Source organism: Rhinolophus sinicus, chromosome 2 (genome assembly GCF_057876585.1).
Source record: "Rhinolophus sinicus isolate RSI-liver-muscle chromosome 2, RSI-T2T, whole genome shotgun sequence".
Taxonomy (NCBI): domain Eukaryota; kingdom Metazoa; phylum Chordata; class Mammalia; order Chiroptera; family Rhinolophidae; genus Rhinolophus; species Rhinolophus sinicus.
The window spans coordinates 49,101,322-49,586,765 of NC_142502.1; the positions used below are offsets into that span (position 1 = coordinate 49,101,322).

A 485,444-nucleotide genomic window follows, 5' to 3' on the forward strand; every position below is an offset into this window, starting at 1 on the left:
TTTTCCCAAATCCATATATTAAAAAAAGAAAAATCTGCAAATGGAAGAGAACCAACATACAATGTGTTAGCCTTGATTTGGATGAATATAAGTCTAAGCATTTTAATTCTTTTCTTCTGTAATTATGTATATGCACTGGGTTGTCTGTAATGAACATGTTTTATATCTTTAAAAATTTTTGAAGGTTGGGCACAGGTAACAATGTAATGAATTTTTGTCTAGGACAATTTAACAGATATGTATGGCTCACCCAGTGTAACACAAAAACTCTAGCTTTGTATAAACTGTGTTTTAATAATTGCATCTAATTATAAGGGAGAGTTGAACATTAATAATGTTTAAAGATGTTTAAAAAATAACAATTAGCAATTACAAAGAAGAAATTTGGCAACATTTAGAAAATGTTTGAATGGAATAACTATATTTTTTGAAAGGGAGATTTTATAATTACTAATTACTGTACTTTTGTTCTCATTTCTATCCAACAAAAGGAAGACGGGCAGGCAGTCCTGAGGCCCGAAGTCAACCACAGTCTTCTAGGCAAAGGGTAACCAGCACCTGGATTTGGGTGACTGCAGTGGGGATAGGAAGGAAGGGGCAGAGATCAGACAAGCTAGGAAGGAAGTGAATAAGACACCGTGATTCATTAGCAATAAAGAACAATGGGCAGAGAAAAACCAAAGTGTGATGTAACAGAAAAAACAACCTTGGTTTTTATAGTCTTGGTTTTGCCATGATCCAAATATGGATCCTCAGGACAGTGGGTGACCAGAATGTTAACAGTAACATTAACAGAAAACCCATGGAGAAATCTGATCCCAAAGGCTGGGATTTAGATTCTGATACTACCACTGCTGGGTGTCCTTGAACAAATTACTTAACCCACCTGTGCATCAGTCTCCATTGTAAAATAAGAATAAGAATAATAGTGCCTGTCTCACAGAGTTGTCGCACATAAACCAGTAGGGAAGTTCCTGCCATATAATAAGTCTCACTAGAGAAGAGCAATGAATAACAGTGCCATCCACACTTAGAACTGATCACAACTATGCCTCAGCATCCCAGCATAGGGACTCTCTAGACACCAAGGGTTGCTCATAAAATTCAGTTTGTATCACCTCTTTAATGTAACCATATGTAATCGGGGGAAATGTCTGATGTTTTGTAGGGATATGATGGGTAGGTATCTGGGACTTGGGTAGCTGAGTTATCAGACTTGAAAAGTTATAGCTGTGTAGCCTTTAGAGACTAATCCCTAAAGTGAGTGCTAGTTGTCACGTCCACTCTTTCTAGCACTGCACCATCATATCCTAGTATTTGTCATAGGTATTACCCTAAAGCAAAAGAACATAAAGATCTGAGTCATTCTGGAAAAAAAGAAGTGTTGATCCAGCAGCTGTAACCGTCAGAAACAAACCACTCTGAGAACAACAGGTGCCCGTGCAGCAGATGGAGCGCGAGTGTGGCTGACCTCCTGGCTTGGCTTTGTTGCCGTCACTTGCTCAGAGCGTCTGAAGCAGGAACACAGCGGGATGGCACATCTACACACACTCGTTGATTCCTTCCCTACCCAAGCCTGTTTTTACCTGAATCTCTGTACAGGGATGGCATTAGTACTGTACAGGGATGGCAATTCAAATAACGTCTCAGCTGAAAAATAGTAACTATTTGCCCAATATTGTAGAAGGGAAACCAAGTGTAAGCAAGTCGAGCTTGGGAAGAAAGGGTAGCAGTGATCCAAAAGTACTTGTGCATACGACTTGGTATTATAATCATAGGAGACATCTACATAAAAATGTAGAAAAAAATTTGTTACTATCATTTAAGATTTAAGCTACTGAATTTTGTAACACTTGTTATTTCAGAGCTAACTTTCCATTTTGGCTTACACGAGGCTGCGTGCATCAGGCATTTTCTAAGCCACCATCTAGAGCAGGGCTAAGGGTACTTTCCAGTTTCACGTCAGGCTGATTATCTTGCAGTTCCCTCACCTTCAATTTAAAGGCCACCAAGATCGTTACTTTGGAAATTTCTATAATGTAAGGAAGAAATGGCAGTTAACTGATTCTTTGTTTCTCTCCCTCGTGGCAAAGCATATTTCTGTTTTACCTCTGGTTTTTAAATTGTTTTCATCCGTCTTAAAATTATACACTGAATAGGCAGAGTGGTTATCTCAAACCTTAGTATCTCTTGTTTAAAAGTTTCAAAAATAAAGTGATTCAGCGTTTGTGTCCTCCTAAGCAGCCAGAACACAAAATACTACCATTTATTAGCTCAAGAGTTAAAACCCAATCATCATGAGCATGCCCCCTCGAACTTGGAACGCCTTTCTTAGTAACACGTGGAAGTTTCTTATCAGCTATCTTTTTCTCTACAAATGTTAGTATAAATAATCTATAGGGTTTTTTGTTTTTTTTCCTAACAAGCAAAGCTGTCGAGAAGAAGGTGAATGTTGGAGAAGCCGCTGAAGCAGTGGCAGTTTGTTGTTGAGCGCAGCAATTTCAGTGGTGGCCTCCATCCCTTCTTTTAATGTTAAAAGACCCCATTTCCCTGTATTAAGTCTCTTTCTTCTTAAAATACCTAGCGGTATTTCTATTTTCAGCTCAGAATTTGGATGATAATTAGTACAACTTGTCTAAGACAAATGACCCCCAGGGATGTTCCCACCGTAGCATTACAAAATGAATTCGTTTTTTTTATGTATAAAAATACAAGTTGGATTTGGTTTTCTGGCCATCTTACTTTTTCTAACTCAAGTGATTTTTATTGGTATTTCCATTATTCCTGTTTTGCTAATAATTGAAAAATAGGTAGACTAAACACAAATAACACCACCAGGAATTATTGGCTCAAGGAATGAAATTTATCTGTATTCTCATTTTCTTGTCTACTAAAGCATTGAAAGATTATATTCATGAATCTTGGTAGGATCACGGTGGAAGTATTTGGCTGAGAGCTGTAATGTTGAGGGTCAAATGTTTCCTAGTAATGAATAACTTGCCTTTTTATAGAAGCCAACATATTGTCACTTCTCTATTATGGCAGTTTCACATAGGAGAAAATTGGGACTCAGAAGGTTTTAGACAAGGTAAACGAGTGGTCAAGCAAGGACTCAAATTGGGAATACCCTGGTTCCAGGCACCCCGCCCTATCCTAGAGCCATTCTCTATCCCACACTGTTCCTCTGTACATTAGAGGACAGGCCTAAAAGATTTTGGCAATATGAGATCAATATATAGTCTCACAAGTAGCATTAAACTTTTTCCCCAGTTGTGCAGGATCCTTTGTCTTTCAGCTGTATTTCTTACTATAAATTTCTTTATGACATCAGGATATATTTTAATCTTGATCCTTTATAATGTCATTATAAATTATGTATATGTACGTATACGACTTTGTGTGTGTGTGTGTGTGTGTGTGTGTGTGTGTGTGTATACCTCTGTGGTTTTGTTTAATATTGACCTTTACCTTTGGAAATTGCAAGGAGGGAGGGGCATATTGTGGCTTAATGTTCCAATTCTATTTTGTATGTTTATATTATCTACACGAAAATCAAGCCACTTTAAGCCTGATGCTCATTGTGGTGGTTATCTTCAGAGCACTCTCCCCTCTTTGAGAAACGTGTTTCTTCTCCTTCTCTTCTTGTCTACCCCACACTTGGGAATTGTTCTGTGGTATCATGGGGTGTCAAATGCCTTCCTGAAATAATGCAGGTAAATTTTCTCTTCTTTGGGAAATCTCGACTCTCTCAAAGGGCTCCATTTCCTATCTAGTATGTATGTTTGGAGGATCTTCTGACAGAAGTTTTATGAATTAGTTTTATACATTCCTACCTCATTGTAATTTCAGGCTCAGTACAGGCGTATCTCTAACCAAAGCTGCTTGAAGCAAAACCAAAGGTGGAGGGGTGGTGAGGCAATTCTTAAACTCAGTGTACCTTATTCTCTTGTTCCTTTATTTCTCTCCTGCTACTTGAAAATCTTTACTAAGTAACAGAAGACCAGCTGTGGGGATTGTATTCTTTCATTTCAACTTGCCACATGTATTAAAAAAATGATTAAAGAAGACAAGTCAAATGACAGAAACAAACTTTATTTATACTTCATGATGCAGGTAGCCTCTTTTTGGAGAAAAGCAAAATGGGATGCAAAGCAGGAAGCTTTTATAGGATACAAAATCCAGAACAAGGAAGAGAAAAATAGGAAATATCTGATTGGCTGGTGCCACGTAATGAACCTTGTTTGGGGTGAGAAGCCAGGATTGGCTTGGCCTTTGGGGATTGGCTGACTGGAGAGACTGCATTTCTGCTCAGAGCTTTTACAGGGACAGGAATGTTATGTAAGTTTCAGTTTGCTCATGTGGCACCCCGGGCAGGAGTGGCTCCATCTTTAGCCTAGAAAGTTATTTCAATACATGTGATTTTTAAAAAATTCATTAAATGACATTTTGGAATGCTTTTAACCATGTGACTCACTGTTGTACAGTGTGACAGACGATTATATCTATCACTGTTGCATTTTGATCTGGGTGTGTTCTTATCTTCCCATCACCCACCCAGTTTGAACATGTGAAAGGTGAGAAAAATGCTCTCAAACGTCAGTTAGCAAGCCAGAAGCATGCAAGCCAGAAGCATGCAAACCTTGGGAAGGGTGGGGGGATAGCAAATAGATTGAATAATAGAATCAGACCAGAATGATCATCACAGGCTTGAACTATGGGTCACAAACAATGCAGTAAAAATAATAGTGATTCAGGTAAAGACACAGCAAAGCAACTGCTGAGGCTGGAAGAGGCTAACTAACATTTACTGAGTATCTTCTTGGTACAGGGTCCTGTCCAATGTGCTTCTGCTTATCTTGTAAGTTTTGTAAATTATCGTAACATCACAGCCTTGGAGTATGATTTTTACCTAGTGGGGTACGATAATGCAAGGTTCATGAGGACAGGAGCTGGATGGAGCTAACTACTATATCTGAATTGCATATCTTTGGGGTTTTATTGTAGTAAGTGTGAGGAGATATAGGACTTTTGGTTTTCAGTAATCCCTATCCTGCTGAGGTGCTACTTATCTAGAATTATCTCATCTAGAACTGATAAAATGATAACCATGTTGTTTTCTGATGCTGAGACTACCTAGGGAGTCCTGCTTCCAACTCTAAAGACTATTTCTGAGTGAGAGAAGGGCAAAATAGGACCACCTTCAGAAGAGAATATTGTAGTCTCATCTTAGATGGGGTGTAAGTTCTAAAGTCACCGCACTACAAATCATGTATGGTCAACTTTATCTTTGGAAATTCCTTAAATCAATTTTATGTTGCCAGGACCTAGGTCACGTAAAGGTCAAAAGCCAAAAATTCTTTTGTTTAACTGTGTATGTTTTCTATGGGTTCCCTTTTCCTGGTTTACCATGATTCCTGTGGGAATGTGGGAATGGTGAGTGTAAATGAGGAAGAGAGGAGAAAGAGATTTTTACATACACACTTTTGTTGTCATTGTTTGGGAGAATACAGATACCTTTCAATTCCTGTAAGTTAGATGAATGTTTGATGCAATTCCACTGCTACCAGGAAAGTAAAGGGAGGCTCAAAACCTTGTCATACAACTCAAGAAATAAGAGATATTGAGCCGTACGGAAACAAACTCACAGAAGACCCCAGAGCTACCTTAAAATCTTTGGAGGACTGCCCAGTGAAAGAGGAATTAGAACAGAAATGGTCATTTTCAGACAACTGGTAATGGCTGTCTGGAGCTTTGTATTAAAAAGAATGTGAGGCAACATCCAAGGTCAGTGGGAAAGCATTCTGCTTGATAACGATGTCTGTCCAATGCTTCAAAGAAAGCCAGTGCCCAGGTGTTGCACATGTTGGAACGTATACTGAGCACTTGAAATAGAAGGTCATGTGGGGTTGGGAATGCTGCTTTCTGTCATGTACACCAAGAAGTCAAAAGTTAGTCTAGAGAGAGAGAAAGACAGAGAGGAAAGAGAGAGAAAAAAAATAGAGAAACTTTTCAGAAATAAGAGAATTTACCACCCTAAAGAGCTTTCTCCTTCAATCCTGGTAAATTTCCACGTTTCATGCATTGCCTCATAAAGGAATCCATGTATCCCTCCAATAAATTTCCCTTTTTGGCTTTAGCTAGTCATCTAGATTTCTGGCTTTTGTAGCTAAACAATCCCTTAAGAGATCTATGTCTCAGTGGGGGTGTATCCCATTTAATTCAATTCAACCAATGTTTATTGAATGCTTTTATGTTTCTTATGCCGGACAATTTGGGTCCAGTTTTGAACTTGGCCTATGACTAGAATATATGGAAGACTCAAAGGGAATAGCAGGCATCAATTATAATGAGACATAAATAAATGAAACATGACAGAACATAATGAGAGTCCTTAGTTCTTCCCACCCAAGTCTTATTTCTGAGTTCTCTTTAACTTCCTGTCCAATTGGGTACTAGTGAGCAAGAGGCATGGGTGGCAGTGGCTGAGACACAACCCTCCTAATTGTCACAAGTGCAAACCTGAGGGACGAGAGGAAGTTTGACACAGGAAATAACAGCCAGCAATAGGGCTCTCTGACCATGAAGAACTCAATCTAGTGAAGCCCTTTAATTAAGCAAGATCTTTTTTTTTTTCAATTTGTTCAGAAACTACTGCCTTAATCTCTGAAGATAATAAACCTCACTTAGTCCTGAATTGACTAACTGTACATAATGACTGAGATACAAGTAGAGCTTTTATCCCACAAAAACTATCACCAGGACACAACTGATTAAAAAGCTAACCAAAATCCTTATCCCTAGTTAGAATCCTTACCTGTAGGAAGAGCCTGAGACGAATAATAAACACACATTCAGTTTCCATTTGTGTTCTGACTACAAGGTCCAAAGCAAAGGAAACCCAAACCAAGTCAAAAATTGGGAAGGAAACTCTTAATTGGCCATGAGCAGCCAGACTTCCTCTTTGGAGCTACCTGTGCTTAAATAACTGACACCAGAACCAGTGCCACTGCTTTCCCCAAATCAAATTCCTCTGCTGCCACCACCATGAGAAAATGGATTCTGCAAAGCTCCTCATGCTGTTTGTCTCTGACTTGAAGTCTTGAACTGTGTGTCAGGTCATCAGAGCCTGGGTCCCATGCTCGGCCCTACCTACCAGCGATGCTGGAAAAATAAGTGATCACCGTTAGGCATGAGGAGACAAAATGTGACATTCTTCAAACTCAGGAAAGCTGTTCAAAAGACTCTAGTGAGGCAAAAACATGCAAATGTACATTACATTACCTAGAGGACTTATTCCTCAGGACTAAAATTTAACCAATTAATAATCCACTTGGGTAAAAAAACCATCCCCCAGGAACCATTCTCTTCTTCTTCTTCTTCTTCTTCTTCTTCTTCTTCTTCTTCTTCTTCTTCTTCTTCTTCTTCTTCTTCTTCTTCTTCTTCCTCTTCCTCTTCCTCCTCCTCCTCCTCCTCCTCCTCTTCCTCTTCCTCTTCCTCTTCTTCTTCTTCTTCTTCTATATAATGCACCCACCCCCAAGATAAGGGACGCACATGGCCACCCTGCTAGCAACTATATGTCCCAGTCTCCTTTGCAAGTATAAACCATATGACTACATTCTCACCAACGGGATGTAAGAAAAAGATGGCATTCGTAGCTCCTCAATTTTTCCTTAAAGATGAAAGTGCTTAAGCTATACTTCCTCTTTTCTTCTTCCTTCCGGCTTAGAAATGGCAACAATTGGACCAGCTGCATTCAATCTATAGATGCATAGATTGAATGGATGCATATGAGAATGTTGACATTGTCAGAACCAACCCATAAGCCTGGTTGACCTCATGGATGACCTCACAGAGCAGTGGTTCCTAGGTGAACGTGCAGGACAGTGCTGCCTTTCCAGCCCTATTAGAACACTTTTGGGCTGTTACAGGAAAAGGAAATAACTTCTGTCTTAATTAAGGTGTTGTGTGTTATAGGCTCTTTGTTACTGCAGCTTAGGTTCCGCACCACCTAATATGCTTAGTCATTCCAGAGATGGCACATATATGTTTCTGGAGCCCTTTGAGATGCCTGAAGTACTAGAGGTAAGTTCATAGACTACGAGTATTCTGATGGTCACCTCAAGTAAAGTATAACAAATGGGAACCCTGTGGTAGCCCTAAATGAAATTCTAAATCTCTAGGTCAGTACACGGAATGTAGTTAGTAGGTACTTAAAAAATTCTAGCTGCACACACACACAAAAATTCTAGCTGGTTCTCTGACACTTCTTTCTGAGGAATCATGGTAGCTGAGTGTCCTAAAGGAATATTATTGGTCTTACTCAAGCCTGGGGGAAATCTCTCACAGAGAAGATCATCACATTGTTGTCCAGCTTAAATTTACTCAGATAAGAATTTAGTAAAGAGGAGGGAACTAAGTTTGAGTCTGACCCTATATATGACCAACGTATATAACTTGTCTAGGTGGGATGCTTGTAAAGATGGGGTGCCTGGCTTACATTTGAATCCTTTTAGAAAAGACACATTTCTACAATCTTTAAATGGACCCTAGCTATGAAAACTGCTGAGTTTTCTATCTATGAGAGGAAAAAAAACCCCGGCCCTGCAAAGATAAGCTTAGTAGCAGAAGGAAGTTCCACAGCATTACTTGGAGCACAGGATGCTGGATGAATGGGGAAAGTGGGGGTTTGGAGTTAAGGAGACTGGGAATAAAAGGAACCATCAAAGCACAGAAGAGGAGGCTTCTAGTGGTGACTACACTGTAATTGTCTGTGAAGCTGTCCAATCCCCACTTTGGGTTGAATGTCCATCCAGCCATTCCTTCACTAGTTTAGTGATGTGTATTAAGCACCGACCATGCGCCAGGTACTGAGCGAGGCACAGAGGCTGTAGCTGTGAATAAAACAAAATCTAGTAGGTGTATAAAGAAAATCAAAGCAGGGATAGGAGATGGTGAATGACAAGAATGTTTTCCTAGGTAAGATGGTCAGAGAGGCTCTCTGAGAAGGAGAAACCTGAACAGAGACCGGAATGGAGTGAGGACAGAGTAGGTAGGGGATATGGAAAAAATGTAGGAATGGTGTCTTGCTGCAGGATGAGCAGTGCTTTTCTTGGGGTGGAGGGAGGGCAGGCGTGTGCATGCCCAAGCATACACACATGTACTTGTCCCTTTGACATGGGAGTTACAAACCCAGTGATTCGTAAACAGGGCTCAGTTAATATTATTCTTTACGCCTTTCTGTGTGTGGAAGTATTTCACACTAAACTCAAAAGAGACAGCAAGAGGGTGTGGTGATGAAGGAAGCACCAGGCAGAGAGGTTCTGCACGGATCTGCGCTCTCGGGCACCAATGTCCTTTGGGAGCAGAGTCATCTTCAAAGGGCATCTCAACTGCAAACAGCCAGAGCCACAAAGGAAAGGCCCAAGGGAAGAAGACAAGTTTGCATGAGTCCCGAGGCCCCCTGACACTGCCAGCCAACGAGTTTGGGTTCCTCCTGCCTCGGCTGCCAGCATCAGCCATGCCAGGACTGCACAGTGATCCTCCGATTTGTCAGAGGTTGCATCTGATCACTGCCAGTCAAGTAGAGAGGGAAAGACACCCACAAGATCAGACAAGGCTCCTCTGAAAACCGCTGTGTGCGGGGAAAACCTTGGAGTGCTGTCTTGAGGTGGGAGCATTTTCCTTGATGATTCTGGGAGGGTGGAGAGACTGGGGTGCTGCGGGTTCTGGGGGTCCAGACTGCAGAAGGCTTGGTAGCACCTGGCACCACTAGCCTGGGCCTAAGCAGAGCATTGCTCTTCAGAGCCTGTGGAGCACGCGGGGCAGCCCAGCCTCCAGGGTGGTCTCAAGGGCATCTTGCGGGGGCCATGCTAGCTGTTCAGTCTGCGTGGAACCCCGTCAGGGCAAGCACAACATCAAGGACAAAGACTGACCAGGGTCTTCCTTGGCAAGTTTAAGGAATAGAACAGAGGCTAGTGTTCCTGACGTATAGAAAGGCAAGAGGAAAGTCAACGGAGATGCAGGCAGAGAGGGGTTCTAGGACTGGATGACACAGGCCTTCTTAGAGAATTTCCTGACCACCGAGCACAAGGGGTACGTCTCCTTCATCCCAAGTCCCCTATAGTGCTTTGACATCATAGACGCTTTGTAAAGAAATGGAAGAAACTGAATAAACTACTCTGGAATAAACTCTAAATGGGCACATTAGGTACAGCCAACCATGAAAAATATCTACATAATGTTTATTTAGAGATTTTGGCAATTCTCTGCACCAATAAGCTTGTCACTGCCAATCAACTAGTTACATTTGCTACATTAAAAGACTGATTATGTTTATTTCCACGTAACTGCTGACCTTGGAACTTGGAACACAACTGCTGAAGACAATAAGTGCCTGAAAGGTCGTAAGACTTGGAGCAGAGATGGCACAAGCCTATTTGGTAATCAATTTGGCAGGGTCAATAGAGGCATTTGTTGAAAAATCTACTCCTGTATTTTAGGAAAATTGAGTCTTGAGTCAATTACCCAGGACATGCAAAGGAACCCTGCCTGCATGACAGATTCCACATATTGATAGAAACATTTTTCACTCCCAGATTCCCTAAGGAAATGCTGAAATGGCATAGCTCAGTCTAGAAATTTTTTTTCAGTGTATGTTTATTTCACATTGATTTTAAAACGACAACCTCTCCTTTTTAAAGAAAGACATTAAATGAGGGGATTTTTCTTTTTTCCTGAGGCAAGAATGGCCTTTGACTCAAGGTTAGATTAAGATACTCCATAAAGGACATTGAGGGCTTTGTGATGGCAACAGGAAAAGCCCAAGAAAAGAGAGAACCTTGCTGAAGGATAGGTGCCCGAGAGGGAAGGGTGGGCTCTGGTGGGGGAGGAGAGAGGAAGGCAAAGAGTGAAGAAGATGAAGGAGACCTGGAAGTGACTATTATTTCAAGCGATGGCCCTGATAAGCTTATTGTAGAGTGTGGAGCACGGTCAGTGACCTTTAACTGGACTCGGCTTACATTTGCTGTCAGGATTCAGTTGTCACAGAACTGGTCCCATTCTTTTGAAAGGCATATACAAAGTATAGCTCGATTAAAACGATGTCTGTAATGGCATTAAAGTTTTCACCTATTCTGTGTCACATCCACAAAGCTATTTAAGGCCACTCTGCTTTCTACACACCTACAACTTACTATACCAAGTAGGATGTTGTGGTCCCCAGTTTTAGCAGAACAGTGGTGGCTGCTCAAGTAATAAATAGAGAGAGTGATTGTTGCAGGAAAGGGGAGGTGACCTGAGGGGGAAAGAGACCCTTGTCTTTGTATAGGATGGTATTAATTTCACCAAGACAATTTCTTAGAGATTCTGTTATCCTTATATAATTTTTATAATCGTCCACAAAGATGCAGTTTTGAATAGTTCTATTTTTAAGTTTTTTTCATTTTGTTTTCTCTTCTTCACCAGAAGAGGTACCATCTCTTACATTTTAAATCTCTTTCAAAGAATTTAATTTTATAGTGCCATCAAGACCAAAAATATGTTGACTTAGTGAGGGAAGATATTTAATTGCTTTAGAATATCCACATTTTGAAAAATAAACCTGCTTCTTTTTCTCGTTGGTCAATTTGGCAGCATGAAGTAACTTATTTGTGGCTGCTATTTGTCTCCACAATTTCCCTTAATAGCTGGTTTCACAGTCTTTATGTTCATGAAGCATTTCCTTATGTCTGGACCAAATCCCTTTTGCTCTAATTTGAGGCCAGAGACTCTGTGGAGTTGTTCACAATTGTCTATTGAATAGACAAACATTTGGAGTTTGTTTTGAAAACTCACTTCAGTTTTCTCTTTACCAGGGTAAACAAACCCGGTCTCGCAGCTTTCCTCAATGGCCTTATAACGTACTCATGATAATGTGCTCATGTACCATTGGACACAGTTCAACCATCTCAGGATAAGTTCAAGAAATGCAGTACAAAATTTATTTGACATAATCCTCTCATCCGTCATATTTGAATGCTCCTCTAATTTGCAAAGTACTTTTATAAACAATAGCTCATTTTATTTCAATAACAAATCTATGAGATGAATATTACTCATTTTTCTTTTCTTTTTTTCTTCTTTTTCACAGATGAGGTCACTGAATCTTGGGCCACACTGCCAAGTATGTGGGAAAGCAGAGATTCAAGTCCTGCTCTTCTGAGAAAAGGAGCAGAGGGATTTACATTACCCAGGAACTGTGTACTATGTGCAAAGCCTGGGGCTGGCTGTTGCAAAGGATACAAGAATGATTACTCAATTCCCACAGACTTGCTGGAAGATGTAAGGAAAAGTTTTGGGGAAGGAAATGGAATGGGCTGGGCTCTAAATGTTAAGTAGAGTTTGGGTAGGTGGAGAAGAAAGTTAGGAACATTCCTGGTATGAGGAGACTTGCCTACGTAAAGATATGTTGGGCAAGAATGTCACATGCTGAGCTTATCTCTTCTCATAGTACAGGGCATGCTTTGAGAGGTGATAAAGTTCCATTGTTACCAAACAGGACGCTGAAGTCCCAGAGGCCTAGATTTAAATCCTGGATTCACCAAGTACTAAGTACTCTCCAGGACAAATTTCCTTCATCTCTTTTTGCTTCGTTTTCTCATCTGTAACACAGCAGGATTAAATGTAATCATTCAGGTAAATATGCAATAAACATTAGCTATCATAGTACCAAAATATGCAGCATTTTGTAAGAATAGAGGGTAGATAGGGGTATGTCTAACTCATATCGCAGTTTCTTACTTTCCAAGGATATGGCATGATTCAAAAGCATTCTTAGCCTTACCACCAGTTCCTGGTGCTAAAGCATAAGATCATCCTATTTTCTCTCTCTTTTTACGTGAAAGGAAACTAAAGAATGATTTGGTGGATGAACCTCTTATCCATTCCACAGACATAACTTTTAGTTTTCACTGATTAATATTAGCGATTTCAATAAGCCTAAAGTGAACACACACACACACACACACACACACACATACACACACCAACCCCCTCCCCCACAAAAAAAGAACCCTAGTGAGATATTAAAGTAAATCAACTTCTTATTTCACCTAAACTGCCACTTTCTGTCTTAGAATGCAGTTTTAGTGTCTTTGTTGAGTATGACTTACATTTTGTTTAAATTAAAATGGCATTTCAATAAAACCTCTTACTTGTGTCCCCAGTTCTGAATAGAAGTTAAATAATGCATTTGGAGTCACAATGCATGCCTAAGGATTTGAGCCTAACCCTAGAACTCCCAACAAAATGTGGCACGTATGTGAAACACATGTGCACTCCGGGCGCACGTGTACTCGCCCAGAGTATCATGTGTATTCTGTGTGAAAAGGAAAATGAAATCACCAATTTAGGGGACAGTGAGGAGGACTTTTGTGGACAGGGGAGGAGAGGCAAGTATACAGAGGATGCCAAGAAAATGTATGCACATTTTAAAAGGAAAAAATGCTATTAAAATTGTAGTACTCTATATATACCGCTAACAAAAGATGAATACAAGTCACGTTTGACTTCTGTAATTACAAGAGGTGCTCAAAGTGTCAGCATCCAGACACTTCTGATTATGGCAAATTACTGCTTGAGCAACGTTGACCAAAGTGTCCACTTGTGTACATTTTTTTTTGCATCCCAAGTATATTGCTGTGAGGTTGGTCAGTGTTTCTTTTTTTAGGGTGGAAAAATAGAGTATCATAAATAGTCTTCACTGCGACAGGTAAGTGGTACATGCATAAGACTACTAAATAATCATGGTTCTGGTTTTCTTCCTCCAATGGACTAGTGTCGTAAGAGGAATATTATTTGGAATTGCAAGTGTAGCTGTATTGGTTTTCTATGGTTGCTGTAACAAATGACTACAACCTTAGTTTGAAACTATACAAATTTATTTATTTTCCCCTTCTGTAGAACAGAAGTCCAACGTGAGTCTCATTGGGCTAAAATCAAGATGTTGACAGGGCTGCATTCCTTCAGCAGGCTCTAGGGGAGAATCCACTTCCCTGTCTTTTCCAGCTTCTAAAGGCTGCCCACATTCCTGGTCTCCAGGTCCTCTGCTTCTCTCTCCAAAGCCAGCAAAATAAGTCCAATCATTTTCATACCGCATCACTCTGACCTATTCTACTGCCTCCCTCTTCCATTTACAAGGACTTTGGTGATTACACTGGGCCCACCTGGATAGTGCAGGCAATTCTATTTCAAGGTCAGCAGATTAGCAATTTTAATTTTCCTTTGCCACGTAAGGTAATATATTCATAGGAGTCAGGAATTAGGACATGGACCTCTTTGGGGGACCATAATCCTGACTACCAGAGTAGACAGTGGGACCAAAAGACATTCTCAAAACCCTTTGTTCAATAGATAGCTAGGTTATAAGCCTCTCTTTTGTCCCAAAATAGCTACTAAAATTGTTAAACCTACCAGACACAGACACTTTGGTACTGGCACATATCTAGAACAACAGTTCTGCCTACTAACTAGAAGAGAGGTGAGGAAAGAAGACAAAGAGAGTCAAGATGCTGTGTGCTATGCTCAGCTTCGGTCACCCAACCTTTTGTTCTTTGTATTTATTATATACACTAAGGGCTTCCCCTGCTCCAAAGGATCATCACCTCACACTCCAAGGAATGCAAAGAGCTTCTGTACAAAGTTCTGTTATTGCTATTGCCTCACTCCAGCTAAAGTGGCTCATCATAATCCCTGGTTATCTTGTGTTGGCTTTTCCTCCTTCCTAAGTATTGAACTTTCAGCTCCAAAATGCCTCAGGACAGCAGAACTCCAACTCTGATCTGATTTAAAGAAAAGAGATACATTCAGTTGTACTTTTAAAATTCAAGTCATGACTCAATCTATCCAGTTGAAATTAGGATCGTCAGAAAGGAGTCGCAAAAAATAAAATAAAATAAAATGATATTAGAGATACTTCAGGAAAATTAAATTAAATTTTTAAGTTGTACATCATCCTACTTTTAAAGTTCTGAGAGACCTTGAATGATTTTTTTCTTCATTCATTTCTCGTTTGTACCAGAGGAAGGGTCAAACCACTTACATCCAAGGAAATTATCTTGTTTAGCTTTTAATATCCTCATTGCCCCAGAGGATACAACTTCACAAATTTTCTTGACAATATATTCTGAAGTTTAACAGTTCTCCTGTCTGGAATGTATTCTTGGTTCAACCTAGTATAAATCCACTTATTCTTTTAGATTCTTAATAGAAATGTAAAAAATCTGGTTTTCAATTTTATACAGAAGATGTTTAGATACTTAAAGACCCTTATCAATGTTCGTTCTTGCTAGGCTTACCAGATCTAAATCTGGAGAATGTGCTACATATTGTGACAAGACTGTGCTAATAGTAATGCCCTGTAGTATCTAATTTGGACTCAAACACTGTGAGTGTAAGTGCATGTGAGTGACTGTGTGTGCGTGTGTGTGTTTGTGTATGTGCGTGTGTGTTTGTTTTTCTTTAAATAGAATTACCAGAAAACCCCATCCATATGAGACAGCTGGAAACCCTGCCAAATTCCCCTTTTTTCTAGATCAAATAATACCAGTCCCATTTAATTTTCCTTCAAAAAGTCAGATTTATAAACATCAAAATGAACCATTAATGGAAGCAAGAACCACACTGGCATGCATATGTGGCTAAGCATCTAGGGTGACTTAGAGTCAAGCTTTCTTAGACACAGGAGAATAAATAAATGACTTTTTGTTTATTTTCTTCTAGCATTAGAAGCCTATGCAACAGAACCAAATATTACCAACAGATATCTGAGTGTCCAATGAGCTTAAACTGGCCTAGGATCTGTGGACCAGACAAGTAACTTGAGTTTTGTGACCTGCTTGAAATGTGCACATATAAGACCTATGCCAGTGGAGCCATTGACTTGCAATTGTCTCAGCCTTCCCATTAACCCAAGGCTTCAAATGTATACTTTTGGTTCTTTTCCCCAAAGAACATCTGTGATTGACAGACATTCATCATTCAGATTTAAGCTTCTGTCCCATTACAGGCATTCCACCTATAGTGTACTACTTTAAATTAAATATTTTAAAATAAATCCTATAGTTACCTTATGAAAAACTCAATTATTTTGCATTGCTTTTCTTTAAAAAAAAAAAAAAGCATTAATTTATTAACCATAAACATGTAAAATATACCACAATTATTTATAACCCTGTTATAAAGTTGGGAAGTGGCCCACGGCCTCTCTCAACCTCTGGGAGGATCTGTACCTATAAAATCCTGCCTTGGCGTCTGAGTCTTTCAGTAAGAACGCACAGGCTTCCATGTGTGGCACTATGCCAGTATCTGAAAAAAGCAGGGCCTGCCTTTATTGGCCTGATGCTTTGATGGCCTTTGATCAAGCCATTGTACCAGAGCAGCCGAGATATAAGGCAAGATGTGGCCTTTCAGTAACCTTCCTTCTTTGTGTGAGAGTAAGACAAGTTAATTGGGCTTGACAGTACAGATGACCCTTTCAAGTCAGGTAAAATGAGACTGTTGTGCTTATCACAGGTAGATAACCATTAATATTGCTTGTACTGTCTATGGGAAGAGAAAGGGGCTTGTTTGTTTTAAATGTTTTTCAAGGAAGGCAACAAAGATTCCCCGGGGAGTGGGTACCTGGCCATCTAAGGAGACAATGGTGCCATTTGAAGCGTTCACGACACATTGAAAGGTGGAGAACACACTCCCATTGATAAATTATTATTATTTATAACCCCATCTTTGTCCTTTATTTCACATAATTGTCAAAGTTCAGACTGTCAGACCTAGTGGACTCACTTTAGAGCTCTTTTTAGAAAGCTGCATCTGAGAAGGGAGACTTGTTGTAGTTTAGTAGAGATGAAATGTCCCAGGCAATCTGAACTGATATTGTTTGTACCTTATTAAGCAATTTGTTTGCTCACAATATATACTGGAACTCTTTTTCCCTTTGTGTTAGTTTGCTTCTCTTTATGAGCGACACCAATGGCCATACATGTGTTCCCTGAGGGAGAGAGAGACCATATGAGAGATTGTCCCCATAAAAGGATCAGTCACTCTTTTTATTAAGCAAGGCTTCCAGGGTTAGAAAATGGCACCATCCTCTCCTCTTCCCTGTAGAAAACCAAAAAATTACAGGCTACTTTCAGAGTCAAAGGCTATGTGAGGTAGTATGACTTTGCTGCTCACTATTTTATGTTCATCTGCATCGGTCCTGTTCCAGTTTTAGCAGTTCAGAATCTAATATATTTATTTTTTCCTTTCAGTTTATTGAAATATATCTGGCATACAGCACTATATTAGTTTAAAGTATACGGCATCATAACCTGACTTACATATATTATGAAATGATTTCCACAGTAAGTGTAGTTAACATCTATCATCTCATATAGATACAAAATCAAAAATAAAAAAAACACAAAAGGTTTTATTCCTTGTGATGAGAATTTTTAGGACTTAATCACTGAGCAACTTTCAAATATACCATACAGCAGTGTTAATAGTCATCATATGGTACTTTATGTTCCTGATGCCTATTTGCCTTATAATTGGAAGTTTGAACCTGTTGACCACCTTAATCCAATTCCCCCCACCTCTGATAACCACAAATATGGTCTCTTTTTCTTTGAGTTTGATTTGGTTTTTTTTTTTTTTTTAAGATTCCACATATAAGTGAGATCATAGATCGTAGAGTATTTGTCTTTGTCTGTCTGACTTATTTCACTTCAGCATAATACTCTCAAGGTTCATCCACGTTGTCACATATGACAGGATATCCTTCTTTTTTTGGCTGAATTATATATACATATAAATATGCCACATTATCCATTCATTTGTTGACGGACACAGGTTGCTTCCATGTCTTGGCTGCTGTAAATAACGCTCCAAGCAACATGGGGGTAACTTTGCAACTATCTCTTCAGCATATTGATTCCATTTCCTTTAGATATATACCTAGTGAATCTAATTTAGGAAAAGAAAGAGAGGGAGGAGAGGAAGGAAGGAAGGATGTAAGGAAAGAGGGAGGGAGGGAAGAAGATAACACAGCTAGTCTCAGTGGGGGTTCTTAAGGCATCCTGCTCTGGGTTTCTGCTCTCTCTGAACACAGTCCTGGTATTAGCACCATGATCTACGAATTGATGTTGTATGTCTTATATTAGTAAAGAGAGATTTCCAAATAACTCCAATATTTACCAGTAAAATTAGAAATTAAAAAACTGAGGTGTTTGTTTGTTTGTTTGTTTGCTTGCTTGCTTTTTGTCTAGCACTAATAGAATTTCATTATTATAGTACTGGCAGGGCTTCAGAAAAAAAGTTTGTCCATTTATTGTTCTAGGCTTTGTGAAAAGGTAACATTTTTGCAGAACAAGTTGAAAATACATATCAAATGGCAATCAATGCAATATCCTGTTTTTGGAAACATCTTAAGGAAACAATTCAAGATGAGAAAACCATATTATTGGAAAGTATCTTTAAATAAAGAAATAAGCTTAGAGTACCATTACATACACTATCCAAAACTGAAAAGAATCTAAATTTCCAACAATTAGATAATAAAAGATTAGTGTCGTGAATATTAGGCAACCATGAAAATGATAAGTGTGATGGATGAAAATGGAAAAATATTTATGAAACATGAAGTAAAAAATAATGTAAAATTTATATATACAAAAGACTAAGATCATTAGATAATTTGTATATATACATACATATATACATATGTATGTATATATATGTGTATATATATATTTGAACTTGTTGACCACCTTAATCCAATTCCCCCCACCTCTGATAACCACAAATATGGTCTCTTTTTCTTTGAGACTATATATATATATATTCTTTGAGACTATATATATTTCTTTGAGACTATATATATATATATATATATATATATAGTCTGTAAATAAGTTGAAATGAGTTCTATGGGACTTTTTTTTGTCTTTTAAAATTTCCTGATACAATGCTTGAAAGCTCATTTAATCATTGATAATGTACAATAAAATTAATTTATCTTTAGTGAATGGTGATTGTTGTTAGGGGTACATTTTCCTATGTCATTATACACAAGGAGATGTTAAAAGATTATTTTAAGCACCAAACTTATTCCATAGAAATTCCTTTATCATCAAAGATTTTAAGTGTGGTATACCCAATATGCTTGAAAAGACAGGATGTTAGATTCAGCATCCTCTCTATGTGGCGTGATCAGTGGGAAAATCTTTTCTCATCATCTTAAAAAAAAAAATAAAAAGAATTACCATGTGCAGTTTCAGAAAAGAAGTGTAAGTGTCTCACGTAGTTAAACAGAATCAGTTCTCACCATTTTGAAAATTAGCTCAAGGGCTTTTAATATTGTTCCAAATTCAATAAACTAAATAAACTAATAAATATACTGTGAGTAGGGCATAATCTTATTAACAAGGCAAAAAATTGTTTTTCAAAGGTCTGTGTGTGATAAGTGTGCTTGAAGACATTGGTTTACTCCTTTGTTTATGGAAGTCTGCTCCTCTCTCTTGATTGTAAGCAACTTTAAGGACAGATCATTTGTTTTTAAATCATTTGTACCCCCACATACATGCTAGCACCTAGCACATAATTGGCATTCAATAAATATTTGCAAAATAAGTAACAAATGAACAGCCCAAGCCAAATTTTAAACAGATCTTTCCCTCTTTTAATTTCTGTATACTACGTTAGAGTTTTTTTAATAAAGCAACACCAGCATCTTTGATTAAAAGCCAAAAAGAATTCAACATTAATAATAGAGTAAATTTTACCATATGCAGAGGCAGACAGGCCTTCTACTTTTATATTTTATACACTTCTGGATTGTTTTAATTTTTTATTATAACAACATTTATTACTTCTGTAATTTAAGAAAGAAGATAAAATAATAGGCTGAAAATGTTTTGTTTGGGTATGAACATTCACACTTTGGGAATTTGTTGTTCCTAAGGGGGTGGAGACAAAAGAAAATTTCAAGGATGCTGAAGCACAGAAACAGTTTAACGTAAATGTTAAGATTTCCATAGTTAGAACTTAGAAAAATTCGGCGGTTGTCCCAGATCTCCCCAATCCTTTGCTAAAGCAACTTTTTAAAAAAGCATGTTTTCCTTCACCTCTAAAGTAATAGGTTATTTTCACTAGACCTTTGGGGAGAGGCAGGCGGGAAATCATGTTGTTTTGCACTGTTTCAGAGTTAGTACAACTCCCCTCAACAGAAAGGAGAAAAAAATGTCAAAGAACAAATCATAGCCCTTCTCCTCCCCCGCAACAATTTTGTTCCAGGTTAGTAAGAACTTACAAGACTCTTTGTTGCTAAACCTACCCAATAGTCTCAGAACTGTGGCTGAACATTGAAGAAGGAGATTTTACCCTAAAATTTAGCATATGGTGACTTGAAAGTGAGTTAAATCTTCCTAAATGTAAGCTTGGTAAAGTTATTTTCTTCCAAAGAGTACGAAATGGAAAGGTGGGGAAAGAATAACTTTACAATGGAGATACCCACAAACACTACCTCACCCAAATGATCAAAGTCAACAGCAACTGTGATAAATCTTGCTGATAGCATGTAATCTTGAGACAATGTGATGAGACAGCCCTTTTACCTCTGTGGTCTTTCTCCTCAAAACCCCTAATTCCAGTTTAATCATGAGAAAACCATCAGACAAATCCCAATTGAGGGATATTCTACGAAATACCTCACCAGTACTCCACAAAATTGTCAAGGTCATCGAAAACAAGGAAAGCATAAGAAACTGTCACAACCAAAAGTTGCCTAAGGAGACGTAACTTAATGTAATGTAGTATCCTGGATAGGATCCTTCCTAGTGTAGAAAAAGACATTAGGTAAAAACTAAGAAAATCTGAGTATGGTATGATCTTTAGTTAATGTCATATCAAAATTGGCTCATTAGTTATGACGAATGCACCACAGTAATATAAGATGTCAATAATAAGGGAAACTGGGTGCAAGGTTTATGGAAACTCTCTGTAGTATCTTTGCAAAACAAACAAACAAACAAAAAACCAAGAAGCTGTAAATGTAAAACTCTTCCAAAATAAAAAAATTACTTAAAAAATGTAAATAAAGTAGGGATAAGGGATGGGCAATGTAATATGCCAATGTAAGAAATTAAAGATTTCTTCAAGCATGAAAGTTTTGATGGAGAAATATATTCCAGTCTTTGTGGTTAGTATTAATCTAAAAATATTCTTTTATGACATACTTTTTCAATAAATTTGAATCAAACAAAAAAGAATTACATCTGAAGATTGAAAGAGATCTCTGAAATATACTCACTCAAATTCTTTATTTTATGAATGAGCTAGTAAGGAACTAAGAGGCAGAGCCAGAAGACAACCCAAGCCCCTTGACTTAATGCCCCCAAACTATGAAGACCCCCTACAAGAAAATGCCGATTGAACACACATAATCTTATTCTCAGATACCTACCAGTCTGCTTGCAGTCTGCCTTTGTTTTTGGTCGGTTAATTCCTAAGAAGAGATCAATCTCACAACCAGAAATTTGGTATTTCCCAAATATTTCCCAATAACTTAAAATTTAAAGTGATCTAGCTATCAGCATAGATGAATATTGTGCTTTAAATATCATTGACATTTCTTGATTCTTTGCTTTAAAGAGCTGTTCTCAATGCCTGGAGTGTCAGAGCAGGCAGGTAGGTATATGCAGACTACTGCTGGCTCAAAGTCTGCGCAAGTTTTCAGCTCATATCTCAGAACATCTCAGAAAGAGAAAGCGCTTACCATACCTTTCAGCCACGTATGCTCCACCTCAGTGACCTCAAAGAAATGTTAGTTAGACACTAGCTTCAGGGAAAGAACATTCTTCTTTAATTTCCCATCACTTCTTGGAGTGACTCAGCATCTTTGATGATGTAACTAAAATGCCTTAATTGAGGCCACCTTTTACGGTTGTGTGGATTGCCCATTATACAACTAGCAGAGCCATACATACAATCCGCTTGGGATTGACAGTAAGCCAGGCATGAATCAGAGTTGACATTAAAAGTGAGAAGAGGTCTAAGTGTTTTTATTTCCTTTCACTCCTGTGATACCTAAAGCTCTTTGCTATCTACCTTTTGCAACACGTAGATAACACTCTGTTGGATGGTGATTGTCTCATTAAGTTTACTATTATTAAAAAATACATGCAGGAAGTATACTCTGATATTCCTTGATAATTTTATATGTCCAGCAAGTTTTCAAAACCTCTCCTACTTTCCCAAACAAAGGAGCATGGACATCACAGTGCTTGGGCAAGATTACTAGATTTTATAACACCTCCGTAAGCCCAAGGAATCTGTGCTTGTAAGAATTTAGAATTGCTGGAATCACCTTATATTATTTAATCTAGCATTTCAAGCAAATTAAAATAAAGCTAGCCATTATTTGGTGTCATGAAAAAAATGCACCATAACAAGTACTGGACGCCAAGATTCTGTCTGGGATATGCTCACCATGCACTGCATCTGAAATATTAGAACTGTTTGCCACCCAGGAAAAATGTATTCATTCTTACTGAGAGCTTCTGCCTGAGTTATTTTCACGTATAAAAGGGGACAATAGTGTTCTTAAATATTGTTCTAGGCTATCATGCCAACGCAAATAAAGTAGTAGATATTTTCAGTGGGGAAAACACTTCAGTTTATCATATCTCCACAACTCCAGGCCCTAAAGGAGAGTAAGTAGGTAGGTAGAGTTGGCTGGCTCACCACAACTATTCTAAAGTGGGATAAGTAGTCACATTGACAAGATTCACTCATAGATCAATACCCAGATATTACAGAATCTACTATGATTAAATGTCCTGTGCCTGGACTTCTTAAATACAGGCAGCCAAGACCGTCCAAGGTGAAATGAGTCAAAGGATAACCTGTTATACTACTGCCCAACTTTTCTATTTGGTGGAACAACTGTCCAGTTGCACCTAGATAGATACAGGTGATCAGATCCAAAGAGAATAATGAGCACCTTCGAAATAGAATGAAAAAAATTCTCCTATATTAGATAAAGCAAAGTTACCTTAGAAAAGGATTTCACCAAGAGACATTTTCTTTCAGAGATATCATGATATTTTATTTCTTATCACACACTCCAGCCAAACAATAATTAACATCAACTGTACTACAAAAAGATAAATCATCAGTTAAAGAGATCCATTTCAAAGGGAGTGTGTAATTTCTTTGCAATGTGTATTTTATATTTTGCCAGTTGTAAACGTTGGGTGTTATGTATAGGAAAGATGATCCCTGAACACATAGAGGGCCATAGTGGTCCACGTCCCAGACCAGTGCGCTCTAGTAGGACTTTTTGTAATAATGGAAATGTGCTATATCTGTGTTGTCCAAAATGGTAGCCACTAGCCAGATGGCTACTGAGCACTTGAAATGCAGCTAAGGTGACTGAGGAAATGCATTTTAATAATATTCAATTTATATTTCAGTGGCCACATGTTGCTAGTGGGTACTTCATTGGGCAGTGCAGCTACGGACGCTAGGTTATATCCTTTCTGGAAGAAGAGTATGATGGCACATGGATGGGGTAAGCACTAATCTCAGGACAAAAAACCAAATGTGAAGTTTGCAGAGTATTGGGTTTTGTGCCCATCATTTCACCATGATGTCTCTTCAGCTATAAAAGAGGAATTGGTGACATCAGAGAAGGATGTACTTCAATAAAAGTTTGAGAGTATATTTCAGAATTTTATAAGAATCATGTATTCTTAATCAACCAACAATGATTATACTTTGTATATTTTTTAGTATTCCTCTGTCTAATTAGTGGTTGCTCTATAATCGTAATGATCGACTTGAGGATGGCTGATTTTAAACTAACGCCTTATTTTAATATAAAGAATTTATAGTCACACACTGTTCCCCAATAAAGTCCTGTTCTCCTTCCCCAATAAAATCTTAAAAAGAAAAGTTAAAAAAAAAAAAGATTTATAGAGATTCAAACACTGCTACTGAATTAAATCTCTTGATCGAGGGGCTTGATTATGTAAGTTACTTAAAGTTACATATTCCTATAAAGTCCTATTTTGTCCATACTAAGCCTTTCTTTTTGGTCTATATTAAGCCTAAGTAGAGATGTCAAGGAGGCAACTGAATGCACAAGTCTGTAATTCAGGAAGAGCTCACTACTATAGTTTGCATACCCTCTCTTTAATTTTCAAAGAGTAACATACTGTCTAAATATTCACATTATTAAAATTGTAAATTCTTTTAAGAGACTGCCCACAATTAGGCTCCTATCTTCAAGAATCTTTTCTATAGCATTTTACCCAGTCCTATATATATCATTGTTTTATTAATAACCTTAAATGAAACGAATTAAGTGGTATAAATATATTTGCATTGACATTTAAATAAATTATCCATATGTATTTTTACTTTAGTGTTCTAGTTCATTGCAACAAAACTTAAGGATAGTAAAAATGTCAAAGTTCCATAAACAGCCCATTCACTTCAAACTGTTAAAATCAGCAAAATTTCAATGAATACGGTTTTACATTTTTAATAGTTTTTTTGGAATTTTTTAAAATGAGACTTGAGCTATGATAAAATGTGAAATGTAATGATATTGTATGTTGCTATGTACATTTACTTTTTCCCAACACAATTAATATAAAAATGCCAAACTTATACAACATTCATAAAAGAAACTCCTGAAATCGTTAGTCTGCCCTTCCTTATCTAAGTTAAAGATAAAGATGTAAAAGCCCCGTTCTGAATACCCCCTTATATTGCAGTTTTAGTGTCCTGAGAACTTCAGCAATGGCCACATTCAAAACAACTGGAAGAAAAATATAATACTAAATTCATACTAAATATATTTTCAATTCATTTTACAACACATATTGTACATATTTTCTTTCTGTTACAGTCTTTAAATGTGGTGCTTTCATTTTCTCATATGTTTAAAATGAACAAAATTAACATTCTCTAATGTTCTGCAGATAAATACCCATAGCTTTCTCTTTTCTTAAGCTACTGAAGATTGGGTTTTTGCTGCCACCTGTTGACAATAGTTGCAAATAATAAATCCTGTCTCCACAAATCCAAAGTTGAAAAAGTCCTTAGAAATCCATCCATACTACTTCCTTCGTTTTGTGAATGATTAAAGGGCTCAGAAGGGCTAAGTGACTTTCCCAAAGTCACCCAAAGGGAACAGATCTGAGACTAAAAACGTAAGTTTGGGTCTTGGAGTTCAGTGTTTATTTTCCTCTACCAGTTATTATCACTTGTTTAGGTGGCAGAAATGCATGGTGCTCTTTGCACAAATTATGAAATACTGATGTGCTTAAATCCATTACATTAACTAGTAATATTTTTGCCATATGGAGGAACAAGTTTATGCCTCTCCAAAATACTGTAGCAAGTAGGTCCATTTAATATGACAGTCCAACAGGTATCGGCATGACTGGAAGATGGGTGTCTGTTTGCATGAGTGCCTGAAGGGCCTTCGGAGAAAGAGTTCGTCTTAGGAGAGAAGAGAGCTGAGGCCCACAAGTCTGACCTAAGAGGACAGGGAGATCCTGTGTGTGTCAGAGGGTCACTAAAGACTCATGTTTGAGTCTGAAAGAGAAAGAGTTAAAACAAAAGAGCCATTAAAGCTAAAAGAGTTTTTCACACTGTGGGCATTGGATTCCTCAGTAAAAAGCGACAGCTATCCTAAGACCCCAACCCATTTCACAGGCACCATCATCACTCTGGGAGGTGCATGGGTTCCTTCAACACAGACATCAAGAGCTTAGCAGGAATTGTCACAATGGAGAGTCAGGACAAGGACAGAGGACCGCATGGCACGTGGCTGGCCATGTAGATTAGCACTTAGTAAATATTCCCTGCGACTCCTAGAATAGTTGAGAGGGGAGACTTAAAAGGACCTGGGAGTTCTTTTGATTGCTGATGGTAACACAGCTAGAGAAATGTTTGGTTTTTATTACTCTGCACAGCAGGCTAGTGCCACGGCATTGGCACTTGTTCACGCCAACATTATAGATATGATGTTGAAAAATTGTAGATAATTAATTTTTAAAAACCTTAGCAGTGATGATCACCTAACCTAAAGGGAACATGTTTGAGCTTAAGATAAATTAATCTCTCTAAGCCTCGGTTTTCTTATGTGTAAAATGAGAAAATTATTAAGCTACTTTTCCTATCACTCTGAGATGTCTAAGACAGCGCTTTAAAATTGTAAGACTTATTCAAATAGAAGTCATGTTTGTTAACCTATCTTTTACTTCTTATTGATTTGCAGCTAATTGCGACCATGTGACTTCCTTTGGCCAATGAAACATAAACAAACAGAAGCTGTAAAAGACAGTCTGTATTTCACTACATTCACTGCACCCTAACATGCTGATGATGGAACACATGTGAGGATGGGGCCTCTTGTCAGTGTGGATCAGGTCTCTGAGTACACATGAGCAGAGCTCCCTATTGATTCATACTGTACATGAAGTATGAGGGAAAAACACACTTTTGGTGACTTAAACCATTGAGATTTAGGGATTATTTGTTACCTCAGCATGACTTTGCCTGTCCTGACTGATCCAGGGGCCTAGCTAGGATAACTAGGATACAAATGTAAAATATAAAGAAATAATATGAGTCAAGCAGGGGTGATTAAAGAAAGGTTTCTTAGAAGAGATATATTAGGGAAAAGTTTTACAAAAAGACTAACAGAATAAGAGATATAAGCATTACTAATAAAAGAGTTATGTTCACATGGCTAACTTAACTTGACATATGGCTAAGAATCAGACGGTCAGTTATCACTATATGATGTTTATAGACAATATCAAAATACTAATCGCTTATACACTATAATACCAGCTTGGCCTTAACGAGAAATCAATTCTTTACCTGCATTTCCGTGAGGCTTGTGTATGAAACAGAGAGAATAACAAAAAGCCTAACATGCAGACTTCCTTTTTCTAGGTAGCACCTATTTTATTTATCATAGCAGTGGAGGTCTCTGTGAATCACAAGCACAGATATATGATTTTAAAATATCTGAGTTTGGACAAAAAGGAGATAGACCCAAGGAACAGAAAAAAAGCAAGTTCTTCACCAACATATCCTTTCCTTCCTCATCTCTGCTGAATGTCAATTTTAAACTCTTGATGGGGAAAGATATCTCCAAATCTTTACCACTTTCATCCACACCTTCTCAGTATTATGAAAAATGACCTAGAAGATATTGCTGAGTGAAAGGATACCTTACCTGGATGACACAAGTGAGAGAGAGGAATAACCGAACAATGAGGCCTTTGATGTTGAGCCCTCGGATTTCCTCATCGCAAATAGGACTAATCAGTGGTTATGAAAGTAGTAGCTCTAACTCCCATTAAAACAACATACACACCTCTTTCCATAACTCCCGAGGAGAAACCCCAAGGAGAGCAGTTCATGGCACTCACCAGCCCAGACAGGTCGAACTTCTTTGCACTTCCTGAATGCAATCTGAAGAAAGCATCCACACAAAGGAAATATTTTTGTTGGCAGTCAGTTCAGAGCATGTTGACATCCTTGTTTTTAACAATCCACTGGTCAGTCTGGGTGTAGTCACTCTGTTGGAAAGTTGAGTGTTAAGGAAGTAGGTCAAGTGAGCCAATGTTGTTGTGTTCTGAGCATGACTACATCCTTGCACGCATTCTGTGTGTGTTGCTTTGGAACTGGTGTCTTACTGACACACAGTGCCACCTACTGATTCACCAACCAGCATTTCTGGTTACTCCAACTGACCGGCGGGGTTGGACTCTTTCCTTAAAACAGGCTGAGGTGGGCAAGCAAATAGCCTGTTGTGCTGAGTCAGAGGAGACTGAATGTAGCTGAGGAAAGACTGGTGGCTAGAACTGAGATTAAATAATCCAAGGGGGCCTATATACCTCACATGAGGGAGTTAGAAATTGAAAGAAGACAAGGATTATGAGATAATCAGATACAAGCAGGTAAAGGGCTTTGAGGGGAAAGAGAGTGCAATGGAGGTCTTGCCTCCATTACTGTGGCAGAGACTGCCAGCTATTCCCCCAAAGACTCTTCTTCCTAGAGTATATAGCTGGGCTCCATTTCTAGGTTTCTTACAGTTGGTGTAGCCATGGGACTAGATTCTGACTAATGGAATGTGTGTTACTTTAAGGCCTGGCCCATAAAAGCCACCTACTCACAATCCACTTTTCCCCTTCTACCTACTTGTGGTGGTAACATTGGAAGCCATGTGCTAAAGATAGCATAGGGCCTTTGTATGGGTCTCTGCAAGGAATGGAGCCCACCTTCCCCCTTTCATACCCCCAGCTACTGACTTGAAACCACTAGATCCTATAAAGTGAGAAAGAATTAAACTTCTTATTCTCCAAGTCACTGAATTTTTAGGATCTCTTTGTTACTGCAGCAAGGCCTACCCTCACTCTTATGGTTTTTATCCCATCCATGACATTATTTGACTTACAGTTTTAAAGCTCTGTACTATGAAAACCAATGCACAATTCTCCTAGTTCCCTACTAACAATGAGTATAGGATACCTGCATGATTTGAGCAGTTTTCCTCTCCAGCTTCATGTCTCCTCACTCCCATATTGCTCTGTGTGCTCCAACCAAACTGAACCTTCACAATCCCTCAAATGTGTCTCTCTCCCTCAGCTCTCAGCATTTCCTTAGGATGCTCCCGTAAACATTCTTCCCGGACCCTCCCACCTCCCCTCCTACCTCCTGGTCTGTACCTGGTTAATTTCTACTCATTCTTCCGACAGCAGCTTAGACATTGCTAGAGGAATATTTCTCTATCCCTCCCAGCCTGAATTAGGTGACCTCTGTGCTCCCACAGCGCCGTATCCTATAGGTACTATTGCACTAGTCTCTCCTTTGGAATTTAGGTTCCATGAGAACAAGAACTAGGTTTTTATATTCAAAACTGAATCTCTGGCTCCTAACATGGTACCTGGAATGTGGTATGCACTCAATACATATTTATCAAGTGAAAGACTTACTTTTGAAGTGGCTATCAAAATCCTAATACAATAATCTGAGGTAATGTTTGAGAACAAGAATGCATTTTATATCTCTTCATAATTCCTTTATTTAATTCAATCCCTTGTATCTGGATGTTACATATGTATATGTATCTGTTAAATGACAGTTTTCTTTGAGACTGTTTTCTTATATTTTGTTATGTAAGGAAAAACTGGGTGAAGTTTTGGTGCCCTACCCAATATGTGCATTTTATCCTAAAAATGACTCTCTTATCCATTTTCCTAGTTGTACTTTCATGTGCATAAGTAAAATTTTTCTTGAATCATAGTTGGGAAAATTCCAGTAAGATCAACGTAACAATTGACACAATTAAATATAGATGAGGAATAAATTTCCTGATAACTGACACAAATGCAAAAGAAATATTTTAGGTACATAGAGCAATGACAAGCCAAGTTTAGAATGGAGGCTAAGATGTTACTCTTGAAGGGTAGAAGATTTTAGTGGGTTATCAAAACCTGTAGGCCAGCAAATAAAATTCTGATCAAGAATGCTTAGACTTGTGAAAGCCTTATGGAGAGAAGTTAATTTTAACGATAGGAAGGTATATATGTATACACACACACACACACACACACACACACACGTATTCTAAGGGAATGAATTCTAAAGAACTAAGTCTAGGAAGGCCAAGAAGGACCAGGGAGCAAAGAAAATCCTATTCTAGTTAAGGTTGTGAATTATAATGGCAAGTCTTGAGTTATCAGGTAAATTCTCAGTACACGCCTTGTGTTGGTACTGCATTATGATGAGAAATTGCCTTATATAATAGTATATATATATATATATATATATATATATATATATATATATATATGAAATATTTGTACATGCTTTCTAGAGTAGATTGGAGGTGGACAGCCCTGGGTTGTACATACAGGATGAGTGCTCATGGCAGTTGGAGGTGGTGTGCTCATACGTTTTCATGGGAATGGTCTGAATTAGAATAAACTGGAACAATTGATATCACTGCAAACTTCCAGGATATAGTACCTCAAGGAAGAGATGTTTAATTCCACTTTAAGAATCTCGATGAAGTATTGGACACCGTACTTGAGGATCAAGAGAGGATCAGTCGCTGAGAAAGTAGTGTAAGCCTCAGGTCTTGGTTTTAGAAGAAAATGTCACCGGAGGGATGAAGCCATGAAAATGAGTAACCTTTTGAAGGGAAGTCTCCTTTTCGGAGAGCCTCATGCAACATTTGCAGAAACTGTACAACTGCATAAGAATTTCCAAGTTCTTTATGAATTGGAAGCTTCACAAGACAAGTAAAGAGACCCAAGGGCAATGGGAATTGATGAAGCAGTTGATCTAGGGTATAGCTCTCATCAGGAGTCTAGTCCCTAATAGTAGGAGCCACCCTAGCTTGGAGTGAAAGCAAAGCTATAAAATCTGAGTCAGGCCACCAGAGGGCAGTGCATGGAACTTTGAAACCTGGATGGCTGGGGCTTTGGCGAGTTTGGCAGGAGTTTCTATGAACCAGAACCTGTTAGTGAACAAGGGGAGATGGGATTGCCTGTGAAATTCGGTCTGCTTTGAGAAAGATAAAGAAACCATCAAGAGTGAGCCCACACTTCTGATGAGTAGATATTAGATATGTGACAGTGTGGTTTTAATTTGCATTTCACTGATTACTAGGAGTGAAGTTAAGCCCCTTTCCATGTGTTAATTGGGTATTTGGACCTCTTTTATGAGCAACCTATTTAAATCTTTTGTCCATTTTTCACTGGACTGATAAATGTTTTCTTACTGATTTCTCGGAATATTTAAAATATATTCTGCATAATAGATTTTGATAGTTATATATGCTATAGATATTAACCTTAATGTAGACTTTTCACTATTTATGACATATTTTGATAAATAGAGGTTCTTAATTTTAATGCAATCAAAATTATCATTCTTTTTCTTTATGGTTGGTGCTTCTGTTTGAGAAATCCTTTCCACCATTAAACTAAGAGGATTTTTTTTGTTTTGTCTTCTAAAATGTTTATTGTCCTTTCTTTTTTGTTAGGTCTTTAATCTACCTGGAATTTATTTCTATATGTGATATAGCTATAAGTCTAATTTTAATATTTCATATTAACACAATTGTGTTAGCATCATTTATTGTATATAAGAGTACAACGGGTTTTTATGCACTCATTTGTAACCAGCAGCTACCTAAATTCTATTAATTCTAATCACTTATGCATAGATTTTTTAAAAATTGTATAGATACATAGTCATACTATCTTTATGATAACTGATGAATGAATGTTGAATTTTAATAATTAAAAATTAATCAAAATGTTTTTATAACACTAAAGTAATCACTTGATTTTTCTTATTTATTATCCTAGTGTGGCAAATCAACTAGACCGTGATGAATTGTCCTTTCTATACGTTGCTAATATTTTAGAATTTACATTAATAAGATACATTAGCCATTATAATTTTCTTTTCTCAGACTATTCTAATCAGATATTTATATTGAGGTTATATGAACCTAATAAATGAATTGGGGAATAGTCTCTCTTTTTCAATACTTTGGACTACTTTATGTGAGATTGTGATTACTTTCTCCTTGGATGTTTGGTAGACCAAAAATCATCTAGGTCTGGATTTTTTAATTACTAATTTATTTAATAATTATAGGTGAACTCCATTTTCTTTTTCTTTTTATACCAGTATTCAAAAGATGCAGTTTTCTAAATGCCCATTCAATGCCCATTTCATTGAAACTTTAAAATTTATTGGCATAAAATTGTTCATAATATCTTCTTTGTCTGCACCATCATAGTTCTGTCTACTATTCCATTCTGATTTTGCTTATATTTCCATTTTTTATTATTTCATTAACCTTACCAGAGTTTCATCTATTTTATCCACCTTGTCAATGAACTAAACTTCAGCTCTATACTCTCATTATATTTTTATATCATAGATTTTTCTTTTTTATTAACTGTTTCTAATTTAAGGGAGTTATTTTGCTGTTCTCTTCTAATTTCACAAAATAGATGCATTAGTCATTAATCTGCAGCTTTTCTAATTTTACAATATAAGCATTTAAGGCTATACATTTTTCTTTAAGTTCTACTTTACCTACAAACCACAAGTTTTGATTTCTATTACTGTGCAGTTTAAATATTTTCTGACTTTTTTTTTTATTTGACCCAGGGGTATTTAGAAGTTGATTTTTAATTTCCAAAAACGTTAGGCTTTTCTAGTTCAGAACTACCCCTTAATTTCATTGTAATCAGAAAACTCATTCTATATTACTTCAGTTCATTGAAAATTTTTGAGACTTGCTTTATGGTCCAGGTATTTTTCAAATGTTCTATTTGTGCTAAAAAGGATGTATAATTTGTAGCTGTTAGGTAGAACCAGTACATCAAAAACTTAGGCCGCTTATCTGACTTTAGCATGTGTAACATTTTAGTGAAAACAAAGATTTGTGAACTAATTCTTTTCTCCTCCTGAATATAAGTTTCTATAAAACTTAACCATATCTCAAAGGTGGGGAAATTCAGCATTGCTAAATAACTTTCACTGAGTATGAAACTTAACATTCTGGGGGGAAAACAGTGTATCAAGTGTGTCAATTATTGTGTTTAATTCTTCTGTATTTTTACTGACTGATTGACCTTCAGTTACTGAGAAATTAAAAACTCCTATTGTGATTATGGATTTGTTCCTGTTTGTTGTTCTGTTAAAATTTCTTTATATTTTAGTATAGTATTAGGTGTTTATTATGTGGTTGGACCACCAGCATTATATAAGAATCTATATCCTCTTCTATAGTTAGTACTGTCATATTTCTTATGCTTTGCTAATTGAAAATGTATAAAATAAAGCTTCATTGTGATCATAATTTCTAGTTTCCTAATTATTAATATTATTGTTCAGCTCTGAGTGTTTCTTGACCATGTGTGTTTCCATTTCTGTAAATGCTGATGTTTGTCTTTTGTCCGTTTTCCTGCTGAGTTGTTCACTTTTCAGCCCAAGAGGAAGTCATTTTTATATGCAGCAAATATGTTTTCTTAGTTTGTGTCTTGTCCTTTTACTCTCCTTAATGTGTTCTTTGATGCCTAGAAGTTCTTTATTTTAATGTAGTCAAATTAGTCAATATGTTCTTTATGGAGACCTTTTTGTGTGCCATGTTTAAGAAATTTTTTCCTAGTCCCAGATAAGAAAGGTATTCATCTACGTTTTTAAGTCTTAAAGTTTTGCTTTGGAAATGTAAGTTTTAATCCTTTTGGAGTTTATTTTTGGGTATTTTTATTGTTTGGTTTATTTTTGGATTTTATTTTGGTATGATATGAGGTTGGTGAACAATTTTACTTGTTTCCTCATAGGTAGAGATAAACATTTATTCTGACTACTTTTATTAAATACTTCCTCTATTCCCCACTAATGTGCAACAGCTCCACTGTCACATAACAAAGTTCCCTGTATTTGCGAAATTGCTTTTGGCCAGTCTATTTTATTCCGTTTTCTATCCCTGTTCATATACCATACTATCTCAATTAACTGTAGCTTTATATTAATTCTTGATAGCAAAATCCTTCCTTCCTTCCTTCCTTCCTTCCTTCCTTCCTTCCTTCCTTCCTTCCTTCCTTCCTTCCTTAGAAGTATTTTGACAGTTCTTAGCCTTTTACTCTTCCATATAGACTCAGCTTATCAAGTTCCACCAAAAATAAATAAAGTATTGAGATTCTAATTGTGGTTGCATTGTATCTACAAATCAACGTGTGGACAACTGACGTCTTTTCAATATTAAACATAGCAATCCATGAACGTGGGATATTTCTCCATTCATTTAGGTTTTCTTTCATGTCTTTCAGGAAAGTATTCTCATTTTCTATGCTCCAGTCTTGTACATCTTTTTTTATTTATTCCGAGATACTTTATACTTTTTATTGCTACGGTAAAGGGGTTTTTAAAAATTAATTTTTCTCCTTGTTTGTTTATGTATCTAGAAATACAATTCACTTATGCGTGTTGACCATATATCCAGTCACAGTGATCAACTCTTATTATTTTGAATAATTTTGGCAGATGTTTTGCTCCCTAAGTAAATAATCAAAGCATATAAAAATAATGACAGTTTTATTTTCTCCTTTCTCATTCCCCAGTGCAATATGGAGTAGAAGTGGTGATAGTAGCAGACTTACTCTTTTGAGATTATACAGGGAATGCTTCTAATGTTTCCACGTTTAAAATGACTGTGGCAAGATTGAGATTTTAGTCTTTGTTTTTGTTTTTTGCAGTTACTTTAATCAAGTTAAGGATATTTTCTTCTATTTCTACTTGTCCTTGAGGTATTTTTTTTTTTTTTAAGATTTTATTGGGGAAGGGGAACAGGTCTTTATTGGGGAACAGTGTGTACTTCCAGGACTTTTTTCCAAGTCAAGTTGTTGTCCTTTCAATGTTAGTTGTGGAGGGTGCCGTTCAGCTTCAAGTTGTTGTCCTTTCAGTCTTAGTTGTGGAGGGCACAGTTCAGCTCCAGGTCCAATTGCCATTTTTCTAGTTGCAGGGGGCACAGCCCACCATCCCTTGCGGGAATTGAACTGGCAACCTTGTGATTGAGAGGACGCACTCCAACCAACTGAGCCATCCAGGAGCTCAGCGGCAGTTCAGCTCAAGGTACCGTGTTCAATCTTAGTTGCAAGAGGTGCTGCCCACCATCTCTTGCGGGACTCAAGGAATTGAACTGCAACCTTGTGGTTGAGAGCCCACTGACCCATGTGGGAATTGAACCAGCAGCCTTCAGAGTTAGGAGCATGGAGCTCTAACCGCCTGAGCCACCGCACCGGCCCCAGAGGTATTTTTTTTCCCCACAAATTGGTACAGAATTTTGTTTTCTTAATGTATGGAAATGAACAAATATTTTTCTACTTTTTCACATTTAATATTTATTTTTCATATTTTCATCTCTTTGTCTCTTTGTGTTGCATTTAGTGTAACTACCTTTCAGTTCACTAATTCTCTTTAACTTTCTAATTTGGTATTTAACCTATCTATGACTTTCTTATTTCATCAATCTATTTTTCATTTGTAAAAGTTACATTTTGTTTTTTCCCAAATCCAAAGTAGTCTCTCTCCTTCTCTCCCTTCTAATCTCTGTTTTCTTCCATTATAGGACCTAGCCAAGAAACCAGCTGATGGGGCATTTAGGAAATATAGTTTTCAGGCTCACAGCACTTTGCAACACAGAGGATGGCAAAGAAGTATGAAAGTGTCACTGAACGCTAACAGACTAAAAGCCAGTGTCATTTCCTTGCATGATCTGTGATTGTGAGTTCAATCATGGTTGATTCAATCAGTAGAAAATCTCCAGGCCTACATTAGGTTGCTTTCCTTCAAAGATGGCCCCTTGTGATAGACAACACAGATAGAGTCAGTTGTTTTCAGGACAATCTTTCTGGGGTGTGTACAGGGAAACTAGATTGCACAACTCCAGAGGGTACCACTTACATAGCATGCAATGGAAATGGTGCTCCAAGGTGTCCTTTATCCTTGTGACTGCATGGCTTCCTATTCTTCTGCTCACTCGTATTTTTTGACGGCAGTCTGTGTAGAAGGAATGAGGGAGGTGTTCCTGAAAGCCCAGCAATGCATTAGCAATTCTTGCTTTAGCTCCATCTATCTACTTCTTGCCCAAATATGTAGTACTTTTATAAAAAATAAAATCAAAATAAACTGATTCTTCTTTCCCCCTTCCCCCCATAAAAAAAGGAGAAAAATGGTAAGGCCAGCATAGCATTAGAAATTCTGTCAGCCACTTTATTATTATTATTATTATTATTATTATTATTAAAGTTTATTGGGGTGACAATGGTTAGTAAAGTTACACAGGATTCAAGTGTACAATTCTGTAATACATCATCTATATATCACATTGTGTGTTTACCACCCAGAGTCAATTCTCCTTCTATCACCATATATTTGATCCTATTTACCCTCATCCACCACCACTTCCCCCCCTTACCCTCTGGTAATCACTAAACTATTGCCTGTGTCTATGAGTTTTTGTTTCTTTGTTTATCTTGTTCCTTCGTTGCTTTCAGTTTTACATCCCACATATCAGTAAAATCATATGGTTCTCGACTTTTTCTGTCTGTCAGCTATTTTTTAATGGAATTTGAACTATCAGCAAAAGAGGGTTTTGAGATCTCATATTGTCCTAGGGGTTGGGGCAATCCCTAAACCACCTAGGCACCAAACTTGAGATTTTTATAGGACTCTGAATCTCCAAAAGTACAGAAGGTATTGGACTGAAGATGATTGCTTCCAGCACACATTACTTATTAGAAGCTATAATATTACACTGTGGTCTTTTGTGAAATGGTTAAAATATAAATGTCCAAGAAGACCAGCACAGTGAACTTGAATTCACTAATTCAAGATGGTAACTGTAAGGACTGCGTGAGAGCAGTAGTAAATGAAAAAGCAGTCTGGTTACTACTCAGTAACTCCAGAGAAAACTGGGGGATTCTGAAGAGTGTGGAGAACTATGAGTGTGCAGGTCAAATATGCTGCTTAGTTTAAATTAATGAGAAAAACACCAGAGCATACCTCATTGATTATCCCAGTTATGAAAGTTCCAATAGAACTTAATGTTTTTAACATTAATATTCTAAAGGCCACAAGATGAGGTGTTGTTTCATGAAAGACTATCTCTTTGTGTGTCTGACTCTGATTGTCTGCATGTTTTCATGTTTACCATCTGTCTCCGTATTATCTTCTTGTCCTTATCTTTACCTTTCTTGATATTAGCAAATCTAGGCTGCTGATGCTCCATCTTGCTTTGTCTATCTTATTTTGTTCCCCTCTCTATTCCTTCCTAATCTCCTCTCTACTTTTATAGCCAGTAATTTTGATCTGACACATTTTTCTATTATATATTATATTTACTGTAGTTTTAATTTCTCAGTTCTTAATTTAAAACAGATGAATAGATCATTTTCATCCCTAGTTAAATAAAACCAGTTCATTTTACATGTGGGGGAAAATATTCCTGTCTCCTGATCTAGAAACACCCCTAACATGGGAACTTTCACTAGAAATGGTAAAGAGAAGTTCCACAAACTGAATTAGAAAAATACTCCAGATTTATTCTTGATATACTTTCTCTGCCCAAATGTTTTATCTGGATTAAATTCAGCCCTATCCTCTCATTCTAGTATTTAATTCAGTCAGCCATTAAGTTGAGAAGGGGAAGTGGAAATCTAGATTTCACAGCTGTAATTCCAGACACCTCATATCCTTTTAAACATACGCCTATATCGAGAAAGAGGTATTAAGAAGGAACAGCTACAGTTCTTGAAATGGTCAGATCTATAAGTTTAATATGGACTACAGGCCCAGCAATGGCTTCTAAGCCTAATCTGTCCTCGTGGATGGTTTGAAAACAGAAGAAAACTACAGAGAAAGCCCTTTCAATTGATAATAACTGCCCACTCTCACCTCCATCTGTTCACGAGTATGAACAGCACTCCACCAAGGCAATTTCATTCTTAATTCCAAAGTTAGTTGTGGCTCCTAATCTCTACTTTAGTTCTCACTTAGAATTAGAATCTTAGAATTCTTTGAAACCACCTGATCCAATTCTGTCATGTTGTAGATAAAAATATTGATGATGTAAGGAATCATTCAAAGCCAGGGAAACAGTTATTGGTAGGGCCATGAAGAAAACCTCACACTTATTTCAGGTGCTATTTCACACTTCATGATGCTGTGCAGATATTAAATATACAGGAATATATAGGAATTTTCATTAAAAGTTACACTGGAAAAAGTAATATAAATCTTTGGGGAAGAGTAGTTGAACAAGACTGCACTTCACCAATTAATAAATAGTTTAGCTCGCTACTTGGAAACCAGAGTCAAATTAAAGGATGGATTATCTGGGCAGCACCCAAGGCATCAATCTCTAAGGGGTGCTAACTAGATGGCACTCCCCTAGGTAGATGCAGCCCCTTGCCAGTGGACGCTTGTGAGATTATAGACAGACCTTCCTCCAAGTGAATGGGCCAATGCCCAGCACAGTGGGCACAATGCAGTGTGGCACAGAATGCAGCACAGTGTGGCACAGAATGCAGCACAGTGTGGCAAGTGGAGTGAGATGCATTTCAGTTCCCACTTACTCCTTAACTAAGCATCCTTGTGCATTTACCAGACGTCTTCCCTCAGAGATTGCTATACTTGCACGTGGTCCGTGGTCGGGAGGAATGCTTTCCCAACTTGGGGTAGTGTTGAGACAGCCAAGCAGCAATAAAGGATCACTAGCCTGCCTCCTGTAGGAGTGTGACTCTGGTTAACTCAACTGGGTACAAAATTGGATACAAAGTTGAGGTCAGGCAATAGGAGAGTGGCTGCAGGCTTCCTTGGCGCTCCTTCTATGTCTCTGCTAGCCTCCATCTACCCAAAGGCCTAGAGTAGTGGGAATGGGTTGTTCTAGGTAAGAGCATGAGTTCTCCCAGCGTTGCTTCTATAATTCCCCTGAACTAGTGTGCAGTAAGAGGTCAAGCAGTGCTCTTGTGTTTATTCTGGAGGTAGCACTTCCATTTCAGAGATGGTTCAAATATTTTTACTTTCTATGGAGAAGGTAGAACGTGGACTTTGCAGTCAACTGTGAATTTTAATTTTGGCTCTGTCTGAGCTGTGTGATGACGGGACAAATTCCTCTAAAGCTGCCGAGATTCCTTTCCCTCGTCTGTAAAATGGGCTTTGTTGGAAGAATTAAAGCAGACAACATTATCAAGTGTGCGGCAAACTATTAACAGTTTACCATCAGTCTGGCCAAGGGGAGGGGAATGATGCGATCTTGTCTTCCTTCCACTCCACCTCACTGCAGTTGCCCACGATCTGTTGCTGGTAAACCATTGCACTGTCTGTGCCACATACAAACCTGTGGCTTTTAGGGCCCAGAGGAGCTGGGCACCCGGATAGCTGCCTGGAGAGGAACAATGAATGATACCTGAGGTTTGATTTGTCCTTTGTGTACACATTCCTATAGTTTCTACCTTAGGTCCTGCTAAAATGAAGTCCTAGGGAAGTTCCACCTATTAATGGGCGTCCTTGTAGATCACAGAGTACTCCTACTTATTTATAAAGAGAGAGATTGTCAGAGTGGTTAAGACGGAGTGCCGGCACCAGTGATCTGGGGTTGAATTCTAGTTCTATTTTCCTTTTTTGTTGTGTTTTACTATTTGTTAAGTCCTGGGCAAAAGTCGGCCCCCGTTTTTCTCAACTGTAAAAGCGGGATAATATTAGTTCTTATCTTATAAAGTTGAATAAGATAATTTGCTGGCATATAAGAAGTGCTCAACAAGCATTTAACTATTATTATTGTTGTTGTTAGGGGATCTGCTGGATCACGTGTTCCTGGTTGTTCTTAAAGAAATCCCAAAGTGGCAGAAGCATAGGGCAATGTCTGGCAGCCCCTGGACCAGGCGACCGGGATCAAGAATGCAGGGCTGTAGCGTGCTATGTCCCTGCGTGTGTTTGCACTAAGTTTGGCATCAATAGTGAGAGCTCCCCAGAACTAAGGGTTTCTCAGGTTACCCAAGGAGGGGGATCTGGGAACAGATGCACAAAATGATTATAAAACATCCCACCATGAACAGAAACACTGAACTATGGGTGAGGCACAGAATTGGAACAATAATACAAAAGAAACCGAAGACACAAGTTTACAGTAGTTGCCATGTCCACTTGGAATTCAGGATGTGAAAGACTTTCTGGTCACACCCATAACCTCCACCCAGGACTTTTAAGAAGCTAGGAGTACAAAACACACTGGGCACACACCACAGCTATGATGATTGGGGCTATCAAGTTTCTTCCAGATGGGCCAGAAAGCAAGACCAGAACACATTATCACTAGTCCAAGGATGAAGAAATGTAACTTTTAAAGTGTCATGGGTTTGAGGTCAAGCAGCTTAGTCTAATAATCCACAAGGACGACAGTAGGTGCTCACTAAACCAACAGGTTGGCAGGAGAGGAATAAAGGAACCGCTAAGAATGAACAAAAGCCCCTGGATGATTTTTGTCCTCCTGCCTTGGTCCCCTCTCAATTGGTAAATCTCCAATTGAGATAAGGCTCATCTAGTGTCATAGCAACCCCTCAAAACATCTCCACAGTCCGGATGCCAAACCACCCAGTGTCCACCAGGGGTGATAGAGTGAAGGCAGAGTTGTTTCCTCATGAGTCACCACGATCCTTCATTCCTTCCCTTCCAAGTTCAGAGTCGCAGGCAGTGGAAATTAGGCCTTCTGCTCTCAAGGCTGGGGAGAGGAAAGGTCTCTTTTCGCCACCTCTACCCAGCCCAGGACCGGAAGATGGGGGGAATCGATTAATAAGCAAACCACGCTGTTCATTCCCTGAGGGAGGCCCCCCCGAGCGCGGTAGTAGCGAAGCTGGCAGGAGGGACGTTGAGGAGGGTGGGAGGAGGCGTGATGGCCGCAGCAGGCTTGACCGGACGTGTGCCCGGCGCGGTGGCCCGGGCCGGCGTGTCGGGCGTGTCCCCCGCCGGCGTGGGTCCATGCCGGGTGTGGCCCCGGCGCTGTGGCCCGGGAGGTGTGGCCCGCGTGCCTGGCGCTGTAGCCCTGGGCGGCGGCGCGGCGTGGGTAGGGCGCGTGCCCGGCGTGGCGGTCGGAGCGCCGGGGCCTCGCGGGCGCGGCCGGCGGTCCTGCAGAGGGAGCTGTGCGCCTCTCCCGGCGCACGCACGGCGCCACCAGCTCCTTCTTGCCGCCGCCGCCGCCGCCGCTGGGCCCGCCCGCCGGGGAGGGGCTCCCGGCCTCGCCGACAGCTGCTTCCTGCTTCCCGCACGACTTCGCTGCCGCGCGGCTGGTCCACTCGTGCGAGCCCTGGCCGAGAGCTCCCCGCCCGCCGCTGCCCGCTCGGCTCCTGTCCGCACCCCAGCCTCCCTCGGCGGCCAGGCCAGATCGTTCGCGTCCATTCCTGGAGCCCGCGCCCCACGCTGCCCCCTGCTCGCCCCGGCCATGCTGTCCTTCCAGTACCCCGACGTGTACCGCGACGAGACCTCTGTGAGTACCCCGGCCCGCGCCCACCCGTCTCCCCGCCGCCGGGGTCGCGTCTGCCGCCGCCTGCAGCTCCTCTCCCCGCAGCCCCTCACCCCCTACGTCCCTCCCCTCCCCCTCGGCCTTTGTTTGCGAGAAACCGGCTGGGGGCGCGGGGCTCCTCCGGAGCGGTGGAATCCCGCGTGGCTGTCACTGTCCGCCTGCCGATGGCGGAGCCCGTGGTCAGCCGCCGCTTGGTCGCTTGCTAAAATCAATGGGGTCAAGGGCAGAAGCCCAGGTAGGACGTGTCACCTCTCTCTTTTTGACTGGAGGAGGCTCTTGGGTCAATACGGTGTAGGAGAAAGTGTGTCTGTGTGTAGGTGATGTAGAATTTAAAAACAAAGCGAACTTTTTAAACTTCCAAATTTAAAATCCGTAGAGTTGAAGTTCATTCATTCGATTTAAAAACGAGTATTGAGCGCCTACTCTGCCACAGGCCGGATGCTGAGCTTTGGGCGCTGGGGATGCAATGACAAGACAGAGTAACTCGGATGGCCAGCAGTGACCCACGTAGTGTGGCACTATTGGTCCAGGTGTTCCTAAACAAGAAAAGGAGTTGATAGGGAGTGAGAGGAGGCTTTAGATGGGAGAGGGGATGGCTTTTCTCAGGATGAGTTTAAATTTTGCCTCGTGGAGGGGTTAGCCACCATTTACCTAAGCTGTACATGAACTCGGGGTAACTGTTGAAATCCAGTGGGTGGAATTGGTGGGCAAACACCTTTTTCTGTGTAAAAATTAATTTGACATCTTAAGAACTGGAGTGCATCCAAATGTTGTGAGCACGATTCTCTTAGAAATAGCCAAATTTCTCCGATTACTTAAAATAGAATCAGAATAAAACTATTTTTGTATAATACAGTTCTGTTTTTTTCTGCTTTACTTGGACCCAATTTATGCCAGATTGTACTTTAAAGTACATCTCACTTCGGGGTAAAGGGTACTGAGGCTTTAGAGTAAAGGGCATACTGTTTTAAATTAAGACTTCCAAGTGGCACGGATGCATTCATGGTTTCTTTGACCAGTGGCCATCTGGTAACCATGTTTTCTCAATTTGTTCATCTGCTTGCTTATTAAATTTACTCTTACAGCCCAAGAAGCCCTAGTCCTGTGGTTCAAAGGGTTGTTTCCTTTGTGTTTGGGAGTTAAGTGATCCTGCTGGAGTGGAAAGAGGACAGACCAAGTAAGAAGACCTGAGTGCTAGTTCTGGTTTTGTCACTCACTAGCAGGATCCCTTTTGGCAGATCACTTACCTGTTAAAAGCTTTCTTTCTCATACATGAAATAGTAGGGCTGGCTTGGCTAGCCACAGGGCTTACATGTTTCTGCAGTAAGAATATCATCTTTCATTCATTCATTCAGGGCTAGACAGTCTAGTCCTGCCTGCAGTGTCTTGAAGATCTTTGAGTTTTCAGAATGAATACAAAATATAAAGAACTACCCATTACATGGTTTGATAAGTGGCATTTTAGATTTATTTTGGTTTTGGGTGGGGTTGCTTCTTGCTTAGTTTTCCCTATTTGGGTTACCAAAACCCTGCAGTTCATTTATCTATGTTTAACAGTTCTCAAAAGTGTTAAGTGAGGATTCAACGGAGACATCGAAAAGATTATGAACCGTTAACTCGAAGGGTGTGCAGTACCATGGTTTTTAATACTCTCCAGTTTCTTCTCACGAAAGAACTCATAATGACCCTAAGCCTCATGGCTACGGGAAAGGAGCTCTGGTCCAGCCTCTGGATCCCAAAGTGTATTCATCCCAGCCCTGAAGTCTGCGTGGAGTATCTTTTCCCTGTGTCAGAGTCCTGATTACTAAGCCCTAGTCTGGACTTAAAGATTTGCTCAAATTATAGCCTTGATTTCTAGGATGAACTGATCTCTAGCAGGTGCTAGAGATTGCTGTAGCTCTCTGTCTCTCACTTGAACTTCTTTCAACCACACACTGGACAGCCTCCTGCTGAACTATGGGGTTGGAACATGCAGCCCTTTTTGGTGGATTTCTGCCCTGGTGAGCAGAAATTTGGAAACCATGACACTTGCATTGTAATGCTGTTGCCCATCCCCCGAGAGTCTTGCTGTGGGTAAATTCAGGCCTGCTACAGGGGTTAGAAGAGTGTATTGGGTGAGTGGGGAACACAGAGGAAGATGGATTAATTTCCATCAGGAGGAGAAAATAATATGTGATTTGAGCCTGGAGGTTGGCCGGTTGGATAAGGTAGAAAAGACTTTCCTGGTCCTGTACTGTGTTTCCCCGAAATTAAGATCTAGCCAATCAGCTCTAATGTGCCTTTTGGAGCAAAAATTAATATTATGTTATGTTATGTTATATATTATACCTGGTCTTATATTAAAATAAGACCGGGTCTCATATTAATTTTTGCTCCAAAAGACTCATTAGAGCTGATTGTCTGGCTAGGTCTTATTTTCGGGGAAACACGGTAACTAAAATAAAGCCATAGTTATGTAGGGCTGGATGGTCATGGAATTGCATGTTTGTAGGATGGCAGGAAGGCCACTGTGACCAGAGGATCCATGGATGGATAAGCTTGGATGGGGTTTGAAAAGAAAAAAAAAAAAAAAAAGCGGGGCCAGGTTTTGTGGGCTCTGTTTGCTATGTGTATGAGTCTACACTTTATCCTGAAGGCAGCTGGTGAGTTGTTGAACCATACAAGTAAAATATTGAATAGTAACAGTGGCTTTTCAGGGCTCTATTTTTAAAGCCTCTTGGGGAAATGAGGAATGATTTGCAAACTTAAATCAGATGGGAGAATTAGTTAATGCATAAATTGAATTCAGGGGACGTGGCTGGAAGACCACCTCATTTGTAGGATATGGTTTGGTAAGAGAAAAGGGGTGGGGAGGGGAGGAGGCACTTGGCTAATGGGATTGTCTGTGGGATTGTCTTGGAGAGTTCCTTATCCTGGTTACAAATGTCCGCTTAATAACTGACTTCAATCTGGTTTAGATGGTAACGCTGGTTGTGGAAAGATGGGGCTGTTTCCTCAGTGGTAAACACCATTCAGGAGGCAGCAAGGTTAGGACACACTTGGTTCTGAGTCAGGGTCCCACTGTGCACCTGCCAGTTTACATCTGGCCCAGCTCCTTAGCAAGGGGTTCAGTCCACAGGCTTTGGGGTTCATTTGAAGTGGGTCACAGCCCTACCTTATTCGCCACCTGACTTTTGTCAGTTGCTTTAGCTCTCTCCAGCTTCCGTTTCCTCATCTGGGAAAATGAATTAGTAATAACCTCACAGTGAGAACCAAATGAGATAGTGTGGCTATAATCTATGGCACTGTACTTAACTCACCGTGATCTCTGAGTAAACAGTACGTCTCTGGCCTTTACTCTTACTAACCTGTCTGAATTGCATTCTGTAATCTGTAGAATAGAAATATCATCAACCCTCCTACAAGGTGTTTTTGTGTGTGTGTGTTTTTTCTTTCTTTCTTTTTTTTTTTTTTTTTTTTTTTTAATTAAACACTGAGCACAATAGTGTGGATATCCAGTAAAAGGTTCATTGCTTTGGGTCTAGCACTTGGCAGCACCTTCACTTACTCATAAAACTAACATGGTTTCCTGTTAAACTTTCCCGCTTCCTTATGAAAAGTTAAGTCTTTGAATGTGTCTGAGTTTTAGTAATATCATAATTGAGGAACATTTTTAAGTGTCTGCCCTGTCCCCTCTGAGGAGTATTTGGGGGAAAACTGTTGGCAGAATTTTAGTCCCAGCTCTGGTCCTAAACTTGGAATGGCTCTGGGCCTGCTGCTCAGTCTTGTTCCTGCCATCACTCCTAAAAATGTTGAGTGTAAGATCCTTTACAGGATCCTTTGCCTGGTTTCTTATTGTCAGGGAAAAGAAGGTTGTTATTTTAAGCATATTTTATAACCACCTCAAGGTGTGGAAAATGTGAAAGACTTGCAGATAAGAAAGATAAGCCTTCATTCAGTAGTAACAATCAGCTAAAATTTAGTGAGGCTTTAGGCAAGGATTGAACATTGGTATTTTTCCCCCCTAAAAATCGGTAATTGTGTGAGGACTCATCAAGAGAGGTTTTAGTCTGGGTTTATGTCTCTTGTGCTTATCAGTCACTTGTTTAATGAGGACAGTTCCTGAGTGTTCCACCCTAACTGCCCATTCTTCCAGGTATGCATTTCGCCAGGTGTCCTCGCTTTCCCGACACCACATGAAGACAGATGCAGACACTTGGTGGAAAGCCTGGGGTTTTAGGCTCAGCGAGATCCTTCTCAATTGGCAGCAGCCACACTGGAACTTTGCCCAGCAGTAGAAACTGCAGGGTTTTCTTTTCCAGGGGAGTGTTTGCTTTCCTTAGGGAGTAGCCCTTACCTTCTGGTATTAGAGAACAGAGCAAAGATACAGAAGGCAAAGTCATCTTCCCAAAAACCTTCCATGAGGAGCCTTACGGGAGTGTTGGAGTTGTTAGCAGAGACTTGATTGGAAAGACATTGTCAATGTGGTTTCAGTTAACTAGATTAACCATGATGGTATGAAATGGAAAGGCTTTGCAACGATTTTTACCTTTGGAAAATGTCTTCCGGTATAATCACCTGGGGAGTGGTGAGTCCCGATTGCTCTTCCAGACTCTGGGCAGTCTGCGAGACCAGGCCCAGGAACCGGGGCTTTTCAGAAGCTCCCTGGTTGGTCTGATGATCAGACCCTATGGGAGCCTCCGAAGGCTTCCCCTCAGCCAGGCCCTGCTTACACTAAGCAATTTTATTTCTATCAGGGTAGTCTCAGTGAGGGATGCCTTTGCGCCTCCTTTTATAAACCATGAAAGAAAGCATTTCATAACCATACACAAAAAAGCTCCAGTTTAGAAATGTTCTTTCATTGCATTTAAATCAGCTTTTTCAGCAGATGTCAATTAGAATCATTGTAACTACACATTAGTAACTTGCTTTTTGGCAGATTAGACTTAAAGGCAAAACTGATCATATTCTGTGATGTAGGGAGATTTTCTAATCATTAGTAAGCTTAGGAAGAACCGGAAAAGAAGCACGTGTGTGGTGGTTCCCTCACAGACGTGCCCTTCTTGCATCCCTGCTGCATTGTGTAATTCTGTGCTGTGCCACTGACAACACATTTTCAAGTTTCTTTAGCTCAGCGGCAGGCCTTTGTTTTGTGTTGTACAGAACTGTTTCCTATTCTGACCTTTCATCTTTCTTCCCTCTCCAGCTAAAACATTTCTTTTCAGGAAGGGTAGCTGACACCTTTGAGAACCTGCCAACGCTGGTTCATGTGGTAATTTGGGCAGAGACATGGCCAGTGAGCCAATTGGGGTATTTTTCTCCCTTTCCCATTTGTCCATTACATTCAGAAAATACTAATTGGGATTAGATGCTAATTATCTAATACCACATTTTGTCTTTTGCAGGTACAGGAATATCATGGACATAAAATTTCTGACCCTTACGCTTGGCTTGAAGATCCAGACAGCGAGCAGACAAAGGTAATTGGGGCTTAAAATGAAAGATAAGGCAGCCTTAGTATCTAGCACCAAACCATAGACATTGGTAATCATGGCTTTTCCTACCTGGTATCTTCTTGTGTTTTCTGTTGTGGGATGGCGACTTTACCTGTTAGTACCACCACTTTCAAATGATTCATAGGAAAAAGATGAAAACATTTTTAGTCCCAGAGAAGATCAAGTAAGTGTTTTGAATAATTTTTATGGTTTCTGGTGACACTGACAAACCAGCTATTTGAAATGAAAATATTAGAAAGAAAAAAAAACTGATTTTTACCAAAAAAAAAAAATGAAACCTGAGAGAAAAAGAATTGCCTAATACATTTTTTTCCAAAGGAAAGAAAATCTTATACATTGGACAAAATCAGATCTTGAAAACTAAATGTTGGTCTTAGATTACTTACTGATTTTAATGCAACAACAATAAAACAAGAACAAAATTATAAGTAAACTAGTAAGTATCCTCTTATGTTTTATAGAAGTAAAGGTGCGGAGGGCAGAATTTCTGCTCTGTCTAAAAGCATAAAGCTTTCCTGTTCTCTTGAAGAACACGTGAGTTGAAGTCTCATTTCAGTAATGAAACTAAAGCTACGCCTAAGTGCTGTGTCTCACATTTTTTCCTCCGTGGAGTGTCCAGGACTTGCCATTTGGAACTCTTCAGTTATTATATATACTGTGTGTGGTTAATTAAATTTGCTTAGGTGAGAGAATTGTGTTTCTCCAATCCACTTCAAGTTCCTTGACTCTTATTTACATGTATAACCATATTTACATATTACTTAGTACATAAGAATATGTGTACAGTTTCTAATATGCTCACCATGCCAGAAGATTGAGCTTTTTCAGAATCCCAGATTACGGTTCCCATTTAAAAAAAAAAGTTAAATACACTCTGGGTGGTTTTTCAGGCAAGCCTCTGTCTTAGTCCCTCCTATATCTGTGGTCTCTTGCCACTGTATATACCAGTGTTGTCTGGAGAACTGAGCCCACATTTCCAAGGCAATTCTGATTTGGGAGGAAGGCACTCACTCCTGATGTGGAGCTGGCGGTGGGACTGGGATTTTCCCCTTGCCCATCCCTGCCCTCCCCAGTCTGGGGTTACAAATTCCATCAGCTTCATATCGTTGGGAAAGAGCTTAATGAGGAAAGGCATGGGGTGAGCTGTCCGTGATAATCTATGGAAGAGGAGAAAATAGAGGCAGGAAGAGGTTGCTCCCGCTCAAGTAAATCCCACACCATCTTTCTCTTCTTCCTTCGTTCCCATGCACTATATTGTCTGCTTCTTTTACACCTCCCTCACGAGTTCTTTCTAGCATTTCTTTCTTCCTTGAATATATGGTAGCAAGGGACCACAAGGTACAGGTGGAGCTAAGACATAGCTGCTCACGCATTAACTCTTACAGCTTCTTCCCTATCCTTTGTCCTTGAAGTAAGCATACCACCATTTTGAGATTTTCTAATGGTTTTTACTTCTATCTATAATCCTTCTTCTCTCTTTCCTGGATGGGAATGATCAGTATTTGGGTTTTCATTTTTCTTCCACGAAGCCTTGGGTCATAGAGGTGGATGACTAGAGATTCCCAAATGAGAAATGGGTATTTTTAGGGGCAGGTGAAGGCTCTCGCTCTGCAGGTAAAGCTAAGTGGAGCAGGGAGCAGGTGTGGAGCTGCCGCCTCACCTTGATTCTACCACAGATGACCTTGATCATCCAGCATTGGGCTGAGTTAAGATAAGGATTAAGCCTGGGAGTGGAGAATCATAGGCAGCTACATAACCTGTGATGGATGGAAATCACCAGGGAAGGGAGTGAACTTCTGTGTGTCTCTTGGAAAACTGCCCCCAGGGACTGTGTCTATGATGGTTACTTTGAGGTATGAGTACAACCTGGATATTTTCAGCCTTTGATGGTCATTTGGGTAATTCAGCAATATCAGAATGGCCCAGTTTCGGTTTTTGTGCTGATGAGCGCACGCTTTGCTGTTCCCTAATTGATAATGGCTCATCCTGTGGTTGACAAGCCATTTATTAGTAGATGAGACTTTGCTATTAATTAGTGATTTTACAGTCAACGTTTGATAGAAGCTAATGAGTATCCACTGTTATTTTTGTGGTATGCATTTATTGGATGCTTACTACTTTACTGGTAGCTTCTCACACCCTATCTCATTTAATTCTCAAACCCTAATACAGACTTTTTATTTTCTCCATCTTACAGGTAAAGAAATTACATTACTGAGTGATTAAGTAACACGTCCAGGGTCACTTAGCTAGTTAAGTGTGAGGCCAGGAGTGGAGGAAGCCAGGTAGCCCAGATGGTTTCCAAGTTCGGATTTTAAAAATAACAAGAAAAAAGACTCTGGCTGTAGTAGCTTTGGGAACATAAGCTGTAGGAATACATCTATGTCTGTGCTTGCCGTGGGACTTTGTAAGACCTCCTGTGTGGACCCTGGGCTGACCCTCCCCAGCCCCCACTCCCCCGCTAGCCTGTTCAGAAGCATACCACAGGTGTCAGAGAGCCTATGCAGCTCTGTCTTCCTCTGCATCCTCCATACACACTTTTTCACTCCTATCTAAACAGGCTTGTTATTGACAAAGGCTAGTATATCATTCGGGATCTGATGAGTTAAATTTTTGTCTCAGACTGAAAAGGTACTGTGTGTTTTTCTAATGAACACAAGAGCAACCCAGATACTTTCTACTCAAAGTTAGCTACATATACACAAAGGTGTTTTCACCATACCTTGGTGTAAAGAGGAGACTCTTCACATAGCCTTCAAAACAAAGAAAATAGCTGCTCGTTACATTTTCAATAAAAAGTCAGGAAGTGAGGAGGAACATTAGTAGCTCTTTTACACTAAGATCTGAAATGCTATCGGTAGTTATTTGATTTAATCTAATATTTAATATGGGTTACCCAGTTCTGATAGTGCCTGGCGTTTACGGCTTTATCCTTCATAAGAGAATATCAGGCAGACTTATAACTTAGAAAATTCTCAAAAACGAGGGTGGATACCAAAATCCACGGATGCTTGAGTCCCTTCCATAAAATGGCATAGAACAGTGCATACAGCCAGTCCTCTGCATCCATGGGTTCCCAACTGGGGATTGGTACTGTTTTCGATCTGTGGTTTGTTGAATCCATAGATGTGAAACCAGACGACATGGAAGGCTGACTGTATAGTTACTGGAAAAAAAAAAAAAAATCCACCTATAAGTAGACCCATGCAATTCAAACCCCTGTTGTTCAAGGGTCAACTGGATACTCAAAATATGAGCATCGCAACATGTAATTGATATAAAATATTATTAAGGTAGTTTACATTCTTTTTCTCAAAATAAATTTTTGAAATTCTGTGTATTTTGCACTTCAGCACGTATCAATTCACACCAACCACATTTCAGATACTCAGTAGCCACCTGTGGTTAGTGGCTACTGTGCTGGACAACTAAGATGGGCCAACTTTTCTTTTGATTATAGATGTAAAGAATATAAATAAATGTTAGCAGGTTAAAGAGAGCATAATTTATCACAGGAATTGAAAAATAGTTTAATACTAATATGTTAATAGATTAAACAAGCTACATAATTATCCTGGTTAATATTATAAAGACATTAAAGTAAAACAAAAAGTAGGAATAACAATGCTTTAACAAGATGACATCTCATTCAGAATAACTTAAATACTAGGCTAGAATGTCTCTGTCACTGCTATTTCTACAGAGAGTGCCAGAAAAATGTATATACATTTTAAAAAAGAAAAACTGTATTAAAATTGTAATACTCAATATATACCGATAACAAAAGATGACTACAGGTGTGACTTCTGCAGTTACAGGAGGTGCTCAAAGTGGTTACCATCAGTGTCCAGACACTTCTGATTACGGTGAACTACTGCTTGAGCAATGTGGACCAAAGTGTCCACTGGTATACATTTTTTTGGCACCCCCAGTAGATGTTTGCAAAGTTTTGACTAGTGCAATAAAAAAATGAACCAAAATTTGGAGAGGAGAGATAAAATTATCAATAATTGTAGATTATATGATTGTATATCTAGAAAATGTAAGGGAAACAACTGGAAACTTACTAGAATTAATGAGTTCAATAAAGTGAATATGTACAAAGTAAATATAACATCAGTAGCACTCATGTATACCATTAATAATGAAACATTAAACCTGTCTGAGCAACAGCATAATGCAAATACTTGAGAATGATGAAGAGATTTCAAGCCTACTGGGAGAGTAGTAATATCACCTCAGAAATATGGAGATCTAGAAAAGGGCCAGTTTGGGGCATTATTTATAATAGTGAAAAATAGGAAATAATCGCCATTTCCAATAGTGTCGTGTTTAAGCAGAATACGGTGAATTTGCTTGACGAAGTAGTATATGTATCTATAAAAATGTTGAGCTATACAGATTGCTTACTAACATGAAAAAGTGCTTATGGTACAACATTAAATGGGAGAAGGAGGCAGGATTGCAGTGCTCCAAATAATTACAACTGTAAGAAAATCTATATGGAAATACAAACTAAAGAACAAAAAGTTAAAGGGAAAGCTCTGGGTTCAAAGCACTTTATGAGATATCTACTAACTACAATTTACTCTTGTAGTGTCTGAACTGTAGTGAGATCTCACTGGTGTAAAGTGGGAAGGCTTTAGCATGAGGTGCCAGAGAGGGAGTTTTGCAGTCGTTAAAAAACGATCTGGAGACTAGATGGGCAGGACCCGGCAGTTGGCCCACACTTCCCACTCAGCAGGCATTTCCAGCTTGTCCTTTGGGGATTGCAGGAAGTGTGTGGAGTCTTGGTGCACCTCAGCATTCTCACCCTGAGGTAATTCCAGCCTCCAGTCTAATAACAAGACTCTACCCCCCACGCCCGTTCCCATGATATTAATATGCACATGGTTGACCTCCTAATCTTTAACTTCCTATATTTCCCTCTCGTTTCCTGTGGGAGACAAACAAGTGAACGCCAAACAGCACACTCTCCCTTAGCTCTTTGCAACTTCTTTGTTCCCCTCTGTCATTCTCCAGGTGCCTTCAGGTATGCCCTGTTCAGATCTTATTTATGAGATCTCATCCAGGGCCGTCTCCCTGTCTTCCTCTGCCTGTCCACAAGCCGCTCTGCATACCCCTTGATGTAGCTGGAACCCCCACGCCCTTTCTTTTATCACCTCTCCCAGTAACATCTCCCATCAGTATAAGCAGTTCTCTTCATGATCAGCACTGGCCCAATGGCCAAATCCAGAGACTTTAAAATCGTCCTGTGTTCTTCACTGCACAGATGGACCACAATTCCAGGGGAAGTGTAGAGCCTTGTGTAACTGGCAAGAGGACTGCTCTGCCGGCTCTCAGGCCCTGGGAGTTTACTTACATCGCTTTCATCGCTGAGACAGCAGTGTCACTGGCGGGTGACTGTGGGACTACTACATGAGTCTTTTTCCTGGCCTCTCTGCCTGTTGTGCAGTCAGTCCACACTGCACCATTTGCTGTCTCTCCTTCCTGATGGTACCGTGTTTCCCTGAAAATAAGACCTAGCTGGACCATCAGCTCTGATGCGTCTTTTGCAGCAAAAATTAATATAAGACCTGGTATTATATTTTATATTATATTATATTATGTTATGTTTTATATTATATTATATTACATTACATTACACTACATTATATAAGACCCAGGCTTATTTTACTATAAGACCGGGTCTTATATTAATTTTTGCTCCAAAAGACACGTTAGAGCTGATTGTTCGGCTAGGTCTTATTTTTGGGGAAACACAGGTAATAAATTCTCTTTATATTACAGGGTTTGGTTTTGAAGGCCCATGGTCCAAATACAAACAATGTGTTTATAACCTCTTGAGGAATCTCACCATCGTACCTGTCTTATTAGGACTTCAACCTCGTAGTTGAATATTGCAGCCCTTGTTACTGAATTACTGAAGGGGAGATACAATAGAGAAAGGAAAAAATTACACTTTTCAGGGGCTAGCTGCCCTAATTGTAACTAATTCTTAAGTCTGGCTTTCATAGAAACTCTGTCCTGGGTCTTTGGTACATGAAGTAACTGAATGGAGACTATCAGCTGCATCTATGGAATGACTAATTTTGTTTTTCTTCCTGAGAACTGCCCTGGCAAAATGAGAGTAACAACAGCTCCATTTCCTTTGTGGAATCATGAGAGAAATACTCTAATAGGAATCAGCAAAAACCAAAACATTTGTTTTTGTTTGTGTTCATTCCTTCTAAAAGAATAAAATTACTATTTGTTTCACAGAGGATCAAAGGAATATGCAACATAGGTTTTCTTTTTTAGGACATTATTTGCTCTCCCTTTCCATGTTCCGATTGGCTGAATAGTTAGGGTAGTATATCAGACGTGCCAATAAGGGAATAGAAAAGGAGAGAGAACAGAAGTCCTTCAGTCTTGCAGGGTAGGAAACCTAGAAATGTCACCTTTCTCTTCCCCTGCTTCCTTCCTTGGCGGGAAGGATTTAAACCCTAAAGGCCTTCTGATCATCTCCAGTATTTTAGGTAGTCTAGGATTTCTGTGGAGGTATTTTCATGTCGCAGGTCAGTGGAGAACAGAATTTAGGGAGGTCAACACCTGCTTTTCGGTATCATTCCTGTCTACCCTGAAATCTGCTTTTATGTTTGTTTGCTTGCTTTTGTTTTTGTTCTTTAAGGTTAACCCTAAAAGTGGGTAGCCTGGGGAGTTCCTACTCTGTTCTGGTACCGATGTGGCCGAGTTCTCCCTGCACAGTGGACTTGGCCTAGCATAGAACACAGCCAGCGTGTGGAAGAGCTAGCGGGGGGCTAGGTGAGCAGGCATTCGTTTGTCCAGTTGCATTTCCCATCAGGCCACCACACTGTCAGGCTGCAGGGCTAATAAGAGGAAACTTGCTCCCAGGACTTCCAGTACCATGAAGGTCTGGTTTAATGTCTCTAAGCCAAAAGACAGCAGGTAAAGCTTTACTGTGGTCCTAAGAATACATTAATTAAAAGGATGAAAGACTGGTTTTTGTTTATGGGGTGCTTTGAAGGAGATAGTTCCTTCATCCTGTGACTTGCAGACATTTGTGCTGTTTCTTCTGTTGAAAGGCAGGGAGGAGGAGTAGAGTATTTGCCAGATGGAGCTAGAAGGCAAAACACACGGATCGTAGTGCTTGGTCTTCCATTTTTTTGTTTTGTGAGCATAGCAAGCTAGTCAAGAGCCACGTCTTGACTAGATTCATCCCCAGATTCATTTTCTTCACCTATAAAATGAATATAATCATACTGAATTCATCTAGATCCAGAGTTTTACTGGCACCCAACTGAAAATGCATGTAAAAATTAATTTTCCATACACAACAGATCTGTACAAACAGTGCAGCTTGGGCAGAACCGCTTGAATGGATTGGGATATAGCCGTTCAGACTCTATTCCTCCAATTGCTTTGTCAGAATGTTGAACTTTAAAGACTCTTCTTCTCATTTCATCCATGAAACCAAGCAGGAGTTTCCTTTTGAGTTCTAGGATTTTTAGGAAAAAACTTATGTTCTGAGCATTGATTTTTTTTTTTTAATGGAACTATGATTTCTAAGTGTCGTTTCATTGTTCTCAAGCGTGATGCTTAAACTAGGCAGAAGAGTACCTTGAAGCTATTTGGTAGCATTCCTTTTAATTGGTATCTTCTGATCTGCAAAGGTGGCCTTTGAAACTTCCTGCCACCTATTCATTAATGTTTCATGTAAGGACCTGGATTGAAAATTGCTACTGTCATCCCTTCCCTAGTGGAAACGGGAAGTGCTTTAGGTAAATATATTACCGCATAGTATCTCAATCTCCAAGACTTCTCAGGTCTTAAATGTCTCACCACCTCCTATAGAAATGTTTAGCTTTATTGTAGTTTATAAACAGACTTCTCATAAACCCATAGTTGAAATACGTATTTAAGGAACAGCTTCCTTTTGATCTGTGCGTGGGATAGTCATCAAAAGTATGAGGAAGTTACTGGTACTGGGCCATCTAAGCACTGCATTCTTTTTTCTTTTTCTATCTCCTTTTCTTGCCTTTTGCAACAAGGTTTTCGATGCAAGCAGTAGAAATTGATTCTGGCTAAGTTAGGTCCATAGGGAATTTACGGCAAGGATATGAGGCCAGCTCCTGGGAGGGACAAAGGCCAGGCTCGGAGCAGACAGGAACCAGTGTTCTAGGGCTCGATGGCAGGAACTTCCACCTTTTACTCAGCACTGCTAATGGTATCGGTGATCTCTAGCCATTCAACCCTCTGTTACTTGTTCAAGTGACTGCATCCCAGGAGAGGGAGTTTTGATTGGCCTAGCACCAGACGAGTGCTCATGCCTGGGCTGTACTGCCAACAATAAGAAAAGATTGGGTGGAAGCTCCAAGGACCCTCGCTGGCTTCTGTAGCAGTGGGATGACTACTGCAGTTGCCGTACCGCTAAGAAAGGAGGACACTGGGGAAGGAGAATGGATGGCACAGGTCCACTGGTTTCATTCTCTTTTTCCTTCTCCACATGTGCTCATCCTTACCTTTTCTTCCCTGTCCTAAGTTTACCTGTGTGTCCACTGTGCCAAGAATTAGGTTAAATGGGGGGGGGGGGGTCAGGAGGGCAGCGCAGGAAGGAAGGGAGACACTGGCATAAGCAAGAGATGTGTTCCACGCTGATATAGGATTACATTCTAGCCGAGGAGGACCAGTGATTGGAGACAGACAAGCCCCTTAACCATTGAGTTGTTGAGTTGCTACAGGTCAGTGCTGAAAGATGGTTGAGCCACGTCTTGACTAGAAACTAGGTATCTAGTCATGTTTGTTCACCATCAGAGAAAGCTCTATTTTAGAAAAGTGGACCCTAAACCATTGATGAAATGCTTGAAGTGCTTGTGTACATTTAACACTGATATTTTCCCTGTAGGCAGTGACTCTGCTTTAGTTTCAATCATCTGCATTTTCTCTAAGGGAAATGCTGAAATCCAATAGGGTACCTTTGGGAAAGCAGTGGTTCAAGACTAACAACTAAAGAACTAAGATAAAGCTGACATCTCCCAGGCTCTTTGTTTTTCCTGTTTCTCCCCCATACTCATTCTGCCATGTCCTGGGGAGAAAGCACTCCGTTGTAAAAATCACCTAGGCACTTGTTAAAAATTCGCTAGCTCTACTTCTGGAGCATCTGATTTCAGTAGAAATCTCTGTTTCCCAAGCCACCTCATTAGGTAATTCTTAAGATCCAGAAAGCTTGGGAACATGGCCTAGAAAATGCCTAGTTAGACATGATTAGAGCAGGATAATGACACCTTTGATTATTACGGGGGCCACTTTCAAGGAGCTGAGGTTTAGTAGGTGCCTCACTGTTATTTATAGCATCTTCATAAATTAAAGGGACAGTGTAGTTCTAATTTTTCTCACTGGGGGAAACCAAGACGTGTCATAATAAATAATTCTGGGACTCTTCTATAACATTGTATGGTGCTCTGACCATTTGAATCAGCTCTCTGTTTAATCATACGCATGAGTCTTGGAACTCCAGTTCTGCCTCCAAAAAAAATCTCCTAACTTTCTCCTTGTTTTTATCCCCGCTGACGTTGCCCTCATTTAAACATGCATTGCCACTGAGCTAGATATTTAGTAGCTTCCTAAGTTGTCTCCCTACTTCCAGAATTGTCTTTCCACCCGTTGTCCCCCAGCAACTAATGAGAACCCTTTAGAGAACTTGGAACCTGTTGATTCATGGGAAGGCAATAGTGTATAGTCATTAAATGAGCAGCTTTACAGGTAGAAAGACAGGTTTGAATCTTAGCTTGACAGTTTTATTAGATGTGTGACATTGGTCATGTTTTGTAATCTCTCCAGGCTTCAATTTTATGATTTATAATTTGGAGAAAATTACTGTGCTTGGTTGTGGTGGAAATTAAGTGGTAGTGTTTTTGAACCATGTAGCACAATGGCAGACGCACGTAAGTGCTTACTGCATGCTTGCCACTGCATTTATTATTGAACAGTTCAAATAGCATGGAAATGTTCTGCTTAATAATTAAAAGACCTCGTTTCTAAAGCTAGCTGGGAAAAATCCTTTTATTGCACTTTTGGGCTCTTTTCCTCTACTTTCATGCTTATTGCTCTGTTCAGATCTTCTTTCTTTGTGGATCAATTTGAGTTATTTGTATTTCCTAGAAAATGGTGTCTATCACTGGGATTTTTAAAATTTACTAGCATGGAGTTATGTGTAGTATTTCTGAAGTACAAGAAACTTTACTGTCCCTGTCTGTGGCTATATTTCTTCATCGTTTCTAATGTTGAGTATCTGTCACTCTTCTCCCCTTTTCTGATTAGGTTAGCCAGAGCTTTGGTTGAGTGTTTTTTTCCTTCTTTTTTAAAAAAGCAGCAGTTCTAGGGCTTACACTCTTTTAATTTTCTAGTTCTTTAATTTCTTTGTATTTTCTTGCTGTAAAACTTTTTGATTGGAACATTTAGTTTAATTTCACTGTTTCTCGTCTACTGATAAAACACCTTCCGTGTGAATACCTTTTTCCGGCTACTCCCGCCAGCCTTTGGGCAAACTTCTGGTCGAGTCCTCCTCTTCCAGCTGCTCATGTTCAGCCAGCCTCACCTTGCTTAGCCAACTGCAGGACTCCGAGAAGCGCTGTGTTAGTCAGGACTTTTGATGAGCAGTGCCTGAAACCCAGCTCACAGAGCTCACATAAAAGCTGAGTGGCTCACATAAATGGATCACAGCCTGATCCAGGAGTAGACGTGACACTTCTGGAAACCTGTCTTTCTTTGTCTCTTAGGTCATCTGCTTTTCTCTGATTGTGTTATTTTCCAGCAGCCTCTCCGGTGTGGTAGGGAAAGAGGGGCCTTGTCTCTTTAGGTTTCACACAGTCGTTGTAGCCCCAAATCTCATAAAAGGACGTACGTAACTTCTATCTTCTAATGTGCATCTCTGTCCCTGAAAAAGGATTCTGGTTGCCTGGGTTTATGACTCTTTTATGGACTGTTGTCTGTAGATAAGAATTGATGGAAAGACTCTGCTTCTGAAAATGAACAGAGTGTGTACTTATATAAAAAGTGTGGAAACGATTTAGCATTGTTAGAATATAGACAGAAGTTATGCTATCAGGAACATTATCTAGACAGATTGTGGTACAAGTTACCAGTACACAGAGATGGTAAAATTTGACCCAGAGAGAGGGTAAACCCCAAATTTCCTGAAGGCATAACTGTCACTTTTCCATACCCGGCCCTTTTAGCTGGATACGGAGCACCTTCCGTGGGCCAGTGTACCTTGTCCATCACAGTGAGGTCACAGGCCTTCGGTGTGTCGCACATCCAGGCACCAATACTGGCCCCCAAGCCTGTCCAGCTACACGTCTGAATTCAGTGCTGCGGACGCCCATGGGTATGGGAGTCATGGTAACAAGGCTTTAGACCAGCCACACGCCTCCCCTGCATGGATGTCCTGACTGGCTGTGGGTCAATCCCAGGTCTAGGGTATGGGTGCTCTGATGGCCAGAGGAGGTCACATCCCCCTGTCTGTCAGTGGGACTTCCCACTGACAGATGTCAACTCCAAATGTTTCTACTACATTCCCTGAACTTTATTTGTTAGTGATCCTTCCTTATTTTCTAAATATTTTTGTTGTAATTTGGATTCCCTCATTGATACAAGAATTATTTGAATTATTTAAGAGAGGATGTTTATGTGTCTAACTGCTTCATGACTGGGTTCTTAGTTAGGTGTGGATTTGAGGTGCATAGCACCTCTGTCCTTGCCAAGAGTGTGTGCACGGAAGAACAGAGAAAGATGGGGTTAACTTGCAGCTTTGAATGAGCTCCCTGGTTCTGGTTAGATTTGAGAACAAGGCTTGACTCGCAGGTCAAAATGAGGATTTCAGCTTCCTTCCCCCTGATTGCCAGTGACTAGTCCCAGTGAGGGAACTGATTTGCCCATATGGGGACAGGTGAGGAAGTGAAAAGAGACCTGGCAGGGCTTGTGGAAGGCCTCACCTGGTCTGTCAGTCATGGAAGCTCACCAGGAGCCTTACTTACCTGAGAGCAGACGGTCTCTGAGAAAAAGAAATGGATCCACTCAGGAATTTTAATGTTAAAAGACAAGCCTCGCCAATTGAATTTGGTATTTCTCCTCCCCCAGAATGAGTCGAGGGTTTGTGGGGCCGGGAAGACAAAGGCACCTCACTTAGTTGAGATGAATGGTATTGTGGTCACAGTGCTTCTTGGGCTCGGGTTTCCTTTGTTGTCTGATGTACTGTGAATTTTGTCAATATTCAGTGAGTACTGAAAACTAAGGCACACTCTTTTTCTTTTTTTCTTTTTTAGTATAGATTCCTCATATTAGTCTTGTAAAAGTACATGATTCCATTCCTTTGTAGTCTCAATTTCTAGACATGTTTCCTAAAGCAGCTGCATCTAATTTTCTGTTTGGCATGACTTGCCTCCAGTTTTCCGTGTGACGGTCCCACCCTCCTGGCCCTGGGTCCTGCAGCCTCAGTGATGAACTTTGCCACCTCATGGCTTCTTTTTTAACGGGGTTATCCCTGCCGTTGGGGAGTCTTTACCAGATTCTGCTGAACTTCCAGCCGTGAGGCGATCCAAGTATGCTTCCTCCTTTGGCCACCAGCATGCGCTCAGCCTTCCCATGGGGCGGGAATCCTGGTTTTCTGCCAGGCCATGCTGTGATACCAACCACTTACTTTCTTCAGAAGCCTCTGATTGTTGCTTTAATAAGGTTGTCGTACACACACACACACGTGTGTGTGTGTGTGTGTGTGTGCACGTGCGGACTTTCGTAGTTTGCAGCAGAAACTCCTCAGTTTGTGGGATACAGATTGCACCATCCCTAGTTTTCATTGGTATTTGGGACAAGTGGAGGTTGATAGCCATGCTCGAGTCAGTCCTCTGCTGGGAATTCCCTCTGGTCTTCCTGACTGACTACATGCCCACTCCCCCCAACCCCCTGCCCATCCTGTCCTATCCTGGAAATAGGTTCCCCATTCATTGGTTTTCCTGTAGCAGTTACCTTTATCCCTAATTCATCTTTTTAATCTCATGTTATATAATCCTGCTGTTTTGTGTGTAAATGTGTGTGTATATATGTACACACATATATGTACATTATATATATTTAATGAGTAACTGAATCATTTTTATTCATATATGTAAGAATTATAAAATGACTTGAGGTATTTTGTGGATTAAAATACAGTACATGTGAGGACAACTTGAAAAAAATTCTTCCTGAAGACAGTAGAGGTAAAGGAATCCCCAGCTTCCAAACTGAGTGGCTCTCTGTCAGGCAGCTTTGCTTTTTTTTTTTAATGGTAATAAGTAAATGAAATTAATGTGAGATCTGCTGTCCTCAAGTTTTTGTGTGCAATACAGTATTGCTCACTGTAGGAACAGTGTTGTGCAGCAGAGCTCTAGAATTGAACCAGCTTGCATACCTAACCCTGTGCTTTGCCTCGAAGCTTTCTCATAGTCAAGGCAAAATGAGAATGAGATATGAACAGGATTTCTTTGCCTTGAGCACTTAATTCTTAGGAAAATGTGTTCAGATTCATCCCTGGCTATAAAATCTACACTTTTGAGCCTCTCTAGAGGCTCAGCTGCAGGTGTTGTTAATGCGCTCTCAGGTTGCAGTTGTTTTAATAGTATCCTGGAGTGTGACTTTGGATGCTGAAACTCCTAAGGAACAAAGAGGGTTTTAATTCTCTTCACCCTGCTTCTTTATCATCGTGTAATTCCCCCAGTTCTTGTTTTTCTTTACGCTATACCTTCCCTCCTCTTCCCCCAAATTTGTTCTAATATTTAGACCAAGAAACCAGACTATTAAATCCATAAATGACCAAAAAGGTATTTCCCTGGTTAAAATACCAGAAATATTATTGGCATTCCCGGTACCCTAAATTTCACAAAGCCCCTTTACAGACAATTTCCTACCACCTTCATGAAAAGGATTTGCTCAAGTTATGAAGGTGTATGTTATGAAAGAACTTGAGACTTTAAGGAATTTGAACACTGTTTGGCTTTGTGTCTAGATGTTTGACTTGGACGGGTACAGTCTTTAAATACTGCTCTCTTGAAAGTAGACTAATATTTGTGGGTGGGAGGTGACAAAATTGGATGCAATAATCCTAGAATTATTTAGTAACATTGCTATGCCTGGCATAACAGTTTTATGAACATTTTAAATGAGAAAAACCAATGTGTCTGCTTTAGCCTGAGATGGATTCTGTTGCAACAGTTGTGATTTGTACCATGAGGCATCTAAAAGAAGAAAAGCAGAATAGAGAAACAATCAAAGAACACAGTTCTACTTTCCCAAGGAAAACTAACTGAGCAATCTACGACTCTTGGACCCACCATGGTCCTCCTAGAGCCAGGATATCCTACAGCCAGGATAAGGCCTACATGCAGCCTCGCTCAAACACAAATCAGGAGTGGGGAAATGAAGTCTGCAGGGTGCTCCCCTCAGAGGAACCCCCCGAATGGAAGTGGAGGGGCCAGCCTAGATCCTGAACATACTGGGGTCTCAGAGTGGGAGCCCTAAGTAGCTAGAATGTTCTAGTGAGGCCCTTCTGGGAAATAGCCATCAAACTTACACATTAACATGTGCTGTGCCCATTTTCTCTGTCCCCTCTCCCATTATAATGGCCATTGCCGCTCCTTTTACAGACCAGCCATTTCACGTGGCCTCCTCTCTCACCAGACCACTGCCCCAGCTTCCTGACTGCTTCCCTGTTTTCACTCTTGTTCCCCTATAGTCTGTTCTTCGCCCACAGCAATCCAGATTATGTAACTGTCTCCTTACCTAATCATAGCTCGTTTGCACTTAGAATGACGATTCAAACTTCTATCTGCCCTCCAGGTTTCTCTGACCTGGCTCCTGCCTGGGTCTCTGCTCTCTCTCTCTCCTTCCCAGCCTCATGACTTACTCTGCTTCATGCCGCTGAGCTCCTGCCCCAGGGCCTTGTACTTGGCGTTTCCTAGGCCTGGAACCCTCTTCTCTTCTTTGCATGGCTGTTCCCTCTCACTTATCAGACCTCAATTCAACACCTCCTCAGAAGCACCGACTCGGCCACCCTCCCTGAAGTGGGTGCCCTCCATCTCAGTGCTTCCTGGGATCTGTGAGGAGTAACTGGTTTTTAAACTTCCAAGCCATCACAGATTGATATTTTTGTAAAATATAACAAAGACGTCTCCGCAGCGTCAGATTACTTACTTATAGCACGGCCTCTTAGTCTCTACTCATCTCACCCCGGGCTGGCAGCAAGTAGTTCAGAGCCAATACAGGTAGTGGATGTCACTTTGAGTAGCAGTGTCACACCACAGTTAGCCTAAGTGTTCCCTTAGGATTAACTGGTCTGTAACCCTCTGGCTTATGTTTTGTAGAATGTTAGCCCCGTAGAATGTTAGCTCCATGATGGCAGGGAGCTAGTCTTGGCCTTATTGCCTGTCCATCCACAACACCAGGGGCAGGGCAGACACATACTAGGTTCTTACTAAATCCTTGCTGGTGCTCTAGCACCTCAACATGCCTGTCCTGCCCAGTGCAGCCTCAGTGGGAGGCCCAGGCTAACCCCCCCATTTTTCCTGGGTGGGTCTGCTTTGTCTCCACATTTAGCATCAGGCATGGAGTTGGTCTCAATCACTGTGACAGTGACTAGAATAAAGTAATTCTGCCTTCAGAGCTATTGCTAACTCACTGTGTGATGTTGACCGGTGAGTTCAATACCATTTGCCTCCATTTCCGTGTCTGTCAAGTAGGCATGACATTTCCTTCCCCCATGAATCCAGGTCATGCTCCTGTACACATATAGTGATTTCCAGAGTGCTGCCCCCCAGGGGCTTCACAGCTGTGTATCAGTTTTGTAACTAAGAAACAAAAGCTAATTTCTTTGTTGATACTGTTTTAATGAGGTAAAGTCGGGTCAGCAAATTTCTTTTGTAAGGGGCCACATATTAAATATGGTAGGGATACACACACACACAGTTTTTTTTAAATATAAAAACTGTTATTAGCTCAAGTGCCATAGGAAAGCAGGCCTGGGTGAGATTTGCCGTTCCCTAGCAATAGTCAATTGGAATTGCATTTCTCTGGGAGTCAATGAATTTTATTTTCTGTTTGAATGAAATAAGAAGTGGGACCCATAAAAGTGTCATTTCTCTTGAATTGCTCCTCTTGCGGAAAGTGTTATTCATCATTGTATTCATGCTTACACTCTTTCTCTCTTGTTTTCAAGTGCATTATAGACATTAATGAGTTTTAGGACAGCTTTCTCTTGCCACAGAATCATGGTTCTCCAGAGCATGGTTGGTGGTTTGTGTAGGAGAGCCCATTTTGAGCTGGGGTGGGACCTAGATCTGGATGACCCATCCAAGCGTGGACTCTGATAATGCATTTTGTCTGCCATTCAAAATAGGTATATTATGTTCTTAATTTCCTGAAGTTTTCTCCTGAAGGTTTTCCTGTTTGTAGACCTCTGATTAAACCTTCGATTGGACTTAGAGCTTATACATTTATTCTTGTTTCATTTCTTACTCATGTAGCCAGACATGAGTTACTACGAGGCAAAGTTTTTACAGTATTAGGAACTTTCTAACTGCTAAGGTATAAATAAGATATACTTGGCTACAACTGATCTGTTGTAAAAACTGCTCTTTCCCTTCCTTTGCAGCCGGGTCTCCTGACTTCCTGCAGGCCATCTCTTGCTCTTTGTATAAACCATTGTTGTTGATATTCTTACTCAGTGCCACCCATTTTCCAATTTTTGAAAATAGTCTTTCGTTTCAAATTTTAGTCAAGTTCTGTGAAGTTGACAAGGTAGTTGGTCTTGGAAAGAGCGTAAAAACAGAATTGATACAATAGTGCCTAGGGATTCTAATTTCATGTCCCGCTGTCCTTGGGGATCACCGCTGCTGACTAAGCCGGAACTTTGGCACGGTGTGAATGTAGTTTACTGACCGTATGTGATCTGAGCAGCTGTATAGTGTGTTTGTTAAGAGCCCAGAGTCAGGAGCCAGCTCTGGCACTTCTTAGCTGCATGACATTGGGCAACTTCTTAACCATGCTGAGACTCAAGTTTCTCTATCCATAAAGTTGGGCTAATTAAAGAGCCTTCTCCATTGGATTATAAGTTCCAAATGAGTTAATGCTTGCCTGGTACATAGTAGTTAGTGCCGTGTAGTATTAGTTATTATTTATTGAGGGAAAATATGCTTTCTCTGATACATATTTTTATATCTTTTTTCCTCCAGTTTTGAGACATAATTGACATGCAGCACTGAAGTTTAAGGTGGATAGCATAATGATTTGACTTACATGAAATGATTACCACAATAAGTTTAATTAACATCTGTCATCTCATATAGATACAAAAAAAAAAAAAAGAGAGAGAGAAAAATAGTTTTCCTTGTGATGAGAGCTCAGGATTCACTCTCAACAACTTTCCTGTATATCATACAGCAGTGTTAAGTCTAGTCATCATGTTGGACGTTACGGCGTAGTACTTATTTATCTTATAACTAAAAGTTTGTACCTTTTGACCAAATTTATCCATTCCTTCTGCCTCTGGTAACCACAAATCTTATCACATTTGCAATGAGTTTCTTTGGATTTTTTTAGATTTCACATATAAATGAGATCATACAGAATGCCTTTCTCTACTGACTTATTTCACTTAGTTAGCATAATGCCCTTAAGGTCCACCCATGTTGTCACAAATGGCAGAATTTCCTCCTTTCTTATAGCTGAATAATATTCCCTTGTATATACACATATACCACGTTTTCTTTATCTGCTCATCCATCAGTGGACGCTTAGGTCGTTTCCATGTCTTAGCTATTGTCAATAATGCTTCTATGTATATGGGTGCAGATAATCTCTTCGACCTAGTGTTTTTGTTTCCTTTGGATATAGTCCCAGAAGTGGAGTTGCTGGATCTCACTGATACATATTAATGGATAACTTCCCATGGAAAATTTTATATCCAACCTGCTTTGTCCATTTAAATTTTCTCTACAGGCTTTTGTGGAGGCCCAGAACAAGATTACGGTGCCATTTCTTGAGCAGTGTCCTATCAGAGGTTTATACAAAGAGAGAATGACTGAACTGTATGACTATCCCAAGTATAGTTGCCACTTCAAGAAAGGAAAACGGTATGTGAGATTGCTTTCATTTCATTTTATTTTACTTTTCTAATTGAATGCTTTCTTAAATTTTAAAACAAATTCTAAATAACTTAGTTTTCAGATTAATTCATTATAAAATAAATTCATTTCTATGCTTGAACATGAGACTAATATCTTTTGCTTTAGTGTCCAAATTCTTAAAATAAGGATTAAGAAATTTAGTAGATGTCAACTATAATTAAAAATAAATTAAAAAAAAACAAAATAAAAACATACTTACCAAAAGAAAGAAAAGAAAAAGAAATTTAGCAGAGATATGTCCTAGAAAGAGACCTAGGCCGTGGGAAATTTCCTTATGGCTAGTAATTGGTGAGATGGGATGATTCACAGATAGCAGTGGAGATTTGTTTGCCTCTAAAATTATCTTTGATTTATACTACCATGTTGCCCTGAAAATAAGACCTAACCAGAAAATAAGCCATAGCATAATTTTTCAGGATGACATCCCCTGAACATAAGCCTAATGCGTCTTTTGGAACAAAAATTAATATAAGACCCGGTCTTGTTTTCAGGGAAATACAGTACTTTGAAAGGTTTTTTTGTGTACATTTCTTCTATCCAAAAATGGAAATTGGCCGAGAGGTGGCACCTAATAACCTCTGTTGTCCTCGCCCTTTCACGCCCACATAACCATACTCTCTTGTTGGTTTATTAAACCTCTTTGGAAGGACAATCAAAAACTTATTTTAGAATTTCTTAGACCCTCCATTGCCACTGTGGATCAGCAAAGTATGATCTGCATGCCAAGCCCTGCCCACCATCTGTTCTTGGAAATAAAGTTTAAATGGCATGTAGCCATGTCCATTCTTTTATGTATTATCCATGGCTGCCTTCGTACAACTGTAGAGTTGGATAGTAGCTACTGTATGGCCCACAAAGCCTAAAATATTTGCAGTCTTGCCCTTTACAGAAAAGGTTTGCCTACTTCTGCCTAGGAACCTGGCTAGAGAAGGGAGCCAGCATTTTATTTTAGAAAATCTGCTTTCTTCCCTGTTGAAAAAAAGTTACTGCTTTATTTGAATATTAGTATTAATTTTAGCAAATAACACAGTCTTTATTTCTCTACATTTAGCTAACATGCAGAATTACAATAAATTATACCTAAAAGAATTCAGATCACAAACTCTAGGTACAGGGCAATGGTGGACCTTCCACCCTACTCCCCATGTCCCTGGCGTGGCCTGTATGCAGTTGTATCTTTCTGGTGCAGTTGTCTCTTTTTCTTTCTGCTTGTATGTGTTTGGTTTTATTCCACATACAGAAAATGCCGTAGCTAAATAAAGATTATCTCTGTCCCCCAGGTATTTCTATTTTTACAATACAGGTTTGCAGAACCAGCGAGTATTATATGTACAAGATTCCTTAGAGGGTGAAGCCAGAGTATTCCTAGACCCCAACATGCTCTCCGACGATGGCACGGTGGCACTTCGAGGTGAGTGCGCCACAACCAGGCCCACGGGAGTCCCGGGGCCCTCACTTGCAGATCTGGCATTGGTACAGGTGACTCACCTCTGAAATACCAGACAGAACGTGGACCATCTTGCAGAACAGATGCACACATAATATCAGGAAAGCTGATTTTTGCATAGTATATTTAGAACACATGAGTAGTCACATGTTCTTCTGATGGCATGAAGCAGAGATGGAGAGTACTTCACACTGGACCCAAATTAGCTTCTGTGGCTTCTGGGATCCTGAAGTATCATCATTTCCTGTAACAACCCTGAGAACTATCTGTGATTGGGAAAAAAAAATTCTCATCTATAAGACATTTAAGCTATACAAAGAATTTTCCAGCTATAAATATCAAACGGGAAGGAATCTTTATGAGATGTTTTTCCATGGCAGAGAGTGGTTAAGAGTTTTAAATGTTAGTTGATTGTCAGTATCTTAGAATTAAATGTAAAAAAAAAATCTTACAAAAACTGGACGACTTGATACCACGCCCCCTAAAGATGCAAGTTTCAAAACTGAATAAGTACGCCTTTCCTGCAGTTGCTATATGTCTCCTAAATAGCTCTGCCCCTGAATAAACCTCCAACAGGCCATAAATATTACCCCAGGTTTGTGCCAAAAGCACTGGTTCTAGGGTCAGGAAGTTCGCTGTTCTCTGGTTTTGTGATACAATAATTGTATTCTCCGAGAATCATCTCTTGTTAGCATCCTACGTGTTTTTAGTGAATTTGGTTCATCTTCTATAGCATCTTCTGTTTTATTAAAAAAAAAAAGCACAGGTGTAGGTTTGGCCCTGCAGAATTAAGCAGTTGGAACACTGAAATCCTGTAATCAGTTAGGTGGGGATTAAACAGATCTCAGTCATTTAGTGATTCTCTCTCCTCCTCTCCCCAAATAGGCTGTGCATATAAATGAAGATCCTTTACTAATTAGTATTGAAAGTAATCCTCACTGAAAATAAGATGCCAGAATAGCCAGTTAGTTCGGTTGGTTAAAGCGTGGTGCTCTTAACAACAAGGTTGCGGGTTTGATCCCCACATGGGCCCCTGTGAGCTGCGCCCTCCAGAACTAGATTGAAACAACTACTTGACTTGGAGCTGATGGGTCCTGGAAAAAACACACTTTAAAAAAAAAAAAAAAAAAAGAAAGATGCCGGGGTATTCTTCCATTAATTTGAGCTTGGAGTTGTAAATGAATTTAATACACTAGTACTGTGCAATAATATACCCTGTATAGGAATTCATTTAGTTTTAACAAAGGCGTATATTGCAACTCATTCAGATAGGTTTCATTATAACAGGGTCTCACATCTCACCGTGATAATTCATTCCAGGAACTTTTTTATGCAATGCTTGCTATGTACAGGCCCTGATGGATGAAAAGGAGAATTAGACATGGGATCTGGCTTCAGGCTTTGCATATTCTGAGAATGGTATTGTAGGGAAGTTACAGTATGAATAAACAACCAAATTCTTTTGATAGTATATAGATTTTTAAAACATATTTCAAATCAAAATGTTTTATTTAAGTTTTTCCTGAAAATTTTCTAATTACGTAAGTAATTCAAACACCGCAGTGTTACATGTAACGAAAAGTGAGCATTTTCTCCCCATCACCTTCTTATTGATAAGTAGGCTTTTCGAAATTTTGAACATATTTCCCATTCACAGAAGTTTCATGTAAAATAGTAGAAAACCTCAGAAAATAATTGGGTTTCTTAGGACATTTCTCAACTCCCAGTAAAGTTTAGCTAACAACAGGAAATCTCTGGTGTCAGTGTCTGGTACCAAATGCTATCTGTACTTCAAAATTATTAAAGCCACTATACACATTTAAATATTTGTAAGGAAACACTCCATAGTGATTACAGTGTTCTGTCTGTCATGCCCCCGAAGAACTAGACATGGCAGAATAGTCCATAAATGTGTCCTTTTTCTTTCTTTTTCATGGTCACTTTTGGAATGTGCACTGTGTGAGATCATTGCAAACCCCAGGCTTTACCTACCGGGCTTGTGGTAGTCAGATGGTGTAGATGTTAATCCTTGAGTGTCAGCAGTGCTCAGAAAATGAGGTTGTAAAGAATGATTTCAAACAGTTTGACTCCATTCCAGAAATTATCTAATGGCTCCAATTTAGTTCTGTTACATGATATGTGTCATAATTTAGTCATTACTCTAAAAGCAGTTTCCTTACTCCTTTCCCCCCCTCTCATTCCCTTTAGAGTATAAATAAAATATGCTGAAAGTCCAAGATGAGCTCTGCTTTTAACTGAACTGCCTATTGAATTATAGAAGTTAAAAAATGGAAGCATTTTAGTGGTCATGTAATCCAATACTTCATTTTACGGATGAAGAAACTAAGACTTGTCCAAGATCCTAAGGCAAATTCCTGGAAGACCTGGGCTCAGCCCCCTGTGTTCTTCACGACCACATCCATGTATGACATATGAGGCATATGTCAGACAGCTCAGAGGGCAGGGAGCAAGGCCAGGAGTTGTGTCTCCATGTTCACAGTTTGATTTCTCCTGTGTTCCACAGGCTATGCATTCAGTGAAGATGGTGAATATTTTGCCTATGGTCTGAGTGCTAGTGGTTCAGACTGGGTGACGATCAAGTTCATGAAAGTCGATGGTGCCAAAGAGCTTCCAGATGTGCTTGAAAGAGTCAAGTTCAGCTGTATGGCTTGGACGCATGATGGGAAGGGAATGTTTTATAACTCATACCCCCAACAAGATGGAAAAAGTGATGGTAAGTTAAGACTTCTAATGAAGGTGCCTTTTTCATGAAGTAGAAGTGTGGCTCACATGACTTTAAAAGAGAAGCTAAACCCTAGTAAGAGGTTGTTTAGTCTAGAGCCAAGATTCCTCAACGGACGTTGTATCAGTTTTTTGTGTGTAACAGATCACCCCAAAACGTACTGGTTTTGAATAAGGACTATTTATTTTTGTTTGTGAGTCTGTGGATTGACCGAGCAATTCTGGGCTTTGCTGAGTTCTGTCATGTATCTGATCAGCTGTAGGTCAGTTGGCTGATGTTGGCTGGACTCTTTCACGTATCTGGGGCCTCAGCGCTGCTCCAAGTGGTCTCCCATGCTCTAGCCGGCTAGTCCAGGCTTATTCTCATGGCGGCTCAGTAGGATTCCAAGAGGGAGAGCTGAAAGGCACAGTCTCTTGGATGCCTGGGCTTGCTGTCATATTATCACTTCCTGCATTCTGTTGGCCCTTCCCTAGTCAAGAGGTGGGAACACAGATACAGGGAACTGCTAAAACTTGGGGCCATTATTGCAATCAGCCCTTCACAAATGTATTCTGTCTCCCAAGTGGATTATAGAGAAGATGGATTTTTTTGTTTTTATAAAACCAATTTATTGAATGATGTTGAGTGATTATAAACTTTCCCGCTGTGATCATCATTATCTCTTTCCCCTGATCAGAAGTCACAGGGCCCCTGTTGGTCGCATTTATCTTGATACTTTTCTCCTTGATAACTTCCCAGACCCACCCTTGTTCCTGTCTTCTTTAGTTGCACAGAGGTCCTGTTGTGTTCAAGTGGTCCCTCAGTCTTTCCCTCTCCACTCCCCATCTTCCCAGATGGGAAGGGCCCTGTACCTTGTACGTTGCTTGTACAAGCTGTCGGTGTCATCTCCTTTATGCTGCTCCATATCCACGTGGCATACAGCATTTCATGTTGTCTTGGTCCTTATGGGTGGGTTATATAATCCCTGTGCTAGAGATTTGGAGCTGGGGTGCAGAGTCTCGTTACTTGTTGCAGGGCCTGGGGCTGGCAAGAAGCACAGCAATTCCAGTGCTTTCTGCTGCACATGTCCCCTTACCATGTCTTCATGTATCTTTGTCGTTTTTAGATATGCTTTCTTTTCCGTTTCCCCCCCAGTTGTATTGGGAATAGGCTATAATGCTTTTCATCTCTTTTGGCTATGTTTAGCTTCTGCCTTTTGATTAGACTACTGCAGTGCCTTTCGCTTCATTCACCAGTGAGAACTACAAGAGGAGCTAAGAGGTTTTTTTATTCAGGGATGTTGGCTAAAGAAAGACTTCTGTGCTGTGTACACTGAATTAGCTGCCTGTGTTAAGAGTGCCACTGAGTTAGCAAATGTTGGCTATTTTCAAGTTCTGGGAGATCAAAAAAAGTATATAAATGGCCATTTCTTGTTAGAGAACAATGTTATTAAGTTAACTTGTAAAAAACTTGGAAGTTTTTTTGTAGCCTCACTTTTCAGTGGAAAAAATAGCAATGATTAGTAATTGTGATTGAATTTAAAAAGCCAGAGCCTTCTGCCAGCTGCAACTGTATTGCTCTGTTATTAAGAGAACCTCAACAGCCTCTTAGGTTGTGCGATGGAGGAGGCCCTTACAGTAAAAGCTGAGCAGTTCTGACCATGCATTTCTTACCAGTGTTCCTGGAAAACCCTTGGAAAATCACCAAGTACTCTGAGGCTTTTCTTCTATTAGGATATTATCTTGCGTTTTTTCTTCATTGACCTAAAAGCTTGGTACAGTTTCAGAATGCAAGGAAAAGTTCATTCTCATCACAGCTTCCAAAATCGGGATATATGTGTGAATTACTTCCAGGGTAATACCCAACTGATACTTAACTTTTTTTTTTTAATAGTTAGCTTTTAGAGCAGTTTTAGGTTCACAGCAAAATGAAGGGAAGGTACCGAGATTTCCCATACCTCCCCTGCCCCATATATGCACAGTCTCCCCCATTATCAGCATCCTCCCCCCGCCCCTCCCGCCTGTGGTACTGTTGATGAGCCACGTTGACACCTAATCACCCAAATCCATGGTTTACGTTCGACTTCAGTCTGTGTGGTACATTCCGTGGATTGAGCACATGTATAATGACATGTGTCCACCATTATAGTTTCACTGCCCTAACAATCCTCTGTGTTCCACCTATTTATCCTCCCTCCCTCCTAGCCCCTGGCAACCACTAATCTTTTTTACTGTCTCCATAGAGTTGCCTTTTCCTAGAATGTCATGTAGTTAGAATCATACAGTATGTAGCCTTTTCACACTGGCTTCTTCCACTTAGTAATGTGCATTTAAGGTTGTTCCATGTCTTTTCATGGCTTGATATCTTATTTCTTTTTAGCACCAAATAACATTCTGTCGTCTGGATCTACTACAGTCTGTTCACCTACTAAAGGGACATCTTGGTTGCTTCCAAGTTTTGGCGATTATGAATAAAGCTGTTATAAACATTTGTGTGCAGGTTTTTGCGTGCACATAAATAAATTTTCAGCTCCTCTGGGTAAATACCAAGGAGTGTGATTACCGCATTGTATGGTAAGGATATGTTTATTGTTGTAAGAAACCACCAGCTGTCCTCCAAAGCTGCTGCTCCCATCAGCAGTGACAGGGAGCTCCTGTTGCTCCGCAACCTCACCAGCGTTTGGTGTCATCGGTGTTCTGGACTTCGGCCATTCTGATAGGTGTATAGTGGCATCTAATTGTGTTCATTTGCATTTCCCTGATGACATATGATGTGGAGCATCTTTTCCTATGCTTATGTATCATTTGCACTATATATCTTTCGTGATGAAGTGTCTCTTAAGGTCTTTGGCCCATTTTTTTAATCAAGTGGTTTATTTTTATTGAGTTTTAAGAGTTCTCTGTATATTTTGGATAACAGTCCTTTATCAGATGTCTTTTGCAAATATTTTCTCCCAGTCTGTGGCTTTTCATTCCCTTGACAGTATCGTTCACAGAGCAGGTTTTAATTTTAATGAAGTTCAGCTTATCAATTCTACCTGTCATGAATTGTGCCTTTGGTAGTGTATCTAAAAATCACCACCAAACCAAAGGTCATCTAGGTTTCCTCCTATGCTATCTTCTAGGAATTTTATAGTTTTGCATTTGCAGTTAAGTCCATTTTGAGTTAATTTTTGTGAAGTGTGTAAGGTCTGGATTGCTTTGCATGTGGATGTCCAGTTCCATCGCTGTTGGAAAAAAACGATCTTTGTTGTATAGCTTTGGCTCCTTTATCAAAGATCAGTTGACTGTATTTATGTGGGTCTATTTCTGGGCTCTCTACTCTATTCCATTGATCTAGTTGTCTGGTTTTTTTTGTTGTTTTGGCTGATACCACTGATGTCTTGATTACTTACAGTAAACCTTGAAGTCAAGTGGTATCAGTCCTCCAATTTTGTTCTCTTTCTTAATACTATGTTGTCTATTTTGGAGTTTTTGCCTCACCACATAAACTTTAGAATCAGTTTGTCAGTATCCACAAAATCGCTTACTGGGATTTTGACTGGAATTGCATTGAAACTATAGATCAATTTTGGAAGAACTGCAACTTGACAATATTGAATCTTCCTGTCCACGAACATGGAAAATCTCTCCATTTATGTAGTTCTTTGATCTCTTTCATCAGAGTTTTACAGTTTTCTCAGATAGATCTTGTGCATATTTGGTTAGACTTATATCTAAATATTCTATTTTGGGGGAGGTACTAATGTAAATGGTATTGTGGTTTTAGTTTCAAATTCCACTTATTCATTGCTATATATAGAAAAGCAGTTAACTCTTATATAATAACCTTATATCCTGCAACCAGAGACTTAACTTTTTAAACGTTGCTGGATTGTGCAATATGGGTGGAATAGATTTTCTTAAAATTACCCGCTGCATTTCAGTATACATTTTTACCTCCTTCAGGTACAGAGACATCCAGCAATCTCCACCAAAAGCTCTGCTACCACGTCTTGGGGACCGATCAGTCAGAAGATGTTTTGTGTGCTGAGTTTCCTGATGAGCCTAAATGGATGGGTGGAGCTGAGGTATTGTACTGCTGTGAGATTCTACCCACAAAGACTGTGTCCCATGGACCTGTGTATATAAATATTCTTGTTTTGTGATGACCTTTATGGATGCTAGAAGTTCTTTGGGTGAATAATCTTTTGTCAAAAATATTGGTATTGGCATTCAAACTGACTCAGTAAAGAAGGTGATAAACCTTTTAACTACAATCTCAACATAATAATCTTAATACTAAAAGTTATACATGCTTACAGTTAAAAATATATAAAAGTACAGAATAACATAAAGTAAGACATGAGCATTGCAAAATTCAGAATTTTATTTGGAGGTAAGGAAAATATCCTTCCAAAGTTTTTCTTTCTGTACACAAGTGAGAATGTGGAGAATGTGTGTATGTTTTCCTTTTTTACAGAACTGTGCTCTTTGTGCATATTGTTTTTAATACTAAAATATGTATCCTTGAGGCATTTTCCCAACTTAGCGATAGTTCATACATTCCTTGGGGATCTTGACAATAACCAACTTCTGTTGAAGTGATGCATCTTTGAAGTTACTGGCCTAGATTTTATTCTGCCTTTTGATAATCAACTGTGAAGAAACTTAGAGGTGCTTGGAATAAGAATTTACTCTTGTTAGTTCACTTCTGGGTACTAAGAAATATTTATGTAAAGAAAGAAAAACATTCTGAAAAACAAACTTCTACTTATGGGTCTGGTTCATTGAGGGGTAGAATAAGAATCCACAGTATTTTAATCCATGTGCATTGATATACCTTATTCCAAATTGTCCTTTTGTTTATTTATTTTGTTTCTCTAGACCAGGGGTTGGCGCACTATTGCCCTCAGGCCAAATCTGACCTGCTGTTAGTTTTTGTAATAAAGTTTTATTGGAACACAGCCATACCCATTTGTTTACTTGTTGTCTGTGGCTGTTTTCAGGCTATAACAGTAGAGTTGAGTAGTTGCCACTAAAGACCACATGGCCCACAAAGCTCAAAATAATTACTCTCTGGCCCTTTATAGAAAAAATTTTCCAGACTTTAATGCAGTTTGTTAAAAATGAATTTATAGGACTTTTATTACCTGAAACTGTGCCTTTTTTCATGCTTTTTCTTTCCCACCTAATTCCCCACCCTGGAGTTTTTTCTTGTGTAGTTACTATTGTCATATTTCTCACATATTTGTTTTTAATGGCTTTTCTGATTCACTTTGTATATTGTTTCTAAGTTTTCTTCTTAACCCAGTTTTTCTTCATACCTGAGGCTTCTGCTTATTATGGATAATATATGTTTATTTATAAAATAATATACATTTTTACTTTCATCTGAGTGAAACAATTGGGGAGATAAAATATGCTACCAACAAAACTAAAAACGTTAGCTCATGTGTTTCTCTTTACCTTTTTTGGGGGGCGGGGGTGTGTTGCTGCAGAAAACCTAAAATCACATATTTTAGTAATCAAAGTTTATTCCCTCTGGATTCTTCATAAAAAAGTCCTGGAGAAATTTTTTGCTTCAAAGTTAATAATTTCATTGCAGCAGACCTATTTTAATCAAAGTAAAATTAGTTGGTTGATACAATAACAGGTGCACTAAAAAATAAATGCCAGAATATCAGTATATTTAAGCATATTGCTCTAAAAGAAATCAGCTTAATGGTAGAGTACATGTGCAGTTTGAGTTGCTCAGATCTCTTGATTAGCACTTGGTTGATGCAACTAGTATGTGTATTTATATATATGTATACATATATATAATATATAAAAAATATATATACATAATATACATATATACACATACATAATATATATACACATACATAATATATATAATATATATATATAACATTTTAATTTTGGTAATATGTACATAACATAAAGTTTTCCAGTTTAATCATTTTAAGTGTAGAGTGGCATTAACTACATTTACATTGTGCAACCATCACCACTATCCATCTCCATAATTTTTTTCATCTTGCTAAGCTGAAACTGTTCCCGTTAAGCAGTAACTCCCCACCCCACCCCCTCCTCCTCCTCAGTCCCTGGTAACCACCGTTCTATTTTCTGTCTGTGTATTTGACTATTCTAGGTACCTCATATAAATGTTATCTTGGGGTACTTGTCCTTTCGTGACTGGCTATGTCACTTAGCATAATGTCTTTAAAGTTTGTGCATGTCACATAGGATGTGTCAGAATTCCCTTCCTTTTTAAAGTTGAATAATATTTCATCATATATATATACCACATTTTGTTTATCCCTTCATCTGTCGATGGACACTTGAGGTGCTTCCATAACTGCTAGGAGCAGCCGGTTTTTTAAAATACAGTGGAGGTATATCACATATGCATTTAGTGAATATATATTCAATTTTAGCAACTGAACAGAAAAGCAGATTTAAATAGTTCGGTGATCATTCTACCATTCGTTCAGTAGATGTTCACTCTACCTACCTTGTATAATATCATCTTTACCACAGCCATTCCATTGCATGGACAAAATAGGACACCCGCTTGGATGGTTACCTTGCAAGTCCATGGCTGGACTGCCTGCTGAGTACATTAGGCCCCACAGCCTGAATCTTCTTAACTCCCATGCACTCTGTCTCTGTGGTCAGAAGGAAACAGGTCACACAAAAACAGTAGCAATGACTGTTCAAAGAATGGCAGTTGAACAGATGCATCTGTACTGCACAGAAGTAATCAATGAAGCTTTTTTAAATAAAGGTAAAGGGACAAAATGAGTCCCTAAGGGACTTTATATTGGGTCAGGGCCCTAATTAGTGAATTGTTCAGAGGAAGTCTGTAAGAAAACCAGTGGGTTTATTAAACACAAACTGGATGGAGGCCTCCCATAAGCTGTAGTCCAGCTGTCTCGGTCGTCTTATTAGACAGATGTCACCCCACCAGTTGCCAGGCTTGGTTGGGCAGGTCTGGGTGATTTAGGTGAATGTCTCCTTCCTCACCCTGCTATGGGTGATCTTTCTGAGCTAAAAGGACTTTCTTGCTACAGAGGGGAATACACTGACATTTCAGCATGAGAACTAGGTATGAAGCCTTCAGAAGCCTCAGGCCCACCCTGAATTGATGGTTCTGTTCCAGGTCAGAAAAATCTATATCATGAAAAAATATTGATGCGGGAGTTTCTTATACCTGTCAAGGAAGAGTGGTAAAGCCCGGGCATCAGGACGCTGATGCACTGTTGGCTGGCTGGGCCAGTAGCGCCCACAGCTGGTGTGCAGATGAGCACTCATGGCACTCACTGGAAATGAAGCAGCAGTTTCTTAACAGCCTTTATCTAGTGATGTACATCTTAGAGAGAAGCAGTTGTCCTTTTCATAACCATGCACCAAATGCATGTGTTGCCATTGTTGCTTCAGTTTTTCAAGCAGTTGCTTTTAGGATCATCATTGTGAACCTCGTGCTTCTTGAATGCATGTAGCAACATCTCTGAATGGAGAGCCAGGGTTACAGTGGTGGTGAGGTGCTGGAGCAGAACTCAGTCCTATCTGTGGCCTTGGGCAAATCACTTCATCTCTCCAAGTCTGTTTCCTCCGGAGCTTTTCCCCTCTGAAAGTTGTGATCGGAGGATTTATCACAGCATCTCCTAGACCCTGAAGGAGGCTTCCTTGGTGAGAACGTAGTTGCTGGATGGATATGAGAGCAGTGGAACGTGGCGTACTGGGCGTTGTGGGTGTGGCTCAGGGCACACGGGGGCCAGTAGCTGAGTGAATGTGTATGACTTTCCCTGGCTTGCTGCCGTCCTCCTCCCCTTTGGCTGCTGCAGTCCGAGTTCACATGACTCATCTCCTTTGTTCACAGACACCTACTCTGCCTTCCTGCACTGGGTAGGTCTTTCTTGCTGAGCAAGTGTGTAAATTATGATCCGGAAGCAGCTTTAGTTTTCACATCGTCGCCTATGACAGCATCTCTCCCCAGGACCTGCAGAACCCATAGCTTTTTGGACACTTTTGGGTATTAAAACTGTTACTACAGGTCCATGGCAGTCCAAAACAAAAGTATCAACTCTCCAGTTCACATAGCTTGTTCCCTCTCCCCAGCTCAAGTTTGGCGAGCACACGGGGGACCATTCGGTGGGGTAGGGGCTGTTCTATTTCTCCCCATGTTTTTTGTTTTTGTTTGTTTGTTTTCTATACAAAGACTTGGACATGAATAGTCGTAGCAGCCTGTTCATGATAGCCCCAAACTGGATGTAACCCAGATAACCAGTAACAAGCAGCTGAATGAACAAACTGGTACATGCCTGCCATGGACTACTACTCAGCAATAAAAAGGGATGAACTAGTGGTACACCTAACAACATGGATGGATCTCAGAATAATTATTCTCAGTGAAAGAAACCAGAAAAGAAAAAGTACACAGTGTTTGATTCCATTTATGTAACACTAGAAAGTGCAAACTAGTCTATAATGGCACAGAGCGGATCAGTGGTTGCTGGGGGTTGGGGGCACTGAGGAACGGGAGGGAGGGTATAGGAAGGGGCAGGAAGAAACCTTGGGAAATGACCAGACTGGAACATTGGAATTGACATTTTATGGGTGGACCACTCGAGCAATGAGAGATCTCCAGTTACCGCCCCTGGGGTGTTCATCATGGTTTGTTGTACTCAGTGGCCTTGCAGAGAGGAGGAGGTAGAGAAGTGAAACAGGATTTTTGTTGTTTGTTGATCTCTCCTGGCTGCTCAGTCGTGGTGTGTGTCTAGGCTCCAGCTCCCTTACTTAGGGCATCCTTGCTGCCTCTTTGTCCCGGAGATGCCACCTCCGTGGGTTGCTCCATCCTGGAAGTGCAGGGCAGTGTTCACCACTGCTCTCCTCACCTGCCAGCCAAGGCCACCTGGGCCAGCCTCCTGCCCTCAGTCCCTCTCAGCAGCACCCCCATGCCCTGGGGGGTAACATACAATAGACTAGCATTGGGCTTGGAGGAACAGTGATGTCAATTATTATTTACTATAGACTGTTAGCCTTTTGTTGGAGGGCAGTGATTATGGAAGGATAGAATTGTCGTTTTAGAAGGTTCTATCAGACAGAAAAGAAAAGAAAATCTGTTTGTTTTAAAATGCTTTATAGAGCATGTGGGGAAGAAACAAAATGAAGCATTTTGAGGTACTTTTCCCAGCAGAGGGTGCTCTAGAATGAAGATTCTGAAAATGTGTCAAGTCCCTTTAGAAAGGATTAAGGATTATCTAGCTGAATCCTATGTTGAGAACCTAATTATATTATACCTAATTCTTAGGGGAAAGAAGGTTTTTTTTACAGAGGTACTCCTATTCTTAGTATTTATTACCCATCTCTCCCTAAGCCGTCTTAATATGTTCACTTGTGACCCTTAAAACTAATTCATATGTATATTTGTGTTCACATTTGTATATACTACACAAATACTAGCATGTAAAAGTGTTGCCTGATGCGTGACTTGCCATAGGCATTCAGTAAGTGAGTAATTTCCTTGCTCTCCCCGCTCCACTGCTAAGGTTCATGCGCGTGAAGCGCCTGGTGTCTCCCCAGCCTCGCCTACAGAGCCTGCAGTCAGTAAAGTCCCGATGTTCCTCGGGGAGCCCTGCCTCACCTGTCTGTCCCTTACTCGTTGGGTAGTTTTGACTTGCAGCAGTAATCGTTCGGCAGCCCTCTTCCTGGTCAGCACAGTTCATGCATTAATTCCCCAAATACCTAGTAAGTCCTTCCCTTGCATTCACCACTGTATTAGGGCCAGTGATACTCAGGAGCAGAGAGCAAAGCTCTGGCTCTTATGGAAGATGTTTTTTTCCTGGTAACCTCATCTACGTCAATATTTTTATATAATAAAAAGAGATTGGGGAGGCTCATAAGAGAATCCCCCCCCCCCCCCCCGTGTTTGGTTTGTTTGTCATTTTAAAGATACCATTGTCCTCTTGACCTTAAAACTTCAGTAAATGAGCTGAGGCTGCCGGCGGGTGTTCTTATTGGTGGCCCTTTGCATCCTTGTACTGTCCCGGGAGTCCTGCGCTTTCCGCTGGCTCTTAGAGACGGATTCTGCGTGTTTATCACTGGAGTGGCTGAGTGGTTGTCTTTATGTTAGTCCCGGGGTGAATTCCTGACTGGACTGTGTGTGCCCGAGGCTCACTGTCTGTGTCCTCTCTGTCATCATCACTGTGTGAAGTGATAATATCCACGATGCTGATTAACATGTAGGAAAATCTCAGCAGCATGCTTGGGAAGGCAGAAAAGTCAGGAAGCCAAACTGAAGACCTGGATGTGAGTAAAAGCTAGTAGTGCTCCTCTGTCTACATAAAACAGCTGCTGTTAGGAGTGTTGGTTTTTGTGTAGTAAGGTTGGATTTGCGGATCGATCCCTTTTCTCACCTGACCCCTCTATTGCTCAGTAAGGGAGGAAAAAAACCCGAACAGTAGATTCTTGAATAACCAAGCTTATCTGCCAGAGAAACAACCAGGTAGATTGGAAACACTAGTGACTATATCATGTCAAGACCTACGTCATTTATTTTACTTTGAATAGGTTATCTTTTCCTGGAGTTTTCTGTTCTATTTGTAGCATACCAAGCAACACATCACACAGTATTTGGGTTGCTTTCCTTTCTCCCCCATTTCTGTAGTGCCACTCTGTATTAGGAAAGCTGGGTAATCTGACTTAATAACTACCTGTTAGAAATGTTTATGGGAATGTACATCGCATGTGTTTACACTTCTGTTACTGACGTTACTTTTATTTTTATTACAAACCTGTGATGAATCCCATAAATGAAAAGGCATCATTGTAGGTGATTAGTCTGACATTTAAAAGTTTTTCTAAATTAAGTTTTGTAAATGTCCTTAATATTAAAGGGAGGTTATGACTTACAGCTACTGTGAAAGGAATTCAAAAGTGTCTAAAGTAAAATTGATAAACTTTCCTGCTCTGAGAGGAACATGATTAACTCTCAAAGCTATTAAAATCCATTTTCACTCCTTCTGTTAATTTCCTGGACAATTTTAAGTCTCACTGCTTTTCAGTTTACATTTTTATGCACACAATTAATGCTTTTTAGGATAATACATAAAAGAAAATACTTTCCTCAATTTTAAAACATGCGTATAGATTCAAATTATGAAAAAACTTCCGCCACCCTCTTCTTATTGGATTCTAAGTTAAAAAAAAAAAAAAAAGTGTGTGTGTGTGTGTGTGTGTGTGTGTGTGTGTGTAAAGGAAACTTTATATCCTTAAAGATTCGGTTAACACAAGACCATGTGACTGGAGTTTAGTAGCTTTGGCATAAAATACCTTAAGTTTTTCTTTGAAAATGATCATGTTTCATGAAAGTCCACGTATTCTATGCATATATAAATACTGGTTATGTGTCCCATCACTTTGCAAGACAAATAACTTTGTAGCTAGTTAAATGACTGGGAGTTCAGAACATTAATACCTGACCTTTTCTTACTTTTTCTCTTAAGAGATGCATGAAGAAAAGCTAGCTTATTCAGGTCAGTTAGAAAGCCCAGCTGTTACTATTATATAGTACTGAGACTGAGAATAGCCAAATTCATCGACTTTGAAGTTTTTATATTTCTGGTAATAATGAATAATACAGGTTTCTTACAAAATACAAGATCCTATTCACCAGAGAAACGGCAATTATCAACATATTGGTTCTATTTCACACTTATTTCTGTAGATTCATATTTTTTAAAAAGCCTCAAATAAACCGATTGTAGAGCTGATGACCTCCTGTGAAAATGGAGCCCCTTGACCCAGACTCTGGTCTGAATGGATTATCATCACACCTACATGAGGGATTAACTGAAGACATTTCATAGAAACATATTATTTGGGACTAGTTTCCCCTGAGGTGTGTTCTGGTTGCTGCTTATCTCTCTAAATTCTGTGGTTTCACGGCTCCTGGGTTTTATATTCTTGAATATGCTGTCATATGAACTATGTGTTTGTTGGACTAGCACATGTGAACCTGATAGAGTAAAGTAGAATATACATGCTCTGTTTAATTGAATGATGTTTACCCAGGGTTTCCTTGTAAATATTACTATCTCAGAGTAGCTTAGTATCACAATATACACAGTTAAAATTTCTTAGTTGAATTAACGTGGCTTCTTTAATGGAAGGTGTAAAGTTCGACACCCCATTCCTTATCCTTCACCTGTTGCTAAATGCAAACAAATACGGCAGCTATTTGGGTGCCCTTTTCAAAAACAGTATTTTGTGAACTAGAATTTGTGCTGTTCCATGAAGGCCTGATGGGACCCTTAGCTCTCTCTCCTGCTTATCTCCTCTCCTTTTAGTTGGATTTCAGGAAAGTCTCTTTACTTTAATTCTCTTAATTCTAATTCTTTTAATTTTCACTTTCAATTCTCTGATGAGATTCAGGTTCCTCTTCATCAACATGATTTTTGTCTTCCCCTCCCAATGGTTTCCAAACTTCATTTTGAAAATTGCCTTGAAATATACTCTGAACATGAGGCCATGGTTCATTATTGTCATTGATTACATTTTAGTGGAAAAAAGGTGTATTTCTAATTGTATATTTTGGGACAACAGTGACTTATAAATGATTTTGATATGTGAGACCTGTTTTGAAAATTCAGAGTTGTGTCTACTTTAGGAAATTTGTTTAGTGGCTCTGGAACATCTCTGAGGTGTGATAACAAGAGGTATAGTGAAAAAGGCTGGCTTAATTGGCATTGCAACAACAATGTCCCTTGGGACTCCCTGCCTTAGATTAAATATAAACTGCTATAACTATTTAGTCCAGCCAGAAATCCTGAGAAAAACTCATTAGCTGTGCTTGAAACAGCCGTTATCGAAGGTTTGATGTTTTGGGGGGTTTTTTTTGCAGTAAGTTTTACTGCCTTATCTTTCTGTTGGATGAATCACTACAACTGAATTAACCATCGTTTGTGAATGATGTAGCTTGACTTTAAGTGCTAAGCTGTAAAGCTTCTGTCTTTATTTACAAGACAGAGAACAAAAGTATGAAGTATTATTCATGGGGCTGCTTTCCATTACATTTAATAAAGTCATAATTGTGAGGTTGCTGATATTTTTAATACAGGATGGTTTAAAAATAAGATGGAACTAAAATTTTAGACATTGGCTCATTAACTAGAAAAGCTTAAGGAAAACATTTAAAGGACTAGAAATGGAATACATATCTCCCAAAGCAGCCAAAGAAGGGGAAAAGTTTATAAAGAAATTTATATTAATACAGTACAAAGAAGGAAGGAGAAGGGAAGTCAAAGTGAATAGAATATTGAAAATTAAGAGTGTGGAAGCCAGTACATCAACAGTAATAATTAAGGAAAACAGAATACAGATTCTTAGATTGGGTATTAAAACTCGATCAAGTCATATGTTCATTTGCAAGAGAACCACTTAAAACATAATGACAGGTAATTTGGAAATACATGAGGATGAGAATGGAAAAGAATTAATGTAAAATCAAATTTATATGAGGTTTTCCAAAACTGATTGGCGATCTTTGAAAGACTATAAGGAGCCTAGAAAATGATGAAGAGAATATACCTGAGTCATTCGATATTATACTAGAATAATTTATGACAATAATATTATAATTTGTGACAGAAACATAAACAACAAAATATGATTCATTTTTGGGAAAGGAAACTGCTTCAGAACTCAGAGAAAAAGTCACCTAGAAAAAGAAGCCAAATTAAATAGGCCTTTCTAGAATCTTCTATAAAACTGTAACTTACTTGAAATCCCACTTTTATTTCACACATACAAACTCCCTCTGTGCTTTAAAATAATTTTTTCTGAGAAAGAGATGTGTAACTTATAATATCAGTCTGTTGCCAAGTATTTAAAAACACTGGACATTTTAGATATGCATAGCCATTGTGATGAATTTATAAATGCAAAGAACCTGATGGACAAACAGCTGATCTACTGAAACGAACCTGTAGATTGTAAGTGGATGGACTTTTTTTCAGAGCTGGAATCTTAATTCCTACAAGTCTAAAAACGTGCTGCTGCTAGTAAGTGAAACCCTAAGTATTCCATGCTCAAACACTCTTGTTTAGATGTCATTTAGCTCGGTATTATCACATTGCACTGATGCCAGGAATCAGTGTATGTGGGCTTGATAAGAACAGTGCAACCAGTCAAAGTAAATGTCATGTTTGACAGTTTTAACCTCTACATAAAAGAAAATAAGCATGTCCCAAAGGCTGCAGGTAGTTACAGAAATATTATTGGAATAGGAAACAAGCAGTAAAAATATCCTACAGTGTAGTGAGACAGAAGAAAATACATTATTATGGTTTTTATTAATCATGGGTATTATCTTTTTAATTAGTCCTATATTAATTACAGTCTTAATTCTTACATCTATGTGTTTTAAGCAAATATAGTAATACTCCCTAAAATGAAGGATTAAAAATGAGTTAAAAACATAATGACAGATTTTTGCTTCTGGCCATCGTGGTGTAACTGGTACTAGACTAGCTCTCCTGCCATAAACAGCTAGAAAACTGTACAAAAGAGACAAAGCAACTGTTTGCAGCTATTGGTCAACAGGCATCATAGGACTTTCATCAGTGAGAGAGACGAGTCCTAGGACGTGCCCAGCTTCCTGCCTGGAAGTGTGGTCTGACTCCAGCACAAGGAGGAGGACGCCCACAGAGTACGGCAACATAACTGAGCTTAGGATCCAAAGACTGGAGTTCGGGAAGACTGAAGCCACTGGAATTTGCAGGCAGAGAACCAAAAGGAGGGAACTACCCAAGAGCCCCAGAAATCTGCCTTGGTGTTCCCTTGCTGTTAGCTGACTATTAAGCGGTGCGTGCCTAGAATGAAACTCTGATTCCAGCTAAGAACAACTACCAGGGAGCTGTAAGCCAACAATTACCAGAGGTTTAACAAGTCTGGGAGACTTTTACACTCTGACCAAAGTGGAAAGACCTTATGAACACCCAGGGTATTCAGCAGAGACTCCAGAGAAGCCATGCCCTTAGCAGTAGGGCTATAGACCTCACCCAACAATGCTTGAAAACAAGCCTTGAATATTGAATAGATCAAGCTGATCCACCAACAAATTAACTGCCTCAAAACATTTAAAGGAAAATCAAAACCCCAAAAATCAGAACAAATAAACCAGACAATATTGAAAATATTCAGAATGCAATAAAAATATTACTAGACATGTAAAGAGGCAGAAAAATGTGGCTTATAACCAGGAGAAAATTTAGTCAATAAAACAGATCCATCCAGAAATGATAGGTAGTAGAATAAGCAGATAAGGACTTTTTTTTCTTTTCCTTTTTTTTCCTGAAAATTGATTGGGAAAGTAAATGGTTAGTAAAATTACATAGGTTTCAGGTGTACAATTCTGTAATACATCATCAGTATATCACATTGTATGTTCACCACCCAGAGTCAGTTCTTCCATCATCATATATTTGACCCCCTTTATCCTCTTCTACTACAGACAAGGACTTTTTAAAAGCTATTATAAAAATAATTTTTAAAGGATTTTTTTATGTTAATGTAATGAACAAAGAAATAGAAAGTATAAAAACAAACCAAATATTCTTCTAGAGGTGAAAAATTATCTGAATGGAAAAAATATCTCAATGGAAAAATTAAGCATGGTCTTAATAGTAGTTTAGATACCATTAAAGAAAACATCGGTGATTTTGAAGACAGGGCAATTGAAACTAAACCACCAAGAGAAAAAAACTAAAAATGAATGTAATCCCGTTGACCTATGGGACAATTTGAATACATTATGTATTTGAAGTCCTACATTAGAGATAAGGTAACACAAAAATATATATGAGGAAGAAATGGCCAAAACTGTTACAAATTTGACAAAATAGACAAACCTACAGATCCAAGACACTCAACAAATCTCAAGCAGGCTACTATAGCAGAGGCCTTTATAATCAATTCACAGAAAACCAAAGAAAAGAAAATCCTAAAGGCAGCTAGAGAAGAACACACACATTATATATAGGGGATAAAAGATAAGAAATGACTCCTCATCTGAAACAATGCAGTCAGAAGACAATGGAAAAACTCTTTAATGAGGCCTACCTTGGCTGCCACATTGAAAACTGCAGTCCCTTCTTACACATCCTGCCTCCCTACCCGGACCTGTTCATGTTCTCCATGGCGTTTATCATTTTATAATATACTACATAATTCCATATTTACGTGTTTGTCTCCTCCACTAGAATGTAATGGGTTTTTTTTCCTGATTTGTTCCCTGATACACCTTTAACATCTAGAAAAAATGACTTGAACATAATAGCTATTTAGCAAATATTTTTTAATGAACCAATGAAATAATAGCAGTTATTGCTAAGTATGTTTGTCAGGGTTCTCCAGAGAAATAAAACTAACAGGCTATGTGTATATGTATAGAGAGAAAGATTTATTTTTAAGGAATTGGCTGATGTGATTGTGGAGCCTTGACAAGTCCAAAGTCTGCAGGGTAGGCTGGCAGGCTGGAAACCCAGGGAACAGTTTCAGTTGGAGTCCGTCTGCTGGCAGAATTCCTTTTTGCTTGGGGAGGTTAGTTTTTTGCTGTTAAGGTCTTCAACTGATTGGATAAGATTCACTCACATTATGGAGGATAATCACCTGTACTCAAAGTCCACCAATTTAAATATTAAACCCATCCAAAAAAACACCTTCACAGAACCATCCAGAATAATGTTTGACCAAATATCTGGGTAATGTGGTTTAGCCAAGTTGACACATTAAATTAGTTGTCACAATAGGATGTGTAAAAACAGTAACTGTTGTACACTGCTGAAATGTAAGCCTATGAGTTGGTAAACCACTAAATTTGGCAATAGCTAATAAAGTTGAATATGTACATATCCTACCACTGAGCAATTTTACTTCCCGTTATATGGAAACACTTATATAAGGCCACACTTACATAAGAGAAACACTTACGTAAGGCCACAAATAAACGTGTTCAATAGTTTTTCTAAAGTGTCACTGTAATAGGAAAAAAATGGAAATAATCTCAATGTTTATTGGTGGGAAAATGGATCAATTAGTTGTAATATATTTTTAGATTGAAATCATACAGCAGTTAAATGAAATAAATGGTCATATATCAACGTGGATTGATTTAAAAATTTATGTTGAATGAAAAAAATTAATTGCAAAGGGATATATATATATATATATATATATATATATATATATAGCTTGATGCCACTTATATTAACTTTAACGACGCAAAACTATAATATATTGTTTGTTGCATTAGTTTTTTGTCAAGATTATTTTTCCTACCTAAGATTCTCCTGTTTAGTACTATAAAAGAAATCCACAGAAGCACAGGCCTTTATTCTCTGACTTCTTTTTTTTTTTTTTTTCCAAAGATTTTTGTTGGGGAAGGGAAACAGGACTTGATCGGAGAACAGTGTGTACTTCCAGGACTTTTTTCCAAGTCAAGTTGTTGTCCTTTCAATCTTAGTTGTGGAGGGTGCCGTTCAGCTTCAAGTTGTTGTCCTTTCAGTCTTAGTTGTGGAGGGCGCAGCTCAGCTCCAGGTCCAGTTGCTGTTGCTAGTTGCAGGGGGCGCAGCCCACGATCCCTTACGGGAGTTGAGGAGTCAAACTGGCAACTTTGTAGTTGAGAGCCCACTGACCCATGTGGGAATCGAACTGCCAGCCTTTGGCATTAGGAGCATGGAGCTCCAAATGCCTGAGCCACCGGGCTGGCCCTATTCTCTGACTTCTTGTAGTAAACATGACTAAAGATACGCATAAAGAGTTGTTCAATAGAAATTCATTAATCTGAGCAGTGTGAACCACAAATGAACTTTACATCCAGGCCCATTTTGCTAATTCTTACTCATTTTGCATAACTTTCTAAAATATGTAACCTGTGACAAAACTTCAAAGTCAGGGATATAATATTCCAAATGACAAATTGCATGTACTTTCAGTTAAAGAATAGCCTGAATTTAATTCAAATAAAAATCACATTGAGTCATTATGACATTCAGTTACATCTATTGATATTTTCTACTTAAATATTTCGTTATGTTTTGCTAAACTGTGATTAAGAAGGAAATAAGTTAAAATTGATGTTCATCTTTTTTTCTGATAACTTTCTTATCCATTCATAAGTTTGGAGTAAACTTACTGCATTTGAGCTTAACCTTTATTTTTTTACGTGATATTTGACAGCTCTCTCACAAAAAAATATATTCTCATCAGCCTCCTGCACTCTTTTATTTCCTTCCTAGTTGTCTGACGATGGCCGCTACGTCTTGTTATCAATAAGGGAGGGTTGTGATCCAGTAAACCGACTCTGGTACTGTGATCTACAGCAGGAATCCAGTGGCATCACTGGTAAGTTATTTTTCAAACATAATTATTCCAGAAAACTCCATTAAACAGCAATTACTTCGGGCTTCTAATTGATTTCCCAGGAAACCTTCTTCCATTTTAACCACATCATCTCAGTTCATACGATTTTCTTCCCTTATTATTCCTTAAAATGAAGAAAAATTGACTGAAGCGATTTGTTGGCATTAGCATTTTCTCTGTGGATTGAGGTTAACCATATTTTTTACATATGAGTGTATAAAAATATCCTGTGAGTATTGCAGATGAAGAGTGTTAAGGAGAAGCTGGCCCTTTGGTCTATAAAGCATTATAACTGTCTGGATATAATGGTGCCAACTGTCACAGGCAAAAGAGAGGAGACCAGTGAGAATCGACCAGGTTAACAGGAAGTCAGATGACAGCTCCTCGGCAGTGAGCCCATCCCCGAGAACAGTCGGATCTTCCTTCCCAAAGCTTTCTATGTCATGATAGTAAACATAAAACCAGTCAGTTACAAATTCTAGAGATGGCTCATTTTAAATGTCATTCTCTTTCAACATCTGTGTCATACCAGCACCACCGTCAAGCGTTAAAGCTCTTCAACTGCATGATTTACTATGCTGAAAATGCCCAGACCCAAAAACTCACTCAGAGATAATGCTGGTACCCAGGTAGACACTAAATTAATTACACCATGTTCTGGTTAATGTATATATAGTTTAGAGATGGTGACCCAGATTTTAAAAGTATGCAGTACTGAGTGTATTTCTAGTTATTAGATTACCTCATTATTGTGATCCATATTACATTATAATGAGATAATATATAAATTTTTTTATTATTGATTGGGCATTGCATCATTTTTAAACTTCTCTGAGTGAAATCTGCATCCTAACATTCTTAGATACTGCAGAGCACCATTCACACATACAGAAGGAGAAAGTCAACTTTTATTCTGCTGTTAAGTATCCCTTTAATAAAGTTTTTTTTCTGTTTTAAAAAAAAAGATACACCCATTTTAATCTCAAGAAAATTACATCAACCACATCAGTTTTCACATTCTCCAACAGGAGCAAATCACCACCCAGGAATTGTTCACTTGAGTTGCAAGTCTAATTCTGCATAGAAGGAAGCAAACCTTTGCTGGAGTCTGCAGGGAACAGTGACAGCTGTCCCTGTGCTGTTGACCTGTACAGTATTCCTGTGCGAGTCGCAAATGATGGAAAGGACTTTGCCTTTCTCCAGTTTATTAAAAATTCCGATGACAGTGTTCTTCCTCCAGAGTTCTGGTTTCATTTTCTATTTATTACTCTATTTTTAGATCTTGAAATTATTAAATAGGCTTGTTACTAAATGATACAAGTTAACAGATTAAAAAACACAAATTGCTTTATTTACTCCAAATACAGAGAAGAAAATTGCATCCACATATTCATATACTGTGTCCACTTTAATAATAATACTGCTACTTTGCATGAGACTTACAAGTGCCAGCAGAACTTGAGGACACCCTCTGTTTTCTTCCTGACCTCTTGGTCCTTATCTTTTTTTCACCTTGTAGACTTTTTATCCCCCAACTTATTGTTGCAGATGTTAACTGCGGTTAGTGAGGAATTAGAGTGTGATACCTACAGATTGGGATTCCAGAAGGAAGCCAGTGCAGAGGTGCACGAGGCTCTCAAAAATTCTAGACAGTGCAGCCGTGGATGAGCATGAAGAGGAGAGGGACGCAGCTCAGAAACTAAATGGCTATGATGCATCCAGATTGGGAGACCCTGATTACAAAATCAGCCAGGTCCTGGCCTGGCCTGCCTTCCCAACTGGATCGGTCCTTGAGTTACTTGACCGTTGCGTTTTCTGCTTTCTAGGTGGATTTGTGCAGCTTAAGTGAAGAGCCCAGTGCAAAGTTAGGACTCCATAAATGTTAGCAGTTGTTATTTTCCAAATTGTTCCCTTTTTTTTTCATTTTTTCAAAGGAACTTTAAGATTATTTTGTCATGATCTGAACAACAATCCAGCTGTATGTTTGACTAGGACTATATGTATATTTATTTGGGATTAGATTTTTCAGAGTCATATAGGAACGGTGTATTAATATTTCTTGTTAAAGTTATTCCTCACAATTTTGTGTTTGTAAGATGTTGATGGTTTGTGAAAAGAGTCTGTCCAGGTTCAACCAGAGAAGTAGAACCAAAAGGAGATACATATTAAGAGACTTATTGCAAGGATTAGTCTGAGGTGATTGTGAGGTTGGCAAGGTACGTCTGAAATCACTTGGAGAGAGCTTTCCTGTGATAGCTGCAAAATTTTGGCTGTAGCACTGGGCCTGTCATCTTTTTAAAATTACTGCTTTACTAGCATCAAATTTGTGGATAACATAAACCTCAGAGTATTCTTTTGAATGGCAGTCTTGGGATTCTTAAGCTCTTAACAGCTGCAGTGGTTGACCAATCCTAAAAAGATGAGATGGGCAGGCCATGAGGAAGGGCAGGCTGAAGCTGCTGTCCACAGGGGGTATGTTTTCAGGGAAGCCTCAGCTCTGCTGGAGACTTTTCAACTGATTGAATCAGGCCAACACAGATTATCTAGGATAATTTCTTACTGAAAGTCAGCTAAGTATGATCTTTAGTCACATCTTCAAAATACCTTCGCAGTAACACCTGGTTTAGTGTGTGATTGTCGGAGAACATTAGCCTAGCTAAGTTGACAGGTCAAAAAGACCATTACAGTGAGCTCGTGGAAAACCACATGGAGAGGAAAAGTCTTGTAATACTAACCCAATTTCATTTTTTAATAAAGTTACTAAACTGGCAAGTGTTTGAAATTCACTGACGCATTTAAAAAAGTATGTAATATCTTATAGAAAAGAAATCAGAATTTGAAGTGAATAATAAGATAGGTGGTTTGAAGCTGTTGAGTGGCATACTGATGGATTGGAATCACTTGGAGAGAGCTTTCCAGTGATAGCTGCTAAATTTTGGCTGTAGCACTGGGCCTGTCATCTTTTTAAAATTATTGCTTTACTAGCATCAAATTTGTGGATAACATAAACCTCAGAGTAGTTATTCTTTTGAATGGCAGTCCTGGGATTCTTAAGCTCTTGACAGCTGCAGTGGTTGACCAATCCTAAAAAGATGAGATGGGTATCATTTTCCACCCTTCGGTTCAAAAGCCAGTTGTGTAGGACAAGATTAGAGAGACTTGGATTTTGGGGTTTATTTTTTAATTAATTGCTGGTTCATTATGATATAGTTATGACTATTTAAAGAAACAAGTACTGTGTGTGAATTTAACTGTTGAAGACATTGAGTAAATGTATTTAATGTATAACAGGAGAGCCATAGATTGAGATAGTGATTGGTAAATGTTTTTTAAATGATTCCTATTATAGTTGCATATATCGGGACAATAACCATAATTTTTTCAGATCAGATTTGAATTTTAATCTCAGCTCTACCACTAAATAACTGGTGACCCTGGGATGGGAGAGTTATTTTCTCTCTGAATAGTCACATGACTGCAGATGGGGAAGTAATAGCTACTTCATGAGGAATTGTGAGGAATAATGAAAATGCATAGAAAAGAACTTAGCAGGGTTCCTGGCGTATGAGTATAGTAGGTTCTCAAGTCTGCCTTCTTTCTTTTTCTCTTTGTTTCTTGACTGAAAGGGGAATATTTGGAATCAACACTTTGGTTTTAGGTAGCATAGTTAAATAGATGGAGGGCACCCTACAGTAAACATTTATCTCTAGTAGCAAAGCTGCTCTAAACACAGTTCTTGGTATTGACTTGTTTTCTGCAAAACTAGGTTCATAATCAGAAAAGAATCCTTTCATTGAAGAAGACATAAATAGGTGGGTCTCTAGTGGGAGACTATCAGGGAAATTGTCTACTTTTGCAGGTGGATAATTGAAAATTCAGGGGGTTATATGCCCAGTTGGTAACCATGACGATTTTTTTTTTAACTTTTTTTTAATTAGTTTCAGGTGCACAAAACAGGTAACCAGGTAACCATGACTGTTCCCTGGTCTCTTTTACTTGCTCTTACCTGCTTCTCCATTTTTGTTACGCTTTTTAAAGTAAGGGGAAGATTAACATTTAACTTAAATGCTAAATGTGCCAGTTAACTATTAGATGAGTTAAACCTGAATAGCTGGTGACTAAAAACTAAATCCAGTGTTATGAAGTCTTTAATATTACGTTGCTGAAATTTATACCCCTTTCGATAACTTAAAGCCTTTCTGCTATGATTTTAATCTTTTTTACCTCCAAGGCAGGGGGAATTACCAGCATTTTTCTACCTTTTCTGTCATCTTTGTCTCCCAAGAAAACCTTCTTACCCTGTGCATTTTGAAATGAAAAGCACAAAAAAGTAGTCAATAGCTATTGAATATTATAGAAAAAGACAGCACATAGGGAAAACAAAACCACATAAATACAGGATGGGGAATAAAATCTTAAAATCTTGAATTAAAACAGTTCCCTACAAAACTGGATTCCTTTGTCATTGACATTTATCATGTAAATTTGAACTTCTGTTCTCTTGACTTGCTGACCATCTTCCTATTTGCTGCTCCACAAGTAGGACGTCTCTCCTGTTACCCTTTCCCTCTCTTTGGAGAACCTCATTTCTGCCATTGGCATTTACACATTTGGTACAAACCGTAGGCCATAGGTTTTCCACAGGGACTGCAATTGAGGCCGGTGGCTGCTCCTTTCTTTACCTTTCTGAGCAGGTAACTCTCCTGACACACCTTATTTGTCACTGTGTAGAACTGGCACTAGGCCTGTCATCTTGTTATAATTTGTCAAGTTGTTATAATTTCCACGTGTTCAAACAGATAAGTAGGTCCCCTCCAAAGAATATTGAACTCCCTTTTGCACTGGCTCAGACACGTGTTCTGAGTCGCTCTTTTCTTTCTTTGGAGAAGGGGAGTTTCTGCCCCAGAAGCTACCTTGTGCTTAAGGTTGATGCCTTTCCTTCTACAGTGGGCCCTTCTGCTCCTTTTGCCTGTTCTGATTTCTTTTTCTCTCCATACAAAGACAGTGTGAGGATTTGTGAGCTGTGTGAGTTCAGGGACCTGGTCATCTGTGTTGCTCTCTGTGGAGTCCCCAAAACCTAGAACAGTGCCTGACAGATGACAAAGATTCTCTCCTTGACTAAACTTTAGTCAGGCTCCTCTGAGCCCTCTTCTCAACTAGGCCTCCACCGTGGTTCCAGAATTTAAACTTGGTTATTTCTGTTGTCTTTACATTATTAACAAATACCTGTAATGGTCAATCTTAAATGTAGGCTCATGTAAGTGTTGTATTTAGTTACGAGGCAGACATGTGTTGATACTCTGCTCTGTGCCGTGTCCCTGCCCATAGAGTGCCCCGCGCCTGCGGGGCAGACGCTGTGAGGTCGCCAGTGCACCGCTTCAGGGCAGGTCAGCCATGCTGTGACCGAGCGCACATCAGACTTAGGACACCTCTGGAGTTTGAAAACTCTAAACTCCCTCCATCTCCTCCCCATTTTCTTCCTTTTCTTTGTTCCCTTTTCTCTTTGATCCTTTATTTTTCTATAGAAGGTCAGATACTTTATTCCCTATTTTTAGGGTAATCAGCAGCAAAAGGGTCAGTATCATTGGATCCTATTCTGAATGAATTTAAAATTATAGCAGAGGTTTTTAAATGGAATTCTTAGGATTAAATGGAATCCTTAGGAAGCGATTGGTAGGTGAAGGGAGCTGCAGATAGATATCTAAAATCCTTGTTAATAACATCACATGCCTCTGCTTCAATGCAGCCATCCTGAAAACGAGCCTGCAGTGGTCTTTGCTCATGTCACAGCATTTGTGAAGCTTTTTGGTAGAAAAGATGGATGGTGCAGACATACTAGTTTTTGGAAGCAAATACGCTTATCCTGTACTTCATCGAGACTTTCACCAGCCTGTCTCTCCTTTTTCTTTTTTTGCTGAAAGTTTGATCATTTTAGGTTGGTGAAGTTTTCATCGCTCACCATGTCTTTGCTTTAATGCTCTCATGTCATTAATGAAAATTGTCTTTCTCCTGCATAACAAATTAATCTACATGTAATGATAAAAGGAAGCTCAGTGCTTGTCAGCAAGTTGTACATTCAGCCATATCTGGCCAATGCAAAGCAGATGAACTCTTGTTTTGGGTAGCTGAGATAATATTGACTCCCTGGTTAATGTCTGGTGGAGCTGGGCATCTTTTGGGAGTGGAAATGGGGAGTTAAATATTTCGGAAGCTTTAAACAAACGATTCGTCCAAAGTTTAGCAAAGTCATCTGAGCATTAAAAGCCAGACCAGTGCGAGGAGGACTTCTGTGGCAGGCAGGGAATTACTAAAGGAGACTGTGTGGCTCAGAGTGGGACTGCAGGAAAAATACAAAGAAGAATTGGAACATCAAGAGGCAGTATAAAAACAACAAGCAAAACATGAATTTTGGAGTGAAATAAGAAATCATGATAAAATTAGTACTTTTACTAATTTTTAAAATTAGTGATTTTAAGGGGTTTTTCTAGGACAATAGCTGTGAGACATGGAAATTAGATTTTAAAAGTTCACTGTTACCAAATTGTGCTGTTCAGAAGCCCCATTTAACTTATTCTTTTGCCGTTCGAAGAATATTTGGAATAGTAGTAAGTATTGTTTAGTGTCTGTGTGTGCCAGAATCTGAGCTGCAAATGTAGGTTTTTCCATTCAGTCTTCTGAACAACTTCCGAGGATCATGTGTTGTTTTCCCCAGGAAACTGAGGTTGGTGAAGCCAGTTAGCTTTCCTGATGCCATTTGAAAATTCAGAGCCATGTCAGTTGAAGTCCCAAGCCCGAGTTCTAACCATCACCATGTGGCAGGTGAAATGGAAGGAAGGTGTCAGGCCGGGAGGAGCAGCAGCCTTCTGGCTGTCCCCCTCAGTCTCATAGCAGTACGCTCACTCTGCCATTGTTTTATCATTGTTACATGTCAAGTCCTTAGTGAGTAGTAAAGTATAAAAGCACTTTTTAGTTCCTCTTATTAGAGCACTTACAAGACATTTTCTATGAAATATAGTTAATACCATTGACTTACAAAGAAAACACTAAAAGCAATGACTTTGCTCTAGGGAAAGCATGAGATGACTTATTGTAAGCTAATCTTCACTCAGTAAACAAATCATTTCCCACCCGAGAAGCAGGTTTTTAAAAAGTAATTTTAACCAGAGAAGTTTGGGAATTGAATTCAGTTGGCTTCCGAATGAATAATGCCATTTACAGACAAAATAATCTCAGAAAAGGTGGGCACACACTGAGATGGTTTGGGTTTTAGCCATATCTCTTTTTTAAAAGTAATTTTCCTATTTTCTATTTAAATCAATAGTGTTCTAACTTGTGCGTAACAAAACTGAATGAGCCTCATTGTTCATCTGAAATGCCATTTCTCTTGAATTATGTCTTGGCCCAAAGCCCTGAGGAATAAGAATTTCAAGAAAGCGAAAGGATTTTGTGAGCTGCTGTTTAAACATGCTGCTCTCTGAGGGCCTGTACTTTGAACTGCTTTTCAAATTTACAGCTGGATTTGTATAAATCCAGCACTTTGCCTAATCTGAATGAATTTATGACTCGTAGTATCTATTTATGACTAAAGTTAATGCTTCAGAATTTGGTAGCAGATAAGACCACAGCCTTTGGAGTTTTTTGATGTTCATTGGCGCTTAATTATTTAAAACAAGTGTGCCACATCTTTGGGCTCCCGTGATTATACAGAAGTTCTGAAGGAGATGTCTACTGTGTTTTGCCTTTGGTAGATACTTAAGTGACTTTCCTTTTTGCAGGGTGGGGGTAGGGTCATAATAAATACCACTGCAGCGGCTGCAAGACCTTTTCAGGTAGAAACTATAGATGGTTACTTTGAGAAATAAAGGTTTCACATCATGAAATGTTTTATTGTTGGGAACATTTAAGGAATCGCTAACATTTCCCAGAACCAAGATTCTGTGTCTACAAATGTCATGGTCCAAAAAATTATTTTATTATTCTTATTATAAGCAAATGTATCTTTCTGATTATCTGCAAATTTTGCATCTCCAGCTAATATTTTTTACTTCTTCTAAGGAGTAGTTTTTAGGGTATTTTTTCCTTTTAAAGCATTGTCTTATGTAAAATAAGATGCAGATACCTTTGAGTAGTCACCTGCTTTTGAGGTTAGCAGTTTGCTACTAAAAATAAAATTGTATCTCGAATGCAGAGATTAATTAATCTTTTATGAAAATTAATTGTAAGGACTTCTGTTTGTTAGATCATATATTCTGAATAACCTCCCAGTTGAAACAACTAAAATGCTGTAAAAAGTCTGTAAAGCAGACTTTAGTATGTGTTTCCAGTTATATTGCTCACTTGGCACGAAAGAAGAGAAACCATAGATACCAAAGACAAAATGAAAGCAGGAATCCTGGATTGTCCCTGAATGTTTTCTGCTGGGCCTTGGAGGCCAAGTTTCCCTACAGTGGCCACCTAGGGCAAGGGGAATGGGAGATTACACCTCTGGTTCTCCATGGTGGAGAGTCTGATGAGAGATACCCCAGTGTGAGGGTGACTGAGAAATAAACCTACCAGTGGTAGAGCTGGGGGCGGGAAGGCATATGAAGGACACCTGCTTGTCTTTGCCTTGGTACTAGTGAAGGGGAGGGGTGAGCAGGATGAGAATTCGCCTAAAACATGAAAAAGGCTGACCTTCACATGGATGCAGCTTGTCTTGATTGTCCCTATGAGAGGTCCCCAAATCCTCATACCAAGAATTTAAAGTGCTCCCAGTTTGGTTGCCTCCCAAGAGGCAAACAGAAGACAAATACAGATATTCTCTGGAAGAGTGCCACTTCAACTCAGGCCTCTCAGAATTCTCACAGATAATGTTTCAAGGGAAATCACTTCACAGTCAAAAATCACAAAGCAGATGAAAAAATTCAACAGCATGAGAAATAGAGCCAGCAGAAACACCAGAGCAGAATTATCAGATTCTTAATATAAAACAAGTACATTGAATTCACTTTTAAAAATAAACGGTTAATGTGATGATACTTTTAAGAAAATAAATGAGAAGCTTGATAGCATAAGCAAGAAACAAGATACTGTAAAGAATGACCAAATAGATTTGGAAGAGGACTAAGTAGAACTTCTGCAAATAAAGTTATGGATATTAACATTTAAAAAAGAAAATTATTGGGTTAAAGAAGAGATTAGACACTGCTGAAGAAAGAACTAAGAAAATAGAATATAGATATAAGGAAATTACCTAGAATGTAGGTCACAACAGGTGGAAAGCCTATGTGTGGTTAAGAGACATGGAAAAGAGCAAAATTTCCAGAAATGAAAAGCTACGTAATTGGACCAACCATTTTGCAGAGGACAACTGGCCCAAGATATTACCATGAAAACGATGTAGCTCTCTTACTATCAAAGTAGACTTTAAAGTAAAAATCATTACTGGAAATAAAATTTCATCATCATAAAAGGTTCAATTCAGTTTTATTTAAATACAATAATTCTAATTTTGTATATATCTAACAGCATGATTTCAAAGTACAGAGAGCAAAAACTAACAGAAATACAAGTGAAAACAGACAAGTCTACAGGCAGAGAGGAACATTTTAACAGACGTTTTCTGTGCCTGATAGAAAAATGATGGCCACCCAAATTAGTAAGTATATAGATCTGAGCGATATGATTAACAAATGACTTCATAGACATACGTAGCATACGAGTATCACACCCAAAGGCTGCAAAATACATGTTCTTTTCAGTCACATACAGGAACATTTAAAAGACATTTAAGAAAAAATAAAATTTAGGCCATAAAACTTTCCTGAACTTATTTAGAAGATCGAAACCATAGAAAGTGTGTTCTTTGAGCACAATAGGGTTTAGCCAGAATTCAATTAACAATAACCAGAAGGTGAAAATCTCACAAAAATAATGTCAAGTGAAAGAAGTCAGACAGAAAAGAATACATGTTGTATGGGTTTACTATACTCATTATATGAAGTTCGAAAATAAGGCAAAAGTAGGCTGTAGTGTTTATGGATGCACATTAAGGCTGAAAAAGAACAAAGGAAATTAAGAAAGTGATTACCATAAAATTCAAGCTGGTGTTGACCTTCAGAAGGGAGGGGGGCTTGTTCAGAGCATCATAGTACAAGAAATTTCTTCTCATTCTTTTACCAAAAAAGTATTGATTATCCTGTGTGCTTATTCTTCCAGATGAACTTTAGAATGATGTCAAATTCCCTAAAAATCTTACTTGGATTTTGATTGGAATTGTGCCAAATTTATAGATTTTCTCTGGGACTATTTGCATCTATGAAATATTGAGTCTTCCCATCTAGGGACATGAAATGGCTCATATGTGTTTCCAGTTATTCAGGTTTGGGTTGTTGTTGTTTTTAAGTATCCTTAGAAAAGTTTTAGAGCTTTCTTCATATAGATTCCATGTTTCATGTTAAACACATTCCTAAATATTTTATTAATTTTGTTTCTATTATAAGTGAGCCCTCCCCCTGTATTTTTCTACCTGGTTGCTAGCATGTAGGAAAGCTATAGATTTTTTTTTAAAAATGGCTTATTTTTAGTTTTAGTTCCAGTTATTTATTTTAAAATAGTGTTTGTTGAGTTTTTGTTGTGGGGTAGGTATTAGTAATCACTTTTAATAATTTTTAAATTTACTATTCATTGTTTACTGTGGAAAAAATGAGGCGTAGACAGGGGGATAAAGAGATTGCTCAAGGTCATACAACTAAATAGTGGAGGAGCTGGGGTTTTAATCCAGTCATGTCTGACCAAAAAACTCTTTCTACCCTGGGATTATATTTTTCTTGATAAATTTAATTAAACAAATTATATAAAGACGTTATGCTATGGAGATGAATGAGATAATGAATGTAAAATTGCCCTGAAAGAGTCAAGGAATATAAATGAACTATCCAAATTAATGTAGCAATTTCACTGTGAAATTGAAGCTAGGAGATTAATTGGAGAATAGCTAAGATCTGGCATAGCTTTTCAGTAGTTTGGAAGTCATAGAACTTTTTGTTTATAAAGCTTTTGAGATGTTCTCTGAACATCTGATACATTGTGAAGCAGATGTCTTCCCAGTGGGTTTTTTAAAAACATATTATTAATAACAGTGGCATTTAGTGAGCCATTTAAATGATGACAGTGAGCCACATTTAAGATTTATTTTTGTGATGACCATCCCCAGACTAGTTCTTAGCACTAAAGGCCTGGGAAGTAGCCCTTCTTTCATTTAACAGCAATTTTATTTTGCGCCTTGGAAGCACCTGCCACTCTGTTTAAGGGCTTAGTATTAAACAGTGAATAAAAAAGAAATTACAAACAAGCAGATGTGTACATATCTAGAGAGAAGTGCTGTGAAGAAATGATGCAGGTACGGATAAGAGGTGCCCAGCCATTTGGGAGTGGGCCAGGCAGAGGAAACAGCCAGTCACTAGGTCCTGAAGCATGTTTTAAGGAACCTAAGAAAGGCCAGTGCCACAGGAGGACAAGAGTGAGGGGACAGTTGAAAGAAGCTGAGGTTGACTCCGGGAGCGAGGACTGCAACATGCAAGACCATGGGGACCATGCAAAGGAATTTGGATGGACTAAGGGGGAAGTTTTTAAGCAGGGCACCAACTGGACCAGTTTAGGATATTAAGACATTGTGGTGGCTGCTGTCCTGAAAGACCAAGAGTGGCAGTGGGCAGATCAGGCGGGAAGCTGATGCTGCAGACCAGGGCTGGCTGATTCTCTGTTGTGGGGCCGTCCTGTGTACTGAGCATGGTCAGCTGCATCTCTGGCCTCTACCCAGCCGGTGCTAGTAGTGGCCCTCCTCTCACCTTCCAAGTTGTGACAACCAAAAATGTTTTCCGACATTTCCAGATGTCCCCAGGGGTGGTGGAATCATCCCAGTTGAGAGCCACTGCCATAGACCTGGAGGGAAATGAAGTCTTGGAATGGTGTGAGGTAGAGAGAAGTGCTCAGACTGGGGACACGCTCAGGTAGAAGAGGATTTAAGCAGCGTACGTGGGCGGTGGGCTGAGAGGAGAGACCCTGCACTCTCCATCATTGCCAGGTTTTTCAGGAAAAATATTCCTTCACATTTTCTTAAAACCTTAACATTCACCTGCATTTGTCCTTGCTGTTTCTCGGGCCTTAGCGCTTCCAAATAGTGTGTCCGCTTTTTGTTCTGTAGATAGAAAAGACCTGCTCTCCTTTCCCTAAGCACAAACCACACCGTTTTAAACACTGGATTGGTGACAGGGCTGCTTGGTCTCTCACCAGGAATCCTGAAGTGGGTAAAACTCATTGACAACTTCGAAGGAGAATACGACTACGTGACCAACGAGGGGACAGTGTTCACATTCAAGACAAATCGCCATTCTCCCAACTATCGCCTGATCAACATTGACTTCACAGATCCTGAGGAGTCTAAATGGAAAGTGCTTGTTCCCGAGCACAAGAAGGACGTCTTAGGTAAGGCTGCACGCTGCTTGAAAACGGGGCTTTTGTTTCTGGTGAGAACGTCGGCACACTCACGCTCACCAGCCAGCACACTGGTACCTCTCTTTCTCTGGTGACTGGTTCCAAGGTAAAGTACCTTCAACCTCTAATCGCCAGGAATGAAGAGTCTAAATAGCTCAACCAAATATTTGCTACATGACATCTTTGCAATTAGAACAGTGTCGTGCAGGGTTTTCGTCGTCATTGTGGAGGTATGAGTCCAGACTTCCAGGGGTAGTACTTTAAAAAAAACGTTTCAGCTGTCTTTGCGTTGTTAGTGTCTGATAATAGTCACTTGCATTTACTTTTTAAAACCATTTGGATCTTAGCTTTCAGCTTTTTGAATAACCTTTGGCTGTTTGTATTATACCTGTTGTAGATCATGGGGTGGGTTTACAGTCCTCTTATTAGACAAGAGAACATACTGTTGTCAGATTTAATTGAAATCCATTGCACTTGCTGTACTGAGCTGCATTAACCTCTTGAGACTCTCTCCTCTGTTATCAGTCATGTTTCAGAGTGGTTTTAAGTTTCCTCATATTCATTTTCTCTGATTTTCCAAAAATGATATGCTGCTTTATAAATTATTTATTGCCGGGTGGCTGGATGGCTCAGTTGGTTAGAGGGCAACCTCTTAACAGCAGGGTTGCTGGTTCGATTCCCACATGGGCCAGTGAGCTGCACCCTCCACAACTAGATTGAAGGACAACGACTTGGAGCTGATGGGCCCTGGAGAAACACACTGTTCCCCAATAGAAAAATAAAATAAATTATTTATTGCCTGAAAGCTAGATTTGCTTAGAATAAGACTAACTAATTTTGTTACAGTTTTTTACACAAAAGGAGAGTCCAATATCGTCAAGCCAATGAAGAATATATGTGTTGGAGGTAAACTTCTGATGGGTTCAGTGGGGATAAAAGCCAGGGCCATCCCCAAAGGGGAAGGTATAAAGTATATAATTAGGAAAAGAACTTGTGAGATCTGCATAGTGGCCCTGTCTCAGATAAAGCAGCCCATACTTGTGTTTTCAGTGAGTTAAAGCACAGGTGTCAGACGGAGTCAGACAGATCCAGGTTCAGGTCCTGGAAAAGGAAGGGACTCTCTCGCCCCTGGCTCAAGGCAATGTGCCCTGTGCCTGACAGGTGTTTAAACCTGGCCTTGCTTAGCGGACAGATGGTTACGGCTGCCTCCCTCAGGGAGGGCTTCCTGTGTGCACTCCTGCTGGGCCTTTGCTTCTGCAGTTCCCTTGGCCCTGGACGAGGCACTACGCTGGGTCTTTGCTTGAGCTTCTCCTCAGCCCCTGGACATCTGGCCGCACCCCTCCACCCTCTCCTGTACTGAGATCTCACACCCCTCTGGACAGTTCTGTGGGACAGGACCCAACACTACGACCCCGTGCCTGCTGTTTCTGGTGGAACCCACATCTGCACCTCCAAGGCAGCAGCCCATTTCCCTAAAGTACTTAGTAGGCCCTTCTCCTGCCCTCTTGTGTGCCAGTCATCATCCCTTTAACTTCTCAGGTTCGGATTAGGCACCAGCGCTCTGTCTCTCTCGGGCTGGGTTTCTCCCTGTTGGGTGGGGACTGCTGGCATGACGGGGCTCTTTCCAAGGAAATGCCTTCACTTGTCTCTTCAAAACCTTCCATTCACTCAGTGACCCTCATTTATTATTTGGACGAGGGAGCCATGAGTCAAGGAACAGGTTTTTGGCCATTTCCTTTAACATCTTCAAGTGAGGAATCTGGTTCGTGGTGACTTTGGTAGCCTGATGGCTTTTGTCCAAACTGAGATACAATGCCTCCTTGTTCAAGCGTGGTAAGAGCTGGTATTTAGTGAGTGTTTTCTAAGTGCTACATGCATTGACCTCATGTATTGGCAGATCCAAGAGAGTGAGATTTTGGTGATAAGTCTTCATGTAGGGTGCCCTGTGTGTTTTTCAGGTACAAGTCAGGTTGTAACAGTGACTGTATAGCGAGCTATCAGAGGTTTAACTATTTTCCAAGGCATGTGACTTTTCTGTTTTAAAATCCCAAAAAAAGTGGTTTGTCTATGCCTTAAGGTTACATCCTGTTTCACTTGTAGATCTAATGAAATGCAAATCAATGCTCTGAGATTCAGGGGGGTGATATATCTTTATAACCTCCTTCTGAAAGATTATAAGTTCTTTAGACTGGAAAGGGTAAGCCTTCAATATTCACTAGAACTCATCAATTTAAAGAGAGGCACAGTTGGATTTGCTATATATTATTAGCACAGAATGCCCTGTTGAGAATAAAAAAGTAGAGATGGGTCATAAAGTATAGCTGTAAAGTCAGAGCTTTTATTAATGACAATCTATAAATCACCTTGTCCTTTTCTTGTTCACTTTGTCTGTTTTATAATTCTGACATACTCGTAGTTGACACAGATGAATTTTCTTCGACAGAAATCATTTACTTCAGTTTTTTCCCCCATACTTTCTTTAAAACATTAAGGCCCCATGAAATATAGTGCTTGATTGAGGCACTTAAAAAAAAATTGTATTGGAGAGTAAGCAAATGATGTTTAGATGTAAGAGTAGAGAGAAAAGAGTTCTTTATATCCTTATTGAGGAGAAGTGTACTTTGGTGATCTAAACAAGCCAAGAAGATAGAGGCCCCTGGTGACCCTCAGAATTCCCTCTGGCACGTGCCTTGCTCATGTGGATAACTCCCAATGTTATTAGCGTGAACTACTAGTTTCTTGGGTTATAAAAGTAAGTGGTGTCAAGGACCCCACCTCCACACCCCCCACTGTGAAACTCGGGGGGGGGGGGGGGGAGACTTGTCTGTTCCACATGTTTGAGCTGTTACCTGCAGCTCCGTCCTCGCTTCCATTCACTGCAGCATCTCTCCTCCGGATGGCCTGTCCTTACCTCAGGCTAATCTTGTCCAGAACGAAATGGATTGTGCTCTGCGCCTGCCCTTTTGTTTCCTCCTTCCCCATCCCCTTGCCCACTTCCACTCTGAGCACTGTCAATTGGCACCACCATTACTGAAGTTGCACCCCTGCTGTTGAGGAAAAGCATGTCTCTCCTCTCCATATCCCCGCAGTCACCAAGTGCTGGGGTTTCTTCTTGGGAAATGCCTTTTATTTCTTTTCTAGACTTTATTCCCGCATTGATGTGATTTGACTGGCTTGTTGCAGTAGTGTTCTCCCTGGTCTCCCCGCTACCTCCATTGTTCTCCATCCTTCATTGAGATGGTCTTGATTTAGGTCACCCACGGTTCAAATATCAGCCCCTCAGTAACAGTCAACTCAGAACTAAACTGCACTGTTTTCCAGCTCCCTGAATTCCCGTTCAGACCACCACCAGCACCCAATCCCCAACGGAAGAACTTTTTTCTTGAAAATGGATCTCTCCCTTGTGCTCTCTCCCTCCCTCCCTCCCTCCCTCCCTGCTGTGCGTGTATTTGTCCATTCATACTCCTTTTCTCTCCTTATTCTTAGTTCTGGCCTGCATTCCTTGAGTCACCTGTCTTCCCGCCATCTCATGCCCACTAACTCCGCCCCAGGTACCCCCATCTCCACGCGCGTCAGCACTTGCTGAAAGGCTCTCACTGCTTGGGGTTCCCAGCCAACCACTGACTTACCTTTGTTGACACGTCACTGCTTGTGTTTTTACATGATTGTATCTTAAGAGCAGAAGTGACGTTACCTTCCTGCTTGTCTCCCAGCACTGTGCAGGGTATCTGGCACATGCCAAGGGCTTAATACATTTTTGTCTAATAAACAACCCTGACAGAAGTGGATCGTGATTTGGTTGTTGATGTTTTCCTTATTAGATCTCCTGTAGCATGATACGGGACACAAAATAAGTAGGCAGTGTTATTTGTAGTACACACGGTATCTAGATCATCAAAAGCCCCTGGCCCAAAGTGGAGAATATTTTGTTTTCCTCTGGACATGACCATGACAGTCATTTATGAAAGGAACATGCTGGAGACTAGATGAATGATGAAAATCAGTTATAAAATCGCTTTGCAAGTCTCAGTGCTGCCCAGCACAATGGATAGCTCCAGAACTATGGTTCAGTGACCTCAGTATGCTTTTCACTTCTTTTCAAAAACTCCATGAGGCCTTGTCTGTCCTTATCTTTTCAGAGTGGGTAGCTTGTGTCCGGTCTAACTTTTTGGTGTTATGCTACCTCCACGACGTGAAGAACACTCTGCAGCTTCACGACCTGGCCACTGGTGCTCTCCTCAAGACCTTCCCGCTCGAGGTCGGCAGCATCGTGGGGTATAGCGGTCAGAAGAAGGACACCGAAATCTTCTATCAGTTTACTTCCTTTTTATCTCCAGGTGAGAGTCTTTTTCCCAGTGTAGTTCAGTTTAAAAATCAGACTGATGTTTGGGTTTCTTTTAGGAAATGGAACTATAATGCTGTGTTACTGAAAATCACAGAAATGATGTATTATTTGTATAATATGCTGTATTACAGGCAAAATTGCTTAATGGGAATAAAACAGGAAAACAGGTAATCAGGACAAAAGGAGATGTGAATGCCTGAAAACCACACTCTCTTTAATCTTATATCCTGAGTCTCTGTTCTCGGGACAGGACCAACTCTTGCTCTGGGTTGATTTAAAAAATTAGTATGAACAAGGATAACCTTAGATTCAGCCTTTGGTCTATATGTACCAGGACATACACAGTGCAGACAGCTAAAAGCTCAGGGTAAAAGTCTGTAGTCACATCTGACATTAAAAAACTGTTTTCTGGAAAAACTGAGAATAAATTCTGCTGTCGTTAAACTGAAGTAAAATATAGTTCTAAAAATAGAATCTTATATACTCGTAGGAAAAAAACTTATTTGGTTCTAGTAAAAAGAAAAAAATGCTTATAAATTGTAGTTTTACTTTTCATGGTATGGGTTAATTTTCCCCAAAGGAAACATAGCTCTCTTTTTAACTTGTTTTTTTAAGTTGGTCACACTCATTTTGCTTTTGTGTGTGTGTGTGTGTGTGTGTGTGTGTGTGTGTGTGTTATTTTTGTTATTTTTGTTTGTTTTTGCTTCTCCACTTGGCCGCACTGCTTTTGTTACAGCCAAAGCCATACACATACTCTGGTTTGTCCCAGGAGCCTGGTGGCTTCACTGCCAGTTTGCATTTGACCGAGCATACCCCATCCTAAAATCAGTCTGGTTGAAAAAAATGTCTGCCCTTTTCTTTGTTCGTTTTTCATGCTCCTCCATAACCCTTTTGGTCCTGCTCAATTTTGTTGCAATAGTTTGGTCCTTGGCAAATAAAGCTGGCACAGGGCAGGTACTGAAGTGGTTCCATTCTCCTGGGGTTTCGCCAGATGACAGTGATGTCTCATCCACTTTTTTTTTTGCACCTCCGAGTCACAGAGCAGGCAATCTATAAGGAACCTTATCGTCATGACAGGTTGCTGTCAGGGTTATTAAAACCAAAAGAGTGATTTTCTGTAAGCAGGTCTCATGGTATACTTGGAAAACCTAGCATGTTTACTATCCCATGTGCCTCTTAGAGGACCCAGCAGCCTAGGAGAAGTGCCCACAGGGATGTGCAAACCAGGGCCAAGAGTCAGGGAGCGACAGGTCAGGAGCCCCACATCAGGGTGTCCTGCGCCCAACCCCTCCTCCCCTGGGGACTGGGGTACAGTGGCAGCCAGTGGACAGGAACCAAGAAAAACCAGTGTCCTCTCGATAGCCATTCTCAACCCACTGCTCTGGGGTTCCCAGTTTATTTGCTCTACTTACACTGGTTCTAGAAATTTTACACTGGAAAATCTCATAGCTTACACAAGTGAAATGGAGAAAGAGCAATGAGAAGAACAGAGGATGAGGTGACTCACCTGCTCATAATAAAAGCCCAAGTCACCAAAGGCCTGTAAATCTCCTTCAGTGACCCCATGTGGTCATTTATTTCAGGAACAAGCTCATGATTACCTGGGGAAGAAAGGACTCATTGTCCCAGTGTAAAGTGGTGGGTTCTGTGCCAAGCAGTGAAATATTATCCTTGACTGGGGCTGTGAAGTTTGAAAAGAGAAGTGTGTTCTTAGTTCTGTACTGCCAGGCAGCTTCTGAACAAGCTTTAATTTGTTATTGTAATGCTTTGTTCTACTCCTTTTTCTTATTCGTTTTGCCTCCATCTTTTTCATGTTTTGTTCTCCTTTTCTTCTTACTCATTTTGCCCCCATCTTTTTCTTTTCTCTCCTTAATGCAATTTGATATGTAAAACCAGAAAACGGGGCTTCCAAGTTCAGGCCTTTTGGTTCAAATTGGTCATCAGATAATTAAACTAGGTCTCTTGAAATCAAGAATTGTCAGTGTGTGCATATATACATATGGATCAGCTTAAAGGCTCTTGCCCTGGTCTCTGAAGGTTAGCTGTCCAGTACTGCAGTAAATAACGGAGAGACTAAATTATAAGTAAAGCGCCAGGGCCAAAATAACTAGAGCTCCAGCTGCTGTGGACACGTGATCCAGCTGGCAGGTGCATGCACAGCAGCTGACTTTGGTCCCCATGGAGGTACATAGCAAAGATGTGTCCTGAGCCCAGGCTATTTAGGACTTTAGTACCTTGAGTCACACATGGGAGGAAACAGGCAGCCAGGGCAGTTTGGAGGATGACATTCTTATTCCCTGTGGCTCAAACCACTTACTGGTTGAGCCAATTAATTCTGTATTCATGGAACCTCAGAGGGTTGTCTAAGGTTAACTCCAGACAGACTTGCATGTTGTAATAATCCAATACAGCAGTCTCAGGCGCGTGGCTCTGGGAAACTGATGAGAAATCAAAGAATCTTTACTAGACTGTTTGGGAAAGGCAAAAAAAAAAAAGTAAGACTATTTTTTAAAACAGATTTAGTCACAGCAAAATTAAGGGCAAGGTACAGAGCTCTCCCATGTACCCTCTGCCCCCAAACATGCACAGCCTCCCCCATTATCAGCAACCCTCCTCAGGGTGTTACATTTGTTATAATTGATGAACCTACATTGACACATCATAATCACGCAAAGTCCATAATTTACCCTACAGTTCACTCTGTGTGTTGTACATTTGTGGGTTTGGACGAATGTGTAATGACACGTCCATCAATATAGTCTCCTACAGAATGTTTTCACTTCCCTAAAAAATTCTCTGTGCTCTGCTTTTGTGTCCCTTCCCCATCTCCCAGCCTCTGGCAACCACTTCTCTTTGTACTGTCTCTATAGTTTTGCCTTTTCCAGAATGTCATATAGTTGGAATAATACAGTATGCAGCCTTTTCACATTGGCTTATTTCACTTAGTAATATGCACTTAAGATTGTTTCATGTCTTTTCATGGTTTGATAGCTTATTTCTCTTTAGCGTTGAGTAATATCCCATTGAGTCTGGATGTTGCATAGTTTATTTACATGTTCACCCACGGAAGGACATCTTGGTTGTTTCCAAGTTTTGGCAATCATGAATAAAGCTGCTATAAACAGCTATGTGCAGATTTTTGTGGGAACATAAATAAGTTTTCAACTCCTTTGGGTAAATACCAGGGAGTGTAAAAAATTTTGAAGAGACTCGTTTTACCGTGTTTCCCCGAAAATAAGACCTAGCCAGACCATCAGCTCTAATGTGTCTTTTGGAACAAAAGTTAATATAAGACCCAGTCTTATATTATATTATGTTATGTTATGTTATGTTATGTTATGTTATGTTATATTATATTTATTATATTATACCGGGTCTTATATTAAAATAAGACTGGGTCTTATATTAATTTTTGCTCCAAAAGATGCGTTAGAGCTGATGGTCCAACTCGGTCTTATTTTTGGGGAAACACGGTAGTTTTTGTTCGTTTTTTTCCTTTTAAAAACCTTAAAACCCAACCCATAATAAAATAAAACAGTATCTACATGGATCATCTTTTGCAAAATTTTTTTGGTTTCTCTTTACATACCCACTTTTTCATATCCCTCTGATTCTGTCATAGTTTCTCCCAGAGTTGCCCCTTCCTCCTAACTCCCATTTCTTGTATCTCCTTACATTTGTATTGGATTATAGCAAGAATATGTCAGCTGCTCATCCCTGCCTCTTCCCTATTGTGAGAAGAGCCTTACGTAAGCTCTGTTTTCATCAGGAGGTCCATCTTCTCAAGTCCAGGTACCTCCTCTGGCTTTAAGGGACTTCCATAATCCTTAATCCAATTCTCTCTTTCAGCCTTAAACCTTGTAACTGATTTCCTAGAGATCACCTAACCAGTCCTCGCTGGCTCATGATCCTAGGATGTTTTCTCCAAACCCCGCCTTCCTTGTACTTACTGAACCAAATAAGACAGGACACAAAGCAGGTTATAAGGATTCAAATTACCACGTGAATGTGCAATGGGCTGACCTGGGCTCACCCAGATGGATCTGTAAGTAGAAAGTATTGATCAAATACATTAAGCACTGGTACCTTCAGGTTTAACCCAGCCTCCTCCAAGGTGCCACTTCTGCACAAGACAGAAGAGTAGAGGTCAGACACTTGGCGCCCGTTCTTTAAACAGTAGCCAGCCCTTACTGTGTCCTTATTTCATTATGCTGTTAGAGCAATTGCTGTCTCAATCTTTTCTAGATAAATGGCCATTTAGAGTATGTTTCCTGTTCATTGTCTTGCACATTCTAATCCCTTGGTGACTTGTGTAAAGCTCACTGACTTAGTAACTGTCAAAGCTTGGAATCCTGGCTCCCAGGTCCTTTGTCAATCACTGTAGCAGAGGTAGCCGTGATGCCAGGGTGAGTCAGGTGCTCAGATGTCACAGGCTTGGTCTGCAATCTCCTTTTTATCATTGTTTGGGTGTTGTTTTTTCTTTTCTCTTCAAGGATTGGGATGTTTTGGTATTTTGAGGAAGGGGGGCAGGTACTGATGAAGAAGCTTTTCAAAAATTGATTTATATCTGAAGATAGCCTTTGCCCTCAAGATTACATCCATCTAGACAAATAGAGTAGGCAGTGTATGTCCCAAGTGTAGTTTGGATGTAATTCATATGCAAAGATCTATTTCAACAAATATCCAGGTATGAAACTAAGAGTGCCGATGCTTCATCATGTTACATATCTCCCCGTTGTCACTGTTAATATACACCCTTAAATCCCAACCCATAATCAGACAAAATAGTATCTACGTGGGTCATCTTTTGCAAAATTATTTTGGTTTCTCTTTACATACCTCTGATTATTTGTCTCTAAGCATGAGAATTGAGATAACATTTGTAGGGATTAGCAGTCATGCTATTAAGGCATCTAAATGGACTACTGTCTGCTGGTTTGGGGCACAGTGTTGTATCTCAGCTGTTAGTAAAATACATACGAGTGCAGAGGAGTTGATAAGAAAGAAATCCGCTATTTTAGTACAAGATGAATCAATCTGAATGTGTCCTGTGGGAGTACAGTTTGGTTTCTGGTTTTCCAGCAAGTATCGGGATCACTAAATCGATTTTCATGTACTTGAGAGCGTATGTTTGAAGTGTTACGTGGGAGGGCTGTTTCCATACCACCCGCTCTGGATGACTAATTCTGTTTCATAAACAACGGCAGTGTTGTTGTTTTCAAACAGTAGGAATTGTCTTACTGATTGTTTCCTTGATTTAGTTCTTAAATGTTAGCGTGTAGTAGCATTCAATTCAGGAAATGGAATTTTAATTAGTGGTTAAATAAGCTGGAATTCTCGGTACATATTCGTCAGTTTGGGTTGTGCACAATTACTGGGATAATCCAAATTTAGAAAGCAATTTTGAAACGGCTACCCAATCATCTTGGTCCCCTGACTACTATCCACATGTGAGTCCATGACAGAGTGGGTGTCAGGTAGCAGGAGCCCCACAGTTGCCATCAAGAGACCCCTGATTGGCTTTTGACTGAGCAAATCATTTGCGTTTTCCATCTGAATGAGCTCTTAAATAAAATGGCCCTACCTGAAGTTTCCCGTATTTTTTTACCTGTCCTCTTATGAGACCTGGCGTGGGAAAGACCTGTAAGTTTCCACACTTAGGTTTGTTACCTCTTCTCATCCTCTCTAACCCTCCTCTTTTTCAACTCATGGCATCTGATTGTGCTTTGTGATTCTTGTCCCCTTTATATCCAGTACATTTGTGGACTAAACGGAGACTTCTCCTTCCTTCTAGGCATCATTTATCACTGTGATCTTACCAAAGAGGAACTGGAGCCCAGAGTCTTCCGAGAGGTGACTGTGAAAGGAATTGATGCTTCCGATTACCAGACAGTTCAGGTATGGAGGAGCATTTGATCTTGATCACGTTGAGTTACGAAATCTGACTGTTAGGCTGGACCATTCATACCTCGGCCTTTCAGGAGCTGGGGAGGTAATCCACAGTAGTCCCAACTACAGGTATTTTTGAAGCTCTTGCTGTTTCTGGGCATTGAGCCAGGTACGGTCCCTGCCTCCCAGAGCTTACAGGTTCTGCTCCCATAGCTGCAACTCTTAACAGAAAGACAGAGTCCCTTGTCTGGGAGACCTTACTGCAGTAGGTAGCAAAGCAACACAGTTTGTATTAATCTGTTAGCTCCAAAGTGGGTTGTGTTTTAGCTCAGGTCTTGTGGTGTCATAAATACCTACCAGATATGTTCTACATAATGTATTTACTCAAGTGCAATGAGTTAGTCTTTTCAGTCTGAAGTTCATACGGATTTCTGCCTGGCACAGAGTGGGCACTCCATAAAATATCAGAATGAATGAATGAATGAATGGTCATGGCACCACAAGCTCAGTCTCTGGTCACCAGGTGAAGAATGATCTCAGGTTAAGAATCTCTGCTTTTATTGTTTCAGTTCCCCAAAGCTACTGAGTCTCCTGGAAACTGAATCACTTACTGATTGATGATGCAGAATGTCTCTGTCCCTTTACAGTGGTCACCTGTCAGGCACCAGATGATTATCAGGACTCTCCCACCGGAGGGCTGGACCACAGGGACCACGGGTTAGGAATTTAGGAGTCAGAATGTTGTTTGTGAAGGCAGGTTAGAACAAAGCACTGGATGCTCCTGAGAAGGTTTCTGTGAAACGAGGGCATTATTTTAGCATGGTGAATTACTCTTCACTGTCTAGAAATAGTCTAGATGATGGGCTAGATCTCGGTCATAAAAAAATAAAGCTTTGTTTACAAAACCCACTGGTGGGCTGGATCTGGCCCAGCTCTGCAGTTTGCCAGCCCCTGTTCTGTATCGGCAGTTGGCAAACTGGCCTCCGGTTTTGTTGGAGAACATCCATACCCATCTGTTTACAGAGTGTGGCTGCTTTAGCACTTTAGCTGGTGGATGCAACAAAGACTGCGGCCCACAAAGCCTGAAATACTTAGTATTTAGCCCTCTAAGAAAAAGTTGGTTGATCCCTGGTCAGTATAAATAGTATTTATAAGATCAGAACATTCTCAGTAGACACGCAGGGCTTTTATCATGAAACTCTGTCAGGCCTGAAGTCTGCATATCCGTGTTGGGTGATGTTGAGTGAATCATTTAACCTTTCTGCCACAGTTTTTTTTCAGCTGTAAAATATAGATATATAGATAGTATCTATTTTGCAGGATTACTGTAGAATTATATGAGTTGATGTATTTTAAGTGTCTGGCATATAGAATGTAATCAGTTTTCTTTTTCAGTCAATATTAGTAATGAATATAACAGACTTTAGTCTTCTATTTCTGTTTTGGCTAGTTTCTTCTCTCATTTTCAAGGTGAGCCATTGCCTGGAGAGATAATCCGGTAGGGGCCAGTACCTTCTGTCTGGTGCTTACATGGTTCATTATTCACTCTAGTCCTGTATTAGGCTTTAAAATCACTTTTAGGCTGTCATCCTTTGCTGTCTTCCCTTTTCTCCATATATAGAAAATTTGTCCCTATCAACGGTAACATTGGCCTTCTCGGGGCCGACTTGTAATCCTTGTCTGGGTGTCCCCAGGGCTGGGTTTGTGTGCGTGTGTGTGTGTGCGTGTGCGTCTCATCAGTAATGTCAAAGATGCCCAAGCACGCTGACCATCCCCTCTTCTGACCTCAAGAGTGAACCGTGTCCTAGAATTGGGCAGAGCTGCCTGTAAGAGACACCTGTCTTCTCCTCATTTCTACTACACAGCCCTCAGGTCTATATTTAAAAAACAAACAAAGATAAAACATTCTCTTTTCCATCTTTCCTCAGTTCCCAAGTGTACAATAACCTTTGGCATTTGGGGAAGGGAGGGGCACCTATGATAATGACAGCTGTCAGGGAGGCAACTTACAAGGAAGTAACTTCCTTCTCGGTGAGGATGGTTGGAGTTGTCTGTCCCGCCAGGTAGCTGGGTTTTTCTATTCTGATGATAGCAGTATTCTTTATAGGTGATACACAAAGAAGCCAGTTACCACCTAATGTGTATTGTTTCATTTATAAGTGAAAAGATAAACCTTGACAGCTGAGCAAGTGCTTGTGTGGAGTAGGAATCTCTCCGTGCACAGAGCTGCCAGAAATTTCCAGATTAAACTGGAGAGGAAGCATGTTTGGGTGCTGCCTGTTGCCTGTGTCGGAAAACTCACTGAATTCTTTTGTGCCTGACTCTCCACTTTGCAATGAAAACTTCCCTGACAATTGAGCTACGCAACTACTTAAGACCTTTTATTTGTACTGCAGCAGTAGAGGAGCAAGGCGGGGGGAGATTCATGGTAAAAATTGAAAGAGATGGTAACTGGACAGAACACATTGGTTTACAGACCCTAAATGTACTGCTCCTCATTTCCATGTTTTAGAAAAATGGAGATGTTCCTGTGGGCAGAGTATAGCCTCTGTGGAAAATGCCAATAGATTTTATTTCTGTTGATCATACATCATACACATTGCACTGAGTTATTAAAATAGAATCTTTTCTTGTGTAAAGATGCCTTTGAAATGCACTGTGATGTCACAACACCGTAGACGGCATCACTCCACATCCGTTTCGCTGTGCCTGAGATTCAGGTGTGTGCGGCAGCGCTTGGACACACAGTGTGACCGTGGCAGAGGTGCTCACATTTGACTCGGTGCTCAGGGGTGCTGCCGACAGTGACCTCCCATTGTAAAAGCGGGCCCTCCAGAGGGATTTGTGTGCACGTGGAAAACATCCTGATGGTGTGTCAGAGAAACCACAGCGTTTTGAAAAAAAGATATTCTCTTTTTGTTTCTGGTCACTTTAGGGTAATGCCGCGTTTGATTCCACTTGGTCCTGGTGTTTATATTTATTCCATGTGTAATTTGAAAAGAAGATCCCCAGAGTATTTGTCCTTCGTTCTAAACAGTCTGTGAAGTACCATTGTTGTTGTGAAGTAAATACCGCAGCACTCATTGTCCTGCATGGTTGGTTGGTGCAGTTAATGGTGGTAATTGGTAAGACAGACCAAGCTGGGGGTGGGAGGAGGGGTGGGGGGTCGTCAGCATCACACATGGCTCAGTAAGCTGCAGTGGGCTGTTCTTTGTGTGATCTGCATTCATCCAGCACCCAGAGCATTTTGAAGGGGATCCGAGGGTGAAGGATATGTTGTCGTATTTTGCTGACAGACATAGAAGAAAGCTGCTATCTGTATAGCCTTTATCTATTCCTGACTGTAGCTGTGGGTACAAAATTGATCTGTATCAGAAACATAATTTTGACAATCAGATTCTGGAAAACTTTATTTTTCTTCCAGTCTGGGATACATTAAAAATTTAGTTTTAGATATGTTTATCAGATCTGCAATGGACAAATCTTTTTTTTCCTTCTTTTATTGTGAAATAACATGACCACATAATTTTGATTAGAATCTCTGTGCCCGTGTCTTTAAATAGAAGTTGAAATACTGGACATCAGAAGTTTGATTTATTAAGCAGGTTTGGTAATAGTGTTTTACCTGCAAAATCTGTCTGTTTATAATCAGTAATATGTTTCATTTTAAACAAAAGTTAAGTAATAAAAAAATGTTAGTCAAATTTAGTCTGTCAACAAATATGTATGACATGACATTTAACACCGGGTTGTATTGTTTGAATATAGAGAAATTCCAGGCATAGGCAATTTATATTAATTTATATAAATATATTTGGGAAATTTATTGTCAGCCTGGAAAGTTGAGACCTACAGATCTGGAAGATCAGACACCTCCAGGATGTTAGCACAGCGATCGAGGGAAAGGTGCAGGCTTCAGTCTGTACTGTGGTGTCAGAGACCAGCAGGGTCAGAGACCACAGAGATCAGGGAGGGAGCCCTCACCGCAGAGGTGGGAGCTGGGCGGGGCTCCGAGGGATGGGTGCTGTCTTAGCTGCCATTTCTCCACTGAGACTCCTCCACAATTTTACCACCACTCTTCATTCAGAGACTGCCTCTGCCTTTTCGTAGCAGTGTAATTTCATAATTTCACTGTAAATTCCTGGAGAAGGGAATCATGCCCTCAGTATCCTGTGCTTTGGGTTCGCCTTTGGCACTTATTGTCTGTGGGTGGAGTAGTGTTTGCGCTGTGGTTGAATGTGGCGTGACAAAGGAATGTCATGTAGCAAAAATGCTCTTTTTGGTTCCTCGGTATCTCATTTTTGTTCAGCCCGCTGAGAGATTGGCTATTCTCCTCCCCAAATGAAAAGCGCCATTTATTGATGTGAAAAAGTGAACTGAGTGTACTGTGAATAAACTCCGTTAACAACAGTTTCCACGTTTTATAAAAGACAATAAATCAGAGGGAAGGTTCAATTTTATGGGGCAAAAGCAAACTTAATATAGTACAAAAATAGTAAGAATTATAAGTATTTAACATAGATTCCTGTTCTCTTGTACTTCATAGGAACTTTACTTTCCTGAGGTTTACCTGTAATAATACATAGGAAACATCACGACCATCCAAAAGGTGGTTTGCTGGTGATCTGAACAGAAATGTTAAAATCAGATGATTCTTTGGGTTTACCAAGATGCCTTGGGGTAGGAGGAGTAGGAATTTTTTCTCTTTAATTTAGTCTAGATCTTTCTAATCTTGGTGGTACCTAATTTGTGGTTGCTAGCATACCGGCTTTGCCATTCATTCAGAGAACATGTTCTTAGAACATTACTGTTTTAATACTCATTAACTTCTGTGCAGAGCACATGCATGGCACATACAGTTTTTAAATATTGACTCCTCCACCTCCTTGGTGAGCTGCCTGTTGAACTAGTGACAATGTTTTCTGTAGCACTATGTTTTTACCAATATGTATAGGTTATAAATCTTCACAACATGTTAGTGAACAGTGAGTGGGGGAACTTTTTGAGGGGTTACTCTGCTTGCATGTAATTAGAAAACTGCTTTAAGTGCAATCAGTTGTTCTTGATGATTTATTGCCTAAGTATTTGTGTTATTTTTTATATTATGCTTCATGGTGACACACTTTTGCGTAAACAGATTCCTGTTCATCTTTAAAATTCTCTTTGTCAAGCAAGCATTCTAGATTGAAGGCATAATATTTATATTCAGAGTATATATGTTTATGTCTCTTTCCCCTTTACATATCAGCTGTTATAATTTGACTATAAAAGATAAGAGTCTTTGCTTTCTTGCTATCTTACAATAGAGAAATGAGTTATGGGGCCCAAGTCTACAGTTGCTGCAGTCTCCATCTCACTCAACATGGAATAAATCTTCCATGTTTTAGAAAAGGACATTACTTTGCAGCAACCTGAGAATATAACGTACTTGCAGTAAAAATCACAAGGTGGCCTTGAGAATTGAGCAATCCATCCCCATAAAGATAGGCCTGGGGAGATTTCTGTGTGCTTCCTGTGGCAAAGCGGATGAAAGCTCCAGGCTGACCCAGAGCTGTGCTCACCTGCCTCTGAGTGTCTCTGAACTTTGCTGAGGCAATGAGTCCTACTTAAACTATGAAGGGGGTCTGCAGGGAGATGGAGAACCAGAAAGCAGCTGAACTCGTGCCAGGGAAAGAAGCCCCATTAGGTGACCCTCCTGGGAGACTTGGCAGGGACTCAGCATCACGGGGATTTGCACAGCTTGCTCTGCCAAGCTGTTAGAGTGGAACAGATGCTGATTTGATTTGAACAGTTAGATTGACTTCTAGAATGCTGTCCAGGTTTATTGTGCTTTTAAAATGCTGTATTAGAAGCCATAACTGTCAGAGATCAGGCTCTACATAAACTCTGTACCATGGGTGACAACTATACTCATTGGAGTATATACAAAGTTTTTAATATTTAGATTTCTACAGATGATACTGAGTATATAGGTTTAAACTTTGTTTATATTGGTCTTAGAATCATGGCCTTTGAGATCCATGAAAGATGCTGGTTGAGGGGCTTTGCTGATACTGAAGTGGGTAGATTTCAGCTTATTTACAGCTAACAACCATCTCCAGCTCCTGGCTAGAAAACCATGTTGAGAAAAAAAGTGCTATATTTCATTATCCTATTTTTTAAAAGGTAGAGAGTCACTTCCTTCTTATTAGAACTGATTGAATCAGTAGCGTAGTATCATCTATGAATAGTATGTGTGCTGATGGTACTTACCTTTGCCATTTTAATAATTCTGTTGTTAAAAATGAATCTGAATCTCGAGGTGTGTTACTCAGATTAGATTCAGCTGTGAGCAGTAGGGGAAGCGTCAAAATAACCAGCTTAAAGGAGAGAGACGTTTATTTCCCTCTCACTTAAAAGCATAGGGGGAGTCGGGCGGACTTGGTGTCCAAGGTGTAAGGAATCCAAGCTCCTTCTCTCTTGCGGCTTCATCACGCATGGCTTCTGTTCTGAGCATTACTTCATGGTGCTAGAAGGCTGCTGGGGTTCCAGCCGTGTTATATCCACTTTCCAGCCAGTAGGAAGGCAGCGATGGGGAAGAAGAGGGCATGGGGTGGCGTGGAGGTACTTGGCAGCTATCTTATAAGGATGTTCATGAGAGGATGACATGTATTATGTCTGCTTTTATCTTTTTGGCAAAAACGTACTCACGTGATTCCACCTAATGCACGGAGTTTTATAGATGTAGTTTTATGCCCAGGAAAAAAATGTACCCAGCTAAAAACTGGGGCCTTATTATCAAGGAAACAGGGGGAATGGATCTTGGGAGACAACTATTAGGTTGGTTCAAACATAATTGCGGTTTTTGCAGTTGTTTTTAACCTTTTAAACCACAATTACATTTGCACCAACCTAATAGCAATCTGCCACACAAGGCAAAACAGGCCTTACTTAGCAAAAACTTTTTGGTGTGGACCCTGAGACCAAGGAACTCAAACGCCGCCTGGTGGCCAGGTACCTAAGTCTGAGGATCTGGGTTGGAAAAACAAAGGCTCCAACAAAGTTGAATTTTCAAATATAATTGTGGACAGCAGAAATAACACACTGTGAAGAGAGACTCGCCTTTTTCAAAAGGCTCTTCTCCCGTGCATAAAGACATTTAACACTGCTTCTAGAACATGAGTGTACATTGTTCCTGAACTCTTGTCTTGACTTTAGCAGAAGTGTGATGCAAGCGTGTGTGAGGCTATTTTGAGCATTAAAATCAAGATGAACTCTAACGGGTTCTTTTTGGCGTGATGAGGAAGATAGATAAGCTAGTGTCAGATGGCTCTTCAGGTGTTCAATTCTGTGCTAGAATCTTCTTCATGCCTGGGATAACCAACTCCCTGCCGCCCTCCTGCACTTACCTGCAAAGGACAGGGACACAGGCCATCCTTGAGAGGCCTCCTCTTTGGAATGGAAGCACGGTGTGAATCATCCTTCCAGGAGCTGGTCAGGTCCCTAATTCCATAGCTGCTTTGTTGCTTTTTTCTAGGTGTGTATCTTTCTGCTTCTATGGTTTTGGGCTCTGGACAAAGTTGCATTCCTTCCAGTTGCATATACATTAGGGTTCATCTAGTTGAGTCTTCCCATTTTACAGATGAACTGAGAGGGAAATTAAAGGAAATTAAAAACTCAATTGATGTGTTTTAACTCAAAACAAGAACGTAGAACTCCATCACTTTGCTCATTGTGCACATTTTGTTATCAGGATAAGTTATTTGTGCTTTCTATAGGCTCAGTTGTTTGTTTTGGTTTTGAGGTTTATTTTTTGTGGATTTTTTTTTTCCTAATTGGGGGATATTGGGGAACAGTGTGTCCTTCCAGGGCCCATCAGCTCCAAGTCATTGTCCTTCAATCTAGTTGTGGAGGGCGCAGCTCAGCTCCAAGTCCAGTGGCCGTTTTCAATCTTAGTTGCAGGGGGCACAGCCCACCATCCCACGTGGGAATTAACTGACAACCCTGTTGTTGAGAGCTCACGTTCTAGCCAACTGAGCCATCCGGCTGTCCCTGTGGGGTTTGTTTTTACCTCTAAAATAAACAAATTATATTAAAGGGCTTCTAAATCCTAAGATCCCTTACCTCTAAAAGTATGTTTGTACATCATGTAAGTATCTAATGGCTAACTTTGTAGACTCCTATGGAACTTTTTAATAAAAATACCTTCTGTGTGAAAGGGGAGAGAATAAGGGCCCATAAATTCGTTTTTCTTTTTTTTTTTTTTTTTTTTAATTAGTTTCAGGTGCACAAGACAAAGCAAAACTTAGACGTTTATCATTTATATCCCTCACACATAAATTCGTTTTTCAAGTGTTTATGAGTATTTTGATTTATTGTAGTGTTCACTTCTAATCTCTTTATCGTGTGTTAATGGAGGTTCTCATTGCCTTACCCACTTATTTATGTCATATACATAAACATATATATATATATATATATATATATATATATATATATATATATATATATATTCCTACATTTATATTTTAATCTGAGGAGCTTTATTTGAGTATTAAATGTTGGTCACTGTGTGGCAGCTTGAAATTCCATTTAAAGTATGCGCAGAATTGAAATAAAACGTAAGTATTTATGTTTTTGCTTTTTTCATTTCGTCTCTGCTGGACTTGACGATCCTACTCGGGTTGGCATTAATGCCAATACTGGCACCTGGTGGCTTCTAACTCAAATTCAGAAGAATATTCACAGATTTGTTTTGGAAGCTCTAGCCCAAGCAAGACCTTTGCTTCTTGTGTACTGAACACGGAAAGCACCTTCTGTGCCCAAAGCAGGCGCCCTTGCTACCTGCTTCCTCTTAGAGGCATACATCCATTCCAGCGTCTATCTGTGTATTTTTGCCTTTTTAATAGGTGACGTTAGACAAAGGATAGGATGAGGAGAGTATGTGGAACTGGGAATCTGATCATTGTTTAGAGTTTCTCTGCATTGAGAAAGCTCAGCAGGAGAGAGTTGAGGGTAATCTTTTCCCTGCTTTTCTGCGATAGTATCACTCCTACGCCCCTGCCTCTTCTGCAGGTGCCACCTAGACAGTGTTCTTGGGCTTCCTGCTCTACTCTTTTAGGGCAAAAGGTGAGAAGAGACCATGACGCTTAGTGTAGGCTCTCCACCTGCTACACAACGTCTTCCCTCCTCTCCCCTTTGCCTGGAGTTACACTGATGGTCGATGGATGACGAGGTGAGTAAAAATAGACCCAGCACTGCCGGTATTCCATTATCTCCCTGGAGGAAACACCACTACTGGCCTAACTTCACTGGTCCATGAAGAAGGGAGGGACATTTTTCCGTTTCTATAAATATCATCTTTTGATTGGGATCAAGTGTATCCTGATCTGGGTTTAGAGGAGTATACTTGATTTTTCTCTGTTCATGCCCAGGGCTGACAAAGTATCAGAGGCAGATTTGAAATGTTGTAATAGGGACAAACATGATGGTAAATCTTGTGAACTGGAAGGTATCCTGAAGGTACTGAACAGAGACACGCACAGACAGGTCCCTGGTCATTGTCTGTGTCAAATACGAGCTCCTCTACCCACGTCTTGATGCCTTCCTCCATCTATCCCTGCAAAGGTGCCACCTTACTGCCCTGAATCCCCACCCCAATTACTCTGCGCCATCCCACGCAGGCTCACCTCCCACCCAAGCCCTTGACCAGCATACTTACCTCTGCCTGGCTCTCCTCCCTCTGTGCTCTATCCTGGCACGACTCCTTTTCTGTGCTCCAGTTTCTGAAACTACACACTTTCCAGTATTCACCCAAGTCTCAGCTCCTCTATAGAAGCTTCTCTTCTTATTCCCTTTGGGATCTCAGTCTAAAGCAAAAGGCAGGGAAAGGGGGTAGTCAGCTGTTACTGGAAAATATAGCATGAGAGTGGGCACACAATATGCCAGACTCTGTGCCACTGATCTGTCTGTATTATCTCATTTCTTCAGAGAAAAACCATCCTTCTCTCACGATCTTCATTTTCTAGATGAAGAGCCTACGTAGGGAAGTTAGGGAAGTTGTCCCAAGTCACACGGTGGCATAACTGGCACATAGCACGGTTCTGAGATTCTGCGAAGCGCCTAAGCGGGGTGCTGCCACCCTTAGAAGCCATGCCCGCATCTCTGATTGGACTGTCACAATTCGACAGTTGAGTACCCTGAGGTGTAGGTAGTTCTGGGTCTTCATGTAGAAATTTACATAAGACATTGTGAGTTTTTTTAACAGCCTAGAGAAAGCCTCATCATTTACCCTGGTTAATGTCTCGAAAGAAATGTAAAGCATCTACTCAGGCTGTGTTGGTAAGTGCAGCCCGTGTTAATGCGTGTGCATTTAAAATCACCTGTTGGTCAGTTCTGCTGAGTTTAGTAATAGATGATGTCTTGGGTCCTCCCTGCCTCCAGCTGCATTTGTTTGTATATACGTATGTGTGTATATATATGTAGATATAACTATTAATATGCATAAACAGAGAATATGTTCTTTGATTCCAATTAAGGTAATGGGTAATTCTAAAATTGAATCTCAAAGAGAAAACCATTTAGGGTGCAAGTGAAAATCATGTTATGTGCTGCCTACATCTGGACCCTGAAGTTTTCCATGTTTTGTATAGAATATATCTAGTTTAATGCCAAAGTTTAATGTGCATATAGCTAATTGAAATATTTGGAAAAGATTAGAGAAGAACACGAATGCTCTAAATGGTGGCTAATGTGTTGTTTGAGAACCTGCAGATGGGCCTCTGTTGGAAGTGCCGACTTTGCACCATTGCTCAGACTCCTCCGCGATAGAAAGGACAAAGGAGTGTTAGGGGCATTGCTGGCGCTGCCTCTGTTCACCCCTCCAGACTGTTAGGCTTCCTTCAAGTCCATGTACCACTGCCCGTGGGCCTTCTCCTCTCCTGCCTTAACACGTTGCGTACGGATCACGAGAATCTTCACGAGGGATTTAAACCCCACCGTACGCAACGTGTTAAGAAATTTCTGTCAGCATTGTCGGGTAGAGGTGAGATGGGGAAAAACCACTTCCTTCATCCAGTCTGTGTGTCTGTTAAAAATTTACTCCATGCTAAGCATTGTGCCAAAAACTAGGAACGTAGCAGTGACCTAGAGACATGTGATCTTTGCCCTTTGGGATATATAAGCAAAGACCAGTGAACAGAAAATAAACGTGAAAAATAAAGTTGGGGGAGGACTGTGAATGAGACAAAGGACTGTCGCCAAGAATGACAGAGGGGCCCAGTGTCGATCGAGTGGTCAACAAAGTCCCCTGGAGTTTTCATTTCAGTGGGAACTTAAAGGTTATGGGGGAAGTGACCATGTGAAAATGAGGGGGAAAGAACCAGAATGTTGGCGGTAAGGCCCTGAGAACGAAGCACTTGGCCTCAGAGAGGACCTGCGAGCAGTCTGGGGCATGGTGAGTGAGAGGGACATGGCTGATGGCCGTGGGAAGCGCAGGGCCTTGTGGCCACGCGAGGGCTTTGTTAAGGATCCCAGGTGTGGTGGGAGGCCCTGCAGGGTGTTACATTAGTAAGTGACATGTCCGATCTAAGAAACCATCTGCCATTGTGTGGAGTATAAAGTGAAGGGGCAGTGTGCACGCAGAGGGAGCTGAGAGACGTGTGTAGCAGGAGACCAGCAGAAGGGAAGGAAGCCTGGGCGAGAGCAGGGACTGTGGACATGGGGAAGAATGTGTTTGGAACACATCCGGAAGGTGAAATCAACAGGACACCCTAAGGGATTGCGTAAGGGAGGGGAAGGGCCACACCAGGGATGACCGAGACTTCCGATCTGGGCAGCTGGCACCGTGGATCAAGTAGCTGGCGGTGGGTTCGGGAGGAAAACTGTTTTGGACGTGTCAGGTGTGTGGTGCCTGTTAACTTGTCATCAGGTGGCCATGTCAAGTGTGGAGGTGTATATTTGAGTCTTAAGGTCAAAGGAGGGATCGGAGTTGGAGTACAAGTGTGGGCACCTTCAGCATAAGTGTATTGTTAAATCCGGGGGCAAGGACAGAGTCACAAGGAGGAGCGTGTAAAGAGTCAAGAAGGCTCAAGACTGAGCCCACATCTAGGGGTTGGGAGGAGGACGAGGAACCAGCAAAGGAGCCTGAGAGGGAGCAGCCAGAGAGGCACAAGGAGAACCAACAAACCACACACCGGGAAGTCGAGGAAAGGGCATTGAAAGGCGGGAGTGGCAGGCAACACGCAGTGTATTTGGTTGGACAAATAAGGAATGAAGAAGAGTTCTTGATTTGACAAAGTGGATTTATTGGTGCTCTTGACAAGAGCACTTTCAATGAGCAATGGGAGCAGATGGTGGCTGAACAGGTGTATTGAAAAAGAGGAGGAGAAGTACACAGTGTTTATAATACGGGTGTCCTGTGGGTGAGTGTGATTGACGGGTTGGGGGATTAGTTTTGCTTTCATACATTATTGCATTGCATTATTTTCCTAGTTACAACAATCTTGTGTTAATGCTGTACTCTGAAAAGCTTACATTTTGTGACTTTTTAAAATTTAAGAAAAAAAAATAATCCCTGAGAGATTAACTGAGCATCTCTGACTTTTAATAGCTGTGATTTATATCTTCCCACTCTCCCCATTCTCTTCCTTCTTCTCCAGGTTACTTTTTAAATTTGTCATTTTCTTCCTGAAGAATAACTTGTACAGCTATGCTAAAACACATTAATCCAAAAAAATCAAATTTTAATTTCATGAAACATTTTATAAATGGAGACTTTCATAGCTTTCATGGCAGTTAAGTTCCGGATCCGGGAGTAGATATGAGAGGAGAGGGAAATGGAAAACCATGTGTATAGACAGTCTTTTGAGAAGTGTCATTGCGTGCAATAAGAGGGATGTACGAAATCAGTGGCATGTCTTCTTAAGGTGGGAGAAACCAAACTATTTTGGTGTGTTGATAGGTTGGTTCCAGTAGGAAGGGAACCACCATAGGAGCCGAGTTCCTTGCCAGGGTGAGGGAGTCCCACGCCCTGGTCAAGGGACTGGCCTTCATAGAAGGAGGCACATTTCCTCCATTCTGCCAGGAAGGAAGAAAGAACGTAGGCACAAGAGAGGCTGGGGGCCTCAGAGTTGCAACTCCAACTAGCAGCTCCTTACTTTTATTCTGTGAGACCTCTTAGACCCTGAATTCTCTATATTTTTACCTATTTTTTTTCCAAACAATATTTTGAGTTTCAACTAAAAATCAAAAAGTAGCTTTGAAATTTTGAAATATGTACATTTTTGATATGTACTCAGTTTGAGTGGGAAGACTCAAATATTGAGAGGTAGAATTTTCTATTTCTTTCAAATGGGTTCCTTTCTAGCTGCTCTTTTCTGTATAGGTCAGGGTAGGCTAGGCCATTGCAGTTAATAAGCACCTCCAAAATCTCGGGGGCTTAAATTCAGAAAGTGTCTGTCTCATTCCCGCGTGTTGTCCCCACCCAAGCATTGTCTGTCCCCGTGACACAGAAAGCATGTCACATCCCTAATGGCCTGCATTCCTGACGTCTAGAAGCAACACGTCCCACCCCCGGCCATGTATTGTTGGCCAACACCATGTCATGAAGACAAACCAGCTTCTGAGTGGGCAGTGGGTGATGACCATCCTGCATGTGCTGGAAGGAGGGAGAACAGCACGCGTGAGACTCACCCTGCTGATACCACATGACCCTCCCTAGAGAAGGCAGAATGAGCTTTGGTGGAGTTTGGGGGTCTCCTCTGTACTTGGCCCCATCCTTTGACCGCAGCACCTAAAATTCTGTCAATGGAAATCCATTCCATCATTTCTAAGCTTTCATTTTTCCAAGTATTTTCTCAAAAAATACAAGCAGTTCTGGAAAACCTAGTGAATAGTCACCTTTTTTCCTCCAAGGACATGGTTTGCTCTGGCGGGCTCAAAATTATAGGAGAGTTTGTTTTTTAAATAGTAGTTTATTTTCCTTCTTTACTGAATATAGAACTGCCAGTCGAGCTTCTGCTTCGCCTGAATTGATGTTAGCTGCAGGCTGATCCATGCAGCCTCGTCTTACAGGTCTGCTTCCCATTGAGCTTTTCGGAATTCTGCATGTAGCTCTTGGGCCCCCATTACCCCTCCGTGGACCCATTTGACCCAGGGACTTGGCTTGGGCCCCACTGGTTCTCAGATGCCCAGGGTCTATGAGAGGAGGGAGGCAGGGCCTGTGACAATGCTGGAGGCAGGGGAGCAGCACAGGTGCTTGCCGGCCACCAGTGACCCCCTGGGCTGCATCCATGTAGCCAGCACTGCCGTCCTCATTCTTCATTTTTCCATCCACTCGCCCCAGCCCTTCCTTGCCCACCTGCCTTTTTGTCTTACCCCTTCAGGCCACCTCCCTCTCCCTCCTACCATTCCTGACCGGGATCCCCCCTAGACTGTTCTCTCCTCCACAGCTACAGGGCTTGCCCCAAGCTACGGGGCCAATAGCAGAGATAGTTTGTGGTAGAGATGAACGTGGCACTCTCTGCTGGGTGTCTCTAATATGGTGCTTTGTCGTCAGTGGGAAAATGTAAGTGTAATGTAGCCAAACTCTTTTCTTAGGCTGACTTCTGTGAATGACAGTCTCCTATAAACATACTACTTCCACACTATTGAGAGATTGTGTCAGTGTCAGGTTGAGTGAATGATTTATGTTATTCTTGATTTATTAGCAGGCAGTCTTCCTGGCTAGGGTCATAGTAACAGGCAGGGCAGCCAGTTCTGAAATCAGTGGTCAAAAGGAAGTGACTATTTGCTACTGTTTCACAGGATAAAGCGACTTCTTAATAACTAGCATAGCCCTTATGATTCTGTGTGTCTGGTAGTTGACCAGCGCTGAGTAATGCCCACAGATCCCCCAGTCTGGCCTCTGCCCTCTGCCCCTCATCCATTCAGCTGCTGTCAGACTGGCCTTCCTGCTTTGCTTGCATATGAGCACGAGCAGGCTTTCCCCACGCCCAACACTACACCCCTCCCTCCTGTTTCTGCTTGGTATTCACCTTCACTCCTTCACTGATTTTCACTGCACCGATCAGAGATCCCTTCCCTCTTCATCCTAAGACAGCACAGCCTTTCCCACCCACTCTACCCTGCATCCAACTGTACTGTTGCCCCATTGTACTTACCACTAGCTGACATGATTTTTTCATTTGTTTATGTGTTTGTCTGTCTTCCCTTTAGGAAGAGGTTTTGCCACTGCTGTGTCCCCAGAGTTCAGAACACAGAATAGATACCTATAAATACTTGAATGAGAGGGGCCCGATAGATGGTGCACGCTTCAGTATCTAGCTGTCAATGCCGGAAACATAAATATGGAATACTTCCTTGCTGTAAAATTTCTATCTCCCTCTCCTCTCCTATGATAATTGATCCTGTCCGTTCAAAACCAACAAATATTGTCAGAAAATGAACGTTTACTACCATTTGTACTTCTGTGGGATTTTTTTGTGTGATCTAGTCTGTAAGAGTATTTTAAGTCATAGCCTGTGACCAAGGTAGGAAATGATATTGCCCCTCCCTCTTCGAGCAGCAAAGTCAATTGTTTAAATATTTTTCTAGCACACATTTACTGTGTCGTTGCCTGTTTACAAATATTTGGGAACCTTTTAGACAAGTTGACCTATAAAAAAAGTAATGTTACTAACATGTAAATTCAATTGACTCATTCCTTGTTTTGTCTTATGAAAGTTTGTGATCATTACTTTGGATTTTTAAAATGTTTTATTTATTTACTTTTTTATTCCTTTGTACTTTGGATGCTTAACTTTCTCCCTTTGGCTTTTGGCTTTTCTAACATGTTTTCTAAAGCAGCCTCTTATTCGTGCATTCAGTTTCCTTTTCCTTCTTTTCAGTATTGTTATTGATTTGTATGTATGGGTCTTCATTGTTTGTGTTTCCTGAGATGTCTTCCCGTGTTGTGTTAGTCTCAGTGGGTCCCGGAAGTTCCTGTGCCTCAGAGGTCTTTATGTCTGTGATAGTTAGACTGACTAATACTGATGTACATAAAATGGAATTTTCAAGTGAGAAGATTGCATAAGGAAATAAAAATAATTATTTCACATTTATTAAGCTACTACCTTGTATCTGGCAGTGCTGGGAACGTAAGGAAGGATAGAGTGTACTAGGGGACATGGGGAAGTAATCAAACATTTTTACCAGTTTGATGACAGGAGAAACTCGATGAAAGTTGATCGTCCTCCCCTGTGGGAGCCAGATGAGGAGGCGTACCTAAGACTGCTCCTGGGAAGAAGGCTTCCTGGAAAGGAGCTTTGGGCAGACAGGGGAAGGGCAGTGGAGGAAGGAGAGCGTGTCCACAAGCAGAGGTATCATCTGCACCATGGCTAAGCCCCCACCCTCACCTTTACCCCCCACCCCACCCCCAGCAGAAGGTGTGCTGGAAAAGGAGACAGGTCCAGACCCTGAGCATCTGGTCTGCACCCAGATGGGGTGAGGGTTTATCCCCTGTACGATGCGGAGCCCTTGAAAAGGCCTGTGCCAGGTGTGCGTGGGGCATCTTACCAGATGCTTAGAGAACAAGGGTCTGGAGTCAGGGAGAGTCATGAAGGCTGGCAGTGGTGGTCGTCGATGAACCCATGGGCACAGCTTGAAAACCCCAATGGTATGTTAAATATGGTTGCATCCATATTTAATTTGTGGGGGTGCAGGGAGCTTGCATCACGGGAGCCAGGGGAGAAGTTTCAAGGAGGATGGCATGGCATTGTAGAGAAGTGATGGGGGATGCAAGTTGGGCAGTGCTGGGATTGGCCCTGAGCATTTGATCGTGAGAGCGGCCAGCGCAAGTCAGGTAGCAGTGGACTGAAGGCTGTGTGTGGGGCCAGAGAGCCCAGCTGCCTCAAATGGAATGACGGGTCTCCTGACAGCCCTGGGCCTTGTGTGATCATTACTAGGTAGTAGAGACATTATGCGAAATTCAGTAAGTTAAAGTTTTGGTATTCAGTGTACTGGCTTTGTAGCCAGCTTTTCTGCACACAGATCCTGGTGCTCCCCAATTGTCACACGTTCCTGTCCACCATCCTGAATGCCATCTATCATCCGAACAGCATGATGTATTTTTCTAGATCTTCCGTGAACATGATTTGATTCTTCATCTTAAGCTTTCATTTTTCTTAGACTTTGACTTTTCACGCCCTTAACGCCACCTTGATTACTGGTGATAATAAAAAGGTGATGTGTGTGTGTGAGAGAGAGAGAGAGAGAAAGTAGATTATTTCCACATGTTAAGACATTTAAAAATGAATAGACGAAATCTTTTTCATTATGATAGTGCTGGGGTAAACGAGGTGGCGGGGCAGGAGGGGAGCATTTCATAGCCATCGAAAATGAAAAAAAGCTACATACGGTTTCACTGATAAGATTTTTCCTGCTATTATTCTGCTGCACAAATATAAAACATTTCACACAGCCAAGCTTAGAATATAAATCACAGAAGAATTTGTGCTTGTACCTTCGCAGCAGCATTTCTGAACTTTGTGATTTGCCTTCATTTTTCCCCTTCCTCTTTTCCCACCTGGTGAGTGGCCCCCCGCCAGCTATTTGTGATGCTCCTCTGAGCCTCTAGTTCTGTGTCCCCTAATTGACCACCGCTTTGCAGCCTGCCTTCACCAGCGTGAGTCTGCTTCTGCTCCCCCCTACGTGTCCCCCCCCCCATTTCCCAGTGGGGGTTGTGAAATGCACCCTGGTGCTCATGAGCTGGCTTCTTAATGATTGTTCTTTAAGTGACTTGAAATCATCTGTGATGGATTTCCTTCTTGCCTGTTACTCACCAGAGGGGTTTATTTTGATGATATGCATTTGTGTTGTCTGAGACTTCAGCAGAAGTGTAATAGCAGCATTGGATGTGTCCAACAGAAACTCGCATACATGTCTTTGTGCCAGAGAATTTTACTTCCAAATTCACCTTTTCAGTATTCCGGTCATTCATTTTTCTGCAATAAAATTGTGTGTGCATTTGCTTCTTTCTCACAGTGTCTTGCTGTATCTCAGTTTTGCCTTGGATGTACACACGGCAAATGGTAGTTGGACGGTTATGCCAGCTTCCTGGTTCCTGGGCTTTTGTCTTTGTTGTCCTTAATTCAGGGCCACGCTCTGCTTGATGAAGTTCTGTTTTATCCTCCCCCAGCCCACCACCACCGCTGCCACAAACTGCTTGATTGCACACACACACACTGCTTTCCCGTCTCACTAACATCTGCCTCTCTCTCTGAGTTCACGCTTTTAAGGAATGCGTTACTACTAACCACAGATTTTTAAAGCTGTACAGTTCTCTTCTGTCCTATTACTGAACATTCTGTCCAGAATTTGTCTTTCCAATATTTTGGTTATTGATTTTATTTTTCTAATGCAATAAAATAAATAAGCAGTCTCCTATAGTTTTGAGTTGATGAGGATTTGAAATGGATTTCAAGTATTTTTGTTGGGGGTTTATGGTGCAGGTGCAATCTCATGCAGTAAATTATCATAACTAAACAGTTGAAAAGCCATAAAGCTCCCTGCCATGGCACTGCTAAAATAGATTAACAGCTACACATAAGGAAAATGTTAGATGTTAAATATTTTTCATTAATAATAAGTTGGAGATTTGTAACCTTATCCATGCTTATATAGCCTCATAAGTCCCTCAACCAGAGTTAATGTGTATTTTATTACTTTTCAGCTTAACAAGCATTTTGATGCCAGACTCTAAGCTGCTCTATTTGTATGGAATTTTTTTTTTAATAAACTGCATTTAAAATCTTTATGCTGTTCAATTGAAGGATAGGGTCCGCTTTGAGCATTCATTCATGCATTTATCCAGCATTTGTTTTCTAAAGTGCCTACCCTACTGTCTTCAGGGTACCATGCTACCGCAGACACAGAGGTAAATAGACACGCAGCCCCAGAAGGGAGACATACGGGGGCACAATAGCTGTGCCACCCGGGTTCAGGAGGGTGTCGGAAAGAGGGGCTGGGGATTTGCTGATCCCTTGTTTATAGTGGCTGAGAGAAGGGAGTCTGGAGTCAGAACAGCCTGGGTTCAAATCCCAACTCCATCACTTAGGCGATGTATGACTTGGACTAGTTACTGTTCTGAGCCAGAGTGACCCCCTGTGAAAAAATGGGTGGTATTCACGGTACGGACCACATATGTGGATTAAAATGAGGAAACATTGATAAAGCCCTTAGACTGGTGCTTGGTACATGGTAAGAACTATGTAAGTGTTTTAAACAAATCAAGAAAAATAAACATATTTTGACAAAGTAGGGACTAAAGAAAAATATAGAAACTAACTGGAGGTATTTTAATATTTGTTTTTAAATGTGTGGAAATTTTAGTTGATAGCTTACATAGAAATTGACTATGACTAGGTTTTGTCTCTAGAATCTTGGCTAACTTTTGTTTCCTATATTTTCAGTTATTTTGACATTTTCAAGTAAAAAAAGAACTTTCTGATAATAGGCTCCAAATGAAATGAGCTGCTACATATGCTGTTGTAAATTTATTTCCTATTACTAGAAATAACCAAGCAGTGGTTGAACCTACCTGCGATGTAGCTTTGAAGATGCCTCCATTGGGTAGCAGTAGAGGGGGGTAGTCAAACAAGTGAATTCCTGAAAACCAATTATTTGCTTATTTATTTATTTTTAAATTTCAGTCGTGGTTTAGTGTATAAAGGCGCGCGACATTGGGAGCAGAGGTTGGAGTGTGACATGGCACTTGCAGTGGGAAGGACAGTTTAGGTTGAGAAGGACTCACGAAGGTTGGAGGCAGAGGGGGGAGAGCTTTCATTGCCGGTCTAAAACGTGGACTTCGTTTTGTGGAGAGTGGGAAGGTGTTACGTGTTGTCAGTTGGGGAGTGCACTAGATTAAAAGGAGGATTTCAGGGAGAGTAATCTGGTAACAGATGCCCAGATTAGAAGCAGGAGTCCTGTTGGAAGGCCAGGCCCCCATCCGTGTAGACGGGTGGGGATAAAATGGTGTGGGAGAGGCATCCAAATGACTTTGAGCCTCAGCAACTGAGGCAGGCTGGGGTAGGTATTTGGGGGTCAGAAAGAGAGCATTTCACATGCAATTCTAACTCATTTATTCATTCTGCAAATGTTTATTGAATGCAAACATTGCAGAGCTGATAAACCCCCCCACACACGCACACACACATCCACCCATGATAGAGTTATCATGCTTTTTCGTGAAGAGCAAGACAAACACCTGCATTCCACGGGTACTTTAAATTCCATTGTGGTGAGCCTTATTGCGGGGCAGCGTATGCATTCTGCAAGAGCCCCCTTAGGAACAATGCCTGTTACGAAAACAGAGCTGCTTTCCATGCACTTCTGCATGTAGTCGGTCCTTCACATTAGTGAAAATGTCTGATTATGTGTTTGTATTGACCACAGAGAACTCAGAGCCGTAGAACTGAAGACAGCTTTTCTGTTCTGCGATCAAGTCATATTTATTCATTATAGCCCTGGATGTCTTTCTACCTTAAAACACAGGAATTCTTCTAAAATCTAAATAAACTCATCAAAGCTCCACAGCACGAGACCCAGCTGTGCTTCTCCCACTGTCCTCCTTTCCTTGTGTTCAGAACCTTCCACTTTTCTGTTTCATTTCTGGTTCCAGCTTGAGACTGGGAATAGGTTTATTATTCAAAAGAACAGGGGGCCGAACCTCGGAGAGCTGATGCATTTCTGCAATCTATCAGTGTAGCACTTAGCACATTGTGAGTGCTCAAGAAATGGTCCAGAAATGAAAATAGACTTATTAATAGGCTGACTTTGCTGTAATTGAGGTGCCCCACAGGAGTTTTTAAATCTCCAGTGTTATAAAAATGTCAACCAACCGTTCTTTGAAAAGCAAACCAAAACAATCTGGAATAGAAATTTCCCTTTCCATTTTCTGCGTAAAGGTGACTCTTAACCTCCTTCCCACTCCTCCAGAGTTAAATGCCTGGAAAATAGGTAGGGTTATAAATTTCTAAGGCCAGGCGAGTATTTTTAACCTAAGCACAATACAGAAATGTGCAGTGCCTCTTCCATGTCCTAGAAAGTTCTTCATATACGCCTTGTTTTACAAGATAATGGGGCACAAAGGTTGCCTTTTGCCCAGTTCTTTGGGTGACAGGATGTCTTGTCCCCTGCTTGCATTGTTTGACCAGCGGTTTTCTGAGCAGTTCTGCTCCTTGTCAGATGCATTTGCCTCACTTAGCACAGGCCCTGCAAGTGGCCTCTGTCAACTCCGATAAAAAGAGAAGCTCAACACCCTTTTGTGAACATTCTCCTTTAAACCTGTCAGGCTCTAAAATTAGGCAGGAGTTGCTATCACCAGACATTCTTTTCTCTAAAGGACTCTCCCTTTGCACTTTACCTTTGTGTTCCGTGGGCCAGGACATCCCAATTACTGGTGGCATTTGAGAGTCTTGGCATTTGCCTCAGGTAGCACCACAGCTGAACTAGAGCGAATGTGGGGGTGAAGATTGTTTTCAGGAGCTTAAACGGCTGCACATCTTCAAGTGTCGTAACAAAATTGATTTTATTACTAAATGTATTCATCTCAAGAAAAGAAATCATTTCCGTGGAGACAGCTGATCTTTTCATAACTGATGTCCTTTCTCTTAAAGACCAGTAATGTTCTCTTGATTTGTTATGTTTACTTGCTCCTCTTTTTCCTTTAAAGGCAGCAGTTTTTATTTCATCTATTTGAGACCATACTCAGATGTTAAGACAGCCAGGCACATGTTCAGTGACTACTGTCTTGGCCAAAACACACTACCAGAGTAAAACCACTTTGTATTTGGTGATGCCGCTGGAAAGTGACGCTTGATACTAAGTCTGGGTCACGTCTGACACTTTAAACTATGCGCTCTATATAAATGGAACCCTTTTCTCTCTTTTCCTGAATAGTTTTTTGTTTTGTTTTTTTAATTTACAGGACTCAGCACAAGGATCTGTGAGCTCTTATCTCTTAAACAATCATTCATTAGCATATGGTTTTAAATGGGCGAAATTAGAAGCTGTTTTAAATTTAATTGATTACTTAGAAAGTGGGGGTTGCTTTCTTGATGATTCTCTCAAACATTTTTTTGTTTCGTTTGTGAAGTGAATTGTGTCAGTGAAGCCTTTTAAAAATACTGTTGAAACTGAATTTTTAAGTAGAACAGCATGACAGGCTATAGTGGAATTTTTATTGTTGTTTTAATCATCTGTCTTCCCGATGGTAACACTGATGACTGTGTGGAGACCCCTTTTGCTTAGAAAATAAATAAGTAATAACCCTGTGTCTGGAATATGACTTTTGACATGCTTGAATGAGGCTCCTTTTCAAGAGGGTAACAAAAACAGAAAAACAAATAAAGCACAGCATTCCTGGCAGAATATTTGTCCCCTGGATTCCCTAGAGACAAGGGATCATTGTCCTGGGGGGAAAAAGAAGAGTATATTGAATCTATGCTAAAGGTTCTAACATTTTCAAAATTTTGCATCATTATACCCAATAAAGGTATTTACAAGGAAGTCATAGCTTGAAGTGAATTACTTTGTAATATAGTAGAAAAAAACTCTGGACCGGGTACTTGGGAGACCTGAGGGGTAATTTTCCATAAGCTGCAGTGTTACTTTAGCAGGTTTCTTATCTTTGTGGATTTTAGGTTTTGTCATTTATAAAAATAAAAGAGGGTGACTGGCTAGATGAGGTCCCAGAGTGACAGTCTCTCCTTCTTTCTGAAACACTTTAAATCCCCAGATCTGGGGGTTATCATCTTAACTCCTCTGGGCTGAGGAAGAACTGACACCAGCTTTCCTTACCAGGTGGCACAGTCTTTCGACTGCTCAGGAAACACCCATCACTGTCCTCTATCAAGAAACAGTGTGGGCTTCGCAGGGGTGGTGATTCTTTATACCTTGTTGTACTTAACGGTCTTGGTTTCCAGTATAAAGTGACATTTGTTATGCTGCTGTGAGAGTCTCCAGAATGAAGATTCTCTTTTTAAGGGGAGGAAAACAAAATTAAGGAAAGATGCTTTCTTAATTTCAGTGTTTGATCAACCTTTGGTTGGCTCACGTTTAGAAATAACTTTGGCATTGAGTCACTGTCATGATGTTTATTTTGTTATATTGGTGTCCCTGATGAAGGTTTCATATCGAAACATGCTAACATAGTCCCTCTTACGAGATCTCCTGGGGGCTTCCAAAGACTGTCATGGGTTCTCTGGTGGTTCTTATAGCCTGTTAGGGTGCGAGGGCATGCCAGGGCCAGACTATGTCGCCAACGCTGGTGTCACAGGCTCCGTGTTGCCCTGGATCTATTGCACAGCCCATCTGCTCTGCCGCTGACAGGAAGGCGGGGACAGCAGGGCCTGTGAGCTTTACGTGATGAGCCTAACGATAGACTTTTTCTATTGCTCAGGTGGGTGCCCGTTAGAGCCCACGTGAGCACTTTGTTTCCATGTCCATAAAGGATCCTATAAAAAGTTTGTCCTCCTATTATACTAAAGGGTTGTGCCCACAGTGGACACTCAAGAAGATGGGTGTGTATTCTTAGTTCTGTCATTTGGTTACAAGTAGGAAACAAAAGTAATAAGTCTTTTTACTTTTTAACTTGAACCTGCGTATTGTGGTAGCAATACACTATGGAATAATGGAAAAAATGACACACGGATTTAAGCGTTGGCAGTTGTCTACTCATCAAGCACTAATGGCTTTTGTATTATACACACAGATGCTCCGCAACTTACAACGGAGTTACATCCTGATAAACCCCTCGTTGCTGAAAATACCAGAAGTTAAAGATGTATCTAATGCTATCCTGTAGAATATGGGTTGTTTACCCACATGATCATTAGGTAAACTGGAAGCTGTGGCTGGCTGCCACTGCTCAGCCTCACAAGGGAGTGTGGTACAACGTATCGTATCTAGCCCAGGAAAAGAGCTCAATTTGAAGTATGGTTTCTATTGAGTGTATAGCACTTTTGCATCATAAAGTTAGAACATCATAAGTCAAACCATCGTTAAGTTGGGGATTATCTGTATATATAAATTACATTACAATTTTCGTGTGCGACGAATAATAGTTTAAGGTTCTACTATCCCCAGCACGACTCCACTTTAGACAGTAAGAGGAGTCAGAGGGACCAGTTGGTTTGAGGCTAATGGAGTAGAGAATTCTGAGCGGGTTTACCAAATGATAGCGGAGAGGCCTGCTTGTGAGAACTAAAATAACTGAATGAGGGCCAAGGTGTGGGGGTCGTTGGCACAGGATGTGCGTCTGAGCGATGGCAGTCAGGTGGCTGAGGAGAGAGGGAAATAAGAAACTGTTGCTACTAGCTGACGTACGGAGCGTGGAAGAGGGCATGTACCAGGTATACCCGGGACAGGTTGACTTGGAGATGTAGACGGCCACTCACCATGTGAGATCACAGCCCCTTGGAGTTGAGGTGACCTGAGGGGCTTTCTGACTAGCCCCTCACTTGGGCCTGCAAATCTGGACGTGAAGGTCCTTAGCACAGAATAGTTTATTAGAGCTCTCTGAGATGGCAACGGGGGTATTTGCAGAGAGAAAAGAGAAGGCCAAGTATAGAAAATTGCAAAACAGTAGAATTTGGCAGGAGGAAGAAGAGCTAGTAATGGATCAGTTCAGAAGGTTGAAATAGAATTATAGAAATAAAAAAAGAACCAGAGAAATACTGCACCCAGGAAGCCAAAGGTACAATTGCCAGATGGGGATCGAAATGAATGATGCCTGGGAAGAAACCAATTCAAAACTGGCATTTCTGAACAGTGGGGGAAAGAATAATTCTTCAGTAAATGGTGTAAAATAAATACTTGACCATTTGGGGAAAATTAGTTAGATCCCAGAACATATATAAAAATAAACTCCATTTGCATTAAAAATATAAATGGAAAAAATTTTAATGAAAATATAGACAAATAGTTTTCTAATTTGGGTGAGCAATTCCTGACTATATATGTGGTATCTGTATTCAAGATGCTATGAAGAAAGTTAAAAAACAGGTTATAGACTGGGAGGAAATACAAACAAAACATATAACAGAAAAAAGGTTAATATCCTTTTAAGATATTGTAAGAAGAGTTTCTATAAACTTATTAGAAAAGTAACACAATATCTCTTCCTTTGTTCTCTGAGGAAGAGATATAAAATGACTCATAAATAGATGAAAATGCTAATGTAAAAACTGAATTGTAAAGCAACAATGAGATGCCTACGAGATTAGCAAAAATTAAAATACATTTTAACATACACTGCTGATGAGAAATGGACACTTAGGTAACCATTGTCACAGGGAGCTTAAAGTTGATACATCATTTTTAGAGAATTATTTGTCAGGATCTGTTGAATTTTTAAATACACATACTCTTTGATCTAACAGTCTCCTTTCTAAGACTATATTCTACAGAAATCCTAGCCTGAGTACGTAAGATTTGTCTAAAAAGGATGTATTTATTCCATCATTGATGACAGGAAAAAAAGAATAGCCTGAATATCAATGAGCAAATGGTTAAATAAATTGTATACATCCATACAATGAAATACAACACTTTTTTTAATGAGATAAATCTGGGTGTTTTAACCTGGAAAGAATTCATGATGTTTTGCTAAGTGAAGAGTGGGAGGAGTCAGTTGTAGCCCAATATTATTAGCCTGATTCTATGTATTGCCACGTAACAATAACCAGTGTGTGTGTGAATATATATAGTTAGATGTGTCTCTATAAACTTATGAAAAAGTTGGGAGGGGTCTACACCACTGGGTAGAAGTAGGGATGGAGGGACAAGAAGAAAGACAACGTTCATTGATGCCCTTTGAAAGAGCCGTGGTGGGGACAGAGGAATGAATAGGGTAGGAAAGCGTGAGCCTGTGAGTGTAGGTTACTGTGGATATGTTTGATCAGAAAAGGAAGAGAGAGATGGAAATTTAGCCTAAGGGGCAGATGGGGCAAAAGGTTTTGGTTTTTTGTTATATCGGATAGGAGAAATTTGAGTCTGTTTATACCAAGGAAAGGGAGAAAACACAAAAAGAGAATATTGTGGTAATTGGAAGAGTGGTGGAGTTGGTAAGGAATGGAAGCAAGGCTGAGTGTCCTTTCTCTGGGGTTGTAGACAGGGAAGTGAAGTTGGCAGAAGGTTTTTCAAGAATTACCGTGTATCCCCGAAAATAAGACTTCGCCTGACCATCAGCTCTAATGAGTCTTTTGGAGCAAAAATTAATATAAGACTCGGTCTTATATCATATTATATTATAAGACCTGGTCTTATATTATATGAAAATAAGACCCGGTCTTATATTAATTTTTGCTCCAAAAGATGCATTAGAGCTGATGGTCCGGCAAAGTCTTATTTTCGGGGAAACACAGTAAATTCCTTCCATGGTTATCAAAAGTCTCAGGATTTAGTTTGTCCTTTATTGAAGAATCAGGTTCAGGTTTAGTATCAATTGCCTTTCCGTAAATAGAAAGGGCAAAGAATACTGCTGTGTGTGTGTGTGTGTGTGTGTGTGTGTGTGTGCGTGTGTGTGTGTGCGTGTGTGATTTGATAAAATATGCATACATATATTAGGTTGGTGCAAAAGTAATTGCGGTCTTTGCAATTATTTTTAACCCTTTAAACCGTAAATACTTTTGCACCAACCTAATATATATGAGGTGTGTTTATTTCAATACTGAAATAGTCTACTTGTAAAGAGTCTTCTTGAAGATGATTTTATTGTAATAATCTTCACAGTGCCCTTTCATGTGTGGACAGTATTCAAAATGTTAAAATAGCATCTGAACCACACCAGCTTAACGCTGGGACATATTTTTGCAGCTGTGGGCATAACGAGGACTTTTGTGCTTCTGCTGGTATTCTAAAAGGATGTGTTTGTCCTGGGTCTAGATGGGAGCACTGCAGATCTACTTGGCAGGCATTGGAAATCCTACAGGTGGTAGGAAGAAAAGTGGTGCCAGAGAAGGAAGCCAGACTGTCACAAAGCAACAAGATGGAGCACCCTGCAAATAGGAGGAGGATCTGAGAGTTAGTTTAGTGGGCACGAGAGGTGCGTCAGTCCTGCCGACTGGGTGAAGGGTGCACAGGAGGGTGTTGCCTGCAGAGGGATGAGCTGGCTGGAGAGGGATTAGGTGCCAGGGCAGGCATTTGAGGGTAGGTGGGAAGTCGGGGGGGGGGGGGGTGACTGGAAGGAACAATAGTTTTTGAACAGCTGACTCAGTTAAGGTACAATCTGTGAGCCCAGTTGCTCCCTGCTCCTGCGATGCTGTGGTTAGAGGGCTCCAAATTCTCCCCAAGTCTTAGGTGAAGGCCCTGGATTTTAGCTCAGTAGTGGTTCCATCCAATCACTTGAAATGTGTTCCTCTTACTCTGCATTTGCTTATACCTCCCACACAGTCACACTCTGTTAGTAACTAACTGCCAATAAGTGTCTTTAAATAAAACTGGCCCCTCTGACAATTTTGAACCTGCCGAGTATTCTCCTTGATTCCTAAACTGTCACATTTACCGACCTCAGGATTTCTCTACACATCAGAAACAACGCTTTTTCTACTACAATTTCTTGGCAGGCTTCTAAAATTTCCAGACTCGCAAGCATTTACTGTGGCCCTGTTTTGCCTTACTCCAAATCTGCATGGCGTCTTCCCTCTCCCTTCCCTGCCCCCCACTGTTTATTTCCAAGCACTTTGTAGCATCTTCCTACAATAGAAATGCTACTTTTAAAAACTTTGGATGTAATATGGCTGCAAGTTCCACTAAGTGTAAAGGCTTAATGCCCTTGACTGTAATGGACAAAGTTAGCATGACAGTTCTCAGCTGGGTACTTTCCAGGTGTCAGTTGGGGTGAAGACACCATGTTTGCCCAAAGAGAAAGCTATTGACAGATTTTCTGTCTAGAAGAAGCCATTATCAGCTTTGGGTGGCTATCACTTGTTCTATGGCTTATCATTTGAATAGCATTCAATGTACTCTTTCTTACTTTTTCTCTTATTCCTTTAACCAGAAAGTAATGAATATAGAATGCTGACTCAACTTGTCTGAGGTTGCCCAGATTCAAGGTTTCACGAGCCTTAATTAAAAATACAGAAGAAAGTGTCTTTGTTTGACCAGGAATAATAGGATTTCTATGTTGTTTGTCATCAACTCTCTAAGCTAATACCTGTGTTCTTGTTACTATAACATTTATTTAACAGTTGAACATTGAAAAATGAAGGAGGGTCGAGTATTTTAACATTTAAAGTTGAACACCAAATTTGTTTTCTAGAAAATAAATCTCCCTAGATTGAATTATTTGGCAGGATGGCCAAATGTGACTTTTTCCATTGCTGGAAGTGGAAAACAAATGTCTGTTTTCTATGTGCCTCAGAAGGCGCTGAGAGGTGGGCGTGAGGGTGACATTTCAGGAATGAACAACTGAGGCTGCAGGAGGATAAACCAAGGTCACCTGGCTAGATAGTTGTAGAATAAGAATTCAAATTCAAGTCTCCCTATTTTCAGACCCATGTGCTTTTCACTACTCCACACTGTTTCCATAACAACTGAAAGATGCTCCACCATCAAATAGCCGAAGTGATACTGGATTTCCATTGTGCTACTACTCTATATCTTGAAGAAAGAACTGACTACCTGTATGTGACCCATGTAAAAACATGCAAGTGTTCGCTAAGTAATGCCAACTCTATTCTCTCTTTTGTTCTAGATTTTCTACCCTAGCAAGGATGGTACAAAGATTCCAATGTTCATTGTACATAAAAAGGGCATAAAATTGGATGGCTCTCATCCTGCTTTTTTATATGGCTATGGTGGCTTCAACATCTCGATCACACCCAACTACAGGTAAGCATGGAATACTCTTGGCACTTCCGCATGCATTTGATCCTCTCCATACAGTGGAAAGAAACCAGAGACCAGTCTACTAAATCATGTTTTCTAATATATTTAACCATGTATTTCTCGCTTGTCACTTTCATGGAGAGGCAGGATGATGTGTTACATACGTGCGTTTTGGGTCAGGAATTTCAGGATCACTACAAGGTAAACTTGTGTCCTCAGTGGAGCAGGCCGTTTGGGGACTGGATGCTGAAGCTGTAGCTGCCGAGCTACAGAAGGTAGTGCCGGTGGAGTCTCGAGGGAAACTCCTTCCTTTAGCATCAGTCATTTGCTAACACTGCCCTCAGTGTTCTCTTCAGAAGGAATGGGTTTTCAGCGAAGAATGACATTTTTTGGCAGCACACAGTCTTAAAATAGACTGTCTTAACATTCAGCCATAAATACGTTTTCTGTATACGCTATCACTTCATTTTAAACTTACGTTCAGGGAGAAAAATCTAAATTTATACGTATGATCCTGTTTATATAAGTATCTTCTGTCAGTTATTTGTAAACTTGATTTTAATATCCCATTCATAGGACAAAATGAAATTTGCTTTCAACATTTTTAATAAAAGCAAGGAGTCTCCTATCAGCAAGACCAGCGTTAAACCGTGAAATCTGATTCAGATTCATCTTTCCTGTTCAGGAAGAAATTCACGGGCTGGTGACTGTGAGGACATAAATTCAGAGTAGATTCCACCAGCTGTCCTAAGTTTAAATACAAGAAAACTGTTAACTTTGTTTTGAGTACTTGACATCAGTAGATTACTCTGCTCCTTTTATAGGATTTAATGAAGCCTGAAACATGGTTCCTGCCCTTAAAGTGGTTGGTAGCCAAATTGTGGACTGTCTTGAATATCTGGCTAAAGAGTTTGATGTTACCATTTTGTTAGGAACTTACGAAGGTATACAATCATCATGTAGAACAGTGTTTTCAGAGGATTTGTAAGGCATCCTTTTATGATTAAATTGAAGGGCAACTAATGAGAAGTGCATTGTGCAATGATAGCGCCATTTACGTCCTATAATGCCTCCTCTGTACCGAGCACCATCCTAGGCAAGGCCTGAGCCCATAGACAGACCAGCGTTGCCCAGGCAATGAGAGTCACTGTTCCATTAGTATGTCTACATGCCATAGTTATTCTCTGTGATTATGAGTCTAAAAATGTAAGCCAGTAGCTGTTGGTTCCTTAGATTCACCTAATCCTTACAACAAAAAATAAAAGTGTGTCGTGGTTTGCCCCCTCTTTTCACTCAAAGTGATGAAATACATGCTTGTTTCAAGTCACAGTGATGTCTGAATGTGGGGCCAGTGAACACGTGCTTCGGCTAATGAATGAGTCAGAGACCTGTACCTTAAGCCCCATCCCCTTGGTCCCCACAGGGTGGCTAGGATTGAGACAACACTGATTCCTGAGCAGGTCTGTAGCTAAAGCCACTTGGCTTTGTTGATTTGTGCAATAAGTATTTATGAAGCATGCTCTGTTGGGCTTCAGGAGATGAGTAAGGAATGGTTCCTGTGCCATCTTCATCCCAGAACCCAGTGAGTATGTTGGTAGTTTCAGTAAAGACCATTAGAGGTGAATGAAAAATATTTTTAAGAAGACCAAGTGATTGAAAATCTATTTGGCCAATCTGGTATGGCTATGTGGTCTGATCACCTGCCCCAACTATTCTTTCCTCTTTAGCCCCAAGACCTAGGAAATTAACTGTCAGACCGTCTAGAGCCCCACGGTGCAGAAGCCCATGGTTTCCCTAGTTACTAAAGGAAGAAGGATAACATTCTCAGAAATAGTTGTCAAAGACAAATTAATTTTAACAGCAAGTAGAAAAATGTTACCCAGCATTTTTAGGATCAGAGTGGAAAGAGGAGGAGAAAAACGTAAAATCCAAGGCTTCCAAAGGACTTAATTCTTTTTCCTAGAAGCCTTGTGCTGTAGTTTCTTCCGTTTATTTCTAGAAAACATTCTCCATCCCTGAGCTCTCCCTTCTTATTTTCTGGTACGTGTCCTTCATCTCCGCTGCCTCATCATCCTACATGGTCTAGTTTAACATCTAAGTTTCTGTGGAACTGGAAAAACTGTTTAAAATCCGTGTTTCAGAAAGAGCTTTTTTCTTTTTTCTAACTTGAACAATTTGGAAAGAGATAGCAAAAAAGGAAGGAAAAAAAACTGGTAGCAGGGGCCGTTATTGGGTGTTCCTACGAGTCCCACACCATTTACACCAGGGGGTGTCACATGCCTGGCAGTATTTTGCTTGCCAAGATAGTTGGTAAAAGATAGATTCAGTATGAACTGAGGGCCTGTACTTTTTTCTCTGTTTGCATTATAAATTTTGTATTCCTACTTTGTATAGTGAAATATTTACTAATATAGAAAAATGATATATATTAAATGTTCATGAAAATACCTGAGCTTTGCAGTTAAACATTCCTCATAAGCTATATATTTTTTGCTTTAATCAAGTAGTATAAAAATATTGGGCTCCAATTTGAATAATTATACATGGAGGGAGACAGTATGGTCCTCACGAGGCTGCTAATGGAAGGCTATTGTTACTGTTTCTCAGTGTGTCCAGGCTGATCTTTGTGAGACACATGGGTGGCGTCCTTGCAGTGGCCAACATCCGCGGAGGTGGGGAATACGGAGAGACATGGCATAAAGGTGAGGTATTTTCTCTACAGAAACATAAATATGGCACAGTCCAAGCTATGTTTGAATGAGCTGAGGGGAGTGAGGAACAGAAAAGTATTTTGACTAGACAATGGAAAATAAGGATATTTTCAAACACATTGCAGGCACCACTCCCCCCTTTAAAAACAACTTTGTCCTTTCACATTTTATTTTCCTTTGTAGTCTGTTTAATGAAGTACATATTTTTCAGAAGCATTCATGATAGACCATAATCAAAATTATTTGTTTTTTCAGCAATGCGTGGAGTAGAGTTTTATCTATCACTGTCAGAAGTGAATCTGGGAGGTACTTTTTGGTATTTATTCTAGCTTATTACTTACTGTTAGCCTAGCTTATTACTTACTGTTCAGCATTATTTGGTGATCTCAGAACAGGTCATTTTCTCTTAAAAGAAAGAAAGCAACCTGAAATAGCGCTTTCCTGTTCTTAGTGCAAGCCTCCTTTTGCTTGTTGTCTCTAATTTCCCCAACATCGCTGAGAAAGAGCATTTTCCTAGCATTGGTCTATGACTGTCATGTGCAGGTTTTAGACACAAGAACTCAGTCGGTTTTCTTTTCTGGTGTTAATGATGGAGTCTCCATTCTCTGGCCTCCTGAAGAATGTATTCTAGTTGATTGAAGATATTGCTTCTGTACTCAGCTTCATTCCCGGATTATCATTCTTTTAAAAAAAAATTGTGACAATCTTTATTTTTAAAGCCCTATCTCTCCCTTTTCTTTATGGAGCACACCCCCTCACCTAGGCTTTTGTGCATATGGAATTCATAGACCAACCAATAGTCTAAAGATGTTCTTGTATCCCTATTCCTGTATCCCCTGGAGGAGGATGTGGGAAAGCACCTTCTCTCCCTCCAGCTCCATGCTTCTCCCCTCTCTCATCATCAGCCATCATTTGTAAGAAGGTCTGCTGGGAAAAAGGTAGCCACTAGTGCTTGGGGTTGGTCAGCAGCACTAGGTAAGGGGTCTTCTCCCACAGTCGGAACATTAGAGACCGCCCTTCAAATCTGTACCTCCACTTGCTCTTCTCTACCTTCCTGATCCTGAGGCGAAAGGCTCAGGTTTTCTGCATCAAATCAAATCAACAAACATGTAGATCTGGAAAGAGATTTTTCATAAGTACCGGTTAACACGTTGCGTACGGATCACGAGAATCTTTGTTTTTTCTGAGCGGATTTTTATGAGGGATTTAAACCCCGCCGTACGCAACGTGTTAAGCGTCAAGATGTAGGAAAGGCCCAGACCTGACCCCTGGACCTCCAGCATGTCCCCCCCCCAAGGGCTGACATCAGAAAACAAACTATTTGAGCATCTTAGCAAGAGGGAGTGTTCCTAATTAACACATGGGCTCCAGGCCTACCTGCTATGTTAGGTTGACCTCTGTCCTGTCATCCCCAAAGACTTCATCAGTTGTCATTGTAGTTGGCAAGCAGTGCTTATCTATTCTGATCTTGGATCCTCTTGCCCGGTTGTCACTGTATTTAAAATGGCATAGAATTCATTGTATAATTTTGACTTTGACCTGATATTAGAATTTACTTATGTTAAAATCGTACTATGAAATTATGATAAGAGATGATTGATAAAAGGAGACTAAGAATAGAACCTCTATATACCATATGATTGATTTATATCCCAAATCCAGGTGCTAAGTCTGGACCCCTTGACTTGCCTGATTTCCTAGTTAAAATGTTTGTGGCGTACACACTTAAATACAGAACTACCTGATCCTGTGATCTTATCTGCAAAGACTTTGGATTCCTCTTTGCAATACCCTGCTGGTGCTCAGGTGCCCACCGTGCTCTGAGGACAGAGTACCTTTGGTCCTGGTGAACTCTCATCTCTGTGCTAATTAGAACCAACTTATTGTCCAAAAGCCTGAGGAAATTTGAAGCTTGATTGAGCTTAAAAGTAGACTGCCTTTGGACTGATTCATAAACTTTCTCCAAATTTAGGCAGTGAAAGGACCAGAAATGGACCTTTTCCAGTTAGACCCTACTATACTAAACATTGATAAATCTAAATTCCATTCTGTTAATTGAGTTTAGAATTTAATGCTCTTTAAAAAATATAGTCATATAACCCAAATGATATTATTCCTGGACACTGTCATCCTAGCTGTTCTAATTCCCCAATAATTTCTTATTAAAATCTTAATAACATTTGTTTTGATATGAAAAAAATTTCTTTAGTAGCACTGCCTCATCTTTAATCAAATTTCTGCAGAAGTGGTTAATCTCAAATGTCTGATTAGATCTGTCTGCCTTTTCTTCATTTACTGGCAGTTATTTCAGACATCTATTTCTTTGAGGGCATGCCTTTGACATTTGGCCTTTACTTTTAGGTATTCTAAGACCTTATAAAATGTTTCTCTCTTTAAGTAATTGCTTTGTGTGGTTTTATACTTTGGAATGACTTTTAGATGGAAAAGCCCAGATTCTCTGGGGAGATGTTTAAGACCCTCTCCATTCAAGATTTGAGAAACTGTAATGGGCTGCTGTCTGCAGCATCACCTAATTCCTATCTACAACCAAACTGGAAGACTTATTTCTCATCATTACTTACCCATTTCAAACTCCCGCAAAGAAGAGGGGTGAGAAGTGCACCTCTGCCAAGGGCTTTCATCTTCCTAGGGAGGCAGAAGCACGCACAGCCCCACCATCACAGGCTAGGTGGAACTCAGAAAATTATTGAACACTGCTCAAGGTCTTGTTTTAAAGTTCAGTTTCTCCAAAATACAGGTTCTTTTTTATTACATTCACTTTTACACGTTCGTTTTCATGATTCTCTGACATAACAGATCATCTCTTCCCTTTAAGGCATTTGCCTTTTAAGATCTAGGAGTTCTTAGAAAAATACAAATCCACCGTATGGATTGGCAGTTGTGGTATTGACGACGGATTTCCACAACACATACCAAAAGAGGTATTTTTCTAAATGTAGTGTCAGCCCATTGTGTTTAAATTGATCAGTAATTGAAACTATTCCCTTCATCATTTGAGTTCCCTCTTGGTAAATCTGTTGTGGGTTGTTTTTTTATGTGCTGTTTTGTTAATTAACTGTCCTTCACTTTGGCACATTGTAGGTGGTATCTTGGCCAACAAACAAAACTGCTTTGATGACTTTCAATGTGCTGCTGAATATCTTATCAAGGAAGGTTACACATCTCCCAAGAGGCTGACTATCAATGGAGGTTCAAATGGAGGCCTCTTAGTGGGTGAGAACTGAATTTTATTCATTGCACTTACCAGTTAACACTCTTGGGGTTTTCAGATATACTGTCTGTAGGCAGCTCTTGATTTACTTTGGTTCATGGTGGGAGCAATGGTACAAAGAAAGCAAAATCCATTTGTATTTGGGCATCTGATAAATGACACATAAAGACCCAACTGAACCCACATTATACAAACTTGAGTCATGATAGCCTAAAAACTGTCTGGCCTGCTCTGAGCTGGACTGCATTTTTCTCCCCAGCCGGGTGGGACCCTTCTCCCCACCAACTGGATCCACAGGTTTCTAGTGTCCAGCCAGCATAGGACTGAGCCTGATAACCCTTCTGATTGTGGTACTCAGAACTTGTAAGATGTGATCATTACTAAACTTTTGTTGAATACACCGGGTGATGCTAAATGCTATGGGTGTAGAGAGAAGAGTCATGAGGAAAATGAGGTACATACAAAAATGGGTCCATAGCATAATAATAATGACATACTGCATTTCCCTGAAAATAAGACCTAACCAGAAAATAAGCCCTAGCATGATTTTTCAGGATGCTCGTAATATAAGCTCTACCCCAAAAATGAGCCCCAGTTAAAATCATCAGCCAGATGGATGCATTTAGTATGTCCGTTGCAACACACGACATATGTATTGAATTATAATAATATATAATTAAATATAAATAAATATTGACTTTAATACTTAAAAATAAACAATATAAATTATAATTAAGTATTTGTAAGTACCCAGGTGGGCACCTTTGAATGAGAGGTTAACACCTATGTAAACATGAACTCGAGACTTATTGCCGAATGACCAACTGGAGTACGGACACAGCGCACGAATAACGTGCGCACTGATAACAAACGGACATGGTTGTGTCTAGTATGAATCTTCATAATTCAATATGTCATGTGTTGTAACAGACATACTTAATGCACTCGTGTGAAATGAAACGTTTCTGAATTTTGTTGCCTGCAATTTTTCGTCGCTTTCGTGTGGACCATCATTCTTAACTGTCATCATTTTTGTTAGCATTCCTGTCTCATAATCAATTAACACTCGATTTAATGGTAGATTTAAAGGGAATAATATTTTGACCCCCAGACAAGATGAATGCAAAAAGAAAGAGCTATACCATCGAGTACAAGAAAGGAATCATGGAGGACTCCCGGGGCAAGAATCTTATGGCTTTCTGCAAAGAGAAGAAGTTGGATCTCCGAATAGAAGGGTCCGAAAATGGCGAGCAGAGTACGATAACCTCAGCCAACAGGTGGACGAGAGAAATGCTGAGAAGGGCAAGTGTGGATAAGGTCAGCAACCATCATTTCCTGATCTGGAAGACATCATCTGTGAATGGATTGCTGACAGGAGAGCAAAGGCTTTGGTTGTGCGCAGGGCTGATATTCAAGCATTTGTCCTTGCAATGGCACCACAGTTAGAAATATGCCCAGAGGAATTCAAAGCATCACAACACTGGCTGTGTGGCTTCCTTCAGCGATAGGAAGTGTCTCTAAGATCGACAACACTGTTCAAGCTGGAAGATACTGAAGTTATTAAACGTGCACTTGCATTCAAGCCCTTTGGGGATGGCATCGACTTTTCTAAATACCAACTCTCCAACATGATAACTATGGATGAAACTGTAGTGTTTATGGGCCAACGATCTCAAACGACAATTGACCAAAGGGGTGCCTTGCCAATCTACTACATTCCATCCACTGGTTACGAAAGTGCACGTGTTACCTGTATTTTGGCAATTCGTCTGGATGGAAAGAAAGCCCCACCTCTAATCATCACTAAGGGCAAGAAAGATAAGGTTGAACGTGTTTCAGGCATTTATGTTCTTGAAACCAAAAAAGCCTGGTGCACACAAGCAGTTATAAGGAAGTGGGTCTATTTAATGCTGCCACTTGTTTTGCGAGGTGGCCAAAGAGGTCTGCTAGTCTGGGATTCAGCCAACACTCACCACACTAAAGACAAGAAGAACTTCCTTGCAGAGAGAAGAATAGATCAAATAATGATTCCTGCAGGAATGACTGCCTCTTTCCAGACTCTTGGTATTGCAATAAAGAAGCCATTCAAGGACCATTTGCGCATGGAAATCAGTGACTACATTGAAAATAGAATGGAGAGAAATCAGCCTGGATACTTTGTGAAGCCCAGCCTGCAAAGGGGTCCTGACTTGGGTGAAGAATTCATAGGATAAAATCACTGACAGCTGTGTTGCCAATGCACTATGAGCAGGCTACGTGGACAAGAAGAGCTCATTTAATGAGAGCTCCATTGCTGGACATGAGAGATTGGGGCCAATGGTTCTACAGGAAATGGATCACAAGAAATTCAAGCCAGAATTCAGGGTTTGGAGAGTTATGACGATGTTCCAGAAGAAGATGACATGACTATTTGAATAAATGTAGATTATTGTACGTGAAAAAATAAGACATCACCTGAAAATAAGTCCTAATGCATCTTTTTGAGCAAAAATTAATATAAGACCCGATCTTATTTTCAGGGAAATACAGTAGGTCACAAAATAGTGAGTACCTTGTGTGCCAGGCTCAGTCTGAGCCCTTGACATGCATGCTGTCCTGGGAGGTGCACGCAGCCTGTCAGACTGGGCCTAGTAATGTCCCATCCCACAGAGGAGGACCCTGGGGCACTGAGGTTGAGTAGCTGGCCCAGTGTCACATAGTTGGAAAATGGTGGTGTTGGGCGGGGGCCTAGCGCTGTGGTTTCATATTCTGCTCTTTTAACCTTTTTGTGGCACTGCCTGTAAGTAGCTTGTCCTAATTTTTGGTAGTTAATGAAATTTTACTTTGCATTTTATGTCTCACTAAACATTGTAATGCACAGTGAACCTAAGCTTTGCTTGCTGTGTCCTACATCCAATGTCATTAGGAAAGGAGGGACCATTGCAAAAATGTAGAATAGCACATATAAGCTCAACTTAAAACTGTTTTAGAGGAGAGCGGTCAGGTAGTGGCACATTCACTCAGTTGCCCTGTCTTGGAAATATACTGAGTCATGTCAAAACCTGAATTCCTGGTATAATTTTTTACCTCAATAGGATATAGTCTTAAAAAAGCATTTTCTGTTGGAGGTAAAATACATACATCCAAAATAATTTGGTTAAATTTAAAAAGTATATTGATAAAATTCTTACCCAAAACAGACCACACTTCTGCCTTCATGGCGCATTCATTCTAGTCAGAAGAGACAGACGATAACCACTGGCCTGCATGGGTTTGGTGTGTTCTAGTAACAGTGAGGGGGCCCACGTGTGTGGCTGTCACAGTCAGCAGGGGAGTAGAGCGGCAGGGGGTGGGAGGCTAAACCAGGCAGGACCTCAGAGCCCGGCGAGAGGACCTGGTTTACTCTGTAAAACGAGAAGCCTCTGGGGGAGTTTTGAGCAGAGAAGTGTCATAATTTGACTTACTTTTTTCACAGGATCATGCGTTGAGCCTGCTATGGTGTTAGTGTAGATAGAAGGGGAGGCAAAGACAAAAAAGCAGGAGGCCAGACAGGAGACCTCTGTGCAGTGAGAGACAAAGTTTGGACTCGGGATGTAGTGATGGAAGTCGTGAAAAGTGGTCAGATTCTGGGTGTGTTTTGAATTGGAGCCAACTGAATTTTCATTGGGATTGTATGTGAAGTGTAAAAGAAAGAACTATGGGCGAATCTAAGATTTAGTGGGAGAAGACATGGAAAATACCATCTGATTCCAATAGTGGGAGAATTGTTTTGTAATGTACTGGCTTCTCCAATAGCTCCTTTATATTTTCAGAGTTTTATGTTCAGGAATTGGTTTGTGTCTGTTGACAGACCTGGTCCCTTAAGGAACCTCCAGAGGTGGAGTTCCCCCAACAGGATACTGAATGCTTATTTAAAAGATTCCTGCCCCTCCTGCCTCTTGGTGAGAGAATCGGGATGTCCAAGGGTAGGACTCAGGTTCAGTATTATGATTAAGCAATCAGAATTGGGGTGGGAACTATGTTTGTTGCCAGAGGCAGGAAAAGTCCATATCCCTTGACTAACTCCTAGTCATGGCAGCTTTGATATGACTTCCTCCCTAACTGCTTTACACCTGGACAGGTGCCCCTACTCCCTACTTCGGTAGCACCTAAATTTTCTCAACAGTAGTGGTTGCTACACTATGATTGCTTGTTCACTTCTTTATCTTGTCCACTAAAATATTCACTGATACATCCCCAGGCCTAGAGCCAGGCACATGACAGATGTTCAATAAATATTTGTTGAATTATCAAAAAAAAAAAAGTTGTAAGTAACTTAAGTATACAGTGTTTTAAGTATACAGTGTTTTTACAACAGGACAAGAAGGTGTGCCCATATTGGATACATCCCTGAGCTGGGTTTTATGCTCTGGTCTGCCTTGAGCTGTATGAACTAACTTTCTACTCACCACACTTCCAACACCAAATGTGTGGGTTTCTTTCCCACATCAACCAATTCTCCAGCTCTCCAGACACACCATCTGGGTGTCCTAAATTCAGTTCCCTTCTGCCATGACCCAGAGTTAGCGCAGACCCCACAGGGTCAGGGCTCAGACCCACAAGACTGCCCCACTTCAGATGCCAATCACAAGCCCTGGGCCTCCCATACTTCTCCCGACTGGCTATAAATCGGGGTTCCCATAACCCCCCTTCAGGTTTGATAATTTGGTAGAGCAACTCATAGAACTCAGGAACACTCGTACATTTACTGGTTTGTTATAAAGGGCAGAACCCAGGAAGCGCTAAATGGAAGACACATAGGGTAAGCAATGGGCCTGGGTGTGTGCAGAACTTCCGTGCCCTCTCTGGGCACGCCACCCTTCCAGCACCTGAATGTGTTTACCAACCTGGAAGCTGTCTGAACTCTGCGGTTTCGGGGATTTTATGGGGGTTCTGTTATGTAGGCACGATGATTAAATCAGCCATTAATGATTAAGCTCTAGCCCTTCTCCCCTCCCCAGAAGTCGTGGTGGGGGATCGAGGGGTTAAGCTGAAAGTTCCAACCCTCTAATCACACGGTTGGTTCCTCTGGCAACTGGTCTCCAGCCTGAAGCTCTCTTGGGGCCCAGAAGTCACATCCTTAGCATAAGCTCAAGGTTGAAAGGGGCTAGTTATGAATTACAACAGACACTTCTCTCATCCTTATCACTCACGAAATTCTAAGGGTTTTAGGAACTCTGTGCCAGGAACGGGAACGACTAAATATATAGTTATTCCATATATATATATGTATGTATGTATGTATGTATATGTATATGTATATGTATATATGTATGTATGTATATACATATGTATATATAGAATATGTGTATATTATATATATATGTATATACATATATATGTATGACTAAATATATAGTTATTATGATATCACAGGCTAGTTTGGAGATCCTGAACAAGTTCCTTAACCTCCCTCATCACCTGTGAAACCAAGTAGGGATGGGAGGAAGGGACACAGGTTTTTCTGAAAGTCCTTGAATGTTTTCAAATAATCCTCTCCATTGAAATTCACTTTGTGGAGTAAATCTCTGTTACTGATGAGACTATCCATCCCATCCTCAGATATATTGGAAGGAAGGAGGGAAAAGCTTGTGGGTCATTAGAGCACAAGAAGAAACCATCACAAATCACCTGCCTAAGAAAAAAGGCAACCAGGGATCTGAAAGCATCTAAGTATTATTTTGGTTTTGTTTATTTAGGTGTTTAATGTTGGGTTGCCTCCCTTTTCTTTCTGTCTTGGTTTTTAGCTACTTGTGCAAATCAGCGTCCTGACCTCTTTGGTTGTGTTATTGCCCAAGTTGGAGTAATGGACATGCTAAAGTTTCATAAATATACCATCGGTCATGCCTGGACCACGGATTATGGGTGCTCAGACAGCAAACAACACTTTGAATGGCTTATCAAGTAAGGTTTTCATTTATATTGGCATATATATGTTGTTAACGATTTGATATCATAATTCTGAACAGTCAATCAAAAGGAAAGGATAAGTGTTTGACTTTGTGTTCCCTTGAGTGTCTCATATTTGCATATAATTTACTACAAAAGTAGGGGAAATGATGGTTAATACCTGTCTTCCTTGTTTTGTTCTCGTCTTTAACAAAAACTACCAAGATGTGATAGGCAGAATTCTAAAGATGGCCCCGCCCAAGATTCTTCAATTAAACACTAATCTAGGTACTGCTGTGAAGGGCCTGTGCAGATGAAACTAAGATTACTACTCAGCTGACCTTAAAATAAGGAGATTATCCTGTATTATCCATGCAAGCCCAATGTCATGACATAACTCTTAAAGGCAGAGCTGTGGCTGGAGTTAGGGATGCAGCAGAAAGGGAGGTCAGAGAGACTGAAAGCGTGAGAAGGACTTGACCCACCACTGCTGGCTTTGAGGATGGAAGAAGGGGCCTCTAGAACCTGAGAACAACAGCCATAAAAACAACGCAGACCTCAGGCCTACATCCTCATGGAACCAAATTCTGCCAGCAACCTGAATGAGTTTGGAAAGACTTTTTTCCAGAATTTCCTAGTAAGAGCCTACACAGCTGAGCCCTTGATTTCAGGCTTGAGAGACCAGAGAACCCAGATGAACCATCCCAGACTTCAACTATTTACCTCCAATATCAAACTCTACTAAAATAGTTGATTATATTAATACTGAACCCTTTGAAAAACATGACACCATATTGAATGAAATGTAAAAAAAAAAATATCCAGATATTTCGCTCACTTAACTGTTAGTAATCACTGTTGAACCCAACTATGCTTTTATATTTAAAACCCTTTCTGATCACTCACCTGGCAGCTTACCTTGTACTTCAGAAGGTGCCTTCTCCACTCAGGTGCTCACATTGGCGCCAAAGGCAGTTTCTCTCTGCTGGAGCCAGTAGGAGATGCGCAGACAGGAAACTAGGCTCAGAGAAGACTGTGATCTTCCTAAGACTGCCACGCTGCACCTGAAATAGAGGTTTTCCACATAGCATAAGGGCAAAATGCTTCTGTGCATGGAGAATTTCAAGTCCTTCCAAAAGAGAAAGGCTTGCACTATTTCTATCCACATCAGGGATTTAAAAAGACAGTCCACTTTGTAGCAGTGAAAAAGTAAGCGTGCATACAGTTTGGGTTATGTCAACAGCCCCGTGAGTTTGTCTCTGACAGTCTTCCAAAGTAGGAGGCAGAAAAGCAACAGCTTTCCCCAGTTTCCAGTAGCCCGATGGTGCAAGCGGAGTGTACAGTGTCACCCACGTACTAGTTGGCTGCAGTCCTCATTGCTAGTGACACTAGGTTGGTGACTGTGCCCCCCCCCAACCCCCGTCTTCCTTGAGTATCCTAGTGGACAAACAGCTCGGTTTGATGTGCCTTTCAGATACTCTCCGCTGCACAATGTGAAGTTACCGGAGGCAGATGACATCCAGTACCCATCCATGCTTCTCCTCACTGCCGACCACGATGACCGTGTGGTCCCGCTTCACTCCCTGAAGTTCATTGCCACCCTTCAGTACATCGTGGGCCGCAGCCGGAAGCAAAGCAACCCCTTGCTTATCCATGTGGACACCAAGGCAGGCCATGGGGCCGGGAAGCCCACAGCCAAAGTGATAGAAGAAGTCTCAGACATGTTTGCCTTCATAGCGCGGTGCCTCAACATCGACTGGATTCAGTAGATGGCATCTCGTCTCTCCTGACAGCCGCAGAAAACCTCAAGGGCTTTCACACCGTCAACACCGAGAAACCACTGGGCGTAATGCTTCCCCACACGAACACTATTCCTGCACTCACAGACTGCAGTTGTGCAGAACTGCTGCAGGAATAATTTTATCTTTTTTAGGCTTCTCCTTTGTAGCAAGCCCTTGGCATTTTTCTTTTTCATCCTGTGCAGGCACATGTTTTAAAAAAAAAAAAAAAAAAGGCATGTTTGGATAAGTAGCTAAGTGGCAGCCAACACATTGTGAATATAGATTGCTGAATTAAGAGTTGTAGTCAGACATACTCCATATACATAGCAGTTCAGTGAAATTTGCTTCTATACGCATAACATATCTAAATAAATATGAGAACCAGTCTCATGAAAAAGACTTCTTTGCCACATTAATAAATGTTATTTAAGAATGGGAGGCTTTATTTCTAGTGACTTTGTTTGGAAGGGCACCTCCAGAACTGCAGTCGTTCTGGATCAGGCCGCTTTTCTACAGGAGTAAGCAGCTCGCCTTTCCACACACGTTACTTTCTAAGCAATCAAGTCATAGAATGTGCGCACTGGAAAGCAGCTGAGTCCATCCATTCCGGCACCCTTGTTTATGGGCGATGTCGCTATGAGAGGTGGCTCACTGTCTTGGGAATTAACCGCTCAGTCAGCTGACAATCTGACCTGGGGCTCTTTGGGTTTGGATGCTTCCTTTTGAAAAAATCAGTGGACCAGAAACTAAAGATTATTCACCTATTTCTCTATCAATCTGGTTACAAAGTATTCCTGGAAATCAAAGTACCAAGGATATAAAAGAGACCGCATGAGTGAATTATCCAAACAGATACAGTTATCTAAACTTATCTTACAATCAGAAATTTCAGCATTTCCCAACCCGTTTTTCCCCCCTAGACCACTTGCTGGAAATAGTCATATTAAAAAAAAATAACATTTTTGGTCCCCCATCACCACCCTGAATCCTTAAGAGGAGGATACACCATTCCTCAAACTATTGTACATAAAAAAACGTTTAAGGCATTTTCTTTCAACATCTCATGAAACACTGTTCCTTTGGACATCAGTTTGAGAGAGGATCTGATTTTTAAGAAGAAAGCAGTTTCTTCTTTGTCTTGCTTTGCCAAATATGAGAAAAATAATTATCTATTTTTTATGAAGTATCTTAACCTTTAAAAAAAGCTTAAAAGATTACTTCATTATTCCAATAACTTGTAAGTCCTGTTTTCCAAATCATAAATATTTGTATTTGTCTTTAGAGTTCTCTCTGCCTCTCGAATTGTGGTCTAAAATTAGCCACTATTTTCTGTCACCGCTGAAAGGTGCCTACAAGGTTTGGTTTTTCTCTTCCAGAATCATGGTTTCTGTTATCATTTGTTTAAATAAGCACTGTATATAATGCAGCCGTCACTGCAGATACGATTCACTCTAACCCCCAGAGAAGGAGTTTGCCACAAGTAGTGTGCATGCAGACAGGACATCATCACCATCTACTTGGAGAGACACTAACACCAGCTAAACGCCATGTAACTACAGACCAGCATGGTAGAAAAAAATTAGAAATAAATGCATTTGCACAGATAAGCAAAAGGAAGTTTTTTCCATAGACCAGCTGGGTCATTTGGGGTGCAGACAGCTGAGTTGAACCCACTTGGTCCAGAGTATTTTCAAGCTTGCACAGAATCCAACCTCGCTTCTCACTGAGGTCTCCTACTTAACAGCAGAAAGTGTAAATATAGTGTGCAAGACAGAGCTTCAGGACAAGTCAGGCCCAGATTCAAATCCCAGCTTTCATTGAGTAACTTAGTGATCATGAGGAATTACAAAGTAATACACTTATAAGTTCCCAGCACACAATCGGCTGCCAATTGTGCGTTCTCGTTCCCAAGGTAATTTTCATATCTAGAGTTTAGCTGGACAGTAGGCCCAGAAACTGAAGGTAGCTTTTTAAAGCCATAAACATTGGAATTAAGACTTGAGGTTGGGTTCCTTCCCAGACCTGAGGGTATCTTCCCTGTTAGATGCCTCCTTCTTCTGCTGCTTCTGTGTTGTGTGCTCTGCCTCTCTGTTCTATCTTACGTTAGCCTATGGTTTAAAGAAGAAGTTGCAAACATTGCACAGATGGTCTGACTGCTTCATCACGGGGCCTTGCTGAACATGCTACAGGCATTTGACACCTCATTTATGACGTTTAATGTGTACACACATGACTATTGTAAAACTGCAATTAGCCATGTTTCCTAATACTCCCACTAAAGCTTAGGTAGTTACACACAAATGGTCCTGCTAGTTTGAAAGTTTAAATTTCAACTAAGAAAGCCCATCAACCAATCTCTCAATATTTATCAGACAGTTTTACCAGCCTTGGAGAGTTCCCCATGGCAAACCACATAGCCAATACTCAGAAAGGTTACAAAGACTCAAAGATGAATTAAGGATAGGTGGGAAAGCTGTGAGGGGGGCTGTAAAAGAACAAAGGTCAGACTGAGGGGTGGTCAGGCCAATGGAATGAGGCCTGAGGCCAACGAATAAGGAATATTTAGGCATATTCTGCAACCATTCATATTCTAGGGACTGGGGACAAAGAGAAAAACACCCGGCCCTCCTGAAGCTGGCACTCCAGAGGAAGGAGACAAATGATACATTATGTTGCTGAGGCCCCTGGGCCAACCTGCTCTAAGCACTCTGTGTATGGATGTGTTTATCCTTCAGCAACCTTATAAAGCATGTGCTACCCTTACCCCATTTGGCAGAGACCCAATTTCCCCACCCAGGAAGTGGGCAGGCAGGGCAGGAACCCTCACACCTGGACCCTGGAGATGACCCTACTGCTCACTAGTACAGTAACACGATGAACGAGGGTTATAGTTCAAGATGGTGATGCAGGAGGACTCATCTCCAGAGGACACACTGAATCTCCAGCTATATACAGAACAATGTCCCCTGAAAGAAACCCAAAAACTAGATAAGAAACTCCTAAACACTGGGCAAAAGAGAAAAAACCCACATCGAAACAGGAGAGGCTGAGACAGCCACCCACAGTCAGGGGGGCACTCACAACTGAGCTTCTCCCTGAGAAACGAATGGTTTGGACCTGGCACCCCAACTTTGAAAAACTGCACCTGAGAGTCAAGACCCCAAAACATCTCTCTTTGAAAGACAGTGGGACTTGCATCCATGAGCCTCACAAGGTAAAGCGAACTGAGAAAGTTCTGTTTTTGTTTTTGCAGTCTGAGTACATTTTCAATTTGAAAAATAAAATACTCTAAGAATATAGAGAATTCTAAACTTTTTACAGATCTACTCTTAGCAACTTTCAAATATACAATACAGTATTATTAACTACAGTCACCATGCTGTATATTATATCCCCAGAACTTATTTATAACTGGAAATTTGTACAGTTTGACCACTTTCGTCCATTTCACCCCCGAAGAAGTAGTTGTTAAAAGGCTCACAGAAACTCATCTGGCCACCCACCAGGGCTCAGCAGAGAAGTAGCCAACTAAAAAGCTTCCAGTCTTTCTGTGAAAGATGCCTCTTGGCTTATCTTCAAGCTTTGGCGTGAGGGGCAGGCTTCTAACTTAACAGACATCTAGAGGCCTACTAAAGTACTTTCCAGAGACCACAGAGGTCCGTGGGAGCCATGTTCACGCTCCCTCTGCCTTGCTCCAGGTTGCTGGTATTTTCCAGAGAGGAGCTTGTGCACATGACTGGCAGCTAATGGGGCCTGTGATCACCGGGCTTCTGTTCTTGTGTTAATGGGACAGTAGCAAACACAGAAATAGTTCTTAACTAGCTATTACCCCCCAGGTCTCAGTGCAGAGGGAACAGACAGAAATGCCCATCTCCCAGTCCTCCTGAACAAAGACTATTTGCGTACTTTAAAAGCTGTTGCCTGAGAGTCTGGTTTTCTATCAGCCTGAAGCTAGGTGCTGACCTTGATCTTCCCCTTTGGGACACTGACAGGTCTGGATACAACCTCAGCTTCTGGGAGCCACTAAGAATAAAGTGGGCTGCTTGGACAATCATAAAGGTTTGAGAGACAACCATGAGCTAGGGCAGGGTTGGACAATAAGCGTCATCATCTATAAGAGGCCACTCCTTCAAGACTGGGAGAGGTGGCTGCTTTAATACATAGAAACCAACACAGAGTCAAGGAAAATGAAGAAACAGGATAATTTTCCAAATGAAAAAAAAAACCAAGATAAAACCTTAGAAAAAGCCCTTAATAAAATGGAGATAAAGATTTACCTAATAAAGAGTTCAAAGTAACATAAAGAAATTCCCCAAGCTTGGGAGACAAATGCAGATGAACAAAGTAAGAACTTCAACAAAGAAGAAAGGGGATCAAGATGGTAGGGTAGGCAGATCCTGAGCTCACCTCTTTCCACGACACACCAAAACGAACTGTACATGTAGAGAGAGCACAACTATCTCTGAGAATGACCTGAACACTAGCAGAACAGATTCTCTGCACTGGAGGATATAAAGGAAAAGAAACACCGAGAGGGCATGAGGAACAGCGCTACGGTGTCCCATAACCAGAGGGATATCAAAACCTCAAAGGGAGCCCCTTTGAAGAGCAAGACATTTGAGACCCACATCAGGTTCCCCAGGCTGGGGGACCTACATCAGGCAGAGGAGCCCCCATAATCTGGGTGTGACAGCCAGCCAGACTTACATCCCGGAGAGCTGAGGGGCTGTGGGAAACCGACAGTCCTTGCTTAGTGGTCTCATGCACAAACTCACTCACTCTGAGTCACAGAGCAGAGACCACAATTTGCAAGTCACCTGGGTCATAACATGAAGGAGCTATATTGACTAATTTTAGAGTATGTGCCAGCAGGATCCAGGGATGCAGACACTGGAGGGCATTACCCTTTTTTTGTTTTGTTTTCTTTCCTCCTACCCAGCTGGTCCCCACTGGTGGGCACCAGTTCTCACACTCTCCATTAACCTGCTAACTCTTCACCCTTCCTGACATTCCCCCGAGGACTCACCCAGCCCAGCCACTCTCTAAAGCAGCATCTCCACCCCCAGCACCCAGCAAGTAGCACCAGCAGGCCTCTAAAGCAGTGTGTTGGCCCCCCTCAAGCTCCCAGCAGCAGCCTGGGAGGCCCCAGAGACCTTCCAAAGCAGTGCCCTGCGCCCCAGCACCTGGCAGGCTTCAAAAGTAATGCCCCATCCACCACAGCTCCCACTGGGCCTCCAAAGTAGTGCCCTCTGCCCCTTTACCGTGTCTCCCCCAAAATAAGACCTAGCCGGACCATCAGCTCTAATGCATCTTTTGGAGGAAAAATTAATATAAGACCCAGTATTATTTTAATATAATATAATTTAATAAGACCAGATCTTATATTAATTTTTGCTCTAAAAGACACGTTAGAGCTGATGGTCCAGCTAGGTCTTATTTTCGGAGAAACATGGTAGTACCCAGCAAGCTTCCAGAATGGTACCCCACCCCCAGCAACCCCAGAGGGGGTGGAGAGACCAGCCTCTGCATATTGACACACTGCCAACTGTAGAGGCCAGGCCTCACAGCCACCCACACCAGAGGCCTACCCCACACACCAGCATGCCAGAAGCAGTCATAGCAAAACTCCTCAGCCAGCCATGCCAGGGTTCTGCCCCACACACCAGCATGCCCACAGATATCACGGACCAGCCTCACAGCCAAGGGGCAATCCAGCCCACCAGTGTGCCCACATCAGTTGGGGCTGGGATCAGCCCCATCCTACAGAGCACCCACAAAAGTCATGGCCCAACCGCCACAGGAGGGTGCATACAGCCCACACAGAAGACACTCCTAAAATATGTGGCCCTGGTGACCAGGGGAGATTGTGCTACTGGGCCCCACAGGACACCTTCTACCTAAGGCCACTCTTAATACTATGAGATGTAGCTGATCTACCTAATACACAGAAACAAACACACAGTCTTAGGCAAAATGAGGAGATAGAACATGTTCCAAATGAAAGGACAAGAAAAAATCCCAGAAAAAGAACTAAATGAAACAGAGATAAGCAGCTACCACATAAAAAATTCAAAATAATGGCCATAAGGATGTTCATCAAACTCAGGAGACGCATGGATGAACACAGCGAGAACTTCAACAAAGAGATAGAAAAAAAATTTTTTAAACCAAATTAGAACTGAAGAATACAATAAAATGAAATAAAAAATACACTAAAAGAGGGGTGGCCAGATGGCTCAGTCAGTTACAGCATGAGCTCTGAACAACAGGGTTGCCAGTTCGATTCCCACGTGGGCCAGTGAGCTGCGCCCTCCACAACTAGATTGAAGACAATGAGTTGCTACTGAGCTTCCGGAAGGACAGCTGGATGGCTCAGTTGGTTAGAGTGCGAGCTCTCAACAACAAAGTTGCTGGTTCAATTACCGCATGGGATGATGGGTTGCGCCCCCTGCAACTAAAGATTGAAAATGGCAACTGGACTTGGAGCTGAGCTGCACCCTCCACAACTAGACTGAAGGACAATGACTTGGAGCTGATGGGCCCTGGAGAAACACAGTGTTCCCCAATATTCCCCTATAAAAAATTATAAAGAAAAATAAGCCTAGACTAACTTAAAAAAAAAAAAAAAAAAAAAAAACAGAGGAAATCAATAGCAGATTAGATGATACAGAAGAATAGATCAGCAACATTAAAGACAAGATAGTGGAAATCACCCAATCAGAACAGCAAAAGGAAAAAAATAATTTTTAAAAATGAGGAGAATTTGGGGGCAGCCGGTTGGTTCAGTTGGTTAGAACGCGAGCTCTTAACAACAAGGTTGCCGGTTTGATTCCCACATGGGATGGTGGGCTGTGCCCCCTACAACTAAGATTGAGAACAGTGACTGCACTTGGAGCTGAGCTGCGCCCTCCACAACTAGATCAAAGGACAGAGACTGATGGGTCCTGGAAAAACACACTGTTCCCCAATATTCCCCAATAATTTTTTTTTTAATAAAAGTTTAAGAGATCTCTGGGACAACTTCAAGCATACTACTATTCACATTATATGGATCCCAGAAGGAGAAGAGAGAAAGTACAGAAAAACCTATTCAAAGAAAAAATGACTGAAAAAGAAAAAAAATGACTGAAAACGTCCCTAACTTGGTAAAGGAAACAGACATTCAAGCCCAGGAAGCACAGAAAGTCCCAAACAAGATGAACTCAAAGAGACCCACACCAAGACACATCATAATTAGAACATCAAAAGTTAAAGACAAAGAGAGAATCTTAAAAGCTGCAAAAAAAACTAGTAATATACAGGGGAACCCCCACAAGATCATCAGCTGAATTTTCAACAGAATTTTGCAGGCCAAGAGGGAGTGGCTTGATATATTCACAGTAATAAAAAGAGAAAACCTACAACCCAGAGTACTCTATCCAGCAAGATTATCGTTTAGAATTAAAGGGGATAAAGTTGCCCAGACAAGCAAAAGTTAAAAAGAGTTCTCACCACTAAACATACATCATAAGAAATTCTAAAGTGATTTCTTTAAGTGGAAAAGAAAAGGCCAGAACTAAGAAACTATGTGAAAGAAAAATCTCACTGGTGAAGGCAAACATACAGTGAAGGTAGCAGATCAACCACTTATCAAGTTAGTATGAAGTTTAAAAGAAAAATAAAATCATCTAGATCTACAATAATAAGGTATACATACACTGAAAAGATGTAAAACATGATATCAAAACATAAAACATGAAGGGCGCAATAAAAATATAGTACTTTTAGAATGCATTTAAACTTAAGTAACCATCAAATTAAAATAAACTGCCATAGGCACAGGAAGTTATATGTGAATCTCAGGGTACATAACACTAAAAAAGTAACCAAATTACAAAGGAAGACAATAAGAGAAGAAAGGAACAGAGAAGAACTACAAAACAACCAGAAAACAATTAATAGAATGGCAATAAGTACATCCCTATCAATAATTACTTTAAATGTAAATGAACTAAATAGTCCATTCAAAAGATATAGGGTGGGTGGACAGATTAAAAAAATAAGACCCATCTGTAATGCTGCCTGCAAGACACTCACTTCAGATCTAAAGAAACACAAAGACTGAGTGACGTCATAGGAATGGCGGCAGCGAGGCAGTCTTCTTGAGTTCTCCTTCGGAACTTACCACAAATTGAACATCTATAACCCATCAAACGACTCTCTACTCATCACACAGAACAGCTCAGAGACTCATTCGAGGATTACTTGAAGTTGGGCAAACTGGGCGAGCAGGGGAAGAGGGAAAGGAGCAGAGTGGAGACACAGCCGCATCCCTGGCTGCGGAGATGCAGGGGGCCCCAGGATGGAACAGAGATCACAAGAGCCAGAAGGTGGGCTCTTTCCCTGCATCCCACAGCTGATCTCTCCTGCTGAGAGAGCAGCATATCCAGCGTTTAAGGCAGTAACCTCAGCTGAGACCTCCAACTGGGCCCTAGGTCAGACAAAGGTCTTAAACACCTTACCTGCACCCCTTCCCCCACTCTCCCAGTCCTACCCCCACCTTTCCAGAGACTCAGAGTGGCCCCTGAACTGAGGAGTAGTGTCAGATTACAGAGGAACAGTAGGGCTCAGGATCTGGGAGGAACCAGTTTGCAGCTGCTGTGACCCAGGGAAGTGGTGGGGAAGAGTGACACTGCTGGGCTGGGAGAGAGAAGACTCCTCCATCCCCAGCCCCCACCCTTTCTGGCCTGCCTAGGGCAGGGCAATTACAACTGTGGACACACACCCAGGGGTCAGCAGCAGGTAGCAGATGCAGCTCTGTGCTTTCAGCAGCTCAGAAATCTCGTGCCCTACACACACACACACACACACACACACACACACACACACACGGAAGAAGTGCCTTAAGACTCAGGAGACCTGGGCACACGGCTGACTGTGTTACTCTCAGTGTGCATATGTGCAGGCAAGAGCAGAAACTGCGCTGACTTTGTAAAAACTACCATCCAGACTCCAGAGCCCCACTCATCTAGAACTGCAGTCCCAGGGTCACCCTGGGCACCAAGTGAATGGCTCTGCCTGCACAAGACACAGAGGACTTTTTGGTACAGCAGAGGACAACCTGGAGATTACTTGGTGGGCTTAAGCCAAGATTGGCGCTGCATTTTTGTTTTGTTTTGTTTTTGTATCTTTTGATGTTTTTGCCTGTGTTGAGTGTGGGTTATCAGTTGTTTTTACATGTGAGTGTATTTGTTTTTTTCTTTGTTGTTGTGCTTGGTGATTTGCTTTGTTCTGAAACTGCCCTACACCAGGGCCCAACCCAAGAGGCACAAGAGTCAACATACCCAGAGGCCAATTCCAGACCAAACCAGAGTATTACCAGGTCTGACCTATAAGTGACACACCCAAAGGGAATTCTCTACAAGCACAAGAGCCCATAGGGGCCAAGCGTCATTTGAGCGGTCAACCCTCACACAGCAGATCATACACTGTGGACAGAGCCGTCTCACAACTAGTCAACCTAGGAGTCAATCCCACCTACTGACAAGCCAAAAGCAATTAAAGATCAACTTTAACAGGACAATATACACAACCCAAGGGTCACCTTTGGAGCACATGCACAGGAGAATAGGGAAGTGGTGCAAGTCAAATATAAAGGACACATAATACATAAGATCACCCAGCAAAAACCAAGAACCTTAGGGGATCTACCTAATACATCGAATCAAACACAGAGAGTCAGCAAGAATGGGTAAACAAAGAAACATGTCCCAAATAAAAGAACAGAAGAAACATCCAGAATTGGAACAAAATGAAATAGAGGTAACCAACCTATCCAAGACAGAGTTCAGAACACGATAAGAATGCTTAAGGAGCTTAGTGACGACATAAAGAAGGATAGAGAAATCATAATGAACAACCAGTTAGAACTAAAGAATGCAATAACTGAATAAAGAACACACTTGAAGGAATTACCAGCAGGTTAGATGAGGCAGAGGATCGAATCAGTGACTTAGATTACAAGTTAGCACAGATCACCTAAGTGGGACAACAAAAAGAAAAAAGGAAAAAAAACAATGAAAATGGTCTAAGAGACCTCTGGGATAACATCAAGTGCAACAACATGCACATCATAGGAATACCAGAAGGTGAAGAGAGGGAGCAAGGGATCGAGAACATATTTGAAGTAATGACCAAAAACTTCTCTAAGCTGGTGAAGGAAACTGACGTACAAACCCAGGAAATGCAGACAGTTCCAACCAGGATAAACTCAAACATGTCCACACCAAGACACGTTATAGTTAAAATGGCAAAGGTTAAAGACAAAAAGAGAATCCTAAAAGCAGCAAGAGAAAGACAGCGGGTTACATACAAGGCAATTCCTATAAGACTATCAAATGACTTTTCTACAGAAACTTTGCAGGCCAGGAGGGAGTGGCAGGAGGTATTCAAAGTGATGGAAAACAAAGGCCTATAACCTAGATTGCTTTATCCAGCAAGGCTATCATTTAAAATTGAATGACAGATAAAGAGCTTCCCAGAAAAGAATAAGCTAAAGGAATTTATCACCACCAAACCAGCATTGCAGGAAATATTAAAAGGGCTTCTGTATACAGAAGATGAAAACAATCTAACTACAAATAGAAAATGGCAATAATTATGTACCTATCAATCCCTTTAAACGTAACTGGATTAAATGCTCCAATCAAAAGACATAGGGTGGCTGAGTGGATAAGAAAGCAAGACCCGTACATATGCTGTATACAAGAGACTCACCTCAGATCAAAAGACACACACAAACTGAAAGTGAAGGGTTAGAGTAAGATATTTCATGCAAATGGAAGTGAGAAAAAAGCTGGAATTGCAATACTTATATCTGACAAAATAGACTTTAAAATGAAGAATATATTAAAAGACAAAGATGGGCACTACATAATAAAGGGATAGATCCGACAAGAGGACATAACCCTAGTAAACATCTATGCACCCAACACAGGAGCACCTAAATGTATAAAACAGAGATTGACTGACATAAAGACAGAGATCACCAAGAACACTATCATAGTAGGGGACTTCCACACACCTCTGACAACAAGGGATGGGTCTTCCAGACAGAAAATCAATATGGAAACAACGGCCTTAAATGACACATTGGACCACTTGGATTTAATCGATCTTTTCAGAGCATTTCACCCCAAAGCTGCAAAATACACCTTCTTCTCAAGCGTACATGGAACATTTTCCAAGATAGACCACAAAACAAGTCTTGATAAATTTAAGAAAATTGAAATCATACCAATTGTCTTCTCTGACCACAGTGCTGTGAAATTAGAAGTCAACTACAGGAAAAAAACTGGAAGACACACAAATACATGAAGGCTGAATAACATATTACTAAATAATAAAGGGTCAACCATGAGATCAAGGAAGAAATCAAAAGATATCTCGAGACAAACGAAAATGAAAACACAATGGCTCCAATCCGGATCAAAATGGCGGCGTGAGGTGAGCCTCTCTAAAGCTCCCCTGGAATTTACAACTAATCGAACAACAATAACTCCACAAAGGACTCCCTGCACAGCAGACAGGCAAGATGAAGAGGCCCTCTACTGAATTCACCTAAAGGTGGGCGAATCGCATGATGGGGAGGGGGGAAGGGAGAAGTGCGGAGACGGAGCCGCGCTGACGCAGGACACAGACGTAGCTCAGTGCTCCAAGCTCGCTGCATCCCGGAACTACTGAAGCTGCGGGAGAGGGAAGAACTCGGACTGCTAGGGCTCCGCTTCCCACAGGGCTGAGGGGGCAGCATATAACATGGCTGAACCCAACGCTCACGGCAGAAACCTTGGAGCAAAGACTGAGGGAAGAAGGCTGAAAACGGTGGTTTAAGCCCTCACTGCCCAGCAGAGAATGGAAGCCATAGGCACTGAGACTAGCCGCCCCCTCCCTACCCTCCCAGAGCTCGCCCCGCCCCCACCTCCCGGGTGCTAGAAGCAGAACAGTAGCAGTGTCAGATCAAAAGAACATAATATTTGCTGTTCTGAGAACTGTGGACCGCAGACACAGATTCGCAGCCCAACTAGTTTTGGCAAAGGGGAGGGAGCTGTGGAAACAGGACCAGCTGTGGTGGTGGTCGCCGCCATTGCTCTGGGCCACCTCTCACAACTCACCCCGCCCCTGGCCCCACCTATCTGGGCAGATCCCTGCAGGAGTAAACAGAACTGCTGAAACATATGGGCTCTGAATCTGGTGCAGGAAGAGCTTTGGAACTTCAAAAGCTCTCCACATACCCACACGGACACTGCACCCTGTGTCCCAGACGAACTATTAACAGAGGAGAAGCCCGTCTCCCAGGGAATCACCCCATTGTGTGAGAAGCTGGAATAGTGCAGAGAAAACATAGCACTACCATGTGAGAGAGAATAAAAAGGCTGCAGTCGGAGAGAAAATAAAACATTCTACCAACAAGTACTGGAAAACAAAAGAAAGACCTGTTCCTATCAACCTGTTGCAGAAGCAACTCCTGTAGATGTCTAGGAAGAGAAATAGTAAATCAGTAATTGCCATGAATAACCAAGGCAACAAGACACCTCAGAAAGAAAGCGAAAAGTCTCCAGAAAAGGAACTTAAAGATATGGAAATATGTGACTTAAATGACAGAGAATTCAAGATTGCAGTTCTGAAAAAACTCAATGAGATGCAAGAAAACACAGAAAGGCAGATTAATGAACTCAGAAACACAATCAAACAACAACATGAGCATTTTACAAAAGAGATTGAAATTTGAAAAAAGAACCAAATAGAATTTCTGGAGATTAAGAACTCCATAGAAGAAATTAAGAATGAAAAATCCAGCTTAGGTAGTAGAGTTGACCAGATGGAGGAAACAATCAGTGACATCAAAGATAGAGACCTGGAAATTACACGGATGGAAGAAGAAAGAGACTTGAGACTTAAAAGAAATGAAAGAACTCTACAAGAACTTTCTGACTCCATCAGAAAGAGCAATATAAGAATAATGGGCCTACCAGAAGGAGAAGAAAGAGAGAAGGGAACAGAGAATATATTCAAACAAATTGTCGATGAGAACTTCCCAAACTTGTGGACAGAACTGGATCCTCGAATCCAAGAAGTAAATAGAACACCTAATTACCTCAATCCCAACAGGACTTCTCCAAGGCACATTGTATTGAAGCTGTCTAAAATCAACGACAAAGAAAGAATCCTCTAGGCAGCCAGGGAAGAGAAGACGGTAACCTACAAAGGAAAGCCCATTAGATTATCATAGATTTTTCAGCAGAAACTCTACAAGCCATGAGGGAATGGAACCAAATATTCAAAACATTGAAAGAGAGAAATTATGAGCCAAGAATAATATATCCAGCACAGATATCCTTTAGATATGAAGGAGGAATAAAGACCTTTCCAGACATACAGAAGCTGAGGGAATTTTCTAATACACAACCTGCACTACAAGAAATACTAAAGGAGGCTATTTGACCACCATCAACAGGGACAATTTGTGGCAACCAAAACATAAAAAGGGGGAGAGTAAAGGCCTGAACCGGAATATGGGAATGGAGAAAGTAAACATGCTGAAGAAAATGGAATACTCTAAATATCAAACTTTCTTTTACATAAACTTAAGGGTAACCACTCAAAAAAAAAAATCCAGAACTGAAATACATACTGTAATAAAAGAAGAAACAGAGGGAAATATCATAGAATACCACCACACAGAAATAATAGACAACAACAAAAAGGCAAAGAAACAATGGAGACACAGCCTTACCATAAAACTAAAGATAGAATGACAGGAAATCCTCACATATCAATAATCACCCTAAATGTAAATGGACTGAACTCACCAATAAAAAGGCATCGAGTAGCAGATTGGATCAAAAAACTAAACCCAACCATATGCTGTCTCCAAGAGACACATCTCAGTTACAAGGACAAGCATAGACTCAAAGTGAAAGGATGGAAATTGACACTCCAAGCAAATGGTACCCAGAGAAAATCAGGTGTAGCCATAATGATATCAGATGAAACAGACTTCAGGGTGAAAAAGATAACAAGAGACAAAGATGGACATTTCATAACAGTAAAGGGGACTATACAACAAGAAGACATAACAGGCATCAATATGTATGCCCCCAATCAGGGAGCACCAAAATATACCAAGCAACTACTAACAGAACTAAAGGGAGAAATTGACCAAAACACAGTTATACTAGGGGACTTAAATACATCATTGACAGCTATGGATAGATCATCCGAACAGAAAATAAATAACGAAATAGCAGCCCTAAATGACACATTAGATGAAATGGACATAATTGACATTTATAGAGCACTTCATCCTAAAACATCAGACTATACATTCTTTTCTAGTGTACATGGAACATTCTCAAGGATAGACCATATATTGGGACATAAAATCAGCCTCAGCAAATTTAAGAAGATTGAAATCATACCAAGCATATTCTCTGATCACAAGGCTTTGAAATTGGATATCAACTGCAAAAAGAAAGCAGGAAAAAACACAAATACATGGAGATTAAACAACATACTTTTAAAGAATGACTGGGTCAAAGAAGAAATTAGAGGAGAGATCAAAAGATACATAGAAACAAATGACAATGAAAATACATCCTACCAAAATTTTTGGGATGCAGCGAAAGCAGTTTTAAGAGGGAAATTTATATCATTACAGGTCTATCTCAAGAAACAAGAAAACTCCCAAATAAATAACCTCATGTTACACCTTAAAGAACTAGAAAAAGAAGAACAATTGAAACCCAAGGTCAGTAGAAGAAAGGAAATAACAAAAATCAGAGCAGAACTAAATGAAATAGAGAACAAAAAGACAATAGAAAAAATTAATGTGACAAAGAGCTGGTTCTTTGAAAAGATTAAAAAAATTGACAAACCCTTGGTTAGACTCACTAAGATAAAAAGAGAGAAGACACTAACAAAATCAGAAATGAAAAAGGGGAAGTTATCACGGACACCACAGAAATACAAAGGATCATCCAAGAATACTATGAAGGACTATATGCCACCAAATTCAATAACCTAGAAGAAATGGACAAGTTCTTAGAAACATATAGCCTTTCAAGGCTGAACCATGAAGAACTGGAAAATCTAAACAGACCGATCACCAGTAACGAAATTGAATCAGTCATCCAAAACCTTCCCAAAAGCAAAAGTCCGGGACCAGATGGCTTCACTAGTGAATTCTACCAAACCTTCAAAGAGGATCTAATACCAATCTTGTTCAAACTCTTCCAAAAAATTGAACAAGAGACAGTACTCCCTAACTCATTTTATGAGGCCAACATTACCCTGATACCAAAACCTGGTAAGGACAACACAAAAAAAGAAAACTACAGACCAATATCTCTGATGAATACAGATGCAAAAATCCTAAACAAAATTCAAGCAAATCAAATACAACAATGCATTAAAAAGATTATTCATCACGACCAAGTGGGGTTCATCCCTGGGGCACAAGGATGGTTCAACATCCGCAAATCCATCAATGTGATACATCACATAAACAAAATAAAGGACAAAAATCATATGATTATATCAATTGATGCAGAAAAAGCATTTGACAAGATACAACATCCATTTATGATTAAAACACTCAATAAAATAGGTATAGAAGGAAAATACCTTAACATAATAAAGGCCATATATGACAAGCCCTCAGCTAATCTCATAACTAATGGTGAAAAACTGAAGCCCTATGCTCTATGTTCAGGAACACGACAGGGCTGACCCCTATCACCTCTGCTTTTCAACATAGTGGAAGTCCTTGCCAGAGCAATGAGGCAAGAGAAAGAAATAAAAGGCATCCAAATTGGGAATGAAGAAGTTAAATTATCACTCTTTGCAGACGACATGATGCTATATATAGAAAACCCTAAAGACCACCAAAAAGCTATTAGAAACAATCAACGAATACAGTAAAGTTGCTGGCTACAAAATCAACGTACAAAAGTCCATTGCATTCCTATATACTAACAATGAAATCTCAGAAAAAGAAATACAAAAAACAATTACTTTTGCAATTGCAGCAAAAAGAATAAAATATCTAGGAATAAACTTAACCAAGGATGTGAAAGACCTATATGCTGAAAACTATAAGACATTTTTGAAAGAAATTGAAGAAGACACAAAGAAATGGTAAGACATTCTGTGCTCATGGGTTGGAAGAATCAACATAGTTAAAATGGCCATATTACCCAAAGCAATATACAGATTTAATGCAATCCCCATCAAAATCCCAATGGCATTTTTTAAAGAAATAGAATAAAAAATCATCAGATTTGTTTGGAACCACAAAAGACCCCGAATAGCCAAAGCAATCTTAAGAAAAAAGAACAATACTGGAGGTATGAATGGATAAAGAAGTTGTGGTATATGTACACAATGGAATACTATTCGGCGGTAAGAAAAGATATAGGAACATTTGTGACAACATGGATGGATCTTGAGAGTGTGATGCTAAGCGAAGTAAGTCAGACAGAAAAAGAGAACTGTATAATTTCACTGATATGTGGTATATAAACCAAAAACAGCAAAAGAACAAGACAAATAAATGAGAAACAAAAACTCATAGACACAGACAATAGTTTAGTGGTTACCAGAGGGTTAGGGGGGTGGGGGGATGGGAGATGAGGTTAAGGGGGCTCAAATATATGGTGATGGAAGGAGAACTGACTCTGGGTGGTGAACACACTATGTGATTTATAGATGATGTACACCTGAAATCTATGTAATTTCACTAACAATTGTCACCCCAATAAATTAAAAAAAAAGAAAAAGAAAACACAACGACTGAAAATTTATGGGATTCAGCGAAAGCAATCCTAAGAGAGAAATTCATAGCAATGCAGGCCTACCTAAAGAAACAAGAAAAATCACTAATCAACAGTTTATCTTCACACTTAAGGGATCTGGAAAAAGAACAGCAAAATAAGCCCAGAGGGAGTACAAGGAAGGAGATAATGAAAATCAGAGCAGAAATAAATTAAATAGAGACCAAAAAAAAAAAAAAAAAGATACAAAAGATCAATGAATCCAAGAGCTGGTTTTTAGAGAAGATATACAAAATCGACAAACCTTTAGCCAGACTCATCAAAAAACGAGAGAGAGAGAGAGAGAGAGAGAGAGAGAGAGAGAGAGAGAGAGAAAGAGAGAGAACCCAAATTAATAAATCAGAAATGAAAGAGGAGAAGTGACAACAGACACCACAGAAATACAAAAAAAAAATTTAAGAAATTACTATGAGCAACTATATGCCAACAAATTAGACAATCTGGAAGAAATGAACAATTTTCTAGAAGCATACAACCTTCCAAGGCTAACTCAAGAAGAAACAGAAAACCTGAATAGACTGATTACCACCAGGGAAATTGAATCAGTGATCAACAAGCTCCCAACAAACAAAAGCCCTGGACCAGATGGCTTTACAGGTGAATTTTACAAAACATTCAAAAAAGAATTATCACCTATTCTCTTCAAGCTCTTCCAAAAAATCCAGAAGGAGGGAAGGCTCCCAAACACTTTTTATGAGGCCACTATCACCCTGATCCCAAAGTCAGACAAAGACATTACAAAAAGAAAAAGAAAACTACAGGCCGATATCCCTAATGAACATAGATGCAAAAATCCTCAACAAGATATTAGCGAACAGAATTCAGCAATACATTATAAAGATCATACAGCATGATCAAGTGGGAATCATTCCTGGTATGCAAGGGTGGTTCAACATCTGCAAATCAATTAACGTGATACACCACATTAACAAAATGAAAAATAAAAATCATATGATCATATCAATAGATGCAGGAAAAGCATTTGACAAAATCCAGTAGCCATTTATGATAATAACTCTTAAGAAAGTGGGAACAGAGGGACCATATCTCAACATAATAAAGGCCATATATTATAAACCCACAGCTAATATTATACTCAGTGGAGAAACCATTCCCCTTACGATCAGGAACAAGGCAAGGTTGCCCACTTTCTCCATTTCTATTCAACATAGTGCTGGAAGTTCTAGCCACAGCAGTCAGACAAGAAAAAGAAATAAAAGGCATCCAAATTGGTAAGGAGGAAGTAAAATTGCCATTATATGCAGATACTATGTATAGAGAACCCTAAAGACTCCGCCAAAAGAACTATTAGAACTGATAAATGAATTTAGTAAAGTAGCAGGATTCATAATTAATATTCAGAAATCAGTTGCATTTGTATATACCGATAATAAAATATCAGAAGGAGAAATTAAAACAGTCCCATTTACAATTGCTTCAAAGACCATAAAATACCCAGGAATAAATTTAACCAAAGAAGTAAAAGATCTGTACTCAGAAAATTATAAGACACTGAAGAGAGAAATTAAAGAAGATACTAATAGATGGAAACACATACCATGCTTATGGATAGGAAGAATTGATATCGTTAAAGTGTCTATCCTGGCTAAAGCAATATACAGATTCAACGCAATTCTTATCAAACCAAGGACATTTTTCACAGAACTAGAACATATAATCCTTGCGTAAAAGACTCCGGGTAGCATCAGCAATCTTGAGAAATAAGAACAAAGTGGGAGGTATAACGATACCTTACATCAAATTATACTACAAGGCTACAGTAATCAAAACAGCATGGTACTGGCATCAAAACAGACACATAGATCAATGGAATAAAGAGCCCAGAAATAAATCCATGCCTATCTGGTCATTTAATCTATGACAATGGAAGCAAGAATTTACAGTGGGGTAAAGAGAGTTTATTCAATAAATGGTTCTGGTAACCTGGACAGACACATGCCAAAAAATGAAGCTGGACCACCTCCTTACACCATATACAAGAATAAATTCAAAATGGATTAAGACTTAAATGTAAGATCTGAAACCATAAAACTCCTAGAAGAAAATATAGGAAGAAACTTTCCAGATGTTACCTGGAGTAAGATTTTTACTGATATGTCCTCTCAGGCAAGGGAAGTAAGAGAAAAAATATACATGTGGGATTACATCAAACTAAAAAGTTTTTTCACAGCAAAGGAAACCATCAATAAAACAAAAAGGGATCCTACTGAATGGGAAAAGATATTTGCCAATGATATATCCGATAAGGGGTTAATATATCCAAAATTTATAAAAGTATCACTCAACTCAACTCGAAAAAAAGCAAACAACCCAATTAAAAAATGGGAAGAGGACATGAAGAGACATTTTTCTAAAGAGGACATACAGATGGCAAACAGACATGAAGAAATGCTCAACCTCACTAATCATTAGAGAAAGGCAAATAAAAACCACAATGAGATACCACCTCACCCCAGTCAAAATGACTATCATGAATAAATCAAAAAACAACCAGTGCTGGTGAGGATGTGGAGAAAAGGGAACCCTTGTGCACTGCTGGTGGGGCTGCATATTCGTGCAGCCACTATGGAAACACAGTATGGAGATATTTCAAAAATCTGAAAATGGAACTACCTTATGATCCAGCAATTCCACTCCTCGGTATCTATCCAGAGAAATCCAAAACTCTAATTGAAAACATTTATGCACCCCTATGTTTATTGCAGCACTATACACAATAGCCAAGACATGGAAACAACTGAAATGCCCATCAGTAGATGACTGGATTAAGAAATTTCTACATTTATACAATGGAGTATTACACAGCCATAAAGAAGAATGAAATCTTGCCATTCACAACAATATGGATGGACCTAAAGATTATGTTAAGCGAAATAAGTCAGACAGAGAAAGACAAATACCGTCTGATCTCACTTATATGTGGAATCTATAGAAAAGAATAAATGAATGAACTAATCAGAAACAGTCTCAGAGACATAGAGGAAAAACTGAGGGTTGCTAGATGGGAGGGGGATGGGGATAAGGAGGAAGGTGAGGGGATTAGAAAACACCATCGGTAACCACAAGATTGCCACGAGGATATGAAAGTCAATTTGGGGAATGTAATCGATAATGTTGTAAAGATTTTGTAGGGTATCCAATGGACACTGGTCTCGTTAGGGAGACCACCTCAGGGAAGATGTAGATGCCTGGTCACTGCACTGTACACCTGAAGGTGAAGCTGAACAATAATGAATGTCAACTACAATTTTATATATATATATAGTTACAAGAAGAGGAGTACAGCATTAGGAATAGAGACAGTGGAAATATAATGGCTGTATGCAATGTCAGAGGGCTAGTAGATGGGGGAGGGGAGTTATCACTGTATGAGGGATATAAATGATAAATGTTTAATTATTACATTGTTTTGTACACCTGAAACTAATTTTTAAAATGTTAAAAAGATAAAGAAAGAAAGAAAGAAAGAAAAGAAAAACACAAAGACTAAAAGTGAAAATTTGAAAAAAGATATTTCATGCAAAGGAAACAAAAAAATCTAGGGTAGCAATATTTATATCAGACAAAATAGACTTTAAAACAAACACTGTGACAAGAGAAATAGAAGGGCATTACATAACAATAAAGAGATCACTCTAACAAGAAGACATGACACATGTAAACATCTACACACCCAGTGTAGGATTACCTAAATACATAAAGCAAATATTAACAGACATAAACAGAGAAATTTAATAGATATTTACAGAACATTGTATTCAAAAACAGACTACATATTCTTTTCAAGTACATATGGAACCTTCTCCAGAATAGATCTCATTAGGCCACAAATCAAATCTCAAGAAATTTAATAAGTTTGAAATAATATCAAGCACCTTTTCTGACCACAAAGGTATGAAACTAGAAATCAACTACAAAAGTAAAACTGGAAAAAACACAGACACATGGGGGTGCTAAACAACGTGCTACTAAATGGTGAATCGGTTGATGAAGAATTCAAAGAGGACATAAAACATTTCTTGAGACAAATGAAAATGGAAACACAATGTTCCAGCAGCTATGAAACACAGCAAAAGCAGGTGTAAGAGAGAAGTTCATAGCAATACAGACCTAGGCAAGAAACAAGAAAAATCTCAAGTAAACAATCTAACCTTGCACCTAAAGAAACTAGAAAAAGAACACACAATGCCCAAAGTGAGTAGAAAACAGGAACTAAAGATCAGAGTGAAAATGAAATAGAGACTAAAACAAACAGAAAAGATCAATACAATTAACAGCTGGTTATTTGAAAAGATAAACAAAATTCTTAAAGCCACTCTTCAAAAACAAAAGGAGAAAGAACTCAAAATCAGAAGTGAAAGAGAAGTTACAACTGACTCCACAGAAATACAAAGCATCATAACAGAATACTATAATTATATGCCAACAAATTGGATAACCTAGAAGAAATGGGTAAATTCCTAGAAACACAATATTCCAAGATTGATTCCGGAAAAAATAGAAAATCTGAACAGACTCATTATTAGTAATAAAATTGAATCATTAATAAAAATTTCCCCACAAAGTTCAGGACCAGGCAGCATCATAGGTGAATTCTAACCAAACATTCAGGGAAGATCCAATACCTACACTTCTCAGACTACTCCAAAAAATAGAAGAGGAGGGAACACTTCCAAACTCATTCTATAAGGCCAGCATTATTCTGATACCAAAACCAGACAAAGACACTAAAAAAAAAAAAATTAAAAAAAATTACAGGCTAATATCCCTGATTAACATAGATGAAAAACTCTTCAACAAAATATTAGCAAACTGAATTCAAGAATCATATGTCATCATCAGTGGTATTTATTTTAGGGATGCAAGACTATTTTAATTTCTGCAGATCAATCAACATGATATACCTCATCAACAAAACAAAGGACAAAAATCATGTGATCATCTCAAGAGATGTAGAAAAAGCATTTGACAAAATTCAACACCGTCTTATGTTAAAGCTCTCACCAAAGTGACTACAGAGGGAACGTAGTTCAACATAATAAAGGTCATATGACAGGCCCACCCACAGCTTACATATTCAATAGTGAAAAGCTTTCAGCTTTTCTCTAAGATCAGGAACAAGACAAGGATACTGGTATTGGAAGTCCTAGCCACAGCAATCAAACAAGAAATAAAAGGCATCCAAATAGGAAAGGAAGAAGTAAAACTCATTATTTGCAGATGACATGATACTATATAGAGAAAATCCTAAAGACTCCACTACTATTAGAACTAATAAATTAATTCAGTAAAGTTGCAGCATACAGAATCAATATACAGAAATCTTTGCATTTCTATATACCAATAATGAATGACCAGAAAGAGTAATTAAGAAAAGAATCTCATTTTCAAATGCATCAAAAAGCATAACATATGTAGGAATAAATTTAACCAAAGAGGTAAAAGACCTGTACTCTGAAAACTATAAGACATTAAGAAGATACAAATAAATGGAAGGATATACCTTGCTCGTGGATTGGAAGGATTAATATTGTTAAAATATCCTTACTAGCTAAAGCAATATACATATTCAATGTAATCCCTATTAAAATACTAATGGCATTCTCAGAATTAGGACAACTACTCCTAAAATATATATGGAACCAAAAAAGTCCCGGAATAGCCCAAGAAATTTTGAGAAAGAACAAAGTGGGAGGTATCATGTTCCCTGTATCAAACTATACTATAAAGCGACAATAATCAAAACAGTATGGTATTGGCATAAAAACAGATATATAGCTCAATGACTAGAGAGCCCAGAAATAAATCCACGCTTATTCAGTCAATATATGACAAAGGAGGCAAGGATATACTATGGGGTAAAGACAGTCTCTTCAAGTGGTATTTGGAAAACTGGACAGATACACGCAAAAACAAAAAGAAGAAGAAGAAGAAATCGGACCATTGTCTTTAACCATATGCAAAAATAAACTCAAAATGGATGAAAGACTTAAATGTAAGACCTAAAACCATAAAACTCCTAAAAGAAAACATAGCCAGTAAACTCTGACATCACTCTTAGCAATATCTTGTTGGATATGTCTCCTCAGACAAGTGAAACAAAAGAAAAAATAGACAAATGACTATATCAAACTAAAAAGATTTTGCATAGCGAAGGAGACCATCAACAAAACAAAAAGACAGACTACTGAATGGAAGAAGATATTATTAGCAAATGATACTTTGGATAAGGGGTTAATATCCAAAATATACTAATCAACAAAACAAAAAGACAGCCTACTGAATGAAAGAAGACATTATTAGCAAATGATACTTCGGATAACAGGTTAATATCCAAAATATACTAAGGACCTCATACAACTTAACACCAAAAAAAGCACACAATCTAATGGATTACAGTAATGGTTGCATAATCTGGCAAATGGGTAGAGGACCTAAATAGACATTTCTCCAAAGAGGACATACAGATGGCCAACAGATACCATGTTTCCCTGAAAATAAGACTAGCAGGACCATCAGCTCTAATGCGTCTTTTGGAGCAAAATTAATATAAGACCCAATCTTATTTTACTATAATATAAGACCGGGTCTATAATAATATAATGTAACGTAACGTAACGTAACGTAACAATACAATACAATACAATACAATACAATACAACACAACACAACATAATATAATACTGGGTCTTATATTAATTTTTTGCTCCAAAAGATACATTAGAGCTGATGGTCTGGCTAAGTCTTATTTTCAGGGAAACACGGAATATGAAAGATACTTAATATCACTAATCACCAGGGAAATGCAAATTCAGACCACAATGAGATGTCACCCCACACCTGTCAGAATGGCTATCATCAATAAATCAATAAATAACAAATACCGGCAAGAATGTGGAGAAAAGGGAACCCTTGTGCACTGTTGGTGGGATTGTAAATTAGTGCAGCCACTATGGAAAACAGCATGGAGATTCCTCAAATGATTAAAAATAGCAATGGTATATGATCCAGCAATTCCACTTCAGGGTATTTATCCAAAGAAAACAAAATCACGAATTCAACAAAATACGTGCACCCCAATGTTCATTGCAGCATTACGGGTAATAGCCAAGACACGGAAGCAATGTAGATATCCATCAATAAATGAATGGATAAAGGAGATATATATATACATACATACACACACACACACACACACACACACATACATACGTATATATGTATGTATATATATACATATATGTATATATGTATATACATATATATGTATATATATCAGAATATTATTCAGCAATAACAAAGAATGAAATCTTGCCATTTGCAACAACATAGATGGACCTAGAAGGTATTATGCTAAGTGAAATAAGTCAGACAAAGACAAATACTTATGATTTCACTTATAAGTGGAATCTAAAACAACAAAACAAATGAATACACAGAACAAAATAGAAACACACAGTTATAGAGAACAAGCTCATGGTTGCCAAAGTTGGGGAGGGGTGAGAACTAGGGGAAAAAAGTAACTTTATGTGTGCAAAATGGCAGTAAACCAAAAAAAAGCATGTCTCCTTTCATTGACACTTTGTATTCATTAGGTGAAAAAAAAGAAATACTGAGTAAAATGTTAACTAATTCACCCCTAAATATTTTTTAAAGATAATAAACAGGAAATACAATTTCAGGAATTAATAAACTATGAAGAAACATGGCATACGGCAAGTGAACTGTCCATGACAAGGGATGTTATTTTAGCCAAGGAGGTCAGAGAGGACCTCTTTAAGGAAGAAATGTTTGGACAAAGACCTGAGCATGGTGGGACAGACTAGACAGGGCAGGGCGGCTCCGCACAGGTGAGGCCACCTGAGGTGCCGGGCAGGGATAGAACAGGGTCAGACCCAATGACCATGTGGAAAACTGACTGTAGGCAGCCATGAAGAAGAGCAGGAGGTCCAATTTAAAGAGCAGATGATCTTAGCACCTTTAAGGAACTTGGGGGTTAGGGCAGCAAAAACCTACAATCCCCCAAATAATTCTGATCTACTACCTCAAACTACCTTGCTATCTATGGATGAACCTCAGAAACATTATGCCAACGGAAAGAATCCAGACATGGGTGACCGATTCCTTTTATATAAAATGTCAGAAAAGGCAAATCTATAAAAACAGAACATAGATAAGAGGTTCTTATCAGCGGCCTAACTAATTGGGGATCTTATTAGGGGGATGAAGTGGTCTAAAACTGGACTACAGTAATGGTTGCACAATCTGGTAAATTTACAAAACAGGAATTGCGCACTTGAAATGGGTGAGTTTTATGGTATGTGAATTATCCCTCAGTAAAGTTGTCAAAATAAACTCTGGTAGTGAAATAAAAAAATAAAAAAAGGAGCAAATGAATCTCTGGATGCTTCCCCATCTACCATAGGAATAGCCACCTGGAGAATTGCAATGTCACGTAGAAAAGGCAGGTGACAGGGAGCAATTGAGATTAAAGCTCTTTTATCAGGTTCAGGCAAAGAGGATGAGTGCTATTTTGAGCAGGGGTTGTTGTGTCAGAGTTCACCTCTCAGGACACAGCCATCCCCCTCCCCTCAGTCTGCTCCTGTAGATCAGACTGTTGATACCCCATCCTGGCTTCTCTCTGCTCAGGAGCCCAGGGCCTCCTGCAGAGGCCTTGCGGCAGCAGCTGAAGGTCCTCAGGAGACACAAAGGCAAGCAGGCTCCCTGGAACGCAGGGTAACCGACTGAAAAAGCTATAATTGTCTCTACTGTTCAAGAGAAAATGTCTTGGTGGCCATTTATAGAGTTATTAATGCCAAATAATCTCAGGAATTGTACACAAACTACCTTAATGGTAATGTGTGATTTAGAAAGTGATCTACATTTTGTTGGCAATGAAAATATAACTGTTCTCTGGTTCCAAAATATTAAAGGCTTTTGGTAAGTATCCAAGGCAAGAGCTTCCAGCCATTTTAAAGAGGCAGTCAAATGGAGGTTAACCTGAAAACAAGGTCACATCAAAACACAAGCACTCTAAATTCTGGGGGAAATGGCGGAAGTGAACACAGATAAAGAACGCCCCTGTTCCTTCCCCCAGGACATTGAGGAGTGGCCCTGTGACTGGCCTTTTCCAGAAGGCTGGGTTCCCTGCAGGATTCCCTGCAGTCTCAGTCCCCAGAAGTTGCACGTACCTGAGAGGAATGACGGGAACTCCCCAGCTCTGCACTGCGCTGGTCTTGCCTTTGTTGTGCAGGGAGTCCGGCGGGGTCTCAGCTCCCGCTCCCCACATAAGGACGCAGGACATGGTGAGGCCAAAAAGGAACACCCACGGAGCCATAGATGGGGGAGTCACACCACTATATTCTCGCTGGCGGCACTATAGTCTCACTGGAGGCTGGATCCACACTGTCCGCAACCCGCCATCCTAACAGCAATCCACGCTTGCCAGCCCAGCCACCATTGTCTTGCTAGCCCCCATTTTCTCTTTTTCTGCTAGCCTAGCCACAGCAGTTATATTAGTGGCCAGTGGCTCACTGATTACAGCTGACGGCCAACTAGCCACAGCTGATGGCCATGCAATCACAGTTGATGGCCATTTACTACCTGAGCCAGCACCTGTCTATGTGAGGCCAAGAGCCTGGAAACTGCTTTTTGGGGTTCTGTCCCCACAGCCTTTGAGAACAAAATTCCCTCCAAGCCACCCAGGGTACTTGTTAAATGCAAATGTGTTTTGAGAGGGAAGATCCCTGGGAGGAGCTGTGTTGTTTGTTAACACCTGAACTTCTGAGATGATGTTGCTGTTTCCTAGAGAATTGTCAGGCTGTGAGGGATGACGTGTGGGTTTTGGGTTTACTTGGTAAGGGCGACTGTAGGGAAAGGGCCAGAAGAGCAGTTCCCAGGCTCTGGGCCCTGCTTACAAGGTCACTGGCTTGTTCCCATGCCCGCTCAGACCTCCTGGATGCTCCGCTTAAGTAACCAGTTGGCTGTAAGCCACCTGTCGTGCGGGGCGTCCGGCGGGGTCTCTGCTCCCGCTCCCCGCATGAGAACGCAGGACATGGTGAGGCCAAAAAGGAACATTAACAGAGCCATAGATAGGGGAGTCATACTGCTATATTCTCTCTGGCGGCTGGGTTGGAGACACAGGAAGCAGGAGCCACACGATCCGCGATCTGCCGTCCATTTCTCTGCCAACCATTCAATCCCACTTGCTAACTGCAATCCCGCTTGCTAGCTCAGCCACGGCAGTTATATCAGTGGCTAATGGCTAACCAGTATCAGCTGATGGCCAGATAGTCACAGCTGATGGCCATCTCCCTGAGCCAGCACCTTTCCATGTGAGGTGGAGAGCCTGGAAACTGCAGTCCTGGCTCTGTCCCCACAGCATCTCAGCCCAGGCGTGTTGTGACGTGGCCTCACGTGTCATGCAGGAGTTTACCAGCAGCCATCCCACAATGGCAAGAGCTTCAGCTGAGAGCAATGATCAAGTTAGTGGAAATACAGGTTTTGCATCCTGAACCAGCCCAAAATGGTGAAGGAAGATACACAGGAACCAAAACTAATTCACATAAATATTGGCTACCTTACCACATTGTTTCAAGAACCAGTGCTTTTTTTTTTTTTAATCCCAGAAGCTTGTATACACATTTTAGAAAAATTGCCTTATACTAATTTTTTTTAAATGTTGCAAAAACGAATGTTGCTTGAAATATTTTAACTTTGTAGTTTAGATGTACATAGAAGTTGCTAAAATAGTACGGAGAGGACCCAAGTGCCCGTGACCCAGATTTCCCCAATGTTAACATCTTCCATCATTACAGCACAATTTTCAAAACCTGGAAACTATCACTAGTATAGTACTATTAACTAACCTACACACCTTATTTAGTCAGTTTTTTCACTCAATGTCTCTTTTCTGTTCCAGGGCCCACGCTGTATTTCGTTGTCATGCCTCCTTAGTCCCATTCAGTCTGTGACAGTGCCTCAGTTTTTCCTTGCCTTTCAATGACCTTGACACTGTTGAAGAGGTCTGGCCAGTTATTTTGTAGAATGTCCCTCATTTTTAGTTTGTCTAATATTTTCTCATGACTAGAATGAGGTTATGCACTTTTGGCAAGAATAGCCCGAGTGTGATGTTGTGCCCCTTCTCAGTGCATAATTAGGGGGTACATGGTGGCTACGTCTTATTCCTGGTGACATCAATTAGGATCACCTGGTTAGGTGGCATCTGCCTGATGTCTCCACTGTAAAGTTACTATTTTTCCCCCTTGAAAATTACCTTATAATTTAACAAGTTATATTTTGCCTAAATTAAAATACATATTTAAATGCCACCTTTTAGAAAAGTATTTGAGACAAATTATAATACAAGATATATACAAATAAGGTTCTTGTGTGTCCTGTTTCAACAAATAGGCCTTACTGGTTTCGTAAGCCTGGAAGAGGTCCTGTTTTATTAGGTTGGTGCAAAAGTAATTGTGGTTTAAAAGGTTAAAAATAATTGCAAAAACCACAATTAACTTTTGCACCAACCTAATACTTTCTTAAATCCAGTCATCGCGAGGTTCTACCAATTCTACCTTTTACATATACCTCGTCTCCAGCCTCACCATGTTTCATAATTTGTCTCCCTGACTCCAAGTCTTGCTCCTCTTAAATTCTATCTACTCATTAACTCCAGAGTGAGCTTTAGGCAAATAGTAATATCAGGTCGCCTCCAGCTTTGAGCCTTTAGTGGCTTCCCACTGCCCTTAGGCAGAGATGATCTATGCAGCAAAGGCTGAAATGGGCCCTTCCGATGAACTGGTGATAAAATGATCCCCTGGGAAGCTGAACAAGTTAATCTCCCACCTGCAAATCAGAACCAACTGGGGAGCTTGTTAAAAATATAATCCACAGGATCCCACCCACAGAGATTCTGACTCAGAAGAGGAACCTGGGATCTGCACTGTAACAAGTTTCCCCAGTGACTCAGATATGGGGTCAGCTGAGGAATCACTGATTAAACACCAAAATGATACTAGTTCTTAGGGGGAGCCATGAGAAAAATGTTTTCTAGTTTGAAAATTCCTGTAATGCTGTTGCAACCCTGCCATGATTATTAAATGTACCTAAATTTATTTAAAATTATATTAAATTTTAAAATCAGCTACATGAGAAGTCCTGATATATTCTAACGTCTGTTGAATTTGCACATATTACAAGAATGACATCATTTTTCTTAAGAAAGGTGGTCATTTTATTTCCTAAGATTCATTAAATTTAACTCCCTAGTGGTTGGTATGGGTATAATCCTTCTTATTGTCCTATTTTAAAGATCCCAACCAGTGCAGTGTCCAGCAAAGTCATTCACCAAGCTCTGGTCCCCACATGTTGAAATGCAGGCAAGGAGCTGTAGAGTGCAGGACTCGCTAAACTTCATGTTGGCACCCAAGGTTGGAAGACAAATACAGTCAGTTCCAGTGCTAAATAGGTCTTCTCAGTCATTCCCAATATTTTCAAATTTTAAAAAAAAATTAAGTAATTTTAAAAACTCAAGCAATTATTAAGTTTATATTATACTTGTATAGGGGTGAAGACAGTCCAAAACCCCTATGTCCAACTACGTAAGCCTCAGCATAATTCCCAACAGAAATCCTTAGCCTCGTATTTATAGGCAAAACACATAGAACACCAATGAGATTTTAAGTCAAATTAAATATATACTAACACATATTTCGTCTCCCAACAAAATAAGAGGACTGGCGTATCATCAGACTTTTTCACAGTCAACATAGACCTCCCTCCACTCTGGTCTTGCAGGTTTTGCAGTTGAAAGTATAGGGGAAATGCGGGCAGAAAGAGGAGATGGGGACCCTCACGTCAATATGTACTGGCCTGTGATAGGCTGTAACTGCTTGGCTCTACGTTCCCCCGCTTTGGGTCAGAACCACATGCAACATACAAGATGCCTTCCTCTTGGGCCGAGGGCTAATGCCTTTACCACCTTTTCCTTTGTTAGTTTTTCCTTGTGACAAATGTATATTTTTTTAACTCTCGAGAAAAACTTAAATTATGACAAAATCTTGACTAAGGAATGAAGTTTCCTTTGGTAACACTTTCTGTGTTGGTTAACAAATGAGGGAAATATTATAGGGATTGAGCTAGATCTTTATCATCAACTCTGACCATATGCAAAACAAAGAATGGAAAGTGCATGAAGTGTGACACCTTTGAAAATTCAATATTCTGCTATGTTACACTATTTCCTTTTGAGTGTGGAGTCTAAAATGTAAATCCAATAAGCGCCAAGTGAGGGAGTCATAAAATCAATGGGGAGAACTAGGCAGGGGTTTCTCCAGTTGCCACTTTTATCCTTTGTGGAGCTTTTCATTGGAGATTCCTACAGCATTTTTATTATAAGGTAATTGATCGAGTGGTTACCACAGCACCAAACCACACTGCATTTTATTCGTTTGGAGTGTGTATCTTGGAAGAATTCTGGGCATCTTTCAAAGTTAAACAAGACAACTAAAAGTAGAAACCAGAAAGCTTCAAAGGAGCGGAGAAAGTGATGGCTAAGCACCTGGATGAACCGCTGGAGTTGAACGCTCAGTCCCTGGATGAACTTGGGTAAATTACCCTCAACTTTAGCAGCCACAGCATCTTTAGCCACAACATAAAACTACTACTTACCTCCAAGGGCTATTCTATCCCCCTGGATTCACTGAACAAGTGCCGCCTCCCCACCCCCCTGCCGTCTAAGGACAGTCTTCTCCTCTAGTTGGTGTCTCTGTGTATGCCTTCCCATTAGGGTCTAGGTCTCTGCTCTGTGACCTACACTGGTGACTGCTGAGGTTCAACAGGCCCGTCATCTGTCCCCTGGGAACAGCATTCTGTCACCACAACCTGGCACCAGCCTGGTGCTTTCATGTTTTCCTTACTCTGCAGCTTCTTCATCCTGACCTCAGGCTCCAAACAGTTCTCTGTCCTCCCAGAATCTCTGAATTTCTTCAGTGGGCCCCTTAAGGGTTCCTGCAAACCTTCTGCAGGCTGTGGAGAGCTGCAACTGCCTCGGGCCCATGTGTCAAGCCCACTTCTTCAGGGAAGCACCACGGCAGATGAGCCAACCAGCCGGATGTGCCAACCTCCTAGGGATGCAAAGGGGTGCAGACAAAAGCCCTTTGCTTTTGTCTCCACCTATTTACCATGGCTCCTGGACATTGACCCAAAGAGGGCTGGTTAGAGCCCACGTGTCTCACTGCCAGCTTCCCTCCCTCTATTTTCCCTCCTCTTTCACACATGCCACCTACCCTATGTCAGAGGCTGACTTCTCTCTATCCTGCCTTTGATTATGATCTGGTCCACAGGACAGCTCTCAAAGAAATTCTCCATCCACAAAGCTTGTCTTTCAAAACAAATGCTTTCCTGCAGACCCAAAACGTATGTGAGATGTGAATGGCAGGGTATTGAATCTTTCTCTTTGTATTCCTGCTGTGGTATTCCTAATCCTCCCTCCAGGCAAGCCAGATATTTCTAGTCAGAAAATGCAAATCTGCACGTTAATACAGAGGGTGCCAAAAAAATGTATAAACATTTTAAGAAAGGGAAAAAACCGTATTAAAATAGTAATACTCAATATATACCAATAACAAAAGATGAATACAAGTCACGTTTGACTTCTGCAACTACAAGAGATGCTCAAAGTGGTTACCATCAGCATAATTTTAATATAGTTTTTTCCTTTCTTAAAATGTGTATACATTTTTTTGGCACCCTCTGTATATTTGAAAGAACATACATGTTGTTCAGAAAAACCTCTTCCTGTAACAGTTTCTCTCTCCGCCTCACATTTCCTCTCTCCTGATGAAACAGGGCTGAAGAGTTTCCCTGAAAAGAACAGCTTAAACTGGGAACTTGGGGGCGGGGGAGAGAGGGCGGGAGAACACAAGGAGAAAGCGGATAGTTAAGGGTGCAGCAAACCACGTGTGTGGCTTTTTGCTTTATCATATCAATTCCTGTTTGTTGTCATGTGTACAACCTAAGACGACTGGATGAAAACACGCACAATCTCTTCTTTAAATTCTATTTCAGAAGACAATACATCCTGTGCTGTAAGAACTTCAGAAGAGTTTCAAACCTCTCACAGCTGCAGAAAGGTCTTTTGCTACCTAGTGGTTCATCACTACCCAGAAAAGATTCTGAGCATTCTCAACCACAGTTCTATGAAATATTTCATGAAATTCTTTATACAGATATTTTATTGAACTCTTTCTAAGGCATAATACTGTAGGCATGATAGAGATGATTAAGTCAGGGCCTGCAAGTTAGGAATGTACAGTCTAGTGAGAGGGCAGAGAGGGGAGATGAGCAGCTACACAATTAGCTGTGAAACAATGGAAAACAACGTGCTATGGAAGTGCCAAGGTGGATTGTAAAGGACACTTGTCATGTGATTCCATGTAGGCAACACTGAGCCATGTGCTAGAAAATGTACAAAATGTTTTACAGCCAGTGCAGAAGTGGCCTCCATGAGTTTGAGTTCTAATGATCATTAATAAAACCACTTTGAACCAAACCATCATGGTTCAAGTCCATTGGCTTCTGACCAAATGGAGGTTGAAGTGGTAGCAAGACCCGCAGACTGAATGGCACATCGCTAGGCCACGCTTTGTTAGAAGCATGGTGGACAGGAGTCAGGAATAGACAACAAGAGCTGGCACAGAAACCAGCTGCAGTTCTACGTGGTGTTCTAAGCCACTGAAAGAGCACAGACATGTGCTTTGGAAACAAGGTAAGTGGAGGGTAAGGTTGCTATTGTGCTATGAAACTTGAGACCACACTCTTTATCCCTGGAATTTTCATATAGATGGAAGGCAGAAAGGGGTCTACAGAGAGCACTGATCAAAAGGAGAGCACAATGAATGAGGAACGCGAGCAAGAATACGCAAACCTGGAGACCGCTGACATTACTAAGTATTGGATCCAGAAATTGTTGTGGATTTGACAGATCCTTTTGGAAAGAAGATGAGGGAGGCAAAAACTAGAAAAGGCACCTTTGGAGGGAAGATACCGTGTTTCCCCCGAAAGTAAGACCTACCGGACCATCAGCTCTAATGCGTCTTTTGGAACAAAAATTAATATAAGACGCAGTTTTACATTATATTATATTATATTATATTATATTATATTATATTATATTATACCCGGTCTTATATTAAAATAAGACAGGGTCTTATGTTAATTTTTGCTCCAAAAGACACATTACAGCTGATGGTCCAGTAGGTCTTATTTTCAGGGAAACACGGTAATAAATCTAGTGGGAGAAATCAAGCAAAATTTAGAAGAACCACCCCAAATATTCATTGGGGAAATGTTGCTAGGAACATGGAAATTAAAATAGATCCATTTAAATAAACACCTAAGGGTCTCTTATTTCACATCCTGTGCAGGGAGCTGGCAGAACTCTATCATGGTGACCAGGGTACAACTCGGCCTGGAATATGGCCAATGGACTTTCCTCCCTTGGATCGTCATCTGACAGCAGGAGTAATATGCTTAGGAAACTGTTGTTCTGCCCAAAGTCTAGAAAAAAAGTGCGTCAAGGGGCCAGGTACGTGAGGATGAGTTGGACCTGTCCAGGGAAAGGGACACTGATTCTGGGTATTTTGTCCCCATACATTGGTGTTCTGGCTTGCCATTCAGATCTGACAACCCAGACAATCTGAAGTATGAGTAAACAAAGCAAAATGCAAGGCCACAAAAGAAAGTAGAGAATTGGGATTTTATTGAAAATATAGGGACAGGAACTGGGCCAATGAAAATTCTTGCCATATACCATAAATATAGAAAGAATGTGGGGAAAAAAATCTGTGACACAAAAATTAACTAGAAAGAATAAAATCTAAATGGTGAATTTAGACATTAAGAGAAGAAAGCAGGACACAACTTAAACTAAGCATTGTATTGGAGTCAGCTTTCTGTGTGTTCGTTACATTGGCTCATAGGAACAAGTATGGAGATCTGACGGGTAGAAAACTTTGTAGCCTGCCCGCTGGTATAAGGACAAAGACTCAGAAAACGTTTCTTGACTCTACCATCAGAGGAAGTGGGGTGCTGTTTGTACACAATTTCTTATTGGTTTAATAAATTTAATAAATTGGTCTATTGCAGAAGATGACAAGATCTGGGTATCAAGGTCAAACCTCCTCCCCCCGCCCAACACACAAAGTGATGCAGCTGAAGAGATGCCACAGAAGGAAATGTACAACCTAGAAAGGTATGCCCTGGAGCAAAGTGGAGCATCAGAAAGGCCAGGGGTCTGAGGACAAATAACAAAATCTTACCCCAGAGGGTAGAAAATCGATTGAGAATATTAAGAGGGGCTTGAAACAGTCCTCAGGCAGTGCATGTCACCTGTCTAGACCTCCGATTCACATCTATAAAATAAGGAAGCCACATTAGACAATCTCTGAGATCACAGCCAGCATGAAAATTTCATTACTAAATGATATGTAAGAATCAGCAGAAAGCTGAAGAATTAGACAAAAGCAGAGTTATCATGAATGTGTTCTGTGACAAACTACATTCAAAGTAATAAAAAGCCCCTGTGCCAAGATAGAGTTTGACAAAAGAAAAAGAAAAGGAAAAAAAAAGGAGCAGCATGTGATTTATGCACAAAGATTTGTTAAAGCTGGTTCAACGGGATCATGAGGAGGAAGCTCCAGTGCATGAAAAGGTTGATGGAAGGGAGACAAAGTGAAAGGAAAAATAATTTGAGACCTTGTATTTAAAATGAATTCATGTTGAATATCGCTAAAATTTTCACTGGTTTGAGGGGTGAAAGAAGAAATGCAAAATTGTCTAATAAATTTTTCTACAAAGTGAGCACAATTTTAAAGCACGTCACAAATACACAGTCGTTACTATTTTTGTTATCATTAAACTAGCTCAGTGGGAACACAGATTCTTTGAATTCCCAGGCACTCAGCACTTACTTGGGGACATTTGACTATATGCTACGAAAGCAGCAGTTGACAACCAAAATCATAGCTGGGCTCTTGAAACAATGTGACAAAACAATAATCCTGAAATAATGATGGTAAAGTTTAGGAGGACCAAAAAGCTCCAAATGCAGAGGAACAAGCTGAAGGTATCAGAAGAGCTTAAATTTTTAGTGTCTTTTAGGTCATTAATAGTATGAATATTAGCACAAGTTTATGAAAGGTTTTAGCTGAGTTCTTAGAAATCTATCATGCTTTCATCAAAAGAGAACGCATTTCAAAACTGCAATAAATTATAATAATGCTATTGTCAAACATCTGAGATATTAGATAGCTCTAATGCTTGTTTCTTGAGAATGTGCGCCAATTTTCTTGGAATTAGAGTATTTAGTTATCTTCCTGGTGCTTCCATCTCGCTCCTGTCATCTTTGCAAAGATCATCAATAAGAATATGATAAAAGTTTTCCTGCATTAAAGGGAGCCTACACTGCTGCACTCTCTCTGCTGTCATGATGATGGGCAGTTGCAGGAAGCCAAGAAGTCACCTAAATGTTTAATGAGGCAGGAAAGTCATTCTTCAGTTGTAATGCAGAACCACCAGACAGCCTGAAAAGATCACCTCTGTTTGTTTTAAACTGGGAATAGATTGCTGAATATTTAATGAGTGCCACAGTATTCAGCTCTGTGAGGGGCCAGGAAAGGGTCAGGTTATGGCTGCCTGCTGCTCCCTGCAATTTCAGATTCCCTCCGGTTTATTACAGGTGGGAGATACCAAGGTCAAACCAAGACAATCTCCAGCAGAACCCTTTGTGGCACTGTCTACGTGGAAAGAGAAATGGGAGGTCGCATGGCTGTCCTGGTGAAGCAGTTAAGAATTAGGTGCAATCTTTCAGGAAAACTGAGAAGTGGGCCTCACATTCATCACTCTTAACCACAAAGGTCCGGGGAAGAACGATCGTGTTAGGAAACAGAAGCAATCAAAGATCCAATCAAAGATTTTGTGATTATGCTGGAAAAGAGAATTTGGACCTGTTGATTCCATTATGGTATTAAGTACCCTCTACTACCTGAACAATCCTAGTCCAAAAACAAAGAGTATTTTTGTGCACAATTTCCTCATAGTCAGTTTCAATCTTTAACTGATTTAGAATCTATTGCAATAATGCGGGTGAGAGTTGACAGTGACTTGGACAAACATGGTGGCAACAGAAGTGGAACCAAAAGGCATTTGTTGATTGGATGTAGATTATAATTTTTTTTAAAAAGCATCAAGAATGAATCTAAGATTTTGGCCAAACCGTCTTGGCTAGATCATTTACTACCGTGTTTCCCCGAAAATAAGACCTACCCCGAAATTAAGCCCCAGTTAAGATCGTTAGCCAGACGGTCGCATTTAGTACATTATGACAATGTTCCAGAAGAAGATGACATGACTGTATTTGAATAAATGTAGATTGTTGTACATGAAAAAATAAGATATCCCCTGAAAACATGCCCTAATGCATCTTTTGGAGCAAAAATTAATATAAGACCCTGTCTTATTTTCGGGGGAAAACAGTAAGATGGAAAAGGAGTGAGAAAAGCAGTTTTAAGAGGAAAATAAAGAGTATAGTTTTAAATGATGTTAAATTTCAAATGCCCTTTAGACAACTCGACCTAGATATCTACTGGACAGTTGTATATACTGAGCTGTCAGTCTGAGTCAAGTTATTGGGATTCACTACTGTAACAATGGGATATAAATAAATAAAATTACCTATAGGGAGTGTAGATAGAGAATAGAAGAGTTCTGAAGACTGAGCCCTGAGGCACTTCAACATGCAGTGGTCAGGAAGTTGAAAAGAATCCTACGAAGACTGAGGACTTGGTTCTTCAATTTGTCCCTTCATGACTGCAAGATGTCTGCAGACATAAGAGTATCTGACTGAAGAAGAGTGACATAGATGAGGAACAGCGACCTTGCTTCTCACAGGGCTCTTTTTTCGTAGACCAGGTAGAAAACTTTTCCAGCAGACTTCCCCTCCGTCCCATGGGTGAGGATTCTGTCACATGTTCTTGATGGAAGATAGGCTGGCAAAGTGAGCATCTGGCATTTTCAAACCCTATGACAAGGAAGACATGAAGATTAGCCTTTGGGTTGGCCAGCAATAGTACCAGCCCCAAAGATAGAGATACTGATCAATTTTAGACAAAATTCACAATATAAATTTCAAATTTTAAAAGAGAACCACTGAAAAATAGAAATAAAGTGAATAGCTTCCTTATTTTGAATGGAAATGAAGGACAATTTAGGAAACTGAGATTCAGATAGGATAAGTGACTTGTCCAAGGTCAAGCAGTTAAGGTAAAGAGAAAACTAGTTCTCTAGATCCAGAGGCCTAATCCAGGACTTTTTCCACAAAAATGGCCTCTCCTTTGATTTGTTGTTCTTAGAGTTATACCCCATGGTTTTATTACTACCATAAGTGAATAGTCTTTCTATGTTACACACACACACACACACACACACACACACACACACACACCCCAATCTCCTGATTCATTGTCATAAGGCATTTATTTTTCAGGAGCATTGATACAGTTATATTGTGCTATCAGTCCTCCCTCCCATCTTCCTTGCACCAAAACCATGCATTCATACAGTATTCAATGAGGACTAATGGAGAAGTCAGTGCCCAGGCACTAGAGAAAGCTGATAGGTCCATATGAATATAGAGTCTATGACCTTGGTATCAGCTTTACCAACCATCGAATTCTCAGATCTCTCAGGCTCACCACTATCCATCTTGTTTTCCATGCTTATCATCTTAGAGTCACTGTTCAACTGCTATCCATTCTCTCTCTCTCTCTTTTTTTTTTACTTCAATCGTGTTTCTTTTTTTATCATGGTAAAATATACATAACCTAAAATTGCACATTTTAACCATTTTAAGTGTACAATTCAGTGTTATTAAGTACATTCATATTCTTGTGTAACCATCACCACTATCTCCAGAACTTTTTAATCATTCAAACTCTGTATCCATTCAAAACAACTCCCCATTCCCTCCTCCCACCAGCTCCATGATAACCACTATTCCACTTTCTGTCCCTATGAATTCACCTATTCTAGTTGCCTCATATAAGCAGTACCAGGCAATATTTATGATTTTGTGTGGGGCCATGTTGTAGTAGGTATCAGAATTTCAATCCTTTTTATGGCTGAATAATATTCCATTGTATGTACATACAACATTTTGTTTACACATTCATCTGTTGTTGGATCCTTGGGTTGCTTCTACCTTTTTGTCATCCATTCTTCACATCACCAAGACCGGAGAACTTGTCCTCTCTTTCATTATTCTTATTTGGCCAGCCCCTAATTGTTTCTGGCTCGTTTCCCTACAAACCTCTTTACTGAGCTTACTACCTGCAAACTACCCCTAGGCTCCTTGAATTGGTCTCATTCCCTCTTTCTCAGATACAAGTCTTCTCTTTCTCACATATGATTTTCAATACTCTATTTTCCAACTGAAAAGGTAACTCCAGGTTGCTTTTCAATTCACACATCTAATGACAACCAGTGACAAACTCCCTTTCTCCATTGCCCCGATTCAACGGGATTTATTTCAGCCTATACTCTGGTTCATGCAAACCAAATATTTAACAAATATTCACATGTTACCTATCCATTCTAATAAAATAGATCTTTCTACCTAGGTGGAATCCCTCTGTTTTTCTCTTTCCAGTCATCTTCTCAAATGTACCTAAAATATTTCCTTAAATGTCCATAAATCATTTTCCTTAAAAGTCTATGACAAGTCCCAGTTGTCACTAATTGTACCAAAAATGTCCTTGGTGTTTATAAGTAGATCTGCCTATTTGTGGAAATCTGATAGATGGACATAGATGGAGCTAACTGTAAATAGCTACATGGTTATTGTGGAACAGGAACTTGGGTTAAGGGCGTAGTAACCATGGTTTTTATTTTATAATGTTTGGACATCTTGGGGGCCTTTCTGGTGGGAAGAGAAGTCCATTCTAGGGCTAGCTAATTCCTGGAGATCATGAATAACTCATCTGCAAATCTGTTTTTCATATACAAACTGATCAATTCCAAGTCCACCTCCCCAACCACCTCCTTTATTTAACTCTCACACACCAAGCCACATTTCCCCTAAATTAACCCAGGGCCAGATACCAGAAAACCAGAGACCACTCTTATAGCTCAGAGCCCACTGACATATTTCAAACTAGCTAATCCTAAACTGTTTCCCCTGTCCCGCCTTGGCCTTTCTTGCAGGAAATACAATAAAGGCTCTGGGCCATGCTTTCTTTTCACTCTTCTGCCTTCTGAACAAAGCTGCTGCTTCCCCATGTGGCCCTGCGTGACCTGACCCCCGCCTTCTTGGGAACTGTCAGTAATAAATTCCTCTTTCAATGGTAATTGTCTCTTGCATTGTCACTCAGTCACCTACATAAATTAAAAATCTTGAGGGTACAACTGAGACAAAGGGCCAGTCAAAACCACCACTGGTATCCATACGTACTGAAGGGGAGCGAGAGTACTTACAGCAAAGTTTCTTCTCTCAACTTCTCCCACCTAAACAGAATCCCAATCCGTGCTATGCAGAAAAGAGTTAACATTAACAGGCCTAATCTTATGTTTCAAAACGTCTGTTTACAAAGTTGGCCCTTGGCTGGCGTCTGGGAACTTAGATTTGGGGACGGTTTCCACCATTAACTACTACTAAGAGTGGCACATTGCACACTATGGAAAACAGTATGGAGGTTCCTCAAAAAATTAAGAATAGAGCTACTATATGCCCCAGAAATCCCTCTCCTGGGTATCTACCCAAAAATCTGAAAACATTTATCCATAAAGATATATGTATCGCTATGTTCACTGGAACATTATTCACGGTGGCCAAGACATGGAAACCGAAGTGTCCTTTGATAAGTGATTGGATAAAGAAGATGTGGTACATATATACAATGGAATACTACTCAGCTGTAAGAAAAGATGAAATACCACCATGTGCAACAATATGGACAGATCTTGAGATTATCATGTTAAGTGAAATAAATCTGACAGAAAAAGTTGAGAACCATATGATGTCACTCATATGTGAAATATAAAACTGAAAGCAAGAAATGAACAAGACAGACAAAAACTCACAGAAACAGATAACAGTTTAGTGGCTACCAGAGGGTAAGGGGGACGGGGCTGGGGGTAGAGAGGGAAAAGGGGGGTCAAATACATGGTGATGGAAGGAGAACTGACTCTGGGTGGTGAACACACAATGCAATGTATAGATTATATATTATAGAAATGTACACTTGACACCTATATAATTTTACTAACCAATCTCACCCCACAAAATTTAATTAAAAAAAGAGTAGGTCATTGTGTCTGAACTATTTATACAAACAATGTGGTTTATGATGAACACATACTCTCCTTCTGGGAGTTTGGTATTTGGATATCTGCCAGGCAGAGGGCGCCCCCAATAAAAACCCTGGGCACTGAGTCTCTAATGAACTCCTCTGGTTTGCAGCATCACGTATGTTATCACAACGCATTGTAGGGAGAACTCGGCACATCTTACGCAGCTCCACTGGGAGAGGATGCTTGGAAGCTGACACCTGGACTCCCTGGATTTGCCCCATGAACTTTTTCCCTTTTCTGATTGTGCTTGGTATTCTTCTGCTGTAGTAAATCATAGCCATGAGTACAACTATGAGCTAAGTCCTAGGAGTCATGATAGCCATTCTTCTAGTTCAGATGCTGTAATTTTTCCTTACTTTTCTAATCAAAGCAATTCTGGTCCATGGCCATCATTCACTAAGGCTGATATATACTGTTGTCATTTTTAAGATTCCTTGCTCTTCCTACAATTGTGGAAGAGCCCTGCAAGAAATTCTCAGTCTGTGGCTGTGGCTATTGCACTACAGATTCTTTTCTTGTGGCCCAGGCTCTCTTCAGTAGTGTCCCTCTCAGCGTGCTTCCTGTTGTCCACAAGCTGACATAAGGATATTCTACTCCAACCTCTCCCACCCCTGCACCAAAGTCCAGACAACTCCAGGATAATGTAGGTTCTAGAGATTTCATCTCAGCCCCTCCTATCTTAAAGAGTATACCCTCTCTCTCCCTGTCAGACAATTAACTGAAATTCTTGCTCCTGTTGAGTTTGATAGCCAGTCCGTGATGACTGTAAATTGCTTCCAGGGCCTTATGGATCCCAGAGTGCAAGAGCAGAGCTAATCCCTGATGTATGGAGTTAAGGGTGTGTGTGTGTGTGTGTGTGTGTGTGTGTGTTAAGGAAGAAGAGGGGATAAAAGAATAAGCTCTTCCTCTACTCATAGCATTTCTGACACCTGAATGTGTGAGGGTTTTTTGTTTTTGTTTTTGTTTTTGTTTTGTTTTTTCACAAAAAACCCCCACATATATATACTGGGATGCCAAAAAAATTTAAAAATGTATACACATTTTAAGAGATGTTATCTTAAAATGTGTATACATTTTTTGGCACCCTCTATATTTCTTATTATATCACAGTGTCAAGGATATTAACTATTTATTCTTTGCGTCTTCTACAACAGTATGAATAAAGCAGAAAAACAGTATATCAATTGGTTATCCTGCTATAAAAATAGTAAACTTTTTAAAGGAACATTCTGACCAAAGACATATTAATACCAGTGAGCAATTTTTCTTCAATATAACCTCTCTGCTACTACTAACAGACAATTCACTGACTCAACCTCTCTCTAATACATAATCTCCACAGGATATCTCCAGTCTATTCCTTGTTTATAACATCCACAGACAGCAACTTGCAACAACAACTTATGACTGAGAAAAGAGATTTCTAACTGAAACAACTGCTGGCAATAGAGGGATTAGATTAATTCTGGAAGATTAACAATCACAAATAACAAGCACAAAGGCATATTGACTCAGATATATTTGATGCAGGCATCCCAATTCCTGTTGAGAGACTGGGCAAAAGGATTGACATTTCTCTGCATCGACTCTAGAAGGCCAAGAAGAGGGACCCCTAGGACCTCACGCATAATACAAATCCTCAGGATTCTGCCCACAGGCCCCCTGTAGGGCCACTTGATGCTACTAACTGTACTTGAATAATTTCACTCTGGGCCTAAGGTGGATCTGCTTTGTGCCAGTTTTCTCTACAGAGAACACTAACACAGCTGAAGCATCCAGCGTAGTATCAAATATAAGGTAGGATTCTCTAACGAAAGGAACCAGGACTTCTTGAATAAATAGCTGATTGTAGGACAGTGAAAATGCAGGATAAGCTGGGAGCATCTCTTAGTTCCAGAAAGGAAGGAAATGCTCAAAAATAAATGAATAAAAGTAAAAAAAGACAGGGTATGTCAAAGGGACTCAAGAGTGAACTTGAAAGAGTTCCCAATGGACAAAGCTGGAATAATATGAACAATGAAACAAATAACATAGCATTGGATTATAACCCAACGTATAACGTAAATATCCATGAGTCCATGCTGATATAAATGATTGAATGAATAAATGTGGGAGATGAGAATTTCAGATAATTTATATAGATACTCCACCCTTCATTAAGAGGAGCTTAATCTCTTTCCTCCTGGATTTAGTGACTTACTTCCAAAGGATGGACTATGGAAAGTGGCTGAGGTAACTTACAATGGCGCGACCTGGCCAACACACCTTGGCCAGGTGATCGAGGTCAACACCACCTGTGATAAGTCAAGTGCACCATATATATTCCTTGATATGATGTGATGAGAATGGCACTTTGTCTCTGTAGTGTTTGTTCCCAAAACCTCTTATCTCAATCTAGTCATAAGTAAATATCAAACAAATTAAAAATTGAGGGACAATCTACAAAATACCTGTGATATAATAAGGAAAGACTAAGAAACTGTCACAGACCAGAGGAGATTACAGACACATTATAACTACATGCAATGTGATAACTTGGATAGGACCCTGGACCAGAAAAAGGATAGTAGTGGAAGAGCTACTGAAATGTGAATAAAGTCTGTAGCTGAGTTAATAGTATTCCAGTGTTAATTTCTTAGTTTGCAAATATATTATGGTTATGTAAGATGTTAACATTAGGAGAAGCTGCGGAAGAGTATATAGGAACTCTGTGCTAGATTTGTGATTTTCTATGAATCTAAAATTATTTCAAAATAAAAGCTCTAAATATATATATTACATATATTATATAATATATGCATATTTTGTAATGTATAATGCATTGGCCACTGACTCAAGCAAACAAAACTGTCCTCTTCCTCCTGGTGTTTCTGTTTCATTTATTCCGAATCACTTCGCATGGAAGCTGAAACCTGATTCCTTAAAATCAACCAGGCAGGACAAATGGATCTAGAAGACAGCTTTCTCCTCTTGAACTGAACTGATTATTATAGAAACACTTCCAAAGCCACGGGCAGAGGCTGTGATTCCCTGGGAAAGCATCTGCCAAAGACGGGCAAATAAGAGCCATAGGTCAGAGTCAAGAAGGCTTCATCTCAGGTTTCTCTAATTAACAGTTTGCTTCCATGCCATAATTCAGCATAGAAGGAACCACAAAGAAACCAGCAGTCTCTGCCATTAAGAATTGCTAGTGAATGTGTTATTTGCAGCGATTAACACCTCTCAATTGTGAACTTTGGTAATTATTAATACTTCTATACTCCAACACCACCTTCGTTTTCCACTCCAATTATTTCTCAAACTCTCTTAACAATGCACATTTGGATTAATTTTACCTGTAAAATCAAATTTTAAAAACTCTTGTTCAAAAGCCACATGGGATCATTTCCTCAACTAACATCTATTTGAACAAAATAAAAACCGCCCTTTCACATGAGAATTAAAGATTTAAACATGTTAATAATCACACATAATTTCATACCATACATTTGCAACATATTTTTATACACCCGAATTCATCCTTACAATAACCCTTTCAGTTAGGCAGAGCAGACACTACCAGGGTGATGAGGCAAGTGACTGTGTCACGCTGGGATCTCAACAGCAGATGGGGCGGGGGGGTGGGGGAGAAGAGAAAGAAAGCTGTAGTGGGAGGGACTGGAGTTATGAGAACTGGTCTACCCCCCTAGAAGGAAAGCCATGGCACATGGTACAGAGAAGGGATGGGCTGCAGCTTGGCCAAAAAACGTCTCATCTGGAGCTGGTGATGGTGGAAGGAGTATCATAGAACCTGTAGAAGCCCAGCTGATAACTAAGGTCCCCAAAGAGAGGGGGTCTGCAGGCCCTAGCTATATGCCAAGCCTCTGATCCCGGGCAGAATATTAACCAAAGCCAAGCAGAACACCTTCCCAAGGTACTTCTTACTCTGTCCCAGATTGCCTCTGGAATTACACAGAATTCAGTCTTCTGGAAACCTCAGGACCCTAGCTTAGCAGCCTGGAGAGACAGCTTGTAACAATTATTCCCCTTTCTCAAATGAACAAGTAGGTTAAGTGATTTAACCAAGGCACATTATCCAACCAGACTGCCTGTATTCAAATCCCTATTCCACCACTTCCTGGCATGTTAGCTTAGCTAGGGCGGGCTATATTGTGGTAGCAAGTAGACCCTCGAAGGCATAGTGGTTCGGAGTAGAAGTTGTTTTTATCTATGTGATACTCCAAGGAGGGGGTTCCTGACCGCTGGAAGTGAGGCAGGGGCCCAGGCTCCTTCCACCTGTGGCTCCGCCACCCCCACTGCCTCATTATCATCTGCATCCAGCAGGCAGAAGTTTGGAAGAACACGGAGGGGGCACTCCTGTTTCTAAAAAAATTTATTCTAGAAATGGCACATATTTCTCACATTCCATCAGCTGGTATTTTAGTTCAGTGGCCACTCTTACTACAAAAGAGGCTGGAAAATGTCAGCTGCCTCTGTGCCCAGAAAGAAACAGGTCTTGGGTGAGTGGTGTCTGCTATACTAGCTGTATGACCTTAGCAGAGTTACTTAGCATCTCCATGCCTCATTTTTTTCTCAGCTATAACCTGGGGATTCTAACATAACCTGCCTGAAAGAGTTTCTATGAGGATTAAATGAGTTAATATACGGGAAGCATTTGCACAGTGCCATGTTCTCAGCAAGCACTTTGTAGATACTGGCTATTATTATCATCATCATCTTCTTCATTACGATTATTGAAAACTAGGTGGCTGGGATTTAAATCTCCAGCTTCTGACTCAGAATCCAGGGAGAATTTTTCCTGCTCTTCTAGACCACGGCTACAGTCTTAAACATCCCCATAAAATGATTCAGTTCTCAGCTTTCCTCCTGAAATACATATTGTTTCTCTAAAAAGCACAAATGAGAAAATCTGGTCACAGTAATTGGAAGCAACTGTTTGAGCTAATGAAAGGACATGGTAGCTTTATTTGATTTTCAAAGTAATATTTCAGGGTATTTTTCCTACTTGGAAATTTTTCATTTCAATGAAAGACAGCATAGCAACGGCATGCTGGGGAGAAAATTCAACTAAGGGCTCATTGATCCCTAGGCCTGGATTTTGAGGGGAGAATATACATATTTAATTTTTTTTTCAGAGAGTAGCTTAGTATCGCTTTCTACACATTTGTTTATCAAGGACATATTAAAGCAGCCATGGAGTGCTTACTCGATTATTCTTTGCCCCTCGAGCCTTTCGGCTAAAACAGATTATTACATCATTCCATTTTAGTTAATTTTATGTCATTTGCTTGAGTATTGAGAAGACTATCAGGAAATGAAAATTTCCTTCAGTGAAAAACCCGGACACTTTTCAATCAGGTAAATAAAAACAGAAGGGCAAATATCATCATTCATGAACAGTAAGTTTTTCATTCAATGTCCTTGAGCTATTTGACTACCTAATGTTGCTGTCTGCATATAAACTGGGGCTTTATTGTAAATGTACTATGATTATGACCCACTCTCAGCTGCCTGTGAATCTTGCCAATGGTCTGGTCTCCTTCATTGTCTTTTCTCACTCATTGGATAGGAAAACCTGCAGCCCAGTTGATCTAGCCGAGCAAGACTGTTTTTGCTAATAATGTGTTATTGGGTTTGAAGCAGCAATTCATTCTCACCCAAAAGGAAGCATTAAACAAGTAGACCTTGAGGAGGTATAATTTGGGCATCTTGTTCACCTCCAAAGTCATGGAGGTAGAAAAAGAAAGCCTCCTCTCGCATTCTGGCCTAAATAAGCCACCTCTGTACTCAGGGAATTCCAGGAACAGAATATTTCAAGAATGTGCTGAAGGAAAGAATGCTGTGAAGTGCAGGTCTGGAAAGTGTCCTGGACAGTTTTCTGTGTACACCTCACCTTATTGGGTGACCACCCGAGGTCTCTGGGAGATGCATGAGGGGGCATTAGATAGAGTAATGTGGCAGGGACTGTGAGCTGTCTGCCAACATCTGCTCCCTGCTCTTTAAATGTAACAGAAAAAAACGTAGCTGTGTACATGGCTGCCTAGCAAGATTCCATGTCTCAGACGTCCTTGCAGTTCGGTGTGGCCATGTAACTAAGATTCCATGCAAAGAACATTAGCAGAAATGGTAAGTGCCATCTCCAAGTCATCAAGGGAGCCTCTGCCACTCTCCTTTGCTCTTCCTGCAGGTTAGATCCTGAAGGCAGCAGTGACTCAGCTTTGACAACGTAGACAATGATAATGCCCTTGGGTCCTGCTCCTACCTTGTGGTCGGGGAACAGCAGCATCCCCTGGGAACTATTAGAAATACAGACTCTCAGGCCCCACCCAGACTTACTACTGTGTTTTAAATCTAGAGGAAAATTCAAAATTTTGCTTCAGTGATTTGGCAGACTATTTAAAGACTCCTTAAAGAAAACCTTTCATTCAACTGATCAGTCAATATATTTGGGTACCTTCTGTTTACAAATTACGTTAGGCCCTCTGAGTGCTCATAGGTTTTTAAAACGTATACATGGGTTCTGAGATTGGAGGCTTGCAACCAGCCAGAGATCTGTGTACATACGTTTTACAAAAGAAGCTCTGTTAAGTATAAATGGGCCCAGAGAGAACAGGATGGAGAAGATAATTAATTTATTTAGCAAACAGCCATTTACCTTCTATATATCAGGCTCTGCCATGGAGAATTCAAAAGTGAATTTAAATACAAGGTTTCTCCCTCTAGATATTTCCAGATAATTTGAAAGTAAGAGGAGAAAATAACTAAAAATACTGTGTGTTATGAGCTACTAACTTCCATAGACGAAGAGGGAGACACCTACAGCCAAGGTAGAGTTGGGGAAAAACTTCTGGGAGAAAGAACCATTAAACTTGGTCTGAAGAATGACTTCCCCAGATAGAGAGAGGTTGTGGTTCTGGAAAAAAAGGACATTCAAGCTATAGAAGAAAGCATGTGCGAAGCCAGAGATTGGAAAAGGAACATTCCAGTGGAATGGCAAAACGTTTGTGTGTTGAAAGCAAAGAATAGGTATGTGGAGCAGGCCTGCGATCAGAAGAGTGGGGGAAATTCAGTCTGGAGATGCATGTAAATAGTTAACTGAGAATGAGGCTACACACCAGGCTAAGACATTTCAGCTGTTTAGATATTTAAACAAGATTGAGTTCATATGGGAAGTATCATTTAAGAACACAGTTTTGCCATTTCCTTCATAGATAAGATGCTGACCTTGAAACAACCTTTGAGCGTAGCTGGACAGGGCAGAGACCACAGTGTTCTGAACAGGCCAGTGGACGTCGGGAGGACGGGTTCAGGCTGGGCGTGTGGGGAAGGCAGCTGGGAGGGAGCTGCTCCAGACAGATCTAAGGGCCCCAGAGCTTTCCTTACTGTAGCTCTAATTTCATCTCCTACAATTCCTCTTGATTTCCAGTCTTGACTCCCAGTGACTTTCCATTAGGAACTCTCTCTCTTTTCCAGTTGCTGATGGTGTCCGAGTGGCCGGCACTTCTGGGATGAGGATCACTAGGTAGCAGTAGGAGTGACCTTTGGGTCCTAACGTCTCACTTGGTAAGTCTTTAAGCTGAGAAGAGTGCAGGTTTGTGGCAGGGTTTTAAGACTGATCCATTTGGGCGTACTTCCAGAGGAAGTTTAAAATAGGGTCTGACAAATGAGACCCTGTGGGACAGTGTCACACTAGTTATTTGTATTAGGAGAAATCTAAGCTTCAGTAATAAAGACACTCCAAAAACCATCACTTTAATAACAATAATAATAATAATAATAATAAAAGTTTCTTTCTCCCTCTGCATAGTACTTTCAAAGAGAGTGAGGCAGGTCAGTGGGATAGCTCTGCTCAAACGAGGCCTCAAGTTCATTCCAAGTCATGGCTCGGCCACCTCCTGGCCAGTGTGCCTCAAACTACAATGTGTCTGTGAATTCCCTAGGGATCCTGTTACAATGCAGATTCCATTTTACCGTGTTTCCCCAAAAATGAGATCTAGCTGGACCATCAGCTCTAGTGCGTCTTTTGGAGCAACCATTAATATAAGACCCGGTCTTAATTAAGTATAATATAAGACCGGGTCATATTAATGTTTGCTCCAAAAGACGCACTAGAGCTGATGGTCCGGCTAGGTCTTATTTTCGGGAAAACACAGTAGTAAGTCTGGGTGGGGCCTAAGAGTCTGTATTTCTAATAGTTCCCAGGGGATGCTTCTGTTTCCCAACCACAAGGCAGGAACAGGACCCAAGGGCATTATCATTGTATGTGTTGTCAAAACTGAGTCACTGCTGCCTTCAGGGTCTAACCTGCTGGAAGAGAAAAGGAAGGACTGGAAGGGAGAAGCATTGTGCAAATCAAAGATATGTGCGCGTGGTTGGCACAAGTCTATGCGAGTGATGCTACAGCTGAAAATAAACTCTCCTCCATTAACTTTTCCTTGGATATTTTCCAAACAGAAATAGTTTTTTTTTTTCCTCCCATAAGTTTCTAAAGCACTTGTTTTGTACTTTTGGCAAGTCAATTATCACTTCCACACTTTTCAAACTCAAGTATTTATACTCAGATTGACAATGGACCAGGATTTAGGCAAAACCATAGAATAAACATTGAACCTTTCTTAAGTTGTCAATTTTACTTAAATATTTGAAAGTATAATTTTAAATATTTATCTACATTTAAATAAGTGTTTTAATGTTAAATGTGGATTTATATGTACTAGAGTGCATATTTTGTATAATTTTTTTCAGGTAAACATGCAGCAGTCGGCTTCAAATTTTGATCCTGAACGTCCCTGAATTATACTCCTTGTTTGAGGGAGGTGGAGGGGACGTAGATGGGCAGATTTAACATATCTCTGGTTTAGTAAGAACCTAGTCTGCAGGAATCTTCATGTAACGCACACCATCACTGCTATTATTACATAGACCTTACAGTTTTTTTTGAAAAGGGGTGGTTATTTTCATTGGGAGGCAAGAAGCCTCCTGGAAGGAAATGCTTGAGACCTCGGTCCTATTTTTTCCGTGGTTCAAGATTATAGAAACATGTACTGATGGTCTGGGATGTTCCTGATAAAAGCCGGGTGGCAGGCGAGGGCTACAGGCCTCCTGTTAAACAGTCCTGTGAAGACAGGAAGTGGGCATGGCCTTTGGGTCAACTGTGAGAAAATCCTCCTTGAGACAACAGCTTGGTCCTCAGACTCCAACTGGTAAGGGGCCTTGGTGAAAACAAATGAGTACACTAAACGCTATCATATCATTCTGCCAATGTCAACTCCAGGCTATGGTTCTCCCTAAAATGAAAGGTTGTTGGGGAATATTGAAGATCCAACTGGTACTCTCATATAGCAAGTCCTTTCTACACTTGTTGTCATGGGGGACGGCCTGCGGGGTCTCTGGTCCCGCTCCCCACATAAGCATGCAGGACGTGGTGAGGCCAAAAAGGAACACCCACGGAGCCATAGATAGGGGAGTCATACCACTATATTCTCGCTGGTGGCTGGGTTCAAGACACAGGAGGCAGGAGCCACACTATCTGCAACCCGCCATCCACTGCCAAACAATCTCACTTGCTAGCAATCCACTTCTCTGCAATCCACACTCCGCCGCTTGCTAGCTCAGCCACCATCTTCTTGCTAGCCCCCATTTTTTGCTAGCGTAGCCACAGCAGTTATTTAGTGGCCAATGGCTCACTGGTTACAGCTGATGGCCAACTAGCCACAGCTGATGACCATCCAATCGCAGTTGACGGCCATTTACTACCTGAGCCAACACCTTTCCACGTGAGGCCGAGGGCCTAGAAACTGTACTCCTGGCTCTGTCCCCACACTTGTTGTAAGAGGAGCCACCTATGTCTGTTGAAAGTCTAATACAGACCCACCTAGAGCCTTTACTTGAAGAGGAAGAAGTGGCAGTACTTGCAGAGATTCTTTTTTTTTTTTTTTTTTTAATGTTAACTGCACTTTCTAACCCACTTCCTTTCCCTGGTCTTGTCCTTGATATGATTCTTTTTTAACAGAAGTTTCTGTTTGTTTGTTTTGTGCACCTCAGCTGATCATGTGAATCAAAGAGTCTAACGGGTGGAAGAGCCATGCTAGTTTTACAGACGTCTCCTTAAAACAACACTGAATGTTCTATGATTTGACTGACCTACCAACTGCTAATACCACAGTGAAACTAGTTTATAAGAAACCAGCTTTTTCTGTTTAAAAATCACTGCTTCACCCTGTTAATTTAGCAAGGAAAGGAACAACTGTGCCAATAAAAGGTTTCTACCTCTGTGTGAAAACAAAACAAAACACAACCACAACCCCTAGTTAATCTCTGTATTTAGCTGCCAAGTTAGATGACGATGATGAAGATAGATAAGCGTAGATGTGTGTGTACACTCGTATGTACACACACAGACACACAGTGCTCTTATACATGTCTCATTTAATACTAATTAAAATTTACATTACTTGGGGTAAAAACACCTCCTCCAGTGTTTTTTCTCCTAAATGCTCCAGAGAGTATGTAAAACAGGCTTCTAGATACTGTGGGTGGACAATCAAGGAAATTTATGAATGGATGAATTGACGATAGGGAATGTCATCGTTTGCTTTGCTCTTCCAAGAAATAAAGATTTGTTTTACATGAATACCAATAAAAAGCTGCTTCTCCAGGTTTTATAACATTATTTGCTTCACTAATACATTCACATTCCCAAACATAATTCTCCCAATTTATTGATAAGAAACCAATGGTAAAAGAGTTAGGAGATTATATCTCACTATGTGAAACAATTATCTTATGCAGGAATTCAATTTTGCTATGACTGCTGGAAAGGATCTCAATCTATGTCAATACAGATATGTGTAAGACTTAGCGGTTTTTCTGTCGATGCATTATCAGAATTCAAGACATGTCTCAAAGTCCTTGGACGCAAAGGACACGGGAATAGGGAGTTAGATGTGCTTGCGGGAGAAGAAACAAACACATGCATGTGAGTATTTTACAGTAGGCTTTTCAAAGGTAACTGTTGGTTTAGGTAGCATGGCCTGTCATTGCAGAGCAACCTCTCTTCAGTCCCATATTCACAGAATCACATGCGTCTGTTGAAACATTTTGTTTCATGAAGCACTTCGGACTTTTGCCATAATGAGGATCTGTGAATCTGACAAGGTCAGTAAAGGTTATCAGTAAAGACCCAGAGTCTACAAATCAATGCTAGTCAACTGAGTTACAGGATTGCTATAATAAGAGCGCCAGCATCAGCAGAATTACAACCAACAAAGAAAAATAATGACTTTCTCAATCTGAGTGTAAAAAGTAACTGGCTCGTTAACAGGCAGCAACAGAACCAGCTGGCATGGATTATGATTGCCAAGACTTCTCAGAAATGCCAAGTTTGTTTTATTCTTTATTATTATTTCTTAGCAGATAAGAACAAACCAATGAGAAAGTTTTGTTGAAAAGCATTCAGGTGTGGCTGCTCCTATCAGGCAGATCCTAAAGAAGATGTTTACTAAATAACATGAACAACAGTATAATAAAACATGGCTAATAAATAATATTATTATCATTACTGGGAGTGTTAATGCACAGTAAATAAGAATTTTTAATAGATAATGTAATAATCATCATTATAATTAATGAGTCTCGGAATTGTTTTGATAAGAAAAGTACGTGGAGTAAAAGTTTGGGGATGATGGACTTAAATATCTTTTTCAAATCAACTTTGTTAGGTATAATTTACATACAACAAAATACATTCATTTTAGGTGTACAATTTTATGAGTTTGACAAATGTGTACAACCACGTGACCATCACCGCAATCAAATATAAAAATTTCTATCGTCCCCAAAAATTCTTTGTGCTGTTTTGCATTCAGTCCCTCTTCTCCCTGGCCTGAGCTAACCAGTAATCTGATTTCTGCCACTATAGACCAGTTTTGCCTTTTCTAGAATCTCATATAAATGGTACTGAGACAGGTTAGTTAACATGTTGTTAGGCAGACAGGAAAGATCCCCGGTGAAATAAGCAAAAGGCAACAATTCCACGTTATGGAATGTCTCCTTCATTTCAGAACAAAGATATGAGAACACGCCTTGAGGTTAAAAAATTATCTCATAAGTCCTTTTTGACGGGACAAAGGAGCAGATCTGATAGATAGGAATGGGTTATTTCGTTAATCCCTTTAGGGCAGGCAAACAGGACAAACCTGATAGACAATTCCATTAGAAGGCTCCGGCCCCTTCCCCAAGCAGGTGAGGGAAGGTATAAAAGCAAGAGCTTTTGCCTCAGTCACTGGGCACCCCCATTCGGGACCCCCTCCGCTAGGGAGCTCTGACCCTTTGCTTTCAATAAACTATCCTCTTTTTTTAAAAAAAAACTCCTCGCCTCTCCTTGGTCCGTGCATGAGCACTCACAAAGAAAATATCCTACATTAATACCATACATAAGTACAGTATGTGTCTGCCTTTTTTTATTCAGCTTAATGTTTTCGAGATTCATCCATTGTTTTTGCATAAAAAAGTGAATTTCATTGCCAAGTTGCTATCCAGTTGGCATAATTTATTTGTTGCTTCTGACTTGTAATGCAATGCAGTGAACTTGGTACTTCCTACTTTATTAACAATTAGCTGCTGAATTTTGTTTAAATGCATCTAAGTGGTATCACAGTGAAAATAGTGTCCAGATGGTTGGACTGACCATAATTGTGGTTAAACTGATACTGGCAAGTGACATTTAAAAGCTTAAAGAATTGAGTAAAGAATGAACATGGTACGATGATTCTTAGAGTTAGTATTACATCTTCAATATTATAGTAGGCACATACATGGCTTAAAGATTTTTCCTTTTTTGGAAAAGTCATTCTTTATTTCCCCTATTAGAAAAGGTTTCTTTTACATTTAAGCAATTTTCCTGCCTCATTGAATATTAAGAAACCATCTTAATATCACCTTCTGGCTTTTTATCCCTGCCCTTTGCAAGTTGGCACAACCCTTGTTCCTTAAGAACTCTGGATTTTTTATATAATTATTTTAAAGTTAAATCTTTGAATAATTTTATCACTTACAATGTTTAAAATTTTAAATATTTAAAACACAAAAGAATAAAAAAAATTAATGAGAAAAAAGTACCCAAAATCCCTAGCTTTGAGAAACTCTGATTATATGTCATCCATATTTGTCAGTTAGTTCAGCAGACCTCACCAATTGACTTAAAAATCTAAATTCATCCATATAGATAAGAATTGGATCACAGTAGGCAAAAATAAAACAGCTAACTAGTTAAAAGTGCAATTATGGAAAATTTATTTATTTGATATTTTTATGTCACCAACAAGTTTGTGCAATAAGCACAATGTTTAAAATATACTTAGATAAAAAAGAATTGTCAACTGAAAAATTAGTAGAAAATTATGAGCTAGAATAAAGTCTTCTTGAATTTTTTTCTCATGAAAACAAAATTGAAAAGCAATTTGTGCTACCAAATCACTAGTGTTATATTTTTCAGAAAACAGGACAACACATTTTAATTGAGTAAGCCGAGACTCAGTGATAATGTGGTGAGAAAAGCAGATAGGTTCCTGGCTCTCACTGGGCTCACATTCTAGTGCAGGAATGAGAGAAGCCACAGAAAATTAAAATTTAAAAAACATATATTTGATAATGTTAGAAATGAATAAGTAATATGAAGAAATATAAAGCAGAGTCAGGGGGTAGAGGATGACAGAGGCCATTTCAGATAGGGAGAACAGGAAAGGGCTCTCTGAAGACCTGAAGAAGTGAGGTAAGAGCTCTGTGACGATCTGGGAGAGAAAATGCCAGGCAGAGGGAAGAGCAAGGGCAGAGGCAGTTTATTTCTGAATTAGTATATGTGATTGCTATCAACTACTCAGTCAGGTCTGATTATGAGTTCTACAAATAATTGAAAATAACATAATCAGGCTGCAGACTGTCGTCTCTCTCTCTCTCTCTCTCTCTCTCTCTCTCTCTCTCACACACACACACACACACACACACACACACACACACACGCACGCGCACATTCTCTTCTGTCAACAAACCAACCAGGAACATGAAAGAACTAAATGATTCTCAAATTATCGCGTGTATGTGAATCACCCGGAGACCTTAGTAAAAATGAAAAATGAATGTTTCAGGACAACTGGCAGTCTGCCAGGCATTTTGTTACTCTCACTTTTCATTGTGGCCGTCAAGCTTCAACTTTCTCTGAGTTTAGTCCAAATATCTGCAGTAAAGAATAGTTTGCTGGTGTGGATCCAGGAAGCAAAGCTAATCATGAAAAGAACAAAAAGTGACTTCTAGCTGAAATAGCAGATAATGTCATTTGGTCCAGTTCTTCCACTGACGACAATTATAAAATCTGGATGAAATAAAAAATATATATATATATCTTCAAAGCATCATAGAGACAAATGATAGTAAGGATTTACTAGGCCAAAATTTTGAAGAGGAAAGTGGAGCCTTTTCTACCCTTAGTCTGATGTCCTAAGTCTGGAAGAAGCAGCCAAAAGATGATTTTGTGAGAGCAGGGAGGTGGCGGGAAGCAGTATCACAAACTAGAGTCTAGTACCTACTAGGTTTAGAAGCTGCTGACCCCTTCCCCCACGTCCCAGGCTGGGACTCCAAAGAGCTGCACAATGGAAGCGAGGCTGCAGATTGCAATCTATGGATTACTAGCACCTTAGGAAGTGGCAGAAGAATTTTCTAGAGGAAGAAAACATCATCTTAGGTCCAATTAAATTCTACAAGTATTTTTTTCCCAAATACAATGCCCCACAAAAATAAAACAACAATGAGGTACATGAAGAGAGAAAACAAAATGAACAAGAGCCATGACAAACAAACAGAATGCATAAAGAGGCCCATGGGAACTCCAAATAGTGGAATTATTAGACACAAATGATCATACAACTTTGCTTACGGTGTTCATGGTGATAAAGGGCAACCCTGGACACTTTAGCAAGTAACTGGAAATTTAAAAGGTGATATTGCAGATTTGAGAAATAACCAAGTATAAAGTATGGAACTAAGGAAAAAAAAATACAATACTCGAAACTGAGAGAACAATAGCTAGGTAGCTGAAGAAAGAATCAATAAAATGGAAAATAGTTCCAAAGAAACAGTCTAGAGCGAAGCACAGAGAAATAGTAGCAAATAAAAAAGAGAGGGTAAGAAGCATGGAGGCTACAGTGTGAAGGTTTAACATATATTTATTTCAATATATTTATTTCAGAGGAGAAAGGAGAAGGGCAGTATTGGAAGAAACAAAGACTGAGCGTTTCCCAGAACTTTTAAAAACATTAACCCACAGAGTCAGAAATTTAAATCCTGCATGACCAAGTCCAATCAGCCTGAAAAAGGAAGAAAGAAAAGAAAAAAGCCCACACCTGGAGACATTGGAGCGACATTGCAAAAAACAAAAGAGAAAAAATTTCTTGAAAAGACCTGGAATCAGACAGAAACTAGGTTGAAATCCCAACTCTGCCATCAATAAATGTGTGACTTCCAGTGAGCAAGCTATCTCTCCTGCCCAGCTCCTGACCCGCGTCAACACTAAAGGCTAGGACCCGTAGTTGTTGGGAAGAGTCAACGAACTCACTCACGTAAAACCTAGTACAATATCTGGCACATAAGAAAGGGTTCCCTTTCCTCCTTAGAGCACTCTTTGAACTGTGCCCATTGCTCTCAATTGTCAGGACTTTGCAGCTTTGTGAAGAGAATCTCTGTTAAGGAGACAATTTTAAACTTCTCGGGCAGCTTTTTCCTTAAATCATTGTGAGGTGTAATGCTGAACCCACAAATCTAGTCAAACCATTCACCCCATTAATAACATCAATGCAAGGTGCATTCTTTTAACCTTTGAGGCAAAGGGAATATGTGATTGTAAACTAAATAAGACCTTCCAGTACCAAGTCCTTGTAAATCATCCCTCCAATGCCTTTGAAAGCTGGTTTTGTTTTTGTCTAAACACTATAATATGCATCATGGCAGGATGCTTCAAGTTCTTATTCAAAATTTTTCTTATTTACTTTAATTATAAACCCTAAAGGATTAGGGCTATACTATCAAAGAAAAAAAAAGGATATTTATCTAGAAATAAGGTGTAATCAGAGTCTTCAACATCCTCTACTTGAATAGCTATTAATTTCATAATTTCATTTTTAATTCTTTTTTAAAGCAACAGCCTCTTTTTTTCTACAAAAAAACAAAACAAAACAGCTTCATCATGAATTTGTATTTGCTGAAAATTTCTCTTTTATTCTAAATAAAAGAGATATAGGAACTTCTGCACAGAAATGGTTATATATGATCACCAGGGAAAATATCTTGCATGAGTATTATAATAGCAACACACCATGACTCAACAATGTTAAGAGCGTGTTTCCTACTGTACAGAGTTTCCTACTGTATAGCTTTTATATTGACCCCCTTTTCCTTTTATCTTTATACTTTTTCTTTGTATTACTAGACCTCACCTTGCTAGTAATTGAATAAGGTCCTAATATTTGTTTACCTTTTTTTCTTTTTCCCCAAAAAGGAATATCCCTGTGGATTTGCTTTGTGTGTTTCATGCATCCTGACTATTGGCCTCGTTTTAGAGACCTGCAAATCCATGTATCTAATTAAATTTTACTTGAGAGTCACAAAGTCTTTGCTTTAATATTAGAGTACAATCACAGCCCGTTATTACTTTGCTCTGAGTCCTAGTTGATGAGGAAATCAGCACCTCAAAACTGACACAACTTCAGGTCATGTGCTCTAAAATTTTTTAAACTTAACCAACAATGAGATCTGTAATACTATATCTCCCAGGATAAGCCCTGTAAACCGTATAGATTATGAATGTCTATAAACACTGGGAACTCTCAGAGTCGGTAATCAGTCTTCCTTTCAAATGTCCTCTTTGAAGTTTGCTGACTTAATACTTCCCTTCCCCTGCTGGGGGATCTAGATGGGAGATAACCTCTCCTTTTTCTGAGCACCAGGAGATCCCTCCTCTCTGCTGACCCAAGTCAATTTTTGGAGGAGATCTTAGGTGGTACTCATGATAAAAACATCAGATCAATCCCAACTGAAGGACATTCTGCAAAATACCTAACCAGTACTTTTCAAAACTGTCAAGGTCCTTAAAAACAAGGATAATCTGAGCAAGTCACAGCCAAGAGGAGCCTAAGAAGACATAATAACCAACTGTACTATGGTCTCCTGGAACAGAAACAGAACCTTAGGTAGAGACTAAGGAAAGCTGAACAGATTGATTATTAGTAAGGAGATTGAATCAATAACCAAAATCCTCCAAACAAACAAAGGTCCAGGAACAGATGTCTCATGGGTGAATTCTACCAAACATTTAAAGAAGAATTAATACCAATCCTTTTCAAATTCTTCCAAAAAATAGAAAGGAAGGAACACTTCCAAATTCATTATATGAGGCCAGCATTACTCTGATACAAAAACCAGCAAAAAAGAAAATACAAGAAAAGAAAATTACAGGCCAATATCCTTAATGAACATAGATGCCAAAATCCTCAACAAAATATTAGCAAACCAAATCAACAGTACAAAAAAACAAAAACCGAAATCAAACTCATAGATATGTACAGAGAACAGGTTGGTGGGTGCCAGAGGCAGGAAGTGGGGAGTGAGTGAAATGGGTGATGGTGGTCTAAAGGTACACACTCTGGTTTTAAATACGTCATGGAATGTGATGCACAGGACAGTAACTATAGTTAATGATACTGCATTGCATATTTGAAAATTGCTAGGAGAATAGATCTAAAAAGTTCTCATCGTAAGAAAAGAAAATTTGTAAGTGTGGTGATGGATGTTAACTAAACTTAACTCTGACCGTTTCACAATATATTCAAATATAGAATCATATTGCAGACCTGAAACTAACATTATATTACATGTCAATTATATCTCAATAAAAAACTAAGGAAATCTGAATAAACTATATGGACTTATATATATATATATATATATAGTTATATATATATATATATATATATATATATATATATATATATATATAGTTATATATATATATATATATATATATATATATATATATATAGTTAATAATAATATATCAATATTGGCTCATTGTGACAAATGTACCATTCTAATATAAGATGTGAACAACGGGGGAAATAGGGGCCGTATAGATAGGAACTCTCTGTACTATCTTTGTAACTTTTCTGTAAATCTGAAACTATTCTAAAATAAAAAGTTTATTTAAAAAGAAGAAAAAAATGTGCCATTCGGATGAGTTGAAAAACTGGGGGTTGTGATCTCCAGCGTCTGACAGTAAGGATTCCTTCCCCTCCTTCCTGCACTGGCCTTTATAAATGGAAAAGCATCGAGTTTTTATTTGGTCGCTTGGCTTTTTTTTTTTAACATTTGACTTTTAATTCTGAGTCTGTGGTCTGCTTTTCCTACAAGTCAGTTATTCTATCTATCAAATGGGAAAGATGATAGATAGCAGTATGGAAAGACACCTTGAGCAATAATGAAAAAGCAGTCCTATGTTTGGGTAAATTAACTTGTAAAACTAGATTCTTATCAACATACCCAAACATCTCCAACAGTGATAGGCCAATTGGCTCCCCCTAGTCTTCATGTGAAAGTCAAAATGGACCTGCCTCTAAATCCTTCCTTCAGGATGCCTCATTAAATTCACTTAAAAAATAATAATAATAATTGGCCTACTGTACTGGCAGTTTCTGAGTCTCCCAGACAGGGTTGGTATTTTATGATATAGGCTAACCAGAAAGTCTCGTAGGCCCCTGTCAAGGTATCAGCAGCTCATCTACGACGCACAGAACTTTTCATCTTGGATGTTGTCAGAAAAGGTGAATGGAAAGTGACAATAAGAAGAAAACAGAAAAATGTCACACTAGAACTAAGAACTCTTAAAAAGAGCCTCTGTTTTTCTGCCTTGATGTAGCTTTATATGTGGATTTATCTTTCATAAAGGAGGAAATAAGCACATAATTAATCAAAGACAGAAATGAAAAGTTGTGCTGTCTAGCTTTATTTCATTAGGGAACTATTTCCAGCAGTGTTTATTTTGGCACTGCTAACACATGTTGAAATGAATTTGAATAATAAAGGTAAGATCTTTAGGGGACATACTCCTATTTTTATACTGAGGAAATAAATATAGGAACCAGGCTGTAACATCAAGGTATGAATATGTATGCATTGTGTGTGCGTGTGTATGTGTGTGTGTGTGATAAAGTAAATAGCAATTATGATAGGGTCAGAAACCTATGAATTAACTTGAGATAATACACTGCAAAAATATAAAGAGCTATACACATCCAAGCTTTTGCTGTTGGGGATGTTTACAATAAAATGGGCTGAAATTATGCAAATGTCAGGAGTCATGAACACCATTTTCACCTAAAAGTTGCCACTATTTTACTCTCCAGCATCTAAACACTTTCTGTGTCTGAGGAATTCCCCTCCTTGAGTTTTGGTCACAGGTAAAGGCCAGCTCCCACCACCCAAGCTGAAATTGCCAGCTAGGCACTCTCACGGCATCATTTGCAATTAATAGCTTAGGCCTTATAGATTCCATATACCCCTCCAGACTTTGAAATGGGACACAGAGGAGCAGGAAGAGCAAGGAATTTTCTCCAGCAGCAGTGTCAGCGGCACGCGGTACTGAGGGGCTTGCAATGCCCCGGTGCCAGGTATGGAGCATACTGTCCAATGCACAAGCTGTACAATTCAATGCTTGGTGTCCGTCCCAGGGCAGTGTCCTCACTGGACCAACGGGGTGGTGGTATAATTTTAGATGGCTAGAATATAGATGAATTGGGCTACCTGATTTCGCTGTGGATACCAGAATCCAACCCTCTTGGTATTTCTGTGAGTTACCCCACATTCTCTTAATAAATTTCTTTTCTAAGTCAAAGCGAGTTGGTTTATTTTTCTTGTAATAGCATCCTACCTGGTATGGGGATGGCTGCAAGCAACAGACCCCAGAGAAATAGGGTGGAATCTGAGATTGACTACATGACCTGGTTAGGATAAAAGGCAATAAAAATCTAGGTAAGATGGAATGTGGGACGTGAGGAGCACTCTAACCTTCTCAGAATCTACAGAGGTGAAACAATTCATTTCACTATTTCCCCATCGGGAATGAAATGCCCACTGAGGGTTTCTGCCATCAATCAGGGTTTCTCAACTTCAGCACTATTGACATTATGGGCTGGATCATTCTTTGCTGTAAGGGGTATCCTGTGTGCTCACTGTAGGATGTTGAGCAGCATTCCTGGCTCTGCCCACTAAACGCAGTAGTATCCCCTCCCATGGTTGTGACAACCAAAAAGATCTCCAGCCATTGTCAAATGTCCCCTCAGGGGCAAAACTGTCCCCAGTTGAGAACCACTGCCATAACAGAGCATGCAGTAGCTGATGAATTAAAGGACTTTGGGGTGGATAGCTTAATAAAGGAGAGTGGCAATCCATAATTCTGAAATTCTCAGTTCAAGGGATGGAGAGAAAATCAGGGAATCCATCAGACTTTGCCAAAAGACTCCTTTACCTGTACAGTTGCCAAACGATGAGAGCCAGAGCCCAATCACAAACTTGAACTTCACTCTGTCATTTGGCTCCCAACCAAGCAGAGCTAGTGGTGCTGCAAATGGGGAGGCCATATGGAACTGGTGGAAGCTTCTCCTGAAGGACTTACTACCTCAGGTACTGGGATGGTGCCTACAGACAGCCTTAAACTGTCAGCCTTCTTTTGGAACGGCCTCAACTGAAGAGAGTTTGCCCAAGGTCTTCCCCTCTTCCAGGGTAAGTCCACATCCAACGACTGATGATATAAGGGTACAAGTGCCCTGCTCTCTCACCTCAAATTCTACAACTCTGAAGGGCCATCCCAGCTTTTGAACACTTTGTGGATTCAGCTGAGGCCTTGATTGAGATTGCATTGCAGTCAGAGGCAAGCTGGTAAGTGGGCTCCCCAGAGGAGGGGGGATAGCCCTGATTTATAGCATACGCCAATTTCCATGCAAGCTAGCCCCAGTGTACGACTCATCACAGCCCAAGTTTTCTCTCAGCCCCTTCCTGCTTTCTTCCTTTCTTATCTACAGGCGGTAATCCCGGCCATGCCCTGATCAAACTTCTGTACTCCAATCATGGGCTGTCTCAGAGACTACTTCCAAGAGAACCCACCCTAGAACAAATGGTGACTCGAGGCAGCGGTAGACCCCTAGAAGGGAGAAGAATCTCCCATCATGGAGAGAAAAGAGTTCACTGTTTAAATCATGAAGAGCCTTGTTTATCATACAAAGTTGTTTTCAGTTTATCTTGTAGGTAATGGGGAGACAGTGAAGGGTTTTAAATAGGGTACTAACAAGACTTGATATTTATTTTAGGGAGATTTCTCTGGAAATAAAACACAGAATAAACTGGAGTGGCAAGAGACTGTTGTAACAGTCCAGTTGGGACAGAGACAGTGGGGATACACAGCGAAGCCCACAATAAATTGAGAGGATTTGGTGACTAATTAGATGTGACAGTGGCAAAGAGAGAAAGAAGAGTCAAAGATTAAATTAAGATTACTAAGCAGATTAGTTCATGAACGAGGATATTATTAGGAGGAAGATACATTTTCAACATGTTGAAATTAAGGTCTATATACCCACATGGATCATCCAGGTGGAGCTATTCAGAAGGGATACTCGGTGTACACATATATATATATTTATCATGTATACATATATGTATTATATGTTATATAATATCACATCACTTATTTTCATACCCTGATTATTTCAAAAGAAGGCTGGATAAATACATTATAGCAGGATAGAAATAAATAGATGAAATAAATGGATGAAAAATTGAGGTGAAGAGAATTAAGACAGAGGTGAAGTTAAGACACAACAGGAAAAAGGCAGACCCTAAACAACAACTACAGACAAGTCACCCAATCTGCCCTGAAGTTCCTAGGGGCAAAGCAGAGAGAAACACAATCAAGCACGTTTCATTGAGACCCGCAGTTAAAAGCAAGTTGGTGGCTTTTAACCACCCATTTCTGGGCACTGAGATCTGAGGGGAAACATCTTCCAGGACTAACCAGCAGTTGAATATACAGAAAAGCAGGCTAAGAAGTGAGGTCAATGATGGAGATGGAGAGGTGAAAGTGGGCGGGTGTGGATGGTGGTGATGATTGTAGGCAGGAGAGTGTGTGACATGAGAAAAAAAAGGACCAAAGATAGAACCCTGGGAACATTTTTAGTGAAATTTTTAGAGGAAAGCTGGAGAATCAGGGAAAGAGAAATAGCAGAGAAAAGTAAGCCCTCCAAGGAATCCCAACTGTATGAATTGCAGATATACTTCAATTATTGCATTTTATAATTTCACTGTCTACTTCAACAAGAATAGAAAACTTAGTCTTGAACTATACCGCTAATAGCCTTCAAATGCTTGCCTGAGGGGAAAATGCAGCAATCTCTTATATTTTCAAAAACACAGATACAGGCCACTGTCAAAACATAACCCAAAATGCAAAGGAATATTAGGTTATATCAATGATGTCATGGTTATTATATGACTAAAGTAATGTAATCGGCAGTGGCAGAATGTCTACACAAGACTTTGTAGTTTCTATCTTAACCTTAATTTTAAAGTAAAAATCACAATTTATATTCACTTCAGGAATAATTGAGTCTTCAGAAAAGATATGCATTTTTGAAGAATAAGTCTCTCTCAACATCTTGTCTTAAGAGAATAAAAATTTGTTCAGCTTTTTTTTTTTTTTTTTAAGTTTTTCTTGCAAATCGATTCCTCTTTATATCCTACCAGAACAAAAGAATCACTAGGTTTACCTCTGAGTTAGCTGATGAATGAAATCAGGTAATCTCTGCCCTGAAGAAATTTGAGACCTGCCTGCTCTCTGAGAAGGAAGACGTGAGAAAATCAGTTGGAGAGGTCATTGCAGATGCTGCATTCCTTGAGGGGGAGGAAATGAAATACCATGAAATGCAAACACATAATGTAAATAGAAATTATGGAATTCCCCCTAATTCAAATAATTTCTATGTCTTCAATCACTGGAAATGTCATGGGAAAAAATACACTATATTTTTACATCATTATTTTAAAAGGAAGTAGAAAATAGGAGTAGGCTGTGCATCTTGTATGAGAAAAGAATGAACAGATGTAAAATGGGCAACCATATGAAAAACCCATTGAAGAGAAGTAGATGATTAATACACTATAAACAGGCTGGGACAGCATGATTTATGTCTATCCCAGAATGGAAACTTACGATGCAGAAAATGAGGTTAAAATGAAAAATGTAGGAATCCTGACAACAGAATAAGAGATAATCTATGTTTAAAGTAAGGGCGTAAATTAAAATGAAGAACAAAAATTCTTCTTGTAAAGAATCCAGGAATCTACTGACAAGTGTGGGCGAGTAAGGTGAGCTGGAACTCTTCCTTTGAGAACTTGGGATTTTTTTCGACTCCAAGACAACCTATAGATCTACAATGAAATATGCATTTCTCAGTAAGATGATGATGCTATACTGGTAGCAAAGAAGATTTTACAGAGAGGGTAAGAGCAGGGAATGGAAGCCATTTGTGGTAGACACAGGAATGACGTAGTAGTCACACTCAGATGACGAGCTATTGTGGAAATTAAATAAAGGCAAACTAGAACCATACTTGCTATTTGACAATATTCTAATAATATTAATAATCAAAATGAAAGATGACTTACCAGGTGCCAGACAGGGCTGTAGGTAGGTATTCACTTTGTACAGAGAAGAAACAGGCTTAGAATGGAAGGAGGACAACTGCCAAAGAATAAGATGAATTAACATAGGGCTCGGACTTTTTTTTTTAAGGAGGGCGCAGCTCACAGTGGCCCATACGGGGATTGAACTGGCAACCTTGTTGTGTTATTAGGACCACGCTCTAACCAACTGAGCTAATAGGCCACCCACAAGGCTCAGACTTCTGATATGCTAATGAGGTGAGCACAGTGTGCCTCAAAATTCTACAGTATAATTTAGTTGAGGGCAATTGTGTTTTCCTACACTTAGAAGAAAAGTTATCTCCATTTTCCCTATTCCTACTTCTCAAGATCAAGGCTCCAAGCTTTCTGGAAAAAGTCATAAAACGCTATGAGTTCATTAAGTGAACACTGTGTTAGCACAAACTTTTTTTTTTCAAACCAAAAGCAACATTGGATAGGTATTTTATTTCTTAAATATATTTATGGCTTTTTATATTTCATTTTGGATTTTTTGTAATATACGATTTTATTGAAGTACATATACACAGAAAGTGCACACATAAAAAGTGTACAGTTCAATTAATTTTCACAAAATGAACGCACCTATGTCAAAAATTTTCAGATAATGAAATAGAACATGAACAGATCCCCGGAAGTCCTCCTGTGCCCACCCCTGTCACTAACCTTCTCTGGAGGGTAACAATCATCTTGAATTGTAATACAATAAATTAGTTTTGTCTGTTTTTGAACTTCATATAAATGGAGTCACAAACATTTGCATATTATTGCAAAGAGCTTCTCTCATTCAACATTATATTTATGAAATTCATTTATGTAGTTGCATGTAGTTGTAGTTTGTTCATTCTCATTGATATATAGTATTCCACAATTTATTTATCTATCCTACCATTGATAGGTATTTGTTGGTTCCTTTTTTTTCTTCAATTTTTGATAGGAAAAATGCTGCTATGAATATTTCTACGTATCTTTTTGGCGAATATGTAGAGATCATTTTGGAATTATTCAGATTCATTATCTATATATTTCACTTTGAATGCAATTTTTAAAATATATTATTTTTCTCTTGTCAGTGTGTATTTCTTATTAGATGTTTGGTTAATACTTGTGAACATCCACTTTACCAATTTTATCTTACATTTTTCCCTAACAGTATTTCCAGTAATTGCCTCAAGAAATGGCAAAGTCTTAAGTTCCTTGAACATGTCACTTACTGCAGGTTACAGGAATTCAACAGTAATCAAGTAAGATGCTGTATCTATATTGATAGACTTCTACTGATGGACATATGGCAGACTAGGCTTACAAGCAATGGAAAGTGCTGGATAAAATTTACCTTTTAAAAATCCTCTTAAATGTGTTGACAAGGTCAAAAACTAAAGGGGAGCATGTACAAACTGAGAGCACAGAGGCTGCTTTCATCAGGAGGGAGTGCACTGAACTGGGTGAACAGGTGCTTTGATATGCACCGCTTTCTGAAGCTGCGGGACAGGAGATAAAACCCAGGGCCTGAACAGAGGGTAAAGCTAAGCCCCATAGGGTACAACCTTAGTGGAAGGATGCACTAGAAATAACCCCTATCTCCCAAAGAATTGCAAAGACAATTGCCAATGAGTGGAAGAAGAAAAACAACAAAGTTGTCACAAAAGAAATATCCTCCTACTAGTCCATAAAGCAAGGCTCTCAACAAGTTACAAAGAAATGGAATTAGACCGACCACACAGCTTAGAAACCAACAACAAAATAATAACCAAAAATATCTCATATTTAAAAATACAGACCTATATACTTCTAACTAATCAACTGTTTAAAGAAAAAAATATAACAGAAATTAGACAATATTTAGAATTAAGCAATAGTGAAAATTTGACAAAACTTTTGGTATGCAGCTAACACAATAATTAGAGAGACATAGAATCTTTGTTGCATCTATTAGGAATAAAAAAAAGGATTCGTGAACAAAAAAATTCAACTCAAGGAATTAGAAAAAGAAGAGCAAAATAAATCCAAACAAAGATGGAAGTAAGAAATAGTAAAGATAAAAACTAATTAAACATCAGAAAACAAACTTACAACAGTGAAAATTAACAAATTCAAAAGTTGGTTCTTTGAGATGATTAATTAAATTGACAAACCTCTGGGACGACTGATAAAGAAAAAAGAAGTACAAATAAACAATATTAGGAACGGAAACATAACTACAGACACTATAAACATCATAAAAAGGTATTATGAATGACTTTATGCCAATAAATTTTGAAACTTAAAATAGACAATATATTTTAATAAAAATATTTTTAAAAAGATAAATAAAACAATTCCTAGAAAATTATAACATACCAAAACTGACTCAAGAAAAAAATGAGATATCTGAACCCTTCTAAAGAAATTGACTTAATGATTAAAAATCTTTCTACATGAGAGATAATAATAGGTCCTTCTTTAAAACCTTTACATTTTGCAGTAGAAACCACAGCAGTATCTACCTTTGTTATAAGGGTCTTTATGTAAATTTAAACAGACTAGATATTTGCTGATATTAAGGAATTATCATTCATTTTAGACATGATTCTGGTGTCATGTTTAGAGGTACATTTTTAAGTATTTGTGGATGAAATGATACGCAATCTGGAATTTCCTTTCAAATGATGAAGTACGTATGGGTCACATGAAACAAGACGGGCCCTGGTTGGTTGTTGATGGAGTGGGGTGGTTGGTATAGGAGTTCATTATATCATTCGCTTCATTTTTCATTTGTTTGAAATTTTTTATAACACAATTTTTTTTAAGTCCTCAGGGATGAGAACGATGACTTACATATACTTTATAAATATCCTTCTGATCTAGTCAATTGTTAATTTAAAAAATTAAGAAGTGAATTCAGCACTGCCAACAGATGTGATACAACTTCTTAGAAAATCTGGATACTTCTCATATCCATGTTGTAGGGGAAACACATGGTAGTTTCATCTTTGAAGACACTTTAAGTACTTTTTAAAATACAGTGGGCAGGAAGAAAAATTATGTGTACTGATTGCTAAGACATCATATAGCAAATCATTTTACTGCTGTGAAAAAACCCCCAAAATTCTCCACCCCATCTTCTTGCCAAGACTGATCCTTAAGTCCAAACTCAGCCTCTTCCTAGGATACCAACAATAACAGCAACTTTGTACACAATTCCCTGTCTCAATTTCCCTGCAATGTACCCACTGGAATACATGTCACTCACTTCAGAACAGGGACCTCATTCTATTTACTTTGTGCGCATGGCCCTACCTGGCCCAAACATGGCTCCTGCTCAATAAACAGCATTTCACCAGCGTCTGCCTGCCTGCCTGCCTCACTGGCTTATGGTGAGGATTAAAGTAAAAGCCCTGTACATTGAATGTCTAATTGCACCAGAGCCTCTGCCTCTGGTAGAGTAGAAAGCAGGCAGGTCTCATCTATTGCAAGAGGCTTTTCTGACTGGATGAAAAGAAGTCTCCTTCCTCATTCACTTCATACTACAAGCAAATGGAGTGTTTCTTTGTTTCTTCATTCACTAGCTGGGCCTCCCCAACATGGGGTGGAGAGGCTAGACCCAGAGGGCAAAGCCCTGGCTTGCCACCGGTCTCACTGGTCACCCTGATCACACCATGGCTATCTCTTAGGGGACACATTACTCAGAGCATATTCAGTCACTTCAGTTCATTCAGAAGGGGCGTGGAGTGAGGTCCTGGGAGGGAGCTACACCATGTCTAAAGGGCACAAAATAATGGGGATATTTCTGTGTGGCCTCATCCAATGTAAGGTATCTTCTTAAGTACTAGATCAAACACTAGCTGGAAATACTGTAAATCTCAACCCCCTTATCCCTTTGCTCTTGACTAACTGTCGTAAAAGGAGTTTGAACTTTTTTTGTTTTGTTTTTAAATTTCTGCTTCTTTTGCCCTTCCACAGTCAAGACAAAACAAAATAATAGATTATTATGCTTCACAGGCGCATGGAATAATTTTAGTCAAATTTGAAATTGGTGTTTTTAATACGTCAGTTTGTCATTTTAAATTCATTTCTCTGTGCAGATCAAGAAACAAAAGAGGTTTTTGGAGTGAATCCTAAAGCTACTGAATAACCAGTAATACTGGGTAGATTTTTAAAAAGTCACAGTAGTACTAGACTTATTGGGGGATCCCGTCATAAGTTATGTAAACATCTAACCACTATGCTGTGCACCTGAAATTAATATAATATTGAATGCCAACTATAATTGAAAAAAATTAAAAAACCACAATTGAGAGGTGGTCTACATTTCCTGTTTTTTAGCTGTTCAGATAAATTTTTATGACTTTTACTTTGTCTGGCAGACCTTTGTTTTCTTCTACCTGGCACAAATAGGATCAATTCAAGAGTTTAACAGCCAGGAACAGCTGAAAGATAATTTTACATTTTAATATATTTAAGTCCCTAGGTCCACTTCTTTCCTTCCTGCAACTGTGACAGCTCCATTGCTCCTTTGTCACTCTGGATACATTCTCCTATCCCTCCTGGAACACAGGTGTACAATTTCGTCAACCCTGGTCCACGGGAACCAACAATGCATCCTTATAGCTCAGAAATGGCATTATAGCCTCCCGAGAAGACATCGCTACTCTAGTAGCAAAGATCCATTTACTCCTTAAACCAATAATCCCAAATTCATGAGGAGATGACTGTACCATATATACTTTATAAAATTTACCTACCAGTAGGAGATATCTTATAGGGAATGTGCCATAGGGCTATATACATGTTGACAAGTTGTTTTCTTTTACTCAGTAGGGAATTGGTGTTCCTTGAAGAAGTGGAGACAGAGGCAACTCTCCTACTACCCCTTTCCAACCATCCTTGCTTTCTAGGTCTCCTTTGTCAGGTTTGTCAGCTAGAGAATTGTTACTTGCTGTCTACATACTTGGCAACCAGATCTGACCCATTTGTGAGTGTGCCTCTTAGATGCAGGGGAAACAGGAGCCAGTCATGCTAAGATGAGTTGTTTTGGTTCCCATTTCCACTATGGGTTGGCTCATTTGTGTTTTCTTCCCTCAATCATTCATTTTGGTTAGTGAACAGGTCACACAATGAAGAAATTCATATGACCTGAAATGGTACGTGTGTGTGGTGTGTGTCAGTGTTATTTAGGTAATTTAAAAAATAAAACATATTTGAAAGATAAACTGGCAAGAACTTGGAAGCAATGTCCTGTAAGTAACTAGGCTTCCTATTGCGTTAAACATTGATTACAATTACATACTTGTTGGTGGCCAACTGAATTCAAAAGCAAAACATGCATAAAACAGACTAATAGAATCCTTTCTCAGATTCTGGAGAACAGCTTGCGGTCGTTCTGTTTCATCAAAGGAAACCTGGCTCTGTTGCAAGAATGGCTTGCTCACTCAGCTGATGAATTAGTTGTATTAATGTGCCAGAAACAAAACAACAATCGGAGGATGATTTCTATAACACTTGATGTTTCATCCAAATGTGATTAACACAGCGAAGAATTTTTGCCCTTGCTACTGTGAAATAACTCAGAGCCATAGGTTAAGTTCATGAGAGCTAATCTTTTGTGCACATTTGAAGAAAGGTGTCAGTGATTTTCCTTCCTTTCCGCATAGTAGTTTTTGAGAGAGCCATAAATAACCCTCTTGTTTTTTCATTTTGAAGATTTTTTTTAGTAAGGATCAGAGACTGAATCTGCTAGATAAGACATTAATTTGGGGATGTAGGGTACTCTTTAAAACTGTAGTGTAACAGGTCAGAACTTATTAACATAGCCTTGCCTTTATCTATGCTTTGGGAAGCAGTAGAGGATTGTGGTGAAATATGCATCCGTGGGCATCAGAATGATTGCCTCTGTCGCTTTAGGTTTCGTGGGAACTGAAGCTATTTGCTGGAGACCTTTCTATGAGAAGCTCAATGAAATAATTTAAGTAAAGCTCCTGGCACAAAGTACTCAACAAGTGGTAGATATTCCTATGAGCTGCTTAACTATTCAATGGCTATAATAATTATGCATTAGGTGATAATGAAGATTATGCACCAAGTCAGAGGAAATAGTAAGAATTTATCTTATTTGAATTAGTGTTAAGTCAAAGTGTTAATACACGGATTTTCTCCATAATTCACACTGCCTTATCCATGTGTACATAGTAATTATTTTTTTTAAAAAAGCACCTACCACATTTAGTTCTGAGACAGCTGAAGTACAAGAAGCTTTCTGATTGCATAATTATTTGAATACAATAAGCTGACTCAGAAAGTGGCAAAACAACTAGTGTTCGGGTACATAATTTGGGTAGACAACAAAATTTCTATTTTAAATATCTTAATCCTTTACACTTCAGTTTCTTTACCAGCCAGGGTTTGAGATGGAGGGAGTAAGGGAAGGCAATCATTTGCCCTTTCCTGCTTCTCCACTAAGTGGTGGAGCCAGGATTAAAATATGAATCATTTAGCCACCAAAGTACGTGCACTTAACTGCTATGCTGCATTCCAAGTCAGGGATAAAGACAGAGAAGCAGTGTCGTACAGGGGCAAAAAGTCTGGGCTCTGGGAATCTACGGCTTCAGTTTGAACCCAGCTCTGCCAGCAAATTACTTAATATTTCTGTGTCTGAGCTTCCTTATCCAGAAAGTGCGGATGGAAACAATGCTTGCCCATAAATTCATGGGAGGATTAAATACCTTGATGCATGCAATCTGCTTAGAACAGTGCCTGGCCTATTATAAGCCATTGTTACCTGTTCTTTGCCTTGATGGACATATGGGAAACAGCCTAAGGTTCTGTTTTTTTCTGCATTTATTTATTAGATCTCAGGGACCTTGTCTCATTTGCAACACATTTTTTACTTTGTCCTAAAAACCTGAAGGTGTACCTTTTATCTCTTATGCACTGACTGCTTCAAACACTGCTCATAGATTTTTTTTTGTTCTTCTTCTATTTCATAGGGATTTATTGGGATTGAAGGAGATATTTCTAAATCAAGTTAAATTCAGGACTGTACGTTTTAAGCTATTTATCTTTGTGGCAACGGTTCCAAGATCACTAAGCTTTAAAAAAATGGGTTATAGGAACTGTTTTGTAAGCTACTAAGAACTATAAAATTGTAAGGTAAGCTCTGACCCAGGGAAGATGCCTCTGAAATCCTCATTTAAGGCAAAAATTAAAGATGATTAAAATTACTCTTGAGCATCTCTTGGAGTACAGAACAGTTCTGTTTTTCAGTAAATCCACTATCATCACTTTTTTCTCCAGCTTTGGGACAGGTCACATTTCTTCTGTTGAACACCAGATGAACTAATTGGCTTATATTTTGTGTGATAAAACATTTGCAGCATAAATGAAGCAGTTTATATATATACTGTCTCATTTACTCCTCACAGTGACCTTATGAAGTATTCGTATTCCTTTGTTACCTGTGAAGGACTGAGGCCAAGCAAAGCAAAGCAAAGCAAATGACTTGCCCATGGTCACCAACAGGTGGACTGTGGAGCAGAATTTTGACCTTGACACTGAAGCCCCTATGTTCCCTCTGCAGCATGTTCCCTCTGCCTAGAATCCCTTTTGTATGGCACTTAAGGATACGAATTCTCCTTCACTCTGCTCAACACTGCTCAGCATCTATTAGAAGAAACGTTGAGTTTAGAGCTCCTCAATTTGACTTGACTACAGTGGAGGTGGAGGCAGTCCAAAGAGGACGAAGGAGCCCATTTGAAAGAAGTCCCAGGAGAGATTCCGTTGAAGAGTGGAAAGATTTAGAGAGGGACACAAAGGACTTTACTGACTCCATTGCATTTTAGAGCCATAAATAAGTTATGTCGGGACACCAGGAAGAACCAGCCCTGTGGTTGTGTGGCGTGCTTGCTGCCCTCCTTGAACAAAGGCTGGATGAGGGCCTCCCAGATTCTTTTCCATCTCAGGGTTCTAGGAATCCACCCAGGACATGGCTCATAAACGTAACAAAGCCAGAGAGGTTCCCCTGAGGCTAGAGATACCACTCAGCTGATTCCTGGAATGCCTCTCTAAAGGGGGGGCAGATGTTACTGTGTTCCTATCACTTAATGATGGGGAATGAGGCCCAGACACCCAAATCACAGGAAAAGTAACTGTTCAACAGGCAGTTTTGCTGGATGGTATCCTCAAGGGTGCTGGCTTTCCATATGCGTTTTCCATGCAGGGCGCCAAGGACTCTCAGGAAGAGGGTCCACGGCTACCCTCTGGCCTGCAGGGAGTGTGGAGTGCACTTGGGACCTCGCATCCATGGTGGGTAACCAGGGTATAATCATGGGAATGTTCCTGATGGTTGGTGCCACCAACTGTGGCCGCCAAGAGCAGTCCACCACCTCTGTACAAATAAGCCTGTGAAAGAAACCAATTTACTCAGATTGCTGGTCCACAATAAAAACAGGATCCTTTCTTGTAGCTTTGCTTTCTTCATGACTCTTTTTCTTTGCATTGCCTTTTTTCTGATTATACATACAGTATAGTTAATACAAAAAAGGGGGGGGGGGAAACAGAGCCATGTACAAAATAAGATAAACAACGCTTTTTCCTTACAAAACTCAGATATATAATAGTCTGTGAGCTAAGGATTTCATTTGCATCATCTCACTTACTGAAAGCAATCCTGGACAGGAAATATTTGACACTTTCTCCAGGTGCAATCCAGTGTGGCACTTTTAAGGAGTCGGATATTTTCTTTTCCTTTTCCTGTAAAAAAAAACAAAAAAAAACAAATGCTACTGAACATCAAAATCTGCTGTATTATCTTATCATCTTAATTACAGCTTCGGAGGTATGGTTAATATTAAAACCTTAGAAGACCTAACAAAATTAACATGGATGATAAACCTCTAGGTCAGTAAGACCCCTCTGGGCTCTGCTAATCTGAAAACTCAACAGTGGCCCACCACACTCCCTCACCAGACCAATGGCAAAATTATCAGTCTAGTTAAAGAACTGTTTTGAGTTTGTGCTTTAGTGGCACTTATTTTGATTACCTTCTGTAAAAGTCTACTATTCTTTTAAGATCTGAGATTTTCAGTCTTGTGACTGTTCAAGAGGATGCTAATACAAACATTCTACTAAGCTTTATGAAAGGTATAACACAAAAAGCCAACACATCTGAACAATAACGTTTTCACCTACAATTTCTGAATAGAATTGTGTTTGGAATATAGCATAACATTGAAAAATAATCAATCAAAACTGTAAAATCTTTACAGAGGAATCCTCATTTCAGTCCTGTTTTCTCTTCACTTTAGTTAGTTTGCATTTATATTTTTTAGCAACTTTCCATTGCTTTACTAACTCTGAACATTAATTCTCCCCTCTGGACTTCAGACACAAATTGTGATTTAAAAATCTTCTAGGGCTACTGGATTTTAAAATGTGATTCCTTAATTAAAATCTTAGCAAAAACAAGCCCTAACAGAGGGTTCACTATTGTGAGACACTTTTACATAAAATACTTTTCTGTTTGCATTACGCCTCAATTCCAACTATTACCTATAACGGAGAAAATCAGACATGTCCCATTCACTATTCCCATACATTAAAGCAACCATATCAAGTCATTCAAATCAGGTTTAAAAATAGGCGATCTGGGCAGAATCTATTCAAAGCCTACGCAGTCTGTTTTCTTTCCTGAGTATATTTTCCCCTGGAAATTGGGTTTTGGAATGAGCTGCCAACCTCAAACCATTGCCATGCCCTGGCAATGAACCGTGGAACTGTGGTGAGGGCTATGGGACACAGCCCATTTGTGCCCACAACTGTGCCTGGCACAAGACGATACTTTAGAAATAGTTGTTGAATGAATAAATTTGCAGCTGATGCAGTGATTTGAGGAGCACAGAGAGAGATGGGCAGCTCTGGTGTCTGCCCCGTACCATGAGCCAAGCCATGAAAACCTTCAGCTCTTCCCAGGTTCCATGGATGGCAGGGCTACTCCAGGCATTTGGTTCTTGGCCTCAAGTTGGCTGTGGTTGAGTTTTTTGCCAGAGTGAGGCCCCTGCACAAATGCTGACTTGGACCTCAAAGGCTGAACTTCATGTATTTTTTTAAGAACCTCTATGACACAAAGCAGTGAAATAGCTGTTAGATAGTAATCAGCTCTCTATCCAATTTTCTGAGAGAACAATTGCTTATATGGCCCAGACAATAACATTTGTGTTCCAGTTACAGCTATTCATGTGGCAAGACCCTCTTTACAGGATGTGCAGAATATTCTTTGAATGGTTATAATATTATAAAAAGACTTTAATCGTGCACTTGCATATATTTGAATTTCATCATTTGGTAAGTGAACATTTAAATAATTTCTTTATTATTATTTATTCTTCATTTATAGTCTATGTCATACATAATTATCATTTTCTCCACTTTTATTTACTCTACAATGTTTTTTTCTTTTTGACAAGGTGGCATAGGATTATTTCACACTCAAGTTCTTGCTCATTTGTTCATAGATCAGTGCTTATCTTTCTTTCTTTTTTTTTTATCATCTCACACTGACTTAGGCAAATGGAGAGTAATCCTTCAACCATTTGCTTTAATTGCTTATCTTTCTTTAATCAGGTCCATAATAATATTGTCTAGATATAACTGTAATTTCTTACCAGTTTTATTTACTGTTTGAAAAGGAGCTATTGTTTAACTACATACAACATTTCTTGGAGTTAGGTCTTGTTCAGAACAAAACTTATGTAAAAATAATGATGGCATACTTTTGACGGTGTAAAAATTCATGTATTATTGCTTCCAAAATATTCAATATTCTAGCCCACTAAATCTTTTGCCTCCTGTACTATATAAGAATCTATCTTGGGATAAGGAATGAAACTTTGAAAATTGCCTGGGCCTCACAGGGACACGCAGAAGTTCATGGTTCATTTTGCAGGAAATACCACAAGAAATGGATGTTCAGAAGCAGTAAAATTCTAACCCAACCAGAGGCTCCCAGATGTCAGTGTTCACTAAACTCATAAGAATCTTGAATGCCTCAGAGATGCCCCAATCTACTCCAAGCAGGAATTCCTGCTATTAAACAGAGAGACGAAGGGCTCCTGGGTGGATAAAGGTGCAGACTTCTACAAGATGTGACTTTCTTCTAAAAGCTGGTTGCTCTCAAATTTCTCAAGGCATTGATTGACTCCAGGAGTATGTTCAAATGGAGAAGACTCGCAAAGCTCTGGGAACGCTAAGACTAAAGCCAAAAACAAACTAAAGAACCACCTAAACACCCCACCGTGTGCTTGTTTCCGGCAGCAATGGAAATGAATGAGGTGTTTCCTGGGTAGTGATGGACATCTAGTCAAGATGGCCTGTTTTGCTGGACGGCATCTCAGAAAGTTTCCTGTTCCCCTGGTCAAACCCTCCACCCAGGTCCTGCTGCCCTAAGGCCTGCTAGGTTTCTAGCCACCTAAAAACATTGCCATTTTCAGTTCTGGAAACAGCTCTGACCGCCTTGACTCTGACATGTGCACAAAGAAGAGAAGCTTGAGGACTTTCTATGAAAAGATGGAAGGAGAGTAAGGAGACATAGTCTAGACAACGCTAAGAAGTGCTTCGATCTAAAGCTGTGTCATGGACTTGGTATTTATATGGGAGAAATGTTCAGCTTCTAAGACAAAAAAGAAAAAAGAAAAGAAGGATAAAACAACAACAACAACAAAGGAAAAGTGAAAAGGATAGATGGAGTGTGAGAGCAAAAGAATTAGGAATAAATTTAGCCAAGGAAGCACAAGATTTATACAAAACATTGCTGAAAGAAATTAAAGAAGACCTAAAGAAAGGACAGAAATCCCATGTTCGTGTATTGGAAGACTTAATGTTAAGATAGTGGTACTACCCAAAGTGATGCACAGATTCATTATAATCCCAATCAAAATCCCAATGACCTTTTTTGCAGAAATGGAAAAGATAATCATAAAATTCATGTGCAATATCAAGGGAACCCAAATAGCCCAAGCATATTTTAATGTATGGCACTCATGAAAAAGGAAAAACAAAGTGGGTGACCCACACTTCCTGATTTCAAAAGTTACCAGAAAAAAAAAAAATTAGTAGTAATCAAAACAGTGTGTGGTACTGACATAAAAATGGAATAGAATTGAGAATCCAGAAATAAACCCGTATGTCTATGATCACTTGATTTTGCCAAGTCCACTCAATGAGAAGAGAATATACTCTATGAGAAATAATGCTAGGATAACTGGATATCGACATGCAAAACAATGAAGTTGGACCCCTAATTTACAACATATGCAAAAATGTACTAAAAATGAATCAACAACGTAAATATAAGAGTTAAAACCATAACACTCTTAGAAGAAAACATAGGGGTAAATCCTCATGACCTTGGATTTAGCAACTGATTCTTAGATATGACCCCAAAAGCAAAAGCAACAAAAGAAAAACACAGATACATTAGACTTCACCAAAATTAAAATATAATATCATGAAAGTGAAAAGACAACACACAGAATGGGAGAGAATATTTGAAAATCATATATATCTGACAGGCATCATCCAGTATCCGGAATATATAATGAACTCTTACAACTCAACAACAAAAAGACAAACCAGTTTAAAAATAAACAAAGGACTTAAATAGACCTTTTCTAACGAAGGTACACAAATGGCCAACAAACACGTGAAAAGATGTTCAACATCATTAGTCACTGGGAGATGCAAATCAAAACAACAAGATACCACTTCATACCCACTAAGAAAGCTATAATTTTTTTTATGAAACAGAAAATAACCAGCTTTGTCAAGGATGTGGAGAAATAGAAACCCTTGTACTTTGCTGGCAAGAATGTAAAATGGTACAGCTGCTATAGAAAACAGTTTGGCAGTTCCTCAAAAAGTTAAACATAGGATTACCATACGACCCAGGAATTCCTTTCCTGGGTGTATACTCAAAAGAACTGAAAACAGATATTCAAACAAAAACTTATACACAGATGTTCCTAACAGCACTGTTCACAATAGTCAAAAGGTGGAAATAACCTAAGTGTTCATCAGATGGTGACTGGATAAACAAATTGTGGCATATCCATTCAATGGAACATTATTCTGCCATAAAAAGGAATGACGTACTGATACATGCTACAACATGGATTAACCTCAAAAACATTATGCAAAGTGAAAGAAAACAGACACGCAGGTCACATACTGTATGAATCCATTTGTAGGAAATATTCAGAATAGGTAAAACCACAGAGACAGAAGGCAGATTAGTGGTTGCCAGGGGCTGGGAGAAGGGAAAAATGGGGAGTGACTGCTTTATGGGTATGGGTACCCATTTCTTTGGGGGTATGAAAATATTTTGGAATTTGATAGAAGTGGTGGTTGTGCAACATTGTGAATGTGCTAACTGCCACTGGTTGTGCACTTTAAAATGGTTAATTTTATGTTTTGGGTATCTTACCTCAATTTTAAAAGGATAATGAGACAGTGACGTAGAATACACTGCAGCCTTTGACAATGATTTTGTAAATGTACATTTGATGACAGATATTTTCATAGTCTTCATTAAGTGATAAATCACATTATAAATTAAATGTTAAAATTAAAAATTATATAAATTTTAAAAAAGCAGAATGGGATGAGGAAACAAAAGAGCAAAGAAACACAGAGAGAAAAATGGGCAGGGAAAGTGAGAGAGGGATGGAGAGAAAAGAAGGAGGAGGAAAAAGAGAATGAGAAAACAATCGAGGAGAAAAGAAATATGAGAGCAAGAGCAAAAAATGTAAAGTTGGGTAATACCAAGTGTGAGTGCGGGCTGTGCAGAAAGGAGCACTCTCCTACACGGCTGGCAGGAGTGTAAGCTGCCACAGCCACTTTGGAGAATAATTTGTCAGTAGTTAATAAAATGGCATACTCAGTAATGCTCAGCATGGAGACTATAGTTAATACTACTGCATTGCGTATTTGAAAGTTGCTAAGAGAGTAGATGTTAAAAGTCCTCATCACAAGAAAAAAAATTTTGTAACTATTTATGGTGAGGAAAGTTAACTAGATTTATTGTAGTGATCATTGCACAATATATACAAATATTAAATGATTATAAAACTAATATAAGGTTATATGTCAATTATACCTCAACATAAAAAATAAAATGGATATTCTCAGAGTTCCACTTCTGGTGTCTACCTTAGGGAGACCATCACATACGTGCCCAAGAAATCATGCACACAGCATTTGCTTGCAATATCAAAATATCGGAAACAACCTAAATAGTTAGGGATGGATAGATTGTAATTATACTAATAATATAATAACATTTGCAGTAGTTTAAAAAATGATTATATGTATGTTCATGTATATGAAAAGAGAAATGACCTCCAAGTTATTGCGTTGCCTGAAAAAGATAGCTGACAAATGCAGCTTGATGCTACACAATATACATCAGTGTATGACATTATATGTATAATAAAAAATGAGAGCTGTAGAGAAAGAGAAGTATAGGGAATTATACAGGGCTTTAAAAATGAAAGAAGCATGGGAGAATGAAGGAAAAGGAAGGAAAGGAGAGAGGAACAGAGGAAGGAAGAAGGCCAGGTTGGATTCATATCTGGAAGTAGGGGCAATTAACAAGCAAGCAGGTAAACTTCAAGGGTTGAGGCTGGAGGAGGAGCAAGTTGATACCAAGGGAAAGGAAAAAGGAAGACCTCGCAAGCCTCAAATTAAAGCTTCCCCAAGATAAGTGGATTAAATGAGACCTGGTTTGCACTTAACCTGCTCCTAATTCTTCACCATAAGTATTCCTCACATGGCAGTTGCAATTCGAGTTGGGCCAACTGAGTTGATTGTGTTTTTGTCCAGTCACAGAGGTTTAGTCAAGAGTGTATCCCAAAGGACCTAGAGGGATGAAGGCTCTGGATCACGGACACACAATCTTTGAAGCAGAAATGCAGCTAGAAGTCCCAGGAAGCCCTACACCTAGGGCTGATCTGTCAGGCACCATGCCATTAGAGTTTTTGTCTCATGGGGACTCTGCAATGACGATCAAGGCAGGGACATGTATATGAAGGAATTAAGAAAGAGAAAAATCAGAATGCAACAGGACAGCAATATTTAACACAAAATTTATCAAAGAAGGGACTATACTGCATGTACTAACATGATGAACAACTGAACACGTACAAGCTGTATTAGTTACCACCAACTTACTGACTTAAAATAGCACTCATTTATTACCTCACAATTTTGGTGAGTCAGGAGTCCAGGCACGGCTTAATCGGGTCCTTTGCTTAAGGTTTCAAAAACCCGCAATTAAGGGGTCCTCTGGTCTGCATTCTCGTCTGGAGGCTTGACTGGGGAAGAATCCATTTCCAAAGTCACTTAGATGGTTGACAGAATTCATTTCCCCGTGTTTGTAGGACTGAGGGCCTTGGCTTCTTGCTGGCTGTTAGCTGGAGGCTGTTTTCAGCTCTTAGAGGCTACCTACAGCTCCTTGCCAGGTGGACTTCCCCAACATGGCCACTGACTTCATCAAGCCCAAAAGGATAGTCTAGACTGTCTGCTAGCAAGACAGTCTTTTGTAATGTAATGTCATCACAGGCGTGACATCCGTCACCTGTGCTATATTTCTTGTTTACAAGCACATCACAGATCCCAACTGCACTCAAGGGGAGGGGATCCCACAAAGGTGTGAACTCCAGGAGGTGATGGAAATCATGCCGCCACCCGTAGAGTCTGTCGGTCACACAAGCATATGTTTGTTGCTTCTGAGTTTCTTAATTAAAAGTAACCGTGAATACAATCCTTTAAAAATTGTAATATATGTAATGTACATCCTAAATAAAAAGTAAAATTTAAACCTAGAGTACATCTAACATCAAAGCTCATGACTCCTCGCTTCCCTAGCCACATTTCTAAGTAGTATGTATATACCATGAACTAGATCCACTTCAAACTGCATTTCTAACATTTCAGAGTAAATCTCTAGAATGAAGAGTAAGAGCAAAGGCCTGGGGGTCAAGTGGTTTCCAGACACATATGGGGTGCAGGAATATGAGTATTTTTAGGAGGTTTCTTCTACCATTTATATTAATTTTGCCGTTGTTCTGGGGACCAAAAGAGACATTGGTTACTCAATAAATGTTTGTTCCTGGCATCGGCATCATTGTCACGAACATGGTTATATAAAATGAAAGTGAGGGTGCCGAGAAAAGGGAGGAGATGGAAATCCTTAAATTGTGTGTTTCACTGGTCCCTCGCAAACCACCGCACGGCTTGATCCCCAAAACAAAACAAAACCTCACCAATTTCACAGGAGGAAAAAATGCATTTGATGTTTGCCTTAAATTGCATGCACTTGGCTTATTACTGATGTGAACTTTTGATCATTTGCATTTTTAATTTTTCCTTCTGTGACTGTCAAACGCTCTTGACACATTTGCTTTTCTGAGACGTTCATTGATTTGAATCAAGATATCAACTTCTCTCTCCTATACACCCCAATATCGCCATCACTCTGATTATATATCTCATTTTGTTTATATAGTGTGGGGGGGGGGAAGGTGGGAGGGAGGGAGATATACAATCGCCTTTTCATTCCAGTAGTCAACTGCATCACTCTCAGCCTAGTATAATACCGACTACAGGTTTATTTTGTAACTGTGAGCAGCGTTCACTTTGCGAAACCGGTCCTTGCAAACTTTGTCCGTAGAGGCCACTAGGTTTATCGTCCTGCAACCCGGTGGCCACACCGCTGGCTCCCTGGAGGCCGGGGCTGCCGGGACCCAGCGCGGTGGCCGCCGTCCCCGCCCTACCCGTTGCGCCCCAGAGCGCGCGTCCGTGCCCGGCCCCCGCCCGCGCCGCTGCGCCGCTCTGGCGCTGGCTACGGTCGCCGAGCGCTCGGCCCAGGGCGGGCGCCGACCGGTGGGCAGTAAGGAGTGCGCGAGCCGGGCGCTGGGGGCTTCCGCGCCGGCCAACGGGGCCCAGCACTGGGCTGGGAAACTTCTGCGGGCGCGAGGCCGGAGCTCTGCGCAGGGCCAGGGAAGGAAAGGTAAGAAGGGCAGCCGGGGGAGCCCGTGGACGCCGCCTTCCCGGAGCTGTCCGCACCCTGGCACCTCGCGGCGCGTGGGGCAACTTGGGTTTCTAGCCCGGCCGCGCACGGGGTGGGGGCTGCGAGGCCTCCGGCCCCCGGGATCGCCTGTGCTTCGCCGCCATGTGTTCCGCGCTGTCCGCGCCACCTCTCTGCTCCCACCCCGGCTCAGGCCAACTGCGAAGCTGGGGTCCCAGCGGTGCCACTCGAAGCTCGACTGACTAAGGGGTCCGCTGCTTCGGGCTCTGTGCGCGCGGGTCCCTGGGGACGGGGGTCATCCACCCTAGGGGCGAATCTACCCCCAGATATTCTGTTGGCCCCACTCCTGCCCCAGGTACCTGTGGAACCCAAAGAAAAAGGCCAGATTTCCGAGGGAGAAAAGCTTGTCGAAGGGGCCCTGACAGTCTTGGGTTTCACCTTGGGAAGTCGTGCGACGCCTGGGAATTTACTGTCCCTTCTCATCTGCAGTGGGCCTGCCTAGGGTTGGGGGCACTGATTTGGGGTACGAGAAAGTTGCCTCATCACAGGTCACACTGACCTGTTTTTCTCTATTTGGGGATTCCCCTGCTTCTCCCCCCCCTCCCCCCCGCCAAGGAGGAGACAAGAAAGAAATTTGAAAACCACCAAATTACCTCATCTCCAAGGCCAGTTACAGAGATATAATACATATTAAGGGTCTGTATTTTAGGAAAAGATTAAAGGCATAGAATCAAAATGCAGTAATAGGGTTATGCAAAAAAAAAAAAAATTGTTTTAGCCAGGACACATTTGCAAAAAGTGAAAAATTTCTATTTGTAAATAATAAATAGAAAGGTAGAATAAGAAACCCATTTTTAAACATAATTTAATTTGATACTAAACTTTTAGAATGTGACAATCTTCTTTCCTGACTTTTTACTCTAACTCTTATAGTTAGGTAATTTGAATTTGCAAGCTTACACGTTGCAATTGAGTTTTATGGCAACCTTAAAAAATTATTGCTCTGTTCATACTATGTTTTGGTCGCTATTTTCTGTTATTTTTATTACCAGGGACTGTTGCATAAACATATCCTTGGTATGACAGTACAATAACTTGGTATTGTACCTGTGGCAATAAAAAACCAAACAAGAACTACATGGAACAAAATATAAAAAAAGAAAAAATGGATCTCTTTCCACATTTGCAAAATGAAGAGGTCTGGCTGATCCTAGGTGCTCTTTAAGACTCTTTCCTTCCCTAGGAGACTACCTATGTTTGTCTTTTTAAGAGTCTGGGATACTAATATTAATTGAAATCTAGAGTAAGACATTAACCATACTTAAATTTTATCCATATACACTGGGAGTCAGAGTTGAGTTTCTTTAATCTCATTACTTTCTCAAAATAGCTGAATCATGGTGCATCCTAAAGCTTCTAAATGGTGACATTCTATGCATTAAATAAAAATGTGTCATGGGAAACCAAAATGCCATGCTTCTTACCAGAACACTGACTAATAGGGTTGACACACTGGAGCATTCACGTCTGCTTATTTTGCGATTGTCTCCAGGAAAGATCAAGAATGATTATGAAACTTGCTGTAGTATACGAGCATAACAATACATAAGCAACATAGCAGGCAAGAAGTTTCAAAACTGCTTTAGAAAATATCCATGATAGATTTTCAACCCTGCAAATGGCAATTAAAATCATTTTCTATAATTATGGTTGTTGGTCAGCTGGGATGATGAGCTATAGAGAGTAAATAAAAATTTGTATACTGAATCAGTAAATAGATTTTTTTTAAAGGAAAACGGAAAAATGTTTCTGTTACCTAAGTAGTTTATAGGAAAATGTTTTAAAGTGAAAAGTTACGACAGGTCTTTTCTAAATTAAATAACCAAAAGTTGCTGACTTAAAGTCCCCATTGTAATGCTGGGTCCTCCTTCAACCCAGAGAATTCAGATATTAATTCACACAGACCAAAGTGAGACCTTCTCATTTTGTGTTCTTCAACAGAATACCCTCTAGTGACGCTCACACACACTCTGAAATTGGGGGAGGGGGAATTAAGTTCTAGAAAGACAAGCAACTGGCTGAGTCTATGGAGGAATCTTCATCTCTCTGAGACTCATTTTCCACTCCGAACAATGCTGGTAGTACTGTTTAGGTCGCAGAGTTGTTGAGACTCCTAAATAGGTCAGTGCATGGGAGAACTAGTGCCTAGCACATAATAAGAGCACAGCTAATCTTAGTTCTCCCTGTCTTCCTTAGGTGTTTATTTATTGACTGAACTAACTGTGGGATGAATAATAGGTTACAGCTTTTACTTTTAATTTCAAAACCATGTGGCAAAATCTTGATAATTGTTGAATGTGGGTAATGAGTATATGGGGATTTATTATATACTATTTTCTCTGTTTTTGTATGTGTTTGAAATTGTTCATCAGAAAAAAAAATTCAGTGTGAAATCTGAAAAAAACATTAAGATGCATTTAATGTTGCATTTAATTTTAAATTGCAATTTTTACAATTATTCTATTTGGACTGAAAGGATAAACACAATTATATATAGGGAGTGGTAGGTGAGGAAGGGAACTGGAGAACAATCCATGATGATCTTCAATTTTTGTGGAATTTTTTTAATTATAAAAAAGATCTGAAAATGTGACAGTGTTGATTTTTGTTAATTCTGGTTGTGTTCATGGATTTTTATTATAGTGTTTGAAATTTTTGTATTTGAAAATTTTCAAATTAATATAAACTCACCTTATTGTTTTTAAAAATTATTACTAAGAATGCAAATAATATAGATAGATGCCAAAAAAAAAAGTAGTATCCCACCATCCAGAAATAACTATCCTTAACATTAAGTGAGGATTGTTCTGTATATCTTTCTTTGCAGTTATACAAATAAAAGAATACAGACACAAAAATATGTAATGTGCTACTTCAGAGCCACAGATAAGTGTCTTTGTTTGTTTTTGGTCTTTGATGGAAATTCTGAAAAACAAGCTTGTTTGCATTGTTATTTTGAGGAACTTAGACTGCCTTTTAATATGTAGATTTTTAAAAAACTTAGTATGCAACAACTGACTTTACATGAGTTTTAAGTAGCTTACGTTTATTAGTATATAAGATGTATTTTTAGCTATTTAAAATAGATCTCATAATTTGAAATTGGGCTTAATAGTAATAGTGTCAACATTTGAATTTCACTAAAATGCAAGTTCCATGAGGGCAGGGATTTACTGAATTACTACATGTATTAATTAATATTTTTCTGGTCATTTGAAAGTTAATGATACAGTCAAGTGTGCCAAAATGCTTGTTTTGAAAACAAGCATCATTCCAATGCAATTGAAATATTAGGGACTAATTTGAGCATAACGTGAATTTTACTCTTGCTTATTCATGATTTACCCAGCAGAAACACCAGGTGAACACATTAAACTGCAACCAGCTGACCTGAGCCGTGTAGACATACACAAAAAGCAAGCCCACATACCTCAAACATCTCCCAGCTACCTTGGTTCACCACGTTATCCTGCAAGATTGTGTTTTGCTATGTTTTTGCACTTGTGAACATTTCTATATAAAAACACACTCATTTAACATCAAAAAAATGTCTAAGCATCTTGATTCAAAAATACCAAACAGTGCATACAAAAGGAAAGCTTCAATACTGAAGAGAACCTTGAGATAATCAAACATCTTGAAAGAATAAAGAGAATATGTGGTATTTACTGAGCAGCAGGAATAGGGAATAATCCACATTGTGGATTTTGCAGGCAACACTGCAAAATAAATGTCTATGGCTGGAATAACTTCAAGTATTGCAAAGCCAACAACAGCACGGCTGAAAAAAATAGAAGATATGAAAGATTGTCAAGTATGTGGCTTGAGGACCAAACAGTGAGCAATCTTTCTTTCAGTCAAAGAGAAAGCACCTATCTCTGCACGAACACCTTGAAAGAAACTACCATCCCCTGCAGAATGCCCCTTTTAGCACTGGTAGTGATTGCTTTGGTGGTTTCAAACATCGCTGACCCTGCTGTGTGGTCCACCTGGCTATTTAGCCAGAAAAAAATGATAAAGAAAAGATTATAGTCAATTAGCTAGCAGACATGAACTTTTTAGATGTGTTTGCCAGGAAGGAACATGAGAACCTTAACTAAAATAAACATAGAAAAAGTGAGTTCATTTGCTGAATATAGGTCACTTGGAGGAGAGGGAAATGAAGGTGTCTCCCTTCGACTCATCAAGAAAAGACTGTTTAATGTATCCATGAATCCACTTCACTTGCACCGCACATCAGGAATCGCTGGTGAACTTACTACACAACATGATAGCAGCTGATCCAAAGTAAATGGCTTCCTACTTATCCCTTCGGCCATTTCCAGGATATGGAGAAGTCAGAACTTGTAGCAGAGAATGGGATTGTTTAAAGCAATCAAATGACCAGCTTGAGAAGAAAAGGTTTACTGTTGTGTCTTCAAATCAAGAAAATGGAACACCTTATGATCCAGCAATTCCACTCCTTGGTATCTATCTGGAGAAATCCAAAACTCTAATTCAAAGAAATGTATGCACCCCTATGTTTATTGCAGCACTATACACAATAGCCGAGACATGGAAACAACCAAAATGCCCATCAGTAGATGACTGGATTAAGAAACTGTGGTACATTTATACAATGGAGTATTACGCAGCCATAAAAAAGAAAGAAATCTTACCATTTGCAACAACATGGATGGACCTAGAGAACATTATGTTAAGTGAAATAAGTCAGACAGAGAAAGACAAATACCATATGATCTCACTTATATGTGGAATCTAAAGAAAAGAATAAATGAATGAACTAATCAGAAACAATCTCAGAGACATAGAGGGAAAACTGAGGGTTGCTAAATGGGAGTGGGGGTGGAGATAAGGGGGAAGGTGAAGGGATTAGAAAGCAGTCAGTAACCACAAGATTACCACGGGGTTACGAAAATCAATTTGGGGAATGTAATCAATAATGTTGTAAAGATTTTGTAGGGTATCCGATGGACACTTGTCTCATTAGGAAGACCACCTCAGGGAAGATGTAGATGCCTGATCACTGCATTGTACACCTGAAGCTGAAGCTGAACAATAATGAATGTCAACTACAATTTTATATATATATAGTTACAAGAAGAGGAGTACATCATTAGGAATAGAGGCAGTGGAAATGTAATGGCTGTGTGCGATGTCACCGGGATAGTGGAAAAGGGGAGGGGGGCTGTCACTGTGCGAGAGATATAAATGATAAATGTCTAACTATTAAAAAAAAAAAAGAATTATAGGGTACCGAGTGATTCAACATAGGACCCACCCTCCTATCCCTCTGTTGCCCCCTTATGAAATTGTCCTTTCATAAGAGGACATTTAAATTCATTGAATCTAGAACTGAAGGGAGAAAGCAAGAATGTTGTAGATTTGTTCAGTAATCCAGAAAATTTCAATTCAAACTGTACATGACGCAGTATGTTAGGGTGGTTAAGAGAGCAGATACTTGCATCTGCCTGTCTGTGGGTGAATCTGGGCTCCATCGTTTGTGTATCCTTAGGCAACCTATTAACTTCCCTATACCTCAGTTTGCTCATCTATAATATGGGGACAATAAAACTGCCTACTTCAAAAAAGTTGTAAGGATTCAATGACATAATATTCTAAGGTTCTTAGAAATCTGCCTGGCACATAGTAAGTGCTCAGCAAACGTTAAGATGCTACTAGCAGTAGCAGTGGCAGTAGTCATAGCAGTACATGAGGATTAACAAAATGGCACCTAGATACTGTATTCATTTCCTGTTGCTCAACTGATCAGAATTTAGTGGAGTCACACAATTAGAAGAATTACAGAGCTATTAGTTTTGAGTTTCTATGTCTTTGGAGTGTTAATCTCTGGATGTGTCTGAAATAACAAGTATTTGCCCTATACGTATGGCTCAGTTTTACAAAGAACTGACTGTACTCAAAGTCAACCAAGGAAACATGGTATTCCAGAAATTTTGGAGATTGGTGTATGAATGACATACTATTCTGGAAGTTGCCCATGTGTCTAAATTGTTAACAGTGTTGGGGTCACCTGACTCCACTGAAAAGAAAACCTACAGAGTGGTGTTGAGAACCACAGTGAATTTAAATGTAATTCCCAGGGCCCCTCATAATATCTTGCTTCCAAGATACTACGAAGAACTATTCTCTCCTAAATTACCTGGTTTCAATCTAGTGAGGACCGAGTATCTTCTGCTCCATAGACCTATATATAGTCCAAGTCCATCATAAAATGTAGATTATTAGGTTAATGAAAAGCCACATGTATAGTGAGTACTCATAGTTGTGTATGTATTCGTTTTCTATTGCTTTGTAACAAATTACCACAACTTAGTCACTTAAAATAACACAAATTCGCTATCTCATAGTTTTTGTGGGCCAGGAGCCCAGGAATGGTTGCAGGGGGTCTGCTCAGGGCCTCACAAGCCTGTAATCCACGTGTCAGCCAGGCTGTACTCCTGATTTAGAGTCCAGGGTCCTCTTTCAAGCTTTTCAGATAGTTGGCAGAATTTAGCATCTTGCAATTAGAGGACAGGGGTCCCCATTATCTTGGTAACTGTTGGTTGGGGACTTTTTAGCTCTCAGAAACAACCTGCACTTCCTTGCCTGTGGCCCCCATAGGCAGTTCACACATGGTGTTTGCTTTCAGTAGGTCAGTAGGAACATGTCTCCCTAATTTCCAATCCCTCTCCAGTCCTAGTTTAACATAATCCCAGGAGTGGCTATTTCAGCACCATTTGCCATATAATAATGTTACCTAATCAAGGCAGCATCTGTCCCATGCCATTTACCGGTTCTGTGCACACTCAAGGGTAGGGAATTACAGGGCGTGTGCATCAGCGGGCCAGCAATCTTGGGGGCCATCTTAGAATTCAGCCTACCATAGTATGTGATAAAGCGAAAAATCACATATGGCTGGGGATAATCAAATATAACTTTAGCTGAGACATGAGAATCAGAGGAGTCCAGCATGGACTGTGGGCATGTTCTCTAATTTCCTCAAGTCTCAAGAGAAGCCAAGCTCTCATTGTAATGGAAGGTCAAAGGCATACTCCAGCCTAGGAGCCTCGTGGTTCATGAAGAGACCAATGTATTATATGAAAACAAAGGCTGGTGTGGACCCTCTGGAATCCAGAAAGCACAATCCAATCTCCAGTACAATATGTATGAGATTATCTGTGTAGCAGTTCCAGTGTATTCCATGAGGTGACATCAGAAGATGAAATCAGAACATGAGCTCATGTAATTTAATTGCATGAGACAATGGAATTCTCCTCAGGCAGAAGGAAAAACGTGGTGCCTTCCTTGGTAGGATAAAGACCAAGAGCTTTAGTGGGGTTGGCCTCCTACGTAGGCAGAAACCAGAGGGTGACATCTACGCCTTGGGTAACATCTGAATGACTGTAACAAATGAATGTTGTAACCAATATCATTTACATTTATATCAACTCTCTGTTCTTAATCTTAGATAATTCTTCCATATTTATACACTTACACATGTATACATATGCACTGTTTGTACAGCATCATGCCAAGTCTTTTCATTTTATCTTTCTCTCTTACTTGAAAGACTCTAGACCAGTACCATCCCAGAGAAATATAATTCAAACCACATACGCAATTTTAAATTTTCTAGTAGGAACATTAAAAATTAAGAAGAAATAGCTAAAATTAACTTTAATATGTTTTCTTTAACCCAGTATTTCTAAAACATTATTTGAAATGCAATCAGCATAAAAATTATTGATGACATATTCTTTATCTTCGTACTAAGGCTTCAAAATCCATTGTGTACAACACATCTAGTTCAGACCAGCCACATTTCAGATGCTCAACAGCCATAGTAGCTAATGGCTACCATACTGAACGGCACAACTCTACGTTTCTATCAGAGCCCTCTGATCACGGGCATTTAACTTTGATCCCATGCGATTCTGATGTAAGTGATCTGAGCACACCTGCTGGGAAACACTAAACACTAACCTGAGGTTTAGAAGATTGTTGGTGGCTTCCAATAACTGGCTTCTTGGCCATTGGAAAGTGAAGACTCAAGGCTGGGTTGGTTATGGGTCTATACCTATCAATAACAGGAGGTCAGGACACAAGGTAGGGAAGAATAACAGTGATCAATCACCCCTGCAGAAATGAGTGAACTTAGAATTTATAACTTAAAGATGGACAGCAGCCAAAAGTGACCATTTGTATTCTGTCTTCAACTTAATATTCTGGGGGAAAGATAGATTTTTAAAAAACTATATTTTCTGAATGGCTCAGCTCTGTAACATACAAGCAACAAGTATAGTGATGCTATTTCTGTTATTTAAAAATTTGTCAAGAATTTTCAGTATATATGTTCTCATTTGTATCTTCCAGCACCCTTTAAAGTGGACAGAATAGATGATATTACCTCTGCTTCACTGATGAATAAATATTCCTGAGTTGCTTTAAGTAGCAGGAAGGAAACTTAAAGCCTACATTTTTCTAAAACCTGGTAATGTGGAAGCAAAATGAAGTGGTCTAGACTGTGAGCTTCAGAATTAGGCAGACGTGGATGGAATCTTAGTTCCAATATTAGCAATGTGAACTTGAACAATTTATTTACTTTCTCTGAGTTTCAATTTTTTCACCTGTAAGGTGGAGATAGAAGTACCTTCCTTCCTCATAGGGTTGTTGTGAAGATTTTGTTTGTTTTTCTTGTTTGTTGCTTTCAGTTTTATATCCTACATATGAGTGAAGCCATATAGCTCTTGACTTTTTCTGACTGATTTATTTCACTTAGCATGATAATCTTAAAATCCATCCATGTTGTAGCAAATGGTAGTCTTTTATCTTTTCTTATGGCTGGGTAGTATTCATTATATATATGTACCAAATCTTTATCCAATCATCTATCAAAGGACTTTTTGGTTGTTTTCATGTCTTGGCCTCTGTGAATAATGCTGCAGTGAACATAAGAGTACATATATCTTTACGGATAAATGTTTTCAGATTTTTGGGATAGATGACCAGAAGGGGGATTGCTGGGTCATATGGTAATTCTATTGTTATTTTTTGAGGAACCTCCATACTGTTTTCTGTACTGGTGGTACCAATTTACATTCCCACCAGCAGTGTATGAGGGTTCTTTTTTCTCCATAGCCTCTCCAACACTTGTTATTACTTGTCTTGATAATAGCCATTCTAACAGGTGTGAGGTAACATTTTGTTGTGGTTTTGATTTACATTTCCCTAATAGGTAGTGAAGTTGAGCATTTTTTCCCATAAATATCTGTGTGTGTGTGTGTGTGTGTGTATACACACACACACACACACACACAGATATTTATGGGAATATCTCTATATATATGTTGGCCATTTGTCTTCTTGGGAGAAGTGTCTGTTCAGGTCCTGTGCCCATTTTTTAATTGGATTGTTTGTTTTTTTGGTGGTGAGTTGGATGAGTTCTTCATATATTTTGGATTTTAACCCCTTGTAGGAGGTGTTGCTTGCAAATGTCTTCTCCCATTCTGTTGGAGGCCTCTTTGTTTTGTTGATGGTTTCTTTTGCTCTGCAGAAACTTTTTAGTTTGATATAGTCCCATTCATTTATTTTTGCTTCTACTTCTCTTGCCTTCAAGGTCAAATTCATAAAATCCTCTTTGAACCCAAGGTCCATAAGTTTAGTACCTATGCTTTCTTCTATGCAATTTATTGTTTCAGATCTTATGTTTAGGTCTTTGATCCATTTTGAGTTAATTTTGGTATATGGTGACAGATAGCAGTCTAGTCTCATTCTTTTGCACGTGGCTTTTCAATTTTCCAAGCACCACTTATTGAAGAGGCTTTCTTTTCTCCATTGTATGTTTTTGGCTCCTTTGTTGAAAATTATACACACACACACACACACACACACACACACACACACACACACATATATACTATATATGTACACACACATGCTGTTTGTTTATTGGTTCTCATTTCTATCCCATTGGTCTGTGTGTCTGTTTTCCTGCCAATACCATGCTGTTTTGATTATTGTCACTTTATAGTATAAATTGAAGTCAGGGAGTGTGATACCTCCATCCTTGTTCTTTTTTCTTCAGATTGCTTTGTCTATTCAGGGTTTTTTTGTGATTCCATACAAATCTGATGATTTTTTGTTCTATTTCTTTTTAAAAATGCCATTGGGATTTTGATGGGGATTGCATTAAATCTGTATATCGTTTTGGGTAATATGGACATTTTAACATGGATTCTTCCAATCCATGAACATGGAATATCTTTCCATTTCTTTGTGTCTTCAATTTCTTTTAATAATGTTTTATACTTTTCAGTGTATAGGTCCTTCACATCCTTTGTTAAGTTTATTCCTAGGTATTTTATTATTTTTGTTACAATTGCAAAAGGATTTTTTTTTTTATTTCTTCTGAAATTTCATTGTTAGCCTATAAGAACACAATGGATTTTTATACATTGATTTTGTATCCTGCAATTTTACTGTATTTATTATTTCTAATTTTTTTTTTGGTGGCATCTTTAGGGTTTTCTATATAAAGAATCATGTCATCTGCAAAAAGTGACAATTTAACTTCTTCGTTTCCAATTTGGATGCCTTTTATTTCTTTCTTTTGCCTGATTGCTCTGGCTAGGACTTCCAATACTATGTTGAAAAGCAGAGGTGAAAGGTCATAATCTTAGAGGAAAAGCTTTCAGTTTTTCACCAATAAGTATGATATTAGCTAAGGGTATGTCATATACAGCTTTAATTATGTTGAGGTACTTTCCTTCTATACCCATATTATTAAGTGTTTTAATCATTAATGGATGTTATAGCTTGTCAAATGCTTTTTCTGCATCTATTAACATGATCATGATTTTTATCCTTTGTTTGTATGATGTATCACTGAGTGGCGTGGGCAAGCTGTCTCAATGGCTGTCATCTTCCTGCCCATGCCAGGGCAGGCCCCAGTACCCATTGTACCAGTGAGGCCCATGGAAGGGTGCAGGCTGGGTGTCCCCCCCCATCATCTAGGTGGAAGCGGGGTGTGGGAGCGTGGTCCTTTTCTTGCCTTGTGCCCCTGAGATGAACCCCATTTGATCATGATGCATAATCTTTTTAATGTATTGTTGTATTCTATTTGCTAGTATTGTGTTTAGGATTTTTGCATCTGTTTTCACCAGAGACGTTGGTCTACAGTTTTCTTTTTTTGTGTTACCCTTACCAGGTTTTGGTATCAGGGTAATGTTGGCCTCATAAAGTGAGTGAGGAAGTATTGCCTCTTCTTCAATTTTTTGGAAGAATTTGAGGAGGACAAGAATTATATCATTTTTGAATGTTTGGTAGAATTCATTAGTGAAGCCATCTGGTCCTAAACTTTTGCTCTTGGAGAGGTTTTGGATGATTGTTTCAATTTCTTTACTGTTGATCAGTCTATTTAGATTTTCCACTTATTTGTGATTCAGTCTATGAAGGTTACATATTTCTAAGAACTTGTCCATTCTAGGTTATGGAATTTGGTGACATATGGTCCTTCATAGTATTCTTGTATGATCCTTTGTATTTCTCTGGTATCTATCATGACTTCTCCTCTTTCATTACTAATTTTGTTTATTTGAGTCTTTTCCCTTTTTTCCTTAGTCAGGGGTTTGTCAATATTATTCATCTTTTCAAAGAACCAGCTCTCGGTTGCATTAATTTTTTATATTGTCTTTTTGTCCTCTATTTAATTCTGCTCTAATTTTTATTATTTCCTCCCTTCTGCTGACTTTGGGATTCATTTGTTATTCTTTTTCTAGTTCTTTAAGACGTAAAGTTAGGTTGTTTATTTGGGATTTTTCTTTTTTCTTGAAATAGGTCTGTAATGATATACAGTCCCCTCTAATACTGCTTTCACTGCATCCCAATACTTTTGATGTGATGTATTTCATTCTCATTTGTTTCTATGTATCTTTTGGTCTCTCTTTTTATTTCTTCTTTGACTCAATCATTCTTTAGTAGCATGTTGTTTAATCTCCATGTATTTGTGGTTTTTCCCACTTTCTTTTTGCAGTTGATATCCAATTTTAAAGCATTGTGGTCAGAGAATATGCTTGGTATGATTTCGGTCTTCTTACATTTGCTGAGGCTAGTTTTGTGTCCCAAAATATGGTCTATCCTTGAGAATTTTCCATGTGCACTAGAAAAAAATGTACAGCTGTGTTCTAGGATGAAATGCTCTGTAAATGTCAATTATATCCATTTGGTCTAATGTGTCATTTAAGCTGATACTTCCTTACTGATTTTCTGTTTGGATGATCTATATCCATAGCTGTCAATGGAGTATTTAGGCCCCCTACTATAATAGTGTTTTGGTCAGTTTCTCCCTTTAGTTCTGTTAGTCATTGCTTTATACATTTCGGTGCCCCCTGATTGAGAGCATATATATTGATAAATGTTATGTCTTCTTGTTGTATCATCCCCTTTATCATTATGAAATGTCCATCTTTGTTTCTTGTTACCTTTTTCACCCTGAAGTCTGTTTCAGATATAAGTATAGATACACTTCATTTTCTTTGGATGCCATTTGCTCGGAGTATCATTTTCTACCCTTTCACTTTGAATCTGTATTTGTCCTTGTAGCTGAGATGTGTCTCTTGCAGGCAGCATATGGTTGGGTTTTGTTTTTTGATCCAATCTGCTACTCTGTGCCTTTTTATTGGTGAGTTCAGTCCCTTTACTTTTAGGGTGATTATTGATACATGAGGATTTCCGATAGCCATTTTATCTTTTTTTTCTGGTAGCTCAGTGTATCCATTGTTTCATTGTCTTTGTGTTTCTGCCTGTTATTTTAGTTTGGTGGTATTCTATGATTTTTTCCCCTCTGTTTCCTCTTTTTTATGCTATGTATCTCGGTTCTGGATTTTTTTTTTATTTTTTATTTTTTGAGTGGTAACCATTAAGATTATGTGAAAAAAAGTTTCATATATACAGTGGTCCATTTTCTTCAGCATGCATCTTATCTCCGTTTCACTTTGCAAATTCAAATCTTTACTCCCCCCCCTTTTATGTTTTCGTTGTCAGAAATTATCCCTATGTATGCTGTGAATTCATTTTTGAGTTGCAGTAGCAAATTGTCTTCTTCTCTTTTTCTTTTTTTTGTTTTTATTTTCTTTACCCTTTATGTTATGTTTAAGTGTATAGTATCCTATTCTGTGTAGGGGTTGCCATTTCCTGCTCCTGTCTGTCTGTTTGTCATTTTACTCATAGTTTTGTATCCTTTTGTGTTTTTGTCTCAGGTAGAATAACCTCCTTCAGTGTTTCCTGTAGTGCAGGCCTTGTGGTGGAAAATTCTCTCAGCTTCTGTATGTCTGGAAAGGTCTTTATTCTTCCTTCATAGCTACAGGATAACTTTGCAGGATATATTATTCTTGGCTGGTAATTTCTCTCTTTCACTAGTTTGAATATTTGATTTCACTTCCTCTTAGCTTGTAGAGATTCTGCTGAAAAATCTGATGATATTCTAATGGGCTTTCCGTTGTAGGTTACTGTCTTCTTTTCCCTGGCTGCTTTGAGAATTCTTTGTCATCAGTGTTTCACAGCTTAAATATAATGTTCCTTGGAGAAAGCCTATTAGGATTGAAGTAAATAGGTTTTCTGTTTGCTTCTTGGATTCGAGAATGCAGTTCTTTGCATAAGTTTGGGAAGTTCTCGTCCACTATTTATTTGAATAGACGCTCTGCGTCCTTCTCCTTCTCTTCTCCTTCTGGTATACCCATTCTTATATTGCTCTTTCTGATGGAATCAGTTCTTGTAGAGTTCTTTTATTTCTTTTAACTCTCATGTATCTCTTTTCTTTCATCTGTGTCATGTCTATCTTCACTATCACTAACTCTTTCCTCCATCTGGCCAGCTCTTATTTCCTAAGCTCACTATTTCATTCTTCAGCTTTTATGGAGTTCTTCAGCTCCAGAATTCCTATTTGGTTCTTTTTTTAAATTGCTGTCTCTTTGGTAAAATATTCATTTTGTTTGTTGATTTTATTTCTGAGTTCATTAAACTGCCTATCTGAGTTCCCTTGCATCTTGTTAAGTTTCTTCAGAACTGCAGTCTTGAATTATCTGTCATTTAAGTCACTTATTTCCACATCGTTAAGTTTATTTTCTGGAGATTTTTCATTTTCTTCTGAGCTGCCTTGTTACCTTGGTTATTCCTGGTAATTAATGGATTATTTCTCTTCCTAGGCATCAATGGGAGTGAATTCTGCAGCAGGTTGATATAAAAGGTCTTTCTTTTGCTTTCCAGTAGGTAGCGCTGGAGTTTTTTATTTTTTCTGGCCCTGTTCCAGCTTCTCACATGGTAGGAGATTTTCTGGGGAGGTGGGCGTCTCCTCTGTGACCAAGTCACCTCAGTCTCAGGGCACCACCCCTGTGGGAGGACATGGTGGGTGATGGGGATCTAAGCCCCTGAAACCCCAGTGCTGCCTCTACAGCCAGATGCAGAACTGTGTGCCTCAGTAGCCCCGGATGTCCCTGCTGAGATCAGCTACCAAAGGTGGGGGTGGGGTGGTCTGGGAAAGGTGGCTGCTGTGTTTGTGGCTTTGTTCTCCTCCAAGTAAGGCAACTGCCAGACCACAGCTGCCTCACCCTTATAGCTCCTCCCTTGTCGCTAGAATTAGCCACCGTGTGCATCTACCACTCAGGAACTGTCTCTCCAGTTCTCAGGGCTGTAAATATTCTGCTCTTTAATCCGACAGTGCTACGGTTTTTTCTGGGGATTGCTGCTAACGCTGGGAGGATGCAGGGAGGTGGCCAAGCTCTGTAGCTTTGTTTTCTGCCTGGCAATGAGGGCGGTTAGATTGCAGTTGTCGCACTTGTGTGTTCAGTCTTTGCCCAAGGTCCCTGCCCCCAATTGCTGGGTTCAGCCATATTACATGCTGATCACTGAGGCAGGACTGCTAGTGATCAGAAGGCGCACCTGCAGTCTCAGTCCTCTCCTCTCCCAGAACGCAGGGAGCTCCGGGCCGAGTCCCACGGCTCCGTCTCTGCACTTCTCCTTTCCCTCCTCCCCTATTTGCCCACCTGCAGATGTTTCTGATGCGTGAATCTCTCAGATGTGTTTGTGTGTTACGTAGGGAATCCTTTTGAATTATAGCTGTACAGTTTGTTGTAACTTCAAGGGGAGAGATCACGGAGCACCGTTCATGCCATCATGTTTCTGAGGTCACTTCTCCCAAAGTTGTTTTTCATCAGATCAGGAATTCAACGGCTCTTAAGGAGCGCAAGTTTGTAAGAAGACAAAACGATTCCCCTATGAATTTGGAGTCGTGCCAGACATTTTAAATAAGTGATGCTCCAACGCCTCAGTGTCTTTGTACTGAACTATCTTGGATGTTGGAATCTTCCCCACTTCTGTTCCCCTAGGAACAGGAGATGTTAGACCATCCATTAAATTGGATTGAGACTGGGAATGGAGAAGATAGAGTGCTTGCACCTCTACTGCAATGTAGTCAGTCGACTTTCATTGAGTTCCAGGGGTCAGAAATGCAAAAAAATATTTGTCTTTGTCCCTTAAGAATTTCAGAATCTAGGAGAAGAAATTAATCAATGTTGAATAATAATAAAGCACATTATTGCATGAGTGGCTTTCTGTACCTATGTCTCTGGCTGTATTCTAAATATTATGGATTGAACAGTACAAGCAGATATAGCAGGCCTTAAATATCCACTGTTGGGAGTATTGTTTTGCTGGCAAACCAGTCCTGGAAGAATATCCCTCTTTGGTCTCCCAGCACATTAATACTGGATTCATGGCCTTGAAAGGTGGCATTACTTGCCAGTGAGGCATGAAGCTAAGCATAGGGGGACCTGACCTTCCACCCATTGTGGTGACTTATTGCCTTTTTCACAAGAAGCAAGTGACTTAACCAATCTTGTGCCCTGCTTTTCTCACATGTAAGCTGGGCATGATGATTTAGATTCTGCCTCCCTCATGGCAAGAAGTGTGATTCAATGAGATAATAAATGTACAGGTTCTGAACAGATCAATGCAATTTCTAAGTTAATCTAAATCAGTTTGCCACCAAGTTTATATCACAGTTCGTTGAACGTCATTGTACTTTCCTTTATAATTCCTTATTCTTTTATTACTACTCAGGGTCTGACAATTGAAAGAGAAAAGGCTGGGGGCGGGGGCGGGGCGCTTGGAATTACTGTGTTTATTTGCATTTAAGTTTGTCTCCATCATTTGTAGCTCTGTATGCTAACTTCTTTTGCAGGGAAGATCAATTTTGTTGCTTAAGATGTTATGGTGCCACTTTGACATTCTAGATTTATTTACCCTCAAACATGACTTAAGGCCCACAAGCCTTTCATACAGGCAGCTGGTTGGTGAATCACGTTCAGCATTCATATAGCACTGCTGGCACATACCAAAGGAGCAGTCGTGCTCATCACCTGCCCCTGTCAGTTCTTCCTCTCCCACTAATAAAGTGCATCTATTTTGGTGACGGCATAAAAACATGCCAAATGGAGAAAAGCTGGGTGTGGAGTAATGTCATCAGGGCAGTGATACAGTTTCAAGGATAGAAGATCGTTTGGTAGCAGCTCATGGAAACAGAAGCCGACTGAAGGGACCGGAAGCACAGTTCCTCTTACAATCATAATGGGTCTCATTCGTGGAATGTAGGTGACTCCACATATCCCCAAGATTTTAAGGGGATACGATTCCCAGAAGCTCACTTCTGAATTCCCACACACGTTTTATGTGGTCTCTCCCCATTAGCATCATTTTAGCATTTTGTCAAGGATTATAAATTTTTGAGGAAGTTCAAACCAAAGTTGAGAGCTCTCCTAGCAGTGCTTTTGGGCGTTGGCGTTAGTAGCTATGATTGGTATCTTGAGGAAGTGATTAATTGAAAATGCCCTAGTTTTAAAAGTAAAACAGCAGGGAGATTGACATTTGCAGTCTGGTATTTCACAGTTCTCATTATTCATATTTTTGAAATTTTTATTTGTTATGAATATCCAGCACTATATAATTTTGTGTTTTGTTTAAAAGAGGAGAAATTAAACATGTTCAGGGTGCCGGTCTGCCTTGAATCTCATCATCTTAGTGTTGGGGGAAGGTGGTATATAATTAGGGGGATGCAGAATGTTTGAAATGTATTTGAAAGCAAGTTGAGTAAAAAATAACAATATCACTGTAAGTTATAGGTTACTTTCCCCCCTTCTTTTAATGATTCACTTGGTAAAGTTCTTAAAGTCATTACCTGCTGAGAAAAGAATCATATCCAAGGTGAAACACCAGGAACTTCAACAACAGCAGCTCCTTTATTTCCAGTTTTAGCTCTGATGGTGATTACACTGTTCCTTTTTTTTTTTTTTTTTTTTTTATCATCAGTTAAGTCATTTTTACGTCTGTGTGTATATTATTTTCAGTGAAACAAAATCTGTGATACTTGATAGTTTATTAACAGGTGTTCTGGAAATAAACTATCTCAAAAATAACCCTATATATAGCACACAATTTCAAGGGTTTTGAATATTGTTATGATCTTTAAAAATCAATCTAAGGAATACCTCACATTGAACCCATTTATTACGAAACCTCGTAAATGATACATATCCTACAGCTTTGTCATCATGGTTAAATCTCTACCGACTCAGATCACATATTAGCATTTTTACCATCTGGCTGAAAGGGTAGAGAATATATGTGCCGAGGAACAAGTCAGTATCATTTTTGACCATCTGGTAAATAAATATGCAAGTAGCAGGATTTTAAATATTTATTTAGTTGTATGGATGCAACCTTTAACCTGAAATAGCCTCTAATACAAAAAAGTAGAACTGAATTTATATTTCTCAAATAATTTTGATCTAAGCCATTACATTTTCACAGTCTACTATGTGCTCTTAAAATTTGACTCCTAATTATGTGTTTCTTATGTTTATTTATTAGGGCCCCTTAACGTGCCTCATTTAAAACCTCTTCCAGGAGAAGCCACATGATGGGATCTAGCATACAGGCTCAAATGCTAAAGTTCTCCTCTGCCACCGACCACTGTGTGGCCTGGGATAAATTTCTTGGCCTCTCTGAGCATCACATTCTTCACCTGTAAAGAGTGAATAATATTTTGTAAAGCAGTTTATCTCTCAAAGGGTGGGCCATAGAGGGCCGTGGACTTGATGCATCAAAATCATGTGGAGAGTTTGTTCAAAATACCAGCACCTAGCCCCACCCCCTCAGAGATTCTGACTCAGTGTGTCTTGGAAACAATCTGTGAATTTGCATTTTTAGTCACTGTCCCAAGTGCTTTTGAGGTACACTGAACTACTGTTATGGAGTCTAGCTGATGATATACAACTTAGCTCCCTTGAAAAATATGTAGTTAGCTAATTCCTAACAAATAATAAAATTTCCATAAATTTATTATTATTAATAAGCATATCTCTAAAAATATACTTTTCATATATAAGAAATTTATCACTTGACAGCATTGGTGCTTAAAATATTCCAACTTCATAGGAAATAGGAGGTCAGCTTGAATAATTCTAGTGATTCATTAAATATATGTCTCAATTCTCCTTATTTAATTACATCCTTTTTTTTCCTTGCACAGGAAACCACAAAATATCTCTGGACTAGATCTAAATCAGGAGCCCAGATGAACTTAAAGAAGCTCACATGGGATTCTTAGTTTTTCAAGATCCATACACACCAAACTATTAATCACCACGACTCTAGTGTCCAGGCTTTCTCTGGTTTTGTGAGCACGGAGCAAAACTCTGATGATGGAAAAGCAAAGGACTTAATTACTCACTTTGATATCATCTGACGTCAACAGAAAAGTGAACCAGACAGAAGTGCAGCCATGGAAAGAAATTCGAGTTTATGGAAGCATCTAGTTGATGAACACCCAGTCTGTACAAGCTGGAAGCAAGAGGCCGAAGGAGCTATTTATCATCTTGCCAGTATTTTATTTGTAGTAGGTTTCATGGGTGGCAGTGGCTTCTTCGGACTCCTTTATGTCTTCAGTTTGCTGGGATTGGGTTTTCTCTGCTCTGCTGTCTGGGCTTGGGTAGACGTCTGTGCAGCTGACATATTTTCCTGGAATTTTGTACTGTTTGTTATCTGCTTCATGCAGTTTGTTCATATTGCATATCAAGTGCGCAGTATAACCTTTGCCCGGGAATTCCAGCTGTTGTACAGCTCCCTTTTCCAGCCTCTGGGGACCTCTTTGCCTGTCTTCAGAACGATTGCTCTGAGCTCTGAAGTGGTTACTTTGGAAAAGGAGCACTGTTATGCTATGCAGGGGAAAACTTCCATTGATAAACTCTCTCTTCTTGTTTCAGGAAGGTTTGTACTCTTAGTGCTTGCATGTCTTTCTTTCTGCTACATTTTCTGTCTCAGGGTAGCATAGTCCTGGGTGGCATGAAAAAGTCCTTGACACATGAGTCATGGATGTAGGCATTTAGATACATGGTATTATTTACCTGAAGCAGGAAATAATCTAGAGCCTTAATATTTCCTCTTAGAAATCAAATGTATAAATTTGTTTATCTGGGTATGCTATGTGTTTTCAAGCAAATTACTGAAAGTCAAGAAGATGATGCCAGCTTGAATTAATACAGTACTTATGTTGGCATGCAAAGTATTCTAAATAGACTCATATAGGGAATTCTTTTAAGTAGTGGAGAACATTAAATTTTATAATGATGAATTTTTTCAGTAATTTCTAGCAATTGCCCATTAGCTAGATAGAAGTGGGGTGGGTGTACCTCATTATATATATACATATATATATATATATATACATATATATACATATATATATACACCAGACGTGCCAAAAATATGGATACAAGTGGACACTTTGGTCAACGTTGCTCAAGCAGTAGTTTGCCATAATCGGAAGTGTCTGGACGCTGATGGTAACCACTTTGAGCGCCTCTTGTAATTGCAGAAGTCAAACGTGACTTGTATTCATCTTTTGTTATTGGTATATATTGAGTATTACAATTTTAATAGTTTTTTTCCTTTCTTAAAAAAAAAATATATATATATATATATATATATATATATATATATATATATACACCCTCTGTACACACACACAGTTGACCCTTGAACAACACAGGGGTAGGGACACCAACCCCACACATCGAAAATCCACGTGTAACTTTTGACTCCCCAGAAACTTTACTAATAGCCTTACTGATCATTTAAACAGTCAATTAATACATATTTTCTATGTTATATGTATTATTTACTATATTCTTACAATAAAGTAAGCTAGAAAAAATGTTATGGAAAAAACCACAAGAAAGAGAAAATATATTTACAGACCCACACAGTTCAAACCTGTGTTATTCAGTGGTCAACTTCATACACACACATACACACACACACACACATACTCATATACACACATATATACACACACACACACATACATACATACTTTGAAACAAAGTTTTGGGGAGGAAACAATGTGATTATGTTTTTTAAAAGGTTAAATATTTAGAGTTATTTACAGTGGTACTTTATGTTCTTCAGGTTCTCCTACTTAATTTAAAATTTGACAGTGCACTGAAACTTTTTATTGAAGTGTGATATACATACATACATGCATACATGTGCACATACCTAAGTACAGCTTGATGAATTTTCTGATGAATTTTGCCCAATAATCCAGAATCCTAACTGTGTGAGGAACATCAGTACACGAAGCTTACAGGAGATTTGTCACTTATTGTAATGTATGAATTTAATATTTTAATTTTTAAATTATAAAATTAATTTAATAATTTTAATAGCCACGAAGGTCATCAGAGATCTGAAATACCACTCCCTCCCCGCCCCCCAATTATGTGCTCAATTTACCCTTCCCTCATAAATGCTGTTCTTTGTGTTTGGGTAGGATCAGAGTGACAGTTGATGGCGAATTTCTGCATTACATTTTCCCCTTCCAGTTCCTGGATTCTCCTGAATGGGACTCTCTGAGGCCCACAGAGGAAGGCATTTTTCAGGTAAGGGATAACTGGCACACACAGGGAGCATTGCCTCTTCCAAACAGATAAACAATGTTTGTTTAAAATCAGACAAACAAACAAAACAGCAGTTGACAGAGGAATGGTTTATATTTAACTTTGGAATGTACTTTAGCGGCATGTTTGACTTCCCAAAGTCATTTGAGTCTTGTTAATTAATGTCATTTTATAGGTCCAGCAACAAGGAAAAGAATGGGTATTACACACTATAGAAAAGAGTCTGTGAGAAATATTCATAAATTTTCCTTTGCTTCACTGCATATATGGGAATTAAGATGTAATTAATTGAGATTTGACTATAAGTTAAACACTGCCACTGTGACAGTTTAGAAAAACACCAAGAACGAAAAAATCAGCTCTTATTTCAAAATAAGTGATTTTTAAAATTGAAAATGCTGATGGGTTGCAGTTGTCTTCTAGCAACAAAATGCTAAATTCCCTGTCACTACTCTGCTGCCATGTCTGGTAGTTTTGAAAGAAAATCATTTCTGTAGTTTCTATCTGTTATGTATACTGTTTTCCTATGGTTAATACATGTAATGTACATGTGTGTATAAAAATTCATATACATATCCAGAATAAGTAAACAAATTCTATTTTGTGCTATAGAAACTGAATTAGGATTCACTGACCACAGTCTTCAGGATTGGCTTGGAAATAGTTCTCTAACATTAGTCAACTTTATTATTATCAAGTAGCTCTTGCTTCAATAAAATGCAAAACATAGATCACTGCACTTAGAAAAGATAGATTGGAGATGGGCACAATGTTGTGATTATTCATATTATAAATTATATAGTAATAAATTTTATATTTTCTCTTTCTTTTATTACAATATATTGTGGGTCAGTGGGCTTTTTTAACCTGAAAAAGCAGAAGGGAAAATCATTTAAAATTTGGGGCACAAAAAATGTAGCAGGCCTTTTCTTGCTTCCTAATCTTTGTTTAGATGAGTTCTTATGTTTTTTTTAGGTAACCCTCACAGCAGAAACTGATTGTCGATATGTGTCTTGGAGGAGAAAGAAATTATATTTGCTCTTCGCTCAGCATCGTTACATCTCCCGCCTGTTTTCAGTTTTAATTGGCAGTGACATTGCAGATAAACTCTATGCCTTGAATGACAGGGTATATATAGGAAAAAGATACCACTATGATATTCGGCTACCCAACTTCTATCAACTGTCAAGTCCAGAAATGCCCAGATCACCCCTGATAGAACATTTTCGGAATTCCAGACAGTATTGTGACAAATGACGTCAAAGTCTGAAGTTTTATAGTTATAAAAAAGACTCTCTTCATCATTCCCCAAATGAAATAGCAAAATACGGAAAATTGATCTCACTGATATTTTTATAAATTGAACTCAGAAGCAAGATACCATTGTCAGCTGTTTTATTCATCTCAACTTCTGCATTGTGAATAAATTTTTCTGTATTTCTTATTGGAATAAATGGGAGGGGAGGATGAATGACTATGGGCAGTTTGTCCTTTTCTGCATCAGAATTGGGAGAATGAAATTTTGCCATTCTCAGGTATTTCCTCAGATTTATTCAAATCTGTTGTCTTGCCCTATTGAGTTAGGCACTGCTTCTTTAGAAGCAGCCAGTAAATACTCTCAGCAGGAGAGTGGATTGCTAATGTCCACATCAGTGTTTCTAGAATTCACTTTTTGCTACAACCTCTGATAAAAGCAAGAGGTATTACTGTGGTGGGCAGCAATTATTTATTTTAAATGTGAAGTTATCTAATGACCAGAAAGTAGAATAAATGCAAGAGATGGTAATATGCCAAACTTGAAGACTATTCTGTTGCTAAACATAATTCATCAGCTTAATCTTTATAATAATATTTTAAAAGAGGCATTTCATGGAAAACAAAGCTGCATAATAATTACTGAGTAAAAAGAATAAATACTGAAAATGTTGCACAGCATTTTAATTTCACCTGTTCAGTGGAGAGGGCAAGCATGAGAGGTTTGGCTGAACAGGGAGGGACTCAGTGACTGCTCCACCCACCACACAAATACAGGAGTCTGCCTTACAGCCCGTCCTTCAGCTTTATAAAGAAGAGCTTAAGAAAGAGTCAGATCCTCAGTTATAGATCCAATGTCTATCTTTGGGAAACTGATTTTCTGAAGATTACATGTAGTCCATGTTCTTTGGTGGAAAGATATCATCATACATTTAACAAATGTGTACTGAGCATCTACTGGGGCCCCAGGGCAGACCTGTTTGGTGGGGACACAGCAGGTAACAGATGGAGATCTCATCCCTCATAGAGATTACACGCGTATTCTGCAGGTGAGGGAGACAGATAATAAAATAAATCAGGAAAACCTAGAGTTAGAAAGAGAGTGCCATAAAGAAAGATAAATCAGAGAAGGTGCAGAGGAAGGGGCATTGCAATTTAATAGGGTGGTCAAGGAAGCCCTGAGAGAAAAATGGCTAAAGCAGAATGAGCGCTGGGGAAGAAGACAAAGGGAATTTTGGACCGATTAGGTGGGGCCTAATAAGTCATGGTAAGGACTTTGACTTTTATTCTGAGAGTGATCAGAAGCCACTGGGGAGTTTTAAGTAGAAGAGTGATGTGGTCTGTCCTCTGTTTTAATAGAATCATGTTGGCTAGCCTGCCAAGAATAGACTGGGAGTAAGGGGGGCAGGAGTGGACTTGGAAGAGCAGATGAGCGTTGTGTGATATGCCAACTAGACACTGAAGCAAACAGATGAGTCTAGAGTTCAAGAGAAAGGTCTGACCTGGAGATAGAGATTTGGGAGTATTTCACATAGAGATGATATTCAAAGCCATGAGACTAGATGAGATGCCCAAGGGAGAGAGTGTAGATTCAGAAGAAAAATGGTATGAGGCCCTTTCCTTGAGGCACTCCATTGTTAAGAGGGCAGGGAAATGGGAAGAGTCAGCAAGACACTAGAAGGAGTGGCTAATGAGGTAGGAAGAAAATCAGGAGTGTTGGGTTTTGGAAGCCAAGTGAAGAAAGTGCTTCAAGGAGAAGGGAGTGATGACCTGTCTCAAATGTGGCTGATAGGCCAAGTGATAAGAAAGAAGTCTGGTTGAGCCACATGGAGGTCACTGGTGAACTGGACAGGAGCAGTTTTAGTGGAATGACTGGGGACAAAAACTTGACTGAAGTAGGTTGAGGGGAAATGAGATGCAAGAATTTGGAAGAGCAAATATAATTTTTCAAGGAGTTTTGATGTGAAGAGAAACAGAAATGGACAGTAGCTGAGCAGGAAGTGAGGTCAAAAGAGAGGATGTTTCTGTTGTTGTTTCGAAGATTAAGAGAAATGATGGCATATTTGTATGCTGATAGGAATGATCCAGGAGAAAGAAGTGAATTGCTGGAGCGATGACCTTGAGCAGGTGAGTGATGATGGAATCCAGTAACCTTAAGTGGAATATGGACAATTAATCATTAGTAAGGAGAGAAGGCAGAATATAGGGGAGGCCAGTGCTGACAAGGGAGAGATGTGGTGGGAACTTGTAAAAATTCCCGTATAATTACTTCTGTTTCCTCAGTGACCTAGGAAGCGAAGTTAACAAGGAGGATGAGGGAAGAAGTACTGGGGTTATATAAAGACGCTTTTCTGTATGTTAGCGTCTCCCGTAAGTGGGACAAGGTCTGAACCATAGTCTGGATGAGCTACTGAGCTATTCGAGTTCGGCATGAACTAAAGGAATAGTTGGAGGGGTTGTTCTGTCTCCCTGCCACACATGGCCATCAAGGGCAGCTCTCACAGGCAGACACAATGGCAGCTCTCTGCCTGGTGCAACTGAAGGCCTTCAGGAAGCATTGACTGGCTTGTCAGTGGGCTTCACAACGGCTCTTGGGAAAATTCACTCCTTTGCGTCTTTAAGACTTTGTGATATTAAATATTAAAATAAAGCACCCAAGTAGAAGTCACACCTTAAGTTAGTACCAGCTAATAATTTAACAGGTTAATTATCAGATAGCTTTCTAACCATGAAAGTCAACTGAGAACAAAGCCACACAAAATTGGGATGTAGACTTTTGGCAGACGGAGGAGAAGAATTTATACACAAGTTTCCCCCAAATCTAACCATTTTTAGGATGAGGAGGAAGGAGTACAAACCTAACAGGATAAAGGGATGCTGAAAGAGGAGCCAAAGAGATGCTATGAAACTTCACTGTCTTCACACTTTTGTGTGTGGCTGACACTGTCCCTAGGTATTAACAGATAAGCTATTATACAACACCTTGGTTTGCACCTAGGTTTTCTTAAAAAATAAAAATAAATAAAAATAAAACCCTGTAGTGACCTCTGTGTATCTACTCTGCATGTTTGGCTTGAAATGTCTAGCAAACCACATTTCACCACCTCAAAATACTCTAACCCAGAGGGAAAGAAAAAAAACCACTGATATCCTGGAAAAGTACTCCTATAGTGCAATATCACCGTGCACTTACAATTTAATTTCTATTAAAAATTGGGCTCGTTTGAATCTCAGCCTAATTGTTTCCAGCCCTAAATTCCTTTGATTCATTTATTATTGGTAAGAATGCAATAAGATGAGGAACTGGTTGTTTTCTTGTGTTAAAAATGCTGTATGGCTTTGTATACATAAACAAATGGAACGCCTCCTTCAAAAAGTATTAAGAATTTCAAAACCAGGAGAGTAGAGCATTACACCAAGTGCAGGACTGTCATAAGCCTGGGGCTCTTTGTGACTGTACAGGCCGCATGCCCACAAAGCTAGCCCTGGCCAAGAGGTATCCTGAGGACGTGAAGGAATTGGGGTGATGGCTGTGTGAGTTTCTGACCTAAATATCATGGTCGGGAAGGACTCCAAGAAATAGCCCGAGGGGTAGAGGGAGTGCCTTAAAACAAGCCCAGAGACACCTCCACCCCAGGCACCAAGTAAGTTGAAGGGTGAAGGGGAGGCTGCAGGCCCCTCTTTTACAGCTTTTACTTCATCTGGATTTTTGGAGGCTTCCTGTTCCCCAGGGGGCTAGTGAATCTGATTTAATCTCCGTGCAAATATGAGAAGGAAGCAGCATGACTTGCCCTGAACTCTGCACCCCTAAGAACTCATGGTCCTGAGATTAATCTACCATAAGGAAAGTATGATGCTCTGAGCACTTATGGGGTGAAGAAATTTCTCTCCTCTTCAGTGGAGGATCAGAAGGAAATTCATTTGCTCTCTGCTTGTCTGGATAAGCTCTGGGTGTCATATTGTTATATTGCACAGAACCAGAAGGACAGAATTGATTTGACAGAGCAGTTACAAAGTGAAATCCTTCAACTAAGCTGGCAAGAGCCACAAGAAAAACATACTAGGCAGACAGTACATATTATTAGAAGAGCAACACATTATGAAACATGTACTTGAGATGGAGGGCATAAATATATACGTGGCATTTGATTGCACTTTGTAACTGGGTTCCATGTTCCATTATATTGCACATGATTATAGAAGAAATTATCCTTCAGAAATGGTGTTCCCAAATTAATATTTTATAGTAAAAGACAGTTTTTATACAAATTAGAGAAATCAATAGGCTCAGTTAATTTCTTTTTTCTTCATTCTACTAAAATTTAACACATACATATTAATAAAAAGTACAAATAAATAACAGTATCATATAGACCTATTATAAAATAAGGGTTTGGTTTGATAGACCTCTATATTACTTCAAAAATATTAACAATAACAAAAAGATGTGGCAAGATTGAAATATTAGTTACTTTAGCTCTTAGTCATCTCACTATGAGTATTACCATCAGTTTAATGCTGGATTGTACATTTGCATATAAAATCAACATGATTTGAACATAATTTGAAATTTTATTATGCTAAATTTGATGAGTTTTCAAAACTGCTAGCTATTAAAGATTGACAGGGAACTTTCTTTCTCCCCTTAAGAACTGACAATTTGTGTCTTGAATTATAATTTTTCTCTTACACTCTATTTCAATTCAAGCTTTGATGATCTTAATAAATGTCATTTTATTTATTTATAGGATTCCAAAAATTTTTGTTTTTTACATAATTTTATAGTAGGATTTTAGCTCTACTTGATATAAAACCAGATGTTTGAGTCATCTAACTTGAGATTCCTACTCTTATTAAATATAAAATTATCTCCCAAGTTATATAATTCTAAAATAATACCTTACATCTATTTAATACTTTATAGTTTACAAAGCATGTGCATATACATGACTTCATTTACTTGTTCCTTGCAGGAATTCCATTTTGTGGATAAAGATTAGAGAGGCTGAATCACAGTAAATGGTGATATTCAGCTTAAGCCACTTCTTCCCAATCAGTGTCCTTGCATTTTTCATGCTACACTGACCCCGGTGTTCCTAAATGACTTGACGAGAACTAAAATGTCCTCAATCTGAAATGGAAGAAAACTCAAAGCCAAAATGCTAGTTACACATCTGCTAAATCTGTCAGTGATATGGAGGGGAACATTATCCAAAAATGAACCTTTCTTCTTCCAAATCGTCAGTAACTAGCTTGAGCTCAAAGGTGATTTACAAGTGAAACGTGTAATTAAATGTAACTCTATTAAAATGGCTTTATAAGTTTATATAATGAAAGAGCATGGCCAAGCTTCTTTGATGCAATTTAAATAAGTTTTCAATTTTTGGATCTGACCACTTTCATTTCAGTATTTCATGGCTCATTTGAGATCCTCCCAGAAATTTTACTGAGAATTCTTCCTTATCTCAAGCCACCAAACTTTATGTGCCCCCTCCCCCAATAATAGGTGAATTAATTCAGTGCCACTTATAGTGTTGTTTCTGTCTCTCTTTTTAAAGACAGAATAACGTTTTGTGTACAGTGAAACTTTGTAAACTAAAGCTTTTTCAAATAGTAGCCAGTAAGGTCTGCAAGACAGAGAAGATATTTTTTGGTGATAGAAGTGGGGGTGTCTGAAAAACAGGGTATTACTGTGGGATGTAAATTGGTTCGTTTGAGAAAAAAGTTTAGCCAGTGCACCAGCACAGTATCTATTTTTCTGAGAAAAGGACTTCTCCCACTAGTCTACATCTTGTTCACTGTTTGCGAACAGTGCCTGGCACAAGGTGGTTGCTTTGTAAATATTTGTCAAGTAAAAGGAAAGTAATTGCATCTGTTCTTAAATCCATATCTGAATTTTAACACTGAATTTCCCCCTCCCAAATTGACTTCAATGATGCAATAAAATGTTAGACCTGTAGTAATGTCATCTTTTTCTGCATGACGCAGAACTATTTCTTTAAAGGATTTTCAAAGCCACATTTTTCTACCTGATCTTGTTGAAGTGAGTTTGAGCAGCACTTGTTCAGAATGCAGTTACTAGTTTTCACGTTCCCAGATCATTCTTGGGGTTGAAAATCTGCAAGCTGATTTAGCTTAGACTGGCCTTTGTATTTCATTTTTCTCAAAAATATATAGTTTGGGAGTTCCTCTGACCTCACCTAACACGAGTTTCCATACTTCTATTATATTTTGCTGTGCAAAAATTAATCCTGGCCTACTGCCAGGTATACAGCAATTGCTCATTAAATTATTGTTGGAATAAAATGTGTGGCTGGTATAAATTGAGGAGACCCTAATCAGACATGTGCAAAACACACCTTTCTTTAACCTGTCATTGATCTCATCCTGCTTTCACACCCGCTTCCCAGTAATAGAGGAAAACACTTGATCCTGAAACTTAAAAGTAGTTTCCATTTTAAACAGCCATTTACAATGAACCCCTCAGTCTTCCTTTCAGTGTTTTCCTTCTTGCTCTGGCGATGCAGAGCCAAGTTTACAGGCTTAATGGCAGAGCAGGAGATGTGTTTTGACCTTTGTCCTCAGTTTGCCCTTGATCCACTGCAATGTTGCTTGGCCATTTAGTATCTGGGCATCTGAGCTGATGGCCCTAGAGTGTGGCTGGTCCGGCCTTTGCCTCTGACAGTGAAATCTCTGCATTCTCCTCCAACTCCTGCATCCCGACCCCAGGCACTTCCCACCCATCAGACCACTCACTATTTTAAATGAATGAATCAATGCATTCTCAGGGTTAAACCATCATCTCTCCCCACTCCTTCCAAACCTATCTTTTCTAACTTTTTCCTGTTTCATTATTAATCAGCTAGATGGGAAGGGGGAGGAAAGGCAGGTGGTGGTGGGTACTGTGAGAGTAGGCAGAGGAGTGAAGTGTCACTATTATGGTAGGAGGTCACCAGAATTCTAATAAAGAGATTTTTAATCTAGTAGAATATTGTCAGTTTTTTTTATTACTTCTATTAAAAAGATAATAGGACCATATCATGTATAAACAAGTTGGAATAAAAAAAGAAAAAGATAATCCACTCTTCTAACCCAATTTCTATTAACATGCTAGTATATATATTTCATGTCATTTTCCCATTCATAATAATTTAGTTGTAAAACACAATGAAAAAATATTTACTATTTCTTCTATTGGAGAATAATACTTTAAAGCAAATACACTCATTTATTCCATCAACTACTATTTACTGAGTTCCAAATATATGCAAATCACATGCTAGGTACCATGGAGATACGAAAGATAAATCAGATACACTTCCTACCCTCCAGAAAAGCGTGACCTAGAGGGAGAACTAAGACTTGTACATAAATATATAAAAGGTAGCAAGTGATAAAAGCCATAACAGAGATAGAAACTAACTGCTCTGGGGTATCACATTTCTGTAATATCACTTTAAAACGCATGCCAACAAGTCAAGTTATTAATAATGTAAGTAGTGAATGCCAAGGCATTTTTAATAATTTCATCATATATCATCTTACAATGGTCATTAATAGTAACATTTTCTACCAGATTTTTTTCCTACTGAACATCAATTTTCTACGTATTAGAAGTTTTATTTATTCATTAAACAATCACATGAAATCATCTGCAAAATTTCCTGATTCATGTTGGATCCCTCTGTTTCTTTCAGATGCCACTTTCTGAGCTTATAATATATTCATTACACTTCAGATAACTTAAAGTGGTGTAGTTCATGTAATAAATATTAAGAAATCCCTAAGTGGTATGCAGTAAAACTGTGTAAGAATAGTTTTGTGTATGGCGTGTAAACCAAAATGATGTTCTGTTGGAAAATTCATACCCAAGACATTTCTACTCTTCCCACATTCTAAAGAGATTCGACTATAAAATCTGTATCTTTTCAAAGCACAACGCTTTTTCTCTATGAAAGTGTGTGAGGGTCTCTGTAGTTTTCAAACCCAATATTACCATAATCATTTTGTGTGGTTCTAAATTGTACTGAATATGTTTGATCTTGGACTAAATAAATATTCCGCCTTGTTTACCATTTTTTAATGCCAAAAGATAAAACTGGTGTATGTGGCTCAAAAATATTTTATTAGGTTTTATACACATTAAACAAGCAAAGTATCTTATTTTCATAAATTTATTACAACAATTTAAGAAGTAGTAATAATAAAGATTTGCATTTAGATAAATTCTTTTCTCCTGGGAATTCTGAGTGCTTTTGCACATCGATTAATGCCGGATGGCAGCATCATTATTCCAAACATTTTTTTATTATTCCATCTTTATAATGTGTTGCTTTGGGTTTTTGTTTCTAGCCAATGTCAATTACTAGGCTGGCTATTATCAGGTCTCACATTTGCCTCCCAAACCAGCCCTTTTTGAGAATTAATTACATAACAGAATGATATTACTCAGTAGAAACTCTATGACTGAAAGTTCTGCTTTCACCAGGTACAGATTAAAAGTCATTTCATGGCTTCACTTTCAACCCAAATCTTATCTATACCATCAAATTACATGTTATTAAGAATTGCCAGAAAGTTATTTTTCTATCAACAACTCCTCCTTCAACCACCAAATACCTCATATAAAGAAGTTACACACTTTTTAAAAAGTACCTTTAGAAGTGTCATCCTCAGTTTGTTGCATTTCTCTTCTCTAAAAGCAAAGGTGCTTAACTTGGGATACATAGACAATATTCACAGGTCTGAATTTCTAGAAAGGGAAAGAACAAAACACAAAAGAGGTCATCACAGTGGTTGGTGCCAGATTTTTGAGTCTGCTCTGTGAGAGGAGTGGGGGATCTGCTTGGATCTGGGATCTGTTTTGTTTTGCGGATCCAATCTGAGCAACAGCTTCGAGACTTCTTTGGGATTGACTGGGAATTCAGAGCTACTTCTCTGATCCTCTTTTCACACTTAAAAAAAGTGATTCAGTTATGCTCACTTATAATAAACTCCTTCTCTTTGAAATAACTTCCTAAAAACGTAGAATATCTTATTAAATCTTTCATCTATGGCCTTCATTCATTATTGTTAATATTTAAAGCAAACAATTCCCAAATGCAGTGCTTCTGTTTTAGAAGAAAAGCTATATGTGGAAGAATAGACAGAGCGAATATCAGGCCTCTAGTTTGTGACATTATAGTCACTATATGCACATTTCTACCAACACCAAAATGATGAATTACTGTAACCTAGCTCTGCCAAGTGCCCAGTTTCTAGAATCTATATTAATGCGTATTTCATGAGTTTGCTTTTGAAGCCAATATCTCATTTCTGGCTACTCCAAGGAAATCCCAAACCACCGGAAATTTTAGCATGCACCAAAGTCTTGCAATTTACAAATTTTGTTTGAAACCTCAGTCTTGTGTATGTTACATTCCAGCTGTTTAAAACAAGCATATACATAGAAAGTGAAGCTACATCTTAGCTAGTTTATGTGTTCTTATACTATTTCAACTACTTCATCAGGTTATGGAATTTTGATGATTGAAATTCTAATAATTTTTATTGGTTGTACCAAGTGCAGAGCACTATAAAGGGGATAGAAGAGATGTACTTATTAAGCTACCAAAATCTGGATGCTAGGCATTTCCAAAAACATAGTCTCTAATGGTCAAAATAATCCTGTCAACTAAGTATTATTTTCCCAGTTTAACCTACAAATAATTGAGGCTCAGAAAAGTTTGATTAATGTTTGGAACCATGGTTTAAATCCAGCTGCTAATTCCAAAGCCCCCATTCTTTCTACTGACTTCATAATGCATTGTCCTCTTAAAGTTCTGGGTCACTTTTTTGAATTTTAGTTGTACTTTGTTTCTTTAAAGTTGTTGAATGAACCCTTTGGGTAAGAGCTCATTGTTCAATGATTCAAAGTAATTCAACTTTTTTAAGGAAGCTTCTCCCTGAATTTAGTATTAGAAGTAGTTAGACATTGTTTTAACCATTTTCAGATGGTAGGGCTTGGAATACAACAATAATATGAAAGATTACACCCCCTGGCTTTGAGATGTTGTTCCCTGTTTTTTATTTAGCCAACATAGAAAACACCTGTTCAGTATATACCCTGTTTGGTTATTTTGAACAAATTAACCAATTGAGTCAGTTAAAAACAAAACAAAACAAAGCAAAAACACCTATTAGAATGGCTAAAACCCAAAAAACTGATAATACCAAATGCTTGTAAGAATGTGAAACAATAAGAACTCTCATTCATTACTGGTGGAATGGAAAATGGTACAGCGACTTTGGAAGACAGCTTGGCAGGTTCTTATAAAGTTAACAGTTTTACCATACGATATAGCCATTGCCATCCTTGGTATTTACCCAAATGAGTTGAAAACATGTCCACACAAAAACCTGCATACAAACGTTTATGGCAGCTTTCATAATCGCCAAAAACTAGAAGAAACTAAGATGTCCTTTAAATGGTGAATGGGTAAACAAACTGTGGTACATCCATACAATGGAATATTATTCAGTGATTTAAAAAATAAGGTATCAAGACACAAAAAAGACACGGAGTAACCTTAAATGAATATTGCTTAGTGAAAGAAGCCAGTCTGAAGAGTCAATAGTCTATATGATGCCAACTATATGACATTTTGGAAAAGGCAAAACTGTGGATTTAGTAAACAAACAAACAAAAAACACACACAAAAAATCAGTGCTTGCCAGGGGTTAGAGAGAGGAGGAGGAGGAGAGAGCAATGAATAGGTAGAATACCAGGGATTTTTAGGGCAGTGAAACAATTACATACATATTTTACTGTAATGGTGGGTATGTGACATTACCAAAGGAAAACTGTATCTTCTACTCACATCACTTCAGACACCAAACATGTGGGGATTTTCCCACACCAACCAATTCTCTAGTTCGCCAAACATCAAATGTGTGTCCTACAATTCAATTCTGACACTAACTACCCAAAGTTAGTGCAGAGCCCATAGGTTAAGGGTTCAGTTCCACAAGACTGCCCCCCACTTGATGCCAATCTCAAGTAGTGGATCCCAGGGAATCGCACTTAGGTCTGATTGGCTGTAAATCGGTGTTCCTATGAACTTGTCCTATAATGACTCACAAAACTCAGGGAAACACGTTTCTGGTGTATTATAAAAAATACAATAAAGGATACAAGTGAATAGATGAAAAGGTACATAGGGCAAGGTCCAGAAGGTTCCTTCTGTCCCTGTGGATTTGGGGTGTGTTACCCTCCCAGGACATAGATGTGTTTACCAACCCGGAAGCTCTCCGAATCCATTAGTTCCGGGACTTTTATGAAGGCTTCATCTTCATCAGACAGATATGATCAATTATTAACTCAGTCTCCAGTCCCTCTCCCCTCTTCAGAGGATAGAAAGGGGGCTGAGAGTTCCATGCTTCTTTTTATTTTCTCCTTCTTCCGCCTCTCCCCCATCCTGGTCACTCAGGTTCAAGCCATTGTTTCTCGGTCTAGTTGTGTAGGACACAGCTCTCTGGCGCATGCTGGTATTATGAGCTTTGTGCTCCCCCCGGCTGAGGCAGTCAGCCACCAGACATCGGTTGGCCGCTCACAGCAGCTTACGGTAGCCTGCGGCAGCACTCAGCATCCACAACAGCTCACAGCAGTTTACACCAACCTCCAGCTGCTCACCGCAGCCCAGCTGCAGCCCAGCTGCAGCCCAGCTCCAGGGAGAACCTGTTGTTCACAATCTTAGCTATAGAGGGTGCAGCTCACTGGCCCACGTGGGAATCAAATCGGTGACCTCAGCGTTAGGAGCGTAGCGCTCCAACCCCCTGAGCCACCGGGCCAGCCCCATGTTCCATGCTGCTAATCATGGCTTGGCCTCTCTGGTCACCAGGACCCATCCTGAAGCAATCCTGGAGCCCACCCAGAATCATCTCATTAGAACAAAAGACACTCCCATCACCCAGCAAGGGATTTAGGAGCTCTGTGTAAGATGTTCTTATCACTCCTGTCACTCAGGAAATTACAAAGGTTTTAAGAGTGCTATGTCAGGAATTGGGGATTAAGACTAAATATTAGAACAAAAGATGCTCCAAGCACCCCTATCACTCAGGAAATTACAAGAGTTTTAGGAGCTCTGTGTTGGGAGAAGAGATCAAATATATATTTCTTATTATGTCATAGGTGGACACAGGAGGAGGGCTGGAGGGGCAGCTTTCTCCCGGACAACGGAGCTGTCAGAAGCCATTGTTTCTTTCTTGAGCCCCACCCCCTTCCCAGTGTGCACACACAGGTGGCCACCATATCTGAGTCTCCATCATGCTGGCTGACATCATTCATTCACCATGCCTCAGTGATTTTGAGACCCCATCCACCCAATTTTGGGCACACCCAAGCCACTTCCAGTGGCTTTTTCATACAAACCTCTCATGGCTCATGCTGCAGACTTTCCTAGGATCTCTCAAAAGTTTGCGGAACCCAAATTAGCAGCATCTGGCTTGAGCATGTCTCTTACCTCTGGCTGAGCAGCTCTAAGTCCGGCACTAGTGGCAGCTGGCTTTGGTTCAAGGCTTGGCCTCTCAAGGCACCTCCAGGCATGGCATGGGTGGCAGTCATCTGCAGACTGCTTTGTGGCTCTTGCCAGCTGTCCCTGCATGGGGCACAGGCTGCACCTGAACTTAATCTGCAGTGCGTTCCCTCCCAGGTGGCCCTGGGGCTGGCATACCCAGTGGCCAGCTTGAAAACGAGCTGTAGCATCACCCAGCCACCTCCAAGAATGACACACCCAAAGGGCAGATTGGGCAGGCACCAGAGCCCTACTGAGGCAGATCCTGCTCTGTAAGTTCAGCCCCTGTAACAAAACTTCTCCACTGTAGTTATGGCAAGTCCTCACAACCAATCAGCCTGCAGTTCAATCCCTTCCACTGATGGGCAAACAGCAACCAACGCTCAACTACAACAGGGAGGCACACACAACCCATACGAAGGACACACCTGGAGGGCGCAGCTCAGGTGACCTGGAAGACTGTGCCACTGAGTCCCACAGCACACCTACTACATAAGGCCACCCTACTAAGATTGGGAGACAGCAGCCCTACCTAATACATACAAACAAACACAAGGAGGCAGTCAAAATGGGGAGACAAAAAAACATGTTTCAAATAAAAGAACAGAACAAAGATCCAGAAAAAGAATTAAACAAAATAGAGAAAGCAATCTACCAAAAGCAGAGTTCAAACAGTGGTTATAAGGATACTCAATGATCTCAGGGAAAACTTCAACAAAGAGATAGGAAACATTAAAATGGAGATAGAAAACATAAAAAAGAACCAGTCAGAAATAAAGAATACAGTAGTAGAAATGAAGGATACATTACAGGGAATCAACAGTAGATTAGATGAAGCAGAGGACTGAAAAAGTGATTTAGAAGATAAGGTACGAAAATACACCCAAACAGAACAGCCAAAAGAAAAAAGAATCCAAAAAAAGGAGGAGAGTTTAAGGGGACTCTGGGACAATATCAAGCGTGCCAACATCCATATTATAGGGGAACCAGAAAAAGAAGAGAGACAGCAAGAAACTGAAAACCTATTTGAAGAAATAATGATGAAAAACTTCCCTAAACTGGTGAAGGAAATAAATATACAAGTCCAGAAAGCGCAGAGAGTCCCAAACAAGATGAATCCAAAGAGGACCACATCAAGACATATCACAATTAAAATGTGAAAGTTTAAAGACAAAGAATCTTAAAAGCAGCAAGAGAAAAGCAGTTACCTATCATGTTTCCCCAAAAATAAGACCGAGCTGGACAATCAGCTCTAATGCGTCTTTTGGAGCAAAAATTAATATAAGACCCAGTCTTATTTTACTATAATATAAGACCAGGTCTTTAATGTAATATAATATAATACTGGGTCTTATATTAATTTTTGCTCCAAAAGACACATTAGAGCTGATTGTCCGGCTAGGTCTTATTTTCAGGGAAACAGGGTACAAGGGAGCTCCCATAAGACTGTCAGCTGATTTCTCAACAGAAACTTTACAGGCCAGAAGGGATTGGCAAGAAATATTCAAAGTGATGAAAACTAGGACCTACAACCAAGATTACTCTACCCAGCAAAACTATCATTTAGAATTGAAGGACAGATAAAGAGCTTCCCAGACAAGAAAAAGCTAAAGAAGTTCATCAACACCAAACCAGAATTACAAGGAATCTTAGAAGGACTTCTTTAAGACAAAAAAAAAAAAAAAAAAAAGAAAGAGAGAGAGAGAGAGAATCAAAACTATGAATAATAAAATGGCAATAACTACATGTGTATCAACAATTACTTTCAATGCAAATGGATTAAATGCTCCAATCAAAAGATAAGGGGGCTGGGGTGGCTGGTTAGCTCAGTTGGTTAGAGCATGGTGCTCTTAACAACAAGGTTGCTGGTTTGATCCCAGCATGGGCCACTGTGAGCTGGGCGCTCCACAACTAGATTGAAACAACTACTTGCCTTGGAGCTGATGGCTCCTGGAAAAACACACTTGAAAAAAAAAAAAAGATAAGGGAGCTGAATGGATAAGAAAACAAGACCCTTACATATGCTGCCTACAAGAGGCTCACTTCAGATTGAAAGACACACACAGACTGAAAGTATAGGGATGGATAAAGATATTTCATGAAAATGGAAACAAACAAACAAACAAACAGCTGGGGTAGCAATACGTATAGCAGACAAAATGGACTTTAAAACTAAGACTATAATAAGAGCCAAAGAAGGACCTAGTAATCCCACTTCTGTATATTTAACTGGGTATTTAACTGAAGAAACCCAAAACGCTACTTCGAGGGGTCATGCTCATCTCAATGTTCATTGCAGCATTATTGACAATTGCCAAGATATGAAGGCAACCTGGGTGTTCCTGAATGGATGAATGGATAAAGAAGAGGTGGTACATATATACAATGGAGTATTACTCAGTCCCACAAAAGAATGAAATATTGCCATCTGCAATAACATGGATGGACCTACAGGGTATTGTGCCGAGTGGAGTAAGTCAGACAGCAAATGACAAATGTCATATGATTTCACACATAAGTGAAATCTAAAAAACAAAATAAACAAACCAATATAACAGAAACAAACTCATAGATACAGAGAACATTCTGATGGTTGCCAAATGGGAGGGGAATTGAGGGTGGGTGAAAAAGGGGAAGGGATTAAGGACATATTGGTAATTACAAAACAGTCATGGGGATGTAAAGTACAGCGTAGGGAATATAGTCAATAATATGATAATAACTATAGAGCTATGTGGGTACTGTTGAATAACTATGATGTACACCTGAAACTAATATAATATTGTATGTTAGCTATATTTTAATAAAAATCTTAAAAAAAAGAAGAAGCTATAGTCTTCATACAATTAAAAGGAACAGTTGAAAGAAAGTCTATACTGATGTAAACCATGGGCAGATGTAGATAAGAAATATAATGCTACATACTTTTAAAACCAATGACTCCTCAGATCTTGTTTTATTTTCACAAAACTTATTCTATCTGAACTTTGAAATCACATCAGGTTTTGTTCAAACAATAAAAGCAGACTAGGATGTCAGTAGAGAAATAGAGGTAGAAATAATTGTTTATGGCAATCTAAGCTGTACTAGCCAGAGTTTTTGTAGAGGAGACTAGCTGCCCTATATATTGTTATTTATGCCTCACATACTTTTCATTCTATACTTCTGTGCAAGTTACCTCCTTGCATCATATTAGTTTTCAAATAGTGCTCAGAATCTTCAATCCTGACCAGCAGGAGGAGACCAAGGAGCCTAAGTCATTCCCAAACCCGAGTTTTTGTGTCTAGAATTCATTCTTCTTCTGAACTTTATAGAGCTAGTATTCATATATCAGTGATAAAGAATTTAAATATAAATTTATGCTTTTAAACCTTAGAAGGGTTATAGTGAAGTGTTTAGGTTTGGTTCAGTCTCCTCTATCTATGGAACATAGACTCAGAGATAACACAAGCTCTACCAAAGGCCAGGACTCAAGTCTTACGATATCGAATCCAGTGCTCTTTCAGTAAAAGTATGCAATCTTTACACTATCTAAATGCCTTACAGTATCCTGTCTGGCTAGGTAAGGTGCGAATGTGTCCTTAACAGCTGACACCAGACATACCTCTGGAGTCGGGCTTTCCCATCTGCAAAAGTCAAAACCTGAGCTTTACTATTGTAATAAATATGTTTTAAAATTATAAAAATTAACATATAATCATTGCAGAACATTTAGCAAGAGAAGCAGCAGGAGGGAAGCAAGAGGTGTTGGAAGAAGAGAGGTAGAGGAAGGAAGGAAGAAAGGAAGACAAAAGAAGGAAGGAAGAAAGGAAGGAAGGAAGGAAGGAAAAAAGGAAGGAAGGAAGGAAGACGAAAGAAAGAAGGAAGGAAGGAAGAAAGGAAGGAAGGAAGGAAGGAAGGAAGGAAGGAAGGAAGGAAGGAAGGAAAAAAGGAAGGAAGAAAGGAAGGAATAGAAGGAGGACTGAAACAGAGAAAAATCATTTACAATCTCACCACTCTGAGGTAAGGAATATAAGCATTTTAGTGTTTACCATCCTGGGCGATTTGTAATATTCTATATACACTTGTAACTTGCCTTTTTCTATTTAACCTCTTTCCATGGGAGACAGTATAGCTAGAGTTAAAAGGTGGCAGAACCTGTGTAGCTAGCGGATGAGAGTCCAAGCTCTGGAACTAGACTGCCTGGTTTATATCCTGGTTCAGCTTCTCGCCAGCTGTGTGACCCTGAGCAGGCTACTCAACCTCTCTTACCTCAGCCTCTCCTCTATAAAATAGAGATAAAAATAGTAACTGCTTTTTCATAGGGTCCATTGTGAAGATTCAATGGCTTAATATATCTAAAACACTTATAACAGTGCCTGGCACAAAGTACACTCTGTATCAGGGGCAGTAAACTTATTCCGTAAAGAGCCAGATAGTAAATATTTAAAGCTTTGCAGGGTCATATGGTTTCTGTTGCAACTCCTCAATGCTATCTTTTTGTACAAAAGCAGCTAGAAATGAAAAGGTGGCTGGGTTCCAATTAAACTTTATGGACACTGAATTTGAATTTCATATAATTTTCATGTCATGAAATATTCTTTTGATTTTTTTCAACCATTAAAAAACTGTAAAGACAATTTTAGTTGACGGGCTGTACAAAAATAGGCAGTGGGCTGGGCCCTTTGGGCCACAGTTTGCTGACCTCTGTTCTATATAATTAGCAGACATTATTATGTTTCTATTATCTTTCTATAAATTATTTTTAATAGCTGCTTAGAACAAGATTTTTTGGATGTCCTATAATTTACTTAGTCCCCTATGGTTAGAATTTAGGTTATTTCCAATATTCATTATTATAGGTCACTCTCCAATGAATATCCATGCAAAATATTTGTGCACATTTTTATTATATCTACATCTTAAAATGTATTTAGTGGTAGCTACAAAATGGCTACAGAGCATCTCAAAAGAAACAGACTCTGAAGAAGTAGCCTTGAAAACTAATCTTGTATAGTTTAGCAAATTTCAAACATGTTAGAGAAGGGGCTTTATAAGTATAACATATATTCATATACATAGAACTTACCATGTACCATGTGCCATTCTAAGCTATATGCTGGGGGTGCCAAAAAACGTATACACATTTTAAGAGATGTTATCTATGCTTAAGCAGTAGTTCGCCATAATCAGAAGTGTCTGGACGCCGAAGAGCACCTCTTATAATTGCGGAAGTCAAACATCACTTGTACTCATCTTTTGTTATCGATATGTATTGAGTATTACAATTTTAATAGTTTTTTTCTTTCTTAAAATGTGTATACTTTTTTGGCACTATATATATGTTAAGAAAGGAAAAAAACTGTATTAATTGTAATACTCAATATATACCGATAACAAAAGATGAATACAAGTCACATTTGACTTCTGCAATTATACGAAGTGCTCAAAGTGGATATGTGTATATATATCTATATCTATATATCTATATGTATAGATATATACATATACACACATATATACATATATATATACACAATACGTATATATATCTATATATACATATATATATAGATATATATACACACACCCACATAGTCATTTCGTCTTTAAAACAATCCTATGCAATAGTGGTACAATCATCACTAGCAGCAGCAGCAGCCCCATAGTACAAAAGAGAAAACCGAGGCATAGAAAAAGCTAACTCCCTCCAGGTCACACAGCTAGCTGGTAACAGAGGCAGGATTCAAACTGGGTCTCCCCAGCACTATAGCCCATGATCTTGGATGCTATGCTGCACTGCCTCTCTACTGGTGAGATTTGGCAACTGTGCACTTCTGGATACTCACTTTATAATGTACCTGTGGTCTTGTTTACATTTAGATCATGTTTGCCATGCATGAGTGACCTCATCCTCTAACAATAGGACAACTTCTATCCTACAACGAGACACTTTGGGTGGAAACTGTGAATACCCATCTAACCTTCCTCTTTTGTCCTCCAAACCCGCCCCTCATGCCAACTCTTCATTAATTTGCCCTGTATTTCTTACCCCAAATAGTTGTCCTCTATAAACAATAAAGATTGATTGGAGCATACTTTCATATCTTGTTTTCCAATTTATGGTCCCAAATCTACCAAATTTACGTGGCAAACCTGGTGGAGCTTCGCTTACAGTGCAGGGCCCTACAACGCCGTGGGAATGCAAATTCCAGATAAATACCCACCTTCTTTGAAAACAAAACGGTGGCTTGTGTCAAAAGTCTCTCCGGCGTGGCCCCTGCAGCAGCAGGGCTGGCTTGCTCTGGCCCCCGGCGGGTCCCCGAGGGCGGTGTCCTGCGTCTGTGCGGAGCTAATGGCCAGCCTTCGCCGCCAGGTTCATAAGCGAGTGAGCGCTCTCCCGGCCCTGCCCCGCTCCTGCGGAGCTACGGGCGACTGTCCCAGAAAGGAGTTATGCGATGAGGCGTTGGACTTTGAGGGGAAACGAAGATTCTAGCTCTCATTTCTCCCCCTTATTCCTCTCCCTACTGGGACTCTATTGCTTGAGTTATCCCCTTGCGGATGAGCGGCCAGTGCCGCTGCTGCCACGATGCCGGCCGCCCCCCACTCGTGTCCAAACATGGACAGAATCGAGAAGTATAGAGGAAACGAGGAAAGCAATAAGAGGGTGTTTCAAACTGAGCACGGTGGTACCGACGTGGCGGTAGAGTTGGAAGAGACAGGCGAGGAGTCCTGGCCGAGGCCCCGGGCTCCGCCCGCCGGGGGCGCCGGGGCGCTGGGCGCGTGCGCGGTGCGGCCCCAGCCCCAGCCGCCGCCGCCGCGATGCCTATTTTAGTCAAAGCCGCTGCGGGCGCCGGGACCCGGCACGCGCCGAGGAGCCTAGCGACCCACCAATCCGCCGAGGCTTTCGCGTCGGGCTCCCGTCGAGCCGCCGAGACCGTGTCCTCCGCGCCCCACCGCTGCTGCCCCAAACTTTGGCCAGCGCGGACCAGGCTCGGTGCCAGGGACAAGCCAGGTAAGGAGCGGGAGGCGCAACTGCAGCCCGCTGCCCCCGCAAGCCTGGCTATTTGCAGCAACGCGCTCCTGGGGGCTAAATCGGGAAGCGAAAGTTGGATCCCGGCTCTGCTGGGAGCAACTTTGGCTGCTCCGGCAGCAGCTGCCCGTTCTCTGCGCCTCGGCCACCGGGAGCCCCGCCTTCTCCTCGCTGGCCGCACCCTTTCAGGGTTCCCTGTCCTTGGAAGCCGCCCTTCTCCGCGGGTCTGGGTGCCGAGGCCACACACCTTCAAGTGTCAGCTGCCGCAACTCGGGTCTGGCAGCGCCAACGTCCCCGGAGCTCGGCCCCCATCGGGCCGGTTCCCGCGCTCTGCCTCGGGCAAACCCGGTCAGCTCCGCCTCTCCTTTCCCCGCTGGACTCCCGGGGCTCACTACCCCCGAACCCACTACGGCCCCTCCTTCCCCGCTGTAGGGCCGCCAGGTCCCGCGTGGAGGCGGTGCACGGTGTCGTCCCCCCCACCCCCACCCCGGCCCGGGGCTGTGAGTGCGAGGTAGGGCACGGCGCTAAGAGTACATCCCTCCTGGCTCGAGAGCTCCGGGTCAAAAACAGTTGACACTGACCTTCCTCCTTTAAGGAGCCAGGTGAGCGGGGGCCCTGGGGGTCGTAGATGGTTAGAGAATCCGAGATCTTCGCCACTATCCCTCCGCAAACCCCTTTCTGAGGCTTTGGGTAACGGATTTGTTGGCCAGACAAGTCCCAGAAACTGCTTGCCTTTGAAGCAAGAAGTGCAAAAAGACTCTTGGCGACGTAATGTCCTTTGCCGTTCCGAAATGTACAAAGGTTCGGTCAAAATTATAGAATGAATTGAATACGTCTAGTAGCACGACTTTTGCTCATTGCTGTTATGTTTCTCGTTTTTGTAGTTTGGTGAAGGGTTAAGGTTAGTTTCACCATTTAGCTATTTAGCTCTGCAAATACCTATTTGAAAACCAAAAGATAAAAAGAACTTTACTAGAACAGGGAATTTAAGGAATTAGTATCCAGGGAACTAATAGGAGAAAGAAAATTTTTCTTAATTTAGTCAATATTAATCTGAACGTTTACCAATTTATCAGTCTAATCTTCCTCATTAGACCCATTCATTCTCTGTATAAGGATAGTTCAGTGTGAATCACTTGAATCCACTAATAGGTATGCAAGGAAGTTGAAACTGGTAAGATCCTATCAATATTTATTGACAATAGGTGACTGGCATTTCAAAATAGATATATAGATACATATACATAGAAAAATAATAGACAATAAACGTACAAAAATAAGTAATAAATTGTATATAATAAATATATAATGTTAATTATTATACAGCACAATAAATACATATACAAATTAAATATGTAGACTGTACATCTTTAATAAGGTGTAGTGTATCAAAATATGTTGTAAGATGATCCCACCTTTTAAAATTTCGTATTATTTCCTGGTTCTTGGGTCAGTATGATCGCAGTTTTCCTATCATTTCTCTTGGACCAGAAACTGGTACTTTTAATGCTACTTGAAGAACTTTTAAAAGCCTGAAATTGAACTGCAGTGGATTAGTTGGCAACACAGGTATAATTGGGTAGATGTGGGAGGGGGAGTATGTATTCATTAGCTTATTATATAAATGTGTATTAGAGACACAAGCTATTAAAACTTGAAGAGGTTTCAAAGACCATCTAGTCTACCTGCCTTTAGTCCAGCCACATCTGTTCCTAGTAAGAAGCGGACCCAGGCACAGACTTTTCCCTGGCTTATGTGGCTCTCTGGGGCTTGTTTGGACGTTGATTCTCTCAACCTCAGGAAGGATACTCCCTTTCCCGTCTTTACTACTGAGGTTTGGGGAGACTGAAAAGTGATTTCTAATGGTGTTCCTCATTGTTTGTGTCCCTTTGATATGGCTTTCACCTCTGCCTCTGGCATCTTCTACAGAGGCTAAGCCTTGGATATACATAAATGAATATGACATTGCTCCTACCTCATGGGGAGCATAGAGTAGTTAGAAGAACAAATAGGACAACAGGAGTGAAAGCACATTCTAAAGTGCAGTAGAAATGGTAGTTAATTGTTAGCTTATGTAATGCTAGTACATAAACTGACACAGACATTAGCTTATGAGTGATAGAGGACATTTAATATCATTCTCCGTCCTGCAGAAATTATGAGATTAATTCTGATTTGGTTCTTGAAAGCAAACTTTTGTGTAAGTAGAGTTATTAAAATAATGATGCCTAATCAACTATTTCTCTTATATTTATGAGCTATTTCAGAATTATGTGAAGAGATCTTTAATTGACTTTAATCATTTCATTCACTTTTGTAAGTTTGTGTGTATGTTTTTTTATCATTTTAAGAGACGTGGAATTTTCACATTTGTGTAATGACATACTTTAAAAATGCCTAGCCTGTCCCAATTATTCTACCACCTAAAGCCTTTATGTGTGATAAAAAAAAATTAATGGGAAAGTATGGTTAATTGCATGACCTTATTTGGAAAGAAATATATATTTCTAAATTAAATTTAAAGGTACATTCATCTCCCCATTTGGAATTCTTTTCCTGAAACAGAATAATTCATATATTCTGTAAATCTACATAGTTTTTGTAAGACCAATTTGTATAATTAATAATAGAAAGAGTTTTTTAAGTATCAGAGACAAGTAATACAGTTAGAAAGTAGTGCCACTTTGTGTGAAATATATATTCTTTGAAATATATTTGCTACAGACTTTAATATTAAATAGTTAAATGTATATTCATAACTGTTCCTACATCTAAGTAAAATGAAAGTTTACTATTTTTCAATTTGTGAGATGCAACCAACTAGGATTTTTATGGGAAAGAAAGTAGGGATTTAAATTAGACACTAAGAGAGAGTAAATGTTATATCTCTGTGTGTATATAAAAATGATGATAGTAATGTATTTATTATGTGCATAAATGATAATGTAAAATGTATATATGTATGATGCAGTGATTTCATGATAATATAAAAATAGAGCCTTCCAAATATCCTAAGCCTTCAAATAGTAAATATGAGAGTGTTGAGTTTTTTTGAAAGTATTTAAAAAATCAGTTTTTCCAGTTATTTTTTTCTCTGTTTGGATTCACTGTCACTAGAAGAAATATGATGGAAGACTATACCAAATAACTTTGCAGTTGCTATGGTTTATGAACATTGGTGATTATCTTTTGGACTAGTTAATTCCATCATTCCTCTCTCTCCTACCTTCATGTATGTTTATATACAGATATATAGATATTACAGATATATAGAGAGATAGGTATACATATATACAAATATATAAGAATAGTGTACTATGCTAAGTATTATATATATTTTATTTCATTTAATGATAAAGTCAAATGTTAATCATAAAATCAAATGAGGTATTATTATCATCATGTAAAAGATAAGGAAATTGATACATTTAATATATGACAAAGCTGGGATTTGGACCGAGGTCTGTCTAATTTATAAGCACCAGAGTAATCTATTTACCAACAATTAGTTCACAGAAATAATTTTGGTATACCATCTATAGGGGCAATAAGATACATCTGCTATTTTTATGATTGTCCTTTTGTTTATTTGTTTTTACAGGAATTTTCAAGATGAATTATACCGAATCCAGCCCATTAGCACAATCAACTGCAATAGGTTTTACACCTGAGCTAGAAAGTATTATACCTGTGCCTGCCAATGAGACCACTTGTGAAAACTGGAGAGAGATACATCATCTAGTTTTTCATGTAGCAAATATTTGTTTTGCAATTGGGTTGGTTATTCCAACTACTCTTCACCTCCATATGATTCTTCTTAGGGGGATGTTAACTGTAGGTAAGATACCTAACTGGATACCTATATGTAACTCGATTCGGATCAGCTTTGCATTGGGAGCTTCAGAGAATTCCTTGTCAGGTCTATAGCATACCAAAAATATGTCTTTGTTACCAAATTAGCAGTATATCAAGTAACTTAGAACATAGGCCTTCACATGTCATACTTCTCCCTTACATACTTTAGATAAACCTTTGTATGTTTTCATATGTTGTTTAGATTTTCCAGATACCAGAAAATCCATTCTTGTGTAAGAGTGTGGACTTTGGAGCCAGATTGTGTGATTTGAATCCTGGTTTCACTTGCTTACTTGAATCCTGGTTATACTTGCTTACTGTGTAACTGGGGCAAGTGATTTAACCTTTCTATACCTCAGTTTCCCTGCGTGTCAAATAAGGGTAAAAATAATACCACCTCCTGGGATTGTGAGAATTAAATGATTGTGTGTGTGTGTGTGTGTGTGTACACATTTGACTAATAGTGCCTGGCACATAGTAAGTACTATATAGTCTTAAATATTATTAATTGAATAGGCATTTACTTGCAGGGGCCAGCAAAGCACCATTGAGAGCAAGATCAATTACCCAGATACAATAGTTCAAGTCTCTTTTTGGGGGCCCCAATAACCCTGATGAAGCAGATTAAATTGATTAATATCAAAATACTAAAACAATTGAATTATTATTTTAGTCAGTGATTCTTGACAAATTACTCTCTGTAATTCTTTCCCTAATGATTCATTTATTCAATGCATTTTTGAGCACCTGTAATGTATCAGAGAAAAATTGAAGATGGCATTCTCCATCCTTGAGAAAGACACTCTTTGGGAGGCCAGAGAGGAACAGATGGGTAGTCACATGTGATGTGCGCACAGTGCCAGGGAGAAATGGAGAGAGTGACAGGCTTAGCAGGAAGATGGAGCAAGGTCCCACTGAGGAAAAGACATTGGAGCTGGCTTTTGGAAGATGAGCAGGATTTCTTTGAGTGTGGGCGTGTGTGGTATCCAGGTAAAAGTCACAGAGGAGCTGGAAATTCAGCGTACTGAGGAAGAATAAAGAGTAGTTCATTGTGCCTGAAATATATGAAATATGACATGGAATGGCCGAAGAAGAGGCTGGAAGGGTAACTAGAAGGTAGCTTGTGGGACTTCTGTCTGTTATTTCTGAAAAAGATAAGGATTGTAGCAGGAGGAGCCGTGTTGAATTAAAAACAAACAAACAAAAACAACACTTTATCAAAACCAGAAGCTAATTATGAATTTGAAGACAGGGTTTTGGAGGTGGCATGCACCAAGGATACCATTTAGTCCAACTTTATAAATGAAGAAACTGAGGCCTAGAGAAGTTAAATGACTATCCAAAACTAAGGCGGGAAAGTGGCCTAACCAGTTCTACACTTCAGCTCCTCCAGCTTCCCAGTCAGCCTTTCCATTATGTTTCTTTGTCTCCTTTAAGTAATAATATTTTAAATTTCTTCAGAATTTGCTATGAAATATTATTTAAAGAACATTTAAAGTTTTACATTTTATGCTGTTATTCAGCATAAAATGTCCCAAATTATTCTGATGAAATAAAATATTACAAATGAATAACTTTTTAACATGAAAGGTTAGCTTTTGTGTGTGTGTGTCATTGATACATTTGAATCATATTGATAATTTTATTTTAAATTAAAAATGTGAACTCTCTCACCATAAAATTGATATTAAAAAAACTTGATATTGGGGCGGCTGGTTAGCTCAGTTGGTTAGAGCGTGGTGCTCTTAACAACAAGGTTGCCAGTTCGATCCCCACATGGGCCACTGTGAGCTGCACCCTCCACAATTAGATTGAAACAACTACTGACTTGTAGCTGATGGGTCCTGGAAAAACACACTTTAAAAAAATTTAAAAAAAGTTAAAAAAAAAGAAGAAATTAAAAAAAATCTTGATATTTTATCTAAAGTAAGAGAATTGATAAGAAAAATAGGAAGATTTCCATAGATGAATGGATAATTACCAAGTGAAAATTCAGATGGCTGGAAGATTTTGGTAAAATATTCAAGCTCACCAATAATCATGGAAATGCAAAATATACAAAAGTCGTTACTATCAAATTAAGAGTTTTCAAATTTTATGGTACGGACAACTTGATACTGGCATTCCCAACTAGTATGATTATTAATTTGTTAGAAAGGTTTTAGAAAACAATTCTTCAATGTCATCAAAAGCTATAAAGTTCACTCCCTTGACTGACTGTCAGGTAATCTATCCTAAGCAAACAGTCACAAAACAGTTCAATTTTTATATATAAAGATATTTGGGTACTTATCAAAAATTACACCTCAAACAAATCTCATCTGTCCACCAGTAGGGAGATGATTAAATAAATTATGCTTTAATCAGTTACAATCATTAAAAACTATATACATGAAGAGTTTTAATGAATGAGAAAATTACTACAATAAGTAAAAGAGTAGGTTTTAAAATTACAGTAGTTTTGTCATCAGGTAAAAATGCGTAAAGACTGTAAGAAAGTATTAAATATCAGTAGTGGTTTTCTTTAAGTAGTAGAATTATGGATGTTTTTCCCCTTTTAAAAGTACTTTCTAACTTTACAAATATTCTGCATCAAAGCATGTTTTTCTTTTTTTTTTTTTGCTAATCAGACGAAAAACAACACGAAACTTAATGGGATGTTTGACTTAGGTTATTTCTAAAATTTGTTTATTTTAGATACAAGGGATAAGTTTATTAAGCTTCATGGTGATGCTATTCGAACCATCTAACATGTTCACTTTGTTATTCAACAGGATGTACCCTTTATATCATCTGGGCCACGCTCTACCGATGTGCCTTGGATATCATGATCTGGAACTCTGTGTTCCTTGGTGTCAACATTTTGCATCTTTCATATCTTTTGTACAAGAAAAGACCGGTAATTACTAAAAATTAATTAATGAGGAAGAAATTTTAAAGCTAAAAAGCTTGTAAAGTATTTTGTTCAGAACTGAGAATGAACATCTAACATGTTTAGTCCATTTAATATCATTTCTATGAAGATGAGACTTTCTGTTTATATATGCCTGAAAGTGAAACATTTGAATACCATGAAATGTGTTCTACAAATGAGTGTGTAAAACTTTTTAAATCATCAGGGCAATTTGGACGAGAGAACATGAGCGTATTCTCTCTTTTTAGTCACATAAGTTCATTATTTCTTTTGTCTATCGATATTCAAATGCCACTTGGGAATATCTTTGCCTAGTTATAAAATTAATTATTCATTGGAAACCTTCATGAACATATTAGTTATTTACAAATAGTTCATGCTGTTTTTATCATGCAAATTTTTAAATTTAATGTCTTTTTATCTTATGCAAAAATATTCTTTTAAGGAAATCACCATTTTCGATGAGTTGTCACCAAAACATTAGGATTTAACTTTTTCTTTTCAACTCTTGATTTATCTTGCTTGGTCTTACCAAGAACAAAAAGATGGAAATAGAATAGGAAAACAGCCTGGCTCCAAGAAATCACTCCATACATGTTTACTGACTGTCCAAGGCACACACAAAAATATTCAGTGAAGTAAAAGATACAGTGCTTGCCCTAATCTTATGTTCAAGGCCAGAAATGCATGTAGCAAACTATTAGAAAACAAGACAATTCATAGGAAATTACAATTTGAATGATACAAATGTAATAGGCATTCTACTGTATCGTAACCTCATCAAACATTGTAGCACAGTCTGTTTTGCCTACTGTACCCTGTTTCCCCGAAAATAAGACCTAGCCAGACAATCAACTTTAATGTGTCTTTTGGAGCAAATATTAAGACCTGCTATTATATTATATTATATTATATTATATTATATTATATTATATTATATTATATTCTTTATATCTGGTCTTATAGTAAAATAAGACCGGGTCTTATATAAATTTTTGCTCCAAAAGATGCATTAGAGCTGCTTGTCTGGCTAGGTCTTATTTTCAGGGAAACACGGAATTAGTTTTCTGTAGGTTATACTGTGTCACACACCTGAAAACCTTAGGGATATGTGAAAGCAACAGGTTCTTTTCCTCATCCACCTTATGTATTGACTCTGGCATTTGTGTGTCAGCTGTGATTCTATTCCGTGTGTCTTCATTTCTGGGTCTCTGCTGAAGCAGCAGGTTCTGTTTGGACATGCATTCTCATAGCAGAGAGGAAAGTACAAGAGAACAAAAGAGAAACACCGAGTGTCTCTTAAAACTCCTACCCAGAAGGGGCATATGTCAATTCTGCTCACATTTCATTGGTCAAAGTAAGTGGCTTGGCTATGCCTGATAACGTGGGGGTGCAATGGGGTAAGGGGATGTATAATCCTTTTATAGGGGGTGGAAACAGCAAATAGTTGGGAATAGTATTATCTGCCACACTTACTGTTATATTCCTTGTTCCTGTCAACTATGACTGGCACATAATAGGTGCTCAACAAAACATTTAATGAGTGGATGCTTTCAAAGAGAAGAATTAAGAGTGCTTCATGAAGGAATTAGGACTCGAGCTAAGACTTGCAGGGTGAATAGGTTATGAATATCAGTCAATAGATTCTTTGGTTCATATGTCCATTACTGTGCCACATTGGCTAGTGTGCATGCTGGAAGTAGGAATAATTATTTTAAACACTCATTACCAGCTAGCTCTCTGAAGGGAAAGAGGTAGGTGGTAGTAGTAGTGGGCATTACAGTTTCTGAATATCAGAACTCGCTAGAACCCTAAGTTTTGAACATAAGGTTCAGACGTTGTTGATGTGGGAGCACCAAGTAAGTAAATCACTTAGTATCTGTGATTTTGTTTCTTCTCGGACTGTAACATACTTTTTTGAAAAACATAAATGCTGATTCTTCATTAAAATGAAACAGCAGGACAAGAAGAGCGTTGCAAAGGCTGCAGTGACGTGAACAGCTTTCATCACCTGGGTCTATAAACTGCATAGTGTGACTGCCACAGATTTCATTGGGATGGGCGAGCACTTGAACCTAAAAGTTCATTGACATGCAGTACAGTTTTCCCAGACTAATGCTGGGCCCAAAGATGGGGCATGACCTGGGCCTTGGATAGTCTGACAACAGAGGTGATTGAGCCATTTTGTTTTTCTCTTCCTCCGGTAGCCAGCCTTACTTGCCAGTGGGTTCTCCATTCTACAGAATTTATTTTAGCTTATGATAAAACTACACTGCAACCTTTTGCACTCTTCACTTTGCTGCAGAATAAATAAATGAGAAGCAATGATTGCAGCTGTGGATGTTTGTTTTCCTATATTGATGCATTAAATGATAATTACATGTAGATAAAATGCTTAATGTATTTTCATAAATGTATTTCCACATTGATTCCTATTTTATGCGTTTATTTTCTTGCTACAATATTTCAAAGTTAGTGTAATTTCTTTCTGTGGAACAAAAGTGCACTAAAAACTAAAAGTTTTAGTGGTATTTATAGAAAATGCTAAGCTTGGGAAGGTGAATCTGTGACAATGTCCACAACCTCCACAGTTGCTTTATAGCACGTAGGGAGAGATGTGATCAATAGTGCAAATCTTCCTCATATGTTCTTAGTTCAGTTGAAGGACAAAAGTGCCCTTTTAGCATCTGAACTTATATCACCGCTTATTCTCTGTGTAAGATTCCATTGACTAAAATACAGAAGGGCAATGGTATGTGTTGCAAATTTTTTTATTCTTGAAACTGTATTGGGACCACAGAAGCCAATGTTTCAGTGTCGCAGTGTTAGTATAGCATCTCATCATTGCTGCATTTCAGGTAAAGATTGAAAAGGAACTCAATGGCATCTACCGGCGATTGTTTGAACCACTTCGAGTGCCTCCAGATTTGTTCAGAAGATTGACTGGACAGTTTTGCATGATCCAAGCCTTGAAAAAGGGCCAGACTTATGCTGCAGAGGATAAAACCTCAGTGGACGACCGTCTGAGTATTCTCCTGAAGGGAAAGTAAGTGCCCTATGGAAATTGAAATTCCCAGTTTGCCTTGAATCTTCTCATGGCCTCTGGATAGGAAATGAATAGGGAATATTGCCAAATAATGGAGGAAGCAGTCACAGAATTTGTTAGTGGTGGACCTTCATTTTGTGACTGCGTTTTGGAATGCCACAGAACAATATGTTAAAGTTACGTAGAATTTCCTGCTCTGAATCTTATTGATGTCAGGATTTTCAGTTGTGAACACTTTAAACCTTTTTTGACCTTTTATTTAAAGTTAATGAGTCAAAATTGAAGTAGGTTTAAATTAGGCATTATAATTCAAGATGCTTGTGTACGTTTCAGAGGTGTTTGTTTATTTTTTGAATATCACAAATGTAACTTCTAGGAATGTCCATTTCTGGGGAGAGAGCTAGTGTATATTGTTCTGGAATAATTGTTACTACCACCCTTTTTCTCTCAAACGTGTCTGAGCTTGAGTAATAAATCATATGGTCACTCTGGATATAAGAGCAATGATACGCATTGGAAGTCATATGTTTATGGAAAAACTAAAATTGTTTTTTTTCTTATTGTTGGTGAAATTTATGTTGAAATAAATACTTGTCTTCACAAAGTTTTTTTAATTATGTCAGTCATCAATGGAGTCTTTAAAACTTGAATACAAAATATAAACCCATAAGATTATAGAGATTTTAAGGTTTGTCATGTTATTTGTGAAATATTATGTGTTTATTAACATTAATTTCTGTTATCAGAATGAAGGTCTCCTATCGAGGACATTTTCTGCATAACATTTACCCCTGTGCCTTTATAGATTCTCCTGAATTTAGATCAACTCAGATGCACAAAGGTGAAAAATTCCAGGTATGTTTTTTTTTTTTTTTTTTTTAATTGAGGTATAATTGACATATAACATTATATTAGTTTCAGAACAACATAACGATTCGACATTTGTATATGTTGCAAAATGATTACACCAATAAGTCTAGTTAACATTCATAATTATACATAGTTATAATCTTTTTTTCTTGTGATGAGAACTTTTAAAATCTGGCATGGTTTTTAAGAAGATTGAAACTAGTTTATGTCTCATTAAAATCCAAAGGATATTAATAGACAAGCGGCCATGATTTATTGAAAAAAGAGGTTACTATGTGGTATAGTACGATCCCATTTTTGTAAAACTTAAATAAAATATTATGTCTGTGTGCACAAAAAGAGGTCTAAAAAGATATATCCTAATTTTGCCATAGTGTTGACACTGTTATTTCTGGTTTGTAAGTTTTATTGCTTTTTTGTTTTCTTTCTTTTTGCTTATTTGAGTTTTCACACTTTTTCCATAGAAAACATCTAATGCTTTCATTATGAAAAAAAAAAAAAAAAGAAAATATCATTTGTGAATAATCAATGTTCCTAAAACATCGAATTGGTTACTTCTTTGGGGAAAAACAGAAAACTGGCTTTGCCCTGGAAACTTATTTTGTTAATCCTTATGAAAAATCTAATCACTTTACTCTTTTATATTTAATGAATATCTTTAAGGGCAAAGGATGAAGTATTTCATTGTTATAGCAATTTGAATGTGGACTACACAGCATGATTCTTTTTGTATCTTAAAAAATAATTGCTACATGATGTAGCACTTTGTTGTAATTCTTTCTGTAACTACCCAGACCTCCTGTTTTATTCCCCTCATTATGGTAGGAAAGTAACCAAGAAAATGGTTGACAGCTTTAGTCTCAGCCTCTAGATAGACAGCAGTGAGGAAATATCCTCGGAACAGGGTTGCTTATGAGCAAGACAGTAAACCTATGTAGGTAGGAAATAGAATAGAAGATGTTATTGGCTGAGGGAAGAAAAGTCAGTGTTTCTTGATGACAAATCTTATTTTTCAGTCTCATTTCAAGATGCTGTACAACTTGGGATGCCACATGGAGATAAAAGGGAAATTTTACAGACATACAGTTAAGCTTATTTGCAGTGGTTTCAGCCCTGTCCAGCTCCCACCCTGCCTGAGTAACTGGCCTGAATAACCATACAGCTTTTTAAAGTTATGTTATTACCTACTAGAAGGTCTCAGATAAGTTCACTAACTGGGTACCATGAAGTTCCCAAGCTTATTGAGCTTAAGCTACAAAAGGAGAAAGCAAATGCTATATCCTGGCTCCTCTAATTTATACTCTGACCTTGTGTTTGTGAGGGTCAGCTATGCACTGAGATTTATGTTCTTACTGTATCTTTAAGCACCACCATCTATAAACTAGTACAGGGCCACTTCTTTCCTCTATCTTTCTTTCCTCTGACCTCCTTACAATTTATCTTTCCAAAGCTTGACTTTTACTTGTTGCATTCATTTCTCTGTGTATAGTAGCAAGTGCTTTTACACAGTAGCCAGTCTCATATGATCCTGAAGAGACTGGAATTTGGGGGGTGGGGGTGGGGAACTGAACCTCTTTTGTTTCCAGAAACAAATAACCCCTAAGAGGCCAGTGGTTATTAAAAGATATAACATGTACTATCTTTTTCACTGGACTTCAGATTATATTTATAATTAGATTTAACAAAAAAGGAATTCTTATCACTCGTTACAGTTCTCTTTCTTCTTGGGGATTGGGGTTTGGAAGTTGACAAATGTTCCTGGTAATTGCTGTGAAGATTCCAAAGACACGGCCAAAATCGAAGTACTTTGTAGCTAGATGAAGGATATTCATTTAGCCTTTAGAAATACCAGTCAGCTTTTCTCTGCATAGAGGCTGGTGTGGCGTTTCATAATTGGTCAGTGGGTAACAACTACTCCAGCATCATTGAACCTGTATCTTGTACAACTGGTGCAAACTCCAACAGAGTGAGCTCTTGGGAGAGATTGTGTTTTGATTATTTACAAAATGTTCCCACTGACAGCTACTCAAGAGTAAAAATAGCTGTTGCACATCTCTGTAGGAGTATATTGCCTCTTATTGAAGCAAGTTCGCAAATGAAAAATCTCACGTGTTCCTAGAACCAACTTCTTACTACCTGTGCCCATGGCAGAGGACACTTGAAATTGTCAGTGGTCAAGCTGCTCCACCCATTACCTGGTAATATCATTTTTCTCTAACTCTAAACAGTTACAAGTATTCTGATACGGAGCTACTTCCTTTGAATTTTTATTTCTTACAATTTATTCTTTGGTAGGAGTATAATGAATTATACAATAGGATGAGAGGAGGAAAGAAAGTCAAGTGAACTCAATGACTGTCCCTTGAGATTGCACAGCAAATGTTGTGCAGGTACATGTGGTAATTACAATGATAGACAGAATGATAGAGCAGAGAAAACAGATTCTGAACTTACAGCTGCTCCAAAAGTGCGTATAGTCATTTTAGGACTTACAGACCAAAGTTGCTACTTAGAACTGTTCGTAGACTCTTGAGTTTCATTATTACAAAAGGTAGAAGTCAAATCCGATCAAGATGGCAGAGTAGGTAAATGCTGTGCTTACCTCCTCACAACCATACCTAAATTACAGTTAAACTACGAATAGCCATCATTGAGAATCGCCTGATGTCTAGCTGAATCGAAGCCCTACAACTATGGACATACAGAAGAAGCCACCTTGAAACTGGTAGGAGGGCTAGAGACATGGAATTGGCTGGTGCCACACCCACGTGTGACCATTAAAAATTGTGAGAGATATCTAGGTTCCGGAGGTTCCCCCATGAGAAGAAAGGGGTCCCAGCCCCACACCAGGCTCCCCAGCCCAGGGTTCCAGTGCCAGGGAGAAAAGTCCCCATAACTTCTGGCTGTGAAAACCAGCAAAGATTGTGGCTGAGTAAGACAGAGAGCGGCTGGAGTCCCAGGTGCTCCTCTTAAAGGGCCCATGCATGGACGTACTCATTGTCAGACTCACTCACTCTGAGCTCCAGTACTGGGGTAGCATCTCGAAAGGCACCAGGGACATATAGGGAGGAACTGAATTGTCTAGCTTCAGGGCGAGGGACGGAGGAGCTGGCGGTAGCCATTATTTCTTTGTTGAGCCCTCCCCCATCCCAGCGTACAGAGATGCAGGTGTCCTCCATATCTGAGTCTCCATCAACATAGCTAACACTGTTCCTTCACCATGATTCCCTGAGAACCTGCCCCACCTAACTTTTGGGCACACCTAAGCTGCTTCCAGTGGCTTTTCTGTATAAATGGCCTGCCTTGACTCATGCTACAAACTTTCCTAAAACTCTCTCAAAGGTTTACAAAACCTAAACAAGCAGCATCTGCCTTTGGCATGTCCTGTACCTCTGGCTGAGCAGCCCTAAACCTGGCACTAGCAACAGCTGGTGTTGGTTCGTGGCTTGACCACTTGAGGCACTTCCAAGACCATTGCAGGCAGCGATCATCTGTGGATTGCTCTGTGGCTCATGCCAGGTGGTCCCGGGCAAGGCAGAGGCTGCATCTGAACTTGGGCTGAATTTGGCTTGCAGTGGGGCTGCTTCCAGGAGGCCCCAGGGCTGGCACACCTGGTGACCAGTTTTGGACCAGCCAGCAGCATTACCCGGCCTCCTCTGGGGATGACACACCCAAAAAGCACACTGGACGGGCATCAATGCCCTGCTAACGTGAATCCTGCTCTGTGGGGTCAGCTCCTGCACATCTCCTCCACTGTAGTCACAGCCAGTCCGCACAACCAATCATCCCGAGGGTCAATCCTCATTGATGTGCAGACAGCAGCCAAGGCTCGACTACAACAGGGGGGCATACACAACACACACAAGGGACACTCCTAGAGCACCCAGCTCAGGTGACCAAGAAGACTGTGCCACTCAGCCCTACAGCACACCTACTACATAAGGCCACTCTGCTAAGATTGAGAGACAGCAGCCCAACCTAATACTAGAAACAAGCACAGGGAGGCAGCCAAAATTGGGAGATAAACATGTCTCAAACAAAAGAACAGAACAAAGCTCTAGAAAAAGAACTAAACAAAATAGAGACAAGCAATCTACCAGAAGCAGAGTTCAAAACACTGGTTATAAGGATGCTCAGTGATCTTAGGGAGAACTTCAACAAAGAGATAGGAAACATAAAAATGGAGCTGGAAAACATAGAAAAGAACCAGTCAGAAAGAAGAATACAATAATGGAAATGAAGAATACATTAGAGGGAATCAACAGTAGATTAGATGAAGCAGAGTATTGATTCAGTGATTTAGAAGATAAGGTACCAGAATACATCCAAACAAAATAGCAAAAAGAAAAAGAGAATCTAAAAAAATGAGGATAGTTTAAGGGTCCTCTGAGATAACATCAGAGTACCAACACTCATATCACAGGTGTACCAGAAAGAGAAGAGAGAGAGCAAGGAATTGAAAACCTATTGAAGAAATAATGATGAAAACTTCCCTAACCTGGTGAAGGAAAAAAATATACAAGCCCAGGAAGCACAGAGAGTCCCAAACAAGATGAACCCAAAGAGGCCCATATCAAGACACATCATAATTAAAATGTGAAAAGTTAAAGACAAAGAATCTTAAAAGCAGCAAGAGAAAAGCAGTTAGTTACCTACAAGGGATTGTCAACTGATTTCTCAACAGAAACTTTGCGGCTAGAAGGGATTGGCAAGAAATATTCAATGTGATGAAAACAAGGACCTACCTACAACCAAGATTACTCTACCCAGCAAAGCTGTCATTTAGAATTGAAGGACAGATTAAGAGCTTCCCAAACAGGAAAAAGCTAAAGGAGTTCATCAATACCAAATCAAAATTACAAGATTACAAGGAATCTTAGAAGGGACTTCTTTAAGACAAAAAAATAAAAAAATAAAAAAATTTTAAAATACGAATAATAAAATAGCAATAACTGCAAATGTATCAACAATTACTTTCAATGTAAATGGATTAAATGCTTCAATCAAAAGATAGGGTGGCTGAATGGATAATGGATAAGAAAACAAGACCCTTACATGTGCTGCCTACAAAGAACCTTCAGATCAAAAGATACACAGACTGAAAGTAAAGGGATGGGGAAAAGATATTTCATGAAAATGGAAACAAACAAACAAAAAGCTGGGGTAACAATACTTATACCAGACAAACTAGACTTTAAGATATAGGTCATAACAAGTGACAAATAAGGGACAAATAAATTCCACTTCAGGGTATTTTTCCCAAGAAACCCAAAATGCTACTTTGAGGAGACATATGCATCCATATGTTCATTGCAGCGTTGTTTACAATGACCAGGATGTGGAGGCAGCCTAGGTTTACATCTATGGATGAATGGGTAAAGAAGAGGTAGTACATATATACAATGGAATATTGCTCGGCCAGGGAAGGGTTCTTGCTATCTGTGGCAGCATGGATGGATTTAGAGGGTATGGTGCTGAGTGGAGTGTCAGACAGAGAAAGACAGATGCAATGTGACTTTGCTTATATGTGGAATTTAAAGAACAAAATAAACAAAACTGAAACAAACTCATAGATACAGAGAACATTTTGATGGTTGCCAGACACGAGGGGGTTTAGGGATGGGTGAAAAAGGGGAGGGGATAAAGAAGTACAAATTGGTTGTTACAAAGTAGTTATGGGGATGTAGGGTATAGCATAAGGAATATAGTCAATTATGTAATAACTATATATGATGTCAGATGGGCACTGGATTTATCGGGGTGATAGATGGGTGGGGGCTTGGGGGCAGGATGACAAAGGTGAAGGGATTAAGAAGTACAAACTGGTAGTTACAAAATAGTCATGGGGATGTAAAGCATAGGGAATATAGTCAATAATATGGTAATAACTATGTATAGTGCCAGGTGGGTGCTAGACTAGTTAGGGGGATAAGTTGTTAAATTATATAAATGTCTAACCACTATGCTGTACCCCTGAAATTAATATAAAAGAATATTGAATGTCAACTGTATTTGAAATTTTTAAAAAGGGGGGGAAAGGTGAAGAGGAATAAGAGGTCCAAATTCCCAGGTATAAAACAAATACGTCATGGGGATGTAACGTACAGCATAGGGAATATAGTCAATAATACTGTGATAGCGTGGTGCCGTGTCACATGGTTGCTGGACTTACAGCGATCACTTCTTTAGGTACATAAATCTTGAATAACTATGGTATATACCGGAAACTAATATAATGTTGTATGTTAGCTATATTTTAATAAAAATCTTTTTTAAAAAACTCAAAAGATAGGAGTCATCTTTTGTGTTTGGCTTCTTCTTCTTTGCCATTTACATGTTTTTCTTCTGTATCTCTCTCCTGCTGTTGCCTTCCCATAGTCAAAAGTATGTCCTGTACTGTGAAGCCCAAAAATCAAAGCTTAATGACTTTAAGGGAACAAGAATGTCTCAGAGGCAGATGTCCAAGCTCTTGTGAAATAAATGAAGACTAAGTTTTAACTGGTATTTAAATAAAAGTTTATCCTAATATTACGTAAATCTTTCGGTAAAGCTGCGAAGCAATTTAATCTGCCAGTTTTGACTCTGCTTTATTTTAAATGCTTATGTGAACTCAATAAGAATTATTTGAATAGATCACTTTAGGGACATTTCCATGTTCCTGGTGTATGAAATGTTGTACAATACATGAAGAAAATAATAAATTGTTCCCTGAGGGCGGTCAGCCAGTCATACTGTCAGACTGCTGTTTCTGGTTCTACGGTTCCCTCAGACACCCTAGTTCTTGAGGGTGTGGAATTGGTTTGGAATCTAAAGTGAGGGACTGACCCAGTACCTTGAGGTAATCACAGCTAATGCTTAGTCTAACTTTGCCTGAAAGAAATTACTTTATGTGTCCACTGCCCTGTTTGCTTTTATTTCTTCAGTAAAATTCTTCACAAGAACTCAAGCATGGCACTGCTGAGGTACTCTGATAACTCAAGATGTAAATTTACTTTACAGAAGTTTTAAATATTCCTCATTAAAAATATGTTTTACTTGACTGTTGTGACAGGAAATCATTAAATAAAACTATTTGGCAGAAATGAAACATTAGCTATCAAGTAAAATGACCTCAGCCAATATGCTATGTAATTACCCACTTCTGACTAAATGCCTGCTCTTATGGACTTGTAAGTTATAAGCTATACTGCAGGTATAGCTGCAGGTATACTGCAGGTAAAGCTTATTGTTTGAATACTATTTTTAAGTTTAAATGTAATAATAATTTAAACATGTTTGAAGTATTCTTCAATCATCAATAAGCAATGGCTTTGTTAAACAAACTGTAGGAGCATATTAAAAGTAATCATTGCCTCAGTGGAAATGAGGTTATTAAAATGGTTGAAAAGAAGTTAAATGCCTTTTCTATCACCTAGAAATAATTTCTTCTCGTCTGGATGATTGCCAACTCCTATTTTAATTCCCTGCCCCCCATACATTGAATTATATTTTCCAAAGTTATGGATGACACCTTTGCAAAATGAAGGGCTCTCAACTCTCCAAACCCTTTTTTCAAGCACTTGGGTGCATGGCTGGGCCACTGTGACTACTCAGTGCTCACCTTTCTCTAATCAGTCCTATAGAATATTATTCAGTGGCCTTGCATTTACTCACCCATCTCTTACTGTTTCTGAGAACTCTTTAGGAGTGACTTGGTTTTACACTTCTATAAATCTTATCTGTCTTTTGTCATACGTTTTTACTCATTATTGGCTTCCTTCACTAGGATGTAGGCTTCATGACATGTGTCCAGCTGTTCTTTGTATGAGGGACTCTTGATGGACTGTGAGCCAACTTGTGGTCACTTGTCCAGATTACTTTCCATAGGATCATCTTGAAGAATATTGGACATGTTGGGTAGGGTTTGGCCTGGTGTCTGAGCTGGAAATCAGAAGTGCTCACTCCACCACTAATTAACATGTGTTTGTAAATAAGTTTTTAGTGCTTCTCATTTGGCATTTAAATGACAGGGAAGAATATTATCTGTCTTATCTTAGGGCAACTTTGAGGATCCATTTATGTGACAGATATAAAAACACCTTGAATATTTAAAAGTATCATACATATATATAAAATGAGTGGCATTATGTGTGACTGTCATTTCCTAGTCATTCTCTACCACTTTCCCCTGTTCTGTATTTGTCAAAAATACTTATTTCCACCTGAGGGTATCATATCTCTTTATTATCTGCCTGCTCCACTAGAATGTAAGCTTCACAGGACAAGGATATTGTCTTTCTTGTTCACCATCGTAACCTCGGTGCCTTGAACAGTATCTGGCATTAAGTACCTGCATAAAAATATATGTTGAAAGAATGATTGGAATTTAGTGCTTTATGGGGTCATAGAGCTACTGATAGATTTCTTAAATCCAAATGTGTTTGGTTTTGGAGATTCCTACTTTTAATGTAATAAATAATGGCAAACTTTTTTTTCTAGAAACATTGACCCACTTTTTAAAGTAGACAAACTCTCTAATTTGCTGAAGGTCAGATTTCAGCTATTGACATCGGAGAGAAGCTGGGTTTTGATTTGTTATGTCTCTCGTAGTAGACATAAATACCTCCTTTTCATTTAAAATGCATTTAATTTTGTGACTAACAAAGGGGAAAGAGCTCCTTTGAAAATATTTGCTGTGAGACAGAGATAGGACTTCATGTCAATTTCACAAACTTTTATTCATCTCCTACCTGGATAGGCAATGGGTTTAATGTTGAGATATAAAATGGTTTTTGCCTTCAATGGTATTTGTGTTCATTTGTCAATTACTTCATACAATAAATGTGCCTTGAGACCACTCGGTGTTGGAAGACAGACATTCAGATGTCAAGATGCATAGTCCCTCCTGTTCAGTGCTCAGGAGAGACAGATATGTCCGGATCCAGTGATGAGAGTGCCACGTGAAGTTCAGAGAAGTACTGATAGATGGAGGGTTTGTGTGGGAGGAAGGGCTTCTTGACACTGAGCCATGAGGGCATGGTCCCTCACTCTGGAGAAAGGATTCATTTAAGGAATATTTGAGCTCTGTGTAGTGCAATTACAGTGCTTTCCCATTTTCCTATGTAACAATACTTAAGAAAAGGGTATGGTTTCCCAGTTCTGAGCTAACTTAAGAAAAGGGTATGGTTTCCCAGTTCTGAGCTAGCTCCAGTTTGGAGCTAGCCTTGAAAGGTCACACTCAAGAAATACACATGACAGAAGGACCCTCACTAGCCATACTTATTAGTAACAGCCTTGTTCCTAAAACCAGTTCACGACTCAGTTTTTTCATTCTCTACTGTGTGTTTGCAGAGTCAACTGGCAGAAGGTCTTTCAGGTATTATTACTTCGCCTCACAAATCTTACCTTAGGTCTTTTGCTTGAAACTGTATTCTTAAACCTCTGTTGTAATCTTCGGGGTGTAAAGAAATAATTGAGTCATGAATTGTATGTCCAATTGGAACACCAGCCTAATGCTTGGTTTTAAAAATAATCTAATATGTAGTTACAGAAGCTTGCGTATATGGATCTTATTTTAATTTAACTAATATGACAAATCATTGCTATAATAATACCCACTAAGTTATTCTATTCTTCCCTCCCCCCAAATTACTATCATTATAATTCATATACATAGATGTACTTTTTTCTTTCTATGTTCTTTGGCAGGTCACCATTATTGCAGACGATAACTGCAGATTTTTATGCTGGTCAAGAGAAAGATTAACTTACTTTCTGGAATCAGAACCTTTTCTATATGAAATATTTAGGTATCTTATAGGAAAAGACATTACAAATAAGCTCTACTCATTGAATGACCCCACCTTAAATGATAAAGTAAGTGTTTTTCTGAGTGTGTTTATTTTGTTAAATAAATATGTATAGTGAGGGATACCTCACTTTATGCAATATACCGGGGGTGCCAAAAAAATGTATACACCGGACTTGTGTTCGTCTTTTGTTATCCATATATACTAAGTATTACAATTTTAATAGTTTCTTTCCTTTCATAAAATGTGTACACATTTTTTGGCACCCTCTGTATATTTTTCTGAATTTTCATTGACTAGTTATATGTTAAGTGGGGATGCTGTAATTCAGAGAACCTTCAGGGAACCATTTCTCAAGAGCAAGGAAGTATTTTGTAATTATCATATTTGCCGTCACCTAGAGGTGTCTCTAAATGTCAGGATCCCCATTTGTGGTGATGAGGTTGCTATCCTCCTCATGGAGAGTCTGCTAAGTGACCTAAGGGAGTTGGTAAGTGAGTAGGGGGGAGTGGGGAGTGCAGCCGGCCGGGGAAGCCTGGGCGGTGGGGGTGCGGGTGGGGGTGGGTTGCAGGCTGAGAAAGGCTGACAAACCTCAGGGAGCAGGAAGCTGGCATTTTAACCCTGGTGTCTTCCTGTCTTGCACACCCTCCTGTCAGGCTCCCTCCCAGAAAGCCCGTAAGTGGTAAGAAAGGTATGGATCGAAGCCTGTGGCAATTCAGTTAGGAATTTCAGAGTTGTATAGGTCTTCAACAATTTGCAATTTGATCTTCGTTTCCTCATGTTTGTTTAGAAGGAAACTAAAATAATCACAGAAGAGAACGTGGGAAACATTGTTTCTGTGATAAGTACTGTTCTCCAGGGACTGTGAGTATGGGATTATGCTCTCTTAGGGTCATTTTATCTAGGCTGTTTATCAAATCAGATTGGTGCTTATTATTTTTCAGGTTAATAAATAGGCAATTGAGTATATTGAATTTATTATAATGTATTTGTAGTAATATAATAAAAATTATAGCTAACATGTATGAGGTATTTACTAGGTTACTATGTACCAGGTAGTCTTATTTCAAGGAAAAGTAAATGCTGCTGACAGGGAATATATGCTCTAAGTCCCATAGATGTCAGAAATCTTACAACTTTGCTTTGCAGAAGACCAAAAAGTTGGAACACCAGCTCAGCCTTTGCACGCAGATCTCCATGCTGGAAATGAGGAATAGTATAGCCAGCTCCAGTGACAGCGAAGACGGCTTACACCAGTTTCTTCGGGGCACCTCCAGCGTGTCCTCTCTTCGTAAGTTATCCCTAAACTGATAATACTTTGGGATTCTGATGGATGGCATTGGAAATAGACAAATGACAAGTTGGATCAGAAAAATAATTTTGCAAGTAACTATTTGATAAACTAAAGGTATCAATAGAAATAATCAATTTTTCTATGTTGCGCACCAACTAAAATGCAACTGTAGAACTTTTATTTCTATTTCAGAAATTGTTTTGCCATACACTTTTCTTAAATACTGGTTCACTGGAATAGTGTGAAAGAGATTCTCATGGTTTACTGGATATTCAGCTTTGTTGTTTTCAAGATTTTAGTTCTAGGGAAAGTCTAGACCCAGTAGTGTGTCAAAAATGGTGGCAAGCAACTGCTGGATGTTTTACTGCTGGCCTGGTTATCTAAGTGTGAGCACCAGGAGTTAACAGGTGATCTAATAATGGAATATTCCTAGAGTAGGCCACTCAACACCCCTGTGAGTTATCTCATTCACACATCCATCAAGAGTCAAATTTTCCAAGATCCTTCCGTAGTTTAGATTGTTGTAAAACATTTTAAGCAGCAATGATGACACAGATATTGATGATTAATAAGTAAAATGAGAGAAACTAAATTATTTCAAGAGTTAATTGCTTAAAATTATTTTAATAATTATTCCAAGAATGATAGTATAAGAACTTTGAACAAATTCATGTAAAATAGGGAAAAGATAAATTCTCCCATTGCATAGACTGAAAACTATTAATATTTCCAATTGTATGTTAATCCAGAGTAACTTTTAAGTAAATACAGATACACATTCAACAATCCTAAAGGTTTATGTAAATGATCTTGCAACTTTGGATGCTTTAGATAAATTGGATTAAGGATTTGAAGTATTGCACGGTCAGGAGAGCCTGGACTTGACAAGACCATATAATTGGTATAAGCTTCCAAAGCAAAGTCTAGGCATAGAAATGCTCTGTGGACCTAAAGAAGATTTCAGAAGCAATACAATTGAGAAATTGGAAATGGTTGTATTTTATTCCCAAGTAACTTTTTGAAAGTAACTGAGGTTGACCAAACTATGCAATCTACTAGCATATCAAATGTTTCCCTGCCTTGTTAAAACAGTTTGGTGGTCAATAAGCATTTTCAGCTGGACCCATCTTAATTGCGTGCATATATTGAGAAAGTCAGCAGAAAGGGAATTGCAGTTTAATATTGTGTGAATTATTTTTCCTACAGAATAGCTTATTTTTGTAGTTCTTACTTTTCCCCCTTAGTTCTAACACTCTTGCTTAGGAAGCACCGAGAACAAGCAGTATATAATGAGCATTTATGAGCATTTGTTGTCTTAAAATCAGTTTTGTTTTTCTGTAGCATTTTATTATATAATCTAAATATTTTGGGGGTAAAAACCATTTTAGGGGGAAAAAAGTTTATGTAGAGTATGTTGTTTAAATAGAATTAAAACGTGTTTTCAAGATGAATGTTTGTACGGTACTTGCCTCTGGAAACCTGTATTTCCAGGTGTCCAGTGGATTGACCACATATGTTATGCATCCAGACCTGGGTTCTTGCTCTAATACTTATTAGATGGGTGACTTGGAGTAAGTCCATGACCTTTCTAATCTGTCCTATGTCAGCACAGGCCTAAATCTGGTCATAACTCCTGGCCTGTTTCCTTCCCTCTTCGTTATAGTAAATCATGAGTTTTATCCAAACAGCCATTCCCTGCATGGATAATTCAAACTTCAGTGTTTGTAAAGAAGTGTGCTGCCTTTGAGTGCAGGCTCACATTTTAACTTCTAGTCCTCTTATTCTGTTGTCTAGTTGTACTTTGCTCTACTAAAAACAACCTGCTTAAGTTGTTTAATTATTTAGCCTCAGGTTTATTTTGCAAGATCTTGCATATTGATGATACCAATGCATCTAGCTACATATGTATGCGTATTTTTGAGTGTGTGTGTGTGTGTGTGTGTGTGTGTGTGTGTATGGATTGCACGACAAATCCACAGTCTTGCCTCCCTCTGATGAGTCCTCATTCTGTGTCTCTCAGCTTCACTCCTGCAGTTTAATGAAAGACGTTAGGATGTAAGCACAACACTGACACTGATTATGAATTATTTAATTCACTGTAGCATGTAATTCATTAAAAACTGGTTAGTTCTTATTTCTTTTACTTAGGTTTTAGCTCAGAACTACTGAAGGCTGTTTTTATTTTTCTTCTGTCAGACCCATCAATGTGTCATCTACTTCTCCATATTACAAATTACATTTCTTGTAAAACAGAGAATACAAAACCAACCTCTTAGAACTGTTAGGCTGACATAACAAAATTTATCACATGTTGAGCATGTAGTAGATCTTAGTAAATGGTAGGTCCCTGAAACTAGTGACTAAGCGCTGATTATTCCAGGTTTCTGATGTGCACATGGGACAGCCTGGCAGCTGCTCTCAGTCGTGGCATCAGCTTTGTGAATGCTAACGATGAACAAGGAACAAACATTAATTGACAGTAGCAGCTATTATTTTTTTCAGGCACTCTCTATACATAATCACATGTAATATTCACTATAATTCTGCACAGGGGGAGGTATATTAGCTTTTGCTAGATGAGGCGGCATTAGCAGACGCCTCCCCACCCCAATCTCTGTCTGTGATGAACAGGCTGCTTTCTCACTCGTGTGCACACTGGGTCCCGCTCCAGGCTGGTGTCCAACTCACTCTGGAACGCCAAAGGAGCATCTACTGTTTGGGTCACTGCCTGTCCTGGCAGAGGGAAGACAGTAGTGGCAGAATCATCCAATGGCTCTTAGCCCCTGCTTGGAAGTGGCCCTTGCCACTTCCACTCATGTTCCCTGCACCAGAGAAGTCACTTTGCCAGAACCGCCATTAGTGAATGGATCTTCAATCCTGCAGGGGCCGCGCAGGAAGGGTCCTGATGAGGGAGGGAAAGCAGGTATTTTGACAATAACACAGTCGATCCCAGTGAATAACATTGCATTTTACAGATGAGGACATTGGAAATATGAGATGCTTATTCACTTGTTCCAGTTCCACAGGGGGAGGTGCTGGAATACAAACCTAGGTATCCTATCTGATTCCAAAGCCCATGCTGTTAGACCATATCGTCTCTATGTCTTAAAAAGAAAAGAAAAAAAAAAATGCGTATAACATTTGACTAGTGTTTGATAGTTTACAGGTCACTTTCACACCCATTGTTGCATTTGAACGTGATTCTGATGCCTTTGCAGTTGTGTCCGCAGGCACTCAGTGAGGAGGCAGTGGCTCGCCCAAAGTCACTTCTTTCCCTTCAGTCCTACTTTGTTGGAGAAGCCTACCATCCCCTAATCTGTCATTATGATCAAGTAGTGCTGCAAACAGGTGTTCGTAGACTGGTTAATTTCCATTTCAGTGAAAATTTTTGCCTTATTCTTTGTACAAGAGTTCTACATAAGAACATTTAAAATTATCCAATAATATTCTCCAGTCATTTAGCTTTTGGTTAGCTTTCACTTTGCCTTGTGTGTATTTCCAGAATTATGAGCAATGCTACTCTCTAACAATTAAATTTATTTTATATATTTTCTTAATTAAACGACGTTTACATTAGTCATTAACTCAAATACCGAAGTAGATTTAAACAATAAATTGCATATGAGCACTTCTCGTAATTATTCTTCAAATCAGTATCAGCATGTAGCCACTGCGTTTTGTTGCTACACCTCTAAAGTCTCTTTTAATCTTTGGGCTCCCCTTTCCTCTCTCTCTGTCTCTCTCTGTGTGTTTCTGCATTTTTGTTTTGTTTCGGGCTTTTTTGTTTGTCCTGTAGAACACTGATTCTTACTCAGAAATGTGCATAGGAGTCAGTTGGAGATCTTACCAAAGATTCTGATGCAGACTGGGGTTGGGGCTGGGAGTCCAGCTGTTTGACAGATATCCAGGTGCTGCCAATGTGGCCGGCCCAAGCACTACACTTCTGAGTAGCGAGGCTGTAGAATTCCATACATTCTGGAATTTTGTTGATTGCATCCTCCTGGGGTAGTGAAGATGTTTCTTGTATGTCCTGTCCACTAGTAGGTAGACCTAGGAGCTTGCATAGATTCTGGTGAAGGCACTATTTTAAAGATCTTGACCAGTATGGGATATAGGGCTACAAACATATTTCATAGCGTACATAGTATATGTTCAGTTAAACAGAAATGCAGTTCAGGAAAAGGTGAAGGGAAACTTTAAGTGAACTATTTCAATGAAATTTCTACTGATTCCATTTCTTATGTTGTGCTCTGTTGTTATACGTCACATGATGCTAAATCCAGAGCAAGACCACTACTCTTTACTCCACAGATTCTGTATTCCACATTAAATTATCTTTTAAAGGGAAGAAAGTGAAGTAACAAGATAGCCTGAGGAAAAAAATAGTTCCTATCTGTTGATTCAGTAGCTCCTAACCCAATTAATTTAACTCTTTTTGCTTGCTTCATTTACTTGAGTTTCATGGTTGGAAGTGTGATTGTGTGACAGGAGGACCAGAAGGGACAAGGTATTCAGAACATGTGAGAAGGATTTAATGCTCTCATATGGATATAAGCTTTCTTCTCTCTGCTCCTGGACCAAGGTGCTTATCAGGGTACCTGGTCATCTTACTGTCTCTTCTCTTCTGTGTGAGGTTTAGCTCATTACATGCATTGTATAAACACACACACACACACACACACACACACACACACACACACACAGATTGATTGTACTTGGCAGTTCCATCACTGATAAGTGATACTGAACACAGGCATTGTCATGGCAACAACAGGACAGATTATGTTTCCTTTAAAGGTGCAGAACTGTTAGTTAATTGGGGTTGAATAACCTATTGTTTGGTTTATTTGTTTGTTTCTTAAATCCTGAGTCAGTTGGAACTCATCTTTAAAAGATTTTGTTAGTATAAACCATCTGTTTTTTTTCAAAAATTATAATTAAAATCTATGATTTTAAAAAGACACTATGAAATATTTAGAGAGAGATTTCTTACTGACAAAAAAAATACCTTTTCAAGTATTTTTTTGTTATTAATGTCAAGATGGTTCTCTGGACAGTCTACTAATTGTATATGACCTACTTGCACAAATATGTTTTAAGTCAAGTTAGGTTGCATCCAGTTAGTATTCTTGTCTGCAAACACTGGCAACGTATCTGACATAATGAGCTTCTCTCAGCTCTCTTACCTATTTATTTTCCTGGAAAGATACAAAAAACCAATACAGCATTCTTAGTTTCAAGGTTGGTTTCATAAAATAATCTGTTCAACTCAATTTGTATTTCATTCCCCTTGTGAACAACTGTAGACTGATAAATTACAAGCTTTCCATGAACTATACAGAGAGGTAGAGAAAAGGAGATGTGATCAGGCTGCAGGGATACAGAACAAGAGGAGCCCACAAACAATTCTCAGACCCACCAAGATGGCCAGTGGAAAGCAGTACCCCCCACTTTGTAAATGAGTAGAGTACAGCTTGGGGAGGTTAAATAACCAGGTCAAGGCCACTCGGCTGGCCCTAAAACAAAGAAGTGTTGAATTGGTTCTAAGTTCTTGCTTTGTTTTTTTCCTTACAAATATCCATATCCATATGTGGGTATAAACTTGTTTGGGGATATTCAACCACTGCTGGAGCAGGAGATACATCCTGACCACTTCATACGTGTCCTCATTTAATCTTCACAAACACCCGGTGAGGTACATGCTGCATTTTCCCCTTTTGGGGTTGAGGACTATGACATTTATCTCCTCTGGGCCTTTGGTCCCCCAGCCAGTAGGGCAATAGGGGCTGTGCTCTCTGTCTCTAGGACCCCTTCCCTCCACCAATCCATTAGATGGCCTCTATCCTCCCACATCATTTTCTCATCTGTAAAATGCCTGTAGAGGGATTTGATAGTTATACATGTGTAATCTTTTAATCAAAAAGTTGAAAAATTATCAATTAAATATATATACATAGATATCAAACAGTAAAAAAAAAAAGTCTTTCAATGAAAAGAACTGACCCCCTCCGAACTACTCCCGAGGAGCAATCACATTGGAACAATTTTTGTCCAAAATGCTAAATAATATGCTGTTATTTATTGATTTAGCCACATAACCTTTATCACTAATTTAGCTCACTTTTAATTTACTATTCCCCATCTGCTCAGTATGGTGATATCACTGGTTTTTATCCTTTTATTGTTGACTTTTGTAACATTAAATAACACACTAAAGCTCTTTCTTTTTCTCTCTGAAGCGTTTTTAGGGTGAGAACTGTAGCATCACTAGCCTTTCTTATTCTTTCTCCCTTCTACCTTCAAACTATTGTGGGTCTCTTCTTTAACTTTTAAATAACCAAGCTTGATAGCATATATATTCTGTCCTCTTTTCTTTTTCTTAATTTTTTTATTGTGGTAGCATACACATAACAAAAGTTACCAGCTTAACCATTTTTAAGTGTGCAGTTCAGTGGTATTAAATATTCCATTCTCTTTAATAACTGCAGTTAGGTTTTCCTTGCTTTATCTATGGGTTATTTTGCAAAGTTTAAAGCAAATAAACAATGTTGACATTATTATGCTTTATTCAGAACAAATAATGGGCTGTGACTACATGTCTTTATTTTTGGTTCCAATGTCATGACTCCTGTTCTGTTCAAAGGAGACTGTTCCTCATATCAAGTACAAACAGATTCTGCTTTTGTACACAACATAAAAATCATACCAATTTACTTCATGCTTTGACCCTCCTTTTTTCCCTAAAATTTTTTTATTCTTATCTTTGCTTGTGGGGCTATCTCATCCACTATATCCCCATCTAGCTTCTTATCCATTCCTTTAGGTGAATTCCCTTTCGTTCCTTCTTAAAACCACCGAGTGATTGCTTCATATTTGAATCATGCCTTTTCGTATTGCTTTTTGTTTTTATGGGTATCTCTAATTGCCTTTCTTTTTCCTTATCCTTGCATTTCTTTGTCTTATATCTTCACTCTCTCAGTTCAGCAATTCTGTACTCCCTTTTTCTCAGAGATCTTTCTCCCATCCTCCTCCCTCACCCTAGACTGGTCATTCTCTGGGTCTGTGACACGTCTGCCATCCTGGAAATGCCTTCTCTGTTCTCCTGAATTTGTCCACCATCTCTGAGGTTCTGGAGCTTTCTCTTTGGGGCAGGAAGGGGCTACAGGACTGGCACTGTTCCTTGGCTGCTCACGGCTGTTGCCATGCAGCTCAAAGCCCTGAGTGCCCATCTGAGTAGTCAGGCATCGGCCTGAGGATGACTCCTGGGGCCAGAGAAAACCTCCTCATGGGAGCCACTAACTTCCGCCAACCTCCCCATTTGCCCTAATTTGTACACTTCTCTGCTTGAGTCCGTCACTGCTGGTGCTGAGTCCCTCTAAGGAAAATTAGGTACAAAGGCCATACCTACCCTTCAACATTATTGTTCAGAAAGCTTCAATCCAAACTCAATTTCTGTAGTTTAGAAATATCTTATGATCTCAATTAAAATTTGTTTTAAATTTAGAAATAGCTTATATAAATAATCAGAGGCAGGACAAAAGATGATAATCCTTTCTAGCAAAGAAGCCATTAAATCCTTCCCCATCTCCATTCATCAAAAAGTTGTATGATCTAATTAAAATTCTAAACCCCTGTAAGGTTTTTTAATTACTTGCTAAAGCTGTTGGCCAGATGGTTAAACATAATAGAATAAGAACACCTTGAAAGGAATGAAGAAAATGTCATCAGAGTTAAAAAGAGGAGGGATGGGGGAACGCTTACATTATACTGGATAATTTACAAAAGCGTGGCTCCTTTTTAGTAAGTGTGCTTCTGAAGCAAAGAAAAAAGTCACTTGAACTTCATGTCATAGTACTGTATTTATCTGAAGATCAAACTTGATGTCGCTTATTTATTCTCAGGACTGGGGTGACCTTCACTGGTCATGTAAGAACAATACATACGTCTGTTTACTTTGACTTGCTAGGAGAGGCTCTTGGTCTCTCATAATTAGAAACACACTGAAATGGAAAGAAGCTTACTAAGGACCGAATGCTGTCAAAGGGGATTTCTCTTAGCTGATTTTTTACTGCGCAAGACGGCAATTTTGACAGTTACACAAGAGCTCCCTGGTGCACATGTGGTTCCTCACTAGGGACTTTTGGGAGACAGAAAAGGGTCTGGTGGGACGGCCTGAGCCCGTCCTTCACAGAGGCCCATGGCCAGTTTGCACTCTGCAAACGACCCTCAAGGACATGCAGTGGATTGTAATAGCAAACCCCTGTCCCCATCACTTAGGATCCGATACTAGCCGCTGTCGGAACAGGTCTGTTGAGGAAAGACTGCTGCCCGGATCCAAATCGCTTGTGTGTCCATGGTGGTGTCACCCACTGTGCTCTGGCCCGAGTGGAAGTGTCTTCTTTGGTTCCGGGCTCCTCTAAATCTCAGTCTTCTACAGTTGCCCAAGCCCATGTTTGTGAGTTTGAGTTTTTCTTTCTCACCCACGGAATTGCTGCATGGTGCTACAGTTCTCTTTCTCACCTGAACACACTGGGAATGTGGGGTACAGTTCTAGTAAGTTCTGCTCCCCTGGCTGTGCCTTCTCTGTGGGAGGGACTTGTAAGTCTTTTGGACAGAAGTTTGTTTTTTCTACCTGGTGTAATCTGAAACATCCCTCAAGTAACGGTAACTCTTGATGTAACTGTTTTAACAATTTCGGGTAAGATATTGGGCCTTCTGGGCAAATTTCTGATGATGATCAGTGCATAAAAATAATGAAAACCCAGGCAAACATGTAGAAAGAATTTATTAATGTTCAACTTGTGAAATGTAAATTAGTTCCCTTAAAGCAGAGTATCCTCTCTTTTTTTGTGCGTGTGCATACTCCAGATGGGGTTTGGATTTATAGTGGACAAAATAATGATTTCTAGCAGTGTAGTAATGGCCTCTGAGTCTTTCCACTGCACCAGCAGGTCTCCCGCTGAGATTGGAGAACACGGGTCTCAGGTCAGGGGAGCCCCTCGCTCCCCTGAGGGGAAGCTTGCCTTTCTTCTGGCCGTGACAGCGGAAGAGTCCCAGGTAGGGCCAGGTGCACATCATACTTGGCCCTTGGTGGGACAGGAGGCCCAGGCTAACTGAAGTTGGTACAAAGTGTGGCCACTCTCTGCAAGTGGTGGATTCCTATCGAAGGGTCAGGCAGCCTGCTGGCACTGAGTAGCTTCTGGCAGTTACAAGTCAGGCCGACTTTCCGATGCCTTCAGTGCATCTGCCGGGCTGCAGAAAGAGCAACAGGCGCTGTTGTTGTGGGAACTGAGATCTGGGGGATTTGTGGCCTCTAACCCAGCCACAAAGCCTGAAATAAAATGTGTGAGGGATATAAATGATAAATGTCTAACTATTATATTGTTTTGTACACCTGAAACGAATAAAAAAAAAAAAAAGGAAAAAGTAAACACACACCCAAAAAAGTGAATCTAGTATTCTCCAGGTGAAAAGAGTGCTAGTAGAAAAATGCAATCTCGCAGGCTGTTATGGCCGCCTGATTTATCCTGCCAGAATATATTTCAAAGTAGTTCACTCCCTGGTGAGAAAAGGCATTCATCCATAGCAGCTCCCCCACTCTGTTTGCTTTCACTGGTTGTTCAGGTTCTCTTTGCTCTAGCTTCTGAGTATAAAGTAGAAATGATAGTACGGATGAGATGAGGATGAATTACTCTGAAAAGTGCGTCGAGTTCCTGACAAATAAGAATCAGACTACGTCCAATTCCTTTTTATTTCCCAACATTTAACGCAGCCCCTAGCACCTTGTCATCACTCGAAGATTCTTTTTGCGGATTGGATGAAAACTTGGTAGCAGATGATGTTACTGACGAACCTTATTGACAGTTACTTGAGGGGACAGTACACTTTGGTGTAAACAGTCCAGTCAGTCAATTATATGAAAGTGATGCCCCGTGGGACATGACACAAAATAGTGGTAACAGTCCTTTTCCACAGTGAGGGCTTACCGTTGAATGCTGGTGATGCTCCACTAATAGGGTGGGTGCTTGACCCGTCAGAGATGAAATATTATGGCCGTGCGTCTTTCCCACCCCCTCACAGTCAGCTTTCTGAAGGTCCAGTGCAGCATTTCAGAGGAGTGATTTTTTTTTCATATGCTAAGTAATTATGAAGGATTTGGCTTTATGTGGGGTGCTTCTAAGAGGCTGCAGTTACAACCCTCCAGATGCTTGTTTTCCAATAAGGGAGAGAGGCAGTTGCTTGGGACCATATATGGTGAGAATGTGTAAGGGCTGTAGTTGTTTAGAGAAGAATATAGTCTCCTCATAGAAGGAATTAGGGAAGACTACAAATGAAAGGAGGTGGGGTTTGAACTCCACCTTGAGGAATGGACAGGAATTTGGTGGGTGGGGATGTGAGTGGAGAGACCATTCCAGGTGGAGAGAAAAGCAAGAGGAGAAGAGGGAAAGGATGGGTTGAATTTGGGGAACAGTGAGTTTATTAGAGCTTGGAGTGGATGGGAAGAAGGCCCAACCTGATGACCCCTGGATGTCACCCCCACACTGTGGATGACCCTTGCCTTACTATCTTTTAATGTTATATAATAACTACCACAGCTCTTCTTTTCCCAGGCAGACATAGTGAGAACAGAATAAGTTTTTTCACAGAGAAGCTGAAAGTTCTTGGAAAGTTTACATTAGGTCATTTCCAGTTGTTCTGCGTCCTCTCTTCATTCTCTCTCATTTGAAAAAAGCAGTGATTAGTGAGGTACTCAGCGGGTCAGATAACATTTTGGCCCCAATGTACATAGAAGCCTTGGGATACTGTAGAATGTCACCCCTGGTTTGATAGATGGGCTTAAACACTGGAGGTCAATTAGTCCCACTTCCCCACTGAAAATAAACTGGACGTGTTTCTGTTATGTGTGTTATACAATTATGCCTGAATGATCTACATTATTGCTTTGGTTTAACGCTCTTAGAAATACCATCTTGTTTGTTCTGAGGGTTTTATCTGATTGCAAATACTCATCCTAAGTTAATATTTCATGAGACTCTATCATAACTTGGGGCTAGAAGTATTATGATGGGAGCCATGGCTATTGTTTAAAAAAAACCAAAGACGGTTGTGCTACACTCAGGGCAGTTTAGACTGAGAAACACAACCCTCTATTCAAGCACTAGTCTCATTCCCTTTATTTGCCATCCCTGTGGACAATGATGAATTTTAACAAATTTTCTAATTGTTTAGGCCATTGCCCTCCAAATAGCATATTAATACATTCGTTTTCTTGATTTACAAACATTTACAAAGTGTTTATTCCCACGCACTGTTTTAAGTAAGAACTTTACAGTATTAATGCATGTAGCCCTCCTGACAGCCGTATGAAGTAGGTGGTATTATTATTCCTGCTTCACAGAGAGGGAAATCAAGGCACAGAGTAGTGAAGTAGCTGTTCAAGGTCACAGAGACAGTGTTCACGAGTAGATATGCGAATTGGCGGTTGTGTTTGGTATGTTCGATGTCACCTTTGTGAAAAAGGATAAAAAGAACGTGCCTGGGAGGATTCTGCCATGCTGGGTTTTTTGACAGAATTAGGTTCTTGGGCCATTTTTAATACACACTTATTTTCTACTGTTTATGTCAATTGTCTTTCAAGAAACTCAGTATTTTAATTGACTGTAAATGTTTGAAGGTGAACAATTTCTGTGTATGTACAAAAAACACGTGATACCAAAGTCCAGGCCTGCGTAATTAGGACCTTTTTATGTTGGAAGATGTGGCTGTAGGTAGTGCCATTTCCCCAGATGTAGGGCAGTGACTATGTAGTTAATAATTGTCGTGCAGGGAGACCCTGCTCGCTGCGCCATTTGTCGTGCGGGGAGGCATGCGGGGTCTCTGCTCCTGCTCCCCACATAAGAACGCAGAATATGGTGAGGCCAAAGAGGAACACCCACGGAGCCATAAGTAGGGGAGTCATATCACTATATTCTCGCTGGCGGCATCCTCCTCGCTGCAATCTGCTCTTGTCAGCTCACCCACCATCTTCTTGCTAGTCGCCCCCCGCCCCCCATTTTTTTCTAGCGTAGCCACAGCAGTTATATTAGTGGCCAATGGCTCACTGGTTACTGCTGACGGCCAAATAGCCACAGCTGATGGCCATCCAATCACAGTTGAGGGCCATTTACTACCTGAGCCAACACCTTTCTATGTGAGGCCGAGAGCCTGGAAACTACTTTCTGGGGCCCTGTCCCCACAATAATAAATGACATTTAGTAATATTTTCTAGCACCCTGCTAAGCACATTACATGATTTATTTTGTTTAATCTACCCCCTACGGCCGGGCCTGTGGATATCTCTTTTCTACAGGTATGGAAACTGAGGCCTAGAGGGGTTTCGTAATGGAGTGCAGGTCACACAGCTAGGAAGAAGCAGAGCAGGGAACTGAACCCCAGAAATGTTTCCTGAACCTTGGGCATGACCACTGTCATACCGCCTGCCGTGGGGCGGAGGGCTCACTGCTGGCCCCAGCCTCCTTGCCGACTGCAGCGTGCTCTCAGGGCTGGCATGTCCTGTGGGTTGCTGCTCACGTTCGTCAGGGACTAACAGCTGGCTGGAAAAATTGCTTGTGTCTTAATAGGATCCCGCTACTCTCCTTTGCTGTACAGCAAGTATTTGAAGAGTCAGATTTCATCCATTGTTCTTCCATCATCAACCTTACGTCCAGCCTGAGTTCAGCATTTGCTGAACGCCTCTTGGCCCTGCTAGAGTAGCAAGAATATGGCACAGGTGTAGGTGGGGCAGATGGATCCTGACAAAATGGATCCTGACATTGAATGTGGGGACTGTATGGAGGGAAGTTGATGCTTATGATGTCACGTAAGCTGCTCATTAGGCATCTTGAGGAGTCTATGCACCTATCTATAATAAGTTCTGCTCTTACTTACACAAGATTTTTTTCTACATCAGGTGTGGTGCCCATTATATGGTAGATGCTCAATAAGCATTTGGTGAATGTGTGAATGAATGAGGGACTGAATGAATGAATCAGGTATTGCTTGGCTCCTTTGATTAAATGGCATCCCAAAAGGCCCTGGGATGCGCTTGCCCCTGCTGCTACTTGGGATTGCGTTTCCTCCCCCTGGCTCTTCTCCCGCATGCCTGGACTCGCTCCCTACCCCCTCTCCATCTCCCATATCAGTCCAGGGACTGGCTGGACAGGTGGCAACAAGAACTGTTCACTTAGGAAGTGCCACCGATGGTGTTAGGTTCTATAGTTTTAGAATAGAACCATACTTAGGGAAATTAGGAGTTAAATCAGCTTTCCAGGGTCTCCATGCACCATGTATGATATTAATCTAGGGACATTCTGAGTCCTAAACAGACTTTAGGGCAACACACTGGGAACTGTGTATGTCTGAGAAGCTCATATCATACAAACACATGCAGTGGAATTTGTTCCACATCTGTTCTCATGATTGGGAATCACTTGACTTGGTTGCTTTATTGAAACGCTGGTTTGAAAATACAGTACTGATGGCTGGTTGGCTCAGTTGGCTAGAGTGTGGTGCTAATAACACCAAGGTTGCTGGTTCAATCCCCACATGGGCCACTGTGAGCTGTGCCCTCCTCAAAAAAAAAAAAAAAAAAAAAAAAATCAACTGAAAATACAGTGTTAAGAGAAATGCATTTCTGGTACCAACTCTAGATTCCCAAGGAATTTTATTTTCCATTTGGAGTTGATAATCAATACATCATGCCAGCATCAAGACAGGATGTGTATTAAGTGGTTTTCCTTTCTGTGTCTTTGACAGATGTGTCATCCCCGCACCAGCGAGCCTCTGCCAAGATGAAACCAATAGAAGAAGGGGTGGAAGGTGATGACGAGGTCTTTGAACTCGTGTCTCCAAAAACATTTAAAGTCCATCAGTTGCCTTGATCAAAGAGAAGAGACAAGTTACCAAGATGAAAATTGTCTTGAAGAGATCCTGAAAAATACCAGCACTTTTTCACTGCTTTTAGATTATTCTGCTTTAATACATCCAGACTGGGACAGTCTGAGGGCAGGAAAGTGAGGAAGAGTCAAAAAAATGGGAAGGTTATTTTAGCTCTCCTTTTTATTGGTCACCTTTGTAAGTAGTTGTTTTACTGATCCTTCTGACTAAACCTAGTTTCTATTTTGAGAGATATATTTTCACAGTATTTTTTAGATACACTATCATTTTAACTTGAAGAAATCTTAGTGTTCTGTCAATGTAAATGCCTTTTCACTTATTTTTCCAAGTTGTGGAAAATCTTCCTCACAGACCATTTGTTCTCTTCCATGGCCATGGCGCTGTCCGTTTGATAGTTTTAACAATGTAAGTTTGAAATTGTGATTAAGGCAACATTAAAAAGCAGGGAATCTCAGGCTTTGCTCAATTGATTTTTTTTTTTTTGGATGGAAAATGTTAAAGGACGACATGATTCGACTGGTGTTTGTTTTTCTCCGAGGCCAGACACATTATTCCACTAGATCACCTTACTGATTTGGGCATTGTGTAAATAGCTTGATAATGGACAAAACTCATCGGACTTTTCTCACGTTGCCCTTATATTAGGCTATCTATAGACTGGTGTGAAACCTAAAGCAGGAAAGATAACAGATGGAAGCCATTCTGAGCTGTCAGCCTTCAGCTAAACTAACTTACTGGTGGTTTGGAGCCATCTTGCCCCACACATTCTGGTGTGGGAGACACTTTACTTGGGGTAGGGAGGACAGGAGAGTCAGGTGGCCAAGCAAGTGTCACAGAATGAGTGACTGACATGGACAGCTTCATGCTTTGGTTAGGATTCTTAAGATTCAGATGGTTCCTCCAGAGCCTTAGATGTCTCTTTAAAATGTGTGCCAGATCCCCAGTGTCAGAGCTGCAAGTGTGAACACAGCTGTGGGGACAGACAGCTCATTACAGGCCATGCCTTGGGCACCCAACCTAGATACTGCTGGGAGGGCCTGCTTCCAGTTCTCTCTTCTCTTCTAGAATCGTGTTTGGGGAATGGTGGTACATGGCTGCTGGGAAATGGGAAGTTTGTTTACCTCAGTGGTCAATCTGGTGAGTGTGACTGTGACGCTGAGAATGCTCCATCAGACCCCACTGATGTTTATTTGGTTTCATCCACTAGAACCAGCTTCAAGTCAGACCCCTGTTATATTAAATAGCTAAGAAAAGTTACAAATGAAAATATTTTCAGGTAAGCTGAGCCAAAAGAAACATCTCTTGCCAAGAGGTAATTTCTGTTAGGGAAGATATATAAGCTACTCTGGGGTCACTCATTTTCCTAAATCTTTTTTTCTTTTTTTAAGCTAATTATTTTAATAAATTCACTTGAGTTAAATTTACATGCTAGGTCCCTCACTGAGAAAACCTCTACACCTGAGAATCTAGCTCCCAACAGCTTTATCAAATGTTGGCTTTTTTTTTTTTTAATTTTTTTTTTTTTTAATGTTAATGTTGGCTTTTTAACATCGCAGTAGGAAAGCTGATTTCAATTTGCTACTGTAGCAGTCTCTTCAGCATGCTACATTCGAAATTTATTTTGGGGAAATGAAGCAAAGGTGAATGACTTAGTCATGGCTTTGAGATTTTAAAGATATATTAGGTTGAACTCTCTCTTTCTGTGCCTGAGATCGTGTGTACAGCTATGAAGTAATGGTGTTAATACTGCTTTCCCTTAACTGTTGGAGTAAGATCATGTCGACCATTTAGTTTACACATGCCTAAGAATAATTTACGAAATCACTCTGTAGAGTAATTAGCGATTACGTCCTTCTCTATGTAGAAAGTAATTTTAGATTCTGCTGAGGCCACATTTTTAATGTTCTGTGAGTCCACAGAACCTTGGGATTTCCTTACCCTGACTCATCTTCAGGTTTGTCTCACTTTGTCAACTTCAGACTGTGGAGAAGGTCATCTCTGATGATCAGCCTGGTTGTGTTTGGAGGTTATGTTCTGTAGTGCTAGGAACAAACACTTTTAAAAGCACACTGCTAAAGTTAGGTGATGCAAAGTCATTTACTATTTTTATTAAAATATGTGTGTGGGACATATGCATCAGTGTCATTCATAAGAAGATTGTCATCTCAAGATTAGGAATCTTATAAAAGCCACTTAGCTTGATGGAAAACATGAAACTATTTTCCAATACAGACCTCTAAGGAAGACCATGAGACTCAGAGAAAAGGAACCACAAGCCGCTGAGGAGCCGTCTCACGTAGACTTGTTAGCAAAGAAGCAGATAAGAAAACAGGAAAGAGTTTTAAGTGTAAGATCTCCTATGGATGACTTTAAATTTATTTATACAAATGAACAAATATATCTTTGTATGAGGCATAAATACATAGACAAAAAAGCTTGTTGGCTGCCAAAGCCACCAATAAGATGCTTCCTGTGTTTTTCGGTACTCACTTAGCTGTGTGACCAAGGTTCAGAAAATGGTCTGCAAAAATGATTCTATATATAACCTCAAATCTATGTTTAAATGTAACATAATTGCTGTTGTTTAAATCTGGAGTGTTACATTTATACCAGAATGTATGTGTCATTTGTATTATTTTGAAAGCCCACTTAAATACTTCTATTCATAAAATAATAGCACAGACACTAGATAGATCCTCAATGATGTTTATGTATCTTAAATTAGTAATAATGGGTGCTATATAATTATTTTGTAGTTACCATCCTTTGCTTTCTGGGATCTTTTCTGTAGCTCCCTATGGTTCAATTTCACTTTAACCATTGGACACCTGTGTGCTTTTCTGCCATCAGTGTCCACACCAGGAGATGTCACCTTCTTCCTGTCTGGTTCGCCTTCCTTCCACATGTCTGAAGCTTTTCTGGCTCTATAACTTGTAGCTGCTAATTTTTGCCTCCCAGGCCCTATCATGGCCCCAAAACAGAGTCACTAGAATGCTGGAAAAATCTTTGGGGAAAGTTGATGTAACCTACACACTCTACCTGTCCCTGGTGCACCCAGGTATGACTCCGCCCTCCATTGAAGATGCTCCTGCGAGTGTGTGGTGGCGCCTGGCTGAGCACTTGGCTGTGCGGGTCAGTCCTGATCTTTTGGGCCCAGTGTCCTCCTCCCTGCAGACGCCAGGGTGCAGCTCCGAGGAGTCACTGCTGTTTTTTTCTTTCATCCATTTCCTTGGTCCTTTCGAAAGCTGCTCTGCCATGCCTCTGACCTTGCCATGCCTCAGTTTCCCCACCCTTCCCTCGTTGCAACCCTGGTTTCCCAAACTCTTTTTCTAATGATTCCCAACTAGAGTGACTAAAAATTCCCACCTACTCCATTCAAATTCCCAGGGATTTGAAAGGCTAAGATACTGTGTAGGGAGCTTGAGGTTGCAGTGTAAGCATGGTTTCTGTTCATGGGACACATTTTTTTCTCACTGAGGGCAGCCATGCTTTGATTGTCACAGAACCCATAACTACCATGTGTAGATCGACATAAGTGTCATTTAAGAAACCTGCCTGTAAGTACTATTTACAGGTTTTTCTGTTACCGTTGCAACGTAGTTTTAAATAAAGTACATGAGGATTTTATGAATGCTCTATATAGACATATTATTTATAGGAAACTCATTCTTTCTGTTTTTAGGTGCCATTACATTGATACCATTTACTTTATAATAAATATACATTTTGTCTGAATAGAGCCTTATAGTTTTCAAGTATCTTAATATATTGTCATTTAATCAAATAAATTTCTTACTTAGAAAATGTGCATATTTTTAAATTTCATTCCTCTTACATATGTATTGTAAGTCCTCACTTAACATTGTCGATAGGTTCTGCGACTTTAAGAGAAACGACATAAGGAAACCAATTTTACCATAGGCTAATCGATACAAACAAGAGTTAAATTCCTACGTATCTCATCAATGTTACTCTTCATCCCTTTTTTTGTTTTCGGTAAAAGGTATTTTTCAAGGAAAATGTTCTTTCTATTAACGTGTCATGAGTTTTTTTATTATTTTAAAATGAAATAATAAATACTGCCATTCTCTAAGCACCTCCCCTTGCGGTCTCTGCAGCAATCCCTGGTGTCTTCAACAGAGCCCCAACTTGTTTCTCTACCTCTAGCCTTGCCGTTTCCATTCAACCTTTGTGCTACTATTAATCTGAAAATTTGCAAACAAATGAAAACCTTCTGAGGGGCCTCCCTACCTGCAGAGGAAAGCCCACATGTTTGGCAGGGCCACCAGGGCTCTTCCATGTCCAGCCACTCCTCCCCAGCCAGGGCGGTGACCATCAGGCATCCTCTGAGCTCATCACCTGGCCCATCTGCCTGAAATGCCTGCACCTCCCGTTCCAGCAGTGCCTTCAGGATAAACTCCTACATCTCCCAATTAAAGAGTCGCACCCTCTGGAGTCAGTTCTTCTCCACTCCTCACCCTCTGCTGCCTCAGAGTTATACCCACAATATATCTGGTAGTCTGCTGTGTCACGGCCCCAGCAGGGGCCTTTGTTTAGGTTCTCCAAGTCCCTTTAGACCATTGATGAATTTGACAAGGCCCCTTCCCTTGCCCACTCAATAGCTGGACACTGCACAGTGCTGTGAAGGTGGCAGGACAGGTATTAGCACCCCTGTTTTAGATGGGAGGGAAGGTGAGAGAGGACGAGTGACTGGTCCAAGGTCACATGGCCAGCAAGAGAGCAACCAGGAGCCAAGCACAGGTTTGGTCTGGGCACTTCCCTAGCTCCACCTTACAACTCCGAGAAACCTATTTCTTTCCAACCACGCTCTTATTCTACTCTTAGGCCTTTTTCTCATTCCGCTTTGGGGCCCTTTTCACAGTTCCAACATCTGTGCCAGCTTCCTCTGGTTTGCTGCACCCCTGGATCCTGGGCATTAGACACTACATTTCCTTGCTATTTACTAGAGTCCCAGATATCCCCACTGACCTTCAAGCTCTCCCAGCCTCCTTCACTCCGTCATGACAACTCCCCTTTCCACTTTTCAGTGGAGCCTTTTACTACCCCTATTTGCTTGTCACAGCTGCTTGTCACACTGTGGTGCTTAGCACTGCGGGGCCTGCTCCCTGGAGAAAGCAGCACCGTGACTCGCGATTTTCCTCTCTGACTCCTTGCATGACAGGCCAACGGAACCAAATGTGGTTTGAACTAAGCTCTTCTTCCTGACCTCTGAGTAAATGGAAGGCCCATGACTATAAAATGGCTCTTATAGGAAAGGAGCCTTGAGGGGGAAATAATGATAGCCATTTACTTCTCGATATTTTTCTGCAAGTAATGAAAACACAGAGCTGCTCCCGTCTGTTGGTGGTTACATATAATTACACCATTTATGCAGAGATTGACTGAGGTGAAACACATACCCCTTTGACGGCGGTCAGACAGGGGACCAACCTCAGGCCTGACCCTCCAATGAGCCAGCTACACAGCACGTAAAACAGAACTACCCGATATTCACCTGCCCTGAATGCATGTCTCTTAAAATAGCTTCTGTTATCTTGGGGAACTAGCCACACTCTTCAAGGTGGCTCATCTGTTCTCGTTTTACTTTTCTCCTTATTAGTACTGATACAGGTTATAAGAATAATAAAATACTTTATATTTTTATACATATATTTATAGACAGGCAATTTTTTAGAAAAAATAACTAAAATCTGATTATTGCCCTTTAAAATAATCTATCAGTTCATGTGAAAATGTGGGGGCCTAGTTACATGCTACTCCAAACATTTCATATCTATGTCGCCCACCTCAATCTCCTTCTTAGCTCAAAGCAGCTCTAAGCACTGGCTTGAAAAAGGGAGCAGAGTCCTCCTTGGACATGGCATTGAGGTCAGACAGACGCATGTAGTCTTCGGCAAGTTGTTCAACCTTTAAAAGCTGCCGTGTCCTCATGTGTACACTAGAACCTTTCCCAACATGTAGTTGGCACTCGGTAAATGTTAGTTCTCATCCCCTTTCCCTTTTCCCTTTTGTTGCCAGGTCAAATCCTTAAGGATCTGGCATCTTGGCAACCACAGTCTTTGTAAAGAGCCCTAGGGTCAATGCCAGGACCTGAGGGACAGGTACGGCAAAGATCTGTCACGAAGACCTCTTCTGCTTACACAGACGTCGCTGAAGGCACGGGAGCCCCGCCCACTGCAAAGAAACATTCACATTTGTAACTGCCTTCCAGAGCTGAGCTTGGTTTTCCATGTCTGTGTAAGATAGTATAGTCCAAATTTCAATAAGCTGTTACGCTTCTCTTTTTTGAGGAAGGCTATGGTGAAGAAATCTTCTTTTGCAATGACACTAACTTTGGTCTGAGCTCGGGCCATTTGTTTGACTGTGTGACCTTGACCACATTATTTATCAGGCTTCTGAGGCTTAGTGTCCTCATCCACAAAGTGAGGAGAGTAATAGCACTTTTCTGATGGAATCTGGTGAGGATTAAATGAGGTAGTGCAAGTTAAATTCTCAGTCTAGTGATGGGGACATGGTTAAAACTGAATATGTAAGTGTGAATGGTCATTATTACTCTTCCTTTTTCCTATAACTTTTCCAGCTTCACCCCCTTGCCCTATTTTGTGTTTTGAAACATGGAGAGTTAGTTCTCTGACCACGCATATGTAACTTCATATGTTGTTAAGAGGGTCACACAGGCTGCAGTCTCTCTGAACACGGGGGCTGAAATCGAGCCTGACTCAACAAGTGGTCCCGGAAAGCACGACCGTGTGTTGTGCAGGGAGACCCTGCTCGCTGCGCCATTTGTCGTGGAGGGCGTCCTGCGGGGTCTCTCGTCCCGCTCCCCATACAAGAACGCAGGATATGGTGAGGCCAAAAAGGAACACCCACGGAGCCATAGGTAGGGGAGTCATATCACTATATTCTCTCTGGCGGCACTATACTCTCACTGGAGGCTGGATCCACACTGTCCGCAAACTGCCATCCACGCTTGCCAGCCCAGCCACCATCTTCTTGCTAGCCCCCATTCTTTCTCCTCTCCTCCCTCTCCTCTGCTAGCGTAGCCACAGCAGTTATATTAGTGGCCAATGGCTCACTGGTTACAGCTGACGGCCAACTAGCCACAACTGATGGCCATGCAATCACAGTTGATGGCCATTTACTACCTGAGCCAGCAGCTTTCTATGTGAGGCCGAGAGCCTGGAAACTGCTTTCTGGGGCTCTGCCCCCACACCGTGTTTCCCCGAAAATAAGACCTAGCCTGACAATCAGCTCTAATGCGTCTTTCGAGGGAAAAATTAATATAAGATCTGGTCTTATTTTACTATAAGACAGGGTATAATATAATATAATAATATAATGTAGTCTATAATATAAAATATAAGACCGGGTCTTATATTTTAATTTATATTAATTTTATGTTATTAATTTATATTAATTTTTGCTCCAAAAGACGCATTAGAGCTGATTGTCCGGCTAGATCTTATTTTCAGGGAAACATGGTAGGATGGAAAGTAGGCTGTAGGCATCTCTCGAAGGGGCTATGTGGTGGAAAACACCTGTGTTAGGATGAATGATGATCTCCATGAGGTGAAGAGAAGGAAGAACTTTCAGCTGTGGTCAACCTTTGACACTTATTTTGAGCTACTTACTTATCTCCCCACGGTGACCACTCCAGCGCTACGAGTGGGTGGGATGGATATGTGTGGAACACACAATGGGTAAGGAGGGAGAGATTCATCTAGATCCCAGAGAGCACTGGGAGGAAGTTCTCAAAAACTCAGGAGACTTGTAAGACATGGATTCCTGACATGGTCTGAGTGCTGCAGAATGCTGGGACGTGATCTCTCAGATCAAAGCAAGGAGGAGTTAACACCTCACTCTCAGACTCCAACAGGATCTATGCCTGAGTGTTGGTTTTCTTGTCGGCTTTGATGTAAAACAACAGTATTTGAAGCAAGAAGCTGCAGTACCCCAAACAGAGAATAGGCCTTTTCTTTATCATTTATACATTTCTGGTTTAGGTATATATAGATGGGACATATTGTTTGTCCAGAGGAAGAGAGTGTAAAGATATACAAATAATTTTTAGTCCTAAGTTACCTATTGTCATAATTTTCACATGTCAAATTCAAACTATAGTGCTATATAATTATGTATAAAGTTCTTTTATTTATTTGAAATTAGACTAGATACACATTTTTAAATTTAACATCTGGCTGGACAGTGATCTACTAACTCATTGAATATATTTCCTTTGTCTTGTGTTAATAAATATTTATGCCTAAAAAAAAAAAATGCTGGGACATTGGGAAGTCATATCACCTACTTGGGCCGCAGTTTCCTCTGTAAAAGGAGGTTAGAGCAAGTGAGGGCTCTTCTAGCTCTGATGCCCGTAATGCCAGGTGTGCATACTTCTTAAGGTCTGACATGGTGTCTCCTTGCTCCACGCATCGCTCCCTGTCCAACTGGGTCAGGACATCTTTGTTGTTGTTGTTCAGGACGATTTGAGTTACGCAAAGTCTCACCAGCTGCCCCACTTCTGGCTGCTGTCTTTCCTATCCAGGACAGTCCCATCCTTGACAAACGTGGTGTTGATTTAAAGTCGTGTTACCATTATTATCAACGTCAGAACTATGCTAGTTCCTTTTATCACCAAGCATTCAACGTTTCCTTTTATACCATTTAAAGAGTTTCTCAAAAGTATCCCTCAAAGCAGTCAGCTTGTTGAAAAACCCGTTCTAGCCCTTTCAAAGTGGTGTTGATAGAGATTTTGGAGAGACAGGCCTATAGGATTTCAGAGCACATAGATTAGTGCGGAAACTCTCAAAGTGGAGTGGGCATCAGAAGAATCACCTGAGGGCTCCTTAAAACACAGCTTGCTGGGCCCCACCCCCAGAGTTTGACTCAGTACATCTGGGGTAGGGCTGTAAAGCTGGATTTCTAAGTTCCCAGATAATGTTGACACTGTCATTAGGAGTCGATTCTGACTTCAACAGGTGGCCCCAAAAAGCACTGGGCTGGAAAGTAGTCTGTAGGCATAGATGGAGACATTCAGATCAAAGCAAATGTAGGTATCTGGTTAGTGGGCAATTATTTTTTCTGGGTGAATCAACATTTACTTTTGGAACTTTTTACTGTGATATAATTGACATAGAATAACATTTTATTACTTTGAAGTGTACAACATAATGATTTGATATATGTATGTAATGTGAAATGATCACAAATCTAGTTAACACCCATCACCACACATAGTTACAAATTTTTTCTTGTGATTAGAACTTTTAAGATCGATTCTTAGCTACTTTCAAATATGCAACACAATATTGTCAACTGTAGTCACCACGCTGTACGTTACATCCCCAGGCCTTATTTATTTTATTACTGGAAGTTTGTACCTTTTGACCACTGTTGGTGTGTGATTTTGATCCTTTCAACTCCCTCTGTCACTTGTTTTGGCTTTCTGTAGCTTCTTAAATAGCAATCAGAAAGAAGCTTACAGCCTGGTCCTGGTGTGTGTGGGAGAAGAGAATAAATAATCAGAATCAGAATTCTGAGATGTCTCTTCTAGCTCCAAGACTGGTTATGTGACCTGAGCAGGCAATGTCATCTCCCTGAGCCCAATTGTATATTCCTTTGTAATATAGGAATATTAATATCTGCCATCATTAAAAGTATTTTGTGAGAAACAATTTTCAAAGCTCATGTAAACTATAAAGCATTATAAAAGTGAAAGCTATTATATTAACCAGTGACACATAAGATTAAAGAAATACCTCTTCACTAAAGTACATCTGGAAGGAAATTCTCTTGGAACGTACATCTAATTTGTCCTTACTTCTAGGTGCATACATTCAAATCCCAAGCCCAGAACACCTGGGTGTAATAGTCTGAGCATTTTAACAAGATATAGTTTCTTCTCAGATAATGGGAGCAGGACCGGCATATTAAAGTGTACAAGTGAGAAGAACAACATCAAAGTTTTAAGTAAAAAAAAAAAAAAATTAGAAGTCTTGTATTTCTTATAGCTTGAAATGAGGATAAGGGATTTATGGGACAGTAATGCATTATGAGTGTTTAATGCAATATGAGTGTTTACAGTTTTTGAGTTTCTTGTTATAAGAAGACCTAGAAATATTCAGATAAAATATTTGCCTTAGACGTTGCCAATATCAATATCCCTTCCGCACCACAAACTCCACGCTGACAGCCTCTGTCTTCTGCATAAGAGCCCATAAAGTCATGTCTTATAATTACGTATTTTTCCAGGCAGAAATTTTCCTAGATAAGTTGATCAAACCTATGAAATATTCAGAAAAGTTAAATAGCAGCTGTGAGGCGATGTAACATTGTTTCAGAGAGCAAGTCAAGAGTGCCCTCTGGTGGCATCATGCAGCAACTGAAATACATCACAGTCTATAATCACAGAATTATTAAACTACAGTTCTTCTACAGTTTCTTAAAAGTCAGACTTTCATCTTAACCGCAAGGAATCTCTACACTTCCAAACACCCATTGTACTATGTACTACATCAGGACATGCAATTTAGAGTGTGTTATTTAGGTTATCTTTTTTTTACAGAAGCCCCAAAGAAAATTTTAGTTAGTTCCATTAAGAAATAAATTTTAATTAAAAAGAAACATGTGGGTTATCAGTACGGCACTTCCAAATGGTATCTCGTAAGTAATATAACCTTGGCACACAGTTTTTTATTGCTGATTTGCTTTGTTTAATTTTTGGTAGGGGTTGGGGAACATGGAGACATTGTGATGGGGTTCTAATAGAAGTTGCTGAATCTTCTCCAGCAGGTTTTGGGAATAACCATCCAGTGATCCGGTGTGATCCTACATAAAGATAGAATAGTGGACAAATTGACATTCTAGGACTCATCCCAAACATCTTGTTCTATGTTAAAATTTCCCTGGCAATCTGATATTCCTCCCCATTAATGCTGCAGAATTAACAAACAAAAGGAAAAGACAAACCTGAGGAAACCGTGGGCACTGGTACACCTCCAGAATGTTTCAATGACAACTTCTCACATTTCAGGTCGTCCTTTCTATTTTCCAAATTTTCTACTATGGAAAAGTTTATTACGGTCGTGATTAGGTTTTATTGTTATTGTATTAAATGGATTGCTTTGGGTGAGTGACATAAGCAAGTTTAACACAAAACTAGCTAAGTGAATAATATCTGGACTAGCTAATGAAGAGTATTTGTGCAGAACTAATTTCATGAAGAAATGAGAGAATTTGAAGAGCCAGTGTAGAGATAATTATAATGGCTTGAATATGTGATCTGACAATCTAAATGAAAAAAATAATAAATAAACCTTGAAAGATCTGACATGCCAGTAGTGAGGCCACACTTGTAGAGGAAAATGTGGGAAAGCAGTAAGAAAGGACCACATGTCAATAATACATCTATTTGGACCAAGTCAAATGTAAATAAGGTTTGACTCTTAAATCCGAAATTGTCTTTCCTTATATGCTGACTTTGCAGTATTGTTGCTACTATAATACCTGGGTGTGATTCCGTTTTCTTGACAAAAGTGTAGAACGGACCATGTCATTTGGAGTGTGAGTTGGTACTTTAACGAATTTTGGAGTTGGTTGGAGTTGGTACTTCAACGAACTTTTATAAATTGGGACAGGCAGATACTTATAGATGCTAAGTAGCCCAGAAATTGAGGCCCTCTACCTTCAGAAAAGAGCTCACATCTTCAATAAAGTTTAATTAATTTTAGAAACAAAGTACATACATGACCTCGTATCTTAAAGACAATAAATTTAATTGGAAATATTATGTTACTAAACAGGCCTCATGTGCATCCTCAGAAACATTTACCATTTTCCAGTGTACGTAAAACCACTTCAGAAAGTGTGTGTGTGTGTGTGTGTGTGTGTGTGTGGAGAGAGAGAGAGAGAGAGAGAGAGAGAGAGAGAGAGAGAGAGAGAGAGAGTAACATGCTGATTTCTAAACTGAGAATGACAGAAATTATATTTGAGTAACAGAAAAAGCATTCTTTCACATTTCAATTGTTTCTAGAAAGCAAAGCACACAATAGAACCCATAGAAGCTTTTGAAAGAAAAAAATCAATTTTGTGAAAATAACAAGAAAATAGGCTCAGGATCTATCACAAAATGATAGATTGTCACACAAGCAATTTTTGGTTTAAAAGTAGTCTAGCAAGCAAAAGCTGCACATAAAGGCTCTCACAAAAAGCTTATACATGAGGCGCAAACAGCTATAGTGCAAATGCAGTGTCCTCTGTGCAGGATTCTGCGGCTTCCTATTATCCTGAATGGCCCTTACATTTGTGTTTTATTAGGAAACAAAGAAACATTAATTACAGAAGCATATTGGACTACCTATACTTTAGTTGTCAAATTCTCCTATGTATTATTTAAACCCTGCAACTTCTTTTCTCTGGGGAGGAGGAATGTGGTGAACTGTGTTTCTCAAAATTAGCATGTGGGTTCACCAGCAAAATATGCTTGTGTATATCTAAACATTTATAAAAATTCAGATATCCGAAGACCCAGCTTTTCAGTTATAGTCTAGGGAGTTCCATTAAAATACCAAAATTAAGTATCTTTGTATCCCCCTAAAATGGCCACATAGACAGCAAACAAAAGTGATGAGAAGTCCTTTCCCCATGTTCTTTCATGAAAGTATGTCGTTCCACACGGTTTCTCTCCACTGGTTCTATTCCCTCTGCCTTCAAATGCAAGCTTTGAAGCCTTAAAAAATAAAAAGGTAACGAGAAGACACTGTTAAGGTAGAGAAGCAAAGAGTTGCTTTCCCCCGGTACTAGGATCAATATATCTTATCTGTCTGCCTGTTTTATTGCCAGATTCACTAGGATTCAAACTCACAACAAGGTATTGGGAAAGACAGCCACCTTCGGGAGTAAAAGCAGAGCAGAAGTCCAACAGGGCTACTGTTTTCCAAGCAAGTTGGGAAGCAAGACTATAATAACATTGTAATAACTTTGTTAAGGAAGCTACTTCATAGTAACTGGAGTAATTTTGTTAACGCCTGTAGCTTTTCCACATTGTAGTATATTATTTGTTATTTTATGTATTTTTTCCCCTAATGAAGTAAAATAGTAAACAAAAAAAGCAGTTGATTTTTCCATCTTGAAAAATTCTTAACTCTTATCTTTTCTAATTGTTGCATTACATTTATCCTCACTTTCACTCCCATTTCAAACAAGTAATATAGGCTATGTTGCTGATTTTTAAAATCTCCATCATTTGATTTCACCCATATTGCTCCATTAATGTTTTTCTCTCCATGAATCTGGATACTTTTTATTGACTTGTCTTCCTATTTATTAATCTTCTGTTCTGTTTGCTTTTTTCCTTTTTTCTTGTTTTTCCTTTCTGTTCTCTCAGCAGTTAACCTGCTGTTAAACCCATTGCTGAATTCTTATTTTCAGTTATTATAACTTTTGGTTCTAAAGTTTCTGACTTCCATATCTTTTCTATTTACCATGGATATTTTTAACAAATCCCTGTATAATAATTGCAATGTTTGAGTCACCTATGTGTATGTGTGTTGGTTTCCTGTTTCCAGTGAATTGGTCCTGTTTATTAGCCTGCTTCATACTATTTGATTGGATGCTGGACATTGTAGATGAAAATTTATAGAGGTTTTGGGTAATGTTATCTTCTTCCAAGGATTGTTTTATTTTGGTAGTTAGGTAGTGTACCAGTTGGTCACTTTGGTCCCATCCATGGTTAATTTCAGTCTTTGTTAGGGCTGGTCTACTTCTGTGTTGCCCCTTTCCTGGTGTGTGGCCTCTTAAGGCAGCCCTTTATTCCTAGATTTAGCTTTTCTGGGATCCAGACAAAAAGGCCAGGGGTTTACCAAGGCCCATCTAACCCCCAGAGGCTTCAAATTCCATCTGTATCTGTGCAGCACTAGACGGCTGAGGAACTCGGTTAACTCCTTTAGCCTGCCAGCCAGGGACAGGCTGGTGACAAGGAAGGAGCTGAGAGCACTTTCCTCAGCTCAGTAAGACTGCCACTTCCTGTTTAGGTTCTATTACTCGCGGCACCTGGGCACCTCGGGGAAGCGAAAAGCACCCCTAGGGGAAAAGCTGGGGGTAAACGTGCTGCTCAATTGTGCTTTTTCCCCTTTCAAAGTTGGTAGCCCCTGAAGTTCTTGGCTGCACTGATTGTGCACCAATGTATTCAAAATTTTATTTTTTATACTTTGTCTCACCAAATTTGTCTCTTTACTGATTGAATGTGAACTGATTCTTCTCAACTGTGATCTTTTGTTTATGCTGTTTCTTCTGTCTTCCATTCTCTTCACCCATCCAAATCAAGCCCATCTTTCTTGCTTCACTGGAATCTTACTTCCTCAAACCACACGTGCATTTATCAAAAATGTTTTGGAACGATTGTTAATGATATGGCAAAATATTATATCATGTAAGGAGAAAAGTGTAAAGTTCCAAACCACATAAAACCTAATTTTATTTGTAAAAGTCTACTTTATTGGGGAAAAAAACACAGAAAATTAATTTTAAAAAATGTTAATGGTTATTTCTAGGTGATGGGATTAGGTATTTTTTAAAATGGTTTTCCATATCTGAAACGAATAAAAAAATATTTCTAGGTGTTGGGATTATGTATGAATTATTTTTAAGGTTCTTCCTAGTCTCTACAGTAAAATGCTACTTTTATAACAAAAAAAGCTACTTTTAAATAATCATTAAAGAAAATAAACAGTTGAATTATGTAATCACACTCATGAGCATTTGCCACAGCCCTTCACATTCTAGAAGTGAATCATTCACTGTTGCACAACAATGTGACTATACTTAACACTACTGAACTGGACACTTCAAATGGTTAAGATGGTAAATTACGTTGTGTTTTTTACAATTGAAAAGAAAAAAAAGTAGGAGTCATAGTAGACTCCCCTCCCCTCCACACAGTGTCAATCATCCAGGTAGAGAGTGGAAATGAAAATGAGTTGGGACCAGAGAATTTACAGAACACACGTTTTATCAGATATTTAGTAGTGATGTAACCTGGCTTTGATCTTTCTAGATACTTTTAAATTCATACCAAAAAAAAAAAAAAAAAGGTAGGAAAATCTGGAAATGGTTCTTCTAAAAGGGTTTGAACATTTTTGTTTCAGGCGACTTTTGCCTGACTTCATGAAGTATGTATCTTAATTCACAAGCTTGCACAATCCATGCTGGCTGAAGCTGGACAATGGCTAACGATGACAGAACCCATCTTTCCTTCTCCATTCCTTTCTGACTGAATTTATACACCATCTGTGTTGTCCTAAGTAAGGTCCATATTTATAGTTACCTCTGAGGATATGTTAAAACTATTTAATTTATACTCAGATTGGTGTAAATACTGCAATGGCTTTTTATCCATTCCTTTAATTGAGCAATCACACAAATCATGAAAAATCTCCAAAACTCATCATAAATGCCAACGTTATATGTTTTATTTTTAATCAAGTAATTTTTTTAAACCTCAAAATATCCATAATTGACAGAGTAAGACATTAGGCATGAAATGAGAATATAAAATCCATGGTAGGCAGAAAGGCAAACAGTACTTTAGTCCATTAGCATGACTACACGAGTGAAATGCCATTCCAACCATCTCCTCCTTGTTTGTTCTTTAAAAACATACGGTTCAAAACGTTTTTTTCTTTTAATTTTCACTTGTAAACAACATGAGTCAAAATGGACAATGAGGTAATCTAAATACTACACAGGATAATTTAAAAACACTAGATAAAACACCATATTAAAGACATATAGAAATCAGTGTTCACTTTGGTCTCTATTATGGTTAGAGGTGTTAATACCAAAAAACAACACGTACTAATTAAAGCCAGCTTGGTGGTGGGTGCCAGCGGTTGATAGATGTAATTCAAGAGGTAGTCAACACCATCATTTTCAAGCTGGTAAACTCTCACAAGTGTTAAGCCACAGATGTATTAAATATCGTAACAGCTTCTCACAGTACAGTACTTTGCCATGACTTTGCAGCTTTGTTCCATATATAAAATTTAAAAATGATTCACAGGTCAACCTCTCTAACTGAACTATGACACAGATCACACAACCACCACATCTTAAAGAGGCTGATGAACGCTATGTAAGACAGAATTTGATGCTTTTAACAAGTTGTTCTTCTCTAAAACAAATAAATCTCATTAAGACATCTAGAAAATTAAAGTCAGTGCAGCTGCACTTGTACATACTTTCCCAAATTTTATAACCAAAGGGGAAATACACATATATATTTTATGATAAACATTTCTTAGAGAAAACAGATAAATTAATTTAAATTAACTTTAAGACTCAATGAGATTTCCCATGTCCTGTATAATTCATCTTACAGTGAATGTTACAAAGTCTATTAACACTTATGGGCTTCTATTCACAAACTAAATACAACTAGCAGTAACTTGGGGCCACATTGGTGCAAAATAAAACTGGGCCAGAGTATTAAAAATATCGGTAATAAAAACATCCTATTTTTTGTAGATGGACCAATGCTAATAACACGATGTTTCCTGATCTTTTCCCCTACATTGCACGCCAAACTTCCAAGCTATAAGCAGGTAAAAATCTTTCTATTATTTTTCAATTGTAAAAATACATCCGAAGTCTTCTAGCAAAGACTAGAAATGCAAGTATAAAAATGTTTCCACTATAATCTGCCATGTAGCAAACAAATAGCTCACAGGGCTGAGAGACCGGTAGAGCATCTTAGGAATTACATTTGTCTCGACACTGGGGTGAGGTCAAGGGGTAACGAATTCAAAGACCTCCTGCCCAACCTATGAGACCCCTGTAAACTGATGCTTCACAGACCCTTCCCCTCAGTAGCTAGAAATGGCATTGCACATTCACTCTACGTCCATTCCTTGGCGAGCCAGTGCTAGTTAGTTGTGTGCCTAGGGCAATAATGCTGTACAATGCTTGGCTTCGGGACAGCATATACCCAAATGAAGATTGGCATCTTTTATACTGTTTGCCCAGCATGAATACACTCAGACACCAGTCTCTCCTCCTGCTTCCATTGCCTGCCCCCACCTCTGGGCAAAGCAGTCATTTCCAAGATTGCTTCTGTGTTCTGTTTTGCTTACATGTAAGAGGGCCCACAATTCTTTAAATACAGGATAACTTTAAGGAAATGCTTGGAGACTTTGCTAACTAAATGAGATGCTTCATTATTCACAAATGTGTGTCAGAAACATGCAGTTGTGAATCGGTATCTATACTATCAATAAAAAGGTTCTGTACCAGAGGATTATCAGCCACTGTAAGGCTGGAGCAGCATAAAGGTGTGCTATGCATCAACTATGAGGTAGCCTTTTGTTGTAAACAGAATTACATTTCACCCATGTACATGGACACTGCTCACAACAGTGATATTCACATATGCAAGGAGTTCAGGAATTCTGCTTTAGAGGATTGTGACATGAAGTAAAAATAGGAGAACTGATATCTGATACTCAGAAATGTTGATCTGTCAAACTTAGAGGTAGTCATTACTAACATTAGTACATAATACTTACATACAGGTTTAAGTTATTTGGTTTGAGTAAGCAGGACTGTAGACTATTCTGTAAAGAATCAACAACATCATATGGTATGTTCCCTGAGCAAAGTTCTTTGTCCTGAGTATGTTATGCAAGTGATAATATTCTTATATAAAAAATAAACCAACTTTTAATTATAAGATAGGTTTGGTATGTGCTCTTAGTTCAGTCTGGTATGATGCTTAAAATGATTCCAAATTGCACCCATAAGGTCCACAGTATAAAATGTTTTTTGTTTTAACCATGATCTCAGCTTTAAACTTTTTAAATGTAAACAGGGAATTTCCAATTCTCAAGTCCGTAACTTCCTATTTCTGCAAGGTCAAGGAACTTTGGTTTGAATTTTCAAAGTGACTTATGTTTTGCATTTTTACTGTTAACCTGCTTATTTACCTGCTAAAAATTAAGCAATGCCACTTTGATTTGTCTACATAATTTAAATAAGCTTACAATCCTTACATAAGGCAAGGAAGTATTTCTCTACAGCTATATCACATTCAATATCGTCAAAGGTAAGCGTTGCATCACAGCACACTGGTATTTCAGTATATACTATAGAGATTCTCACAAACGCTGTTGTGGAATTCAAGCTGAGTTGTAAAGGGCTGGTGGCCCAGCCCAAGGCATTTCTCCTTATGCGTGGCTTGCTGAGACAGCAGCAACTGTACAAGTCTCCCACGGCAGGACAAGTGGGGGAGGGAGCCAAAACTGTTCAGTAGAATATGTCTCATCTGAGTCATGCTATTTCTTTCTTTCTTTTTTTTTTTTTTGATTATCTGAGCTTACACCAACAGGCTCATAGAAAACTATATTTATTGCCAATGTTAATTAAGTATTATAATTAACTGGTACCTTCTTGGAGATGTTTCAGAAATGTACCCATAACATCTATAACCAGGATGACACCAAAATGATCTTTTTTCTATGACTGAAACTTAAAGGGACCAATACTACAATTGGTCCCGAGCCAATTTATTAACATAATTGAGGACCAACCTGAGAAACATCTCTATCCTCATCACTGCATGTTCATCCTGAATCCACCATACAGGTTACTTTAGCATCAGTAATGAAGGGAACTTCCTAAGATCAATTTTATTATATAAAATCTTTCTAGCTCTCTGCTAGGAGAGGTTTTGGTACCTCTGTCCCAGGCTCATCACTCTAGTCGCCTGCCACCAAACACTGCACTTTTTAATAGTATTCAAGGTCACACATATTGGGCAATTGTGAGTATCCTCTTAATGTTCATTCTTAACCCTGGCATTTTATTCACATCTCTGCTATTTTATTTGTTTTAGAAACAAGTTAGATAACTCTCCAGGGGGAATAAAAACAGCCACCAAAAGTATACACCAAACAACTGGAGTTTTCCTCCAAGGTCTTCAGTAGTAAACAAGGAGGGCCTCCTGCTCCAAGCAATGGTTAGAAGGACTGACTTAGTCAGGCAAGCTGCTGCTGCCACAATCCCATCCAAAAACCTCACGTGTAAAAGATTATAACGAGCTGGTGTCAAAATACCACCAAAAACAATCAAGTCACTACATTTGTACATTGCCCTCCCCTTCTTTCTCTTAATAGGCATCTAATTTACAATCAAAATATATGAATTAAAATCATTGAAATATCGGCACAGAAATTACACATTCATTGTCTTTTCTGGAGTTATGTATCCCAGATTCAAAAAAGCTTATGGCAGTCAGAGGCATATGGAGTTAAGGTACTGCCTTTAAAGGGGGTGGGGGGCACTCTAAAGGTATCAAGAAAAAAAGGCAATTCCCAAACTTGGGAGAACTGATGATTTAAAAACCTTTAGTACCATATGATTGGCAGCTCTGAGATCTGAAGTATCCTTTGGTTCACACAAAAGGTAACAGTCATGTTTTTATTTTTATGTAATGTAAAGGGAGTGGTATTTCAAGAAAAACTTCAGGGGTTATATTTGAAACCATCTGAAATGTTTCACACCAGTTTTTAGTTGTTGGGGATGTCCAAATCTGTGAGGGAGGGTGTGTGCTTATGTCTACATACACACATATATAAAGACAAACTCTCTTTATATATATATGTCTACATTCCTATATAAATCCTCCTACACACACACACACACACACACACACACACACACACACACACACACACACAGACTCAGGCTCTCTCCCTCTCACACATGCACATATAGATAGATATACATAGCATCTCATTCTCTGAATAACATAGAACGTGACACCCTGGCTCAAATGTAATTTGCTTTGAGTGATTTGTCTGTTTAAAAAAATTCACAGTTCCTCAACAGTAGTTAAAAATCCCAGGTCAGCTGCTGTTTGTGAAATACTGTTCCCCTGTACTTGCATGAGGTAGACTTCCCAACCGGGGAAAGAAAATGATATGTTAAGAAGGGTTCTTAGGTCTTTTTCCTTTTTTGAACGGAAGGCCCCTTTTTGCTTTGTTCTTCCGGTGCTGTTGACGACTTGGTAGAAGAAGATTCTTGAGGTGACCTGCCTGGCCATTCTGAGATCTCGGACTGAGGCTCCTGAGGAAACGGTGGTGACGTACAGCCATGCCCTCCCCCGGCTTCCCGAGGGAAAGTCGAAGTGCACGGCTGGGATTCTGCTTCCTGTCTTCCCTGAGAACTGACGGGCGGCTGCGCAACAGTTTTATATGGGCAGTTTGCCACCATGTGCGTGATGCTCTGACAGTAATGGCACTTCTTTGGCTGAGGAGGTAGACTACATTCCTTAGCATGATGATCAAGGCCACCACAGTTGTAGCATCTGCAACAAGAAGGGAAACGTCTTAGAAGTAGGGAGCAGGTGTCATAAAAGACATGTTCTTTTATGTATGTCAAAAGATACTGAAATACACAAACTGTCAACGAGATCAGCTTATCTGAATGTGCCTGCTTAGCAAGTATGCAATGCTATTTATAATACCGGTGGCTTCCAAGACTATCATGACCAAAATGCTCCAGCAAAATTATAAAGCTAGCTGTACTAAACACACCAGTCAGTGTAAAACGTGAAAGACTATTCAATCACTTCCATATCAGAATGACCCCTCTTGTAGATCTGACGGGTTATTTTAAGAGAACAGTTGAGTCCACTAGAGGGCAGCCAATGTTCAACAAAAAACAACCAACTAGCTTTATAAAGGACAGTTAAAAAATACAGCTGTTGGCATAATAGGCAATGGCAGTGCGCTCAGCAATTGGGAAAATTATACAGCAAATTAAATTGTATCAGTTTAACATTTCTTTGGGTGTAAATTATTTTGGCTATAGGAACCAGTTGACTTGAAGATTCTTTTTCCCTACGTACTAATTTAAAAATGTACTGAAATTTGATATATAAGAAAATCAGACATCTATGGTGAGTGGTATCTAGCAAATGACCTAGTAATTTTAGAGCAATACAATAAGTATCTGAATCAGAAAAGAATTTACTATCTTTTCCTTCTGTAAGAAATTAGTTTTGCTTTAGGGTAAATTCTTCTAAATTGAAATAAACTAAATCCATCCTTAATTAATATTTAAATGCATGTGAGGGGCATGGCTTTGTACTAGATGCTTGAAAACTTGACTTAGCTTCTAAAAGCTGAGCAACTAAATTATTTGGAAGGTATATTTGTTCAATTTCAGTCAGATTTTCTTTTGAAATCTTATACTAAAATTGACAAAACAGCATAAATTGGAGAAAAAGATTTACACCTATAAGGGTTTTTAATCTACTTGTTGAGTATAGAATTTGCTTATTGATTTGTCTCCAGATGAAATATTTTAAGGACTTTCTATTTTAAATTTATTTTCAAATACATTTATGACTCCATAATCCTCATTATGAAGCACAAACAATAGGTCATAAAGTTTTTAAAAAATAGCAAAATAAGTAGTAACTGTTGAGAGTCAGCTTTAAGACTATGACAACAAAATAGATTTGTGTGTGTGTGAGAATAGCGAGCTTAATAACTTATATTACCATATATTTCAAAGACAAACTACTAAGCTACTACTAACATACCGAGCAGTATATGTAGGCTACTTAGTATTTTCTCTTTTAGGATAAGTTATAAAGAGTGAATTTTTTTACTTGGCAAAAACTAGAATATTTACGGCCTGCTTCTCCAGTTATCAATATTACCTTACAGATTTTGGAATAATGGATTCATAAGATGGGCTTTGATTCTTTGCAATATTAACAAGTATTTATCTAGAGGGAAAAAGAATGCATCATATTTTCAAAAATTAAAGGAAAAAACAAGAAATCACTTTTCCTAACTAAATTATTTATTGTACAATTATATACCTTAACATAATTAATGAAACATTACAATGCAAATTCACTGTTTCAGCCTTGTGTTTTAAGATAATGCAAAATTAAAGAAAAAGAAAAATCACTGATTAATGCTTGAAATTTGGGTCCTCAAAATAACACTAAAAAATGGCATCTTTGAAAAATATAACCATATTACTTATAATAATGTTTTCCCAAAAAGTTCTCTTCTATAATAGAGAAGTGAATTCTTCAATTAAATTTACCCATCTATAAAATATCTCCTTTTGAATTAAATTCACTTTTTGCCCCCTTTCTCCCCCCCACCCCCTGAACTCTGTTCAAGCCATTGTTTCTCAGTTTAGTTGTGTAGGACACAGCTCCCTGACCCATGCTGGTATTAAGAGCCTTGCGCTGCTCCCCCCCCCCCCCCCCCCCCCCCGCAACCTCTGGCTGTTCATGGCAGCCCAGATCCAGGGAGAGCTGTTGTTCACAATCTTAGCTGTAGTGTGCGCAACTCACTGGCCCATGTGGGAACTGAACCAGCAACCTTGGTGTTAGGAGCATGGTGCTCCAACCACCTTGAGCCACCAGGCCGGCCCCTAAATTCACTTTCTTGTGGATAACATCCACTCAGGAGCTCATTTTTGAAGAAAGAGAAAATAGGCTAAAGGCTTCAGTAATAGAGCTGGATCTCCTGTGGACACATCAATTTTATCAGTCACTGTGGTATGCACTGCGTTATCCAATTCAGAGAACCATTTTGCTCACTCATTTACCAAGGGCCTGATGTCAGAATTCCACTTTCACAAATGGGGTCTTCTATTATATTCTATATGTGCATTTACCATTACATTTGGGTTTTAAAAGTTATTTCTAAGGACATGACATAATTTTGGTTTCCTTGTATTTTGATCTGAATAGTTACTTCACCCCCTAACTTACCAGATACATGCTATCATTAGGCCAAACTGCCTTCCACACTGAGATTTGCATTCAGTGTATATATGCTTAGCCTTTAAAGGGGAGGCGTGGCATTTAGTCTCCTCTTCTATGTAATCATTCAATGTCAATCACTCTTAATAAGAGTACAGATCACACCCCATTAGGAAACCCCTTCCTTCCCAAGGGACTGACACCAAAATGGAAATGTTCAGCTACCTTTCAGCTCACAAATGATGCCACACCACACACTCCACTCCATACAAGCTCTACATGGCACTGGTCTCTTTTGTTCCCTCTCCACACCTCTCCAAATCAGTTTGCTTTTGTTAGTTTAAATGAATTTTACATTGTGATATGAAGTTAAATGGCATGTGTGCACATATATAGCTACACGCTTGAGAAATGTAAGGACACAGACTCACAAGCGAAAGACTATATACAAAGAAACCATACTCTGTAAGTATTCTGATAGCCCAATGTTAAGTATTTTACAAAATTATGAACCAGTGGCACAAAGGATATTTCCTCACATATTAAATATAAAGATAAAATGAATTAAAATATTCAGATTAACCTTAGAACTTTATTAAATTCTTCATAAAATTACTTTAAAATACTTTAAGATATTAAAGTATTAAGATAATACTTTACGATATTAAGATAATCAAACTGGAGTCTTTTTTTATATTTTTTCTAATTTTCATTGTGATTTATTCTTTTTTTTTAGTTAGTTTCAGGTCTACAAAACAACATAATGATTAGACATTTACACACCTCACAAAGTGATAATTCCAACAAGTCTATTACCCATCTAACACCGTGTATAGCTTTTATACTACCACTGACTATATTCCCTACACTGTACTTTACGTATTTTTAAATTATAATTGACATTCAATACTATTTTATATTAGTTTCAAGTATATAGTGTAGCAGTTAGGCATTTACATAATTTATGAAATGGTCCTTTTGATATGTCTAGTACCCATCTGACACTATACATAGTTTTTATAATATTATTGATTATATTTCCCACACTGTATTTCACATCCCTATGACTGTTTTGTAACTACCAATTTTTACTTCCTAATCCCTTCACCTTTCTCACCCCATCCCCTCAACCAACACTCAAAATTAAGATTAAAATTTTTAAATGAAAGATTGCCAACAATAAATACAAAAGAATAAAAACACATAAAATGGCAAAATAAGGAAAAAAATCTTTTACATCTTTAGAAATATTTAATAACATTATGAAATAAGTAATTATGTGAGTTTTAGTATACTAAGCCCAAATACCTACATTAGTGAATAGGTTAATCAAAATGTATCCAAAGTTTTGGGGACTACATAATAAAAATGGAAACTCTGATTTGGAAATCAGAATTTAGACCTGCTACGATCCTTGAAAAAATTATAATTTGGGGGGGGAGTCCAAAGCACTGAATAAGTAAATTATATTTTCAAACATCAACAATAATGGTTAGAACTGAGCTCACTAAAGACTACAAGATTATATCGATGTTATATATAGACATACACTTTTAAGTTATACCTCAATGGCTTAAGTGAAAGGATTCATCACTTGTGTATTTCCCCTGGGTCCCAAAAGTGATTTAAAAAATTAGGCAGAGAGGTGATACTACAGATAGAGAGAGCTACATTTGCCTGTCTAAAAATGTAATGGTTAAAAATGTAACTTAGGGGCTTCTAAGTATTTATAAAGTGCTAGCTTAATATGAATTTATGTGGAAACTTAAATCCGTATTCTGTGGGGTTTGGTGGGCTCATTAAGAATAAGGATACAGTGATCTGTAAACTTCTCAAGATGAAGGACATGTTGGAAAAATACTAAATAAAGCAATATAATGGAGAGAGAATGGGGGGGGATTGCAAGCTATGGGGCAGGAAGGTATATGAATATAGGCAAGGAATACAGAAAAGCCTCTGAAAAACAAATATGAGAGGAAGGATCAATGAAGTTTCCAAATGGGAGGCCAGACGGGCTAAAGAAAAACCACAGGTTAGAAAGAATTTCAGAAACTAACTTGGAGAAAAGATAGCTGACTCTTTGAAGAGATTGTTTATCAGTTTTAATCCTTATACAGTCCCACTGAAATTCAGAAATAATACTAATCACATTCATCAAGTCTATAGTTTTCTATTCTAACATGTCTGAACACGTTATCTACTTCAATTGTGTGTCAATTAACCAAACAAGGGGTGTGCTGGATCCTAGCCTGGTGCTGGTAGGGAGGTGGATGGGCAGAAATGCCTTCAGAGAACCCAAGAAAGATGAGGAAAGGAAAGGATCCCGAGTGTAGCTTTTGACAGAGACAATTTGCCCAACCCTTATCTCCTGAGGGTAAGAGAGACGGATTCTAAGACCAACCTTCCAGAAGAAGGCCCCATTTTGTTCTGGTAGCTTCCGAGCAATCTAAATTTACACCTGGGTATAAGTTAGTCACTCTACAGAATCTGCTCCAAAATATGAAAAGGAGAATTAGAAAACTGATGAATCACACAGCTGGAAAGGCCTTTCAACAATGTACATGTTTTCTGACCTCTATCAAAGCAACCTATTCTTTGTGTGAATTTCTGTTTCTTTTATTTGCTTTTTTTTATATCTGAACTCCTAACACTGTAAGCCAATTAAACAATCAAACATTTTAATGAAGTTAATTTTATATATTCTTCCTAAATACAGTGGTAAAAACACTGAGTTTTCAAAAATATTGGTTAGAGGTGGTTTACATTCTTTTTAAAAAGTTCTTATAGAACAAATACGTATTTAACACCAGAAAAAAATTTTATTTGTATCTTCTGAGATATAGAAGCCAGTATCTCCATCAATTACATTAATTCATGCTAAAAATAAAATAACCTATACACAGGTGGGCAGAATATACTGTGAAAAGAATTAAAATGACAATAGAAATAACAGTTTCAATTTATTGAGAGCTTACTATGTTCGACACTGTGCAAAAGGTTTTTAATGTGTTATATAATTAGTCCTCCCTCAAACCCTATGAAATAGGTAGATATACAATATCTACTTGTATTGATGAAAAAATTAACATTCAGATTACGTAGAAGGAAATTTTAATTGAAAATAATAAATTTCACTTGCAAACACTATAGCCAACATACTGATGTACATTTTAGTATATGTAAGTCTAAAAATATATAGGATCCTAAATTTAAAATACCAACACACACACACACACACACACACACACACGCACACTTAAAGCAGATTTTTCTTAAGATTTGGGTTACTGCCCTGTCACCATGCTGTGACGAAGGGAGCTTCTCTCTTTGAACTATTCCATCTATAAGATGAAAGGTTGGAACCAGTCCAATCCAGACTTTTCACTGTCAATGCCCAGTTTTATTTCTATTCCCTTTACTTTCTATGTTGAAAAATTTTGTCTAAAAAATTAGTAAATAATTTTTCCATTCTTTTATGGTACCACACTAAAGGCTGTAAATCAGACTTCAGGTTGACATGCTATAAAGAGGTATTAAACTGACTCAATGAAATTCCAGTCAAAATAAAGAAGCCTGACATTGTAGTTGGCCCATGAAGTCACACTGTAATGAGAATGATTTATTTAGGCCTTGAAATAAATACTGCAACTAGATTCTATTGGTTGGAGTGAATATCAATTGAAACTGCCTCTCCTGGAGGGCAATTTGACAGCATATTTCAAAATATTAATATGCATACCCTCTGATCCAGCAAATCCACCTCTAGGAATTTGCCGTACAGGAATATTCACTGAGAAAGAAGCACAATGATTTGAGTACTAAGATATTAACTCGAATGTTGCCCATATTGGTAAAAAATAGAAAGAATAAATGACAATAATAATATTAACAACAATAATACTTATAATCAAACCCAGGTAGTCTAGCTACAGAGTCCATATTCCTGACCACTGAGCTGTAAATATGTGAAAATGAAAGTACATACATACCAAGAAGCACTGCATGTATTAAAAGGAGTGAAGTAAAAAAAAAGAACATTTTTTAAAATAAGGTAGATCTATTTGTATTAACATGGAAATATCTCCAAGACAAATTAAGTGGAAAAAACAAACCACAATATATACAGTATAATCTCATTTATGTTTCAAAAACACTATACACTATTATAAGTAATGATATTCATTTTTAAATGAACAGAAAACCTACTGGAAGGATAAATAGTAAATTAGCAGTGGTTACATCTGGGGAAGAGAATAGTTATTAGGGTGAAGGGGGAATTTCATTTTTACTACATAAATTTTAATATAGTTTCTTTTTAACTAATAAGAAAGAATCTATATATTAGTTGTGTAATTAAAAAAAGAAAAAAGGTCAATTATAAAACTTTTCTTCCATTTTTTAATTTGACCTTCATTATTGTTAGTCATCTGACAATGAACCTGTATACCAGTAGTTCTAGAGTCACCTTAAAAACTTAAAAAAAACACTAACGCCAGTGAGGTGGGAGGGGTGGGGCGGCAGTTAGGTGAGGCATGCCCTGATACCCTGAGGGCCAACCGGGAGCGAGCTGTCCCTGCGCGTGGCCGGCCTGGCGCAGGGCTCTGACTGTAGCTAGTCAGTGTGTTATGATGCCGTCTAGTACCAACCTGGCTAGTGGAATCCCCAGTGGTAAAGTGAAATACTCAAGGCTCTTCCTCCCCCAGCACAGATGATGGCTACATTGACCTTCAGTTTAAGAAAGGCCCTCCTACAATCCCACAGAAGGCCATTGCCCTCGCTACAGTGCTGTTTTTGATTGGCACCTGCCAGGATTTTACCACCTGTGTATCGCCTACCAGGCATCCAAAGGCTACCAGGGTTACTCCTACATCACATTCCAGGCTTCAATGACTAGCATCCACCTCAGCCCTGAGAAGAGTCAGATGGGACTGAGCCCAGCTTTAAGACACTAAAGGCTAAGGAATTCTGCAGTTTGCAGATGTTTTCCAAAACAATGGCCAGGCTTTATGGGTCCTTCCTAAAGATGTTAATTGAACTTACAATTAGCTAATTAGAACAGGCTCTAGTTTTCACCTCCTGGCCCTGGCAAAAGCTCCCGACAAGTTTTTCCACAGGAACCTCTATCTTGAAAGCATAGCAATGTTAGTTGCAGGGAAAGGCGGGAGGTTATTCTGTAGTGGGAAGGGTTGCTACCACCACCCTTTTTAGAGATGAGTGTTTCCTTTATATAGACTTCAATGTCAGTTTGTTCTTGTGGCAAATGGAAGAATGCAGTATGTCAAATTCCTTATTACTAAGTAATTTATTTTGAAAATAAGTATCTTATCCCCTATACTCTAACTTTGTGTCCTAATGGAACACCTTGGCAAAATCAAATATCAGTGTGGGTGCACCTGTAATAATTTTTACTTGCTTTCTTATTAACAGCAACTGGGAATTTTTTAAACCTCGAAGCAAATTTTCAAAATGTACTAAGTACTTTCTCTGTTCACCAGTGCTTGGTCAGCTCTGATCTGGTTCACCAGTAGGCTGGCCAGCATATGATTTGGGTCAAGCTGTTCTGTATATCTAGCCTTTAAGGATCAGACTTTTGGCTGTTTCCCAAGGAAAAATGTAGGTAAACGGTTGTTATTTAGAATTTATAACCTTGTTGTTAGCACCTTGTATTATGTTATTATGCTGAAGATCTCAAGACTTGGCCTGAATCCCTAGAGGACTAGACTACCTTGATTTGATTCTGTCTCCTAGCTTGCAAAAAGAGGTTTATGTTCAAAAGAAATTAATATGTCAAAATCTAAAAACTAATGCCTGGGCCCTACTCCAGACCAATTAAGTCAGAATCTTTGAGGTGGAGCCCCAGGCATCGTACTTTTTTAAATGTTTCCCAGGAGATAGGAGTATGCAGCTCGTGAGAACCACAGCTGACCCTTTAGCACGGACAACCTTACCAAGAGATTACTCTATAATCTCAACCACAAGCAATGTGATTCAAAACAGAATAAATCTCCCCAAACACTGTTTCAACAGGTCATTCATACTTTGAAAGAAAGAAAAGAAGAAGGGACAGAAGGAAGGAAGAAAGGAAGGAAGAGAGGGAAGAAAATGTATGTTCGTATCTTAGTTCCTTACTGGGAACTAGAAATGACTCCATAAAATTTCTGGTTGTGACAGCACAAAAGTCTACAACCTTTTATTGTCACCAATTCCTGCCCTTTTTTTTTTTTTTGGAAGGAAAACATTGCAGAAAGGTACTGAGTTTAGCTTCAGAAGTGGTTTTTGTTTTTCTGAGGCCATTATTGAATTCTTATTTTGTTCATCAATCAAGGATGGGTTCAATGTGTAAGTACTCATGTCATCAGAATGGGTGATGATTTACAGCTCTTGAATCAACTGCTGCTTTCTCTAAACTTCAGCCATCATTACCAATCAACATTTATGGAACCCATAACTTTTAATTCTCCATCTTCTGTTGCCTGCATAAAATAATTTGTGAAAGCATATATATATATATATATATATATATATATATACTTGTTTAGTATGGATATATTCCTGTAAACATTTCTACTAATTGCCTATTCTGTTGGCTCTTAAATAGAAAGTTACTTTCTTATGGATACAAATATAAAAACAAGATCTCTGCTTTTCATAAAATCTATTAGCCATGGGATTTTTAAAAACTCTAATATTTAAACTATGTATCATCTAAAAGAGTGCCACATATAAATTAATTACCGCTCAGTTTTCAGTACTTAGAGAAATAGAAAATCCATAATAGATGGTCTACAATCCGAAGGATAGGTTTTCAATATTATTTTTGAAAAGCAAAATTAAATCACTGTAATTGCCATTCAGTTCGTTCTGGTGCATGATAAACAGCAAATGTCTAGATGGCTCTATATTGCCTAGTTCTGGTCACAGTAAGTAAAGGTCAGTCCGTTCTGGCATGGAACTAACGTGAATTCAGACTAAAACTGCTGGCAGTGGAAGTGAATTCTCTATGCTTCCTGCAAACCTGTTTTCAGATCATTTACTAAACTAATATGGGATCTGTACTGGGTTCAAGGGTACTTTTTACTTATCAACTACTGTTCTAACTTCTTTTATTATCTATGATGAGACATTACTAAATACCTTGCCTGTTAGTAGATTTAACTACTTATAATATCCATGCAATCACTTCATATATTCAAATAAAAAAACAAACATTTAATATCTACTATATGCACAACTTTGTACTAGATCTTAATGAAATGTATGTGAATAGTTAGCTGGATAGTAAGATATATACAGTTATACATTTTTTCGTGTTCGATGTCTCCTGACTGCTTTTTGGACTGTTTTATGTTTACTGGTTTTTGGTCAGTTTCTGATTAATGTCAGGGTCCCTCATCTGTATTGTAACTCCAGATCGAAGTGCACCAAAGGATCTTGAAAACCAGCTAAACTACAGTAATAGCTCTACTCACAAACCTTTCATCATATTATAAAAACAAGAAGATGGAAAATGTGGGGGACAGATACGTAAATGGCAGGGCAGGTTATCAAGAGAAACAAGGATGGAACATGTAGCAGTTTTAAAAAAGAGGACATGGGAAAGGAGAGAAATCATTGGAGAAATGGGGGCAAAAGGAGTGTTTTTCATGTTAGGGACATTTTAATCAGGTATAATTATAAACGAGACATTTTTGTATTTCATTCAATTATGTTTAAAAGTACTCGGTAGAGGTGGGTGGCCGGGTTCGATTTCCACATGGGATGGTGGGCTGCGCCCCCTGCAACTAAAGATTGAAAACAGTGACTGGACTTGCAGCTAAGCTGCGCCCTCGAGATTGAAGGACAAAGACTTGGAGCTGATGGGCTCTGGAGAAACATACTGTTCCCCAATGTTCCCCAATAAAATTAAAAATAAAAAAGTACTGGGGAGATTTTGAGGCAATTCCATGGAACAAAAACCATTTGTTGAGAGTCTGCTACTTTGTACCATAACTTAAGAAAGAGCATCATAATTAATTTCAGGTCATAAGTTAAATCTGTATTTGAAATAGAAATGTTATCTCTCTTTTAGGTGACAAACAACATCCCAGACAGGTAATCTGTTCTGCTAATGGAAAAGTTGAAAAAACAAGGAGAAAGATGTACTCAAACACAGAGAGCTTAATGCTTCCCAATTTCTTGGGAGTAAAAGAAGTTTGTTATGAAATAGAACCCAATCTCACAGGCAGTGGGCTCTCTGCCAGCACGGCTTTCACGATCCCAACACAACTAAGAAGAAAGTCCAGGTCAGGACACACACACACACACACACACACACACACACACACACACACACAAATAAAAGCCACATGCATTTTTGCAGTGGCAGTGTTGTAACTAGTAACTATCAAACTGCAGGTTTAAATTCATCCTTGTTGAAGCCAAAGTCAGTTTATGTACCATATTTGGTCATACTGACTTTGGGTATAGGGTATTTTTAGAAGGTTAGGGCTGATATCAAATATGGAAAGACAATTTAATATTTAACTTACCATGAAGTGGTCAAAATTAGGTATTTGCTTAGATGGAAGAATCAGATTATAATATGAAATCTGAAAATATTGGTTCATTTATCTATGACAGCAGCCATGCTGAAAACTTAAACCCCCACTGGCTGCTTGCTTTTCACCAGACCATTTCACATTCGCCAGTGTCAGAGGTGTGACATCTGTTGTAAATAAGCATCGGTTTGGCCTGAAGAAATACAATTCCACTACCGCTTTTGTGTCAACTTTTATAAATGTTTTTCTCTTGCTCATCACATGATTTCTTTTAGGCTTTGGCTCTGCAAACCAGCCTTATTTTTATGGTTGGCATTATTTCACAAGTCATTCTAAAGTGGTATCTTTTTACTACTAAACATTTGGCTAGAAGCACAAGATACTTTAAAAGAGCAATTTCATCACGATTATTTGAGAGGCAAAGCACTAATTTGTTATGTAGAGCTATGAATGTAAACATCAAAACTATATGAATTTAAATACATAATAAAATTATTTTATATATATTATATATATATATATATATATATATATATATATATATATATATATCTCCAGGTATACAGATAAGGACTGCAAAAAAAAAGTGACTAGCTCATATTTTTGTCACACATACCTCTCTGTTAAAACATAGAAGGAAGAGGCAGCATGAGAAATTCTGAAGGAAAGAAAGATGTACAAGGTGAAGATGTACAGGGCGAGACTGAAGAACGGTACAGAATAAGGTTAGATAACAGTTCCAGAAGTGCACACTGGTTGTTTGCAAGCTGGAGGCAAAAGAGGGCTTGATTAAAAGATGCTATCCCAGTTTTAGCCAAGTGAGTGGTTGTTGTTTTTGTTGCTGTTGTTATTATTTAGCAAAATGGATTATTCAAAGCTTTGAAGTTACCATGGCTGAGTTACTTTGGACGCAAGTAACAACGTTGGTAGTATTTGAGTTTCTATGAAAATAGTGTTAAAACACTTCCCTATTGTTGGATAGCTAACTTAATATTACTACTGAATTATTACTGTATTACTGAATTAGTAAGAACTATGCGTATGCTTTCCATTTTGATAAAGATTATATGAGTAGCATAAAAAGCTTTATAGAGGACCCACTGTCCTAGAGCACACTGCTTGGTGTGATCTATCTAAAATGTACCCTTAGGATTAATTCATGTGCAAGAGGCAAAAGGCGATTGTGTCAAACCATCTCCCATTTCTATAGCTACTCAGGACTCAGAAGCAGTTAAAACTATTCTACTGAAATCACCAAGGAAAGCCTTCTTACGATCGATAAATTTGATCTCCTATTGCAGCACCAGCTACTGCTGAGGAAAATGATGAAGTACAGATGAGAAATAAATGACCTCTGTCCACTTTCCCTCCAGCCCAATTGGTCTTCTTGTGACTGACTATATACTTGTACTCCTATATTGCCTTTTGCCAAGAATCAGCAGTTCAATTGTTTGCCATAGTGGGTAGGTGAAAATTTAACAAGGAAAATTGCTACTGTGTTCGGGTAACCTCCATAAACTGTGATATTATCTTCTCTTTTCTGCATAGGCCTGATTTTGAAAATTAAAGCTTACAGTACAGTCATGTAAGGTAGTCTTGGCCCATGGCTGCTTCCCCCCACGCTTACGGGTTGCAGCTACCCTTCATGTCATCCAGTTTTTTATACGACTAAAGCTTGATGGTCAAACTGCTAAGGGATCCTTGTAGATCTTTTCTCTGATCACTGATCCCTTAAGCAATCTTACTTCCCTATTTGAACATCTTAAGGCTGTGATCCTATAAACACATGGCCACTGATTCAAAAAGAGACAGCTGTCAAGCCAAGGATGGAAGTAAAACCTGAAGGTGTAGGTATGAGAAGAGCAGATAGGTTCCTGGACAGAGATGGTATTGTTTACACATGTCCAAATACTCTTAATAAGTGTTACCCATTAACAAATTTATTCAAGCATATTCTATAAGCCAAAAATTGGCTTATCTTGAAGGTAATTCCTTTAGTATTTGAACGATGGAGTTTTCATTTCCTTTGGTGATCTTTTCAATTTGGCTGGTAGAAATTTACATGAAAAATTTGATTTATTCTCTTAGTGAGGCAAAATAAAGTCACTGAATACTTTGTCTATGTTTTTCTGACCAAAAAAGTCTTGAAAAATATCTTGCCATGTGTGGAGAAAGGAGGTAAACTTATTTAGATAATACTTGATCTTTTTACTCTAAAAATGTATATATTTCGGAAAACTAATAAATATTTGAAATGATAGCTGCAAACGGCAAAGTGGTATTTATGTATCACACTGAAAGTGACGTTGTCTTTATATGCTTTATTTTTATAATTTAATTGAATACAACATATGTATAGGGGAAAAGTTGTGCTTCACTGGAAACTGTGCATTGTCTAGATCTAGCGCGTACACTATGGATGCCCCGATTCTGATTCTACGGGCGGTACTTGACCACCCTTTAAGATGCTGGTAACTGACAGCCATGCCTAGAGAGAGGCCAGTTTTGTCCTGTCAGGTGGAGGTTCAACTGACTTCCCTTACCCATTGCGGACAAAGCTACTGTGTTTCCCCGAAAATATGACCTAGCCGGACCATCAGCTCTAATGCGTCTTTTGGAGCAAAAATTAATATAAGACGCATTAGAGCTGATGGTCTGCCTACGTCTTATTTTTGGGAAAACACAGTAGTTTTGCCTTCATTTGCATATTAATTTCAATATTCCTTATCTACAAATGTATTCTTTGGATTCTCTTTTAAACTGGTTATAACATCTGCCTATTTTCCTCATTTAATTGAATTAAATAAAATCTTTAACAATTACTCATTTTACATCTGTATGATAGTCATGATGTTACCTTTCTTAATAATTATCCTTAATTTCCATACAGTAAATATGCATCATAGAAACCACTAGATGAGATGCAAACATCATTATGACATGGTCCTTGCTTGTCTTTAAGCATAGAGAATCTAGAAAAGAGGTAAGATAAACTGCACAACTAACTTTAACCCTCAGGGTTATTGGACCCAATTTTAGTTTTTGTGTTTCTTCTCAGTGATCTTATTTTTCCTATACCTTGAAACATTTTGTTCTTTCATAATCCTGGGAATTACTTCCAACTGTGCTAAAAAGGAGCTTAAAATAATAAGAAAATTTAAATATTTTTCTAAAAAACATACAAATGCCCAACAGGTACATTAAAAGTTACTCAACATCATTAAAATCAAGGAACTGCAACTCAAAACCATAAATAGATATCATCTCACACCTGTTCGAATGGCTGTCATCAAAAAAGACAAGTGATAGCAAGTGTTGGCAAGGATACGGAGAACAAGAAACCCTTGTGTGTTGTTGGTGGGAATTTCAATTGGTGCAGCCACTATGGAAAACAGTATGGAGGTTCCTCAAAAATTAAAAATAGAACTACCATGTGACCCAGCATTCCTTCCTTCTAGGTACATATCCAAAGGAAATGAAATCACTATCTTGAAGAGATATCTACACCCCCATGTTCACTGCAGTGTTATTTACAAGAGCCAAGACATTGAAACAATGTAAGTATATATTGATGGATGAAAGGATAAAGAAAATATGAGATACATTATATATAGATAGATGTCATATGTTACTTAATGACAAGGATACATTCTGAAAAAATGCACCATTAAGCACTTTCGTCATTGTACAAACATCATAGAATGTACTTAACATGAACCTACATGGTATATAGCCTACAATACACCTAGGCTATAGAACAAGCCTAGTGCTCCTAGGCTACAAGCCTGTAGAGCATGTTACTGTTAACATTCTTTCTTTATCACACCTCGTAGAATTAGAAAGAGTACATTCTAAAATAACGATAAAAAGCATAGTATAGTAAATATATAGACCAGTAACACAGTCGTTTACTATCATTATCAAGTACTATGTACTGATTGTACGTGCTGTACTTTTACATGACTGACTGAGCAGCAGGTTTGTTTATACCAGCATCACCACCAACACATGAGTAATGAAAGTGTTGTGCTACATTATGTCACTAGGCGACAGGAAGTTTTCAGCTCCATTATGATCCTATGGGACAACCACAGCATATGATCTGTCGTTGACTAAAAAAATCATTGAGGTGCATGACTGTAAACAGTGGAACATTATTCAGCCATACAAAGGACATCCTGCCATTTATGACAACATGGATGGACCCTGAAGACATTAAGCTAAGTAAAGTAAGTCAGAGAAAGAAAGTACTGTATTATCTCCCTTATATGTGGAATTTGAAAAGAAAAAGTCACACTCAAAAAAACAGTAGATATGTAGTTGCCAGGCTCTGGGGGGCTGGGGAAAATTAGGGAGAGGCTGGTAAAAGGCTGCAAGATAAACTTTCAGCTCTATGATAAATAAAGAGGATCTAATGTAAAACGTGGTGATAATACAGTTGATAACACTGTATTGTATTATTGAAATTTGCTGAGAGAGTAGGACTTAAATGTTCTCACCAAAACATTAAATAAACAAACAAATATGTGAGATAATGGATATGTAATTAACTAGATGGGAGGAATTCTTTCACAACGTACATCAAATTATCATGATGTACAATTTCAACATGTTAAAATTTATGTCAATTATACCTCAAAAAAACGGGGGTGGTGGTGAGGGGAGTATATTTCCTTTATAAGACTTCATGTCACCTTAATGCTTTTTCTCTTCTCTCATATTTCACATAATTTTCCCTTCAGTTTGCCTACTTCTGGACTCACTGTACTGGAAAACATTGAAACAAGGTCAGGAAACTTTGGTTCTTGTTTTTAGCTCTATTAAACTCCCCATCTCATTTTCAAGATGGTGCTAGGACTTGAATTCTCTTGATTCTCTCCCATTTGATCTGTCTATTTTCTTGTTGTCTCTCTACCCTCATTATGGGCAACTCAGCCCAGTTTTATGACTTTCTCCAAGAAATATTTGCCAGCTAGTGATCAATGGGAGGTAGAAGAGACCCAAATTTATCTCGAATTGGTGTTGGCAAGGTGGATACTGGGTAAGGAGAAGAGGGTGAGGGGGACTACTTTGCTTATAAAAGCATTATTGAAATGAGTCAGTCCCAGTTGGGAGGAGAGGCAAGTGAGATCAGAAGGAACTCAGAGGATGAAAAGGAAGGGGTAGGATTTCAAGTACTTAGACTCAGTATTCTAAATCTTCTCTAATTTCGTAACCCGAAGTGTCAATATACTCATGATCATCTGGAATCGAGATTATATAAATTACTACTCAATTGCCTCACGCATCTTGGAGTTCAAAACTATTGACAGAGAACTTAAGCTGTTTAATGTTGCTTTGTAGTGTCTCCACAATATTCTATTAATTACACAATTAAATAATTTTCCAATAATTGGGAAATAACCATTTTGAACTTGAGGCTCTCAGAAAAAAAAAACAAAAATAAAAAACCAGAAATAGAATTTAGGAATTATGTGATCACCTAGAAAGAAAGATGAAAAAATAATAGAATATAAATCACCACTATTTCATTATACTTCAGTTTTTGTATTGTACTACCCACAGTATTGTTTGATTATTGCAGAAGATATAGAAGATGCCAGGAGGCTTTTTCTTTTTCCTGAGACACATTTTTTTTTTGTAGCTTTTTTTCCTTTTCCTTTATCATTAAACACAGTTGAGAATTCAGAAAATTTCATTTTCTGCCCATAATGGAAAACAGAAGAAAACTAACAGATGTTTCCCAAACATTAGATGAATAAAAACATAAATACAAAAAGACAGATAGCAGCACTCCAGATTCTTAATGATGGTAGTGAAATTAATTGTATAAGGTATATCTCTGATTGAGTCTTTAGTATCCGAGATCTATTTTCTCAAACTCAAGAATCGGAGAGTGAACTATCTATTTCTAAGGACAAAAAGGAAATGTGTGATGTCCAGTTAGTCACTCTACAGGGAGGATATCATCATACAATATTTTATGACAAGAAATTTTTGCTAAGATGATGTGTAACAGTACTATTTCACCTTTTATCAAATTTGTGCTAGGAAATTTACTTGATATGACTTAATGAGTGGACAAACTAAGAAGTCTCAGGTAGAACATACAAAGAAGAAACACTAATTAAGGAAATAAATTGAACTGCAGTGCCAGTATCAGACTTAACTTCCTTAAAGTCAAACATGCGTATTTTAGGAAACAGGTCTACCAAGGTGATTCACTATCTCAGAGATTGCAGGAGCCTTTTCCAGAAACGCACACTACATATTTTTTGGAAAATCAGTAGAGTCCAGTAGAAAAACAGACAAAAGCCTTGAACAGGAAATTCACAAAAAGAGAAAGAAAAATGACATAAATACTTTTAAAATACATTAGCAAAAAAAAAAAAAAACCTTTAAAAATCAATCAATCATACGAAAAAGAAAAAAAAAAAATCAATGAATTATATTTTCTTTAAAGTAGCCTGTAAAAATACTGTGACCATACCACTGAAAACAACTACAAATAATGGAGAAAATATTCTAAAAACATCTTTCAAAATGCATTAGTGATCAGGCAAGAAAGTAAGGAATGCTTAGAAGTCAAAAATAAAGCGAAGGCAGATAACTACGGTGGTAAGTGAAGAAGCATTGAAACGTATTCTCATCCTGGAGACATCTACACTTGCTTGTTACATTAAGCTTTGACCTTGTAAAGGGAATGATGGAGCTGAGGATTCAGGAAACAAAGCCTAGGACTTGTCTGGAAATTTGGTCTAATAAGAGATTCTGCCCCATAGAGCTAGAAGCCCCGTCACAAAACTACACTCAAAATATAAAGGTAAGTGAAAAAGAAACTCATCTTGAAGAAAGGGATGGCATAAAAACTTTTCTACCCCCAACATGGTGCTAAAAGGAAGAAGAAAACAAGTCTCCCCTGAGAACTGATAACAGATAACCACAACCCAGACCGTGTATGGTGTTGCAGCTCAAGTGGGGATATGGCATGAGCTGAGAATTTATTATAAAATGGTTCTATCTGGAACCTCCAGGCACATGACAAAGTAAACACACACACATAAAAATCCCTGGGAAAAAAGCACCTTTCATGTCAGGAGCCAAAGAATAACAATAGATAAAAGTCCAAGAAATATGAGAGGTTAAAAAAAATAATCATAAAACAGATAAGCAAATAGGGCACCATAAACTAAAGCCAGGAGACTAAGACCCAAAGACTTCAGATATTAGGTAGAAAAGATAGACTATAAAATAAATATGTGTTGATATGTTTAAAGCAATGGTTCACAACATCAAGCCAATGTCTGCTTTTTATAATAAAGATTTTTGTAATGCCCCTATATCTATTGTGAAATTTAAAATAATCGACACACACACAAACACTATACTACACACACACATATTCTTTAACTATAATACACAGAAGAAAAAGTAATTTACAGTAAAAAAATACATTTTTCAATTAAAAATGCAGCAATGAAACCACACTAGAAGACATAATGAAATTATCACTTGTTTATGATAAATAAATTTGGATTTCAGAGATTCCATTCCATAACAATACAGGAAAATGAAAAAGAAGAGGTAAAGGGGAATACAAGAATAAAAATTGGGGCGGCTAGATGGCTCAGTTGGGTTAAGCATGAGCTCTTAACAACAAGGTTGACAGTTCGATTCCCATATGGGCGACAACTAGATTGAAAGCAATAGCTTGAGCTTGGAGCTGAGCTGCGCCCTCCACAACTAGACTGCAAAAACAACTTCACATCCTGGAAAAACACACTGCTTCCCAATATTCCCCAATTAAAAAAAAAAAAAAAAGAACAAAAATTAGTGTGAATGTACCTGTATATAACAAGAGAAAGGAAAATCACCTTAATTGAAGCAGCATAACATATCCAGACAAATATAAAACACAATCATATAAAAAATAAAAAAAATACAACAGTCTTCAACTGAGCTAGACCTACTTTTCAAATGAGCTAGACCTACTTCATAAATGCAGTATCCAATTAATTCCCCATGTTGTAACATGGTAGATGATAGTGATGAAGTACAGCAGAAAACCTACTATGTATTCCACCACATGCTGAGACATAAATTCAGTGTCAAGTATATAAAAAAACCCTGGAAGCCATATCCTTTAATAGCTGATGGAGAATAGTTGTGGATTGGAAAACAAAAAATTATGCAAGAAGTTATAAAGAAATTGTTTCTGGAGACAGGATCACAGTTAGGCTAAAGAATAACTTGTAACCCTCAAATAAATAATTTCTAGATGTAATTTTTAAAATATGGATTCTGTATCTTTGTGTTACCAAGAAAATTAAGAATACATAGGTTCAGTGGACTTCTGATGATGACAGACTTACTGTTACTAGACTTACTCTTCCTCAATAAACAACTATAAAACTGGAAAAGATATATGAGGCAACTGTTTACAAGCACTGGACGGGACAATAGGCAGTTCAAAACTGTAATGCTTTATAGAACAGGACCAGTTAAAGTAAGCACCATGTTTAATCTGGCTTTGTGCCTGAGTAGACTTTTGGGAAATGAGGGTGAAGAAGATGGAACCCCAGCATAGTACAGTGGTGTCAGTGAGCTAAAGAGGTATAGATTGAGCTCAGGGTTCATGAAACAATTCGTGGGACAGACTACTAGAGAGCAGAGATCTGTACAAAAGAGAACCTCCCTACCCCCATATACAGAGACTGCAAAACACAGCAGAAAGAGACTGTTGTTGTTTGATGGAGAGATAAGCAGATACCCAAATGTCACACAGTTCTGGGAAACTGCAGAGTTCTCAGCCAAGGTGGAGAGACCACATTAGATTCTGAGTCCAGCATCTTGGGCATTCAGTTAAGATCCCAGCAAGCTTATATACCTTACAAATAAGGAAGGACCATACCTTAGAGGAGGGGCCACACCCTAGTACTAAACACAAAAACAAAATAGAACCACATTAAACTAGAATAAAAACAAGGCTGGCAGAATAAAATCTACCAGTAATTCAACTGCCTGTCAGAACAAGACTGAACACCTTGTAAAGAAGATAAAAACCCAGCCTCCCAGACCCTCTACAAGCTATCAGCCACAAAATTCTACATACCAAAAAAAAAAAAAGAATACAAGACTTAAAGAAGCAGGGAAAACCAACCCACATTGAGGGAAAAAAAAATAGTCAATAGAAGAGACACTTAAAAGACCCAAATTTTGGAAACAGAAAAAAAGGACTCAACACAGCCATGATAAGTATGTTCAACAACATAAAAGAAGAGCACAATGAATGAACAAATGGGTAATGTTGGCAGAAAAAAAGAAATCCATAAAAAGTAAACCAACTGAAAATTTTGGAACTGAAAACTGGAAAAGTCACTGGTTGGATAAGAACATCTTAGAAATTGCAGGAAAAAAGTCAGTGAACTTAAAGACAGATTACAAAAAAAAATACAAACTGAAAAATATGACATGTGGGACAATATGAAATAGTGTGATATACCAGGGGTGCCAAAAAAATGTATACAAGCGGACACTTTGGTCAACGTTGCTCAAGCAGTAGTTCATCATAATCAGAAGTGTTTGAACGCTGATGGTAACCACTCTGAGCACCTCTTGTAATTCCAGAAGTCTACCATGATTTGTATTTATCTTTTGTTATCGGTATATATTGAGTATTACAATTTTAATAGTTTTTTCCTTTCTTGAAATGTGTATACATATTTTTGGCACCCTCTGTATATGTAATGAGAGACTCAGAAGAAGAGAAAATGGTGAAGAAAAAATACTATAAAAAATAAAGGCCAAAAATTGTCAAAATTTTACAAAAAAACATCTTGGGTCAACAGATTGAAAAAGCTTATAGAACCCAAACATGACAAACACAAAGAAAACCACACTGTGGCACATCATAATTAAACAACTAAAAACCCAAATAAAGGAGAAAGGGGGGGAAAAGGTATACTTCATACTGTGAAACAAATAAATAAATAACATTTAATTTTAATATCTTCTCAGAAATAATGGAAGTCAGGTGACAATGGAACAACACACCTTCAAAGTAGTAAAATAAAAAATACTTGCTGAGAGAATACATAGCCAACAGACTTCTACAAAAAGAAATGCTGAAGAAAAAAGGTTCTTCAGTCTTGAGGAAAATGTTACCACATGAAAACTTAGATCTACACAAAGGAAATGAAGAGAACTAGAAGTGCGAGATGTATACGTAAACATAAAATGCTATCTATTTTCTACTCTTAGTTCTGAGGTAAATATCAATTTAAAGCCAAAGTAATAACATTTAATTGAGGGTTTTATAAGATAACATGCAGTAAATATATGACCCAATATCACAAAGGATAACATTAGGAGTGAATGAAATTATACTAATTATACTTTTGTATGGTTCTTATAATTTATTGCACATGAAACAATATTAACCAAAAGGGCAGAACATGAAGAATAGAGAAACGAAAACCAAATGATAAAAATAGAAAACAAATAGCAAAATGATAGATTTGTATCTAACTATATTAATAAATAAATACAAATAGTCTCAGTGTTCCAATTAAAAGGCAGAGATTATCAGGTTTCATAAAAAAATTAAAACCTAATTGTATACTGACTACAGGAGACACTTTAAATATAAAGTCATAGGTATGTTGAAATTTAAGGGAAACAAAAACATAAACCATACAAACAATAATCATGAAAAGTTGGTATAGTTAATATTAGTACCAAAGGAATACTTCAAAATGAGATATATTACAAAAGAAGTGGGAAATTTCATCAACACAGAGGGTCAATCCATCAGAAAGTATATTATTCCCAAATGTGAATGAAATTAATCTGCTATTAACAGAGTTTCCAAACACAGGAAGCAAATACTGTCAGAACTCAAAGGAAAAATAGAGAAATCCACAACCATAGTTGGATTTTTAACATCCCTTTCTCAGTAATTAATAAAACAAGCATGCGTGTACACACACACACACACACACACACACACACACACACACACACGATATAGAAGATATGAGTCACATTATCAACCATAATTATCTAATAGACATTAGAAAATAATAAACTCAGTATCCAGAATATGCACTCATTTCAAGAGTACATGGAACACTGTCCAGGACAGAACGTATCTGGGGACATAATGTAAGTTGAAATAAATGTCAAAAAGTTGAAATCATATAGAATATGTTTTCTGGCCACAATGGAATTAAGTTTAGAAATACATAAGACATACAGAAAGTCTAAAATATTTTAGAAATTACACAATACACTTCAAAAATAACACTTAGGTCAAAGAAGAAATCACAAGAGTAATAAAAATGAAAATAAAATACGTTAAAATTGGTGGGATGCAGCTAAAGAAGTGCTTAGGAGAAACTTAAAGCTTTAAACTTTAAGCCTTAGAAAAGAAAGGCTTAAAATCAATGGTCTAAGTTTTTACCTTAAGAAGCCAGAAAATGAGCAAAATAAACCCAAAGTAAGTAATCTGAATTATATTTAAAAAAGGCTGTGTAACTTCTGGATTACTGAGGGAAAAAGGTAAAACAAGAAAACAAACAAAACCTTGATGGAGATCCAAGATGGCGGAGTAGATACACATTGTGCTTGCCTCAGCCTAGCAAAATTACAACTAAATGATAGAAACAAACAACCTGGAGAACCATCTGAAGTCTAGCCAAACAGGAGTTTTATAACTAAGAATATAAAGAAGAAGCTACGCTGAGACTGGTAGGAGGGTTAGAGACGCAAAACAGGTTGGCTCCAAACCTCTGTGTGGCAGCTGAAAATCGGGAGAGATATCTCGGCCATAGAGGTTCCCCACGAAGGAGTAAGGGGCCAAAGCCCCCCAAACCAGGCTCCCCAGCCTGGAGTATTGGTGCAGGGAAGTGGAGCCCCTACACCTTCAGGCTGTGAAAAACAGTGGGGAGTCCAACCATCTGGGTGGGATGGAAGGCTGCGGGAAACCCAGACATCTTCTTAAAGGGCCCCAGCAAGGACTTACCCTCGGCACCAGCAGAGGGTCGGTGACTCGGGCAGCATTGGAGACACAGGGGGAAAGACTAAGTTGTGTAACTTTGGGGTGAGGACTGGAGAGACAATCCCCATTTTCCTTGTGTGGGCAATTCTCCCATGCAGTTGGCAGGCAGGTGCCATCTTTCCTGTGTTAAGCCTGCCCCCACAGTCCAAATCTCAATCTTATTGGTTTGGTGAGCTATGCTATGCTAGCTCCACCCTGCTGACTAACTGAGACCCTGCCTTACCTAACTTTCATACCGCAGGAGGCTTTCTCAGCAGCTGAACCTTGGGGGACCCAGCAGATGGCAGCAGGCCTCAGAGTGTCCTGGCTTTTTGCGGAGCTACTCCAGACCCAGTACTGGTGGCAGCTGTCCTCCGTTCGCAGTGATTCCAGGTACAGCACAGGCAGCAACCAACTGTGAATTGCTCTGTAGCTCCAACCACCTGGTCATAGGTAGTGGCTGACCTGGGCCTGCACCAGAGCCCTTCCCAAGAGGCCCCAGAACAAACATACTTAGCGGTTGGCTTCAGACCACAGGAGAGCACCAACCAATTAGCCCCACAAGTGGCACACCCAAAGGGGTGTCTCCAGAGGCACCAGAGCTTGTTAGGGTGAATCCTGTCCCGTGGGGTAAGCCCACTGCACAGCAGCCCATAAGCTGTGGACGTGGCCAAACGCCACAGCCAGTTAGCCTGAGGGTCAATACCACCCACTGAAATGCCAACAGCAATCAAAGCTCAACTATAATAGGAGGGCACACACTACCCACACAAGGGACACTCCTGGGGCACCTGGTTGAGGTGAGCGGGGGACTGTGCCACTGAGCCCCAAAGGATCCCTACTACATAGAGCCACCCAGAAAGACTGGGAGACATAGTAGCCCAACCTAATACATATGAGGTCAGACAATTAAGTTCACGAACTCATCCTAGAAAAAGTGATACACACCTCATTGCTTAATATCACTATGGTCACCTTTGAAGTACTCTCCTTGGGAAGCTATGTACTGAGGCCAGCACCTAGTCCACCCTTCAAAGCAAGTTTGGAACTCTTTTCCTGGAATGGCCATCAGAGTTATCGCTGTATTACCCTTGATGTCCTGAATGCCGTCAAAATGTCTTCCTTTCAATATTTCCTTTATCTTTGGGTAAAGAAAGAAGTCATTGGCGGGCAGATCAGGTGAGTAGGGAGAGTGTTCCAACACAGTTATTTGTTTACTGGCTAAAAACTCCCTTGCAGTGCCGTGTAAGCAGGTGTATTGTTGTGATGCAAGAGCCATGAATTGTTGGAGAAAAGTTCAGGTCATCTAACTTTTTCATGCAGCCTTTTCAGCACTTCCAAATAGTAAACTTGGTTAACTGTTTGTCCAGTTATTACAAATTCATAATGAATAATTCCTCTGATATCAAAAAAGGTTAGAAACATCGTTGCAACAAGTTTGGGAACTTAATTGTCACACCTTGTAGAAACAAACACAGAGAGGCAGCCCAAATTAGGAAACAAAGATATACATCCCAAACTAAAAAACAGGAGAAAACACCAGAAAAAGAACTAAACAAAATGGAGGCAAGCAACCTACCAGATACAGAGTTCAAAACAAAGGTTATAAGGATGCTCAAGGAACTTAGTGAGAAATTCAACAAAGAGATAGCAAGCGTAAAAAAGACATAGAAACCATAAAAAAGAACCAGTCAGAAGTGAAGAATACATAACTGAAGAATGAACTAGAAGAATCACCAGCAGACTAGATGAAGCAGAGGATTGAGTCGGCGATTTAGAAAACAAGATAGCGGGCCGGCCCGGTGGCTCAGGTGGTTGGAGCTCCGTGCTCCTAATGCCAAAGGCTGCTAGTTCGATTCCCACATGGGCCAGTGGGCTCTCAACCACAAGGTTGCCAGTTCGATTCCTCAAGTCCTGCAAGGCATGGTGGGCAGCGCCCCCTACAACTAAGATTGAACACGGCACCTTGAGCTGAGCTGCTGCTGAGCTCCTGGATGGCTCAGTTGGTTGGAGCGTGTCCTCTCAACCAGAAGGTTGCCGGTTGGACTCCTGCAAGGGATGGTGGGCAGCGCCCCCTGCATCTAGCAACAGCAACTGGACCTGGAGCTGAGCTGCGCCTTCCACAACTAATATTGAAAGAACAGCTTGACTTGGAAAAAGCCCTGGAAATATACACTGTTCCCCAATAAAGTCTGTTCCCCTTCCCCAATTAAAAAATCTTAAAAAAAATAAAAAAAGAAAAGAAAAAAAGAAAAAAGAAAACAAGATAGCAAAAAACACTCTGTCAGGTGTTAACGACTAAATTATGTCCCTCCAAATTCATATGTTGAAGCCCTAATCACCAATGTATTTAATGATATGGACTTTAAAGAGGTAATTAAGTCATAAGGGTGGGGCCCTATTCCAATATGACTGGAGTCACACGAGGGACAAGTGTGCAAGGGGAAACGGCCATGTGAGGACACAGTGAGAAGGCACCGTCTGTAAGTCAAGGAGAGAGGCTGCAGGAGAAACCAAACCTGCTAACACCTTGATCTTAGACTTTAAGTTTCCAGAACTGTGAGAAAATAATTTGTTGTTTAAGCCACCCAGTCTGTGGTATTTGGTTATGGCAGCCCTCGCAGACTAAAACATCAGACAAATATTAACCAAAGAAAGCTGGTTTTATTAATGATATACAAAAAATACACTTTGAGGTAAACATATATTCTTAAGGCTAGAGAAAGATGCTATGTAATGAGAAATGGTTCAATTCATAATTTTAAATCTTCATATATGTATGAGGCAGATCAGGAGGAAGAAATTGACAAATTCACCACTTTTGGATACTGAGTTGAGCAACCCACCTGTAAAAGACATTTTGGAATTATACTGACTAAAAAATAGGTTATAAAGAGCTATATACTCTTTGGCAAATACATACATATGTAAATGCACATGTATGCCCCCACACACGGATTGAGAAAACATCCAGAAAACTATATACTAAAGTTTTCATGTTGGTATTCTGATGAGAGTATAATCTTTTTTTTTGGGGGGGGGCTTGTGTATATTTTTCAGTTTTATATAATATGCATTGCCTCTATAATAACACAATTTCATTTAAAAAAATAAACCGAAAAAGAAGCAAGGGCAAAGGGTATGTTATAGTATGATGTCCTTCATGAAAAAAGAATATACATTTACAATTAATTGTATGTATGTTTTAAAATCTCTACAATAATAAACAAGAAAAGTCGTTAATTCTTGGGAAGATGAAAACTTGGAGATGGGAGAAAGGACTTTTTAATAAATAGGAATATATGCTATCTTAAAGACATGGTTATTGTGAGTATATAAAACAGAGTTACTATGTTTAAATGTTATGTATATTACATATATGATTTCAGAAACTTTAAATATTACACCAAACATCTCAAAGATGGAGGATCTGGAGAAATCATCTAACCCAGTGACCTTTTAAATGATACTACTTTGATTTCAATCTCTCCTTTTCCCCCAAATTAAGAACAAAAGACTACCTAACACGTATATAAAAGTGATTTTTCTTGCTAGATAAGGAAGTAGTCATCTAATCTAATTCTGTCACCTATAAACACTAGAAACAACCCTTTGTTAAAGTCACCACTGACCTCCATCCTGCCAAATTGAATGGATGCTTCTCATTTTACTTTCTCAGCAGCATTATCAACACAGTTAATAACACTTTCTTTGAGACGCTAGTCTCTTTGAGACATGGCTAACGAGGAACAACTCTCCTTATTTACCTACTCTCTGCCCACTCTTACCTGTAGCTTCTATTAGGTTGGTACAAAAGTAATTGCGGTTTTCGCAATTATTTTTAACATTTTAAACTGCAATTACTTTTGAACCAACCTAATTTTTCAAATTCTAAATTTTCTCAATCCTCAAAGTACTCTCATCCATCCCCATGGCTTTAAATACTATCAGTACACTGATAGCTCCCAAATTTATATTTCCAGCCCCTAACTCTGCCTTGAACTATCTATTTGAGATCTCTGCTCCAGAGGCAGCTCAAACTTAATATATTCAAAACAGTACTTCTGATTCTCCAACTCTGTTTGCCCCCATCCTCATCTCAGTAAATTGTACCATCCTTCACCCAACTGCTCACACCAGAAATCAGCAGTCAGCCTAATTCCTCTTTTTCCCTCACACTTTGTACCCAGTCTATCAGCAATTCTTGCTGCCTCACTCAAGTCATGTCCAGAATCTCATAGCAACCTCTTTCCATGTTCACATCCATGCCCCTGTCCAGGCCATCATCACCCTCCTCTACCAGCATTATGGTAACAGCCTCCAAACCGGTCTTTCTGCTTCTATTCTTCCTCACCAAGGTCCCTTTTCCACACAGCAGCCAGAGCAACTTTTGCAAAACAAAAAATAGGTCACGTCACTCCTTTCCTCAAAACCCTTCAAGGGCTGTCCATCTCACCAAGAATAAAATTAAACTTCATAAGAACCACGGCCTACATGTTGCTATATAACCAGGCCTTGGCCAATTTCTCGGCCCTCATCCTGCACCTCTTCTATCAGTCACATCACTTTTGTCATGCTGACCAGTCTAGAGACCCTTAAACAGTCCCAACTGATGACTGCCACAATCTTTGTGTAAGTTTTGCCTCTTGAATTCTATTCATAGAAATCACTCTCCTCCAGAGCTTCACAAGGCTTGTTCCATCTCTTCATTCAGGTCTCTACTCAGATGTCATCTCCCCAGGTATTTCTTGACCACTTGACCTAAAACAATCCTACTGTCACCCTCTGTCTCCTTACCTTGTGTATTTTTCTTCACAGCACTTACTACCACCTGACTTTACATTATGCATTTATTTGTTATCTATATATTTGTCTCACATTAAAATGTTTGCTCCAGAATGGCAAAACCCTTACATGTCACATTCTCAGCTATATGCTCACTTCCAAGAAGATGCCTGACACACAGGAAGTATATAGCAAAGGTTGGTGGGATGAATGATTTTATAGATGAGATAACTGAGGTGCATACAAAGTCAACTATCCAAGGTAACAGGTAGATTATTCAAGAAATATTTACTTAGGACTTATTATATATCACACTTGGTGCTTGGAGCTAGATATACAATGATGAATAAGGAAGATCAGATTCTATCCTCAAGGACTGCTCACATCGAAAGAACTCAGATTCTAGGTCTCATGGCCTACTGCTCTTTCTATTACACACCTTTTTGAAACTTTAAAAGTTTTTTGAAATGGGCAGAGGACCTGAACAGACACTTCTCCCAAGAAGACATACAAATGGCCAACAGATGCATGAAAAGATGCTCAACTTCACTAGCTATTAGGGAAATGCAAATCAAAACCCCAATGAGATACCACCTCATACCTGACAGAATGGCTATTATAAAAAAGATGAGAAATAACAAGTGTTAGAGAGGTTGTAGAAAAAAGGAATCCTCATACACTGCTGCTGGGAATGTAAACTGGTACCACCACTATGGAGAACAGTATGGAGTTTCCCCAAAAAATTAAGAATAGAGCTACCATATGACCTAGCAATAGCAATCCCTCTTCTGGGTATCTGCTAAAAAAAATCTGAAAACATTTATCTCTAAAGATATATGTACCCCTATGTTCATTGTATTACTATTCAGTGGCCAAGATATGGAAACAACTTAGGTGTCCTTCGATGGATGACTGGATAAAGGTGTGGTACATATATACAATGGAATACTGTATGGTGGTCACCAGAGGGGAAGAGGATTAGGAGGAAAATGAAGAGGGTGAAGGGGATCAAATATATAATGATGGAAGTAGAATATAGATATTTTTAAAATTGAGGTGTAATCTATTAGTTTCAGGTGTACAAGATATCATTTGCGGTGTACACGATAATGATTTAATATTTGTATATACTGTGAAATGTTCACCACAGTAAGTCTAGTTAACATCTGTCACCATACATATTTACAGTTTTTTTCCCTTATAGTGAGAACTTTTAAGATCTATTCTCTTACCAACATCCCTATATGACCACATTTAAAATTTTTTAGATACATTTACTTAGCCTAGGTGAGCCCTATATACTTTTACAGCATCATTTATAAGTCTTACATTTTATACCATGTCTTGAACTTCCAAATAAAACAAAGTACTTTAATCAACATTTCTCAGATATTTTGGAGATCTCTGACTCACACAAGAAAAAAATTTTAAGAAAGTTAATGAGGCATATAATTGACCTAATAATATAAAAACATAAAGTGATTGAAAAAAAATTTTAAATCATTTAGTATTAATTAAAATTACTAACTATAAGAAAAAGCCATTTCAGAAAATTTAATAAAAATAATACATGGATGAAAGAATATCTAAGCTTTAAATATTTTTTTTTAAACATAGTATTAGATAGTACATCATATATTGATCATTTGGAGAAAGATACTGTCAACTTTACAATTCTAAATTATGATTTTCCTCATAATCTCGTCAACTGGACTTTGAGTAATTTTATTAGCATTGTCCAAGTATATGCAGACATTGTAGCTTTTTAAAGTTTTAAGAAAGTTTAATTTAAAACGTGTGGATTTAGGGTCACCCAGAATGTAATTAACAGGCCTACCTATATAAACATACATAAAAATAGAATAGACATACAGTGCCTTCAGGTACTCCCATAATTTTTCTCAGCCTATGACGGGATTATGTATCTGCTTTTCCTATTACTACTCTTAACAGCTTACCTGTTAGATTACTGATACATATGTTTGTAGCATTACTTTCCCCTTCTACTCATATCTTTGACAACATCTTTCTTATACATCATAGATCTAAATTTTGCTTATTACACAGTTGTAGATATTAAATGTAAGAAATAATTTTAAAATAAATATGAACAGAAATTAAACTGTTACTTTTAAAATAACTTCCAATGGTTATATTAATTCAATTCTTAGAGCATGAAAAAATAAATCAAGCTATATGAATAGTTTATAGCTATGATTAGATTTATAGAATCCTTATGGAAATTAAAGTTTCTATTAATAGTATTATACCTCAGAATAATCAACTGCAAAACTAAGATTCTGTACCACAGGAATTTAATGAATACCATAACTTATGTTCCTATCAAAATATCAATGGGATTCTCCTGGTAGTGATGGGAAGACTTGACAAAGTGATTTTAAAATTCATCCAGAAAAATAAATGAAAATAGCTGCAGGAGTATTTTAGAACAATGATAAAGGGAGATTTGCTTTCTAGGTATAATGTATTACAAATATATGCAAAATAAAACAATTGCTAGGAGAAATGGCAGAACAAACAATGCAAAATTAGAACACCTTGAAACATAAATACGAGAAGTGATATAAAAAACTAATTATTATATAACAAGAGGCTTCACAAATCAATGGAAAAAGTTCAAACAAGAAATGCTGTGTATAGGGAAATTCAGAATAAAACTTCATATTATATAAAGTTATAAATTAAATTTTAGATAGATTTAAGAGTTTAAAGAAACCAGAAAAAACTGATTACTATTTATCTGATCATCAGATGGGTAAGAAACATAGGCAGAAACAAAATGGAACTCACCAAATAAAAGAGCAATAAAATTGGATATGCCAAAAATTATCATAGATGAGGCAAAATTATTATTTGTAGGTGAAAATATTTTATGCCTTGAAAACCATAAATGCACTGAAAATTTATTAAACTCAACAAAAGAAGTTAATAAGGTGGCTGATTACAAAATTATACAAAATCAACCCTCTTTTGAGAAAATAAAAGAAGAAATCCCATTTTCAATCACACACACACACACACACACACACACACACACACACACACACACACACCCCAAGATAGACTTTATACATGTGTATAGATTTACTCAACTTTTCTTTTATGCTAACAATGTATAGTTTTCATTTTTTCCATTTAGGTTCTGCATATCTCTTATTTAGCTTTATTCCAAAGTGTTTTCTCTTTTTTTTCTTTTAGTAAATGAAATATACTCTTCAGTGAGCAGAGAAAGATACAGAGAGGTTCTTTCCTCCGCCATCCATCCTCTTCCTATCTCCCTTAGCAGAAGGTCATGGTTTGATAGTTTGTTTACCGCCAGTTCAGAAGAACAGAAATTATACCTTCCACACCTCAGAGATTTGTCTCTGCTCAAGAAATTCTAAAAGCCAGCTCTGTACTCTTGTTCAGGGCAGAAAAACCACAATTGGAGATTAAAAAAACAAAAAACAAAAACCCAGTAACTCATAGGGACAATGTAACCTGAGTAAGAAAGATGCACTTTTAGAAAATGTGGCTTCTACTGAAATTTTCTGAAGAGAATTTTAACATAAACTAATTAGTTTAGAAAAGGAAAAAGGGTTCTCTGGAACCAAAGACATGATTTCAAATTTAAAAATTGAATAGCCACACCTGAAAACTCTATAGTCTAGAAGTTCAAGAAAAACAATCTTATAACTAAAAGCAAGACAGGAGATGGAAACACTGAGAGAAAAGATATGAAACTTTAAGAACCAATTTAAGGAGCACTAATAGTTGACTAATAGGAGCTCCAGAAGAAGAAAAGGAAACAAGTTATAAAACAAACCAAAAAACAGTAAACAAATAATATTTCTAAACACATGAAGAAATGAATATTTAGAACAGTTGACATTGTTTTGTAGCAAGACTTTCTCAATGGAGGAAGTAGCATGTTGATTTACATTATTGGAACAAGCTCCTTGTGTTGGAAAATAAAAATGGTTTGCAGACTGGCTACTTTGAATAGTACTGTTTTATGAACATCAGTTGTTTTTGCCTAACTTCATCCAGTATCTATATTCATAACAGCACCTTGATTTTCTTTTGGAGAGTCCTCTTTCCCCTACTTTTAAAACCTGTGGTTTGGATGGGACTCACTTCATGCCTCAGCTTAAGGAATGGGCAAATTTTTCTAGAAAATCAGAATGTCACATTATAGGTTCGATCAGTAAACTCAATCCTAAGCTTTTGTTAGAATAGCTGATAAGTCTATCCATCTTGGCACTTGAATTGAGCACTCAAATCTAGATGTATCTGAAAACTATTCTAATTCCTGGAATTATAAATTATGTGAATCAATAAATTTCCTTTTTCCTCCTTTAGCAGGTGGCTCTCAAACGCCAGAGTGCATCAAAATCACCTGGAGGGTTTGCTTAAAAAAAAAAAAAAAAAAAGAAAACAACAAAACAGTTGCTGGGATCCATACCTTGGCATAAGTCTGTATGAGGCCTGAGAATTTTTATGTCTAACAAGATCCTATGTGATGTTAATGTTAGTCTAGGGACCACACTTGAGAAGAACTACCCTGAGCCCATTATGAACTGGATCATATTATTTACACCTGAAAGAGCAGTGACCACTATATCTCCCGTCAGATGAAAATCAATTAAATAACCCTTGAAGCAAAGTGAAAATTAAAATTAAAATTTTAAATTATCTAGAAAATGATTAGAAAGCTGTATCATTCAAAATGAATGAAACCTAGGTATTCATTTAAGAAAATAGAAAAATGTAACAAAATTAACAAAAAATAGAAAACTATATACAGGAAAGACATGAAAGTAAAAAAAATAGAAAATCAACAAAACCAACAGAAAATGTAGTTAAGTAATTATTTGAAAAGGTAAACCCATGAAAAGCCTAAACAGGAAAAGAGAAAATAAAAATGTAAAAAGCTAGGGATTATTATAATCCAACTGCATATAAGAAAGCGACTAAAAGAATAAAAAAATCTTATTACTACAAATTAAAAAATCAGAAGGAAATAACTTCCCAGCAAAATATACCAAATTTGACCTAATAGGAAGCAAAAAAACCTAATATATAAGAGAAGGATCTTGAAATGTAATTTTTTAAACTACAAAAGGCAAAGAAAGGGTTTAGGATTTATTTTAGCTTAGTTTTATCACCTTTTAAAGTTGTGGGTGTATTTTGACCATGCACACTTATCAGTAAAATATTTTGAACACCCATCCCAATATATATTTATTTGTTTGTATTTATAAATTAGATACATACTAATATATTAATACATTATAAAACTGAAAGTATAAAGTATATAAAATATAAATGCAAATTATGATATTTTTCCATGTATGCAGAAAATAAATCTATTGTCTATCTCCTGGAGTATAGACTTTCTACTTGGGAAACCACTAGTTTAATTTTCATCTATATTAAATTATTCTACAACATAGTAAGAGACAGAAAATTCCCTAACACATGAAGCTAGAACAACCTTGATAATAAATGATGAGTAAAACACCTAAAAAAGTCCAAGTTTGTGTATGACTAATAAATATAAAATTGAATACATCAGCATACCACGACTAAGTTTTTCCCCAAAAAACATAAGAATGGTTCAACCTCAGAAAATCTATTCCTGTAATTCATCTTATTAATAAACTGAAGTAGAAAATTACATAGTTATTTTAGCAGATGCTGAAAAGACATCTGATATAATCCAGCAGTCATCCATAATAAAAACAGCAAAAAAGAAAAAGGAAGCAATTAAATATGATTGTTTATAGAAAAACAATAGCAAACAGATTAAATTTGAAATATTAAAGAAATTTTAATTAAATCAGAAGACAAGAAGCTTGCTGTACCAGAATTATTCAACACTTTTTGGAAATTTGAGTCCATTCCATAAGAAAATGAAATAAGAAGTGTAACTATTTAAGAGACAAAACTGTCTCCCAAACCCACAGCTTTTCTTTATAATAGCAATAACCAGGTAAAACAAACAGAAAAGAATCATTCACAAAAGCATCAAAAGTTAGACCACCTAGGAATAAACATTGTAAGAAAGGTATGGAGCTATATAAATATCTTATTGACGGACACAAAGTAACTTGAAAAAAATGGGTCAGCATAGCTCACATGCTTCTCCAATCCCCTTCTCTGACTCTCCAAAGTAAGCACTATAACGAACTCAGGGTTTATCATGTTTTTGTATTTTTACCATACATGTAAGTCTCCATAGATAATACACAATATCACTTGATGGATTTTAAAAATTAATAAAGATGGAATAATATCGCATGGATTATGCTGCAACTTTCTTTTTCAACACTACAGTGGGCTTTTAAAAAGACATCCAAATTGATTTAAGTAGCTATAATTTGTTAATTTTTACTCTATATCATCTTGAGAATACACTCTAATTTAACCATTCTCTTGTTAATAGACATTTAGGTTGTTTCCAGTATTTTGCTATTTAAAAATGCTGCAATAAATGTTTTTTGCACAAATGTCTTTGTGTACATATGACCATGACCCATGCTGAGAAAACATTTTGAATCATAATTTAGTACTCACACATGCAAACAAACACACAGCACAACCCAAAAGTTTATGAAACAATAGTTACTCTTACTACATACAGTGCGCTGATGATTTCTATTCTAGTTAAAGAAAAAAAACACACACCAAAAACAATAATACTTGACATAACTCACCAATTAATATTAAAAGCCATTAGTGGGTCCCAACCCACAATTTGAAAAACAGTCCTCTGGGAAATACACCTAGAAGTAGAATCAAAGGTTTATGAAAAATTTTGATTCTAACAGACAGTGCCAGATTTCTCTCTAAAGTGGTCATATCAGTTTAGAATCACATTAGAACTGTGTGACATTCTTAACAATTCTTGGTTGCGGTCAGGCTTTGAAATTTCTGCTACTTTGATGGGAGTGAAATAACATCTCATTTAAATTAGTAATGCTGAACATCTTTGCATTTGTTTATTGCATATTTTTCTCTTTTATAAATTACTGCTTATTTGGTCATTTTTCTATTGGTTTTTTATATTTTGGATATTAATTCCTTATCAACTATATACATCGCAAATATATTTTCCCACTCTGCATCTTATTTTCTAACTTGGTTGATATATTATTAGTGCTGGACTGTTTTATGTCAATTTGGTTATGGCTGGTAATTGTTTTCTGGAATCCCTTTCTCTGGATGGTTTTGGGTTACCATCAGCCGAAAGAGAAACCTGTACATGATCTGGAAGGCAAAAATGAAGCAGAAGCCATTATTCTTGGAGGGTCATGGTGTCAGACACAGTAACACAGATCTGCCCAGAAGGTTCCAGCTTATTCTCTCTGGTGCTCTGAGTACAGCTTGTCTTCACAATGTTGACCCTGCTGACCAGCAGCAACCTGCCACCGGCCCTTGTGTGCAAACCCAGAGTGGCTGTAGCTACACTGAGGCAGCAGTTTCCAATGACCTCCCCTTCCCACTTTCCCTTTAAGAGCCAGATGCACTTGGCTTTTTAGAATTCCCAAAAAGCTCTGATTTGTCTATGTAGCCCAGGGCTTCTGAAGACTGGTTAGTGACTATTTCTCTAATCCACTGTCTCTTCCCTTCCCCAACAAAGTTATATAATAAATATTGATATCTGGCCACACTTTAGTTTTCAGCTACAAAACTGTGGATTATTATTGGCCCTATGAACTTCCAAATCAATTTTAGAATCAATCCTAAGAATTCTGAATGGAATTACATTGAAATAGTATACTAATTTATGGGGAATTATCTTTTTAAAAATATTGAGTCTTGCCATTCATTAACAGAATACCTTTCTCCACGTATTATTTGGTCTGTTTTTATATCTCTCAGTATAAGTTTATCATTTTCCCCATAAAAGGTTTTCATAGTTTGTCAGCTATATTCCTGAGTACAATGTATGATTTTTTTATGTTCCAACTGTAAAATAAAACCTTTTTGAAAATTATAGTTTCTAATTGTGAGTTCCTGGGGTATAGGATTGCCTTTACATTCCTGGTATTCAGTTGTTCTCAGTTTGATTTCTGTGTACTGAAGTTATAGCTAGCAATCTTGTTATTTTCTTCTATTTATTCAAATTATTTCAATAATTTATTTGTAGATAACCATGGATATAAAAATCATATTGCTGCAAATACCAAAGCATTTGGTTTCTTCTTTTCCAGTCCTTCGATGCTTTATTTTGTTTTCTTCTCTTATTGCATTGGTAGTACCTCCAATACTATCAATAATAAACCCAAGAGGGGACTCTAAATGGGCTACTAAAACTGAGGGGACTAAAAGCAAATGCCTATATCACAAAACAGAATCTGGAGTAAGCAGAGTAGTAAAAATCAGAAACTGACTTAATAGCAGTTTCATACAATGGTCCTGTAAAAACATTGCTACCCCTTAGAGGCTTTTATTGTTGTTCCCAAATACTGTAGAATGTTCCCAAAATACTGTAGAATGTAGAATAACTAGTAAGGAGGCAGACTAGGTATAAAGAGTCTGGTTTAAATTTAGCACAGGCAATTAAGCTCTTCTAACTGTGTTCATATCCTGCTTTCCCAATTAATGAGTAGAGCTATGAAATTCAGTTGTCCTTAGTATAAGATTTGTGAAAAATTGAGTTTTAAAAATCACAAAAAGTATAGATAATATTTTTAGCCTTCATGGAAGTGCATAAGTACATTTTTAGCATGTATAGAGATTCTGAACATTTTTCTATAGCCACTAAGAGTCAACCAATAATTCTCCCTCCCAAAAGGAAGGGAAACACTTGATTTTGTTCCTTATTGATCTCTGTACTTAAAATAATTTGCAACAGACAAGACTAAACGTAAAGCAAAATTTTAGAGGCCAAAATTCTTGAATTCTTGATTGACTTGTTTAGATTTTCTTTAAAGAAAAGATAATTACAAGAGCAGTTTTCCCTTTTCAAAACATTTTCTAAATTTAAAATCTGTTCTCGGTTTATATCCAAAGGTCCTACACTTTAAAAATAGCTCTTCATTATGTGAAAATGCATGTTAACACTATTACTTTATAGGGAAACTTATCATGAATCTGATTTTACAAAAATGAAACCTGCTTTACCAAATTACTACTTCTAATTGATAAGCGCAAGCAGATTATAATTTATACATTATGTATTATAATATAAACAAGGCTATTTATACCAACAAGAAGAAAAATCTCTTTAAAATCTTAGACTAGTTCAAGTTGTTGTTCTTAATTTATTTTCACCAAATTTCAAAAAATTAAAACTTCCAGTGTAAACTTACAAGAATCTCTACACAGGCTCTTCGACTTCATGAAAACAGAATTGACTTGCACTTCTTCATTAATGGAGAATAAAGAAAGGCAGCTAGTAGCTGCTAATAACTTTGTAATTCCCTGGATTATTACTTGGGCTTAGGGCATAGGACTCATATTTCAGTGGAGGGAGTATAAATATGGAAAATTTCTGTTGATTAGTCTTCATTTTGACCAGCCCTTATTCTATTCACACGGGAACAGATTGGACATTGCATCAGATATAAACATGAGAATTTACATTTCTAGAGTTTAAAAGTGACACTCTATGTCACATGTTCATTAAAAAAACACATTCTTATATTAAAGGCTAAATTAATGTCCTTTTTTGAAATAATCTCTAAGTTTAGAAACATTACCCAATTGTCATAAACCCTTGTATGGAAATCATACAAGAAATATTTGATCTCATTTTCACCAAGACCACAGGCTAAAGGACGAAAACTATATAAACTTACTTTGTAAACCCACAATTTCTACTTGAAATATTGTTAGTTTCTTTTGGAACATTTTTTTTTCTACAGGCATTATTTTACTATTTATTAGGCTTAGACTAAAACAGCAATCAGAAAATCAACCTAAAATTGTGATTATTTGCCACTTGGCTTTTGACCGTTCCCATCAGGCATCTTGGGAGACCTATGCAGCGCCAAATGAAGCACAGCCCCACACAATGTCTAGCGGAGGGTGATGAGAATGGCACATTGTTTGCTGGGTCTGCACAGAGGTCACAGCAGGGAGAGCATCTGCTAAGATAATGTGAATGAAGGAAACAACTATAATTGCCTCATTAAGAGATCTCTGGCCAAATAATCACAAGAAGAAAAGACTTGGAAAACCACCCCAAAATTAAGCCTATCATAAGGTAAATTTGAGGTAGAATAAAAAAAAAAAAAAGCAGAATAATTAAGGAGACTTGGGTATTCTATATTGGTTTTACTAATTTAAGTCACTGTATGGATGAATGGAAACTTGGATGCAACAGTTCAGTTATTCAACTCCAGCCCTTGCCAGTCATTAGTAGGAAGCAGAAGATGCAAATCCACAGCTGTCCAAGATACAAACAAATGTACAATAAAGGATGATGGGGAATTGCTTACAAGGGACCAAAAACAGGAACTAAGAAGGGATGTCTACTGGTCTACATTGTGGAATCACAATGAGAAGCATATACTTAAAAGGCATAAAAAAACATTTTAAGAGGAAAAGAGGTAAAATTTTAAAGAGCAAAGTCTCAAAAGCAAAAGAGAAAAAAAAAAAGAACAAATTGTTCTTTTCTGATCAATTTACTTTCTTCTGTTTTCTACCTTTACCTTTCACAAATAGATTTTTCTTAAAAGTACAGAATGACAACTAAATCCTCAGTCACTTCAAATATAAGTCAATATAGGTCTTATGTATTTTACTCAATATTATTGATAAATTATTTCATAGTAAAAGTTAAGGTCCATGTTTTCCCAATTTCAATTTAAATTAAGTACCCAAACTGGACACAAGACTAAAAATGTATTGACACTGTGACAAATTATTTTTGCATATCCTGATGTTTTGAACTTAAGCTTTATGAACTTAACTCATACAGTTAAAATTTATTATTGCATAAATACAACCTTGAAGTAAATTATAGTCACTAAATTTTTCTGATTCTAACAAACAGTAAAATTAGCTTGTTACACCCACAGCCAGGTTTAAAATAAGCAAACTATTTGATGACTTTGATGTTTTGCACCCAAAATGTGCTGGCTAATTTTTCCATTCCATTTACCATTCCGGTCTTTAAACTGCCTTAATCTCCTGCCCTCAGATGTTGACCTTGTAAGAATAGGGGTCATAGGTCAGAACAGACAGACCTCAAAGGATCTGGACTATCAATTCATGCCTGAGAGATTTCTCTTCCACAATAGGAACCTACTAAACAGCAAATTCCTAAATCTAATCACACAAGTATGGGGTGAAACAATTATTTATTGGAATTTGTTGATTTACATTTTCAAACATCTCTAGCACTGAAAGAACATTTTCCTTTTTCTTTTGGGGGCAGGTTCTGACATATAATAAATACGAAAATAAAATAATTGAAAGAAGTTTTCATGTAAAATAGATATCCTTAATACAGTGACATCATAAACCTAAGTATAAATTTATCATTTTAAGGAATGCTATGTAGGCTTAAAAATAGGTAGGTAGGTAGACAGATAGATAGATAGATAGATCTCACTAGAATTCCTAACTATAAAGTACCTGGAAAACTTCAAATTATACCACAGAGATAATGAGTGGAAGAGGTTATACTGCTGTGTGGGGGATGGGTAGAGGAGGATTACCACAAGTTAGTTTTGAGCTCACTTACTCTAAAGGTAAATGAGGGCATTAAATATTTTTAAATAAATAAATGAAAATATACAGTCCTTCAACAAGGAAAGCCTAAACAAATTAAAAACAAAAAGAGTATCTCATGGCTTCCAAAACCTTTTTGCAAATTTAAAGAAACTGAAACCACAAAATTATTGTCCTGTAAAAATAGTTTTACTATCACACATCTTCACTTTTATTTTTTAAAAAGTCAATTTAAAATTAGTTTTTCTGAGCTGAAAATAAATTAGACATATATAGGGAGTAGATATGTTCACCTTGGTCTTTCTGACTATAAACAGTAAACATATCATAATGTACCATTATGATACCATTGTTAATACTAGACTATAGGAATGTTAAATATCGTAATTAGTTTTTAATTAATCTAAAAGAAGAGCATCTTAAAAATGATAAATTAATAAGTCTTTCTCATACAATCAAGTGAAAGGAATTTCCTACACTTCCACACCGAAAGCACTAATACTGAACCACATAACAATTACCTTTCTTTCTAAACAAATACTTAAAACTTCAACTCATGTAGAAAATCAAAAAGCTTACTCATGTGCTAATGCAGTGATGCAAATAAAGTATTGCCTGAAACAGAATGAAAGCCGCAGAACGGTGGCATTATTTTCTAAGTTATTTTAAAAATCTCAAGTCAACATTGTTGAAAGGGAACTTGCATTATTATGAATAGCACTACTTGGACTGTGGTTGGGTCAAAAGATGTGGAAGGTTAAAGAGAACAATGAAGATAGTCACTACCCAAGAAAAAAATTAGAATGAAAAAGGAGGTAAAAAAAGAAACCATAAACAATAAAAAAATGAAGCTATATGTATATTCAATATATACATCTACTATGTATGCATGTACTTCAAATGTTTTTAAAAATTATCTGTATTTTTATTCCTTAATTAGTATGATTAAAGTAATTTAACCTACACAAAAACACTTCCAAACCAGTTGTTCCAGTCCACATTCTTTTTATAAATATAACGTACTTGTTAATCAAAATTAAATTTTTATATAAAATATTAAATTCTACATTATTAGCTGACATGATTATTTCACAAATACTAAAAAAATCAACGTGGCAAACAAATAATCATTCTACTATCTTCCCCCACAATTTCCTTATGTTAAAAGTTACTTCTTTTTCCTCATAGTAAATTGTGGTTTATTAAAGAATGAAAATGTAACAAGTGTAGGCCAGTTTTTGAGATGAAATATAAAGTTTTAAAATTTTTAATTAACAAAAAACTTCATTTTACCATAGAGAGCTTTATAGAAGCCATTCAATCTCTTTACTCTTTGATAACGAACACAAGAAAACCAAACAGTGAAAATAAGTCTAAAATTATTTCATTTGAAATTTTAAGAAAACATTTTGAATGTGAACAATTTAAAATAAAACAAGATAACACTGCTACTGGGTAATTGGACACTAGTCTCGGAACGCTAAATGCAGTACAATTTTAAGACAGAATGAAACAATTATCCCACTTTCTTTTGTAAATAGTTTACTCAAAATTAAGATAGAATCTTTAAAATTATTTTATATTTCTTGCCACAAAGACATAAATCTTCACAAAATGTGTTTCTATAACATATATGAATATTAGAATTGAACAAACAAGTTCTCTTGGGTGATGGAACCACATTTTGAATATGTTAAATTTTTAATTGTATGTAATAAAAACTTTAAAGTTCTAATTTTTTAACCCCAAACTACAAATTAGATTAAACTTCTTAATTTAAAAATATTGCAAGAGAAAAGATTTTCTTTTCAAGAGATGATATTTGAACAATTCACATTATTCATATGCAAAAACAATGAACCTCAACTAAAACCTCAAACTTTAAGTACAAAAGAAAACTCTAAATAGGTTGTAGATATAAATGTAAAATGTAAAACTACAAGAAGAAAATATGGGAGGAAAAATCTTTGTGATCTTGTATTAAACAAAGATTTCTTTAAAAAGACATCACATAAACGTAACACAAAATAAAAGATAAATGTCTTTATCAAAATTTAAAACTTTTTCCCTGTGAGAGATATTTATGAGATTGGAAATACAAGCCACAAATTCAGAAAAAAAAACATTTGCAAATCATTTATCCACAATTTATATTAAGACCGCTCAAAATGCAACAATAACAAAACAAAACAAAAAAAATCCAGTAAAAAAAAGGGGCAAAAGGTATGAACAGACACGTTACCAAAGAGGATAAACGTATGGCACAAAAACATAAAAAGCAGCTCAATAGCAGTAACCTCTAGGGAAACGAAAATTAAAACCATGATGAACTATCACTATACACCTATTAAATGGTTAAAATAAAAAATACTGTCAATACCAAATGCTGGCAAAGATGCAGAACAATTGGAACTCTCACATGTTGTTGGTAAGAATTCAAAATAGTACAATTACTCTGGAAAATTCTGGCAGCTTCTTATAAAGTTAAACATATACCTATGGCCATATTATCAATCCCATTCTGATATTAATGACAACATGCTCACATGAAAACTGGTACACAAATGTTTGTAGCAGCTCTATTCATAACTGTCAAACTGGAAATACCCAAATGCCCTTCAATGAATAAATGGATAAACAATGTTATATCCATATAATGGAATATTACTGAGCAATCAAAAGGAATAAACTACTGATACACTCAAAAGGTTACATGAATTTCAAAGCCATTATGCTGAGTGAAAAAAATCAATTTTCAAAAAGTTACAAATAAACAGCCCAAAGTTAGAAGGAGGGAAATACAAAGATCAGTGAGGAAAGAAATGAAAAAGAGACTAAAAAGACAATAGAAAAAAATCAAAGAAACTAAAAACTGGTATTGTGAAAAGGGAAACAAAATAGACAAACCTTTAATTAGACTTATCAAGAAAAAAAGAGATAGCGTTGAAATTAATAATATTAGAAACAAAAGAAGAGACATTACAACTGATACCACAGAAATACTAAGAATCATAACAACTACTATGAACATTTACACACCAAATTGGATAACCTAGAACAAATGGATAAATTCATAAAAACATACAATCTACCAATCTATCATGAAGAAATGAAAATCTGAACACATCAATTACTAGTAAGAAGACTGAATCGGTAATCAAAAACCTCTCAACAAAGAAAAGTTCAGCACCACATGGCGAATTCATTGGTGAATTCTACCAAAAACTTAAAGAATTAATATCAATCCTTCTCAAACTTATTTTAGGAGGCCAGATTACCCTGATACCAAAACCAGCAAGGATATGACAAGAAAATAAAATTACAGGTCAATATCCCTAATGAACATAGGTGTAAAATCCTCAACAAAATATTAGCAAACTAAATACAACAATACAATAAAAGGATCATACACCGTGATTAAGTGGGATTTACTTCAGGGATATAAAATGGTTCAAGATCCACAAACAATCAATATGATATACCACAATAACAAAATGAAGGATAAAATCATTCGATCATCTTAACAGATGCAGAAAAAGCTTTTGACAAAATTTAACATCTATTTATGGTAAGAACTCTCAATAAAGTGGGTATAGAGGGAACATACCTCAACATAATAAGGATCATATATGACAAGCCCACAGCTATCATCATACAAAAGCTTTCAGCTTTTTCTCTAAGATCAGGAACAAGACAAAGATGCCCACTCTCCCCTTTTATTCAACATAGTCTTAGCCAGAACAGTTATGCAAGAAAAAGAAAGAAAAGGCATTCAAATTGGAAAGGAAGAAGTAAAAATGTCCCTATTTGCAAATGACATAATATTATATATATAAACCTCCAAAGACTCAACCAAAATATTGTTAGAATAAATAAATTCAGTCACGTTGCAGGATACAAAATCAATACACAAAAACAATTTGGTTTCTATATACTAACAACAAAGTATCAGAAAGAAATTAAGAAAATGATCCCATTTACAACCGAATCAAAAAGAGTAAAATATCTAGGAATAAATTTAACAAAGAGGTAAAAGATCCATACATTGAAAACTATAAGACATTGATGAGCAAAATGGAAGACAACACAAATAAATGGAAAGATATTCCATGCTCATGGACTGGGAGAATATTGTTAAATGCCCATGCCACCAAAAGTGATTTACAGATTCAATGCAATTCCTATCAAAATTCCAATGACATTTTTCACAGAAATAGTACAAATGATCCTAAAATTTTTATGGAACCACAAAAGACCACAAATATCCAAAGCAATCTTGAGAAAGAACAAAGCTGGAGGCATCACACTTCTTGATTTCAAATTGTATTACAAAACAAGAGTAATCAAAACAGAGGGTACTGGCATAAAAACAGACACATAGATCAGTAGACCAGACTACAGAGCTCAGAAATAAACCCACACATATATAGTCAATTAATTTACGACAAAGGAGCCAAAAATATACAATGGGGAAAGGACAGTCTCTTCAATAAATGGTGTTGGAAAACTGTACAGCCACATGCAAAAGAATTAAACTTGTACCACTATCTTACACCATATACAAAAACCAACTCAAAATGGATTAAAGACTCGAATGTCAGACCTGAAACCATAAAACTCCTATAAGAAAGCATAAGGAGCAAGCTCCTTGACATTGGTTTGGCAATGGTTTTTTTTGATTTGACATCAAAAGCAAAGATAACAAAAACAAAAATAAATAAATGAAACTATCAAATTGAAAAGCTTCTGCATAGCAAAGTAAACCACTAACAAAATGAAAAGGCAACCTACAGAATGCGAGAAAATATTTACAAATCATATATCTGATGAGTTAGTATTCAGTATATATAAGGAATTCATACAACTCAATAACAACAACAAAAATCTGATTAGAAAAGGAACAGAAGACATTTTTCCAAAGACATACAAATGGCCAACGTGGACATGAAAAGGTAGTCAACAGCACGAACTGTCAGGGAAATGCAAATCAAAACCAGTGAGATATCACCTCACACCTGTCAGAATAGCTATTAGCAAAAAGACAAGAGATAGCAAGTATTGCTGAGGATGTGGAGAAAAGGGAACACTGCACACTATTGGCAGACGGCAAGGGAGGCCACATCTACAAAACAGCCTCTCTTGTCACTGCTGCTTCTCATTTTTACTTGTCTTGAATTTCCTGCATTTATCACAGTTTTTGTTGAACAGCTTTCTAAGTATTTATGGAGTTTATCTTGTCATCCTCCCCCTCCTGTTTCTCTGCATCCACCTGTCCCAGCTGTTGGTAGGAACGTAAACTGGTGCAGCCTCTATGGAAAACAGTACGGAGGTTCCTCAAAAAATTAAAAATAGAACTACCATATGATCCATCAATTCTACTTCTGGGTACATATCCAAAGGAAAGGAAATCATTATCTCAAAGAGATATCTGCACCACTCTGTTCACTGTAGAATTATTTACAAAAGCCAAGATGGAAACAACCTAAATGTCCATTGATGAATGACTTGATTTGAAAAACATAGCCACAGAGATAAGTTTTGGACAACTGGGGAAATTTAATATGGATTGGGTATTAGATGCTATTAAGGAAGTATTGTTTATTTTGAGAGGAATTATAAGGCATGATATTACAGTGCTATGGCATCTGTAATATATTTTAAAACTTTAAAGTTTCCATAAAAATGTTCATAATTATTGAAATATATGAAGTGGGTATATAGGAGGGTTGACTATCATTTTCTCTACTTACTGTATTCTGAAAATTTTCATAATAAAAAGTAAAAATAAAATGAAATGGAGATAAAATTAATCACAAAATATTAGGGCAAAATAGTATAATTGAAATGAATTCAAGACTTGATTCTTTGAAATGTAATAAAATACCTAATCAAGGGGAAAAAAAGGCACTGGGAAATAACTAGAAAATCCATATTTTAAGATATTTTGAGGGTATTTTACAGAATTATGTTAATAAACATGAAAATTTAGATCAAAGCACAATTTTATTCTCATTGTTAGAACTCTTAGAAAGTAGACATGGTTAGTTACCATGGAAGAAATCAAAAAGTTATCAAAAGATCTTTCTGAAGCATTTAGGAAGCAAATCATTGTCCTGGTAACTGTTCCAGGCATCAGTTGGCATTGTCACATCTTGTTTTCTCAGTGTTTCAGTTTCTATACAGGAGTCTCTATGCTTATTTGAATATTTTATTGCAGTTTGTCTCTCATTTTATAAAAGTAAGTGGAACATGGAAAACTGGAAGAGCTAATCCTATTGACAAAAATTATGGGCATCCCGAACTTAATAGAAAGTTGTAATTCATTAGATACCAAATGTGTCAAAGCTTTAATCACAGTAAGATACATAACAAATGTAAGCTGCGGGAGCAGTTATTCACCCTCTGACCACCACCACCTTCTACTTTCTCAGGTCCTTCTAGTACCCCAGCTATAAGAATTATCATGAACCTGCCACTTTTTCAGTGTTTTTAGTCCTTACCCAGTTTATATTCTATGATCTATCATTACAATGGTTCCCTTGTACATACCCTCAGTGCCTTTGCTTCTCTCTCCTTGTCATTCTCAACTAAAAGAGTCCTGACTCCACTTAAATTCATCTTTCTGCCTATTTCACAGCAATAGCCATGAAGTCAACAATGCCTGGAATACAACACAATCATCTGGCTTGACTTTACTTTAAATTCATGTCCACTAACCTTATCTACCTTTTTTCCACAATGTGTTTGTCCACTCTTTTGTTATTTTCCTATTTTATACTGTCTGCTTCCTTCTTAACTCCAAACCTCCTCTTCTACCATCATTCTCAGTTGATGACTTTGCTTCAAATTTCACTACGAAAACTGCATAAAAAGATGAGAAATCTCACTTTATCCCCTCTGCATGTGTGCCTGTATGCTGTGCCGTATCTCCAGTTTTAAGGAATGTACTATCTGTACCCACATGGCTAGCTCTCCTAGTTGTGCTTTAAATCCCACTCCGCTTTCCGACTCAAGGAAATCACTCCATCAATTGTCCTCCTCTCTCCTGCATGTTCAACCTTTCCTCTTCTCCTAGACCACTCCCATTGACACAAAAACATGCTCTATTTCTTCTTCTTAGCTCCTGCTTCATTTTTCTACTCCCATTTATAGGAAAACTTCTCTAAATGTTGTTTATATTTGCTGTCTCTACTTCTTCTTTCCTTCTCTGTTGAACACAACCCGCTTAGGCATTCATCCCCTCCAGCCCTCCGCCTGATCTTGTCAACTTCACTAATGACTTCCGCTGTTGCTAAAATTGTCAAGTCTCGGTGCACATCTTATTTAATCATCTCACCATCATCACCATTTATCATACCCGATACTCTCTCATTCTTGACATACTTCTTTTCTTGACTTCTGAGTCAAAAGCCTTCCTTGATTCTCCTCCTTACCTAGTGACCTTTGCTATTCTTCCTACTCTTACTGATCCCTAAACGCTGGAATGCCTCAGGGCTCAGGCCTCTTCCCTTTACTGTGTTTACTCACTCTGATGATAATCTCACTGTCTTATGGCTGTTAAGTATCATCTTTTTGCTGAAAACTGCCAACTTTTTAAAAAAATCTGTAGCTCTGGAACTCCATACTCACACATCTATCTGCCTAATCTACATCTCCACTTGGATGTCTTTATGTATCTCCAGTTGAGTATGTCTGAAACCATACTTCTGACTTCCTGCTCCTTCTCCATCTCAGTAAATGGTCCCTCCTTTTGTCTGGTTGCTCAGGCCAAACAAACCTCACAGTCATCCTGAACACTTCACTTTCCTCACAATCCACATCTGTATCCATCTGGAAATCCTGCTGTCTCTATCTTCAAAACATCTCAGGACTTTTGCTCACCACCTCTACTGCTACCATCCCTCCCAATTTGAACCACCGTTATATTTTCCTGTATTACTGGAACTGCCTCCTTAGTGGTCTTTTAACTTCAGTCCTCACCTCTCCACTTTGTGTTGTCATCACAGCTGCCAGAATGATACTTTAAAGAGGAAATCAGATCACGATACATTTCAAAGTCAAATCTTCCAGTGACTTCCCATTTTCCCCCAAATCGAAATCTTACAATGGCTGACAAATTCCTACATAAAAGAATGTCCTGCTGTCTTATTTCTCTACTCTTAGTATCCATGACTCTCCCTCTCTTAATGGTTCCAATCCAGCACATAGTTTTTTGAACCAGAACCATATTGTTAGATATTTTATGTAAAAGACATGGAAAATAACTTTTAAATTTTTACTTATTTTCTTTTATTTTACTTTGCTTTACTTATACGTATACATGTATACACTATCTCTCTTTCTGGGAGCAGAAAAATCATTTCAATAGATAAGTGTAACATTTCACTTTCACACAGTTTCATGGTCTTCATTTTATATAGAATGAGCTCCAAAAATGTGGATGTAAACTACAATTTATTCTCTTACTGATGGCTTTTCAAATCAGTGTGAACATGGACTAGGCAATAAATGCTGCACGGATAACTAGCTAACAATTTGGATAAAAAAGAAAAGCTTGATCCTTATAGTCCTCTCTTCAAAAAAAAAATTACATACAAAGAGATAGTTAAAGGTGAAAAATAAGTTAATGAAAATCATACAAGAAAATATACGTGGATATAGTATATTTTTAATTTGGTAGTTTAGAAAGCCAGATATCTATCAAGTCAGATAGCATTAAGGAAACAGTAATAGCTTTGTCTGAATGAAAATTCAAAACTTCTTTAGTGGTTGCCAGAGGGTAAGGGGGGCGGGGGGTGGGGGGTGGGAGATGAGGGTAAGGGGGATCGAATATATGGTGATGGAAGGAGAACTGACTCTGGGTGATGAACACACAATGGGATTTATAGATGATGTAATACAGAATTGTACACCTGAAATCTATGTAATTTTACTAACAATTGTCACCCCAATAAATTTAATTAAAAAAAAAAAAAAAAAAAAGAAAATTCAAAGCTTCAACATTATTTTTAAAGTCACTGTAACTAAAGCTAAAATGTATTTTACAAATTGAAAAAACGATTTCTTATCTATTTCAGACAAGGTTAATATTGTAAACATATAATAAAAAACTTGCAAATCAATAATAGCAAATGGACATCTCAATAGAAAACTGAGCAAAGGATAAGAAATATACAATTCATAGGAGAAAAAATAAAAATATATTTAACCTCTAATCAAAGGATGCAGAGAAAAAAATTAGCTGCATCTCTAAACCTATGTAATTAGAAAGATTAAAAACATGACATCATTCAATGAGCAGTCTCTCTTCTGGAGGGGTTGCATATATTGGCCTTAAACATTTCTGGGAAGCAGTTTGGAAATAGGTATCAAAATCTTTAAATTGCATAGCTTTTGATCCCGATTTTTCATTATTACGTATTGATTGTAAGGTTATAATCAGACAATTTTTCAAAATTGTACACATAAGGATTCCACTGTGCTGTTATGGATAAATTTAAAATACTGGAAATAGCCTAAATATCCATCAACATAGCAATGTTGAATTAAATTTTGGTAGTCACACTGTGGGAACTTATGCAGGTGTTAATGACTGACATGAAATATTACATGACATACTACTGTTCAGTGAAAGAGAAATTCAAGTTTCAAAAAAATTACACAGATATTGTGATTCCTACTTCTAGTTAGGATTTTAAGTGATATTTTTCCACAACTTCTTTATATTTTTTATATTATTTGAATTTTTTCTATATGGGTTATCTTTTAAAAACAGGAAAAACAGTAAGTTTTATTTGAAAAAACAGGTGCAGTGTTTGGATGCACAGACAGGAAGTTTTGTCTGTTAGAAACTCCAACCACATTTGTGGTGTCAGAAGAGTCTGGTGAAAATGGTGGTCAGGGCACTGCTGAGTGCTCACTGCTGAGTGCTCAGTTCAGTGTATTCTGCAGATAGCTCAAATTGCAAGAGAACCTATATTCCTGATAAATTTTATTCAATTACACAGTAGCAGCATTTTATTTTATTTTGGCTAGACTATATAAAGTCTGATAACATAATAAAAATGTAAATAAATTTGTCTTCCAAATACAATAAACTCATAAACTAACAAAGCAAAATGATTACCTACCTATCTCCCTTTGGTTTTCTTTTTTGTAGTGTCTTCCCTTTGGGTCTTCTTTCACTTCCTAAACAGGGGCTCCCACCAGGTCCTGTTACCCGTATTGATTCAAGGCCTTTGGAAGATTTTTTAAATGTGAATTCCACTGGTTCTCCTTCTTTTAGGCTTCTAAATCCTTCCATGAATAATTTGCTCTGTAAAGAGCACGGGAGGGAGGGGGAGAGAAAGAGAGATCATGATTATCAATGCTTTACGAAGTATCTCTATAATTTTAAGATTAACACAGCAAGATATTCTGTTATCCATTACAAAGCACAAAGTTGTTGTTTTTTAAATAGAATTTATACCATTTTAAAGTTTCCTGTTACAATGTTGGAAGTGACAGAATAAACTAATACCATTTTAAAAGGCAATTTGGCAGTATTTACAAAAATGTAAGTGTGCATATTCTTAGACCCAGCGATTCCACTTCAAGGATTCTCCTACAGACATACTCACACAAAGGTTAAAAATAAAAATAAAAAAGGACCTATATCAAAATTTACCACTAGTAAAAAATTACAACTACCCTAATGTCCAATGGGAAACTGATTAAATTATAGTAGAGCTATTGAATGCAACATTATTGAGCCATTCAAAGAGATCTGTATTTATTAACATGGGAAGATTAACATGTAATATTGTTGATTTAAAAAATTAAGGTTAAAGAAGAATGTGTTTACCATAATGCCATCTATGCAAAGAAGTTTTTAAAAGATACATGTTTATCTATGTAGAGATGGGGTCTGGAACAACAGACAAGTTGTAAACAGTTATTTTCTCTAGTCCTTTTCTGGGAAAGTGGGGAACTTTTTGACATACACATAATTGTACTGTGTTGACATTTTATAATTTGAAAGCAAATAGATTTTTATAATTTATTTTTATAATTTGAAAGATAGTTGATTTTTGCAACAAAAAAAAAGTTTCCTGACTATGTAAGTGTAAAAGTGTAACCTTGGTTACGAATATGAATTGTCTCTTTCGATCTTACTTTTGTCAAAGTCAATGTGCCAATTCAAAATCTACTAAAAATAACTGCCATTAATTTTATTTTTCTTCAAACCCCCTTGTGTATATTTTACAGATCTAATTTGGAATACCATGTATTTTTTCAAGACCTTTCTGAATTTAAAAAGGGCAAAAGGAAGCAAAACTAAATAAATATGGCCGAAGACCTTGGTTCAAGTCCAGTTCTTTAAGTAAATAACTATGCAGCTTTGAGTGAGCCATTTTATCTCTTTTCTGTTTATCTGTGAATTCAAGGGATTTGAGCTTCCCTACATACGTTCTGAGGAACAGTGGTTCCAAAAATAGGCTCTGTGAAGAATGATTTTGTGGTCAAATAAGGTTGTGAAACACTGTTCAGTATATTGTTTCTCCTTAGTGCTCATATTAACATATTAAAGTTTCTGAGATGTCCTACCCACCACCATTCTCCACTGAAATAAAAATCTTTTTTTAACTGTGTTTAATCTAGCAATTTCCCAACATAATTGATGCCAGAGCCCTTTCTTTATAAGCACAGGTGATTAGTATACTTAGGAAAATACTAAACCAGAAAAATCTTTATCCCTCTCAATTCCATTATTCAAAAGGCAGTTAAATAATTACATATAACCAAATAATTACATGGAACAAATAAAAACAACACTTCAGAATTCAATGCAAAAGTAGACTATTCATTGTGAAAGTAATATAATATGTGAAAACAGGGATTTTAACCTGTTTCTAGTGCAGGTCATCTGACACTGCTAAATCCTTCATGTGGAAGGAAGTCTGCAACTGGCTCACATTTTCTGCTGTCTGATGCTGTGTAGGAATCAGAAGGAAAAAGAAAACAAAACCAAAAAAACAGAGCTGCCTACACTGTTTAAAATACATATATATAAATACTCTTTATAAAGCTTTTTTTTAACATTTCCAAATCTTCCACTTTTTTCCTCCTGAGCATTCTCTTCACTAATTATAATAGTTCTTTTGCTTTCATTTTTCTCACTTCCCACTCACGAAGGTGCAGATTATCAAATGCGATGAAGTGGAGTGTAAGTCAACTACTGCAATTAATTAGAACTATCATATGTTCCTGTTTTGTTTCTGTAGTAAAAACTCCATCACTTATTTATTTCCTCTTAGTTCCTAGTGTCCTCATGCATTTTCACCAACTTAATTTGATTTCATTTTCCATCGTTACAATTTACGATAGGTATCATTTATAAGTAAACTTATGATTGATAATTTGGATTTGGACCTTTCAAACCTAAAGTAAATTTCCAGATCTTACGGGCCACTAAGTTCTGTATATTTTTCATGATATTTTGAAATAATACTTTTTAAAAATTCTGTCATATACTCATGCTTCTCCAAATTAGTATATAAGGCAATGTAGGTTCATAATACTTCATAAAAATAATAATATCCCTAAGAAACTACAGTGGCATTGCAAGAAAAAGACAATTCACATATAATATTTTATCTTTGCTATTATATCAAAAACTGCTACTATACAGGTGGGAAAGATTTGTTGAAAGATGGGGAATTCGTTCATTATATTTCTTCACAAAAATCCCCTTCTCTTCTTGACTTGACAATTTTTATTAAAGGTGCCTCCATTTTTCTAGTCAAGCTGGTTCTAATCCTTAGTTTTACCCAAACCCACTTGTTGAATCTGCACATTTTATCTCCCTAATTTCTTTCATCTGCCCCAACCATTTCACTGGATGACTGCTGCCCTACTTCAGGTCCTAACTATATCCTACTTGGATAAGTATAATAGTTTCTTCATTGATATTTTGGCATCAGGTCTCCTCCCTATGCCAGTGTCTTCCACACCTGCATATTCTCACTTACTTAATCTTAGCCTGTTAGTCTCCTGCCTCAAAGATCTACAATACCTCTCTTAGGTTGTAGGTGAGAACATTCATATTTTAAGGCAAATGATGTCGGCCCTTCTGTAAAGTGAACGAAGAGAATATCTGGGCAACTGGTAAAATATTGGATCAGACACACAAACCCCTCTTCATTCTAACAATTAGGGGTCCCCAGTACAAGAGCTGGCTTCCTAACCACTCAACCTTAAATCATTCCATCTCTCATTCTTACCCCTCATTCATCCGTCTGAAAGGTCAACCAAGAATCACAAAATATGCAGCATAATGAAGAAAGGCCAAAATAAATGAGGGGACAAAAGAAATTTTATATACCATCCAATTAGTACATCAATAAAACAAGAACAAAAACAACTGGGGAATTTAAAAAACACTCTAGGAAAGTTAAAAATGATTGTTGAAATTAGATGGGTTGGAAGTAAAAGGTTAGAAAATATCTCAGGACAGAGAAAAAACAGACCTCCCCCAAAATGAAATATATGAGAGAAAAAACGAGTACAGAGGATGAATCCAAAAGAAGAAATATTCAACTAGAACCAATGTTCCTGCGAGAGAGACTACAGAAGATGGAGGAAGAGAAATTATGAAATGAATACTATAAGAATATTTCCCAGAGCTAAAAGGGAATACCAAGGAGAGGCCTATACTTGGAAGCAGTATTGAAGCTTTTAGACATGAGGTACATTTTTGAGTGCATGAAGAGAGTGTGAGATTTTAATGGAGACTGAAGGTAGTCATCCAAACTGAGCTAATGGTTTGACCATATGCTGATGTAACAGGATAGTTAATGCATGTCTAGAGATGGCAAGTAGCTTAGTTAAACATAATATTGTGAAGGGGATAACCAAAAATGAGGCTGGAAAATACAAGTGACAGCCAGACCATAGAAATTGTTCACACCATAATTTTAGTGTCTAAAATAAAGATCTAATGATACTTTTTTGCTTTTAGAAGTAGCAAGATCAAATCTGTGTTTTGAAAGATACAGCTTCTTTGGCAGTGTGTATGTATGGAGACAGGAAAAATGTATGTAGGAATACCTTTTACAAGGTAAATGCCATAGGCTTAGCAAGAGATTGTTAAACTACAGTAAAAAAAGAAAGGAATAATTGGAAAACACATCCTCCTTTACAAAATACTTCAGGAGTTATATTAGGTTGGTACAAAAGTAATTGCGGTTTTTGCAATTATTTTTAACCTTACTTTTGCACCAACCTAATACATATGACCTGCTATAAATCATTACTTGCCCCATGTAACAATGTATTGTTAAAATGTATGGTGATGTTATAAGAGTAACACAAACATCTTTGTAAGAGTGATCCATGTCTTCATCACAGAAAGGGTCACTTATTAGTCATCTGGGAGACAACAACTCTAAAAATAAAAATCTGGCTTTTTTTCGTTTACCACCACTTCTTGAACAAGTCAATCTTGAGTTGATATCCTCTAACTATAACAATAAATGTAAGTGATTCTCTCAATTACTAGGCAGTATAATGAAAATGAAAAATTAAATTGTAGAAAATTTTCAGGCCAATAAATCTTGGTATTACATGTATGTTACAAATAAACATATTTGTGGAATAACGTAATATTAATAGGCTAAAAAAAATTAATGAAAATTCAAATACATTCCATTTCTTTTTAATGTTTTTATAAGGCAAAGCCTAATTTTTTCTAAGGTATCAGTGAAAAATCCACAATTAATGAAGGGCAATTCATTATTACACAATATGCAGTGGTAGCGATATCACACAAAATGCATGAGAAATGGCCAAGATTCTTAAGAACTATATGCTTTTGCCCTACGTGCAGAAAGATCCTACAGAAATCATTAAGCCTGAGGCACACAGAACACAATAGAAAAATCACTGGAGTAAGTGCCAGGAGATCTGGTATCTACCTTGGCTCCACAACTAATGTGTTGTACAACCATGGACAAATTGCTTACCATTGAGTGGGTCACTCTCTTTTCTTTTTGTTATAAAACACAGACTCTATCTTTTGTTATAAGACTTTTTCTTTTTTAATTCTGTGACTTTACTCTGTTTTTTATGTGGACACAGATGGAAATAAGTGGGTACCTATTTTTTTTGTCAATGCTGAAGTGTGAAGGTATTTCCCTTTACACATTCTTAATATTACCCCATTTACTGAAGAGAAGATTTTAGTTCCTAATTAAAATCCCCTAAGAAAACAGAAGCTAAAAAAAATATGGCAGCATTATAGAAGTCAATGTTTACTGAGTTTTATTTAAATAGATAAGATTCAGTTAAGCCCAGTCAAATCATTAAATTTCACATAAATAGGATCAAAAACTGAGGTTTTTCTACCTTTCTTGAAATTTCTTCCTTGAAGTTGAAGAAAGGCTTAGGTAAGCCCCTTCATCTGGGCTGTACTTCAAAATTGGGAAGGACACACTAAAATGAACAATACGACTGGAATGGCATTTAAAAGCGCACAATGGAAAGCATGCAGCGATTAAAACTGGATTTGAATCCTGGGTTTGAATCCTGATCCCACTACTTAAAATTTCAAGTTGCATGCATGACCACAGACATGTTAAAAAAATCTCGAGCCCCAGTTTCTTTATCTATCAACTGAGGGCAATAATATCTTCTAGGAGTAAAAATTATCAAGGTCCAGTAATTGTTAGATTCCAAATAATTAATGTAAAATGCCAAGAACCATGTATAGCACACTGAATAGCAGCTCAGTAGTTTATATTATTTTTACAAGTATCCAGTCTGCTCCTCTATCTGCTGCCACAAGCCCAGCAGATGTAGGAGAATAGAAACAGGTATCAAGAACCTGTTTATCAGTAGACACTGTGTGGAAGGAATGCTTTCACTGTTGTCTCATTTGATACAACCTATCCTTATTCACTACTCGCACTTGGCAAATGTCCACACATTACTGAGTTTCAGTTTAAACATTATTGCATCTTTATAGTCTTTCATGATGAGCAAATACAGGTATTCCTTTTCCAGTGTTCCAATTATACCTGACATATATCACAATTATAACACTTATTCTGCATTACAATGTATCTGCTTTCTTGTAAGGCTACAAACTTCCTGAAAGGAAATACCACAATTCTTTGTATACATCCTTATATCTGAAACCATCCTTGAAAGATAGCAGGATGTTCAATATAAATTTGAGGCAGAAGGGGAGAATCAGGATGGCGGGGATCAAGGGAGAGTAGTTGTGACTTTCTCTCTTTTAGATGAGAACATTGAAAGACCCAAAGTCATATCTGATCACTGGTGGAGTCAGGACTCAAAGCCTGAACTCTAATTCCAAAAGCTCTTATATGCCACGATGCCTAGTGTAACATGTTAGATTATTTCAATTGTCCCAACACCATAATCACAATATTAAGCTTTAGAATCTTCAAGCAATAGGCCTCTGACAGGCCTTCCTACTCACCTCACACTCATCTTTTATCCCTTAACTATTAAAACTTTTAAAATTTTTCTGTAAAATTTTTGGTTGATACATTGCATTGTAAGAAATTAATCCTTTTATGGACATTATTTTATTACCTCTTTTCAAAAATAAGCACTTAATAGATAAGGGCTAAATAACAAAATTAAATCCCTACCAAATCTAAACTTCTATGATATTCACGTTTCATCAAACTGAAAGATAATTCAAGTAGATCGTACTTATAAAATACATCTCTACAAATGGTATTGTAATAACTGGATATCATATGCCAAAACAAAACAAAACAAAACAGTAAAACATCAAAATTACAACTAACTACAAAACAACCATCATTGAGAACCAGCTGCAGTCTAGCTGAACAGAAGTCCTATAACTAAGGATATAACAGAAGTCATATTGAATTGGTAGGAAAGGTGGAGATATGGAAAGGGTTGGTCCCACACCACCTGTGGAGGATAAAATTTGGGAGGGATATCTCCGCTGTGGAGGTCCCCCAGAGGAGTGAGGAGTCCCAGCACCACTCCCCTGCAAAGGATTCAAGTGCCGGGGAGAGAAGTACCCTTAACTTCTGGCTGTGAAAACCAGCAGAAATTGTAGCTGAGTGAGGGAGAGGGAGTCCCAGGCACTCCTCTTAAACGGCACACACAGCTTTAGTCACTGATGGACTCACTCGCTCTGAGCTCCAACTCTGGGTCAGCAACTCAAAAGGCTCCAAGGACATATGAGGAAGAATTGAATTGTATGGTTTCAGAGTGAGGGCTGGAGAGGCAGCCTTCTCCTCTAAAGAAGAGCTTTGTTAAGCCCTACCTGACCCAGGTGTGCAGATGCAGGCAGTTGCCATATCTGAGTCTCCACCAACCTAGCTAACACTGTTCATCCTGTCCTGGTGATTCCCTGAGACCCTGCCCCACCCAACTTGTAGGCCCACCAGAACCACTTTCAGTGGCTTTTCCATACAAATGGCCTGTCGTGGCGCAAGCTGCAGACTTCCCTAAAATCTCTCATATGTTCACAAAATCCAGACAAGCTGCATGTGGCCTTGGCATGCCCTGTATGCCTTGCTAAGCAGACCCAAGCCCAGCACTAAATGCGGCTAGACTCAGTTTGCTGAGCTTCTCCCATGCACCTCCAAGCCCAGCACAAGTGGCAACCCTTTGCAGATCACTTTGTAGCTCATACAAAGTGGCCCTGGACAAGGCTGCCTTTGTCCTGCACCAGAGCCCCTCCCAAGAAGCCCCAGAACCAACACACACAGTGGTCAGCTTTAGACAACACCAGAGCACCCCATCCAACCACCTTCACAAACCACACACACGAAGGGCAAACATGGCAGGCACCAGAGTCCTGCTAAAGCAAATCCTACTCTGTAGGGTCAACACACACACTGGGTTCCTTCACTGTAGTCCAAACCAGTCCTCACAACCAATCAGACTGAGGGTCAATCCCCTATCGATGGGTCAATAGCTATCAAGGCTCAACTACAACAGAAGGGCACACACATCCCACACAAGGGACACAGCTGAAGCACCTGGATCAGATGGCCAGAGAGACTGTGCCTCTTGGCCCCACAAAACACTTACTATATAAAGCCCCTCTACCAAGGTTGGGAGATGTAGCAGCCCTACCTAATACACGGAAACAAACAGAGAGAGACAGCCAAAATGAGGAAACAAAGGAATATGTCCCAAATCAAAGAAAAGAACACGGTTCCAGAAAAAGAACAAACAAAATAGAGACAAGCAACCTCCCAGATGCAGAGTTAGAAACACTGGTTATAAGGATGCTCAGTGATCTCAGGGAGAACTTCAACAAAGAGATAGAAAAACATAAAAATGGAGATAGAAAACATAAAAAAGAACAAGTCAAAAATAAAGAATACAATAACTGAAATGAAGAATACATTAGAAACAATCAATAATAGATTAGATGAAGCAGAGAACTGAATCAGTGATCTGGAAGGTAAGGTAGCAGAAAACACCTACTAATCAGAACAGTGAAAGGAAAAAAGAATCCAAAAAAACTGATGACAATTTAAGGGGCCTCTGGGACAACATCAAGTGTAACAACATGAACATCATAGGCGTATCTGAAGGAGAAGAGAGACAGCAAGGAACTAAAAACCTATTTGAAGAAATAATGACAGAAAAATTGCCTAACCCGGCAAAGGAAAGAGACACACAAATCCAGGAAGTGCAGAGTACCAAACAAGATGAACCCAAAGAGGCCCACACCAAGGCACATCATAATTAAAATGGCAAAGGTTAAAGACAAAAAGAGAACCTTAAAAGCAGCATAAGAAAAGCAGTTAGTTATATACAAGGGAGCTCCCATAAGACTGTCAGCTGATTTCTCAGCAAAAGCTTTGCAGGCCAGAAGGGATTGGCATGAAATATTCAAAGTTATGAAAAGCAAGGACCTACAATCAACATTACTCTACCCAGCAAAGCTATCATTTAGAATTGAAGGATAAAGTGCTACCCAGACAAGAAACAGCTAAAGGAGCTCATCATCACCAAACCAGTATGATAAGAAATGTTAAAGGGCATTCTTTAAGACGAAGAAGAAAAAAGTTTAAAAAAATATGAATGATAAAATAACAATAACTATATGACTATCAACAATTACTTAAATGTAAAAGATATAGGGCTGCTGGGCAGCTGGATGGCTCAGTTGGTTACAGAGCGAGCTCTGACCAACAGGGTTGCTGGTTCCATTCCCACATGGGCCAGAGGGCTGAGCCCTCCACAACTGGAGTGAAGACAATGAGCTGCTGCTGAGCTCCTGGGCAGCTGGATGGCTCAGTTGGTTAAGAACGGCATGCTCTCAACAACATGGTTGCTGTTGACTCCCACATGGGATAGTGGGCTGCACCTCCTGCAATTAAGATTGAACACGGCACCTGGAGCTGAGCTGCGAAGGAGTGGCTGGATGGCTCAGCTGGTTAGAACGCATGCTCTCAACAACAAGGTTGCCGGTTCAACTCCCACATGGGATGGTGGGCTGCACCTCCCGCAACTAGATTGAAAACGGCTACTGGACTTGTAGCTCAGCTGCACCTTCCACAACTAAGATTGAAAGGACAACAACTTGACTTGGAGATGATAGGTCCTGGGAAAAAACAGGACCCAATAAAGTCCTGGAAAAGGTGTTCCCCAACAAAGTCCTGTTCCCCTTCCCCAATAAAATCTTTAAAAAAAAAAAAAAAAAAAGATATAGGGTTGCTGAATGGTTAACAAAACAAGACCCTGAAATATGGTGCCTACAAGAGACTCACTTCAGATACAAAGACACACACAGACTGACGGCAAGGTGATGGAAAAAGATATTTCATGAAAATGAAAACAAACAAAAAAGCTGGGGTAGTAATATTCACACCAGACAAAATAGACTTTAAAACAATGGCTATAACAAGAGACAAAGAAGGACCCAGTAATCCCACTTCTGGGTATTTATCCCAAGAAACCCAAAACACCAATTCAAAAAGATATATGCAACTATATGTTCATTGCAGCATTATTTACAATAGCCAAGATATGGAAGCAACCTAAGTATTCATCAATGGATGAATGGATAAAGAAGTGGTACATATATATAATGGAATATTACTTAGCCATAAAAAGAGAATAAAATCTTGCTATCTGCAAAAACACTGATGAACCTAGAGAGTATTATGCCAAGTGAAGTCAGTCAGACAGAGAAAGATAAATACCATATGATTTCACTTATAAACAAAATAAATAAACACACAAGACAGAAAAAAACTCATAGATACAGAGACCATTTTGATGGTTGCCAGATGGGAAAAAGGGTTAGGGGGTGAGGGGAAAAGGGGAAGAGATTAAGAAGTACAAATTGGTAGTTAAAAAATTATCATGGGGATGTAAAGTACAGCATAGGGAATATAGTCAGTAACATTGTAATAACTACATATGGTTTCAGAAGGATAGTATATTCATCAGGGTGATCACTTTGTAAATTATATAAATGTTTAATCTGTGCTAATCACCTGAAACTAATGTAACATTGTATGTCAACTATAATTGAAAAATAAAAAAAATATTTTAAAAAGCGAATGTAGACATAGTCCTTACACCTTTCACAAAATCTAACTTAAAATGAATCATAGAGCTAATTTTACTATAAAACTCCTAGAACAATGGAAAAAATCTAGATGACCTTGGGTGTGGCAAAAATTCAAAAAACCAAAAAGCCAGTGGATGAATTAAAATATAATTTCAAAAATATTAACACAGAAGAAGACAGAAATGGAAGAGGTCAAAAAAGAAAAAAAATACTAGGTTGGATAAACAAAAAATAACAAAGTGGGGGTGACCGGTTAGCTCAGTTGGTTAGGGCATGGTGCTACTAATACCAAGGTTGCTGGTTCGATCCCTGCATGGGCCACTTTGAGCTGTGCCCTCCTTACAAAAAAAGGGAGAAGGAAAGGAAAATTTCAGGGTGGTCGGTTTGCTCGGTTGGTTAGAGCGTGATGCTAATACCAAGGCTGCTGGTTCAATCCTCGTATGGGCCACTGTAAGCTGCGCCCTCCTTAAAAAAAAAAGTGGCATGTAACTAAATACATTAAGTGTAATGGACTTAATATTCCAAGTAAAATGCAAAGATCGACAGAATGGATAAAAAAGCAAGATATGACTATGTGCTGTTTATAAGACAGCCACTTTATGAAGATACAGCAAGACTGAAAATAAGATGATGGAAAAGACATACCATTAAAACAATAAGCAATAAGAAGGCTACAGCTATGCTAATAACAGTAAAACTAGACTTCAAGACAAAGAGTATTGCTAGAAATAAAAGACACTTAATTATAAAATAAAACTCATTCAGACATAATAATCATAAGTGTGTATATGCCTAATACCATAGCTTTGAGATGAATAAATCAAGAATTGACAGAATTGTAAGAATAAGTAGACAAATCCCAATCATAGTTTTAATAGTTGGGAGTTTTTAAATACACCACTCTCAGCAGTTTATAATACTAGAACAAAAAAAAGTCACAAAGGACACAAATCTTAAGAAACACTATCAACCACTGTGTTCTAATTGCCATATATATATGAAACGCCCAACAACTACAAAATACAATTTTTTACAATTCCACACAATCCATTCACCAAAATAAACCATAAGTTGGGCGATAGTAAAAGTCTAATAGATTTCAGAAGGTCTTCTTACAGAGTATAGTATCTTATCAAAATAATTAAAATACAAACCAATACCAATAAGATAAATAGAAAGGTAAATTATTACAAATGTTTTTTATTTAAATAATGTAGTTTTGATTAACATGATAAATGAAAGAAGAAATTTAAAAATTTTTGAATTGAATGATAGTGAAAAATACAGCATATCAAAATTTGTGGTGTGCAGCTAAAACCATAGGTGAAAATTTGCGATGTAAATGCCTATATTTTTTTTTTAAAAGAGGGCTTAAATAAATATTTTAGAGTTTCACCTTAAGAAGCTAGAATGAAAAGAAGAGCAAAGCAAGCGTAAAGTTAGTCAATGGCAGAAAATAATAAGAATAAGAGCATAAATCAATAAATGGCAAAAAAAATACAGAAAACTAGAAAGCAAAAAGTCAGTGTTTTCAACAAAATTGATAAACCCCTGGGTAGCCAAAGAAGAAAAAAAGAACACAAATTACCAAAATCAGGAATCAAATAGGACCTATTACTACCAATCCTACAGACATTAGAAGGATAATAAAAAAATATTATAAATAGATGGTTACCAATAAAAGTGACAACTTAGAAGAAATGGACAAGTCTTTGAAAAATAAGACTTATCAAAACTGACACAAGATGAAACAAAATAATAACTGAAAATACAAAAAAATAAAATTCACCTAAAACTCTTAGCAAACTAGGAACAGAAAGAAACATTCTCAGTACACCTAAATGGCATCTGTGAAAAACCTAAAGCTAAATAAAACTTGATGAAATATTGAACATTTTCCTCCTCAGATTGGAAATAATGCAAGGATGCTCACTCTCATCACCTCTATGCAACAATGTGCTGGAGCTTGTAGACACAGCAGTAAGATGAGGGGAGCAGAAATATTGGAAAAGAAGTAAGCCTGTCTCTATTTATAGATAACATGAATAGTTTTGTAGAATACATTAAAGAAACTTCAAAGCAACCATTAGAACTTTAAGTGATTTCACAAAGTTTCATGATACAAGCTTGAAATACAAAAATCTAAAATGTATTTTTATGTACTAACAGAAAACAATGGGAAAAACAACATTTAAAAACATACCACTTCCAAATTATGAAAAGTTATTAAAGATGTTTAAGAGCTCTACAGTGAAAACTACAAAACACAACTGAGAGAAATTTCAAGTTAAGTAATAGGATAATATACCATGTTAATGGATTGGTTGATGTAATATTATGGATTCTCTCCAGTTTGATTTATAATTTTAACGAAATCCCAAACATAATTCCATTAGGCTTTTGTACAAAATGAGAAGTTCATTCTAGAATTTATACAGAAATTAAAAGGATATATAGTATACAAAGCAATATTGTAAAGGAAGAACTGAGCTATAGGCCTTACACTAGCTCACAAGATTAAGTATATAGCTATTGTAATAAAGAAAAGTTCTATATGGATCAACAAATATATCAAAGTAACAAAAAAGAGCCCAGAAGTTCACTCATGCATGTATAGTCATCTAACCTCTGAAAAAGGTTCCAAAGCAAGCCAATGAAAAAATCTTTTCAATAAAATGGTGATGAAATAATTTGATATCCTTATGCAAAAAGTGAACATTAATCCCTATCCCACCATGAAAATATAAACTAACTTGACATGGATCACAGGCCTAGTCAAAAAACTAAAGCCATAAAGCTTTCAGAGGAAAATGTAGGGAATATTTTTGAGACTTGGAGATAGGGCAAAGGTTTGTGAGGACACAGAAATCAATAATCATAATCAAACTTCATGAAAATTAAAAACTTCACATCAAAAGATATGGTTACGAAAATAAGTAGGAAAGACAGACAGATTAAAAGTAAGTATGCTTGCCTTTTATCCTTGAAGGAAAGACAGTCTCTATGTTCCAAGGCTGTTTGCACACTTCCTTGAAAAGATAGTGTGCAACAATGGAGTCAGTACCTTGCTCTCAGGATGTGTTACAACCTGAGTGAGAGACCCAACAATTGTCTCTCAACAATATCAAGTGAAAGCAGCTTTACACAAAAAGAGTACATACTGTGTGATTCCATTTGTTTGAATTTTCAAAGAAATAGTTGATATTGAAATTATTGTCATTGTATTTATAAAGTATTTAGTAAGACCAGCAGACACGTATATGGCACTATATTGGACATTACCAGCCAATTTTAGAAAATTACATATTCTGTGGCTTACAATCTGACATTTGCATTATCTGTATAATTGGAAAAAGAGAGAAGGTGGATGGGGGACGGGAGGGTGGAGAGATGTATGTGAACAAGAAGTAATACAATGGAATATTGCTCAGACATTAAAAAGGATGAAATATTGCCATTTGCGACAACATGGATGGACCTAGAGGGTATTATGATAAGGGAAATAAGTCAGACAGAGAAAGATAAATATCATATGATTTCTGGAATCTAAAGAACAAAATAAACAAACAAACAAAACAGAAACAGACTCACAGATATACAGAACAAACTGATGGCTGCCAGGTGGGAGGGCGGTTAGGAGGGATGGGTGAAAAAGGTGAAAGGGATTAAGAAGTAAAAACTACCAGTTGTAAAAATAATGTATGGTGTCAGATGGGTACTAGGAACTCTATAGATAATATCTGAGGAGAAAAAGAAGTAGTTGTATGAAACACAGCAGTAAAGACCAGAAGAAACAGCTGAACAATTTTAATTTGGTTTTCTATATTAAAAAAAGGAAGGAGGGAGGGGCATAAGATTGCTTTTCCTTTTTTCCTTCTAAGTCTGATAGAACTATTTGATTTTTTAACTATTACTTTGATAGAATTACATTTTTTAAAAAAATTAGAAAGAGATCTATACTCACAATTTCCACTGCCTCCTCATTCATTTATTTCTGTTCTTGGTGAACTGACCTCTGTCCACTAAGGTCTCACTAAGGTCACCCTGTGATCTCTTTGGTGCAGATGCAGTGGACTACTGTCTTTATCATATTTGTCAGCTTTACAGCATTTTAAATTAACCATTCCCTCACTGCCCTTAGTATCTGGGAACCTCAGGTTAATTTTCTTCCCTACATCTCTGGTTACTCCCTCTCAGTTACACCCATAAACTCATGTTCCTTGACTTTTTTTTTTTTAATTCAAGTTTATTGGGGTGATAATTGTTAGTAAAGTTACATAGGTTTCAGGTGTACAATTCTGTAACACATCATCTATATAACACATTGTGTGTTCACCACCCAGAGTCAGTTTCTCTTTCCATCACCATATATTTGATCCCTTTTATGTTCCTTGACTTTCAATTATCGTTCTTCCCTAGGGTTCCAGCTTGGACTTCTCACTATAGCTGCTTTCTCTGGGATACTTTATGTACTCCCTTAGTTTCAACTACTACTTATATAATAACTCCCATCATAGTATCTCCAGCTCCGACTTCTCTACTACGTACCAGGCTCATCTAACTGCTTGCTACATATAGCCACATGTCTCTCCCTAAAACTTAACTTACATACCTTGTTTCCCCGAAAACAAGACCTCACCAGACAATCACCTCTAATGCATCTTTTGGAGCAAAAATTAATATAAGACCCGGTATTATATTACACCCAGTATTATATATTATCTTATCTAAGACCCAGTCTTATATTATATTAAAATAAGACCGGGTCTTATATTAATTTTTGCTCCAAAAGACGCATTAGAGCTGATTGTCCGGCTAGGTTTTATTTTCGGGGAGACATGGTACTCTACTAATAATAATTAACACATATGAGGCTTGCTTGCCAGGAACTATTGTAAGCATTTTATACACATTAACTCATGTGTAAATGAAGGTAATGAAAGAAATTGAGGCACGAAGAGACTATGTAACATGCCCAGGGTCACAAAGCTAATAAATGGATGGCAAAGCCAGGATTTTAAACCAGATGGTCTGGCTTCACAGGATAGCCTCTTACACATGCACTCTGTAACCTACCTCACTAGTCACTTAATGTATTCCTTACCCAGTGAAAAGTCACCATCATCCACTCCGTTGCTTCAGACAGAAACTTCCATATCGCTTAACTTCACATCAGTTATCAAGTTCAAATAACATTGATTTTACTTCCTTAACACATGTAGAATCTGCTTCCTTCCTTCCATTTTCCAAAAACAAGTCTTCATCATTTCTCACTTAAACTGAAACCGTAGCTTCCTACTGGTCTCTTTGCTTTCAACCCATTCTCTACATTGCTGCTACAGTGAACACACTGAAGTACACATTTGCTCCTTTTCCCATAACGTCACGTTCCCCTTCTCATATACAGGCTTCAAGTTTTCAGTGTTTCCACAGAGTGCAGCATGAAGGTTAAACTTCTTAGCCCCTTACTTCCTAATCTCTGTTTATATCCCCAGGCTTACCTCTTACCATACCCGTCCACTCCTTCTCTGTGCTTTAGCTGGATACCTCCCCGTCAATGTGTGCACATGCTACTCCCTCTGCATGGAATACCACTACTCTCTTCTCCTCTACCTTGACTGGTCTCAGTTTTTATAATACCTGGTGTGCCTCTGTAACAGACCGTCCTACCTATTATTTTATAATGTGTCTTTCTGAAGTGACTGCAAGCTCCAGGAAATGATAAGATCACTTCACTTCATTTCCTCAACAGGAAACTGAGGCAAGAAAGGTCATGTAACTTGCTCAAGGTTACACAACTAGTTATCACAGGAAATGCTATCTCATTTAAATCTGCATGACTCCAACACTAATAAAGGTTTTTATGCAGAAGCAATAAACATAATGAAAGCAATATTTATGATAAGCTGCTACGACTTAAGACTGACAGTAGTTTAGTGGCTTCTACAGCTAATTGCTCTGTCTTATAATATTTGTGAATAAGGGCAAGGTTCTCTTAGCAGCTTCATCAACACCTCTTTCTCTTTGGATTACCTCTTCCATTCAAAACCATAGCTCTTTTATAAAAGTTGTATTTAAGGGAACAGGAGTACCCAGAATTAACTATTATAACCAAAGAGACTTCTAAAAAATATATTATTAAACCTAAAATTTAGAGATGAAGAAATTAAATCCCAAATTAACTTTGGAAAATTAAATGCCTACATCTTTGGCCATTAGCTAATGGCAAAGCCGGGACAAGATCACGTTTCCTGTCTTCGAAGTCTGTGTTCTTTTTCAGTACCTATGCAATGCTGTTTCCCACAAGTCTGACTTTCTAGTACGTTACAGCCTAACACAGTAAATCTCTATTACTGGTTAACTTGAATGAAACTTTCCTCAAAAAATAGTAAAGTTAGCTAACTGGCAAATCTACTGTCATCGTAATATACTGTCAAAATACAAGAATAGCACCTGTTCAATTTGAAAAAAAATGATGATTTCTCTTCAATAAACTTACACTTTAAAAACCATGGATGAGGCAACATCAGTGACCTCCTCAAAAGACACGTCCTTTACAGGAGTATTTACCAATAGAATGTGATTCAATGACAAAAATATTCTGCATTTGCACTGTCCAAGAGGGTAGCTACTAACTAGGCACATGTGCTTACTGAGAACTTGAAATACTGTTTCAACCGAAGAATCAAATATTTTATTAATTTAAATTTAAATAACCACAAGGGTTAAGGACTGCCATTTTGGACAGCAGTCTTAGAGTTATGTCATAGAGATCTGAGAAGTACTTTGCAAAGGAGGTTTGAAAACAGATCACATTTCTACACTGTTCAGTTCTATGAATGTTAAGAGGATTAACATAGGTAATGACTATGAGATAAATTATTTTGAAATGCTTTTATTAACTGCATGACCACCTGGTACCGTCACCTTCCAATCTATGTATCAGAGAGCAGGATATTATATGCCATGGGGAGAAATCTTTATAGCTGGTGCAAGGCTGGGCAAAGAATGAACAAACCCTCCTCCTAAAAAATCAGAGGATCTCTTCAAGTGCCCAGCCTGCTCCAATGATCACAGAAGGGTCACAAAGCCCCAGGGGATCTTTCCAGGCATGAAACAAGTTCCACAACTCTGCTCTAACTCTTTCACTGGGTAAGTCACTGGATACATGTAAGGCAATGTCCCAGCTATGCCACATTAAAATTTTTATATTACTACAAAGTGTTCCAAATAACCAGACAGAAGAGAGAAATACTAAGCAAGGGCTTCATTAACTTATGACTGTGCTATGTATTTTATCCTTCCTCTCCTTTCTCAAATATTTAAATACTTGCTAAAAAATTAACTTCCAGCTAAGGATATGGATTTTTTTTTAAATATCAAGAAACACTTGGAGAAGGGCTCATTTTGTTCATCGGAATATCATAATATTTCCTTAATGAGCTCATCATCTTTCAGTAATACTGTGTCAAATTCTGTATTTTCATTAATACAATACCCCTACCCTTATTTTCTCTGGTCTTCTGTATCCATTAGCTCAACACACTTCATTACCCTTGTTAATAATTCTTCCTTTTTCTTATACATGTGCCTTTTCCCTTAGAATCCTGACAATATTTTGTTTTTGATACTCATCAACCATAAAGAGTATTTTGAAAATGAAGTATCTTCTGTTGAAAAAAGCACATACATAATGATTATTGATCTCTAAATGCACTCAGACCTCTCCTAGCTTTTTCATCTAGCTCCCTGAAGGCTCACAGAGTCACAGACAAGAGAACATGAGAAGGTCTCAACACAATTTCTTACTACTATAAGTAAGCATAAATCGTGTTGACAGTAGGAAGTCTGGATCAGGAAACAATATCAAAAGAAATGCCATCTTAACATATAAAAAAACTGTGATTCGTGTATGTTTCGAGGCAAACTATTTACATGTGTTCCAGAGGCACAGAGTGTAGACATTGTACATATCCAGATAAGTGTGGTGCTCAGCTTGCTTAAAAACTAACATAGTAACTCAGGGCCAGCGCTACCACAGGCAAGCTTCTAAAATGTTTTAATAAGAATGATCGACCTAGAAGATCCTCTTATTTCCTATCAGCATATGACAGTGACACTGAGTGAAGCAACAGCAGCAGTTTTTATCTAACAGGATGAGCTAATATATCAAAAATACAAATTATATACAAACATGTCAACAACTTATATATGTTTTCACATCTACCATCTGTAAACTATTTCTGATATTCAAGGGAATTAGTAATATGAGTTGGGGTCCAAGGAGATGGAATTCTTTGGAAAGAAGAAGCAATGTATCAAGGTAGTTTCGATCAACAGTATGACCTTGGTCATATTAAGCCCTTTGAATATAATACAGGTGACCCTTGAACAACTTGGGGATTAGGGACACCAATCCCCTGCACAGTCAAACCTCCACATAAAACTTGACACCCCCAAAACTTAACTACTAATAGCCTACTGTTGACCAGAAGCCTTACTAAAATCATAAACATTTGATTAACACATATTTTGCATGTGATATGTATTTTATACCGTATTTTTACAATAAAGTAATCTAGAGGAAAGAAAATTTAAAAAAGAGAAAATACATGTTTAGTACTTATTTAAAAAAATCCACATATAAGTAGACCCACACAGTTCGAACCTCTTGTTCAAGGGTCAACTGTAATACTAACTATTTAGGGTTGTTATAAAAATTAGGTGAGTTACTATATGTCAACCAACTACTTAGAACAGTACCTGACATGTACTAAATTCTATACTTAGATCACACAAACATTAAAAGGACACTTTGCATGTAAACATGACAACATTTTTAAAGTATCTATAAGTGATTGCTGTTGCTTTTTTCCCTCATCACAAATAATACCTGCTAATGTTATAAAATATAGGTTAAAAAAGGGGGATGAGGGGAAGAATCACGTGAAATCCCATCATACCATTGTTACCTTTTTTTTACCATTATTACCATAAACATTCATTTTTCATATGCATACAGACAGATGGAGATAGAACTTTTTCTAAATATCTATTTAAACAGAGATCCACCAATGTTTTATACTCCACTACTTTTCATTTTGCAAGGTAACATGAGTATAAGGTGTGATCAAACAATATGGTGAATGTTTAAATTTAAAAAAAAATTATTACAGTAAAAGACACATTGCCATTAATCCTCCTCAAAATATTCCCCCTCACTTCGAACACAGTTATCACATCGTTCTTGCCACTTTCTGAAGCAGTACTGGAAGTCCTCTTTTGTGAGTGTCTTTCGAGTTGTGCTGTCGTGGCTGCCTCGATGTCCTGAATCATTTTGACTTTGGGGGAGAGCCAGAAGTCACACGGTGCAAGATCCAGTGAATAAGGTGGATGACGACACACTATAATGTTTTTATTTGACAGAAATTGCCATATATCAGAAGCAATGTGTGAATCAGAGCGCTGCCATGATGGAGGATGATTTACGGCACACTTTAAAACACACCTTCTCTCAACCGTAGCTCACACCCGACTGACTGCACTAAACAAGTTGAGATTTGTCAAACACTGTTACTAAGGTTCCACGTGCGTCTTCCCATATTGAAGATCCCTGCCTTTCCACTGGATGGCACTTGGCAGCAGCATTCACTGTATTTGGTGATCACAACCTAAAGGCTCCGTGTCACACATTGTTTCTGGTACTGTAATTTCTGTCAAATAAAAACATTACGGTGTGTCCTCATCCACCTTATTCACTGGATCTGACACCGTGCGACTTCTGGCTCTTCCCCAAAGTCAAAATTACCATGAAAGGTAAACACTTTTAATCGATTTAGGACATTGGGACAGCCATGACAGCGCAACTAAAGACACCCACAAAAGAGCACTTCCAGAACTGCTTCAGAAAGTGGCAAGAATGATGGGATGTGTGTTTGAAGTGAGGGGAAGTATTCTGAGGGGGATAAATGGCAATGTGTCTTTTACTGTAATACATTTTTTTGAATTTAAACATTCAACCATATTTTTTTAATCTCACCTCATATCTTGCCATTGTATTGAAGACTCTAGGGCCATGTTTTTAGCTTCCAAATGTATACCCTCTCCCATCCTTTTTCCAGGCAAATTCGTATTTGAAACTTCTGTATAAAAGATAAATATAGCAGGTCCTTGAATGACATTGTTTCCTTATAAAGTCCATGAAAGGGAAAAAAAAAAAATCTATTTCTGGCTGGGGCCACTGTCTGCGTGTAGTTTGCAAGTTTCCCCATGTGTGCATGGGTATTCTCCCAGGACTCCGGTTTCATACCACATCCCAAAGATATGCACATTAGATGAACTGGTGTGTCTATGTTGTCCCAGTCTGAGTGAGTGTGTGTGTGTGTGTGTGTGAGCGGCCCTGTGATGGAAGGGCGTCCTGTTCAGGGTTTGGTCCCACCTTGCACCCTGAGCTGCCAGGATAGGCTCTGGCCACCCACAACCCTATTATTGATAATTATACCAAGTCAGGAATAAGCGGGTTGCAAAATAATCATCTTACTTGTTTTTATTAGTCTTTCTTCAATGTACATGTAGTTCTCACATTTATTTCAATGTTTAACATTAGAAGTGTTTTGGGTCTTTATTTAGAAGTTTGGTGATGCTTTTGTGACCTGAAAATGCCATAGGAACATAACACTTATTTATATCAATTGGCCTGTGGTAAAATTGGTTTCATTATACACTGTTTCACCTAAAGTCACAGTTTCCAAGAACCTGTCCACGACAACGTTAAGTTAGGACCTACTGTAGAGATAAAGCTTCTCTGACTGAAGTAGAATGAAGTTGTTGTGCCCAGCTGCCCCCTCTCCCAGTGGTTCTCAAAGTACTTATAAGGAAATCAAGGTCACTTCTGAAAACAGTTTATCAATCTAAGTTTGAAAATACTGTTTAAAAAACTTGGCTGCACAGTATTACATTATATGGATGTTCATAATTTAACTAACATAATGATGAACATTTACTTTTTTCAATACATCGTTATTATAAAACGTGCTATGACAAAATCTTTGTGTACATCCATCTCATTTACAAGCTTTTCACATATACTGTCAAATTATATTCTAGAAAGTTGTATCAGTATATATCTCTGCCAGAGATTTATGAGATTGTCCATTTCTCTGTTCACCAACATCAGGTATTATTAAAATAATAACTTCACCAAACTTTCATCTGTTAAATGCTGTTTTAAACTTACATTTAATTTCTATATTTACACTTTTGTGAATTTCTATGTTCCTGTCCTCTGTATGTTTTCTACAAGGATGCTTGTTTTTTTCTTACCAATTCACAAGATTTCTTTACACTGCAAAGATATTAACCTTTATGTGTGTGTTGTAAATAATTTTCTTTGCACTTTGCCTTTCAATTCCTAACAAGTTTGTACAAGTTATTTAAGTCTAATAATAAAAATATAGTTAATATGAAAAAGATCCATGGTCATGCACTAACTATAAAAAAGAAACGTTTTACTTTATTCTTCAGATACATACATATTTGATTTATACATAATTAACTCACTTTACTTAAATGAGACACCAGTGTATAAAGTAAATCGTACTCTATGAAACTAAAATATATTTGGAATAAAAGATTTCAGTCATTAAACAACATCCGTCTTTACTTTTATAAATAGGTTATCTAAATATAAACTTGACTTTAAGTGTCAACATCGGTGAATGATTAATGACACTGGATTCTAAGAGGAAATGCATGGGCAAGAAGAAATTAATTTTTTATACATGCAGTTGTAAGATGACACAGCTAGTAAATTTGGAGAGAATACAAGCACTTGAATATAAATAGTGAAGGTCAAAAAATTTTGAATCACAAATAATAACCTGATTATTATTGTCTGTATCTGAGTCAATAAATTAAACTACTATACTAAGAGTAAAATCAGATGAAGTAAATCATGTAATCCTGAACTATTTTGGGGTATGTTAATTGTTAAACATGTTTCCTGTTAAAGTTTAATACTTTTATTTGGAAAAATCCAAATAAAATGGTATTAATATATTAATAAATTTTATATCTCTCTTTTAGTTGAACTTTATGCTTTATGAATGAATTCTAGTCTCAGGACTTCAATTATATGGCAAGGTTAAATTCTACTGCAATGAACTTCAACCATTTCTAATTTTTCCTTATGAAGTTTAATAACATTCAGCACTTAAAATTATGGGCCAGAAATCAGACATGTTAATTTTAAAATTCTGTTATAGTATGATTTGATTTGTATAACATATTGTATCTACAAGTATTCTATATTAAAAATATATATATATATATATATATAGCTAACAAACGTACTTAAATTTTATAGTATAAGAAGGTTTAAAACCATTTTTCAATAATCATTCTTCTCCAATAATGAAAACTTTCTCTTCTCAGTTTATTACTATGTATAAATATGACAGTTTTTTTCAAACGCATCTAAAGAAGACAACCTTAACAAAAAGGCAATAAATTAAGGATGAAAGGCTAGTGCTTCTTCCAATGAGTACCACCAACACAGCCTTCACTAATGTTCTCAGACTAATTTTTATGGGTTGTGAACCCAGCCACAAGCAGATTATAAATTCTGATTTCAATATTAGTATGGACTTCTTATCACTAGCAAATTCTACCCTCATCATTATTTTCTATTATTGTCACCAAAGGTCAAAGCTTTCTACCTAAAAACACTTTATCATTTTAACCAAGTTTCAACAAACTTTACCATTTTAACAAGTTTGCAACTTTCAGAATATCTCGTAAAAGTCTTGGTGAGTGTTACATACTTCTGTTGATACTGTATTATAACACTGTCCAACTGAGAAATTAGGTATATAGATATAATTCAATTTTCAATCACTGTCAAGGTTTCAGAATTTTTAATTCTTCTCTTCCTTTACACCATCTTATCAGTAATCGAGGCTTGTTAATTTTTCCTACCCCAATTTCCCATTTCCTTTATGTTACTGCTTTTATTGCCTTTCCCTTTCTGATAAAACTGATAGCCTCATAGACAACTATTAGGATGATCGTCTTCACACAGGTAAAAACAGAACCAAGTGTACGAAGGCACAGTAAGCAATTTTTTTTTTAAAGTTCAGAATATAAAAAAACAATGTAAAAAATGTATGGATAAATACTTTAAGAAAAATAATAAGTTATTCTGAGATATAGGCAAAGTAATTTTCATTACATTTTTAGATTTTAATAATTTTAAAAGTCAGTTGTATTGTCCATAAACACTAATTTCATCATACGATAACCTGGTCCAGGAATCTACCTGAACTATATTCAAAGTTGATCATTTAAAACCATTCACCATCTGGTCTCTACAGCTTTCCATTTCTCCAAACCTCCCTTAAATATTACCTCTATTGTATCGTAACTATTGACTTACTAGAGCACTTCCTAAAGACACCGAACATTTGTCTCTCCCACCAAGCCTTTGCCAAACCCTTTTTCTTATCACTGTTTTAGACTGAGAAGACAAAAGTAGCCTGTACGGCCTGTCGCTATCAGTCAGGCCTTGTGTTATTAGGAATTGGTTTGACACTTACAGCCATGCCAAGGTGGTATTCATAACAAAACATTTTATTTTGAGCATAAACAATTTTAGAGAATACCACAATCAGACAAGGCCACTCTGTGACTTTCTCTGAACAGCACCAAAAATAAGAACATTGTCCAAACAAGAAAATGGCCAAACACTCCCATTTTTTGGTTCACAGGTCTGCTTCCTTACCAACTCCAGTTTTGGCACCAGAATGTTCTTCCTGCCTTCTTGATCAGAATTCCAGTCACAGAATTACTTCTACTTTTTGACAGCATTCAACCAGGGCAAACCCCTTGATTTCCCCCCAAATCACCTAACATAAACCGGAATCCTGTATGTCCTTCCTACACCCTTTTACTGAGATGCTCCAAGGTTCCACATGATGTGCCATGTCCCTCACTGCCACAGGTAAATCCAATTTTGTTTGATTCAGGTGTGGTCCCGATGGCATTTACATATGTATTCTGTGTATATATGTGCATATATATATGCACACATACATACATGTTTTTAATATTTATTTCAATCTTGTTCAAAACATATCTAAAAAATCTTATCTAAAACTGAGCTACTTTTAGTTTCAGTATATACGTTTGCAGTTCATATTACATTTCATGCATTTACTTATATGTTAAGCAGTTTCTTCCACTATAAGTACATATAATTTGCTCCTTAATTTCATCAAAAGAGATAAGCTCCTTTTGAATCCAAATATTTACATCTTTAAATCACTACCAAGAAAGCCATAGATATGTCATTGATCCCTTTTACTTATTGGTACTTTCCAAAATTCTGTTCCTGGATCCTTTTCTTCCCACTCTTCAGTTTCTTCTTCTTCCTCTCCCTCCCTCTTCTTCTTCTTCTTCGTTTTAGAGATTTTTTACAGGAGCTTAGTTGAGCCATACTAATGACATACGCCAGGGAGCAAGATCTCAAATGCTCCCTACATTTTCTTCTTTTACGATGCTCTCCATCTTACTTTCACTACCACCTAAATATGACTTCTAAATTTACAATTACAATCCATGAAATAGTTGTTAAATACAGCTATTATTAAAAGTTAAATTATAAACATAATGAAATAACACAATGGGATTTATAGATGATGATGTAATACAGAATTGTACACCTGAAATCTATGTAATTTTACTAACAATTGTCACCTCAATAAATTTAAAAAATAAATTAAAAAAAACATAACGAAATGTTATATGAAAAATGGTAAAAACACTCAAAAGTCATTACTTAATTATTTTACATTTTACTATTATCTATGTTCTTGAGTTTAATTACAAGTTGTGATCAAACAACACGGTGAATGTTTAAATAAATAAAAAAACTACAGTGAAAGACACATTGCCATTAATCCACCTCAAAATACACCCCCTCACTTCGAACACATTTATCCCATTGTTCTTGCCAGTTTCTGAAGCAGTTCTGGAAGTTATCTTTTGTGAGTGTCTTCAGTTTTGCTGTCATGGCTGCCTCAATCATTTTGACTTTGGGGACAAGCCAGAAGTCGCATGGTGCCAGATCCAGTGAATAAGGTGGATGAGGACACACTGTAATGTTTTTATTTGAAAGAAATTGCCATATATCAGAAGCGATGTGTGACACAGAGTATTGTCTGATGGAGGATGATTTACAGCACACTTTAAAACACATCTTCTCTCAACCGTAGCTCACACCCGACTGATTGCACCAAACAAGTTGAAACTTGTCACACACTGTTACTAAGGTTTGATGCACCACTTCCTGTATTGAAGATCCCTGCCTTTCCGTTGAATGGCAGTCAGCAGCAGCATTCACCATATTTTGTGATCACAATGGAAAGGCTCTGTGTCACACATCGCTTCTGGTATGGCAATTTCTATCAAATATAAACATTACGGTGTGTCCTCATCCACCTTATTCACCACTTTTGGCACCGTGAGACTTCTGGCTCTTCCCCAAAGTCAAAATGACCATGAAAGGTAAATGTTTTGAATCGATTCAGGATTCAAAGCAAACTCTACTGCTACTCAAAGAAAAGCCAGGTAGGTGCTACAGGCCAGAGGCCATTCCCAGAAGCTGCTAGTGAAAGACAAATGTGTATCACTTATTGTTTTTTCTTTTTTTCCGCCTGACACAGAACTCATCCTGGCCAAATTTCAGCTTCCCTATACCACCACCGCCACCATTTACCAATCTTCAGTTATCTTCACTCTCCTTTTAAGATAGCTCACCTGTTAGGCTATTTTTATATGATGAACCCACCCAGCCCACCCCACCCACCCCCAGCTTTTCTAGATGTCTTGAATATTATTTATGACTCTGGTTTTGTAAAATAAAATTCTATCACTAAAAATGTTTAGAAGATGTTTAAAAGACTTTAATTTCCTAACTTAATGATAAATTATGAGCTAAGGAGTAAAGATGTTAATATTAATTAGTACACAGAATACTGGCCATCAGCCAGAATTTCTCAGTGCCTGCCCACATGGAACCCTGTCCCATGAGACCATTCAAAAAAAAAAAAAAAAAAAAATGAGGTGCCAGTGTTCAAGTATGAAAAATGCTACATATTATATCCTTATCTTGGAGACTGATAACATACTATAGTATAATAAGGCATTGAGCAGTCATATACTAAATGAAGAAATAGACTGAACTTTACATAACCAAAATTTCCCAAACTTATTGAAAAGGGACTTTTTCCCTTTCAGGGAACACTTACTAACACACCATAGAACCACTTGTCTGCAAAACATACTTTGAAGCGTTAGCCATCATTCCATCTCACCACTAAGCCTAAGGCCATTCAAATTAACTCCTTCCTATGAAAATCCTGTCTGTATCTAATATCACTATGTGCAAACACCTTTATGTAACGCCTAAGGGATATTCCAAATGCACTTTGGCCATTTTGTAAATTTTCTCATCAGATCTTACAACCTTATTTTGAGGCTAAGTTGGCTGCTCAAACTTGTCCAAGACCTAAAGACAAATTCTTTTAACTTCGTATCTAAGTATAACAGTACTTGACATGTTAAAAGAAATATCCCTATAAAAAGAGCTATATAGTAATTCTCCCTGGTTTTTCTGGATCTCGTTGCATTAGTTTCTATGACAGCATGATTTGCTTCTAAGTGCTTTGGAATTGCTTTGCCTTGGTTTTTGTAGAAAAGTCAACAAGAATGAGGAAAAGAAATACACTCATTTTGATTTGCAGTCCTTGCCCTCTGCATAGGAAACAGTTTTATAAATTAAATTATGCAAGTATTAGAATTAGCTGGAATCACTGAGGAGATATAAATTCCTGAAATTGGCTTTTCACTCTCTAGTCAGTACAAATGAGGTAACTGAAAGTCAGGAATTAAAAGTTTATAATAAAAAGACAAAGCGAGAGAAAAAAGAAGAACAGATATGAGCTATGTAGCAATGAGTGAAATTTCAAGCTAGTTTTCTTTTGTTAAAAGCAGCTTCTCCAGTAAAGAAAAATTGATTAATCAGAGAAACTGACAAGGATCACAGGAACCTGGTCAATTTCTCTTAGCAGCCAGCTCCATGTGTTAAAGACTTTGAAGCAGAAAGACACCGATTATCAATTTCCTACAGAAGCTCTTTACACCAGGAAGAGGGAGTGGGGGTGGAAGTTGAGAAAGAGGAGAAAAACACACATACACACACAAAGTGGTGAGAGGAGCAAAATGAGTGAAAGATTTAAAAATAGCAGTGTTTTAGAAAAGATGGGAAATAATAGCACAAAGGAAACAGAGGCTAAGGTGACTTTATAGTGTGGAAGGATATGTCCTGCATCCTTTGTGATGCTAGATTTCTGCCAGCTAAAATAAGATGTTCCAGAATCTATTGTGGTGTCCATCCTCAGTTTTGATTAGCATTACATTAAGAATGGACCAAGCACCCAGGAGACATGAGTAAATTTATAACATGAAACATATAGCAGAAAATGGTAGCAATAGGCATACCTTTTAATATGTGCTAGGAATAAAATTAATAGTGGTTAGGGACGGACTGTTCCTAGTGGCTGTTGAGAAAATGAGTAGGATGGCCAACAATGTAAGCAGACAAGAAATAAAAAGGTTAATTTAGTTTTTTACGCAGAGGGGGAATCTCACTAAATAGAGAAGATACATGGCGACAACTAATTCATATGTGGATGAGCAGATAATGAATCAATCACTGTTGAGAAAGGGACATTTGAAGATGGTATATAGGCTGTTTCCTTTCATAGTTAATGAAAATTGTTCCATTAACATAGGTTTTTAATTTCTATAATTCACGACAGAACCTGAAGTATATTTGCCAATTAAATTTAGGTCAGTATATTCCTTCTGGGCATAAAAAGGACTACATATACACTTGTGCAACTCTAAAACCAATTTGGGAATTTAAAGTTGAGAGGGTCTCCTGGAAACGCCCGATGTCACATAAAATTTTCAAATACAAAGGACTATTTTTACCTTTTAACACCTGCATCATTTTCCCTGCCCAGAATGCTTTTCTTCCTTGCTCTACGGCCAAACATCTTCTTTTCTCAAAGAAATAAAAATTCACCATCTCTCAACTGGAAATGACAATGACAAAGTACTTGACATGCTTTGGTTATATATATAAATTTTATCAAACTTCTGTAAACCTATAAATTTTAATATTTCATGGCATTTTATTAAATTTAAGACAACTATAATGCAGAATTTTAAATAACATATTTTAGAAGTAAAGGTCATCTCTAATATAGTTAGAATTGAATTCTGTATCAGCTAAGAGAAAAAAAAAATTTAACTTGCCCATAAAACTGAAAAACTAGATGAAGATTTAATGATGACCTTCAAATTTTTATGCAAAACAAATAAAAATATATACCAATCCTTTCTGTTTTGCATATGAAAATAAAGACTTATACATATATTTCTGTTTTTTTCCCAAGTTTTCCCAGATGACAAAATTTCCCAAAGGATTTAAATTTAAAAAAAATAAATGTTTCACATACTCAGACTTGTGAAATTATGAGATGATTAAAACAAGACATAATATAGGATGTAGGTTTACTCTTATTTCAAAAAATTGTACACTTCACCAACAAATATTGGATTCTATCATCAAATGCATAGTATATGTGTTTCTCTATATTTTCTTTTCTCAACTTCCAAAATAATTTATAAATCTCTATTTTTCCTATTATAATTTGATTAATTTTAAACTCCTCTAATTTATAATTGGCAACGATTTGACAAAGGGAATTGAAAGTTATTTTCCCCACTTGTAAAAAACTTTTAGGCAAATATCATAAAAAAAATAAATGATTCAAAGAATAGCATTTGTATTGAAGCTACAAAGAGAAAAAGTAAAAGAAAATATACTGAAAGGTAAGCAGTAATTATCTCTGGATGGTTGAAATCATGGGTGATTTTTATTATCACCTTTACATTCTTCTTTGTCTCAATTTCCTATCATCAACACAAACTACATCTATAATCAGAACAATATATAACATTCTATAAATAAAAATGTTAAAATGTTTCATATTTAGCTTTCAGTCCATATAGTTACTTAAATATGAACCTATTGGTAATTTCTTATCCCAAATGTTCAGGCTTTCTAAAATCATTTTAGACTGTATTTCTGTCTAAACACATTATTATACATGTTAATTATGAAGCATTATAGGTTTGGTAATGCACTTACCAGAGTCATTATATCAGAGGTTCTCAAATGGGAGCATTTTGCCCTCCAGGGGACACTTAGCAATGTTGGGAGACAGTTCTAAAGATCACAAATGGGGAGGGTGCTGCTGGTATCTAACAGGTACAGGGTCAGGGGTATCGCTACACATTCTATAAAGCACAGGATAACCCCTAACAACAAAGAGTTATCTGGCCCCAAAGTCCACCCTGACCAAGTGTTGAGGTTTAGAAATTCTGTTGTGGATCACTAACTTCTACTTCTCTTTATTAACAATACTACTATACGTACCTAAAAGCATAATTTTTAGAATGCTCTAGAATGCAGACTTTGAGTCATCATCTAATAAATGTTATTTTTTACACCTTCTCAACACCTTAAATGTTTTACACCTTCTTCTTTTATGCTCCTTATGTTCAAATTTTCCTGGACTGATTTCCAGAGTTCAAATATTACTATGAGATTTTTTTTTTTAAATTAAAGATGCTGTATTTTGCAGTGAATATTGTTAGTCGTTGTCCCTATTTTTTATAGTGGAGACAGAACAGAATACAAAAAAGATGAGGGGAGTGGGAGTTGGTGCAGGAATTCTCATTTATTTTGTTTTGTTCATTGCTGTATCTTACATATTAGTTGTTCAATAATTATTTGTTGAATAAACTGATGGGGTTAAGTCTTGATGGAGATTGCCTGCCACCAGATTCCGTTTAGAAAGTGATCCACCTGCAGAAGCTCAGCCCTGGAATATCCTAACATCAAATATCATAGCACATGCCTGCCTTTCATTCCAAAGCTTCTTTATCTAATTGCCTAATTTCAGGTCCTTGTTCTTCTAGATGTGGACACTAGGGCAGCCAATCAAGATTCTGCTCTGATCATTAAGCTCTCAAGTACAGATAAGAAGTTATGTGGCATTTTGATACATGTATATATTTTATTTACTGATTGGACATGAGGGATAAAGAAGAGTCATGAATCAGAAATCACACTAAATTTTCATATCCAAGTAACCCAATTTGATGGAACGCCTGAAATGGGAAAGGTAAGAGGCATGTCCTCCAGACTGGAATTCAGTACATCCAAAAGGAATTGTTACTGGTACAAGTTCTACCCAAGGAAATAGAATAAGGGAGGAGAGAAGCTAAGAACCACAGAAGTAAAAGAACAGTGAGTCTGTTAAGAGTAAAATATAGGTAACTGTTCCCTCAAGACTGAATAAGTCAACTTACAATAGTTGCCAGGAGAATGGCATGTGATTAGACTGATAGGAACTACCCCTTATGTGGGAGATGGAGTTACCTCTTCCAGGGACATAGGGAGACAGGTGGATACACAAACAAAAGAACTGGCATTTTGATCAAAAGGAAGAAAGGAAGAAATGAATGCTGGGTATGCAAGCAACAGTATCCACTATCAAAACCTTAGACCTTTTTCACAAAAGTAGATATTAAGACACACTAGTCCCATCCTATACCTGTAGAACTGATTTGCATCTATTATGCTCTTTATTTTTGTTATTAACTAAGATGCAGATATCTACACTTGTCTCCATTAAGTTTCATATTGTGTAGGTAGTTCCATTTATCTGCTAAGTCTTGACCTGCTAAGTCTTGGCCATGATACCAGATATCTGTCTCTGAATTATACTAATTGTAGGACACCCACATTTTAAAAATATTTTAAAAACAAAGAAAAAAAAGAGGACAGCCAGGGTACCCTTTATTCTCCTTTCATGCACTAGGCTAGTCACTTAATACACTTTAACTCAAATTTTCACAACCCTATACAATTAGTATTGCTACCTAATTTCTATAGATAGGAAATCTGAGGTAAGGCAATGTGGCAAAATTCAAACACCTAGTAAGCAGTGGATCTGGGATTCAAACCCAGGTCTATTTCAGTCCAAGATCTCCACTATTTACATTTAATACAATCTAATCTCCCTAATGACATTGCTACTTAAAACATTTATTGAACATCCATCTCAGTGTTCTCTGGATTTATAAAGAAAATTAGAAAGATAACACCTTCCCTTCCAATAAACTGCAGACACTTTGGACTTAACAGTAAACTGTGGTAATATACATAGCACAAAAACCCCCTCTTTGGGGGGGGTGGAGACGAAGGGGGAGGTAGAAGCCAAAAAGTGTGCTGGACCCACAAATGCAGAGTTTATTATATGTAACTCAATGAACATATAAGATTGATAGTAAAGGGAATTGAATGTAAGTTGAACACTAGGTTTTTTTAAACAAGAAGAGTTCGTGTAAAATCTCTTGAACAATATGAATCCAGCTAGTTCCCTACAATCTGTATTTTTAATCTAATGAAAAATAGGGAGGGAATTTTCCTGTGTTATACTTTATTTCATTGAGGTTTTGTTTTTTTGTTTTAGTAGAAATTATATGAAAAGCGTACACCTATATAGTGTAGGGAATACAAACTTTGGTAAAACAATTCCATTTAGAGTTTACAATTTAGTAGAAGAAACAAGAAAACAACATAACAGAAGACAACCTACGACAAGTGACCCACTATATAAAGAGTTTTGGCATGTGTAAGAATGAAGTAAGCAATTCTATCTAGAATGATGAGGAAAGGCTTTATGGAAAGAAGGATCTGAATTGGGGGCTGGATTCTGAAAGATAACAAAGATTTCCAAAAGCGAATTTAGGGGAAAGACATTACTGCCTGTGCAGAGCAGAAGCCTTGATGGAGGAAAGTTACACCAGTCTTTTGGATGATCAGGAGATAGGATCAAATGCTGACAAACTGGGGTCTATCCCCAAGGAATGGTAGGAGTGGCAACTTCATATTAGCAAACAGCTAATTGATCTGGTGAAGGGTTGGACCAATAGAAAGGAATATATGATTACAGTCTAACTATATTTTTAAAACTATTCTACCGAAAGGTTACTTGGCACTTACTATTTTTATTTACCTTAAATATACTTGCTGTTACATTTTTATACTGGCCCTTTGAGTGAACATTAAAAAACTTCAAAATATCTTTGGTTCATTCCACAAAATGTAAGTATTATGTAGTATTCACTTTTATTATCTTTCAGATATAAATTATGACTTCTAAAATCCCCTTTAAGCTAACTGTGAGACTGTATGACCATTCTAAGTTTTCCAAACTAGAGTCAGCAAGTATAAGAGATTTGAACAAATGCACGTGGAGCTAAGTAAAGGGATTGCCCTTTAAGATGAAGAAATGCTATAGAAATATCTATAACACAATGGAAGAAACTTAGGCTCTTCAATAATCCTACACTACATTTATATATTGTTTACCCCCACTGAATCTGTATTTTCTTACTCATCCTGAAACAACAACAAAAAAGAGATTTCATGACAATCTCTCTAAGAAAGTAAATAATTGAAACATTTTTAGATTTATCAATATCAATTTATTTTCATTGTTAGCCTATTTTATGAAAAAAGCCTCCTAGGCAAACATATGCTAGACACAGAAGCATTATCTTTAGATGACAAATGATGTAGAGTAAAATATTTCATATATACTTTCTTTGGAAATTTAGGTAAATACTACAATATCAGTAAGTGTTTACAAATGTTAAAATTACTTAACTGTATTGCTTTTGTTCAGAACTCTGCTCTTCAATGTTAGAAAAATTCACTGGCAACAGCCTTTAGAAAAAGTATAAAAAAATTAACTAAAGCTAAGTAAAGAGAGAAAAGAGGTGAAGGACTAGATTTGATTTTGCTAATGCCTAACAAAGTACATTTTTTTCATAATAACAGCCATATCCGATTATTTCAAAAATAAATTCTAAATTAATTAAGAATAAATTAAAAAAACTCTAATACGTTATTAACCTCTTCTCAACTACACTCTTCTGCAAGGGATGATACTTCTGCTAAAGACAGACACTTTCTGCTGAGTGATGGCTTTTTCCTGGTATCTCTAGAGCTCAGGCCTCAGGCTTCCTTCCCGAATGGGAGTGGGGGAGGGGGAAAAAAGGGAGGAGGAGATTAAAAGAGAGAGAGAGAGAGAGAGACCACTTAAGGCTGTAATAATTCCTGGTGGCAGATGAAATGATAATATTAGGTCAGCGGATAACTTGGGGACAGCATAATGCTTTAATAATTTGGGTAACTTATTTTTTCAAGTTAAAAATTAAAAAATATAAATCGAAATAATGAACTCTATTTAAGTCTCTTTGACAGTATTATCCCATGTCTTAGGAGATTCTCCAAAAATTGTTTGGATCTTGTAAATTTGGGTAATTGAATATATGTTGAACATTGTATCTCATAGGAAATTCTGGATTACCTTCTGGAACATTAATGGTTTATTAGAGACCAGATATTTTTAAAAGTAAAAGCAGAGAAGATGGCATAGTGGTGAATACCTAATAAGACAATTTCCCAAACATTATTGGTTAAGATATTTTTTATATCAGGGTATCTTTAAAAAAATAAATACCCAACCCTAAACTAAAGAGTATGTACTGAAACAAATGTCCTTATTTACTAGGCCCTTCATATATTTCAACAATTTCAAAAATTATTTCCCATTTATTATAAAGTTTATTTTAGGAGAAAGAAAATCCAAAACCAAATCCTTCATCAACCGTATATTTACAAAAACCACACAAAAACAAGTAGCAATATCCCAAATGGTGTTACTCCCACAACTGAGCCTTGTACTTTTAATTAAACATGAAGACATTTAAAGCCATATAAATTCATTTTAAAAACTACTTTTGTCCACACAAGTTAACTTTTGCCGGAAGAAAAGAATTATAAAGGAAAAAACATTCCTTTTCACTTTTTAATATCAAATTTTGTTAGAAAAAAAAATCACGTGGTACACAAAAAGACCTGGCAGCAATTTTTAAAAATTAGGCTTTCTTTTGTTTCTTAATCTTTTTATTTTAAACTTACAGTAACACTAAGTAAGATACTAAATGAATTATTTCAACAATAAATGTCAGTACTAGATTAAAATACAATACTTAGTAATAGATTGTTGGTGTTTTACGAATGCTTTGCTATCCAAATGGAGTATCACAGATTTCAAAGATTTAGCATCCTAAACCTTTCCCCAAAGCAAAATTTTAGTGACAAGTTAAACATTAAATATCAGTAAATATTTAAGTTAAGTAATTAATTAATTAAACTGAAGCTGAAATGTTCGATTGTAAAGTACATACAAAATAAATCACTACAAATTTAATGTCAATGAAAGCATGGACCAGTACATTACAGACTTCATTACCAGATCTTTGTTATTGCAAAGCTGATCACCCAATTGAAACTTAAGTAACTTTTCTATGTATCTCAACAAATTAATAGAAACTTAAGTAGCTTTTCTATATATCTCAACAAATTTTTCATCTTTACAAATCTATTAACCAAATCATCTTGGATTGATAGCAAAATCATAGGATTAAATAGCACTGCCCTTTAAGATCTATAAGACTGTGAAAATGTATGAAACAATGCTGTTTCATGTAACAATAGTCTGGAACATTATATTGAAACACAGTATTGTAAATAAAAATGCATAGTAGATTTAAAAACAGTATTCTTCTTAAAAGTCTTTTAAAAGTACTTACTTGCATGGAAACATTCCAAAGAACATTGTATTTTAAAAATCATTGACAGATACTTCTTTTAATACTACTGTTGTTTCAAATATTTTACTTATTATTTGAGGACAGCTATACTATTTACTAAAATAGAATTTAAATGTTTGAAAAATAGCTTAAGAACAAATTAAGATAATTTTAAAGGTTAAATATTTAATAGTAAATTATAACACATCTAGACCAATTTAGGACTAAACATTTTTATCCTTATGTTATCTAACTTCATAATGAAATATTAGCCTGATATAAATATTCCAAGAGTTGGATACCATTTACTCCCTAACAGCTAGCTACACTGCTTATTGTAAAGAGATGACACAGAACAGGAGCAAAAAAGAAATATATTCAACTAATTCCTTCCTTATTTTCATGCAGTCCCATAAAACATTTCTCTTTTTTGCCAACCAGCAATTTGTCCTTGCTAAAACCATCCCAACCACCACCACTAGTTTCTTTACACTGTGAGTTCTAAGAAATAAGCTACAGTTCCAAAACCTCAAGTAATGCTAAAAGATAACTGATTAAAAAATAAATATACTAAGAAACTACCATGAAGTACATAAAAAGATCACAATTATTTAAAAAATCTATTTGGTAACCTTTTTCAACTTCTTTAAAAAACAACAGCATGGATGTAAAATAAGGTATAGTGGCTCAAAACACTTTAATGCATAAAACACATGAATTAAGAGGCAGATTTCAATAAATATTCCATATAGTAAACATAAAACTTTGATAGCTTATTTATTTTGAGATTCACTTCAGCACTATCTGTAACTAAAAGGGAAGTCACATGACTTACACAATGAAAGAGAAAGAAGTTTTCTTTCCTTTCCTTTCCTTTCTACAGGAAGAAACAAAAGCTCAGTATTAGCTATCCAAGGCCAATGGGTGGGGCCTGCAAGCCAAAAAGCTGTAATGGATTGAGCTTAATCTTAATGGGGGCCCACTTTAACCTTCTGAAAGCATCAAATACGTGAAAACTGCAACCAGCGCTTACATAAAATAACAAGCATTCAAGTTAGGTTTTGGAACTAGAAAATTCTAATTCAGTTTATAAACAATGTTGCTGCTTTTGTTGGGGTAAAATCACCTATGATTTCCTACACAGATACACCATCCCCCACTGGCACACAGATACTTCACAAGCTTCTTGAATAAATAGGAGTATCCAATGTCCAAAGTGATGGGTGGTCCTGAGGTCCTGAACCAGAGCTGTATACTTTTAAGGGATGCTGAGATAAGAACAAAGTGTTTTGTGTTTGTTTAAACCTAGGTTTATATTTAAACTCTTTACACCATTATTGATACAGTTCATAAACTTGCGCTATAATTGATTCAGGCAAGTTTTAAGTGTCAGCATAGACGTTGGAAATTAACCACATCAAAACAAAAAGTTCGGGGCTTTTTATAGATCTGATTGAAATTAACTAATTCAATTTACTTAAAAGTAATCACTACATCTCAAAGGTGTAAATCTCCAACTGAGAAAGAATATCGTATCACCACACTTTCACTACCAAGAGGATGCTTTTATATTATCTTATGAAATTATATGTATTTAAATAAAATTATATACATCAAATAAACTTCAATGCAATAAAAACTTCTAAAAATAGTGAAATTAACCCATGCGGAGTCACAATCAATCATCAACCATTTTTGGCCTTTACCATAAATCTAATATAGAGAGGGGTTTTTTGTTGTTGTTTTTGTGTGTGTGTGTGTGTGTTTTGTGTGTTTTTTTTGTAGAGCAGAAAGGCAGGATTTACAAGTGGCCCAAGGAAAAGATAAGCGATGAATAGTTCTGACCCCAGCTTCTCTGGCTTGATCAAGTGGGTCTGCAACCTGAGCCAAAGGGCGCAAATTCCTCACCATTCAAAATTCTTCAATGGCATGGGGGAGGAAACAGTGAAAGGGGCAAACATGCAAATCCAACTGTCCTTAGATTCAGTATTCAACTAAAAATTTTAATTAGAGAGCTAAAGAAATGAGGTCAATAATGTGATTAAATATCTGGCTCACGGTTTAACCATTACTAAAAAGAGAAGCCTTTTCTTGCTAAAATTAAAAAAGATTCATTGATTTATCTTTTTAAATATAATACACTGAAGTGCATTAGTTAGGTGTCTCTAGTATCATTTAATCTATTTTAAGGAGTTGCTGAAAAGTGGAATTAGTTTCCAAGCACCAGTTTTTCCATTATTATAAGCAAAATGATGCATTATTAAAATCATACTTTGGGGGGAAAAGTTGATAGAATTCATTGCAAGCTTTAAAATACAGAGGGTGCCAAAGCCAAAAAAATATATACACATTTTAAAAAAGGACAAAACTGTATTAAAATTGTAATAATATATACTGATAACAAAAGATGACTACAAATCACGTTTGACTTCTGCAATTACAAGAGGTGTTCAAAGTGGTTACCTCTTTGGTGTAATTTTAATATAGTTTTTTCCTTTCTTAAAAATGTGTGTATATTTTTTGGCACCCTCTGTATATCAATAATCTACCAAGCATTTAAGGTGATAAATATAACCAGGGTTGTCAGCCTTCAACTAAGGATAAAGATAATTCATATGAATGAACAAATGTTAAGATAAAAGAATTTTGGCATTATAGTATCTGGGAACATATCAGCAATGGCCTAAGGAATTGCTTACAAAGCTTAAGGAAAAAAAATGGTCATAAATGAACCATGGCCAAAGTAAAATTAATTTTAAATTTACAGAGTCTTTACATAATATAGTACAATAAAACTGAACAAAAATCTTAGTTATTATCAAATTAAGCTTACAAGATTTTGAAAAAGAGGGTAACTTTAAGATTAACAAAAGTAATAAATTTAAGTGGATTTTGATTTTAAAAAGTGGACTGTTACAACAAAAGGTTAAAGTAGCTGGTAAAAATTAAGTATGTTATTAATAGCACAATAAAATAATATGGTTCCAAGCATTGGTAAAGATACTTTGCATGAAATCTGAAAACTGTATTTTAAGAGATGAGAAATGAGTGTATTTAGCTCAACATTTAAAGACAAACTTTTTTTATTATAGTTATCCCCAAATTGAATGGGTAGAGGCTATATAATTAGACTGTGTAAAAAGAAAGTGAATAGTACATGGGAAAAACGATTCTTTGCTTTTACACACCTTGTACAAAAAGAATGAGAATTGGAAAAGTTTTATGTAAAAGTTTGCTAAGAGGAAGAAAACAGGAAATACATAGCAAGCTGCAGAGCAGAACTCTTAAATCATAGAACTGTTTACACTTAGTATGTGATCAATAAAAAATAGATGAGTAGATAAATTATTGAAAAGAGAAATTTTTCTAGAGTAACCATTTTCTTGAAAGGTAATACTTTTATACAACAATAAACTATCTTGTCCATTTACATCTCTAAAAATGTTTATACAAAAACTTAGTTGAGACAGAAATTCACTAAATTTCCCACAAGACATATAAATATCAATAAACCTAAATCCCCCCATTAGGTAAGCAGAGTTTATATTGTATGAAAAGTACCATAAGGATAAATGAAATTAATGCTAAAGATTAGTGAAATGCATATTAACTAATCTCACTTTTATAAGCACAGAAACTACTGGCTGGTGTAAAGATAATTTCCAAGCAGAAATAACTAAAGAGAAACAAAAAAAAACATGAAAATAAATGTGAATTGTATTTGATAAAGGATACTGGATTGTAGCTGATGTCTAACAAGACAAAGTTAAAAGGAACCAGGTCAGTTAACCAGTAATATAACATATCAATTATCATATAGGACAATTGAGCTTTCTCTTCAAGGGTGATTACAAATGGACACAAAGAAACTTTTTGGGGTGATTTAACATTCTAAATCATGGTTGTGGTGGTAGTAGTTATATAACTTGTTAAAACTCATCTAATCATATACTTAAATTTGGTGAATTTTATTGTACATAAATTGTACCTCAATAAAGCTGACAAGGCCAAAAAATAAAATAAATGATATGGGCTTACTATCTTTTAAAAATTTTGATGCTTTATATGGCGGGAGTATTAATAAAAATATAGTGCTCAAATAAGGATTAAAACTAAAACCTTGGATTGTTACAGTTTTTAAATTATTTTCACGTATATTACGTCAATTGACCCTTACACTATTCCTCAAAAATAGAGAGGAAAGATATTATTGACCACATTTTAGCCATAAGAATACTACAATTCCATAGATGTGACTAGATAATAGTAAGGAAACTAAGTGTCAGAGCCATACCCAATCCTTCATTTCCAATGTTTTCTCCCTCACTCTACCACACCACTTCTCTCCTTTGTAATAACTATATACAATATTGTTGTGTCTTACTTCTTCCCAAGCTCTGTGTTAAAGCTTTACATGTATAATAACATTTAATCCCCACGATAACCTCCTAGGAGGTAGATACATTTTTGTCCCTTCATTTATAGGAAACAGAGACACTGACAATGTAACTTACTTCCCCTCTAGACATAATATAAACTAGAATTTGAGTAATGATCTATTTGAGCAGATTCTATACCATTATATAGTATCTCAAAAGGATTAAATAATTATCAATAGAGCAACAGATATTAAATTATCCCAGCAAGTCTATTTAAAAACAATATTTTTTCCTTATACTAAAGAATACACAAACCGGGTATGTACATCTGCATACGTAGGTCAAATCTCATGGTACAACAAACTATTAAAACTATCTAGAGACGGCCGGTTAGCTCAGTTGGTTAGATGGTGATGCTTGCAACACCAGGGTTGCCAGTTCGATACCCGCATGGGCCACTGCGAGCTGCACCCTCCACAACTAGATTGAAAGAACTACTTGACTTGGAGCTAATGGGTCCTGAAAATACACACTTAAAATAAATTTTAAAAGTTAAAAAAAAAATATATCTATATAACAAAATTGCTTCTAAGCCTCAGTTTATATCCTGATACTTTAAATATAATAAAATTATAATAAAAAGCCTTGTAGTTCATTGCAATGGAAATTAAGCTATTAATGTTATATAACATATTTTGTCCAATTTTAAAGAGAGCACACAAAAGAAAACACCAATTTAACTTTCCACCATGAATATATGTCACCGAAAATAACCGTGATTTTACTGTGGCAAGACTAGTTTACATTTCAGTTTATTTATTCGACACATACTTGCTAGTCAGTTTACGTAACATTTCTGCTCTTCACAACAACCTGAAATATTAGGTATTATTACTCCAATTTACAGCTGATTATAGAAAGATATATAACACTAAATCTATCAATTATCTATAAATCTTATTTTAGATGGCATTTCCAAATTGGCAATTACTTGGATACTGAGGGGAAAGGGAGTAATCATCAGATTATCTTCTAAGTTGTTGCTAGATAGGAGATTAAATTAATCCTGATGTTATCAAAATGCAACATAACACTAGTTACTCATTTGATAGAATACTCACTAAAAGATCATTTTTAAATGTACTCCACTGATCTGTAATGTGTTTTCTTGAATATGTTACTGTTATCAACTTTTCTGATATTAGAAGGTGTTACAATCAAATTATTTAAGAGAAATATGAATAATTTAAGTTTCTTATGAACTGTACATGTTACAATGCCATAACCTACAGCAACTATATACTGAACAAGCTGAACTTCCTGTTACTTAAAATTCAGTGAGCATTATCTCAAAGTATAAAGAACTGGTAAAAATAAAATAAGTATTTTATTTATTTCATATTTAATTCCAAATCAATCTTATAGCATATCACATTTAAAGTAATACATTTCCAGTTTAATTATAATAATTAGAAATATTACTTTAAGTTTTTAGGTTATATTTGGTTTAGGAATAAAAATACAATGCACCGTATTTTTAACTAGTAACTTTTAGGTTAGTTAGTCACAATACTAAAAGAACTACTCAGTAAAGATAGACAAAACTATCCTCAATATTTATGTAATTTCTGAACAGGAAGAATTCAACCAAATTCAAATAAGAAGGGTTCCCTGCCGCCTCAAAGTAATGAAAGTTACAATGAAGGACATACTTTTTAATCTACCATTTTGAGTGCAGGTAACAAACTTTTCAACTTATGAAACCTAAGAACTCTGAGATGGGTCAGATAAGTTAAAGATGCTATGCTGAATACTTGTAAGTGGCTTGTCACTTAAATATTTGCATAAAAAATAATTCTTTAATTTGTTGCCCTCATTTATTGTGAATTTTTAAAAATAGAATCAAAATTAAGAAAGAGGAAAATACTTTAGTTACATGAATAATCTTTAAAATGAGGAAAGATGATGTCTTAAATATGTACCCAATTCATAGTTCATGTTTAAATTGAATGAGAATTAGAACATCTTTTTAGAAGTATACCAAAAAAGTCTTGAAAATAGACCAACATTTGAAAATCAGAGGGAAAGTATCCAATATCTTTTATAAGACAATTAAAGTCTTATAAAACTTTGATTTAAATGCCTTTAAACGTAATTAAGCAGCTTTAAAGCATTTCGTTTGGGATTCTTCCAAATTAGTCAACTGGGCAAATCTCCATGAAAATTTGGTAGGTTTAGGAACTATTTTTAAAATACTAAAATGCATCATTCACTAACAAACTGTTATATGATCACATTTAAAAATTTCCAAGATTTCTCTAGCTTTTTTGAAATTGCAATTTTCAACAGCCCTGAGAATAATAATCACATCTGTTCTGCATATGAAAAATGTTTTCATGCTAAACTATGAAGAAAGTAGCATGGCTAATAAATTGGTGATGACATACTATGAATAGCCCTTAAACATGAACATATTGGAATCAATTTGTTTACATAAATTGTATAATTAATACTGAAAACATTGAGATATGAACTCTATGTCACATCAATTGAACTGTATATAATACTTAAAATTTTCATATATGCTAGTCATTTCCAAATGTTTTTATATCTTGTATTACTAACCAAATACTTTAAATTTACCAGTTACAATAATTATTGTTATTTCCTCTATTCCCATTACTCTGAGATGTTTTCTAAGCAAAGTAATAAAAGGAACATAAAATACATAAATTCTTTGTAATATGGACATCATATTCTCCATAAAAATCAACTATTAGAAATAAAGAGCATAGAAAACATCAGTACTTGAAAGGTAAATGAAGAATTCAAAACCAAATTATTAAAAAAGTATTTAAGCCTACTGAGAAAAGGTCGCTAAATTGCAGTCATTTTGAATTACTTTCTCTTTGAAAAAAATTCTTACATAAATTGTAAAATAAATGAAATAGATTCATGTTAAAAATTCTTTGCATCATATTTGATAGCAAAGAATTCCAAATATAAGCCCAAAGTGAAGAAATATTATTATGCAAATGAGCTGGAGAAAGGGCAATAAGGAGGATGGATTCTATCCTTCCTCTAAACAAAACAAATTTCAAATGATCATTTTATCTTATTAGGTGAGATAATGTCTTTGAAAATAAATGTCAAAATCTATGTTTAAAAAATCTTACAGGATAACAAACTTCAACAGATAGTTATTGGAGGACATTGCCTTTCTCCAGAAAAGATCTATCATTTAATTACTGTGTAATTCATCTGAAGTACCATCAAATATTTAGGTCCTATTAAAAGCTTATAGAATTTGAAAAAGTTCCTAGAGAACTTTCCAGGCAATTTAAACATATTAGCACACAGTCTAACTGTGGATGCAAATTTTTAAAATTTATTAACACTAAACTGATAGGAGTATTAATTATTAGCACTTACAAAATGATTGTATCCTAATTGATGAAATCACCTTAGTAGAAACCTAGACTTATAAATTGGTATAACCATGTAACTCTTCCTTCAATTGAGAGACAAATCTGTGTTTTGCATTGGATTCTTAAATAAGAAATTCTTACAAATTTACCCTATTTACAAACTCAATCATCATCAAAATTTCCAAATTTTAAATATTAATACTTTGAGAAACACTTTAAAAATAGTGTGCCATGACAAAATTCAAATACAATAAATAAAATAGTCATTACTGAATGCTATCAATGTTTTAGTATTAATATGTGTCAGAATACATATATGCATATTCATTACCAATCCACAAAAATAAGATCATTTACATCAGAGGCTCACATCAGCAAGTCAAATGAAGACCCTCATTTTAAACCACCAATGGTCACACACCATCCTCAAACAGCAGAATCTCACTACATTTATCAACAAGTCTAAAGACAGGGAAAGCACAGCACCTAATTTAATGTGGTTCTTTTTGAGGAGTTGGTGACATTACAGAAACCAAACGTTTGATTGAATATTGCCAACAAATTTTAAATAGAATTTTTTAAATAGATCTGTTTATTGTTACAGATCTATTTAAATAATTACACATATATATGTATATATATTCTCTTCATTTTGTGGTGCAGTTCTTTGCAGTCAATATTTTCAAAAGAGAAAAATAAACACTGGGTGACTTGGCATGAATTTTTAAATATTAGTTTAAATAAACTAAAATTATTTTTTTATTTTCCCAGGTATATACTATTAAAAACATGTTCACAAATGATTTTTAATCCAATGACACAGATACTTCTGAACACTCATGTCATATATTTAAAATACTAAGTATATATTGGTCCAGAAGAACATTTAAATTTCCTAATTATCCACAGTGCCCATTCTTTCATAACAAAAGAGTATAGCGATATAATGGGGGAAAATCTAATTTATAATTATACTTAAAATCTGGCATGCTTTCAAAAATGATGGCAAAAATGGCAGCAAAAATAAGTGAAAACGTTTTAAAAAACTTTTACAAAATGGTCCTGAATTGCAACCTGATTGTATAAGCAATGCTCACATGATACCTACACACATCATTTATGACCATCTAATTGTTACTTGTAGTTGCTTGGCTAAAATCAGTAGAATTCCTGTTGTCTTCAAAGCAATTATTCATATGATTTATATGCAATTTATGTTAAATCCCAGTATAAGACAGAAACCTAGGTACCAAAATGAAGCAAAAAAAAAAAAGCAAATGATACCTAAATTTTTCCCTAGGAAAAAACTGAGATATATTTTTGAAAAAACAACAAATGCTGTAATTATCAAAAGAATCCCCTAAAATGTCACTTTCTAATTTTAAATTTAAAGATTATCATGCCTGGTTTTTTACATCACAAAAACACTAATACTTAAGTTGTATTGACTTTTTACATACTTCTTCCTAAGAATGTATCCAGATATATTCTTTTGAAGAACACGAAAATACACACTTAAAGAGCATTTTTATTACATGTCATTTTAATATTGTTCTTTTAGCAAACACATGATGTGTAACAAGATTAAAGCAAGTCTTAAATAATCAATTATTGTACTCTAGAAACTGTTTGCTATCTACAAAACTTTTCCAGCAATATAGCATTTCTTAATTCAGTGAATATAGGAATGTTTAGCAACATAAAACCATTAAACAGCTTAAATTTGGATGTCTCATGATTCTAAACATCAATATTGATTAATAAAATATCTAATATTCGAATATATTAAAAGGTAAACATAGAAAACAAAATTATAACAAGGTGTGATCAGACAAAGAAGAAAAGGGCTATTTTTTTCATTTATCTATAAAACAAATTTATGAGATCGTAAAGAACAATTTAACAACCTAAAGAAGGTTCAAAGGGGGGAAAGCCAGAGCCTGACAGAAATGGATCTGTCAATGATTTCAGTCATTCAGTCTAGGGAGGAAAAAAAGCAGAAAATGTGGCTTCATTTTGCAATATAAAGTAGGAGGCATAAAATTCAGTAGCCTGTCTGTAGACTTCTATTTATGTATTTAAACCCTGTTTCAATTCACAGATTATGCTGATCCTTCCACATGTAAACAGCCAATAATGATGACCAGGCCTTTAGGAAAGGAAAACACACACCACACAGCAAGGTCAGGAAGCTACCAAGCACCACAGGACAACAGATCAAAACAGAATGGTTTCATGTGTTTCTACTGTTTATATACTTAATTTGAAGATGATATTCCTTAGGGGGAAAGGACGTTGTAAATATTACCAGGGACATGCAACACAGTATCAAATAAAATACATATTTTTCACATAAATAGATTCTTTTCTGCATGTCAGTCAACCTGTAGTATTGATAGCCATTCAATTTTTAACATAAATGTCAAGCCAAACTAAACCTCGTTAGTCTTAACTCTTTGCTCCTAAGAATTATTAAAGAGAATTTATAGTTCTTTAACTTCTTCCGATGAAATATTCAAGCTTGCAAACTGCAGACTTTTTTTTTTTTACTACAAAGACATTAAGCAAACAGAGGAGTGGATTGAAAGGAGATGAGGTATTAATTTGCTTGATTCTGGGTAAAATTTTGATAATGAGAAGCAATGACATTCTGTTTGGTATTAAGCATCTTTAAAAATTACAACACACTATAAGCAATGGTAGAAATTTATCCAAGTAGCAGACTAGCACATTTTAAACACACAAGCTAGAGCCGCCTCTGGCCACATGTTTTTTTGAGTTCAGACTCTTAAAGAGACAGTATCCTTGGACCTATGCCCTACACTGAGCACATTTCTAAAATGTTTGATTACCAAGCATCCTCTTACATTACTTCAAATCCATAAGGGGCCAACCGTGTTCTACTTTATTTTACTGTGAAATCCAATTATTTTGACTTAAATCTACAAATGATTACAGGGCAGGCAGAGATTAAATAACACGGAAAGATACTAACTAGAGATGTCTAACATACGTGGACCTATAAATTTCTTGTAACAGTAAATTGTTGCTGGTTTGTGTGTGTGTGTGTGTGTGTGTGTGTTTTGTTTTGTTTTACTTAAAATAATCACTGTTTCTTCATTCATTTACCCACTCATTCAGCAGGCATAGGCGACAGAGTACATTGTAACCCGTAACACCGGAAGCTACATCACCGCAATTTCGCTGTAGAATGATGACGGGGAACTTGCTAATAAAGTCAACCAGCTCCCAAGCAGTAAAATTTCAAACATTTCATTTTCTGTTGAGGAAAAAGTACCCAGGAAGGAGCCCACCCACACATCCTAAAAACTGTATTAACGCGTGACTGTAAGGAAGATTTATTTTTGTCTTTCAATATACTTAAGGGCACATTATTGTATAGCCATTGACAAAACTACTGATCAACTCTTCCACATGGAAAAAGGTGAAGGGGGGGGGGAACTTTGGCTTACTTGGTGTACGAATACATCGACTGGAATATCCAAGGGACTTCCCTCTCGGTTTATCATGGAGATGAATCCGAATCCCATTCGCACGTTGAACCACTTACAGTGGCCAGTTCCGTGCAAAACCTGGGATTCCTCCTCTGCCTGCTCCGGCAGCTTCCCGGGCTCTTCTCCACCACCTTTGCTTGCCCCGCCTGAGTAGAACAGGACAAAAAGTCAGTTAGTCTGTATTGCCATACAGTTCATTGAAAGAGGGGGGAAAAAAACAACAAAAAAACTGCTTGGGAGCTGGGGGTGGGGGGGAGAGGAAATAGGAAAAAAAACGCGATAAAGTGGTTGATTCCTTCTTTTCTTCTACAAAAAATATTTAAAATGAAAAGGGTTAAAAGGGGAAGCGGGGGGTGGGGGAGAGGCACACTGTGCTATCGATCCCATCCACTTCCACGTTTCTGTACATACGTGTACTTTTTCATTTAACTCCGTTTTTCAGCCACATATTACAGTACAGCATGAGATACTTTACTTGCATATTGCTGATTTAACACTGATCCCATTTACAAAGAGAAATTTTCAGCGAAACTCTTCTCTCCGGCGGGCACGAGGAGGAGAGAAATCGCGAAGAAGGTTAGAACTATTTTAATGCACATGCGGCGGCAGCGAATCCGGGGTTATCTGCAATGTGCATTCCCCTCCCCCAGATAACTTTCAATTAAAGTTGGGGTGGAATGGGGGAGGGGGCAGGTGTATAAAAGTTTTCTTGGCTCACTAACTGAAACTGCGCTTAATCACACTCAAACAATTCAAACAATAGCCCCCTGAAAGCTTTTCAAGTTGTGAATCAGTGTGGGCGGTACAAAACATTTTTGGAGATCTGTAACAATAGGTTGCAGAAAGCCCCATTGCGCGATGGGGGGTGGGAGTAATGCCCAGTATTGGGGTAAAATGGGGAAGGGGGGGACGGGCAAAGAAGGGTGGGAGAGGGGGAGGGGGGAGAGAAAGGAGGAGAGAAAAATCACAGTAAAACAATAGAAAAATTAACCTTCGGCCATGTTGCCCCACGGGCCCTCTGCTCCAAACTCGAGAGATGAAAACTTTCCCTTTGGAACGGAGTGATCTTCTGCCTCAATCTAACATCTTGATTTTGTGCGATCACAAATTTAGCTCGCATGGTCTAATGTGCTTTCCCTCTTTTGATTTTTTTCTCTTCTCTCTCCAGTTTCTGGCCCCCTGAGCACACGTGACTTTGTCAATTACATGCTTTCTTGCTACTAATTTCACCTCGGATCCTTAAGGGGCAGGCAAGAGGAAGAGATAACCAATCGCCATTTCATCTATGCTGACATCAAAATAATTTATGAATGAACACGAAAAACTCAAACATGTTATCTTAAAGACAATTTGGGACGCTTCTTTACGATAAATTAGAACGCTGATTTCGTGCTTTTACTTAAACACAATGAAAGGTTCTTGTGAATCGTCGATTTAGAAAAACAGCAGTCATAATATGTGCACACACGTGCCTTATACACAAGCCTGTCCAAATAATCTCATTTAGGAGAAAAAAAGCCAATTAAATAACACAACCAATGTTATGCTTTTTCCCCCCCTTAGAATTCAGCTGCTCGATAGCAGCAAACCTGCCTGGGACGCAGATTTCATATTTAATTCAATTTTTACAGGAAAATATATAATTTACAAAAGATCTAATTAAACCTAATTACATCCCCATGAAAGTTTAGATGATAGCACACACCTACAATAAGACAAAAAGCACACAATTACCTGATTGTGCCCCGAAATTTTTTCAAATTTAAAATAAAATCCTACCGGAAAAATCACTATCACCTTCATGTAGTCAAATTGTGTTTAAGTTTTACCATTTCGGACATTTGAGGGGGTTGGTAAGAAATTGTACTTCACAGGTTTGTCCGCCATTTCTTTCCGGGGGAGGGGATGTGATTAATGACTTCCTAAATAACAGCCCAGTTTTCCAGCCGAACATAGAGTGAACCTCAATCAGTGGCGATTGTTCCCCAAGAGCAAGACGACGTAGGGCAGGGAGGGGGATGGGTGCGCCTGGCAGGGGAGGTGAAGAGGAGCCGCCAGCAAAGGCGGCTACAGAGCCAGAGAAAGAGGTGGGGGAGAAAAAAAGCGGGCGCCGGTGGGGGGAGGGGTGAAGAAAGAGACGCAAATGGGAGAAAAAAGGTAAATTCATGTAATATTATCTGGGCCCTGACATTTTAGAAGTCAACTACCAGTGGACAGAAGAGTCGAATAAACGAAAATTTAATAACGGATTAGGCTCCTACCGTCTTGTCCCCGGCCCGCCCCCCGTTTCAAAATGCTTTCCCTTACCTTTCAAATTGGTTCAAATGATTGCAGATTACTAGATATTGACACCAATTATTACCGCCCTCATCGAATACTACAATGAATGTCATTGATCAACTAGAAATGCTTTATTTCCTTTAAAAATAGAAAATATCACCGGTTTTTGAAACATTAAAACGCACCACCACTCTTTTCCCCCACCCCACCCCCATTTTCTTAAACAAGCAGTTTACGGGAGAAACTGTACAGATACCACTTCCCTTAGGCAAAGCTACTGAGTAGACCCTCCCCCACCAAACCCGCAATCCCCTCCTAGTCTCTCCAAACGTCCACACTGCTAACTCCTAACACTCCTAACTCTAATACTTTGACATATATTAAAATGTAGGTATTTTGAATCTAAAAGCTTTTGAAAATCCACATGCAGCACCTATGTACACCTCCTCATATTAAACAACGAAATATAATTTATGCTAATTGGTTCAGATCCAAAATAAATGGATGTATATAAATATATGCTATTTTCAGCTGTGATTAAAGGCGTCAATCAAGACTGATGGATTTGTAAAAATTTTTCATCTTATTATTTCTTTTGTTGTTTCTCAGGAAATGAGGCAAAGTTTCTCATTTTATTTACTTTGGGGGGAATAACTATGTGCCAGCTGGTAGGGAGGGAAAAAAAAGTGTGAAAATTCAAATGATTTTGAAATAGTAACAAAAGCTGGAAGCTCTCAAAAAATTACTTGCTAACAACATTTTACTAGGCATTATTTTAATAGTAAATACCAACTGATTACATTGACCTATAATGATGTAACTTTAACGATGGCATTCCAGGTTAAACATTTCACATAATACAAAACAGAAAAGACTAAGTTACGTGGGTTTTTTATACTTTAAATGAAAGAATTACTTTTAAAAATCAATATGTGGTTAAGAGAAAAATAATCTGGAAAAGTATTCATGTAAACTGAGGTGAAAAGCTATTATTTATGTAAAAGTAACGGTCATAAAATTCACAGGCCAGTATAATTTAGTCCCTGACACACATTTATAGTAAACGATATTTTATCTGTATGTATGTTTTACTTACAAAATCGTTTAACCATCATGAAATCAGAAATAAGTGGATTCTGAATCCTTGTTTATTGTTAAATTTGATGAAATTCAAACTTAATACATACATGAAAAGTGTGAAATACCATAACTGAACCACATAGGATGGTAAGGTTATGAGATTCACAGTCTTGCCTGATTGGGGGCCTCCAGTATTAGTGGAATTAAGGTAGGGTTCACTGGACTGGTCACTGGTGTCAGAGGTTATCGACTCATTCATTTCCTGAGAGGGACATCAGCCTTTCAAGTTGTGTAGAAGGCTTTTTCGAACTGGGAACTCTGAGAAATCCTCTAATATTCATTCACAAAGAATTTAAGGCAACTACATTTACATACCTGGGGGGGAGGCAGTAAGAGAAAGGGGGAGAGAAGGGAAGAGCAAAGGGTAGAGAGAAGAGGAGGGAAGGAAATTGGGGAGGGAGAAGTGAAGGAGACACAGTGAGAAACTGAATGTTACCATTTCAGGGATATGGCACTGTCTTTTACATAGATTCGTCTTTTGTGCCCCCTCCCCACTTTTGAGCCTAAGATCCTTTTATAAAACTGAACATAATCTCTTTAAGCTCATAGAATACTTCTTTCGCATAAAATGGTCCTATGAATCTCCTAGAGTACCTTCCAATTTGTCACCTTCCTGAAGTCTTCTGGTTTTAATTTTTTTCTCATTTCCTACTTGTTTTTAGTGCCAGAAAGACCTGTGCTTGACTCAAAACGCATGTTTTATACTTGTGAAAGCCAAATGTTTTAGTAGGTTGATTTATCATAGTTCTTTCAAAATGTGTTTAAAATGAATTCAAGTAGCTACAAAGAATCGTCAATACACTGGGGGTAAAAATCAAGGAAGCAACCTATCACATGCCCATAGGTTATCACAATCTAAGGTTTCTCCGTTTAAAAAGCGAAGTACACATGTTCTTGGCCGTTGGGTTTTTTGTTTTGTTTTTTATTCCCACAGTACAATGCAAGGAACCCAAAGAGGTGCCAGAGCCCACCGTCGTCGTGGTTTTCCTATAAGGAGTGACTTCTATCAAAGCAGAAACAAAGCTTCGGTTCTTCTTAAAACTAGGAGGAGGGGCTGTGGCACCCGGCGAACGGCTCCACCGGTGCTCTCCTCCCGGCAAATAAGGCCGGGTCTGCAGCCCCAGCGCCGCCTTCGCAGCCGCGTCCCTTCCCGCGCAGCTTGCGCCCCAGGGTCGCCTAGACCCCCAGGCCGGCGGATCTGCCTTCCACACCACCTCCACCACCTCCCCGCCACTTCCTCTCCCCTTTCTCCCTCCAGTCACCTTTGCCTTCTTCAGCACATCACCACCTCCTCTACAAGTGTAGACTTTCCGAGGAAGGCTAATGATTTCTCACTAATTAAGGGATTTACACATTTGTCATTTTGTCTCCAAGAATACAAAACAAAGGAAACCCTTGCCTTCACCACTGTGGAAGGCAACAATTGGCAGAATCAACTACTTTTACTGCATTTCCAGAGATGTATCATTTATAAGTTGATCCCTTTATTTGTGAGATGTCAGAGTCTCGGAAACCTAAGATGAGTGAAGTCAAGGCGGAAGGGGATCAGGAGAAACCGAGAAAAGGACCACGACCACCACTCCCCACCAGGCCGTGCCTAAAATGGAGCGTTCTCCAGACTCAAGGCGCCCTCCTTTAGGGCAGCCTCGAAAACGTCGCGGTGCGCCTTTGAATGCCCGGGAGAAGCCGCCGGCGGGGAAGGGGTGGGGGTCGGCCGGGGGTGATTTTAGGGAACCCGCCGTCTGGCCGCGGGTGAGATTTCTAGCCTAAAAGCTTCAACCCGCACGTCGGGCAAACTGTTCTCGATCCCTCCCACTTCGTTTCAGCAAACTACTTGGCAAATAACTTTCTTGAAATTCTCACAATACGGAGTCAAATGAAAGGTGTACTCGGCTGGGTGCCTTGGTCTTATAGTAAAGGCACTTCAGAATATGGGGGCTTTTTGTTTTTGTTTTCAAAAAGCAAAATTCCGTTCTCATTTAATTTTCTTTTCTGGAAGCAAAATGCTCTGGCTTAAAACAATTGTTCCAATTTGAGACTTTTTACAGTTGTAAAAAAATCTCTTCAAATTTTTTTCTTTAAATATCTTCTTAACACATTTCCCCAGGTATAAATAAAATTATGGAACTACAGGAACCAATTAATATACATTTAAAATTTGCCAAACTGCTTTCATATTTTAAAATACAATCATTTGCAAATGTTTCCTTCTTTTTGGTCAGTTGTGTTTCAGTAAAGTATTTAGAGCAATAAAATTAATTCAGAAGAGGGGTATTATTTTAAGACCACTATTTTGTAGAAAGGTCCCTTTTAAAAAACTGAAATAGCTGAAAAATCCTGTTCTATTAACATACTCCCCCAACGAAAAAGGAAAAATAAGAATGTTATTACTCCTCCCAAATACCTTCTGAACTGTGCTTAACAAATACTTTTTAAAATAATTTTAATATGGACAGAAATAGGTTAAAATCATTTTGTAAAAAGCATTACATTATTTTGCCCAGAAAAGCACAAAAGCTTCATGTTTTGTAAAGGAACTTTCATGCAAAATGAGTATTTTTCACCTATACTACTTGAACATGTATGCTTCATAAATTAAAGATCTTCTTGCAGTAACTATTTAGTCTATAGAAATGACACTAAACAATGCAAACATGTAATTCTTTCCCCTCCCCCAAGGCAATGAATTAAAATTGATTCTTTATAACTTAAAATAATCAACTGAAATAAGAATATGGACTGTTTCCCAGATATTTACCATAGTATTTTCACTTTGGGTTTATTTTGGAGAAGGGGACAGGTGGATGGGAAAAAGAAAGGAAAAGAGCAGTGGGGGAGTAAAAGATGAGGCAAGTGAGAAGAAATCTCCAGGCTTTAAAGATGCCTGTGTGGGGAAGCTAATCTGTGGAGAAAGAGCATCCAGCTAGAAAATGGACTGGCCCCATTTACTGACCTTGTGACCTTACTAATCACTAAGCTTCTCTAGGCCTCAGTTTACTCATCTGCAAAGTGAAGAGCCTGAACCAGTTGATGTTCAAGTCTTTCAACTTAAATGTAATCTCTGGAAATAACCTTTCTTTTGGTGAAAGAAACCTTTCCCGGACAACCCCTTTTTAATCACAAGGAAACACAGACATGAAACTTTATTGCAGTCACTTAACACATTGGTGTTAACATTATTTCCCAAAAGAAAAGAAAAAAGGTCTCTGGACTGCCTCCAGTTTGCCCCCACAGAAAAAACACAATCTATAGTAATCAGAAACTAGTTGGTAAATTAAAATATTGTAGCAACTTTTCAGAATCTTCTTTTTCATGATACTTATTAGAGCATCATCTCCATGTCAAAGGATTCACTCTAGAAAAAAGGAAAGTGTTTGTCAAATGGCAATGCCTACCAGTGGTTCCCTCATTAAACCTTTTGATCCATACGACTTTCCTCTTGCTATCTACAGTCTTAAATTTGATAAGCTTAATAACAGAATAACATCTTTTTACTTGTACTTATTAACGCTTATAAACTGTCATATCACAGCTCTTAAGTGTGTTTCCTAAGTAGTATCAGTCAATAGTAGAGCCAAGATATTAAATTCGTCAGAATATAAACCGGAGTATATTACATTATTATTAAAATTGTTACTGAAAAAATAGTGTTAAGTTTTAAGTTAATTTCAATATAAGAAAATATTCATGTATCAAAAATCTAGGTTTTACAGTACACCTAAATAAATGAAAGGATAAAAACAAAAAAAAAGTCATTTAAAATGTTAAAAGTTCACACGACTCATTTTTGTAGTATAAGAAACAAATATGATACGAGTTCATGAAACAAAATAAATGGAGCTTCCCTAGATTAGGAAAATTCCCTAATTCCCTGAAAAATGTCTAATATATTGTGCTATTTATGTTACGGTAAATTATTTGAAAACAGCACTAAGTCTGTATATTTAAATTAATTCAACATATATTTGAGAATGCCTATTTTGCTATGGGCGTTTCAAAAATGAACAAGTTATAAATACTTTTCATTCAGTTCCATAGGCATGTAAATAATCTATTACCTATCTTTTCTGAGTTATGGAAAAGGGAGTAACAAAACCCAATACTGCTAAAACCAGGAGGAAAAAGAGTTAGAGGATTTCATCCATGCATTCTGGTCAGAGTATCAGTTTATAGTATAGATGGAATGACCTGGAGTACAGTAGGATATAGTACCCATCTTGCCAAAGTGAATTCCTGAAGGTTCTCAAGTTTTGTCAGATGCCTCTAGCAATCTTTTTAAACAAAAAAAAAAAGTAAAATATTTAGTTAAAAAAAAAAAAAAAAAAAGACTAACCTGGGGCTGATGAAACCTGGTTGAATGACCTCATCATCTTCTGAAGAACCTAAAATCAGAAAGCTCAAGTCAGTACTAATTTAATTGCCTATTTAGTTGCCTCTTCTTCAGCTTAATGACTCATTAGAAAGCAATAAAATGCCTAGGTTTTGACTCTGTGAAGTTAAATTTAAGACTCACCTAGCAAAATGAGATAACCAATTGGCATAAACTTTCCTTTCATTTCTATTAAAGGATACTGGTTTTAAAAAAAACATTTTAAACAAGATCATTAAGATGTAGTCAAAGACCCCAATTTCATGAATTATACAGTTAAATTTTACAAAAATATTTATTCCACTGTAATTGAAGAATTCCACTGTTTGTTTGTTTTTACCAGTTAAAAATCAGCCCAACCCACAATACTGTGTTTCTTGATGAACTTATTTGACTATTCTCTTCAAATAAGGTATTTTAGAAGAAAATCATGAGAATCTAATCGTGGTGCTATCCATTGATGTTAGGTTTTTCTGTTACATTTAAATACTGTTTGAGAAAAATTATTTTAATGTTAATACATTTAATCATTAAGTATATTTAAGGTATCTCACATGCATTATCCCAGACTTTAAAAAGCAATGTTATTTTTTTTTTTAAAAAAAGAGTAAGTACTGATGTTTCTAATATATCCGCTGGCAGGTGTCATAACACAATAAAACTTGCAATAAGGAGGTCCTCCAGTAATGAAGTATAGCAACTGGAAGAAAAATTCCTGAAAGGCCACTGAATATTCATTTTTATCCTTAGGTTAGAGTTAAGATTTGGAAAATAGATTGGTCTGAACATGCATCTACTCACCTGCTACCACCCAGGGTTTTCTTTGTTCCCCTAAGTTTTATATGCTATATCTACTATGTGAACCCACAAAAAGCCATGTGTAAATTCTTTAAGTTGCAATCTAATTTTCTCCACAAAACTAAATGGAGACTTTTCCAAGTGCAGAGTTCTACTGAATGTTGACCCAAGATTCTTCTTACAAAAGTTAACAATCCCACTAAGATGTGAAAAGAATAGAGGAAGAATGTGAACAAAAGGAACGTGAAACTCTGTACATTAAATCCTTCATTTATCCTGTGTTTACAAGCTAAAGACAGAAGATAATGACAGATCCATCCTAATGTTAACAAAATTCATTATTAAAACTTACTGAGATAGAGCTTTCCTTTACATTGTTTTATTTTACACATTTGGTTTATGTGGGGGTGTATTTAAATATACATACATTTCAGGAAAACCCTAGCTCATCTTTTTTTCCCCTATTCTAATAGCCCACAGCCCATGCTTAATCTTCTCTATCTACCTATAAAGTTCAAAACAACATATTCTAAAGAAGTATAAAAACAATCGATAGGGTTTGTTAAAAAACAAAAATTTTCAAATAATTCAGATGATAATTATAAATGTTAGATTTAATAGAAGAAACCAAAGGGGATAATGTTATTTAAGAGCTCCAACTACTATGAGCTTTCTGGGTTTAAAGAGTGTCAGTGAATCTGAATGATAAAGATGTCCAGATTTCTCAACATCCAAACTTACATGATAGTTTGTTATTGATAGGTTTAATATTCTCATCCCTTTTAAACTATTTCACAGACATTGATATATTTCACCGATGTTAAGTAATGATACAAAATTTACAAAAATAGTAAAGAGAATTAAGCTTAAGCATGAATATTGCAATCCATTGTTTACTGAACAACTATGATAGGAGTGAGACAGATAAATGTTATGTAAAATATTTACAATATTAAATGTCCATATTCTTACTACAGGTGACTTTTTGAAATAAACAAAGTAATTATTTGAATGCATGAATACTCAAAAAAACAGCTATATGCAATTTTATACACAGGTCTACTTATTTAATACTATAATTTTGGATAAATATTAAAAAAAAATTTAATTGAAATTGTGATATGCCAGAATACACTTCTCTGACCCTTCAATAGAAAATCTCTGTTCATCATTTAAATCTCCACATAGATCTCTTTCATTGTCACATACTGACAGTGCTTCAACCATGTAATACTGTATTATAATAGCCCATGTAGATATTCTCTCTTCCAACTCTACTCTACACTCCATGGTGACAAGATTGTCTATATTTAGCTCATCACTGTAATCCTGGCATATTTCAGTGTTCGATGTATATTTTTTAAATGAATCAATGACTTAATGAATTTTTGAACCTGGGTTGACTATCTCTAGGATGGCTTTTATGAAATAAATTTGTACACAAAATTTTCTTTAAAACCATCTTTTCTTAAAGAGAATGATACGCAATTAATAATTTGACTATTGTAAATATAAACTCTGTACGTATAAAGTAATTTCATATATTTTATTTAAAATATACTTACTGCTAAAAAATTGCCTAACTCATAAACATTACCATTACACTCTTAAATTTCATACTCCTATTAAAATATATTAACAATATTTTTCTCAAGTACTTTACATACTGTTGTTAATTCACTATTGTAACTACTCAATGTAAAGGAAAATGAGTACTACTACACATTATGTACTAGTTTATTAAAAAATTCCCAATTAAGCCATTAAGCCAAGAGAATTGAGTTAATAAAAATACTGCTATAACATATTACTCAGAACTTTATTTCAACTCAGTTTACATCATGTTGGCTTTTCCTTTGAATATTAATAAAATGCAAAAGTTACTTTAAGTTGGCAAAAAATGATTTAGCAATCAAGAATATTTACCACAATATTGTGAGGGGTGAAATGTCTAACTAGTACATTGTTTTGTACACCTGAAACTAATAAAAGAAAATAGTAAAAAAAACAAAAGAATATTTACCATAATAAAAGGAAAATTATTTCATTATTCTTATCACTACAATTTCTCAACATTTTAAAAAATATTCAAGAAAACAAATTTTTCTATTACCGGTATTTTCTATAATAATGTAAGTGTAAAGTACATTACAGTTTACACTATGACTTATAACAACAAATATAATCTATTTACAGTATGACTCAACTGTCATTGAAGTAAATAGTCTTTAAAAATCAAAGTAGCCAACAATGTGACTTCTTTCTTAGAAAAATAGTTGGGGGAAATATTTTCAAATGACTACTTAAAATCATATAGCACACATACTACATAAACACCAGACTAAAACTTAAAGCACAATACCTATTTATATCTACCATAACAAATATAACACATAAACAAATCAAATATTAAATGCTGCAGTTCAACACTGAAGTTTGTTTTCTTAGTGTCCTCTAAAGGAATGTTTATTTTTTGCAAATGAGTCAATAGACTAAATTCAAATGCTGTATATGCAAAATCAAGATGAATTATTTTGTAATTTAACTGAACATCCTACTTTAACTTTAGATATAACTGAAAATATTGTACCCTCAATTATATATAAGTAGAGACAAGTTTTTAATAATGATGTACTTTAATGTAAGATAAATATTTACATGTGACTATACAGTTGAAAAATCAAAGGTATTGGAGTGTTAAAACAGGAAACTTCACATTTGGTGAAACATTTTGAACAGTACCTTGGGAGAATGAAATAATCTTTGTTACTTAAGAAAAATATTTCAAAATTGTATTTTTTATATTTATTAAGTAAATTATAATACATTATTTGTTTTCATTATTTATATCAAAACTTAACCTTAAATTAGCGGCTAGTATTTGTGATACTGCTAAATCAGAGATAAATTTAACTTATTCAACCATTTTGAAGTTGAAATGTTATTCGTTTCACATAAGATATGGGCAGCTCTAGTATTCTCTTCAAATAAAGTAGTGAAAAACAATTTATTCTAGAAAATAAAACTTCAACGAATAATAATTAAGTCAACTGACATACTGTCAAGATTGTTTAAAGGTGCTTACTATGGCCTAACTGTTAAGTGGTAAACACAATCCTTTAACTTAAATTGTGAAAGTTGTAACACAATTCAGCCACAGCACAGTTGGATTTGCTAATGAAAATAGTTTGTATTTTCCACAGTATGAAACAATAGTTTTATATAATAAACCTCATAGCTGAATCATTGTTGAAGTCACATTGAATTAAAGAAAAAAACAACATTTAAAAATAGTGGTTTTAAATGAAAGAGTGAACATGGCAAAAAGCTAATCACATGTATTTTGAAAACCCACCATAACATTAAGATAAAAACTTTAAAATAGTTTCTTGATATGTTAAAAAAATAAGATTCTAAGTAAACTTGAACACCTCTATTTAATTACAATGTTAACAAGAAAATTTTACTTGACATACACTTTGTTTTAATATACAATGTTAACAGTTAAGAACTTAGATCAAAACTAAGTAAGAACTTTTAGTGCATTTGAAATAGTTTGAATAAACATTTTAATATAATAAAGATCAAGAGATGTTTTAGAGTCTGCTCATCTTCATGTCACTGCCAGTGATCTACTGGTTTAATAAACATAATATTAAATGTAACCAATAGGATTTTAACTAGCAGAGATGATTATACCAAGAGACTAATGCAAAAAGATGAAACAGAATTTACACTTTTTCTAAAAATTTTAACCTACAAAATATGGTAAAGTCTGTTTTTAACCTACACAATATAGAGTATTTTAGTTGAAATGTTTTTGTAGGGTCTGAAAAATATGTTACATAAAAGAAACGTTTGAAAAATATAAAAGTAGCATTTTGGCTCTTGCATTTCCAAATAAGTCTAAAAGAAATACTAATTTGAAAGCATCTAGAAAATTTAAAACATGTTTTTCCACCATTACAACTGGTCATACAACACTATGTCCTTTTTTCTATATAATTAAGCTTTTGTTCATCCATGAAAAAACTAGAAACTGATTGCTTGAAAATGAGCTGCATGCCCTTTGTCCTGGTTGGTCACCTTTGACCCTTAATTTGATGATCCTGCATATCAACCCATTCTATTTTTAGGAAAATAATGTCAAAGTTCTATGCCTAACATAGTGCTTTTACTGAAATATTAAATATATTAAAGCATTCCTTTTCAGGTAATTTCTGCAATGATTTCATATATCAGTGTCATTTCACACAGTGTAGAACACAATATTGCAAGCTGTGACTGCCTGGTGGTGTCCTGCTTCAAACAATAGAAAATTTCCCCAAAGTACTAAATCAAGAACATTATAATTTTAAAATTTATTATTTTTTATTTAGAAAATTGCTTATTGTTTTTAAGTATTTCATGAGTGAATTCTAATTTGATTAATTTTGATAATCACATGTTTTGATGGTTTGGATGGTGCCAGACTGTAAAGTTCAATCAAAAATTGCAAAGATCAAATTAATACTCAAACTTACACTGCTGTCAACTAAAATTGTAGTTTTTGAGAGAACTCATTAGTTGCTTAAATTGATTTTAAAATCTTGTCTTCATCTGCAAGTGGCAGATTTCAAAGAGAAAATCTCTCGCATTGATCTCATTGATTATACTGACATTATTAAAAATCAATGTTATACAGTAAATTAATATACTCCAGGGATAAAATATCTCTATCACAATTTGATTGATCCCAATGCAGGTTGGTAAAAAACACATTAAAAAGTATATGTGAAATATATGTATATATTTCCTACAGTGATGATGCTACTTGAATCTTTACACAATTTCTGTGTAGTTTTCAGTCAGATTTAGCAGTGACCAATATGGCTGTCTTGGTTCAGCACTATGGTCAGCGACTTCATACAGAGTCACTGCGTCTGAGAAATCCAACTCAGTACATATGTATATTAGGGGCAAGTTTCTTAAAACCATGTGATTCTATATTTCATATATTCCTAGATATATTCATATAAGTCAACCTTAATTTTTTAATGTAAAGAATTTTCATTGTTCTGCTTGACAAGCTAGAAATTCTTCTTTACCTTGTGGTTCATCAAAAACAGTACTTATTTGTAAAGAAAATATTGTCCCTTTAAAAGGCAAGAAAATCAGGTCCAAGTTTTAATGCATTTAAACATAAAAACTTTCGGTATTTATGGGCTATAGAATTTTAAGAGAAAATAAGATTCTACTAAAAATTGCCAAATAAGAAAATTCTTTAACTGACCAAATAATTTGTAATGTTCCTTTTATGATCTACAGTTTTAATTTATTCTAAATTGATTCATCTATGAATCGCCACTGTCCTTTTTTTTATCAACTCATCTATGGATTAAGATAAATTTTTTATAGATCATTTACTGACCTGAGCTTTCTAATAATCTATAAATTTGGTAGTTATGAGCAACATTTCAATTATTTAAAGAGACATCAGTCCTACACCTGAAGACTTTTATGCATATATTTTATTTAATAACTTGTTTTTCCCTTAATCATGGTTTGTAAATTATGATAGCAGTGTTACAAATACCAAAAAAAGTGACATAATCAGATACCAACATGATCAAACTATCAGACAGGTAAGATGCTTAATCTTCTCTTTCTTCAGTGTAAACAGGAAAAAAAAAAACCCTAAATCCACTATATTTACTAAAATTCTGGGGTTTTATTTTTGGAATATATATATACAACACGCTTTAAAATAAATCATTCTGAAGACTAACTTTGAGCAATGCCATATTAAAACTCAATCTGCTTCACTTACAAAGTACAGTTGACTGTATTTTCCCCCATAACCCAGATTTATTTAAATCATGATTAATTTCAAAACAAATTTTTCATTGTTTCTGAAAGAAGTTTGGCACAGACATATAATAAAACTCTACAACTTGACAAGGATTAACGAGAATTGATCTTTGAATCATTTGGTTCCAGATCTATTCATTGAAAAGCACATATAAACAGTTATAATAAATATACATTACAAATTGATTCAGATCCTTAAATTCTTATGACATTTTATTATCAAGCAATGATTAATTTATCCTATTTGTAAAGTGGAAAAATCAAATAAAGCATTTTATTCTTTGTAGTATGGTCACCTCCCTACCAACTACCAGAAAGAGGCCTGTGTCAGTTTAATTTGTAAGTTTGGAAATTTAGGCACACTGGATTATCCTATTTCTACAGAGATAAAGATGTGGGGAAGAATTTTCCCCAAATGGACAAAGGTCTAAATTATTAATCTAAATGGAATGCTGATTATTACATGTTTTGTTATTAATTTATAGTGTGACTCCTCTATCAAATCTGTGCACATCCACAGCAGAAAAAAACATGGCGTAAACTTCATAATCAAATTTATATTTTCAAAATCACATAAACTGGCATAAATTTTTAAGAATTCAATTTTAAATTTTAAGGTTTTCCTGAAATATTTTTTTATAAAATTGTGATGCTTTATAACTTATCCTTGAACTTAAAGTTTTGCAACAAACGCATTTTTAAGTGTTTTTTTGCATTACCACCTAGCTAAATATGTAATAGTCTGCACACAAATATGACATCAGGATTTTTAAAAATCAGCGTAAAAATCACTTTGTCATTCTTTGCCAACAATATTGTAAAGTATTTTAAATTCATTGTAATACTAGTTGTTATGAGTAATTTTAACTTCCATAGTATTTGTGACCAAGAAATAAAAACAATAAACACGATCATAATTTATTTTTCCCTTGCATTAACAATTGTAGGTATAAAAATCCTCAATGGAGAATTTAGTTCATGAACAGCAATAATAGCTGTTAACCTTAAAAACCTATGGATAAAAACAAATTCACAGAAAGAACAGAAAGGAACTCAAGGAAACACAAGAACCTAAGATTTCAGTCTGGGTTACACGAAACAATTCAAAATGGCGGACTTACTATTACTTACATTTAAGAAATTTCCGCAATGAGGACACAAAATACATACTGTAAGATGTTACTCAAAAAACATTCAATATTTACCAACGTGCAATTTAAAAAAAAGTTTTTGGAATACAAATCCTCGTTATGCACCCGCATCCAGTGTTCCCAGTCAGTAGTTAATGCTCCTGAAAATGCACCGTTCCTTCTTTGGTTTGTTTTCAAAAGCAGCCTAAATCCAAGTGCGTTTTTTTTTTCTCCGTTCTCCTCAAATCCTTAATTTTAATTCATGAATTTACATCACCGACACCGAAGCAAAAAGGATCCCCGACGCCTGCCGGCTACAAAGCAGCTCGGTTTGCGGAATACTTGAAGGGCAGATGCGGACGCCCTCTGGCGACGCGGCCCCGCGTGTGCGAAGCGCCCGCACCGGCCGGGCGGACCCGCCGCCCGGACCCCAGCCCGCGCCGCACCATAGCGCCCCGCGTCGCCTGCGCCCCCTCCACCCCCCCCCGGAGCAGCCTACTGCTCAGCCCGCTACGGCCGCTCCGCAGCGACCGCGGCCGCGACACTGGGCAGCCGCGCTAGCGACGCCTCACCCGCAACTAGCGCCGACCCGGCTGCGCGGAGCGGGTTGGAAAAAAAAAAGGTGTGAACCCGGAAGTACAACGACCGCCCGCATCTCAGTGGCAACACGGGGGCAATAAATCAGGGCCGGCGAAGGAAGGACGCAGCTCCGGCTCCCGAACGACAACTTGCGGCGAAACATGTCACTTCCCCACCTTTCCCTGTCCTTCCCCCTCCCTGGCGCTCGCGCCTCCTCTTTTCTTCCTGCTCCACGGCACCGAGCTCCCCTCGACGTTGCTCACGTGCCAGATTCCGGGCCGCGAGCGGCGTCCGCACAGGCGCGCACACCCGGCCACACTCGCACTCGCACGGCCGTAGGGCGCGCTGCTTACCTCCGGGGCCTCATGGTCGCGTTGCTAGCCCTGGTGTGAGAGGGGGAGAGGGTGTGAATACGCTTGTGGCGTTCAGTCCGGGGGGACGGGGCGGAGGAAGGGGCCTGGAGTCTGTCACTTCCTGAGGGAGCGCGGCGGCCGGAGACCCCGGGTGCGCGCGGCGGGGCCGGGAGGGTCAACACTTTGTGAGCCGGCTAGGGAACGCGGAGCTGAGGGGTTGGGGAGCGAGAGCAGCGCTCGGGTGCCGGACGCGGAATCTGCTGTCGCCGCCGCAGCCCGGCGGGTGGCGGGCGTGGGGAGGAGGGTCCGGGCTGGGGGCGGGGGGCCGCGCGGTGTGGCGGCGGCACCAGGCTGCTCGACTCAAGCCCTGCGTCAGGCGGCGGCACGCGCACACCTGCCCGCCGCCGCTCCCGGGTGCGTCATTGGCTGCCCGCGCTGAGCGCGCGAGATTGAACTTTCCATTCATTCTTGGGCCGGGCGGGCGCGCACGGTGGTGGCGGAGCTTTTCCTGCGGGCTCTCGGGAACGCGCGCGGGCTCTCGGGAACGCGCGCTGCCTCCCTCCTACCCGAAGGCGCGTTCTGGCGCGGGATGTGGGCGCGCACGGTTGTCGCCGCCGCTGGCTGTATTTGTGGAGGCTGTGAGTGTCGGGGCCTGTCATTTCGGTCCTGCTGCGCGTAGCGCGGGATCCTAGAGGAATATCAGCTGGCGGTCCCCGGGGTGCTCCTTGAGGGAAGCGGGAGCGAAACTGTGAGAAGGTACCGGGTCGTTTTTTCCTTAACTAACAAACGCTGTGGAAGTACTAAGAGTTACTAAATTCCTAATTGTGTGATGAAGTTTTAATTAGCAATTTATCTCAGAATCCAGTGAGCATCGTAGATAGTGTCAGAAGTTTGGGGAACCTCCTATCAGCTGTATTCTGCATTGTACTTTCCTAAACAATAAAATACTCAACGTCAAATTGAATACAAACATTAATTATCACACAAAGTGCCAAAAGATCTATGGCCAAAAACGCCGTGATATGTGTATGCCTAACCCTGGTATTTTGGTATATTTTTCCCCAAATATCACTGCCTTCTATTATTTTCTACCTAATGACTTCCAGTTCTTTCTTGTCACTCAGAGTTTCTCTTTATACTCAGAACCAAATAGTCCCGGTCAACCATTGTGTGACCAGCTACAGAACCAAACAGCCTTTTGATCTGTGATCTGCACTGATCAACTATAGACTGGTGGAACTGATTAAAAGGATTAAATATTTCAGCAAACTAAAGACCAGATATGTTAAAAAATAATATGTGTTTGTATATTTATATACCCTACATATGGTATAAAAACAAAAGTGGAAAACTTTGAACATGACTAATAAAGGCCACTTAGCTGGATAATTTATGACTAAACGGTAAATCTTTAAACCATTGCTGTGTAATGACCATATTCTCCCTTAAATTCCTGGATTAGATTAGGAAACCAGTTCATCTTTCAAGGATAACCACGGTCCAGAAAAAAAACTTCTGTCCTGAGGGTAAAATGAATGCAGACAAAGTGATTAAAAGCAAAATCCCATTGTGATCCCCCTACGAATTTTCCAGATTGGCTACCTTCAACAAATTCCCTAGATGGCTGCCCAGCTTTCCACTGAGCCTGTGTAGAATGTGTCTGACTTTAAAGATGTCTTTTCATTGGCACACAAAGTATTTCTTATATTACTCATTGAGTAGTACAGAGAATTATTTTAGATGCACTGCTTAGTTATAACCATTGTATCAGTAAATTGCAATTGATTTGTTATAATACTAGATACTTTAAAATATGATTCCAAATATAATTTAGTGGAAAAGGATGCAGGCATTGATCACTAGAAACGAAAAACAGCAATTAATTATATATCACCATCTGAAATATGATACGCTTTGACTTAAAAGCATTATAGTAATTTTTTATTTATGAGTGGAGCTTATAAATGATGCACATACAGAATGGTTTTTCAGTAACTATGTCTTTCAGGTGCTTTATAAGACTTTAGATATATTGATATAATACCTCTATAAAGACCTGAGAATTGTAAACAGAAAATAAACATGAAAACATGAAAACGTAACCTAGAGTTGGTATCCCGAATAATCAAGAGGTCATCTTTCTTTTTGATTCCAAACTCATTATCATCGTGGCATCACACTGCTGTCACAAAAAATGAAAACGTGGTATTATAATACTGTATTTTATTTCTGGTGCTGGGAAGGGGGAGATAATGAACTATGATAGACTAAGCACTTACTAAAGAATATCTTAGCATGATTAGAAGTGTATGAAAAGCAACAAGAGAAAGTTAAAGGCAAATGAATTTATCATATGTGTATGGCTCTTGGCAATTTCTTTTTAAACATGTGTACTTCTACTGGGGGCCATGGAGCTAATTTGCTTTACTCTTAAAATCATGTCTGATTACTTCCTGAAAGAACAGGCCCCATCTAATTCCTGTTAGGAACTCTGATGCCTACAACAGTGCTGACACATAGTGGGTGTGAAAGAGATTTTGTTTTTTAATTGGTGTATGAGAATGCATCCTGATTACATTTTCAAGCAAATAATAAGACATTTGGAAAATATACAATGCAGTGTGTTTGTATCTCACTCCCCCCTTTTTATGACTAGAGCATATGAAAGTAAATCCAGACATGTTATTTTACTTATGAACTACAAGTATTCAGTTTTATAATATTGAAAAATTAGGCTCTTTACATATTATATTTATCCTCATTCTCTAAAACCATTTTAAAAATAGAGTTTAAGAATAAGGAAATAATAGTACTTGTTTTCTAGAGGCTACCCTTAATGACCTCATCTTAACTTGATCATCTGTAAAGACCCTATTTCCAAATAAAGGTCACATTCTCAGGTACTGGGGGTTAGGATTTCAATATCTTTTGGAGGGGGCACAATTCAACCCATAATGTATCAATTAGAGAACTAGGTGATTTTTCTTCACTGAAAAACAAATATCTTTCTGCAGAGAACTTACTAGATCCACATAAGTGGGTTTTTCCTCCCATTTATTATAGTAAAAGAATTAACTCCAGTCCCAAATGCTTGTTTTAGATTTCTGTATGCCTAAATATAATTTATCTCATTTTCAAAATTTAAAGTTGATGAAGCAAGCACTATCACCCAAATTATAAGGTATCTATTGAATTCTCCCTTACATGTAGAGAAGAATGTAAAATAGGCAGAAAGTTTAACATTCATAAAAATTATCACAAAGTTGTGCTCTTCCATTGAACTTGCAAAAATCCTAGAGTTTGACAGCACAGTCGGTTGGCAAGGCTGTGAGTAAACCATTACTTTCATACACTGCTGTGGGGGAGCATAAGGGGCACAAAGTTTAGAGAGGGCAATTTGATGACATCTATTAAAATTATAAATATACTATGACCTATTGATCCCTCTTCTGTGATAGTATGCTACAGGTATAAGTGCATACATAGCAAATGATGTGTGTACCTGGACTGAACATGTTTATTATAGGCAAATGAATTTATAGCAAAAGAATAGAAATAGCCTGTGTCCATCAACGGGCTGGATAAATAATGTAAAATCTCTCTGTGTACTTATATGGAAAGAACTCCACAATGCATTTTTAAATGTAGGAAGCTGCATGCCAAACACCACATATGCAGCCTTTTGTGGGAGAAAGGCAAGATACGATAAGAGTATGTACATATATTTGTTGTTATTTGCATATGAAAACATTAAAAGGGTGCACAAATGAAACAGTTACCTATTAGGGACAGATAGGGAGATCAGAGTGAGTGAAAATAGGGGTGGGAGCAATACTTAATATATGCTTGTTAAAGAGTATATTTGAATCGTGAGCATTACTTATTCAAAAATATTTTAATAAAAACATTGAAATATGGCAAATCACTAGTGCTACTTCTATGGAAAGCACTCTTAAAAGCCTTTCCATATTTGGAAAACTCAATTGTTAAAAAGGATGATCTCAAAAAATTGAAAGAGAGTAATCAGTGAAGCACATGAGGCAAAATCTTAACTGTTGAATCTCAATAATAGTTACAGCAGTTCATTGTACTGGTCTCTAATTTTATCTATTTGAATGTATGTTTTTAATGTTCTCTGAATCATAAGAATTTATAAAATCTCTAAAGAGTTATCTAAAAATTAGATAAATTTCTTTAAAAATTAGGAAAATTAGATGTCACTTAAAAATTGTTAATGTTTAAAGTGTCTGGTTTAGGGGGAGTCCACCTAATTCAGGGCTTTAAGATAGCTGGAAATAACCAGTAAAGCATCTTTTGAATGGGTTGTCTGGCCACGGAAGCAGACCAGAAGAAAAGGAATCATTGCCAGAAAGGCTCTTTATTATTACATTCAAAGTAATACATATAGGCCCCAACTTTTAAAAATTAAACTTTCTCCTCTAGCAACAACTTCTGAAAGAATTGTTCATTTTTAATTTTTTTTAATTTTAATTGTATTTTAAACTACTGGAGCCATGTTGTAAAAATTTTTACACCCCATCAATAAAAAACGTTTGGAGTATACACCTCTAATATTTATTTATAGATTGTATGCACTTGCATACTAGTACATTATGTACTTTGTAAAACATGTACAAAGTAGAAATTTAAAATAATTAGATAAGCAATCAAACTAATTATGTATTCCCATTGGAATACAATCCCATTCCTCACTGGTTTATCTTCTGTGTTTACCCCACTTGGAGAACAACGGTTTTGAGTATCCAGGCTGGATGCCGGGGACAGTGCAATCCTAATTCTGCCTCACTGTTGTTTAAGGGTACAGTGAAAACAGAAAAAGTACAGATTAATAGGAAATGTATCTCTACTTCCTTACTTCTGGAAAACTAAGATCCAAGACTTAATGATGGTTTTATCAGTGGTGTTATTTTCTTATGTTACAATGTAATAATAATTTAGTTCTGTGAGGACAGATGTTTTGCTTCCTTTTATTCTTTGGAATAGGTACATAATAAATAGTTGTAGAATAGATTGAATAAACAAATAGTTATACTCCTTTTATCCAATTCTCCAAAGTATTTGAGGTAGAAAAGGATTTATTAGCAGTAGACACAAGAGGGTCAGAAATCTAGGATCTTGTAATGTTTAACACGTTGCGTACGGATCACGAGAATCTTCACGAGGGATTTAAACCCCACCGTACGCAACGTGTTAAAAAGGCAACTACATTTTCACCTCATACAGTAAAACGTAAGAATTTGAAACACTATGGCTAATTAAAAATTGGTCTTGAAGCAGAAGCCAAATTTTTAAAAAGCTTCTAAAGAGATTAGGATATATCAGGGCAAAGATCAAATCAAGGATGTGGCACCCATAAATCTTTTTATTACCATGAGATGTTTCAAGAAAAAGAGGCTCTTTCAAACCTCCATTAGAGAGAGAAGTAGGGGAACTAATTCAAATCACAATAAAATATGGATATTGTTAATGGCACATGGAGCCAGTAACTGGCTTGTTATCATATAGAAAAGAAACCTACATTTTGGGAGGGTAACACTGCCAGGTTATTACCAACCTAGTGGGTCTAAAATTGTATGAAACTGTTCTAGGCTTTCAGCTGGTACTCTTAAGTTCATAAGAATCTGTGGCATGGAAAGGGTTGAGAAACATGTGCAGCCCCCAAGGAAGGCATATTCTCCAACAACCACTTCAGATGTGGCCAAAGAGGTAACAGAAAAGGAAGAATCTTCCATGGGGGAGGCGGGGTGTAGAGGTGGGGAGAGGGGAGCAGAGGCCACAGAGAGAAACAAACAAGTGAACTCCTGTTAAGGAGCAAAGTCAGGACCTAATCAAGGAAGATTTCCCACATCTGGGGTGGGGGGAGCTGACAACATCCACCCACAGGATTCCCAGTTTGCTTTAGACCAGTGTCTACCATGTGCCTTTCATTCTTCTGCCATTCAGAATGAGGGTGTTGATTGCAGTGCCAGTTCTGCGATTATATATTGGGTGTTTTCAGGGAGTGGGAGGCGTATATCTTTTTGGTTCATGCATACATTGGAATCAAGGGGATTCACATACGCATATGGGCCCAATGAGGAGGATCTGTGAATTACTCAAAGATCCAGAATTTTTGAGTTCCATGCTGTAACTGGATCAGATTTTTGCATTGTTCCCCTTGGGAAGGAGGTTACTGATTCTTTGTCATACATGGGTATGTGGTGACAAGAAGGGTGGACAAGAAGATACTTATGGTGCTTCCCCACATCCACAAAGCCTCTTCTGTCTACTCAGAAATCTCACCTGGAGTTGGTCAGAGCCATATGACTAGTTCTAGCCATGAGTTAGAGATGGAAGTGACATGTGTCTCTTCTGGGCCTGACATTGAATTGCCAGTGTAAGAACCCTCAGTGCTCCCTACTGCTGTACCGTGTGACTTTCCAGATGGTGGAGCCTGAGTCCTGAACTGAGGACTACACGGAATTCCCTATCAACATAAAATTGACATGTAGCAAGAATAAGATTTAGAACTTGTTTATGCTACTTGTATATAGGAGTTCTCGTTATTGCCACAACATAACCTGGTTTATTGTGACTGATACAGTGTTCAATATGGTAATTGATAGTGTATGTTCATTAGTGTCTTCTACCTGAAATATTTGTTGTCGATATTAATAGATCTTAGATTTACGAAAAATGGTAAGGTTTCTGTTTCTGACATTCACAGGAATATCAAAAATTGAAATATTTACTTCCTAGAGAAGACCAACTTTTTAGTGATCTTAGGTGGAACTTTAATAGAAGTTGAAGTTTGAAGAAATAGAGTACAAGAAATGGCAAACCTGATGACTAGGGCCTAAATAAAAGTGTAAAGAAGGCAAATGTATCTTTGAATTCTGCAGTGGATTCTATGCAAAATTGGCTGCAATAATCCACCCTCCCCTACCCCCATTTCTAGCCTCAAGACCAACTAGTCTCAAGTCAAGCCAGTCAATACGAGTCTTGAGACAAACCAAAGATATATGAGATAAGTGTTTGAGGTTTTAAGCCACTATATTTTGAGGTGGTTTTTTACACAGCAAAAGTTAAGTGATACAAATCTGACTCCCAGAGTCTGCCAGCTTCTATCATATGATTCCTCCAGGTTGTGGGAACCAGCTTAATGTTCTAGACAATGCGTCAAAAGCATTTTTCCATGGCCTCTTTGATACCCTTCCATTTTCATCTAGACCCACATCTCTCTGATGAAAACTAACCTAGTAAATCATATGCTAGTATTTTTTTTTATGTGGCTTCTCACGCTCTTTCCTATCTTTGCTTTCTAACCAGGAGTCTTGGGGGGAAATTTCCAGTACAGGCAAATTTGTTCTGAGTCACTTGCAGGGTTGGGGTGTAGACAATGGTATTTTGGGGAGCATAGATGGAGAACACTGCTAATCTTAAAATCATGCCAAACTTCTTCACCTAAAATTATTACAGACTCATTGGCCACTGAATAAAACGGTTAAAGATTGGCATACAAATAAAAATAAAGTCAGGAATTTCTATCTTTAACAGTTTTCAATAATGATTCTCAGAACTCTTTCTAAATACAAATTATAAGAGGTACAGAGGCATTACAGATCAAGGTTCTGTTATACGATCATTGTTTTATTTGGAAAAGGAGTGCCTGGAGTTCATCCGCTTTTAGTATTGTCAGAAATACAACATGTGAGACAATATATTTTAAACAATTTTTTAAACTAGAAAAATGCTTTAGGGTTGTAAGTGGTGATAGGCATGAAGAAAATGTCTCTGATAACTTTTAGAACCCATTTTCAAGTTTTTAGATATTAGAATCTCTCCCAATGAAAATTCAGATGGTTCAAGCATTGTCCATAAAATACATCTTTTGCGAAGACATTGGATTTATTTAATTGAAACGTATTTTGAAATGGTAGAGAAGGAATAGGGAGGGTGCCTCATAATTTTGCAGATTCGCACACAGCTTTTCTTGTTATTTAGCTTTGAAATAGATTTTATTTAACACTCGATTTTTTTGTTTGTTTTGTTTTTAAATCATTATAGGGTTGATCGGTGAAGAATTCGCAACTGATGACCTACCCATGGTCATTTCCTCCATTAGTCTTGCCTTAGTAACTAAAATTACTTTGCTTTCAGCCCAACAGATCAAGTGTTAAAATAGAAGTGGTATTTGATATTTAAGATAATATGAACAAGTTAGCTCAAATTATGGGACAGAATTAAAATATTGTGATACCATCTTGATTTCCATTTATTAGACACAATACAATGGATGTTAGCCTGGGGCAAATGGTAGACAAGTCTTAAGTAGTCAATAAAGCTATTCACAAGTAAATCTAGCTGAATACCATAATGTACTTATTGTGATATGATTGATTTTGGAGAAATTATATTGTAATTCAGCACTTTTCTATTTTGAATGGTGGAAATCACTTGTAAAATGAAAGGAAGAATTAACATGTATTGCATTCTTACTGAATGCCAGAATCTGTTCTAAGCATTTATGTATATTGTCTCATTTTTATCTTGTAATAAACCTATGAAGTGAGAGCATTTTTATTTACAGATGAGGATTCTAAGGCTTCATGTTTCTCAAAGTGTGTTACACAGATTACCTACCCCAAAATCACTTAGCTTAGTAGAAGTTTAAATTTCAGAACCTCAATTCAGATTCCCCTGAGTTATTATTTCTGGGATACTTTCAAGAGAACCAATGAACTAAATTATACAAAAGTTACAAAATACATGAAAGTTTTCTTTTGGTGGATGGGTGTTAAAGTCATTAGTTAATTCACCTCTGTTCATGACAAAGTTCCTTAGTGATCAGTATCTATCTATAATTACATTTTTGTGTTATAAATAGTCAATTACCAGTTTTTTAATCTGCAGCTAAAGGCAACATAATAAAGAGGAAAGAGATCAATGTTCCAGACTTTAGTATCTACCTAATTTCTTCCTCAATTAACTGTTAGGAATAGAACCAAAAGCAATTTAAAGCTATTCTTATTACTTGTAGTTATTTTTAAAATGTATCTTTTTTTTATTTTGCTTTCCTTATTACAGTCTTTACTTCCTTTATGTACACCATCTTTCTTTGCTATGCCTTGGGGTTGTCACTCATTTCTGGTGACTTGATGAGGCATTACATAATATTCCCTTTCCTTTTTCCAGGTCTGAACCAATTAAGATATATACAGAGATGCAAAACAGATGGAAATGAAAACAAAAAAGCTAAACTGAAAACTAGGGATTAGATAAAAAGACAATCAAACTTCCTAATACTTCTCACCAAGTGTAGACCTTGGACTGACCCATTTACCTGGAATCACTGCGAGTTTTAGGGAAGGAAGTAGCAGGAGTCACATTTTGTGATTTGCGTCCATGTGTTCCTCTGTTATTCTCCTGGTCTGAAGGGAGACAGGAACAAGAGGCTTTAGCAGTCAAGCTTCATGCCAGAGGGAAGCCAAATCTGACAAGTGAGAGAAGTGCCAAGAATTCAGGTCCTAGAGATTATAGTGGATTCAGACATATGTAGATAGCTAGAGCAATTAGAATATGCAAGTAATTAGCCAAAGCTAATTAGTTAACAACAGACATCCCGTCTAAGCTCTGAAAAACTAAATTTTTGAAGCAACTGAAAGAGCTAAAAGTAAGGCTTTAGACCTGAAAACTGTTCCCAAAGTAGAACATACAAATTAAAGCAGCAAACATAATTCTGAACAGTTTTAGAATACCAGAAGTGGAAGATTTGCATTTTTAAAGGTGGCAAAGAAAACCAAAGATTAAGGAGTCATTGATAAAATTTAAGATTTACTCTGAAAGGAATGTGACTTATACCTAAAAATATGTTTATATATATGTATGTGTATATATCTTTATCTATATCTATCTCTATCTCTATCTATATCTATATCTATATCTATATATAATTTTTTTCACTATGTATGATGAATAGCTAAGTAATTTACATAATAGTATTATCTTACTAAAGGGTTATATATTCAGATTTAAATATTTACTTCTCAAATTTGCAGAACTAACTTCTGGAACTCAAAGATTCTTATAGATTCCAGCAGGAGACTTATTTTTTTGAGTCCTGATGGGGCAGCCCAACACTATTTTATATGATGAACCATAAAAAAATAGTCTGATGGATGGGAGACGAAAGAATGCAGACAGTGACATAGATGAGTAATTTACCCAACATGAAGCTCAAAGCAGGTTACTCAATTTCCTTTTTGCTTAGAGTCCCAGAGCCCTTGAAGAAAGCTTTGGGGACTGACAGCTAGGTCCCTGTGATACTGATATTAGGACAAAAAGGGGAGATGGAATATAGCCAACCTCTGTGGAGGATAGGGGTGGGGATTAATGCTGTAGGAAGGGAAACAGTTCACTGCATAGCAAAAGAGCAGTTATTATTGATCACCAGGGAAAAGGATACTTTATTTTTTTTCTGTTGTTCACATTTAATAAACTTTATTTATCTGTTCTCAAGTTCACTTCTAGCCTGTCATCTCCACTCTATGATTGAGCGTATTCAGTGTTTTTTCTTTTTTTGGTTGTTTGATTTTTCAGTTTTCTATTTTCCATTTGGTTCTTTTTTAACTTCTATTTACCATATTTACCCGAAAATAAGACCTAACTGGAAAATAAGTCCTAGCATGATTTTTCAGGATGCTTGTAATATAAGCCCTACCCCAAAAATAAGTCCCAGTTAAGATCATCAGCCAGTTGGATGCATTTAGTACATCTATTGCAACACACGACAAACGTATTGAATTATAAAATAATAATATTGATATATAATTAAATACAAATAAATAATATTATTTACATTAATGCTCAAAATAAATTATAATATAAAGTATAATTAAATATTTGTAAATACCCAAGCGGACGCCTTTGGACAAGAAATAAGCACCTATGTAAACAGATGAACTCAAGACTTATTGCCGAATGACCAATCGGAGTACAGACACAACACACGAATAACGTGCGCACTTGATAACAAACGGACATGGTTATGTCTATTATGAATGTTCATAATTCAATACGTCATGTGTTGTAACGGATGTACTTAATACACTCCTGTGAAATAAAGAAACATCTGAATTTTGGTGTCTGCAATTTTTTGTCACTTTTGTGTGGGCCATCATTCTTAACTGTCATCATTTTTGTTGCCACTCCTGTCTCGTAAGTTAACAATTAACACTTGATTTAATGGTAGATTTAAAGAAAATAATATTTTGACCCCCAGACAAGATGAATGCAAAAAGAAAGAGCTATACCATCGAGTACAAGAAAGGAATCATGGAGGATTCCCGGGGCAAGAATCTTATGGCTTTCTGCAAAGAGAAGAAGTTGGATCTCCAAATGGTCCAAAAGTGGCAAGCAGAGTACGATAACCTCAGTCAACAGGTGGACGAGGGAAATGCTCAGAAGTGCAAGTGTGGGTCAGGTCAGCAACCATTATTTCCTGAGCTGGAAGACAGCACCTGTGAATGGATTGCTGACAGGAGAGCAAAGGCTTTCGTTGTGTGCAAGACTGACATTCAGGCATTTGCCCTTGCAATGGCACCACAGTTAGAAATACCCCCAATAGAATTCAAAGCATCACAACACTGGCTGGATGGCTTCCTTCAGCGATATGAACCGTCTCTAAGATCGACAACACTGTTCAAGTTGGAAGATGCTGAAGTTATTAAGCGTGCACTTGCATTCAATCCTTTGTTGATGGCATCAACTTTTCTACGTACCAACTCCAACATGATTGCTGTGGATGAAACTGCAGTGTTCATGGGCCAAGGATCTCAAACAACAATTGATCAGGGGGTGCCTTGTCAATCTACATTCCTTCCACTGGTTATGAAAGTGCACCTGTTACCTGTATTTTGGCAATTCGTCTGGATGGAAAGAGAGCCCCACCTCTAATCATCACTAAGGGCAAGAAAGATAAAGTTGAACATGTTTCAGGCATTTATGTTCTTGAAACCAAAAAAGCCTGGTGCACACAAGCAGTTATAAGGAAGCGGGTCAATTTAATGCTGCCACTTGTTTTGCGAGGTGGCCAAAGAGATCTGCTAGTCTGGGATTCAGCCAGCACTCACCGCGCTAAAGACATGAAGAACTTCCTTGCAGAGAGAAGAATAGATCAAATAATGATTCCTGCAGGAATGACTGCCTCTCTCCAGACTCTTGATATTGCAATAAACTAGCCATTCAAGGACCATTTGTGCATGGAAATCCATGACTACATTGAAAATAGAATGGAGAGAAATCAGCCTGGATGCTTTGTGAAGCCCAGCCTGCAAGGGATCATGACTTGGGTGAAGAATTCAAGGGATAAAATCACTGACAGTTGTGTTGCCAGTGCACTACGAGCAGGCTACGTGGACAGGAAGTGCTCATTTAATGAGAGCTCTATTACTGGACATGAGAGATTGGGGCCAATGGTTCTACAGGAAATGGATCACAAGAAATTCAAGCCAGAATTTGGGGTTTGGAGAGTTATGAAGATGTTCCAGAAGAAGATGACATGACAGTATTTGAATAAATGTAGATTTTTGTACATGAATAAGTGAATAAATGTAGATTATTGTACATGAATAAATGTAGATTGTTGTACATGAAAAAATAAGACATCTCCAGAAAATAATCCCTAATGCATCTTTTGGAGCAAAAATTAATATAAGACTGGTCTTCTTTTCAGGGAAATACGGTATTTGCTGAGTTTTTCTGTATTTTCTTTTGTTTCAAGAGAATTTATAATGGCTTGTTGAAGCATTTTTTTGGTAGCTGCTCTACAATCCATGTCAAATAATTCCAACATCTAATTCATCTCAATGTTGGTGTCATTTCGTTGTCTTTTCTTATTCAAGTTGTAAATTTCCTGGCTCTTAGTATGATTCTCAGAGCATGCAAACAAAAATTTGAATTTGGGGAAAATGGAAAGCATTATTAGTGTCTTATTTTACTTCTCTGTTATAAGGCACACTCAATAGAAATGTTAATTCTGTGATGTGATTTTACCGTATTTTTATTTTAAAATAAGAATAAACACAGTTTTTGTTTTCTTGAAACGAAGTTCAAGTGGTGCAAAGAAAAAGGGCTATTTAATTAGCCTCCTGGTATTAGAACCTCAGATATGGAAGTGATCTCTGAGGCTACCTATGAAACTACCTATCTGATGGACTAACAAATTCTATTGTTTTATTTCAGACTCTGATCAAAATGATGTCAGTCAGCTGAGTCAAATATATACATTCTTCCCGAAACCCCAGACAGCTTAATAATGGTTCATTAAGCAGCCAATTAGACTTGCATTACTCTCAGCTACAGGCTCACAGGGCACACCTTTGGTGCACTCCTTATTTTTGGTGCATCTTACTTTGTTTTGTTATTCAGAAGCAGCCCAAGAGGGATTTTTGTGTTCTAGAAAGAAAAAGAAATAACTTTTGTATTTTAAGCAGCCTGTCAGTGCACTGATTTTGATTTGCTTTGTTGAATATACTTCAAAAGAGGAGCACTAGGGAATTTAGTGACTCCATGGCTTAAATCTAAGGAGAAATTGAATAAAGTTGTTGGCAGGTGGCAAGAAGCTCTGTTGGAAGGCACATGTGCAGGACAACAGCATGCAGTTCTTTTGTAAAGAACATCTTGGTCACATTGACCTGAAGAAAATCCCATGCACATAGATTCAAAGTTCATTTATTCGGTTCTTGAGATGGTAAGGTATTGCCTATGGAAAATCCTTGCATGTAGACTTTTGTCCTGGTCCTGATTTGGCAAAGTGCCAGGTCAAAGACCGCCAAGACTTGCAAAATGGTCACTTAAAATGAGATTTTTACTGTTGTTATAAAATTTGTCACCATGATTGAGTTTACTCTATTATTTTCTAAATACATTATGTTATATATTTCAAGGAAACATTTCATATGTTTTCCGGTTACCTTTTATCCTAAGTTATAACCTTAAAAATAAAACCCTACGTCAGAGCTATTGGCAGGACTACAGTTCATAAGTGCTGACATCTAGTGGTTGTTGCTGTTCTTTGGTGAAGTCTTATACAGATAGTCTGGGCTCTATCATAAGTGGATTAAAAAGTACCAACTTTACAAGGGAAAACAAAGGAGGGAGGAGATGATATCATTCTTAAGAAAAGGTGTAGTTACCAGACCAGCCAGAATTCGATTTTGGTGGCCAATAGCTGACCCAGGATGTCATCTTGCCCTTCAAGGTGAACTTTAACTAATTGTAATGAATTACAATATTATTAACATTACGGGGATGTGTTGCCATGACAGTTCCAACAAGGGCCAAATAAGGACAAAAACAGCCCTCCTCCCAACGGGAAGGAGTGGTCAGCAAAGACCTGCCTGGGAACGCCTATAATACCACCTCTAAGTCTTGATTATTTCACACCCTCGGTTTGAAAATAATAAATTCCCAAGCCAAACCCTCTGGCTCATTGGCTATTCTTCCAGCCTGCCCACTCCCACCACTCTGGGAGTGCACCGTCCTATCCTCTTTCTTGCAGTAAATTCACCACTTGCTCAGCTTATTCAGTGGGAGAAGAAAAAAAAATACTGACTTCAAAACTTAAGCTAATTTTATTTCTCCTCATAAAACTCTATGCATTCCAAATACTTTGGTTAAGAAAAATCATTCTGAAACCTTGAAATTAAACACAGGAATTTCAAACTTCTTTTCCCTTGCAAATTTGCCTTTCATGAGTGTAGCACTTTCCCATCATAAATCCTGCGATATGCAATGATTTCAAGAGATGCATGGAAAAGAGGTGGGAAGTCCTGGGGTACAGAGGTAAGGAGTTTCTCAAACCCCTTGAAACTTACTAGTTTAAAGTTTTTCTTCAGTGTCTGTGTATGAGTGTGGATAGCATCACTGGATGGGAATGATGCTTGAAGTTCCTGGAAGTTCCTGGAAGCTTAGGTCTGGTACAATTTTGGTGATCACAAAGAATGCTTAGAATGAAAACATACACTTTTGTTTCCCCGTGTAAGATTCAATTATTGTGAACCTTAACATTGAGAAATTTTAAGATAAGAAGAACAAATGTTTCATGAAATAATTGCAATTTAGTATGAAAGGTAGAGTGTTTGAGCTATGGTAAAGATTGAAAAGCACAGAGCAGGAAATTATTGGAGAGAGGAAGAAAAACTTCACATAGGAGCAATCTCTAAACCAGGTTTTGGAGATTATTTATGAGTTATCTAGGTGACAAAAGAGAGGCATTCTAGACAGTTATTTGTTCATTAGCCATTCAATAAATATTTATTGGCTGTCTACCATATGCTTAGTGCAGTACAGCATGTGCAAAGACTAGTGATATAAATGGTATTTTAGAGTATTATGTTATTGCTAAAGTAAAAACTAGAAGAAATTGGGGGAGCAGTAGGAAATGAAGGTGTATAGTGGGGAAAGACAAATCTGAATTCAAATCCTATACACACCACACTTACTAGTGTGTAAACTTAAGCATCTTACATAGGCTCACTAAATATCATTTCCCCCATCCATACAAGGCAAATAAGACTGTTTCACAGGTTATTGTAAAAGTTAAATGAGCTAAGAGATGTGAATGTTCCTGGCATGGAATAAGGACTAAAAGGTTAGTTATTGTATTCATCAGATTTTGCTGCATAATAAACAACCATAAAAATGTCTGTGGCCTATAGTTAGCTTTTATTTTCATGCTCATCAATCGGCAAGTCAATTGTCAGTGGGCTGATCTAGGCTGGACTTGGCTGGGGAGCTCTGCTTCATGCTGTGGGTCCAGCCCACATAGCTCATTCTGAGCTCAGGCTGTAGGTACAAAGGCTACCAGGATATGTTCTTACAGTGATGGCAGAAGCACAAACCCAACCGTGCAAGCTCCTTTCAAACCTCCATTCATGTCACATTCCTAACATCCCATTGGTCAGAGCAAGCACATAACCCTGTCGGAAGTCCAAGAGCAGGAAAACATCTTGTGCCTCCCTGAGCCATGGCATGGGTGTGGACGTATCATACCACCAAGGAAATTAGATGTGGTAGTAATTTGTTTTGTTATATTTCTTTTATTGCAAGGCCTTATACATTATCCTAAGGAGTTTGGACCTCATCCTGGTGGTAATGGAAACAAATCTGTGGTTTTAGAAAGATGTTTTTCCTGATGCACGGAGCGTAGAATTGAAGAAGAACCGAATGAAAAGCAGCAATACCAGTTGCAGTAATGTATTAGGCTAGAGATGACAAAGGCCTGAACTGGAAATGTGCCTTAGTCTACATAGAGGCAGGAAACTATTCCATACAGAGGAGGGAATAGTACACTAGGTTAAATTCTGAGTCTGAGCCTGAATCCTGATGGATTATTTCACTTTATTTGCTTCATTTAAAAAATTATTGAATACATCTGACCAGAGCAGTTCTTTCTAAAGCCATGGAATTTAGACTTGATAAACTAGAAGTAATGTTAAATTGCGTTAAACAGTCTCGTTGTCTGATGGATGTTGGAAGTGAAGCTCAGGTAGAGGTGTGCTACAGGCAGCTTGTACTGGATGTGGGAGCCAACTGTTAAATTTTCAGGAATTTTGTGAGCCAGTTGATTTACACAGCTAGCTCAAAAATTAAATTGTGTAAACTTATGATTAAATAAATTATACTAAAAATGAAGGTAATCACTTCTACTTCTACTCAAGATAAAGTAACGGACTAGATGTACTTGTCCACCTGAAAACAAATTTAAAAATTAGACAAAATATACTAAATAACAGTTTTCCAGATGCTGGGATTTGGTAACAAAAGATTGATCCCTGAGAGATGAGGAACAAATCAGGGGAATTCTACCCCCAGCTTACTGCGTAATAAAGGTTCGTGGCCATGGAACAGAGTGGGAGAATGCAGGCAGAGCTCAGGACTCCCTGAGATGTGGAGACAGAGCTGATAGCCCAGGGGAAACCAAAGCATCTAGCATCCTTGGGACAGAGTACCACAGAGGAGAGAGCTGTGCAGAGAAAGCATCTCAGAGCTCTGTATAGGATGTCTCTAGAGTGTTCTGCAGATTGCTCATAAGCACATGCATATAAGGAAGCCACTTGACACCAGCAAAATAACTATCTGAAAGGATTAGAGGAAATTGTACTCTGTAGTCACACATGAACTGAAATAGTGCCTGTCCCCACCAGCTAGAAAAGCTTATAACTTGGGTAAAATACCCAATAAATTACATTAAAAATAAAGGGAATCACTCCTGCTTGCCTCAATAGTGGGAAATAATTAAGCCAGATTAAATATTGCTCTGGCCCATCCTTAAAGATCTTAAAATTGAAAGCCAAAGAGAACAAGCTGTTTTCAAGTAACTTAACTATATCTCAGACAAGGCTGAAGAAAATTTATAGGAGTACAAAAATATGCAGTATTAACAAAATAAAATTTACAATATCCAATTCAAGATAAGAAGAATGCAAAGAAGCAGGAAAATAGGAAATATGGAAAGAAAAGTCAATAAATTAAAACCAAAGTTAGAACAGATACAGAGGTTAGAATTAGCAGAAAAAGATAGTAAAAAACAGGTATGTTAACTATATTCCGTATGTTCAACATTTAAGTAGAAACATGGAAGACATAAAAAAAAAATCCATGTAGAATTTCTAGAGATGAGACCTACAATGTCTGAAATGAAAAATACCTACATACTTGATAGGATTAACAGCTGATTAGACATTGCAAAAGAAAAGATTGGTGAACTTGAATACGTAGCAATAGAAACTAGCCACAATGACACCCACAGAGCACAAATATATTTTTTTTTAATGAAGAGCATCCTTAAACTTTGAGAAACTACCGAAATATACATCAATAGGTGAGTAGGTAAACAAATTATGATATACGCGGGTCCGACAATTAAGTTCGGGAACTTAAACCATGCACTTACATTGGCAGCACTCGACAAACAGCTCTGTAGGGTTTCATAACCTTGGTATATCAGTGTCTCACAGCTGTGTTCCTGTAGAAGTGTGGCTGTGTCTTGCTGAATGGCATTCATTATTGTTGCATGTTTTTGTGTGCCATTGCGAGAATGTCTGAGCTTGAATTAGAGTAACGAACAAACATTAAGTTTCTTGCTAAACTTGGCAAGGGTGGAAATGAAATCCGGGACATGTTAGTTCCAGTTTATGAGGATAATGTCATCAAGAAAACTGCAGTGTACAAATGGATTAAATGTTTTTCTGAGGGGAGAGAACGCGTCACTGAAGAGAGGTCAGGGCGGCCAGTAACAAGCAGAACTGATGAAAACATTGCAAAAATTCGTCGAATTGTGCGTCAAAGTCGTCAGCTGACTGAGAGGCATAGCAGACCAAGTAAACATCCATAGAGAAACAGTTAGCAAAATCTTAACTGAAAATCTTGACGTGAGAAAAGTGTGTGCAAAAATGGTCTTGAAGGAGCTCTTGCATCACGACAATGCACCAGCTCACACAGTACTGTCTGTGAGGGAGTTTTTAGCCAGTAAACCAATAACTGTATTGGAACACCCTCACAACTCACCTGATCTGGCCTCCAATGACTTCTTTCTTTACCCGAAGATAAAGGAAATATTGAAAGGAAGACATTTTGATGACATTCAGGACATCAAGGGTAATACAATGACAGCTCTGATGGCCATTCCAGACAAAGTTTCAAAATTGCTTTGAAGGGTGGACTAGGCGCTGGCATTAGTGCATAGCTTCCCAAGGGGAGTACTTCGAAGGTGACCATAGTGGTATTTAGCAGTGAGGTATCTTTTTCTAGGATGAGTTCACAAACTTCATTGACAGTAGTATTTATACAATGGAATACTACTCAACAAGAAAAAGGAATAAACTACTGATATATACAACAACATGGATGGATCTAAAAAGTAATAGGCTTTTGAAGAAGTGAGATAACAAAAGGGTACATACTGTATGATTTTACTTATACAAAGTTCTAGAAAATCCAAATTAATCTATAGTGACAGAAAGCAGATCAATGATTGCCTGAAAGATAAAAATGAGATTGGGGATGGTCAAGAGGGGGAATTGCAAAAGGGTATAAGGAAACTTTTTGGGGTGATGGATATGCTCACCTTTGTGATTTTTATTGATGGTTTGATGGATGTATACATATGTCAAAAATTATCAAGTTGTACACTGTAAATATGTGCTGTTTATTTTGTCAATTATACCTCAATTAGAAAAAACAAACTGATCTTCAATGGTATAATAATTCAATAAAATTTAGCTATTAAGAACACACACAAAGGTAAGAAATACTCAGAACTCGTGTCCTAATTGTTTGACTACATTTTATTATAACCTATATATAGATTAGAACTCCTTGAGGTTATTTATATCTATTGTATCTGTATGGTGCCAATATTATATATGATAATGTGCCACTTCGAATCTCTTCACAACTCCACGTTCACTGATGTCATGCTGGTAGCTTGAAATAAGTCATGGTGGGAATATTTACATCATAGAAATTGGCAAATACAATGAATCATGGCCACTCCCCTCTCGCCCTTCTCCACTCGCCCAGCCTTCATTACCTAGTTGGACAGGTCTAAAACCAGGTGTCCATTCCTAAGTGTAGTGATCCTCTCATCAAATCCTGCTGTCCATCTCACCAGTATAACTAGAAACTGCTCAGAGACACACTGGGGAGGGGGCACTGAAAGGACCCTTTCCTCCTGCCTTCTAGCCAGAGGAACAACACTAGCTCAGATTGTGAGGCATGGGACATTTTCCTCATTGTTTCCTTCTTCACTACCCTCTCAACTTCCTTTCCATTTCTTTTTCACCTGATAAAAGAACAGCTCTGCTCTCAAAAAGCAGTGCTTAACAAAAAGGAATACATTATGATGGAATTCCAAAAATCAATAGAAATGATTTTTTCTTTTTAATGACACGTTTCTCATTATAACATATAATAATGGTAACTATATTTCCGTTCCAATTTAGGCATGTAGTGTGAAGTTCAAATTTAAGCATTTCAATGGTTTATGAACACCATGCAAAAAATATTTGAAATCTGGATTTTCCCAGAAAATCCACATGAGCTGAATTTGTCGGTCTTCACCAGTCTGTGGGTACAAATGGAGTTAAATAAGTGATCGATCAAATTTGAACATTGTTGCCCATATCTACTATCACAGGACCTCCAAGCTACCTCTAAATTCCTGAGGTATGTCTTGTATCAGCTTTGGAAGCCCTCTCATGCTCTGAAATTCTGGTCACCTGGTTAACATGCCCACTGACAAGAGAAGTGAACTGATTTGTCTAATATTAGAACTGAAGAGAAGCTCCTGTAAGTGGTGCCTGCCTTTGCTGCCTTCATCTGATGTAATATTGAATCTGTTGAAGATGCCATCTTTCGTTGCTTTCAGAGCTGCCAAATCTGGAGGTGCTGAAGCAGCACTGCATTTTTTGAAGCTATTGTTGGTGATGCCAAATCATGCTGCGCTGTGAAAAGACATGTAGAGAATGTCCCCATCTTTCACTTATATCAACCTGTGTCACCTTGCTTCCCAGAATGCCATATAGAGTGTTCCTTGGAATTTATTTTGTAACTTCTCTTACTAGAGGGTTCCATTGGGAATTAATGGAGCTGAGCTAGGGGACAAGTATCCAAGACAGAAGAGTATGTTTATTCTTTTCCATCTTTGGCCTCAGGTGAGTGGTTGAGGGCAGAGTGTAGATCTGGGAAATGGCAGGGGAGAAAAGAAAAGAAGAAAGTTAAAAGTCAGCCTAGACGTGTCTAAATGCTGATGTTGACTCAATAGGGGCCCACTACATCCAGTCATATGAGTAACCTTCGATTTTTCCTATGATGGTAAAAACTGGTGTTATTTAAACTCTCTGACCAAATTCTCACCACAGAGATGAGATGTCTGGGCCAAACATATACAGATCTTTTTTTTTTTTTTTTTTTTTTTTTTTTTTTTTGGTGCCTAAGGAAATTTTAAAAACTGTTAAATCAGATCACGTTGCCCAATAGCTTAGCTTAGTTTTCTTTCCTTCCTTCCTTCCTTCCTTCCTTCCTTCCTTCCTTCCTTCCTTCCTTCCTTCCTTTCTTCCACCAATGATCCTTCTCATTATATAACTGAATCTAATATTTTTATTTTTGTGGGATAAGAACTGAGAAGTGCCTTTAAAAGGTAGAGAGAAGTGCAAAATAAAGAACACTTTCCTTCTTTTAGATAACTTTAGCGTTAATTCGGGTATAAATACTAGTATGTGAAATCAATTTTATAAAAAGAGAAAAATGACGCAGTGAGAGGTTAAATGTCTTCACAAAGCCCCTAAAGGCAGACATGAACTGAGGGTCTGTGTACCTTGACTCCTAGATCAGCAAATCCTCTGTGTTGGCTTCTTATCACCTTATATTATGTACCGAAATCATAAGGTCCGATCTGCTGGTAAATGTTATGGAGGAATATCTTTCTGTTACATTTTGGTATTTGTTCATAAGTGCAGTGGCTGAGGACCTTCACATTCAGAGCCTTAATGTGACAGGTATGAGAGAAATTATGAAAGCATTGCAGGATGGTGGAGATTCTTAACAAATCATTATCCCCTAGGAATGTGGTTTCGGTAGTGCTTTTATCTCATAATTTTCCAGAGGCAGAAAACTGGCAAATACATGAAAATTTAAAACTCTAAAGGTTTAAAACCATACTTTAAATTCTAAAGCTACAGAAGCAGTTAAATAATTTAGTTCATGCAGGGGTTTGTAGGGCTTAGTTCTAATATTAGACAAATCAGTTCACTTATCTCTAGCTGACCTATTTGTTCATCCATCCAAGTCATTACCCTAATCTCGCTATAGCTTCTGTGTTCTGTAAGGTAATTTGCACATATGGGGTCCATTTGTAGCAGACAGTATCACATCCTTGATGATAAGCTTAATCAAAATACATATATTTATAAAAAGCTTCTTCCCCTAAAAGGAGAAACTGATTGATTAAATGAAAATGGGTAAGGAGTGTCTTGGCAATCGTTGTCAAGCAAGCAGAGAACCCTCTTCATTTCAGACATGCGTACTGCTCTATAAAGCTACACTGGAGACCTCTTTGCTACATGAATGGGTAGATCCATTACCTTATGGGGGTGGTGGCAATGATTGAACAAAACTAGTTAATGGGATGGCTGTACAATGACCATTCCTACTCATCCAATCATACTCTGTTAGCTCCCTTATATAAAAATATGTATTTTTATATATTCATTGTCACATATGTAAGCACATGCATTTTATCATTTCCTATGTATAAATACACACACACGTACACATACAGGTTTTCTCCACATAATATAGAAGGGAAGTTTTCTCTCAAATTGTTGCTTAAATAGCTCTGATATCAGGAAGAAAATCAAGGAGGGTAGTGAATACTTCACTTGAGTTTGTCAGCCATCTTTCTCATCAATTTTACTTGTATAAACATCACTGTTCATATGGAAGAGACAAATCATATCCTTTACCAAGGGACAAATTAATTATAGTTATCAAAACAAAACACAGATTGCATGTCCATACTATTCCTTTGGGGGGAAAAAAGAGTTATTTATATTTCCCTGATTTCACTGATGTGCCCTCATGTCACCACTTCCTTTAGGCCAAGCAAATCTAATCTTCTTCCAATCTTTTGCCTTGTAGGAGTTGGCAAACTGTGTCTTATGGGTCAAATCTGGCTTGTGGCCTGGTTAAGAATGTTTTTTTTTTATGTTTTTAAATTGTCGTTTAAAAAATTGCAAAAACAAAGAATATGTGATGGAGAAGACTATGTGGCCCACAAAGGCCTGAAATTATTTATCTGGCCCTTTACAGAAAAAAACTTACCATCCCCTATTCTAGGAATTGGCTCACAACCCCTAATCATAGCTTCTGCAGAAGAAAAATCTTTATGGTCCAGGCTTGGTCCTTGATATTCCTAGATATTAGGCAAGACCTGAATATGGTTTTAGAAGAAGTGTAGTTTTCAGTATATCTTTGAACAGAGAATGAGTCTATTGTCTAGGAAGGTATCCGATAACCAACAAAGCAGAAATCTGGAAAAAGTACACATGTAGCATTGAAGAAGTTTGAGGACATCCATGTAGTCAGCCGCATAATACCAAGTCCATTGTAAAGGTCAATGAAGAGACTTATGTTAGTGCCAGACATTTGCATCCACAATAATGCTAGTGATGCAGCTAGTGATGCAGCTAGTTATGCTAGTGATGCAGCAAAATGAAGTGGGTATATGGGCTTGTTCATTTGCCAAACTCTTGAACTTCTATTCACAATTTCTTCCCTCTGAGTTGGCAACATTGTCAATCTCTGAGAAAGGAGTTTCTGATGTTAAGACTCTTACCCACTGTATTCTTGGTTTGTTTCTAATCAGACTGTCCTTTATTTAAAATATTTAAAAGGAGATTGTAAGGATTCTCTTCTTACCCTTAAGCAAGAGGCAATTTTCTTCTTGAATCAGTCTTTAGATTTGTCTTTAGATTTTTTTGTCTTTAGATTTGAAGACATTTACCTGGATATTTGTCTTTAGATTTGAAGACATTTACCATGCCTCTGCCTGGGCTGCACGAATGCTAGATTGGCTTCTGCAGTTGCCACGTCTGTGCCTTTGCTGTCGCCATTCCTGATACGCAGTCACAGAGGCCTTTCCATCGCGTGTCGCTGTCCATGGTTCTGAATCACTTTTGTGCTGAAATACCAAGTGGTTCCATTCCATTCACCTTGCTCTACAGACTAATTCATGGTCTTGGTCACTCTGCCATGTGTTGGACAAGAGCACTATTTTAAGTTTCAAGCGCGTCCAGGAGGATGCTATATGGAAGAACTGAAATAGTGAACTGGGCTTGCATATGCCACCTGAGTTTATTTTCATTTGACCAAAAAGTGCTTAAAACCAAAGACCATGGCTTGAAAGAAAATGGTAAATGTGAATACCACCTTTAGATCTTTCTTCCAAATTATTTTCCTTTCTGATTGTCTCTGTTTTACTCAACTCCTTAACTTTCCATCAATGCTCACTGATAGCTTTGTATACATAATTATTGCAGTTCTTCGCACAAGATTTTTATGTTTTTGAGTTGTCACAAGGACAGAGAAAATCTTAGGGGATTTAGATTGTAAGTAAATTTGCCCCAGATAGCTGTGAAACTCTGACAAATAATCCTGTAATTAATGGAAGATGATTTTAAAGGTTAATTAAATTCATTGAGAATGTCAAATAGATTGGAATCCGGATATTCATAAAATCTCTTTATCTTTAGATAAAGATGATTACAAAGATAAATAAGTTATAAGAGTAGTTTTCATTTTAGGCAAACAGATTTGGCCTAAATTGATAATCATCGAAGCTGGGTTATTAATGCGTACTTGGAGTTTCATATGTGTAGTCCCTCTACTTTTGTTTGTGTTTGGAAAATGTCATAACAAAAAGTTTTAAAAGCTGTTTTAAATAGTTGGAAACAAAACAAAACACTTATGAATAAAATTTCACTTCATCTGTGTAATAAAATACCAGATACTTATTAAAATTACTTCTAGATTGTTTCACGTAAGCGTGTTTATAATATAATTGTGTCATAGTAACGGAGATGTTAAGGACATGGGAAATTCTATCTAGCTTGGGTCAAATCCTGCTCTACCAATTCATGAGTTTTTTGTTTGTTTGTTTAATTAGCAAGATTAATTTTTAATTCAACTTTGCTTTTTTTTTCTAAAACCTTTTAAAAATACAGAGACATATAAACTATAAATTGCTGCATGCAACTTTAACTTTTCTTCTCTAATGTCTTTCATCAGAGGTGACACCATTATCAGGTTCTTCATGGGTATTATCCCTGTAGATACTTAAAAACCGAATTAATATTGATGTGTAAATTTATAAAGATATAGTTTCATTATACATATATAATGTTTTTCTGCCAATTTTAAATTTAATTGTATTTGAGAGATAGGAATAGTCATTCAATATAAATTTACTCCTTTATTTAAAATACCCATTTCATCTGAGGACTAAGTGTGTTGTCTCATTATTCTAATGAGAAGCTTCTGAGCCTTCCTGATGTATAAAAGAAAACAAAGGATGAAATTTCAAAGATAAATTCTATTTCAAAGATAAGACAAAAAACCAAAACCACGACCTACTATTACCACAGTCCAGGTAGGCATGATAATTTGTTAACTTGAGGCTATAAAACATCTAGCAGCAATGATTTGGAGGTACTTCTCTAATTTTCCTGGACTCCTAGTATTGAGCCACAATTAGATTTCCAGTCGTGGTGGATTCTGCTCTGGTTCCATAATTACAGCCTCACATGCAGAGTATGACAACTTTGTTCTAGGTCATCTGTGTGCTCATGGCTGCCTATTAGTTGTTCTCTGTTAACATTAATTGAGCAGACAATTACTCCAATTACAGCATCTAAACACTGGCAGGAATATAAACAATCATCCAATTTGCTTAATAAGAATGATAGCACAAAGCCACCCCCATATTATTGACATGTCAATGTCTTAAAACATTACCTGCTTTCTTAAAACCCAGATTTCTCCCCTTGAATTAGCTGTTTTCTTTATTTTTCCCAGTTTTATTGAGATGTAATTGATAAATAACATTATCCAAGTTTAAGGTGTACAATGTGTTGATTTGATGTATTTATAAATTGCAAAATGATTACTGTAGTCACACAACAGCCTAGCCAACTGTCCCCCTGTGTCTTTCCTTAAGGAAAGAAGAGTCTGTGAGACTGTGCCTTTCTGGGACTTTGTTCCATCCTTATGTTTACACCTTATGTCTCTCTGTCTGGTCCCCAAAAGATGGTTTGCAGCCAAAGACGGGTAAGATATCTCACGGGAGATACAACCTAAGCCAGGCGGAACTGAGTGGGGACCCCCAATGAGCTGCCTTAGAAAAATATGGGAAGGGGCCTTGCCTCCCCTTCCCCCTGCCTGGGAAAAGCTGTTGCCAGCTCTGGCTTTTCCCTGGCACCTGTTTGTGAGAGGAGTTACAAAAACAATAAAGATCAGTTCTCTCCACTTAGCTCAACGGAACTGTTACAAAATGAGACACTTGACCCTGAGAAGGTACATACCTTAATTAAGACATTGTGGGACCTTGTGCTTCAGCTGTTGACTGGCAAAGGGTGATTGAGATAAATATTTTTCTGTTATGATGTGTGAGTTTCAGAGACCGTGTAAGAAACAATGTTGCTTTCTCTTGTTTTTGTATACCTATTCAATAAAAACCTTCAGTCAGCCTTATTCTGGCTCCAGTCCTCTGAGACTGAGAGACCCCTGGCCTTCGGAGAGATTTAACTGCATTAAGTCTCTGTTTCTTTCTTTCTTAAAAACTTAACCCAAACCGCCCCTTTTCGCACCCTCACTGCCCGTGTTGCGCTGGACGCAACAGATTACCACCATAGTATCAGCCACCACCTCCCTCCCATCACATAGTTACCATTTCTTTTTGTGGTGAGAACATGTCACATTTATTCTCTTAGCAACATATAAGTATGTGATACAGTATTATTAGCTATAATTACCAAGCTGTACATTAGATCCCCAAACTTGTTAATTATATAACTGATCAATATCTCCCCATTTACCCCATCCCTTAATCCCTGGTAACCAGTATTCTACTCTCTATTTCTCTGTGTTTGTCTTTTTTAGATTCCACATATAAGTGATATCACAGTATTTGTCTTTTTAAAAACCCATATTTTTGTCTTCATGTAAGTACCATTACCTCAACCATCACTGAGGCAGATCAGCTGACTACAAGACACTGATTTTTAAATACTTTATGATACAAAGAATTTCTATGTATATATATGAACTGATAAAATCTGGGTAACTTTTCCTAAGGTACTACTGGGTTGCTACTGAGGCAATATCTTTGAAAAATTTCTACTTAAAACACATGTGGCCCTTCCATATGTAAGAGCAAATTTCCAGAATTGAATTTACAGTGAGATTTTCATAAGAAGCAATATGCATTGTAGAAGAGGAGTTACAGTAGAGGGAAGAGAGCAGTGAGTTAGGTAATAAGAATTCTAGCTTTAGTGCTATAATTAGCTGTATAAGTTAGGACAACTCATCTAATCTGCTTAGGTCTCAATTTCTTCTGTCCAATGGAAATTCTTTTCTAATTCCAGTGCTTTTTATTCCATCACCAAATATGTATTGAATACTCAAGGCATTGAAGAGATAGAGAGAGCAAGACTCTACCTCAAAGAAATCACTCAGTGAGGGAGACAGACAATAAAATAACCTAACACATGGTGATTAAGCTGTAATATATGTGTGTAGAATAAGCTATGATATCACAGACGGTGGGCCCCTATCTCCCCTAGGGGTGGCATGAGCTGAGTCTCGAAGAAAAAGTAGGAATTAAGCAAGTAAATGAGGTTGGAAGGACATTCCAGGGAGAAGCAACAGCATATGCATAGTTGTAGTGTGTGAGAAAGCACTATATATTTGGAAAACAAGTATTTTGTCTCAGTTGGAGTAAAAGGTTCATATAAAAGAATATTGAAAAGTTGGTTAGAGCACAAGCTCTGAACAACAGGGTGGCCAGTTTGATTCTCACATGGGATGGTGGCCTGCGCCCCCTGCAACTAAAGATTGAAAACGGCGACTGGATTTGGGGCTGAGCTGCGCCCTCCAGAACTAGATTGAAGGATAGCGACTTGGAGCTGATGGGCCCTGGAGAAACACACTGTTCCCCAATATTCCCCAATTAAAAAATAAATTAAAAAAAGAAAATGAGGCTGAAAATGGAGCCTTAGAAGGGCCTTGTGTGCCATTTCAATAGTCTGAACTTAATTCTGAATGTGGTAATGACCACTTGACAGACTTTAAGAAGGAGAATGATATGGTCAAATATTAGAAAGACATTGGTATAAAGCAGTGTGGAAGATTGATTGCAGGGGATGAGGCCTGGCTCAGGGGAACCAAGGAGGATACTATAGCAAATATCCAAGAGGAAATGATGAAAACCCAATTGTGTCTATGGTACTGGGGATAGAGATAAAAGGATAGATACAAGACATGCTAAAGAGGCGTAGGGTGGGTGAAGATGGTCAAAAGGTACAGACTTCCAGGTATAAGATAAATAAGCTTTGGGGATGTAATGTACAGCATGGTGACTATACCATACTGTACATGGTTAACAATACCATACTGTATAGTTGAAAGTTGCTAAGAGAGTAGATCTTACAAATTCTCATCACAAGAAAAAAAAATTTTTTATAACTATATGAGGTGATGGATGCTAACTAAATTTGTTGTGCTAATCATTTTGCTGTATATACACGTATTAAATCATTATGTTATACACCTTAAACTAATACAATGTTATATATCAATTATATCTCAATAAACCTGGAGAGGAGAAACGCTTAAGGCGGACAACAAAACTGTGAGACCTATTGGGTGTAGGGTGAACAATTCAAAGATGAGGCTATGATTTCTGGCTTATGCATTTGGATGGAAGTAGATGAAAACTGAGATAAAGAATACAGATAGAGTAGCAAGACAGTGGACATTTGTTGTTTTTGTGGCTGCCCAGCATCAGAATTCCTTTTGGGGGGGGGAGGGAAACTCTCCATAATTTAAGTCTTAGCAATAGTCAGAACCCACCTCCCACCACAGAAGGTAGAAAGGCAGACTCACTTTCCTATCTTCCTTTGCAGCTATGGCAGAAGTACATGCCCGAGGCTCATCCAATCAGGTACTCCAGCCCCAGGGTTTCAACTGGAGATCAATGATATAAAGAATGGATTCTCCAATCCATTTTTGTGGTGGCCGTAGCGATAGAAGTTCTGCTGCGGCATCCAGTGTTTGCTGTCTGCAGCTGACAGCTGATAGCAGCTGTGTGGCTGTGGCGCCTGGCATTCATCCGCAGTCACATCAGACTTTCTGTGGAGTGACCCTGGTTCTAATCCTGGCTGGTGTCCAGATCCCCTTGGACTTGCCTGGTGTCCGAGCCTGGCTGTATGCTTCCGAGCGACTACTCTTCGGCGTAAATCAGAGTAAGTTTCTGATAACTTGTGATTAAGGTTTTTGATGAATACTAGCAAACTTGGAGGATAAGATGGTGTGGGGCTGTAGAGAAAATATGTTTTTGTTTCTGCACATCTAGGGCTTTCTGAACAAATGTTACTGAAATTGGGTTCCAACAAGCCCTGAAAGGTAACTTATGACTAATTAGATGAGAGACTTCTAGAAAGATTTACTTCAGACATATGTTTACAGTTGGGGAATGGGGGCAGCAAAAGTCAAGACCTTGGAGGCAACCCTGGGTGTAAAACTGAAAACATTGGTCTTATCTTTCTCCTGACAGATTTAGTTACAGGAGAATCCAGGATCCTCTCCATCTGATCCCCAAGGAGACTTTCAGTAGGGTGGGAGAGAGCTGCCTCTCTCTTTTGCATAAAGGCCCAGATTCTTTTTGGGGAGGGCATTTCTCTCTTATAATACAGGCCCTGTACTTGTAGACTAGTATCTGGTTTTTGTTATATCAGCCTAGGGGAAAGAACTGGGGCATGGGGAATCATAGGGTGTTTATTTGCTTTTAAGTAAATAATGATCTCTCTCTACTCCAGAAACTTTGTGTGTGTGTTTGGGATAATATTAATACACATGGAGAGAGGAGAAGAAATAGTCGACATGTTTATGTGTTTCAGGGACGTCAGTGGACTGGAGGTAGCAATTCTCAGGCAGTCAGAGAGGAAGGACAAAGAGACTGAAAATTTGAAGTAGAGGCAAAGATGAGAAATTGGATCAAAACTCCATTAAGAAAAAAGTTGTGTTGATAGAGAACTGACAGTTGGGGAGAAACAGGAGTAAAGAACTAAGGCTCAACACTTGGACAATGCACATCCTCGGGGACACGATCTAATCCAATCAGGAAATTACAACAGGAGTGCTTTTCCACCTGAGCCTCAGTCATGCCAACAGATATTTGTGCTCCTACACTTGTCAAGTACTATGCTAAGTACTAAGGCTAAAGCAATGAACAAAAATAAACAAAGTCCCTTCCCATGGGGTGGAGAGACAGATAACTGTGTCAGGTGGAAATAAATATAAGAAGAAAACATAAAACTGGATGAAGGATCTAGAAAATGATAGGAGTTGGATCAGTATTGTTTAAAGATAAATTGAGGCATATTAAATTTCTTTTTTTTTTAGTTGAAGTTTATTGGGGTGACAATTGTTAATAAAGTTACATAGATTTCAGGTGTACAATCTGTATTACATCATCTATAAATCCCATTGTGTGTTCACCACCCAGAGTCAGTTCTCCTTCCATCACCATATATTTTATCCCCCTTACCCTCATCTCCCACCCCCCAACCCCCGCCCCCCTTACCCTCTGGCAACCACTAAACTATTGTCTGTGTCTGTGAGTTTTTGTTTCTCATTTGTTTGTCTTGTTCTTTTGTTGTTTTTGGTTTATATATCACATGTCAGTGAAATCATATGGTTCTCTGCTTTTTCTGTCTGACTTATTTCACTTAGCAAATTTCTTAAGAGTTTATTTGGCAAAAATCTATTTGAATTGGGCAGCATCCAATCGGAAGTGGTTAGAAGTATGGCACTAACAGGAGCTAGGGGCGAGGCTTATAGAGAAGACATGGAAGCAAAACAAGGAAATGATTGGATTGGCTGTAGCTTAAGTGGTTGCCTTATTTGGGAAAGCCTAGTTAGTAGCTGTTTGTGATTGGTTGTCCTTAGTTTTTGATTTCTTAACTTTAAGGCATTTACAGGCTTACTATTTGGTTTGCTTATGTGGGCTGCTAAGGCATTAGAACCACCTCAGTGTAATAGCCTTCTTGTTTAATTAATTTAACAGTGTTAATTTATATAAGATAGTGGTTAAAAAAAACCAACACTTGTCTGTCATAAAGACAGAAAGTAGCACAGCAGTTGCCAGGGGTTGGAAGGAGGGGAGAATGGGGAATTACTGTTTAACAGGTACAGAATTTCAGTTTTGTAAGATGAAAAATGTTCTGGAGATGGATGATGGTGATGGTTGCACAACAATGTGAATGTACTTAACTCCACTGAACTGTACACTTAAACATTGTTAAGGTGGTAAAATTTTATGTTAGGCAAATTTTACCACAATTTTAAAAAATTACCTTTACACATGTTATTTTGCACATATTCAAGTATATCTACAGGATAAATTCCAAGTTGAATCGCTATGTCAAAGATATGTACATTTGAATTTTGCCAGACATTGTTAAACTGTCCTCTGAGTGAGTTATACCAGTTAGCACTACCTTCAGCAATATAGGAAAACTGTTCCATTTCCCATTAAACCTATTTCAATCAGGTTTTATCCTCATCATTCCACTGAAACTGCACTTACCAAGGCCTCCATACTGCCAAATTCAAGAGTCAGTTTCAGTCTTCCTAACTCTAATTCTCAGGAACACTTTAAACACTATTTTCTCTTGGCTACTGAGCTACCAATTCTCACTGCTTTGCTACATCCATCTATACTTGCCTATCTGTAAATCTTGGATGGTTTATGACCTCAAATTTCCTTATTTACAGTTATTGCCTAAGGGGCTGTCATCCAGTTCTATGGTTTTGATACTATCCAGTGCTAATGAACTATGTAATGCAATATGCTGAGAAATGTAATACATATCTAGCCCTGACCTCTTTCCTCAATGCTAGACTTAACGATCCAGCAATCTACTTGACACTTCCTCTTAGATGTCTAATAAGCCTCTCAAACTTAAAGGACTCTTGATTCCTCCCTGCCCCAACCAGCTCTTCCTCCTGTGACCTCAATATCAGTAAATGGCAACTCCAGCCACCCAGTAAATCAGGCCAAAATCCTTAGGCTCCAAATCCTAGACTCTTGTATTCTCTCTTTCTTTTAAATTCCTCATCCTACCCACCAGCAAATTCTCAAAAACCATTATATCTCACCATCTTTACTAAAACTATCCTAGTTCAAGCCATCCCTCCACTGAACTGTTGCTATAACCTCCTAGCTGATCTCTTATCTTGCACGTTTTCATCTCCTATAGTTTGCTCTCTATTCAGTAGCTAGGGAAATATTTTTCTAAAATATACACATGAGATTACATCACTCCACTGATTCAAACCATTTGGCAGCTCATCATACTACAGTCTACGTACCCCAATACTTCTTTGACTTTCTTTCTTAACACTTCCCCCAAGCTCACTGTACTCTAAATCCACTGGGCTTTGTGCTATTCCACAAATACTCCAGGCTCTTTTCCACTTTATGACTTTTGTACTTGTGAGTCCTTCTGCCCCCACCCCCAGCACTTTTAAATAGCTAATACTATATTATTTATTTTCACTTTCATATTTTAAGTTTTCTCTACTTGCACATAAGCCCATAAGGGCAAGGATATTGTCTGCCTTGTTTAGTGTTACATCCCCAGTACCTAGAACAGCTCCTGGAACGGAGTAGATGACACAATAAATCCATGTTCAGTGAATAAAATGTGCATGTCTTAATCTATTTTCCACCATGTATTTTACTCCTCCCCCATCTCCACCACCAGCTCTCACTTGTTTTTTTCTTATAGACAAGGACAGCGCCTTGTATTTATCAGTATCTCTTTCAGTGTGAAACATAAGTCTGTACTTGTTCCATCTGTTGAACACATGATGAAATAGGGATTTGGAGAAATAAAGAGGTGTCAGAAGGATGAAAGGCTATTTCTTTTAGCCTTGCAGTCTGATCATGTCTTGCAAAAATGTTTAAAGTCATAATCAACTCAATTATAAAAAGCTGTTCAGAATAGAATAGCTGTGCTACTGCCCTCAGCCCAAGTGCCTGCCTAGTGGCACTTTTCTGAGCCTCATTGTAAGCAGTGCATGGCCGTGTGTGTCTCTCGGTGAGAACCAAACCCCTTCCCACCCTCAATGCTCCCGGGAACAATTTCTTCCAAAAATGAGGTGGTCAGGGCCATATAATCCTCTAACAGGAAGCTCTTCCCGGCATCACTGGGTGTGAACACAGGCGTGCAGATGGTCTCCCCCCACCCCACTATTTCTCAGTCTTCCAGTCTAGAGCACCTGCTTCCCCTTCCATCTGCCTTCTGCTCTTATCTCCACCAAACCTTTCTCCACAATGACTTAGGAAGTATCACTGGATCTATTGTGTTGAGATTCAGAGAGAGAGAAAAACTAAATATTCTGTATAGATTTTTTAGGAACATGAAAAGGAATCACCCTTCTCCAATTAAGTTAGTGTTCAGCTAAGAAAGTACTGCTATGCATCAAAGATTTGCTACATTCAAATTCTAAACCTAAATGTATCCACATTTTAAGCAATTGTGAAGAAACCATCTTTATTGTTTTTCTGCCTGGATTTCCATATGAAGTCAAGCCCTGCCTTTGTGACTGCTGTAGGTATACTCAGTCATAGATTTAATTTGAAGAAACAGTGCCCAAAGTGTTGAAATGGAGGCGTTAAACTGAAACTGTGGGGTTAGGTAGGAAATAGGTTAGGGCACAGAAGTCAACGGTTAATTAGGTAAAGCTGAAGTTAAATAAGGACTTTGAAACTGTGATATATATCCAGGTACAATAAAGCTGTAAGGAAACTGCTCCTCCCTTGATAACATGAAATCTACTACCTCCAAGGTGGAGAGTGGGAAGGCTGTCCAAGTATTCTTGACCCTGTCTTAAATGCCAGTTTGCATCAAGGGAATGGTGAGGAGGCACAGTGTTCCATGGGAGGGTAGAGGGGACAGCAACTTCTGTTAGATCGGCTCAGTTTACCATTTTCCTAAAAGTAACAAGTGCTAACATACTGAATTCATCGAGAATTCCTAGGAGAGTGGTAGTGCTAAACATGAAGAGTGATTCAGGAGATAAATGCAAATCTGGAAGTACAAAGAAAAGAAGCAAAAAATTTCACAGACCATTTTGGAAGTAAGAAGTGAAGGCTGTGCCAAATAAAGATGTTATTTCCCAGACACAGACTTTTAATGTTGAATAAATAAGTCCACATCCTCTGTATTGGCCAAATTATTTTGCCTCTCTTGGCTCCTACATTTTGGGGGACTGCATCTCACATGCATAGGATTCCTAAGAAAGCAGCCTGTTTAGGTAGAGCAACCGTACACACTGGTCCAAGAATGGGCCATCAAGAAAAGCTGCAGATGTGAGACTATGTTTCCCACCATGAAATACAGAATGAAATGATACTTATTTGTTGATACTGCAATTTCCCCTTTTTTGCAAATGATGTAAATGGAGGCTTCCAGAGGTTAAGGAAGTTTTTTTCAAGGTACACGTTTAGTAGGGGTAGACCCAGGAATTCTAATGCTAGTTTGTTTCCCTGTAAGACAAATCCTGTGTCAGTAAGAGCTCAATAAATGCAGGTAATCATTAAAATAAGACTGAAAAGGTTGTTTGAGGACAGACTGTGTCAAGCTTTAAAATAGTATGCTTAAGAGTTTAGACTTTTAATTGTGGAGAATGGAGACAGCTGCATAGATTCTGAGGCGAGAAGTGAAATATTTCAAGTTGTTCTTTAGGAAGATAACTCTGACAGAAACCAGCGAGTATTCTCAGGGTGGCTCCTCTTGTCGGGGTCCAGGAACCATCCTATTGTATTAATAAATTCTTTATTTAACATAAGCTAGCTGAAATCCTATTTCTGTCACTTGGCAACTGAAAAAGTCCTGATTAATAAATCTCAGTTTGCAGATGAGGAAACTTGAAACCCGACAGGTTGAGTGACTCAAACTTCTGGTGTCAGTGTTGACAGTAGAATGCCCACGTCTTCAATTCCTAGTCCTAAACCGCTCTACCCTGGGAAATTAGACCTTTGACTTTTTCACTCCACTATTTGTCTTGAAGAAAAGATGAACAAATCAAGTCTTTATGGGTGATTGAAAGTTATTTTATGTAAATTAAACCCACACTGATATGGATGTGGAAAACCATTACTCAGATGACAGATGTGTTTATTAAATGTATTTAGCATAAGATCAACCCATACTCCAGACTCAGCCTTCATAAGGCTCTGCCGACTCTGAAATCTGATGATTGGAGGTAGAAACACAGCATGTGCACATAAATAGTCAAAAACATGATAACGTGTTCATCAGAAGTCCACTGCACCAAAGTGGAGGAAAGACTGATTTAAACATACACGATACTAAATTCGAGTGCCTCAGACTTAGCTTCATGAGAAATGGATGATTTGGATTTAAAATAATTTTCTTCCTCCACGAAAATCTGTTAGAAAGTTTTAAGAACTTTTGAACAAGCTGTTCTCCCTCAAAAGAACTTACTCCTGACACCACTCGCTTTGGAGTCATTTTTAACTCTTACCCATCTAGAACCCAGATTATGCATCCTGTCAATCCACAGCGCTCACATCCATTTTTTCCCTTCACTCCCACCTTAATACAGTGTTTTGTTTCCACTCCCCTGTGTAAGTGTAGTGGCCTAGTAACTCATTTAGCTATTGTTACTCTCTTGTACTGCCATCTCATTATGTTGCTTCTCACTGCTTGCAGGATTGGCTTCAAGCTCTTAAGCATGGCACTCAAGGCTAGCTGAAATCTGACTAACACATGTTCGCTTTAATTATCCAATTACTTATAAGCCTCAGCTAAATCAGCATTTAATGCTCAACAAGTATGAACTGTTATTATTTGTTGTTAATCAGATTGTCCTGCTGTTTCTATTCCTCGTGTGTTAACTTGACCTCCTTTCGGGCATGAAATCTTCCTTGCTGTTACTCCCTCCCTACAATGAAGTGATGCTTCTCCCCCTCACATCCCCAGGGTTTTGGGCACAACTTGAAGGACTCTCCACAGTTTTCTATATATTATTGTCATTTTTATACATGTCTTAACACTCTTTCCAAAAGTTGAACACCTGGCAAGTAAAACAAAAAAGTCTTATTCGTTATTGTACTTCTACCTTGCACCTTACAGATACGTATTTGTTTGCATTGAATTTGGGACTAAGTTACTGATGATGGAATGAACTCACCAACATCTTTTATCTAAACCAAACTGAATATTTAAAAAAGGCAGAATTTTATTGAAATGGGGAAACAAAACCCAACAAGCCTCAATACAAATAAAGATTTGTTTAAACCTTTATATTTGTTATAAAGTTTTCAAATATACACAAGTTCAATGATACTAGTTTTCTTGACACTCTTATTTTTTGGTAGGAAACATGATCTTTCATGCTATCTCATGGTCACTAAGGCCATTAAACTTACTACAAAATTCAGAAAACTCTTTCATAGGACTAATCACTGATTTGATTTAATGGTTTTAAAATTCTCCGTTTGAGTCTTGTTTTGGATATTGTCTATCTCTGTATTCTCATGGCTCATTTCAGAAGATGTAGCACTGTTTTTAATGTCAGCATAAGCTATGAAATTTTTGCAACGGGTATAGGAAAGTTTGAAAAATCAAAATTATTTTAGTCATGGCCAAAAGCTCCCACTTTACACAATCACAATTTGTATGATTTATGGAAATCCTGTAATTTACATATCTCCCAAGAGCTAATTCATTTTTAATCCTGAACTTCATGTAGGCTTGAGAAAGTTCTGGTGGCTTGCAATTTATATTCACAAGGAACAGATGCAGTTGGCTTGTACTTCCCATGGTTAATATACAAGAGAGATAATTGATATCTATAGTGCTTTGAACTCATACAGTTAGATATGGATTTTTAATGTATATGTCTTCAATATTGGTAGTGTGTTATCCCAGGACTCAAGGAAATAGAAAAAAATATTTTACTGCAGTTAGATTTTTCCAGGACTAATTCTGTCCTATATATTAAACTTAAAATGTTGTCAGGAAAGGAGAACATCTTCCACCCTATCCTCATATTATTTCATCTTAGTCTTAGTGAAGAAGCCTCTTGCTTTGATGGAATAAACGCTTATTAACTTTGTGTGATAAGAGATATTAGAATGTCTTTCTATTCCAGGGCCATATCATGTTTCCCGAGAGTACTGTAGCACAAACATCTTCCATTTACTGAGTTGTTTGTCTTTTTACGTGGTAGAAGTTTGTCATATACAAATTCTTTATGAGACATGTGCATTGTGAATATTTTTTCCCCATGGAGAATTTGCCTATTCATGTTCATAATGGTATCTTTTGATGAGCATAAGTTTTCATTTTGAAAGCTAACATCAATTTTTTTTTTAAAGATTTTATTGGGGAAGGGGAACAGGACTTTATTGGGGAACAGTGTGTACTCCCAGGCCTTTTTTTCAAGTCAAGTTGTTATCCTTTCAATCCCAGTTGTGGAGGGTGCTGTTCAGCTTCAAGTTGTTGTCCTTTCAATCTTAGTTGTGGAGGGTGCCATTCAGCTTCAAGTTGTTGTCCTTTCAGTCTTAGTTGTGGAGGGCGCAGCTCAGCTCCAGGTCCAGTTGCCGTTTCTAGTTGCAGGGGGCACAGCCCACCATCCCTTGTGGGAGTCGAACCGGCAACCTTGTGGTTGAGAGGACGCACTCCAACCAACTGAGCCATCCGGGAGCTCAGCGACAGCTCAGCTCAAGGTGCCATGTTCAATTTTAGTTGCAGGGGGCGCTGCCCACCATCCCTTGCGGGAGTCAAGGAATTGAACTGGCAACCTTGTGGTTGAGAGCCCACTGGCCCATGTGGGAATCAAACCGGCAGCCTTCGGAGTTAGGAGCATGGAGCTCTAACTGCCTGAGCCACAGGGCCGACCTCTAACATCAATTTTTGTTTTTGTTTTTATGCTTTTTTTTTTTGCTTTCTGTGTCCTATATAAGAAGTCTTTGCCTTCTCCTAGGTCACAAAAATAGTCTCCTACATTTTCTTCCAGAAGCTTTGTAGTTTTAGCTCTTATGTTCAGATTTATGATTTTTCCCAAATTAATTTGCGTGTGATGTGATGTAGGGGGTGTGGTTCTTTTTTTCTCCAAGTGAATATTAATGATACCAATACTATTTTCACTGATTAAGACATACTATAATGTTGAAGAGAAGTGATGAAAACAAACATTCCTGCCTTATTTCTGATCTTAGCAGGAAAACAATAGATATTTTGCCATAAATATGATATTAGAAAGAGAGGGAGACAGAGAGTGCTTGAGTTCTGGAGGCTTCCGCAGAAGAGTGAGGAAGCTTCTTTCCTGCAGATTCTCAGTAACTTCTCGTTTTTCATTGGTCTAAATTCTGAACTATCAACTATAAATAGTGGCCTGGGATGAGATTACACCTGAGCTACATGCCCCTAGTGTCAGGGGTAGAATCAGTACATGGGCTATGCAGAAGTATGGACACCAGAATGAAATTAGGAGTTATAATTACAAGTGTTAAGGAAAGAGAAAAAGATGGTAGGGATCCTATAGAATAAGAGAGGCTTTAGAAACATATCAACAAAATGTGATATGTGAGCGTTTTGGGATTCTGATTCAAATAATCTAATTGTTACAATTTTCTAAGACAATTGAGAAAAATTTGAACATTCTCTGGATCTTTGACAATATCAGTGTATTTTTGCAAATCCTTTATGTATCATAATACTATCATAATGATTTTCTGGAGTCCTTATCTTATAGAGATACATAAGTAATGTTTACAAGTAAAATGCTATGATGTTTGAGTTTACATTAGAGTAATCCAGTGTGAGGGTAGGGGAGTAACTGGGAATATTGACAAAACAAGATTGGTTGGATGATGAATATTTTGGGCTTTCATTTGCTATTTTCCGTACTTATGTAGAAAATTTCCTTCATAAAATTAAAAAAAAAAAAATCCTCCACCTGAAAAAAAAGAAATAGGTATTGTTATCAAGCCCACTCTACTAATACTTTTCATATATATCATTGTTTCTGATTGTTTAAAATTACTTATTTTGTTTACTTTCACAGTTTTCAATAAGGAGTGAATTCACAGAGGTGAAAATTAGAAAGATCTAAAAGAGTGTACGGTGCTAAGTCTCCCTCTCATGGCTGGTGCTTGTCACGTAGTTTTCCATCCTCAAAGCTCCCCTCCCGTCTTATACAGGAAACAATGCTTTCCTTTTCTCATATGTATCATTAGTAGTGGCTGCAAAATATTGCTCTATGTAAACATAGCACAATTTATGGGAAAATTTTCTTATTTTTGGACATTTAAGCAGTTCTTATTTATTTATTTACAAAGCTTCCTGTGCGTTAGATCTTACATAATCGATTATTTATTAATATGGACCAAATGTTTGTGTCCCTCCAAAATGCGTATGTTGAAATCCTAACTCTCAATGTGATGGTATTAGGAGATGGGGGTCTTTTGGGGGTAATTAAGTCATAAGGGTAGAACCCTCATAAATGGGATTAGTGTCCTTGTAAAAGAGACCCCAGAGAACTCTCTAGCTCTCTTTCTGTCATGTGAGGATACAGCAAGAAGATAGCTGTCTACAACCCGAAAGAGAGTCCTCACCAGAACCCAACCATGCTGGTACCCTAATATTTGACTTCCAGTCTCCAGAACTGTGAGAAATAAGTGTTTGTTATTTAAATCATCTGGTCTATGGTATTTGGGTTATAGCAACCCAAATGGACTAAGCTATTCCTCTTTCTCTAGAATATTAGTTTCAACCAGGGCCTTTAAAACATCCTCCATTATCTGATTACTTAAAAAAACAAAACAAAAAACCTTCTTTGGACCCCACATTCCATTTACCAGGTACCTCTCTCTTACTCTTCTTTCCTGCACGGCCTGATCCAACACATCAATATTCTACCGGGACAGACTACCTTTACCACTCAGATTTATCCAGTTTCCATTGAGCTTTCTAGCTCCCTCTCTGGGAGGTTAACCTGCAGGGACCAATCTTGGGCAAGTTAACTCTCCTTTTCCACTTTATAATCTCAATGTAGACTTTAAACACCATCTATACACTGATATCTCCAAGAATATATCTTTCGCCCAGAATAGCTATATATGTCAAATTATCTACCTGATATCTCCACTTCAGTAACTCAAAGGTACTCCAAACTCTCCATGACATCATCTCCTCCAACCTTGTTCTATTCCAGTGTTTTCTATTCCTGGGAATGATACCATCATACATGCAATTGCATGAGACACCTCTTTCTCATTTCCCATATTAATCCATCATCAGGTATTACTGATTTTATCACTAAAACATTTCTCCATCCATGCAGTTCTCTCTACTTAAAGAGTCACCATGCTCGTGCAAAAGAAAATTGCCTCTCACCTTGAATACCTAGTAGCCCACTAATTGAAGTAGGAATATTTTTCTGTGAGTCCCCAAGTGGTGTAAATGATGTTGGATCTGCAGGCAGTTTCTGGGTGTGGGCCGGGATTGTGTCTCATGAGACCGAAGAACCGACATATGGACCAGGGAGAGGCAAAAAGTTTTAAAAAGAGGATAGTTTGTTAGAGACAGGAGAAGAGGTTGCAGCTCCCAAGTGGGAGGGGTTCCTGAATAAGGGTGCCCAGTGACTGAGGCAAAAGCTCTTAGTTCATACCTTCCCTTGCCTGCTTTGCTTGCTTCATCTATTAGGTTTGTCCTGTTTGCTCATCCTGAAGGGATTAACAACTAACCCATTCCTTCTATCAGATCTGCTCCTTTGTCTGGCCAGAAGGGATTTGAGATTATCTATTAACCTCAAGGCATATTCTCATGTCCCTGTTCTGGAGTGAAGGAGACGTTCCAGGACTTGGAGTTTCAGGATTTGGCTGTTTTTCTGTTTATTCCACCAGGGACCTTCCTGTCTACCTAGCAACATGCTAACTATCCTGTCTCATAATAGAGTCTCTCCTTATCGACTCTACCATCAATCTAATTCATTTTTCATACTTTAGGTGGAGAGAAATTTTTCCCTTCCGAAGACATAGCTGATCACATCACTCTCACCAGTTTAACATTCGTTAGTGCTTCT

The 485,444-nt window shown here is 38.2% G+C and overlaps 5 protein-coding genes, 2 long non-coding RNA genes, 1 other non-coding gene and 1 pseudogene across 16 annotated transcripts; 7 read left to right on the forward strand and 2 right to left on the reverse strand.

Moving 5' to 3' along the window:
- Positions 1-40,335: 40,335 nt before the first annotated feature.
- PREP (prolyl endopeptidase) lies at positions 40,336-153,063 on the forward strand. Its single transcript, XM_019734997.3, has 15 exons — positions 40,336-41,119; positions 46,540-46,614; positions 64,678-64,811; positions 66,146-66,276; positions 68,837-69,046; positions 72,982-73,103; positions 87,318-87,423; positions 99,715-99,906; positions 104,055-104,252; positions 110,055-110,158; positions 138,861-138,997; positions 141,602-141,696; positions 144,808-144,939; positions 150,703-150,859; positions 152,319-153,063. The coding sequence occupies exons 1-15, from the start codon at positions 40,529-40,531 to the stop codon at positions 152,611-152,613; spliced, it is 2,679 nt and encodes an 892-aa protein (XP_019590556.3). The 5' UTR covers positions 40,336-40,528; the 3' UTR covers positions 152,614-153,063.
- Positions 141,861-275,072, reverse strand: LOC109449098 (uncharacterized). 5 transcript variants are annotated; one of them, XR_016020215.1, is made up of 9 exons: positions 274,852-275,072; positions 264,750-264,846; positions 231,939-232,054; positions 225,347-225,440; positions 151,763-151,908; positions 144,971-145,025; positions 144,288-144,400; positions 143,083-143,197; positions 141,861-142,386 (listed from the first exon to the last, which is right to left on the reverse strand). It is a non-coding gene; the product is annotated as an uncharacterized LOC109449098 (long non-coding RNA). The 5 variants fall into 5 exon arrangements; XR_012496698.2 differs by lacking the exon at positions 231,939-232,054 and having other exon boundaries at positions 144,288-144,351; XR_016020214.1 differs by lacking the exon at positions 231,939-232,054.
- Positions 198,909-203,467, forward strand: LOC141571887 (uncharacterized). Its single transcript, XR_012496942.2, has 3 exons — positions 198,909-199,046; positions 200,394-200,483; positions 201,666-203,467. It is a non-coding gene; the product is annotated as an uncharacterized LOC141571887 (long non-coding RNA).
- Positions 233,431-256,763, forward strand: POPDC3 (popeye domain cAMP effector 3). The gene is made up of 4 exons (XM_019735001.3): positions 233,431-233,751; positions 252,413-253,149; positions 254,714-254,822; positions 255,816-256,763. Exons 2-4 carry the CDS (start codon positions 252,665-252,667, stop codon positions 256,095-256,097), a joined length of 876 nt encoding a protein of 291 aa, XP_019590560.3. The 5' UTR covers positions 233,431-233,751; positions 252,413-252,664; the 3' UTR covers positions 256,098-256,763.
- Positions 270,461-270,534, forward strand: TRNAK-CUU (transfer RNA lysine (anticodon CUU)). The gene has a single exon. It is a non-coding gene; the product is annotated as a tRNA-Lys (tRNA).
- Positions 275,073-275,300: 228 nt separating the features above from the next.
- On the forward strand, positions 275,301-311,813 carry POPDC1 (popeye domain cAMP effector 1). 3 transcript variants are annotated; one of them, XM_019734999.3, is made up of 9 exons: positions 275,481-275,639; positions 276,090-276,259; positions 279,259-279,495; positions 282,287-282,411; positions 285,285-285,472; positions 286,219-286,327; positions 296,030-296,197; positions 297,280-297,421; positions 311,219-311,813. In XM_019734999.3, the coding sequence occupies exons 3-9, from the start codon at positions 279,270-279,272 to the stop codon at positions 311,341-311,343; spliced, it is 1,083 nt and encodes a 360-aa protein (XP_019590558.1). In that variant the 5' UTR covers positions 275,481-275,639; positions 276,090-276,259; positions 279,259-279,269; the 3' UTR covers positions 311,344-311,813. The 3 variants fall into 3 exon arrangements, with proteins under 3 accessions (XP_019590557.2, XP_019590558.1, XP_088651658.1); XM_019734998.3 differs by lacking the exon at positions 276,090-276,259 and having other exon boundaries at positions 275,301-275,639; XM_088795532.1 differs by lacking the exon at positions 275,481-275,639 and having other exon boundaries at positions 275,681-276,259.
- Positions 311,814-326,825: 15,012 nt separating this feature from the next.
- Positions 326,826-444,955, reverse strand: LIN28B (lin-28 RNA binding posttranscriptional regulator B). Of its 3 annotated transcripts, none has more exons than XM_074333347.2 (5): positions 444,483-444,955; positions 435,737-435,785; positions 427,942-428,129; positions 381,344-381,528; positions 326,826-331,736 (listed from the first exon to the last, which is right to left on the reverse strand). In XM_074333347.2, the coding sequence occupies exons 2-5, from the start codon at positions 435,771-435,773 to the stop codon at positions 331,367-331,369; spliced, it is 780 nt and encodes a 259-aa protein (XP_074189448.1). In that variant the 5' UTR covers positions 435,774-435,785; positions 444,483-444,955; the 3' UTR covers positions 326,826-331,366. The 3 variants fall into 3 exon arrangements, with proteins under 3 accessions (XP_074189448.1, XP_074189447.1, XP_088651660.1); XM_074333346.2 differs by lacking the exon at positions 444,483-444,955 and adding an exon at positions 443,552-444,364; XM_088795534.1 differs by lacking the exons at positions 435,737-435,785; positions 444,483-444,955 and adding an exon at positions 428,975-429,844.
- On the forward strand, positions 338,729-339,060 carry LOC109449049 (transmembrane protein 230 pseudogene; annotated as a pseudogene).
- Positions 444,956-444,996: 41 nt separating the features above from the next.
- On the forward strand, positions 444,997-457,466 carry LOC141571691 (uncharacterized). The gene is made up of 2 exons (XM_074333348.2): positions 444,997-445,238; positions 455,764-457,466. The coding sequence occupies exon 2, from the start codon at positions 455,769-455,771 to the stop codon at positions 456,435-456,437; it is 669 nt and encodes a 222-aa protein (XP_074189449.2). The 5' UTR covers positions 444,997-445,238; positions 455,764-455,768; the 3' UTR covers positions 456,438-457,466.
- The last annotated feature ends 27,978 nt before the right edge of the window (positions 457,467-485,444 follow it).

Excerpts from the sequence above, each read along its gene's own strand:
- LOC141571691 (XM_074333348.2), top strand. The coding sequence starts at position 455,769 with ATGAATGCAAAAAGAAAGAGCTATACCATCGAGTACAAGAAAGGAATC.
- LIN28B (XM_074333347.2), bottom strand. The coding sequence starts at position 435,773 with ATGATGAGGTCATTCAACCAGGTTTCATCAGCCCCAG. Across the intron at positions 428,130-435,736 it reads CCAGGTTTCATCAGCCCCAG|GCGGGGCAAGCAAAGGTGGT; the intron begins GTTAGTCTTTTT and ends TGTTCTACTCAG. Across the intron at positions 381,529-427,941 it reads TCGATGTATTCGTACACCAA|AGCAAATTATTCATGGAAGG; the intron begins GTAAGCCAAAGT and ends TGCTCTTTACAG.
- POPDC3 (XM_019735001.3), top strand. The coding sequence starts at position 252,665 with ATGGAAAGAAATTCGAGTTTATGGAAGCATCTAGTTGATGAACACCCA. Across the intron at positions 253,150-254,713 it reads TCTCTTCTTGTTTCAGGAAG|GATCAGAGTGACAGTTGATG; the intron begins GTTTGTACTCTT and ends GTGTTTGGGTAG. Across the intron at positions 254,823-255,815 it reads CAGAGGAAGGCATTTTTCAG|GTAACCCTCACAGCAGAAAC; the intron begins GTAAGGGATAAC and ends TGTTTTTTTTAG.
- POPDC1 (XM_019734998.3), top strand. The coding sequence starts at position 275,447 with ATGCCTATTTTAGTCAAAGCCGCTGCGGGCGCCGGGACCCGGCACGCG. Across the intron at positions 275,640-279,258 it reads CGGTGCCAGGGACAAGCCAG|GAATTTTCAAGATGAATTAT; the intron begins GTAAGGAGCGGG and ends TTGTTTTTACAG. Across the intron at positions 285,473-286,218 it reads AGTATTCTCCTGAAGGGAAA|AATGAAGGTCTCCTATCGAG; the intron begins GTAAGTGCCCTA and ends TTCTGTTATCAG.
- PREP (XM_019734997.3), top strand. The coding sequence starts at position 40,529 with ATGGCCGCAGCAGGCTTGACCGGACGTGTGCCCGGCGCGGTGGCCCGG. Across the intron at positions 64,812-66,145 it reads CACTTCAAGAAAGGAAAACG|GTATTTCTATTTTTACAATA; the intron begins GTATGTGAGATT and ends TCTGTCCCCCAG. Across the intron at positions 150,860-152,318 it reads CACTTTGAATGGCTTATCAA|ATACTCTCCGCTGCACAATG; the intron begins GTAAGGTTTTCA and ends TGTGCCTTTCAG.